We start from the raw sequence: 444,290 nt of genomic DNA on the forward strand, positions 1-444,290 counted from the left end.
GGTATCCAAGCAGATGAGTCACACGCCAGTTCTTGTGTTTTGTTTGGGATCTCGGCCGCTTTTCCCCCTCGGTGGCGGAAACGTTGCAGCACTGCAGCATGAAGGAACGGTCGGTTCCGTGCGGCCAGGAAGGTCCTTTCGGGGCGAAGGAAGGTGTCGCCGAGCACCTCTGGGCAGCCACCGCCCGTCTTCAAGGGCCTCGGGAGTGGAAGGGCAGGGCCGAGGGGGGCGGCGAGGGGGTCTAGACCGCCAGCGGGACGGTCTGCATGGCTCCTGCTGCGCGGAGGCCGCCCGGGAGCTGGCACGGGGTCCCCGGCACGAGCCGAGACGGCGGCGGCGGCTGGGGTCCTCGGCGCGAGGCGCGGGGACAGGCAAAGGCGCGGGCAGCGGCCGAGCCGGGACTCCCGGGCACCTGGCGGGCGTCCCCGCGCCCAGGGCGGGGATCCGGCTGGGCAGGCCGGTGCGGAGCGAGCGAGGCGCACGCCCGGGGAGGCTCGGGGGTCTCGGCCCGCAGGAAGTTGGCGCCTGGACGCCTGGGCTCCGGGCAGTGGCTCAGCACACCGGCCGCCTTGTCTCAGGGTTGCCCCCGCGAGGGTCGCATCTCAGGGACGGCGGCCACGGCTCCCAGCGGACGAGAAGGTGGGGGAGGGAGGCTGGCCCGGAGATTGGGGGAGAGGCCTGGAGGCCCCGGGCTGGGTCCGCCGCAGCCTCCACCACTCGCGGCCGGTGGGGCAGGCTCAGGCTGTGCCCGACAAGGCAGGAAACTTTCCGACCTGGTGGGGAAAACATCAAAACAAACGGCCGTCAGGCGCCGGTGCCCGCCCGCCTCAGCCCGCACCCCCTTCCACCCGCGCCCCCCCCTCCCCCGCCAGTCCCTGCGATGGGCCACGACCTCGGCCGACCTCTCCGCGGACAAGCTGCGGGGATTTAAGGCCCGGACGCCACGACGGGTCCAGCCTCCCCGGCCGCCGCCGCCGCCTCAGCTTACCTTGCCAGCGCCGGCCGCCATAGTGACTCTGACTGAAACCTACCCGGTGCACCGCCACGGGAACGCGCACCCTTCAAGGGCCCTCCTACCCCCTCTCCCGCGCCGTAGTCCGGGGTCGTCACGTGTTCGACGCCACGGAGGCCATGATGGTCAAGGGCAGAAGAGAGGGCAAGCTCCTTTTTAACGCGCCTCCGGACGCCATGTTAGTTAAGGGCTGGGAGCTTCAGACCCTGGGGACAACCCTTACGGCCATTTTTGTTAAGGGCAGGGGAAAAGTGGACCTGTTGAAGGTTTTCCGGACAAAACGTGCCAGCTTCCTACGTTACCAGCTCGGCTAGAAGACCCCAACTTTTGCTAAATTGTATTCACTATACTTCTCAGTGAAAATACCCATGAACGAAGAGAGCAGACCCATCCGAAGGAGATGTTCATTTGCAGTCATCTTAGCTGTGGGCAACACAGTCCCGTACCGCCGCCTTAGGTGTGCCCAAATTCCCACAAGTCTCAGGACTTGTGCATCAAAAATTAGTCTTCTGTGAATCCTCCTCAGAGAGAAACTTAGTCCCCGCATTCCATTTCGAATGGCCCTTCTTCTCTTGGGACCTGTCACGCACCCCCAAGGACTCCAAAGCATATTCTACCCCGGAAAGAGTGTGAGTTCAGAAAGTTTAAAATCGTGTTACTTCCAGAGGTCTAAAGGAAAACTTTTCAAGAAAAGATATGGTGGGAAGGAGTTTTATTCATTTATGAACCAAGGGTGGCTTCATTCTTCAAATTGCTCTGACAACAGGCTCTACCACTGTGTGACCTTGGGCTTTTTCTGAAACTTTGCTAAACCCTTTCAAGCCTCCTTTTCTCATCTGTATAACTTGGAGATCATGGGTAACTCACTTGTTATTGTGGGATCTAGGGTTTGGGCCGTTTCTTACCTGTCCTAAAGTTGTGTGTTGGGCCCTGGGGACACAAGTGAACAAAAAACCTCAATCCCTGAAACCGCACCTCGGGTTTTGTAGGATGGGGATGGGGGGGAGGGGACAAACATAGACACAGATGGTTTCACTCTGATGTAATGAGGGCCAAGATGGAAGCAAGCCCTGAGTACTAGAGGTATCACAGGGATGGCCTTCTGGGGGAGGTAACTGAACTGAAGGAAGGTAGGGAAACCACGGTCAATGCAGTATTTGCTGAAGAGCTTCTTAAATTTCCAGGGAGAGAGACTAGCGAGAAAGGAACAAAGCTATTCGAAACAGTGGACCCATATGCTTGGCACATAATAGTGACAATAAATACTTGATGCATGAATGAAAATTACATACTGTAACTCATCACAGGATAAAGTAGGGATGGCACAAAGTGGGTCTGGAGAAAAGAATATGCATTCGATTATAAAGTATAGAGACCCTGTGTATTTGTGTACTTTGCTAGGACTCCACTAGTTCAGCAAATAGGTATTGAACTACTACTGTGTTCCAGGTTCTTTACTCTGGGAAATAAATAAATAAATAAATAAAGCTATGTTGAAAAGTTTTAATATAAGAAGATGAAAAGTTTTCATTTCTGGTAACTTTTAGGCTTATGTAGAACAAAGTAATAAAGGCCCCTCCACAAATCCCTAATGAGTTCTGTGCATGAATTTATGTTATTTGTGCCTACTTTCATTTGTTCATGCCATAAATATTTAATTGGACGCCGACTGGAAAACAGCTACTTTGAAAAGCCCTACAACAGTGAAAAAAACTGTGACTCCCTCAAGCTGCTCACAATTTAGGTGATGACATAGTAAAATACTTGCTGTCAGAGTATATCAAGAGTAATGGGAGCATGGCAGAGTAGTTTGTTTTTTAAGTTTTAATTCCAGTATAGTTTACATACGGTGTTGTATTAGTTTCAGGTGTACAATGTAGTGATTCAATTATTCTATATGTTACTCAGTGCTTGTGAAGCTAAGTGTAGTCTTAATCCCTTTCACTTATTTCACCCATCCCCCACGCTCCTCCCTTTTGCGTAAATACTACTGGTATTTACCCAGTAGTACAATTACTGGATTGTAGAATAATTCTGTTTTAATTTTTTAAGGAATACCCGTTCTGTTTTCCATAATAGCTGCACCAGTTTGCATTCCTATCAATAGTGTACGAGGGTTCCTTTTTCTCCTCAGCCTCACCAACACTTGTTTCTTGTGTTTTTTGTTTAAGCCATTCTGACAAGTGCGAGGTGTTATTTCATTGGGTTTTGATTTGTATTTCCTTGATGGTGAGTGATGGTGAGCATCTTTCCATGTCTGTCGGCCATCTGTATGTCTTCTTTGTAGAAATGTTCATGTCTTCTGCCCATTTTTAAATTGGATTCTTTGTTTTTGTGCTGTTGAGTTGTGTAAATTCTTTATATATTTTAAATACTAATCTTCATTCAGTAGGTTGTCTTTTAGTTTTGTTGATTATTTCCTTTGCTGCACAGAAGCTTTTTATTTTGATGTGATCCCAATAGTTTATGCTTGCTTTTGTCTACCTTGCCTCGGGGGACATACCTGGAAAAATGTTGCTATGGCTGCTGTCACAGAAATTACCACCTGCTCTTTCTTCTAGGATTTTTATGGGTTCAGGTCTCACATGTAGGTCCTTAATCCATTTCAAGGTTTTGTTTTGTTTTGTTTTTATGGTGTAAGAGAGTGGTCTAATTTCATTCTTTTGCATGTGGCTGTCCAGTTTTCCCAACATCATTTGTTGAAGAGACTTTTTTCCCATTGCATATTCTCACTCCCTTTGTCGAAGATTAATTGACCATATAACATTGTGGAGGAGTTTAAACTGAGACTTGAAAAATGAGTAGGAGTAGGGCAGCTACTCTGGTAGTAGTGGGATAATGAAATTTTAGGCCAAGAATACATCATAAACAAAGACCTAGAAACTTGAGAGAACAGGACTTTATGGGAATTACAAGTGGGCCTCTATTACTGAAGCATAAGGGGAAGGAGTTGGTCAAGGAGAGGCAAACAGAAGTGGGTTTCAATTGCTGAAGGACTTGAAGACAACAACCAACTTCAGAACATTTTCATCTCTCTCCTAGGTCAAAGTAGATTAATGAAAACCAAGGTTTCAGAATCAGACCTTGTATCACCATTTACCAGCACTATAAACCGTAAATTATTTAGCTTCTCTAAGTATGTTTTCTTATTTGAAAAAAGTAGATAATGTCTCACAGAGTTGTGTAGGATTATGTAGGATTAAGTAAGATAATGCAAGCAAAATGCCATCTTTCTTTGATGCCTAGAAAATAGTGGATATTCAAACAATATTATTTTTTTATTCTTACTAACAGTAAGAATTTCTCCAGCCTTTCACATATAGTAAGGAGCAAGTTGTATTATCCCAGTTTGTATATGGAGAAACTTTTTTATAAATGTAGAGATAAAAAGTATCTCCATATGTTAAGTTCTACTACAATATCTCCTAAAAATTAATGCTAAACAGAATAGGTTTTTTTTTTTTCTGTGAGAAAAACTGGGATCGCTGTAACCTGGAATGGTAAAAAATCTTACAAAGCTATGCAGGGTGCTAGAAATGCCAAAATGGCATTGAAGGCATTCTTCACCCACTGGTATTCGGCAGGCACAGAAAAGTCTTAAATTAAGAAATCTCATACATGAGATATTTTGAATTCTAAGCCATGTGGGTGTTCTGCTTTCTGATTCTGTATCCATACAATATTTTAATTAAACAAAAAAATATACCATGTTTTGGGGTGCCTGGCTGGCTCAGTCAGGAGAGCATGCGACTCTTGATCTCAGGGTTGTGAGTTCAAGCCCTATACTGGGCATGGAGCCTACATAAAATAAACGTATATGTCACATCTTGAGAACTTTGGAATGGTAGTATTTTCCAATATTGTAGCTTTCTCTCCTTTTAAAAATTTTTATCTTTTTAGTTATGATCCATGCTAATTTTCAATCTTAGAAAAGCAAAGAGAATTGTAAAATCATTACCCTGGTACCATGAAAGATAGGCCATTATTAGCATTTCAGACCTGTAGGAGACAGCTCTGTAAACTCACTTAATATACAAGCCCCCCCAAGTGATAATGACCTAATTAGACTTTAACCAATGACACATGATATAATGAATTATGGAAAATTTGCATAACTGCTTAAGCAGAGTATCTGGATTACAAATATGGGTAGGCAAACTAATTAAAGAGGAGGCCTAGAGTAGTCAAAAATTAAAATTGAGAGTATGTAATACTTTTTATAGCATATAATGGCTTATTAAAACTAAAGTTTCATCCTCTTTTCAATAAGGAATACTTTCCTCATTAGGGAGATGTTAATGAGTGGAAATACCCTGTCATTTCCCAGGTGCCCAGGGTGGAGTGGCCAGACATTCCAGAGGTACTGCTCATCTGTTTTTAGTTTCCTGGTTCTTCAGGAAATAGAAGAAAAGTAATTACCTAAAGACAAGTAAAGACATTTATTTTTCTTTTAATATCCTTTTCTGTGAATATAAATAGAGGAATTAGAATATTAATTCTCAAAAGGACCATGGACAACTTATCCAGCTCCTTAATTTTGCAGGCAAGGAAACTGCGGCTCAGAAAAGGGACTTTCATTGAATGTGTATTTACCATGTAATAAGGAATTTTTCTCATGACATCTTTATGTGGTATTAATCCCATTTTATAAATAGGGGAAATGAGGCTCAAAAAGATTAAATGATCGTAAATCAGCATGCTAAATGTAAAGTACATGCTGGGGGTTTTTTCTTTTTAAAAATATCTTTACTGGTTTTTTGGCTCGATATAACAATACATATTCATTGCATATATTCAGATAAGCAAAGCAAGGAAAATAAAAGTCCTCTCTAGCTTCATCACAAATCCTCAGTCTAGAGCCAACTACTATTAACAGTTAACTATATCCTTCTAGATATTTTTCTAAGCCACACAATGCATGTCCCCCCCCTTTTTTTAGGGAGAGAGAGAGCGCAAGCGCAAGAGTGGGGGTAGAGAGGCAGAGGTAGAGAGAGGATCCCACACTGGACATGGAGACCCACGTGGGGCTCTGTCTCACTACCCTGAGACCATAACCTGAGCCAAAATTGACTTGGACACTTAACTCACTGAGCCACTCTGGAGCCCCTGGAACGCCCTTTTAAAAGTACCATCAGGCTCTGTGCTGGGGGTGGAGCCTGCTTAAGATTCTTTCCCTCTCATTCTGCCCCTTGCAACATTAAAAGAAAGTACCATATAATTTACTAGAAATGGGAAAATCAGGGGTACTTGGGTGGCGCAGTAAGTTAAGCATCTGACTCGATTTTGGTTCAAGTCATGATCCTGAGGTCCTGGAATTGACTTCCATCTCGGGCTCTGTACTCAGCGGGGAATCTGCTTGGGATTCTCTCTCTCCCTCTCCTTCTGCCCTCACCGCCCCCCCCCCCAACTCTTTATTTCTCTCTAGAATAAAATATTTTTTTTAAAAAGAGAGAGAAATGGGAAATTCAACACTAGGAGCCTTATACCTAAAAGTGATACTTTAAATAAATAGCAAAATGCCTATAGGTAGTAGAAGGAAGGGAAGAAATTATGTTTATTTTTTCAATCTTGTGTAAGTCCACTTTTGATTACTTGAAGTGTTCTCTTGCTTTTTATTATCAATTTAAGAATGTTACTTGGGGAGGGGGGTGCCTTGATGGCTCAGTTAGTTAAAGTGTCTGACTCTTGGTTTTGGCTCAGGTCATGATCTCTGAGTGGTGAGATCAAGCCCCACAATGGGCTCCACATTCTGTGTGGAATCTGCTTAAGACTCTCTCTCTCTCTCCCTCTGCCTCTGCCCCCACATGCATACGCTCGCTCTCTCTCTCTCTCTTTCTCTCTAACATAAATAAATATATCTTTAAAAAAAAAAAAAGAATGTTACTTGGAATGCAGTAAATGCATAAGAATAAAAGGCATGAGTCAGAATGCCACATAAGGCATTTTTTATGACTCTTTATTGGTATATTTGGGTTTGTTTTTAAATAGTTACCAATTAAAATATCGGAGATTGTTTATATGTGGTGTTTTTGTTCGTCTAGTGATTTTTTAAAAAATATTTTAAGTATATTCTTTATTCTAGGAAAACTATGACTTTTGAATCATTGTCTTTTAATATAATTATTTGCGTGTCTTTTTAATAGTTCCATCAGAGCTTTTGTTTCAGACAAGTGCATTGTCCCTACTGCTATACAACACTGTCACAGATAATGGTCAACAGTATCTTACCAAATGGCTATAATTCAGGAAATTGATAGATTTCTCAGAGATCTTTGGTTTTAAGCAGCCCTAAGAACACTGTTGGAAATGGAGTGAAGATACCCAGAAGGAAGATGAGTCTAGAGTCCCTGCTTCTCCTCCACCCTCATTCCTACCAAGTATGCTCAAGGCTTGGTGGAAAGACCATTTGTGGAGTCTGCTGAGCTTTGCAAATGGCCAATTTCATGGGTGTGTGACCTAACACAGGGACTGTACTAAGAAGGACTCTGCTGTCTTGAAATTCATAATACTTTTTTTTTAAAAAAAGGGGGACCCCATTTTCATTTTGCTCTAAACCCTTCAAGTTATGGAGCTGGTCCTGCTTCCAGTCTCCTCTGTACGAGTCTAGCATGTTGACTAACACAACACATGAAATGCTGTAAGAGAAATTAGTGAAAAGGCATCCCTATAGAAATGAGACTTTTTTAGGTGAAACCAGACAGGTCCATCTCCCCATTTCCAAAGATCTAATTATATAGCTCGGTATCAATGGGAAAGATGGTTGCAGAAGAAAACTTGCCTTGATTTTGTAGCTTATCTTCTCACTCTAGATTAGATTCTGGAGTTATTCTTGGAAATGATAATGAGAATAATATAGAATCAATATAGAATCTCTGCTCATTAAAATTTTACATTTTATTGTAACATTTTATTATAAAAAATTCAAATGTACAGGAAAATTGAAATAAAATTACAATGAACACACAAATATACCCACCCCTCCTTGATTCAAAGTCATTACCATTTAGCCACATTTGCTTTATCTATTTATGTTTTCTGAACTTTTTGACAAGTTGCAGACACCAACATACTTTGCTCCGAAACGATCAACATGCATTTCCTAATAACATTCTCCTAAATAATCACAACATTTGAAGTTGGAGTTTTTTTAAGTATCTTATTTTTAATGCAGAAAGCTTGGAAAACAGATAAACACAAAGAAAAACCAGCCATGTTTCCAGTGCCCAGAGATAATCACCATAAGCAGTTTGGTGCTACCCAGAAAAATGGCATCATCTCTTACCCATTGCTTTGTCCACACAGAATGAAGCACCTTTACATTTTTCACCCTTAACAAGAACATTTTTTATGCTTTCTGTGGTAGGCAGTCTAATGTCCTTTCAAAAAGATCCATGTCCTCAAAAAAAAAAAAAAATATCCATGTCCTAATCCCCAGAATTTATGGCATAGGAGACTTTGCAAAAGGTATGATTAAGGGTACAGAACTTGAGCTGGGGAGATTATTCAGGGTTATCTGGATAGATCTACTTTAAATCATATGAGTCCTTAAAAGTGGAAGAGGTAGGCAGAGAGTAGGTCAGAGAGATGTGACATGAGGACTCACCCTCTTGCTAGCTTTGAAAAGGGAGGAAGGGGGCCATGAACTAAAGAATAAAGGAAGCCTCAAGACACTGGAAAAAGTCAAGGAAACTGATACTCTCCTAGAGCTTCCAGAAGGGAACTCAGTTCTCCCAACACTGCATGTTAGCCTAGTGAGACCCAGTTGGACTTCTGATCCACAGAATTTTAAGGTAGTAAATTTGTGTTGTCTTAAGCCACTGAATGTGTGGTAATTCATTATACCAACGGTAAAAATGAATACATCTCCCCATCTGTATTTGCCTTTAAAATGGTAATCTTTTATTCTTTGGGATATTTTTGAGTGATTTTTCCTCTTCATTTGGCTTTGAAAATGATAATGATTAACGCAATGGAAAAATAAAGGCAGAATGCCTTGGTTTTGCTGTGAGAGGACAACTAGATCTCCTATGGTGTTTCTCACCCGGGTTGGGCTCATACATTTATAAATTAATGTGGTAGGGGAGGGATTGCTCTACAGTCCTTTTATGAAATTCATTTGGAGGGGCACTTGGCTGGCTCAGTTGGTAGAGCATGTGACTCTTGATCCCACACTTGTGAGTTTGAACCCCGTGTTGGGTATAGAGTTTACTTAAAAAAAATTCACTTGGAATTATGGAAACTATTAGTTGAGGAAAATAGTTTCCTCTTAATTTCTTTCATGGATCTTTGTACTTGCTTTTCACAGCACTTGTAACAATTTATAATGAGGTTCAAGTAGAACATCTTCATTACTGTTTGCTTTCTCTCTGGACTGTAAGCATTTTAAGAGTAAGGAGTCTGTCTGGTTTTATTTTCTCTTGTTTTTCCAGCACCTAACACAGTACCTGGCACATATAGTAAGCACAAACACATTTGTTAAATGATTGGATCTTTGGCTATGAAAGTTCTGGTTCTTGAGTGGCTAATATAAAGCTAAAAAAAAAAATAAAAAAAATAAAGCTAAACTGTTCTACATACTAGTATTTAAAATAATGTTAAATTATATATAATATTAACTCTTTTTGTAGAAAAAAAGCTGTTTTCAACATGAGCTTGGGAACCTCTTTGCCAATGATTATGCTTTATTTTTAAAGATTTTATTTATTTATTCATGAGAGACACAGAGAAAGAGAGAGAGGCAGAGACATAGGCAGAGGGTGAAGCAGGCTCCCTATAGGGAGCCTGATATGGGACTTGATCCCAGGACCCCAGAATCATGACCTGAGCCCAGCTGCGCAATGATTATGCTTTTATGGAGATTTCTTTCCTGGATACAGATTCAGACTGCACTGTCTGAATGTCATTCTGGAGACATTAATGTGTTCTTGTGTATGTACGAACTTCTTCTGAAAGCCCTCTCAGGAGGTCAGGAACAGATTGTCAGGAAAGACAGAGTGGTGTCTTCACTTCTGGCTGGCAGCTGGCCTTACAGTCCATCAGGCAGGGAGCCCACCCTGGGCTCAAGTCAGATTGTGTTTCACCACACTAAACACCCAGATGGAGCAGTCGGGGCAGTGGAGTTAAAACTGCTGATGAACCTTGCTAGAGACTTTTCTAAAAGCCACAACTAACAGAAAGTTTGCTCTGTTTTCCCAGGAACAGTCACTTCTGGGGGTGTGAAAGTGGAGCATCATTAGTGAAACTGAACAGCAGTGTGATAAGCCTGAAAAGTACTTCCATGCTAAGCCTTAAGGAGGGAAGGGTGTACCCAGGCCCAACTTTTTTTATGCAACCTAAGTCACGGCTCTGTTTGGACAAGTGTTTCTGAAGGCAATAGTTTTTTTTCTCTAGTCAGCTATTACTGGCTAGGCAAGCAACACCCCTGGTCAACCTAAGCCTGTGGAAACTATTGGAAAGACAGAGGAGGATCTCAGAGAATGTAACTAAAGGCTGAAGAAGCAAATCTCAGGAAGGATGGGAAGCAAAGTTAATGAGCAACAAGAGCCAATAAGCAGCCTGTCTTTAGGAGGCCTCTTTAGCACCAACTTCAAGAGAAATCAATCAACTCACCCTTTTTCAGTCCTTGAGTCCATATCTTTGAGATTCAAATGAACCAGAGACCACTGAGACAGGTTGGGTTACATGTTCATTTCACTGCAGAAGGGTGGGGTAGTTTGAAGGACCATCCCACTAACTGTATCCAATAAAAGAGTGATGATTTTTCCAAAGCTGTTGTCATGAGAAGGGGAAGGATTTAGGGGCATGCAAAAGTCCTAGATGTTCACTTATCAGCTTACTCACTAAGTGTGCATTCAGGAAAATTAGTCTTCATTGTGCCCTTTGGCAAAGAGGTTTTGCTGACTATGGAATTGAGGCCAGTAACCTCCTATGTGACCTTAGACAAATCATAAATCCTCTCTGAGCTATAGTTTCCTCATTTATAAAATTTATTGAACAGTTTGGACCAAATGGTTCCTAATGGCTTGTGGAATGGAAAGAGCCAGAATAGAGGATGTCATCCCAGATGCTGACGATATGACCTTGGCTGACTCATTTGCCAATTCTGGGTTTCCTAAAGTAGACACCTTTAAGTTCCTTCCAGCTCTTAGATGGGAGTAGCCAGGTCAGTCTTTCCTCCCACAAAATCAGTGGGATATCCTTGTGTATAGGAAACACACACTGAAGTATTAAGGGGTAAAGGAGTAATATGCATGCAACCTACTTTAAATCAGAAAAAAAATATATATATATAAAAAGAGGAGAATGTGGCCAAACTTTTTAAAAATAATGAATTTGAATAAAGTGGGCGTTCTTTGTGCTATTCTTGAAATTTTAACTGTGATTATTTCAAAATGAAGTTCAAAAAAAATCAATGGGAAGGGCAAAAGGGAATCTGCTCCTCCACTTGCCTGTCCAAAGGCCTTTTGATGAATTATATTTGTGACAAGTGAATATTTGTATGTCCATATTGCTAGATCCAAACTCTCTAGGGCAAGTTGGTAGTGCCAAGACATTGATTCTACAATGAGTTCTCACAGTTAGTGTTGACAAAGCTCCACTGTGGACCTGGAAGACACTGGGTAAGGCCTATCTATTCACTCCTCCTAGGGAGTCTGACTAAGTGGGTGGAGATTTCCTGTTGGCTTTTATGCTTTTCTTTTGTTTCAGCAGTTGTTTGGGGGAACATATTTCAGACACAGCATATCTTTAATGCTTTGTTCTTTTAATACTCATCTAAAACCCAACAAATGTTTCTACCAAGTACTTATTAATTTGATTTGAAGCCAAATATTATTATCTTCACGCAGTCATTTCTTTTTTCAGTTTTTTAATTTTAAGCAATCTCCATGCCCAATGTGGGACTTGAACTCATGATCAAGAGTCCCATGCTCTACCGACTGAGCCAGTCAGGCGCCCCCAATACAGTAATTTCTGATTCCAAAATGATTTCATTATCTAGAGGGGTATTCCTTGCAGGATTATGTTAGCAAAATGTTGGGAGCAACCTAGTAGTCCATTAAATAGAGTACCGGTTAAATACATTCATGCAATGAAAAATTGGGTTGACGGTAAAAAAGAATGAAGCAGCTCCCTAAAATGGCTATGGAACAATCTTCAAGTTAAAAATAAATGAAGCAATTCTATATGAATGAATATGGAACAATCCCCAAGGTATAATTTTAAAAGCAACATGTAAAATCATGTGTGATTATAATACTATTGTATTAAAAACCTGCTTGAATGAGTAAGCGATGAGTAGACAATTTTTTGCCTGCTCAGCATATTCCTGTATACACATATCCAGAGCATTTTCTGGGAAGATATACAGGAAATTAGTAACAGTGGTAATCTCTGAAGAGAAGTGCAATCAGTAAAGGTATGTAACTGGGGAATAAGGATGGGAGAGAGATTTGCTTTTCACCTAATATCTTTTGAGTTTTGTACCAAATTTAATGTAGGAGTCATTGCTCCTTTAAGAATAAATCCTTAGAGCCCATTCTTATCATATAGGCTTACGTGAAGATAAATCACTGTACCCAAGGAATTTGTGCTATTAGGGTGTGAGTATTCTGAATACTGAGTTCATGGCTTCTCATCTTTTTGCTCCTACGAAAGCTAGCCTTATCTTTGCATGTAGAAGTCACTTAATCTTTTTATTTTTTATTTTTTTAATTCTAATATTTATTTATGATAGACATAGAGAGAGAGAGAGAGAGAGAGAGGCAGAGACACAGGCAGAGGGAGAAGCAGGCTCTATGCCGGGAGCCTGATGTGGGACTTGATCCCGGGACTCCAGGATCGCGCCCTGGGCCAAAGACAGGCCCCAAACCGCTGAGCCACCCAGGGATCCCCTCTTTTTATTTTTTAAATTTATTTATTTATTTTTTAGTAATCTCTACACCCAACGTGGGGCTTGAATTCATGACCCCAAGATCAAGAGGTACATGCTCCTCTGACTGAGCCAACAAGGTATCCCAATAATCTTTTTATTGAATAGAGTTCAACTCCACTGATTTGCAGTGCACATATAGGGGAACTTCTGTATACATTCTTACTTGCTGGTTTAAATCTTAGCCCTTCATGTATTTTCCTCTCTTCTATCCTAAAGGAAAAATAATAAAGTATTCATTTTGTGTTCTTAAGAATTTTAAGATTTGCCAGTCAGGGGATGTAAATTTTTGCCTCCTTTCTGGAAGGCATTTTGGTATCATAAACCAACATGTAAAACATGTTCAGGTTGCAACTTATCCTAAAGAAATAATTACACAGTTCAGAAAAGGATGTATGCACAAGGATGTTCGCTGCAATATTGCTGATAGTATTGAAAATTTGGAAACAGTCTTAAATATTCATGGGTAGATAAGTGGTTGATTAAAGAATGGTATATCCATCTAGCATGCCCATTAAAAATGATGATTCCACTGTATATCTCTTGATGAGGAAAAGATATCTATAGCATATTGTCAAGTGATAGAAACAGACTGTACATATCTATGATCCCATTTTATCAAATTTCAACACAGACCACTTCACTATGTTTATATATAATTGGATACCTGGAAGAAATTCTATCAAAATACTAAAAATGCGGGATCCCTGGGTGGCACAGCGGTTTGGCGCCTGCCTTTGGCCCAGGGCGCGATCCCGGAGACCCGGGATCGAATCCCACGTCGGGCTTCCGGTGCATGGAGCCTGCTTCTCCCTCTGCCTGTGTCTCTGCCCCCCCCCCTCTCTCTCTCTCTCTGTGACTATCATAAATAAATAAAAAAAAAAAAATTAAAAAAAAAAATACTAAAAATGCTTATCCCTCTATGATGAGTGATTTTTAATATTTTCTATTTTTTCATATTATTTTCTCTCTGTATTTTTCATATTATTTACATTGTATCACTTTTACCAAAAACTGAAACTATTACAAACAAAAAGCACTCAAGTGATTTCCCTAGTTTTACTCTTTGATTCAATAAATATTTTTTTGAATACATCAGAGTATCCTAGACTTATCTTTCCTATTTTACAGTCTGCAGAATTTTCTATGTACCCATGCGAGAAGATATTGAAGTTAAGTTGTTCCTAAACTTAGCTTAAAGTTTTAAAAACTTAAGCATCAGGGAAAAAAATCAGAATAATAGTTGTCTCTGAGAGAGGTTGGGATGGAGATATTGATCAGGAAGGGATATGAAGGAACATGTTAGGGTGATGGTATGTTCTGGAGGTTTGGGTTACAGAAGTGTATGCATTTGTCAAAACTCAGCAAATTCACTCTTAGATTTGTGCATTCCTACTAAAATTGAGGGGAAAAAAGATTTGTGCATTCCTCTATATCAATTTTATAACAAAAGAAAAAATAGTAGATTATATTTCAGTTAGTGATACTGATGCCTGGGATTTACTTTGAAATGCATCAAAAATAAGACAGATTAGATGGTTTAAAGAATGGATAGATGGATAGATACTTGATAAAGCAACTATAATAAAACTTAAGTGTGGAATCTAGGTGGGATGTATACATGTGTTTATAATAAAAATTCGTATAATTTTGCTGTTTGAAAGTTTTTCATAATTAAATGTTGAGAAAAATGTAAGCACCAATTATCTATTAATATACTGAATAGGTGTATATTTTATCCTTGTAAAGTAAATTCAGCAAATTGAATTCTGGAAGTTGCTCCCAAGAAAAACTCAACCTTTTTGGATAGATAATCTATATAAATACATATATGTACATAAGACATAATTAGTGACAGGGCTATCTTCATGAGTGCGTTGACTATACAGTCACCCAGGGCCCCACACTGAGTTCAATGCTGTGCTATTGCTATGTTGAAATTCTTAACAATTTTTTAATATGGGACCCTGCATTTTTTCCTTTTTTTTTTTTTTTTAAGATTTTAAAATTTATTTTAGAGAGGGAGAGCAAGCATGGAGGGGAAGGAGCAGAGGGAGAGGAGAGAGGAACTCAGTCACACTCCACACTGACCACAGAGCCCAATGCAGGGCTTGATCTCACGACCCTGAGATTATGACCTGAGCCAAAATCAAAAGTCAGAGATCTGGGCAGCTCTGGTGGCCCAGTGGTTTAGCACGGCCTTTAGCACGGTTTAGCCGTTTAGCACGGTTTAGCACGGTTAGTGGTTTAGCACGGCCTTTAGCACGGTTCAGCCCAGGGTGTGATCCTGGAGACCCAGCATTGAGTCCCACGTCAGGCTCCCTGCATGGAGCCTGCTTCTCCCTCTGCCTGTGTCTCTGCCTCTCTCTCCCTCTCTGTGTCTGTCATTAATAAATAAATAAAATATTTTTTAAAAAAAGGTCAGAGATCTAACTGACTACACCATCCAGGTGCCCCAGGCTCAACATTTTCATTTGCAATGATCCCTGCAAATTATGTAGCCAGTCTTGACTAATGAATAATAATATCACTAACACATATTATCTTCTCCCTATGTCATGCATTATGTTAATCACATTACATTCATTATCTCATTGAATCCTCAAAAAAAGGACTAAAGAAGTAGGTACTATTAATGTCCCCATTTTACAGATAAACATACTGAGGCTCAAAGAAATTAAGTTATTTTCTCAAGCTCACAGATTTATTGTACCCTCAGTATACATAGTCATGCAGTACATATGGTAGATATTCAATAAATATTTATTGGGTAAATAATAACAATAATGGTTTCCATTTATCGAGCCTAGAATGTTCTTACTGAAACCTGAGATGATCTTCCCTAATCCACACTCCCTACCTTTGGCCTTAGTACCTCATGGCCCCATTCCCTGACACCTTAATTTAGGTCAGGTCTCCTTTTATGATACCCTAGGCTTCTTCTTTATAGCATTCATCACATATGTAATTAGGTAGTTCTTTGTTTAATGTCTGTCTTTCCTTCTGGACTGGAATCTAAGTGAAGACAGTGGCACACTGTTATCTGTTCACCACTCTATTCTCAACACACAGCGCTATACCTGGAGCACAGCCTGTCTTCCTGCCAAATTTTGATTATATACTTTCTTTTTTTTTATTGATTATATATATTCTCATTTAATCTTCAATCTTGTGAGGTATAGATTTTTATCATCATTTTACAGATGAAGAAAGCAAGGCTCAGAGAAGTCTGAGTTACCCCACCATAGGGGAAGCATCACTATGATATGGTCCTACATTTGCCTTACTCCAAAATCTCTCATCATTTCACTGAAGCCCACTGTTTCCACATCACAATCTGCTTGACATTATTTTCTGTTTCTAGGCACCACTTATTCCTTTAGTATCTCTTTCAGCTCCTATTTTTGTTGTCTGACCTCCGGGTTCTCTAATGAAGAGGAGGCATGCTTTCCAAGAAGTAATTACAGCAGGTGACATAACCAGGCTAGCTGTAGCCAGGGTTTTATTTTTTAACCTTGATGAGTGAAACAGCTGGAAATGCTACCCTTTAAAAGTAAACGATCCAGTTTCCTTTGGTACTAACTCTTTCTTCATTCTGGGAAACGCCTTGATGTGATTTCTTGGGCTATGTAAATGTAAAGCAATCACCCATGTCTAGTTCTTGGGGGAAGGCCCAAAATAATTAAGATAAAGCAAATGTAGATGCTTTGAGCTGTTAATAAGACATCTCTTAGTAGTTCTCTGCCACTACAAATTATAATTTCTGTAAGTGTGAATTTAGACTCTCCTATGCTCATTCATGACTGAGTGTATTTGCAGAGTTGAGAGAACCGTTCTTTGGGCAATTGTTTGTGAGAGTCACGGAAGTGAGATGAAAAGGAACACTGGGAGAAGACAGGCTTATTTCCTTTAGCCAATGCTAGAGGAGAGGCTGTGAACAAAAAATAAAGAGTGCTTGGCCCAGGATGCCATGGTGTGGATTGTTGAGTTCCACCTGTGGTGTTATTTAAAGACTGAAAATTCAGGACCTTAGGAATTGGACTGATGACAGATTATGTTATCCTTTGTCTTTTGTAGGACACAGGGCAAAACAACATCATCTGGCAGTGATAGAGTTTCCAGAGGACCTAGGTTTGTGCTATTTGAGGATAAGTTTAGACAGTGGATCTCTCAGAGTTACCCCTTGCTCTATTACATTTCTTTTCAAGTATTTACTAAGCCTTTGGAAAAGACTTAACATCACAGCCTGCTGTTAGTTGTACCCTTGAGCTTGTTCCACTTTCTCTGAGGAATATCAAGCATTCCACAAAGTCACTGCTAGAAACAATGGTGAAAGTCATCTGTGCAAGACAGTGGTGCCCAGTGGCGCTGTATCCTCATAGGAGTGAGAGATGGCAGGGCTATAGCAGGTCCAGAAAGTCGGGGCATCAGAACAGAAGGGATTAACCCTAAGAACACAAGAACTATCTCAGAAATGCAGAAGAACAAGTTTCTGAAGGCTTATGCCATCATAATTTGAACACTAAAATTATGTATGATATTTTGTCATCACTGGCTAGTGAAATAGGATGTATATTCACAACTCTGTACACCTTAGCCAGTCTCCAGGATGGCTCCCAATGATTCTCATTTTGTTGTATTCATGTCCTTCTATAGTCTTCTCTCACAGTGAATCAGAGCTAGTCTATGTGAACAATAGACTATAGCAGAGGTTATAGTGGGTGACTTCAAAAAGTAGGTTGTAAAGGACTTATAACTTCTGCTCTGGTCTCTTGGATTGGCTGCTTTGGGAGAGGCCAGCAGTCATCATATGAAGATTCTTACGCAGCTCTGTGGAGAGGCCCCCAAGAGGAGAAACTGAGGCCTCCACCAACATTGCCAGCACCAACTTGCCAGCCATGTGAGTAAGAAATTGGAAGTGGGTCGTCAAGCCCCATTCAAGTCCTTAGGTGACTGCAGCCCCAGTTGACATCTGACTGAACCTCATGAGAAACCCCTAGCCAGAGCTTCCCAGCCAAGTGGCTCCCACATTCCTGACCCATAAAAACTATAAGATAATAAACGTTTATTATTATTTTAAGCTACTAAGTTTTGGAATAATTTGTTAGGCAGCAATAAATAAAACACTATAGATTCTATAGAATAAATGTCTACATGAAACTCTGCTTAAATAGGTCAGCAAAGTCTTCAGAAAAAGGAACATGAGTTGAGCACAAGTAGGAGCTTGCAGGTGGATGTAAGATAAAGGGGAGTCATTTAAGGCTGAAGGAACAGCTTGACCACAGGGCCAGAAGTAAGAGGGCATAACTTGTTTGAAAAACAACAATCAGTTCAGCATGACTGGGGTGCAGTATGTTTAAAGAATGAGATAGAAAAAGATGAGAAGATTAGACAGGAACCAGTTCAGAAAGAACCTTATATACTATGCCCAGGTGTCTGTCTTTTTTTTTTTTTTAAGATTTTATTTATTTAGGACAACTGAGTGGCTCAGTGGTTGAGTGTCTGCCTTTGGCTCAGGCTGTGATCCTGGGGTTCCGGGATCTAGTTCCACATCAGGCTCCCAACTCAAGGAGCCTGCTTCTCCCTCTGCCTGTGTCTCTGCCCCTCATTCTGTGTCTCTCATGAATTAAAAAAAAAAAATCTTTTAAAAAATTTTTATATATTCATTTGAGACAGAGAGAGAGAGAGAGCATGAGCAGGGCAAGAGGCACAGGCAGAGGTAAATACAGACTCCCTACTGAACAGAGAGCCCAAGGTGGGGCTGGATCCCAGGACTTGGTGATCATGACCTGAGCTGAAGGCAGATGCCCCCAACTAATTCAGTCACTCAGGTGCCCCAGTGTCTGTCCTTTTATCCTGACGGGAATGAAAAGTCATTGAAGAATTTTTTTAGCAGGCAACTGACATGATCACTTTTAAATTTACAATTTTATTTTTTTTTAAGATTTTATTTATTTATTCATGAGAGAGAGAGAGAGAGAGAAAGAGGCAGAGACACAGGCAGAGGGAGAAGCAGACTCCATGCAGGAAGCCTGATGTGGGACTCGATCCCGGGACTCAAGGATCACCCCCTGAGCAAAAGGCAGACACTCAACCACTGAGCCACCCAGGCGTCCCTAAATTTACAATTATAAATTGTACATTCTAGAGTCATGGCCAAATAGAAGGTGAATTAGAAACAGACGAGGCCATTTAAAAAAACGACTGCAAGTCCAGGTGCTAAGTTATTAGTGCTTGAAGTAAGCCCTTAGCATTGTGAACAAAGAAGGGGAGAATTGATGAGGGAGCTTTTAGGAGGTATAATTTTTAGAATGTGAATTATGAGGAAAGATGTGGAAGCTAGGAGGAGCAAGTTTTGAGCCAGTGAGTTTCAGTGGTCTGTGGTCCAGGTAAGTATGTACAGTGGGCCACTGGAAACACTGGTCTGGCATGGAACCCAAAAAGAAATGCAAGGTCAGGCTGAAGACAAACACTTAAATTTTGAAGGCCTTTTCATGCAAACATCTCTTAATTAAAAAGTAAGCCCATGGGTGAATAAAATCTCAATAAAACTTAGAGTTTTGAGTTTATCTTTCACCAATAGCAAAGCCATTTAGAAATGAGATTTACAGTAAGAACCTGGGATGAGATTGAAGGAAGAGAGTTAGAACCAGGTAGTAAGAATTAACTCAAAGAACGTTATTTTTTTTTTAAGTAAACTCTTCACCCAATGTGGGACTCAGACTCACAACCCTGAGATCGAGAGTTGCATGCTCTACTAGCTAAGCCAGCCAGCCACCCCTTGAAGACCATTTTTTGATATCTTCCAGTTTTGCTGGGAATTCAACCATCAGCAGAACCTGGTGACTAATTTGATATAGAGATTGAAGGATAGGGCAGAGACTAAATAACTATTATTCCTCCTTCCAAATAAGTTTCCTTTTTATTTAGATTTACTTGTTTCATTACCTCTAATATCTTATAGTCTATGCCCCATCTATATCACTGTTCTAAATTTTTTTCAAATTTAATTCTATTTCTGTTTACTTTGCCTATTTTCCAGTAAATCTGTATCAGTTTCATGATTTTCTACTTTCTGTTTTTCCTTTTTCCTCTTTCTGCTTTTTGTGAACAAAAGAAAATAAAATATCTCCCTTTGTTGAATATATAACAAGTGTGGCTTGATATTCTTTATTCAGTATTTTCCAGGTCTCAATTTCATTGTCAATAGTCTTCTAGTTCTTTGAAATTGTTTTTCAACTAATATAGTGATTTTCATCTTTAATTATGGTCTTGAACCTAATACTCTAAGAGTTGGAATTCAACCAATTCACCTAGTTTGACCTGATCTACTTATCCAAGAACCGTGTATTTAGAAATATGCAGATAAATGCAGTGTCCATATCCTTAGCATTTTAAAGATTATAGAAAAAGTAACCTTCAGATCAAATAGTCTTGTAATCAGGTTAAAAACAATTATTGTAAAAAAATATGATAAAATCCCAGACTTTGAACAGTATTTTTTTCTTTGGTTGTTTCATAAATATTTCTGCCTCTGTAAAAAATTTAATATCAGTGGAATTCATGTCATCTTATTGGTGGAAATAACTGTGGTTTTTTAAAAACTAACCACTTAATTTTTGTTAGCAAGGAAGCCCAGGGAAAGTAATGTTAAAAATGAGTAAATGGAGCTGAGTGTTTTTACCAAAGTGCTTAGTGGTTAGCATGAAGAGATACCACTTAACGTACCTCACTTTTCAACATTTAATTGATAAAAATGGAGGCTTAATAAAGATTTTTCAAGTAACAAAATGTCTAATTAATATTTTAAACTTAGCTTTAGATAAAATTTTTACAGCATAATTAAAGGTACAATTACAGAATTCTAATAGATTTTTTCTAAGATGAAAACATTTTTTCTGATTACATAATTGAGACATGCTCATTTAAAAAAGTTCAGTTAATCTAGGAAAACAGGAAATAAGTTAAATTACATAAACCTCACTAGCCACAGATAAGCATTATTAACATTTTGTGAATTTGCTTCCAACTGTCTCTTCATATATTTATTTGTGTATGCGTACGTGTGCCCATGGTTTGACTTGCATAGGATCATACTCTACATTCTGTTCTGTAAACTGATCCTTTCATTCTGTAGCACATTGTGGACACCTTTCCACATCTATAAATATAGATCTGTTCCAGGTTTCTAAATAGATACATAGAATTATACTCTATATAAATACCTTAATTTAATCAGCTCTTCCCATGCTGTTGAACATTGTTTGTTCCCAAGGTTTTCCCTTAATTAGCAATGCCATAATGAACATCCCCATCATATTTATTTCCCTTCTCCTTCAAATAAAATATGGCTAGAATCCCCACTCATCAAGGTGGGAAAGATTTATTTCTGGGATTCTTTTCCCCATTGCAGTGAACAAGACCTCTGGGGTTTGAGTGGTCCTGGGACACTGAATTGGGGTTATACTATTAATCCTCCCTTTGTCTGGAGAGAGACAACTCTCCCCAGAGGTCTTTTACACTTCGGGCAGAAAGCAGCCCAGTACTTAGGGTATTAGTGCTTTGTAACCTGTTTCCAAGACATCTTGCAGCCATCCCAACCTGAGTACTGTCCTTTTCTGGATGCTCTGGGAGAGGTAGACACTTGGAAATCCTAAAAATCCCATAACCCCTTCCTAGATTCAGTGCTGTCTTTACATAGGAAGGCTATTTCCTAGAGGGAAAAGGGGGAACTACCACTCAGTATTTCCAGATAAACCTGTAACAACAACTAGACAGTTGACTTTGAAGGAATTACTGAATCTCCTTAAGCCTCAAATGCTTTATCTATAAGATAGCAACAAATAGCAACTCCATCCCACCAATTGTAGAGGCCAAAACACTTAGCTATCTTTAGCTCCTCTCATTCTTTCACTGCCACCTATATTCTGCCTCTTGAACCTTCTAAGTGGATTCAGGATCTGACCACTACTCCCTACCTCTATCATGTCTCACCTGGATTTTTGCAGTAGGCTCCTCACAGATCTCCCTGATTCTGCCCTTGTTCCCCTGTGATCAATTTTGAAGGCAGTAGCCCCTAACTCTTTGAAAAAGGACTATGGCTTTCCATCTAACTTAAGGGAAAAGGCAAAACTCTTAAATTAATCTATAAAGCCCTCCTATAGGATTTAGCCCCACCTCCCCACAACTCTAACCATCGTCGTCTTTAGTCATGCTCTCCTTGCCAAAACACATCAAGCAGTCCTTTTGCATTTGCTTTTTTCTCTGCCTCCAGTTATCCTCAAGGGTAGCAGTTGTCTTTATTCAAGCATTTGCACAAACTCTTCCCTTTACCGGTATCCCCATACTCTGCTTCATTTTTTTGTTTTCCCACAGCACTTACCACTGACATATTGCATGATAGTATTGGTCTCTTAAATCGCAATGTAAACCTGTTGAAGGAAGGGAGTTGTCTGTTTAGTTTTTGGTGCCTAGAGTAGTGCCTGGCATACCTTAGGGGCACAATAAATATTGCTGAATGAATGAATGAATGAATGGGCAATCATCATGATCATTACCTTTCAGAGTCAGAGTAGGAATTCATTCTGATACTTAGTGCCTACCAAACAGTAAAGACTGAGTAAATATAGATTGTTGATACGTCATCATCCTCATTATGTTTAAACTAGGCTTTGAAGAATAGATTAGAAAAAAAAGGCATTCCAGCAAAGAACTGACTAGATAAGAAGTACTCCAGAGGTAAGTGCGACCTGCAATAAATATTCATGAGAATACTGGATATTGGTGAGAGATAGGGCTGGAAACACAGGGTTGGGGCAGATTGTGGAAGAAATTGAACTCAAAGCTCAGAAACCTAGGTTTGTCCCTAACTGTGGGGAGCCATCCAGGATTTTCAACAAAGAAAGATGTAAGATAATTGGTTTATGAAACTTCTGTGGTGATGATTAGTTATCCTGTGTTGCAAAATGGCATTTTCTAGTTTGTGGGAGGAGGTTTTGTTAATCAGAGAGAACAATGAGTTTCTTTAAAGAAACTCAGCTGAATTTTTGCGAGGTATAGGCTGATAAGACCTGGCCTGCAACCCTATCTAAGACCACCCTCTTTTCATGTATACATAAAACATGCTTCATGTGTGTGTGTGGGGGGGAAGCCTTGGTGATTCACTCTGAGCCAGTCTAAGTTGCCAGCTACCTCCCTTTTCATGATTCTAATTTGTTTATCCTTTGGATTAAGTTTTCTTCAGATCTTGGCTGTGTTTCATGTCTTACTTTTCCACTTTACATGCAATTTCTTACCATGTCTCTCTCCATTACACAACCTTACTTTCAGTTAATATCTTGCCAAAGGGCAGTCCTGGGACCATCAGTATTGGCATTACCTGGGAGCTTGTTAGAAATACAGAATCCTCAGGACCCAGCCCCACTGAATTAGAATCTACACTTTAACAAGATCCTTGATGATTTGTGTGCATATTAAAGTTTAAGAATCACTACCCTTTTTAAAAAAGATTTTATTTATTTATTCATGAGACACACACACACAGAGAGAGAGAGAGAGAGAGAGAGAGAGAGGCAAAGACACAGGCAGAGGGAGAAGCAGGCTCCATGCAGGGAACCTGATGTGGGACTCAATCCCAGGTCTCCAGGATCACACCGTGGCCTGAAGGCAGCATTAAACCGCTGAGCCACTGGGCTGCCCAAGAAGCATTACCCTTAAGCATTCCTTGACACCAGTGTCTCTCAGGAGCTCCTCATCACCTTAAATAAACATACAGGGTGTTTGTTTTCTAAACAAACTTTCTGGATGAGTCTCCCTAGCATCCTCTCAAACTAGAGAGTTTTCCACACTTTACTTCTGTATAGAAAATCTGAAGCATCAACTGCTCTGAATGTGCAGTGTTTTTCAAGGTAAAATCCTCAGACAACCTACATTTGAATAACCTAGAGGGTTTGTTAAAAATGCAGATTCCTGCCCCCCATCTTATATCTGTTAAATCTGACTCTTTAGCCGGAGAGCAAATCACTTTTTTTTTTTTTTTTCAAATCACTTTTTCTACTAACATCTGATACATAATAATCAGAGAATTCCCTGTGGCAGGAACAAATGCAGTTTCTGTCTATACTAACTCCCTCTTCTGCATGCTGAATTCTCTTTCCAGCTCTGACCCCACTTTCTCATCCAGTCCTGCAGTGGGTTATTGGAAATGCAGTAATGACCCCATTGTTATTGCTGTTTTGTAAGAGATTTCACATAAATCTGATCCCTGTCTTTCAAAAGTATGCAATAGCATTCCAGAATTTCATTTTTATTGGTTACCAGTTACTAATAGATGTTCCTATCAAAGAACTTAATGTCTATTTCTCTGCTCTTTGGTATTTTCTATTCTTTATGGTCTTTTTTTATGTAATAAAAAAGAATGCTTTTCTTATGTCTGATGCTTTAAGTCACTGTGTTCCTCTTCACCAGTATCTTATAACAGGACAGCTGGTTTCATAGTCAATCCTGTTGGAAAAGTGCCTGGGAAAAGCAAAGGGGGAATGGCAGATATATTACTCACCACTTAGTGATATTGTATACCTCAACACTATACCATTCTCCAGACCCTGGGAGCTAAGAGGCAGACAAGTGCTGAAGCAGACACCTGGTGCTTGCAGTTTGCTGGTCTACCTCCTTACCCCTACAGACCATATAAAGGCTCCTACCAGTACATGAAGGTCAAATAAAGTGGGTGAAAGAATGGTAGCACTAGTTGCATAACTATTATGAAATTAATTAATTTAATTAATTTCATAATTAAATTACAGTTTTTTTATTTTTATTTTTTTAATTACACAGTTTGAATCTACTTTAATAGATATTAAATGTTAAATTAATTAAAATGACATCTCTTATAAATTAAATTTAAATGAAGACTGAATCTTAATGAAGAGGGACCTGGGTAGAGGGAGAGAAAGAGAGAATAATTTGTATCCCATACTTCTGTATCCATGCCCAACAGTGTTGTTTTGGATTTAAAAAATCCTTCTTTCAAAAAATCAGAAAATCTAAAAGTCTCTTTTCTCTCTCAAAAGGATTCAAGACTTTAAGGGCATTCCTTAATGAGTCCATCTTTATGTAATCTTTTCTGAACCCTCAGCAAACCTCATTCTCGTAGAGCCCCTATAGTGCTTTCTCTTCTTGTTTTCTAGTTCTCTTATTATTTTTTTAAGATTTATTTATTTATTCAAGAGCATGAGAGAGTGCCTGCATGTGTTGGGGAAGAGGCAGAGAGAGAATCTTCAAGCAGACTCCCTGCTAAGTGTGGGGCCTGACACCAGGTTCGATCTCACAACCCATGAGATCATAACCTGAGCAGAAACCAAGAGTCATTTGCCCAACAAACTGAGCCACCCAGACACCTCTCCCTTATTCTTTCTCGATTCATGGTCATATCTGGGTGTCTTCTTCTGGGTTGTATTTCCTTGGCCAGTTATAAATTCCCTTAGGCAGAAACTGAATTTTCCTCTTTGTACATACCAACAAGTATTTATTGTTCTCTATGCTCAGCAAAGTAAGGCACACAAAAACATAAATTATAAACAGAGTTTAGCCTGAAAGAAAAATATTGCCTACACATATCTGTAGCAATTACTCTAAGAGAGTATATAAGCATACAACTACTACAGATGTGAGTTTTGATCCCATACGGTTATGTCCAGGGAGGTGCAAAACCACTGAAAAGGAGTATGGATGCCTTAAAACTATGCAATTTAGCCTTGGGATTGACAGTAAAAATCCCAATGGTCTAGAAAGAGCAGATGACCTCAGTAGAGCTGCTTATATTCAAATGGAAAATGAGGGCAGTGAGTATCTCCAAGCTATCTCCAAGCTATCATGATGAACCAAGGCCAAAGCTATTGGTTCAATTTTCCTGAATTGGGATCCCTGGGTGGCGCCGCGGTTTGGCGCCTGCCTTTGGCCCAGGGCGCGATCCTGGAGACCCGGGATCGAATCACACGTCGGGCTCTCGGTGCATGGAGCCTGCTTCTCCCTCTGCCTATGTCCCTGCCTCTCTCTCTCTCTGTGACTGTCATAAATAAATAAAAATGTTAAAAAAAAATTTTCCTGAATTTCATAATTTCCAGGATTTATGTATGTTCAGGTGGGGAGAAGCACCTGATGATTGGTCATTAATATTAGGCAGGTGAAGCCAGTGCCAAATTTAATTTGATTCAAAAAAGTAAAAAGGAGTGAAATTTCTGCATGTCATGAAGCAGCTCATATGGTTACATGAATTATGGTGGTCATAATTGTTTTTGCCTCTCAGTGTCCCTTTATGCGATAATCTTATCTTAATTTTCCTTTAGAAACTCCCCTTATTTCATTCTGAATCCACTTGATTCAGATAGGGCTCTACTCCCAGTCCTGGGAGTGGAGCATGTGACCCAGGTCTGACCAACAGTCACCCAGAATTCTATTTACCACAGTGTTGGTCCTGAGATGGGTATGAACAACTCAAAATAGAAAAGGTGAATTTTAAGAGTTGCTTGAAATTTTCCAGAAGAAATGCTATTTTCCCATTGAGCTCGAGCCTGGGACGATGTGAAGTTGTAGGTTTGAGATGTGTTGGGGGAGGAGGAGGAAAATCACATAAAGCTCAAGAATAAAGCCAACTTAATGGGAAGTAGAACCCCAAAATGGAGAGCAACCAAATCCTCATGATATTGTTGGAACCTTTCGATAGAGCTCCAGTAAAGGAATTTTACTGAAATGTAAGCTACATGAATTACTAAATTTTCTTTATTATTTAAGTCCATTTGTACTGGGTTTTCTGTAACTTCCAAACAAAAAAATCCTAACTGATACATACATACATTCGAAGGTATGTGGTACTTACTCTAAATGTTTTGGCTGAGAGGAACTAAGGAGCACAATCAGGGCAGGGCCAATCAGGGAAGACTCTCTGAATAAAAGGGAACTTGAATAAATTGGGAAGAGAAAAGGAGAGAGAAAATAGAGAGAGTACATGACTAAAGCTAAGACTGGGAATGAGCACATTGGGTCAGGCATCTGCCTGAGAAGAGGACAAGTGTCAGAGAGTATCTGGATGGGCAGTTAAGTTAGATGGGGTGCGGATAGGTTATGAGAGAGTTGTGAAATTGAGATAAAGGAATTTCATGCAATGAGAGTAGGATGGGGTTGGTGATTAAGGAAGATTAGATTATATGAGTGAACCTGATGTTAGGAAGACTGACTTCCTAAATCCATGCATTAATACGAACTCAAGATACAATGGTAGGATCAGCTCTCGGAAAGCAAAGACAGAAGGGATAGAAATGAAAACCATTTAAAGGGCAAAACTGTCTGTATTTCTGCAATGAAGATAATATTTTGAAAATTTTTACTTATATCCCTCCATCTTAATTGCCACCATCCCAGGCCAGGTCATCATTAGATCTCACCTGGATGGATGACTGAAATTGCTTCTTAAATGATTTTCCAACCCTTCATTGTTGTATCCTCCTCCTCTGAGTTAGGGATCCCCAAGACTACCTGCCCCATGTTCAACAATTTGCTAGGAAGACTCATAGGGCTCAGAATAGAGTTGTACTCATGGCTATCTATGATTACAGCGAAAGAATTCAAAGCAAAAACTGCAAAGAGAAAAGGCACATGAGGCAAAGTCCAGGGGAAACAAGGCTCACCCTTCTAAGAAGCTTCTCCCACTAGTGTCACACAGGATATGCTTAATTTCCCAGGGCAATGGGTTATGACAACACATGTGAAATGTTGTCAATCAGGGAAGCTTGTTTAAAACTCAGTGACTGCGGATTTTATTAGGGCTCGTCACACAGGCATCCTCTGCCTAGCAGGTACAAATGCTTGAGAGTATCAAAGCAGGTGTCCAGCATAAAGCACATTGTTTGTACACACAGTTTAAGCAAAATGAGGCATTCTTACCATTTGGATGGTGGGGATCCTTCGAAAATCTGAGTTTGCAAACATGAGCCAAGGACCAATCTTATAAGACAGACTTTCAAAAGATAGCAGGCTGGCTATGCTAACTCTTTTCTGCACATCTTCCAATCCATTCTCCAGTCAATAACCAGAAAGAACCATCTGAAAATATAAATCAAATTATGTCTATTGTACTCAGACTGCAGTTGAAACTCTAACATGATCTACAAGTCCCCAGCATGATGTTAACACCTCCTTCTCCCACAAACTCATCCCCAGCCACCTTCCTCTTCATCACCCTCTGACCTCTAAGTTTCTAAAACATCATGCCCAACAGAGCATTCTACAATAACAGAAATATTCTTCTGCAATGTCCAGTTGCCATTGGTGTCCACCAACTACATGTAGCTATTGAGCCCTTAAAATATGAATAATGCAACTGAGGAAATTAATTTTAATTTTTACTTAATTTTAGGGGGATGCCTGGGTGGCTCAGTTAGTTAGCATCTGCTTTTGGCTCAGGTCATGATCTTAGGGTCCTGGGATGGAGCTGCATCAGGCTCCCTGCTCAGCAGGGAGTCTGCTTCTCCCTCTCGCTCTACCCCTCCCCCCTGCTTGTGAGGGCTCTCTCTCTCTCTCCTCTCTCTCTCTCTCTCTCAAATAAATAAATAAAAATCTTAAAATTTTTTAAAATTTAATTTTAGTTATTTTAAATTTAAATAGCCACATGTGGCTAGTGGCCACTATATTGGGCAGTGCAGTTCTAGAACATATTGAGCTTTTCCCATTTTAAGGCCTTTTGCTGTATGGGAAATTATCTTGATGGCAATGGTAAACATCAATTATACTATCAGGCAGGATATCCCAAAACTTATAGATTAGAAGCACTCTGTTAAAATGCTTGAGTCACATAGTTTATTTACTTAAAATACATAGTGTAAAGTAAGAGAAAAGAGATGGGGGGGATAAGTTAACACACTATTAGGAAACAGTATGAGAGAAGTGAAAGATCATGCTATTTCAATCCTGGGTTATGTAATGTTTGTATGTCCTACATCTCTCTGCTGCATCAGCCTTCTCTGCTGATGGACCAGAGTTGAAGTTCAAGCAAGGAAGACTACAAACAGAAGGTATCGTAGGCCAAAGACATACCAGAAAGACATGGAGCCAAGTACACCTTGCCGATAGCTGTGGCTTCCCAATTAACCTGCTGAACAGCTATGGGTTTTATTTGAGCCGGGGGTTTATGTGTTTGGGGCAGAGGACCAAAATAGTTACTACTAATGAGTGACTGGATTATGGTGCTCTAAATATTAAGTGCTCATCTATATTTAGTGTATCCTGGGCATTAAATATCTCATATATTTAATTTGTCATGAATATTTAGTGCTTAGGTGTCTCATGTAAATTTAGTGCCTCTCAAATATTACTCATGGTCCTTTAATTTCTTTCTATCTGCATTTAACACATATGTGCTCTACCCACTAACTACGTCTCTATATTTAATATATGAGTTTCTTCTATTCCATGTTTTTTCTTTTCCTCTACATAATAACTCAATATTCTCAAACAGTATAGCAAATGCAGATTATACCTCTGCATATGTTTCTTTTTGTATAGTCACCTTCCTCTGGCTCATCCCATAACAAGCTCCTATATCCTTTAGGTCTCAGTAGAAATGTCAACTCCTCTGAAAGGCCTTCTCTGATCACCCATCTGTTGGTGTGTACCCCAGTCCCCTGGCCCAATTCATAGCTGAAGCCCTTAACCTAATGTGACTGTATTTGGTGATAGGGTCTTTAGAGAAGTAATTACAGTTAAATGAGGTCATAAGTGCATGAGTGCAATCCTAATACAATAGGACTGGTCAGTATCCTTATAGGAAGAGGAAAAGATGCCAGATACTTCTTTCTCCTTGCATACACACAGGAAAGGCCACATGAAACACAGCAGAAAGGTAGCTGTCTACAAGCCAGGAAGAGAGCTCTCACCAAATACCAACCCTGATGGCATCTTAATCTTGGATTTCTGGCCTGGGAAGTTCTGGGTTGCCACCTGTACTTCTGACTGGCTTAAAATCAGAGGTTCCTACAACCTTTTCCTCAGGTTTGATAATTCACTGTAACAGCACACAGAACTCAAGAAAACTTTACTTACTCTTCCTCGTTTATTATAAAAGATACAACACAGAAACAGTCACATGGAAGAGAGGCATAGGGGAAAAATACAGGAAAAGGTTACAGAGATTCCATGCCCTCTCTGCATGTCCCACCCTCTCCATATGTGCATATGTCCACTAACCCAGCAACTCTCCAAATCCCACCATTTAGGGTTTTTATGGAGGGTTCATTATGGAGGCATGGTTGATTAAATCACTGGCCATTGGTGACTAACTCAACACCCAGCCCCTGTTCTCTCTGGGAGGTCAAGGAGCAGGGTTGAAAGTTCCAGCCTTCCAATCATGCCTTGGTCTTCCCAGCAACCAACCCCCAAGGCTTTCTAGTCTATTCTATTAGTCTATACAATCTGTCCTTAAGCTACTACCACACTCTTGATGGCTCTAGCTGTATCACAAGGTTTGTAATCAGGGAATCCGTCCTCTGACTTTGTTCTTTTTTTAAACAAAATTTTTAATCCACTTTCTCAAATTATCCATGGGGGGGGGGGGTTCCCACCTCAGTGACACTGCAAAAATACATACTTCATAACAATTCTTTCTAATGAGAACTAGTCTTCTTTGTAAATTCTTGGGTGCCTAGGAATAGCAGTCCTTGTATGGAATCACTGCATGTCCTTTATTTTCCATAGACCCAACTCTTACAATAGAATTAGAGTTCGCAGTGTTCTAGTATTTTATGCAAGCTGGTTTACCTGGTTGAGAAGTCTGGATTAAGTTTAATTTAGGTAACTCCTTTAGTTTGGCTTATCAGACTCTGTTAGTTTGCCCAGAATTCAGAACAGAACAAACATGTTCAAAACAAGCTGTTTGGGATTTTTTTTTTCCAGGCAGGAATGCTACACATTCAAGGTTAGTTTAATAAAAAAACAAAAATCAATGGGAAGAAAAACTATGACAGAAATTGAAGGCAAACCTTGATACTAAGGCAGAGACTTACTATTTTGTCTCTGTAAATGATAAAAAGAGAATCAAACTTATTTCAGTGTGGTCTTTGAGATTCTCCTTTTTAGGTTACATAGAAGAAAAATTATAGTTGGAGAAACGTCTTGGTGTTTTGCTGTTCTCCTAACTGAGGTAGGGTGGGGTAGTAAGAAAGAATGTTGGACTGTGTCTAAGGAGGTCTGGCTTCTAGTGGGATTTTGCCATGGGAACTAAGTCACTGGCTCTTGGAGTTTCAGTTTCCTCAACCATGTGTTGAAAGAACTGTTGGATCTCTAAGAACTCTAGCATCTATAATAATATTATAGAATGTAATATTTCTTATTATTCTCTAATTTTCAGAAAATGTTATATAACTATTATTAGTATTAACGTTTTGTCTGATAAATTGTAAGGTCCTAGAAACATCACATTCAGTTTGCTATCCCTCATAATTCAGGAGTATGACTTTCATAAATTAAATAAATATTTGTAAGAAGGGAGAATGAGTTATCTTTTTTGTCTGAAGATCATTTTTCAGTGATAATTGTTTCTTTTTTTGTTGAGGTAAATACTCTTTGGTTAGGTTATAATGATTATATTATAGAAATGATGTTACCCCTCCTATTTTGTCCAATTAAAAATAATTTGTGGAAAGGGGCACCTGGGTGGCTCAGTCAGTTAAGTGTCTGCCTTTGCTTCAGGTCATGATCCTGGGGTCCTGGGATCCAGCCCACCCCTACCCCCTGCTCAGCAAGGAGTCTGCTTCTTCTCTCTCTCCCTCTGCCCCTCTCCTTGCTTGTGTGCTCTCTCTCTCAGATGAATAAATAAAATCTTAAAAAAATAACTTGTAAGTTATTTTATAATATAAAAACCTAGAAGCAATTCATTATGCTAATATTTTGTAATACTGCTTTTTATGGTAAATTAACTCTCAGGGAAAATTTCATATGAACACTTGATGTAATTGGTAAAAGGCTAATAATATGATGAATCAGGATTATTTACCATGTGTGACTATATTAATCAGGCCCCCACAGTTTCAAATGTCAGAAGATGCAGCTCATACTGGTTCAACCAAAAAAGAAAACATATTTGACTCATGAATCTGAAAAGATCAGACTTGGCTGAATCCACGGCTGAATGATGTCATCAGGACTTAGTCTTACTCTTTGCATTTTTTGTTTTTTTCTCTATTGGCTCCATTCTGGGTCCAGCTCTTCATTTACAGTGATAAGTCTGCTAACAGCCCCAAGCTTACATTCTTTCCTCTCTGCAATCCTGATGTTAGGACAATGCCTCTTTCAGAACAGGTCAAAGGATTTCCAGAGTTAAGTTGCACTGTTTGGGCATGAATGAGGAGAGACCTGTACTTGTCATTGTTCTAGGTATATTGAATACACTGATTGGCTAGGCCTGGGTCAGGTACCCACAATGGAGTTTAGGGATAACATTTAGCTTCTCCTGAATCCCATGGACTGAGAATGATAGTGGGGTGTTGAAAACCTGGGGACTCTCAGGCAGAAGGTGCAATGGATGATGGACAGGTAAGAGCAGTGGGGAACCACAACAAAACTATCAAAAAATTCTAATTCTCCAAAACGAAACTATTTTTAAGTCTGCTTTTGTATAAAAGTAATTAACTGAGAGGTCAACTCTAAACAAATTTGTTTCTAACTTTTCTAATTTTCAGAAATTTGAACTTTCTGAAGTTGTACATCAGAGGTTTGTATATTGTAGTTTTAATGTGAAAGTTGACTCATGTCAGTTATGAATTACAAAGCTGCACGTGACAGTTCTAACTACAGTTGCTTAAATAGATAAGAGTTATTATTTTTATTTAAGAGGGAGGCAACACCTGGGTGGCTCAGTCAGTTAAATGTTTACCTTCAGCTCGCGTCACGATCCTGGAGCCCTGGGATCAAGCCCCATATCCAGCTCCCTGCTCAGGAAGGAGTCTGCTTCTCTTCCTCTCCCTCTGCTCTGCCTCCCCCCCCCCACCATGTGTGTGCACTCTCTCTCTCTCTCTCTCTCTCAAATCAATCAATCTTTTAAAAAAAGAGAAAGAATGTAAGCAGAGGTAGGGGAGAGGCAGATGGAGAGAGAGAATCCCAAGCAGACTCTGTGCTGAGCACAGAATCCAATGTGAGGCTCAATCCCATAATCCTGAGATCATGACCTGAGATGAAATCAAGAGTTGTACACTTAACTGACTGAGCAGCCCAGGTGCTCCCATAAGGGTTAATTTTTAAGAAGTCTAGAGACAGGTTGTTGCTGGCATTAGTTTGGTGCCTTATGGATGTGAGTCTCTTGAAATTTTCTTTGTGGCCCAGAATGGCTGCTAGAATTTTGACTTTGACCTTCATGTCTAGGTTGGCAGTAGGGGAAAACAGGAGAGTACAAAAGGGCAAGAACTTGCTTGGTGTGTTTATTTACTTTTTTCTGCGTGATTTTCAAGAGTACAATCAGATGTCCCAATCAACACTTTTGCATACATTTTATTCATCACGTGGTCACATATTATCTTCTATGGAGGCTAAGAAAAATAGCATTTTATTTGTGTTCAGTGCCACCCCAAATTAAACCAGGCTGCATTACTAAGTAGAAGGGGGATAATGGATATTGAGTGGCTGTGTAAGTCAGCTTGGGCTGCTATAACAAAATATCATAGACTGGGTGGCTTAAACAGTCGATATTTACTTCTCAGTTCTGGAGGCTGGGAAGTCCAAGATCAAGGTGCTGAATTATTTAGTTCCCTGGTGAGGGCTGTCTTCATGGCTTGCAGATGGCCCCCTTCTTGTGTTCTCACATAGCAGAGGGAGAGCTCTGGTCTCTTCTTGTAAAGACACTATCACATCATGAGGCCCCATCCTCATGACCTCATCTAAACCTAATTTTCTTCTAGCTCCAAATACCATTAATTTGGTAGATAGAGCTTCAACATATGAATTTTCGGGAGACACAGACATTCATATTCTACACTTGCCCCCCCCCCTCAAAATTTGTGTTCTTCTTGCATTCAAAATCCATTCATTCAATCCTAATAGTCCCCAGAGTCTTAACGCATTCTAGCATCAATTCTCAAGCCTAATATTCAAAGATACATCTAAATATCATCTAAATCAGATGTGGGTGAGGTATGATTCATCCTGAGGTAAAATTCCTCTCTAGTTATGAACCTACAAAACCAGATAAGTTATATGCTTCCAAACTACAATGGTTTGCCTATGGCACAGGCATAGGATAGAACATTCTCCTTCCAAAAGAAAGAAATTAGAAGGAAGAAAAAGGCGTCAGAGCCCAAGTAATTCTAAAATCCTCAGTAAGGCAAATAGCATTAGATCCTGATGGTTGAGAATAATCCTTTTTTGTTGGATGCTCTGCTTTCAGACCCAGTAAGGTGGTAGTCCTGTTTCTCCAGCTTTGCCAGGTAAGAATCATACTCCCTAAGCTCTGGGGGGCCCTGCCCCCAGGCTTCAAGTGGTTGCTGTCTGGTGTACTGAACTGAAGCAATAATCACTACCCTCCCCTCCTCTACATACACACACACTGAAACTGAAGAGGCAACCCTCATGATCTGTGAATCACCTTTGTGGTTATTCCTTCTTTGTCTTGAAGAATAGCACATGTTTGCACCTGCAGAGCTCTATGGTCCAGCCCTGTAGGAGCTAAGAAGTCTAATGGCCTTCCTTCACTTTATTTTGGGGTGGCTGATTAAGTCTGTGGTTCACATCCATACTAATCAAACTATTGTTTGGTCACATGCTTGTGTTCTCTTCAGAACAATTGTGCATGCTCTCTCTCTCTCTCTCTCTCTTTCAGTATTAATAGGCTGAAAATTGTCTAAATCTTTAAGTTCTGATTAATTTTCGCTTAACTTCTTGGATTCATTCTCTTTTGTATTTTACTCTAAGCAGTCAGGAGGAAACGAACTGCCCCTAAAACACCTTGCTTAGAAATCTCCTCAGTAGCTTGCAAGTTGTGCCTTCTGCAAAACACTAAAATATAGTTCAGCCAAGTTCTTTTGCCATTTTCTTTTAAGATTTTATTTATTTATTCATGAGAGACACAGAGAGAGAGAGACAGAGACATAGGCAGGGGAAGCCTGATGTAGAACTCAATCCCAGGATCCCGGGATCATGACCTGAGCCAAAGGCAGACACTCAAACACTGAGCCACCCAGGTGTCCCTCTTTTGACACTTTATAAGGAGGATCACCTTCCCTCTGTTGTCTGATAATATGTCCCTCATTTCTTCTGAGATGTCACCAAAATGGCCTTTCCCATCCATATCTTAACATTCTTTTGATGATTATTTATGTATTCTCTAAAAAGATAGAAGCTTCTTCTCCAGCTCTCCCCTTTTCTTCGTCGGTCTTCACCAGAATCATTTCCCTTAACAGCCATATTTCTATGTACATCCAAACTCCTCTAGCCTCAACCCATTATCCAGTTCTAAAGCCATTCCATGTTTTTAGCTGTTTGTTACAGTAGCACAGTACCAAAGTCTGTATTAGTCTCCAGAAAAACAGAGCCAATAGGATGGAGATATACTGGATGGGTGGGTGGGAAGGGAGGTATATTTATTATATGGAATTGGCCTGTAGGCTGAGAAGTCCCACCACCTGTAGTGGCAAACTGGAGACCCAGGAGAGTCAATGGTATAGTTTCTGTCCTCGTCCACAGACGTGAGAACCAGGAGAGTTGATGGTGTAAGTTCCAGTTTCAGTCTGAGTCAGAAGGCCCGAGAAGACTAATATTCCAGTTCAAAGGCAGATATCAAATTCTTTCTTTCTCAGACTTTTTTGTTCTATTTAGGCCTCCAATGGATTGGATGAGGTCCACCCATGCTGGGGAGGGCTCTCTGCGTTACCAATTCAAATGTTAATCTCATCTGGAAACACCCTCATAGACACACCCAGAATAATATTTAACCAACTATCTGGACATAGTGCCCAGTCAAGTTGACACATACAATTAATCATCATAGTGGCATAGCAGTTTCTGCCACAAAGATATTAATGAAAACACTGTAATTTAATTTCTTTCCCTTCTGTTTTATCTGATTTCTCATTATATATATATAAAACATTATAGAGATATTAGATATTATACAGATGAAGAAAAAGAAATGTTTAATTCCAAGCAAAAAATTTCTCCTATCTCAGTGTATTTTGTATCAACTCTAGTGTCTTTTATGTTTTTTGCCTATAGTCCATTAAAACAGGATCATTCACCATATTTCATTTTGTGAAATTTTTCTACTGAAAATATTTATGCTGAACATTTTTTCTGCTATAAAATATTCTCCTGTGACATTTTAAATGACTGTATAATAGTCTATTGAATGGATATATCATATTTTTCAGTCAATCCCCTATTGTTGAACAACTAGGTGATTTCCAATTTTTCACTTTTATAAGCAACTCCATTACACTCTTGTTATTTCGTAATGTTTAGTTACAAAAGCAATATTGCTCTCTCTGTAAAGTGATAGAATTAAAAAAAATAGAAACCAAAGTTCCCTATTTCTATTCACCAGCATTTGTATTTCCCACCATTCCTATTCCCCATGATATAACCACTGTTAATAGTTTACTGTGGGGGATGCGTGGGTGGCTCATCAGTTGAGCGTCTGCCTTTTGGCTCAGGGCGTGATCCTGGAGTCCCGGGATCAAGTGCCGCATCAGGCTTCTTGCATGGAGCCTGCTTCTCCCTCTGCCTATGTCTCTGCCTCTGTGTCTCTCATGTATAAATAAATAAAATCTTAAAAAAAAATAGTTTACTGTGTATCCTTCTGAACTCTTCTGTTTTCTGATTCCTTTTTTCCTTTTCCTTCCATTCTGCTCTTTTCATGCTCAGCCTCAAGCCTCCTCATTTTCCTTAATTGCTGCTTTTACTCTGGGAAGCTAGGCAAACATACATATTAGAATTTTGCTTGAATTTAGACAAAAATAATTCATAAGTAAAGGTCTCATACTTTTGATTAAAGAGCATGGGGGTGCCTGGGTGGCTCAGTGGTTGAGTGTCTGCCTTTGGCTCAGGTTGTGATCCTAGGGTCCTGGGATTGAGTCCATCATCAGGCTCCCCACAGGGAGTCTACTTCTCCCTCTGCCTATGTCTCTGCCTCTCTCTCTGTGTCTCTCGTGAAGACATAAATAAATCTTAAAAAAAAGAAAAAGCATGAACTTGACAGGTTACCTTTTTTGTCTTGCATGTTGGCTGCTACTGGGCCTACTAAACCTGTCTCTCAGTATGAACTGGGTCAGGCAGTTGGAAAAATAAATCTTCAAATAAGTAAAAAAAATAAAAATAAAAAATCTTAAAATAAGTAAGGTGAGGGATGCCTGGGTGGCTCAGCGGTTTAGCGCCTGCCTTTGGCCCAGGGTGTGATCCTGGAGTCCCGGGATTGAGTCCCACATCGGGCTCCTTGCATGGAGCCTGCTTCTCCCTCTGCCTCTCTCTGGGTCTCTCACGAATAAATAAATAAAATCTTTTTTTTTTTAAAGAAACATTTTAATATTACCTTCTCATGTGTTCACACAATTGATCATGAAGGGAAAACTCTGTAAAATAGGAGATCAGCAATTAAAGATTTTTAAAGTATATTCATCCATTCAGTAAAAATTTTCTGAGTGCCTGTCATGTACTGGGCACTATAGAGATACTGGGAAGATAAAGACAAAACTCAAAGCTCTTCACCCTCTTTTTTAAGGCTTTCACAAACACTACTACAGTGTATTTTATTGTCTTCTTTGCCTGGATTCTCTCTTCATTTGGTCTCTCAGAGATGTGTGGCAGTGAACCCCATTCTCTGTGGTTAATACACTGGCACCTGAGCCTCTGTGTATTTCTCTGTGCATTTTCTTGTCACCATAAGTATAGTTATGCTCTAGCAGCTGCAGCAGCATTTAGCTCAAAAGAGGGAAGTCCTCTGGCTGCCTATGTAGGTGGATATCTAGGGCACTTGGACTCCCTCCCTTTCAGTAAAATTAAGTCCAGATATCTGGCATTGCAATTCACACCATTATCTAAAGAAGCTCACCCTTTCCTTCCCTTCCCCTCCCTCCTTCCTCCCTTCCTCCCTTCCTCCCTTCCTCCCTTCCTCCCTCCCTCCCTTCCTTTTCTTTCTTCTTTTTCTTTCTTTCTTCTTTCTTTCTTTCTTTCTTTCTTTCTTTCTTTCTTTCTTTCTTTCTTTTTTCTTCTTTCTTTTTTTCTTCTTTCTTTTCTTTCTTCTTTCTTTTCTTTCTTCCTTCTTTCTTTCTTTCTTTCTTTCTTTCTTTCTTTCTTTCTTTCTTTCTTTCTTTCTTTTTTCTTTCCTCTTCCACTTCCTCCTCCTTCTTCTTCAAGGGAGGGGGAGAGGGAGAGGGAAAGGGAGAGAGAGAGAATCTTAAGCAGGCTCCCCCACCAAAGCAGAGCCCGGTGCAGGGCTTGATCTCACAACCCTGAGATTAGGACCTGAGCCAAAATCAAGAGTTGCACACTTAACCAACTGAGCCACCCAGGCACCCCCTTCTTTTTTAACATAAAAATTTCTGAAATGCTAAGAGTTTGGTTTGGGTGAAAGAGAAGTTTGGAATGTTTTTAATCCTGTGCTCAGTGTTATTGGTAATATTAGAAGAGCAGCAGAGCCATGAATCCAGTCATACTCTTGGCTAAAGCAGCCTATCCTGACTTAAGTACTCCTCACATGAAAAAAGACCCAGGGCTTTAGTTGACAGTGAATGAAACCTGAGCCACTGAGGTGACCTGACTGCCAAAAGAAGCAAATGTGATCTGAACCAGCATTAATAGGAGGCTGAAGGCTGGGACAAGTAAGGCAATAGTCCCAGAATACACTCTGGAGTGGTCAGATCATACCTGGAGGATGGTGTTTCCTCCTGGGCTCCACATTTTAAGAGTAACGTCGACAAGCTGGAATATGCCCCAGTTGGGCAACAGGATGATGAATGGCCTACAAACTACATACTTTGAGGAATAGTAGGAGGAACTGGGGTAGTTTACCCTGGAAACTAGAAGGCATGTAGATGTGGGATAACCATTATCAAATATCTGGAGGGCTATCATGTAGAAGTGCTAAACCCTCAATGTAATCTCAGCAAGTACAACTTAGACCAAGGGGTATATATTACAAAGTGGCTGATCTGGTCTCCATAAAAGGGAGAATTTTCTCGCCTTATGAATATCCAGAAAATAGCAGCTTTGCAAGGTAGTGACTTTACCTTAAAAGGGGGTGTTGGAATGGCAGCTGGCTGACCAAATATCAGAGGACTCATGAACAGGATGGGAAGTTTGGAGAGATGATCTGATCTATGAGCCATTCAGAATCAAAGGTTCTAATGACAGAAGCTTAACAAGGAAGGAAGTATTAGTACTTTTCCCCTTCAACTCCATATAAGTATTAACTATAGAAACTAGGTTAAACTTGATTCTAAGACCAGATATCAAAGTTTTGAGGATGAAAAGAAACAAAAAGCCATAGGAAATTAATGTTCTCCTAGCGGTTGAGGATTTTGTGTATAAAAGGTTGAATGGTGTTTGTTAGTTTTTTCCAAAGCAAACCAAATGATTGTTTTTTCTACCTTTAAGATGCTTTAGAGCCCTGGTATGCTCTCTTTCTCATCAAACTTACAGTCCTCTTAATACGTTGTTTTCATTTTAATATATTATTACACTCTGCAAGATCACTCTTAACTTATGCAATAGTATTTCCGGGAATGGCAGTCTGTATCCACATGTCAAAGAACCAGCCCTGTGGAACAAGTAGTGTTTCAAGCTTATTAATTATTAATAATGAGGTAGCATCCAGTAAAATGTGTGCATTGAGATAGCTTGGCTCTTCCCCATAATTAGTGAGGTGAGTAGGCTGGGAATGATCATTCCTATGTTATCATTGTAGAAACTGAGTCAAAGAGCAGCTGGCCTACCATGATCATGGGTGGAGCTGGCACTAGAATCCAGAACTTCTGACATCTAGTCCAGTGCTCTTTTCAATTGTTTTTAATAGTAAAGGCTACTGTTCTTTCCTAATAAGGGGTTGAGAGACTAACTTAAATGAAGAACACTGCTTTTTCTCTTTTAACTACAGTGATTCTTTAGAGGAAGGCAGATTGCTTTGGCCACAGACTTGGCTTTTAACTTTAATGCTGTCCCTAGTTCATTTTACATATAAAAATAGTCTCTAGCAAACATCACTATTGATGTCTGATGATACTTGACCCTTTTCTTGAAATATTGATTATAACACTCCAAATAAAAATCTTATGGATGTATACAGGACGTTTGTCAAATGGGGTAGATTTGACTGGGTGGTGCAGGAAAATGCTAAGGAGCTTAGGCTGAGTCAGAGAGATCTAGGTTTAAATCTGTTAGGCTACCTATTGGCTCATCTCATGGAGCCTCAGAATCCTTACTGGTAAAAATGGGAATAATAATGAGACCTGCCTTTTTTTTTAAGATTTTATTTATTTATTCATGAGAGACACACACAGAGAGAGTCAGAGACATAAGCAGAGGGAGAAGCAGGCTCCATGCAGGGAGCCCAATGCGGGACTCCATCCCGGGATTTCAGGATCATGCCCTGAGACAAAGGCAGATGCCCAACTGCTGAGCCACCCAGGTGTCCCTAGACCTGCCTTTCTGGGTTGCTAGGAGGATTAGATGAGATAATATGTGTAAAAACATGAAAACTGTGATTTAAAAAAAAAGTTTATTGTGAGTTATTATCCACTCATTATTGTGAGTTATTATTACTCATTTTTCTATTAAGGTATTGTTGTGTGTTTCCTATTTACTTTCGTTGTGCTATTTATACTCAGCATAGTAGGTGCTAAATAAAACCCTAATCAGTGGTATCATGCTGGACCAATAATCAATAATAAGTCAATAGACCAAGTGCCTCCTTGGTGCTCAGCAAAGTGCTGATCTCTGAGAATACAAAGCTTCTTGGGGTGCCTGGCTGGCTCAGTTGGTAGAGTGCAACTCCTGATTTTGGCGTTGTCAGTTCCAGCCCCATACTGGTGACAGAGATGAAGAGATGACATAAAAGTCAAATCTAAACAACGACAACCACCACCACAAAGCTGCCTGAGACTAGGCCCTTGCTAAGAGAGACTGATCCAGAGGTTGCTGTGGAGGCCAACGTGGTGTTTCAGAAAGCACTGTAGATGTTGTGTGAGTGTTGAATGAGTCACGGACAACCAGGCCAAGAAAGGTGGGTGGGACCCTGGTGGAGAGGGTAACAGCGACGTGAAGACACAGATCTCTGAATCAGCAGATGAGAGAGCGAACTGACAGCCGGCACCGAAGTTGTAATACTTGTTGGGCTAGTCATGTCACCTCTCAGAATCTCAATTTCCTTATCTGTAAAAAAGAAAACAATGAAGTCCAACTACTGGTCACGATGTGTAGAATGAATGGAGTAAATATTTGCAAAGTGCTTGTCGGCACATCAACCGCCCACAGTAAGAGCTCGGGAAATGTTAGCCACCATTACCATTACGTGTAATAATTTAACGATACCTTACAATTATGAACGTGTCATTCCAAGGATAACTCCTGCCCCGGTCGTTGGGCTGCGAAGAAGGGTATCCGGATTCACAAGGCACTCCCGAGGAGCTTTAAGGCCAGGATGCCAGGGCGTGTTTCTCAACCGCAAGGGAACGCCTGCAAGACGACCCCGCGCCTGCGCAGTGGCAAGGGAGCCTCAACGCCGAGCCCGGCTCCCAGGATCACGTGGGCCCCGCCCCCGGCCCCGCCCCGGCCGAGCCAGTCTCCGGCGGCTGCGGCAGCGGCAGCTGCGGCTGCGCCTGCGCGGAGCCGGGCGCGCTCTGCAGCGGAGGCGGCGCGAACAGCAAGGGGGCGGCCGATGGCTCTGCGGGGCCTGGCGGCCTCGGGGCCTGGCTCCCGCGGGCCGTTGGACGAGGCGGTGGCGGCGGCCGAGGAGCGCGGGGCGCCGGCCGTGGTGGTGGCGGCGGGAGGCGCGCCGGAGGACGACGACGAAGACGAGGGCCGCGGCCGGGGCCTGCTGCGCTGGGACGGCTTCTCGGCCTGGCTGCACTGCGTGTGTGTGGTGGGCTTCGACCTGGAGCTGGGCCAAGCCGTGGAGGTGAGGCCCGGCCGCACCTTCCCCCGCGCCTCGTCCGCGGCCCGCGCTGCAGAGCGTGTGGCCCGGGGGCCTTCGGGCCGCGCATCCGGGCGTGGCCGGCCGCCGCTCCGCGGGTCGGGCCGGGCTGCGGTCCATTGGCAGCTCCCGTGGGAGGATCATGGGCTGCGGCTAGGGGTGAAAAGTTCTCTCGAGGCCCCTCCTAAATACTTGTTGAGGTTCGTTTTGTTTGTTTTTCTTTTTAAACCCGGTGTCACATGAGTAACTGAAATGGTTAGCGGCGCCTGGAGAAGGCTGCAGGCAGATGTTGGGGACTTTTTTATGGAGACGCGAACAATGCCCCTGACATACGGTGAACTGGAATAGCCAACCAAGCCTTACACAACCAACTTTTTAGACTCCTAAACCGTTTTTGGCCATTTCCACCAACTCTGACAGCATACTGCTCAGTCTGAGCGGAAATGCTTATCTCAGCATAATTTCCCCCTTTTGTTCCTCATTTCTATTATTATTATTATTTTACCATTTCTAGTATTTATTGATGTTGCTTCTGAAGCAGTTGGCCTGAAAGCTATCAAGGTGAACATAGTTCATAGTTCATCTTGTGTGTGGATCAAGTTTCTATCTTTATGATGCCTCATTGAAAGGCCTTTGAATGTTATTCTTGAGGTTGTCTAGGGTCCCTTGTGTGGCATAAAACAGTGCTTGTCTTTGTGTCCAAGGAAAGCCTGATCAGAAGGAGGTATGTTTGGAAAATTTTTGCCAGTTTGTTTTGGTGATGGTGACAGATTTTAATGAACCATCTCATTCAGACTTTGGTGGAGTTTGTCTATGAAAATTGGCCAGGAAGGTTTTTCTTAAAGCTAGTGCTTTTGTATTCAGCACGTCTACTCTGCTTTATCATTACGCAGTTCGGTACACGTTAAGTTTCTACTAAGATCTAGGCATTATGCTGGATGCTGGGCATACAAATATGAACAAAATGCTGTAACCTGTGTTTATAGATTTAGACTACAGTTAAGAGGGGAAGCAAAAATTAATCACAGCAGCAGATAGGTCCAAATGCCATGCCTGGTACATAGTGGTGTTCCATACATACTTCCTGATAGAATGAGTGAATACATGAACAGTTCTTTATCTTGAGATAGAAACAGCAATTTCCAAGGCTTTGAATTAGTGATTTGTAAGTTATTTATCATTTACATTGACATGTTAACCTGAAGTTATATAAGTAGTACAATACGATTTAATCAGAAAGTGTAGGATTGGGTTGTTGTAGTTGATTGTATTTTAAAATAGTCTAAGGAGATCCTTGTGGGCTCTCAGCATTCAGGACATTGTTTATAAGTATGTTTTTCTGACCAGATAATATTTAGTATAATTGACGTGTTACAAAAATGTAAATCATTAAAGGACTTACTTTGAATTTTACTTCCCATGGGATATGCTACTGAACAGTTTTCTTTAGATTAGTAGTTCTTAACTTTTTTTGCGTCTTGAATCTTTTAAAAAATATGAACTCCATTACAAAAATGCTTGCTAATACAAATTATGTATATATATACTTCTGTGGACTATATGGGGGTCATCTGCGATCTTTTTTTTTTTTAATTTTTATTTATTTATGATAGTCACAGAGAGAGAGAGAGAGAGAGAGAGAGGCAGAGACATAGGCAGAGGGAGAAACAGGCTCCATGCACCGGGAGCCCGACGTGGGATTCGATCCCGCGTCTCCAGGATCGCGCCCTGGGCCAAAGGCAGGCGCCAAACCGCTGCGCCACCCAGGGATCCCCATCTGCGATCTTTATTCCACTGTTCCCAGACTAAGAATCACTGATTTTAGAAAACATAGGATAAGGAGGGGGAAGATTCCCTTAATAAATAAGGATCTAGGGGACCCCTGGGTGGCTCAGTGGTTTAGCGCCTGCCTTCAGGGCAGGGCGTGATCCTGGAGTCCCGGGATCGAATCCCACGTCAGGCTCCCTGCATGGAGCCTGCTTCTCTCTCTGCCTGTGTCTCTGCCTCTCTGTCATGAATAAATAAATAAAATCTTAAAAAAAATTAATAAATAAGGATATGAAAAGGATAAACACATTAAATTGGTTGCAGCACAACTTAATTTTGTTTTGTTTTTCTGAGAAATGTAGAATATTGTACCTTGCCACTTTTAAAAGAAGAAAAAGAAACATAAATTAGTAATGAATTTAATGAAACAATTGAAAAATATATTTCACTTTTGTATTATGGTCATATTCATACCAAAAGTAGACAGGTGGGGTGGCTGTAATGGGACAAGAACATTAATGTAGAATTGGGTTGGAGAAGTGACATAGAGTAGCTCCAGCCCCAATTCCTGTAGTGCACAACCATGGAGACTCAAAAGGGAAATTAATTAAAGAATAAGTAAAAGCCAAGTTAGGACTATAATATTCTAGAAGCCACATGTGACCTCACTGTCTTTGAATATTAGGGTTGAAAGAGACATAAAAATCTGTTGTGCCATGACAGAAAGGAACATTTGCAAATTTTAAACAAATGCATAAACAGTGCCACTTGGTAAAGCTTAAATCCTCAACAAAGAGACAGTGTAGCATATCATAGTCTCAGTTGAGAACTGAGACTCCACAGCTGGACTGCCTAGATTTGAGTCTGTGACTTTGGACATGTTAACTTTGCTTGCCTCACACTCCTCTGTAACAGTACCTGCATCATGACATTGCTGTGAGAAGTGAGAATTCGATAAATTAATGTTGGTGAAACATCTGGAACAGTACCTGTGCCTCAGTAAGACTTAGGTGAGTTTGTATTTGGGAAGTCTGGAAATTTCCTTTTTCAGTGGAGAGAGTCCTTAACTTGCTTTGTAAAGGCAAGGCTTCGAATCTTAATTTTCTCATTAGTAAAATGAATTTGAGCTAGTAGAATCTTACTTTTTTTTTTAAGCAGGGAACTTTTTCCCCTGTGTAAATAAAAACTTAATATGAGACCTCAGTGGCTAACCTGGTTGAGATGGGGCCTGTGTGTGTATATTTGGTTGTGGACAACAGGAATTAAGCTATAGCTCAAGCAGAAAAGGAAACGTTGTAAGGCAACAGATTTCTCAAGATATTCAAGGTACAAACCTAGTAGGGCTTCATAAAATGACTACAGCCCTAACTTGGAAGCTTCTTGCTTATGCTCTTGTTTTATGGGATTTTGTTTATGCTTCATGCTCCCTACAACTTATTTCCTTAGCTTCTATAATCTTTATGGTGGAGAAGTTGCCCTTTTCAGCCACTTCAGTGAAGAGAGATGCCCAAGGAAGGTACTCAGGCCTGGTTTGGGGCAAATAATTAGCTGAAGACCTGTAGGTTAGGGGAGTGGTCCATGTTGCAGAAAATGTCTGTTAGACCCTATAAAGGGGACAATGAAAGGTATCTTTTAAGTTGGAAAGAGGTTATAAAAGGTGTTGACAATAGGAGGTGTGCTTAACTTCTTTTCCCACAAAGTGGCCCTGAAGCATCACTGCAGAATCCACGTGCCCTCTGGAACAAAGTTTCAGATCCTGTGGATTTTATAAACTAAATCAGTACCAGCTCTGAAATTACCTGATTATATAGTAAAGCCTTAATCATCTAAATCCAGAATTGCCTCATTTATTCAAGTATTTTTTTCCTTGATTGAGTAATAATATGCTTATTGTTGAAAACTTGGCAGGAAAGAAAATTGTAAATACTGTAGAAAACACAGAAAAAAGTGCTATTAATATTTGACATTTTTGTTAATGCTTTTTCTTTTTTACATAATTTCATATCTGTCAAGAATTAATTTGTTTCTTAAGAAAAGAAACTCTATCAAAATTTTTAAAAAAGATTGATAGTAAAGAGTCTCTTGGAACCCAGTTGCAGGAAGCTGGAATGAACCTCGGGATTTGGAAAGCCCCAGGCTTTTTTGCCTTTTTTTTCTAGAGCTGTGTAGTCTTTTGTCTCTGCTTCTCTTTGCAAGTCTGTTTCATTCTCTGTGCTGAGGCTGGTTTCTTCTGCAAGTTTCATTTTCTGCTCCCCCATTTCTCTTGACTTTGGATTACTGTGGTGCTGATTTTAGCCAAACCTACTCTAGTGTTCTGGAACCAGGCTGAAGCTTAATTCAAATACTGAAGTATCTGATTGGCTCAGCATGGGTCAGGTGCTCCCTCTTGTTCAGTCATCTGTGTTGGGAGACAGAGCTTCAGTGACAGTAGAAGCCACTTGTAAAAGGAGGAGGGGACACTTGCAAAGCATGGGTTGGGCAGCAGTCCCCCAAAACAGGTCTAACTATCAGACTCTGCTTTTATTGATAAATATGTTCATGAATAACTAGCCAGATCATTAAAGACTCTTCATAGAGTTTTTTACACCATAATTTATTTAACCATTTTTCTTAGTTTAGATATTTAGTAATTTACTTTTTCTTTTTTCTTCATAGTGTAGAGAGTTATTTGCTACCAGTATATACATCTTAGAGATGTTTTGAATTTCTGAGACCCTTTAAAGATTTACTTATTTATTTATTTTGGGCAGGGGATATTGGGGAGAGGGGAGGAGCAGAGGGAGAGAGAGAAGCAGACACTGCATTGAGTGTGAAGCCTGACTTGGGGGCTCCATCCTACCATCCTGAGATAATGACCTGAGCTGAAATCAAGCATCCAAATCAGTTGGATGCTTAACCAACTGGGCTACCCTGATACCCTCCCCTTTAAAAAAAAAAAACGACTATTTATTTGGTGGGGGGGGATTTGAAAGCCTTTAAAGTATATGAACTACAAGGTGGAGAGTTTTTATCAAGAAAGAATGCTATATTTTGTTAAATGCTTTTTTTACACCTATTAAGAGGATCATCTGGTTCTTGTCTTTTATTAACAAGGTTTATCACATTGATTGATTTGCAGATATTGAACCGCCCTTGCAGCCCATGAATAAATCCCACTTGGTAGTGGTGAATAATCCTTTTAATGTACTGGTGATGGGCATTAAGGAGGGCAGTGATCATTGAAGTGATGAGAGGTGGGTGTTACATGTAACTGATGAATCACTAAATTCTACACTGCTCTAAAAAAAGTCACATGAATTTATAGAATGTAATAGGAAGTTTACATTTCTGTAATTTGAGGTCAGCTTCTGAACCTTTTAGACCTTGATTTTATAAGAATTGAGGCATCATTGGTAGCTTTCCTTCCTTGAAGGCTTTACCTATCAACTCTTTGGATAATTTCAGTCTAATTAAAAGAGCACAAGGTGTGGGGTTTTGAACATCTGCTAGTTACCTGATTTTTGGCTAGTTTCTTCAGCTTTTTGAGCCTCATTTCTCTCAACTAATAAAGTGGTATAATAATATCCTGAGAGTGTTGTTGGAGGTACTAAGAGAGAGAATGCATGTAGAAATTAATACCTATCGCTTAATGCATGCTCAAATGTTGGTCCCTTATTATAGTTAGTGTCCTTGCACATTCAGTAATCAGTGTAGGACTATTCTTGGCTATTCTCTCACTCCTATTATTTTGCTTTAAATTCATTAAAAAAAAAATCAGTTTTGGATGTGAACCCAAGTATTTAAAGCACTTCCTGGGGGAACACCTAGCTGGCTCAATCACAAGAACATGCAACTCTCGATCTTGGGGTTGAGTTTAAGCCCCATATTGGTTGTAGAGATTACATACATACATACATACATTAAAAAAAGGGGGGGACACCTGGGTGGCTCAGCAGTTGAGCGTCTGCCTTTGGCTCAGGGCATGATCCCAGGATCTGGGATCAAGTCCCATATCGGGCTCCTTGCAGGGAGCCTGCTTCTCCCTCTGCCTGTGTCTCTGCTTCTCTCTTACTCTGTGTCTCTCATGAATAAGTAAATAAAATCTTATAAATAAATAAATAAATAAATAAATACTTAAAAATAAAGCAGTTCCTGGAAATCAAGTTTTTTAGGTTTCATTTTGCTGATAATCTATGAAATAGCACATTTGTATGTATATATAATTTGTATTCCACCTCTTGCTGAAAATAATTTCAGGCCAATTAAATAATCTACAAAAAGGACAGTTTATCATTAATATATTGGGTGAATTGTGATGTTATTTGGATTACTGATCTTCACCCCGCCGCCTCTAAAAAAAAACAAAACAAAACAAATTGAAGATAAAGCTCTGCTGTGGGGTTGAAGGCATACTTATGTGTCATTAAAAAAAAAAAAAAAAAAAACAGGAGAATTGACTCCCCTTTCTTTTTCACTTCTGCTTTTTTCGTCACTGCCTGTTCCCCCTTATCCCTCTAGCAGAGTGGAGCACCTGAGGTAGTCACCACAGTTTGCTTTATTTTAGCAACATTTGTTTATTTTTTTGAGAAAGGTGAAGGCAGTTGTGTGAAGGGTTGTTTGTTTCCTTCTTAAACTGGATGCTCCATAACCTCAGTATTTGATCCTCAGCAAGTTTACTGTTTTAATCAAAATGGCTGTTATGTGTAATTGTATGTTGCTGGACTGTCTGAACTGTCCATTCAGCAGATATTTATTGGACAACTACCATATCTGTACACTGTTGTGTTCTGGAGATAAAGCCTTAATGAACCCTCCCTTCAGTGAGCTTCCAGTTTAGCATAGATGGTAGGCCATTAAACATTGAGGGTTATAACAGGAGGGTTTGCAGGTACTAATAAGGGCCTTTACATTTCCTTGTGAACTTGCAGCATTTCATAGTAGCTTGATGTAGTTATGTGGTTTGAGAGTTAAAGCCTTAGTGATCTCCTGAGTTTAGGCTCCCAGATTTTACAAGGGCTTCTTCAGTGCTGCTAATCTCTGGTTCTATTATGAAATTATATAATCCCAATATGGAGATAATCTGGGATCTTCCCCTCTCCAGTTAATGTGTTTACAAGTGCTTTATGTTTTATATTTACTATGAAGAATTATGTGAAAAATGGACAATTGTATCTAAACTTTACTCTTATTAGCAAGAAATGTTTCACTGTCCGTTCCATGTTCAAACTGATCACATTTTCCAGGAGCATAATTTAGTTTTGATCTTGAATAAGCTGGAATCTTAGACTGAGGCCCAGCCTGTTCTGATACTGTGGTGTCGGGCCATTTTTTCCCACTTGTTAAATTAAACATTTTTACTGCAGCATAACATACATGTAGGAAAGTGTACAAATCTTAAGTTGGGTGAATTTTCACAAAGTAATAATACCATCCACTACCATAGGGATCAAGAAACAGAATTATCACTGCCACGGAAATTTCATTTATGTCCTCTTTCTGTCATGACCCCTTGCCCTTTCTCCCCAGACCCTAGCAACCACTAATCTACCTTCTGTCTCTGTGGATTCTCTTATTCTATACATTTCATACGAATGGAATCATACAACCTGTGGCATTTTTTTTGTCTGACTTCTTTCACTTAGTATATTTTTAGGGTTCTCCATGGTGTGGTACATATCAGTGCTTCATTTCTTTTTATGGATGAATTTTATATCATTAAATGGAAATACAACATTTTGTTTATCCATTCATTATTTGATGGAAATTTGGCTATTATAAATAATGCTACTATGAACATATGTTTATAAATTTTTGTGTGAACTTGGTTTTCTCTTGTCTTGGAGTGAAATTGATGTTTAGTAAGGTAACTATGTTTACTCTTTTGAGAAACTGCTAAACTGTTTTCTAAGGTGGCTGTATTTTCACATTTCTGTTAATAATATATGAGGGTTCTAATTTCTCCATATCTTGTCAGCACTTGTCTTTGTGTGTGTCTTTGATTACAGCCATCCTAGTGGATATGAAGTGGTATCTTATTATAATTTTATTTGCATTTTCCCTAATGACTAATGGTGTTGAGTGGCTTTTCATATACTTACTGGCCATTTGAATATCTTTTTTGGAGAAACATCTAATCAAATTCTTTACTCATTTAAAAATTGGATTATTTGACTTTTTTATTGAATTGTAAGAATTCTTTATATTCTGTACATTAGACCCTTATCAGATACATGATTTGCAAATAGTTCTTTCCATTCTGTGGGTTGTCTTCACTTTTTTGGTAGTGTTCTTTGAAATACAAGGGTTTTGAATTTTGGTAAAGGCCAACTTATGTTTTCCTTGGTTGCTCATCCTGTTATTGTCTAAGAAACCATTTGCTAATCCACAGCTATAAAGATTTATTCCTACATTTTCTTTAAGACATTTGTAGTTTTAAGTATTACACTTAGGTTTTTAATCCACTTTGGGTTACTTTTTTTATATATTGTGAAGTAGAAGTATTATTTTCCTTGAACCTTATTTTGATACAATTTTTGATTTACATAGAGTTATAAAAGTAATTCATTTAGCTTTCTCATAAGTTAACATTTTACATAAACATAGTACAGTAATAAAAACTAAGAATATAATACTGGCATGATACAATTTGCTAAACAGAGTTTATTGGGATTCACCAATTTTTCTACTATTGTGCTTTATCTGTTTCAAGATCCAGTCCAGTTTCCTACATTTCATGTAGGTATCATATCTCTATAGTTCTCTTCTATCCATGGAGCTCTTCAACCTTTTCTTGTCTTTCATGATCTTGATATTTTGGAAGAATACTGTTCATATATTTTGTAGTACGTCTTTCAGTTTTGGTTTTTCTGGTATTTTGTCATGATTAGTCTGAGGTTATGAATTACTGGGAAGAATACCCCAGGTATGATGTGCCCTTTTCAGGCCATCATATCAGGGAGTATAGGATGTTAAAATGTCACATTATTGGTGATTTTAACCTTGATCACTTGATTGAGATGATGTCTGCCATGTTTATCCACTATAAAGTTACTATTTTTCTTGTAATTAATAAGTGTTTATTTTGTTAGATATTGAAACTGTGCAGGATCTTGTTTTCTAAACTTTGCCTGCTAATTCAACATCCGTAAGTGGATCTTACCTACAGTAATTATTATTCTGGTGTTCTCGTAGTGATTTTTTTTCTTTATTCCTTCTATATTTATTAGTTGGAATTCTTTTATGAGGAAGAGTTGTCTCTCTTTCTCATCCATCTGTCCATCTACCTATATCATTATGGATTCAAGGATACTATCTTAACCAGCTTTGAGCATAGATACCTTTTTAGGTTGGCTTCTGTGTTCTTTAATCATGCCCCCTTCCTTTTTTTTTTTTTTAAGCTTTATTTATTTATTTATTCATTCATTCATTCATTCATTCATTCATGAGAGACACAGAGACAGAGAGAGGCAGAGACACAGGCAGAGGGAGGAGCAGGCTCCATGCAGGGAGCTCGATGTGGGATTTGATCCCAGATCTCCAGGATCAGGCCCTGGGCTGAAGGCGGCGCTAAACCGCTGAGCCACCTGGGCTGCCCTCCCCCTTCCTTTTTTTGAACACTTTCTTTCTGGCACTACAAGATGCTCCAGGCTCATCTTGTATTTTTCCTGTCCCACCCTGTAGTCACTACCTCCCTAAGAAGCCCTGTTTCTTTTTATTGCAGAATGGTACTTATCAGTCAGCATCTCAGTATTAGCTGTACTCACTGCTACTGGGGTGTCATTGCTTTATTTATCATATTAAAAAGCCTTTTAAAAGGGGTATTATAGGTGTGCCTGGGTGGCTCAGTCGGTTAAGCATCTGCCTTTGACTTGGGTCATGATCCCACTATTCTGGGATGGAGCCCCATATCTGACTCTCTGCTCAGGAGGAGGTCTGCTTCTCCTTCTCCCTCTGCTATTCATGTTCTCTCTCGCTACTCTCTTAGAAAATGAGATATTGGGACGCCTGGGTGGCTCAGTGGTTGAGCATCTGCTTTCGGTTCAGGGCGTGATCCCCGGGTTCTGGCAATCAAGTCCTGCATCGGGCTCCCTACTGGAACAGGAGCCTGGTTCTCCCTCTGCCTGTGTCTCTGCCCCTCTCTCTGAGTCTCTCATGAATAAATAAAAAATTTAAAAACAAAAAATATTATATTGTTTATAATCTATCTTAAAATATTTTCCAGCCAGTTTGTTAAAATTATGTGGCACATAACCAGTTGAAAAATGTAGACTTTTTTTTTTTTTTTTTTTTTGCTTGTAAACAGTTTCCATTTTCAGTTTGGAATGAATGTTATTGTCTAATCATTAAAGACATAATTTTCTTTTTATATTTTATTTTGGGGGCACCTGAGTGGCTCATTTGGTTAAACATCCAACTCTTGATCTCAGGTTTGTGAGTTTAAGTCCCACATTGGGTTCCATGCTTGGTGTGGAGCCCACTTAAAAAAAAATTAAAAATAACTAAATAAGCTTCTGTTTTTAAGTAATTTCTGCACCCAGTGGTGGGGCTCAGACTTAAAACCACAAAATCAAGAGTTAGATACTCTACAAACTGAGAGCCAGCTAGGGTTAATAGGTTTGGAATTTATCCTCTTTTTAAGGTTTTGATTATGTTTATATGTGAGTTAATGTTTATATACGAGATTAAAGCAGGCCTAGGATGTAGATTCTGCTAGGCCTGAGATGCTGGGTAGAGTGTAATGGAAACAGACACTGAGTGACATGGCAGCTGGTAGGCATCCATTCACAGATAACTGGGATGCATGGCAGGCATGAATTTTTCCCATGTCCAAGTGGTATTAGCAGTAAGTTAACTGGTGTTCCTCATTTTTTTTAATCTGGGACCATAATTACTCCACATAGAGTTGGGAATGTTAGGGTATGCAGGGGTAAGTGGCAGACATACCTTTGAAGAGAATAACCTGATTTAAAACATTTTCAAAATACTACTTTTCAGTATCTATATTAATATTTTTTCCTGTGGTACTTTTTTCCTATTACATCATGATGTGAAATATTTATTCTATGTCATTATTTTTAGGCCTTAATAATGCTATCAAATAAACCTTACTTTTTTCTTGGCTGATTACCTGGCCACCTCTCCCTTGTTTCATATAACATGGAAGATCTTAACATAGGTAACAGAACCAGGGTGACATTAGCTGATGCTCTCTGTCCCCCTTTGATGCCTCCCAGGAATGCCAGTGGCCTGGGGGACAGAGATGCCTGGACTTGAGCTGTGGAGAGAGGAAACTTCAAGCGAGAGGCGTCTCCAGGTACTGGGGCCAATCCACAGTTGATTAATGCCTGTATAGTTATCAGGAGCTAACCAACTAAACTAACACTGATTGCCCAGACTTATATTTATACTTTTTTTTTTTTAACAAGATAAAGTATGTACATAGATAATCTAGTAACTGGCAGTTGGTGCAGTTTGAGATAGATACTTGGCAGTGGTTACTTTTTGTTTTTACGTAGGGAGTTTAATTGAAGTTTTAAAGCTAAGTATGTTTTTTTTTCTATTTTTTGATCTTAAGTACACTGTGGACATGTGCATTCCTATATCATAAAAATACATTATTTCCTTTTGAATATCATATCTATTTCAAAATAAAACACTGGATAATCTTAACAGAATACATTAAAATGAAATTCTAGAATACTGTTTGACAGTCTAACACAGAGTTTTTAAAAGGCAGACTTGATAGGTTATGTAGTTCTTACATCTTTTTAGCTTAAATATATATAGCATGCATAAGTCCTTTAAATATACATACAGATATATACACACATTATATATAAGATACTCATATATATATGGGTAAAACATAACATTTTTTTCTATATTGTCATGCTGGTATTTTAAACCATAGGAAACCAAAGTCTGAACAAACCACTGTGATGTCTTTATGTAATAAAAAAAGGAAATTTTGTATATTTGCTTTTAAGTTTATATTTTAATTGCAGGAAAGAAAAATCTGAAGGGCACTCACATAAAACTCAGAGTCTAATATAAAGCTGTTACAGGCCACTAAATTTTACCAATATGATAACTCCGGGATAACTTATATGTAATGAGATTTTCTTAAAATAGAGCTAAATAGGTTATAATTTGCCATTTTTAAAGGTAACAAGGTAAAATGGTCTCAAGGTGAAGCAAGGGAAATCTATGTACACATAAAGAAGAATTACGTATTATTAAATACTGAGTTGTTGAACTAATTTGAGGATATATCCATTTATTGAAGAAATATTTTTAGTGTTTACTGTGCAGCAGAGAATGCTCTAGGTGTTAAGATGGAGTGATGAACAAAACAGACCAGATTCTTGCCTTCATGAATTGTGGAGACAGGTTACTTTAGATTGGTCAGAACATGGTACAAAACAGAGTAAGTAGAAGGAATATTGACTTTGGTGTCATTCTCTATTCCAGGTATGGTAGGTGGTTTTCATGTAATGTATCAGCTCTCTAGACCCTTCCTGTAGCCCTATATTGAGAAGAATTATATGCCACATCCTAGCTAGCTAGTGGGGAAAGAGGGCTGTGATTGTACAGTAATGATCGCTGCTAAGGATGGAATGAGAATGGTGGCTTGTGTACTTTGGAATCAGGCCTTGGTTCAAGCCCTGCCTCTGGCACTTACTAAACAAGGAAACTTTAGGAGAGTTATTTAAGTACTATGAACTTGTCCCCTCTTCTGTAAATACAAGGAGAATTGACAGAATTATTGTGAAAGTTAAAAATTCCAGAAGGTACTCATTATTATTTCTCCCCATCTTTTTTTCTTACCGTAGTTTTCTTATATATACAATGAGGATATCACTCCTGGCCTTGTCTATTATTGTGAGGGCTAAATAAGTGAAATAAATGTGTGAAACTACTTTAATACAGTTTATAATGTGATATTACTGTATATTATATCTGGAAATGGAAAATTATTAGGCTCTTGGGCAGCTGAGGGAATGGAAGAACTCATGAATTCTTCCAGAAGTGAGAAGTCATGGATCCCCACATTAGCAACCCAACATTAACATAATTTAGCTACTCTTTGTTATTAGCCACTAGCTAACCTGCTGCTTTTAACCTCATTTCTTCTTTATATTCCCCAGAGAGTCTGGATTGGTCCACGTGAGCGTTGTCAGAATTTTCACACCTAGCCACATTTCAGTAGTTGGTTGACTGGCCTGTTGAGTCTTGCTGCCTTTGGGTCTGGTGTTTGCTAGTGCTTGTTTTGACAGGAGCTGTTCTGGCCTATACTTGCTTCCTTTGCAGGGATTGTGGGGAAGGAGTTTCCCTCAGAAGGTGCTCTTGATCACTATAGGCACTAAACTGACCTGTCCTAAGAAAATGCAATGATTATTTAAAGGGGTTGGAGGAAATTAGGATAGATTTTATGGTGGGAGGTGGCCTTTGAGATTTCTTAAACTATGGATAATTATTTTCTCCTTCCAGTTTTTCTTTCAATAAGTAACTGGTGATTTGAATTACTTCTTAGAATTGATTGAAAAATTCATTATTTCTTGAAGTAGATGCCAGCTGATGGATCAAATTCTTTTTAGATTTTAGTGCTCCAAAGAAAACTCAATAAGCTTTGAGTCCTTAGTAAATCAGCTGGTAAATTATTCTTGATAAACCAAGATTTCACCAATCTTTTAGAGGTAACTTTGTGAATTTTTTTTTCCTAATGTAAATCCTACTTAGTTCTTCCAGCTTCTCCCATGTGTCATTATTGAAGTTTGTCAACAATTTCTTAAAACTATTTGACCATAGCCAACTAGTATTAGAAGTACTGCTAATATTTATAATATATACTCAGTATATTTTGTCTAACGAGATTTAATTCTTTTTCTTCCAGGTAATTTATCCTCAACATTCCAAACTTACTGATAAAGAAGTAAGTAAAAATATTGCTCCATATAGTCTGCTATTCTATTTCTCTTTGTTTTTATTGGTGTGTGTGTGTCAGCATATATAGCTTTTGTTTTCTTTTTCAGAAAACCAATATTTGCTATTTGTCTTTTCCAGATTCAAATTCAGGTAACTATTTTTCATGTGGCATTTTTTTTGAATTTTATACTAAGAATATGATCATACTATTAATATGCAAAAGTGGATTGAAATAGAGTATTAGAATGCAAACTCCGTTTCAGCCTAACAAGTCAGTGATGTGATTCTTAGTTTTATGATGCCAGTCATGTCTTTTTTATTTTAGTTGGCTCAACTTTTAAAATAAGTGTTAGGTTGTAATAAGGTAAAACATCAAGGAGCAATAAACTGTTGAAGTAGTGAAGAGATCGAAAACCGGCAACATTGGTATGTCTAGGGATTTATAGAAAGTAGCTTACTTTTAGTTCAAGATTTGGAAGCTTACCCAAGAACTCTGTGAAAGCGGTAAGTTAAAAAAAAAAAAAAACCCACACACAGGGTGAATCTAGTTATGAAGCACGGCCATCAATTACTTGTAATAGTTTGTGTCTGTTAATATAAGTAAAGCATGTGGAATAGTGTGTGGCGTATTGAAAACACCACATAAGTGGTGCAAACTATTATTATTTTAAGCTTGGTTTTGCTGGCCTTTTTCAAACTTGCCCTTTGTGTGGTCCTAATTGTTCAAATCTTTCAGGTTACCTCTTATGTTTCGCTTTCAAAACAGCTTTTCAGGCTTCTAGTGACCAGAACATTTCACATCTTAGACCACACACAGTTAGAACCCTATGAAGCAAAGGCACTCCTTTTCCCTTTTTTTGTCGTTATTTCTAATATCCTGTTAACTTAGTTTAGTTAATCTAAAAGGGGAGATTTGACATTTTAATTTTTGAAAGTATTTTCTCCTTTCCTTATAAATGCTTCCAGGGTTCTTTGCTGTACATTTGCAACTCAGCTTTCAGGAATTATGTAAAAAAGAAATGGTATCTTGTTTTTTTTTTTAAAAAAAAAAAAAAAGCCTTTGAGAAATCCCAGCAGGAGTTTTATTCTAACTTGGAATTATTGGAATCTCTTAATATGTTTGCCTATTATTGAAATAATGACAGAGAAGTCCTATAGGATCTTCCGTCATTTCCTTACAAAGTCTACCCATGCAGTTCTGAGTGTAGTGAGTGTTGGATTGGACTTTCAGGACTCAGGGCAATCTGAGTTATAGGCTATAGGCATTACAAAATGAACTGACGTTATGTGATTGGAGTCACAGGTGTATTCCACTGCACACCCTTCTCTTTAAGATCACAGCTGGGTTTCATGGCTCTCTTTTTTACCTCTCTGCATGATCTTCAAGGCTAAGAAGCTAATTCCATGGTGTTTGAATAGCCTTTTTTATTTTTAGTTTTGTAGTCAGTGTCTTCCTATGTCCCTTTCTTATTAGAAGTTAGACTCAAGTGTAAACCCATGTAAATCAGAATTTGTTCAATATTTTAGGCACTTGAGTGGTGTACAGATGTTTTATAATGCCTTTCTTACGAGTTGCACATCAGATGAAGTAGGGTTTGTTTTATTTAAAGTATGGTTGATGTTTAGAAGTAACATGGACAAAAGGTCTTAAAAACAGACACCTTGGGATCCCTGGGTGGCGCAGCGGTTTGGCGCCTGCCTTTGGCCCAGGGTGCGATCCTGGAGACCCGGGATCGAATCCCACATCGGGCTCCCGGTGCTTGGAGCCTGCTTCTCCTTCTGCCTGTGTCTCTGCCTCTCTCTCTCTCTCTCTCCGTGTGACTATCATGAATAAATAAATTAAAAAAAACAAACAAACAAACAGACACCTTGCCATCTTAGAAGATGATTTTTTTTTTTTTTAAGATTTTATTTACTCATGAGAAACAGGAGAGAGAGGGAGGCAGAGACACAGGCAGAGGGAGAAGCAGGCTCCATGCAGGGAGCCTGACACGGGACTCGATCCCGGGTCCCCAGGATCACGCCCTGGGCCGAAGGCGGTGCTAAACCGCTGAGCCACCCAGGCTACCCTTTAGAAGATGAACATTAATCTAGACAGCAATAGGCTGTGAGTTTTATATGTATTTGAGAGTACTAGTCTCAGTTGTGATTATCCAGCCAATTTGTTTCACTTATATGTTTATAAAATGCATGTTGGGATTCCTGGGCCAACTTTGAAGTGGATTTAATTTTTTCCCAAAATAGCTTTTATTGTTATGTAAGGAAATCCAGGCACAGTAGAGCAATCTTTAGGAAAGAATCATAGTCTAAGTTTTGTTTCCATGGTGCACACTTAAAGTAAAAATGGTTTTTCGTAATTATGGCCAGTTTAGGTGAAGTTTACATGTCTTAAGAGGTTTCTAGAAATGATTGATGTTTAAAAACATTAGTCAAAAACTTTTCAAGTTAAAATTAGAAAAATAGTGAATCTATTACTTGGGCACTTCCTGAGTCTCCTGTATTATGTCTTCTTAAAAAACCTTCTCATTGTACAATATAAAACATATACAAGGTCTAGAAATAGAATATTGCCAGTGCCTTACAAGCCCCCTCCTGTCCCCTCCTAAGCACTGTTTTCCATCCTCCTCCAAGTGCAACCACAATCCTGATTCTTAGAGTGATTGTCTTGCCTTTCTTTATACTTTTATCACCCAACTATGCATCTCTAAACAATATAGTTTAGTTTTGCCTACCTTAAAAGGAAAAAAAAAAAAAAAAGAAAACAACACTACATAATCGATTTAAACAGGATATGTTCTTTTGTATTTGGCTTCTTTTTCTTATTATTATGTTTGTGAGTCAACATTACATACAAACAGTTTAAAATTTTTTTAATTACGTGGGAAAAATGGAAAGGAAAAAATAGTAAAGAGACCTAGAGTTAAGATGTGTGTTTTGCTGGTGGCTTTGCCTCTAACCAGCAAAGATGGCTTTGGACAAGTCACTTGAACTTTCAGGATCTCCTGTTTCTATGCTAAAACAGAATAGAATGAGTTTAAATAGTTAACAAGACTTTTTTAGCTCTAACATTTGGTGAATCTGGATGAAGAAATGTTATACTATGCTATTCTTAATTACTTTCATTTTTGTTTTCATTAGGTTGTCTTGGAGATACCCAGTTTTGTTTTAGGTTTCGACAATCTTCTGGGAGAAGGGTGTCACTGCATTGTCTCCTGGATCATTATGACAAAGATTTACCAGTTTACTTAAAGGTTGGAAAAGTAGTAATAGAAAAATGTCCATGTGAGAGAAAACTTTAGAACTCAGCTACCTCTTATGGCATTCAGAAGGATTTTGCTTTTGTGTTATTACTGTATTTTACTGCTAAATTTCGTGAGTCTATTTCATAAGGATTCAGCATGTGTGACAGTAAGAGACTTTATAAAGTTACAGTTCTTAAAACACACAGTACGGTTATGATCTATAGAAATTGATTACAATGTTGAGGTAATTTTCTTCCATTTGTGTTAACTCTTTGTTTAGATCTGGAGTTAGGGTGGTACTATACCAATAAATGTCACTCAGAGTTGAAGATTCCCTACTTTACAATAGAATTGTAGTTGTCTCTTTTTTATTTTTTTAATAAGCTTTTTTTACAGTTATTATTTATTAAAGGCAATTTTAATAATTTAGGTGATTTCAGAGTGTAACTTTCTGTTTGGTATTCCACATTTCCATCCCTTAACTTGTGAGGAACATTTCCATCTGGATGTCCTATCAGCACGTCCAATATGACATTATTTGCCTGAAATCAGCATTAATAGTTCACCTCCCTGGGTTGCACTAATGACAGGAACTCTTTCCCAGTTAGCAAAGACAATATCTTCGACTCATAGCCATCTACTCCTTTCCATGATCTTTTGATATTGCTATTAACATATTCTTTCAACTGTTAATAATAGCTACTAATTATTGAAGCTTGTTATGTTCTAGGCACTGTATTAATAAGTGCGTGTTATTGATCCTCCTTACAGTGTTCTGAGAGAGTTCCTTTTGCAAATGAGGAAATTGATGGCTGTTGAGGATAAGAAATTTGCCCAAAGACATCCCATCTTTTATGTTTTTTTTTTCAATGTAATATATATTACACAGTGCTGCTAACTAAAGTATACATGCGTATTACATAAAAATATAAAGTGACTATTTATTGCTTAATGAGTAAAGAGCTAATGATAGTTAACTATTTCCTTATCTTTACTTTTTGGGCCTTCCAAAATAAGACCTTTACCTTTCCAATTTTTAACTTTATCTCCTTTTATATACATGTGGCATATTTTAGCCAAACTGAATTATGTGCTTTTTTCCTGAGGTAGCTTGTATTTTTCTGTCTGCATATTTTTGCTCAAATCTGAACTGTCTTTGTCTCTGTTTAAATCATATCCATCTTTCAATGCCCAATTTGAAAATAGCTTCCTCTATGAAATCTTTACTGATCCCCAGATAGAGGTAATCTCTTTCCTCTTGGCCTCCTTGTGACACTTTGTACTTTCTACATAGAACCCGCTTTGAGCTTTGTTTTTATCCCTCTTTAGATTATAGAATTAATAACCTCAAGTTAATTAATAACTAATTAATAAGTAAGAGTTACTTTCAAGTTATTTTTGATAAACATTTTAGTGTTTCATTTTTATTAGGTAAAAATAGAACTGGCTTTGTAAGATTCAGATTGGCAATTTAACTCCTTTTCTCTATCTTTTGAAATTTTACATTAGGATACTTCATTTTATTAAGACTGACCCCTAACTCAATTATAGGTACAATTTAAAAATATACATATAGCATTGGGGAAAACATAGAATTTGATTGTTTCCTGACTTCTACTAACTGGTATGAATAAGCTGAGTAACTAGCTCTTTGTGTATAAATCATATTTCAGTTCAGGTTTATAAAGCAGTGTTATGTTAATATTAAAGGATAGCAATATGTATTTTTTTGTCATTTCTTTCATAGAAGGATCCTGCTTATTTTTATGGATATGTGTATTTCCGACAAGTTCGAGATAAAAGTCTAAAAAGAGGCTACTTCCAGAAGGTAAATTTTGTATATACTAAGGAAAAATATTTTTATATTACGGCTAGAAAAATGGAAACTGTGAGGATGAATGGTCTTTAAAGTCTTTGATATTTTATCTTTAAACATATTACAACTTACTTTTTTTTTAAATTATAGACACCTGTCCCTAGATTTTAAAATAGTATTGAATTTTGCTTTTCTGCTATCTCTGTGCTAAATTCCTGATGGTAAATTATGGATACTATATGAAACTGTCAAAAGCCAAAAGAATCTGCTTAATTTTCACATTTTGGGGGGATCCCTGGGTGGCTCAGCAGTTTAGCACCTACCTTTGGCCCAGGGCGTGATCCTGGGGTCCTGGGATTGAGTCCCGTGTCGGGATCCCAGCATGGAGCCTGCTTCTCCCTCCTCCTGTGTCTCTGCCTCTCTCTCTCTCTCTATGTCTATCATAAATAAATAAATCTTTTTTTTTTAATTTTTATTTATTTATTTATGATAGTCACAGAGAGAGAGAGAGAGGGAGAGGCAGGCTCCATGCACCGGGAGCCCGACGTGGGATTCGATCCCGGGTCTCCAGGATCGCGCCCTGGGCCAAAGGCAGGCACCAAACCACTGCGCCACCCAAGGATCCCATAAATAAATCTTAAAAAAATTTTTTTCTCACATTTTGGAATGAGAGAAAGAATAAACAGATGATTGTAGTATTGTTACAGCTAATAACAACCTGCAGTATCTTTTTTAAACTGCTAAGAGTTGGGATGCCTGGGTGGCTCAGTGGTTGAGCATCTGCCTTTGGCTCCGGGCGTGATCCCAGGGTCCCAGGATCAAGTCCCACATCGGGCTTCTTGCATGGAGCCTGCTTCTCCCTCTGCCTGTGTCTCTCATGAATAAATAAATAAAATCTTTTAAAAATAAAAATAAAAAATAAACTGCTGAGAGTCAGTAAATACACCTCAGCAACATCTTAGTCATTACTATTTCCACTCTAAACGTACAATTATTTTATTTTCTTAAAAAAAGTTGGGTGCACCTGGCTGGCTCAGTCAGAAGAGTATGCGACTCCTGATCTTGGGGTTATTAGTTTAAGCCCATGTTTCGTATAGAGATTACTTAAATAAATAAATAAATAAATAAATAAATAAATAAATAAATAAACAAACCTTAAAAAAATTTCCAACCACCAGTTTAAAAAATAAAAAATTGGTTCTGATTTAATCCCAGCTAACTGGGACACACTTTTACCTTTTGTAACTAGAATGTGCATTGACTACTACTTGATATTGGATGGAAAAGTAAAAAGGAGTTTTCAAGAAAAATAGATTTAAAAGAATGGCATAATTCATGTCTGAAATGATCCAACTATAGAGTCACAATTTTTTTTAAGATTTTACTTATTTATTTATTTGAGAGAGAAAGCACACTGTGGCGGAGAAGCAGAGGGAGAAAGACAAGCAGACTCCATGCTGAGCACAGACCCTGATGTGGGCTTGATCCCAGGACCCTGAGATCACAATCTGAGCTGAAATCAGGAGTCAGTGCTTAACCCACTGAGCCACCTGGGCACCCCAAGTCTCAATTTCTAAGTATATGGCTGTAACTGTTGAAAACTAAAATAGAACAATCATAGGTCTTAGTTTGAAAAAAAGCATAACAGTTTGCTCTTTCAGTATTAGGAAGAGTTCATCTAGCTAATTCTTAATACTGCTTTGCTAATGAAAATAGTAGTGAGGCTTTGGAAATTATCCATGACATTTGTCTGTTAGGAAATTCTTTTTCCTGAAGAGCAGGAGAATCTGTGAATGTGTCCTTATGCTCTTAAGGTTTGGTACTAGGTTAAACTTTTTACATTCTGCGACTATAGTTTTATGTAGTTTTTCTTTTAACCATCCACTGCAAAAGCTTTATTTCAAAATCCACACTTTTTGCTGATTTTAGCTTGCTAGTAATTGAGTATGTAAGAAATGACAAGTTTAAATTACAATCATTAGGAAAATTAAAAAAAAAAACAACTATGTTTCTTTTTTCTCTCCAGTCCTTGGTTTTGATCAGCAAACTACCTTATATTCATTTTTTTCATACTGTGCTCAAACAAATAGCACCAGAGTATTTTGAAAAGAGTGAACCTTATTTGGAAGCAGGTAAGTTAAACATTGTATGAGTTAGATACCTTTATGAAGGAGTTTTAAGAATTTTGCTAGAAATGGCTGATAATTATAAAGTTGGCTTTCTAAAAAAATTAGTTAAGAATTTTAAGGGCTATATGGTAGAAGAGAGAGATGTACAAAACTATTCTGCACCTTTACCTAACAACACCCAAGACCATATCTGTTATTGTCTCCTTTTGCAACAGAGATGATGCCTATTTATTAGGATAATAATAAATATGGAGTTGACAGTTTTGCTTCTTAGAATACTGTTTAAACGGAAATCTTTATGTTCCTCAATACAGAGACCTCTATCAGGTGGTATGCTTTTGTAGTTAATTTTGTTAGAGAATAGGAAAACTCTCTTTTTTAAACCTATTGTTTTTTTTTGCTTTTAAAAAATTTATAAACCAATTCATATCCTAGAACACAGGTATATTTCTGGTATATGTAAGATATTTTCACTACTTTTCTTTTACCTTTTTTTTTTTCTTTTACCTTTTATCCTCCACCTTCCAAGGAAGGAAGTGGAAAGTGGAGTTCTATGGAAAGTGGAGTTCTAATTTCTAATGTTCCATTTTTCATATTTTAATATTTGAACTTATAATAAGGAAATGTTTTATTTTTCAGCTTGTAATGATGTTGATCGATGGCCTGCCCCAGTGCCAGGGAAGACATTACATCTGCCTATTATGGGGGTTGTAATGAAGGTAATACCTTTTATTTCATTTGTCTCTTTTTCTGAGGAACTCTAGGAAGTTTATAGATGAGTTTTGCTTTTTAACTTCCTAATGATGTTCAGTACTATTACTGCTTTCATTTGTATGTGAGGAGTAAAGTGATACCATAGTCCATTCTGTTGCAGAGTCATTAGTCACATAACTCCAGGGGCCATCTGTCCCATTTCATCCTGTAGAGTTTACATGGAGGTATCATTCTTATATAATACATGTGAATGTAAATGCCACCATGCCACCTTCTAGGGGTACCTGGGTGGCTCAGTGGTTGAACACCTGTCTTTGGCTCAGGTTGTCCTGGGATTGAGTCCCGCATCAGGCTCCCTGCGGGGAGCCTGCTTCTCCCTCTGCCTATGTGTCTGCCTCTCCCTCTGGTCTCTCATGAATAAATAAATACAATCTTTAAAAAAAAAAAAAAAAAAGTCACCTTCTAGACTTCTGCAACTCCATGGCCCTCCAGAGATGGGTGGCATTGCAGAATACTTGTCGAATTGAGTATAAATTAGTAAAAATGAAAATAAATTAGGAAAGCCGTGGTTCTTAGTTTTAAATGATCTTCTTGATGTATAGTGTTAGACCAGACATGTCTATCCCAGGGTATTGTGCTCTATTCACTTTTGCTTTCTTTTTCTTTTTTTCTTTTTTTCCCAATGAATTTACATTTTGCTCTAGGCTTTGTATGAATGTTCTCTAAGTGCTCTTGCAATTCATTTTCAAGTTGGACTTATTTTTGGCAATGCTCTGTTTTTAGATGTACTCACTTCTGTAGGATGTGTTCTGTTTTTTCCCTGGGAGATCATCAAAAGTAGTACTCATAGCTCTAGGTTGAGAGTTCTCATGATTTCCTGTTAGATTTATCCCATAGTTGGGCAAGCTTGAGAGGGTGTGTTTGGGTGTGTGTATATTAATGAAGCAAAGATTGGAACAATAAACAAGAAGCAGTATGAAGCTGATGCCCTTTTTCTGTTTTTCAGCACATTTGCTTCTCAGCGAGTTAGTGATTTCCATGTGTCTGGGAATATGGAGATCTCAGTTCACTTAACTTTCTGCTGTGACTAAAGATAAATAGGACTGTAGTTTTTAAGTCTGATATAAATACTTTGTTTTTATGGCTTTTTAGGCATTGCTGAGTGTACTTTTTTAGTGGTTAAGAGAGTTTATGATCCCTCATTGTAATGGGACTCACAAATTATATAAAGGACATTCTTCTCTTTTATATCCAAAGTTAATTTCTTCTCTTTCTCTTTAAGGTACGGATTCCCACATGTCATGACAAGCCTGGGACAACTCAAATAGCGCAGTTAACTCAGCAGGTAGTGTGGTACTGTAGCAGAGTAATCTAGCATATATAGTCTCCTTAACCGAATTCTTAAACTAGCAAATGCAGAGTTTCTTGAGTTTATGATATATTTCTGAATATTACTGAAATACTCCATTAAATAATTTTGTAATGAATTGATAATAAACTTTCTAATGTTTCTCAGATTGTTTTTCTTGTTATCTGGTAGATACTAGAGAACTCAGAATATATACTGTTACAGTGAGGTCTAGGGGAAAATACAAAAACCCTCTTAGAAGAGTAGTCAACAGACTTGTTTGTAGGAAACTCAGTCAAAGGATTCTGTAGTTATGATTGTCTTTCATTTCCCCCAAAGCTACATCTGTTCATGGGTGGGGCTGAAGTTTTTATTTGAAATGTTTCAGCTGGTGTATTAGCACTCCCATTGTTTGAAGCGAATTAAAATGGAAAACAGTGGGAAAACTAATTTTGCCTGTTATATGTATCAACTAGTGTTACGATAGTATTTCATGCAGTTGTGAATTAATCTGACATCTGATTATTGGATTAGTACTTTATCCAAGGAATCTTTCATCTTTGATCTTCTACTGTGTTAGGGGAGATTGCTAAGACCCCTTTTCTTTGTAGCTGTTCCTGGAGGAAGGGAATCAAAAGATAGGGCAACATGGCTTATTGATCACAAGATAGATCTTTTCAGAATCAATTACTGTCAATTTTAGTGACATCTTTTTTACTCTTTCTTTTTTATCTCAGGCAGACACACATATATCTGTTATTTTACCTACTGTTCATGAGGTGGATCTTTTCAGGTAAATTTTATTAACTCCCTTTTCTCTTTTACTTTGTGATATTGTTTTGAATTTCTTTAGAAAATGAATATTTTCTTACATATGGAAAAAACTGGAAGGAAGATAGGTAAAAAAAACAAAACAAAACACTGGAAGAAAATACGCATTATATTTCACATATTATAAATCAGTGGTTCATCCCTGACTGTATATTATGAGCTTTGATAGGGAAATCTGGATATAGATTGGGTATTACATGGTAGAAACAAATTATTTTTTGTTTGGTTTGGTGTGAGAATGGTATTGTAATGATGTAAGAAAATGGACTTACTTTTTAGAGATGCATTTTTAAGTATTTTGAGATGAAATGCCATGCAGTTTGTATTTTATTTTAAAATACTTCGATGAGAAGTGCCTTGCTAGCTCAGTCAGTAGAGCCTGAGACTCTAAAAACACTTCAGTAAGAAAAAAAAACTAATAAAGTAAAAATGGTAAGATATTGTTAACTCTAGACATATAAATGAGGGTTCTTACACTACTGTCTTTATTTTTCTGTATGTTTGAGACTTTTCATGATGCAAAATTTAAAAAAGGGAAAGAGAATCTAACACTTATAAAAGGAAAAAGTACTGGTGCCTGTGCTTTGCCCAGACCAGCTGAAGAGAAATCATTGATGCTCAAGTTCCAGCTCCTAGGCAGTTCTGCTGTGTACTCCAGCTTGAGAAACCATTGCTGTTGCTGAGCAGTTCTTTTTTTTTTTTTTTTAATATTTTTATTTATTTATGATAGTCACACAGAGAGAGAGAGAGAGAGAGGCAGAGACACAGGCAGAGGGAGAAGCAGGCTCCATGCACCGGGAGCCCGACGTGGGACTCAATCCCAGGTCTCCAGGATCGCGCCCTGGGCCAAAGGCAGGCGCTAAACCGCTGCGCCACCCAGGGATCCCCTGCTGAGCAGTTCTTAAATAGTAATACATGTAATTGAGAGTCATGTAAAAGATTTAGAATGGGTTCTCGGGTTTGGTTTTTTTGTGTGTATAGACTTTTGTGGATGTGTGACCTTTAAACTGCATGGACTGCTTCAGAGAGTGGTTAGTTTTATATGCTTGATTGGTTTTATACACTTGGTCCTAGCACAGCTCTGTAATCCCCCTTCTAGGAATTTACCCCAATAAATATGAAAGCACATATCCACACAAAGACCTGTATGCAAATATTTATAGCAGCTCTATTGATACCAGCCTAAAACTGGAAACAATGCAAATGTCCATAACTTGGTAAATGGATAAACAAATTGTGATTATGCATGTACGTGGAATACTACTTAGCAATTAAAAAAAAAGAGTGCACCTTGATACAGTCTGCAGTGTAGGGGACTCTCAGAAGCATCATGCTTACTGAAAGGAGCCAGATATTAAAGAGCTACTTACTGAATGATTCCATTTACATGATATTCTAGAAAAGGGAAAGGCATCAAATCAGTGGTTGCCTAGGAGTGGGGGAGGGAAATCAACTACAAAGGGGACAAGGGAAGCTTTGGAGTGATGGAAGTGTTCTATATCTTTATTAAATGTGAATTTTACTGTATGTAAATTATAAATCTTATTTTAAAAATTGGTTTTCTTTTAAAAATTAAATATTGTAAAAAAATTTTTAAAAATAAAAATTAAAAATTAAATATTGTAGCATTCTTAGAATGAAAAGAGGGAGTGTCCCCCAAATAAAGGAATAATATCACAGGAAAAATATACTAAGAAGGATGCATACTATTTTACTTTTTTTTTTCTTTTTTACTATTTTACTTTTTTAAAAAAGGTTTTATTTATTTGAGAGAGAGAGAGAGCACGAGCTGGGGGAGGGGCAGAGGGAGAAGCAGACTCCTTGCTGAGCAGGGAGCCAGATGTGGGGCTCTATCCAAAGGCAAATGCTTAACAGACTGAGCCACCCAGGTGCCCCCCCCCTCTTGTTTTAGAGAGAGAGAGAGAGAGCACCTGCACACAAGCAGGTGGGAGGGGGCAAAGGGAGAGGAAGAGAGAATCCTAAGCAAGCTTCATGCATGTCACAGAGCCCCACGTGGGGCTCAGTCTCGTGACCCTGAGATCATGACCTGAGCTGAAACCAAGAGTCAGTCCCTTTAACTATCTGAGCTATTCAGGCACCCCTACCATTTATACTTTTGATACTTAGGAATAAATTAAAGAATTGGCATAAGTTAACAAAGTTTGGTTACTAGACATGTTTTCTTTTGAACTGCTGGGTACAAATCTAAATGCTTTTCAGTTTATTATCAGTTGTCTTTGCTTTTCTGGTAATTATTCCTACCACTGACACTTTTTATTAGCTTGTATCTTTTCTTCTGATTATGAATGACATGTTCTTGTTTTTAAAGTAGGACAAGTGAAGGGCACCTGGATGGCTCAGTCGGGCAAGCCTCCTGCTCAGGTCATGACCTCAAGGTTGTGAGGTGGAGCCAGATATCTGGCACCATGCTCAGTAAGGAGTCTGCTTGAGATTCTCTTTCTCTCTCCTGCCCCTCCCCCTACTCTAGGTAGGACACTCTCTCTCTCTCTCTTAAATAAATAAAATCTCAAAAAAAAGTTGAGTGAGTTTGTTGTTTTTTCATTGTTGCTCAGAAGGTGAGAAAACTAGAAGTCAAACATGATAGGCTTACACAGAGATAGTGCTGTGCTGAGCATTTAATATCTGACACTCAGATGTGTCCTTCATTCAGGACAACAGTCTTTGTTTTGTATGTAGAGAACTTACATTGTAGGTTTATTCATGTGAATAAGTGTTTATCACTCATATTGAAGGTGATATTTTTATACCAAGAGTAATAAGCTTGAGAGCAAAGGACTGAGACCTGGAAAGGTGTTTGAAGCGGAGTGGCAGAAATGCAGTTGAATGTAGGGATCTATCTCCTTTGTGCTGGGTCAAGTCTTGCTAATGCAGCCATCAAAATTGGGAAATTAACATTGATAAATTAATACCATTAATTCAGATGTCACCAGTTGTCACAACACTATCTAGTTCAGAATTACCTATTGTACTTACTTGTCATGCCTCTGCAGTTTCTCTCTCTCTCATTCTGGAATAGATCCTCAATCTTTCTTTCATACACTTGAGCATCTTGTGTATTACAGGACAGTTATTTTACAGGAAATCCCTCAATTTAGATTTGTTTGTGATTTACTCAAATTAGATTCAAGCTCTGTGTCTTTGGCAAGGAGATAACTTGCTTCATTACTGATGATGTTTACTTTGTGATATTCTCCAAGCTTCTTAATTGATAAACTATTTGTTTTCCTTCTTGTGATTATTTTGTATAGGGCACTTTGTGTTATCTGTGGGTAACTGTGTTACCCTTATACTTGAGGCTTAAAAGAACAAATATTACTTAATATAGCTTCTGAGGGTTAGGAATCTGGGGACAGCTTCACTAGATGGTTCTAGCTCTAGATCTCTTATGTAGTTACAGTCAAGATATCAGCCAGGATTCTAGTCAGTTGGACAAATGGGGCATGAGGGTCTCGGCTGGAGGATCTATTTCCCTTAAAGGCTTACTTACTTGGCTTCTGGCTGGAGGTCACAGTTCCTTGTGGCTGCTAGCAGGAGGCCTCATTTCTAGCCATGTGGACCTGGCCATAGGGCAGCTTGAATGTTCTCACAGTATTCAGAATGATCTGAGACCAGGCTAAAGCCAATATGTCTTTTATGACCCAACCTTCAAAGTTGTGTACGGTCTTCATTCAGTTCATTACAGGTAAGCCATTAATTGAGCCCACAGCTAAGAAAGGGAGAATTAGGCTTCATTTTTAAAGGAGGTATCAAAGAATTTTTAGAAATATTTTAAAACATCATACTGTGTATATCCATATGGACTGTTGGTTTCCTGGTTTTTCAATAGGTTATTAAAGTCCATTATTCTCATTTGATTTTTCAGTTGTCCTCAACTTGGCTAGTAAGACCTGTCTCACTTCAAATGGCCTCTATTTTTTTTTTTTTATTCTTGTCATTCTTTAAACACTTCCTTGCTTTCTTGTGTAAGATGTTCCAGGCTAATCTGTTCTTTTTTAATTAAAAAAATTGATATATAATTCACAGACCATAATATTCACTCTTTCAAAAATATAGAGTTCAGTGGTTTTTACTATATTCCCAAAGTTGTGCATCACTACTATCTAGTTCTAGAACATTTGATCACTTCAAAAAGTAATCCTGTTCCTAGTGGCAATTATTTCCCATTTCTTCTTTCCCCCCAGCCCCTGGAAATCACTAATCTACTTTTGATTTCTATAGATTTGCCTATTCTGGCCAAACCATATAAATAGAATAATAAAATCTGTGGCTTTTTGCATCTTTCTTTTACTTAGCATATCATTTTTGTGGTTTATCCATGCAGTAGCAATGAATTGTTTGTTCATTTTATGATGTTCCATTGTGTGGATATACCATATTTTGTTTATTCATTAATTCACTGAGGGACATTCAGATGGTTTTTACTTTTTAGCAATTATGTGTAATGCTACTATGAACATTTGTGTATAAGCCTTTGTATGGACATATGTTTTCAGTCCTTTTGGGTTCCAAGATTATCTTGTATTTTTTTCCTCCCTAGCTCTGGATTCAGCCATTTCTCTACTTTTTTTTTTAGTGGAGAATAGGATTCAGAAGCCAAGATCTGGGTACTAGTTTTACTCATTGCTATTGGGATATCACTGATTTTAGGCCCTCCCAGTGGACAGAGCTAGGGGATACATATTATATATATAGGGGATATATATATATTTGTAAAGGGGTGCATACATACATGCTGATATATAATATATATATATATACATTTTTGAATATATATATATATAAAAGATTTTATTTATTCAGGAGAGACACAGTGAGAGAGAGAGAGAGAGGCAGAGACACAGGCAGAGGGAGAAGCAGGCTCCACACAGGAAGCCTGATGTGGGACTCGATCCCGGGACTCCAAGGATCACACCCTGGGCCAAAGGCAGGCGCCAAACCGCTGAGCCACCCAAGGATCACCTATATTTATTTTTATATCTATCTATATTGAAAACCATAAAGTCACACCACTACCCCCAATTCCAATCCTACAAGACAGGATTCATTCTAGTGTTCTCCCTTTCTGTATTTGTATTTCTTTTCCCTTTCTGAGGAACTACCTCTTATTATCCTTAATTTATTTATTTGATTGGTCCTTGTTAGTAACCAATCTGTCATCTCTGCTTAAACCCTCTCCTCTGTGCTAATGATTTTCTTACCCTTTTTAGGCTCTGACACTCCATACCCAGCTGCCCTTCTTCGTGGATTACCTTCTTTAACCTTCCCAGTCTCTACGCATGCCAGATTGACCCCCATGTGGTTATTCTCCTACCCCATTTAGGCTTCTATGTTGTACATAGGCCCTCTCTTCATATGGATGCCATCCTCACCTTTCTTGTGCTCTGGCTGCCCAATAGGAATGCCCTCCCTATCTTACTGTGCTTCTACACCTCTTTCCAGGCCTCTCCATGTGAACACCCTATTTCCCCTGCTCTTATGTCCCACCATGGGCAACATCAGCACACTTCTGATACCCTATACCAGTATGCTCCTCCAGGCCTCTCACACTTCTTGGTCTCTGTCACCCCAAATCAGATTACCTCCACACATGTACACCTTCTTCACCACATTTGGGTTCCAAAAGCCCCACAGGAAGCCACCTCCTCCATGTGAATATCTCCCTCATCTCACATAGGCCCTCTCACCCTCCTCTGAACCAACATGTCTTCCTTTCCTTCCTGGCAGAGGTACCTACCATGCACATGTTCTGCTTTAGGATCAAATTGTTTAGGAAAGAAAGAGGAAGAAGAGCTCCCTTGCTTTATCCTTGAACTGTTTATTATTTTGTTTTTGTTCGTTTCTTTTTTTCCTACTTCCTTCACATTTTTTCTTGCCTTTGAATAGTTAAAATTAACTTTCCCTAATTTCCATTTCACAAATATGTTTTATATTTTTGCACTTAAGCATTCTTCCTTCCTTCCTTCTCTTTGTGTATGTGTTTTCAACTAGGTAGATTGGTTATGATTTTTATAAGTAGATATTTTCTAATCTACTAGGAAACATCATTACCCTAATAGGAGGAAATTACTAAGTAAGTATGTTACCAAATGTCTGAGGCTAAGTAGTGTACCAGAGTTGTGTCCTGATAGGCTTCCATCTAATTCCAGGGCTCCTATAAAAATAAGGAACATTTTTGTAAGGGAAGGATATGCCCAGGAAATCATTCTATTGTTTAGCATTAGAACTTCCCCTTGTGATTTGTTTTCATCATTTTTTAATATGAAACTAGTAGCTTTTATTTTTAAAAATTTTAAAAGATTTTTATTTATTTATTTGAAAAAGAGGGGGGTGGAAAGCACAAGCATGGGGAGGAGCAGAGGGAAAAGGACAAGCAGACTCCCCGCTGAGCTGAGAGCCCAATGTGGGACTAGATCCCAGGACCTGGAGATCATGACCTGAGCCTAAGTCAGATGCTTAACCCATTGAGCCACCCAGATGCCCTGAAAGCATTAGCTTTTTTTTTTTTTTTTAAGATTTTATTTATTTATTCATGAGAGACACAGAGAGATGCAGAGACACAGATAGGCAGAGGGAGAAGCAGGCTCCATACCTGGAGCCCGACGCGGGACTCAGTCCCAGGTCTCCAAGATCACACCCTGGGCCGAAGGTAGCACCAAACTGCTGAGCCACCCAGGCTGCCCAGCATTAGCTTTTATTTATTTATTTTTATTTTTTAAAGATTTTATTTATCCATTCATTCATGAAAGACACAGAGAGAGAGAGAAGCAGAGACACAGACAGACAGAGAAGCAGGCCCCATGCTGGGAGCCTGATGTGGGACTCGGTCCTGGGTCTCCAGGATCATGCCCTGGGCCAAAAGCAGGCACCAAACCGCTGAGCCACCCAGGGATCTCCAGCATTAGCTTTTAAAATAAGTACATTCCTTTGGAAAATTAATTTTTCTTGTTTTCTTCAAAATATTCAGAATAGAAATGCAAATGAAAGAGAGCAATATTATGAAATAGGTCTACATATGGTACAATTTAATTATTTTATATGCTTTTATTATTTGTTAGCCATTTGTGTGTCAATATATTGCATTTGATTTTCTAAAAATTGGAATGAGTCAAATTGGTATGTTTTTATGTGGATAAAAGGGACTTATGCATTACTGTATTCTAAATGAATTTGTATATCACAACAAGGTATAAATAGCTGGAAGGATTTATATCAATATGAAATTTTTAGAACTATTACCTAAGAATTAAAAGAAAAAACAATTGGATAAATAACACTTTTACTGTATAAATATCTTTCAGATGTTTCTGCCCAGTTTTCCTTCATAGTCAGATGCTTTGGGAGCTGGTTCTGTTGGGGGAGCCCCTTGTGGTCATGGCACCATCACCATCAGAGTCATCAGAGACTGTATTGGCACTTGTTAAGTGAGTATATTTGGTTCTTGATGGTGATAGTTGCATTTTCCCACCTGTGATATGTTTGCACACTGATTGCGTTGATCCACACAACTGCCTGCCTTGTTAGAAGGCTATGCTCATGATTGTACTGTTTCATGGATGAGAAAATTAATTCAGGCTCCATGAGGGCTGGAACCAGGTTCCAGTAAACATTCATTCACTTAGACAGTAACATTCATTCACTTAGACAACATTCATTCACTTAGTAAACATTCATTCACTTAGTAAACATTCATTCACTTAGACAAAGCTGGCACCTGACAAATATTAGTTGCGTGAATAGTCAGTGTCTAGTAAAAGATGTATTAACTGGGGAATGAGAATGCCAGAGTTTTACCCCATCTTCAGCCCCAAGTCTAGTGTTTTTTTCAACACACTATTCCACATTATTACACATTTCCACTGTCTTTCTGGTTTTCTAAAATGAATTTGCTGTTTACTGAAATAAATTATTACATTGTTAAGTATACTGAGTGTATTGATGTTTTATAGTTATTGAGTAGGGCCTTTAATTTTTGTGCCCTTTGTTTTAAATATTCTTCTTGCTCCACAGCTGTATTTCTCCATTAAAGTACTTCAGTGACTTCCGACCTTATTTCACTATTCATGACAGTGAATTCAAAGAATATACTACTCGTACTCAAGCCCCGTGAGTAAACAAAATAACTTTTATTGACCAAGTATTACCTGTATAATATAACCAAATTATGTTAAAATTAAATCTTGAGCTTATTGGCACCTTGATTTTATAAAGGAAGGTTTTAGGAGCTGCTTATAATACTTCTACATTTCAGCTGTCAATCTTATTTCTTTGAATAGTTTTATTAGTGGAAGCTGTATTATCATTAATAGCCATCTGACTATACTTTGAGTTCTGTTTTCTTGCCTTACTTCAGGGCCTCTTACAGCATCAGTTATCTCTTCTTGCTCTATAACTTCCCTTTCCTTCTTCCTCTTCTTCCTCTTCATTGAATTAGCATGGAAACATGAAAATTCTTCCCAGTATGTCAAAGGGGAAAAATTATCTTATCATTTCTCTCTTAGCTTCTGCTCTATTGCTCACCTTTTTTTTCGTAACTAAATTTCTAGAATAACAACAAAAATCTCCATTTACTGTCTCTACCTCTTGGTTTTCTGGTTGCTTCTCAGTGTGCTGGTTGATTTCTCTAGTTAAGTCATTCTTGCATAGTCATCAAGACCCTCTTCCTGCCCAACCCCATGAGCACATTCTGCCCTATTTTTCCTGCCTTCCCTTTCTTACGACATTTAAGCTGTTGAGCTTGAAAGCATTTTTTAATCCTTGACACCAGTCTCACCTGGCTCTCTGGTGAGGCATCTCAGTCTCCTGTGCAGATCTCTCTGTCTCTGCCAGCACCTTAAATGTTGGTGTTCTCAGTGCTGTGTTCTGGGATCTGATTTCAGACTGATAATTCTTTCTGAGGAATCTTATCTATATCCACTGCCTCTGTTAACACCCATATACTGATGACTGAAATTTATCTGCCTAGCCCACATCTTTGCAAGGTGCAGACCTATGTCCAGAGCTTTGTTGTTGTTTTTTACCACTTTACCACCTGGACATCTTAATGGCACTTGAACTAAATGTATAAAACTGAATTCCTTCTGTCTCCTTGTTTTCTTCCCTAAACCCATGCTGCTTTTCATGAATGGTACTACTTTTCACTTAGTTATCAAAAACTTTAAGTTTTCATAAATTTCTCCTTCTTAATATGCCCCACATCAAGTTTTACCAAATTCCATCAATTCAACAGCATTAAATCTCTCTCATAGTAATATTTGTTATCTGCTTCCCAAAAGTCTCTTCCTGCTCTTACTATTTCCAGTCTTTGTCATATCTGCTGTTGCATTCTCCCAAACCCCATCTCCTCTTTGTTTTTTTTTTTTAATAAATTTATTTTTTATTGGTGTTCAATTTACCAACATACAGAATAACACCCAGTGCTCATCCCGTCAAGTGCCCCCCCTCAGTGCCCGTCACCCATTCACCCCCACCTCCCACCCTCCTCCCCTTCCACCACCCCTAGTTCGTTTCCCAGAGTTAGGAGTCTTTATGTTCTGTCTCCCTTTCTGATATTTCCCACACATTTCTTCTCCCTTCCCTTCTATTCCCTTTCACTATTATTTATATTCCCCAAATGAATGAGAACATATAATGTTTGTCCTTCTCCGATTGACTTACTTCACTCAGCATAATACCCTCCAGTTCCATCCACGTTGAAGCAAATGGTGGGTATTTGTTGTTTCTAATGGCTGAGTAATATTCCATTGTATACATAAACCACATCTTCTTTATCCATTCATCTTTCGATGGACACCAAGGCTCCTTCCACAGTTTGGTTATTGTGGGCACCCCAATGTTTATAGCAGCAATGTCCACAATACCCTTCTCCTCTTTGTAGAGCATCTTCCAGATTTCCCCTAGAGTGATCTTCCTACATTTTCATTCATGTGGCATCCTTCCATTTGATTCTCTAGTACCTTCCATTTGGCTATAAGATATTTTTTTTATTTTATTTTTTTAAAGATTTTATTTATTTATTCATGAGAGACACAGAGAGAAAGAGAGAGGCAGAGACACAGGCAGAGGGAGAAGCAGGCTCCATGCAGGGAACCTGACGTGGGACTCCATCCTGGGTCTCCAGGGTCACACCCTGGGCTGAAGGTGGCGCTAAACCGCTAAGCCACCCGGGCTGCCCATGCCTATAAGATTTTTAAACTTCTTAGCGTATTAACTTGGTACTTAATAATCTGGCCAGCATCTGCCCATCTACTTTCATTTCTGACTGTTTATCATTCTCGGTTTATGCTGTAGGAATGCTGAGCTATTTGTAGTTCTTCAAGCACACCATGATCTCATTTCATTGATTTGCTCATACTATTTGTTCTCCTGCATCACCTTTAACTCCCATACCCACTTGGAAAGAATTTCTATTCATCTTTCATATCTTTGCACAAATGTCCTCTCTTTGGTGAAGCTGTCTTTGTTTTTCGATTTTTTTATGTTAGGGAGAGAACATGTGCACACATGGTGGGGGCAGGTGGCGGGAGGGACAGAGGGAGAGGGAGAGTGAATCTTCAAGCAGACTCTACTGAGTGTGGAACCCTATGTGGGGCTCAGTCTTAGGACCCCAAGATCATGACCCTGAGATCATGACCTGAGCTGAACTGAAGAGTTGGATGCTTAACAGACTGAGCGACCCTGGCACCCCTGGTAAAGCTGTCTTTGAATACCCTGATAGACATCGTTTCTCCTTTGTAATTATCGTATGTTATATACCACCTTCTCTATTTTCTGCTTTGTGGCATTGTAATCGGGTATGTATGCTTTTCGTTCTATATGCTCGTAGAAAGACCATGTCTTTTCATCTTCACTTGCCTGGTCCTAAACATGATGCCTGGCAGACAGTTGATACGTAATGCATTGAGTGAGGGAAGAGATGATCTATTGTTCAGTCTAAAGAAATTATAAATTATTCTTCACTGGAACATATGTCTTCTTCTCACTTTGTTTCTGTTTTGTTTTATGCAGGCCTTCAGTCATATTAGGAGTAACCAACCCTTTTTTTGCAAAAACACTCCAGCACTGGCCACACATTATTCGAATAGGAGACCTTAAACCTGCAGGTAAAATATAAACTCAGTGTTCTGTTTTTAGTATGTGAATTGGCTGAGCAGATTTATTTCTTCCCCTTTGTTTTCATCTCTTAATTACTTTTTAATTATGTTAATGGAAAGCTTTTTTGGAGGCGATCTGAATAAGGGCCTTTGGAGAAGAGCATAACTTCCCACTAAAATATACAGATTCTTTTATGTGTAACCCATCATGTCCTCCTAGTAAAAAATGTACATCTAATATTCTAGTGTTATAAACATGAAATGAATTACAACAACGAAGCCTCAAAATTTGAGCAACTTTTAGTATATGTATAAGCCCAATTAAATGGGAATTTCCAACACTGCTTGAATAAAACCTTGTAGAAGCTTGAATTATTGAACTTGGCACAAAATTCTCTGCTAGGTCTCAAATAAGTATTATACATTTCTCTGGCAATTGTATTAAGAAATGGTCAAAGGTTGTGCTTTCCTTGAAGAAGAGATAAATAGTATTTGGCCTATCGTAACTGTTGTATTATGAATGTATGTATGTATGAATGTATTTAAATGAGTAAAATAATTCAGAGATTAGAAGCTTTGTTAACTTGATGATAATTTAATGGTCTCTCTGACATTCCTCACTGGACAGTCATGGGTTGTTTATTGAAATAGTGAGACTTGAGATATTGAAAATATTTTTAAACAACTTTATGGTATGTTACTTTTAAAGACTTTTTTTGGAGGACGCCTTGGTGGCTCAGCAGTTAGGCATCTGCCTTTGGCTCAGGGCATGATCCTGGTCCCAGGATTGAATCCTGCATCGGACTCCCCGTTGGGAGCTTGCTTCTCCCTCTGTGTCTCTGCTTCTCTCTGTGTGTCTCTCAGGAATAAATAAATAAATAAAATCTTTAAAAAAATAGTTCTTTTGGGGCACCTGAGTGGCTCAGTTGGTTAATTGTCTGCCTTCACGTCAGGTAATGATCCCAGGCTCCTGGGATGAAGCCCCACATCAGGCTCTGTGCTCAGCAGGGAGCCTACTTCTCCCTCTCCTTCTTCCCTTCCTGCCGGCTTGTGTATGCTCTTTCTCTCTAAATAAATAAAATCTTAAAAAAAAAAAAGACTTCTTTTGGTGTACATAGATATATTTAAAATATTATTTAATATTTATGAGATATTCTTTCCAGTATATACATAAATCTACATAGATATGTTAGACTGAAGCAATAACTGTTTAAATTCTATTATTTACAAACACTAGACTCAATCTTATACTGAAATCCTTAAAAGTCTTAAAAAATAGAGGAAGGAGCAGATAACTTCACTTTGGCTGTCAGATCTGTGTGTTCTTAAAACAGCCTCTTTAGCCTCAAATTCTTTGCTAGATGAGTTCCTGACTCATGGCATTCTGTAAATGTCATAGTCACCTGCCATTTCACTGGTATCCTCTCTCTATGATTTAGTGATAATTTAGAATACAGCAGTCACCAGAGTCTTAGCTATAAGAAGATATGGAACATTTTTTAGAATCTTAATTTAATATTGACATTTATTTTCATAGTTTTGTCCTCTTAATCTAGACTAAAAGCATCTGAGACGGATCCAGGCTCAGTGAGGAGTCTGTCAGATTCACTCCCTTTGTCCTTCCCCCTGCTCACATATACATACACTTTTTCTTTCCTTCTCTAAAATAGATAAATAAAAATCTAAAAAAAAAAATTCTAGAAACTTGGGTATTTCTGGACTTTGCTCTTCTCCCAGTCTGTCCCCAAAGCTTCATGGCTTTCTCTCCTCCACAGAGTTCCAGGGGCTCCCTGTCTTCCCTGTTCGTTCCTTGCCGCACACGTCTTGCTTCATTCAGGTTCTGTATCTACCCAGGAGCAGTACTCCACAATGCTTCTATTTTATCCTCTGGGCTTTTCTCTTTCACTTCAAGCTCCTTTGTGCAACACAGCAGACCTGCTCATGAGTCCTGTCTATCTGTAGTTCAGGCCTGTAGCTGTGGCTTACGTTATCACCACCTCGTGTCAGAGAATGTGTTAAATGCAGATTTGATCCTGTCAGCTCAGTCTCCCCATCCACTGCCTGCCATGCTCATGCTTCTGATCTCTCAGTCACCTTGGATGTTAGACATCTTTATAGTTCCTCTTGATTTGACCTTTGAGTACTTCTGTAGCTTTATCTCTTGCCTGTCTTAACATACTCTTCATTCCTGCCTCTGTAGTATAGTGGATAAGAGTGATGGCTCAGGAGTTAGACTGCCTCATTCCATATCGTGGTTCAACCATGTTATCTGTGTGTCCTTGGACAAGTTTTTCCTCTAGAGCCAACAACCTATCTGAATGGGATATTGGCCAATCAGAGTGGATGATGATGCAGGAAAGAGCCAGTGCTGGTGCATACCAGGTCAGTTTTATCCATGCCTTAGTTTCTTCATCTGTGAGATGGACTTGATAAAACCTGCTTCTTAGAGAAGATTAAATGCAATCATTCATGCAGTAGTCTTAGATCAGGACTGGCACAAATAAGGATGGAGTATGTGGTGGTAGTACTATCCTTACCATTATGTATAACTCTTTAGGCAACATGCTGTTAATGCTTCTGGACTCAACTCTACCTCAAACATCTTTTTCTCCCTGGATAACTTTTTATTTCTCTTATAAGACTGCTTACATATCACTTCCTTTAGGAAACCTCAATAATTTTTTCACTCCTCTTTGGCCAAGACACTCTTTTGTGTTTCTATAGGATCTTGTTTATCCCAGCAGATATCCTTCCAAATTGTCATATATCTCAATTTGTCTTACTTTGCCTTTAGATTGTGAGCTATTTGATACCAGGAACTAGTTTTTATCTCCAGTATCTTGCATTTATTAACATTTACTGAATCAATGGGAAAAAAATCAGTCTATTTGTACCTGATATCGACTTATTTAATAGTGTCTGTTTAAAGTTATTATTGAGACGATTAATAAAATTAGGATATCATTTTTATTATTCTGCAGCTTTTCTGTAAGATTGAAAGTACTTCAAAGTAGAGTTTTACCATAGTACATACTTCTAAAATTTTTTAACAAGATTATAAGTGAAAATTCTGTGTTCCTGCAGAACCACCCCCAGAGAAAACTGTAGTTAGCATTTAAATTTAAACAAAAATATGTTGTCAATTTAGAGCCTTGAATTAGATAAGCTCTAGATTGTTTTTCACTTCTTAGGTCCACTTTGTCCTCCCTCTCCCTGCCTAAGAGTAAGGAAAAAAAGTAGTGTGTTAATGATCCTTTTAAGTGCTTGTCTTGGGGCATTTTTCTCCTAATTAGAGAGTTGTTTAGATTGTAGCTTCTCTTGACCCGAAGACCAGAACACAGCATATGCTGCTTGGGAGGCCTATCCCTTTATGGCTCAGGTCTGTGGTTGTGACATACACTGTCACCACCTGGTGGCAGTGTAAGTTTCTACAATGCGGGAACAGACAGGGAGGTATCAGAAAACTTTTGAATACTATAGGAGTTGCTTGCAATTCCATTTACTCTTCAAGGGTATTTTATTAATATTAGGCACATAGATTTTTCAATTTCATGTATTTGGCACAAATATTTTAAATTATAAATTGAGTGACAAAAGGAAAAGTTTTAAGTAATGGATATTAATGAAAGATCAAATACCCATTTTATATAATTTATATACATTTTTTCCGTAATGCTATAATAATCCAGCATTCCCTTTATCCAGTTTTAAAGTATCAGGAATAAACTCTTGAATATTATTTGATATTAAGAAGAATACTTTAGGGGCGCCTGGGTGGCTCAGTCAGTTAAGCATTTGACTCTTAATTTCAGCTAAGGTCGTGATCTCAGGGTCGTGAGATCGAGCCCTGCATTGGGCTCTGGCGCTGAGTGTGGAGCCTGCTTGAGATTCTCTCTCTCCCCTTCTGCACCTTCCCCTGCTTTCACTTGCTTTCTCTCTCTCTCTCTCTTTCTCTAGTAAATAAATAAAATTAACAAAAAAGAATACTTTAGCTACAAGATCCCTGACTAAGTAATAAACAGTCAGTGGATTATTAATCTTGCAAAATTCCGGTTTTGTAATATATAAAACTTGAATAATTATAAGAATCTTTATGATATTTCCTTCAGGTGAAATTCCTAAGCAGGTTAAAGTAAAAAAATTGAAGAACTTAAAGACACTGGATTCTAAACCTGGTATTGACTTTTTATTATTATATTTTATTATTTTTATCAATTCTTAAATATATACTTATGTGGGTACTTGGGTCTTACTATTTACCTTATTTTCTTTTCTTTTTAGGAGTTTATACTTCTTATAAGCCATATCTAAACAGAGATGAAGAGATCATAAAACAATTACAGAAGGTAATTACTTGCTTATATTATTAATTTAAATTTCCTTGTGCAGGTATGCAATATCTAGGCAGTATGTGCATTATGTATGATATGTAAAATGAGGTCTTTCTTTTGAACCAAAACTTCATAAAAATCAGGAGATTAAAGCAGCAATGATTATGGGCTTGAAATGTGGAGCTGCCGCTACCAACTAGTACTGGTCTTTCTAGAAACTTAGGAGTTACAGTGAAAAAGTTATAGACTCTTCCATGAGGTAGTTTAGCATCTATAACAGAGGATAGTTAGCATTTTTTGGAAAATGTAAATAATACTCATACAGCAAGTATGAAATAAAAACACTTCATTGTAAACTGATACTTTTAAGTGTGAGATGAACAGTGATGTTTTACTCTAAGGGTTTTTCCACAAGATATTGCACAGTGAACTTCAAGTTAAATTACTTCAAGATGAGGTTCTAGGGTTCTTTTTAAATCAAGTAAAAATATGTATTTACATATCAATTGATTACTATAATTATGCATTGTTTTATTTTCTCTTACACTAGAATGTAGGTTCTCATTGCTTTTTCTTTTAAGGGTGTACAACAGAAGCGTCCTTCAGAGGCTCAAAGTGTTATTCTCCGACGCTATTTTTTGGAACTGACACAAAGCTTCATCATTCCATTAGTAAGTTAACACACATATTTGCTTAATTTAGTGATTAGTTGAGGGATATGTGAATGCTTTCCCCATCCACAAAACCTTCAGTTGTGTGCTTTGCCTGCTCATGTGTTTGATGATTAAAAATAGAGCCCTTTGCAAGAGACCTGGACTCTCTTCTAATATTAACTATGTAACTTTGGCAAGTCACTTCCTTCCTCTGCCCTCATTTCTTTATCTGTAAAATATGGCTAATTCCACTTTTCCTAATTATCTTACAGGGTTGCTTTGAATCTTAAATGAAATAATTATGAAATACTACATAATTATTGCACTTTATACCTTAAAAGAGGGTTAACCTGGAGCCTCTTTCTCTGATATTATTTCTTTCTTTTTTTTTTCAAAGCCACTTTAAGATTTTATTTAGAGAGAGAGAGAAAGCTCATGAGCAGGAGGAGGGGCAGAGAATCTCAAGCAGACTCTGTGCTGAGTGAGGAGCCCAGTGTGGGGCCTGATCTCATGACCCTGAGGTCACGAATGTGGGCCAAAACCAAGAGTTGGACACTTAACCCAACTGAGCCACCCCTCTGATACTATTTTCTTGAGCATGATTTGATATGATATCCATGAGACTGCTAACTCCATAATGATAGGGACCTTATCTGTCTTGTTCATTATCTTTTCCTCAGTCTGGTATCTGATAGCACTCAATACTTATGGAATAAATGACTACATGATATGGTTCCTTCTATAAAACTCTGTAGAATAGCATATTAAAATACTAAAACTAAAAAAATAAATAAATAAATAAATAAATAAATAAATAAATAAATAAATAAATAAAATAAAATAAAAAAAAATAAAATACTAAAACTTGCCTCACAGTATCAGACAGTACCATAATGTGGTCTTAGTATGGAGCCTGAATTGGAGAGAGATGCCAGGTAGTTAGTTATTAATGTAATCTGTCTAGGAATATCATGTGGGAGCAACCTGGAGATCTTCACTATTACATTTTGTTTTTTGTTTTTTGTTTTTTTTTAATAAATTTATTTTTTATTGGTGTTCAATTTTCCAACATATAGAATAACACCCAGTGCTCATCCCATCAAGTGCCCCTCTCAGTGCCCATCACCCAGTCACCCCACCCCCTGCCCACCTCCCCTTCCACCACCCCTAGTTCGTTTCCCAGAGTTAGGAGACTCTCATGTTCTGTCTCCCTCCCTGATATTTCCCACTCATTTTTTTCTCCTTTCCCTTTTATTCCCTTTCACTATTTTTTATATTCCCCAAATGAATGAGACCATATAATGTTTGTCCTTCTCTGATTCACTTATTTCACTCAGCATAATACCCTCCAGTTCCATCCACATCGAAGCAAATGGTGGGTATTTGTCATTTCTAATGGCTGAGTAATATTCCATTGTATACAGAGACCACAGCTTCTCTATCCCGTTCACATTCAGAGTTACTATTGAGAGATATGAGTTTAGTGTCATCATGATATCTATTCAGTCTTTGTTTTTGTGGACTGTTCCACTGAGTTTCTTCTTAAAGGGGAATTTTAAGAGTCCCCCTTAAAATTTCTTGCAGAGCTGGTTTGGAGGTCACATATTCTGTCAGTTCCTGCCTGTCTTGGAAGCTCTTTATCTCTCCTTCCATTTTGAATGAGAGCCTTGCTGGATAAAGTATTCTTGGTTGCATGTTCTTCTCATTTAGGACCCTGAATATATCCTGCCAGCCCTTTCTGGCCTGCCAGGTCTCTGTGGAGAGGTCTGCTGTTACCCTAATACTCCTCCCCATAAAAGTCAGGGATTTCTTGTCTCTTGCTGCTTTAAGGATCTTCTCCTTATCTTTGGAATTTGCAAGCTTCACAATTAAATGTCGAGGTGTTGAACGGTTTTTATTGATTTTAGGGGGGGATCTCTCTATTTCCTGGATCTGAATGCCTGTTTCCCTTCCCAGATTAGGAAAGTTTTCAGCTAGAATTTGTTCAAATACATATTCTGGCCCTCTGGCCCTTTCGGCGCCCTCGGGAACCCCAATTAAACGTAGGTTTTTCTTCCTCAGGCTGTCGTTTATTTCCCTTAATCTATCTTCATGGTCTTTTAATTGTTTGTCTCTTTTTTCCTCAGTTTCCCTCTTTGCTATCAACTTGTCTTCTAGGTCACTCACTCGTTCTTCCACCTCGTTAACCCTCGTCGTTAGGACTTCTAGTTTGGATTGCATCTCATTCAGTTGATTTTTAATTTCTGCCTGATTAGCTCTAAATTCTGCAGTCATGAAGTCTCTTGAGTCCTTTATACTTTTTTCTAGAGCCACCAGTAGCTGTATAATAGTGCTTCTGAATTGGCTTTCTGACATTGAATTGTAATCCAGATTTTGTAACTCTGTGGGAGAGAGGACTGTTTCTGATTCTTTCTTTTGAGGTGAGGTTTTCCTTCTAGTCATTTTGCTCAGTGCAGAGTGGCCAAAAGCAAGTTGTATTGGGAAAAAGAGAAAAAGAGAGGAGAGAAAGAAGGAAAGAAAAGAGAAAGAGAAAAAAAAGGGAAGAGAAAAAAAAACGAAAGAAAAAAAAAAGAGAAAAAGAAAGGAGAAAAAAGAGGGGGGGTGGGGGAAGGAAACAAATCAAAAAGCAAAACAAAACAAAAAACAAAACAAAACAAAAAAAATAAAACCAAAAAAAAAAAAAAAAAAGAACCACAGGGTAGTATCTTCTGATTCTGTGTACTTTAAGTCCCTTGGCTTCTCCTGGAAGTTGTCTGTCTAGCTGGTGTTCTGGGGGAGGGGCCTGTTGTGCTGATTTTCAGGTGTTAGCAGTTGGGGGAGCTGCTGTGCCCCTGCCTGGTGCAGGGCTCAGTGGGGGTTGTTTACCCCGTGAGGCCGCAGGAGGAACAGCCCCAGTGGCGGGGCAGCTCTGGAAACCTGGAGTCAGCTCCGGCAGGAACTCCGTCTGCAGGGCCTGGAGGCTCCGGGGCGGGGCCGCTGATCTGCTCAGCTGGGGCAGGAGCGTCCTTGCTGTCCTGGGCCCTCCCGGTCTCTGCCTGTCCCGGGGGGAGGCCGGATCCTGGGCTGTGTCCCGGCGCCCTGTGCTCCGGAGCCTGCGCTGGTGGATTCGCGCTCCAGGGCCGCGCAACCCCCTCCGCGGAGCCGCCGCCCGAGCCCTCCGAGCTGCTCCCGCCCCGCAGCCCCCTCCGCGGAGCCGCCGCCCGAGCCCCTCCTGGCTGCTCCGGGTCCCGCCGGGTCCCGCCGTGCGCGCTGCAGCCCTTAGGGAGCTCGGCGCACTCTCCTGGGCGCGCAGTTGCTGTTACTGTCCCGGGAGCCCGAGGGCATCCCCTCCCTCCTGGGTCCTGCTCCAACTCCCCGCGAGCCCCTTTCCCCCGGGAAGGTCGGTGCAGCTCCTGCGTCTCCGGGACGGGGCTCTCCTGTCCTGGGGACACTCGACCCGGCCTCAGCCCGGCTCCTCGCGGGGCCCCTCCCCCTTGGAGGCCTTTTCTTTCTTTATCTTTTTCCCCGTCTTCCTACCTTGATAGAAGCGCGAACTCTTCTCACTGTTGCATTCCAGCTGGTCTCTCTTTAAATCTCAGGCCGAATTCATAGATTTTCAGGATAATTTGAAGGTTTTCTAGGTAGTTTGGTGGAGACAGGTGATTTGGAGACCCTACTCTTCCGCCATCTTGCTCCTCCCCTCCCCCACTATTACATTTTGAAGCAAAATATTCTTTCTTGGTCTGTAGATGTTAATTAATTTTGTTCCATTTAAATCTGTTTGATTTGAAATGAACTTTACTGTAGTGCTTAAGGCATGGGTTGAATTCAGGTTCAGGCTGCATGACCTGGGCAGCTTACTTAGCTTTTCAAAGTCTCTTTCCCAGTAAGAATTGCCACATGGGATGGTTGCAAGGATTAAAAGAGATCATGCATGTAAAATATTGAGTACATTTTCTGGTACATACCCAATAAGGTTAATGATTTTCATTAAAAATATGCAGTCCCTTGGATTACATAAGATTTAGTTAAATTCTTATTCAAAGTCTGACTTCTCAATTCAGTCTAAAATTTCCTATGTCTGTTATGGGGAGTGATGTATTGCTGCTATTAAAAGAGCATATGATGAAAAACTTGTTGTAAACCTATTTTTTTTAAGCCCATCTGTTTAAATGTTTTTGAAAAGTCTCTAGGTAAGAATGCCTAACTTTGGGGCATATCAGTGGCTCAGTTGAGCATCCAACTTTTGGTTTCTGCTCAGGTCCTGGTCTCAGGGTCATGGCATTGAACCCCACACAAAGCTCTGTGCTCAGCACAGAGTGTGCTTGGGATTCTTTCTCTGCCCTTGCCTACACTTGCTCGCACTGTCTCTTTCAAGTAAATAAATAAAATCTTAAAAAAAAAAAAAAGAATGCCTAATGTAGGTTAATTTTTTCTTGGTTTTAGGAAAGATACGTGGCAAGCTTGATGCCTTTGCAGAAAAGTATCTCTCCATGGAAGGTATAACTATATTCAATTAAATTCTTATTTGAGTTCTCTGTCATTAACTTCTGGGAGTATATCCATTTCTAATTTTTAAATCAGTATGTCATAATTTCTAGAGTCCACCCCAATTAAGACAGTTCCTTCCAGAAGAATTTATGAAAACACTTGAGAAAACAGGACCTCAACTGACCTCTAGAATAAAAGGCGATTGGATTGGACTTTACCGGTTGGTCTTTTTTTCCCCTTTTTTCACCCATCTGTAGAACTTTGTTTAAAAACAAAACAAAAGGGCAGCCCCGGTGGCACAGCGGTTTAGCGCCGCCTGCAGCTCAGGGCATGATCCTGGAGACCCAGGATCGAGTCCCATGTCAGGCTCTCTGTATGATGCCTGCTTCTCCCTCTGCCTGTGTCTCTGCCTCTCTCTCTGTGTCTCTGTGAATAAATAAGTTAAAAATCTTAAAAAAAAAAAAAAAAACTGGACTTTAACTTATATTAAAAAAAAAAAAAAGTTTCACATGGTTCTCCAAGCTATAGGTAGGAAAGGTATCAAGGAGAGGAAGTAAGTCATAATCAAACTTTGCTTTTTTAAAATTTATTTTTATAGGCATTTTCTAAAATCTCCAAATTTTGATGGTTGGTTCAAGACCCGACGGAAGGAAATGACCCAGAAATTGGAGGCACTCCATTTAGAAGCTCTTTGTGAGGAGGTTAGAAAACTGTGTTTATGTGATGATTAACAGCTATTGAAAATAAAGATAAGATTATCCTTAGCGGCTGGGAGATTATATCCATATCCACTACTTTGTAAATAGTAATACCTAACTTTTCTAGATCATGTGCTGTGTGCCAGGGGCTATGTAGGTGTTTAATATGGACAATGTCTTTTAATCCTCACAATGATGCATTGAAGTAGGTGTGTTATAATTTGCATTATGAAACCCTCAAGGATTATAAATTAAGTGACTTGCTTCAGATTGTATCATTGCTAAGTAATGGAGCCAGCAGTGAGCTAGAGCCCTACTTCTACTGATCCACAGCAACTAACTGTGTACATCTCTTCCCAACTCTGTGTTCAGTGATCTCAGGTTGGTAGCTTGAAATTGGTTACAGTTGGTGTATTATACCACATTCGCAAATGCTACATACAAACCAGAGACTTTTCCTAGAGAATTGGTGGTTAAATATTTATTAGCATAGCACTGGCTAGAATCAAGATTCAAATCTGAACACCTTTTCCAGTAACTATTCCCAATTTTTTAATGTATTTTGACTGTTTATAATCTATAATTTGTCACCAGACTATGTTAAATTGAGCTACTTGTGAAAATATAAAGGATAGTCTCATTTTTATTTAACGTGAGGTGCGCTAGCCTTGAAGTGAACTTTCTGATCATAAACTCCCAGTGACTGTGATTTTAAGAGAATGAATATAATGAAGGCAACCACAAATAAGCCAAGAAGAGCTTGTTTGTAGATGTGAAAGTTTACATGTTCAGTTATCTGAATTTGTTAGTGTTCCTTATAAATTACTTACTACTTAATAGGGATGGGAGTTAGTGTTATACTCTGAGTTGCAGTTTTTTCATTGATATAAAAGGGCTACCTCAGAAAGGAGTTTCTTACATTTTATTTACAACTGTTAGTTCTGATGTCAAAAATTATCTCATTAATATTGTTAAAATATCATATGGAGAATTATGCTTGTACTTTAATGCTATATCTGAGTTACATCTTTATTCTCCTTTTCCTTCCTATCCTTCCTGCTCAGTAGCCTCGCCTGTTAAAATAGAGCAGTTTGAAAAGTATTTTGAGTATTAACTGATTGGGGTTTTGTTTATTCTTCTAGGACTTACTTCTCTGGACCCAGAAACACACAGAAGTAGAAACAGTAGACCTTGTATTGAAGCTAAAAAATAAGCTGGTATGTAGCCAAAACAGCAAAGATCCATAAAGATATTTTCCTCACAGTTGAGGTGACAATTCATGATGTGAAACAGAAGTAGCTTTTTTAAATGAGAGCGCTTAAGATTGGCCAATTGATGGTAAATCTGAAAATACTTGGTCACTCAAGCAGATCAGAGTGATGCCATATTATTTGAAAAGTATTTACAGGGAGTCTAATGAGCTTTACAAAAAAATTGTCACATATCTAATACCACCTAGTACCTATAGATATTATCTATTAATTTATAGAAGTCTTTTATTGATCTCAACAATATATTGTTTAAATGACATGTTCTTGCTTTTTTACAATTTCTGTAAATTCTAGTATAAGTTTGAATTTTCCAAATCATCAAAACCACTAAACTTGTTCATTTACAGAATATAATATATTAATACAGACTGAGAGGATAATTTAAGTGCTTCCAAATGTTCTTTATGTAGTTGCAGGCTGATCGAGAGCGCTTGCCTGTGAAACCTGACACCATGGAAAAGTTACGGACACACATAGATGCAATTATCTTAGCATTACCAGAGGACCTACAAGGCATACTGCTCAAAACAGGCATGACATGACACTTGCCAGGATTTTCCAGCCGAAAAAGATTGTGCACCATGAAGCATACTGACATTTCAACCCAACGCACAAGGGAGATGTCTCAGTGTGGAAAATAGCCGTGAATGCTAGCTACAGGGTGGAAAGACTATACTGACTAAACAGACCTTTTTAGTGCATTATTTTTAAAAATGGATATCTGTGGTGGTTCCACTTTAATACTGAAATACCGAAAGGCATTTCTATATTTTTAATCATGTTCAAAGTGCTCTTATGAGAGACCTGTGGGGCCATCAGTTTAAGTGATTCCAAACTGCAGTGCTGGCATTGCAGATATTTTTTTAAATTGGTGCTGTTTTGCCCAATCATGTTAAAACTCAGGGGGATATAAAAATAACATTCACACTGGCTATCTTCTTAAGAAGAAGGAAAAGACTGATCTGTCCGACTGTAGTTAGAAGTAATTAATGCTTTTGTAGTGCCTTCTGTTGTCCTACATGTTTCACAAAGCCCAGCTGCTAGTCTTGAAGCTTTTTCTTAACTTGATTATGATATGTAATTTTATAAGGCATTCTTCTGAGTAATCACCGCTTAAAGACGTTTCTTGCCTCCCATCATCATGTGTATTAGTAGTGCCCTGGTGTGATCTTTTTTTCAGTTGTCATGTAGGTTTCATTTCATTAAATTCTATTATCATTTCAAGTTTAGCCTTACCAGTTTCTCCAAAGGCAAGAAAGCATCTAGTATTAATTATGGAAGAGTTTAATCTCTTCTTAACCATTTACTAGTTGAACCTGTTTAGGTTAATTAGCTTGGATGTTTTCCAGAGACATTCTAATTGTAAACCTCATAATCAGCTATTTTTAACTGAATTCTCATGTCAAAGGCATTCATAAACCTTTTGTGTTATAGGCATGTGAGTGATTGATTATAAGATTAGTTTTCAGCATTATTTGTTTGGTAGGGGTTTCCCCCCATTATATTTCTCAGAATACTGTCCCTACTGTTGTTAGACATGGGGATTTTGCCTAAATCACTGTTAAGCAAGCTAGTTTTTTTTATTGCACCACTAGGCTTATTTTGTTTCTGTTTTGTTTTGTTTATACTACCTTGCCAAAAATAGAAGATTGTGATTTGGTAAAGTAAGGTTGTTTGGTTTGTGTTTGAGTAGGAGTGTCCTCCAGAAGCCACTATTTAAAATAGCCACACATGACATAGCACATACGTAAATAGCTGTGTCTTGAATTACCCTCTCAGTAACCAAATTTAGTTGTATGTGTTTGTAAAAGAAATGGCTTCAGAAGCTGTCTCTTGTTTTCTGTTAATGTAACTCTTAAGGGCACTCCTGACCCAGAAAGCCTCTTTGTGTTTGTAACTGTGGTCTTATACCTAAATGTGCCCTTTTCTCCTGGATACAGTCTCTTGAAGCATACCTCAAAGTCATAGAGAGAATATGGCATTTGAAAGAAATCATTTGCCTTGGATCATATGAGTTATTTTGTGAAACAACATTGTCCTTATGGAAAAGGGGCAACTACTTTTATATGCTAAAGTATTTCATATCTTTCTGGGAAACCTTATTTAGGTATAAATGGTCATCTTATTATTTTTCAAAAAGGAGTATTTTAATAATCTTACAATTTATATGCAGTTTGTGACCAGAATTTGAAAGTTGTTAGTGTCATATCAAGGATCTTTTAAATTATGCCACTACAGGATGTATCATTTCAAGTTTATTTTGCACAGCTAAAGAGTAGCAAAGGATGCCAAGTAGCAGAATAACAGTATCTTCATATTTACTGTATTTAACTAAAACCTGACACATGTTGAAAACCATATCATACTTACCTGGTTTATCTATTAATTTCAAATTATGTACTTGTAAAAGTAACTGAAAATTGCATTGGGAATCTGAGAAAGACTGCTAATTTTTTGTGATTTTCAGTGTTGTCTTTTTTTTTTTTTTTAAGGAGATATTGTTAAGATCTAAAAACTGTCATTTAATGTTATCTCCACCAGCATCAGAGGGAATCACTGTTTTCAGGGTGTTATGTAATGCCTTGTGCCTTCCGTTTTCGTGAAAAAGAGGTTTTGTGAAGGCATTTATGGTCATTACTGAAAAATGAATTAAAGGCCTTGGATTTTAAAGCACTTGGATGTCTTGTGTTATTTCTGAGTAAGGTTGGAATGCTTGAAAAATTGCATAATAAATAAAACTTGTACATTATAAGTTTCTTACTTCCCAACTTATTTTTACCTTTTAAAAAAAATTTTACTTTATCTTTTTACTTCCCAACTTATTTTTAAAAATTCAAATGAGAGGGATACCTGGGTGCTCAGTGGTTGAGCATCTACCTTTGGCCCGGGACATGATCCCAGGGTCCTGGGATTGAGTCCTGTATTAGGCTCCCCTTCAGGGAGCCTGCTTTTCCCTCTGCCTATGTCTCTGCCTCTCGCCCTGTGTCTGTCATGAATAAATAAATAAAATCTTTAAAAAAAATTTCAAATGAAAACTTCTGCTTACTATGAACAAGTGGACAGCAGTCCAGTATAACAACAGATCAATGACGTGATTTCAAATCCTTGTTGGCAGTGTATTGACTTTATCAATGACTTTATGAACTGATCTGATGAAAAATTTTTCGCTTAATAAAGTAAGTAGCTATTATTGGATTCTCTCTTACTACAATTTTTTTTACCTTTTTTAAAATTTCAAATTACCTTTATTTCTTCATCTCCCTTTTTTAAAGTATATGATACTACCCCTTGGATTTTAATTATTTGTTAGAAATAAAATATATTGGATGTTACTCCTTTTTGAAGTTACTAGATGATACCCTTGAAAGTGTACTATAAAATATTTCACTACATTTAAAAGAGATTTTATTAAAATCTGTCCTTTTGTTTTCATTTGCTTATAACTTAATTCATTTGTTTTTATACACTTGCACTGACTTCCTTCTTTCAGCATAACTTGGGGAAAATTTTAATTACTAACTTCCTAATATTAGTCTTCTAAAAACATAGTTGAAGAAGACAAAAACTTCTCTAATTATGGATAAATATTTAAATAACAAAATATATTAACTCATATTAATGACTAAATTATCATTAACACTTTCATATCCTTCCATATATTCAAGATATATTATTTAGATGCCATCTGCAATTTGGTTGAATTGTATTTGTAATTAGACCAATAGAAATTAGCACTTGTTAATAAAATAGAGCTCCTAGAGTTTTTTTTTCCAATTACACTTCCCAGTTTGAAATAGCATGGCAAGAGAATTCTGCTATATCCTATTCTCCAGGGTTACTTCTGCACTTTTGAATACCAGCCTTTCTCTGTTACACACTACTTGAATGCTGTGCTGTGCATTTCTTCAAATTAAGATTCTTATTGTCAGGAGTACCTGGGTGGCTCAGTCAGCTAGGTGTCCAACTCTTGATCTCAGCACAGGCCTTGGTCTTAAGGTTGGAGTTAAAGCCTCATGTTGGGTACTGGGTATACAGCCTACTTAAAAAAAGAAAAAAGATTATTGTCTAATAATCATAGGCCTCCTTCCGTTTTACTGGCATCAACACTAGGCTTAGGTTCTTCTGTTTCTTTTTGCCTCCCCATTCTTTTTGTCGTCATATCATCATTTCTGTTTAGCCAATTAGAAAGTTAAACTTCATGGAAGCCAAGAGTTGGACATTTAACCAACTGAGCCATCCAGGTGTCCCCTCTATATATTCTTTTTTTTTTTCCTCTATATATTCTTGATACAAGTTCTTTCTCAGATATATAGTTTGCAAACATTTTTCCCTCAGTTTGTGACTAGTCTTTTGATTTTCATAACAGCATCTTTTAAAGAAGCAGAAGTTAATGAATTTCTATGCAAGTTCTTCCTCTGATTTTGATTGGGATTATATTAAATCTATATTTAAGTTGGGGAAGAAGTGACATCTTAATTATATTGCCCCCTGATCCATGAACAAAATATATCTCTGTTATTTTTGTCTTCTTTAATTTCTCTCAGCAATATTTTGTGGTTTTCAGGGTATAAATGTTTCACATCTTCTGTCAGATTTATCCCTATGCCTGTCTTTTTTTCATGTTATAAATTATATCAGTTTTTAAATTCTCAATTTTTCATTCCAAAGTTTAGTTCAAAATGCTAATATATACTTGATTTTTGTATACTGATACTGTATCTCACAACCTTAAAAAACTCATTTACTAGTTCTAGTAGCTTTTTTTTGTAGATTCCATCATATTTTTTACCTAGAAGATTATACCATCTCTGAATGAAAACTGCTTTACTTCTTTCAGTAGATGACTTCTTTCTCTTGCCTGATTGCACTGTCTAGAATCTCCAATACAGTGTTGAATAGTGCTGATGAGAGTGGACATCTCTGTCTTGTTCTTAAAGGAAAGCATTCAGCCTTTTATAATTAAGTATAGTATTAGCTGTAGGGTTTTTGTTTGTTTTGTTTTGTTTTGTTTTTTTGGTAGGTGTCCTTTATCAAGTTAGTGAAGTCCTCTTTTATAGAAGTCCTATTGCTGAGAAGGTTTTTTTTTTCGTTTTTTTTTTTTTTTTTAAATCAGGAATGGGCTTTGGATTTTGTTTAAATGCTCTTTCTGAATCTATTGAGATGATCATATAGTTTTTCTTCTGAGTTTGTGAATATGATTGATATGTTAACATTAATTGACTTTTGAATGTTAGACCAAGTACATTCCTAGGATTAATTCCTCTTGGTCTTGATGTGTTACCCTTTTAATATGTTTTTGGATTTGACTTGATAAAATTTTGTTTAGAATTTTTACTCCTGGGATGCTTGGGTGACTCAGTGGTTGAGGATCTGCCTTCAGCTCAGGGTGTGCATGATCCTGGGATCCGGGATAAAGTCCCACATCGGGCTTCCTGCATGGAGTCTGCTTCTCCCTCTGCCTGTGTTTCTGCCTCTCTCTGTATGTCTCTCATGAATAAATAAATAAAATCTCTTTTTAAAACAAGAATTTTTACTTCTGAGGGCAGCTGACACTCCACTGGATGCCTGGCCTCGCCACCTGGCCTGGCTGCTCCTCAAGAGCACCCTGACCCCCCTCCTGGGAATGGTGCCTCTGAGGACAAGTCTGTCCCCCACTGTTGCTGACCCCTGCCCCCTGTCCTCATGGCCACCTCAGTGCCACCCCCACCAGACAAGCTGGAGAGAGGTGGCTGCCCCCACTGACCCCTGCGCCACCTGGCACCAAGAGGAAGCAGGGCAAGGTGGGTCTGAAGATGAAGAGCCCAGGAAAGAAGTGAAGGAAATCAAATACTCAGGGCCCTGCATACTCACACCTGACAGAGTTTGCACCATGTTTGCCTCCCATAGTAGATCACCTGGTTGCATCCAACCCTTCTGAGGATGTCTTGAGAGCCCCTAAGGTGGGGGGCGCAGCCCCTCCTTTCCTTGGCAGTCGTGTTTCCTTTGGAGGCTTCTGTGAACAGTGGGGCATGGCAGGCCAGGTACGCCCAGGCTAGGGCATTAGAGGTGGTCCCCAGCCTCTTCATCAACAGCACCCCCCCTTCCCTCCCAACCCTATGGGCCTTGTTTTCAACATGAACAACCCCCACCCCCAACACACAGCCCTGCAGGGCCCTGGCTGCTAACCCCGAGGCAACATGAGCTTTCCTAGCCAAACCTTCCACTAGCCTCTGGGTCAAAACTTCAGCCTCCTGGTGGACAGATGATGCCAGGCCTGGGAGGATCAGCCCATGATCTCACCCACCATAGGACAACCTCTCAGAGGGGAGCTGGGCATCCCTTCTCTCCCCCAACACTTTGTGCAACCAGGAGCAGCTTTTGGGCCTTCTCCTCCAGAGACCTTGTCAGGGGTCCCCCAGCCTGCCCTCCAATACAAGTCCCTTCCCTGGTCCAAACCCTGGCTTTCCTGGTCTTGGTTAGGATGGGGGAAAGGCCCTGAATCCACCTGCCCCTAGTGCTTTTTCCCAGGAGCCTTACTCAGGCTCCCTAGCTGCTGCTGTTAATGGGATCAGCCCAGTCTCTCCCCTCCCGCCCTCCGCTCCCGCACTGCAAACAGCAGTGGGCGGGGTGGGGGAACTCTGGAAACAAATAGCCTGGCACCCCCAGCAAGGCAAGTGGGGACTCAGGGCCTCAGCCTCTCCCCCCAGGTGTGGTGTACACGTGTGGTACCTGTTGCAAGGAGGTGAGCAATGACTAGTGTGCCGTCCTGTGTGAGGCCAACACAAGTACACACGCATGACAGAGCACATACGGGCTGCTGACCACTGAGGCCTCAGCCTCCTGGGCTTGTGATCTCTGCCTCAAGACCAAGGAGATCCAGTCTATACATCCATGACGGTGTGGGGCAGCGGGTGGCTGCTAATGATGGGTGACACTGGCGAGGGTGATAGTTTCCAAGTCTGGTTCTTGGTTCTGGTTTCCACTGGCTTCCCGTCCCCATGGGGCAGAAACACAGTGGCTCCTGGGGGCAGAGAAAGAACGGAGGTGGGCAGGCAAAAGAGCCTGGATTGCTCATTTTTCCAGAAACTTACTCATACATACTGAGATCTACAGAGATCCAGGAAACCAAAGCCCTGCCCAGCACTGTGGTGGCCCCAGTCTCAGGAGACCTAGGGGTACGACTGCAAGAGAAAAGAAGCCAAAAGGAGGATCTGGAGGGCAAGGGTCTTCTCTGTGCAGACGATGGATGTGCCAGCACCTGTGCCTAACACTCCTATCTAGCCCCACACTGCAGCCTTAGTTTTTGGAGTGAAGTGTTCAAGGTTTCTGGCCAGAGGAGTTGGGGTCCCGTCCCGGCAGTCTCCCTTTCATGGGCTTTAGGACACAGATTCAGGCAATAAATGGGAACTTTTTCCCTTTCTGACTTTCCCCTCACCTCCTCCAAGACCTACCCAAGTCCTACCCCCTTAGAGAACCAAATAGCTGAAAGAAGCAGGAGAGCTCTTGGCTAGGGCAGTTTCTCGGTGATTTGGGGCTTCAGGACGATGGGTAAGAGTCGCTGTCCAGACATGCGTCCCTCATACCAAAGCCACTGGCCCTTTCTCAATCTCTCTAGGGCTTTTGGCACTCTGCCTCCCTGGCTGGGTTGAAGGAAAGCTTGAAAAGGCACAGAGCCCTTACACCTCATGTCCTGTTAGAAGGATCCTTGTCCCCACCTGTGGGTGAGGGAGGCGGTGGGACTGGCATTGCCATGGTCCTGAAACGCATTCCAGAGTCTGGATGTGCTTTGCTTCTCTTTCCCTATCTTCCTGTATATCTTCTTGGGCCTGGTGATCTAGCAGTTCTCATTCTTCTCAGCCAGGCCTGCGCTGGGCTTTATGTGTTAATATTTTATTTTTGAGGCAGCGCTTGCTGCCCATCCCAGAGATGGGCCCGGGACTGGGTAGGAGCCGGGCACTTTTGCTCTTTTTCTCTTGTGGCTCATGCACACACTCCTCAGTGGGGTGGGGAAGGCAGGCACAGGTGTGGCCCTGGGAGGAGCTGGTGGTCCCTGCCCCCTTCTCGTGGGATCCTAGCATGTCAAGAGAAGACAAACAAATATACTGCAGAACTCACTGGGCTGTCCAGGTGGAGCCGGCAGCTTTTGAGACTGTAAGAAAGAAGGGAGAGGCCTCTGGCCTTCTCTCTACCACCGTCCAGGCTTCCTAGTGCTCCCCAGCCCTGCCCTCACCCTGCCCAGCTTTATGTTGTGTTTGTGGTTCTGTTGCCTCTCTTTTATCTGTCGCTGTTTTTGTCACATGTTCCCCCTGCCTCAGCCCCATCTCTGCCTTTTGTAAGTGGCTTCTAGGGGAGGGGGTGCTCAATCCTTCTCTCCCTCTCACCCCACTACTTTTTTGGAAGAAAGCAGGAGTGGCAGAGATGGTATGTGTGTGGGGGGGTGTCTTTTGTATGACTGAATTAATAAAATGACTTGAAACCCTCCCCACAAAAAAATTTTTGCTTCTGTGTTGGGTATATGTAGGTATTGGTTCATGGTTTCTTTGTAATGTCTTTGGTTGAGGTATCAGGCCTCAGAGTGAGTTTGAATAGTGTCGTATTACGTATTTCTTAAATGTTTGGTAATAGTCACCAGTGAAGCCATTAGGGCCTGGAATTTCCTTTGTGGAAAGGTATTTATGCTCAATTTTAAAAAAAATAGACACAGGCCATTAAGTTTATCTGTTCCTTCTTTTTTTTTTTTTTTTTAAGATTTTATTTATTTATCCATGAGAGATACAGAGACAGAGGCAGAGGGAGAAGCAGGCTCCATGCAGGGAGCCTGATGTGGGACTCCATCCTGGGACCCCAGGATCACGCCCTGGGCCCAAGGCGGCGCTGAACTGCTGAGCCACCCAGGCTGCCCACCTGTTCCTTCTTGAATAAGCTTTGCTAGTTAGTGTCTTTCGAGAAATTTGCCAGTTTCATCTAAGCTGTTAAAATTATGGGCATAGGGGCAGCCTGGGTGGCTCAGCGGTTTAGCGCCACCTTCAGCCCAGGGAGTGATCCTGGGGACCTGGGATCGAGTCCCATGTCGGGCTCCCTGTGAGGAGCCTGCTTCTCCCTCTGTCTGTGTCTCTGGCTCTCTTTCTCTCTCTGTGTGTCTCTCATGAATAAATAAATAAAATCTTTTTAAAAAAATAAATAAAATTATGGGCATAAAACTGATCATCATATTCTCCACTGGATCTTAGCCAAAAGGCTGAGAAGCAATGATCATAAGATTTTCTTGTTCTTGTTTTAAGTATCTGTAGAAACTGTAGGGATGGGAATCTTTCTCATTCCTGATGCTGGAGACTTAACGAATTTTTTTAATCTTCTCAAAGAATTGGATTTTGGTTATATTTTCTCTTTTTTCCTGTTTTCCATTTCATTGATTCCTGCTGTTGTCTTTCTTTTCTTCTCACTTTGGTTTTAGTTTGCTCTTCTTTTTTTTTTAGTTTCTCAAGATAGAAGGTGAGGTCATTGATCTGAGACCCTTCTCTAATGTAGGTATTTGTGCTTATGCATCCCCATAGCACATTAAATTAGTAACATCCCATAAACTCTGATATATTTTCATTCAGTTCAAAATATCTTTTTACTTCCCTTTTTATTTCTTAGATGGATCCATGGGTTAATTAGAAGTCTTACTTTCCAAATATTTGTAGATTTCCCAGAAATCTTTTTTTTTTAAGATTTTATTTATTTATTCATGAGAGACACAGAGAGAGAGGCAGAGACACAGGCAGAGGGAGAAGCAGGCTCCATGCAGGGAGCCCGATGTGGGACTCGATCCAGGGACCCCAGGATCACGCCCCAAGCCGAAGGCAGGCGCTCAACCACTGAGCCACCCAGGCGTCCCTTTCCAGAGATCTTTTTATTTCTAATTTCATTTCAGTTTAGTCCAAGAACATACTTGGTGGATGTTAAATCCTTTTAAATGTATTAAGATTTGCTTTGTGGCCCAGAATACAGTTTATCTTGGAAAATGTTCCAGGTACACTTGAGAACAATGTGTATCTTAGTGTTGTTGGGTAGAGTGTTTTATAAATGTCAAGTTTGTTGATAGTATTGTTGGTGTCCTTGCTGATTTTCTCCTACTCATTCTATCAATCATTAAGAGAAGTCTACTGAAATCTCTTGGTTTTATATATCCTTTGCTCTGAAATCCACTTTGATATTCATACAACTTCAGCTTTCTTTTGACTAGTGTTAGTGTGGTGTATCTTTTCCATACTCTTAACTATATAGCATATAGTTTGTTGCTACTTTTTTTTTTTTTTTTGCTACTTTTTTTTTTTTTTTTTTATCCAATCAGACAAATTTTTCCTTTTCATTGATTGGTGTGCTTCTACCATTTACAATTCATGTGATTATTGATATGGTTATATTTGAGCCTATTATCTTGCTATTTGTTTTCTCTATTTTTAATCTCCTCTTTATTTCCCTTTTCCTTTTTATTTGACTTCGAATTAATGGAATATTTTTTATGATCTCATTTTATCTTCTTTGTGGGATTATTGGCTATAACTCTTTATTATTTTAGTGTTATAGTATACATTTTTAACTTATCGGTCTACCATAAGGTGATTTTTATGCCACGGCAGATATAGAATAAAAATGTTACAGCAATGTACTTCTCTTTCTCTCCTTCCAGCCTTATTGTTTATGAATTTTAATTCTGCATAAGTTATAAATCTCACGATACATTGTTATTTTTGTTTAAATAGTCAAATTTGTTTGTTTATGAGCCCAACATGGGGCTTAGCTAGCCAGGTGCCCATAAGTAGTCAATTACCTTTTAAAAATATTTAAATGGTAATAAAAATTTCTTACTTATATACTCTTATACTTAACTTTTTTGCCCATGCTCTTTAATTCTTTACATAGATGTATTTGGTAGCTCTTTTCTTTTTTTCCTGAAGAACTTCAAAACATTTCTTATAGTGCAGGCTTTATTTGAATTATTTTTAAAGATGTTTTTACTCTGAGGGTACCTAGCTGGCTCAGTGGCTAGAGTATGGTACTCTGAATCTTGGGGTTGTGAGTTTGAGCCTCACATTGAGTGTAGAGATTACTTAAAATCTTTTTTCTTTTCAAGATTTTATTTATCTAATTTAGAGAAAGAGAGAGAGAGAGCATGAGCAGCAGGAGGAGCAAAGGTGGAGGGAGAGGGAGAGAAAATCTTAAGCAGGCTCTGCACTGAGCGTGGAGCCCCACCCGGGACTCCATCCCACCACCCTCAAACTATTACCTGAGCTGAAACCAAGAGTCCAATGCTCAACTGACTGAGCCACCCAAGTGCCCCTAGATTACTTAAAATCTTTAATAATATATATATATTATTAAAGATTTTGTTTATTCATGAGAGACACAGAATGAGAGAGAGGCAGAGACACAGGCAGAGGGAGAAGGAGGCTCCATGCAGAGAGCCTGACGTGGGACTCGATCCTGGGTCTCCAGGATCACACCCTGGGCCGAAAGCGGTGCTAAACCGCTGAGCCACCTGGGCTGCCCACTTAAAATCTTTTTTTTAAAAGTGTCTTTATTATGTATAGATTTGTAAGTTGTCCCTTTTTTCTTTCAGTATTTTAAAATGTTACTCCACTCTTATTTGCATTATTTCCAGTAAGAAATATAATTATATTTTTCTCTTTGTTCTTATGTAGTTAATAAGCCTCTTTCTCTGGCTGTTTTTGAGATTTTATTACTGGGTTTTGTGTTATTTGACAATTATACTCTTTGATATAGTTTTATTCAAATTTCTTGGGCAGCCCGGGTGGCTCAGCGGTTTAGCGCCTACCTTCGGCCCAGGGTCTAATTCTGGAGCCACGGGATCGAGTCCCACGTTGGGCTCCCTGCATGGAGCCTGCTTCTCCCTCTGCCTCTCTCTCTCTCTGTCTCTCATGAATAAATAAATAAAATCTTAAAAAAAACAAAAACAAATTTCTTGTGCTTGGGGTTAGTTGACCTTGTATATGTGGTTTTGGTTGTCATCAAATTTGGAAAATTTGAGGGCATAATTCTTTTTTTTTTTTTTTAAGATTTTACTTATTTATTCATGAGAGAGAGAGAGAGAGAGAGGCAGAGAGACAGGCCTAGGGAGAAGCAGGCTCCATGCAGGGAGCCTGATGTAGGACTCAATCCTGGCACTCCAGGATCACACCCTGGGCCAAAGGCAGGTGCTAAACTGCTGAGCCACCCAGGGACTGCGGGCATAATTCTTGAAGCATTTTTCCTGTCCCCCTTCCCTTCTTTCAGAGGCTTCAATTACTCATGTATTCGACCTCATGAGGCTGTCCTATAGGTCATGGATACTCTTTATGTTTTTGTCTTGTTTTATAACTCTTCTATCTCTCTGTATTTCATTTTGAATAGTTTCTGCTGCTATGCCTTTAAGTTCATTAGTCTTCTGTATTGTCTAATCTGCTGTTTAATTCCATCTAGTCTATTTTTCATCTCAGACATTGTGATTTTTATTTCTAGAAGCTTATTGTTGTCTTTATTATGTCTTCCATGTTTCTACTTACATTTAAGTAACATTGTGTCAGTTCTGAGGTGGTTCCAACTGGTTATCTCATTATTATGGGTCATGTGTTCCTGACTCTTTGCATACTTGATAATCTTAGATTAGATGCCAGAATTTTACCTTGTTGGGTATTTTTGTATTCTTATAAATCTTCTTGAGCTTTGTTCTAGAATCAGTTAGGTTACTTGGAAATTACATCATACTTTCAGGTTTTTTATGATTTTTAAGTAGGTCCAAAGCAGTGCTCAATTTATTTAGTTTTTGTTTTAATTCCACTAGTGTACATTTGTTTCAGGTGTACAATTTCATGATTCAACACTTCCATAGACCACTTGGTGCTCATCAGGACAAATGTACTCCTTAATCCCCATCAATCCTATTTACCTCATCTGTCCACCCACCTCCCTCCCTCCTTGGTAACCATCAGTTTGTTCTCTGTAATTAAGAATCTGTTTCCTGGGTTGCCTGTCTTTTTTTCCCTCATGAACGTTAGTTTTGTTTTTTAAGTTCCGCATATGAGCATCATATGGTATTTCTCTTTCTCTGATGGACATACTTCACTTAGCATAATACTCTCCAACTCCATCCATGTCATTGCAAATGATAAGATTTCATTCTTTTTTATGGCGAGGTAATATTCCATTGTATATAAATACCATGTCCTCTTTATCCATTCATCAATGGACATTTGGGCTCTTTCCATAGTCTGGCTATTGTTGATAGTACTGCTGATAGTGCTGCTATAAACATCAGGGTGCACGTATCCCTTCAAATTAGTATTTTTGTATTCTTTTTTTTTTAAAGATTTATTTATTTATTTATTATGATAGACACAGAGAAAGAGAGAGAGGCAGAGACACAGGAGGAGGGAGAAGCAGGCTCCATGCCAGGAGCATGACGCAGGACTCAATCCTCGGACTCCAGGATCGCGCCCTGGGCCAAAGGCAGGCGCCAAACCGCTGCGTCACCCAGGGATCCCCGTATTTTTGTATTTTTTGGGTAAATCCCTAGTAGTGCAATTGTTAGATCATAGGGTAGTTCTATTTTTAACTATTTTTTTAAGATTTTATTTATTTATTCATGATAGACACAGAGAGAGAGAGAGAGGCAGAGACACAGGCAGAGGGGAGAAGTAGGCTCCATGAAGGGAGCCTGACGTGGGACTCGATCCCGGGTCTCCAGGATCGTGCCCTGGGCCAAAGGCAGGCGCTAAACTGCTGTGCCACCCAGGGATCCCTATTTTTAACTTTTTGAGGAACCTCCATACTGTTTTCCGGAGCGGCTGCATCATTTTGCATTCCCACCAACCAATGCTCAGTTTAGAATTATTCTTCACTACTGCGACAAGACCTTCTTGAATACTCTAGACACTATCTTATGAATTATGAGTTTTTCCAATCTGGCTGGTAAGAACAGGCATTGTTCCCAACCAACCCTGGGCACTATTTCCTTTAATCCTTTCTGTCGGCTCTTTCCTTGGCTTTGGTTAGTTCCTCATATGCATGTGCTAATCAGTGCTCTGCTGAATACTCTAGAACCCTCTGCAGATCTCTAGGTGGGTTTTTGTATAAGGGTTTTTTCTTTCTGTGCTATTCCTTCTTCTCTGGAATTCTGCCCTAAACTTTGATTTCCCCTGACTTCAGCTCAAAGAGTTCACCAGGCTACCCTCTGTTCCCCTAAGATGTGACCTAAAAATGCCCTCAAGGCTATAAACTGGAGCACACTCAGGTTCAGGGCTCACTTGCATTTGTGTTCTGTATCTCGTACTCGCTTTGGCAACACATGTACTAAAATTGTTTTCTGTCTCTCAAGAATCATTGTCCTTCATTGCCTGGTATCTAGTGTCTTGAAAATCATTGTTTTGTAAATTTTGCCTGCTTTTTGTTATTCATTATTTTAGGTGAGAGTGCAAATCTGGTCCTTGTTACTTGATCTTGAGCAATTTGGTTTTAACAGCCTTCCAACGAATTCTGGTGCATGTTAAACTTTGAGGACTAGATAGATCCATGAACTGAATGTTAGGCAATTATTTCATTAACATGCTCAACTGCCACACACCATGAAGACAGGATTATATGCAGTAAATCTAATATCTGGAGGAAAAAGATTTTGTAAATCATTTCTATGCTTTGTAGCATGAAAGATATGTCAGTGATTGTGAGATATTTGAAATATTTGTACAATCAAGATAGATGGAGATTTGGGCAAGGAGAGGAAGATTTTGTGAAATAACCTTCATTAATGTTGCTATGGTACATAGTAGTCAGACATGTAGCTTTAAGCTACCTAATAATTTAACTGAAATTTTTTATAAATGTTAAGTGATAAATACAAATTTGAGTAGAATTAGTTGCCTTAGGCTATGTACCTACCATAAAATCACTCTGCTTTAAAGTATACAGAAAACAAGGGCGCTGGGGTGGCTCAGTTGGTTAAGCATTTGCCTTCAGCTCTGGTCATGATTCCAGGGTCCTGAGAGCCCTGCATGGGGCTCCCTGCTCAGTGGGGAGCCTGCTTATTCCTCCGCCCCTCTCCTCTTCATTCTCTCTCTCTTTCTCTCCCAAATAAATAAAATCTTTAAAAAACAAAACAAAGGGACGTCTGGGTGGCTTAGCAGTTGAGCATCCCAGGTGTGATCCCGGAGTCCTGAGATCAAGTCCCACATCAGGCTTCTTATGTGGAGACTGTTTCTCCCCCTGCCTGTGTCTCTGCCTCTCTGTATATCTCATGAATAAATAAATAAAATCTAAAAAAAAAACAACAAAAAAACAGAGTACCACAGTACCACTTCTTCTGGGAGTCAGGAATGTGACTGCTATAAATACTTTGAAGGAAACTAATCAAGTTACTGCAATTCCTTAAAGTTTTCTGCAAGAAACTTTAAAATAGTTTAAGATATGTATAAAATTTATGCCATCTTTATTAAGCAAATAAAGCAGAAATATTTTAAGCTGGGGAAGTAAGTGTTGACTTTAATAAGCTTTACCCAAATTATTAAAAAACAAAACCCTGACTCCTAGGAAAGATGTGGGCACAGATCAGATATACAAGCCTTCCCACAAAATCAAATGGAATAAATAAAACTTTTTTTAAAAAAAGAAGACACTGAAGCTAAGGAAAGTTCTTACCTACATGACAGAGGCTTTGAGTTGCTGAGAGGAACAACATGGGTCAAACTATCCACCAGACTCTGGGAATTCACACACCACTCCCATTCCCGGTGGAAGGGAAAGGAGTTGGACAAGATTCTTTGTAGAAGCACAGATACTGTTCCACTATTGCAGATAAATAACAATGTCCAGAAAACATGAACTTTATTTTTTTTGTAAGATTTTATTTTTATTTATTCATGAGAGACACAGACAGAGGCAGAGACACAGGCAGAGGGAGAAGCAGGGTACCTGTGGAGGAGCCCAATGTGGCACTCAAACCCCAAACCCCAGAATCCCGACATGAGCCAAAGGTACTCAGCCACTGAGCCACCCAGGCGTCCCAAGAACATGAACTTTAAACAAGATTAGTGATGAATTACAGCCAGAGAAAAATATCAAAATGGAGTTTTGAGAGGTTGGGAGGTAAAAAAAAAAAAATTATACTATTATACAACTAACAAGTAGACTAGAAAAAAAGCTGAGTCACTTTTGCAGAGAGCAAAGTGAATGACATGGATTAAATTGTTGAGAAGAATAAAGTGATAATGTATATGAAGCATGATGTTTGACATATACTAAGTGCTCGATAACATCTGTTGTTACTAAATATTAGCACTATTTATAGAATACATACTCTCAAGTGCTTTGAAAATTTTAAAAGAAGTCACATGGTTTCCTTAAGAATCTTGGATTCTAGTGTAGCATACACAATCAACAAAAGTAATTATATTATAAATCCATAGAACAGGAACATATAAAAAAAAATAACTGGCTCAGTTAGTAGAGCGTGTGACTCTCACTCTCAGGGTTATGAGTTCAAGCCCTTTGTTGGGCATGGACTCTACTTAAAAAAAACCCAAAACCAAAAAACCCAAAGCCAGAGAGGGCACCTGGCTGGCTCAGCTGGTTGAGCCTGTAACTCTTGATCTTGGGGTTATGAGTTCAAGCCTCATGTTGAGTATAACAGTTACTTTAAAAAATAAAATCTTTAAAGAAAAATCAGAGATGAGGAAAACATACCTTATGTAGTGTGCTGTTTATAAGTTGGGGCAAGTTCATAACACCTTTCTTATAGTTGTTAGATTAAATGAAGACTTGCTACATGATAAATGATCAATAAATAGTGGCAATTTCTTTCCTTTGGGACTCAATTTTCTTTTTTATTTATTTATATTATTTTTAAAAGACTTTTATTTATTTTTTTCATGAGAGACACAGAGAAAGGCAGAGACATAGGCAGAAGGAGAAGCAGGCTCCCTGTGAGGAGTCCTGATGTGGGACTCGATCCCAGGACCTGGGATCATGACCTAAGCCAAAGGCAGATGCTCAACCACTGAGCCACCCAGGTGCCCCAATTTTCTAATTTTAAAAAAGAAGGCAGTGAATATAATGATTAAGAGTGTTGACATCAGAAGAAATGGGTTCTTATCCCAATTCTACTGCTTATTACCTGTGAAGGTCTCTGGCAGGTTACTTAACTTCTCTACCCTGATTATTCTTGTTTTACAAAAGAGACATTTCAGTGGGCCATTGACATTGTTTTGTAACCTCTATTTGCTACTTGATGTATAGCTAATATCTTAAAAGGAAATCTGAAAAATCTACTCTGACATCTTCATTTGTTGTTTTATTTGTGGTTCGTTTTTGGTTTAGGTTTTGGATGCTAGAGATGGACATCAGAATTCTTTCCATCTATTTTGCTTAATTAAACAGATATGGAAGAAGTTATGAGGAAGAAGATGCATTTTCATTAGTCTAGAGAAATTTATTAGAGTCATTTCGGGAAGACCGTCAGAATCATTGTTTTAAGGAATTCTATATAAAATTCAAAACAGACATTGTCTACTTAAAGGATACAAGGATTTTTTTTTAATCTAACAAGCTTCCAAAATGCAATTTTAAGTTGATCAACTGCTAAGCAACTCATTATATGTATTTCCAGTGCAAAGGAAGGTTCTTTTCAAGGAAGATATAGTCTTTAATTCCATTTAAGCTAAATTCTAGGAAAATGTGTGGATCTCCCAGGTAATTGTATAGACTTTATTAGAAAATTAAATAGTATTTTGCTTCACAGAAGACATTAACAAACATTTCTATTAAATTGCTTGAAGAGTTTAAGTGCAAAAAACAATTGATTTCTCTTTCCTCTTTAAATGTTGTATATTTAATTACATTTAATTTTACCTTGCTTGCTATTGCTGGAATATTTGGAAACTTTTAACACCACTTTTTAAAAATATTTTTTAAACTTTATTTGAGAGAGAGAAAGAGAGAGCGAACAAGCAGAGAGAGGGGTAGAGGGAGAAGGAGAAGTAGGCTTCCCACTGAGCAGAAAGCCAGGCTTGGGACTTGATCCCAGGACACTGGGATCATGCCTGAGCTGAAGGCAGATGCTTAACTGACTGAGCCACCCACGCACCCCTAAAAACTTTTAAAAGGGGCAGAATAAACCCATTGCAGTGTACAAAATTGCTTTACCTTATTATCCACCAGACTAAAGTTTTTGCTTTTGAGTGCTCAAGGTCATTCTGAGAAATGACAGTTTTCTGAAGTGTAGTTCTACCAAATGAAGCTTTACTCAGCAGGCCTTCAACAACACAAAATATCTTACTCATTTTCAGATTTGTCTTATTCAATTCCATCCTGCAGAATGCACCAGTTGCAATAAGCACCTATAGAACCTCCTAGGATAGTACTGTTGAAAAGAAATTAAATATTTATTCTGGGGATACCTGGGTGGCTCAGCAGTTAAGCATCTGCCTTCAGGTCAGGGCGTGATCCTGGGGTCCCTGGATCAACTCCCACATGGGGCTCCCTGCATGGAGCCTGCTTCTCCCTCTGCCTGTGTCTCTGCCTCTCTCTCTGTGTCTCTGATGAATAAATAAAATCTTTAAAAAAATATTTATTCTGGCAATGGATCTAATTACTGTCTTTACTTATTATTGTGAATTTATAAAATTGTAGCAAAAACAAAACTGAATTATCTGGATTAGTGATCAGCAAAGGAAAGAAACAAAGGGCAATTTAAATATTTATTATTTTTAAAAATTGATATTTCCAGTTTCTCATCAAAATGATGTAATGAACATTGAATGTAACAAACTTAAAAAAAAGATTTTATTTATCTATTTAGAGAGCAGGCATGTGAGTGGGGGGAGGGGCAGTGGGAGAGGGAGAGAATCTCAAGCAGGCTTCCCACCGAGTGCTCTGAGCCTGTCTTGGGGCTCTATCTTACCACCCTGAGATCAGGACCCCAGCTGAAATCAAGAGTCAGATACTTAACTGACTGAGTCAGTTAAGGTGCCCCTGAACATAACAAACTTGAGGGAAATTTTCATTACCATAAATTCCTGGAAGTGGAATTTTTAGATCAAAGAATATGGATGTTTTTCAATTGTATAGATCAGTTAAATAAGTTATTTTACATAGCTACAATGGAATGTAGCTCTTACAAAGAATAAGTTAAATATATAAATACTGATATTTTTAAATGTCCACAGTATATTATTAAATTGAAAAGGAGTTGCTTAGCAGTACAAAATCCCATTACCATCTATATAGAGATGTTAGTATTTCAGGGAGGAAAAGTGGAAGAATATATGTCTAACAGTGGTTGACTCATTTATCAAATTCAGATTACTTTTTAAATTATGTTGAGTAATGCATGGATAAATACTTCTTATAAAAAATTAATAAAGATATACAAACACTTGTACTCAAATGTTCAAACAGTCTTATGCATAAAAGCTCAATACTTCAAACAACCCAAAGCCTATCAGTTAGTGAATGGATAAAGAAATTGTGGTATATCCATACACTGAGATACTACTCAGCAGAAAAAGAACAAACTATTGATACACACTATAACATAGACGAATCTCAAAATCATTATTCTAGGAGAAAACAGCCATACACAAAAGATTACATATTGTATGATATCATTTATATGAAATTTGGGAAAGGGAAAAGCTATCATGACAGATTAGTGTTTGGCCAAGGGCTACAGGAGAGTACAAAGGAGTATGAGGGACCTTTTGGGGGTAATAGAAATGATTGATATCACAACTGTGTTGGCTATGCTACTGTATATATTTGTTTATATTCATTTAATTGTACAGCTAAAACTGGTGAATTTTATTTCATATACAAATTATACTTCAATAAAGCAAATTTTTAAAAATACAGATTAAGCTGTCTTTTGACTACTACACCAAAACCAAGTTCCCTCACTTGCTGGGCAGGCCTCCTCTTCCTCCAATAGGTAACCACCATCACTACTGCAGACTCTACTTCAAAATTCTTGCTCTGCGTTAACACACATGCACACATACACACAAACGCACGGGAAATCTACATTTCTATATTGTTTTACAGTACTTAGTCATTATTTGGCATTTCCCACTAACTCTATGTCTTGGGGATATTTTCATTAGAATTTACAATTCTGTTCTAACTTCTGATAGTATTACATTGTATGGATATAACAAAGGTTTTTCAGCCATCTCTCTATCACTCAAACACAGTTAAGTGTCATGGTGTGCCAACTCCAAGGAATACAGTGGCATGTAAAGGGGATTAGAGAGTCTTGCCTTCTCAATGCTTTCAGACAGTGGGGTAAGAGAGGAAGGTTGTCAATAATATTAAATGTGAAATCATAACTAGAAGGGTGGATGATTCTTTTTTTTTTTTTGGTGGTTATGATTCTTGAGCCTGAGTAATTCATCTAGTGATATCAGCAAAGTATTTTCCAAGGGAGTTAAACTTTTAATCAGATCTGAAGGGTAGGTGATCATGCCTTAACTAAGGTAGGAGAGTAGGTAAGGGGGAGCTACTAATTCTGAACTGTACCAATGGTACAGAGGAAATATGGGGATATGGTGAGAATTATGGGGAATGTGCTTTAAATATATATTTTTACAGATTTTATTTATTCATGACACAGAGAGAGAGAGAGAGAGAAAGGCAGAGACAGAGGCAGAGGGAGAAGCAGGCCTCATGTAGGGAGCCCGATGTGGGGCTCAATCCCGAGGTCTCCAGGGCCGAAGGCGGCACTAAATCGCTGAGCCACCCGGGGGACCTGCTATATATACACACACACATATAGCAAGACCTAAATATATATATGTGGTTTTTTTTACAAGATGTATACCTTGTTTTGTAACCAGAAAAATATTAAGATAATAAATATGGAGGCTTATGTTGGGCTCCCAGCTCAGTTGGGAGTTGGCTTCACCCTCTGCCTCTCCTCCTGCTTGTGCTCTCTCTCAAATGGATACATAAAACATTAAAAAAGAAGAAAGAAAAGAAAAAGAAAATGAGGCTTTTCACTTTCTTAGCATAAGGGATTAAGTTTCCCATACTCCAGGGACAGAAATGATACAAGAAAAGCAATCCTTCCTCGGCTTGTCTTAAAAAGCTGCACTCAAAAATAAATAAATAAATAAATAAATAAATAAATAAATAAATAAATAAATAAATAAATAAAATAAAAAATAAAAAGCTGCACTCGTCGATGAACATGTCTCGGAACTCCCTCGTCTTGACACAGGATCAGGGATGCTCAGCACGACCTGGCGTGGAGGGGTCAAGGCGTCAAGGCCTCTAGCCTGCACAACTTTTAACTACTTATCACCTGGGAAAGCAAGGGCCCTCCTCTTCACCTCTCCACTGGGGCAAGTGTCTGGCTCCACGCGTGAAACGTGTCCGGTCGTGTTCGGGGGAATCCCCACCGCGCGCAGAGTTTAAGAACAGGACGCTCAGAGGGCAGGAAGACCCCAGGTTCGCTTCCTAACCCACAATGCACAGAGCGCCTTTCAGGAAGTAAGGACGACGGACTCCTGGACGTATTTACCCGGGCGGCAGCGCCTCGCCTAGAATCTGATTGGAAGTGAACCACCGAAGCATTGTGGGACTTTGTCCGTCTCCCAGTACGCATGCGCTAACTGGCTTCGTCCCGCAGGTCCACGTCCGGGAGGGGACGGCGGCCAGAGAATTACGTCGGCGTAACTGGCCGATCCCCTCCGTGCGCAGGCGCAGTGGCTGGGCCAGCACCGGAAGCGCAGGGGGTTGGGGCGGCGGTGACGCGATTCTGTCCGCGTTGGAGGGGCCGGGCCGCTGCTGGAGTCGCCGCGGCTACCGCGTGACGTGGCATAGCAGAAGCCTAAAACGCCAGACCCGGAGCTGCCGCGCCAGTCGTCGAGCAGGTCCTCGCCCCGTTAGTTCTTGTCCCGGAGCTTCGCCCGACACACCGGCTAGCGAGGCGTCTCTGCCGCCCTCTTCCTCCCTCAGCTCCTCTTCCTTCGCTCAGTTTGTTGGGAGCGTGAAAGGAGGAGGCCCGGGGACGCCCCCAAAACCCCTTCTGCTCCTGCCCATCGCAAGTGCCGCTCCTGCCATGGGCCTCACCATCTCCTCCCTCTTCTCCCGCCTCTTCGGCAAGAAGCAGATGCGCATTTTGATGGGTGAGTGAGGGGCCGCGCGCGGAGGGCAGGCCCCAGTGCGGCTCCGGGAGGGAGGGCCGGGTCTCGGCGCGGGGCCTGTGTGTCCCTCCGCCCGCTGTGGTGGGGGAGGGGCGGCGGGCTCGGGGTCTGGAGGAAGTCTTCAGGGGGAAACAATGGGGGCGAAAGGTGGGCGGTCGCCCCGGATCTGTCTCAGAGGCCGGGACAGGGCCGCCCGGGCAAGGTTTCTTCCTTCTGGCTTTCTCTACTCGATCTTACTGAAAAGCCAGAGAAGATTGGGCGGAGATCTGTTGGGGGGGGGGGCGGGTTGGGGTGGCGAGGAAGCGAACTCTCTCATCTCGCTGAGCCCGGAAGACACTGGCGAGGCCGATTCTGAGAGTGCGGCCAGGCTCGTCTCTCCCCCGGTGTGGGCAGCGGTCAGGACCGAGGCAGAACTACTCCAGCCTTCCTCCTCCCCCTTTCTGCCCCCGTGTACACACTCTGCACACTCCCAGTGGAATGTGAGCGAGCGGTCGCCGGGAGCCCGGAGCCGCCCGGGGCAGGAAGTGAGCAGGCCCGGAGCGCAGTGGCAAAGGGAGCAAAGCACCCTCGGCTTCAGAAGAGTCCGGAGTCCTCAGTCCTCAGCGCTCCCTCTGCCAAACTTAACTTCGCGCTGGATTCCCCTGCATATTCTTTTCCTGAAAACTGTGAAGTTTATCCCGAATCACCTTTTGGCCACTCCCAAAACCTAAATATGTTTGGTTTACTCTCTGGTGAATTTCAAACGGATTTTTGTCCAGCTGGTTAAGGTTTAATGAAAAAAAAAAAAAACTTTTAAAGCTATTTTTTGTAAGCCGATAGCAAATTTCCAGTAACAACATTATGACATTTAGTTTTAGGGTAGCCTTGTTACATAATAATTACAGTGTTTTTTTTTTTTTAAGTTATTTTGGAAAATAGGCTTTTAAAAAAACTGCTTTTCAGCGCCAGTTTTTTTTTTTTTTCCCCTTTTTTTTCCTGCTGAGGGAGAAGGGGCTTGACACTTAGGTGATGTAAGCAACCCCTCCCCCCTATTACTGTGAGTAGTCTCTACATCACAGCTGAGCCCTGCGGACCTGCATAATGCAAAAAGGAGCTCCTCTAACTTTAAACGTTGAAACTTGTTTGTTCCTTAGGAGCTGGGAGAAAAAGTCGTTATTTTCTAGTTCTACTACCATTGAAAGTTTTCCAAAGGAGGATTGAGTAATTCCAGGTGTATGAAGATTAAGGGTATACACACTGAGTTCTTTTTTCTCTTAATTGTTATTTCTGGCTTTTTCACAATTCATGGAACAATTGTTATAATTCATTCATAAAGATAAATCAGAATGTTTTCTCTTTAAACGTTTTTAAGATTTCATTTATAGAGACAATTTTTAAAGGAGAGCAAGCATATTAAGTTTTTAAGGTGGCTGAAAATTGACAGTCTGTAAAGGATCTGAAGTCATTGGGAGGACTTTGGACTGTGATAAATGAATTTCCAGGTTGTTCCTTAAAGAAATTAACTAGTACACAGTTGTGTCCCTGGAAATGTACTATGTTGGTCCTTTTACTTAAGATCTATTGTAAATGAATTGCTGTGTTCCATACCCTAAGTCTTTTGTGATAGCTTAAAGTTTCAGAGGGAGAAGAAAGGTAGCGTTATGCTATAAGCACTTTCCTAAATTTACTGTATTAGGGGAGCATTTCTCCCCCGTTCTCCCCAAAAAATAACAGTTGAAAGAAAATGGGAGAATATTTCATTTTGTGCATTTGTGCAAGGGATAGAAGTCATGCTTTGGAATTACTCATTTTATGTTAAATGTTTTATGCCTCCAGTTTCCTATTCTTGTTTTGCTCTTTAATTTTGGAATATTCTGGTTTCCTTCATTAAAAACACTAAAGTCACAAGGTCAAGCTTTATAGTAACTCATCAAATGGAGCATAACCGTAAAAGGTAGGGAAAGAGGTGATTTGGAAGTTTGATAAATGATTTTTTTGTCTAGCTTTATGAGTGACTGCATAATCACTCTTAAGGTCTCTTACCCCTGGGATCCCTGGGTGGCGCAGCGGTTTGGCACCTGCCTTTGGCCCAGGGCGTGATCCTGGAGACCCGGGATCGAATCCCACGTCAGGCTCCCTGCATGGAGCCTGCTTCTCCCTCTACCTGTGTCTCTGCCTCTCTGTCTCTCTCTGTGTGACTATCATGAATAAATAAATAAAATCTTTAAAAAAAAAAAAAAGGTCTCTTATCCCTATTCGAGTTTACAATTAAGAGTCAATGATTGTTTTTTTCATATTAATATTCTCTGGCAGGTATGTGCGCTTCCTTTTCCTTTATAAGGCTTAGGTAAAATTCAGACCTTCTTGAGTCCATGACTTTTTCAGTGTTATTGAAAGATAGCAGCTCATGGGTCTGGTTTGCCAAATTACTGTGAAGTTTAAAATTTTATTCCTACACTTGTTCTCCCAGAAGTTCAAGTAATTTTAAAAAGTGTTTGAAATTATAGCTTGTAGTTAACTAAATAAAAACCAATGCAATGTTTTAAATGTAATGTCACTTAAAGTATAGATTGACAGAATTGCCAAGTTTGTTTTTTGGCGAAATCACTCACGTCAATATTGTTGAGCTTTAAATTCAAAGATGACTAGTTGCCATCTTAGATTTCTCATGTAGCCCTGCATTACCTTATTTTTAGATTGATCTCCAGTGCCTTGTTCTATGATAAGATGTAATTTTCATAAATGATTCCCCAAGTTTTGTTTACATTGGAAAACAGTGTTTCTGTAGAGGGATTATTAATTCTAAGCTCTTTGAACTTGTAAACTTTTGGCTGTTGAAAGGCTGAAAAAAATGTTGCTTTCTAAAAGATTGCCAATAACAGTATAGTTCTGTATTGCCTTATATGTGACTGTGGTTTTTTGGGACCAGGGAGGTTCCTCTATTTGCCAATTTGAAAAATATTACTAATATTTTAAGTGAGACTGAGCTGAAGAGTGGTGTTTCATGCTTTTTCCTTAGCATATTTTGTAAATCCATTCATTGTGATTTTTAATTTTCTGTCCTCATTTCAAAAAATAACACGTCCTTTCTGTTAAATTTTAAAAATGTGGAAAAGAATAAAGTAATAATTATAATTCCACCATTTCACTATTGTTAACATTTACTGTCAGGCTTTTAAGAGGAAATTAGTGTTCTCTCCTTTTGACTTCGCTTATTAGGAGCATTTTCTCAGGTCATTAGTTGAAAACATACTTGCCAGTCTTAAAAAAAAAAAGCCCTTCTATTATGTGATATAAGGAAACAATAGAAAGGCAAAAATCTTTAGTTTATGCCACCACTATAAGTTGATACAGCCATTTTTAGAAGTACCCTTTGGCATTATTGCAGATGGCTTTCAGACTTTGATAATTTGCTGCTAATTAACACATTGATCAAAGTGTAGATATTTCTGATCTGTTGTGTAGAAGTAAGACCTAAGCTTATAATAATTTTTCTGTACATCTGATAGCCTCACTTTCAGTTTTGATGATCAGACTTCTGAGGAATTAGATAAAATACTAAGATAGAGTGTGTCCACCAGAAAAGCTAAAGGCACGATGGCAATGTATAAATACCATTTGAGAGCTCTGGCATTGACTTAGGGCTTTTTTGTTTTTAATTTTAAAAAATTGAGATGTAATTCACATAACAAAATTTATCCCTCTAAAGTATACAGTACAGTGATTTTTATTCACAAACTTGTGTAGGAATGCCTGGGTGCCTCAGTTGATTAAGTGTCTGCCTTCAGTCAGGTCATGATCCCAGGGCCCTGGGATCCAGCCCCACTTTGGGCTCTGTTCACTCTTTCCCTCTGCCTGCCACTCCCTTTGCTTATGAGCTGTCAAATGAATAAATAAAAATTTTTTAAAGATTTTATTTATTTATTCATGAGAGAGACAGAGAGAGAGAGAGAGAGAGGCAGAGACACAGGCAGAAGGAGAAGCAGGCTCCATGCACGGAGCCCAATGTGGGACCTGATCCTGGGACTCCGGATCATGCTCTTAGCCGAAGGCAGGCGTTTAACCGCTGAGCCACCCAAGTGTCCCTAAAATCTTTAAAAAACAATGACAACTTGTGTCACCATTGCCACTGTCTTTTTTTTTTTTTTTTAAGAGAGTGTGAGAGTGTGCTCCTGCTGTGTGGGGAGGAGCAGAGAGAGAGGGGAGAGAGAATCTTAAGCAGGCTCCATGTCCAGCACAGAGCCCACTTGGGGGGGAGGGGCGTGTATCTCACCACTCTGAGATCATTACCTAATAAGCTGAAGTCAAGAGTTGGACCCTAAACTGAGTGAGCCACCCAGGTGCCCCACCATCATCACTGTCTTAATTCTATAACATTTTCATCAGCCCGGAAAGAAACTCTATTCCCATTAGTGGTTACTGTTGCCCTTCTTGCCCAGTTCTTTTACAACCACACACCTACTTTTAGTTTCTATGCGTTTGTCTACTCAGGATAGTTCACGTATCATACAGTGTGTTCTTTAGTGCCTAGCTTCTTTCACTTCGCATAATGTTTTAAACGTTCATATTATATCATATGTCAGTACTTCATTCCTTTTTATGCCTAAAGAGTAATTCCATTTTATGGATATACCATACTTTGTTTATCCATTCATCATTTGATAGAAATCTGATTGTTTCCCTCTTTGGCTGTTATGAGTAATGCTATTGTGAAGATTTGAAAAAAAAAGTTTTTGTATGGGCATATTTTAATTGTCTTGGGTAAATAAATACCTAGGAGTAGAATTGTTGTGTTCTGTGTTAACTATATCTAACATTTAAAGAACTGACAAAACTGTTTTCTAAAGCAGGGACACCCATTTCGCATTCCCATCAGCGATACTTGAGGGATCTAATTTTTCCATAAAACCTGGAGTTTTGCATACCTCTTCTACTCCTCTGATTCTGGGGACATTTTTGAACCTCTGATGTTGTGTTTGAAAAATGGAGGGTAGTTGTGAGATTTATATTACAAAAATGTAAAGAACCACCTAGTGTGGTACTCAGAATTATTTTTAAATAAGCAAATTATTTTTAAATAATTGTGAAGTTGTATTTTAAGCTTCCTTGTAGAAAATCGAAAGATAAAGGAAAACATAAAAAGAAAAATTAACTGTGTGAAATTTCATCCATCTGAAAATACACTTTTTTCATTCCAGTCTCCTTTCTGCATTTTCCTTTTCCAACTTAAGGTCATGGAATCTAGTGTCTTTCAATTTAAATATAAATATTTCTTGCTGCCACAGTTTAGTAGATATACTTTTTAATGATTGGCAAAGAGTTTTGGGTAATTTTGCTGCGTTAATATTTTGGTCAAAGTGCAGGTCTAGTTAAGGAGAACAAGTAATTCTAGTATATCTTTGAATACAGTGACTTGTTTATGGAGTGGAAGGGAGGGAGGGCATTACTGGAATGTACAGATTAGAGTCTTATCTTGGCTGGTTGAGAATTGGTTATAGTTTCATTTTGTGGAGAAATCTCATTGCCAAATATTGCAACATTAAGGAAATACATACTTAAGAAATGACTGAAGTAGGACAAAATTGTTAGGCCAAAATGGTTTTGGGTAAAGAACTATATAAGTTTTAAGTGATGGTATAAATTAATCTGTGCATCTTTAATCTCACAGTAGAAATTCCTTTTTTAAAAAAAACTTGTGGTTTGCATTTATATAGCACTATTATATTTTTGTGCAGCTCAAGGATGTCTTCATGATTTTAGAGTCTTGTATGTGACTGTGAGCCATTTAACTGTTGTCTTACAATTTTTATTTTAAAGATAACTTGTTTAAAAAGCCTTATGGTTGCATTATTTGGTCAACAATTCCCCCATTTAGGGAGGTGGGCGGGGGTGGGGGTGACTGGGTGATGGGCACTGAGGGGGACACTTAATGGGATGAGCACTGGGTGTTATTCTATATGTTGGCAAATTAAACACCAATAAAAAATAAATAAAAAAATAAAAACAATTCTCCCATTTCATTAAAAATAAGTATATAGAATATATTCAAGGCTCTTAAGCAGTTATCTTCCTGATAGATACATCAGGAAATATAACCAGGCCGACAAATTAATTAAGGAAATCTGCTATTTGAGAATTTTTTTAAATGAAAGTAACACGTTTATTGTGTGAAGACAATTCTAACTGTAGAAGAATATTAGTTATGCATATAAGCAGGTGTTAACAATTTCATTAAAAATTGGGTTACCTCTGTGCTTTTGTATAACTTAAAATAGTTATATTAATAATAATTTGTCTTGGGTTTTTTCCATTCTTTGTCAGTATTCTTGTATTGAAATTGTTTTAGTGATGGTATGAGGTTTACTTGGACTTGCAGTGAGGACTAGCATGTGCCATAGTTCTCACAACCTAAATCATGTTTTTTCTAACCAATATCTTAGTTTCATTTCTGACTTGGGCTTAATCATATTTTGATTTAGTTGCTTTTTTTTTTTTTTTTTTTTTGAGAGCTCGAGCAAGCAAAGGAGGAACAAAGAAAGGGAATCTTTTTTTAAACATTTATTGGGGGGATCCCTGGGTGGCTCAGTGGTTTCGTGCCAAACTTTGGCCCAGGGCGCGATCCTGGAGTCCCAGGATCGAGTCCCGCGTCGGGCTCCCTGCATGGAGCCTGCTTCTCCCTCTGCCTGTGTCTCTGCCTCTCTCTCTCTCTCTGTGTGTCTATCATAAATAAATAAAAATAAATCTTTAAAAAAAAATAAACATTTATTGGAGAGAGAGACAGCCCACACACACAAGCAGGGGGAGGAGCTGGGGGGAGAGGGAATCTTTTTTTTTTTTTTTTTTTTAAAGATTTTATTTATTTGACAGAGAACACAGGCAGGGGGAGCAGCAGACAGAGGGAGAGGGATAAAGCAGGCTCTGCTCCAACTAAAGAACCTGATGTGGGGCTGGAGCCCAGGACTCCGGGATCATGACCTGAGCCAAAGGCAAACACCCAACTGACTGAGGTACCCAGGCATCCAGGGAGAGAGAATCTTAAGGAATCCATGCTGTGAGCGCAGAGCTGGGTGCAGGGGTCCGTCTCACAGTCCTGACATCACGACCTGAGCTGAAACCAAGAAGTTGGCTGCTTAACCAACTGCACCACTCAGTCATCCCAGAGAGGGAAAATCTTAAGCAGGTTCCACGTTCAAAGCAGAGACAACTTAGAGCTCAGTCCCACGACCATGAGATCATGACTTGAGCCAATATCAAGAGTTGGTCGCTTGACTGAGCCACCCAGGAGCCTCTTAATTTAGTTACTTAAGGGTGAATATTTCTTTATTTTAAAGTTTGATCAACTTCAACTAAGAAGGACTTATTTTCTCGAGTGACCGCTTTTTCTTTTTTCAAAAAAAAATTTATTTAAATTCAATTAATTACTAAATAGTGTATTATTAGTTTCAGAGGTAGAATTCAGTGATTCATCAGTATTGTAACACCAGTGCTTGGTATATCACATTCAGCTTTTCCAAATGGTGAAACGATCATATTGTTCTCCTTGTTGTAGGTTACTTTTGTTTCTTTGTGTATAGTTTAGAATTCGATTTTTTTTTTATACTGTCCCATCCATACTCCATAAACAAACACCTCCTGATGTAAGTTGGCTTTTCGTGTACCCATTAGTGAGGGCTTAGTTGTTCACTCTATTAGGTGTCATAGTATTTGGAAAGAATAAACCTGAATATCTCAGAATGAAGGAGTAGGGAACACAGTTTGATTAGAGGACACAGGATATGAAGATCCAATGTTAAATTGCTTGAGTGTACAGAGAGTTCTTAAAGCTACCTTTTGTAGGGTACAGAACAGAAAAGGTGGTTATATGGGTAGATGTGTAGATGGCTGAAATTGCCTATAGCTTTTTAATTTTTTTATTTTTTTTAGTTTTTTTATTTCTATTTTTTTTAAGGTTTTATTTATTTATTCATGAGAGACACAGAGAGAGAGAGAGAGAGAGGCAGAGACACAGGCAGAGGGAGAAGCAGGCTCCATGCAGGGAGCCCAATGTGGGACTTGATCATGAGAGTCCAGGATCACACCCTGAGCCAAAGGCAGGTGCTAAACCGCTGAGCTACCCAGGGATCCCTGCCTATAGCTTTTAATTCTGTTTTGGACTGATGAAAGTTAAACTTACTTGCACAGTAACATAAATTAGATAAGTAGGGTGATTTCTGTGTGTGTTTTTTAAACTTAATAGTGTTCGTTTCATGTGCCATGTCATGCTCGATTTAAATATTTGGAAAGCATCCTTGCCTAAATCAATACTCAGTTGAATTCATTTCAGAATCTCTTGATAGCGTAAATCTAGGCCAAATGTGATGTCCTTGGAACAACGATAACAGTCATTGCAGTTATTAGATATTGACCTTCCATTTAGAATGGTTTGGCAGACTAGAATATGCAGGTTTTGAGAGAATTGTACTTGAAATATACATTTAATTTGCTCATCACTATCACTGAAATAAAGAAGTATACCCTCTTGCTTGAGGATGGATTTTTTTTTCCCTTCAGAGATAAACACATTTTTGGGTGCCTGAATGGCTTAGTTAAGTGTCTGCCTTTATCTCAGGTCATGACCCCAGGGTTCTGGGATGGAGCCCCACATCAGGTTCCCTGCTGGGGGTGGGGGGAGTGTGGGGGGTGTCTGCTTGTCCCTTTCCCGCTCCCCTCTGCTCATGTTCCAACAGTGGGAGTCTTTTCTGCCCTCTACCCTTCCCTGATGCACGTGCTCGCTCACAAATAAATTAATAAAATCTTTAAAAACAAAACAACACAACAAAAAACAAGCAAATTCTTCCCTACTTGTATTCTCCCTCAAAGGAATAGTTTTAAGAATTTAGACATTAGTTACATTTGGGATTAATAATGAGATAGGGCCATTTTTTACAATCCAAATTAACCAATCTTTTGTTCTTGTTTTTGTGTATCTGATGTAGGAATGGATTTAGGTAGGGGTAAAATTGGCCTCTTTTTCCTTTACTATCATTTAAGGATACTAGTGCATAGTTACCATATTTTTTAAGATAATTTTTATTCATTTGTTTTTATGTGTTCTCTGATTCAACTTGTAACTTGGGTTTTTAAAAATGATAATAGTTTGTAGAATTAATAAGGACTTGAATTGGAGGGCAGCCCCGGTGGCGCAGCGGTTTAGCGCCGCCTGCAGCCCAGGGCGTGATCCTGGAGACCTTGGATCGAGTCCCACGTTGGGCTCCCTGCATGGAGCCTGCTTCTCTCTCTGCCTGTGTCTCTGCCCCCCCTCCCCCCCCCCCCCGCTCTCTCTCTCTCTTTCTGTTTCTATGAATAAATAAAATAAAATAAAAATTTTTTAAAAAAGGACTTGAATTGGAAAGGATCTTAGGTTAAATGATTCCATCTTGTTTTACAGCTGATTTCTCTGGTCTCAGTTTTCTAGAGTGATTTGTTTAAAGACCCTTAACTAATTTGTGGCAAAGCAAATCTAGAGACTAGAGCCTGAGTCAGTCAGATACTCTTCTTTTCACTGCTACATGTCTCTTTAGGTCTAGAAAGAAAAATAGAAAAGCTTTCTGCAGCAGGTGTTGCCCTTAGGATAGAAAGGAAGTAATTTCATTTCTAACTCATTTGTGCCTTGACCAGTTAACTTTTGCTTTCAAACTATAAAGTTGTGAAATTAATTCTTAGTGTGCATTTTTGGCCTAGATTTAAAATCTATAATGTCTTTTTCTAGTTGGATTGGATGCTGCTGGCAAGACGACCATTCTGTATAAACTGAAGTTAGGGGAGATAGTCACCACCATTCCTACCATTGGTAAGAAAGTTTACAGATGACTAATTTATGTCATAATGATATATTGTAAAATGAAATAGAGTATGGTTTAATTTTGAAAAATTTTAAAGGTTTTACTATTTTAGAGCAGCTTTATGTTCACAAAAAAATGAAAGGAAGGCACAGAGATTTCCCATAAACTCCCTGCCCCCAAGTATATATATAGCTTCCCCCTTTATCAGTGTCACTCACTTGAGTGGTACGTTTGTATTGCTGATGAACCTCATTGACATAATCATCCAAAGTCCATAGTTTACCTTGGAGTTCATTGGTGTTGTACATTCTAGGTACAGGGTTTGGACAGGTATGCTATGACATATATCTATCATTATAACTGGCTTAGGTTTATTCAATTTGTTGATTACGGAGTATATTTTCTTAATGACGTTTTGCACAATTGTCTTTTTTTTCTTTGTAGGTTTTAATGTGGAAACAGTAGAATATAAGAACATTTGTTTCACAGTATGGGATGTTGGTGGTCAAGATAAAATTAGGCCTCTCTGGAGGCATTACTTCCAAAATACCCAGGTAAGGAATGCTGTATAGTTTGTATAACTTTTCTTTATGTGTTTTATGCTTTAAAGTTTCTTTTGATATCTACGTTTAACTGGGTGTTGGTGTTTACTGTATGAGTTGGCATTCTTCTTATCACTACTTCTGTATTCCTCAATGAACTCTCAGTCATGCATTTGAAGGCTAAATTACCCAGGGTGGAAAAGTTACATAGCCATCATAACAATATTTTGGAAGATTAGGAGGGGGTGATTCTCAAGGTTGAATTAGGTGTCTCTTCCGTAGTACTGTTGGTTTCATTCTTAGTCTGGAAAGTAAGTTCTGTGTTACTGTCATTGTAATTTCTAATGAATAAACAGCAATTAATAATCCTTCATTTAGCATCAAGTGTTTACCTTACTAAAATACATTAAGGAAAAAAGATATTGGGGTGCTTGGGTGGTGTAGTCGGTTATGCATCTGACTCTTGGTTTTGGCTTGGGTCACGATTTTGAGGTCATGAGATAGAGCCCTGAGTTGGGCTTTACACTTAGCTCGGAGTCTGCTTGAGATCCTTTATCCTTCTCCCTCCGCCCCTCACACGCACACACGCGCTCTCTCTCTCTCTCTTTTTAAAGATTTTATTTATTCATGAGAGGCAGAGACACAGGCAGGCAGAGAAGCAGGCTCCATGCAGGGAGCTGGATGGTGGGACTCGATTCCGGAATTCCAGGATCATGCCCCCAGCCAAAGGCAGACACCCAACCACTGAGCCACACAGGTGTCCCTCTCTCTTTCTAAAATATAAAATAAGGGATCCCCGGGTGGCGCAGCGGTTTGGCGCCTGCCTTTGGCCCAGGGCACGATCCTGGAGACCCGGGATCGAATCCCACGTCGGGCTCCCGGTGCATGGAGCCTGCTTCTCCCTCTGCCTGTGTCTCTGCCTCATTCTCTCTCTCTCTCTGTGACTATCACAAAAAAAAAAAAAATTAAAATATAAAATAAATCTTGGGATGCCCGGTGGCTTAGCGGTTGAATGTTTGGGCTTTGGGCTCCCTGCGAGGAGCCTGCCTCTCCTGTGTCTCTGCCTCTCTCTCTCTCATGAATAAATAAATAAAATCTTTAAAAAAAAAAAAAGGTTTTTTCAACAGGAGCACTGTTGACATTTCGGGCTGAGTAACTCTTTATTGTTGGACAAGGGGAGATTCTCTGCATTGTAGGATGTTTAGCAGCATCTCTGGCCTCTACCCACTAGTAGCAAACCCCACCCAACACCCAGTTGCGGTAACCAAAAATATCTCCACATATTGCAAAATATTCTCTGGGGACAAAATTCTGCCTTCTTGAGAACCACTGCTCTAGTCTAATTCTTAAATAGGAGCAAGCTGAAGCTTGGAATGACTTACTAGGACTGGAGAGGCAGTTCTTATTCTATATTTTATATTTCTCTTTAACCTTGTTCCAACTCAGTTGTGTTTTCTGCCATAGGAGAGGTTTCTCATCAGTTTTTGTTTACTATTGGAGTTAATAAATACATTTTTTTAGGCAGTATGTGATATTACAAGTACTTCCTATGTTTGAGGTTTGCAGATGTAATTCATGTTCTTCAACTCTTAAAACAGAGCATGCAAGTGAGGTATGTTGCCACCAGGTGGCAGTGAATATACCCTAGGTGAGTTGGTAGAACTACCAGGTTTAAGTAGTGTGTGTGTCCTGTTAAATAAGTGGTATGCTTTTTTTAATTTAAAAGTTAGAATATTTCTGTTCATTAACTGTGATTAGAAAAGCTATTTTGATATAAATCACATAGTTTAGAAAACCTTATTATGGAAATTGTCAAATGAGCACAAAAGTAGAGAGAATAACAAAGTTCTACATACCTGTTACCCAACTTCAATTATTTGGATATGGCCAATATTGTTTGTTTGATGTTCCTCTCTTACCTTTTGAATTATTTTAAAGTAAGTCATAGTCATTTCTTTTAGGGAACACGTTTTTAAAGTAAAATAAGGGATGAAGTGAAATTTTGCTCATCCTTAATTTGTGATTTTTGACTAAGAGTAACTAACCCTAGTCTTTTTTTTTTTTTTTTTTTTTTGAGAGTGAGAGAAAAGAAAGTATGCACATGTGTGTGGCAGGGAAGGGCAGAGGGAGAGGGAGACAGAAAATCTTAATCCCCAGCATGGGGCTCGGTCTCACAACCCTGAGATCATGATCTGAGCCAAAATAAAAATAAGGGTTTGACATTTAACTGACTGAGCCACGCAAGTGCCCCGTTTACTTTTGAGTTCTTAATTGAGATTAGATCCATTCCTGGCCTCTTTAGATCACTGGATCACCTTATAATTAAAAGTCCAAGTACTTCTTCCTAGAGAACTCATGTCTACAGGAGAAAGTTTTATGCTATCTGATATAATCTCAGTTTAGGTCTTAACACCAGCTTTTCTAGCATTCCTGATCAGTTCTTTTAGCTATAAAATTTAAAAGAAATGAATAATGTTTAACCATGCTTCTAATTTCTATTTACAAGCCAGGACACAGTGATTATTGTAGTAAATTCTTCATCCTCATTAGATAATCCCAATTACTTTGCTGTCCTAAATAATTAAGCAAATACTTGGACTTTTAAGTAGACTTTTCTTATTGTAGCCAAACTTAATCTTTAGAATCTTATGTTTTCTACACTCTTATTTCTAGGTGATCCCAGGAAGTGAACAACTTTGAATTTATTACTGAAATACTTCTTTCTCAATAGTATTATTTTGGAACAAGGAGCATTATCTACATTTTAAAACAGAATAAAAATGGACTATTAGTCCAGATAAAATTAGATCCCTTTTGGAGGCATTGCCTCTTGTAGAGGGATAGATTTTAAAAAAGAATAGCTTTTGCAATAGGAAAGGAGAGACAACATTTACTAAATGCCTGTGATAATTCAAGTGCAATGCTAGATTCTTTCATACGTGTATGGTTACATTTAACAGGCTTGTACAGTTGGCTGGCATGGTTTTATTTTTATAGAAGAGGAGGCATATTCCAAGATGAGGTTATTTCTGTAATAAGTCTTTAGATTTGAATTTGGATATCTTTCCCGTATGCCATACTGGCTTTTATAGCACCAAAAGTATTTTCAAAGGTTAGGAGGTTTATTTTTTTTAAGGTTAGGAGGTTTAAAATGATGGTTTCCAGCAAAGTCAAAGGAAATGGGTTTGAAATTTACTAGACTAAAGGAAATTGTTATTTAATGACCATAGCCTAAAATAAATATTAGGTCCCCTGGCAAGCTCAGTACTATAATGGTGCTATTAAGGGGTAAATACAAAATGATGTAGCTCTTTGACCGAAGATGATTTTATGCTCTTGGTAGATTTAATCTAGTTATTTATATAAATAAGTGAGCACAAGACAGTTTGAGTTTGTGATAAGTGATGAATGATCAAAAATACTTCAGTGGTCATGGTTGTGGGGACAGTAATACTTAAATTAATCACTTTAGTATTAATATATTAATAGAAATAGATTTGAACAAACCTATCAAGGTAATCTGCCCTCCCTATTTCTAGTTGAAAATATTATACTTTCCATTTGGAGGTTTTTAGAAGTCTTAACTGCTTTCGTTAGTTCGTTTGTTTTCTACTGTAGAATTCTAATGTTTGTGAATAACTATAAGAATTTCTTTTTGTGAAGAATTTCATATTTGGGGGCACCTTTTTGGCTCAGTCTGTAGAGCATGTGACTCTTGATCTCAGGGTTGTGAATGAAAGCCCCACGTTGGGTCTAGAGCTTACTTAAAAAATAAAAATAAAAGAATTTATTCAATCAACTCAACAACTTTGTGGAACAGGACTGACTTCCACATGAAGCCTACAAAAACTGTGTACCCCTCTCCCAGAACTTTGTGTATGCCTTTTACTGAATATGCCAATTTAATCAGTGAATTCGTGCATCTTTGGTTGATTCTTTTTCCTTTTGTTCCCACTTACTGACCATTTTGCTACTTACACTTACCTGCACTTAGCATGTAAGTGAAGAGGAATAAAATTTAATTCATAGAGTAAGTTGAGAAAAATGATCAGTTGTTTAGGAGTATGATTTTTCTTTTAAGATTTTATTTATTTAGAGAGAGCACATGCATGTGAATGGAAGGAGGGACAGTGGGAGAGGAAGAGAAAGAATCTCTAGCAGACTGTTGTCTGTGGAGCCCCATGTGGGGCTTGACCCCATAACCCTGAAATCTTAACTGAGCCGAAATTCAGGGTTGGATGCTTAACCAACTGAGCCAGCCAGGCATCTCTACTTTTTTTTTTTTTTTTTTTTCTAATGTAAGTTAAAATCACAAATAGTGCTCAAATCTATTTTTAGTACTTAGGACCCTATTTATTTAGTTTTTTTTTTTTCTTTTAATAAGGAGACATTGTCTTCCTAACATTTAACTCAGTATGGTTCTTCTGCCTGTACTTATGTTTTATATTTAGTGTCTCCTTTAAGATTAACTGTTGCAATTTATTTAAACAATTTTTCCCCAGGGTCTTATTTTTGTGGTAGATAGTAATGATCGTGAAAGAATTCAGGAGGGAGCTGAAGAACTGCAGAAAATGGTAAGCATATTTTTGAAATTTATCATTTCTAAGATGTGTTTTTCAGGGTGACATGGTGGTATTAGTGATTGGTACATCTTGCTGTGATTAGATTACACCAAATCAGTTGTTTCACAGCTAGAAAGAACCTTGAGGAACTGTCATCACAGGTTCTTAAGAATGCATGTAAAACACACAGAAGAGTAGCTACCTCCTTATGTTGGAAGGAAGGCTGACCTTGTTTTTAGCATGCTCCAGGGGTGATATGTCTCTGATTGAGGATGTCTCCACTTATTTAATAGATAAGAAATCTATAGTTTTAGAACTTTTGTGATCTAGGAATCTTGATTCAGATTCCTTGTTCCCAAGATCATTGGGTTCAGTTTCCTCCATTTTGTACCTACAAAATACACACTTTGAGATATATCATAATAGTAGCTATGGTAAAAAATTCCACCTGAAGGTAGTACCATTTTGGTTGATGGTATTTTGGCTTTACCATGTATCAGATTATTTCCACATACAGTTGACCCTTGAGCAACATGGGGGTTTAGGAGTGCCGACTCATGGCCCACCTACCATGTGTGTACAGTTGAAAATCCACATAAAACTGTTGAGTCCTCAAAAACTTCTGCTTTTTCTGGCTACAATTGGGTGGTGGGAATATTGCCTCCTGAGGTCAAACCTTCCTGTCCTAGGTGGCAGTTCTTCGTGCCAGTTGTAATTGACTACAACCCAAATAGCAAGCAGTCATCAAGCCCTCCAACTCTGGAGTGGGAGGCAGGGAAGGTGGGCCAGCACAGGTCGCTGGTGCCCAGGTGGTACATCCCGCGGACCTCTTGACCCTGCCACTCAGACTGAGAGCACAGACAAAACAGTAACTCTTGGAATATAAATCAGTGGTTGATTACAAATGAAAAAACTCCAGAACAAATCATGCAAAATAAGTGAATTGAAGCTAAAATTGAAGACCTGGAAAATGAAGTTGGAAGAGTTGAAAATTGCTTTTGAAATGAAGGTTTCATTAGAGAGGATGCAACTTTCAACTGCACTTCAAAAAAACTAGAGTAAATTAACCCCAAGTGTGATCATGGATAACATGAAACATGTTATTAAAGCTAAATTAATAATGAAATCACACCAGGAGTCTTGGGATTTGAAGGAAAAACTGCTTGATGATGGAAAGATGAGATTACAAATAAGACAAACTTTAGAATGTAAGGTTTTAGAAATACAGACTGAAAAGAGCAAACAGATGATTTGGACAATTCAGGCAAGATAAAGACCATACCACAAAACCTAAGTGGAGACTCCGTTTACTACAGTTACTCAGTATGTGTTCCAGAACCTCATTTTAGGGAGTAAAGCTAAATGGGCAGAGGATTTTGCCTTTAAGGAAACTGTTCTATGGCTTGACAAGAATCTCACCATGATCTAATAAGAATTCTATTTTGTCACTTTTTGTTTTGGTCTTTAATATGTCATTTAAATAGCAAATAACAAGTAAAATTCTTTTTAGCGTTTTTTTTTTTATAGTTTTAGTATTGTAATACTACAATGTGGTTTAACACCGTAACGTTATTTAAAATCTGATAAGTAAAGTGACTAGCATACTCTAAGAGAATCTGAAAATCTTAGTTTTGGAAGGGTTTCAAAAAGACACCTAATTGAGCTTTCCACTGAATATGGACATTTTTTCTACAACATTCCTGGCAGTCCCAACTCTCATTTGGAATACTTGTGTGCATTTGTCAGTCAACTAAAATACTAGAAAAATTAGAAGAGGATATCCACATTTTGAATTTTTTTTCAACCATCAGTTGTATTTTATTGAAATAACTTTCATTTTAGATTTATCTCTTGCACAAAAAATGCTTTAATGAATAGGGTTATTCTTGCCCTTCCCAATAACACTTGATTAACACATATTTTGAATGTTATATGAATTATATACTGTATTCTTACAATAAACTGGAGAAAAAATGTTAGTTAAGGAAGAGAAAATGCATTTACAGTAATGTACAGCAAAAAAGTTCATGTATAAGTTGACCCACACACTTCAAACTCAGTGTTATTCAAGGGCCAACTGTATTTAATTGTGAAAATTTGAGGAACCTTGCTAGAGGTACTGTCATGCTTTCAAACTTGGATAGCCATAAAATGTTTACTGAAATGAAATCTTAATTCTCATTCATAGCCTCTAAAACTATATTGCAGTTTGTAAAACCGTTGTGCCAGTATATGTGTAACTAAGTCATTGGTAGTTTGATGAGCTAAATAGCACCCCCTCTACTCTTTTCGTAAACAGCTTTATCGAGGTATAATTCACAGAACCATAAAGTTCACTCATTTAAAATATGTAAGTCATTGGTTTTTAGTATACAGAATTGTGCAGACATTACCACGATCTCATTTTAGAACATTTTCATTGACCCAAAAAGAAATTCTCTAGAACAATTGGTATTTATTCCCCATTCTTTCCCCACTCTGCCCCATACCCCCAGCCCTTACGACTGCTAATTTACTTTATATACATATGCCTATTCTAGGCATTCATGTAAATAGAATCCTACAATAGGTGGTCTTTTTAAACTTTTTGATACGTTTCACTTAGTATAAGTTTTCAGCATTTATCCATGTTGTATCATGTGTCAGTTCTCATTCCTATTAGCTTCTACTCTTGTATTTACTTTTTTTACTTTTTATATTATTGCTTATTATTTACCCTTGTAATATTTATTATTATACTCTTGTATTTTTTCACGATACTGCCCAATCCTTGTATTGTCCTACTCTTGTCTAGTCCAACTGGCTGGAAAGAAAAGTTCAAAAAGAATCCTCTAAATACTTTTACTACTGAGTACCATAAGATTCTGCCATAAATACTTTATTTCCACATGTGTTTCTTGTCTTTTTGCCAATCCTGAGTTTTAATGAATGATCATGAAAGCTGAAATGAGTGGTTTACCTTAATGGAGTATAGGATGATTGATTTGAAAAATAGTTTTGCTTTCCTTGAAAGGCATATAGTTATTTGCTTGGGATTTAAAAATTGAAGGATGTGAGATTTAAGTGTGTCTGAAGTTTAGTGAAATTAGGTTGATGTTTAATAATGCATTGAATGTTGACTAAGTGGTATATACAGGAAGACAATGTTTTACCTAGTTAGTCACATTTATTGAGTTCCAGTTTGTTAGTTAACATCTTAGCTTTTATTTCCAGCTTCAGGAAGATGAGTTGAGAGATGCAGTGTTGCTGCTTTTTGCGAACAAACAGGATTTGCCAAATGCTATGGCCATCAGTGAAATGACAGATAAATTAGGTCTTCAGTCTCTTCGTAACAGAACAGTAAGTATTTGGAGGTTCATATTAACCTTGATTATTAGAATTACTGCAGTTGTTTAAGCAGGTATTCACTTGAAGTACATATTAAGTAATAGTCCCTTTTGAACAGATAAAGAGCACATCATTTTAAAAGAAATACAGTAATATACTCTTATAGACATGAACCCTTTCAGGCTTTTATAAATGTGTGTTCAATTTTCAAACTATGTTAATATCATCTACTTTTTAAAAATTTAAAAACATTTTTTTAAAGAGAGAGAGGTAGAGGGAGATCAAGAATCCCAGGCAGGCTCCATGGCCAGCACAGAGCCTGCCACCAGGCTTGATATCATGACCTGAGCCAAAAATCAAGAGTCAGACGCTTAACTGACTGATCCACCCAGGCACCTCTCCTTTTTTTAACTTTTAATATTTATGTTTTAAGGATCCAAATGTTTAGATACCTTTATTTTTGTTAACTTTATCCTTAAAATATTTCGTATCGGTAGATATACTTTATGAGAATTGTATTATCTAAAGATTATTGATATCGTTAACTTTAATTTTATATCTTTTAAATAGCTGTGCAGCAAGTATTTTGTAATTCAGTTTTCTTATTAAAACTGTAGTATTTTTGCAGCTGTATTTTAGATAATACAGTTTTATATTGTTTACTTTTTAACATTAAAAGCTTTTGAACTATAGTTATGACATTAAACAAGTTTTCAACTTAAAATTAAAGGAAATACTATACTTACTCTCCATTAACTTGTTTTAGATCAGTGATTTAAATACTGGCAAAACACAATATACTGGTTTACATATAAAGATGATATCACAAACTATAGTGTGACTTGTATTTTACAATAGTTTTTCACTAAGTTGTCAACAAAAACAGATACTGTGCTGTGGCAATAACTGTATATAGGCTGTTAGAGATGTCCCAGGCTGATTTAAACAAAATAAAATGTAAATGATACCAGTTTTCAGTGCTGTGAAGATAAGAATTTGTACCTTTTCCCAATGCTCGAGGATACTGAGTTGTTTGGTATTCAAATAATTGGCAGCAGAGTTTACTTGTATTGACTTTGTACAATATTAAAACAAAGTCTTTATTATATGGCGGAATGAAACTGGTCAGTGAAGAAAAGTAATAAAAATAAACTGTCTCAAAAAATAACTGTCTCTTAAAGGTGATTAAATTGCTTTCTAGATCTTTTTCTTTCTTTCTTTTTTTTTTTCTAGATCTTTTTCTTGTTCTTTGTTAACATTTCATGGCATGACATTCATTACCATTTTATCAAGAGTGAAACTTTTTGGAATGCATGAGATCAGAGTGCAGTTATCTGGAAAGCTTGCTCCTAATAGCAGCTCCTACTCATTTCAAAATTTTGCCTCCTGTACTCTGAACTTAGGAAAAGAGGGTTAAAAGGACCTGGTGGTACTTAATTAGTTACTAATCTTCCTATCAATGTTCTTTTCAGATTAAGGAGTAGCTTGTTGATTAAATCTAATGAGTTGGGTAGGAGTAGCTTTAAATGTGACCGGAGTTTTGTGAGAAATGTGTATGAGAACATTTTCAATCAATACAGTTGTTGTTGAGATCATTAAATACAAAAGTAATTATTTGTGAGATGTTAACTTTATTTACTCCTTTATTCCTATAGTTTTAATATTAATTTTTTGTTTCTTTACATTTATGGTAACTGCTGACTAAATATTACTGTCGGGCAGTTGGAAATATTTAATTTTCTGATAAAGAAATTTTAAAGACTGGTTATATATAGTCTTCTGTTAATCAAGTATTTTCTTGTTCTTTCTTTACAGTGGTATGTTCAAGCCACTTGTGCTACACAAGGAACTGGTCTGTATGAGGGACTTGACTGGCTGTCAAATGAGCTTTCAAAACGTTAAATGAAACTGGATATCTAACCAAGGACACATTTGATAGAATTGGTCTAGGCTTGTTACAACAAAATTAGTTTGCATCTTGGTTATTAAACAGTATCTGGGACTGGTTTGGGCAGAATATTACAGCGTTTAAACTTATTTTGTTGCCAATTGTTTACCAAGTATAATATTGCTATTTAGCAATATGCTTGGTTTTAAAGAAATTCTCCTTAACTTGGGAAAAAAGTGTCCTCTTTTAATTTTACTTCCCTTAAGCCTAAATGCCTGGACATAGCTATTGTGACACCTTTAAATCCGTTTTGAATGTTTTTTGAGCCCACAAGAAATGATGTTTTAAAGTTATTCCCTTGCTACTTTACTGATACCTTTATCATTCCTGGGACAGTCTGCTGATTTAAAAAATGTAGCATTCCATTTGTATTTATTTTTCTCCCTTGCCAAAAAGATTTTCTAATACTGCTTGTACCAGCCAGGGAAATGCTCCAAAACACTATTCAGATCTCTTGCACTGAGGAACTTCTATTTTTTCTCCCCTTAATGAATCCTGGCTTTCATCAGCCAAGCTTACCTTAGTGTGGTTTGGATTTGATAGCTCATTAGTTCTGTGCTGGTTGCAAAGAGTTCATATTGAGATGATTTTTAATACCCAGCAGATTGTCTTCCTTTATATTGTATCTTTTTTATGTTGCATGTTGCTTTTTGGTATCAGCCTGACTCTTTGCCCAGTATATGATAGTTCTGCTGATGTTTTATTGTTTATTGGTGAACATATCTTCATTAAGAGTTTTTGGAAAACTCATCAAACTCAATAAGTTTTCTTCATAACCCATTTGGAATTATTCCTAATAAAATGATAAAAATGTATAATTGTATGTGTGCTTTTTGAGTCTTGGAGATGTTTGTTTGATATGGGTTTTCTTATTTAGCAAAGCTATTTTGCATACATTACAGTTTGTGAACAATAATGTACAGGTCTCAGTGAGTTTAATTTTTTTAATTAAAATTTTTTTTTACTAATTGTTTAAATTGGAAAGAAGGTATGAGTTGCTATCATGTGTATAACAGAGTGGGGAGCAATTTCAAAATTTTAGTTTCCTTTTAATAAAATAGAATTTGACACTGTACATTTCTAAACTCAGATCAAGAGTAAAAAGCTGTAATAAAATGAACTGCCCAAAAAGAATGTATGCATGTGTTTGTTTCACAACTAATCAAAAAAATGCAAGTGCTGTTTGCAGGCAGATTGCAGACTGTTAGTGGTGGGGCTCTCCTACGTAGAGAAGTTCACAAGCATAAGCACTTTTCATTTGAGTTCCACGTATATCAGAATTTCTGCAGAGAGCTGCCTGTAACTAATTCTTTGTTTATAAGGCAATACAGGAGATCCCTGGGTGGTTCAGCGGTTTAGTGCCTGCCTTCGGCCCAGGGCGTGATCCTGGAGTCCTAGGATTGAGTCCTACATCAGGCTCCCTGCATGGAGCCTGCTTCTCCCTCTGCCTGTGTCTCTGTCTCTGTCTCTCTCTATCTCTCATGAATAAATAAATAAAATCTTAAAATAAGGCAATGCAGGTATATATACTTCATTAACTATATCTATTAAGGTATTAAGGACTCATCTTGGGACCCTTATAAGTAACTCAGTTTTTGTCTATAATGCTTTATGTATCTCACAAACCTTTTAAAATCTTAGTGGCTTGTATAACTTCACGTAAATTTCTGGATTGAAATTTTATTTTCAAACCAAAAATATGCTAGTAAAATAATATAGAGTTTTGAATCATAAGATATTGGACCAAGTGAAAAGAAATTAGGATTAAGTAGTTGATGATTGTCACGCAGGGGAAAAGTGTGTGGGTCACTTGATGTTAAGTGCAACTTCCCTAGCCCACCAGATGAATAAGCCCACCTTCTGTCTGAATAAGTAAGGTATCATTTCTGGTTGGAGAAAACTAAGAAATGATATGTGTGTAGTTTTATGGAGTTTAACTTGGAGGTATTAAACCTCCAGTGGGTTCACTGTTACCATAATTAAATTACCACTGTATTAATTTTAAAAACTGAAGTAAGTCCAGAATGCTTTCACAGACTCTGAAAAAGGAGTAAAGAGAACCCATGTAATCTTATTCGTGATGTAAAGCAAGTCTTACTATCAATGATGGAAATGACTGCACTAAGAAACTATAAAATTGCCTAATTTTCACCAAGTGGGTTAGATTTGCAAGATTATCTTTGTTTTATTTTAAGGAAAAAATTAACTTGGTAACTTGGCATGTTTTTTACCCCAAGAAATTACTTTTTGGGGGTCCCTGGGTGGCTCAATTAAGCTTCTGCCTTTCAGGTCATGATCCCAGAGTCCTAGGATGGGGAAGGGGTACATGCCAGACTCCCTGCTCAGTCAGGAGTCTTTTTTTCCCCTCTGCCCCACCCCCTCTCATGCTTCCTCTTGCATGCACGCCCTATCAGGGGAGGGGTCAGCTGGTAGGGCTGAGGGCACCTAGTGGTGTCGGGGCACACACCATATGGTGTCAAGTAAGTAAATAAAACCTTAAAAAAATTACATAATAGATTTTAAAGGCAAATTGAGAAATTCTCCCCCCCCTTAAAAAAAATAAGTTCTTTGGGAAAAAGTATAAGAGATAACCCCAATAATGCCTTTCCCTGTGTTTTAACATTCTTTGCAAACAATGTGAACTTAGAAAATCACTATCACTGTTCTAACTTACATGCTCAGAACTCTTAGGAAATACTTGACACCATCAAGATTCAATGCTTACTGTTCACCAAAAAAAAAAAAAAATGCTTACTGTTCACATAAATATTAACCTTAGTGTTGTCAATCAATAAGAGGCCTCTGTGACCTCCCCTATTATACAGAACAGTTGATTATATCCCTAGATGAAAAAGTATTCTGACAAATAATTGTTAAGTATGTCACTAGAGAAACTGAAGAATAATTGTGGTTCTCTTAAAGGCTGATGAGCAGCAGCATTGGAGTTGAGGATAGATGCATTATCTGTTTTCTGTCCCTCGAACCATAGCTTTTTTGAGGGCGGAGCGGGCATAATACACCCATTGTTTTTTGTCATTGAGTTGCTTTCCTGTGATGTAGTATCTTGGTATTTTGCTACAGGTTTGTGTTTACATGATTTTTCCCCCCTCATCTTACGTATTCTTTTTTTTTTTTAACATTTTATTTATTCATGAGAAGACACAGAGAGAGGCAGAGAGACAGGCAGAGGGAGAAGCAGGCTCCATGCAGGGAGCCCGATGTGGGACTTGACTCTGGGTCTCCAGGGTCATGCCCTGGGCTGAAGGCAGGCACTCCATCGCTGAGCCACCCAGGTGTCCCAATCTTACGTATTCTTAATTGAAAATACAAATAAAATGTTTTAATTTTCCAGAGTATTCATGTCTTGTTCATTGAGATGTCCAGTTTTCTTTAGCATATGTACAAAATCTCATATAGTAATAATCACTTTCAGATCATTTATTGGAGTGAGACTTTTTTTTTTCTTTTTTTTTTTTTTAGGAGTGCCTGAGTGGCACAGTCGATAAACCATCCGACTCTTGGTCTTGGTTCTGGTCATGATCTCAGGTTGTGAGATCAAGCCCTGCATCAGGCTCTGCCCTCAGCGTGGAGTCGCCTTGGGTTTCTCTCTTCCTCTGCTCCCCCCAGCTCTCTCTCAAATGAATAAAATCTTTAAGAAATAATATTTTAACTAATCTCTACACCTGACATGGGGCTTGAACTCCTAGCCCTGAGATTAAGAGTCATCTGTTCTATCTACTGAGCCAGTCAGTTGCCACTGGGGTCAGACTTTGATTATTTCAAAGTCCATGAAATCTATAGGGATGTCCCCTCTTTCTGATATTAGTAATTTGTGTCCTTTTTTTTCTTAGTCTGGCTAGAGGCTTATCCATTTTACCTTTTCAGAGAATCAGCTTTTGGTTTGATTGATTTTCTCTCTTGAATTCTTTTTTTTTTTCATTGATACCTGCTGATTTTTATTCTACTTTTGATTTAATTGGCTCTTAGTTTTCTAGTTTCCTAAGGTGGAAGCTTAGATGATTGATTTTAGGTTTTTTCTAATGTATGAATTAAATTTTCTGCTAAGCCCTTCTTTACCTCCCACAAATTTTGATGTTTTTATTTTATTGTAGTTCAAAATATATTTTAAATCCTCTAAGATTTCTTCTTTGACTCATGCATTATTTAAAGTGTGCAAAGTAGGGATTTTCCAGCTGTTTTTTTGGTTTTTATTTCTTGTAGGGATTTTCCAGCTGTTTTTTTGTTTTTCATTTCTTGTATAATTTCATTATGGCCTGAATGCAGACACCAAAATTTCTATTTTAAATTTGTTCAGGTGTATTTTATAGCCACAAAAGTCTTGGTGAATGTTCCATGTGAGCTTGAAAAGAATGTGTATTCTACTGGAATATTGATGAAGTAATAATCTATAGATGTCAATTAAATCCATTAGATTGTTCGTGTTGGTTTCAGCTACTTTCTTACTGATTTTCTGCTTACTGGATCAGTCACAGAGACATCTTGGACTCAGATTTCTCCTTAATTCTGTCAGTTTTTGTCTCACCTTATATAGTTTGACACTGTTAGGTGTATACATGTTAACAATTGTCCTGTAGAACTGACCCCTTTATCATTTATCTTTATCCTGACAATTTTCCTTGTTTTGAAGTCTATCTGAAGTTAATATAGTTATTTCTGCTTTCTTTTGATGAGTGTTAGCCTGGGGTATCTTCATTTACTTTTTTTCTTTTTTGAGACTTTGTTTTAGAGCAATTTTAGATTTACAGGAAAGTTGACAAAAGAATATAGCCTGTACCCCCATGCATGTACACCCCCCCCCTACTAACATTCTCCATCAGAGTGGTACATGTTTCATCTGATGAACCTATATTGACATAGAATCACCCCAAATCCAAGTTTACATCAGGGTTTATTCTTGGTGGTGTACTTTTTTGGGATTTGGATAAATGTAAAATATGTATCCATTGTTACAGTATATAGAGTATTTTTACTTCCTTAGACATTCTCTGTGTTCCATCTCTTCATCCCTCCCTCACTCCCAACTCCTAGCAGCCACTGATCATTCTATAACCTCTGTGGTTTTGCCTTTTTCATATTATATGGTTGGAATACAAGATGTAGCCTTTTCAGATTGGCTTCTTTTACTTAATACGCATTTAAGTTTCTTCCATGTCTTTTCATAGTTTAATAGTTTCTATACCATAGCTTATCTATCTCCTGTAGGACTCAGTAGGCTGAGCCCGAGTTTTGGCAGTTATGAATAAAACTGCTACAAACACTGTGTGCACAGACTTCTATGGGTATTTAACTCCTATGGGTAAGAACCAAGAGGCATGATTGTCAGATTGTACGTACAAGTGTGTTTAGTCTTTTAAGAAACCACCATACCTCTTGGTGTCTCCACCAGTAATGTATGGGAGCTCCTGTTGCTGCAGTTCCATCCTGACCAGCATTTGGTGTCAGTATTCCAGATTGGACCATTCTAATAAATGTGTAGTGGTATCTCATTTTAATTTCGGTTTCCTTGATGACATAAAATGTGGCACATCTTTTCATTCGCTTATTTGCCATCTCTATATCTTTGGTGAGGTTGAGATCTATGGCCCATTTCTTTGGTTGGGTTTGCTCATTGGATTTTAAGAGTTCTTTGTCTATTTTGAATATAGTCCTTTATCAGATGTGTCTTTTGCAAGCATTTTTTTCCACTCTGGTTTGTCTTCTCATACTCTTGATAACTTATAACCTATGTATGTCTTTATTTTACACTTAAAGTGGGCTTCTTGTAGGCAACATATATTTGGTCTTGTTTTTGGATCTACCTGACAATCTGTATGATAATCGGTACATTTAGATAATTGGCCTTGCAGTGATTATTGACCTACCTGGATTAATATCTATCATATTTGTGATTTTTCTAATGGTTGCCCTTGTTCTTTGTTTACAGTTTTGCCTTCCTATTTTTGCCTTCCACTTTTTTTTTTCTGCCTTTTTAGTGGGGTTTTAATTGAGCTTTTTTTTTTAAGATTTTATTTCTTCATGAGGGAGAGAGAAGCAGAGATACAGGCAGAGGGAGAAGCAGTATATGTCTTCTCATCTCAGTTATACTTTTTTTATTAAAAAAAAAAACCACCTTTTTTTAGTGGGTGCCCTAGATTTTGTGATATATATCTACAACTATTCCAAGTCCACCTTCAAATAATAATAATATGTTTTTCATGGGTAGTGTGGAGTACCTTACAACAAAATAATCATCATTCTTCCTTCCAATCCTTCACATTATTGCAGTCACTTATTTCACTTATACATAAGCACATAAATAAACATACATAGTCAAACACAGTGCTGCTGTTGTTCTTTTGAACAGACTTGTCTCTTAGATCAATTAATCAAAGATTTTTTTTAATACGTTCACTTACTCCTTTGATACTGTTTCTCTATATAAATCAAGATTCTGACGTATCATTTTCTTCCTCTTATCTAAAGAGTTTAACATGTCTTGCAAGGACAGTTCTACTGGCAACAAATTCCCTCAATTTTTTTTTTCCAGGAAAAAAAAAAAAAAGCTTTATTTGGGCTGAGAGCTGGAGAATGAGAAGGCCCTGAGCCAGCCTACTGAGCTAAGAAGTGAGATTAGATTCCAAACCGGCAGGTAGAGCTTATGAACCAAATGGACTCCACCTCCCAGCAGGCTTACAGTTAGTACAATCAATAGAGGCTGGTGGGAAATCTATTTGCCACTAAATCACCAAAGTATGCCAGCCACCATTACAAAACGGCAGTTTCTTTTCTTCTATAATTAAATTTCCACAACCCCTCCCAACTACAAGTATTACAAAAGAAAGTTAAAAAAAAAAATCTCATTTTACAGATCTTAAACTCATCTTCAGCATTTAACTCAAAGGTCTCATCAGCCTCAAAAAAATAATTCTGCTAAGCTCATCAGCTAAAAGGTCTTTCCAAGTAGTTAGAAGATGGTCTTTGCTAGCCTATGGCAATTCTTTGGCCCATTTTCCCTAGCCAGTTAGGGCTGAACAGCAGAGTAAGGCTCAGAGTGGGGGGTGAGGGAGAAGGGGCACAAGGGCTAATTTTCCCCCGTACAAGATGCCATTTGAAGCTTGATGGGAGAGCAGAACTGGAGAGGCTTGAGGGAAGGCTCCAGACCCTGTATTCAGTCAGAGTCACTGCTGGAAGAGGAGGAGGAGGAGGAGGAGGAATGCTTGCCATGCTTGTGGTGTTTGTGCGTCTTTTTATGAGCTTTCTTCATTTTCTTCCGCATCTTCTTGTCCATCACCATTCCCGGTCCTCCCATGCCAGGTGCCAGGAACAGGTGGTGGGTAGGGAGGTGGGTAGGGACCCGTGGGTTGGCATCCAGGGTACCCTGGTGGTGGCGCAGGTTAAGGGGGCCTGCGGGGGGTGGGGGGGAGCTGGATTCCCCTGGGGAGCCCCTGGGGGAGTTGGATAGGGGCCCGGGGGGTAGGCGGGATTCGCAGGTGGCGGATGGGCAGGATTGGCACCTCCAGGGTACCCGACGTTAGGGGGATATGGATGCGGCCCTGGCTGTCTGGCATTGGGATTTCACATGTTCGGGGCTTCCCTGCAGCCTTTACACCAGCTTCCGGGCTGGACTCATCCTCGGCTCTCAGTTCTCAATTTTTGTTTTGAAAGTCTGTTTCTCCCTCACTTTTGAAAGAATTTTGCAGAGTGCTGAATTTTAGGTTTGGTGGGTTTTTTTTCTTCAACATTTTAAATATTTCACTCCACTCTTCTTGCTTGCATGGTTTCAAGTCAGATGTAGCTCTTATGAGGTGTTTTCTTTTTCTTCTGTCTTCTCTTAGGATTTTTTCATCTTTTTCAGTAGTTTGAAAACAATAGGTATAGATGTAGGGTTTGGGGCATTTCTCCTGCTTGGTGTTATCTGCATTTCCTGGATATGTGGTTTAGCACCTGCCATTAGGTTGAAATTCTCAGTCTTTATTGTTTCCAATATTTATTTGTCTTCGTTATTCCCATTGTGTGTATGTTATACCTTTTGTTGTTGTCCCACAGTTCTTGGGTATTATTTTTCTGTTTTGGTTTTTGACCCCTTCTCCAGTCTTTTTCCCCCCTTCCTTTGCTTTTTAAGTTTTGGAGGTTTCTGTTGCAATATCCTTACTCTCAAGAGATTCTTTCCTTAGCCATATCTAGTCTATTAACTAACCCGCCAAAGGCATTCTTCATTTGTCACAATTTTTTTTAATCTCTGGCATTTACTTTTGATTTTCTTAGAATTCATCTCTGCTAACATTGCCTATCTGCTCTTTATATTGTCTTCTTTATCCATCAGAGCCCTTACCATATTACAGTTTTAAATTCCCAGTCCAATAATTCTATCATCCCTGCCTCATCTGAGTCTGGTTCCAATGCCTGCTCTCTCATCAAACTGGTTTTTGCTATGTATGTATGTATGTATGTATGTATGTATGTATGTATTTTTAATCTGTTTATCTAAGTATATGTTTATTAAGTTCACTCTAAGCCCAAAATGGGGCTTAACTCATGACCCTGGGATCAAGAGTCACATGCTCTACCGACTGAGCCAGCCAGACACCCCTGTATTTTGCCTTTTAGTGTTTGTCTTTCTTTCTTTCTTTCTTTCTTTCTTTCTTTCTTTCTTTCTTTCTTTCTTTCTTTCTTTCTTTCTTTCTTTCTTTCTTCTTCCTTCCTTCCTTCTCTTCCTTCCTTCCTTCCTTCCTTCCTTCCTTCCTTCCTTCCTTCCTTCCTTCCTTCCTTCCTTCTTTGTCATTGCTGATGAAAAAGTAAAAGGAACATGATGTACAGGTAAAAGGAACTGCTACAAATAGGCCTTCAGTAATGTCATAGGTGTGGGAGTAGGGGAAACTTTTTATAGTCTTAGGATTAGGTCTCAGTATTTTACTGAGACTCATGTCTCAGTACTGAACTATAAACTTCACATGTACTTCTCAATTTTTTTTTCTCCCCCTTAGGTGGGATAGGATGCCTAAAGTGGGCTGGAGTTAAGTATTTCCCTCCCCCATCCGCCGCACCCAGGTCAGTTAGGCTCTGATAAAACCCTCGTATGAGTTAGGTCCTGGTTACTTTTTTGAGAGCAGGCCTTGCTAAAAACAGGGTGCTCTGGCATATTTCTAAGTCATTTCTTTCCCCTTCCTTTACTGGAAGCATGAAATTTTTCTTCAATATTCACAGTGAGAAGCTGGTAGAGGTCCAGGAGGTAAAACTCACAAATGTGTGGGGGCCTTTGGAGTTCTACTCGGTTGGCCATACCGAGTCTCTAGCAATTCCTCAGTTACGGTTCAAGTGTCCCTACCCTGGCACTGATTCCCACAGAGATTTTTGTTCTGCAGGTTGTGATTCTCTGTATTCATCTGTTGGGCTCCAATCTGGGGGGCACCAGTTTGCCCTGTGACATTTCTCTTATGGACCTAAGAAAAGTTGATTTTTCAGTGTGTTTGGTTTTTGACATCTCATTCGGACAGAGTGGCAACTTCCAAGCTTACTTACATGCATACTGGACCAGAAACGAGGAAGTTTCATCTAGCACATCTGGTTTCTGGTCCAGCATTCATGTAAGCTAGATGAAACTTCCTTAAATGTAGAAGTTCTCACTCTTGGTATTGAGGTAAAAGTGACTTTTGACTTATCATTAGAAACAAGTGCTTGTTGGTAGCATGTTGGATGTTTCAATAATGTAAATGTTAACTAATATTTACTAACTTTGGTAGAATTTATATGAAAACTTAGATTGAGTTATAAAGAGCAAATAGTTGGTATATCTGTCAAATACATTATCTGAAGATCTGGTATAGGGAGAAAGTAATGATTCAGAGAAAGAATCTGATTACCTATTCAGATGGTTGAATTCTGAGAAAATGACTAGAAATAATCTACTACCAGCCTTTTCCCAAGATCAGTAGAGTTAGTGTTGAGATAGTATTGGCGCAACAAAATTTTTTCCCAAATGACATTTATTTATGTTGCCAGCTTAGTTATTTTTAGGAAAACCATAGGAATGAAATAATAGTCTTAATGTGTAATATCATTCAGACAATCTAGGTATTTTACATTAAAGGCAACTTAATATAAACATGGAGTTGATCAGGACTTGGTTCTAAAATTTACTCCTGAGAATTAAGCCCAGCATATTCTTAAATTTCTTCTTCTAGCATATATGTCATGACAGTGTATTCAGTGTGCCTAACTTAAAGGAAGTTACCATTACTGGAAGGTTACTTGGCTACTTATGTTTCTGTCTTACAAATATCCCTTTATCCCTATTTCCGCAAGCCAGGTAAAAAAAGTTTAAGTGGTTACATTCTAGCAACAAAAGTTCTGAGAAATCAATAGCAAAAGTAATAATCTGGATTCAGGTAAAGAATACTTAAGGTAGGGATGCCTGGGTGGCTCAGTCAGGTAAGCTTCCGACTCTTGATTTTGGCTCAGGTCATGGTCTGAAGGCTGTGAGATGGATCCCTGACTCAGGCTCCATGCTGGACAGAGAGCCTGCTTAAAATTCTCTCGCCCTCTCACCCTCTCCTTCCCCGAGCCCTCCCTCTCTTAAAAAAAAATTTAATTAAGGCAGCTGTACTAGTTAGTAGACACTTGAGAGGTACTTTGTGTTTTAAAAAGCAGTGGAGGGGCAGCCTAGGTGACTCAGCGGTTTAGCGCCGCCTTCAGCCCAGGGCCTGATCCTGGAGACCCGGATGGAGTCCCACGTCAGGCTCCCTGCATGGAGCCTGCTTCTCCTTCTGCCTGTGTCTCTGCCTCTCTCTCTCTCTCATGAATAAATAAAGTTTTAAAATAAAATAAAAAGCAGTGGAGTCAGGTGTCTTCCTGACCTTGTCAGAGCTTTCCAATTGTTTTCATGGTGTACTTTCAATTCTATTGGGCATTTAAGCATTCAGCTGGTGTTTGGGGACTAGTTGGTGTTTGGGGACTTAGCACTGCCATCTGCAGGCAGGAAGTTGGCTCTCAGGAACTGACCAATTCTTTGGTGGCAGTGGCTCTTTCTTGGGGGCTGGGTTGAGTGCCATTCAAGTAACAGATGTATATATCACAGACTGCACAGTTTATCCCCTGCCTTGTCTTGAAGAGGTGAGGAATGATGATTTTTGAAAGGAAAGGGAGGGAAGGGTTGCCCAACAAAAAGGCAATGCAATTTTTAAAATGGGCTCCAAAGATATACAAATGGCCAATAAGCACATAAAAAATGCTCAACATCATTAGCCATCAGGTAAATGAAAATCAAAACCACAGTAAGATGCCACTTTAAGATAGTTGTAATAAAAAACAACAACAAAAAAAGGTGTTGTTAGGATGTGGAGAAATTGGAACCCCCATACATTGCCAGTGGGAATGCAAAATTGTGCAACTACTTTGGGTAACAGCCTGGCAGTTCCTCAAAAGATTAATTTCCATATGATCCAGCAATTCCATTCCTAGATACATGCCCAAGAGAAATGAAAACATGTACACTCAAAAACATGTACACTCAAAAACTTGTATACAAATGTACAGCATTATCCAGAGAGGCCAAAAAGTGGAAGTAATCCCAATATCCATGTGTTATCAACTGATAAATGGATAAATTAAATGTGGTATGTCCATACAATGGAATATTATCATAAAAAGGAATGAAGTATTGATACTACAACATGGAAGAACCTTAGCAGCATACTAAGTGAAATAGGCTGGTCACAAAAGCTGGTCATAATTGTATGATTCCATATATATGAAATGTCCAAAATAGGCAAATCCATAGAGGCAAAAAGTAGGTAAGTGGTTGGGAAGAGCTGAGAAGAAGGGGGAGTGGGGAGTGGCTGGTAATGAGTATGGGTTTGTTTCTGATGACAATTTTTGATGATTTCACATGCAGTGACAAAAACTCTTAGAGCAAAAAAAATAAAGATCAATTTTAGATTGAAGAACCAAAGAATTGTGAGATTCTTTCCTTTAGGATGAAGAAAAATGACACAAGCCAGACTGCAAAAAGGCAGATTTTTTTTAAAGGGATGTAATAAAAGGACATGAAAGAGGTAATATAATTCAATTACTTAGAATACTTAAAAATTCTACAGCTTCAGCAGAAATACTTTTCTTTGGTTTAAGATATTCAGAACACTACACTTAACCCAGCTTTTCTGAGAAAGGCCAGCTTTATTTCTAAATGCTTTCATCTCTAGATACAGCATTTCTCCAAACTATTCTACAGGGAAAATAGAGATTAAATGTAATACTCTTTTAAAAGTGTATTGTTCATCCAATATAAGAATGCCAAATGAAGCCTTCCAATTGCCTACTGAACCATTTTCAGTTTCAAGAACGGAAATAAGAGGAAACCAAAAATGTAAACTAGGAATACTTCAAATACAGTAAGAAGATGAATAGCAACAATCTAGGATAACAGCATTAAAATGAGTTACTGGGCCAAATGGATTGCATTATATAAACTCTTTGACATAAAATTTACATGAAACAGAAAATGGAAATGAGTGATTGTTTTTAGTGAAGTTTCTCAAGGAAATTGAAGATTATGAGTAACAACCTAAGTCTGACAACATGAACATGGATTTTAACAGCTGAGAGAGCTTGTTATAGAAGCATGAATCCAGCTGGTAGGTTATATTGAAGGTGGCATCAGGAGTTGAACTAAAAGATTTAGCATTTTTTAAAAAAAAGATTTTATTTATTCATGAGAGACAGAGAGAGAGAGAGGCAGAGACAGGCAGAGGGAGAAGCGGGCTCCACCCACGAAGTCCGATGTGGGACTCCATCCCGGGACTCCAGCTGGGATCATGCCCTGAGCCGAAGGCAGACACTCAATCACTGAGCCACCCAGGCTACCCTAGACCCACATTTTTAAAGTGACCTTTTTTTGTTTGTTTCTTTAGGCTATTTAAACTTTCTAATTATTTACACTCCAGGACTTTTGTAAATTTTCCCCCCCAAATCTCTTCCAAAGAAGCAATGAGACTGACCTTTGCAATTTGACAAGCTTGTAAGATTAAGTAGGATTTGCTGAAGATGAGCTCTCTGGAAAAAATAGGAGTTGGGTAATCCATTGTCAATAATCTAGTTCATGACTGCAATAAAGATAAAAATGTATTGGTAGAGGACCACACTCACTTGGATGACTATAATCCAAAACACGTGAAGATATGGAGAAACGTACTCTTACATCACTGGTGGGAATGTAAAATGGTGTAGCCACTGTGGAAAACATTTTGGCAGTTTCTCGAAACATATATAACCAAAATAGTTGAAAACAGGTGCCCAAACTTGTACATGAATGTTCGTAGGAGCATTATTCATAAGTCAAAATGTGGAAACAACCCAAACGTCCATTTGGATAAACAAATGAATAGAATATATTCAGCCATACAAAGGAATGAAGTACTGGTACTTAAAACATGGAAGTTTTTAAAACATTAAGGTAATTAAAGGCAAGCCAGTCTCAAAAGGCTGAAATATCCAAAATAAATCCATTGAGGCAGAAAGCACATTAGTAGTTGCCAGTGTCTGGAGGGGAGGAGGAAATAAGGCATGGCTACTTAATGGGTCAGAATTCTTTTTGGGGTGATGCAAATGTTTTGGAAATAGGGATAATGGTTGCCCAAGGCTGTCAATGTACTAAATGCACTGGAATCGTACGGTTAATTTTATGTGAATTTCACTATAATTTAAAAAATGTTTTGGTGTTATCTCAAAAGTCCTATTGTTCTCAAGTTAGTGCTAAAAAACCACCCAATATGGCTCTAGTACCTTCAATGCTAAAGCATGTGCTTTCTCATGAAGTAGGACCACATAATTTGATTACCCAGATCAGTTAAACATCTTAAAATTGTTTCGTTCCCTAAATGAAATCTAGGTGTTTCCTTCTAGTACTAGAGTAAAATACGAAAACTTTCAAAATATTTAAATGTTTTTGAATTATGATTAGAGAATTAGTATTGGCTATAATTTAAGAGGAAAGATTTTCCCTATTTGTGTTGTCATGTGGATTTTATGATAAACTAGTAATGCAGATCTTTAACTTGCATTAAGAGGGATTTTGGTTTCCCCTCAAACCAGGTTGTAAAGAAACTCTGCCTGTTTCGCAGTTAGAGAATAGGAAATCTAATGGTGTCACCCTCCACCAGGAAGATCTTCCTATGATGTTCTTTGGACCCTCTCCCTTGTACTGTTTCTCAGATACATCTCCAAACTGAAACCACCACACCATTCTGATAATCAGGCCTAGTTCTCTCAGAAAAGTCACCACCCACTGAAATACTTGGAAATTTGAATTTTGATATTCAGAATTTTAAAGAACATCACCTTACAGCCAGAAATGATTTTTTTGCTAATAATTTATGAACTACCAGAGCATGCCTGCAGTGGATACTGTTGAAGAGTTCATTTAACAGGACAGTGTTCTATATAATAGCCTTTTAAAATCAATAACATGACATTTTGCAACGTTAATTCCTAAGGCAAAAACTTGTGACATCATAAAATGGGTTCACCAGAGAAAGAGGTCCTACACTTTCCACACTTTATTAAATGCATTTAAAAATCCAAATGTAAAAGAAAAATTCAATCACAAAGATGGCTTTAAGCACATAAACATTTCCGAATAACATTTCATTCTAACTCAGGAATACAAGGTAATTCTGGTATCCTATTTGTTCAATTTTCTTAGTGTTCCCCACCTTTGGACTCCAATTATACTAATATTTCTGTATACTGGAGATATGATCAGAGTATATGGCAAATCACAATATCCTACATTGTACTATTCTGAAATGCTGGTATATAATCTGATCATACTGTTTAGTCAGTAAATGTAAAATTTAAAGATTCAGGACATGGAATGCTTAATGTGAGTAGTTCTTCTGACCAGAGTTCAATCTAATTAGCCATAGTGCTAATACAGAATCCGAAGGTTTTCCTTATGGGTATAAGTATGTTACACTTTCTTCTTTCAAAATGTTTCTCAATTTTTTACTTTTACAAACCTTGTTTTTTCTCAAGTTATTTTAAGGTCCTGTCAACATGTCTGAAAGCAGACCAAAAACACATTTTAAAAAGAAAGTATGTATTTTGCAAAAGAATCAAGATTCTGGCTTTAATATATTCATGTATTTGCAAACTGCTGTTAAATAAAATGCTCTCAAAAACGTTATTTAGGAAGGCACAATTCGGTAGCATCAATTTTTCATTTATAGCTTTTTCTAAATAAGATCCCAAGAAACTGCCACTTTAATTTTTCCCTTCCAATATTTTAAGTACTTCAAGGTTCAAACTGAACTGTAAGTAAGACTCATTTTCTTTTTCTTTCTTTATTTATGATAGTCACACAGAGAGAGAGGGAGAGGCAGAGACACAGGTAGAGGGAGAAGCAGGCCCCGTGCACCGGGAGCCCGCTGTGGGATTCGATCCCGGGTCTCCAGGATCGCGCCCTGGGCCAAAGGCAGGCGCCAAACCGCTGCGCCACCCAGGGATCCCTAAAACTCATTTTCAAACTTGCTAAGAGTTAACAATACATTGGATAGGGAACGGAATATGAAATACAGCCTACTTTATCAAAAAGACAAAAGTTGTTATGGTATTGGGTTTAGAGATTAGTAAAGAATTTGGGACAAATTCTCATGACTGGAAAATCAGAACTCTTCTTCATGTAGATGGGCTTTTAATATCTAAGCTATAGAAACTAAATGCAGAAATATGAGATGAAACTAAATGCAGAAATATGAGATATTATAGTTATCCTGAACATCAAAAAGTAACAGCTAAATTATGGTAATAATTGAGTTAGAAGAGCCGTTACCACCCTAGGCTAGAAACTAATCAGTAAAACTGTAATTTCTAATGTTAAAGTTTGGCTTCATATTTAAATTCTTTTTACAGTATATAAATTATATATACAATATTTTCCTATAACCCAAATTATAATGCTCAAGTCTATGAAAAAGTTTATTTCAGAAATGCTCAAAAGCCCCACAACTTTCTCCTTTTTATAAAAACCAACAATTTCAAAAATACTTCCAACATAGAAATGCTCAGTGGTTCACCCAAAATGTCAAGCCCCATCAGTAGGCAGTTTCACATAAAGTAATCTATTATGCTGTCCTCTGGAATATCATATAGTCAAATACCCTATTGATTTATGAACATTTTTCATGGGCAAGATTAAAGAAAATGGGATCAAGTTGATTATGTTGCTATTTACTTTGAATACTAAATTGTGCTTCCATCCTAAAAGTTCAAATGAGCTACAGTTAAAGAATACAAATGTCCATTTGTACCATACACTAAAGAGTAAAATCCTAAAAATAACAATGAAAATGGCTTATGAAAAAGTAAAGATGAGAAGCAGTAACAATTGGTGATGGCATATTTTAATTGTTAAAGCTCTAAAGTTGCATTAAATTGCTAACCAAGTTGAGGTAGAGGTAGACTCTAATGTTACTCCTTTCAATGTGTTAGACACTGGCTTCTCACTTTAACCTGTATGCATTTCCCCCTAATTATATAAACATGATTTGATTCGAAATGTTATGATAGAAAAATTAAAGGATCATTCAAATTTTTACAAAATTCTGAATTCCTAGCTAAAAAAAAAAGGTACTTATAAAAATGTACATAATTCAATGTTCTTCCTGGGAATTATAAATATATTTGTTTTTCCTTCAAACACAGGAAAAAAAGGAAAAGTGGAAAAACTGCAAATATTATCAACAGTCGTGTGATGAAGACACTGGAACTAGAATAACATTTTGCCTTGGTGTCGGTCTAGTTTTCCTCTTTGAAGGGTACACATAGTTTTGATTCATATTAAATTCCTATTAAAGCAGACTTAAATTACATTACATTAAACAAATCTATTTCCATTTTAAATCACATACAAGTGCTATGTGATCAGAGGGGTGGGAAACACTAGGTAAGGCCTGATGGGTGGTAACTTCTTCATGACTAGGTAACGGAATCACCTGTTCCACTTCTAGAGCATTTAAGTCAATGAAAATGTAATCCAGGCATCCATGAAAACCACCAACATAATTTGTGTAAGCAGGTTCCCCACAAGCACTTTTCAGTTTGAAGAAATGGGAAAGGGACATATTGCACCGTTCCTCCTCCCCATTGGAAGCCCAGTCTTCGTGATCCTCTGGAATGCTGCCATTGACAACAAAATGATACATTCCTGTCGATGGGGTGCTATTAAAGTCTCCACAAAATATAACTGGTATGCCAGGATACAGGTCACATGAGACATGTCGAATGTGAGCCAAGGCTACTGCCATTTGAATGAGACGAATGTACCCACCTGTGAATACAGAAAACACTAATGTTAAGAACTTTTAAATGACCAGTTACCATGATATATAGCATATCTATAAGTCGCTAAAAGAGTAGATATTAAGTTATAACAAGGGATGGCTGGGTGGCTCAGTGGTTCAGCGGCTGCCTTCGCCTCAGGGCTTGATCCTGGAGTGCCAGGATCGAGTCCCATACTGGGCTTCCTGCATGGAGCCTGCTTCTCCCTCTGCCTGTGTCTCTGCCTCTCTGTCTCACATGAATAAATAAAATCTTTTAAGAAAAAAAAGTTATCACAAGGAAAAAGTTATTTTTTTTGGCTCTATGAGGTGATGGATATTTAACTAAACTTATGGCAATCATTTTGCAATATATGTAAATCATTATGCTGTACCTATATTTAAACCTATAGGATGCAGTTATGACAATTGTCACCCAATGAGGTACAATTAATTATACCTCAAAAAAAAAAAAAACTGAAAAAAGATGTGAGTAAACAACCTTATTGACCTTAAGTTACCCATGTTTTTTACGTCACTTGTGAAAACCACTAAAACCTACCTTTTGGATGCCAGTAGAGATGGGTATTAGCAACACATAGCCTTTTAGAAGAGTCCTTTGTAGACTGAAGAACAGAAACCTAAAATAAGCAAAGTGCCAAGAATTCAGTTGTTAACTGTCAATCTCCTGAATATTTTTAAAAAATCTAAGCCTATATGATGAACCAACATTTCATAACCTACCCTGACTGGAAAGTATGATCACAATTATGAAATTTAACTTTTGCAAGAAGTTTTAGGATGCACATGAATATAGGATTCAGCATACCATGTTTAAATAACTGTCCAATATATACAGCTTTGGAGCTAGACCCACCTAGATGGAATACCTATTTACAGCAGTGTCACATGGAGAGAGACTTTCTTCCTTAAGTCAGCTTGGTCACTGGTTAAAGGCACTATCATCCACCTCAAGGGGGACTGTTGTATTGATTCAACTGAAATGAGCTTACACAGGTGAATGAAACACACTGGGTGCTCAAAAAAAAAAAAGAAAAAAAAGAAAGTAGCTACTCAAATCTTACTATGAACAAAACCAGTTATCTGAAAACTCTGGACAAATATAAAAATAACATGTTTTTAAAACCTAAGGCAGCTTATGTATTGCCTGGGTGGTTCAGTTAAGTGTCTGCCCTTGGCTCAGGTCATGCTCCTGGGGTCCTGAGATCCAGCCCACCACCCTCTGACTCCACTCAGCAAGGAGCCTGCTTCTCCCTTTCCCTCTGCTGCTCCCCTTGCTTGTTTGTGCTCTGTCAAACAAGGAAAATCTTTAATAAAAACCAAGGAGGCCGGGTGGGTCAGTGGTTTAGCACCGCCTTCAGCCCAGGGCGTGATCCTGGAGGCCCGGGATGGGCACCCACATCCAGCTCCCTGCATGGAGCCTGCTTCTCCTTCTGCCTGTGTCTCTGCCCCTCTGTGTCTCTCATGGATAAATAAATAAAAATCTAAAAAAACACAAAACAAATGGAAAGATCTCATTAAAACAAAACAAAAATAAACAAACAAAAACCCAAGGCAGCTTAACACCCTGGTCAGTGATGATAAAATATATAATTAACTGGGTAAAAATCCTTGCCCTCCACTTGTGTGGATAAGTAAACTTAGCCATCTGCTTTAAAATATGTCAGCACAGTGCTTGGCAAGTAGTAAGAAATTACTAGTTATTACTATATTCTTGTATTCAGCATGTGTCTCTCCCAATAGACTAAACACCATGAAGGTCTCTTGTTAAAAGCAATCTGCAGAGTGCCTGGAACACTAAAAGTGCTCAGTATTTGCTCAAAGAATGAATGAAAGCTAACTTTTGTGCTGAAGACACAAGAGCAAACACCCTTCAGTAAAATCTGAAGGGTCTTTCAGGGCCCTAAAAACCCACCGGTCTGTAAAGACCATGGCAGAGGTACTTCACCTGGAGGACAGACGATCTCTGGAGCACTCTCTCCTGCGCAGATGGGTACACCACTAGCTTCTCCAGCAGTTCTTTGTGAAGTGGGTCGGACTCCAGGGCTTCATGGAAAGAAATGTCATGCTGGCTGAGAAGACTGAATTTGGTTTTTCGGTAGAAAGTAGCCAGGCCTTCGTGCTGCTTGATTCTAAACACGCCTTCCAGTCCGAAGGCCTCGAGGGCCGGCACCAAGCTGTCCGTAAACACGTTGCGATCAACCTCTTGCAAACAGATGAGGTCAGCGTTGTAGCCGGTGAGCTCCTTCTGGATAAGGTTCTGACGGTAGTCGAGCTCCAGAGCATAAGGGGCACAGTACGGGTACAGGACGCTCCTCGAAAACTCAGTCTGGGCGTACGTGTCGGCCAGGAGGTTGTACGAGACCGTGCGGATTAGAGAGTTGTCCGTCACCTTCTTGGTGTAGAGATGCCGGTGGTCAAAGGTGCAGGTGCCAGGCCCAGCCTCCACGGGACACACGCTTTCCAACTCCCTGCTTGGCCCCAAGCGCTGCCCATTGCCTGGGGTGCAATGAAGCTTGAGTCGTAGACCGATGTCCGCATTGGACGGCGTGTAGACGCGCTCGTTGACACCCGTCTCCGTCCAACTAGGAGAGGGTGAAGAGGGAGACAATGACGAGGGGCCCCCGCCCTCAGGCTCTGCCGCTCCGGGTTTGGCTTCCTTGTACCAGCGGAAGAGGGAGCTGGCGGGGTCCCCAAATTCGAGGCTGAGCTTGGGGCATACCGGGAAGCCGGCCATGATGTAGCGTGGCAACTGCAGCTCGGTGAAGGCCGGCGGGTTGCGCTCCACCTTGTACTTGACATCGCCGATCTGCAGCACCGCACCGTCCTGCCAGGCGTCCACGTTGAGCACATCCTCCGCCACTGCCTCCTCCCGGTAGTACAGCTTCACCACCGGCTCGCAGGCCGCGGCCGGCTCGGGCCCGGGCCCCGGCCCCGGCCCCGCACAGGCCACGCCGCCACTTGCATTTGGCCGGTTCTTCCGGCTCTTCTTGGCGGCAGCCGCCTTGGCGTGGCCTTTGAGGGCGTTGGTTGCGATGCGGCTGAGGGCCCGACCCAGAGGCTCGCTCTGGTCGCGCTGCATGTTCTTGTGGCTGCCGTCGGCCAGCGCGAACGACAGGCTTAGCTTAGGCTCCGAGGGCACGCAACGCACTACAGCGCGCTCCATGGCGCCCGCCGCCGTCTCCGTCGCCGCCGCCGCCGCCTCGGCCCGAGTGTGCCGCTCCACCGCCGTGCGGACCCCACGAAGCGCGGCGCGGGAGCCTGGGAGCCTCCACATGAACCTGGTAGCCTGGCGGCCGCCAAGCGTCACATAAAGACTGAGAAGGTGCAGCCTCCGGCTCGGAGATCCATTCAGTCCTGCAACTTCCGGTTGGGGCGGGGAGAGTGCCGGATGCTCCTGCTCTGCACTTTCGCCAGGCCGGTTTATCTACTCCTTTTTCCTCCCCCCTCCGTAAGCCACGCCTGTCTTTAATCCCTCCCAGTTTAATCTTTATCTTAGAATCCAGCCATAAAGCGTGGAAAATCAAGAAACTATAGCGGTGCCAGAGGGAAATATTAGATTTACTGTTTTGTTTTTTTTTTAATCGAAAGTGCAGTTATAGGACTGAAGGAGAGGCGCGCCAAGCCGGAAGTCGCTGGGGCGTTGTCAAGGGTTCCGCTTCCCGCGGGAAGGAGGCTCCTTCTGTGGAGTCCAGCCGCCTGCCTCGTCCTCGAGCCCCCGGACGCTAAGCTGCGCGAGGGCGTGGAGAGCTCCTCCGGGATTGCTCGCCTGGCCGCGGCCGTGGGAAGCGTTGCCCAGCTCCTCTCCACAGCGGTCTCACTGCTGCTCGTCTCTTCCGAGGTGTGGGTGCGTTCGCCTCAGGCTGACCCAAGCGCAGACCCAGGGAGGCCCTCTTTGTGGTACTTCGTAACCACGAGCGTTATCCAAGAACGACCCTGTAGGGAGCGGAGACGTCTTGTGTGGTTACAAGGTGATTAAGTTCCCTGCTCAAGGTCACCCAGACGAGGCCGGAGACTGAGAACGGCCAGTAAGAGGAAATGAGAAGTGTAGCTTCACTGGGCAGCAAATGAAGAAAGTATTTCAAGAGTGATTTTTGTGTTGCATAGAATGAATAATCGGTGATTAACTGAAAAAACAAAACAAAACAACAACAAAAAAACAATACAACCTTGAAGATTCAAAGACAAATTGAGAAATCACTTCTGCCCGTAAATGATCTATTTGTATCCACTGTTACCTTATCCTACAACTAGAATGCTTTTCTGGCATTCTAGCATGAATGATTTTATATTTATTCATGAGGGACGCAGAGAGAGAGAGAGGCAGAGACACAGGCAGATGGAGAAGCAGGCTCCACGCAGGGAGCCCAACGTGGGACTCGATCCTGGGACTCCAGGGTCACGCCCTGGGCTGAAGGGAGACGCTAAACCGCTGAGCCACCCAGGGATCCCTGAAAACAGGCATTTTGAACTGTGTTCTAAAAGAATGAATTTTGCAATTACTTGAAATTTGTATTTCTGTCCTCCACTCCTCCCACCTACCAAATATTTAATACAGCGACTGGGTACTGATAGTGTATATGCAGTTCGAGGCTACAATATTAGATATAAAAGTCATTGCTTTGTATCAACTGACTAACCTAGGAAGAAAGAAAATAAGTCTTGGTAGTCCAGTTGATAGTACTTCATTTAGCAAATAGGAGTTTTGAAATGGCATTTTTTCTTATCCACAGCATTTTCCTTCATGCAGCCTTGCAGAACTCAAAATTTTTTTTTTTTTTAGAACTCAATCTTAACTCAGCCTATATAAAGATAGAAGTCCTACCAGAAAAATGTGAGTTTCCTTCAATCAAACCGATCTCATTTAACAATTAGTCTTTTTTTTTTTTTAAGATTTTATTTATTTATTCATAGACATAGAGAAAGAGAGGCAGAGACACAGGGAGAGGGAGAAGCAGGCTCCATGCACCAGGAGCCCGACGTGGGATTCGATCCCGGGTCTCCAGGATCACGCCCTGGGCCCAAGGCAGGCGCCAAACTGCTGCGCCACCCAGGGATCCCAGCAGTCTTCATCATAGTTTTGAGACAGTGCCTATACGTGTCATACTTCTCTTAGTTTATCATATTATATATATATAAAATATTATTTTATGAAAGAGTAAAACATACCCATGTTTTACTTCTGTAGCTTACTTCTGCTTCTATGCAAACACAAACACTTATTTTTTTTTTAAGATTTTATTTATTTATTCATGAGAGACACAGCGAGAGAGAGGCAGAGACACAGGCAGAGAGAGAAGCAGGCTCCATGCAGGGAGCCCAATGTGGGACTTGATCCTACCTTTTCAGGATCACATCCTGGGCCGAAGGCAGGCACTCAACTGATGAGCCACCCAGGTGTCCCACTTATGAACATATACCTTCCTCCTATTTGTTTACACAAACAGGAATATAGTATTCCCATGGTTCAGTACTTTCCTCTTTTTGAAAGAGGATTTCAACTACCTCTGTTTTGATCTCAAACTTCCTAATTTCTTCCTTCCAGTTTATCTCTTTACACAGGCCAAAGACCCTGCAGGCGTATCTTGTGGTAGGAGCCAAAACTACTCCCTCAAGCAGTAAGAATTGCTCTGAGCCAGCAAGTCCCCACCTCTAGACCATGATCCTTCTGGCCTTTACTGCCCACCTGCATGTATCCCTGACCTTTGTTCCACATTTACCTGGTGTAAACCTAGAGGTATTGTCAGTACTTCAGAGACCATCTTTGAAGCCACTGGTATTGGCCTTAGTGAAATAAATTCCTTTCTTGTTTGACCACCACTCATCTGTCTGCCTTTGGAGTTTGTCTGGGATGGGTGGTCAAACCTGGTCTGTTTGGAACCCTCAGAGCCGTGTGCTCTTGCACTCTTGTGCCGCAGCTAAATTTTCACTATCTTGTTAATTCTTTCAAGAGAAAGTGAATGAAAGTCACAATTTCCCACAGAAAATGTGATTAGAACTTTAACAGATTTGAAAATAATACATGTCAAAAAAAATACATAATAAGTCATGTGTTTGAAGTTCTATTTTTATGAGGCTAAATTATAATTGTATACATTATACAATTAAAATTTGAGGTCAGAAGACTGAACCAATACTATGCTTCCCCTGATACCAAAGCTAATAAAAATCATTTTATTCTGCCATTCTCAGTCCATATCAAGAAACACAAGCTAACTTTAATCAAAAGCTTAAGGTTGGTGGAGTTTTCTTTTTACTTATACGTATATCTGCAAACAGCATGTGAAGACTAGTTTCTTATGATTACCTTCACCTTGATTAATAACATTGGTAGATAACAGTATAGATTATTAATGTACCTTTATCTTTTTTACTTAAGGTCAACATGGTACTATAGTTTTGAGTGATAGTGCTCAGAAATTTTGAGTAGTACCGGGTGATACTACTTCGTGGTAATCTGCTACTTCCTTATAAATTCAAAATTTGATCATTTTCATTTGCTTTCTATTTAGAGAACCAGTATCTTTGTTTCCTTAACATTTTTTAATTTTTCCAGTTCTTAAAATTTATTTATTTGATATAGAGAGAGAGCAAGAGAAAGCACAAGCAAGGGGAAACAGCAAGCAGAGGCAGAGGGAGAAGCAGGCTTCCCACTGAGCAAGGACCCTGTTGCGGGGCTTGATTCCAGGACCCTGGGATGATAACCTGAGCCAAAGGCAGACGCTTAACCGATTGAGCTACCCGGGTGCCCCAATTTTTCCAGGTTTATTGAGATATTATTCACTTACAACTGTAATAGTCCACAGTGTATGATGTAATGATTTAATAGTATATACATATGATTAGCACAAAAATTTAGTTAACATCCATCACTCCATAGTTATATATTTTTAAGATCTACTCTTAGCAACTTTCAAATATATAATACAGTATTGTTAACCATATTCACCATGATGTACATTATATACCCAGAACTTTATCTTATAATTGGAAGTTTTTACCTTTTTGACCACCTTTACCCATTCTTTTCATTCTCCTGCCTTCTACCCTTTTCTCCCTCCTCTGGCAACCACCAATATGTTCAGTTTCTTTTTTCAGATTCTACATACAAGTGAGGTAATGCAGTAATTATCTTTGTATGACTTATTTCACTTAGCATAATGACCTCAATGTCTATCCATGTTATCACAGATAGCAGGGTTTCCTTTCTTGTGGCTGAGTAATATTCCAATATCTATGTCTATATCTATTTATACCACATATTGCTTATTCGTTTATCTTTCTTAGGTTGCTTCCATGTCTTGGCTGTTATAATGCTACAGTGAACATGGGGGTGCAGATAGTGATTGTTTCCTTTAGATACATACTCAATGTAAAACCTAGAGCTAGAGGAAAACAGGAGATCTTGACCTCATCTGTCTTTCATATATAATAATCTCAAAAGCATGGCCCATAAAGAAAAATTTTTTTTAAGTTTGATTTTATAAATATTGAAGACTTTTTTTTTTTTTTTTTTTAATATTGAAGACTTTTGGAGGCACCTGAGTGGCTCAGTCAGTTAAGCAACCGACTGACTTTCAGCTCAGGTCATGATTCCAGGGTCCTGGACTGGAGCCCCACATTGGGCTCCTTGCTCAGGGCAGAATCGGCTGGATTCTCCATCTCTCTCTGACCCCCTCTTCTCTCTCTCTCTAATAAAATAAATCTTCAAAAAAATTGAAGACTTTTGCTCTTCAAAAGGCACCATTAAGAAAATGAAAAGCTAAAAAAAAAAAAAAAAAAAGAAAATGAAAAGCTGTACATCAAGAGAATGTGTTTGCAAATTATAAAAACTCATAACTATAAAAAGTTAAATAATCCAATTTAAAAATGGAAAAAAGATTTGAATAAACATTTTATCAAAAAAAGATACATTAGGGGCAGCCCGGGTGACTCAGTGGTTTAGTGCCACCGTCAGCCCAGGGCCTGATCCTGGAGACCCAGGATCAAGTCCCACGTCGGGCTCCCTGCATGGAGCCTGCTTCTCCCTCTGCCTGTGTGTCTGCCTCTCTCTCTCTCTCTGTGTCTCTCATGAATAAATAAATAAAATCTTTAAAAATTATTTTTAAAAAAGATACATTAGTGGATAATAAGCACATGAAAATGATGAAAGATAGTTGGAAGGCAGGCAGGTACAAGCCCCTCAACCTCCACTCCCCGTCCCCTGCCCTAAGAGGAAACCATCCTTAAAAGGATTTTACACCACCCTGGATGGAGCCCTCCACCCTTTTCCATGTGATAGATAGGTGACAAAAACCTGATAGGATGACAGGCACGGGAAGGGTTAATCAGATTAAAATAGCCTGCTTGGGGATCCCTGGGTGGGCTCAGCAGTTTAGTGCCTGCCTTTGGCCTGGGGTGTGATCCTGGAGTTCTGGGATCAAGTCCCACACCCAGCTCCCGCGTGGAGCCTGCTTCTCCCTCTGCCTGTGTCTCTGCCTCCTCTCTCTCTCTCTGTGTCTCTCATGGATGAATAAATAAAATCTTTAAAAAAATAAAATAAAACAGCCTACTAACAAGCCCATAAAAACCCCTAGACTGCAGCCCCGGTGGCACAGCGGTTTAGAGCCGCCTGCAGCCCAGGGTGTGATCCTGGAGACCCGGAATCCAGTTCCACGTCGGGCTCCCTGCATGGGGCCTGCGTCTCCCTCTGCCTGTGTCTCTGCCTTTCTCTCTCTGTGTCTCTCATGAATAAATAAATGAAATCTTAAAACAAAAAAAACAAAACCCTAGACTTAGAAACTCTGGTGGCAACCCTCTGGGGTCCCCTCTCTTTCAGTTTTTGTACTATCATTCAATAAACCTTGCTTTGCTGCCTACCACTCTGTCTGGTTTACCTCTTCATTCTTAGGTGTGACCAAGAACCATGGGTGCCAACGGAGAAAAAAAATCCTAAAACAAAAGGTGTTCAGCATCATTAGTATTTAGGGAAATGCAAATTAAAAACACAATGAGATACTACTATATGTCCACTAGAATGGCTGTAATAAAAAAGATACACAATACCAAGTGTTGGCAAACACACAGGGAAGTTGGAACCCTTATATGTTGCTGGTAGGAATATAAAATCTTTCAGCCACTTTGGAAAACAGTTTTAACAGTTTGACAGTTCTTAAAAGGTTAAACATAGACTTACCATTCAACCCAGTAGTTCCATTCTAGGTTTCTATGGATGAGAAATAGAAATGTATGTTCATCCTAACACCCGTACATGAATGTTCATGTCAGGGTTATTCATAATAGCCCCAAACTGGAAGCAATCCAAACATCTGTCAACTGGTGAATGGATAAACCAAATACGATATATCCATATAATGGAAGACTATTCAATAAAAATGAACTTCTGTTACATACCTCACATGGGTGAACCTCAAACGTGTTATTAAGTGGAAGAAGCCAAATACAATGTGGAGGCCGAGAAATATTAAGGCCATCCCACCTAAAGTTTAGCATTAGCACAAGTACAGCCATCTTAGGCCCCTGTGAATAAGAGCTGAACTTTACTACGGGAAAAACTGCAGAATGTCCTTGGCAGGGAATCCCATATCAGAAGGACAACGGAGCCCACGCCCATGGTAGAAAGTCCCATATTAGAATGAGAAAAGAGCTCAATGCCCTTGAAAGCCCCATATCAGAATGTAAATAGAACTTGAGAAATTTCTCCACCCCTTCTGAAAATCCCCTAGACCAGCCTATAAAAAACCCAGCTGTAACCCACTTCGGGGTCCAAGTCCCTGCTCTGCTGTGTCGGGTATACTTGGACCCAAGCTCGAGCTTGCTAATAAACCCTCATGCGCTTGCATCGGTGTTGGCTCCTTGGTGGTTTCTTGGATTCGCAATCTTGGGCACAACATACAAAAGACTACATACTTTTTTATTCCATTTATATGAAATTTTCAGAACTTAACAAACCTATAGAGGCCAAAAGCAAACCAGTGGTTGCTTGGGGCTGGGAGTGAGAGTGGGGATTCACTGCATATAGCCCTAGGGAACTTCTTGAAGTGATTGAAATGTTTTAGATCTGGATCTTGGTAATGGTTGTATAATTTTCTATATTTACTAAAGAAATCATTGAATTATAGAATTTAAAATGGTAAAAACTTTTAGTACCTAAATTATACCTATATAAAGCTATATAAAAAGATATACAAAAAATAAAAATAAAAGATATACATTGTTATTAGGGTTTAATGAGGCAAGCAGAACCAGTAGATTATACATATCCCCTATATTTATCCAGATGTATGTACTGATATATATATATAAGCTAATATAAATGTATATATATTTAAAATTATTACAAGGAATTAGCTTATGTAGTTGTGGGAACTGGCTAAGCAAGTCCAAGATCTTAGGGCAGGCTGTCAGAAAGGGAAGATCCAGAGATGAGAGCAATTATAAACCAGCTGTTTAGAGTCTGACTCAGTGCGTGCCTAAACCTTTTCTTTAAAAGGATTTCCACTGATTGAGTCAGTCCCACCCAGATACTCTCCCTACTTTAACATCAATTTACTAGGATTTGAATTGCATTTACAAAATCTCTTTATTGCAGCACCAGATTAGTGTTTAACTGAATAACTGAACTGTGAGAGGTTGTGGGTATGATACAAAAGACTTCTGTCTTCCCTTAAATCCAGTTTATAGGGATCCCTGGGTGGCACAGCGGTTTGGCGCCTGCCTTTGGCCCAGGGCGTGATCCTGGAGACCCAGGATTGAATCCCACGTGGGGCTCCTGGTGCATGGAGCCTGCTTCTCCCTCTGCCTGTGTCTCTGCCTCTCTCTCTCTCTCTGTCTGTGTGACTATCATAAATAAATTTAAAAAATTAAAAAAAATTCTTTCCATGATGACTGGCACTCTATGTCAAATTGCTCAAATATTTGTTGAATGAATATACCATCAATACACCACCAGGACTTACTCATCCCCAATTTTATTTATGCACATGATATTTGTGTAGGCTATCATAGTTTAGATGGAGTACCCATTGTACAGCCTCTCAAAGCAGTTTCACATTTCTGTCTCTGAGCATACCTGTAAATTGACACACCTTAACCTTTTTTGCCAAGGATTTCCTGAAGGAAAAGTACTATATAAACAAATACCAAATATAGAAAGAAGAGGGAATCCCTGGGTGGCTCAGCGGTTTAGCGCCAGCCTTTGGCCCAGGGGGCAATTCTGGAGTCCCGGGATCGAGTCCCACGTCGGGCTCCCGGCATGGAGCCTGCTTCTCCTTTCTCCTGTGTCTCTGCCTCTCTCGCTCTCTATCATGAATAAATAAATTTAAAAAAAAGAAAGAAGGAAAAATTATGTTGCTGATTATTTACAGGGAAGTCACCATGGGAACATTTGAAGACTTTATCCTCCTCTGAGAGCGTTTACATAAATCTATTTTCCAACTCATCCAAGTTTCCAATATTGCAGTTTTCCATAACTTGAAGATCCGGATTCCCTGGACTTCTTCTAAGGGAAAGCAGTTAGGTTAAAAACAAAACAAAACAAAAACCTCATTCCTCCACCCTCCGTTCCTAATGGATTAGTACTGAATTGAGTAATGAGTTACTGTGACAGGTAATCCTAATCGGCCGCTCGCAGCTCAGCAACTGCCTCTCCAGGCAACCTCTACCGGGTCTCTCCAGCCGCTACCGGGACGGTTTCCATGGCGACAACTTTGTTTATACACGGCAGGCGGACTGCCCAGCTCGTCGGGAGCGGTGGGATTCCCGAGGTTTCACCCCTCGTGTCCCTTCTTCCTTTCGCCAGAGGAGAAGCTAACTGAACCTTTCCCTCTCTGCGCAGCCGGAGTAGTGAAAAGCAATCAGATAGGTACTTCCTTGACTTCAGTTTTTTTCTCACTCCTCTCCCAGAGTCGGAGATCTCTAACTGGGTGCCGGCAGAAATACTCTTTTTCAAGGCAAGACTCTCCCAATTTCTGCGGGCTTCCGCGACGAACGCAGTTGGTATCACAGTTACCATTTACATGACATTTTAGACTTTCTATGCAAAAAAGTATGCCTATTTTTTGCTTGATCATTGTATCACTTCCTAGGAAGGTAGCAAGACTAAGGTACAATATTGGTGTTTAAAAGTGTTAATGGTGTCAAACATCAGCTTTTTTGGGAGCAGGGTTATACCTCAACAACTGGATTTTATTGTTGTGGTGGTAGTGGTGGTTTGGATTTTAAGGAAAAAATGTGAACCCAGAATTTTAGGACTTGTAGGGGTATTTAGAGGGCATCTAATCCAGTTCCTTAACTTCATCCATGGGAAAACTGAAACCCTAACTGGGAAGTGACTGGTTTCATTTCTTCAAAGCAAGTGGGATGTAGACTTGTAACAAGAATCCCTGCCCAAACCTCAACTGTCATTCTTTAGACTAATATCATACTTGGGAAGAAGATCTAAAAAATCTGGAATTTTTGGTACTGATAGCTAAGATATAAGTATATTGAGGCTAACATTTACAATAACGGTTTTATGAGCTTTTTCTCCTCATAGTATAAAATATTTTAATCTTCAGGAGATCAACATGTCAGATCCAAACAAAGCTGCCATCGCAGCAGAAAAGGAGGCTCTGAACTTGAAGTTACCTCCCATTGTGTGCCCCCCTGAAGACATAGGTGTTGACACATCAGCACAAAGTAAATTGCTGAATTACAGAAGATCTAAGGAGCAGCAGAAGACAATTAATCAGTTAGTGTAAGTAGCATATTGGAAATAAATCTTTTATGGAGTTGAAGTGAAATGATTAGTGTTCATAGTCTCATGAAAAAGCTTTAACTATGTAGGTTGTTCATGGGCGAAATACCATTTTCAAGTTCAATTAGGGAAACAAAAAAGTAATCACCTTAATAAATGTTACATATCACTATATATATGTTATATGTCACTATATATATAGATATATATGTCTATATATGTCACTATATCTATAGTTAATATAGTGCTTATGCTAATCACTGCTTACTCTAAGCATTGTTTTTATCACTTCACCTGTACTTCTCACAACTACCCTCTATGATGGGTACTATTCTTATCTCTATTTTTAAAAAAGATTTTATTTATTTATTCATCAGTGACACAGAGAGAGAGAGAGAGAGGCAGAGACGTAGGCAGAGGGAGAAGCAGGCTCCCTGTGGGAACCCTGATGCAGGACTCAATCCTAGGACCCTGGGATTGTGCCTTGAGCCAAAAGCAGATGCTCAACCACTGAGCCACCCAGGTGCTCCTCTTACCTCTATTTTATAAATGTAGGTTTACTCAATGTTTTAGTATACTTAGAGATTAAAGAAATGCCTTAGGAATTACATATTGTTTTTACTCCACAACCTTTCATAATCTCACATTGTTATGTTGAACTACTTGCAGTTCCATGAATATATTCTATTTTTCACAGTTTGGTGAAAGATAAATTTCATAATTACTCCCTGTAGTTTCCTTCACTTGAAAGTATTTGTCTGCCTGAATATTTATACTAGTTCTTCAAGGCTTAGTTTTTGGATCACCTTCTCTAGAAAGTCTTCTCCTAATCCCCTTCGCACAGCTTTAGCTTTTTCCTTATATTTCTCTTACATCAGTTTATTTAGCAATATTACCTACCAACTGTTAAACAGACACTGTACTTGTTACTAGGGAGACCAAAGAGATTACAACAGAAGGGATTGTGTCTTTATATTCTGGTAGGAAAGACAGATAGTGGACATTTAAAAACAAATAATCAAAAAGAGTATGTTAGCCTTTTAGTAGTGATGGATACTATGATGATATAAGATTGTGGGGTAGAGAGTGATGGGGAAGTTGTCTCAAGCAACATCACAGGAAAATCCTATGGAGATGATATTTAAGTAGAAATCTAAAGAGTAAGAAGCTGAAGTGTAGGGGTGGTTTAGTCAGTTAAACATCTGCTTTTGGCTCAGGTCTTGATCCTGGAGTCCTGGGATTGAGCCCTGGGTTGGGCTCCCTGTTCAGTGGGGAGCCTGCTTCTCTCTCTCCTTCTGCCATTCCCCCTGCTTGAATGCATTCCCTCTTTCTCTAGGTCAAATAAATAAATAAATAAATAAAATCTTAAAAAAAAAAAAGAGTAAGAAGCTTTTAATTTAAATAAACATGGGAATAGCTCTCTAGCAAAGGGGATAACAAGTGTTGAAAGCCCTGAATATGAATGCTTTTGTGTGTTCTAGGAGCTGACAAAGGCCAGTGGAGCCTGGGGAAGAGTGGTGTATCAGGTGAAGGTGGACAGAAAGTGAGAGTGAAAGGGTTTTTAAGCCATGCTAATGAAGGGCAGAGTGTGAATGGCTTTTTAAGACATGATAATGAATCCAGGTTCCACTTTAAGTACAATGAAGGCCAACAAAATGTTTTAAACTAGGACATGACATGAAATTCAACTTACATTTAAAAATATCACTCTGGCTATTAAGAATAGACTGAAGTGGAAGGAAGAGGGCAAGAGTAGAGGGAAACAAGGAGACCAGGTAGGATGATTTTGTAGTAACATAGGTGAGAGCTTTCAGTGGCTTGAATAAGTCTGGAGACAGTGGAGGAGGAGAGAATTAGATTTATAGGGGATAGGTTTGTCTTTTTTTTTTTTTTAAGATTTATTTATTTATTCAGAGAGAGAGAGAGAGAGAAAGGCAGAGACACAGGCAGAGGGAGAAGCAGGCTCCATGCAGGAAGCCCAATGTGGGACTTGATTCCGGGTCTCCAGGATCACACCCCAGGCTGCAGGAGGTGCCAAACCGCTGCGCCATCGGGGCTGCCCAAGGGATAGGTTTGGATCCAGAATCAGTAGGACTTGCTATTGGATTGGCTTTGGTAACAAGGTGAATGGTAGGGTCTATAGACAATCAGAAGTCCAGGAGATGGGGGAGGTAAGTTTTGAAGGTTAGGTACTTATCTGACATCTAAGGGGAAATATGTTAAGTAGGCAGCTGAATATATAAGAGAAGAGGTTTAGGCTAAAGATACAAATTTGGGAGTCAGCAGAATGTGGACAATTGTTAAAGCTATGAGGAATAGTTCAAATCACCTAGAGATGGTAAAAATTGAGAGGAGAAGATAGCTCAGGACTAAGCCTTTAGGAATTATAATTATTTATTTTTTAAAGATTTTATTTATGAATGAGAGAGAGAGAGAGAGAGAAGGAGGAGCAGAGAGAGAGGGACAAAGAGACTTCAAGCTGAATTTGGTGCCCGATGCAGGGCTTGATCCCACAACCCTGAGATCGTGACCTGGGCTGAAATCAAGAGTCAAATGCCCAACTGACTAAGCCACACAGGCGCCCCAGAAATGATAATATTTAGATGTTGGGTACAGAAGGGTCAATCAGCAAATAGATCGAGGAAGTGTGACTTTCTCAACAACATGGTATATTATTGTGTCTTTGTTGCTATTCTCTTCCACTAACTTTGGCATAGGTAAGGGCAGATCTCAACACAAAGCACAGTATCTGGCATGTTACTGTTGGTGAATTGAATGAGTGAATAAAGGAACTTTTTAAAGAGGAACCTAACTCTTGTGCTTTCTACAGATGTTTAAGTAGTACCTCTCTCATTTGGGTGCTTAATAAAAAATAGTCTCAGAATTACCTGAAGCATTAATCTCTAATACTGAGATTAGAATTGCCATGTGTTTATTTAGGATAAATGCATTTGCGATGAAAGATTTTTATACCAGAAACACATTTTTCTGGATGACTGTGGATTTTCTGATTCTCTGGTCTTACTGATCTACCTATTAGGCAATAGGAATGTAGATTTCCCTGTTTCAAAGTCTGTTAATAGAGAGAGCTCCAGGACTGAGGTAGGATGTAAGGTGTCCTGGGCAGAACTGGGCCCCTTCTGTGACCAGTGCCTGGGAACAGTTGGTTGAGGAAAAAAAAATTATTTTGTAGCTTCTGGAGTCCCAGGAATGAGTCACTTCTTCCTTGACCACTATCTCCTTCTTGATTCAGACCAACCTTTCTCTCCTTCACTTCATGTGGTCTCTCACACAGTTGCTTTGAAATTATACAATTTTTGTTTATTTGTTTTTGACTGTCAACACACAAAGCAAAAACAGAGAACAAAAAGGTTCACTTTTATATTCTTCCCAGCTCTTTTTATTTATAACCGGTAGGAGAAAACACACTCCAGGAAATTGTTGCTATCTTAAAGGGTAGCTTTATATATAAAGAGCTCAAGGAGGTCAAGCATATTTTTGTTGGGATAATTACAGTGCAAGTCGGCTGTAGCTAGCATACTATACTACCATACTAGCATACCAAAGTATGAGGCAAATTCCTTGAAAGTGTGGATCAGTGAGAGCTAGGCTATTCAGGGAAATAATGACAGATGAAAGGAAGTCTGGCTGGGGCCTTGATGATTCATAAAGAAAAAAGGAAGGAGGGGATCCCTGGGTGGTGCAGCGGTTTGGCGCCTGCCTTTGGCCCAGGGCGCGATCCTGGACACCCGGGATCGAGGCCCATGTCAGGCTCCCGGTGCATGGAGCCTGCTTCTCCCTCTGCCTGTGTCTCTACCTCTCTCTCTCTCTCTCTCTCTGTGTGACTATCATAAATAAATAAAAAAAATTAAAAAAAAAAAAAAAAGAAAAAAAAAAAAAAGAAAAAAGGAAGGAGGATATTCCAGTCACATTTTCTACTTTATGTGAAAAAGCATTTGGAATTTTAGTCAGTCTCAATAAGAGTCAACATGGAAATTAGACTACTCAAAGCTAATTCAGGTGTGCCTGGCTGGCTCAATAGAGCTTGGGACGTTTGATCTTGTGGTCAAGAGTTCAAGCTCCACATTGGGCTTAGAGCCTACTTAAAAAAAAATCGAGTTTCATGTTAGACTGCTTTGATAAATGTAAAGTGTCTAGAATGCATGATAGAAAATTTTCGCTCTGCACTGATTAAACAACATCTGGTGTTCTAGGGTCACACTTTAAGAGGTATGTTGATAAACCATAATAGGCATGGAAGAGAGAGGAATTTTGAAAAACTATCTCATTTGAAGGAGGCTGATCTGCTTAATGGGTAAGAGTATAGACTGGCATCAGACTGCCCTGAGTTCATATCCTGTCTCTGCAGCTTATCAGCCATGCATGAATTTGGCAAGTTAAGTAACTTTGCTTATCTTCATCTTTCTGTCTGTAAGATGGAGATAAGAATAGTGCTATTGTCAGGATTTTTGTGGGAGTTAAATGAGATCTATGCACTTAAGGTCTTAAGTCAATGCCTAAAACATAATAAGCTCACCACAAGTGGTAACTTTTATTGACAAATAGTTGAAAGAACTGGATAGGTATCATTAAGTTTCAGAAGGGTAACAGAAAAAGAATATGACTTTTTGTATATAGCTCTAGAGAACAAAAGTTATAAGGATATAACTCAATATAAAAATTCTGTTTCTAAGGATATAGGCCAGGGCACCTGGGTGGCTTAGTTGGTTAAGCATCTGCCCTTGAATCACGTCATGATCCTGGGGTCATGGGATTGAGTCCCGCATTGGGCTCCCTGCTCAGCAGGGAACTTGCTTCTCCCTCTCCCCATCTGTTTGTGCTCTCTCTCGCTATATCTCTCTCTCTCCCTCAAATAAATAAATAAAATCTTAAAAAAAAAACCAAGAATATAGTTAGCTGACAGTAAATTGGTCTACCTCAGAAAGTGATGAATGTCATCCCCCTTACTCATCTCTGGGTACAACTTGATATTTTTGAGAGTATTCATGCATCAAATAAGGTACTGAATTAGATACACAAGATTTTTTTCCAAATCCATAGGTATTTATGGACCTTGATGGACACTAAGTATTGTAGTTAGAGCAGTGAGCAAAACAGACATGGCCTTTGTCTCTCTGGAACTTAACCATCTATGCTTTTATGGTTTTGGTGGCCATCTTTTCTTTTACATTTCTTTTGGTTCTCCTGCCTCTCTGACCACATCTCTTTTTCCTCCTTCAATTGTGTTTTTTTCTTATTCTTGTCAAGGTTGGCATCCTCCAATCTTCCTTTTCAGGTCTCTTCTTTTCCTTGTATACTCTCTGCTTTGGCCATCTCCCCCAGTGTACCTTTGCAAACTGATGGATTTATCTTCCTACAAATGTTTCCATGCTCAAAAACTCTCAGCAATTCTCCATTGTTATTGAATTAAAAAAAAAAAAACAGCCCTGCTCTTTGAGGCCCTTAGTTGGATATTCCAGTCTATTTCTCCAAATTAATTTCCATTTGGTCCCATAACCAATGAGCATATTGGACAATTCCCTACTACTCCTTATTTTTTCCTTTGATCATTTCCTTGACTTCCTGTTCCTTAGGAGAGTCTTGTTTGTTCAGATCTATCTACCCAGGAAAACTACATCTTCACCTGAAATCCCCTCCTCTAATTTAACTCATCGTAAATGCTAACTTTTTCATGTAGCCTTTATAGACACCTCCAGGTCGAAGTGAACTTGTTCCTTCCTCTGAACCATCAGGGTCCCATAAAAGGCATATGGTACCTGTTTTTATCTCCTCACCCTTTCAGCTTATCAATTCCTTGAGGTTTGTTGCTGTTATATTTTTAATAAAACCTAGAGGGGATGCTTGCATGGTTCAGTGGTTGAATGTCTTCGGCTTAGGGTATGATCCTGGGGTCCTGGGATCGAGTCCCACATTGGGTTCCCCATGGGGAGCCTGCTTCTCCCTCTGCCTATGTCTTTGCCTCTCTCTCTCTGCGACTCTCATGAATGAATAAATAAAATCTTTAAAAAAATACCAAACCTAGTAGAATGCTTGCGTAATATGAGCATTCAATAAATTTTCAATAAATATGTGACAGATGGATTAGATGACATAACTTTATTTTATGGATGATAAATTCCTATGTTCAAATTGTTAAAAAAATGTTTTAAAAGATTTTATTTATTTATTTGAGAGAGAGAAAGAGAGAGAGAGAGAGAACATAAGCAGGGGGAGGAACAGAAAGAGAAGCGGACTCCCCACTGAATAGAGAACCTGCTGACATGGGGCTCTATCCCAAGACCCTGGGATCATGACCTGAGCCAAAGGCAAATGCTTAACCCACTGAGCCACCCAGGCCACCCTCTGTTCAAACTATTTATCAAGTACCTACTATGTGACCAAGTACTGTTCTGAGCATTAGGGGCAAGGCAATGAATAAAATAGTCTACAACATGTAATATGTCAAATGATGGTAAATTCTATGAAGCAGGGTAAGTAAGGACAAAAAGGTTGGAGAGTGAAGGAAGTGCTACTTAATATAAGGGGTAAGCAAAGGGGAATGCCTGGGTGGCTCAGTGGTTGAGCATCTGTCTGCCTTTGGCTCAGGGCGTGATCCTGGAGTCCTGGAATCAAGACCCACATCGGGCTTCCTGTATGGAGCCTGCTTCTCCCTCTGCCTGTGTCTCTGCCTCTCTCTCTCTCTCTGTCTCTCATGAATAAACAAATAAAGTCTTAAAAAAGGGGGGGGGCCTGGACGCCCCGAGTAAGCATCGTTAAAGTCTCCCCTCCCACCCCCGTCATGTCTAAGTCAGGGTCTCCCAAAGAGCCCGAGCAGTTGCAGAAGCTCTTCATCGGAGGTTTGAGCTTCGAAACAACCGATGAGAGTCTGAGGAACCATTTTGAGCAATGGAGAATGCTTACGGACCGTGTGGTAATGAGAGATCCGAACACCAAGTGCTCCAGAGGCTTTGGGTTTGTCACGAATGTCACCGTGGAGGAGGTGGATGCAACCATGAATGCAAGGCCACCCAAGGTGGATGGAAGAGTTGTGGAAGCAAAGAGGGCTAGCTCAAGAGAAGATTCTCAAAGACCTGCTGCCCACTTAACTGAGAAAAAGATTTTTGTCGGTGGCATTAAAGAAGACACTGAAGAACATCATCTAAGAGATTATTTTGAACAGTATGAGAAAATTGAAGTGATTGAGATCATGACTGACCGAGGCAGTGGCAAAAAGAGAGGTTTTGCTTTTGTGACCTTTGACGACCACGACTCTGTAGACAAGATTGTCATTCAAAAATACCATCCTGTGAATGGCCACAACTGTGAAGTAAGGAAAGCCCTATGGAAGCAAGAGATGGCTAGTGCTTCGTCCAGCCAAAGAGGCCGAAGTGGTTCTGGAAACTTTGGTGGTGGTCGTGGAGGTGGTTTTGGTGGGAATGACAACTTTGTCGTGGAGGGAACTTCAGTGGTCGAGGTGGCTTCAGTGGCAGTCGAGGTGGTGGTGGATATGGTGGCAGTGGGGATGGCCATAACACATTTGGTAATGATGGAAGCAACTTTGGAGGTGGTGGAAGCTATAACGATTTTGGCAATTGAAACAATCAATCCTCAAATTTTGGACCCATGAAAGGAGGAAATTTTGGAGGCAGAAGCTCTGGCCCCTATGGTGGTGGAGGCCAATACTTTGCCAAACCATGAAACCAAGGTGGCTATGGCGGTTCCAGCAGCAGCAGCAGCTATGGCAGTGGTAGAAGGTTTCAATTACTGCCAGGAAACAAAGCTTCGCAGGAGGGAAGAGCCAGAGAAGTGACAGGGAAGCTACAGGTTACAACAGATTTGTGAACTCAGCCAAGCACAGTGGTGGCAGGGCCTAGCTGCTACAAAGAAGACATGTTTTAGACAATACTCATGTGTATGGGCAAAAAACTCGAGGACTGTATTTGTGACTAATTGTATAACAGGTTATTTTAGTTTCTGTTATGTGGAAAGTGTAAAGCATTCCAACAAAGGGTTTTAATGTAGTTTTTTTTTTTTTTTGCACCCATGCTGTTGATTGCTAAATGTAATAGTCTGATCATGATGCTGAATAAATGTGTCTTTAAAAAAAAGGGGGGAGGGTAAGCTAAGCCTTCTCTGACAAGGTGGCTTTTGAATGGGGACAATACATATGAGGGCCTACTAGGCATCAGGATTAAATTAAAATTTGTAAGTTTGAATTGAAAAAAATTTGATTTTTATTTTTAGTCTCATTCATTTACAGTACACATGAATAATTTGAAAATTAAACTCTTGGGACACCTGGGTGTCTCAGCAATTGAGCGTCTGCCTTTGACTCAGGGCATGATCCCAGGTCTGGGGATCCTGTCCTGCATTGGGCTCTCTGCAAGGAGGCTGCTTCTCCCTCCATGTCTCTGCTTTTCTATCTGTGTCTCTCATGAATAAATATATAAAATCTTAAAAAAAAAAAAGAGAAAATTTAAGTCTCATTGATAATGACTATTGGGATTTGTTTCTTATAGAAAATTCAGTAAGATAAAGAAGTCTTGAGTATCTCTTCCATAAGTATAATTGAAAAGATGTTCAAATTGTAATATTTTATTATTGTTATTATTTAAGTAAACTCTACCCCCAATGTGGGACTTGAACTTATAACCCCAAGGTCAAGACTCAGCCAGGCACCCCCAAATTGTAATATTTTATTTTATTTTATTTTTAATTTTTATTTATTTATGATAGTCACAGAGAGAGAGAGGCAGAAACATAGGCAGAGGGAGAAGCAGGCTCCATGGACCGGGAGCCCGACGTGGGACTCGATCCCGGGTCTCCAGGATCGTGCCCTGGGCCAAAGGCAGGCGCTAAACCGCTGCGCCACCCAGGGATCCCATATTTTAATAATATATCCTAATGTCTTCAAGAGAGGTAGACATTTTTTATAACTATAAATAGTTTGTAACTATAAACTATTTTTAAAACCATAATCCAGAATTGATGGAGCCAAAAGAAGTTTAGACAGAGCACTGGATAAAAGAACACCTCCAACACCAGAGCCAGATTATCCTCCAACTGTAAGTTTATGTTGTCTCTTTGAAAAGAGAAACAGAGTCTTTTTTTATCCTTCTACACTTTTAATTTCTAATTATCTTAAGTTGATCTCCATATAACTAGTATTTTTAAGAGAATAATACACATAATACATACATTTACATCGCTTATTTTAAAAATTTTTCCTCCTTGATTTAATTATGTCTTATTTGTTTGCTTTTGACAGATGACCAGTGAAATTAAAAAGAAAGGAGTGAGTTCAATTTTTTTATATTTCTTGTTTTGAAAATGTTCAAAGAAATTATTACAAAGTAGTTCCTTCTAAGACAACCTGCTAATAAGACCCATTCTAGAAGAAGAAATTTAGAACTAAGATTTTCATTTTTATTAGCCAAAGGAATAAGCATTCCATGGATGACAATATGGGTTTTAAGAGTTCTATTTTTGTTGCCATTTATTATCTGAAGATTAGTTGTAAAGGTTTTAGTTCTTATTCCAGAAACTGGAAAAAATGTTTTAAAGTTGCAATTATAAAGGAAATGCATTTCCCTTTTCACTGTTCTAGTATTGGTGTAATAATGATTACTTACTGAGAATCTATAGGGTGCTAGCCACATGCTAGATGCTTGATTTTTTAAAAATGGCGCTGACTGCATGGATGACAACGTGAGCATGTGGTGTGATTGGTCGGAAGATGAGAGCACAACATTTATTGCACAGCAAAGCATAAGGAAACCTATGGAGCTGGCCCCACAAAACAGAAATTCATACAGCATGTTCCCAGACAAGAGTACTTTCCAAGTCTCTTCAACTTCCCTTTGGAGATAGAGGGCTCAGGACACATCCCTGTATTGAGGATCTGTGGGAGAATCTAATTTTAGCTACTCCAAGTTTCCTTCTCTTCTCTCTTCTCTTTTCTCCCTTCCCTTCCCTTCCTTCCTTTCCCTTCTCCTTCCCTCCTTCCTTCTTTCCTTCCTTCCTTCTTTCCTTCTTTCCTCCTTTCCTTCTTTCCTCTTCTTTGCCTTCTACCCTCCCAACTTTTCTGAAGACTTTGGCTGTGTATATTTGCTCTTTACTAGATATAAGAACTAATACAAAACATTCATAAGTGTTTCTCATGAGACCAGGTGAATTGCAAGGCATTTTTGTGTGTATGTGCTTAGCATCCTCACTCACTCTTCATCCACAATTCTTGCCTACTAGTGTCTTACAATCTAAAATACATAACCAGGCATGAAACAGTCATTCACTCCTGAGCCCACTGCTTTTGGTAATCTGGCATGTAGGAACTCCACTTCTTCATCATTAATTCACCAGTGACCACTAATGCAAAATCCAAGGCATTTTTAAAAAAGATTTTATTTATTTATTTATAGAGACACACAGAGAGAGGCAGAGACATAGGCAAAGGGAGAAGCAGACTTCCTGCAGGGAGCCTGATGCTGGACTTGATCCTGGACCCTGAACCCTGGGATCACAACTTGAGCCAGAGGCTCAACACTGAGCCACCCAGGTGCTCTTGGCCTGCTAGGTCAATGTGCAGTTTTGGTAGCTCTTACAAAATTTCTCTCCAAAAAGATAATGCCAATACGCATTCCTACTTGTAATATGTGGGAGTACTTCTTCCCCATAGTCTCACCATAGAATGTGGGGGTCATGTTTTTTACTTCTTCAGGTGACATATGGTATCTCAGAATGGTTTAAATATGCTTTTCTTAATTATGAGTAGGATTAAATATTTATCAGAGTTAAGGACCATTTTTATAATATTTTTATTGCAAAATGTTGGTTCATATTTTCTGCCCATTTTTCTATTGGGTTTTGGTCTTATTTTCTCTTAAATTGGAATCTAGTAAAATACACACAACATAAAATTTACCATCTTAACCATTTTTAAGTGTACGGTGAAGTGGTGTTTCTTCATATAATTGTGTAATTAATCTCTGGAACTTTTCATCTTGCAAAACTGAAATTTTGCTCACTAAACAACTCTCCATTTCTCTCTTCCCTCAGCTCCTAGCAGCTACCATTCTATTATCTATTTCTATGAATTTGACTACGCTTACTCAGAAGTGAAATCATATAATATTTGTTTTTTGTCATAGGCTTATTTCATTTCACATAAAGTCACCAAATTTCATCTATCCTTTACATTTTCAAGCATTCTTTATACTTTGAGATACATATTGCAATTTTTTCCTCCCAGATTGTCAGTTGTCTTTTGATTGTTTTTATTGAGTTGTTTTGCCATGCAAACATTTTAATTTTTTTAAAGATTGTATTTCCTTATTCATGAGAGACACACAGAGAGAGGCAGAGACATAGGCAGAGGGAGAACCAGGCTCCATGCAGGGAGCCTGATGCGGAACTCAATCCCAGGACTCTAGGATCACTCCCCAGGGTTAAGGCAGGTGCTAAACTGCTGAGCCACCCAGCGTTCTCCCACATTTTAATTTTTATGTAGTCAGTATTTGTCAGTCATTTTTTCTTTTTTATAACTGGATCTTGAATCATAATTAGAAAGTTTTCCCCTACACTCAATTACAGCAGAATTTATCAATTTTTTGGTCTTTCATTATTTAATTTAAATTCTTCAACTACTTGGGGTTACTTTTTTTGTATGGTGGAAGGTATGGATTCATTTTTACCTTTTTCCAAATGGCTAGCCAGTTGTCCCAGAACTATTTTTTAAAATCTTCATCTTTGCTTCACTGATTTGAGGTGCTATGCTTATCATATGCTAAAATTTCCTACATACTGGGTCTATTTCTGGACTTTCTTTTTTACCCTGCTAGCCTGTCTACCCAGGCTCCTGTACCACACTGTTTTTTGTTTTTTTGATTTTTAAAGGTTTATTTGTTTATTTATTCAGAGAGAGAGAGAGAGGCAGAGAGACACAGGCAGAGGGAGAAGCAGGCTCCAAGCAGTGAGCCCGACGCGGGACTCGATTCTGGGTCTCCAGGATCACACCCTGGGCCACAGGCGGTGCTAAACTGCTGCGCCACTAGGGCTGCCCTACCACACTGTTTTAATTAGAGAGACCTTATAATATGTTTTAATGTTTCCTAGGGCTGGTCCTCCCTGGTAGACATTTTTTCTCAGGGATTTCTTGGCTATTCTCACATGTTTATTTTTTACAGGATATTTAAGTTAAACATGTTAAAGTTAAAGAATTTTTAAGCTATTCTCACATGTTTATTTTTATAGGATGTTTAAGTTAAACATGTTTAAGTTAAACAAAGAATCTTTGTTTTGCCTTGAGAAAATGAAAAGTGTACAAAGAACATTACTTTTGCCAATAACTCATCATAAATAAAGAAAAATGTAAATTGGTTTCTTTGAAAAGACAGAGCAAAATGTTTTTCCTGCCCAGACACTTGACCTCCAGTGAATTTATAGTAAATACATCAGGGCTCTAGAGAGCATGATTTACTCTTCTAGGTATTAAAAGCTGAAGGATTGCATTTTGCATCTAGTTCATTCATTATTCTTCTACAAAGCCCCTTTTATGAAGTATATGATATATCATCTGCTAGAAAGTCTTGTGTTCATTTTGGCTGCCACCACCTAGGGGTCCAGTGGGAAGAACCTCTAGACTTGTTACCCTGCCTTCACTTCCCTGGCAGGGCTCCCTTCTCCAGCTCTGACTGCTTTCATCCAGGATACAGAGCCCTTGTGATCACAGGTTATCAAGTGTAACAGTAAAATGAAACGCAGGGAGCTGTATATTGTTGCTGTCCATCGAAAGTGGAGGTCTAGACTGCTTAGAGCCCTTTGCCCAACTAAAAGGTCCTAAAGAATCCCTTTCTCCTCTTCCAATTCCTGTTACTCTCTAGATTTCCCTATTTGAATCCTTGGATGCTATGAACTTCTGTTTGGTTCCCCATCCCAGGCCCTCCATTCCCTTTAGTCCCCTTTCTTACTCTCTGGGAAACCAGGGTCCTTTTCTGCTTGCCTCCAGTGTGCCTACATCAATTTGTTTTTGTGATCATCTCACACTATCCTGGAGGTGACCAATTGGTTCTTACTCAACTCAGTTGCCTCCCTCTAGATTAAATTTTAGTCAGTTCTGTTCCTGCCCCATCACTTTGGTATGCTGTATTAGAGCCCCTCTCTGTTTCTGCTGGTTTCATTTAGCTGTTACCTTTCTGCTCTTTTCCATACCCTATAGTGTTTTCTCCTTTTCTTTTTTTTTTTTAACCATTTATCTGTTCTTCTTTCAAACCACACACATTTTACCCACAAGAAAGTCTTATTTTTTCCCTAGATGAGACATTATTTATGTTTTGTTTTACAATAATCTATTCCTATTCAGAGAGTCCCAACAAGCTGGTATGGTAAATTCATAGTACACTCTTAAATATTAAAACCTAATTCAGGTTGCTTGGATGGCTCAGCAGTTGAGCGTCTGCCTTCCACTCAGGTCATGATCCTGGGGTCCTGGGATTGAGTCCTGCATTGGGTTCCCCATGGGGAACCTGCTTCTTCCTCTGCCTATGTCTCTGCCTCTCTCTCTCTGTGTCTCTCATGAATAAATAAATAAAACCTTAAAAAAAGATAAAGACAACCTACTTAATTCATTTCTATTGCATATTTAAGATATTGATGAATCTGCATTTAGACATGTTTTAATACAGAAAACGTTAGACTCCAGCCCTGGTTTGAGTGAAGAGCTTGTGACAAGATTAGTTTTCTCTAGTATAAAATGCAGATTTGGCCTAGAAAGAACCACCCTGGTAATATTTTAAATTAGCTTGATTAAATATTCTAAAATACTTAATAATATTCACTCATAATTTATTATTATTATTTCCTGTTATTCTTTGTTATTTCATCAATTGTGTACCTTTGTGCTTGGTAATTTCTGACTGTTTAACAGATTAATGCTAAATATTTCAATGTTTTTTTTTAAGATTTTATTTTTATTTATTCATAGAGATGGGGGGGGAGGGCAGAGAGAGAAGCAGGCTCCATGCAGAGAGCCTGATGTGGGACTCAATCCAGGGTCTCCAGGATCACGCCCTGGGCTGCAGGCAGCACTAAACCGCTGTGCCACTGGGGCTGCCCATATTTCAATGTTTGAATGGATAACACATGGGCACACCCAGCTTCTCTAGCCCACACTTCAGTCCCAATTACCAATTTTCATTCATTCAATAAATATATATTAAGCACATTAAAAAAAGTGGTTTCTTTTTAGGTCATACTTTTGGGTAAAATGTTTTTATTCTGAAGACGTTATTTTTCAGAATTCTTCTATTCTGAAAAAAAAAGTTGTCTTGACTGGACAGAGCTCAGGAGTTACACTGAAATACTACACCATTTAGAAGACTTAATTTTTTCTTATTATATTCCCAGTTCAACTATATTTATTTAAAGCAATGTGTAGAAAGCAGTCCTATAGTACCTATTCAGCAGGAATGGCTGGATCACATGTTAATGCTGATACCTGAGTCTTTAAAGGAAGGGAAAGAAAGAGAAAGACTTGTGGAAAGTCTCATAAATGAGGTGTCAAGTGACTTTGAAAAAAGCATGAAGAGGTATCTGGGTAAGTGGCATTTAACTCATGCCAAGCTTCTTTTACTTTTGTTTCCCATCCCTCCAATCAAAAGTAGAAATATGAATAATGAACATTTATGTATTTAGCTATATGTATTTCTTAGATATTTTTTAAAATTTTTACTTTGAGGGGCACCTGGTTGCCTCAGTCACTAGAACATGCAACTCTTGATCCTGGGGTATAGGTTCAAACCTCACTTTGGGTGTAGAGATTACTTCAAAAAATGTAATCTACTTTTATTTTTATTTTTTTTAAAGATTTTATTTATTCATGAGAGATACACAGAGAGAGATAGAGACACAGGCAGAGGGAGAAGCAGGCTCCAGGCAGGGAGCCCGATGTGGTACTGGAACTCCAGTACCAGAGTTGAACTCCAGAATCACGTCCTGAGTTGAAGGCAGACGCTCAACCACTGAGCCACCCAGGCGTCCCAAATGAAATCTACTTTTAAAAAGTTTTTATTTTGCGCTTATTATCTAGTCAAAATCTTTGTCATTCAAGGGAACTTTGTGTAATTTTTACGTGCCTTGTTAGCTAATAGCCTTTTGATTTTTTGTCTTTGTCTTTATGGCTATAGTTATACTGCTTACAAAAATATTACTGTATTTAGGGAGATTTATTAAGGACTTAACATTTGCAATTTTTATTGGAATAAGTTTTCTTAAGTGGTGTTTGAGTAGAGAGAATACAAAAAAACTGAAAACTCAAAGCTTTTCTGTATCTGATTTCACACCCAAAGTAACATCAAAATAGTACCAAGAACTTGATTTTTTTTTCAAATAAAGGAACTTTTTCTTCTACTCACTTTAATGCTCAATAAACCATGTTACCCAATATCAAAAGTTAGAAACTTTTGTTTTGATTAGGATTTGCAAGAGTTTTCTTTTTCTTTTTTTTTTTTTTGCAAGAGTTTTCAAGAAATATTAATACATATATGTATTTTAGTGAGGAGTGTTCTCGTGAAACCTCCAGTTAAATGGCTTGAAGATGAAGGAGGCCCTTTACCTGAATCCCCTACGTGAGTAAATTATTATGATGATTTAAAGATTTGTATTTATTTATGAATTTATTTAGAGCGTGAGTGACAAGCAGGGGGAGGGGCAAAAGGAGGAAGAGAGAGAGAATCCCAAGCAGACTCTTCGTTGAGTGTGTGGGGCCCAATGTGGGGGTCATTCCCACAACCCTGTGATCATGACCAGAGCCTAATCAAGAGTTGGAGGCTCAACCAACTGAGATACCCAGGTGCCCTAGTAAATTTAGAAACAGAATGGCATCTAGTTTTTGATAACAGATCGAAAATAAGCTGATCTTACATTTCAGTCTAGAATTGTGAAGCTCAAAGGTATTTTGAATACATCTAAAAAATAGCACTACTATTTTTTTTCCCCTCGAAGGTATCCTTGCTCTGGACTTGTCTATTTGCTGTTTATACAATTAAGGGAACCTTTATGGATGTATAGGTCAACTTGACCTTAAGGAAGCTTTGGTATGTGGCAGACAGATTTCTTCATCTCTTTTCCCCAGGCCTAAGGTCTGGGTTTGTGGATCTCTACCCACAGTAACTGAGCCAGAGCACAGTGGAAGTCAGCAGGGCACCCCCACCTAGCCTATCATTCTGCCTTCCCCACAAGTGGTCTTTGGCCTTTCCGAAGAGAATGCAGTTTCAAGATCTTGATGCATTTTTATTACATGGATGTCTTCTAAAGCTCCTGTTGCAGACCATATTTTTCTCTTCTAAATCCCTATTCTTGCTTTAATACTAATTCTATGTCATAACTATTATTTCCTAAAATTTAGAGTGTATTGTTTGAACCCTGTTTGATATGGTGTTTTGCTTTTCCAGAGGACTGGATTATTCTAATCCTTGGCATTCTAGCTATCTGCAGACAAGAAATCAAATATCAGCTAATTTGCACATTGTTCATCCAATTATGAAAATGTTACTGGACCTTGGCTATACGACGTTTGCCAATACAGTTTTGCTAGATTTAACAGGGATTAGGTAAAGTCTCATATTTATTAACTAACATTTAAGATTTGAATGTCTCCTGCTTGAGTCCTTATATTTTGACTGTGTGCGTTTTAAAACTAAGTCTTGGGAAAAAAACAACAACTAAGTCTTGGGAACTTTTCTTTAGATTAAAACTTTTTAAAATTAATTTTAATTGTATTTATTTATTCATGAGAGACACACACAGAGAGAAAGAGAGGCAGAGACACAAGCAGAGGGAGGAGCAGGCTCCATGCAGGGAGCCCGAGGTAGGACTCGATCCCAGGTCTCCAGGATCAGGCCCTGGGCTGAAGGCAGCGCTAAACCGCTGAGCCACCCGGGCTGCCCTTAATTTATCTTATTTTTAAACAACTGTGTATTAAAACCAATATTTATCATTTGCTTTAAATCATTTTAAATTTTCTCATAAATAGAGCTAAAGGGCCAATCGATTGTGAATCACTGAAAAATGATCTATCAATACAAGCTAGAAAGGCAGAAGAGAAGATAATGAATACATGGTATCCAAAGGTTATAAATCTTTTTACCAAGAAGGAAGCTCTAGAAACCATCAAACCTGAAAAATTGGATGCATTTTATAACTGTGTTTCCACACTTATGTCAAATCAGGTAAATATATTTTGTATATCTTAAATAATGTTAATAAAATTAGTTTATGATTTTATTTTATTATTTTTAAGTTTTTATTTGAATTCCAGTTAGTTAATGTGCAATGCAGTATTAGTTTCAGGTGAACAATATAGTGACTCAACATTTCCATACAACAGATGGTACTCATCACAAGTGTATTCCTTGAATCCCATTACATATTTAATCCATTCCTCCACCCTCACCCCCCTATAACCATCAGTTTGTTCTCTATAGTTTACGGTCTGTTTCTTGGTTTGCCTCTCTCTCTTTTTTTTCTCCTTTGCTTGTTTGTTTTGTTTCTCAAATTCCACATATGAGTGAAATAGTATGGTATCTCTGTTTCTCTGACTGACTTATTTCACTTGGCATTATACTCCCTAGCTCCATCCGTGTCATTGCAAATGGCAAGATTTCATTCTTTTTTATGGCTAATATTCCATTTATGTAAATATACCACATATTCTTTATTCTTTTAACTATCTATGGACACGGGCTGCTTCCATAATTTGACTATTGTAGACAATGCTGCTATAAGCATTGGGGTGCATGTATCCCTTTGAATTAGTACTTTTTATTCTTTTGAGTAAATGCCTAGATGTGCAATCACTGGATTGCAGGGTAGTTCCATTTTTAACTTTTTGAGGAGCCCCCATACTGTTTTTCCATAGTGGCTGTACCAGTTTGCATTCCCCAAAACAGTGCAAAATTGTTCCCCTTTCTCCACACCCTCCCCAACAGCTATTGTTTCTTGTGTTGTTGATTTTAGCCATTCTGACAGGTGTGAGGGGATATCTCATTGTTGATTTGATTTGTATTTCCCTGATGATGAGTGATGTTGAGCATCTTTTCATGTGTCTGTTAGTCATCTGTATGTCTTCTTTGGAAAAATGTCTATATCTTCTGCCCATTTCTTAATTTGATTATTCATTTTGGAGTGCTGAGTTTAAAACTGGTGTTTTAGTTTATTATTTTAAATAAAATTCTATTTAGATATAGTGGTAGGTAATTATTTTGAAATAAGTTTAAAATATCTTTAGCATAATTGTGTTTAAATTAGTTTAGCATAAAATACTTCATTTCTGAAGCAATATAAAATAAAAAGAAAGTCTAGAAGTATGTGTCAATATTATAACTGATTACTGGGCTCATGCATAAGGGCTATCAACTATCTATAGGTTTATTGGAGAATATTCACAAAGGACTATTTTAGTAAACATTTTTTAAAGATTTTTATTTATTTTATTCATGAGAGACAGAGAGAGGGAGAGACATAGGCAGAGGGAGAAGCAGGCTCCATACAAGGAGCCCAATGTGGGACTTGATCCTGGGACTCCAGGATCATGCCCTAAGTCGAAGGCAGATGCTCAACTGCTGAGCCATCCAGGAGTCCCCCTAGTAAACATATTTGAACATATGAAATTCCAAGTCAGTTGATTCTCATTTTTTTCTCAATAAAATTTTGGTCTGAAATGGAATTGATCATCTTTAAAGAATATTAATTTATATTAATTATATATTTATAGGCTCCTCAAATTTTTACTATTGTAGAAATACAATTCTATAAAAATAGTTTTGAATAAAACCTTTCCCTTCTGGAAAATATCTCCAAAGATTCTATGAATTTTTCAATGTATCCTTAAAAGGACACATTTAATATCTAGTATATAATCCTGTAATTAATATATACATTATTTTATTTTTACCTTTATCCTCTTAAGAGGACTATGATTATTTGATAAGAAGTAGAGATGAGGAATATTTTGAAGATGGTTTTAGATATATTTTTTTGTTTGGCTAAATTTCCAATAGTTGGTTCTACATAGGAATGCATTATTCAGGGGCACCTGAGTGGCTCAGTTGGTTGAGCATCCTACGCTTGGTTTCAGCTCAAGTCATGATCTCAGGGTTATGAGATAGAGCCCCCAGTTGGGCTCTGTGCTCCGTGCAGAGTCTGCTTGAGATTCTCTCTCCCTTTGCCCCTCCCCACTCTCTCTAAAATAAATAAATAAATAAATAAATAAATAAATAAATAAATAAATAAAATCTTTAAAAAATAATGCATTATTCATACTTTGGCAACTTAGTGTGCACATTTCTAAGTCCAGTGGCTTCACACTCACCTAGTGATATGCTGGAAATCCAGCTTTGGGGATGAGGGAGAAAAGCCCTAATTTGTACTGTTTGCCAATTTTCTGGTGTAAATATTCTCACTGTGGCAATTTTCAGGCATACAAAGGATTAATAATTGGCTCATAGAAGTCTTCAATATTTAGCAGTTGGCACTAGGAGATAGCTCTAGCATACCACCGTCCTTCACCTTATATGCCTGTCACCCCTTATCACCCTCACCCTCAAGTGGCTGGCCTTTCCTCCCATTAGTATTTACCAGGTTGTTTAATTTTCTGAAATGTTTTCTGTAACAGGGAAAGAATTACTAAAGAATGTGGAAGATTCTGAGTTGCCATATTAACCCTGTTGATATTTGGGACGCCTGAATGGCTCAGTGATTGAGAATCTGGCTTTGGCTCTGGTCATGATACCCGGGTCCTGTGATCAACTCCTCACAGGAGCCTGCTTCTCCCTCTGCCTATGTCTCTGCTTCTTTCTCTGTGTCTCTCATGAATAAACAAATAAATAGTCTTTAAAAAGATTATTGATATTCTATAAAAAATTAAAGTTTGCATATATTGTTCCATTTATTGTTTTAGACTACATTTAGTAGGAACATATTGTGCTGAAGATAATTTTGAAGGCTAAATGGAATGATAGAATGGCTTAGTTATAGGTAATAGCTCACTCATTTTGAACTAAAGGTTAAAAGGTTAAAGGTTGAATTTGTAAATTCTAAAGTAATAATTTATTACATCATGCAGCTAAAGGACTTCTTAAAGAGAACTGTAGAAGGATTTGTAAAACTCTTTGACCGAGAAGATCAGCAAGGGCTGCCAATATTTAAGATGGAACTGACATTTGATGATGATAAAATGGAATTTTATCCTACCTTTCAAGATTTGGAAGATATTGTTTTGGGTTTGGTAGAGCGAATAACTGAAGCTCTGCAGGTATTCCACCAACCTTATCCACTGGGCTTCTTTATATGGATCTCTTTCAACATTTTAAACAGTTGAAACTATAAAGTGGACATAAAATGTCCATAACATAAAATGTTATAACTCTGTTTTATTTCCATCCTCCAAGTTATTTTAAGTTACAAAGTGCTTTCTCTTTGATAAAGTCCCTGGATAGAAATGATGTTTTCCTTTTTAGAACTTTTATTACAGTTAGGAATTGGTATTTATGGGCTCATTTCATCTTCCCTACTTAGTTGTGAGCTTCTTAAGGATGAGATCCACATCATGTTTGTTTTTTCTACTTTCTAGTATAATCACTTAGACATTATAGTTATTCAATAAATACTTGTTGAATGATAGAAAACTAACTCAAGTTTTTATACTAGACTACAAACTATCCAATTTTATTTTATTTTATTTTTTGAGATTTAATTTTAAGTAATCCAATGTGGGGCTGGAACTCCCAACCCCTGAGATCAAGAGTCACATGCTCTACCAACTGAGCCAGCCACGCACCCCAAACTATACAATTTTAAATCATTATTTTGAATCAAGTTGTCTTTTTTTGGTGGGGGCGGGGCACTGAAATCTGAAATGAATGTTTAAAATTATAAGATCTATGTATAGACCAATATTTAGATCTACGTATAGACCAGATATTTATTTCATAAATTATCATTTTATTTTTTGTTAGAATGTCCAAACAGTTCCCTCTTGGCTATCAGGAGCTTCACCATCCGTAAATCTTGACACACAACTTCCTGAACGTGTGTTACAATGGGCTCTTACGACACTGAAGTTGGCAGTACATTATAACTTAGAAGGTGCAAGAAAACATTATGAGACATACGGTATATATCACAAATATAATATTACACCCTTTTATCATAAAAGAATGCCATTTTTATTTTTACTGGAAATTGGTCAAATATTTGATTGTCTGGGGCTGTCATGAAAAAGCAGAAAGAGCCAGAAGTGAGCATTGGCATGGCTTTTGGCAGAATCAAAGCATGAACCCAGGAAGCTTGAATTCTGTTGTCTAGTCCAAAGTGTAAATGTTAACAGGAGCAGAGTAATAAAGCCAAAAGGTAGAGAGAAGAGATGTTGGAATAAGGAGAAAGCTAAAACAAGTTTTAAATTAATATAGTTTTAAAGAATAGTTTTGAAGAGACTGCAGCTCAGTTTTACAGTCTCTAAGTGTGTATGGGGTCAGGAGATAGTTATTTGACATTCTCTTAATCAAAACCTTCTATTAACTGGTTTGTCTGCACCTCCAAATTATTGTAAGGTCATTATATATACACTCTTGTCTTTATTTTAAAATGCCAATGTTCAACCTGGTTTGCTTGCTTAGGTCTATTTTATTCTTTTCCTAGTAGTGTATGTTAGTTCTCTATTAATATATTTAATTGAATAGTCTACTCCTTTCCATGACCATATCAAAAAGTGCTTTATCTTTTTGAATGGGTCTTATTACTGAGATTTACATTAGATTATTAATTTTCAGTTGAAAAATACAATTGGCTTCTTGATGGGACCGCAGTTGAGCTGATAGAGACTTTTCAGGCAGAAGATCATACTTTTGATGAATACACAGATGTAAGTGGTAATTCTGTTCTACTTTAATGCCTTTGACTTTCTTTTTTTAATTAGGGCTTTTTTTCCTGGAAGGTAAATGCTTCAATTAAAGTTAATAGAATTTCTTATTCAAAATATCATTATAGTAAACTTATAGATTCACCAAATAATTTCTTTAGTCATTCATGTATTCATTCATTGCTTCAACAATTACATTCAGACACCTAACAAGATTTTGGTGGTGGAAAGATGAATAATACATACACATTGCCCTCAGGAGCTGATGTTTGGCCTGGAAGCCAGACATATGAGTAACAATAATGACATATGGAGATAAGTACTGGAATGGAGGTGTAAACAAAGTATTGTGGAAGCACAGAAGTGGGAATGATTGCTTCTGCTTTGGAAGATTGGTGAAGAGTTCTTGAAGAAGTGAGAAGTGAGCGAGGCTTTGAAGTAGAAGTCTATAGTGGAGAAGACAGGGACTGTAACATGAACAAAGACCAAAAGGACTTAGGGGTGTTCAGAGACTATCAAATGAACCCAAACAGCTGAAGTCTAGGTAACAGGGATGCAGTACATAGCAGATTTAGAATATGAAGGTAGACATGTGGGATAATTTTAGAGTATCTTTGCTCAAGAGTTTGTACTCTGTTTTGAAGGTTTTTAGCTATGCAAGTGATATACTTGGATCTGAATTGTAAATGCTTTTTTAAAAAATTTTAAGCTTATAGGAAGATTTTTCAATCTTGCCTCGGAAATAATGCTTTTGCCTCAGTGGGTTCATTACCCTATGGTGCGTTTGGATTGTGAAGATTTGAAGACAGGCCTAACAAACAAAGCAAAAAACTTTGCAAATATATTATTAAACAACATAGCTTCAAAACATAGAAAGGAAAATGAATGGTAAGTAGAAGTAATTGCTAAACTCAGAAATATAGAGTAAAAAGAAATATTTTGCTAATAATAATTCTTGGTTGAAGTAAGAGGGATGTGTGGCTGGCTCATTTGGAAGAGCCTTGACTCTTCATGTCGGGGTCATGAATTTGAGCTCCACGTTGGATGTAGAGATTAATTACTTAAATAAAATACATAAGCTTGAAATTTTTTTTAAAAGATTAAAATATAAGTGTTTACAACTTTCTCTTCATAGTTGCCTCTTAAGGAATATCCTTTGTAGTCCCAATGGTCTGGTTTTTATGTGTTTGTTTGGTACAGTTTGAGAGTTGTTTTGAGGCAACCCAGGATTTTTTTAAAAAAAGAAATTGAAATAAAACAGTGTTTGGATACAGGTTGCATGAAAATGGAGAGACTAGACTTTCAATGATATTGGAAACATCTGGTATTGTTCCTGACCCCAGTATTTACTTGTGTCACCTAGCTTATTTTCGTTATCTGTAGAATAGAGACAGCAGTACCTACTTTGCAGAGTGGCTGTAAAATTAGATTCACAAACCAGTGGCCTGTTGTCTGAATATGTCATGCAGATATTTTTATTTGTCTCATGCTGTATTTTATTTTGTTTAAGTACATTTTGTTTGTTTTTTTTTTGTTTAAGTACATTTTGAATTGACTATCAACATTTCAAAATTAGGAGATTTTACACATAACATACACACACACACACACTCTCTCTCTCTCCAGATCTCCTACCTTTCTTGAAAAAGTGGGAAGACTGTACCACGTTGGGCCTTCAGTGGTAAATGGAGCTGAGAAGCAGTTTTTGTTTTACACAGGGAATATGTCCTTTCACCCACTGCTCAAGCAATTCATCATCCAACTCATTTAACTTATTTGTTACCTGTCTGGGCCCCAAGGAATCTTAGCTTGTAATTTTGTAAAGATTAAAACTGATATATATAAAGCACCAGCACAGTGCTGGGAATATGATACTCAATCAATGTTAGCTAGTGTGTTTATTTTCCCAGAAGCAATGTGAGAAAATCATGTGCTTTGGAATCAGAAAGACTTGGATTTGAATACTGACTCTTCAATGAACTAGTTCTATGACTCTAGGCAAATCACTTAATTTCTTTGAGCCTCACCTGCTGTGCCAGGTGTGAAAACTAATACCTTCCTTGTAGGACTAGTGTTAGATTACAGATAACATTTGTAAAGTATCTGGCACCATACTTGGCATAGAATAGGTGCCCAAATTAAGGGAGCTATCATATCAATAAATATTTTTAAATGAACAGAAAATACATGACTGTCAAAAAGTCAAGTATTATCAGGCATACTTTGTACAAAAATATACTACTACACAAAAAGATATCAAAGATGGCATGGCATTCATTTCTAACAATCTCATTGAATAAGAGCAATGACGATGCCATAATAAAAAATGATTTATGTTTAACATGACAGTTCTTTGGTATTTATTTTTTGCAGTATACATGACTATTCTGGAAAATTCTATTACTTCCAACAAAATAACTCTTACTATAAACCCATGACATAAGAGCAGCTGAAAAGTTATCTAGTTCATTCTTTGTTTTCTATTTAAATTCCACACTTGACCTAGATAACACCAAAAGGAGGAAATGTGTGCCACTAAGTAAAGTAAAAGTTATTAAATAAATTAATAATAATCATTAAAGAGCAATTTTATTGCTCACAATTTGGTTTAACATCTGCTTGGGCCACTTTGCTCTCAATCATTTTATTTGCCTCCTTGTCTTTTGCTGTAATGTCTTTCCCAAGGGACTTAGATTCTGCTCTAGCAAGAAGTGTCTCCACAGGATCACCTGTCTTTTTGTCATTATCGACTTTAATGAATTCCTCCTAAATTTTTGATAATCAAGAATAAACAATCAAACTCTATGTGATCTCAGTTTTGCTTATCTCTCCAGCCTCATTTTATGTCCCCTTCTTTGTATTCATATTGGCCTGCTTGCCATTCTAAGTATGCTCTATATCACACTGCTTAACTGGGTAGTTCAAGAGAGTTAAAGAGATCTGTAGAAAAAATTTTTTTAGTACGTCTTAATTTCCACATGAAAATGTTACCTCAATTTTGTAGATTTTGTAGATATAAGATGTATGCTGAGTTATAACAGATAAATTGTCCTTAAATGTTTTAAGACATCTTAGTGTCTTAATATTTTAAGGATATCACAGTTCATATTTTACAATAATCATAATATAACACAAACATATTGAGTATGATATAGCATTAATTACCATAGCCATAGTAAAGCAGAGTATTATGTCAGTATTTGCAGTGATTTTGAAGCAATTAAGGAGCATGCATTAAAAGTCCCTGGAACAACAGAAGAGATGATGGATCTGATAGCTTATGTAGAGAAATCCCGGACTATAGGGATTCAAGAGTTGGCTTTACGGATCAAGGTAAGAATCTTTTAATTTGTATGTTTTAAATTAGTTTCTTTTTATTGTGAAATATGATAAACATATTTAAAATATGTAAAACATAGTTAAACTGAGTTATAAAGTACCCACCTGGGCAGCCTGTATGGCTCAGTGGTTTAGCGCTGTCATCTGCCCAGGGTGTGATCCTGGAGACCCCAGAGTCCCGCATCAGGCTCCCTGCATGGAGCCTGCTTCTTCTTCTTCCTGTGTCTCTGCCTCTGTGTGTGTGTGTGTGTCCTCAAGAATAAATAAAAATCTTTTTTAAATTATTTTTTTATTTTTTATTTTTTTAAATTTATTTTTTATTGGTGTTCAATTTACTAACATACAGAATAACCCCCAGTGCCCGTCACCCATTCACTCCCACCCCCCGCCCTCCTCCCCTTCTACCACCCCTAGTTCGTTTCCTAGAGTTAGCAGTCTTTACGTTCTGTCTCCCTTTCTGATATTTCCAATAAAAATCTTTTTTTTTTTTTAAAAAGTACCCACCTATAATGCCATGACTAAGTTAAGAAATAGGATATTGCCTGGACCTCTGAAGCCCTCTGTGTGTGACTTTCTGATCATAACTGCTTCTCTCCCTCTCTGCCCTAGAAGTTTCCCTTGGTTTCTACAGTAATCACACATTTTTATTCTTTTGTGCCACGAACTATGTGTGCATCCTCAAACAACATGAGCTTAAAAATTTTTCTTTCTTTTATAATTTACATTTAATAGTATACTTATGCCTTCCCAAGCACAAGATTGTATACCCATTCACCTATATTGTACTCTAATTCATTGTTTGAAAATGTGAAATATAACACACATACCCCAAATTACATAAAACATAAATTGTGCAGTTTAAAATCTTATAAAGTAAACACACCATAATTATCACCCAGGGAAGAAATGGAACCTTGCCAACACATTAGAAGCTCATCATAGTTGCCTCTTTTTCCTGGATGTGTACACTATCCTGACTTTTGTGATAATTGCTTCCTTGCAACTTCTTTATAGTTTTACTGTCAAAATATGCATTTCTAATCAATATAATTAATTTTTGTCTCATTTAGATCTTTATATAGAATCATACTGTTTCTGTTCTTTTGCATCTTGCCAACATTATGTTAGTAATGCCATGCCATTGTTTCTTAGCTTCATTTTCATTGCTGTCTTATACTTACTATTATATAATCATATAATAACTTGTTATTTTAGTTTTATTGTTCTGGATATTTGGTTTGTTTCTACTTTTGCTATTAATAGCAATACTGCTGGGAACATTTCTGTACATGTATCCTGGTTTATATATTCATGCATTTCTCCTAGATATTATAACATATTTATTTTCACCTTTACTAGCTAAGGCAAAACTCTTTTCTAAAGTAGTTTTGGGTTGCCTGGGTGGCTCAGCATTGAGCATCTGCTTTGGCTCAGGGCGTGATCCTGGAGACCCTGGATCGAGTCCCACATTGGGCTCTCTGCATGGAGCCTGCTTCTCCCTCTGCCTGTGTCTCTGCCTCTCTCTCTGTGTCTCTATGAATAAATAAATAAAATCTTAAAAAAAATAGTTTCAATTTTATACTCCTACCAGCAGTGTATGAGTCCTACTATTTTACACCCTTACTTATGCTTGCTCTTGTGAGATATTTTAAATTTGCCAGGCTGTTCTCTTAACTATAGAGAACAAACTGATGGTTACTAAGGAGGGAGGTGGGTTGGGGGTGGTGAGGGAAATAGGTGATGGAGATTAAGGAGTACACTTGTTGTGATGAGCACTGGGTGATGTATGGAAGTGTTGAAACACTATATTGTTCACCTAAACTAATATTACACTGTCTGCTAGCTAAATGGAATTTAAATAAAAACTTTAAAGAAAAAAGAATAATTGCTGTTCTGTTAGGTGGAAATCATTGTATTTTTAATTTGCATTTTCCTGAAGAAAACTGAATTTGAATACTTTTCATGTGCTTTTTAAAAAATAATTTTTTTATTACAAAAGTAACATAATGACAGTAGAGAAGTAAGAGGTACAGAAAAACATTAGCTGACCAAAAACATGAAACATATTCCTACTTAATAGAAAATTGAGGGATTCCTGGGTGGCTCAGCCTTTTAGTGCCTGCCTTTGGCTCAGAGCGTGATTCTGGAGTCCCAGGATTGAGTTGCGCATCAGGCTCCCTACATGGAGTCTGCTTCTCCCTCTGCCTGTGTCTCTGCCCCTCTCTCTCTCTCTGTGTCTCTCATGAATAAATAAAATCTTTTTAAAAAAAAGAAAATTGAGTATCATATTTTTGACTTAAGATTACATCAACATGAAAAAAAGGATTTTATTGTAAACATGTTTGACTTAAGATTGAAACAAATATGAAACATAAAAATGTATTTTTGAATATTTAAATTTACAGGTTTAGATGTGTCAAGAATAAGTGAATTATTTAACCATTCACTGTTGGATATTGAAGATGCCTCCAGTTTTCATTTCTTAATTTATTTTTTTAATTTACTTTTAAGATGCCTCCAATTTTTTTAAAAATTTAAATTCAATTGGGGGATCCCTGGGTGGCGCAGTGGTTTAGCGCCTGCCTTTGGCCCAGGGCGCGATCCTGGAGACCTGGGATCGAATCCCACGTCAGGCTCCCGGTGCATGGAGCCTGCTTCTCCCTCTGCCTGTGTCTCTGCCTCTCTCTCTCTCTCTGTGACTATCATAAATAAATAAAAATTTAAAAAAATTAAAAAAAAAGAAAAAAAATTTAAATTCAATTAATTAAGATAATTATTAGTTTTAGAGGTGGAGTTCAGTGATTCATCCGTCTTTTTTTTTTCTTCATTGCTTTTATTTATTTATTTATTTTAAAGATTTATTTTTATTTATTTATGATAGACATAGAGAGAGAGAGAGGCAGAGACACAGGCAGAGAGAGAAGCAGGCTCCATGCCGGGAGCCCGACGCGGGACCCGATCCCGGGACTCCAGGATCGCATCCTGGGCCAAAGGCAGGTGCGAAACCGCTGAGCCACCCAGGGATCCCCTGCTTTTTATTTCTATAAATAATATTTAGAGAAGTATATTGACAGCCACGCCTCAAAGTTTGTCATTAACAATATGTCCGATGTCTTCACAAATGCTGTCCCCCACACAGAAGGACTAATCAATCATAAGATCCAGGCTGTGATTGACCTCAAAACAGACTTCTTCTGAGCTGAAAGATTTCTTGTTTCATTTGGAATCTCATATGTTCCGTTTTGCATTTGAACACTGTATGTCATATTTCCCCATTAAACTACAAGTATTATGATTATATTATGAAAAAATAGTATATGACTATGGGGGTATTTCAAAATAACAGATACCTCAGATATTCCCATGTTAACAAGTGGGGAAATGAATAACACCTATTTGAAGTCTTCAGAAATGCTAGTGATTCATCAGTTTTATATAATATCCAGTGCTCATTACATCACGTGCCCTCCTCAATGTCCATCACCCAGTTGCTCCATCCTCCCACCCACCTCCCTTCCAGCAACGCTTAGTTTCCTTCCTATGATTAAGAGTCTTTTACGGTTTTTCTCTATGATTTCATCTTGTTTTTTTATTTTTCTCCTTTCTGCCCCTATGATCCTCTGTTTTGTTTCTTAAATTCCACATATGAGTGAGACCTTATGATAATTGTCTTTCTCTGATTGGCTTATTTCACTTACCATAATACCACCTAGTTCCATCTATGTTATTGCAAATGGCAAGGTTTCATTTTTTTATGGTTGAGTAGTATTTCATCAATATATATATATGTACTTATATATATAATAGTACTTCTAGTACTATTGAAATACTTTTATATATATATACATACCACACTGATATAGATATATATGTTATTTTAGATATATAATAAATATTATATATATGTATGTGTGTATGTGTATGTATATATATATACATATATATGCATATATATGTATATATATATATATATAAAGATCCATTTATCTGTCTTTTTTTTTTTTAATTTATTTTTTATTGGTGTTCAATTTACTAACATACAGAATAACACCCAGTGCCCGTCACCCATTCACTCCCACCCCCCTCCCTCCTCCCCTTCTACCACCCCTAGTTCGTTTCCCAGAGTTAGCAGTCTTTACGTTCTGTCTCCCTTTCTGATATTTCCCACACATTTCTTCTCCCTTCCCTTATATTCCCTTTCACTATTATTTATATTCCCCAAATGAATGAGAACATATAATGTTTGTCCTTCTCCGACTGACTTACTTCACTCAGCATAATACCCTCCAGTTCCATCCACGTTGAAGCAAATGGTGGGTATTTGTCATTTCTAATAGCTGAGTAATATTCCATTGTATACATAAACCACATCTTCTTTATCCATTAATCTTTCGTTGGACACCGAGGCTCCTTCCACAGTTTGGCTATCAATGGACATCTGGGCTCTTGCCATCTTGCCATTGTGGACATTGCTGCTGTGAACATTGTGGTGCAGGTGCCCCTTTAGATCACTACATCTGTATCTTTGGGGTAAAAAACCTAGTAGTGCAATTGCTGGGTTGTATGGTAGCTTTATTTTAAACTTTTTGAGGACCATTTTCCAGAGTGGCTACACCAATTTGCATTCTCACCAACAGTATAGGAAGGTTCTCTTTTCTCTGAGTCCTCGCCAACATCTGTCATTTCCTGACTTGTTCATTTTAGCCATTTGATTGGTATGAGGTGGTATCTCATTGTGGTTTTGATTTACATTTCCCTGATGCTGAGTGATGTGGAATATTTGTTCATGTGTCTATTGGCCATTTGTATGTCTTCTTTGGAGAAATATCTGTTCATGTCTTCTGCCCATTTCTTGATTGGATAATTTGTTCTTTGGGTGGTGAGTTTGATTAGTTCTTTATAGATTTTGGATACTAGCCCTTTATCTGATAAGACTTTTCCAAATATCTTCTCCCATTCTGTTGGTTTTCTTTTGGTTTTGTCGACTGTTTCCTTTGCTGTGCAAAAGCTTTTTATGTTGATGAACTCCCAGTATTTCATTTTTACCTTTGTTTCCCTTGCCTTTGGAGACCCATCTAGCAAGAAGTTGCTGTGGCCAAGGTCACAGAGGTTGCTGCCTCTGTTATCCTCTAGGATTTTGATGGATTCCTCTCTCACATATAGGTCTTTTATCCATTTTGAGTCTATTTTTGTATATGGTATGAGGAAATGGTTCAGTGTCATTCTTCTGCATGTGGCTGTCCAATATTCCCAACACCATTTGTGGAAGAGATGGTCTTTTTTCCATTGGATGGTCTTTCCTGCTTTGTCAAAGATTAGTTGGCCATAATGTTGAGAGTCCATTTCTGTATTCTCTATTCTGTTCCAATGATCTGTTTGTCTGTTTTTGTGCCAGTACCGCACTGTCTTGATGATTATAGCTTTGTAATACAGCTTGAAGTCTGAAAATGTGATGCCACCAGTATTGTTTTTCTCCTTCAATATTCCTTTGGCTATTCAGGGTCTTTTCTGGTTCCATACAAATTTTAGGATTGTTTGTTCCAGTTCTGTGAAAAAAGTCAATGATATTTTGATAGGGATTACATTGAATGTATAGATTGCTCTAGGTAGCATAGATATTTTAACAATATTAGTTCTTCCAATACATGAACATGGAACCTTTTCCATTTCTTTGTGTCTTCCTCAATTTCTTTCATGAGTGTGCTACAGTTTTCTGAGTACAAATCCTTTACTTCATTGGTTAGGTTTATTCTTAGGTTTCTTAAGGTTTTTGGTGCAATTGTGTGTAAATGGGATTGACTCCTGAAGTTCTCTTTCTTCTGTCTCAGTGTATAGAAATGCAACTGATATCTGTGCCTTGATTTTATATCCTGCTACTTTGCTGAATTGCTGTATGAGTCCTAGCAATTTTGGGATGGAGTCTTGGGTTTTCTACATAGAGTATCATGTTATCTGCAAAGAGTAAGAGTTTGACTTTTTCTTTGCCAGTTTGGATGCCTTTTATTTCCTTTTGTTGTCTGATTGCTGAGCCTAGGACTTCTAGTACTATTGAACAACAGGGGAGAGAGTGGATATCCCTGCTGTGTTCCTAACCTTTGGGGAAAAGCTCTCAGTTTTTCCCCATTGAGAATGATATTCACTGGGGGCTTTTTGTATATGGCTTTTATGATATTAAGGTATGTTCCCTCTATCCTTAAATTGTGAAGACTGTCAAATTCTTTTTCTGTATCAGCTGAGAGGATCATATAGTTCTTGTCCTTTCTTCTTTTTTTTGAAATATATTTTATTTATTTATTCTGGAGAGAGACAGAGAGAGGCAGAGACATAGGCAGAGGGAGAAGCAGGCTCCATGCAGGGAGCCAGATGTGGGACTCGATCCCGGGACTCCGGGATCAGGCCCTGAGCCAAAGACAGATACTCAACCACTGAACCACCCAGGCTTCCCAGTTCTTATCCTTTCCTTTGTTAATGTGATATATCACCTGATTTGCAGATGTTGAAAGACTTGCAGTCCAGGAATAAATCCCACTTAGTCTTGGTGAATAATCCTTTTAATGTACTGTTGGATCCTATTAGCTAGTACCTTGGTGAGAATTTTGGCATCCATGTTCATCAGGGATATTGGTTTGTAATTCTCCTTGTTGGTAGAGTCTTTTTCTGATTTTGGGGTCAAGGTAATGCTGGCCTCATGGAATGAGTTTGAATACTTTTCATATGCTTATTGACCATTCGGAATTCCTCTTTGGTGAAATGCTTTTACATGGTTTTGCCTATTTTTCTTTGGGGTTTTGTGTCTTTTTTATTTTTTAAAAAGATTTTATTTATTTATTTGAGAGAGAGAGAGAGATTGAGAGAGCATGAACAGGGGGAGAAGTAGAGAGAGAGGAGCAGACTCCTCACTGAGCAGAGAGCCTGATGCAGGGCTGGATCCCAGAACCCTGGGATCATGTCCTGAGCCAAAGGCAGACACTTAACTAACTGAACCACCCAGTTACCCTCTTTTTCTTATTGGTCTATAATAGTTTTTTTTTTTTTCAATTGTGCTAAAATATACATAACAAAAAATTTTAAGTGTGCTATTTCATTTGTAGTTTTGAAGATACTATTGGTAAGTATCCTTTTTCTTTTACTCTAATTTATTCTAACTTTTTAATGGTATTTTTTGATGAAGAGAAGTTCTTATTGTAATGCAGTCAAATGGGCAATGTTCCCCCCTCTTTTTTTTAAAGAGGGAGGGAGGGAGGGAGGAAGAGAGAGAGAGAGAGAGAGAGAGAGAGAGAGAGGTGAAGGAGAGAGGCAGAAGTAGAGGGAGAGAATCTTAAACAGGCTCCATGTTGCTTAAGGCAGGGCTCGATCTCACAACCCTGAGATCATGACCTGAGCTGAAATCAAGAGTCTGACGCTTAACTGACTGAACCACTCAGGTGCCCCCAATGTTTCCTTTTATAGCTAGTGCTTTCTGTGTCTTGTTTAAGAAATCCTTTCCTACCTAGGGACATGATGATTTTTTTCTTATATCCTTTTTTAGACTTGTGTAGTTTTCCCTTTCAGGTTTAGGTTTTCAGTCTTCCTAGAATCTTATTTTTGTGAATGATGTGAGGTTCAACCTAATTATTATTTTTTGGACAAAACTGGAAAACTTTATTGAGAGAATTTTAACAAATTTTGAACACAAGAACAGTCTACATGGTTTCAGCTTGTCTTTGTTCAATCCTGGGGTTTCCCTTCGCCTGCTTCCAGCATCTTAAGGGGCTCTAGATTTGCAAGTCTATTCCTTTTGACAAGTCTCTTCCCTTTGACATCAGGACTGTCTCCATGCTCTTTCCCAGTCTCGGGAAGAGTCAGTTCCTCCTGATTAGGTTCCAGGGCAGACCCTTGAGCTACAGGTACTCCTTCATCTCTTCTCTCTTAATCAGATATAATATCCTGACGCTCAATTGGTGGCTCCTTTCCTTGTTGCTCAGCACTGGGAACCACAGGCCAAATCAGCTGCAAAGATTTTTCATCATCTCATCTTGCTCTAGGCCTGAATGTTGGCCTTACTTGCCAATTCATATTTCACACAAGACAGACAACGGCCATTTTGCTGACACACCCAGAGAAAAGCAACCTGTTTATTTTTCCACATAGATGAGCATCCACATCCACATAGATGAGCAATTATGTATTTATCATAGACTGTATTTGAGTATAATTGACACCAAATTTATTTTAGTTTTAGATGTACAGCATAGTGATCCAACATCTCTATACATTATGCTACGCTCACCACAGTGTAGCTACCACCTGTCATCATATAACATTCTTACAATTATCATTAACTGTATTCCCTGTGCTGTACCTGTTACTCCCGTGATTTATTCATTCCATAATTGGAAGTCTGTATCTCCCAATCCTCTTCACCTATTTGACCTAACTTTTCATTTCCTTCCCTCTGGCAACCATCAGTTTGTTCTCTGTATTTATAGGTCTGATTCTAGCAATAATAAGTCTTGATACTTGGTAGAACATGTCCTCCCATTCTTCTTCACCAAGTTTCTTGCTTGTTCTTGGTCCTTAGAATTTTCATACCAATTCTAGAATTAGCATATCACATTTCATAAAATACCTTTTGGGATTTTGGCTAAGATCACATTAGTAATAGTTTTGGGGATTCCTCGGTGGCTCAGCGGTTTAGCGCCTGCCTTTGGCCCAGGGCATGATCCTGGAGTCCCAGGATGGGGTCCCGCATTGGGCTCCTTGCATGGAGCCTCCTTCTCCCTCTGCCTGTGTGTGTCTCTGCCTCTCTCTCTCTCTGGGTCTCTCATAAATAAATAAATAAATAAATAAATAAATAAATAAATAAAGTCTTAAAAAATATTTTTTTTGAGAATTTGCATCTTTCTGGTATAAATTTTAGAATGAGTTTTTCACATTCCACAAAAATCTGTTGGGATTTTTATTAGGAATGCATTAAATAGAGAGAATTGGCACATTTACACAGTAGTCTTCCAATTCATGATATATCTTTTTAAAAAAAATTTATCTCTTCTTTAAATCTCTCAGTATTTTATAATTTCCTCTGTAAAAGTTGTACTCATCTTTTTTAGATATATTTTCAGGTACTTAATATCTTTTAATGTTATATTAAATGATATCTTTAAATTTTAAATCATTTTATTACTTGAATACAGAAATATAATTTATAAAATAATTAAGACTATTTTTTAGAACAGTTTTAAATTTATAGAAGTACAGAGTTTCTTATTACATAGTCCTTACTGCCCCCTACACTCAATTTACTCATTGCATCTTACATTTGTATGGTATATTTATTAGAATTAATAAACTAGTATTGATACATTATTAACTAAAATCCACAGATTATTCAGTTTTTCTTAGTTTTTACTTAATGTCCTTTTTCTGTTTCAGGAACCTATCTTAGACACCACATTATATCTAGTTGTATCTTCTTAGGCTCCTGTTGGCTCTGAGAATTTCTCAGATTTGGTGGTTTTTTTTGTTGTTGTTGTTGTTGTTGTTTGTTTGTTTTTATTTTAAGTAGCCTCACCTAACATGAGGCTTGCAGTCAGTGTTGCATGCTCTACCAACTGAGCCAGCCAGGCTCTCCCTCTTTTGTTTTGTTTTTAATGACATTGATAGTGTTGAGAAGTATGGGTCAGGTATATCAGAGGGTAGCCCTGTGTTGGAATTCATCTGATGTTTTTCTCATGATTAGACTAAGGGAGGTAGTGGGCTTTCTGAAGGAGGATCACAAAAGTAAATGCCATTTTCATCACATCAAATCAAGGGTACATATTATCAACATGACTTACCGTTATTGATGTGACCTTGATCACCAGTCTGAAATAGTGTTTATCAGGTTTCTCTATTCTTTCCTCCCCCTTTCCATATGTTGTCTCTGGAAGGAAGTCACTCTATGCAGCCCACACTTCAGAATTGGAAAATTATACTCTGTTAGAGTGGAGTAGCTACATAATTTATTTGGAATTCTTCTGCATGAGAGATTTGTCTCCTCCTCCTCTTATAATTTACTCAATTACTTATTTATATCACTATGGACTTATGGGTATTTATTTTATACCTTGGGCTATAATAGAATTTTATAACATAAAATTTATTGTTATGTATAAATAAATAGCTATCACTGAATTTTTTATTAATTTTTGAAATTTCTTTTTTCTGGGCAGCCCTGATGGCCCAATGGTTTGGCATTGCCTTCAGCCCAGGGTATGATCCTGGAAACCTGGGATCGAGTCCCACGTCAGGCTCCCTGCATGGAGCCTGCTTCTCCCTCTGCCTGTGTCTCTGCCTCTCTCTCTCTCTGTGTGTCTCTCATGAATAAATAAATAAAATCTTTTTAAAAAGTTAAAAAAAAGAAACTTCTTTTTTCTTTAAAACCTTAATTTTAAAAATGTTGTATTTTGGGGTGTATGGGTGGCTCAGTCAGTTAAACTGCTATCTCTTGATTTTTAAAAATATTTTTATTTATTATTCTTTTAATATATTTTTATTGGAGTTCGATTTGTCAACATACAGTATAACACCCAGTGCTCATCCCATCAAGTTCCCCCCTCAGTGCCCGTCACCCAGTCACCCCAACCCCCCCCCACCTCCCCTTCCACTACCTCTTGTTCGTTTCCCAGAGTTAGGAGTCTCTCATCTTCTGTCACCCTCACTGATATTTCCCACTCCCTTTCCCCTTTATTCCCTTTCACTATTTTTTATATTCCCCAAATAAATGAGACCATATGTTTGTCCTTCTCCAATTGACTTACTTCACTCAGCATAATAGAACTTAGAACCCTCCAGTTCTATCCATGTTGAAGCAAATGGTGAGTATTCGTCGTTTCTGATGGCTGAGTAATATTCCATTGTATATATAGACCACAGCTTCTTTATCCATTCATCTTTCAGTGGACACTGAGGCTCCTTCCACAGTTTGGCTATTGTGGACGTTGCTGCTATAAACATTGGGGTGCAGGTGTCCTGCCGTTTCACTGCATCTGTATCTTTGGGGTAAATCTCCAGCAGTGCAATTGCTGGGTTATAGGGAAGTTCTATTTTTAACTCTTTGAGGAATCTCCACACTGTTTTCCAGAGTGGCTGTACCAGTTCACATTCCCACCCACAGTGCAAGAGGGTTCCCCTTTCTCCACATCCTCTCCAACATTTGTTGTTTCCAGCCTTGTTAATTTTCACCATTCTCACTGGTGTGAGGTGGTATCTCATTGTGGGTTTTGATTTGTATTTCCCTGATGGAAATGATGCGGTGTCTCTTGATTTTGACTCAGGTCATGATCTAGGATCCTGAGATCAAGCCCTGCATGATCAGGCTCTGTGCTCAGCAGGGAGTCTGCTAGAGGGTTTCCTTCCCTCTCCCTTTACCCCCCTCTCCCCACTCATGTGTGTGCTTTTTCTCTCTCTAAAACAAATACATAAATCTTTAAGAAAGTAAAAATATTGTGTCTTTTTATTTTTCTTCATTTTAATAGTTTATCTGAAGAGTTTTTTGCATGTCTACATATACCATCATATAAATTACAAATAGTGAATGTTTTGGTTCTGTCCTCATAAACATGACATGTTTCCAAAACATTATTTAGAGTTTTAGAAGTTATTGGCTCTTCTGTATTCCATAATGCCTTGGTTTTTCTAGATGATGTATTATATCTGGAGCTTTTTTTGTAGGAATCCAAACGCCGAATGAGTTACTTTTTAGATGTTTTCCTATTTTCTCAAGAAGACTTAGCTTTAAATTCAGCTGTCCTTATGTGGCCTTGGAAAATTAATCCCATCTTTGATGAAAATGATGAGGTAAATATCTTTTTCAGTTTATATTTTTTTATTCTGATATTTTAAGCACATTTATTTGATCTACCTTTAAAAGCTAACTTTATGTGTCAATATGAGTTTGGAGCTAGCAACATTTATAGCTCTGCAAGCTTAGGACAGGCTGTTAGGCTTAATACAGGATCTGGTAAGAAGTGGGACTGACATTAAAGAGGTCAGAACTATTATAGATTGATAATAACAGTAAGCACTGCCTTAAGTATTTTGCATTTAGTAATTTTTTTAATACTTGCAAAAATCCCAAGTGCTCCTATTTCCCCCATTTCATAGATAAGAAAAGTGAATCTCTGAGAAGTTAAATAACTGGCCCAGTATCAAAGAGAAAAGAAGTAGCAGATTCAGAATTTTATATCAGACTGAATATACTTTAGATTTTGGAAAAGTTCTAGTATAAACCAACCTCTTTTAAAGTGGGAAGTGAGATGGTATAGTAATGAAAAGCATGGACTTAATTTAGATAAACCTAAGTTCCTTTTTTTAAAAAAAGGATTTATTTATTTATTTATTTATTTATTTATTTATTTATTCATTCATTCATTCATCCATTCATGAGAGACACAGAGTGAGCGAGAGAGGCAGAGACACAGGCAGAGGGAGAAGCAGGCTCCATGCACCGGGAGCCTGACATGGGATTCGATCCTGGGTCTCCAGGATCGCGCCCTGGGCCAAAGGCAGGCGCTAAACTGCTGCGCCACCCAGGGATCCCCAGCATTCAGATTTCTGATTTGATAAGTTTCCTTTGTAACAAAATAATTAACTTGATCAAATTGTCTTTTAAAAAGCTCATGGAGAATGCTAAACATAAAAAGGAAAATGAGCTAATCGCCAAGAGAGAGAAACTGATTTTGGAAATAGAAAAGGAATCACGGCGCATGGAAGAGTTTACAGAATTTGCAGAATTGGACCACATGCAACAGGTGTGATAAAAGCAGCTATAACAAGCCTGTAGATTAGTACAGGACATGTTTGCAAACGTTTAAATATATGGAAAAACAAATGTTTCCTATGGCAAAGAGGGGTCTGACTTTTAGTCCTGGAACTGATACTATTTATGTGATCTTCCTTCTGATTTAGTGTTCTCTCTGTAAAATAGAACCATACCTTTTGCTCTATATCATAGTAGTACTGAGAAGTTGATACTTAAAATTGCAATGTAAATGCAAGGACACAGCTTATGCAGTCTCATATTATCATATTTTTATAACATTACTTGGATATTTCTTGAGATAAAACGTTATTTGCTTTCAGTACGTGGCAGATGTAAGGCAACTACAAAAACGTATTCAGGAATCCGAAGAAGCAGTTCAGTTTATTAATAAAGAAGAGGAACTTTTCAAATGGGAATTGACAAAATATCCTGAACTGGATAAATTAAAAGTGAACATTGAACCCTATCAGAAGTTTTTTAATCTTGTTCTGAAGTGGCAACGAACAGAAAAACGGTAATTTTTGGTAATATAATACAAATTGAACAAATGTAAAAAGACATGTAAAATGTATAGTGATTTTTGATGTTGTTGTTGGCTAAGTGTTTAAAAGTAGGACTTCTTCATCCACTTGAAACAGAATCAAGTGTCATGCAGAAGAAATGTCAACTGTTGCTAAGATAGCACCTAACCTTACTGAAGTCTGATACTAAAGTGATATGCAATTAATGAATTTGACTAATGTTTTTGGAGTTAAATCTGCATTTCATTTGGCTGCTCAGTCATTCATTTACAGTTTGATACATTTTTTAGCATATGCAGCATGACTGTGATGATTAATCTTACTTATCTCTCTACCATCAGCTCTACCTGTTGTGATTAAGAAAAACTGTTAAAGTGCTCTTACCTGCAGTTGCTTCTCTTATAAAATAAATCTAGCCTAAAGAATCTCTAAGTTCCCCTCTGCACTCCAGAAGTTTCTGAGTTTAATATTTTGTCTTTCAATTCAGGTGGATGGATGGAGGGTTTTTGGACCTCAATGGGGAAAGTATGGAAGCCGATGTGGATGAATTTTCCCGAGAAATTTTTAAGACACTGAAATTTTTCCAAATGAAGCAAAAGAAGGAATTACAAGAAAAAAGAAAGGCAGCAAAAAGGCGATCTCTGGGAGAAGAAAGAATTGAAGAAGAACCAAAAGAGAATCCCACTATTACTATGTGCTCTACAGTAATGGAGCAGATAAAAGTTTTTAAGGTATGAACACATTTAATGACATTTTATGAAGCCCTGGTAGGAGCTATTACACATCATCCAGTGCTAATGAAGAGAAAAAGAATGATTTGGAAGCAAAACTAAAGCTGAGTCTGGAAAACTAGATCTATTACTAAATCCATGCTTCATTTTTTTCTGATGAAATCATTTAAATCAATCCCTTTGTCAAACAATGGATGGCAAATAGCAAAGATTAGAATGACCATATACAATTATATAAAGAGGATGAAAAATTACTAGTGCAGACCAGTCAGCCTATCCAAGGGCAGCAACACAGGGTATCAGTTGCAAAAGCTTTAAAATCACACACTTAGGTTTGTATCACAATTCTGTGCTTGGTAGTGGCATATCTTGGGCAAGATATTTAGCCTCCCAGGCTTCAGTCATTTTTATGAGAGGATAAAAACTGGTGTTATGACAGTTAATAAGGCCTCCAGCTTCCCTAGGCAGCAGTGGCAGTGATTCCAGGTGTAGTGACAAGTTTCCACTGTCTGCATGCGCATAGCGCAAACTCGGATGGGATCTTGAGCATTGTTTCTTACCTGTATAACTCAGGTTATCAATGTTATGACTTTCATGTATATACTCCCAGAGTTTTGTTGCATGTATAACACTGTGAATATGAATTCTTATTCTTCCATCTTTCTACATAAAATATAGTGTACTACATGTATTATTTTCTTCCTTTGTTTTGATTACTTTATCTTGGAGACTTTTCTCCTCATGTTATCAACTTTTTCTCTTTTTTTTGCATCTATATAATGTTATATATTGGTGTAGGTGTGCGTGTAAAAGTGCAACTTCAAGGTAAATTCCAGAAGAGTATGCTAGATTAAAATCTATAGTCAAATTACCTTGCATAGGAGCTAAATCTATTTAAAGTTTCACCACCTTCAACAAGAGAATATCCTCAAACTTGGGTTTTTACTAATCTGCTAAGAGAATTTTCGTTTCTCTTATTACATAAAGTGTTAAGCATATTTTTATATATTTAAAAATGTTTTATATTTCTTTGTGAACTGTTTGGTCTTAACATTGTCTATTTGTCTATTGAATTATTGGTCTTTTTCTTACTGATTTCTAGGATATAATATATAAATATTATTTATATGTCTATTAATATTAATTATATTAATATCTCTAGGACATTAATTTCCTAGGGCATTATATTATAGATATATATAACATGTATAAGAGATATTAGGCTTTGCCTATGAGGTGTTTTGCAAATATTTGTTATTTGTTTTTTGACTTTATCATGGCTCTTGCCTTGCAGAAGTCTTTTTTTAAAAAGATTTTATTTATTTATGTATTTATATATTTATTTATTTGAGAGAGAGAAAGTGTGAGCAAGGAGAGGGGCAGAGGGGAGGGACAAAGTGGGGAGAAGGAGAGAGAAAGAATCTCAAGTAGGCTCCCTGGTAAGTGCAGAGCCCTACTAAGGCCTGAATCTCACAATCTTGAGAGCATGACCCTAAAATCATGACCTGAGCTGAAACCAAGAATTGGGTGCTTAACCAACTAAGCCATCCAGGCGTCTCCTTGCAGAAGCCTATTTATGTTTTTATTTGAATTTAGATTTATTATTCCAAAGTAAATGGAAAAGGAAGTTTTTAAATTTTATGTAGTTATCATTCTTTTCCTTTTTTAAAAAATAAATTAAGTACTCTTTATGCCCAACATGGGGTTTGAACTCATCACCCTGGGATTTTTTTTTAATTTATTTTTTATTGGTGTTCAATTTACTAACATACAGAATAACCCCCAGTGCCCGTCACCCATTCACTATCACCCTGGGATTGAGAGTCATATGCCCCATCAACTGAGCCAGCCAGGCACCCCCATTCTTTTCCTTTGTCTACTGAATTTTAAATTGTAGCTAGAAATGCTTTCCTCATTCCAAGCTAATGTTTTCTTCTAGTACTTTCATAGTTTATTATTTGACAACACTTTATTGAGGATTCTTGAGGAAGGAGGGATATTGATCTTAATTAATTTTCTTGTAATATCTTTGTCAGATTTTGGTATCAGGATTATACTGATCTTATAAAACAAAATGGGGAAGTTTTATCTTCCCTATTCCTTTTAAAAAGAAAAGATTTTATTTATTTAAAGCATGCAGTTCAGTGACTTAGAATATTCGCAGAGTTTTGCAACTATCACCACTATCTAATTTTAGAACATCATCACTCCAGAAAGTAAGCCCTTAACTATTAATATTAATGGTCACTCCTCATTTCCTCCTCCTCCTAGATCATGGCACTGCTAATCTACTTTCTGTCTCTATGGATTTATCCATTCTAAACATTTCATATAAGTGGAATCATATTGTATGTGGCCCTTGCAAATGGCTTCTTTCACTTAGCTTATGTTTTCAATGTTCTTCAATGTTGTAATATATATAATACTTCATTCTTTTTTATTGATGGATGATACTCAATTGTATGGATATGTCACATTTTGTTTATCCATTCATCTCTTGATGGATATTGCATTGTTTTTACTTGTTAGCTCTTATGAGTAATGCTGCTATGAATATTTAGGCACAAGTTTTTGTGTGGACATATGTTTCCTTCTCTGGGGTATGTACTTAGGAGTGGAATTGCAGGGATACATGGTGATTCTACGTTTAACTTTTTGAGAAACTGCCAGACTTTTTTCCAAAGTAGCTGCACTATTTTTACATTCCTACCAGCAATGCACAGGGGTTCCAATTTGTTCACATTCTTGTCAACACTTGTTGACAATAGCACTTGTTATTGTCTGTCTTTTTTAGTATAGCCATCCCAATGAGTATGAAGTGGTATCTCAGTGTGGTTTTGATTTATATTTACCTAATGACTAATAATAGTATTGAGCATCTTTTCGTGTGCTTATTGGCCATTTATATATTTTCTTTGGAGAAATATCTGTTTAAATCCTTTGCTCAGGGGCAGCCCGGGTGGCTCAGCAGTTTAGCATTGCCTTCAGTCGAGGGCCTGATCCTGGAGACCCCAGATCGAGTCCTACATCCGGCTCCCTGCATGGAGCCTGCTTCTCCCTCTGCCTTTGTCTCTGCCTCTCTCTTTTCTGTGTCTCTTTCATGAATAAATAAATAAAATCTTAAAAAAAAATAAATCCTTTGCTCATTTTTAAATTGGATTGTCTCTTAATATTAAATTATAATTTTTTATATTGTAGACACAAGTCCTTTATTAAATATGTGATTTAAAAGTTTTTCTCCAGGGCACTTGGGTGGCTCAGTTGGTTAAGCACCAGACTCTTGATTTTGGCTCAGGTTATGAGCTCAGGGTCCTGAGATTGAGCCCTCTGTCAGGCTCCATGCTGGGTGTGAAGATTCTCTCTCTCTCCCTCTACCTGTCCCCCACCACTTGTGAGTGTGTGTGCTCTCTCTCAAAAAAATATGTATCTATATATTAAGATTTTTTCTCCCATTTCTTCTATGGATTGTCTTTTAATTTTTTTGATGGTATGTTTTGAAGCACAAAAGTTTTAAATTCTGATGATGTCTCATTTATCTATTTTTTCTTTTGTTGCTTGTGCTTTTGATGTCATATCTAAAAAAAAGATTGTCTAATCCATGAATAATTACTAAGGAAGGCATAATGAAATCTCTTAGAGATTTCCATTTAGTCTCCTCCACCTTTCCTTGGATAAGGACAACCCAGGAATGGCTCCTTCATGGCTATGATATTGCTGTTCACAGCTTTTCTTGATAGACCTAATACAAACTTGGGAACAGTGTTGCTGTATGCTAAATGTAGGCCAGTAGCCCTTAGCTGTGCCTAATCTTAGATAGTTATGCTGTGCATTTTTTACTTGTACCATATTTTATTTGTCCCTAATACTCTTTAGAACTTTTCTGAGAAATGAAGCAATAATGCAGCATCAACTTATTAAAATACATCTTGAACCTCGAAAAAAAGGAAGCTGGGATTGCATTGAATCTTTAAATTGATTTGGGAAATATTGTCATCTTAATATTAATTCTTCCAGTGTATGAGCATGAGATATTTTTACATTTATTTGGTCTTCTTTAATTTCTTTTGGCAATTATTTGTAATTTTTAGTCTACAAGTTTTGCAATTATTTTATTAAACTTACTCCTAGGTATTTTATATTTCTTTATGCTATCATACATGAGATTTTTCCCCTTAATTTTGGTTTTGAGGTGTTTATTGTTAGTTTGTAGAAATACAATTAATTTTTGTATAGTGATCTTATATCCTGCAACCTTACTGAACTCATTTATTAGTTTTAACAGTTTTTAAATGAATTCCTTAGTGGAGCACCTGGCTGACCCAGTCAGTGGAGTATGCAACTCTTGATGTCAGGGTTATAAGTTCAAGCCCCACATTGGATATAGAGATTACTTTAAAAAAATAAATGAGTTCCTTAGAATTTTCTATACATAAGATTACATAATCAGTAAATAGAGAGTTTTATGTTTTTATTTCCAATCTAAATGTCTTAAAAAAGATTTTTTTCCCACATAACTAGTGGCTTAGATATTGACATTGGAGTCTTCTAACTAAATTACAGCATTTTTGTTGTCCAGATCACACAAATTGCCTTTTGCCCCTCAGAGAGAACACAATATAGCAAGAGAAATGGTTGTAAACAACTGGTTGTAAATGAAGCAGAATGAAAAAATTCATAGGTAGAGGATAGCAGTGTCCTCTGAAAGAAAAGGGCATGGAGCAATTGATTTTGTCATTTGGAAAACAGATAAATCTTTACTAAGGAGGTGACCAGAGTGTAATAAGTATGATTTTGTTGGGCTTTGAATTGGATTGGGAAAATATAAATGTTCTTTATCTCTCTTTGCTAATACATTTTTGTTATCTAATACTTGAAGAATATATGTAACATATATGTAAGCTATAAATAAATACCCATCAACCCTTCCCTATTCTTTAAAATTAAAAGATTTTTTAAAAATAATCAATACTCTTGCTTCACTCCATGTAATCCTTCCCTCTTTTAAGCCCCTTAATCCTTCTTCTTCTTTTTTTTTTAATGATTTTATTTATTTATTCATGAGAGATACAGAGAGAGAGAGTGAGAGGCAGAGGAAGAAGCAGGCTCCATGCAGGGAGCCCAATGTGGGACTCGATCCCAGGTCTCCAGGATCAGGCCCTGGGCTGACAGCGGCGCTAAACCACTGAGCCACCCGGGCTGGCCCCCTTAATCCTTCTTGAAGATAACTGTGTCATAATTTTTTCTTCACATTTGTATGTAACAATTTATAAAAAATATATCATCTATATGTAGTCTTATGTGACTTGATTTTTTTTTCACTCAACATTATGTTTCTAAAACTCATCCATGTCTTGGAAATGACTGTAGTCTGCCATTTTCACTGCTATATATCACTGCTTACTTACCTAATTTACTGATTTTTGTACTTATAGTCTCATGAACAAAAATCCCTGAATAGTGATCTTATATCCTGTAGTACTTAAATTTTACTTAAATTTTATATTTCTTCTGTGAAATGTCTATTATGCCCTTTGACCCTTTGTCATTTTTTTTGTTTCAGTGGTTGTTTCTGTTGTTTTTATTGGTAATTTATGGAATTTTTATAATACATTCTGGGTAATAAGCCTTTGTCACTTATATGATAATGAGTCTATCAGTGCATGGTATTTAGATTTTCTTTAACATCTTTTAATAAAGTTATATAGTTTCTCCAAAATAACTCTGCACAGCTTTCACTTAATGTATCCCTAAGTAGGGACACCTGGATGGCTCAGTGGGAAGAGCATGCAATTCTTGATCTCAGGGTCATGGGTTTGAGCCCTATGTTGGTTGTTGAGATTGCTAAAAAAAAAAAAAAAAAAAAAAAAAAAAAAAAACTTAGAAAAATAAAATTATTTCTAAGTACTTTATTTTTTTGTTGCTATTGTAAATTGATTCTTTTGTTAATTGTGCTTTCTATTTGTGGCTTATATACAATAATTCTTTTAACTTTCTTTATATTAATTTAATATCCAGTCATTGTACACAGACAATAATCTGTGAACAATGTCATTTTTTCCCAATTGTACCCTTTAGGTCCATCCATGTTGCAAATGGTATGATCTCATTCTTTTTTTTAGAGAGAGAGAGAGTTCACAGGCATGCATGTAGGTTGGGGGGAGCAGAGGGAAGGGGGGAGAGAGAAAGAATCCTAAGCAGACTCCATTTCCTCACAAAACCTGCTGCAGGGCTCTGTCTCAAAATCCTGAGATCATGACCTGAGCCAAAATCAGGAGTTGGAGACTTAATTAACTGAACCACTTAGGCACCCAATTCTCACTCCTTTTTATGCTTGAGTAATATTCCATTGTATCCACATCCTCTTTATCCATTTATCTATTGATGGACACTTGGACTGCTTCTATGTCTTGGCTATTGTAAATAATGCTGCAGTAAACATAGGGGTGCATAAATCTTTTGGAATTCATGTTTTTTTTTCCTTTGGGTAGTTTTGTTTTTTAAATTTATATTCCTCCTATCTTTTATTTATTTATGTTACTTTACTGGCTAATACACTCAATACAGTGTTGATTAGAAGTAGTAATAATAGGTATGCTTATCTTGTTCCTGATTTTAAAGAAAATGTTCTAATGTCAGTATCAAGAATCGTGAATTAAGTATTTTCACTTGATATTTAATTCTCACTTCACTTCCAAACAAAAGTTACATTTTGGCATTTTGGTATAGGCTTTTCCCCTTTTTATGTTATGTGTTTATTGTGTATATTTATAACTATATATTATGTTATATTTTTCTACAAATAATATATATAACAACTTAGTGTTTGTATAATAATACCACAGATACCACAGTTTGAATTAGCATAGTCTTACCAAATAGTTCAATATTGTATAGAACATTTACTCCTCTTCCTTTTTGCTTTTATAATTTTCTGGGCTATTTCTAAATGTTCATTTGCGCAGATGAACTTTATTTTTTATTTTTGCAGATGAACTTTAGAATCATTTTTTTAAAAGTTTTTATTTATTTATTTATTTGACAGAGAGAGAGAGCACAAGCAGGGGGAGTGGAAGGCAGAGGGAAAGGGAGGCTCCCCGAGAAGCCTGATGTGGGGCTTGATCCTAAGCCAAAAGGAGATGCTTAACCAACTGAGCCACCCAGGCATCCTGGAACTTTAGAATCATTTTGTTAGTTTCTCTTCTCCAAATCTAATTGGGATTTTGACTGGACTTATCAAATATATTAAATAATTTCAAGAAATGTAATCCTTATACTATTGAGGCTTCATTTATAAAAATCTATGTGGGTACACCAGTCAAAAGAGTGACTCATTATTATTTGTATTTTCATCATTAGGATTATATTCCTACTGTCTCCATCCTGTGCAATCCAGGAATGAGAACTCGTCATTGGAAGCAGATATCAGAAATTGTAGGCTATGACTTGACTCCAGACTCTGGAACTACACTGAGAAAAATTTTAAAATTAAACCTGACACCATACTTGGAAAAATTTGAAGTGATAAGTGCAGGTGCAAGTAAGGTAAATATGAAGATCAACTGGAATACTTTGACGAGTTTGTTAATCAAATAATCATAGTTATTGTTGGGGTTGAGTATACAGTACCGGGTAGCAGTGGGAGGAGATGAGGGAATGTGATAGGAGACCACTCATTTTTCCCCCCACAAGTGTGTACTTTTATACTACTGCTTTGTCCTGAATCCAGATTAGAAATGGCTCCTTTGACTTCTCCATGTGTGTGTAGCATATGATGTGTGTGTATTCTAGTAGAATAAGTATGGCTCTCTAGAGTTCTTGAAATATACAGAAAGTATCTTCAAGCTGTAGCCTAGAAAGGCTACTTCAGAGAAAGTTCGGTGGGTATTTTATTCTACTGTCTATTTTAATACTGATAGCAGTAATTTTCCTAGCAAGTGAAATTTTTAAAAATACATTATCTTTCTTAGGAATTTTTAAATTGTTGGAGAAACCTTTTTAACTTAAAGAGAGTTTCAGATTCAGTTTCAGATCACCACAGATTATGCTAAGAAAATGACTGTGTAATGTATCCAATGCTTACTGGATTCACCAGGGTGAGTTGATACAGTAAATAAGACCTTTCTTCACCATCTTATTCTTTCTCCTTTTCTTCCTTTTAGGAATTTTCATTAGAGAAAGCCATGCATACAATGATAGGAACCTGGGATGATATTGCTTTTCATGTAAGTCCATATCGTGATACTGGAGTCTCTATTCTTTCTTCAGTAGATGAGATTCAGGCTCTCCTTGATGATCAAATTATAAAAACTCAGACAATGAGAGGCTCACCTTTCATCAAACCATTTGAAAAAGAGATCAAGGTATGCTAAATATGATAGATTCTGGTCATTTACAAAAATTGTAATTTTATTACATGTATATTCTTGTGGGAAATAAGTCAGTTTGTTGTATAGCTTTGGTGATATATAGGAACAGATATATAAAAATTAATGTGGAGCTGTATAGAACAGATCTGAGACAGTAACTCTAATAATTTTGAAAAGAACAAAATTGGTTTTATTAAAAAAACTTCAGAGTGCCTTCAGAGTTGGTTAAGCATCTACATTTAGCTCAGGTCATGATCCTGGAGTCCTTGGATGGAGCCTTGTGTTAGGCTCCCTGCTGAGCAGAGCATCTGCTTCTCCCTCTGCCCCTCCCCTTCCCTCTCCCCCTACTTGTGCTCTCTCTCTCAAATAATAAAATAAAAAAATTTAAAAATCTTTTAAAAAACCCAAAAACTTCTCCAATGACAGTGATCGACTTGGAAGGAAAACAGTGGTATTATTGATTCTAACTGTAGACAGCCTAGACCCTGTTTCATGCTATATTCTTATAACTTGAAATGAAGTTCTATATATCATACTTTAGCTATATTTGTAAACAACCATCCTGAGGGTATTTTAGAATAATCAATGAATTATGGTCCACTGGAAATCAAAAGAAATGACATTTGAGACTATAAGATTATTTCATATTCTTTTTTTTTTTAAAGATTTTATTTATTTATTCATGAGAGACACACACAGAGAGAGGCAGAGACAGAGGCAGAGGGAGAAGCAGGCTCCATGCAGGGAGCCTGATGTGGGACTCGATCCTAGACCCTGGGATCACACCCTGAACCAAAGGCAGATGCTCAACCGCTGAGCCACCCAGGGGTCCCTTATTTCATATTCTTATAGTTGGTATGGGAAATACAGAAAACAAACAAATTATAGTAATTAATAGCTTTATGGGCAGTATCAAAGTTCTACCCTGGGGGAAAAGACAGACAACAAATGGGATGCTTCCCTTGATATTTACAGATTTCTAGTTATGTGCCAGATACTGCTCTAGGGGCTTTACATTTATTAAACCATCTAAACCCCATAACAGATGTTCAAGGTTGGCAATGTTATCTGTACTCAGAGATAAGGAAACCAAGGCATAGGAAGATAGGTAGTTTACCCACATTTGCCCAGCTAATAACTGATAGAACTGAATTCAAACCAAGGTAGTCTGGTTCTAATTTGAACATAAGGGACGCCTGGGTGGCTCAGTGGTTAAGCATCTGCCTGTGGCTCAGGGTGTGATCCTGGTATCCCGGGATTGAGTTCCACATCAGGCTCCCTGCATGGAGCTTGCTTCTCCCTCTGCCTGTGTCTCTGCCTCTCTCCCCGTGTCTCTCATGAATAAATAAATAAAATCTTTTTTAAAAAATGTTGAATATAAATAGTGCTTCATAGAAGACCTTGACTCTCAATATTTGGAGAAGACAGGTATTCTTCGAAAAGAACATAATGCTACGTATTTTCCCATGAATCAGGCTTGTCTACTTCTCCTGGTACTATGTCTTTTGTAGAAATTTCTTATCTAACAAGGAAGAATTTACAAGACAAATCTAAAAGCTCTAAGAGATTTTAAAACAATAAAAATAAGAGGTCTAATTTCTTGATGCATAGGAATTTAGGCCACATATTTAAGAACCAAAGAGATTGTATAATGATCAGCTAGTGAAATATCTTTCCAATTCTAGGAGAGCTGTGAGAATAAGGAGACTTGTTTGCTTGTCCCCCCTCCACCTTTAAGTTGTGTTGATGTAGAGCAGGATTTCTCAACTCAGTACTAATGACATTTTGGGCTCAATAATTCTTTGTCATGAGGACGGTCTCGTACATGTTAAGAAGTTTAGCAGCATCCTGGCCTCTACTCATGTGATATTAGTAGCACCCTCACCCCTCAGTTGTGACAAATGAAAATGTCTCCAGACATTGTCAAATATCTGTTGGGGTGAAGGGCAAAACAGCCCCTAGGTTGATAACCACTGTTGTATAGCAGGATATTTCTGGATGCTTTTTATTTTATTTTATTTTATTTTATTTTATTTTATTTATTTTATTTTATGGATGCTTTTTAGACTTGGAATAGTTCCCTAGTGATTAGGAAATTGATCTAAATAACTACAGTCATTTCCAATGGTGAGTTCCAATGACTTAGGAAAACGTGGGACTTCCTAGAGTTTTTCTAAGTTCATGTGATACCCATAAGTGACCTTGATCTGTTTTGCGTTGGTTTAAAAATAAGTAAATTTTAAATAAATATTCCTCACTGTAATTTATAGTTTTTCTTTAATAACTGGAATTTAGTACAGTGTGCTTTTCATTAAGGCCTGGGAAGACCGTTTGATTCGAATACAAGAAACGATTGATGAATGGTTAAAAGTACAAGCTCAATGGCTATACTTGGAGCCCATATTTTGTTCTGAGGATATCATGCAACAGATGCCAGAAGAAGGGCGTCAGTTTCAGACAGTAGACAGACATTGGAGAGATATCATGAAGTTCTGTGTGAAAGACCCAAAGGTGAAATGTTTGTTTTCTTTCTTACAAATAAAGGGAACCGTTAGCTTTGGCCGTTAAAGAAAGCATATAGTTCTTTTTTTTTTTTTTTCTGATTACAAAAACAAAACCTGCTCATTGTATACAAACTGGAAAGTTCAGAAAAATATAAGAAAGCAGAAAGCGGGACACCTGGGTGGCTCAGGAGTTGAGCATCTGCCTTTGGCTCCGGGCAGGATTCCCGAGTCCACGGATCGAGTCCCACCTCAGGCTTTCTGCGTGGAGCCTCCTTCTCCCTCTGCCTGTGTCTCTGCCTCACTCTCTCTCTGTGTCTCTCGTGAATAAATAATTAAAATCTTAAACAAAGAAAGCAGAAAGTATTAAAATAATTTTACTTTTCAATTCATATGATATACTGCTTATAACTCATAATGCAGCTGCCTCATATTCACATTTAACTCACTTGACTGTGACATACACTCATTGCTACTCTTCTCTGGTAAAATAAACTGTAAAATAAAATAAGATGGAGGTGGAAGGGGCAGTGGGGAGAGAGAGAAAGAGAGAGAGGAAGTATAGGTGATTCATCTGACATACTACTCAATGACTCCATATACTTGGGATCAATGGGAATAAAGAATCTGCCATTCTCTCAGTTGGCCTCACTATGGGTCTCTCCTAGTATTATAACACCTCGTTGAGTGTGATTCTCATATTAAAAGACAGACTATGTATTTTTTCCCAAGATTTTATTTATTTATTTCTTCATGAGAGACACACACACACAGAGAAGGGCAGAGACACAGGCAGAGGGAGAAGCAGGCTCCATGCAGGGAGCCCGACGTGGGACTCTATCCCGGGTCTCCAGGATAACGTCCTGGGCTGAAGGTGGCGCTAAACCATTGAGCCACCAGGGCTGCCCCAAACTATGTATTTTTCATACACTTAGTACACATAGTTCATGGATATACATCCACTTTTTTTTATCTGGTGTTTAACTTAACAATTTATTTTAATGCTGGATAAAAGTTAGCCATGCTGGGCTTGTTGGGAGTCAATAGTATGCTGAAATATGAGTTCCAAGGATTTTACCTTCCACATAGAACCTTTGTGAAACATGATATCCTATAGATCAGAAGTCAGCATTTTTTTTTTTTTTTTTTTGCAAAGGAACAGGTGGTAAATATTTTAGATTTTGTGAGACATAGCATCTTTTTGCAACTACTCAACTCTGCTATTGCAGTAGGCAGAAAGCAGACAGGGACAGTATTTAACTGAACAGATGTGTCTATGCTACAATAAAACTTGCTGGGTAGTGACATTTTCATGTGCCATGAAATATGATTTTTCTTTTAATTTTTTCAACCTTTTGAAAGTATAAAGATAGTTCTTAATTTCCAGGTTATACAAAAACTGGCGGCATAGTGTATTTGTATATCAAAGCCTCAAGTTGTATACCTTAAATATATACAATTTTTGTCAATTATACCTTATAAAGCTGGAAAATAAGAAAGACACTAGCAGCAGATTGGATTTAGCCCATGGGATATAGTTCACCAGTTCATACTATAGAGTGTTTATAGTTGACAGTTGTAAATGTAAAAATTAAACCACATGCCAACCTAACAGACATTTCTCACGTCATTCAAAAAATATAGGAAAAATGAATATGTACATGACAGTTATAACTTCTCATTTGTAACTTGCATTCTTGGATAAGAATATTTCTGGTTTATTGAATTTAATAGTTTTACATTACAAAAAGATTTACAACAATTTTCCTAAGCCTTTTGATATTTCAACATTTTGACATTTACTATAGACTAATGTTTAGGACTTAAAATTATATCTGGTGTATAAGTGCTGACCTGAGTGAATGTGTATCTTTTAGGTTCTTGCTGCTACTTCTTTAACAGGTTTATTGGAAAAATTGCAGAACTGCAATGAACTTTTGGACAAAATTATGAAAGGACTTAATGCATATCTTGAAAAAAAACGACTTTTCTTCCCTCGGTATGATGGATAATTAATTGTACTATAATTAAAAGCATTTTCTGATACATAATGAATTACAACTAAGGCACTTGTATTTTCATGTTTTTCTCTAGCTTTTTCTTCTTATCTAATGATGAAATGTTAGAAATTTTGTCAGAGACCAAAGATCCACTTAGAGTTCAGCCTCATTTAAAAAAATGCTTCGAGGGCATTGCTAAATTGGAATTCCTTCCTAATTTGGACATTAAGGCCATGTATAGCTCTGAAGGGGAGCGAGTGGAGCTGATTGCACTTATTTCTACATCTGCAGCGCGAGGTGCTGTGGAAAAGTGGCTCATTCAATTGGAAGACTTAATGCTTCGGAGTATTCATGATGTGATTGCAGCAGCCAGGCTGGTGTGTTTTCCTAAGATTTAATGTATACTCTATATTCTGTAAATCTTTCTTTTTGGGAGGTTTTGAATGTGTGCTGGTAAATTAACATTTACAGTTCTTACTATTTTAAACCATTTTTAACTCTTTGTTTCTAATATTATTAAGATAATAATACTAGTAAGAATTGATAATAATATATGTGACTAAGTGCTACAAAAGACAAAAGGTGTTATGAGAAAGAATAATATACATAATTTAGAAAGTATCTTGTGTACAGCCCTTGAGATCAGAAAGAATCTTAGGGGTGTTAAACGCGTTATCTACTGCTGTTGATACCTAAACAATTACTTAGAAACTCAGAATGAGATGAACATACATTAAAAGGGTATATGCTATTTGGAAGAAATGTAACAATGAAGTACTACATGCACCTTACTTATGCAAATCCAGCTAACCTAATCTTGAATAATAAATTCAGTATATTTCTATCTTTAGGACCACAAATTAACAGTTATGTAGTTTTTTAAAAATACATTTTAAAAGGCATTGCAGCCTTCTATTTTTTTATTTTTTATTTTTTTCATTGCAGCCTTTTAAAATCCAGCAACTGACTTCACATGAGTGAGGTATCATTTTTCTTTCATGAAACTTTCTTTCTGTGAAGCTTGTCTTCTTGCAGTGGCCATTTTATTCAACTTCAATGTTTCCTGCAGATAAATCTTGACTTTTTCTCTTCTTTTTCTATTTATGATCCCAAGCAAACTAAAACACCTAGGAAAAAAATTAACATTATCCATGAAAGTATTTCCTTAATTTGTATAGAAATTTACCTTCTATGTGCCTAGCAATGGGTCATACATTCTTTGAAACTTATCCTTCTTTGAAACTTGTCATTTGTTTTTATTTCTAAATGTTGCTAATAAAATGCATTTAAAGAATAATATATTTATATCTTTATGTACATTATTGTATCTAAATGTTACTGTATTAAAATATAGTTCTTATTAGCATCATCTTCAAATTTTGTTCTGCAGTTTTTTCAGTTTATAATTTGAATCTACTATTATCACTTGAAGCAGATTATTTTATTTAAATTTAATTAATTAACATATAATGTATTATTGGTTTCAGAGGTAGAGGTCAGTGAGTCATCAGTCTTATATAACACCCAGTGCTCAGTATATCATGTGCCCTCCTTTATGTCCATCATCCAGTCATCCTATCTCACCAACCCACCTCCCCTCCAGTGACCCTTAGTTTGTTTTTTATGATTAAGAATCTCTTATGGTTTGTCTCCCTCTCTGATTTTGAGTTGTTTTATTTTTTCCTCTCTTCTGTATGATCTTCTGTTTTGTTTCTTAAATTCCACATGTGAGATCATATGATAATTGTCTTTCTGATTGACTTATTTCCCATACCATTATACTGCCTAGTTCCATCTATATCATTGCAAATGGCAAGATATTTTTTTAATGGCTCAGTAGTATTCCATTGTGTATATATACCACATCTTTATCCATTCATCAGTTGATGGACATCTGTGCTCTTTCCATTGTCTGGCTATTGTGGACATTGCTACTATAAACATTGGGGTTCAGGTGTTCCTTTGGATCACTACCTTTGTATCTTTGGGTAAATATCTAGTAGTACAGTTACTGGGTCATCCCATAGCTACATTTACAACCTTTTGAGGAATCTGTATACTGTTTTTCAGAGTGGCTGTACCAGCTTGCATTCCAATTAACAATGTATGATGGTTCCCCCTTCTCCACATCATCTCCAACATCTGTCATTTCCTGACCTGTTAATTTTAGCCATTCTGACTGGTGTTAGGTGGTATCTCATTGTGATTTTGATTTGTGTTTCCCTGATGCCAAGTGATGTGGAACATTTTTTTCATGTGTCTGGCTATTTGTATGTCCTCTTTGGGGAAATGTCTGTGAATGTCTCCTGCCCATTTCTTGACTGGATTGTTTGTTTTTTTGGGTGGTGAGTTTGATAAGTTCTTTATAGATTTTGGATACTAGCTCTTTATCTGATAAAACATTTGCAGATATCTTCTCCCATTCTGTTGGATGTCTTTTGGTTTTGTCGACTGTTTCCTTTGCTGTGCAGAAGATTTTTATCTTGAAGTCCCAGTACTTCATTTTGCCTTTGTTTCCCTTGCCTTTGGAGACACATCTAGCAAGAAGTTGCTGTGGCTGAGGTCACAGAGGTTGTTGCCTCTGTTCTCCTCTAGGATTTTGATGGATTCCTGTCTCACATTTAGGTCTTTCATCCATTTTGAGTCTATTTTTGTGTATAGTATGAGGAAATGGTTCAGTACCATTCTTCTGCATGTGGCTGTCCAATATTCCCAACACCATTTGTGGAAGAGACTTTTTTCCATTGGATAGTCTTTCCTTCTTTGTTGAAGATTAGTTGGCCATAATGTTGAGGGTCCATTTCTGGATTTTCTATTCTGTTCCATTGATCTGTGTGTCTGTTTTTGAGCTGGTACTGTACTGTCCTGATGATTATAGCTTTGTAATAGAAGTTAAAGTCTGGCATTGTGATGCCACCACAATGGTTTGGGGATCAAGGTAATGATGGTCTCAGAATGAATTTGGAAGTTTTCCTTCCATTTCTATTTTTTGAAACAGCTTCAGAAGAATAGGTATTAATTCTTCTTTAAATGTTTGGTAGAATTCCCCTGGGAAGCCATATGGCCCTGAACTCTTGCTATAGGGAGATTTTTGGTGACTGCTTCAATTTTCTTGCTGGTTATGGGTCTGTTCAGGTTTTATACTTCTTCCTGTTTCAGTATTGGTATTTATATATCTCTAGGAGTGCATCCATTTCTTCTAGATTGCCTAATTTGTTGGCATATAGTTTCTCATAATATGTTCTTATAATTGTTTTGGTTTCTTCAGTGTTGGTCATTATCTCTCTTCATTCATGATTTTATTTATTTGGGTCCTTTCTCTTCTTTTTGATAAGTTTGGCCAGGGGTTTGTTGATCTTATTAATTCTTTCAAAGAACCAGCCTCTAATTTCCTTGATATGTTCTACTGTTCTTCTGGTTTCTGTTTCATTGATTTATGCTCTGATCTTTATTATTTCTTTACCCATGCTGGGTTTAGGCTTTGTTTGCTGTTCTTTCTCCAGCTTTTTTAGTTTTTTAAAAAAGATTTTTATTTACTTATTCATGAGAGATAGACAGAGAGAGAGGGAGAGACATAGGCAGAGGGACAAGCAGGCTTCATTCAGGGAGCCTGATGCAGGACTTGATCCTGGGACCCCAGGATCATGACCTGAGCTCAGGGCAGATGTTCAATTATTGAGCCACCCAGGCGTCCCCAGCTTTTTTAGTTATAAGTTTAGCGTGTATATTTGAGATTTTTCTAATTTTTTGAGAGAGGCTTGTATTACAATGTACTTCCCTCTTAGGACCACTTTTGGTGCATCCCAAACATTTTGAACAGTTGTTTTCATTTGTTTCCATGATTTAAAAAAGTTTTCATTTGTTTCCATGATTTAAAAAAGTTCTTTAATTTCCTGAATGACTCATTCTTTCTTTAGTAGGATGCTTTTTAACCTCCAAGTGTTTGAGTTCCTTCCAAATTTCCTCTTGTGATTGAGTTCATATTTCAAAGCTATGTGGTATGAAAATATACAGGGAATAATACCAATCTTTTGGTACCAGCTGAAACCTGATTTGTGGTGCAGTATGTGATTTATTCTAGAGAATGTTCCATATGCATGAAGAATGTGTATTCTGTTGTTTTAGGATGGAATGCTATGTATATATCTGTGAAGTCCATCTGATCCAGTATGTCATTCAAAGCCCTTATTTCCTTGTTGATCCTCTGCTCAGATGATCTGTTCATTGCAGTGAGTGGGGTGTTGAAGTCCTCTACTATTATTGTATTATTATCAATATGTTTCTTTAATTTGGTTATTAATTGGTTTGGTATAATTGGCTGCTCCCATGTTAGGAGCATATATTTATAATTGTTAGATCTTCTTGTTGGATAGATGCTTTAAGTATGATATAGTGTCCCTCTTCATCTCTTACTATAGTCTTTGGTTTAGATTGAATTTGTCTGATATGAGGATTACTACCCCAGCTTTCTTTTGATGTCCATTAGTGTGATAAATGGTTCTCCACCCCCTCATTTTCAGTCTGGAGGTGTCTTTAAGTCTAAAGTGAGTCTCTTGTAGACAGCAGATAGATGGGTCTTGCTTTTTTATCCAATCTGATACCCTGTGTCTTTTGGTTGGGGCATGAGCCCATTTACCTTCAAAGTAACTATTGAAATATATGAATTTAGTGCCATGGTATTACCTATAAGATCCCTGTTTCTGTAGATTGTCTCTGTTCCTTTCTGGTTTATGTTATTCTTCTGTTTTCTCTTTGCTTACAGAATCTTCCTTAATATTTCTTGCAGGGCTTATTTAGTGGTCACATATTCCTTCAGTTTCTGTCTGTCCTGGAAGCTCTTTACCTCTCCTTCCATTCTGAATGACAGCTTTCCTGGATAAGATATTCTTGGATGCATGTTTTTCTCAATTAGTACCCTGAATATAACATGTCTGTCCTTTCTGGCCTGCCAGGTCTCTGTGGATAGGTCTGCTGCCAGTCTAATGTTCCTACCCCTGTAGATTAAGAACTTCTTGTCTCGACCTGCTTTGGATCTTCTCTTTATCTCTGAAATTTGCAAGCTTTACTTATTTGTCAGGGTGTTGATCTATTTTGATTGATTTTGGGTCCTCTCTACTATTGGACTTGAGTTCCTGTTTCCTTCCCCAGATTAGGGGAGTTCTTGGCTATGATTTGTTTAAATATACTTTCTGGCCCTCTCTTTCTTCCTTCTCCCTCAGAGGCCCCAATAATTCTAATACCTTTTAAATTTTATAATGTCACTGATTTCTCAAAGCCTCCCTTCATGGTCCATTAGTTGTTTTTCTCTCTTCCTCAGCTTCCTTAACTTTTCATCAACTTGTCTTCTATGTCACTTACTCTCCCTTCTGCCTCATTTACCAAGCTGTTAGAGCATCCAATTTAGACTGTGTCTCAGTTAGAGCATTTTAAATTTCTGCCTGATTAGGTCTCATTTCTGCACCAAGAAATTCTCTAGTTTTTAATGCTTTTTTCAATTCCAGCTATTAACTTTATAATTACTATCCTGAATTACAGCTCTGACATCTCATTTATATCCATATCAATTAAGTCTGTTGCAGAGAATATACCTCTGGTTCTTTCCTTTGTTGTGAACTCCTCCTTTTAGTCATTGTGCTTAGAGAAGAATAGATGAACGAGTGAAAAATATCAACCACAACCCAAGCAAAATACAAATCCAAAGAGGTCAGAAGCCAAAAAAGAAAAGAAAGAGAAAAATAAAAAGGAAAGAAAAGAAGGGAAACTTAAAAAGGGGGTGGTGGTGGAATATAACTCAGGGTGGACAAAACAGAGTGATCCACTTGGTCCTGAGTGTATTTTGGTCTGTGTGTTAGAAGACACTAAAGCCCAAAATTGAAAAGAAAGCAAAACTTATATATATACAAAAATAAATGTGAATAGAGTGAAAGGATGCCCAAAATAAAGAATATATCTATAAAATGTACATGTAAAAAATGGAAGTTAAAAAAAGACTTAAAATCAGAGTTGATAAAACAAGAAACTAGTTGAAAAAGGGAAAAAGAAAACAGAAATGGAAAATTTTAAACTAAAAGATAAACAAATCATGAGAAAAGAACCCTCGAATTCTATGCACTATTTTCCCTTAGAGCTGGTGCTTTGCAGTCCTGTGAGATCTGTAAACTTAGTATTCCCCTGTTCTTCCAGCTGGTCTACTGGGGGAGGGGTCTACTGCAATGATTCACAGGTGTCTGCCTGGGTGGGATTGCACTGCCCCATGCCAGGGGACAGGGCTCAGCTAAGCTCTTTCTAGTTGTTCCCTGATGCCTTTCTGTACCTCTTTATAGGGTGAAAAATAAAATGGCCACATCCAATATCCAGCCCCAGAGCCAAAAGATGTCAGTCCTCTCTCTTCAGTAAACCTTCAGGGATAAGTGGTCTTCACTTTTGTGTGTGCCAAACTCTGCAGATCCCACAGTGTGTGCCCATACCAATCCTCTTGGGGGAAAGTGGAGGGTCTTCCCATTACTGTCCTTTACAGGGTCTCTGCATTGAGAACTGTCACATGCACCCACTCCTTCCAGGGGAAGGGAGGAGGGTCCTCAAGTTCCTACCTTCATGGAGAGTGGTCAACCAACCAACCCTGGCTCTTGGTTTATTGCAAATAGAATTGATGGTAACCAGTTTTCCTGCTCCAATGCTTGAGAACTCTACTGGCCCAGGCACCCTTGTACTTTCTGTGACTCTGGGGATCCTGAGACTACAGTGCCCCAACTAAGACTCTACCTGGGTTCACCACCTGAGCACCTTTCATGCAGGGATGTCTCTCACTGGAGCAGATTTCTAAGGGTTCTGATCTTGTACTCCAGGGCTATAAAACTTGCCTGCAGCTGGCTTATGGAGGCTCCCTTCCCTTGTCACTTAATTTCTTATATATCGCTTCAGATTCACTTTTTTTCACCTCCTGCCTTACAGAAAGTGGTTGCTTTTCTACTTGTAGAGTTCCAGTAATTATTATCTTAATCTCAGGTTGAATTCACGGGTGTTCAAAATGATTTGATAGTTATCTAGCTAAATTCAAGGGACCAGATGAAACAAGGTCCCTTACTCCTCTGCCATCTTGAGCTTTCCCTGTTAACATGTTAGCAGTTCATCATTCCACTCTTTTATGAATAAACAAAAACATTTTAAAATATAATTTATAACAAGTTTTCTTTCAAATAGTCATCTGAAAGTTTTCATGACTATGTGATATTCTAGCCTATGAATCTAGCAAATATTGCACTTCCCTATTTTTAGACATTTAGCTTTTTATTCCTTCCATAATATTGTAAAGGTAAAAATGCTTTTTAATTATTCAGGCTTATCCGGAATCCATAAGAAAAGATTGGGTTCGAGAATGGCCTGGCCAAGTTGTACTTTGTGTTTCTCAAATGTTCTGGACTTCTGAGACACAGGAAGTTATAAGTGGTGGGACAGAGGTAAAGCATTATTTATTTATTTATTTATTTATTTATTTATTTATTTATTTATTTATTTATTTATTTATTATGTAGCGAGAATGCACACAGGGGAGGGGCAGAGAGAGAGGGAGAATCTTAAGCAGGCTTCATACCCAGCACAAACTCCACGCAGGGCTTGATTTCATGACCATAAGATGATGACCTGAGCTGAAATCAAGAGTCCAACATTTAACCGATTAGCCACCGAGGTGCCCTAAAGCATTTTTTTTTTACACAAAATCATTTCTACTGTGATGTTTCTTAGTTAGCTTATCTATTCTTCATAAAGGCAGTCTTCCCACCAGTTTGTACATCTAGCGTTAAAATTATACAATTTGCTGAAAACTTGTTCTTGGCATTTTATGAAGGTTAGACAAACTCATTCTGTTTTATAATTCATCTCTATATTGAGATATATTATGAAGTCAGAATTGTTTTGTAAAAGAGTATATAAAATATATGTTTTAGATACTATATATCATTAGTTTAATTGCTTTTTTATTTTGTAGGCATTAAAGAAGTACTATAACGAACTTCAGAATCAGCTAAATGATATTGTAGAGCTGGTAAGGGGAAAATTGTCGAAGCAGACCAGGATCACTCTGGGGGCTTTGGTTACAATTGATGTCCATGCTAGAGATGTGGTCATGGACATGATTGATATAGGTATGTGACTCTTTAATGTTAAAGATAAAATATCAATAGCTTCTAGAAACAGAGATTTATACAGACATCTTTTTCTCTCTCTACAGAATTTATTTTACATGATTTTTCTCTAAATTGGAAAACAAATTATTTTAATATTTGCTGTTATAAAAGTTGATAGAATACCTATTTTTCAAAGATTTTTCCATTTCATTCAAGATTATATGTCTTGTTTTATTTTATTCTTTCTAGGTGTCTCACATGACACAGATTTCCAGTGGCTTGCTCAGCTTCGATATTATTGGGAATATGACAATGCTCGAGTTCATATCATTAATTGCAATGTGAAATATGCTTATGAATATCTTGGTAACTCACCTCGACTTGTCATTACTCCTCTAACGGACAGGTGTTACAGAACATTGGTATGCATTTAAATTATTTTAATTCATACATTAGAAACTACTTTTTGGTTTATTGTCATATTTTCTTATCCAAATTTAACATGGCTATCCTCATTTTATTCTCTTACCTGTAATGGTTGATTTGAGCTATTCCTTCCTAGTCCCTAGATCCCTTTATATGAAATTATAGTAATAAATATTTACTTCTGGGTGCTTCTGTAGAATACAAGAGTGTTTGGATTCTAATTCTTGAAAATCATGAGTCATTTCTATTGTGGATAATTAAAAAAGAAGGTATTTGAGATTTAAACAGAAGACTGGAGCTGCAGGAAATGGTATCAGTTTTTGCAGTGGAGTTCTGGGAGACATGACAGGAAGACAAATGAAGTCCATCTGGGCCTTAGAACACCAAGTTATTTCTGTTGAAACGGAGGAAAAGAGCTGAAATGCAGGGAGTGGTGCTAAGGTCTGTGTGTTGAGAAGCTATGGAAGATAAAGCTATGACTATAAACAACAACAGCAAAAACTACCTGGGAATAATGTTGCCTGATAAAATACAGGACTCTCAGGTAAATTAGTTATACCAATAAATTATTCATTGTCTATCTGAAATTCAAACTTAACTGGGCATTCTGTATTTTAATTTGCTAAACCTGGTAACCTTACCTGAGAATTGAGGAGAACCATCAAGAAATACCAATCTACCTGTGCTAAGTAAGTAAAATTAAGGTTCATTGAGTTCTCTAGAAGCAGAGATGAAATGGGGGTTCTAGGGCAAATGATTTACTAGGGAATGCTCTCAATAAAAACCTGTAGAGTGAGGAGAATAGGGGGGAAAGCTAACTAACAATGCAGTTTCAACAGAAGTATAGCCTTAGCCTAATCTCATGGCTCTGATGAATGGCATCATGGGGGTATCCTACTTTAAGGCAAAGGAGCCTGGCTTTTTTTTTTTTTTTTAAGATTTTTATTTATTTATTCATGACACACACACACACACACACACACACACACACACACACAGAGGCAGAGACACAGGCAGAAGGAGAAGCAGGCTCCATGCAGGGAGCCTGATGTGGGACTCAATCTTGGGATTTCAGGATCATGCCCTGGGCTGAAGGCAGGTGCTAAACCGCTGAGCCACCCAGGGATCCCAGAGCCTGGCTTTCATATCCCTTTATGGTCATTGGTTATCAGTCACCCCTGGGGCTAGGGCACGAAAATTAAGAAAGGGAAACTTCACTAAAATGGAGCTGGGAGGCTAGAAGGAGAAGCTCTCAAGCCCTACTACCACCCATCATGCAAAGCCAACAGGAAGAGAAGTACTATCATTCCTGACAGGAAGAAACATGTACAGGACTTCCTAGCCTGGAATAAGGACTTTCTTCTTCTCCGGAAAGAGCCCAGCCAATGAGAGACTGTCTCAACTCAGCCAATAAGAAGCTACTGCACTTGGAACTCCCAGTTTCCTGGAAAAAAAAAAAAAAAAAAAAAAGGAACTCCCAGTTTCTTCTAATGGATTACTTGTTTATAATGACCCTTCCCATTGCTCCCTTTCCTCTATAAAAGAGCCTTCCTATCCTTCATTCTCTAGGCTTACCCATGGTTCTGTAGAAGCTTGTATGTTCTTTTTTTTTTTTTTTTTTTTTTTTTTTTTTTTTTTAGCTTGTATGTTCTGAATTGAAATTGTCTGCTATTCTTGAACAAATCCATTCTTGCTGGTAAACTAACTGATAGTTTTAAAGGTAACAGGCGTGAGTAAGCTCTCAGGTGTTCGTGGATAAGGTAGCACCTATTATTCTGGGGCAATTCTCAGGAGAAGACAGTTGTACGCTATTTGTAGCTGATACAGCAATTGGGGTTGGATACAATGGCCAATGAAGGGTGTCAGTATATCTAGGATAAAATATTTCTTTCTTTTTTTTAACATTTTTAAAAAAGATTTTATTTATTTATTCATGAGAGACACACAGAGAGACAGAGGCAGGCTCTATGCAGGGAGCCCCACGGGGGACTCAATCCCAGGTCTCCAGGATCACACCCTGGGCTACAGGCGGCGCTAAACCACTGTGCCACTGGGGCTGCCCTTAACATTTGTTTTTATTTAAGTTTGATTTGCAAACATATAGTATAACACACAGTGCTCATCCCATCAATTGCCCTCCTCAGTGCCTGTCATCCAGTTATCCCAACCCCCCAACCCCTCCCCTTCTGCAGCCCTTTGTTTCCCAGAGTTAGGAGTCTCTCATGGTTTGTCTCCCTCTCTAACTTTTTCTACTCAGTTCCCCTCCTTTCCCTTGTAATCCCTTTCACTATTTCTTATATTCCATATATGAGTGAAACCATATGATGATTGTCCTTCTCTGACTGACTTATTTCACTCAGCATAATACCCTCCAGTTCCATGCAGGTCCAAGAAAATGGTGGGTATTTGTCCTTTCTGATGGCTGAGTAATATTCCATTGTATATATAGACCACATCTTCTTTATCCATTCATCTTTCAATGGACACCGAGGCTCCTTCCACAGTTTTTTTTTCCTTCCACAGTTTGACTATTGTGGACATTGCTGCTATAAACATTGGGGTACAGGTGTCCTGGTGTTTCACTACATCTGTATCTTTGGGGTAAATCCCCAGTAGTGTAATTGCTGGGTCATAGGGTAGCTCTATTTTTTTGAGGAACCTCCACACTGTTTTTCAGAGTGGCTGCACCAGTTTACATTCCTACCCACAGTGCATAAGGGTACCCCTTTCTCCACATCCTCTCCAACACTTGTTGATTCCTGTCTTGTTAATTTTCACCATTCTCACTGGTGTGAGGTGGTATTTCATTGTGGTTTTGATTTGTAGTTCCCTGATGGCAAGTGATGCAGAGCATTTTCTCATGTGCTTGTTGGCCATGTCTATGTCTTCTTTGGTGAAATTTCTGTTCATGTCTTCTGCCCATTTCATGATTGGATTTTTTGTTTCTTGGGTGTTGGGTTTAATAAGTTCTTTATAGATCTTGGATACTAGCTCTTTATCTGATATGTCATTTGCAAATATCTTCTCCCATCTGTAGGTTGTCTTTTAGTTTTATTGAGTATTACTTTTGCTGTGCAAAAGATTTTTATCTTGATCAAGTCCAAATAGTTCATTTTTGCTTTTGTTTCCCTTGCCTTTATAGATGTATCTTGCAAGAAGTTACTATGACTAAGTTCAAAAAGGGTGTTGCCTGTGTTCTCCTCTAGGATTTTGATGGATTCTTGTCTCACATTTAGATCTTTCCTCCATTTTGAGTTTATCTTTGTGTGTGATGTAAGACACTGGTCTAGTTTCTTTCTTCTGCATGTGGCTGTCCAATTTTCCCAGCACCATTTATTGAAGAGACTGTCTTTCTTCCAGTGGATAGTCTTTCTTCCTTTGTCGAATATTAGTTGACCATAGAGTTGAGTGCCCATTTCTGGGTTCTCTATTCTGTTCCATTGATCTATGTGTCTGTTTTTGTGCCAGTACCATACTGTCTTGATGATCACAGGTTTGTAACACAGGCTTGAAATCTGGCATTGTGATACCCCTGGCATTGGTTTTCTTTCTCAATATTCCTCTGGCTATTCGGGGTCTTTTCTGATTCCATACAAATCTTAAGATTATTTGTTCCAACTCTGTGAAGGAAGTTCATGGTACTTTGATAGGGATTGCATTGAATGTGTAAATTGCCCTGGATAGCATAGACATTTTCATAATATTTATTCTTCCAATCCATGAGCATGGAATGTTTTTCCATCTCTCTGTGTCTTCTTCAATTTCTTTCAGAAGTGTTCTATAGTTTTTAGGGTATAGATCCTTTACCTCTTTGGTTAGGTTTATTCCTCAGTATCTTATGCTTTTGGATGCAATTGTAAATGGGATTGATTTCTTAATTTATCTTTCTTCAGTCTCATTGTTAGCGTATAGAAATGCCACTGATTTCTGTGCATTGATTTTGTATCCTGCCACATTGCTGAATTGCTGTATGAGTTCTAGCAATCTTGGGATGGAGTCTTTTGGGTTTTCTACATACAGTATCATGTCATCTGTGAAGTGGGAGAGTTTGACTTCTTTGCCAATTTGAATGCCTTTTATTTCTTTTTGTTGTCTGATTGCTGAGGCTAGGACTTCTAGTACTATGTTGAATAACAGTGGTGATAGTGGACATCCCTGTCATGTTTCTGATCTTAGGGGAAAGTCTCTCAGTTTTTCCCCATTGAAAATGATGTTCACTGTGGGCTTTTCATAAATAGCTTTTAAGATGCTGAGGAATGCTCCCTCTATCCCTACACTCTGAAGAGTTTTGATCATGAATGGATGCTGTATTTTGTAAATGGTTTCTCTGCATCTATTGAGAGGATCATATGGTTCTTGCCTTTTCTCTTATTGATGTGATCTATCATGTTGATTGTTTTATGAGTGTTGAACCAGCTTGCATCCCAGGGATAAATCCCACTTGGTCATGGTGAATAATCCTCTTAATCTACTGTTGGATCCTGTTGGTTATCTTGGGAAGAATTTTTGCATCCATGTTCATCCGGGATATTGGTCTATAATTCTCCTTTTTGGTGGGGTCTTTGGTTTTGGAATCAAGGTAATGCCGGCCTCATAAAATGAGTTTGGAAGTATTCCCTCCCTTTCTATCCTTTGAAACAGCTTTAGTAGAATAGGTATTATTTCTTCTTTAAATATTTGATAGAATTCCCCTGGAAGCGATCTGGCCCTGGACTTTTGTGTCTTGGGAGGTTTCTGGTGACTGCTTCAATTTCCTCCCTGGTTATTGGCCTATTAAGGTTTTCTATTTATTCCAGTTCCAGTTTTGGTAATTTGTGGTTTTCCAGAAATGCATCCATTTCTTCTAGATTGCCTAATTTGTTGGCATATAGCTGCTCATAATACGTTTTTAAAATTGTTTGTATTTCCTTGGTATTGGTTGTGATCCTTCCTTTTTTATTCATGATTTTATTAATTTGAGTCTTTTTTCTTTTTAATAAGGCTGGCTAGGGGTTTATCTATCTTATTAATTCTTTCAAAGAACCAACTCCTGGTTCTACAGCTCTTCTGGTCTCTATTTCATTGAATTCTGCTTGAATCTTTATCATATCCCTTCTTCTGCCTATTGTAGGTTTTACTTGCTGTTTTTTCTCCAGTTCCTTTACATGTGACGTTAGCTTGTGTATTTGAGTTGTTTTTTTTTTCAATTTTTCAAGGGAGGCTTATATTGTATTTCCCTATTAGGACTGCTTTTGCTGTATCCCAAGGATTTTGAATGGTTGTATCTGTAAGAGCCTCATGGACTCTTAATTGTTTTTCTCTTTTTTCCTCAGCTTCCTTCCTTACCATCAACTTGTCTTCTATGTCACTCACTGTCTCTTCCACCTCATTAACCCTAGCAGTTAGAACATCCAGTTTGGATTGTATCTCATTTAACCTATTTTTAATTTCAGCCTGATTATATCTGAATTCTGCAGGAAACGAAGTCTCTAGGATCCTTTATGCTTTTTTCCAGAGCCACCAGTAGTTTTATATTGGACTTATGAATTGAATTTCTGACATCATACTGAAATCCAAATTCTATAACTCTGTGGCAGAGAATATTGTTTCCGGTTCTTTCTTTTGTGGTGAATTCTTCCTTCTAGTCATTTGTCCAGTGCAGAGCGGCTGTATGAGAGGGCTAAACCAAAACTATCAATCACGACCTAAGTAAAATACACCCTAGATGATTCTGAAGGGTCAGAGACCAGAAAATAAAGGAAAAAGAACAGAACAAAATAAAAGGATCACTAAAGTGAAAAACAAATTTTAAAACAAAGTAGTAAAAATAAAAAGTCAAAAATCAAAAACAAAGAAGACAAAATAAAAAGAAAAAAAGTAAAGAAAAGAGAAAAAAGAAGGGAGGTATGGTGGTGGTGAGGAAGTGGTAGTGGAGAGAGAATGTGATCTACCTGATGGGTCTAGAGGGTGATCCTCTTGGTTCAGAGTGTATTTTGTTCTGTATGTTAGAAGATGCTCAATTCCAAATTTATATAAACCAGCAATACTTATACAAAGGTCCAACATTGACCACAAAAACATAAACAAGATAAAAGAGGGGGGCAGAATGGGAAAGAAGAGAGCATATAATCTCACAGAATGAACCAACATGGTGTTCCACTTGGTTCTGGGTGTATGTTGGTCGTGTTTTAGAAGGTACTAACTTCCACCACTGTAAAATAAAATGAGGCAGAAAAAACAAAAACAAAAAACAAATACCCATATCTCGTATATCTACCAAAATTAAATTGAATATGTTGAAGGGAATCCAGAAGTGAAAAATATATTTAAGACATGTAATTGTAGAAATATGAAAGTCAAAAAGGAAAAAACTTAAAAATCAAGAGTTGTAAAATACTGTAGTTAAGGTGGGAAAATAGAAAAAATATTGGAAATTTTTAGTCTGATATAAAAACGAGTTGTAATGGAAAAGAAAGAAAGAAAAAGAAAGGAAGAAAGAAGAAAGAAAGAAAGAAAGAAAGAAAGAAAAAAAGGACCCTCTAGTTCTATGTACTATTTTCCCTCAGTCCTGGAGGTTTCCAGTGCTGCTTGTTCAGTAAACTTGCTTTTCCCTTGTACTTCCAGCAGTTCTTCTGGGGAGGGGTCTGCTGTGCTGATTCTCAGGTGTCTGTGCCTGAGTGGAGATGCCCGCCCCTTATCAGGTGCTAGGCTTAGTATGAGCTGTTTATCCTATGAGGCCTTTGTTCCTTAGAAGCCCTGCCTTTCCCAGGCAGAGGTGAAACAGAGGGGAAAAAAATGGTGGTGGCCAGATTTCTAGCGCTGGAGTTGAGCTCCCTGCAAGTAACTAAGCAGTCTCTCAGTCCGCACTGGCCTCGATGCTCCTGGGGGCAAGCACCGGTGCACTGATCTGCACAGCTTGTGGGCACCCAGCAGTAAGAGAGTTCTTGCTTTCCTGTGCCCTCCCTGCTTCCGCCTGTCTCAGGGGGAGTGAAGCCTTGCCAGCTTTGTCCACTTGGGCATCTTGGGATCTGGGGCCCTGTGCCGCTGGCCCGTGCTCCTGGGGACCGCCTCTCCTGAAGAGAATGGAGTAAAGCCACCTCCGTCCCTTGCCAGCCTCTAGAGTAAACGCAGCTCCAGAGCCAGCCCGCCAAACTCCTGGCTTCTCCAAAATGCCCCGAGGGCTGCGGCACTCCAACCCTTTACTGATGTCGGACCGTGGTTTGTGGTGAGCTTTCCCCTGGGCACCCCTCCTCTTATAGTGACTCCAGGAAACTTTTTTGTTTGTTTTGTTTTAAGATTTTTATTTATTTATTCATGAGCGACACACACACACACACACACACACACACACACAGAGGCAGAGACATAGGCAGAGGGAGAAGCAGGCTCCATGCAGGGAGCCTGACGTGGGACTCGACCCGGGGACTCCAGGATTATGCCCTGGGCCGAAGGCAGGCGCGGTAAACCGCTGAGCCATCCAGGGATCCCCGACTCCAGGAATCTTAAGGCTTCACAGTCCCTCCTGAGATTCTGCCTAATTTCCCTGCTAAGCACTTTTTCATCAGGGAAAACTCGGGCTTGGATTTTTAATGTTCCCACTTCTCCAGGGCTGGGCTTTCCTGCCCCGGAGGCTTTTACTGCTCCATTTTAACCCTGCTAGTCACGGTTCCCCTTACCCACTTTATTCTTTTTTTATTTTATTTTTTCACCTTCCTACCTTGTTAGAAGTGAAAACCCTTCTCTCTGTAGCGTTCCAGCTGTTCTCTAAATCTCAGGTCGAATTCGTAGGTGTTCAGGATGTTTTGAAAGTTGTCTGGTTAAGTTTGTGGGGCCAGATGAGTTGAGGACCTCTACTCTTCTGCCATCTTGCTGATAGGATAAAATGTTTCATCAAACCTTTCTACTTTTTCAGGAAGCTACCAGAGGGCCGGGACCATGTCTGTCTTGTTCTCTAGTCTAGGGGTGAACAAGTACACAGTCCCTAAATATTTATTGTGTAAATGAATCTCAAGCTTCTGTCTCCTCCCTGGGACCTCAGAGAAGTCAGAAGCTGTCAGTACTTGTGGAAGCTCACAGCTTTGAGTTGTAAGATAAGAATCTCATTAACACTTGTATAAAACACTAGATATTGAAAAAATTTCTATTATCCATAATAAAGGGAATCCATTTGCAAGCATTTTCTTGAAATTGTAAAGAAGGGAGAGAACCTGAGGTTTCCAGCAATCAAGTTAATGGGTATTAATAGTATAAAGCATTTAGTATAACCTTAAAATGGTTAAAATATTGATACTGCCTTTATTTAATAAGCCGTTTTAGTAAATGTGAAAATATGATTTATTAATCAAAATTTTTATTTTAATTTTATTAAATTATTTTATAAAAATAGACTTTTTTTAAAGAGCAGTTTTATAGGTTCACAGCAAAATTAAGCAGAGAGTACGGAGAGTTCCCAGGTATGCCTTACTGTACCATATGTACAACTTTGGTCTTAACTCTATTTTTTTCTAAAAGGAGTTAAGTTTCATACTTAACCCTTATACTAGTTTTCTTGAAATAAACTCCACAGTTGGAGTTGACTGTAATTTGTGTGCTTCCAGCCACTGTTCTAGTCCTTTTGGGGACTCAGGAAGAATTCAGAAACTGCTGACTTTGCTCTTAAGCAGCTTTAAAGACTAATTGTGAGGAAAAAAACCCAAATGTACAAAATTAACTTTAATGCAATGTAGAAAGTGATCATATTGATAAGAGAAGTACAGAACAGTGTTGTAGGATGGAGAAAATGGAGAACATACTATGGGTGGAGTGCAATAGCCAGGGTGAATTGTGGACAAAGTTGCATAAGAGGTCCTCTGTTTCTTTTCCAACTGATGGGCCCCCACTTAAAATACTCATTTGCACGGGTTGGCTTTTGGCAGCAAGCCATGGAGATTGCCATTAATGATCTCTACAACTGTCTCCACAACCATCTCTAATCAAACCTTTCTGACCCAGTGTTAATGTCTCAAGGCTAGATTCCTTTTGTTTTTAAAGGCGAATGGAGGGATCCCTGGGTGGCGCAGCGGTTTGGCGCCTGCCTTTGGCCCAGGGCGTGATCCTGGAGACCCGGAATCGAATCCCACGTCGGGCTCCCGGTGCATGGAGCCTGCTTCTCCCTCTGCCTGTGTCTCTGCCTCTCTCTCTCTCTCTCTCTCTCTGTGACTATCATAAAAAAAAAAAAAAAAAAAAAGACTAAATCCATTTTGTCAGCAATTGTCTATTATAGGTCCCCCCCCCAAGCTAAGCATGAATTTCTTTTCATACGTATTTTTCTTTTCAGATAGGTGCCTTCTATTTAAACCTTGGAGGAGCTCCAGAAGGGCCAGCAGGCACAGGCAAAACTGAAACCACCAAGGACTTGGCTAAAGCTCTTGCTGTCCAATGTGTGGTATTCAACTGTTCAGATGGGCTAGATTACCTAGCAATGGGAAAGGTAAACTTGCATATTAAATGTTGCAAACTTATAGCTAGGTCAACTGGATAAACTGAAGGAAACTCACATTTAAGCATTATTTGAATGTTTATGCATTATTTGAACCTCAGTTTTAGGGGTAAAGATATCATTTTTATATTTGGGGGTTTATTGGGCTTCATTTTTAGGTTTGACTTAAAGGATTAAATATTTGTTTCACAAATGATGCCTCTTTATAAGAAAACTCGACTCCTTTTTTCCCTTGTTTTTAGTTTTTTAAAGGATTGGCTTCTTCCGGTGCTTGGGCTTGCTTTGATGAATTCAACAGGATTGAGTTGGAAGTGTTGTCGGTGGTAGCTCAGCAGATCCTTTGCATCCAGAGAGCCATTCAGCAGAAACTAGAAGCGTTTGTTTTCGAAGGAACAGAACTGAAGCTCAATCCAAACTGTTTTGTAGCTATTACCATGAATCCTGGCTATGCAGGACGCTCTGAACTGCCAGACAATCTGAAGGTAATATTTTGTAAGAGTCAATTTAACCAAACATAGCAGCAGCGCAATCCACTCATAATTTTCTCACATGCGTTTGTAAATCTCCCTTTTACCTTTGCCATTACCTATAAGGTAAAACTCTAAAAACTTTTTTAGGTGTCTAACACATATTAAAATACACAAAACCAATACAGTACTGCTGGCAAAAAAATCACAGAATTAATGAAAAGATGCTGCGTTGGGGGAATAAACTTGAATCTCACCACATTCTGTTGGGATGCTTGTGCTCAGCTCTTGAAGAATGGTTTCCTTGATATAAATAATATATTTCATTCATTATATATTTCAGGTTCTTTTTAGAACAGTAGCTATGATGGTTCCAAACTATGCGCTCATAGCAGAAATCTCCCTCTATTCCTATGGATTTTTGAATGCAAAACCTCTGTCCGTGAAGATAGTGATGACCTACAGGCTTTGCTCAGAGCAGCTCTCGTCACAGTTTCATTATGACTATGGCATGCGAGCAGTAAAAGCAGTTTTAGTGGCTGCTGGAAACCTAAAACTGAAATTTCCCCATGAAAATGAAGATATGCTGGTAAGCATTAAATATATATGTTGTGAAAGCTTCAGTATGAGATTTATTTACTTATTTATTTTAGGAAAGTTGATGAGGAGCTATAAATAGGCAAATAAGAGAATTGTTGGCTTTGAAACTTTTTATGTGTGGTTGAAGTAATAGTTTGCAGGGTTATGTTATTCATTATAATTTATATGCATCCAAGGACCTTTTAGCATTATTTAATATGGGGATTCTACAGAACAATGTGAAAGGAACTTTGACTTCTGGTGGTGGGGAGGGTGAGGAATATGGGCAACTAACTTATGTTGCACTCTTTGGATGATTTTAGCTTCTTCGATCAATTAAAGATGTAAATGAACCAAAGTTTCTATCACATGATATACCCTTATTTAATGGAATAACTAGTGACCTGTTTCCTGGTATTAAACTTCCTGAAGCTGACTATCATGTAAGTAAGCCTGTGAAAATGACTTATTCTGCAAATAAATTTATCTGATGACTCAGTCATTTTAAATGAGTGAAATTATTCTATTGGGAGGATAAACCCCTTTCATTAATGAGAATGAGCAAAGTTTAGTATCTTCTGTTATATGATACAAGATTCAGATTAAAGATAATGCTTTTTCTAAGAGAATGAGTACTTTTGTGATTTATAATACTACAATGTGTACTATGATTCTGTTGTATACTTTTAGCAGGTAAAAAAAGAAAAGTGGCAAAACATTCTATAGTTAACATAAAAATTTCTCATATTTAAGTAATATGCTGACCATTTTTAAAGGAAACAAACCATGTGCATTTTCAATTTCATCTAAATTATAGATGTTAAAATGTACATATATACATATGTATACACATAGTAAGTGTCTTCTGTTTATAGCTGTTATTTAATGTAAAATCAAGATAAAAAATTTAATTAAGTTTTTAATTTAATTTCAGGATAGTTAACATACACTATTATATTAGTTTCAGATATACAATACAGTGATTCATCAATTCTATATACTACTCCATGCTCATCACGATAAGTGTACTCTTTAATCCCCATCACCTATTTCACCTATCTGTCCACCACTCTGGTAACTAACCATCTGTTTGTTCTTTATAGTTAAGAGTCTGTTTCTTGTTTTTTTTTTTTTTTTTTTTCCTCTCTCCTTTTCCCTTTGCTCATTTGTTTTGTTTCTTAAATTCCATGTATGAGTGAAATCATATGGTATCTGTGTTTCTCTGACTGACTTATTTCATTTAGCATTATACTCTCTAGCTCCATCCAGGTCATTGCAAAAGGCAGAATTTCCTTCCTTTTTATGGCTGAATAACATTCCATTGTATATATATATATACACCACTTCTTCTTTATTCATCTATCAATGGATTCTTGGGTTGCTTCCATAATTTGGCTATTATAGATAGTGGTGTTATAAACATAGGGGTGCATGTATCCCTTTGAATTAGTGGTTTTGTATTATTTGGGTAAATGCCCAATAGTGAAATTGCTGGATTGTATAGGGTGGTTCTATTTTTTAACTTTTTGAGGAACTGTTTTTCAGAGTAGCTACACCAGTTTGCATTCCCACCAACAGTGCAAGAAGCTTCCTTTTTCTCCACATCTTGCCAAAACTTGTTTCTTGTGTTTTGATTTTAGCCATTTTAACAGATGTGAGGTGGTATCTATTGAGGATTTGACACCAAGGGGATGTTCAACAATTCAATTCTGACACTGACTCCAGGTAGTTAGTGTCAGACTTCACAAGACTTGCCCTCACTTCAGACAGTCTCAAGTCCTGGGCCACCTATGTTTCTTTCTTTATTTTTTTAAATTTTTATTTATTTATGATAGTCACACACACACACACAGAGGCAGAGACATAGGCAGAGGGAGAAGCAGGCTCCATGCACCGGGAGCCCGACGTGGGATTCGATCCCGGGTCTCCAGGATCTCGCCCTGAGCCAAAGGCAGGCGCTAAACCGCTGTGCCACCCAGGGATCCCTGGGCCACCTATGTTTCTGACTGGGTTTTCCACAATTTTCCTGCCCAGCTTTGATAATTCATTAGACTAGCCACAGAACTCAGGAACACGGTTTATGTTTACTGGCTTATTTTTTAAAGATTTTATTTATTTATTCATGAGAGAGAGAGAGAGAGAGAGGCAGAGAGAGAGAGGCAGAGACATAGGCAGAGGGAGAAGCAGGCTCCACGCAGGGAGCCCATGGCGGGACTTGATCCCTGGACTCCAGAATCATGCCCTGGGCTGAAGGGAGGGGCTAAACTGCTGAGCCACCCAGGGATCCCCAGTTTACTGGTTTATTATAAAGGATGAAATTTGGTGGTAGGGGGAGTGGCACCTGGCTGGCTCAGTAATGGATTATATGGACTCTTGATCTCAGGGTTGTGAGTTTAAGACCCAAGTTGGGTGTGGATCCTACTTAAAAAAAAAAAAGACACAAAGGATACACTTTGGGAAGAACCAAATGGAATAGATGTGTAGGGTCAGGTAGGTATGGGTGGGTGGCAGTATGCTTCAGGGTGTATGTCATCCTCCCTGCATTTTGAGGAGCTCTCTGAACCTTGTTGTTCAGGTGTTTTTACAGAGTGCAGTCTTCTGTTCTTTTCCTCCCTTCTCATTCCCTCCCACCCCATGCATTCACCAAAGGCTAGTAAGTAGGGCTGAAAATTCCAACCTCCTAATCCCTGGGTCTTTCCTGTGACTGGCCCCATCCCAAGGCTATCTAAGGTACCCACCTAAGTCAACTCATCAACATAAACTTGGGTTTGATTGACAAGGGTTCATTAAGAACAACAAAGACATACTTCTATCACTCAGGAAATTTTAAGGGTTACAGGGGGCTCTATGCTAGAGACTGGGAATAAACCATATGTATTTTTATATTATACCACAGGTAATTATCAAGATGATTCAGAGTATGCTAATATGATTTTTAAAAATCAGAATGAAAACACAAAAATTTTAACATTGTCATAGAGAATTCTTTTACTCCCATGAATAGAGCAATAAATCCATGGATCCAAAGCTTCCGGTTTGAAAAAAACTACTAGGAGTTAGTGCTGTGAGGTGCGTGGCCAAGTGGCTCAGTGTACATACAGATAAACGAAGGGGAGTCAGCGCCATAGAAAAAAACTGCTATGTCATATTGCTTTTTAATATGTTCAATATTCCTTTTTTTTTTTTTTTCTTTACTGACTCCTTTTGGGTTTCAGATAGCGTTTGTTACTCCATTAATCTTCTCTTTTGGAATTTTAGCACCTCAGTGTCACTCCACAGGTTAAAATATACACCCTTGACTTATTACAATTTACCTTAAGTTTGAATTTTATCATTTTGGAAACAACATAAATCTAAATCCTGGAGACCCGGGATCGAGTCCCACATCGGGCTCCCTGCATGGAGCCTGCTTCTCCCTCTGCCTGTGTCTCTGCCTCTCTCTCTCTGTGTCTTTCATGAATAAATGGATAAAATCTTTAAAAATAAATAAATAAATACATAAATAAATAAAGTAATTGAATTCTTTTTGTTTTTCCTTTAGTTAAAAAAATTAAGCTTTTAAGAAAAACTTTATCAAGTATTTTATCAGTATATGAAGATGCAATTTTTATTTTCAAAATGTAAAGTCTATGATATGTATGAAGTGATTTATAATACCATTTTATAAAAATGCATTCCATTTTTCTTTTATTTTAGGAATTTTTAGAATGTGCTCATGAAGCCTGCAAAGTACATAATGTTCAGCCAGTTAAATTTTTTCTTGAAAAAATGATTCAAACATATGAAATGATGATTGTGAGACATGGGTAAGATTATAGATTATCATTGTCTGCCTTTGCTAGATGCTTTTTTCAAGTCAAACTATTAAAACAAAATTTGTGAACCAAAGGATCAATAAATTTTGTATGCTAGGTAGGCTAGAGAACGACAAGCTCCATCCCCTAATTTCCATTCTAGTAACTTAAAACAAAGGTTTATTTCTCTCTCATGCTACCCATCCAACAAGGACTGGTAAGGCGTGCTCATTCAGTGATGTAGCACTAGCGACGAGCACAGTTTGCCCTTTTGGTCATCAGATTCGTTATTTGTTCTCCTTCATGCACAAACCCTTCTTTCCCAGGAAGACAACTTAAAAGTTCTAGTCAATCAACAAACTATACTTAAGGTTCAGGATCTCTAGGTGATATATGTTAGTTTCTGCATCAGATTTGGCAGTTGTTCCTCTTAATCGAAAGACCTACAGACTAGAAAAACAAGTTATCTGCCCTCCACACACCTAGTTTTAATTATAATAGTGGGCTTACTAGAACAGGCTATTGGAGCAAGCATTACTATCCAGAAATTGAAGAACTGGAGACACAGCCAACACTGATTGGTAGCAATTCTGAAACCCACTTGGGGAACCCCAGTTCCAGCAATAAATTGACTGTTAAACTGATAGTTTAAACCTCAGGACCTCTCACTTGTAGGGACCTTTCCAAGGAGTCATCATCATTTGATATACATAATTTATTAGATAAGGGTATCATTAAAGAGGCTATGGACATTCTGTATCCATAGTAATATATATAATTTTTTCCTACTCCACTGACTGTAGAAACTTTAAACCCCATAAAACTTGGATCCACTTCTGCATGATTTTGCAGGGGCTTTCTAGTTAACTATTTTCCATGGATACTGGTTCAACTTTCTTGAGAGGTCTATCCATCTTCATTTCCTTCCCTGTCACATGTGAGGTGGATAATAGAGAATTTGTTCCTGGGAGCTGAGAACTGTCTTCAGCCTGCTTCCTGCCTATAGAAAGTTGGGGTCTCAAAGGTCATGATTTTTTTTTAAAGGCAGGATTTTAAACAACACAAAACTTACTATGATATGAATTTTCAAACATATACAAAAATAGAGAAACTAGTAAAATCAACCCTCATGCATCCAATATGCAAGGATCATTTTTGTAAAATTTTTCTTATTTATTTAAGAGAAAAAGCACGAGTGAGGGAAAGGAGCAGAGGGAGAGGGAAAAGCAGAATCCCCGCTGAGCAGGGAGCCCAATGTGGGGCTCGATCCCAGGACCCTGGGATCAGAACCTTAGACGAAGGCAGATGCTTAACCAATTGAGCCACCCAGGTTCCCCTGCAAGGATCATTTTTAAGTCTCGAACATACACATGTGTTTTAGCCTAGGCTCATAGTTTGTCAGTAAACTCCCTCAAAAACTTGGTAAGCTTCTTATTTGTTTGATTCCAAGCAGCTCTATATGCCGGTAGACGAGCATACTCCTTATAAAGTCATACCTTTATAAATTTCCTTGCAGTATCCTTGAGCCTGTCAAACTTAATTGAGAAGGCCACAAGCTTAATCTATTTTACCTCCTGAAATGATTTTATCCTCCTGAAATGATTACTGGGAACCATATTAACCTTTCATAGATTTTAATAGTGATACAATGGCCCTACCCCTTAATATTATCCTTGGTGCCAGGCTGAGTAGATATTTGTTTTTTGAAGGTTTTCTCAGTTTATCTTTTACTAACTGGGGATGAGAATAAGTTGGTTGTAGATTCCTGAATTTCTGGACTTCCTCTATTCTCTTTTATTCCAACTTGCAAACTGGCCTTTTCTCTCCCCGCCACCCCCCACCCCCCCCCGGGCTTGTTTCTTTCCAATAGTTCTTTGTTAAATGTAGCCATCAGCTGGAATTATATAATAATGATATTCTATTTATTATCCTTTTTCCTAAAATGAAAATTTCATTAGATATATTATCTGTTTCCCAAGTTATCTTACGAACAAATTTACCAAGTGTTTTATCATTGTATAACATTAATTGCTGATCTTTTATCTCTAATAACAGTTAATTTGCCATCCACAACCTGGTCTCTAAGCCAATGCCACATATTTCTTTTTATTTTTTAAGTTTTTAAAAAGATTTTATTTATTTATTTGAGGAAGAGAGAGTGAGAGAGAAGGAATAGAGGGAGGGGCAAAAGGAGAAGCAAACCCACCACTGACCGGGAAGCCCAACATGGGCCTCAATCCTGGGATGCCAGGATCATGACCTGAGCCAAAGGCAGATGCTTAACCAACTGAGCCATCCAGGCTCCCCTTAAGTCTTTTTTATTATGGGTATAATACTTTGCCCTTCTAGGAACCAGTTTCTGTCAGTAAGGATGGGCTTAGGTTATTCTTTAGAAATGATCAGTCACTAAGACCCAAATCTTAGTGACTTAAAAAAACAAATGCTTATTTCTCATTCATACTGTGTCCATTTTAGGTTAACAGGAAAGATCTACTCATCATAATTACTCAGGGTTCCAGGCTGTTGGAGCAGCCAAAATCTTAACATTATGGGTCACTGCTGTGCTGGAGGGAGAAGCTCTGTAAGAAGAGAGCTCTGAAAGCTCCATCACTGGCAGTGATCTGTCCCCTGTTAGGAAGTAACACCCTCTTATTGCTCATTAGTCACAATTTCCAAAAGAGGGCAAGGAATTTTACTGTGTGATGGGAGAGGGGAGATTCAGAAGTATTGGCAAAGAGCACTAACAATTACTATAGCAAATAAATTGAGGAAGGGGAACCTTTTTTACTCCTCTCCTTAGGAGGCTGCGAGACATTTTTTTTCAATCTTAAGAGTGTACAGTTACATTTTCATTTTTATTTGGAGATTTTTTTATTATATTCTCTTTTGTAGATAGTGGTATTAATTAGTGAATTTTAGAGATTAACCAGTTCAGAAGTTAAATGTATTCTCAAGTCTGAGAAAAATTCATAGAACTTCAAAAATTATAAATACTAGTATTTTATACACCAGTATACAGGCAAATAATTTACCATTATTTTTTAGAATCTTCTTATATTATTCTTTTCCTTAATAGTTTCATGTTAGTAGGAGAGCCTTTCTCTGGTAAGACAAAAGTTCTACATGTGCTGGCTGATACCCTAACTCTTATGAATGAACGTGGCTATGGAGAGGAAGAAAAGGTCATTTATAGGACTGTAAACCCCAAATCCATTACTATGGGCCAACTTTTTGGACAATTTGATCCAGTGTCTCATGAGGTAATTTATAGTATAAATATTCTCTTATTGACAATGCACATTAAACCAAGAAATTTGAGATATTCTTAATATGATCACTTTATAGTTTTATAAAGGAAGCTTTCCAACTCTTTTTTTCCCTAGTGGACTGATGGTATTGTGGCCAATGCTTTTAGGGAATTTGCCTTATCAGAAACACCGGACCGGAAATGGGTTGTATTTGATGGTCCCATTGACACTTTGTGGATAGAGAGCATGAACACAGTATTGGATGATAATAAAAAGGTAACTCATAATGATTAAAAGCAAAACTGAAGCATGATATGAATATACCAAACACTACTGAACTATATAAACTTAGAAAAAAGTTAATATGGTAGATTTAATGTAAAATGGGGTTTTTTGGGGGGCCACGGTTTTAAAAAAAAGCAAAATAGATGCAGACATGCTTAAGCAATATTATGTATTCAACAGTTGATTGACTAGGATTATATATTTACAGTAAAGGATGCAGCAAGCTTAATAAGTTTATAAATTATCTTTTCAATGAAAACTATACTGTAGTAAATCCTTTGCTTAATTTATTTTTGTAGAATAAAAGTGTATTAAAACCATTGTGTTAGCAGGAGGGCATAATAATGTAATAGACGTTAAGTTGTGAAGTGTTTCTAGTTTTAGGGTTTCTTACAGAACTTCGATATTTTAGGAGGAAATAAAAAGGGTTCATTCCTTTTTGAAACCATTGAATACATACAAGCACTGTGAGATACACAGAAGAACTAGAAAATGGAAATCCTCTCAGTATTGTTTGTAATTGAGAGATAACATATAAACTGTACTGTGTGACTAAGTTTAGGTTCTGCCCTTTTTAAAACCTATATGTGCCTTCACATAACCATCATTTAAATAAAAATGAATAAAATTTCTTGCACTTACATGGCTCACTCATGTTCTTTCTGAATCAGTACACTTTCCCGCAGGGGCAATCACTACTCTGACTTCTACTGTGATAAATTAATTTGCTGGTTATTGAATTTCATGAATATGGAATCATACTCCTTAGTGTTTTCCTTCTTGTGGTCAGCATGGTTTCTGTGATATTCATGTTGTTGTAGTTCCATTTTATTTATTCTTTTTATGTCTGTATTAGTAACTTATATGAATATATCATAATTTATTTTCATACTTACATGAAATAACTACACTACTAAATAAGCAAATTAATTAGCATTCAAACAAATATGCCAGCATGTTGTCATGGGTAGTTGATCATTTATTCATATTCCTTTTTTCTGTTATATTCACTGAGCTAAGAAGTAGTATTGATTCATAAGAGAAAGGCTAATAAGGGTCTGGTTCAGAGCCAGGTAGGAGGATTGTCTCATATTGGATGAAAGGGAAGCAGGAATGGATAGGTCTAGATACAAGTAAACATGGATTTGATGTGGAAATTTGAAGGCAAATCCTTTTGATTGATTGATTGATTGATTATTTATTTATTTAGTGAACTGGTAGACCCTGGTTCTTTGCATTGGAGGACAAAAGGAGATTTAAGTTACCTATTATGGAAAATGAGGAAGAGAGCTGCCTATGAAAGCAGAGAAGCATATCTGAGGATTAGTCATAGTGCCAAGGTCCACCTTTGTGAGATTTTCCCTACCAGTCTAAGCAGCTTGGATGTGAGTATAGACGATGTTGCCAGGCTGGAAGTACAGAAGGACTTTAAAGATATTGATATGAGAGTACTGAAAGTGCTAGATGGTAGAATGGAAGCTGCTTAATAATGAGGGAAATGAAAACAGCAGAGATATGAAAATGAAGAACAAGTGTAGTAGGAGTCAGTGGGTAAGAGCACTGGATGAATAGGAGGCTTCAGGCAGAGACTGGCATGCTTGAATTTAGTATTTCAGAATTGTGTAGTGTTCCAGGAGAGATGGTCCCAAGGTATATAAAGTGGATGACTAGAATGCCTTAGAAAAGTAAATGAAGACAAGATAATCAAAGAACTAAGGGGCTGCCATGTTGTGATGCTCTTCCTCATGGACACTGGGTCAGGCCGGAGTTATAGTAGAGAGGAAGAAACTGAATCAAGTATCAACGATGGCGTTGCTTGGGTGCTGGTAAGTGAGAAGAGCAAGCATGTTTGTCAAAGAAGCAAGGGGTAGAGAGGGTGGAGTAGAGTATTTGGGAAACATGATGGGGGAGTAAGGAGAAAACTGATTCCACATCTCAAATTTGAAGCAAATAGGACGATGTTTGCTGAAATAATCTGGTAGAAAATGAAAAGTATTCTAGACCAGCACTGTCCAATAGAACTTTCTGCAATGATAGAAATATTTGCATTGTCTAAGAAGGTAGCTACTAGTCATGTGTAGCTGGCTACTGAGCATTTGAAATATGGCTTAGTACAGGGTTCCTTGGCTGGCTCAGTCAGTAGAGCATGTGACTCTTGATCTCTTGAGCATGTGAGGTCAGGCCTCATGCTGGGTGTAGAGATTACTTAAAATCTTTTGAAAAACAGGGCTTGGTGCAATTGAAGAACTGACTTTTAATTTTAACTACTTAAGATTAAATTGTTTAAATAGTTAAATTAATTAGATTTAGTTAGTTAAAATTAAATATAAATAGCCACATATGACTGCTGGCTAGCACACTGGACAATCAAGCTCTAGACCATTCATTTTTTTTACAGATAAGAAACAAGTCCAGGAATGCTAAATACTGCCTTGTTGCCATATAACTAGATAGGGGCAAAGCTGGGGCTACAGTGATGGTTGTAGAGAAGAAACTGAAAAATAAATGAAGAGGAAGACTTACTAATGAAATTAACTTGGAATATCAATAGTATTAATTATTAAAATTATTGAAAGCAAATGATAATTCCAAAGATAGAAGCCAAGGAGATTAAGAAGCCAAAATGACTTTAATAATAAAGGATAAGAAAGAAATTTGGCACAAGGGAAGCAGTTGATAAATTTAGGTGTTTTCATATTTGATTGAAGAGGAATATTTTAGATTGAAAGCAATCAAGAGGGCATAGCAAATATAATGCATAGGCCTTGATTGACTTGTTTTGAAGAATCAGTTGAAAAGACATTTCTAATACAACTGAGGAAATTTGAGTACTGGCTGAGAATTACATGATACTAAGGAGTTTTTGGTTGTGTTAAGCTGTGATAATGTCATTGAGGTTATATAGAATACTCCTTACTTTTAAGGGATGAATATTGACCTATTTGGACGTGAAATGCCATGGTATGCATAATGCATAATACCATATGCATGGTATCCTGCCATGGTATGCATAATGTTCTTTAAAATACTGTTTTAAAAAATGAAGCAAATGTGGCAAAATGTTGACATTGGTTAAATCCAAGAGATGGGTACCTGAATGTCCATGCTATTATCTATTTTCAACTTCTCTCTTTCATATTAATAAAGAGGTCTTCTGATAACTTTATAAAGTCAGAAGTATTTCATGTGATTTTATTAATAGAACTGAAATTTGTCTAGGATTTTTGCAGTATGTCATGTATTTCTCCTCCTGCTTAACTTGATGGGGGAGAAATTATCCCTATTTATAGATGAAGAGACTGGGTCTCAGAGATATTATGTATTTGCTTACCTAGTAAGTAATTGACAGAGCTAGACCTTGAATTACAATTTTCTGGCTTCTGTTTTAATATTTCCTACATTATATCACAGCAGGATATATATTATCTTATACATAGAATACATTTTTACCTGAGAAGTTTGCTTTTTAAAAAAATAAACATATGAAAAATAATTGCCTTTAGCTTTGCCTTATGAGTGGAGAAATCATTCAGATGTCCCCTCAAATGAGTCTCATCTTTGAAGCAATGGACCTTTCCCAGGCCTCAGTAAGTTGATATTTTAATATAACAATAGTTTTTGTATTCATTTGGTCAGTAGGTATTTTTTATTATGTGTCAGAAGACAAGTCAGGCAGCAGGATAAGATGAATAAGACCCAGTGTATTTAGGGAGGATAAGAAGCTTATAAATAGTCCCACTGTACTGCTATGTGTGAGTACTTTAAGAATATGGAGGGAGTGAGTGCCCAAGAGGGGAATGGGTAGAGGAGGACTATGGAAAATGTTTGAGTGTTTTATCTGGTTTTGAGGGTTAATACTTCTCTAGGGAGATTAGCTGGGCCTGGGCATTCCAAATCATGACAAGATGATATGCAAAGACCTGGAGCCATGACATGTCTGGGGATCTATGATAGCAAACATTTCATCTAATGTATTTGAAGCTGTAGAGGAAGACAGGAGCTTCATCATGAAAGGCCTTATATGTCATTCAAAGAAGTAGTTAATAACTGCCAGGTGCCACTGGCATAAGGACAACTTTGAAAAATAAAATGTCTTTTTTCTCTAGCCAGCCACTGTAAGCCGCTGTGGCATGATTTATTTGGAACCCTCGCAGTTAGGATGGGAACCACTTGTATCCTCGTGGTTGAATTCCCTGAGAGAACCTCTTCAGGAACCAGATCATCAGGCTCTTCTGAGAGGACTTGTTGACTGGTTAATAGAGCCCACTTTACAGCTTCGTAGGAAAAACTGCAAGGTAACACTGTAATTCTCTTATCTGTTCAAGTTTTTTTTAGTTTCCATTCAACTTGACCTAAGTCTAAAGTCACAGTAGTAGGATAAACAACTAAAATCAGTTTCTTCTTAGACATTTGGTATTCACTTTTTAAAATGGGATGTTCATTGTGACAATCAGTAGTTCACATGCACTTGTAAGAAATAATCAGTGCCATGCACACTTCACCCAGTTTCCCCCAGTGGTAACATTTTGCAAGGCTACATTGTATCACAACAAGGATATTGACATTAATACTATCTACTGATCTTATTCAGATTTCAATGGTTATATTTGTACTCAGGTGTGTGTGTCTCTCTCAGGGTTTCATTTAAAAATTTTTAATAATTTATAGAGCAGCCCAGGTGGCTCAGTGGTTTGGTGCCGCCTTTGGCCCAGGGAGTGATCCTTGGAGACCCGGGATGAAGTCCCACGTCGGGATCCCTGCATGGAGCCTGCTTCTCCCTCTGCCTGTGTCTCTGCCTCTCTCTCTCTGTGTCTCTCATGAATAAATAAATAAAAATCTTTCAAAATTTTTAAAAATAATTTATAATTTTAAATCTAAGCGCAACTTTGCACCCTTTGCCCAATGTATCCCCATTACCCCACTTCCCAAGGCCCAGTGACCACCATTTTACTCTGGTTCTATACATTCAACTTTCAGATTCTGCATATAAGTGACATGCAATTTTTTCCTTTCTGTGTCTGACTTTCCACTTATCATAATATCTTAAAGTTCATCCATGTTGTTGCAAGTAGCAGGATTTCTCTTTTAAGTCTGAATAATATTCCATTATAGGTATATATATATTATATTTCTTTTTTTAAAAAAGATTTTATTTATTCAGTAGAGTAAGAGAGAGAGAGAGAGAGAGAGAGATAATGAGAGAGAGAGAGAGAGAGAGAGAGAGAGGCAGAGACACAGGCAGAGGGACAAGCAGGCTCCATGCAGGGAGCCTGACGTGGGACTTGATCCCGGGACTCCAGGATCACACCCTGGGTTGAAGGTGACGCTAAACCGCTGAGCCACCACGGTTGCCCTATATGATATTTCTTTATCCATTTTTCCATCAATAAACAATTTGTGTCCATATCTTGGTTATTGGGAATAATTCTGTAATGAACATGGGAGTTCCATTGCACATGGGAGTGCAATGAACATATATCTTTGAGGTATTGATTTCATGTCTTAAAAAGGGATTGCTGGATCACATAGTAGTTCTATTATTACTTTTTTGAAGATACTCCATACTGTTTTCCACAGTGGCTGTACCAATTTATATTCACACCAACAGTGCACAAGGGTTCTCTCTTTTCCACATCCTCACCAAGACTTATCACCTCATCTTTATAGTCCATCCTAACAGGTGTGAGGTGATATCTGGTTTTGATTTGCATTTCTCTGGTGATTAGTGATGTTGAGTGCCTTCCTATATACCTATTAGCCATTTGTATATCTTCTTTAGAAAAAGTGTCTGTTCAGGTCCTTTGCCCATTTTTAAATTGGAATGTTTGGTTTTTTTGCTATTACACTGTGTTAGTTTCTTATAAATTTGAATGCTAACACCTTATCGGATACATGGTTTGCACGTATTTTCCCTAAATTTATAGGTTGCCTCATGACCCATAAGATCATGACTTGAGCAGAAACCAAGAGTTGGATGCTCAATGGATTGAACCACCCAGGCATGCCCCTTCCCGCATTGTGTATTCTTGTTGCCCTAAAGGAAGATCAGCTGACTTTATGTTTGGGTTTATTTTGGATTTTCTATTCAGTTCCATTGGTTTATATGTCTGTTTTTATGCCAGCATCACACTGTTTTGATTACTTGATTACTGGAGCTTTGTAATATAATTTGAAATCAGGATGTGTGATATTTTCAGCTCTGTTCTTTCTTAAGATTATTTTGGTTATTTGGAATCTTTTGTAGTTCCACACAAATTTTTAGAATTTTAAATTTTTGCCAAAAATGCTATTGTAATTTTGGTAGGGATTGCTTTGAATCTGTAGATCACTTTAGGTATTATGGACATTTTAACAATGCTAATTTTTCCAATCCATGAGCACAGAATGTTTTCCCATTTATTTGGGTCTTCTTCAATTTCTTTCATTAATATTTTACAGTTTTCAATGTACAGATCTTTCACGTTCCTGGTTAAATTTATTCCTAAGTATTTTATTCTTTTTGATGCTATAATAAATGGGATTGTTTTCTTGATTTACTTTTCAGATAGATCATTGTTGGTGTAAACAAATGCAATTGACTTTTGTATGTTGGTTTTGTATCTTGTAACTTTACTGAATTTGTTCTAAAAGGTTTTTTGTTTTTTGTTTTTTGTTTTTTTTGTTTTTGCATGGAGTCTTTAGGGTTTTCTACATATAGGATCATGTTATCTAGAGATAGAAATCATTTTGCTTCTTTTCTGATTTGGATGCCTTTTATTTCTTGTCTGATTGCTTTAGTTAGTACTTCTTGTTGAAAAGGATTGGTGAGAGTGTGCATTCTTGCCTCATACCAAATCTTAGAGGAAGAGCTTTCAGTTTTACCCCAGGGATTATGATTTTAGTTGTGGGCTTTTCATAAATGTCCTCTATCTTATTGCAGAGATTTCCCTTTATTTTGTGGAGAGTTTTTAATCACAAATGGAGGTTGAACTTTGTCAAATACTTTTTTTTTTCTTTTCTTTTCTTTTCTTTTTTTAGCAGTTTTTTTAAAATTTATTTTTTATTGGTGTTCAATTTGCCAACATATACAATAACACCCAGTGTTCATTCCCTCAAGTGCCCCCCTCAGTGCCTGTCACCCAGTCACCCCCACCCCCGCCCCCTCCCCTCCTACCACTCTGTTCGTTTTCCAGAGTTAGGAGTCTCTCATGTTTTGTCTCCCTTTCTGATATTTCCCACTCATTTTTCTCCTATCCCCTTTATTCCCTTTCACTATTTTTTATATTCCCAAATGAATGACTTCTCCAATTGACTTATTTCACTCAGCATAATACCCTCCAGTTCCATCCATGTCGAAGCAAATGGTGGGTATTTGTCGTTTCTAATGGCTGAGTAATATTCCATTGTATACAGAGACCACATCTTCTTTATCCATTCATCTTTCGATGGACACCGAGGCTCCTTCCACAGTTTGACTATTGTGGACATTGCTGCTAGAAACATCGGGGTGCAGGTGTCCCAGGTGTTTCATTGCATCTGTATCTTTGGGGTAAATCCCCAGCAGTGCAATTGCTGGGTCGTAGGGCCGATCTATTTTTAACTCTTTGAGGAACCTCCACACAGTTTTCCAGAGTGGCTGCACCAGTTCACATTCCCACCAACAGTGCAGGAGGGTTCCCCTGTCTCCACATCCTCTCCAACATCAAATACTTTTTCTTAATTTATTGAGATGATCATGTGATTTTTGTCTTTCATTTTGTTAATGTGATATATCACATTGCTTAATTTGTATATCCCTTGCCTCTCAGGCATAAATACCTTTTGGTTATGACATGTAATCTTTATAGTGTGTTGAATTCAGTTTGCTAGTATTTTTTTTTAAAGATTTTATTTATTTATTCATGAGAGACAGAGAGAGAGGCAGAGACACAGAGGGAAAAGCAGGCTCCATGCAGGGAGTCCAAGGTGGGACTCGATCCCCGGTCTCCAGGATCATGCCTTGGGCTAAAGGTGGCGCTAAACCACTGAGCCACCAGGGTTGCCCCAGTTTGCTAGTATTTTATTGAAGATTTCTGCATCTATATTACTCAGAGATTTTGGCTTATAATTTTCTTGTGATTCCTTTGTCTGACTTTGTTATCAAGGTGATTCTAGCTTCAAAAAGTAAGCTTAGAAGTATTTCCTCCACTTCTATTTTTTGGAAGAGTTTAAAAAAGAGTGGTATTAATTCTTCTTTGAATGTTTGGTAAAATTTGGTTGTGAAGTCATCTGGACTCTAGGAAGTTTTTGATTACTATTTCATCTCTTTATTATTGATCTGTTCCAGCTTTCTATTTCTAATTACTTCAGTCTTGGTAGATTGTACATTTTCCTAGATAAATTCCTTCCAAGTTATCTATTCCTAGATAAATTCCTTCCAAGTTATCCCGTTTGTTTGCATGTGATAGTTCATAATTATCCCCATAACTCTAATCTCTTCAAGTTCACCTGGCTTCTACTCTGTCTCTTCACCATATGACCCTTAAAAGGATTTAGGGTCAGATATTTCAGAATGATCTCCTCATCTTGAGATCCTTAACTGCATCTTCCAATACCTTTTTTCCATTTAGGATCACATTCGTGAGTTCTGGGATATGACATGGGCCTCTCCTTTTGGGGACCACCATTCAACGTGCTACACATGTACAAACACACACATGCACACACACACACACACACACTCATACACATTAGTAACTTACATATAAATAAAAATATTGATATTGGGAAGGCAAAACGTATTCAGTATATTTTCTTCATCCTAAAATATTACTTTAGAGATAGGAAAAATGTTCTGCACATAAGAAAAAAGTGAATTCTACTTTATGAAAATTCTATACAATGTCTTCATAGAAAAAATAAAAGTCATTTTTCAGTTTTTCAATTTTAAAATTCTAATACTATATGTTGCAAATAATAAAAAATAGGCTTCATCTTTCTGATGAGTGATGGATTTTCTTTTCATAATTTATTCCCATATTTTCCACATCTACTTAGTCCCCAGGATTTATTGATCTTTCTTGCTAACTTTTATCTGTCCTCTCCTCTCCTCTCCTCTCCTCTCCTCTCCTCTCCTCTCTCCTCTCTCCTCTCTCCTCCTCCTCTCCTCTCCTCTCCTCTCCTCTCCTCTCCTCTCCTCTCCTCTCCTCTCCTTTCCATTCAGGTTCTTCTGACCACTCCCTCTTATGGTAGCCACAGTTCTGACCTTTATAATTTCATACCTGAATCAACTTAGTAGAGCTGTTCTAGTGCATTCTACATCCTTCTACCAGAATGAGGATTCCAAAATACAAATTCATTCAATTAACTTATTTTCTAACTTATTCCACTTAGTGTAATACCCTGTCGGTCTATCCATGTTGTTGTTGAGCAAGATCTCATTGTTTTTAAATTTATATTTATAGCTGAGTAACATTCTGTTGTATATATACCACACTTCTTCATTCATCTATTGATGGACACTTGGGTTGCTTGCATATCTTGTCTATTGTGAATAATGCTGCAATATATATATATATATATATATATATATATATATATATATATATATATAGTGTGCTTATATATTTTTGAATTCATTTTCTTGGGGTAAATGCCCAGAAGTGGAATTAGTGGATTGCCTGGTACATCTATTTTTAATATTTTCAGGAGCCTCTGTACTGTTTTCCAGAGTGGTTGCACCAGTTTGTGTTCTCACCAACAGTGCACGAGGGTTTCCTTTTCCTCACCAACACTTGTCATTTTTTATTTTTTTGATACTAGCCATTCTGACTAGTGTGAGAGTTTTTAGATGAAATTTTTTTTTTATTCTCCAAATAAGATGAAAGTAAAGTATCTTACTCTTTCCACTTTGCAGGAACTGATTCCAACAAGTGATAGCAATGTGGTTGTATCTCTCACACGCCTCTTTGAAGTACTACTCTGTAATGTGCTAGAAAATGATCCTACAAGCAAGCATATTCGTATTTGGATTATGGTAGGCTTTACACTTAATGAGATTTTAATTTACAGCATAAAATGTGCCTCTGGAAATGATAATTATGTTAAGGAAGACTATATGATCCAGAGCTGTTTTTTGGTGAGCACCAAAAGAATAGCTGAAGGCATCAAAGTCACCCTGACCTAGTATTCTGACTTAAAAGAAAAAAAAAACATTTTAAAGAAAGTAAGATATGGGACGCCTGGGTGGCTCAGTGGTTGAGCCCATCTGCCTTCAGCTTAGGGCGTGATCCTGGAATACCAGGATGGAGTTCCCCATGGGGCTCCCTGTGAGGAGCCTGCTTCTCCCTCTGCCTATGTCTCTGCCTCTGTCTCTGCCTCTTTCTCTTTATGTCTCTCATGAATAAATAAATAAATAAATCTTTTTTTTAAAGGGGGTAAACTCCTAAAAGAGGAATTCCTAGATCATTTGATACGGGCATGTTATTTTTATTTTTTTAGTAGACTCCACACCCAGCATGGAGCCCAACACATGGCTTGAACTCACAACCCTGAGATCAAAACCTGAGCTGAGATTGAGTCAGATGCTCAGCCAACTGAGCCACCCAGGCACCCTGGTATATGGGCATTTTAAATTTAGATAGATAGTGCCTGAGAAATATTGTTCCCTGCGATTTTGATATGCTCCACTCCAGTATCTCTGTAGATTTGGCCTTTTCCAAATATGTGAGCCAGGCCTCCTTCATATGTTAAATTTTAGTGAATTTGTTAAAAATTTCTTTTAAATCATTCGTTTAAATTAAACTGTTTTTTTTTTTTTTTTTAACCAACAGGCTACCTTTATATTTTCTTTGATTTGGTCCATTGGAGGAAGTTGTGATACAGACGGTCGGATAGTTTTTGATGCTTTCCTACGGGCAGTCATCCTGGGAAGAGATGAAAACAACCCAGTGCCTGAGTCTGTTGGTAAATGGGAATGCCAATTTGATGAAAAAGGTCTGGTCTATGACTACGTGTATGAGGTATGGTATGAAATGCTAGTTATGATAAACTATAAAACACAAAGTGTTGGAGCAGCTGGCAGCTCTAAGTTCCCATCCTAGCGTTGTCTTGAGCCCTATGGTTCGCAGTTTTGTTCCTTCTCTTTTGTTTCTCTTCCTTTAGCTTGTGGATGGTGCAGATAAACTTTCTTTAAGGCTATTTTACAGTTTCAGATTTAAATTAAATCTATTTTCTCCACTTTAAAAAAAATGTACAAAACGATTCTTTTAAACAGCAAGCATCTGAATAATCATTCAGATTCGTGCAAACTTTACTTCACAGAGACCTAAGATCTGCAGAGAGTCTTAAGTATAGCTTTCCCTAGATCTCAGGACTTGCAGATAAAGAGGCAAGCCTAGAAGGGCAAGTTGCTAGCAAAATCAGGACCTGAATCCAGCTCTCCTGACTACCAGTGTAGAAATTATTCCCAGCACCATGCTAAATACAGAATTTTCAGAATATGACCTGAGACAGAGTTTCATCTTCATTAGTCATAGTGGGAAGTCAACAAAATAATCTCTAAAACTAAAAAAAAAAATCAAGAAATGATAACACAAGCATATTCTCTGAGTTGGCGGTGAATTCCAAATGTCCAGCTTAAGGGGTAAAGGTATAGTGGTTGCTGGAGAAGAGGAAACAAAAGTGGGAAACTACTGTTTTTCTCAACCTTTGTAAAAGTTTTGACTTAAAATATTTGCATATATAACTTTGATAGAAATGAAAGCCACAACTTAAAAAAATTAGGAATACGAATTACTAAAGTAACATTCACCCAGACTTACAAAATTACCACCATGTGTTTGTACAATTTGCCAGAAAATAAGAAAATTCTTTGATGCCAGCTATAGCACTGAACTAGGAGGATAGTTAATCCAAAGAAAAATGTGTTTTTTTAAATTGGGTGGTGGATTCATGGGTGCTTTTTAATCTACTTCATGACTATAAAATGTTATATACATTATTTTAGATTAATTATTCCCACAAAAGGTTTTATTATGATGATAAGCTAAGTTTTTAAAAGCAAACATGACATCAGTGTGTTAAAGAGCCTTTCAGGTATCAAGTGCATGGTTATATTTTAAAACTTATGTTCTCTTTTAGTTGAAAAACAGAGGTCGCTGGCTCCATTGGAATGAATTAATTAAAAGTACTAATTTAGGAGAAAAACATGTCAAGATTCAAGATATCATAGTCCCTACAATGGACACAATTAGATATACATTTCTAATGGATTTGACTATTACCTATGCAAAGTAAGAAACTCTATTATGGACATGCAATTTAAATATAATAGTGCCATTCTAATAGAATCACAGGATTGTTTTTTTTTTTTTTTTAAGGAAGGAGAGAGAGAGAGTGGGAAAAGAGGGCAGAGGGAGAGGTAGAGAATCCCAAGCAGGCTCCATGCCCAATGTGGAGCCTGATGCAGGGTTTGATCTCACACACCTGAGATCATGACCTGAGCTGAAATCAAGAGTCAGATACTTAATCCTCCGAGACACCCAGACACCCTGGATCATAGGACTTTTTTTTTTTTTTTTGATCATAGGACTTTTGAAGTAAACTTGGAGGTCATTCATTTTCAGTTAACTAAGACCCTGAGGAACTAATTGACATCCCAACAGTGACCTCTGTTACTAGTGGCAAACCTAGAATCCAGGTTTTCTATTGCCTACACCAAAAATTAGTCATCATACTTTGTCGCCTCATAAACCACCTTATATTTATTGTATGAGTAACAGTGAACTAAAAATCACTTGTAGTGTTAGTGGTAAACAGATATGTATTTTATACCTCAAAGATTTAATATGCTCCTGAGTATTGACTATGATCCACATTCTCCCATTTAGCATTTTTCAAGTATGTCCTATGCCAGTTCTTCATAACTTAAGATGAACGTGAAAATCAAAGACTAGGGGTGCCTGGGTGGCTCAGTTGGTTAAGCATCTGCTTTCAGCTCAGGTCATGATCAAGTGGGTCCTGGAATCAGGTCCCACTTCGGATTTCCTGCTTGGCAGGGAAGCTGTTTCTCCCTCTACCCGTCCCTCCTTCTTGTGCTCTCTCTCTCTCAAATAAATAAAATCTTTTAAAAATATTGTAAAAAATCATAGACTTAAATCAGAAAAGCACATCAAGAAGAGTGCATATTTCCTGACACATTTCCTGACACTAATCAAAAGCCTAGCATGTACTATAGGGCATATTCATATCAACTTAATGACATTCTTATTCTTATTTTTCTTTTAAAACATTAGGCATAATTTATCATTAATGCTATTTAAACTAGACAAGCTTAAATAATATGCATGAATGTCATTGTTTTTTTTTGTTTTTGTTTTTTTTTTCTTGTTTGGTTGGTTTTTGATAAAGAACCTATTTCTTAGTGAATATTCTAGACAATTTTATCTAGTTTAATTAAAAAAAAAACTACATACACAGGAAAAATAGCCCATAAGGGAACATTATTTTATCCCTATTGTTACACTTAAAAGTATTTTTAAATCCAGTATAGTTAACATACAGTGTTGTATTAGTTTCAGATGTATGGGTATAGTGACTCAACACTTCTGTGCATTACTCAGTGCTTTATTTGTTAAATTTTTGCATTTCGAGGCTAATATTGAAAAGAAGAAGGCAAGGAAGTCACTAGCCTATTCTGGGAAGTTCCTAGTGTAAGAGCTCTTTTGTGCTGTGAACCATCTATCAGAATAATAATTTTTTTAACTTTAAAAAGTTTTTAATTTTTTTTTAAGATTTTGTTTATTTCACAGAGAGCATGAACAGAGGGTGGGGTAGAGGCAGAGGGTGAAACAGGTTCCCCACTGAGTACGGAGCCTGACTCAGGGTTCTATCCCAGGACCCTGGGATCATGACCTGAACTGAAGGCAGACGCTTAACTGACTGAGCCATCCAGGCACCCCTAGAATAATGCTTTTAAATGAATACATACAAATACAGAATTACAAAGGAAAGGAGATATTGAAACACATTAAGATATTAGACAAATCATGGGGATCCCTGGGTGGTTCAGTGGTTCAGCACCTGCCTTTGGCCCAGGGCGTGATCCGGGAGTCCCGGGATCGAGTCCCCGCATCAGGCTCCTGCCATGGAGCCTGCTTCTCCCTCTGCCTGTCTCTCTGTCTCTCTGTCCTCTCTCTCTCTATCATGAATAAATAAATAAAATCTTTGAAAAAAAGATATTATACAAATCTGGGTATGGTAGTAATACATGTGCTGCTTTCTTGACACATTAAATAATATCATCTAGCAGTGGGTCTGATGCCTATCATAATTTCAAATAATAGGCATAAGTGGTATTTTTGAGATATCTGTAACCATTGTAATATTTAGAATAATATCTGTGATTTCTATTAGTGATAAAGACACAGGTACTATTGATATAAGTGCTCCATTTTAGTTAAAGATAGTGAAAATAAATATATAACCTTTTTGTCATCCAAGTTCATAGATTCCCTGAACACTAACTAAAAATTTCTTCCATTGGTCCATGGGCTCCAAGTTAAGCACAGTATTTTATTAAAAAATTTTTACAGATTTTATTTATTTATTTGACAGAGAGAGCATGCTTAGGTGGTGGGTAGGGACAGAGGGAGAGGGAGAAGCAGGCTCCCCACTGAGCAGGGAGCCTGATGCGGGGCTTGATCCCAAGACCTGGATCATGACCTGAGCCAAAGGCAGCACTTAACCACCAGAGCCACCCAGGCACCCCTAAAATTTTTAAAATAATTTTCCATAAGGCAAGTGTTACTCAGACTGAAACATATAGATGAACTTTCAGGGGCCAATGTAGTTCTAAAAGAATTTTAATTTTATGTTTATGCTTTAATGGTAATATTTAAAATTAATATTGACATAATTTGGGCCCTTTAGATGACCTCTTAGAACACTGTTGCTTAGTCCTTGTGTTTGTCTTTTTGTATTGTGTGGGGCCAAGTCATCCATTAAAGAGTCAGTGTTTAATTTTTAATTCTAAACAGTCTTTCCACACTGGGATTCCCCAGAGTTCTGTGAACATAAACTCATAGGTTTTTTTTTTTCTCTTTTAAATTAGTTATGATCGGGCAGCCTGAGTGGCTCAGCAGTTTGGTGCCGCCTTCGGCCCAGGGAATAATCCTGGAGTCCCGGGATCAAGTCCCACATCAGGCTCCCTGCATGGAACCTGCTTCTCCCTCTGCCTGTGTCTCTGCCTCTCTCTCTCTCTCTGTCTCTCATGAATGAATAAATTTTTTAAAAATCTTTAAAAAATAAATAAAAAATAAATTAGTTACGATCACTCAAGAATGAGAAACCCTGCCTTGAGGCCCTACTGAATGAAGAATTCTTAGAGTTTGCTTTTGGACAAATGTTTTCAAAAAGTTAGTAAATGCTTCTAAAGGAAACTCTAAAATGCTATTAACAGGTATAATATAACTATTAGCTTTATACTTCACAGTCACCTAGTTTTTTAATAACTGCAAAACAGCCTAAACCTATTTTAATGGCATCATCTTGAATCTGTCTCTTCTACCTTGTACTCTCTTGCCTGGACCCCCAACTGAAAAAGTACAAATACATCACTTTTCTGAGGAGACAAACTTTAGCTTTCTTTTCTGAAAAGCAAAGCATGTTATTATTTTGTTTATGAGTATTTTGGGGGCATAGCAATGTTACACTTGTCCAAATAATAGTTTGTTACTATGGAAGTCTCAGTAACAGTAAGCAGATGTGTGTGCCAAGTCTCACTTTTTACCAGTCTTACATGAAATAACAGCAATGGATTAAAATGTGAATTTTTAGATAAAGGTGATTTCATTACCTTTGTATGTATACAATGTATGACATTATATTTTTTAGTTAGGATCAATAATTCTTAGGTTTTCAATTAATTCCAGCCTTCTGTAATAGAAATGTTGTTTTTTTTTTTTTATAATAGAAATGTTATTCTGACTTTTTCTCTTGTTTGATGATATGTTCATTGTTTCCATAAAGGCCATTGCTTTTAGTGGGTCCAACAGGTACAGGAAAATCAGTGTATGTGAAGGATAAACTAATGAATCACTTGGAAAAGGACCAGTATTTCCCTTTTTATGTTAATTTCTCTGCACGGACCAGCGCCAACCAGGTTCAGGTTCGTTTAAAGCCAGAAACATGGGTCCATAATTAACTTTTTTGCCTTATTTGATTAGTGTTTAAAACTGCATATTAAATGAGCAGCTGTGTAAGTCTTCTATAATTTAAAGGGAACTTCAAGACTCTTGTTTTTGGCATTATAAGTACATTTTAAAAAAAATTTAAGGACAAAAGTTCAAGAGAACATTTAAAAAAAATTTATGTTCCCATTTTTATTAATTAAATCCCTAGGTTATAAATTGTTATTTTAAACAAAAGATAAAAGACATCCTAATTAACTAATGATTTCCAAGAGAATTGTAATGTTGGAACCACATTCAAGGGAACATTTTTGTATTAATACTGGGTTCTTGAGCTTTGTTATCCTTTGAATTAAGTCCAAGAAGAAGCCACAATTGATTTCTTAAATGGAGAAAAGCCAGGGGTTTGAGGGAGCTGGAAGAAAATGAGAACTTTCTTTCTTTTCTTTTTATTTTTTTGCTGCCAAGTCTCTTTATTTTATATATATATTTTTTATTGAGAGTGAGAACTTTCAATTGTTCTTTTTAGACTCTCCCAGATGGTCCTTAAGAGCATTTACTGTTTACTGAAGCTCTGTCCGTGAAAGACATACCTCTCAAGCTATGGACTATTGTATGATCTTATGTGACAGGAACCATGCAGCTGTACATCCTTTTCTTTGTGTCAAGTTGAAAGTTGTGCATGAGACCTTTTCTAGTCTCTATTATAACCATCCATGCCTAAATTTATGTCCATTCTCACCTGACATATTTGGCTTATTTCTGTTGTTTTCAGCCTATAGAATTCCAAAATCTTACAAATTTAGATTAGTGTTTTTAGGAATTTAGGAATTTAGGAATAAGTTAAAATTAATAGATATGTTGGGCTCTCCAATGAGGAAAATATTTTGTGTTTGTGTGCAATATAAATATATAAATATGTATGTAATAATTCTGAGCACATGGGATAATTTCAATAAATGCTCTTTGATATTGAATATAAGGTTTGATATCACCCTAAAAATGAATAAATATAAACACACACGACACATAGTGCTTATAATTAGACTGTAAATTCTATTTTTTCCCTGGGGTTAAGTATGACTTTAAATACTACTACTCTTCTTTCTATTTTAGAATATTATTATGGCTAGATTGGATAAAAGACGCAAAGGAGTTTTTGGACCACCTATGGGAAAGAAGTGTGTGATTTTTATAGATGACATGAATATGCCTGCATTGGAGAAATATGGAGCTCAACCTCCTATTGAATTACTACGACAATTTTTTGATTGTGGGCACTGGTAACTATTTAACTAGAGTCTTAATTATCCATTCTGAAGTCATTTTTGTTCTCTTTTTCTATCTCAGTTTTTCACATCAAAGTAGGGCCTCTTTGCAAGTTACGTATGGAGGAAAATGGTTGCTCAGATTTTCTTATACAGAAATTTTTGGAAGATTTTTCTGTACTTTTTTTTATGACATTCTTTCCTCTGGGTGTGTGAGTTAGATTACTGAGATAATAATCCAGTATTGGGAATGTGTTTATTCAATAATGGAATAAATTCTTTCCTTTTCAATCATCGAAAATAACCTACAGATTACATTTTTCAAAGTACCATTCTCCCAAGGGTTAGAATTTGTGAGTAAGCTTCAACCTAAGTAACCATAATCAGCATCCTATGTTTCTGCCATTTTAAATTCTCTGTATTTTCTGTGACTGTTTGGGACTATATATCCTTGAGATAGCTTGATTTTGACACCAATTTCATAGATAACTCTTCTGCTCCCTCCATCTCATTTTTTAAAAAATATTTATTTATTTTAGAGAGCATGCACACATGTGCATGCATATGTGTGCACACACACATGAGTGAGGGGAAGTGCAGAGGGAGAGAATCTTTAAATAGACTCCCCTTTGAGCACAGAACACACTGCAGGGCTTCATCTTATGAAGGACTGAGCTACCCAGGCACCCCACCCACCATCCCATTTTTATGCTATAGTTAGTTTCCAACATGTGAGACATTGTATTTTTTAGTTAGGATCAATAATTCTTCATTTCTTCTTCTTAAATGTACTTTCCTAACCCCTAGTATGCATGATTTTTTAAATATAAGGCAAGGGTAGATTAATTTTGAAGCTAAGTCATATTTTGGAAATATATTTTTGTTATTACTACAGGCCCTTGGAATCTTGTGTCCTGAAGATAACTGCTATTAATAGTGTATTTCTTTTTTTTAATTTATTTTTTATTGGTGTTCAATTTCCCAACATAGAGAGTAACACCCAGTGCTCATCCCGTCAAGTGCCCCCCTCAGTGCCCATCACCCAGTCACCCCCACCCCCTGCCCACCTGCCTTTCTACCACCCCTTGTTCGTTTCCCAGAGTTAGGAGTTTCTCGTATTCTGTCTTATTCCTTCAAGGTTTTTTTCTATACAAACATATTTTTATTTTAAAAAATGGACTCCTATTACACAATCTTTTATAACTTCCTTGCACTTAAAATTTTCTTTTGAAAACTATCCATAATGTTTGTCTATCTGATTTTGTTGGCTTTTTATTTTTTCATTTTGTTGGCTTCTAATTGTAATTTAGTTGTGTGGATCCTGCCATAATTTACTTAACATAAAGCAATAACATAATTTACTTAACAAGCTCCCTCCTGACAGTTTTTAGGGTTGTTGGCAAAAACCAAGTCATATTTTCATACTTTCTGTTGGGGTACTGGTAAAGTAAGGACTGGCTGTATAGATTTCTCCCACATCCTCTGACCCTTTTTTGCAAGAACTTCAGTGTTAAAGGACTTAATGGCCTATCAGTAATAAACACATTTTCACTTTGAGTGGTTTCATCTAAATTGAGCCATTCATATATTTCTTTCTGATCAAAATTTCTTTAGAGATTTGTTGTTCCCCAATGGGTCTCTATATAACAGAAGTGTTACAGATACTATTTAGACATTTTTATGTGCTCTCAATATTTGAGATGCAAAAACAAAATCAGGACTTTGCTATAAATAGTATGACTATATAATTGTTCAAACTGGGGCATTTCTGAGTGTAAAAGGGGAGTGTTATTAATAATTACTCCAAGACAAGCCTGCCCAGAATTGTCCTAGGCAAAATGGGACATACGGTCACCCTACCTATAACCAGCTACAAACAAGAATAGTCTTTCATCCATACTTCTGGATTTGGAGTGAGGAGAGAAAAAACGGAGAGTAAAAGTGGAAAGAAGAGTAGGAAAGAAAGGGAAGGGCAGAAGGGAGGGTCATTCTAGATTCCAGAATTTGGGCAACAGAATCAGTGTCACTGGAAGGAGAAATGGAGTGCTGCTTTAAAAGACAGCACCCTGTCAAGGAGGCACCAGGGTGGCTCAGTTGGTGAAGCATCTGACTCTTGATTTCAGCTCATGTCATGATCTCAAGGTTGTGAGATCGAGCCTCCTGTCAGGCTCTACACTGGGGGTGGAGCCTGCTTAAGTTTCTCTTTCTCTCTCCCTCTCCCCTTCCCTCAAAACCGCCCCCGCCCCGGAACAAAAAATGTTCTGTCCATAGACTGGTGATTGCCTGAGGCAGGTGCTGAGGGGTGGGTGAAATAGGTGGAGGGGGTCAAAAGGTACAATTTCCAATTGTAAAATGGATAAATCCTAGGCATGTAATAGGCAGCATGATGATTATAGTTAATACTGTATTACACATTCCAAAGTAGTTAGGAGAGTGAATTTTGAAAGTTCTCATCACTAGGAAAATAAATTTGTCATTATGTGTGGTAACAGGTGTTAACTGGACTTACTGTGGTGATCATTTCACAGTATTGACAAATGTCAAGTCATTGACAATTGTCAAATGTTGTATACCCAAAATTGTTATGTCAATTATACCTCAATTTTTAAAAAATAGAATTTATTTTTAATTTTTCTACTCTAAGCATTTTCTAGGACTCTTTCTTTTAGAGAAGCTAAAATCAGATTAAGTTTCTAGGCAGTTCTACATTTCATTCCATCTTATTGGCTTGTAATTGATTGCTTTGGAATTTTTATGTGCTTTCAAGGTATGACCTTAAGGATACAAGTAAAATCACACTGGTTGACATAGAGCTGATTGCTGCCATGGGCCCTCCAGGTGGTGGAAGAAATCCAGTCACTCCCCGGTTTATTCGACATTTCAACATCTGCTCTATCAATACTTTCAGTGATGAAACTATGGTCCGAATCTTCTCATCAATTGTAGCATTCTATCTGAGGACTCGTGAATTTCCTCCAGAGTACTTTTCAATTGGGAACCAAATTGTCAATGGGACAATGGAGGTGAGCATATACTTGGATATAGAATCTTTTAGTATTATATATTTTCCTCGTTCGGACTTTTTTTTTTGAAACTTTTTTTCCCCTTAGCCATCTACTGTGGTCTTCATTGTCAGAGAAGCTGTTAAGAAGGTTTGAGAACAGGAGAATCATAGGCTTTGAAATCAGGGATGCTAACTGGGTTTTGAGCCTTGACTGCTATTTCTTAGTTATGTGACTTAGAACAAGTAATTTGACTTTACATAAAAGTTTTTTAATTACTAAAATGAAATAGCACCTATTTCACAAGGTAGTTCTAAGGAAATTATTTAGGATCAGTATCTGCCACACTACACAAGGGTTTCCTCGACTGTTAGGTTTCTACCCTGGTGTTTCTTAATTTTCTCTCTCTTGCCTACTATTCTCCATGTTTGTCTTTAAAAAGACAGAGAAAGGGTCACCTGGGTGGCTCAGTCAGTTAAGCATTTGCCTTCAGCTTAGATCATGATCTCAGTGCCTCTTTCTCTGCTTATGCTCTCTCAAGAGCTCTCTCCCTCCCTCCTTCCCTCTCTCTCTTTCTGCCAAATAAATAAATAAAATATTTTAAAAAAATAAAATAAAAAGAGAAAGGAGTGTCTGACTGGCTCAGGTGGTAGAGAGTGTGCGACTTGATCTTGGGGGTCATGAGTTGGAGCCCACATTGGGTGTGGACCCTACTTTAAAAAGATAAATAAATTGGGATGCCTGTGTGGGTCAGAGGTTGAGTGCCTGCCTTTGGCCTAGGGCATGATCCTGAGACTGGGAATAGCAGTCAAGGCTCAAGAGAGGAGCCTGCTTCTCTCTCTGACTATGTCTCTGCCTTGCTCTGTGTGTCTCTCATGAATAAATTAATAATATCTTTTAAAAAAAATCTCAGTGTCGGGATCCCTGGGTGGCGCAGTGGTTTAGCGCCTGCCTTTGGCCCAGGGCGCGATCCTGGAGACCTGGGATCGAATCCCACGTCAGGCTCCCGGTGCATGGAGCCTGCTTCTCCCTCTGCCTGTGTCTCTGCCTCTCTCTCTCTCTCTCTCTATGACTATCATAAATAAATAAAAATTAAAAAAAAAATCTCAGTGTCATGCTAGACTTGGTACTCTACAATTTTCTAAACCAATATAATTTGATAAGATAAATATTCTATAGAATATACTATTTGTTACATGACTTTCTTATTATAGCCATTTTACTTTGGCTTTGTTGCTTTCTTCGTATTCAGATATATAAACGATCCATGGAAAATCTTTTGCCCACTCCCACGAAATCTCATTACACTTTCAACTTGCGGGATTTTTCACGTGTCATCCAAGGCTGCTTACTCATTGAAAAAGATGCTGTGGAGAGCAAGCACACCATGATCCGCCTGTTCATACATGAAGTTCTCCGGGTGTTTTATGACCGCCTCATTAATGATGATGATAGATACTGGCTTTTCAAATTAATCAAAACTGTTATAAAGGACCATTTTAAAGAATCATTTGATGGTATATTTTCACATTTGAGGAAGGACAATGCACCAGTGAGTATATTTAGTGATTATAAACATACTAAATTAAAATGGTACAATAGCATGAATTGTTAATAATCATCTTTAAAAAATACTGTTGCTTCTGAGCAATCATATTCTTTTTACTTTCCTTATTGATAGGTATTTATTTTGAGAAGATTTATCTTCAGAGGAATTATGTAGGTAACATGGAAGTTATTTAAAGAATAAAACTTTGGGGCATCTGGGTGGCTCAATCAGTTGAGCATCCACTCTTAATTTTGGCTCAGGTAATGATCTCCAGTAGTGAGATTAAGCCCTACATCAAGCTCCATGCTCAGCACAGAATCTACTTGTCCTCCTTTCTCCCTCCACCCTCGTGCTCTTGGTCTTGCTTGCTTTCTCTCTTCTTGCTCGCTCTCAGAAAGAAAGAAAGAAAGAAAGAAAGAAAGAAAGAAAGAAAGAAAAAGAAAAAAGGAAAGAAAGAAAGAAAGAAAGAAAGAAAGAAAGAAGAAAGAAAGGAAGAAAAGAAGAAAGGAAAGAAAAGGAAGAAAGAAAAGAAAAGGAAGGAAGAAAGAAAAGAAAAGATAGGGAAAGAAAGAAACTTTATATGATAGGAATGAAATGATATAATGAATGAAAAGTGCTTAACATGGTGACCATCCCTTAATAACTACTCTCAGAATGACTTTTCTAGGCTCTGGCAGGGAAAATTTATATGACAAAAATTTCTATTCTTATTATTTTTTGAGTATATAATTTCAAGTATTAATTTACAAGTATATTATTTACTGTCCTAATATTTAAAAGAACTATTTATAATTGATAATCATCTCATAACGTAGACAAAACAAAATTTTACATAACATTTTCTTAAATTTATTTTTACCAACTGTAAATTTTGTAACTTGATTTCCACTCTATAGGTAACTGAAGAGAACTTGAGAAATCTCATGTTTGGCGATTATATGAATCCTGACCTTGAAGGAGATGACAGAGTTTATGTTGAAATTCCAAATATTCACCAGTTTAGTGACATTGTGGACCAATGCTTAGATGAATATAATCAAACTCACAAAACAAGAATGAATCTTGTCATTTTTAGGTATCTACATTTGGTATTGATGGTGGAAATTGCTGTTTGTAAAATTTTTCTGTGAAATATTTAAAATGTACCAGAAGTATAAAGAAAAATATGGTGAATAACCCTATACTGATCACCCAGCTTAATACATAAAATATTAGCTATTTATTTTAAGTCCCTTGTGTAGCCAACCCTCTCTGACTGCATCCCTATCATACCCTGGGAGTAAAAAGAAACTCAGGTGCTTCTTTGGATTTTACACACATATATGTTCCAAAACATATATGCACAGTCTTATTTTGCATATTTAAAACTCATAAGTGGTATTATACTGTCCATATCCTTCAAGTTTATACCCTATTGTTTGTGAGAGTCACAAGAAATGAGTTTTTGCTACTAACACAATGTAGTCATTTTTCTGAGGTAGACCTTTAGGTGACTTCTGGTTTTTGCAATTATAAAAAAACATTTGAATATTCATGTCTTTTTGGGTACATGTGTTAGAATTTCTTGAGTCTATATTCCTAAAAGTGGAATTATTGTGTCCATCTTCCACTTTACTAAGTTTTGCTGAAATGTCTTCAGAAATGATTATTTAAGAGCTCCCATGTCCATTACCCTTGTCAACACTTAGGATTGCCAGGCTTGATAAGTTTTGCCAGTCTAAAGGAGAGTGGAACAATATCTCATTGTGGCTCCAATTTTAATTTCCCTGATTACAAGTGAGGCTGGATGTCTTTAGTGAATTTGTTAATTTTGTAGAGAACTGATTTTCTGTTTCTCACATAGAAATCCTAGTATTAAAAGATTGAAGAAATGTTTTTAAGAAAAGCAGTAGTATGCTTCCAGTAATAGGTAGTTAAATTTTTATTTTATTTCTATAATTTGAATATTACATTTCATGAATTTGTACTTTAAATTGTTTTCCTTTGTATCAAATTATTTGATTGTAATTTCTTTTGAAAAACCACACTTCTTGATGATTACCTCTTTAAAATTGGGATAACATATAGGATAGCAAAGTCCATCCTTCCAAGAATATAAAATAATAGTTACATGTAAATATACACTTACATTCATATTTCCAAGTATAATAATACTGATATTTCATAGGTATGTATTGGAACATTTATCACGAATATGTCGAATTCTAAAGCAGTCTGGTGGAAATGCTTTGCTTGTTGGACTTGGAGGGAGTGGTCGTCAATCTTTAACTCGTCTGGCTACATCCATGGCAAAAATGCAGATCTTCCAACCAGAAATTTCTAAAAGCTATGGTATGAATGAGTGGAGAGAGGATCTGAAGGTAAAATTATGAAGAAACCTAGTGTCTAAAATAATATCAGTGCTATGAAGAGAGAGCCAACCTGTAATAGCTGTGTGCTGAATACATGGTTGATGATGACAGGGTTATCCATAGAACAGTTACTGTGTGTGCTGAGCACTAAGTGCTTTACATACACGATCTCATTCTGTAGATGCAACGATTCGGGGCGACAGGGATGGTTGTCTCTGTTTTACTGATGAGGAAACTGAAGTCGAGGGAAGGTATGCACTAGCAGAGCAGGATTTATAACTTGTCTTATTCACTGTTGCTGCTGATTCTCTTATCTTTATTCCAATTCAGAGGTCTTATTTCATAAAAACGTATGTTTTCCAGCAGACTGTTTCAAATGAATCTTGGCAATGACAATGTTAATCATGTTGTCCAATCTTAATACCTTCCTTGGAGCTATGTTGCTTTCCCAGTAACCAATAGAATAGTGGAATGCATACCTGAGATTCTTCCCCACATGCCTAGAGTTCTGCATGACCCAGAAGGGAGATAATCCGAAATGAATAATAGAGAGATATTGCTGGATTTGTTTTTCGCTTGTACTCACCTCACACACTAAATTTCTACATCCTAAAAGTTAGCATAGACAACTGACTGCTTGCAGGTGAAAATGGTAGAATCTAAGCTGGTATCAAAGAGGTTTACATAGACATAGAAGGAAAAATTAGAGTGTTTCTTTTTCTGCTCTCACTTTAGAGGAAAGTTTTTGATACATTTACTACCAAATGAACTAATAGATTTAGAAAGCAGCTTTCCTTAGTAGAAAAACATGGACTTTAAAGTTAGGCAAACTCAGGTTTAATTCCTACTTCATATGATTCAGTAGTTATCTTGGGCGTGTTACTAGATCTTTTGGTACTTTAGTTTCTTCATTTTTTAAAAAAGATTTTATTTATTTATTAATGAGAGACACAGAGAGGCAGAGGGAGAAGCAGGCTCCATATAAGGAGCCTGACGTGGGACTCGATCCCGGGTCTCCTGGATCATGCTCTGGGCTGAAGGCGGCGCTAAACTGCTGAGCCATCCAGGGATCTCCATTTGTTTTTAAAAATTTATTCTAAGTTATACAATTTGTTGGCATATTATTGTGAATAGCATTCTCTTGAAATCCTTTTTAATTTTTGTGCATGGGTTGTAATGTCCCCTCCTTCATTTCTAATTTTAGTTATTTGAATTTTCCTTTTAAAAAATTTGTCAAAAAAAAATTTGTCAGTTTTTTTTTAATTTGTTGATTTTGTGTATTTGTTTAAAAAAAAACCAACTCTAAGTTCCACTGATTTTTTTCTATTGATTTTTTAATTCTCTATTTTTGTTTACCTATGCTCTAATATTATTTCCTTCCTCCTGCTAGCTTTGAGTTTACATTTGTTCCTTTTTTGAAGTTCCACAAGGTATAAATTAGGATGTTGATTTGGGATCTTCTTCTTTTTTTAACCTTCCTTTTTTATTGTAGGTGTTTACAGCTCTAAAGTTCCTCTTCACACTGCTTTTGCTGCATTTTTAAATAAGTTTTGATATATTGAGTCTTCATTTTTATTCACTTCCAGAAATTATCTGATTTCCCTCGTGATTTCTTCTTTGATCTGTTGTTTTGGGTGTGTTGTTTAATCGCCATGAATTTTTAGAGTTTCCAATTTTACTTCTGCTGTTGATTTATATTATTATTCCATAGTGATTTTTTAAAATGCTTGATTTGATATAAGTCTTCTTAAATTTATTAAGACTTGTGTTGTGGCCTTATACATGATCTGTCCTGGAGGATATTCTATAAGCAATGGAGAAGAATGTGTATTCTGCTGTTGTTGGTTGGAGTGTTCTATATACATCCATGAGGGCCAATTGACCTACAATGTTGTTCAGATACTCTATTTCCTTATTGATCTTTTGTCTACTTGTTCTATCCCTTATTGAAAGTAGAGTATTGAAGTCTCCTACTGTTGTGTTGCTATTTCTCCCTTCAAATCTGTCAATGTTTGCTTCATATTTTAGGAGCTCAGCTGTTTGGTGCATAAATATTTATAATTGTTACAATTTCCCAATGAATCAATCCTTTTACCATCGTATGTTTCTTGTCACTTATGACAGTTTCTTACTGACTGTTTTGTCTGATATTAGTATAGTCACCCTGCTTTCATTTGGTTGCTGTTTGCATGGAACATCTTTTCCATCCTTTCACTTTCAGCTCATGTGTCCATAGGTCTAAAGTGAGTCTCATCTAAGCTGCGTATGGAATCCTATTTTTAAAATCCATTCAGCTAAACGATGTATTTGATTGGACAGTTTAATCCATTTGTGTTTAAAGTCATTGCTGATAGGGAAGAATTTACTATTGGCATTTTGTTACCTGTTTTCTGTATGTTTGTAGGTTTTTTTGTCCCTCATTTCTTCTCTTACTGCCTGCCTTTGTGTTTTGTTGATTATTTGTAGTGACATGCTTTGATTCTCTTCTTATTTCCTTTTGTATATATAGATTTTTTGGGGGGGGAGGGAGTTACTATTGTGAGTAGGTAAGACATCTTAAAGAAATAAACCTATTTTACACTGATAACAACCATAATCACATACAAAAACGACTTCTTTATATCTGCTCCCCTTTATGCTATTGATGTCACAAATTATGTCTTTATAGATTGTGTACCCATTAACATAAAGGTTTGTAAAGCTTTCTGTGCTTTTAGATTCTAGGTTCTATGTAAAAATTTAAAAGTTGAATTTATACAGTAAAATCACAATAATATCGAATTCTATATTTGTCCATCTATTTATTGGAAAACTCTACTTTCATATGGCTTCGTGTTGCTGTCTAGCATCCTTTCATTTTTAACTTGAAGGACTCTCTTTAGCATTTCTTGAAGGGCACATCTAGTGGTAATGGATTCCCTCAGTTACTAGGGAAGTTCTTAATTTCTTTATTTTTGAAGGACAGTTTTTCCAGATACAGTATTCCTGGTGGACAGATTTTTTTTTCTTTTTAGCACTTTAAATATGTCATCCCATTCCCTTCTTGCTTACAAGATTTCTGCTTACAATCTTACAAGATTTCTGCTAAGACATGCTGGTAATCTTGTGAAAGCTCCCTTGTATGTGAGGCACTGTTTTTCTCTTGCTGCTTTCAAAGTTCTCTCTTTATTTTGACTTTCAACAGTTTGATTATAATACGTCTGTCTTGTTGTGTGAGTCTATTTGGATTTATTCTAGTTGGAGTTTGTTGAGATTCTTGAATTTCTATTTCCATCTTCATTTGTTCATTTCTATCCTCAGATCTGAGAAGTTTTGGGACATTATTTCTTTAAGTAGGTTATCTGCCTTTTATACCCCTCTTGTCTCCTTTCGATACTCCCACAATGTGAATATTAGTATACTTACTGATATCCCATGAGTCTTATTTTTTAATAGTTCATATTTCTGTTGATATTCCCATTTTGTCCATGCATTATTTTCCTGATTTCCTTTAGTTGTCTATATGTATTCTCTTTTAGCTTATTGAGCATCTTTAAAAGTTATTTTGAATTTCTTGCTTTGTAGTTCTTAGATCTGTTTTTGTTTGTTTGTTTGTTTTTTAGGGTTTATTTTAGTTCTTTGATTCAGCCATGTTTCCCTGTTTCTTTGTATGTCTTGTGATCTTTTCATTTTTGAGCACTTGATAAACCATCCCCTCTCAATGGACTGGCTTCATGCATGGGGGAATCTTCACCAATCACCAGACTTCTCAGAACTTTTTGGGGGTTGCAACTTCTTTTGGATTTTGCATGAGCTTTTATATATTCTAATATATACAAGTGATTTGGGCTATCTTAATTTTCTGTTTCTTATCATCTGTTGGCTTTGATCTTTGTTGTTGTATTCTTCTGCCCCTAACATCTTGCTACCCTTGGCACCTTCCTGTGGAACTTCAGATGATGCTGCATTGTGCCAGGTCACTTGCCTCTGTTCTCAGTGGCCCCCACCTCATATCAAAACTAAGCAGTGTTCCTGTCAATACCCTGAGTCAAGTGAGACAGAAATCTGTCCCCCAGGCACCCCTAGACAAGCTAGAATGCTGAAAGCAGTTCTGCTCTATTCCTTCTATGTGAGGGGAAAAGCCAGGAATTGATGGTATTCTCCTGATTGTGTTGCTCTATGCTAGGAGAGAAGGGGCTAGGGTAAGAAATGAAATTTTCTTACCTTTTTTGCATTGTTCCTTCTCTTTTTTATGCATTTATGGAGGTTCTGTACCCCTTAACTTGTTTCTAGAGTTCTACAAAAGTATTTGGGTCTGTACGTTGTTAATTTGGTGACTTCATGGGACAATGAGGACCTGGAGCTTCCCAGTCTGTCATTTCACTGATGTCACTCCCTAGTTTCTTGTAAAATTTAGATAGTACCTCCTATTTCATAGGTTGTTATGATTAAATTATACAATATATATGAGATTCCTGGAATATGACTAGTATTTTGGAAATGTTTCCTCTCTTTTCCTATTTAGAAATAGTTTTATACATTGTGTTTGAATATGACTTTTACGTGTAACAGTGCTTATGTCAAAAAGTTAAGTCTGTTTTTATTGTATCTATTTATTTGTATATGATAATTATAAAAAGACGCTATAGAAATAAAGCTGACATGATTAGATATAATACTTATTTGAAAACTAGTTTTAATGATAGAAAAATATTTCTAGGAACACAACAACCTGCATTTTGGAGGATGGCTTTAATGGGAAAAAGCAGTTTTGTATAATATTAAAATTCAGCATTTATTTAAATGATAAGATTTATTTAAAATATATCACTTAGAAATAGAGACAGTTTATTTTAAAAATCATTTGCAGAGTAGTAATGTGTTTTCTTTTGAAATACGTCCAGTGGAATACTGGCATATGTTTAATAACCAAATGTCCAGGGGGTTCAGGAGAACCTCTGATTAGTAGCATTTGCCAATTTCTGTGGTATAAAAACTCTTACCGTGGATTATTCAAACTTCTGCCATGGATGATGTCACTGAAAACAGAGTTGGGAAGAGTTATATGTTTGAGCACCATTAAGTAGTAGTTACTGTATACAATAGATTTAAATAACTTCTGTAAAATAGATAATAGTAAGTATAATAGGAAGTGATGAGATTTATGTTTTGTTACTTTTGTTGTTAATATAATGTATTTAATTGTAAGTTCATATAATTTAATTTTTAATGCTGTTTAAAAATCTACTTAAAAATTCTGAAATTTTAACAATTAGTTCTAACATCTTGAACATGTCTACTCCATCATGCCACTGAGTCCATATCTTTATATTAATTGAGAATCTTTGGTTGTAATTGACAACATGACACAAAAGAAAATGCAGCTCAAACTAACTTAAGGAAAATACGGAGTTATTGGCCTACATGACAGAATGGTCCAGAAATAGGGCTTTGGCATGGCTGAATTTAGGAGCTCAAATTAAGCCCTCAGTAATTACTCTATCTCCTGGCTCTGCTCTCCTACATTTGGTTCCTTCTCCAGTAGACTCCTTCCATGAGGCAACACAATTGGCACCTAGTAATTCTAGATTATAGGCCTTTATATCCATCTCAGAATGACAGAGATTCTTTCTGTTTTCAAGTCCATCTCAGTCTCTGAAGCAAGACTGATTGGGCCTTCTTAAAATCATGCCCTCTTCTGAATCAAAGAAAATTATATATATATATAGGCTTGGGACACTCTGACCAGTTGGGGTCTCCTGCTCAGGGGATGGGAAATACAGAGTCCTTGAATGATAGCCCCCCTCAGAAGTAGAGAGAGCCACCACTCTAAAATTGAGATGTCATTACTAAAAGAAGGGAAAAGGAAGGGAAAGCAAAAACAACACATGTTCACCACATTCTGCTTACAAATGCATTTTTATTTTAAGGTTCTATTAAGGAATGTGGGCATGAGGGGCCAGAAGACAGTCTTTCTTATCACGGACACTCAGATTAAAGAAGAAGCTTTTCTAGAGGATATTGACAGTGTGCTCAATACCGGAGAAGTACCTAACATTTTTGCTGCTGATGAAAAACAGGAAGTGATGGAGGTAAATGCTTTTTAATGAGTGCTGTTCTCAACACAGGAATGTTCTTATCTCGCAACTTTTTCTCTATTCTTTAGGACAATTATAGCTTGTGTACAGGATTTTGGTAATTAAAAATTTTAAAGTATATTATTTTAATACATCTTTTTTGGTAAGCTTCAAATCATTTCTACCATAGTTATGAGACAATGTTTATAATTCCTTTCTTTGTAATGATGCCAATTTCGTCTGTTTGATCTTATGTAGCATGTTTTATGAGTGATTAGACATTTTATTTATTTATTTATTTTTCTGGCAACCCAGGGCCGGGGCAGCCCCAAGCACTGATTAGACATTTTAAATAACATCTTAGGATCATGTGATATGAGAAAACATAACTTTGAAATGTTGCTTGATTAGCTGTTACGGTTTACAACTGGTTAGAAAACTTTTTTAAAGACTTAGGAAAACTCCTGTCTTAACAATTCTGATATATCTGATAATCATGCTTTACAACTTAATTGATAAAAAAAATACAATTGTGAAGTGCCAACTCCTTTAGATGTCTTGTCTTTCTATCTCTATTTCTAATATCTTCCTACACAAGATCTCTGCCAGTAATTTTTCTTTCTCATTGCCATAACTACTATTACCCACAGAATGTATCACTTATACTGGATGCTTCATTCCAGTTTTCAGTTATAGCATCTGTAGTAAAATAAATAGATTTGCCGTAGTAGTTCAAGTACCTGCTTTTCTCTTGTATAGAATGGAACTAATGTGTATACATCATTGTTCCTCCTACATAGGGTTGTTGTGAGGTCTGAAGATCAAGTGAAATGAAGCCCTTATGAAGTGTCATGCACTTAGAACACCAGTAGTAAATGGTTCATTACCAATTTGTGTCCTGGAGTGGTGAAGGAGAAAAGGAATAAAGAAAAGATTCTAAGTTCTCTCTTCTATCTAGGGGATATCAAAGATGTGGCCAATGCTGCTGAAAAATGGTGATTCTCCTAATTCATAGGATAGATTCATCCCCTATACTCCTATCCAATAAATAGTCACCCTTGGGGAGTAAGATTTCCTCAATTTTGCCAAGCTTTCCTGCTCACTTTAGCTATTTATTTTTTCATCTTGTCACTTTGCTACCAGATTTTTCCATTGCTTCAGTATTTTTTTGTAGTATGATCCAATAGTGACCTTAAGAACTCTTTCTTTCACATTCTACCCAAGTCTTGGAAGACCATATTAATTTATCCACAAGGAAATAGCCATTGTCAGAACTCAGGAGTACTGAAATGTAACCCTATTTACCTTTGTTTTATGCTGATTTTTTTAAATAGGAAAGGTAATACGAAAGAAGCTCTATTATTTTCTTTCTACATTCTGCACTATCCTGGACATTCCACTTTGAAGGTCATGTCTTGCGCTTTGCTTATTTCATCCCTCTGACAAAGATTTTAGCTTAAACCTCCTCACTCCTGGTAACTGGCCCCTATAGCTTGGACTTGGCACTGCTTAGAGGGCACCTCTTAGAGACTCAGCACATGTCTCTGATTTCAGCAATGGAATTCAAGCCTCAAAATTCCACTTCCAGGGGCAGCCCCGGTAGCTCAGTGGTTTAGCGCCACCTTCAGCCCAGAGCCTGATCCTGGAGACCCAGGATTGAGTTCCACATCAGGCTCCCTGCATGGAGCCTGCTTCTCCCTCTGCCTGTGTCTCTACCTCTCTCTCTCTCTGTCTCTCATGAATAAATAAATAAAATCTAGGGATCCCTGGGTGGCGCAGCGGTTTAGCGCCTGCCTTTGGCCCAGGGCGTGATCCTGGAGACCCAGGATCGAATCCCATGTCCTCCCAAAAAAAAAAAAAAAAAAAAGAATTCCGCTTCCAGACTACTTTTTCCCCTACTCTATTTGCTTTCCTTGAAGAATTAAATTATTTCAGTGTCTTTCTCAATAAAACAGTGACTTCTTAATCACACATTTAGTGATGTTTTCTCAGTTCCTTTAAAAAATGCTCATTCATATTGACATAATTCATTATTCTTCAGCTTACATTAGGGTTCACTCTGTGGTGTACATTCTATGGGTTTTGGAGAAATGAGTACTGATGTGTATCACCATTAAGTATCACACAGAATAGTTTCCCTAACATAAAAATGCCATGGGTTCCAATGTTTGTGCTTCTCTTCCTCCCTTGAACTCCTGGCAATCTTTGCTGTTTTTATTTATTTTTTTTAAACTATTTTTAAATTTTATTTATTTATTCATGACAGAGAGAGAAAGAGAGAAGCAGAGGGAGAAGCAGGCTCCATGCAGGGAGCCCAACGTGGGACTCGATCCCAGGTCTCCAGGATCATACCCCAGGCTAAAGGCGGCGCCAAACCGCTGAACCACCGGGGCTGCCCTCTTTGCTGTTTTTATTGTCTCCATAGTTTTAGCTTTTCCAGAATGTTCTATAGTTGCCATCATACAGTATGTAGCTTTTTTTGATTGGCTTCTTTTAGTCAACAATATGCATTTAAGGTTCTTCTGTATCTTTTTTAATGGCTTGATAGCTCATTTATTTTTACCACTGAATGATATTCCATTGACTCAAAGTATCACAGTTTATTTATCTATTCACCGATTGGAGGACATCTTGGTAGCTTCCAGGTTTGAGCAATTATAAATAAAGCTGCTATAAATTTTCATGCGCATTCATTTTCCTACTCTCTCAATCAATCCCTGTCCCAAAGTATATCTGTGTGCAGGTGGATATTACTCTCCCACAGACAGCTCATCTACTTAGAAGCATTAACCATTATTTCTATGTGAATAACCTCATACTTATATTACTAACCTGGCTATTTCTTGAACTTTTGTTCTACAGTTACAACCATATTTTTCTCTATCTGCATGTCCCAAAGTTAACTCAGACTTAATGCAGGTAGACCACCTGAACATAACTTCATAGACTGACACTGATCATAATAGTGATAATTTGGGAATTACTATCATAATGCATATACAGAGTCCATTTATAATTTTCCATGAATATATCTAGCACATAAAGCAGAACATATCTATCATAGAGAATTCTTTTAGAAATCAATTCATTGTAGTAGCAATAGCAATGTGTGTGTACATATATCTATATTTATATCTGCTATAAAAAAAAACTTTCTTGGGGCTCCTGGTTGGCTCAGTGGTTGAGCGTCTGTTGGCTTGGGTCATGATCCTGGGGTCCTGGAATCAAGTTCCACATCAGGTTCTCTGCAGGGAGCCTGCTTCTCCCTCTGCCTGTGTCTCTGCCTCTCTCTGTGTCTTTCTTGAATAAATAAATAAGATCTTTTTAAAAACCTTCTTAAATCTATTTATAAGATAATTTATTGACTACGAAATCTTTTGTGCTCTGAATAAGGAGAAAGGTAGCATATAAGAGCTAATAGTTACTTAACTATGCAACAAGAACTATTCTGTGTTCACATGTAATAACTCATTTGAACCTTCAACAACCCTCTGATGTAGGTACTCTTTCCCCCATTTTACAGATGAGGACATTAAGTTACAGAGAGGTTAAATAAAATTTTCCCAATGTCACATAGGTAATAAGCTGCAAGCTGAGATTTGAATTCAAGAAGTTTGGTTCCAGAGCCATGATGACCAGCCTTATGTAAGATGCCTCTCTCATATAGAGATAAACAAAGTTAAAAGTGCCCCCATAATCTCATTACCAGACAACCGTACTAACATTTTAAAAATATGTGAATGTAATAAGAATAAAGTGAGAGAATTCAAACAGCATAAAAATGCCCCAAATGAAAAAAATGAAATTAACCAAGAAAAATGTCCAAAGTTAAAAGTGACAGCCTCCCTCTCACCCTCTCCCTTAAGTCCATCTCACCAAAGTCACCATTATGAATAGTTTCTGTGATTGCTTCCATAAAAAGGTGTGTATGTACTTACACATGTGCCTAAGTATTTTTTAATTTAACAAAGAGAATCATATTATATACACCTTTGCACATTTGTTCTCATTTTATCCTAATGATCTTGCCATAGCACATACATTGATGCACCTCCTTTAACGGTTGTATAAAATCACAACATATGGATGTTTTGTTATGTTTTTTACTGGATGCTTCGGCGGTTTGTTTTTCCTCTTATAAGCAATGTTAAATTATAATTTTATATGTTATACACACACACATATAGTGGTGAACTTTCTGTGAATATCTTTATAAGTTAAATTCTTAGCAGATACTTGTTTTCAAATTATAGAATTATGGAGTTGGAAGAAGCCTTCTAAATACAAACTGTATCAAAGAAATTCTACTGATATGAATAAAATTTTGGAATATTTACAAGAAGAAGAATAAAAATTCTTAATATTCCAGGGTCTACTAATCCTATCATCAGCTTGTCTATTTTTGTTCACAAGGTTTTTATGTTCTGTTATTCCCTAGGGTGTTCGTCCTGTAGCTCAGGCTGGCAACAAGCACGGTGAACTCAGTCCCTTGGCCCTGTTTGCTTTCTTTGTGAATCGCTGCAAAGATAATCTTCATGTTGTAGTGGCCTTTAGCCCCATTGGTGATGCCTTTAGAAATCGCTTGCGGCAGTTCCCATCCCTCATCAATTGCTGTACCATTGACTGGTTCCAGGTGTGTAATTTTGGGCAGCAGTGGGGGGTGACAACTAAGTCTCTTAGAATTTTTCTGAAATCTTACTCCAGCTCTGTTAATATCCATTCAGCACGTGTTTCTTGACCACCTACTCTAATGACAGGTGTGTCTCGGTGCCAGGGACTGATAAGCCTGCATGATCCCCAGGAGGAACTCATACTCTAGACTTGAAGATAGAAAAAGCAGTTGGCAAATGAACATTCACAATTATATGAAAGAGCTATAATCTTGGTGTGCAAAAGTTCTACTTATTAGGACAGTGAATCCCTGAAGTATGAAAAATTAATTCTATAAAGGAGGAGTGTATTAAGAACCAAGAGAATGGGGATGCCTGGGTGGCTCAGCAGTTGGGTGTCTGCCCTTGCCCTTGGATCGAGTCCTGCATCGGGCTCCCTATGAAGAGCCTGCTTCTCCCTCTGCCTATGTCTCTGGCTCTCTCTCCGTGTCTATCATGAATAAATAAATAAATAATCTTAAAAAATGATCAAGAGAATGTGTTATATATATAGAATATATATATATAGAATGTGTTATATATGTATATACAAACTCACATGTATATGTGTGTAAAAATACATATACGTAGATCTGTATCTGTCCATATTGATAGCTATATCTATACATATTATTATTGTAAATAATTGGCTCACATGATTATGAAGGTTAACAAGTTTGAAGATCTGTAGCCAGCAAGCTGGAGACCCAGGAAAACTAATGGTGTAAATTCTAGTCTGAAAGCCAGAAGGCTTTGAACCAGGAAGAACTAATGTTTGCATCTGAGTCCAAAGGTGGAAGAAACTGCTTATATATGATGATACATCCCCTTTGTGTGAAGACTGGTTTCTGTTGCTTTGGCCATAAATATTCAGTTGCTAGAGATAGTTATTAAACCTTTATGATTAGGGGCACCTGAGTGGTTCAATTGGTTGAGTAACTGACTCTTGATCTCAGCTCATGCCTTGACTTCAGGCTCCTAAGTTCAAGCCCCGCATTAAAAACAAAACAAAAAACCCTTCACAATTAGCAGGATAATTAAAAAACGAATCACCCAGAACAATCTGAAGGCAGTCATGCAGTAGGAGTTCCCCTTACCTGGGGGTGTGAGAGTATTCAGCAATTTTGTTCTATTCAGGCCTTCTATGAGCCCATACACATTAGGGAAGGCAACCTGCTTTACTTAGTCTATTGATTTAAACATTAAACATCCAAAAGGACACCTCATAGAAACACCCAACATAATGTTTGACCAAACATTAGTTTGGTATAGGTAGTTTGGTGTAGCAGATGGGCAATGAGGATAGCAGGAGTTAAGCCGGAGCTTTGGGTAGGTGCTAAGTTGTAAGTAAATTTGTAAATGTGCCTATGAATTTGGTTTTATACCAAAGACACTGTGGGGGCATTAACATATATTTAGCTAATACATTTCAAAGGAAAAATCCAAACCATTGGCAGTTATATGATGGATGGTTTGGAATAGGGCAAAACGAGATAGAAAGACCAGCAAAGTGACCGTTTCAATCATGCCAGCAGCAAGTGATGAAGGTTGCCACTTCACTTAACAAATTGCCACTGCTTGTGTAAGACTATGAAGCAGTTATGCTCTTGAGAATAGTATTTCATGGTACCTTCTATTTGTTTTATGCTCAATACAATATGGACTGTAGATTATAGAGTAATTTCTTTTATACCTCTTTTTTAAAAAAGACTTTATTCATTTATTTTATTTTATTTTTATTTCTGGGGCAGCCCCGGTGGCTTAGCAGTTTAGCGCTACCGTCATCCCAGGGTGTGACCGGGGATCTAGTCCCACGTCAGGCTCCCTGCATAGAGACTGCTTCTCTCTCTGCTGTGTCTCTGCCTCTCTCTCTCTTTCTGTATGTCTCTCATAAATAAAATCTTTTAAAAAAATAAATAAAAATAAATTTCTGGTACTAATATGTTTTATTCTTTTTTACCTATTTATCAATTGTATTTTTGAAAAACTAATTTTCTCTTTTGAGGGCTGCACATATATTTCAGCTAGTGGGTGTTTTAGTGTTTACATAAGAATAAAAGTTGTGTGAAACAACTTTGATTTATGTAAGCCATATCCTAATATTATATCCATTAAGTGTCCAAAATCCAAAACCAAACAAACCTGTCCAACCATAAATTTTTCTTTTGTGAAATCTTATAAATACAATTTACTATTTCTGAATATCTTTGTCATAACCATGAGACTTTCTATTCTAAATAATTCATAGAGAAAATTTTTTTAAAAAGGAAACAGGGAATTGCAAATAAATAAGGGAGTTTAAGTTGATAACAGAGAGGAATAAAGGTTTTACACTGAAGCAGTGGGGATATAGAATCTATGTTAGAATGATGCTAATGGCATTGTCTGGGACTTGGGTTTGTGAAACTCAGGAAGTGAACGTAAACCACTATGTATCACATAGGTCAAGACGGCACTGACTTTTTGGCTAGATCTATAGTCTCAAAGTAGGGTGCGTACTTACTGGGGGTACCAAAGCAATTCAGATGATCAGGGAAGGAATTACTGGAATATTCTTTTCTTTTTTTTAAGTAGGGGTGTGGAGCCCAACTGGACTTGAACTCATAATCCTGAGACCAAGACCTGAGCTGAGATCAAGAGTTGAATGCTTAACTGACTGAGCCACCCAAGTGCCCCAGAATATTCATTTTTGTATGAAATATTATATATGTATTAACATTGACATCTTTACCTATTTTATATGTCAGAGAGCCATGTGTCCGAAACAGGATGTAAGGTACCCTGAGGGATCCCTGTGATAAACTGAACATTGAAAATATAATACAGTTATAAGTGGGTGTAAGAGAATGGCATAAACCAGCATAACCTAGCTTGAGCTTATGTCAGCCATGCTATGAGGCAAAAGCAATGATTCCTTAATGAGATATGACAAGATATCTGTTAAAACAAATTTAAGAAGGCTATTTAAAATAAGGATTGATACTGACTTTAAACAATAAACCTTATCCCCAGAGTATATCATACCTTGCAATATTAGCTTATCATGGCATTGGAGAGACCATTGGTTTCCTATCAACAGCCATTCTCTACCCACTTTATCCTTGCCTACAGAACTCTGATTTGGTCTGAGAAATCACCTTCCATGTAGCCATGTGTTACAGGGATTGATTCCTGCTTGGTCTAATTCAATATTGGTGCTCTTGTACCTTTTACTATTGATTGGCTTATGCATGAATCTATTCATGACCTGCTTTTTACCAATGGGTCCTGAGTTCAAGTCTACTGGGAGCTTTGGGGAAAAGCTTTTTCATTATAAGAAGAGTTATATGGTAGAAAAAGTGCCTTTTCTGTCTCTCAAACTTGTTGCTTGAGGATAAAAGGTCCATAGCTGCAGCAGTCCTCTTGCCACCATGATGGGACCAGCCCCAGGATAAAGTATACTGAGAATGGGAAAGCAAAAGGATGGAAAAGACTGGATTACTGATGACATGGCTGAGCTTCTAAATTAGGCAACTCTGGGCAGCCCCGGTGGCTTAGCAGTTTAGCGCCACCTTCAGCCTAGGGTATGATCCTGGAAACCCAGGAACGAGTCCCACATCAGGCTCCCTACATGGATCGTGCTTCTCCCTCTGCCTGTGTCTCTGCCCCTCTCTCTGCCCCTCTCTCTCTGTATCTCTCATGAATAAATAAATAAAATCTTTTAAAAAATAAATTAGGCAACTCTGAAAGACTTATATATGATGATACATCCCCTTTGTGTGAAGACTGGTTTCTGTTGCTTTGGCCATAAATATTCAGTTGCTAGAGATAGTTATTAAACCTTTATGATTAGGGGCACCTGAGTGGTTCAACTGGTTGAGTATCTGACTCTTGATCTCAGCTCATGCCTTGACTTCAGGCTCCTAAGTTCAAGCCTCGCATTAAAAACAAAACAAAAAACCCTTCACAATTAGCAGGATAATTAAAAAACGAATCACCCAGAACAGAAAGATAAACCTTGTAGTGTTTTCAATGATGTATAGTTAATATGACACTTATTCTGGCATTTTACAAAAATTTGATGATCTTGGTAATATTTATTTTTTTATTTTTTAAAGATTTTATTTATTCATGAGAGACAGAGAGAGAGAGAGAGAGAGGCAGAGACATAGGCAGAGGGAGAAGCAGGCTCTCTGCAGGAGCCTGATGTGGGACTTGATCCCAGGACCCTGAGATCACTCCCTGAGTCAAAGGCAGATGCTCTACTGCTGAGCCACCGTTAGAACCCTCTTTTGAGGTTTGAAAAATATGTTAGTACAACATGAATATAGTATATTTGTAGATAGGTATACCCTGGCAGTGTGTGCTTTAAACTTTACTATTGGAGTGCTTGGTCCAAAAAGTTTGAATTTTTCTAGGATGAAGGGCTAGAGACTGAAAAAAAATGATATTAAAATGAATATTGTCTGATACAAAGGAAAATAATTACAAGCATCTTGCTGAATCTAAATGAAATTTGGAAAATAATGAGCAAGTAAAGATTATTTGTTCACTTAACATAAATTATTTCCTTGAATAAATATTCTAGATAATTATGGACAGGTGCTGTCTTAGGCACTGAAGAGAATGGCATGAGAAAGGTCCTTGATTTCATAGATTTTACATATTAGTGGTCAGGGAGACAGGTGATGAACAAATGAATTTAAAAAATTTATGTTGTGTTTTGGTAAGTGCTAAGAAGAAAACTTAGGACAAGGAAAAGAGAAATGAGGGAGGGAATGGTGTGTTACAATGAGTGCTCTGGGGAGACCTTCCTAGTAAGCTCACCTTTGTGCAGAGATGTGACGGAGAACCACATGGAGATCCAAGTGAGGAGGGTTCTAGTCAGAGGGAATAGACACTTATTCTGGCATCCCAAGGCCCAGATGCAGGAGCATAGTTGGCATATTCTAGGAAAAGCAGAGGAACCATTTCACTGGCACAGGGAAGACTGGAAAAGAAGCAAATTTGGGCAGAAGAATCTTAAAAGTTCAACTCTGGATGTTTTAACAGTTAGGAATTATGATGGACTACTAATAACAGAGACCCAAACTAGGGGCACCTGGGTGCTGTGGTTGGTTGAGGGTCCAACTCTTGGTTTTGGCTCATGTCGTAATCTCAGGGTCCCGAGGTTGAGCCTCATGTTGGGCCCTGCACTCAGCATGGAGTGTGCTTAAGAGTCTCTCACCCTCTCCCTCTGCCCCTACCCTCTGCATGTTTTTTTTTTCTCTGTCTCAAATAAATAAATCTTTAAAAAAAAAAAACCCTAAACATATAAAGTTTTTTTCTCTCATAGAAAAAAATCTGAAGATAGACTGGGCTTTGTGGCTTAACAAAGTCATCAGACTCTAAGGTTTTTTCATTACTAGCTTTAGCAAGTGGCTTGCACCCTCAGATTCATCTTATGGTCTAAAATGGCTGCTGGAGCTCCAACTTTCACATCTGTGTCCCAGGCCAGAGGTAGAATAATAGAAAGTTAGGACAAAAAAGACACACACCAGCTCTATGTGACCGTTTAAAGAGCCTTTATCTCCTGTGAATTGCAAGGGAATCTAGGAAATGTGGTCTTATTTATCTGGGCATATTGTTATCTAGAATAAAATTGGAGTTCTAAGGGAAAAGAGATGGTAGGTATTAGGTGGGCAGCTAGCAGCCTTGTCATTGTCATGCTAAATTTGGGGTATCTATTTGATGTCCAAGTGGAAGAGTCTAGGAAAGCCGTGTAGTATATCCTTGATATGTAAATATCATTGACCCTTCCTTTATATTGTGTTATCTTTAGTTTTAGTTTATCTTTAGTTTTAGCTAATATTTATTAGCTCTTTTGCAGATGTACTCGTGACCTCAGCCCACCCAATTCTGTTTTCCCCATTAAGGTTTTAATTTCTTCAACCCCAAATTCTTCTCTCACAGGTGGACTCTTATCATAGACTTCTTAAGTTTTTCTTTTTCTTTATTTTTAGCCATGGCCTGAAGATGCCCTTGAACTTGTAGCTGTGAAATTCCTAGAAACGCTGGAGCTTACTGAGTTTGAAAGACGAGAGATAGTTCCAATCTGCAAACACTTTCACACTAGCATTATGGATCTATCAGAAAGGTTAGTATTAATAAATTTTAAAATGACAATAATGCCTTATGTTTTAACATGTCTCTTTTTTGTGAAAGCTCAAGATTTCAAAAAGGATTTCTATGTCTTCAAAATATTTCTGATCATTTAATTAGGACCAAGGCTTGCAAGTATTGGAAAACTATTTGACCTAGGTTTAAGAAAAAGGGAGAATTTATTATAAAGATACAGGGGTGTCTCACAAAGCTTAAGGGAAAGATTATAGCTGGATCATAGATGTGACTGGAAACAGGAGCTAGAAAGTCATCCTAAATCCAGAAACATTTTTTCTGTTTCTCATCTCTGTTTCTTTCTGGGAATCTGCTTCTTTCTCTTTCTTTGAAGACTGTATTTTCTTTCTTTTTCTTTTTTTGTATTTCTTTGACGTTTTCCAGTTTGAGAGATAATTGATATATATAACATTGCATAAATTTAAGATGTACAGCATAACTTTATATATCATATATATATATTGTGAAGTGATTACTATATTAAGCTTAGTTAACATCACCTCAATTTTTTTCTTGTGATGAGAACTTTTAAGATCTACTCTCTTAGCAAGTTTCAAATACACACTACAGTATCATTAACTATAGTCACCATGCTACATTACATTCCCAGAACTTATTAACCTCATCATTGGAAATGTGTACCTTTTGACCACATTTACCCAATTTTCCCCACCCTGCCCCCTGCCTCTGGAACCTCCAATTTGTTCTTCATTTCTATGAATTATTATTATTACTTTAGGTTTCACATACAAATGAGATCATATGGTATTTGGCAGACTGAGTTTTCTACTTCCCAATGGATATGGAGGAAACTGTCTGCCTCTGAGTTCTCAGGTTTACTTATTGCAATTTTAGGTCTAGGCAGACTGATTGGCTCTTTCCACCTCCCTTTGCCGAATTTATTCCAAAATGTGATTAGCCTCATCTGTGTCCAGTGCCCAACCCTGGTCTAATGTTAAGATGGCAAGTCTCATAGAACAAACATTGCTACTGGGGCACTGTATGGAAGTTGCTATATCCTATCTGTGATACCCCTTCCTGCTACACTTCCCTAGCTTCACAGTACCTTGGGTCCCTTTATAGCATTAGATCCTCCTGGTTTATGAAACATGTAAAAAGACCTATATCTTGCTGTTGTTTACCTATGATACCCATCTTTGGTGATTTGTGCTTTTTAAACACACTTCTGCTATCTGATATTTTGTAGACAAGAAATTAGGATGTTGTTATGTGCAGAATTCTTAGAATGTTATAAAGGTCAAATATGCAGCAGCTTCTAAATAAAATTAACCTTTATTCTTATAGGTTTTTTGCTGATGCTGTGCTGAATACACCTCTTACTTTGTGCAACAACTTACTTAGAGTAAGATATGTTATCTTTCTGTCTTAGGTTCTTGCAGGAGCTAGGACGACATAATTATGTTACTGCTACTTCTTATCTTGAACTTATTGCCTCATTTCGACAGCTTTTGACTAAGAGGCGACAAGCTGTCATGGAAGCAAAACAGCGATATGTGAATGGGCTTGACAAACTAGCTTTTGCTGAGTCTCAGGTAAATTTGATGAGCTGCTCAAAATGGTAATATATTATGGGAAATATAAGAAATCGTAAATAACAAGAGTTATAATTTATCAAGATTATATTATGTGCCAGGGACTGTGTATTATGTGCTTCATACTCATTCCTTCAATTATTCCTCATAACCACTCCAGGAGGTAGACATTTTAATGATCCTCATTTTACAGATGAGTAAAGTGAGTTTTAGAGAAATTCACTAAGGTTCCACACAGACTCAAATATATCCTGTTTCATTCTTTTTTAAAAAAGATTTTATTTATTTACTCATGAGAGACACACAGAGAGAGGCAGAGACATAGGCAGAGGGAGAAGCAGGCTTCCTATGGGGAGCCCAATGTGGGACTCGATCTCAGGACCCTGGGATCACACCCTGAGCCGAGGGCAGACACTCAACCACTGAGCCACTCAGGTGTCCTTATCCTGTTTTATTCTTGTTTGTTGTTGTCGTTGTGGGAAGCCCAATATGGGGCTTGAACTCACAATATTGAAATTAAGACCTGAGCTGAGATCAAGAGTTGAATGCTCAACCGAATGAGCTACCCAGGAGCCCCTATATTCTTAAGTTTTCAAAATTTGGAGAAAATACAATAAGCCTGGGTTGCCTTTTAGTTTTGTTTGTTTTTTATCATAATAGCTGGTTAAATATAAGATTGCATGTGCGTATTTTTAATGAGTCAAGTGCTAGTGATACATATTAGCATTAGTTCAGTATAAGCAACCCAGGTTTGAGTGATCCATATGCATTGTATACCATGCACATAGTATAATAGGGGCACCTCAAGTTGCCACCTTCTTTCTATCTGCAGTTCTTCCATGATAACTGCGTTCTCTCACTGTTCTATCATATACTTGGCCATGCCCTCATGGTTTTGTTTATCACATAAAGAACTGGAAGGAAAAGTTAAGGTTTTTCTGGCCGTGATGCCTTATGATACCTTTAACTTTAAATTTTCTGCATTTAGCTTCTGCAGCTCTTGTAGCTATGAAAACTTATTGACGAACTGTCTATTTAGGTTGGAGAAATGAAAATGGAGCTTGTCCAATTACAGCCCAAATTGGAGGAAGCTAAAATTGAAAATGCACATATGATGCAGGTAGAGTATCCTGAGTTTTTTTTTAATTAATGTCAGAAAGCAATTGAAATATGTAAAATTAGCCTTGAAAATATGCCTTAATTTTTTTGCCACTACTAGATCTTAGGGACCTTACCCTTTTCTACTAACTGGTTATCTCACTGAGTCCCATGTGAGTTGTGTTTATTTGTCTTAAAAGATTTTATTTATTTATTTAGAGCGGGGGAGGGAGGGAGAGAGAGAGAGAGAGAGAGAGAATAAAGAGAGAATAGAGAGAGAATCCCAAGTAGACTCTGTGCTGAGTGTGGAGCCTGACACAGGAATCAATCCCATGACCCCAAGACCATGACCTGAGCCAAAATCAATAGTTGGATGCCCAACTGACTGAGCCACCCAGGAGCCCCATTTGTTTTGATTTTGAAGGGAAATGAGAAGCCCATTATCCAGTTAGGTCGCATATACTTGCATTTCTCATTTTGTCCTGGGACCTCCTGCTCTTTGACATGATTTGTTGGATTCCCTAATTTCTAAACATTGTCTTGTTTCTAGGATGAAGAAAGCAGTAGGATGTTGGAAGAATTGTTTTATTTATTTTTCTTTCTTTAGGTTATTGAGATAGAATCTGCACAAGTGGAAGCAAAAAGAAAGTTTGTGAAATTAGATGAAGAAATAGCCAGTGGCAAGGCTGAAGAAGCCCAAGTTCTGAAAAACGAGTGTGAGAGTGACCTAGCCGAGGCGATTCCAGCCTTGGAAGCAGCTCTGTCTGCCCTGGATACACTCAAGGCAAGTGTTTGTATGCTACCATGTGTTTCATCAACAAACTAGTAATAGATCCTTGGTTCATAAGGTATGATTCTTTTCCACTGGAGGGTGTTGTATCATTTTTGTCCAGTCAACTGAAACTTGCCTCTTCATCATTCCTCTCTAATATGTCATTATCTTATATTTTTGCTGTTCATATGTTATTTATAATTTTCAATCAGGATATTCCAATGAGAATGGAACAAACAGTCTCCAAGAGGCCAAAGTGATCCTCTACATGGACCAGGAGGCATGAGTGTGCAGCTAGCTACCTTCCTGAAGCCTTCTGGATGTGCCTGTACAGAAAAACTTAAAGATAATTTCCAATACAGATGTGGGTGGCAGCTATCTGCATTACACTGCATTGTATATGACTTTTTACAGAGTCATAACAATCTAACCAAGCAGAGCAGAAGAGACAGCTTCTGCTGACTAGGAAGGCCCAGTGTAGAAGGCAGTTCAGGATATTCAGACCCCATTCTTTACCCTTTTCCTCATCCTACTAATATCTATGTAAGATTCCTGACAAGACAGTGAGCTCAAAATTTGACAACCTATGGGAGCAAACTCTATCTGATTTTCAGATACATCAGCCTTCTAATCATAAGATATATTCTTTTAGGGCAGTTATAGAAACTTCCTAGTGCCTTCACTGTGCTGTGAGCCGGGAATTTAAAACACTGAGCTTATTGTTTTCTTCCTGTTTGTTCTCTGGCACATTTAAAAGCCACATCCTACCCAGTGGTCTTTCTTCATTCTCTCCTTAGACATTTATCATAGCAGCCACTCATTCTGGCAAAGCCTTGTTTTAAATAGGCACTCCATTCTAAATGACCATGAGCATTAGTTTAAGTAACCATTTATCACTATGTACCATGGACTTTCAGCATTCCATCTGAAACTCAGAGGATTCTTGATGCTTTCAAATCTTACCAGTTCAGATCATTGATATTAGGTTCCCCTCTCATTGAGAGTTTGTTGCTTGTACCCTTCCTGGTATCAAATACTATATTATATGAGGTAGGTAAGCTTCAGTTGCAGAGAAGAGAATTGACTCTATTTTGTATAAGCAGACAAGGATTCTTTAAGGAATTTTGTAAATGGATTGCACAATTATTGGAAGAGCTGAAGAAATAGATTCTAGGCTGAGCTGCCAGGAATGACTCACAGAGCCAAATTGGAAATAGTCTACCAGAGGAATGATCCTCTGAGTCAGAAGCCTGCAGAGCTATCCTACAGAGTCACACTACACTCACTGTAATCTATATCAGCAAATGAGATATATTACATCCTGCCCATATCCCAATTTATTCATTCAGAATTCTGGTGTTATTCAAGTGATCCGATGGTGGAACCCAATGACCACACACAACTCTAACTTATGGGGCACTAAGATATATAGTTGTTAGCTTTCCAGCAATTGCAAAGGATGTCAGAAAGATATTGGAGTAGATAATAAGTAAGTGAATCTATGAGGTCTGTCACAACAATATATACCTTTATAGAAAATAAGTTTAAATTAAGATCTACTTCTACTTTCATTTTTTAAAAATAAAACTACTATATTAGCAAATATAGAATTAGTCTATCTAAATTAGGATTCTTAATCTGAGTTCAGTATAGGGGCTTGGTATGTGATTATATGCAAATTTTTTATATATGTGCAAAAATGTATTTTCTGGAGGATTCAGTTGTTATTATATTCTCATAAGGATCTTTGAACTCCCAAATGTTTGAAAATCATTGGTCTTAATCTGTGCTAAGCTTAAATTCTCTTTTATTAATCATTTCATAATTATGCAAAGCCCAAAACAATTATAATTTCAAATGAAAACTGATGCTCCATTGTTCTCCAACGCTATTTTTAAAATTCTCATTATTTAAAAATAAACTAATCTGAAGATAATCTGTTTTCTTTCAATTTAGCCAGCTGACATTACAATTGTGAAATCAATGAAAAATCCTCCATCTGGTGTTAAATTAGTTATGGCTGCTATTTGTGTTATGAAAGATATAAAACCAGAAAAAATTTCAGATCCTTCAGGAACTGGAGGCAAGGTAATAACTAGACAAGATTTAAATCATATTCATGAATGTACAGACTGAGTCTATTAAATGTCAATAGTATCCAGTCCAAGGAAGAAACATTGTTTTCTAGATCGAATGGATTCAGAATAAACTATGGAAAACATTATATGCATGTTTTCCACAGTAAAGCTAAGGCAGTATAGCATCAGAAAAATGTGGTTCCAGTTGCTTCTATTTCTTTTTCTGTCTGCTCAGATTACCTGCTATCACAGGGTGGGATGGAATGGACACTGAAATATGTGAGCTTCTTCCAGCTAAGATTCTCAAGAATGTGATATATAACCATATAAGTGTTATTTCTGAGCATTCAAAAAATTCTAAGTTAAGCAGTATAGCAGAGTTGTTAAAAGTATGTGTCCCACTAGCAGTGTGACCTTGAGCAAGATGTTTAACTTCTGTGGGACTTGAGGATTATTATAGTACCTGCTTCATAAAGTCAATGTGAGGATTAGATTATACATATAGGTAGATACATATAGATTTTATGCATATAGATTATACATGTAGAAAGATAATACATATAAAGCTCTTATATATAAAGCTTTATAAAGAGTTAAGTTCACAATAAATGTTAGCTGTTGTTATTACGATTATTATTTAAGGCTATATTCCTTAAAAAGGAAGGTATAGCACCCATCCTAAACTAAATTTATGGACTTATTTTTTTTTTCAGGCTTTTATAGTACCTAGGTTTGAATTCCTGAATTGGAGAATTGGAATTTGTGTGTGTATGTGTGTGTGTGTGCATTCTATCCTTTACTGAGATAATAAATAAATAGGCTCTCATCTTAGAAGTCATTCTCATTTACACACACACACACACACACACACACACATCTACCTATCAGGCTTCTGGAATTAGAAAAAAAATGTTGGGCTAGTTATCTAATGTTTTTGCTAGCACAAGTACCATGTGCTTTATCCTGTAACTGGCAGAGCAATGTGTAAACCTGGTCTTCTTTTTCTTCTTTCTCTCACCTGGGATGCCTAGTTGGGTGAGGGAGTCATCTATAAGAAAAATGTTTGCTGCCTGTCTTATACTCCCTTTGGGCTGCTATTATAAATTACTATTTCTCACAGTTCTGGAGGCTGGGAATTCCAAGGTCAAGGCTCTAGTAGATTCAGTGTCAGGTGGAAGGCCCACTACCTGGTTTCTAGATGGCCTTCTTTTTGCAGTGTCCTCACAAGGCAGAAGTGGGAGGGAAGTCTCTTTTATAAGGACACTAATCCCATTCATGACCAATCACCTCCCTTTGACCCATTCTCCAAATACCATTACACTGGGGATTTGGTTTCAACATATGAATTTTGATGGGGGGTTGGGGGACACTCAGTCTATAGAACTACTTTTCTGGCTTGAAAGCATCAAGAGTAAAGGAAAATAAAACTGGAAATAATAAAAATACATTTTTCTTATATGAAATTCTGATGGTGTTTATGCTAGTTACTTTTCTTGTATTTCCTAAAGAGAAATAACTGCATCATTTGCATTTCAATATATAATTTTTATAATGAATTTAACATATAAGTTTATGTTCATATCTTAAATGTTTGATAATGTTTAATATGTTCTTGGGAAGAAGAGTCTTTTTATTTCCAAAGAGATGTAAATTGTTATTTTTAAAGTATATTATTTCTCTGGATAATATACCTTAAGCTTCTGGAAGAAAATTTTATACTGAGCATCTCTAATTATACATCTAATAAGTTTCCATAAATTTTATTTATAGATATTAGATTACTGGGGACCTAGCAAAAAGCTTCTGGGAGATATGAATTTCTTAAGAGATTTGAGAGAATATGACAAAGACAACATTCCAGTGAGTTTCATTGGATTTTTTATATACATATAACTTTGCCAAGGTGTATAAGATCTTTAACATGATACAATATTATATAAAACATTAGATAATAATTTTTGGGATTAAAATAATGCAGGAATGTTATGTTATTGACTATATTATGAATTCTCACAATGCATAAAACCACCCCTTCATACTATTGAAAATCATTTAATGAATTACTGTTTTAGTGTATTATTAACATGAAACATTTCTCTAGCTTATAACAGTTCCATAAATCTGAAACACAGATGTATGTGAGATAAAAAATGATCATGCACTTTTCCATCCAAATTTGTATTTATTTATTAATGTTTAATTGTTCTTTCCACTTGTTTCTACATATTTTTCCAATCTCCAAAGGTCTTTTAATTTTTTTTGGAAAAAATTTATTCTCTCAATGTCTGTAATCCTGCATTTTTTGCTCACAAATATGACTTGTGTTTCTATTACAATTAGGCTTATCTTAAAATTATTTCAAAGTACTGACTTTGGTTTTTAAAGACAACATAATTTTTTAATGTAACATTTTACTATGCATGATTTTTTTCATCTTATGATTGTATGATATATGTTGAGATCAAAATGTTTGTTGTATAGGTGACTGTTATGCAGAAGATACGTGGTGAATACCTAACAAACCCTGAGTTTGATGCTTCTAAGATTGCTAAAGCTTCTTCTGCAGCTGAGGGTCTGTGTAAGTGGATCATGGCTATGGAAGTGTATGACAGAGTTGCAAAGGTATTTTGAGGATCAACTCATTCATTTTCTATTGAAATATTCCTAGAAATGATAATCTATGTATATATTGCCTAGTTAAGAAGTTTCTAAAAGTGAGACTAGAAAGAATTTATTTTGCTGCAGCACAGACATCAGATGTTGAGTACCAAGTAGATGAAGAGAATACTTGTGTATGATATAACCTGGTCTTGGCTAGTGGTAGTGAGTGGTAATGCTGTGGGAACAAGGATGAATTGGCCAGAATGACCTGTACCTATAGAGCCTTGGGGCAAAAGAAAACTAAAGTTTCAGAAGCAAAGAAAAATTCAAAACTTCAAGGGTGAAGGGGCAGATTAAAAATTTGATTCAAAGCATCAGAAGTTAGAAGATCCAGTAGATTTAAGAGGCAGAGCATAGACAATTGCCCTGAAGTAACAGCATGCATAGGTAGGGAATCTTTTATGGAGAATCGTTAAAAGCATTTTGTAAATTTGGCTAGCAAAGGACCAGGAAACAGTGGCTTTGCCCTCTGTAGCTTGCAGAATTCTACTGAGGGAAGCAGGAAATATAAATAAAAAGGCAGACAAAAATACATGGTAGCATGTATTTAGAATAATCTCAGAGTACAGAATAATTGATGAGGCTGTCACAATTGAAAATATTTTCCTAATAAGATACCTGTACCTGTAGAGAGGTAGGGATTTTGATTGGTTTCAGGGAAGTAGACTTATCAAAGAAATAAAATTAATTTTATCTGGGATATTCTTCCTTTGAACATCTTGTCCCCTCCCCAAAGCAGATTTGGGAGCTCTCAACCTAGCTCACTTCCACATGTCTCACAAGGCATGAAGCATAGAAGCCAAGGCATTCAGATTCTTTCCTGACTTCCCACGCTACACCTCCACACTACCATTTTAATTCTGATGCAGCTGCCCCATGTTATGGAAGGGTTGAAAGGAGATAGTCAGCAAGGTCTCCTCTGAAGTCAAAAGTAGAAAGTGGAGCTTCCTGCTATTTATTTAACACGTTCCCCCTTCAGGATTTTAGCCCAGAGGAGAGAAAACAGGACATTTGGTGTCTGATCCCTGCCTCCTCCTTCCCTCTTTTCCATCAACTTAATTCATGGCAATGAACCAGAAGATTTAGATCTTCCTTCTTTCAAACTGGCATATATTCTCTTTGGTCATCTTCTAAATTCTTTCTACCAATGACTTAAAATACACTCCTTGATCAAGTTTGGTCACAAACCCCATTCTTGATATATTAATGAACATAATGATATAAGAACTTTAGAAAATCTCCTTTCTCTCAACAAAGTGTGTCTTTTCAAAATTTCTTGAGGAAAATTCAGTTTTCATAGTGAAACTGAACATCAGGCTTTTTTTCTCCTTGTACTTTGTTATCATAGTCTTATTGCCCCCAAGGTAAATGTATTGCCTCAGCCCACTGGGAAGAAAACCACAGATTTGAAAAAGCCATACACACACAAACAGAAGCATATTTGTATATTTGAAACATTTATAATTTCTGCTACATAGTATTCCTTGTTTTTTTTTTTTTTTTTTTTTTTTTTTGGTAACAGTTGAATGGCAACTTCTCATTATTTTCAGACATTTTGCTATATACGTGTTATTTCCACTATATATTCTAACATTTTGTTAGTCCGGAATAATTCATCTATTTTATAGACGACCATTTGCTGTCCAGAATGTTTTACATATTCTATGTGACATATAAATATATTTTTCTTTAGGGAAAAATATGTGTGAGATTTAAGGCAAAGTGTTTATTTTGTATAATTTATTCTTATAAGTAACAAATGTATTTATAATAGTAATTAATCACTTTTCACCCATCATATATATAAAGGATTATTGTAGGTGTCCGTTTTACATAGCACCTGCATATATTGTTCCCAAATAGGTAGTGGCACCCAAGAAAGCCCGCTTAACAGAAGCTCAGAAGTCCCTAGCTGAGATAATGGAGCTTTTGAATCAGAAGAGAGCAGAACTGGCAGATGTAGAATATCATTTGGAAAATTTACAAAGAACGTTTAATGAGAAGACTGAGGAAAAGGCACGTTTAGAAGACCAGGTGGAACTCTGTGCTAAGAAACTTGAAAGAGCCTCAAAACTAATTGGAGGACTGGGTGGAGAAAAATCGAGGTCAGATTTCTACTTATTTTAACAACATTTAAGAAAGTCAGGCTTGAATATGTTACTTTCTTTGGGTGTTTATTCTGATTAGTGATTTTTAAATGTCTGGTTTAGAATGTGAGGCATTCAACAAGTTACCTGGCCAGGCTTTTCCAAACAGAATATCAATATTAAGGATGATACTTGCCACTTGTTTCCATTTTTAAAAAAATTAGCAAATAAGGCAAATGATAATTCTTAATCTAAGTGGTGAGTATGTGGGTGATCGTTTTATAATTCTTTCCAATTTTGTGTGTGTTCAAAATTTTTCATAATAAAATGTGGAGGGAGGAGCAGTGGATATATGGCTCACTTTCTTAAAATTTGTTTCAAAGAAGATATAACTGGACTGATCTAACTAAAACAGTTAGCTTTATTCTAATCTGTTTATTTGTACTGACCAGCCAGCTATCTCATTTAGTTATATGTGTTGAGTGAACAGTATGATAAGGTAATAGACCTTTGACAGTACTTTGTAGTGCAAATTAGGTAGTTTTGAAATGCACTTTTTTATTGTAAAGACTTCATGAAATGGAAAAAATACCAACCTTATTAGCATTAGTATGCCAGCTTTTGTACAACTTAAATATAATTTTTGATAATGAATTGCAAATGTTTATGTTTTACAGACTAACAATAAATACTGAAACAAATAGCAGCACCACAAGGCCAAATCATCCTGGAGAAAGTTTATTAGACGAAATGCTGGCATATTTTTGTTTTTGTTCTTCCTTATTTTAAAGGGTCAGGTCCTGTAAGAAATGCCTAATAATCTAATAATGAAATGTGGATTGTCATTCATATAGCATAGATACATATTATAGCATGTCAGCCCTAAAAGGCACCCAACCTCCTCATTTTATAGATAATAATCCAACATTTCATGGCATTTTGTTATAGAATTTGGACTAGTAAAAAAAAAAAAGAATTTGGACTAGTAGTCCCTTACTAGTAAGTAGTCTATTACTGTCTTCCATCATTCTCTATGGTGAGACAATTTTGCCTTTGGTTGATCTCACAGGTGGTCTCAGGCTGCAGATGACCTTCAGATAATATATGAAAATTTGACTGGTGATGTTTTAGTATCAGCGGGAGTAATAGCCTATCTTGGTGCTTTCACTTCTGGCTTTCGACAAACATGTACAGAAGATTGGAGCATGTTGTGTAAGGTAATGGTTTTATGTTTCATAAGTTTCCTTTTGTATATTCAGAGTATGTGTTGGGGTATTGTGCAGGCAAAGATGGTAATAAGGAGAAAGAGAAGAAATAGCTGAAAGTGTGGGGTCTTGTTTGATCATTAAAATACTGTTATAGTCCAACTTTCAATTCAGTGTGTTTTTTTGGTTATTAAATAATATCTAATGACAAATCAATAATTTTAAAAATATTTCATCCAACAAGATGAAATAAAACATTAGATATTTTTATTTCTTACAGGAGAAAAGAATTCCATGTTCAGAGGAATTCTCATTGAGTAAGACGCTGGGTGATCCAGTAAAAATTAGAGCTTGGAATATTGCTGGATTGCCAACAGATACTTTCTCCATAGATAATGGAGTGATTGTTAATAACTCCAGGCGTTGGTAAGGAACATAAAGTATTTTTCACTTATTTTATCTGAAAGTATTTAAATGTAGAGAAAAGTTGACAGGGCTTTAGAGTAAGAACCCACATACCTACTACCTCCTAGATTCTACCATTAACATTTTATTATTCTTGCTGCTTTATCACATACTTATCCATCCCTCTATCCATCTGTCAACTCATCCTTTGTATAAACTTCAACGTAAGTTGCAAATATGGTTATACTTTTCCCCAAATGCTTCAGCATGCATATTATTAACTTAAGTTGTTTTTGTTTGATTGGTTTTTTTCTTTTGAGATAAAATTTATGTATAATGAAATATACAAGAGTTAAGTATGCCATTCATGAGTTCCAAAAAAAGTGTACACTTGATACAGATACAGAATATGCCTAACATCCAGGGAGTTTTCTTTTTTTTTTTTTAAACAAAAACCAAAAACAACTTTATTTGACGAAAGACAAAAACAAAAGTTATTTACAGTAGTTTTTTGCTCAAATAATTCAATGGGATAACTGTGCTTCTCCTCCAGGTTTATTGTACAACCAAACCAAGTGGAGGCTGCCCCACCCCCAGCCTCCCCATCTTACACAAGGGGGGAATGCCAACCAGAATTCAGCAGCATGGCTCCTCACCCCTCACCACCTCTACTGCTCAGTGCACTGCGGGAAAGGAAGTCCCACCCCAGCCCAGTATACTTCCAGGGTCCCTTGCTACAAGCATCTTCCAACAGTCACACCAGACCTGGGCTCACACACATGGGTGGGGGTGGAACAGGCTGGGCAAACAGCTTCAAGTAATCTTGAAGCTGCTATGTTCTTTCTTCCCCAGCTGGGCCTCAGGAGGGTGAGGATCCCTGATCCCCCTGGGACATGCAAGGATGGGGTGGGGTGGCAAAAGAGAGAGCCTAAGAAACTTGCCCACTCACAAAGAGCGAAGCTCCCTCTCCTTAAATAGCTCATACCCATTCCCACAGCAGTGGGTAGGTCAAGCCACTGAGAAGTCAGGTAGCTTCCCTGAAGCCTTCAGGGATCATCCCAGAAAGGACAGAACACACGTTGCTGCCTTTCTCCTGGCTAGGCCCACCCAAAAGTCAGTCAACTTCCAGGAATCTCCCCCTTGTGCCTGACTTGACAACTTCAGGAAACTATAGGCTGGGGGCTCCTGACCGGTCTTTTGGCCCAGTAACAATGTTATTTAGAACAAAAATATTTTGGCTAATAGTAACCTAGGATTAGTGTTTCTTAGGATATATAAAGATGGGTGTATTGCTGTCAGCAGTGAGACAGCAAATTAAAAAATGGGGAGGAGGGAGAAGAGTAAGACCAACGGTTATCAGTTTCACTGTGAAGTTCAGGGCAGAGGCCTCCGCAACTCCAATTTAAAGAAAGGTGCAACACAAAGACACAGTGGACAGGCTTCATAACCGATTTCCAGCCCCAGCCTCCATAGAGGATGGCTCTTGTGCAGCTGGAGGCACGTTCCCTGCTTCTTGCCACTGTTCTGGGAAAAACTGCCCATCTGGGTCAGCTACAAGGGCTTCCTGACCAGTAGGTGGCTCACTTCTCTCCAAGTAGGAGCTACTGGCAGCTTTTGATATTCTGGCCCCACTAATCCAAGTTCTTAAAGGAATTCAAAACTCAGGCTGCAGGGCCAAGCTTTCAAGGATAAAGAGGGGAAAACATTAAAGAGAAAACAAAAAACAAAAAACACCCAAACCCATTGCCTTGGTCTAGCTTACTTCCCCCATACCCCCAAACAGAGTAAAAACAAGAATTAAAAAAAACAAAACAAACAAACCAAGCCAAAAACCACCTCTGGTTTTATCATCCTTCTCTGCTTTTCGCTTAGAAGGTTTGGTCAGATTCTGTGTTGGACCCTCTTCTTTATTCTTTAGAAGGCTTTATTCCCTTCTGTGCCTGATGCAGAAAAGCCAAAGCCCCCAAAGTTTTTTTTTTTCTTTTTTTTCTTTTTGTAAATCAAACCAACAATAAAACAGCCATTTGGAATTTTGCAGATATTCAGCTGGTCCCCAAGATAAAAATGCTCCTTCCTTGTAAAACACTCACCAGTTGCAGTGGTGCATAATTCCCAGTTCATCAGACTCCCATTACACAACACTCTCACTCCCCACACCTGGGCTAACTACTCCCATTAATGCAAACCCCAGCAAAAAAGGGAAAAATAAACACAAAGTTTAGTGAAAACCTAAACATTGAACTGGAGTCAGTTCTGTTACATCTGCTGGGTTCCTCTTCTCTTTTGTTCACACTTATGAACTTGGAATGTCCATACTTGGCTTAACAAAAAGAGGCCCAGCTCTGGGGCATAGGTCTGAATGTGGCAGGTTTCCTGTGCCCAGCCTCAGAAAGCAGGCTGGAACAAAGGTGTCCTGGGGATCCTCTGGAGAAGCAGCAGCAGCACCATGCCTGTCTCCAATCTCAATCTCATCACTGAGGCCTGGAGAAATGGCAGTTAGCAGAGAGGTCCCCATCACAGTGCAGTGACACTGACTGGCATCTTCCTGCTGAGGACCTCTGGACAGAGGCGATGACCCCGATGTTTGGCAGTGACCCAAAGAAAACCCTCTGTATGAAAGGGAACCAAAACGGAAACCCAGGACAGCTGGCTCGAGCCTCGAGCACCCCTTTTGGCAGATGCCTACTTGGCGTTTTCAGAGACTAAGGGGATAGGAGTGCGCGCAGTAAGGGAGGCGATCGGTCCTGCTGCTTCTGAAGCTCCATCTCAGCAGCCCTCTGTAGTGCCACCTCCACCAGAAGCTGGAAGCTACTGAAGTCCTCCTTGTCCTGCTCCGGGGGTGTGGGCGGAGGTGTATTAAAGAGTCCACCTGTGGGGCTTCCGGCTTCAGCCCTGGTCAGTAGGGTGAGTGTGTTGCCAGGGGTCACCAGGGACTTAGGGGGCTCCAGCTCCCCTTGTGGAAAAGGGGCTGCTGGCTTTTCCCCCTGGCCTGAGTGGAGTGGCATGGAGCACACGGATAAGGAGAGCACATTGGTGGGGGCTGGTACAGACACAGCCAGCACCGAGGGGCTGCCACCACGAGGGAGGGCCACATCTGAGGCCTTACCCCCTCGGCGGGAGATGGTGAACTGATTGGGGTCTTTGCCATCCATCCTTCCGAAGCATGTCTGGGAGAAGCCGCCGCCGGGCATTGATGAACCAGTTGCATATCTGCAGCACTGACAGGTTGGTCTGTCCAGAAAGGCTCAGCTTCTCCTGTTCTGAGGGGTAGGCGTTGTAGCGGTGCAAGTACAGCCAGTCCCGGAGGATCTTCACTGATTCTTTGGGCAGGTTTCCTCTGCGTTTCCTCTTGCCTGCCAGGGAGAGGAGGCCTTCATCCTCACCCAGATCACTGTCTGACATGGTGTCTAGGGGCTAGGCTGGACCTTGGGCAAGCCTGCCGGGCCTGACACTCGGCCTGACAGCTGGTGGCTGGAAAGCACCTCGCGGCCTGACGTCAGATCCCCTCTCCTCCCCCCGGCGCCTTCCTCGCCCTCCCCCACCCGTCCGGAGGGAGAAAACAAACTTTGTGCGGAGCGCGGCGCAGGGAATTTTCTTATGTCTCTTCCCAGTAAATCCTCATTCTTACTCCAACGTGGGAAATTATTACTTTATTTTCCACCACAGGTTTGTTTTGCCTATTCTAGAATTTCACATAAACAGAATAATATTGTATATACTCTTTTGTGTAAGGCTTCTTCCACAAAGCACAGCATTCCTATTTTTTTGTTACTAAGTAATATTCCATTGTATAACTATATCACCATCCATTCTCCTATTGATGGACACCTGGGCTGTTTCCAGTTTTGGCTATACACTGTACACATTTTAACTAGGTATTTCTACCTGTTTTTAAGAAACTATAACTTGATATTTTATGCAATTTCATGGATATCTTTTTTAATTGCTATCATTGATAGCATAACTGAATTTTTCAGATGGTTTATTATCTTTTTATTTATATCGCTTTGAAAAACTTGACAATTATTCTTTTCTGAGAAATCATTTCCTATAAATGATTACTTATCCATGTTGTCATTTAATTTTAAGTCTTTCCATGGGACTATATCTCAAACAACATACTATGATAAATAATGTTGAGCTTATACATTCCTGAGATACTGTTGTAAGTGCCCTATATTCTCAAAAATTCCTATGAGTTAGACATTATTATTATTCCATTTTACAGATGAGGAAATTGAGGCCAAGTGATTTAATGATCTGAAATTTAGTAGATAACTGATCTAATAAATGGTAGAGTCACAATTTTAACCCAGGTAATTTTACTTCCAAATCTTTGTTCTTAATTACTATGTGAAGTATGTGGAATAGGATATCACATTCACTGCCTTTAAAACTATAATGGATATTTTAGTCATCCTGTGGAATATGAGATACATATAAAGAAATCTTACATTCTGAAAGTCTGAGTTATTGTTCGCTTATATTCTTTGGAAGCATCACTAGATACTTTAAGACATCTAAGTTTCCTTTATGTTGAAAGTATTGTTTTAATAAAATAAGGATGTATATGTCATATTTTGAATGTTTAACTGCTCAAATTTTGCTTGAATGTGAACATCCTTAGTTTGAAACTTCTAGATAATTAGTAAGTTTGTCAAAATCTAAGAAAGTATGTTTAGCTATTCAAAAAAATATGTTCTCTGATAGAGCAGGGAAAGTTGTACTTAACAGAATACTATATCCCAAGTTTTTCTAATTCTGTTTAAAACTCTTTTCAATGCATTGGTGCCCACTCAGATTTTTTAAATTGCAGTTCAGAAAACACTGTTGGTATATCTATATCTTAATTAAAAATGGAGGAAACCAGAGGTTTTAGGGTTGTATCTAAATTGAGGAAAACAATCTGTCATCTTCTGGCAGAAAGCTGACTCTTCTAATAAAGTAATATTCCAATGGAGTTACCCTTTCTACCTGTTATTTGTGGACCAGCTGGTCAATAGGCCATGGACTAGGTGACTTTAAAGGATTAATCTCCATCCTTGTAGCTCAGACTTCACTTCTTGCCACTTGAGCCCAATCTAGTCATCTATGACTGTCATCTTTGTTGACACCAATATAAGTTGTCGTAAGAGGCTTAGTCTTCTTTCTGTAACTCCTGACAGTAAAACCCAGTAATGTAGCTAGTGTTCACTCTTCTGGTTACTCTATCTTAAGTGTATCTCAGAGAAAGTTTAGGCCACCAGGCCACTGGAAGGTGAAAATTGGTCTGTCTGCCTCTCAGGGTGTAGGAACAATCTTCTGTGTTATTCTCTTCACAGCTGCTTCATTAGTCTATCTCTAATGATGTGATCTCTCTCTGTTCCTCTATGCATATGGCTGTTCACTATGGAAGGCTCAGTTTCTAAGTTCACAAAATACATCAGTTGAAAAATATAGATTAATGAAAACCATCAAGTCAAAATTGGCTTAGCTCGGGAGAAATATCCACCTTAGGTTTAGTCACCTATGGCTTGGGACCAAGCCATTATAGTAACAAACATGGGTGTTGGAGGTCAGTAGTGTAGTTCTCAGAAAGAGTCATAAGCTGGGAAAACATTGCACTTTTTACAATTAGGACTCTGGTGCTTGCTTTGTGTGAGTGAGTGTGTGTGTGTGTGTGTGTGTGTGTGTGTATCTTTGGACATGATAAAAAGTAAGGATCTAATTTTATTTAATTTTTTTATAATGCTAGCCATGTACTCCAGCACTGTGTCACTATTTATTGAGGTATTCATCCTTTCCTCATGAATTTATAATATTACTTTAGTCCCTTTTGTCTTTTTTAAAGATTATTTATTTATTTTAATTTAAATTCAAATCAATTTGCCAACCCTTTAGTGTTTCTTTTAGTGAAGAGTTGTGAATTGGTCTGAAGATGTCTTTGTTTTTCTCATTTAAAGAAATTTTTAAGTCAGGTTTATTGAGATATGATTTATATACAGTAAAAATCTATAAATTTAAAAAAAAAATCTATAAATTTTAGGTGTACTATTTTATGAATTTTGACTAAGGCTATGATCCTATGATCTCTGCCACATTCAAGATACAGAACATTTCCAACCATTTGAGGATTTTAAATGGAGAGAGGGAATGACATAACGGTTTTTGTTTTTTGTTTTTCAGTTAACATATAAATGACATAATTGTCTTCACTTGTAATCAGAGTGTTTAGATCATTTATACTTAGTTATTGATACATTTAGATTTTTTAAAATTTTTGTTTATTAGATTTTATTTATTTATTCATGAGAGACACAGAAAGAGAGAGGCAGAGACACAGGCAGAGGGAGAAGTAGGCTCCACTCAGGGAGCCGATGTGGGACTCGATCCCAGGTCTACAGGATCATGCCCTGGACCGAAGGTGGCGCTAAACCGCTGAGCCACCCAGGCTGCCCGATACATTTAGATTTAAATCTGCTTGCTGTATTGCTAGTTGTTTTTTTGTCTCATTTGTTCTCTTTTTTTTAAAAATAATAAATTTATTTTTTATTGGTGTTCAATTGGCCAACATACAGAATAACACCCATGCTCATCCCGTCAAGTGCCCCCCTCAGTGCCCATCACCCATTCACCCCCACCCCTGCTCTCCTCCCCTTCCACCACCCCTAGTTCATTTCCCAGAGTTAGGAGTCTTCATGTTCTGTCTCCCTTACTGATATTTCCTACCCATTTCTTCTCCCTTCCCTTCTTTTCCCTTTCACTATTATTAATATTCCCCAAATGAATGAGACCATATAATGTTTGTCCTTCTCCGATTGACTTACTTCACTCAGCATAATACCCTCCAGTTCCATCCACGTCGAAGCAAATGGTGGGTATTTGTCATTTCTAATAGCTGAGTAATATTCCATTGTATACATAAACCACATCTTCTTTATCCATTCATCTTTCGATAGACACCGAGGCTCCTTCCACAGTTTGGCTATTGTGGACATTGCTGCTAGAAACATCGGGGTGCAGGTGTCCCGGCGTTTCATTGCATCTGCATCTTTGGGGTAAATCCCCAGCAGTGCAATTGCTGGGCATTTGTTCTTTATTCCTTTTATCTTTTGTTCCCCACCTGGCTTTGGAGTAATTGAAATTTTTATTATTATTTCATTGGCTTATTTGTTATATACTCCTTATTTTTAGTCTTTGCTCTAGAGCTTACAATATACCTCTTCAATTTATCACTGAATACTTTCAAATAATATACTACCCATATAGCATAAGAATCTTTCAAGTATAATTCCAGTATCTTTTCTATTGTGGTGTTGTTGCATATTTTACTTTATCATATGTCATAAATCTCACAATACATTGTTACTCTTTTTGCTTTAGACAATAATTTATCTGTTAGAGTGATTAAATATAAGGAAAAAAGTCTTTTATATTTCCTTCGTTTTTTTCCTATTTTTGGACCTCTTCATTTCTTTGTGTTTCTGTATGATTTTATATTTCTTCTGCCTGAATATTTTTTTATTTCTTATTTTTTCTAAAGAATATTTTTGGCAGTTCCTTATGTAGGTCTGTTGACAATTCACTCAGCATTTTTTCTCTGTTTCATCTTCATTTTGAAAGCTATTTTTTGCTGGGTTTAGAATTCTGAAGTGACAGGTTTTCAGGTATTTTTTTTTTCCTTTAAGGATGTCATTCCATTGCTTCTGGCTTACATGATGAAAGTCTGCTCTAAGTCTTATTTTAGTTCCTCTTTATGTAATGTATCTTTTTTTCTGCTGACAATTTTCAAATTTTTATCTTTTGTTTTCAGCAGTTTATAACCAATTCTTACTGTGCTTATTCATGATATCTAGAGTTTGTCTGTTTATAATATTGTATGGTAATCAAAGCAGTGTAGACTCTAGCGTCAGGATAGTTGAATTCAAATTTTCCCCTATCACTTTCTGTCTTGAGATTTTGGTAACTTACTTGACCTCTCAATGCTTCAGGTGCCCCACCTGTAAATGGGGATGATAATTACTCCTACCTCATAGAAATGTGAGAAAGTGCCCAATATACAATAAGTCCTCAATAAATGTTAGTCTTTAAAAATAATTATCTTCAGATTCCTCATTTTAATGTGTCTATATCTCAAAATCGGACTTTGTTTACGTTTTAACCAAAAAGAAATTACTTTGCTGCTTTATTAACATGTCATCTGGCTACTTAACAGCAAAATTTCCCCCAGATAACTTTCTCTGTCAGAAGCATAGATGGATAATGCTTTTTAATTCAGATTTCCCAAGGATCTCAAATGTAGGCTAGCATACCACTGTCATACTAGTAAGGTTGCTTGAAGTACAGATGCTATGGTGGACCTCATCTCTCTGGATACAACTCAATTTTCCAATTATATATTTAATATTCACATAAGAGTATATTAAGTAGGAATTTTGGATATCTTTTAGAATAAACAACAATCTCTAAACATTGTATTACCAAGAACATTTATGCATTACTAAGAAAATTGATTAGCATTAAATGTTAATTTACAAAAATTGTTACTTTTTTGTAAGGGAATAAGCAATACTATATTTTTCCAATAATAAGGATATATAAGGATGAAACTAGTCCCTTTAAACAAGGCCTTGAAAGGTATTAAAAGCATCTAGTCAATTTTTAAGCAGTCATATGCTGAAAACCTTTCTCATTTCCAGAATACTTTTTCACTGTTTGCTATGATAGCAAAAGTAAATATTAACTAGTATCTGGACCTTTTTGTATTTTAATAGGATTTTGGCACAGTTTGAGCTGGGAAAGAAAACAGCTAGTTAGCTACTAATTAGATTGTTTTGTCTTTTTTTTTTTTCCTTTTAAATTTTTTTTAAAATTCTAGTTAGGTAACATACAATGTAATACTAGTTTCAGGTGTAGAATTTAGTGATTCATCACCTGCATACATTCTCCAGTGCTCATCACAGCAATTTCCCTCCTTAATTCCCATCACATATTTAACGCATTCTCCTACCCACCTTCTCTCTAGTAACCTTCATTTGTTCTCTATAGTTCTCTATAGTTAACAGTCTGTTTCCTGGTTTGCCTCTCCCCACTCCCAGCCCCATGTTCATCTATTTTGTTTCTTAAATTCCACATGGGAGTGAAATCATATGGTATTTGTCTTTCTCTGACTTATTTCACTTAGCATAATACTCTCTGGCTCCATCCACATTATTACAAATGGCAAGGTTTCATTCTTTTTTATGGCTGAATAATATTTCAGTATGTGTGTGTGTACATACATGATATCTTTATCCATTCATTAGATGATGGGCATTTGGGCTCTTTCCATAATTTGGCAATTATGCTATAAACATTGGGGTGCATGTATCCCTTCAAATCAGTATTTTTGTATCCTTTGGGTAAATACCTGGTAGTGCAATTGCTGGATCATATGGTAGTTCTATTTTTAACTTTTTGAGGAATTTCCATTCTGTTTTCCACAATGGCTGTACAACTTGGCGTTTCCACCAACAGTTAAGAGGGTTCCCCTTTCTCCATATCCTTGCCAATAACGATTGTTTCCTGTGTTGTTAATTTTAGTCATTCTGACTGACGTGAGGTGGTATCTTATCATTTTGATTTGTATTTCCCTAATGATGAGTGATGTTGAGCATCTTTTCATGTGTCTGTTAGCCATTTGTGTGTCTTCTGCCCATTTTTAAACTAGATTATTTGGTTTGGGGGCATTGGATTTTATAAGTTCTTTTTTTTTTGAGTTTTATAAGTTCTTTTTTTTATAATAAATTTATTTTTTATTGGTGTTCAATTTACCAACATACAGAATAACACCCAGTGCTCATCCCGTCAAGTGCCCCCCTCAGTGCCCATCACCCATTCACCCCCACCCCTGCCCTTCTCCCCTTCCACCACCCCTAGTTCATTTCCCAGAGTTAGGAGTCTTCATGTTCTGTCTCCCTTACTGATATTTCCTACCCATTTCTTCTCCCTTCCCTTCTATTCCCTTTCACTATTATTTATATTCCCCAAATGAATGAGACCATATAATGTTTGTCCTTCTCCGATTGACTTACTTCACTCAGCATAATACCCTCCAGTTCCATCCACGTCGAAGCAAATGGTGGGTATTTGTCATTTCTAATGGCTGAGTAATATTAATATATTTTGGATACTAGCCCTTTATCTGATATGTCATTTGCAAATATCTTCTATTCTGAAGGTTGCCTTTTAGTTTTGTTGATTATTTCCTTCATTGTGCAGAAGCTTTTTATCTTGATAAAGTCCCAAGAGTTTATTTTTGTTTTTGTTTCCCTTGCCTCAGGAGACATATTTAGTAAGAAGTTGTGACGGCCAGTGTCAAAGAGGTTACTGTCTATGTTCTTCTCTAGGATTTTGATAGTTACCTGTATCACATTTAGCTCTTCCCTCCATTTTTAATTTATTTTTGTTTATTATATAAGAAAGTGGTCAAGTTTCATTCTTTTGCATGTTGCTGTCCAGTTTTCCTAACACCGTTTATTGAAGAGATTGTCTTTTTTCCATTCTTTCCTGCTTTGTCAAAAATTAGTTGGCCATATAGCTGTGGATTCATTTGTGGATTTTCTATTCTGTCCCATTGATACATGTGTCTCTTTTTGTGCCAGTGCCATACTGTCTTCATCACTACAGCTATAGTATAACTTGAAGTCCAGAACTGTGATGCCTCCTCCAGCTTTTCTTTTCTTTTTTAAGATTGCTTTGGCTATTTGGGGTCTTTTGTGGTTTCATACAAATTTTAGGATTGTTTTTTCTGGCTCTGTGAAAAATACTGATTATTTGTCTTTTAGAAAGGAAAGAAAAAATTTTAAAAAGCATTATCTGATAATAATTGATTAAAAAGATTTTTTTTTGTAGGCAAAGGAAAAGAGGATTTTATCCCTAGAAGTTGAAACAGAAAGACAATGTCTGAGAAAGTCAAACAACTTGGGACAAAAACTCTCCTTTCTGGAGTAACTCTTTTTAAAGATGATTTAATGCACTGTACTGAATATAAAAGGAACCTAAGACAGTCAGTACTATAACTGAGGAAGAGGAAAGCATGTCAGATTTTAAATATCTGAAACCATGAATTATTTGTTCTTGAACCCAAAGCCCTTACCATAATTACATAGAAAAATTTACCCTATAGATCTCAAATATATACCAGATAAAATTTGGAAACTTAGTTTTTCATAACCTGAGGAAATCCACTATAGGCTAGTGGATCTCTTATTTTAAATTTTTATCAAATAAATAGGTTTATTTTTATATTATGTTAATAGATGTCATTTATTAAGACTACCACAAAGACCATGCATTATATTGGAAAGAACACAGCTTACAGATTCACAAGATTCTCCTTGCGACATTGAACTAGTTTTGGAAATTTGAACAAAGTACTCCCAGAGACTGAATTTCCTCATTTCAAAAACAAATGACAATAAAACTCATTTAAAAGTAAATCTCTTCTTTCTTATAAAGATTAATCCTGATTTCTATGTGAAACACTTTGCATTTGTACAGATTGATGGTGATGTTTGTTATTTAAAATACATAATTTTAAAGAAATATCAACATCTATTTGTTTCCCTCACAATGTTTCTTATTATATTCTAGGCCTTTAATGATTGACCCTCAGGGTCAAGCTAATAAGTGGATCAAAAACTCTGAAAAAGAAAATCAGCTTAGTGTTATTAAGCTATCTGATTCAGACTATATGAGAACATTGGAAAATTGTATTCAATTTGGAACTCCACTTCTATTAGAAAATGTTGGCGAAGAACTGGACCCATCTTTGGAGCCTTTACTACTTAGACAAACTTTCAAGCAAGGTAGAAGTTAATTTATATTAGTTGGTAGAACTGAAAGATGTTTCAATGATCTTTGAGACAAGAAAACCACTACATAAATTCAAGGATAATGTTAATAACTCAGAACTTCTGTGTCATCGTTATGTGTGAAAGGAATTTAGAACGAAATGAATTTTGGTTGGATAATCTAAAATAAATATCTTGCCCTCTGTTCATTATGTTAACCTCTGTTATCTAGACTGCTCTTCAGTAGAGAACATAAAGAAGTTAAAGCCAGTTTGAAATCCCTTTGTCTTGTGACCATGGAGCTCACACAGCCCATTATTATGAATAGTAATGGTTAATGTGGACTAAACTTGACTTTAAGTTAAACAGTACCCACCTTACATCTTTCTACTTCAAAAATTTTATCTCTGCCAAACTCTAATACTTTATTTTTCTTTTCTTGGCTCTTAGTTTTTATTTAAATTCTAGTTAGTTAACATATAGTATAATATTGGTTTCAGGAGTAGAATTTAGTGATTCATCACTCATATATAACACCCAATGCTCATCACAGGGCCCTCCTTAATACCCATTACTCATTTTGCCCATCCTCAGTGCACATTTCTTCCAGCAATCCTCAGTTTGTTCTCTATAGTTAAGAGTCTCTTATGGTTTGCCTCTTTCTCTTTTTTCCCCCCTTTCCCTATGTTCATCCGTTCTGTTTCTTAAATTCCACATATGAGTGAAAGTATATGGTATTTATCTTTCTCTGACGTATTTTGCTTAGCGTAATATACTATAGCTCCAACCATATCATTGCAAGTGGTAAGATTTCATTCTTTTTGATGGCTGAGTAATACTCCATTATATATATATATACCACGTCTTAATCCATTCATCAGTTGATAGACATTCGGACTCTTTCATAAACTGTAGTACTTTGAAGAGCTTAATTCATATACAAATAATCTTGGAATTATGATTGAAAATTGATGGAGGAGGTAAGATCAAAAGGAATCTTGATTTATAAGGCCCCTGACAACCAGAGAAAATGTCTTATGCCACTCCAGAATGAATGAGCCCTGCTGTGTAATTGCTTTCTTGCCTCTATGTCTGTGATTTTGTCATATCTCTATTCTATTTTAAATTACTTTAGGACCCTTTATTTGTAGCCTAGACACAGCCTTAATATAGAAGGAGGGGCTATACAACTCTGGCCTACTTATCATGCATTTGCTTTCTGAAATATAGGTGGCATTGATTGCATCAGACTTGGTGAGGTCACTATTGAGTATTCCTTTGATTTCAAGTTTTATATCACCACAAAACTGAGAAATCCACACTTTATGCCAGAACTGGCTACAAAGGTATCTTTGCTAAATTTCATGATAACTCCAGAAGGACTTGAAGATCAGTTACTAGGTATTGTTGTTGCAAAGGAGAGGTATGTATTTTCTTATATGCTTCCAGATGGTTTAGAGAGGAATATTTGTAGGCCATTAATACTTTTGTTGTGTGATTATTTCAAAAACTTATTAAATTTTACATTTTGTTATTATAAATTAAGTATATAGTCCTTTAAAATAACCATTCTTGGAGTGGCTAGATGGCTCAGTTGGTTAAGAATCCATCTCTTGATTTTGGCTCAGGTCATGATCTCAGGGTCTTGAGATCAAGGCCCATTTCAATCTCCATGTTGAGCATGGAGCCTGCTGAAGATTCTCTCACTCTCCGTCTACCGCTCCCCCCTACTCACATGCATGCTTGCTTCCTCTCTCTTAAGAAAAAAAAGTAAAATTGCCACTCTAAGAACAAGTGAGTTATAAGCCAACCATATTATATTTGACTCTTAGTATTAGTAGTAGGATCCAGGAGACATACCATGACTTCTGAGTTGTATCTGATTAAGGCAAAAAAGTTACACAGAAGAATATATACTGTAGACAAAATCAGAAATATGTTCAAAGACTTAAATGCAGGATATCAATGAAATATTTGAATAATACAGTGAAATAATAAAAGAATGATTTTTTTATAATAAATTTATTTTTTATTGGTGTTCAATTTACCAACATACAGAATAACACCCAGTGCTCATCCCATCAATTGCCCCCCTCAGTGCCCGTCACCCATTCATCCCCACCCCCCCTGCCTCCTCCCCTTCCACCACCCCTAGTTCGTTTCCCAGAGTTAGGAGTCTTTATGTTCTGTCTCCCTTTCTGATATTTCCCACACATTTCTCCCTTCCCTTCTATTCCCTTTCACTATTATTTAAATTCCCCAAATGAATGAGAACATATAATGTTTGTCTTTCTATAAAAGAATGATTGATGAAATACTTAGATAAGAATGAAAAAGCAGGATACAAAATTATGCATGGTATGGATAATATTTTGTAAAAAAATATAGTTAATGTATGAATGAATATATATATATTTTTCTATATATATATATATATATATATATATATATATATATATATATAGAAAAAATTAGGGAGGGAATATGCCAGAATGTTAGCAGTGATCATCTCTGAGGATGATAAGATCATGGGTAACTTATTTTTTCATTCTTTATATATTTTTCTATTACTAGCATGTGTTATTTTTTTAAAAGAGAAAATATATTAAGATATTTGATAGGGCTAGTAGTAAAGAATTGTTTCCTGATGGAAATCTTTGATTCCACTTGGAGCTTCACACAACATTATCAGTCTATTTCATGAAATCAAATTATAAGTGAAATTATGTAATCTATGAAGTGCCTTAGTTACTTCTAATATTTGAATCCTACTTGCACAGTATCCAAGATAGAACCAAGTCCTAACATTCTAAAACATCGTGAATTATGTTATTTTGAAGTCTTATACTGTCTTTGTGAAGATTGTAAGTGCCAGTTTTGTCTTCTTCTTGAAAGGGCAATTGTATGACAAGTCTTCTTTTCTGTTCCTGTGGAAGACATACATAATGAAAATAACACTGAATATGACAAAACCAAGGAGTAGATAAAAAGTTGACTATTGTGTTTCTTCTCCAGTTCCTATCCTCACATAACCACCTCAGCCATATGGATAAATTTAACACATTCTTAGATTTACTGTGGTACATTTTACTGCCACATTTTACATACATGCAATTGATGATCATTTTTTTTGCTCAAATAATCATTCGTATGGAAATAACTTTTTTTCCTTAGGATAAACTTTGTGCTACATATCTTTGTGTTACATGTCTACAAAATTATTTCTCTACAAAATTGTGATATCTAATATTCAGATATGATTTTAGATAAACTACTCCAGATTTAGACTAAATGTTTCTCTATCTTTTTAGACCAGAGTTAGAAGAGGAACGAAATGCCCTTATTCTTCAGTCTGCAGCTAATAAGAAACAGCTAAAAGATATAGAGAAGAAAATTTTAGAAACACTATCATCTTCAGAAGGGAACATTTTAGAAGATGAAAGTGCAATTAAAGTCTTAGACTCTGCTAAAATGATGTCCAATGAGATAACAAAGAAACAGCAGGTGAAAAGAGAATCCTAGCAATCTTTTGATCCTTTTTCAGTTTGCTCCTAGTATAATTTGGGAGAAAGTTTGTTTGCAAGGAGCAGAAGCCTATTCAAATTAGCCCACATAAGAAAGATACAAGGGCAGCATAAGGAATATAGTCAATGATAATATAATAGTGTCTTATACTGACAGATGGTCTACACTTGTGGTGAACACAGCATAATGTATAAACTTGTCCAATCACTATGTCGCACACCTGAAACTAATGTAACATTGTGTGTCAACTATATTCAAAAAAGAAAAGAAAAGAAAAGAAAAGATACAAGGGGGCATTTTCCCAATTACAGAGGTATATACAGGCCTCAAGAATAATAGAAAGTTTCTATGCTCTTTGTGTAATATTGTGTAGTCTTCATCTGTGCCTCTCTGCTCCATAAGAAGGCTAGTTTCTCCTGTAAAACATTTGTATCTGGTCCTTGCATGGAGAAACCAAATTTGGTTCCATTACCTTTTATTAGCACTAGTGCCCAGTACCACTTGACTTCCGTTTTTGGGGCTCTTATAAGTTCTAATTCTCTAGTGGGAAAAATTGATTTAGCTAATCTTGCGTCCATTTCTATCTTTACCTCCTGATTGAGTCAGCTACAAATGAGATTATTCAGTATAAACATGATACACAACAGTCTGTGGATAGTGTGTCCAAAGGAGAAGTGGTTTGGATAAGTGCTTTATACCTTTTTCCTATAGAATAGCAATCTATCAGAAGGAGTTACCAGTTGAAGAACTTGTTATCTTGGAGAATTTTTTTCTTTGGGGGGTCAAATACTAAGACCCCTATTATGTCCAGAAAAGTTAAACATATGAGAAGCTACTTTTAATGTCTAACACCATCAGCTAGGAAATATTTCTGAATATCTACTTTGCCAGACTTTGTGCTGGGTTCTGGTGCACATGTTGATACCTTAAACATACACATGTGCACATTCTCTATCTGACCTATTAAAATAAAAGAAGATGAGTGACTATAGTAGACACATGTCAGATTCAGGCAAAGTATAAGCAAAGATTGACAACTCTGGTATTCCCCAAACAAGAAACATAACCTTAAACTATTTTTCATTCTTTGTTGTCCTCCCTCTCATCTTCCTCTTCCCTCCCTTCCTAGTTCTTTCCTTCCTTTTCCTTTCTTTCTTTACAACTTTTAGCATAATAATAAGTCTTTTCTTATAAACTCTTCCTCTATAATTATGTCATTGAGTTGGGGGCTATTTTTTAAATATAAACTTTATTATATAAAAAATAAATAATCCAGGATCCCTGGGTGGTGCAGCGGTTTGGCGCTTGCCTTTGGCCCAGGGTGCAATCCTGGAGACCTGGGATCGAATCCCACATCGGGCTCCTGGTGCATGGAGCCTGCTTCTCCCTCTGCCTGTGTCTTTGCCTCTCTCTCTCTCTCTCTCTCTCTCTCTGTGTGACTATCATAAATAAATAAAAAAGAAAGTAAAAAAATATGTAAAAAGCCTCAAAATTAAAAAAATAAATAAAATAAATAATCCAAAAACACATTTCCTATGTCTTAATCCTGATTTTTCTCTTCTTCTAGATTGCAGAAAAGACAGAACTCAAAATAGCAGAGTCTCGAGAAGGCTACAGACCCATTGCTAAACATTCATCAGTATTATTCTTCAGCATTGCAGACCTGGCTAACATTGATCCCATGTACCAGTACTCTCTCACCTGGTTTGTCAACCTTTATATCAACTCTATTCATGACAGGTAAACATTTTCTTGCTTCATTTATCCTCCCTCAGTTGGATTTTCACCATCCTTTCCATAAAAATATACATAACTTTTTTCTTTTAAAAAAAAAAAGATTTTATTTTTTTGCAAGAAAGAGAGAGAGAAAGAGCACGAGCAGGGGCAGAGGGAGAGAGGGAAAGCAGGCCCCCTGCTAGCAGGGAGACTGATGCAGGGCTCAATCCCAGGACCCTGGGATCCTGACCTAAGCTGAAAGCAGATGCTTAACGGACTAAGCCACCCAGGGACCCCATTAACTTGTTTCTTATTACGTAATATGTATTCATTACGGAACATTTAAAAATATGGAAAAGTTGAAGGGCACCTCTGTGGTACAGTCCATTAGGCGTTTGACTCTTGGTTTCGACTCAGGTTGTGATTTCAGGGTTGTGAGGTTGAGCCCAGCATGGGGCTCTGCACTCAGCTGGGAGTCTGCTTGAGATTCCCTCTCTGCCTCTTCCTCTGCCCCTCCCGCCCATGCTCTCTCTTTCTCTAAAAAAAAATTAAATAAATCTTTTAAAAAATATATGGAAAAGTTGAAAGAAAAAGAGAAAGTCTCTTTTTTTTTCTAAGTTTTGTTTCACCCCTACTCAAGATGTAGGCATAGAAGGATTAGTTTTAGTCCTTCCCCCACCTCTTTTAAATATTTTAATATGGCACTTATCTTTGCTGGCAACTCCAGTACCTTTCTCCACCCTTGAGAACTCTAAAAAGTTTCAGTTCCAGGGTGCCTTGCTGGCTCAGTCAGTACAGCATGCAACTCTTGATCTCAGTTTGTGAGTTTGAGCTCCGCATTGGGTGTAGAGATTACTTTTAAAAATCTTAAGGAGTGCCTGAGTGTCTCAATCAGTTAAGCCTCTGCCTTCAGCTCAGGTCATGATCCCAGGATCCTGGGATTGACCCCATGTCCTGTTCCGTTTGGTGAGGAGTCTGCCTCTCCCTTTCCCTTTGCCTCTCCCCTTGCTTATGCTCTCTCACATGCTCTGTCTCTCTCTCTCTCTCAACTAAATAAATAAAACCTTTTAAAAAAGAAAATCGTAAATAAATAATATTTTTAAAAAGCTTCAGTCCTACACTTCTAATTATTTGCTAGATATTTTCACTTTAATCAATTAATAAATATACACAGATTTTGGAGTCAGACTGGAGTAAAGGATTAAGTCTCACTCCCACCATATACTAGCTATGTTGATACAGGCAACTCAGTTAACCTTTCTGTATGTAATTGCCTCAATTTTCCTTATCTATAAAATAGAGATAATAATAGTACCTACCTTTTAGAATTGTTATGAAAATTTAATATCTGTAAAGTGTTTATCACAATGTCTGGTATTTAGTAACTGCTATGTTTGTTAAGTAGAATAAAAGGATGATTTGAGCCTAGCATGTACAGTCTACATAGGCTCTTGGTAGAACAGTCTCTCCTGAGTGATTGAAATCCCTAAGCTTTCCAGTTGGGATTTGGAATTTGAATTTATACAGTCCACACAATGGAGGAAATTCAAGGTGAGGAATTGACATAAATATCAATATCAAGTGTCAGCAAGGATGTAGAGTCATCAGAACCCTCATACACTACTGGCAGGATTGTAAAATCCTGGATTTTACAGGATTGCCACTTTGGAAATATTTTTAAATTCTCTGGAAAATTAAACATAGATTTGCTATATGAGGTAGTAATCAAAAAATCCAGTGATTCTTGGGGATACTTAAGAGAATTAAATGCATATGCATACACAGAAAATTATAGTATTTTTGGTACATGAAAAATATATATCTAAAAGTTACTTGATTAATTTTTTCTCCCTTCAGTACAATGATATTTATTCATGTGTAATATAGTTAGGTTCATATGTTGTTGGTTTAAGGGTTCTTTTGTATTTCATTTTAGAGTTTTCCCTTCATCCTTGTTGATTTTAATTTTACTATATTTTTGAGCACATACACATTAATATGATTCCAGAAGTTAATCCTATACAAAATGGTCTGCTCAGAGAAGTGTCACCATCCCCTATTCTTCCATCCCCTTTCCATGTGCCAAGATTGCTTTTTAAAATTAAATTAATTTTGAGATAAATGTAGAATCACATGCAGTTATAAGAAATAATATAGTGGGGGTCCCAGCTGGCTCATTCAATGGAGCATGCAACTCTTGATTCGGGAATGTGGGTTTGAGTTCCACTTTGGATGTAGAAATTACTTTAAAAAAATTAAAATCTTAAGAAAAGAAAAGAAATAATACAGTGATCTCCCATAATCTTTACCCAGTTTTCCCACTGGTGACATCTTCAAAACCTCTATAATAGTACAAGATCATAACCAGGATATTAATGTTGATACAATCAAGATAGGGAACACTTCCATCATAAGGATTCCCATGCTGCTCTTTTACAGCCATACCCACTTCTTTCCTATCCCTACTCTCTCCTCAACCTTTGACAACCACCAATCCATTCTTCATTTCTATAATCTCATCACTTCAAGAATGTAATATAAATGCAATCATATATAGCACATAACTTTTTAAAAAACGATTTAGTTTAGAGAAAGAGTGAGTGAGCATGAGCAGGGAGGGGGTGATAAAGGGAAAGAATCTTAAGCAGACTCCTCCTTCATTGGAGAGTCCTGTGTGGCGGCTTGATCCTGAGATCGTGACCTGAGCTACAATCAAGAGTTGGACCCTTAACTGACTGAGCCCCCAGGTGCCCCATATATGGCACATAACTTTTAAGGATTGGCTTTTTAAAAAATATTTTATTTATTTATTCATGAGAAACAGAGAGAGAGAGGCAGAGGGAGAAGCAGGCTCCATGCAGGGAGCCTGACATGGGGCTTGATCCTGGCTCTTCAGAATCACATCCTGGGCTGAAGGTGGTGCTAAACTGCTGAGCCACCCAGGTTGCCCAGGATTGTCTTTTTTAATCTCAATTCTTAATTCTCTGGGGATTCATTCAGATCGTTGTGTGTGTCAGTATATTGTTCCTTTTAATTGCTAAGAAATATTTCATGATATTGATATACTACAGCAAATCTGGTTACTTCCAGTTTTTAGCTATTATAAATAAAATTGCTATAAACATGCATGTACAGGTATTTGTGTGAACATAAGTTTTCATTTTGGGGATAAATGCCCAGAAGTGCAATTACTAGGTCATGTGGTACTTGCTTGTTTGTTTTTTTAAAAGTTGCTGCCAAACTTTCCCAGAATGGGTGTATCATCTTACATTCCTTTAAGTATTACTGAAAATTTTTTGAACTAAAAAAAAGAAAGTAATACATGATTATTGCAAAATTTTAAACATATAAGAGTATGTTTAAAAGAAGGAAAATATCAGCCAAAATCATACCCAGAATTAACCTTTTGTCCATATATTTTCTGACTTTTCACATATTTTTAAAAAATATATACATATTGATCTAGATTTGATGTTTCTTTGGAACAAAAACATTTCTTTATCTCTTACAGTTCCCTGCCCAACATAAATCTCACACTAATAAGGATTCAATATAGGTATCTTTTAATTAACTGATTGTTTTCAGTCATTTTGGAATGCAATAAGAAGTGTAGGGATCCCTGGGTGGTGCAGCGGTTTGGCGCCTGCCTTTGGCCCAGGGCACGATCCTGGAGACCCGGGATCGAATCCCACGTTGGGCTCCTGGTGCATGGAGCCTGCTTCTCCCTCTGCCTGTGTCTCTGCCTCTCTCTCTCTCTCTCTCTGTGAGACTATCATAAATAAATAAAAATTTAAAAAAAGAAGTGTAGAATTTTGAAAATAGAGACATGGTGTAAACCCTATTTCATTTTCTTATAGAATTATACTGTGTTTCTTTACATAAATTTACCAGGAGTTGCATACACATAAAACTATACAGGGAAGTTCCATGTATTCTTCACTTGGTTTCTCCAGTGGTAACATTTTGCGTTACCATAGTACCATATCAAAGCCGGGAAATTCACAGAGCTTATTCAGATTTCACCAGAGTTTTTTTTTTTTTTTCTTTTTTAAAGATTTTATTTATTTCTTTGAGAAGGTGGAGAGGGGGAAAGAAACTCAAGCAGACTCCATGGCTGAGCACAGAGCCACTGTGGGGCTCCATCCTACCACCTGAGATCAGGACCTTAGCCAAAACCAAGAGTTGGATGCTTAACCAACTTCATTGCCCAGGCGCCCCCAGATTTCACCAGTTTTATATGCACTCGTGTGTGTGTGTGTGTGTATTTTCATAATTAACAATGGATACTTACATGTTAATTCATATGGTACTTATTTTTTGTTAGCTTTGTTTGACTCAACATATTTGCTTGTTTTTCAACCTTTCAGTAACAAATCCAAAATTTTGGAAAAGCGCCTACGGTACTTAAATGACCACTTCACATACAACTTATATTGTAATATATGCCGATCACTATTTGAGAAGGACAAGCTGCTGTTTTCTTTTTTGTTATGTGCCAATCTTCTTCTGTAAGTTACTTGCTTTTTTTCTTTTATTTGTTTTAAAAAACTTGGCTGGGAAAACTAGGATGAGGATTTGATAAGGATGGCTTCTCACAAAAGGATGTTTTTGCTCTGCTTAAATCATGATCTTACCTATACATTTCTCTACAGTAGTATTGGTGTTTTGATGTTTATTAGATTTTTAAAATTTGGGTTACACATAAAAGTCCACCAAATATACACATACACTTTAATGGACTCTTAAAAAGCAAAAATCTATGTAACTACCAACTATGTGACTCTTGATCTCGGGGTCATGAGTTCAAGCCCCATGTTAGATGTAGAGGTTACTTAAAAAAAACAAACAAGAAATAGAGCCTTTTCAAATTGGTTTTTTCACTTAATAATATGCACTTAAAGTCTTTCCATGTTCTTTTCATGGCTTGATAGCTCACTTCTTTTTAGTACTAAATATTCCATTCTCTGGATGTACCACAGTTTATTCACCTACTGAAAGACATTCTGGTTGCTTCCAAGTTTTGAACTTTATGAATAAAACTGTTGTAAACATTTGCATATAGGTTTTTGTATGTACATAAGTTTTCAACTCTTTGCTTAAATACTAGAGAGTGTGATTGCTGATCATATGGCAAGAGTATGTTTAGTTTTGTAAAAATCCTGTCTTCTGAAGTAGCTATAACAATTTTGCATTCCACTAGCAAAGAGTAAGAGTTCCTCTTGCTCCACATCCTTGCCAACATTTGGTCTTGTCAGTGTTCTGGGTTTTGACCATTCTAATAGATGTGTAGTGTTACCTGATTTTAATTTGCAATTTGCTAATGACACATGATGTTTAGAATTTTTCCTTTGCTAATTTGCCATCTTTATATTTTCTTCAGTGATGCATCTGTTGGGTCTTTTGGCTACTTTTGAATCAGTTTAATTGTTCATTTTTTTATTGTTGTTTTGGGTGACAGTCTTTCAACAGGCCTTTTACAAATATTTTCTCCCAGTTTGTGGTGTGCCTTCTCATTCTTTTGACAGTGTCTTTGGCAGAGCAGAAATTTTAAATTTTAATGAAGTCCAACTTATCAATTCTTTCATGGCTCATGGTGTTGTATCTAAAAAATCACTGACAAAAAAATAAAAAATAAAAATCCATTGACATACCTAAGATCACCTAGATTTTCTCCTGTGTAATCTAGGAATTTTATGATTTTGCCTTTTATGTTTAGGTTCCTGATCCATTTTGAGTTAATTTTTGTGAAGAGTATCTAGATTCTTTTTTTTTTTTTTTGCATGGGGATATCCAGTTGTTCTAGCACCATTTGTTAAAAAGACTGTTCACTATATGGCCCTTGCTTCTTTGTCAAAGATCGGGTAGCTATATTTATATGGGTGTATTTCTGGACTCTTTATTCTGTATCACTGATCTGTATTTGTTCTTTTGTAGTATTGACTTAGATTTACAGTAAATCTTGTTAGAAGGGTAGTTCAGTCCTTGACTTTGTTCTTAAATATTATGTTGGCTATTCTGGGTCTTTTGAATCTTCATATAAATTGAACTTTATAGAAAATCAGTTTGTTGATATCCACAAAATTCTATTCTATTGACGTATTTGCCTATTTTTTTTTTTTTACCAATACATTGTCTTGAAGTCCAGTAATCTCAGTTTTCCAGTTGTATTCTCCTTCAATATGTGTTGAATATGTGTTGTGTTCTCCAAAACAATTGTTGCCTATTCTTGGTCTCTTGACCTTCCATATAAACATTAGAATCAGTCTGTCAATTATACACAAAATAACTTGCTGCAATCTTGAGTGAGATTGCAGTAAATCTATAGATCAGATTGGGAAGAACTGACACCCTGACAATATCGATTGTTCCTCTTCATGAATGTCTCTTCATTTATTTAATTCTTTGAGTTATTTCATCACATTTTTGTAGTTTTTCTCATATAGATCTTGTACATGATTTGTGAGATTTATACCTAAGTATTTCACTTTTTTGGGTGCCAGTGCAAATTGTATCCTGTTTTTAACTTCAAATTCCACTTGTCATTGCTATACAGGAAAGCAACTGACTTTTTGGATGTTGATGTTGCATCCTGCAACCTTGCTATAATTGGTTTCTTAGTTCTAGGATTTTTTTGTCAATTCTTTTATATTTTTAGATTTTCTACATAGACAAATATGTCATTTGCAAACAAAGGCAATTTAATTTTTTTCTTTCTAATCTATATGTTTTTTATTTCTTATTACACTAGCCAGGATTTTTAGTTGACAAGTGGTGAAAAGGGACATTCTTGTTTTGTTCTTGGTCTTAGTGGGAAAGTTTCTACTTTCTCATATTGAAGTATGATGTTGACCATAGGCTTTTTGGGAATGTTCTTTATCAAGTTGAGGATGTTTCCCTCTATACTTGTTTTGCTTAGAATTTTGATCATGAAAGGGTATTGGATTTTGTCAAATGCCTTTTCTGCATCTACTGATAGATGTGCTTTTTCTTCTTTAGTTGCTTGATGTGATAGATAACATTAATTGATTTTTGAATGTTGAAACAGCCTTACACACCTGAGTTAAATATCACTGTTTTAGTGTGTTTATCTTTTTATACATTGTTTGATTCAATTTGCTAATATTTTGTTAAGAATTTTTGTATCCATGTTCTTGAGAGATATTGGTCTGTAGTTTTCTTATACTATCTACTGTCTAGTTTTGGTATTAGGGTAACACTGGATTTGTAGAATAATTAGAGAAGTATTTCTTCTGCTATTTTCTGGAAGAGACTGTAAGGAATTGGTAGAATTTCTTCTTATAAGTTTGGTAGAATTCTCCAAAAACCCATCTTAGTGTGGTGCTTTCTGTTTTGGAAGGCTAATAATTATTGACTCAATTTTTTAATAGATATAGTTATGGACTGCATAGTTGTATCTGCCCCAAATTCATATGTTGATATGCTAACTTCCAGTGTGACTGTATTTAGAGATGAGGCCTCTAAGGAAGTAACCAGGTTAAATAAGGTCATAAAAGTATGTTCTTCATCTGATAGAATTAATGACCTTAAAAAAAGAGAGAGCTAGCAGAGTACTCTCTCTCTCCATATGCACATAGAAGAAAGGTCATGTGACAATACAGTGAGAAGTTGGCCGTCTACAAGCCAGGAAAAGAGGGCTCATCAAAAACCCAAATCAGCCAGAACTTTGATCCAAACTTCTATCTTCCAGAACTCTGAGAAAATAAATTAGCATTATTTATTCAACTGAGCCTATTGTTGTTTTTTTAAAGATTTTATTTGTTTGTTTGTTTGTTTGTTTATTCATGAGAGACACAGAGAGAGAGAGAGAGAGGCAGAGACATAGAGGGAAAAGCTGGCTCCCCATGGGGAGCCCAATGCGGGACTCGATCTTAGGATCCCGGGATCATGACCTGAGCTGAAGGCAGATGCTCAACCACTGAGCCACCCAGGCATCCCTTCCTGTTATATTTTGTTAAGGCAGCATAAGTACAATAACACAAAGTCTATTCAGATTACCTGTTTCCCCTTGTGTAAATTTGGGCAGATTATATCTTCCAATGAATTGATCCATTTCAGCTAGGTTATCAGATCTGAGGACATAGCATTCATAATATTGTTTTTTATCTTTTTAATGTCAAAGGAATTAATAGTGATGGCCCTTCTTTCATTTCTGATATTTGTAATTTGTATATTTATTTCCTTAGTTATCCTGGCTAGAGGTTAATCATTTTATTGATCTTTTCAAAGAACCAGATTTCAGTTTCTTTTTTTTTTGTATATTTTTTATTGGAGTTTGATTTGCCAACATATAGTATAACATACAGTGCTCATTCCGTCAAGTGCCCCTTTCAGTGCCCATCATCCAGTCACCCCATCCCACCACCCACCTCCCCTTCCATTACCCCTTGTTCATTTCCCAGAGTTAGGAGTCTCTCATGTTCTGTCACCCTCTATATTTCCCACTCATTTTCTCTCCTTTCCCCTTTAATCCATTTCACTATTTTTTATATTCCCCAAAAGAATGAAACCATATAATGCTTGTCCTTCTCTGACTGACTTACTTCACTTAGTATAATACCCTCCAGTTCTATCCACATCGAAGCAAATGGTGGGTATTCATCGTTTCTGATGGCTGAGTGACATTCCATTGTATATATAGACCACAGCTTCTTTATCCATTCATCTTCCAATGGACATCAAGGCTCCTTCCACAGTTTGGCTATTGTGGACATTGCTGCTATAAACATTGGGGTGCAGGTGTCCTGCCATTTCTCTGCATCTGTATCTTTGGGTAAATCCCCAGCAGTGCAATTGCTGGGTTGTAGAGTAGCTCTATTTTTAACTCTTTGAGGCACCTGCACACGGTTTTCCAAGAGTGGCTGTACCAGTTCACATTCCCACCCACAGTGCAAGAGTGTTCCCCTTTCTCCACATCCTCTCCAACATTTGTGGTTTCCTGCCTTGTTAATTTTCACCATTCTCACTGGTGTGAGGTGGTATCTCATTGTGGGTTTGATTTGTATTTCCCTGATGGCAAGTGATGCAGAGCATTTTCTCATGGGCTTTTTGGCCATGTGTATGTCTTCTTTGGTGAAATTTCTGTTCATGTCTTTTGCCCATTTCATGATTGGACTGTTTATTTCTTTGCTGTTGAGTTTAATAAGTTCTTTATAGATCTTGGAAACTAGCCCTTTATCTGATATGTCATTTGCAAATATCTTCTCCCATTCTGTAGGCTGTCTTTGAGTTTTGTTGACTGTTTCTTTTGCTGTGCAGAAGCTTTTTATGTTGATCAAGTCCCAATAGTTCATTTTTGCTTTTGTTTCTCTTGCCTTCATAGATGTATCTTGCAAGAAGTTACTATGGCCAAGTTCAAAAAGGGTGTTGCCTGTGTTCTTCTCTAGGATTTTCATGGATTCTTGTCTCACATTTAGACCTTTCATCCGTTTTGAGTTTATCTTTGTGCGTGGTGTAAGAGAATGGTCTAGTTTCTTTCTTCTGCATGTGGATGTCCAATTTTCCCAGCACCATTTATTGAAGAGACTGTCCTTTTTCCTGCCTTGTCGAATATTAGTTGACCATAGAGTTGAGGGCCCATTTCTGGGTTCTCTATTCTGTTCCATTGATCTATGTGTCTGTTTTTGTGCCAGTACCACACTGTATTGATGCTCATAGCTTTGTAGTACAACTTGAAATCTGGTATTGTGATGCCCCCAGATATGGTTTTCTTTTTCAATATTCCCCTGGCTATTCGGGGTCTTTTCTGATTCCATACAAATCTTAATATTATTTGTTCCAACTCTCTGAAGAAAGTCCATGGCATTTTGATAGGGATTGCATTAAATGTGTAAATTGCCCTGGGTAGCATTGACATTTTCACAATATTAATTCTTCTAATCCATGAGCATAGAATATTTTTCCATCTCTTTGTGTCTTCCTCAGTTTCTTTCAGAAGTGTTCTGTAGTTTTTAGGGTTTAGATCCTTTACCTCTTTGGTTAGGTTTATTCCTAGGTATCTTATGCTTTTGGGTGCAATTGTAAATGGGATTGATTTCTTAATTTTTCTTTCTTCAGTCTCATTGTTAGTGTGTAGAAATGCCACTGATTTCTGTGCATTGATTTTATATCCTGATACATTGCTGGATTGCTGTATGAGTTCTAGCAATCTTGGGATGGAGTCTTTTGGGTTTTCTACGTACAGTATCACGTCATCTGCAAAGAGGGAGAGTTTGACTTCTTTACCAATTTGAATGCCTTTTATTTCTTTTTGTTGTCTGATTGCTGAGGCTAGGACTTCTAGTACTATTTTGAATAGCAGTGGTGATAGTAGACATCCCTGTCATGTTTCTGATCTTAGAGGAAAAGCTTTCAGTGTTTCTCCATTGAGAATGATATTTGCTGTGGGCTTTTCATAGATGGCTTTTAAGATGCTGAGGAATATTCCCTCTATCCCTATACTCTGAAGAGTTTTGATCAGGAATGGATGCTGTATTTTGTCAAATGATTTCTCTGCATCTATTGAGAAGATCATATGGTTCTTGTTTTTTCTCTTGTTGATATGATCTATCACAATGATTGTTTTATGAGTGTTGAACCAACCTTGCATACTGGGGATAAATCCCACTTGGTCATTGTGAATAATCTCAATGTACTGTTGGATCCTATTAGATAGTATCTTGTTGAGAATTTTTGCATCTGTGTTCATCAGAGATATTGGTCTATAATTCTCCTTTTTGGTGGAGTCTTTGTCTGGTTTTGGAATTAAGGTAATGCTGGCCTCATAAAATGAGTTTGGAAGTATTCCATCGCTTTCTATCTTTTAAAACAGCTTTAATAGAATAGGTATTATTTCTTCTTTAGATGTTTGATAGAATTCCCCTGGGAAGCCATCTGGCCCTGGACTTTTTTTTTTTTTTTAGATTTTATTTATTTATTTACTCATAGAGACACAGAGAGAGAGTCAGAGACACACGCAGAGGGAGAAACAGGCTCCATGCAGGGAGCCTGACATGAGACTCGATCCTGGGTCTCTGGGATCATGACCCAGACCGAAGGCAGTGCTAAACCACTGAGCCACCTGGGCTGCCCTGGCCCTGGACTTTTGTGTCGTGGGAGTTTTTTGAGGACTGCTTCAATTTCCTCCCTGGTTATTGGCCTGTTCAAGTTTTCTATTTCTTCCTGTTCCCATTTTGGTATTTTGTGGTTTTCCAGAAATGCGCCCATTTCTTCTAGATTGCCTAATTTATTGGCATATAGCTGCTCATAATATGTTTTTAAAATCGTTTGTATTTCCTTGGTGTTGGTTGTGATCGTTCCTTTTTCACTCATGATTTTATTAATTTGGGTCTTTTACCTTTCTTTTTAATAAAGCTGGCTAATGTTTTGTCTATCTTATTAATTATTTCAAAGAACCAACTCCTCGTTTTGTTGATCTGTTCTACAGTTCTTCTGGTCTCTATTTCATTGAATTCTGCTCGAATCTTTATTAACTCTCTTCTTCTGCTTGGTGTAGGTTTATGTGCTGTTTTTTCTCCAGTTCCTTTAGGTGCGAGGTTAGCTTCTGTATTTGAGTTTTTTCCAATTTTTTGAGGGATCTTGTATTGTGATGTATTTCCCTCTTAGGACTGCTTTTGCTGTATGCCAAAGATTTTGAAAGGTTGTATCTTCATGTTCTTTAGTTTCCATGAATCATTTTAATTCTTCTCTAATTTCCTGATTGACCCTTTCATCTTTTAGTAGGATGCTCTTTAACCTCCACATGTTTGAGTTTCTTCCAAATTTCTTCTTGTGATTGGGTTCAAGTTTCAAAGCATTATGGTCTGAAAATATGCAGGGGACGATCCCAATCTTTTGGTATCAGTTGTGATTTGTGACTCGGGATGTGGTCTATTCTGGAGAAATTTCCATGTGCACTTGAGAAAAATGTGTATTCGGTTGCACTCGGATGCAAAGTTCTGTATAAATCTGTGAAATCCATCTGGTCCAGTGTATCATTTAAAGCTCTTGTTTCTTTGGTGATGTGTGCTTAGAAGATATGTCATTTGCAGAAAGTGCCGTGTTGAAGTCTCCTATTATTAGTGTATTATTATCTAAGTATGTCTTTACTTTTGTTATTAATTGATATACTTGGCAGCTCCCACACTAGGGTTATAAATATTCATAATTGTTAGGTCTTCTTGTTGGAGAGTCCCTTTAAATATGATATAGCATCCCTCTTCATCTCTTACTACAGTCTGGGATAAACTTTAACTTATCTAATATGAGGATTGCTACCCCAGCTTTCTTTTTAGGACCATTTGAATGGTAAATGGTTCTCCAACTTTTCATTTTCAGGTTGTAGGTGTCCTTAGGTCTAAAATGAGTCTCTTGTAGACAGCAAATAGATGGGTTTTGCTTTTTTATCCAGTCTGAAACCCTGGGTCTTTTGATGGGCTCATTAAGCCCATTCATGTTCAGAGTTACTGTTGAAAGATATGAATTTAGTGTCATCGTAATACCTATTTAGTCCCTGTTTTTGTGGATTATTTCTTTGGGCTTCCTCTTTCTTTTATAGGTTCCCCCTTAATATTTCTTGCAGAGCTGGTTTGGTGGTCACATATTCTTTCTGTTTCTGCCTATCTTGGAAGCTCTTTATCTCTCCTATTCTGAATGAGAGCCTTGCTGGATATAGTATTCTTGGCTGCATGTTCTTCTCATTTAGTACCCTGAATATATCCTGCCAGCCCTGTCTGGCCTGCCAGGTCTCTGTGGAAAGATCTGCTGTTAATCTATTCTTTTTCTCCATTAAAGTTAGGGAAATCTTGTCTCTTGTTGCTTTAAGGATTTTCCCTATCTTTGGAATTTGCAAGTTTCACTATTAAATGTCAAGGTATTGAACGGTTTTTATTGATTTTGGGAGGGACCTCTCTATCTCCTGGATCTGAATGCCTGTTTCCCTCACCAAATTAGGGAAGTTCTCAGCTATGATTTGTTCAAATATGCTTTCTGGCCCTCTGGCCCTCTCTGGAACCCCAATAATAGGTAGATTTTTTTTTCTTCTGAGGCTTTTATTTCCCTTAACCTTTCCCCATGGTCTTTTAATTGTTTTTCTCTTTTTTCCTCAGCTTCCTTCCTTGCCATCAACTTGTCTTCCATGTCACTCACTCTTTCTTCTACCTCTTTAACCCTCATCATTAGGGCCTCCAGTTTGGATTACATCTCATTTAATTGATTTTTAATTTTGGCCTGATTAGATCTAAATTCTGCAGTCATGAAGTCTCTTGATTCCTTTATGCTTTTTTTCCAGAGCTACCAGTAGCTTTCTAATTGTGCTTCTGAATTGGCTTTCTATCATTGAATTGTAATCCAAATTCTGTAACTCTGTGGCAGAGAGTAGATTCTTTCTTTTGCAGTGAGTTCTTCTTTCGAGTCATTTTGCTCAGTGCAGATTGGCTGTATGAGTGGGCTGAGTCAAGAATATCAACCGTGACCTAAGCAAATTACACCCTAGATGATTCTGATGAGGTCAGAGGCCAGAAATTGAAAACAAAGATCAGAACAAAATAAAACAAAAGGACCACTAAAATGAAAAACAAAGTTTAAAAAAAGTAGTAAAAAAATAAAAGGCCAAGAATCCCAAAGAAGAAGAGAAAAAGAAAAGCGGGGGGGGGGGGGGGGGGGGCTGGGAGATGGTGGTGGTGATGAAATTGTAGTGGATGGTGATGAAGTTGTAGTAGAAGGAGAATGTAGTCTGAGGGGTTCTAGAGGGTGATCCTCTTGGTTTTGAGTATATTAAGTTTTGTATGTTAGAAGATGCTCAGTCCCAGATTTATATAAACCAGAAATACTTGTAGAAAGCCCTAACATTGACCACAAAAACATAGAGGGGTGCAGAATGGGAATGAGGAATCTCACAGAACGAACCAGCACGGTGTATCACTTGATTCTGGGTGCATACTGGTCATTTTTAGAAGGTATTAACTTCCACCATTGTAGAACAAAATGAGGCAAACAAAAAACACAAAACATACAAACAAAAAACATATCTTGTATATCTCCCAAAATTGAGTATGTTGTAGGGTATCTAGAAGTGGAAAATATATCTAGACCTGTAATTGTAGAAGTATGAAAGTCAAAAATAAAGAATCTTAAAAATGAAGAGGTGGTAAAATATTGTAGTTAAGGTGGGAAAAGAGAAAAAAATGGAAATTTACAGTCTGGTATAAAAATGGGTTGTACTGGAAAAAGGAAGAAAAAACAATAGGAGGGGTACCCTCTAGTTCTATGTACTGTAAATCCCTCGACTTCCCCTGGAGCTTCCCAGCACTGCTCCGTCAAGAACTTGCTCTTCCCCTGTCCTTCCAGCTGGTCTTCTGGGGGAGGGAGGGCCTGCTGTGATGATTCTCAGGTGTGTGAGCCTGGGGGAGCTGCGCAGCCCCCTGCCAGGTGCACGGCTCAGTGGGAGCTGTTTATCCTGTGAGGCCCCTGTTCCCTGGCGGCCCGCCTCTCCCAGGCACAGGGTGACACCAGGAGGAACAACCACACTGGCGGCAGGCAGGCCTCCAGTCCTGGAGTCAGCTCCCCCAGTAACTACCTCAGTCTCCCAATCCGCACTGGCCTGGATGCTCCGGGGGCGGGGGGCGATGACCTGCACAGCCCGCAGGGCGCCCAGCGGCAGGAGCATCCTCGCTGTCCTGTGCGCTCCCGGCCTCTGCCTGTCCCGGGGGGAGCGCAGGATCCTGGGCTGTGTCCCCCGGTGCCCTGGGCTCCGGGGCCTCTGCTGCTGGAATCACACTCCCGGGCCAGCGGCTCCCTAAGGCAGCAGGGCGCAGCCCCCTCCGCGCGGAGCCCCCACCTGAGCTGCTCCCCAGGCCCCGCCCGGCGCTCCAGCCCTTTACCGCGCTGGGCCCGCGGGGTGGGCGCGCTCCCCGGGGCGCACCTCCTCTACTGGGGACCCCGGGAGACTGGAGGCCCCGCTGCCCCTCCTGCGCTTCGGCCCGGCTTCCCTGCTGAGCGCCTTTCCGTGGGGAAGAATCCGGTGCGGATTTTTAAAGTTCCTGCTTCTCCGGGGTGGGGCTTTCCTGTCCCCAGGCTCTCCACCCGGCTTTAGCCTGGCTCCCCTCCACCCCCCGCCACTTGATTCTTTTTTATACCTGCATGGAGCCTGCTTCTCCTTCTGCCTGTGTCTCTGCTTCTCTCTCTCCCTCTCTGTCTCTCATGAATAAATAAATAAAATCTTTTTTAAAAATTCCACATGAGTGAGATCATATAATTGTTTTTCTCTGATTGACTTATTTTGCTTAGCATAATACCCTCTAGTTCCATCCACGTTCATTGCAAATGGCAAATTTTCGTTTTTTTCATGGCTGAGTAGTATTCTAAAATTTTTTTTTTTTTTTTTGTAGACAACATATAGTTAGATCTTATTTTTGCATCCACTCTGACAGGCTATGTCTTTTCATTGATGTAATGAAACCATTTACATTTAAATTGATTATTGATGTAGATGGATTAATATCTACCATATGTGTTATCGTTTTCTATTCATTGCCATTGTTGTTTTGTGTTTCTCATTTTTGTGTGTGTGTTTCTCATTCTTTACAAGTTAAAATCGGTATGTAACATTATATAAGTTTTAGATGTATATTATAATTCAACATCTGCATTCATTGCCAAGTGATTATTTCCAAAAATCTCGTTACCATCCATCACCATACATTTGACCCCCTTCCCCCATACAAAAAACTCCCTTCCCTCTGATAATCACCAATCTATTCTTTGTATCTCTGAGTTTGTTTCGTTTTGCTTATTTGTTTATTTTTATATTCCACATATGAGTGAAATTGTACTGTTTTTTATGTTTCTCCTTCTGACTTATTTTACTTAATATAATACCCTCAAGTTCCATCCATGTTGTCACAAATGACAAGATATCATTCCTTATATGTCTGAGACTGACATTTAGGTTGTTTCCATATCTTGGCTATTGTAAATAATCCCCCCATAAACATTGAGGTGCATGTATCATTTCAAATGAGTGTTTTCATATTTTTCAGATAAATACCAAAAGTGAAATAGCTGGGTTGTATTGTATTCTATTCTTAACTTTTTGAGGAATCTCTATACTATTTTCCATAGTGCCCACCAATTTATATTCCACCAATAGGGTGCAGGAGTTCCCTTTTTTCCACATCCTCTTAAATACTTTTTTGTCTTTTTTATTATGGCCATTCTAACTAGTGTGAGGTGATATCTTATTGTGGTTTTGATTTGCATTTTGCATTCCCCTAATTGAGATTTTAAAAAAGATTTTATCTGTTTATTTTAGAGAGAGAAAGAGAGAGAGCATGAGCAGGGGAGGGGCAGAGGGAGAGAAAGAAAAAATCTCAAGCAGACCCCACACTGAGTGCAGAACCTGATGCAGGACTTGATCCCAGGACCCTGAGATCATAACCTGTGCCAAAATCAAGAGTTAGATGTCTAACCAACTGAGACACACAGGCACCCCTAATAAGTGATGCTGGACATTGTTTCACGTGCCTGTTGGCCATCTGTACTTCTTTGGAAAAATGTCCACTCAAATCCTAGGCCCATTTTTAAATCAAGTTGTTTGCTTCTTGTTAAATTGTGTGAATTCTTTGTATATTTTGGGTGTTAACTCCTTGTCAGATATTTGATTTATTATAAATATCATCTTCCATTCACTGAGTTGTCTTTTCATTTTGATGATGGTTTCTTTCACTTTACAGAAACTTTCTAGTTTTATATAGTCCCATTTGTTTATTTTTGTTTTTGTTTCCCTTGCCTTTGGAGTCATAGCCACAAAAATAGGGCTAAGATTGATGTCGAAGCTTACAACCTATGTTTTCTTCTAGGAATTTTATGGTATCAGGTATTACATTAAAGTCTTTAATCCATTTTTAATTAATTTCTGTGAAATAGTAGTATAAGATAGTGGTCTAGTTTCATTCTTTTGCATGTGGCTGTCCAGTTTTCCCAGCACCATTTATTGAAGAAACTGTCCTTTCTCCATTGTGTGTTCTTCCCCCTTTGTCATACATTAATTGTCTGTATATACTGTGTGGGGGTATATTTATTTCTGAGCTCTGTATATACATTTCTGGGCTCTCAGTTCTATTCTATTGATTTATGGGTCTGTCCTTAATGCCACTACTACACTATTTTGATTACTATAGTTCTGTAATATAGTTTGAGGTCAGGAAGCAGGATAACTTCAGCTTTGTTGTCCTTTCTCACGATAACTTTGGCTATTCAGGATCTTTTGTGATTCTATACAAATTTTTAAATTAGTTTTTATAGTTCTGTGAAAAATATTGTTGGAATTTTTATTGGAATTATATCTGTTGCTTGCTTTGGGTGGTATGAACATGTTAATGATATGGTTTTTCCAATCCATGAGCACAGAGTATTTTTCTATTTATTTGTGTCTTCAGTTTCTTGCATCAGTATCTTACAGTTTTTAGTGGACAGGTCTTTCACCTCCTTGATTAAATCTATTCCTAGGTATTTTATTCTTTTGATGTAATTGTAAATGAGATTGTTTTCTTAAATTCCCTGATAGTTCTTTATTAGTGTGTAGACATGCCACTGATTTCTTTAGAATGATATCATTCATATTCTACAATTCTGTATTTATTAGGTCTAACAGTTTTTTTTTTTTTTTAGTTCCAACAAAACCTTTAGAATTTTCTATAGAAAGTATTTGCAAATAGTGACAGTTTTACTTCTCTCTTTCCATTTTGAATGCCTTTTGTTTCTCTTTCTTGTCTAATTTCTGTTGCTGGAACTTCCAGTGTTATGTTGAATAAAAGTGTGGAGAGTGGGCATCCTGTCTTATTTCTGATCTTAAAGGAAAAGCTTTTGAGTTTTTACCATTGAGTATATTAGCCGTGGGTTTATCATATATAGACATTATTATATTAAGGTATGTTCCCTCTCTATGCACTTAATTGAGAGTTTTTTTCATAAATGGATGTTGAATTTTGTTAGATGATTTTTTTCTGCATCTATTGAGATGATCATGATTTTTATCCTTAATTTTGTTAATGTGGTGTATCACCTTGATTGATTTGTGGATGTTGAATCATCCTTGGATCTCTAGAATAAATCCCACTTGATCATAGTGTATGATTCTTTTAATGTATTGTTGGATTTGGTTTGCTATGTTTGTTATTTTTGCCTCTATGTTCATTAAAGATATTGGCCTGTAATTTTCTTTTTTGTGTGGTATTCTTGTCTGATTTTGGTATTAAAGTAATGCCACTCTCATAAAATACGTTTGAAAGTGTTTTCTCCTCTTCAGTTTTTTTGAAGGAAGAGTGTGAGAAGGACAGATACTGTCTTTGAATGTTTGGTAGAGTTCACCAGCGAAGCTGTCTGGGCCTGGGCTTTTGTTTGTTAAGAGTTTTTTTATTACTGATTCTATCTCTTTGCTAGCAATTGGTCTATTCAAATTTTCTATTTCTTCGTGATTTGTCTTGGAAGATTGTATATTTTTGAGAATTTATCCATTTCTTCTAGGTTGTCCAATTCATTGGCATATAATTATTTATAGTGTAATTGTAACGTTAGTTGTAACTTCTTTTGCATTTCTGATTTTATTTATTTGAGCCCTCTTCTTTTCTTGGCTAATCTAGCTAAAGGTTTGTCAATTTTGTTTATATTTTCAAAGAACTACCTCTTAGTTTCACTGATCTTTTTTGTTTACATTTTTTGGTCTCAGGTTGACTTATTTTCACTCTGATCTTTGTTATTTTTTTTCCTTCTACTAACTTTGGGCTTCATTTATTCTTCTTCTAGTTCTTTTAGGTTTAAACTTAGATTGTTTTTTGAGGTAGGCTCATATTGCTGTGATATTCCCTCTTAGAACCACTTTTACTGCACCCCATAGATTTTCATATGTCATATTCCTGTTTTCATTTGTCTCTATCTATATTAATTTCTTCGATTTCCTTAATGATCCATTGGTTGCTTAGTAGCCTGTTGCTTAATCTCCACATTTTTGTGGTTTTTCCAGTCTTTTTTTTGTTGTTGTTGTTATTGATTTCTTGTTTTATTACCATTGTAGGCAGAGAAGATGCTTAATGTAATCTCAGTCTTGGGGCACCTGGGTGGCTCAGTTGGTTGAGTGTCCGACTCTTGGTTTCAGTTTAGGTTATGATCTTAGGGTTGTGAGATTGAGCCCCACATCAAGCTCCATGCTCAGTGGGGAGTCTGCTTGAGATTCTCCCTCTCCCTACCCCTACTCTTTCATGCTCTTTCTCTCTCTCTCTAAAATAAATAAATAAATATTTTTAAAAAGTAGGGACACCTGGGTGGCTCAGTGGTTGAGCGTCTGCCTTTGGCACCGAGTCCCACATCGGGCTCCCTGCATGGAGTCTGCTTTTCCCTCTGCCTATGTCTCTGTCTCTCTCTGTCTTTCATGAATGAATAAATAAAATCTTTTTTTAAATCTTTAAAAAATATATAAATATATAAAAATATATAATACAATCATATATTATATATAGCTATATACTAAATATATATAATAAATATATAAAATATATATATTTATATAATCTCAATATTCTTGAATTTATTGAGACTTGTTTTGTGGCCTAACATGTAATCTATCCTAGAGAATGTTCCATGTGCATTTGAAAAGAATGCGTATTCTGCCTTTGGCTGGGATTTTAAATATATGGCTACTAAGTCTATTTGGTCTAATGTGTCATTTAAGGTCAGTGTTTCCTTATGCTTTTCTGCCTGACTGCTTTATCCATTGATGTAAGTGGGGGTGTTAAAGTACCCTATTATTATTATATCGCTATCAGTTTCTACCTTTAGGAGAATAATATTTGCTTTCTATATTTGGTGCTCCTATACACTGGGTATAGATAGATAGATAGATAGATAGATAGATAGATAGATAGATAGATGTTGAATCTTCTTGCTGGATTGATTCCTTTATCATTCTGTAATTCCCTTCTTGGTCTTTTATTACAGTCTTCATTTTAAAGTCTGTTTTGTCTGATATGAGTATAGCTACATCAGCTTTCTTTTCATTTGTTTGCATGGACTGTCTTTTCCTGTCCCTTCACTTTCAATCTGTGTTTATCTTTACTTTTTTTTTTATTCAATTTGCCAACATATAGTATAACACCCAGTGCTCATCACATCTTGTGCGCTCCCCAATGTCCATCACCCAGTTACCCAATCCCCCCACCCACCTCTCCTTCAGTAACCCTCAGTTTGTTTCCCAGAGTTACGAGTCTCTCATGATTTGTCTCCCTCTCTGATTTTTCCCCATTCAGTTTTCCCTCCTTCCCTTATGGTCCCTTGAGCTATTTCTTATATTCCACATATAGGTAAAACCATATGATAATTGTCTTTCTCCAATTGACTTATTTCACCCAGCATAATACCCTCTGGTTTCATCCACATCCATGTAAATGGTAGGTATTCATCCTTTCTAATGGCCGAGTAATATTCCATTGTGTGTGTGTGTGTGTATGTGTGTGTACATACAAACAACATCTTTATCTGTTCATCTGTTGAAGGACATCTCAGCTGCTCCCACAGTTTGGCTTTTGTGGACATTGCTGCTATGAATATTGGGGTGTAGGTGTCCTGTTGTTTCACTACCTCTACCTCTGTATCTTTGGGGTAAATACCCAGTAGTGCAATTGCTGGGTTGTAGGGTAACTCTATTTTTAACTTCTCAAGGAATCTCCTTATCTGTATCTTTACTCCTAAACTGAGTCTCTTGTAGACAGCATAAAGATGAGTCTTTTTTTTTTAATCCACTTAGCCATTATGTCTTTTGATTGGAAAGTTTATTTACATTTAAAGTAATTAATGATAAGCATGTACTTATTGCCACTTTGTAATTGTTTTCTGCCTGTTGTCTTTGTTCCTTTCTGCCCTTTTCTCACTTCTCTTGTGGTATAATGGCTTTCTTTGGTTTTATGTTTAAGTTCCTTTCTCATTTTCTTTGTGGTATTTTTTTTTTCTTTGTGGTTACTGTGAGGTTCATATATAGCATCCTGTGTTTATAATAATTTAAGATGAGGGATCCCTGGGTGGCGCAGCGGTTTGGCGCCTGCCTTTGGCTCAGGGCGCAATCCTGGAGACCCGGGATCGAATCCCACGTCGGGCTCCCAGTGCATGGAGCCTGCTTCTCTCTCTGCCTGTGTCTCTGCCTCTCTCTCTCTCTGTGTGTGACTATCATAAGTAAAAAAAAAAAAAAATAAAAATAAATAAATAATTTAAGATGAGAGCAGCCTAAATTTGAACACATTCCACAACTGTATTTTTACTACCCCCTTGTTTTATATTTTTGATGTCACATTTTACAAATTTTTATTTTATGCATCTTTTAATTATTGTAGTTTTAATTTTATTACTTTTGTCTTTTAACCAACATACTTGCTCTATAAGTGATCAAATCTACTCCCTTTACTCTTTACCTTTTCCAGTGAGATTTTTACTTTTGTATGTTTTTTGCTATTAATTAATGCCATCTATTTTCAGCTCATAAAAGTCTCTTTAAAATTTCTTGTAAAGCCGGTTTACTGGTGATAAACTTTAGTTTTTGTTTATCTGGAAAACTGCCCTTTTTTCAGCTTTATTAGGTAATTGGCGTATTATGTAATTTGCCGATGGTAAGAATACAGTTAGGTGATTTTTATACAATTGTGCAACTATCACCAAAATCCAATTTTAGAGCATTTCCATAATCTCAAAGTTTCCTTGTGCTTCCTTGGTCAACTCCTATTCCTACTCCCAGCCCCAGCAACCACTGTTCTACTTTCCGCCTCCATACTTATCCTTTCTAGAAATTTTATGAATGAGACACTTTAAGGCTTATAATGCGGTCTATCTCTGCAAATGTTCTATATGCCATTGAAAAGAATGTGTATTTTGCTGTTCTTGAATGGAATATTCCATAAATGCCCAGTAGGTCAAGCTTGTCCATACCCTATATCCTTATTGATTTTCTGTGTACTTGTTCAATTGATTTTTGAGAGAGATTTGAAATCTCTCAGCTATGGAGATTGCTCCTGACAGTTCTATCAATATGTGTTTGTGTTTTGATGCTCTGTTATTAGATGTGTAAATGTTTAGGACTGTTATGACCTCTTAATTAATTGACTTGACCTTTTTTATTTTAAACCCTGCTCTATCCTTTGCTCTGAAATCTATTTTTTATGATGCTATTATGGACCCTGGCTTTCTTTTGAATAGTGTTAACATGGTATATATTTTTCCATACTTTTATTTGTGTCTTTAAGCTGTATTTCTGAAGACAACATGTAGTTAGGTCTTGTTTGTTTTATCCAATCTGATAATCGCTACCTTTAATGAAATTGTTTAGACCATTTACAGTCAATGAGAATATAGAGTTATGTTTAAATCTACCATCTTACAACTTGCTTTCTGCTTTGCACGTCTGTTTATTGTTCCATTTCCTCATTTTCTTTGAATTGAGTGTGTATTATTCCATTCTATCTCCTTTGTTGACTTACTAGCTATAATTTTTTGTTTTATTCTTTTAGTGATTTACTTGGATTGTAGTATATCTTTTATCATATCACAGTCTATCTTCAGGTAAAATTATATTCTTTTATATATATATAGTGTAAGAACTTATAACCATATACTACCATTTCTCTCCTTCTAGCTTCTGTTTTGTCATACATTTCACTTGTACATGTTATAAATCACACAGCACATTGTTTTTTTTCTCTAAATAGTAATCTTTTAAAAAGACTTAAATAATAAGAAAAAAGTCTTATATGTTTACCTATATAGTTACCATTTCTGGTACTCTTTATTCTTTTGTGCTGATTCTGGCGCTCTATGCTTTTGTGTTGATTCAAATTTCCATCTACCTGAAATTTCCTTCAATATCTCTTATACTGTATATCTACTGGTAATGAATAATTTCAGTTTCTCTACATCTGGAAAGAAATCAGTGAATCAGGAATTTTAACATTCCTATCCTCTTGTTGTATTATCTCTATCATTTGTACATATTTATTGACTGAATTTTTTTTTCTTCTGGTTATGGATGTTGTGAATTTTACATGGATAAATGCTGGGGTTATTTTTATTCCTTTAAAGAACATTAGATGGAGTGCCTGGGTGGCTCAGTGGGTTAAGTGTGTATCTTCAGTTCAGGTGATTCTGGGATTGAGCCCCACATCAGGCTCCCTGCTGGTGGGGAGCCTGCTTCTCCCTCTGCCTCTGACCCTCTCTCTGCTCATGCTCTCTCTCGCATTCTCAAAGAAATAAATAAACTCTTTAAAAAATATAAAGAGCGTTAGACTTTACTTCTGCAGGTACTTAAATTACTGGAATAGTTTGATGTTTTCAAGGCTTGTTTTTAAGCTTTCTTTTGGTAGCTTTAGAATATACTTTTTTCTGAAGCTAGGTTAGCTTTGCTACTAAGGCATGATCCCTCTGATATTGCTCCTGAATTCCTCCAATGTTCAACAAAAATTCAACTGTAGTTGGCAAGAACTAGTCGTGTGAGCTCTGATAGCTGCTCAATTTACAGCTCCCTCGATATTCTTTGCCTTGTCTCCTATAGTTTTACCCTTTTCCTATATGCCTTAGCATTAAGTATTAGATATTAAGTATCCATATAGAGGACCGATACACAGATTTCTGGTCCTCTTTTCTATGCATCTCCCTCCTCCCTCCTACTCTGCCCACAAATTCTGCCTCCTCAGACTTCCTTCATTCTGACCTCTGTTTATTCAACTCAGCAATACTATCAAGTTCTGATTTTGATCATCCCTCTGTTTTGTAGTCTGGAAAGTGCCTCCAGGTGGATAGCTGAGGCAATCATAGGGATCACCTTACTTGTCTCCCTTCTTACACTGGCTATTGTATAATTTCCAAAAACAGTCGTTTCATTCACTTTATCTAGTTTTCCAGTTGTTTATGGCAGTAGGATAATAATTCAGTTCTGATTATTTTATCAAGGCTATAGAAGCAGAAATTTACTTCATTCAGTTTTAAAATCAGCAATTTACAGCAATCTTTATTTTGGTTTTACAGGGCAAAGAAAGAGATTGAATACCAGGAACTGATGTTTCTTTTAACTGGAGGAGTAAGTCTTAAGAGTGCTGAAAAAAATCCTGATCCAACTTGGCTACAGGATAAAAGCTGGGAGGAAATTTGTCGTGCAAGTGAATTTCCTGCCTTCAAAGAACTCAGGTAATTGTTTAAACTTGATGACAACATTGTATAAGGATAGGTAAATTTTAAGCTCCTTGTTCAACAATTTCTTTTTAAATTATATTCCAATGAAATAATAACTAGTAAGCTTTTTTTTCCATTAGAGAGCATTTTTGTGAACATATAACCGAATGGCGGGAAATTTATGACAGTAAAGAGCCACACAATGCTAAATTTCCAGTACCAATGGATGAAAAACTAAATGAACTACAGAAAATAATAATTCTTCGGTGCTTAAGACCTGATAAGGTAAAAGACAAATGTATCCTATTTTGAAATGCAGCTAATTGGCCATTTAAGAATAAGTCCCGGGAATTAAAGGCACAACATAAGAAATACAGTCAGTGATATTGTAAAGGTGACGTAATGGGACAGATGGTAGCTACACTTGTGGTGAACACTGCGTAATATATAAACTTACTAAATATAAGTTGTACCCCTGAAGCTAATGTAACATTGTGTGTCAACTCTACCCAAATTTTTAAAAAACTTATTGTTTCAGGTTTAGGTTATTGCTATTTGGTTCTTTGACCCTCATTGTAGGTGCTCAAAGCAGGGGGTTCATTTTGCTCCTTGGATTTGTAGGTTTATAGTTTTCCTGAGCTTGGGAAAAATTTTGGCCATTAGTTCTTCAAATACTTTTTTAAAAAGATTTTATTTATTTATTTATTTGAGAGGAGGGGGGAGGGGCAGTGGGAGAGGGAGAGAATCTCAAGGCAACTCCATGCTGAGCATGGAATCTGAGGCAGGGCTCTATCTCACGACCCTGACATCATGACCTGAGCCAGAACCAACAGTCAGAGGCTTAATCAACAGAGCCACACAGGTGCCCCTTCTTCAAATATTTTTTGCCACTCCACCCTATAATTCCAATTAAATATACATTAGACTGCTTGGTATTATACATTAGATAAGTGCTCTGTTATTTATTTTTAAATCTTTTTGTATCACTGTGCTTCAGTTTATATAGTTTCTATTGCTATCTTTAAGTCTACTGATTTCTTCTTTTGTAGTCTCTAATCTGCTATTATTCCTATCCAATTAATCTATTTGTTTCAGGGGCTCCTGGATAGCTCAGTCAGTTAGGAGTCTGACTCTTGGTTTTGGCACAGGGCATGGTCTCAGGGTCGTGGGATCAAGCCCCACATTGGACTCCTCACTCAGTGGGGAGTATGCTTGAGATTCTTCCTCTCCCTCTGTCCTTCCCTCTGCTTACACCTACAGGCTCTTTATCTCTCTCTGTCTCTCAAATAAATAAAACTTAAAATTTTTTTTTGTTTCAGCTATTATATATTTCATTATTAGTTCATTTAGTTCTTTTTTACATATTATATTTATCTTTCATTCTGTTCATTTTTTAAATACTTGAACATGGTTATAACAACTGTTTTATTTTTTAAAATTTAATTTTATTTATTTATTCACAAGAGACACACACACACACAGAGGGAGAGAAAGAGAGAGAGAGAGAGAGAGAGAGGCAGAGACACAGGCAGAAGGAGAAGCAGGCTCCATGCAGGAAGCCTGACATGGGACTTGATCCTGGGTCTCTAGGATCAGGCCCTGGGCTGAAGGCGGCGCTTAACCGCTGAACCACCCGGGCTGCTCATAACAACTGTTTTAAACCTTGACTGCTGATTTCATCGTTTCTGGATTTTTTCTATTGAATGATTTTATTCTTGGTTATACATTATATTTTCTTCTTGGCCTGCCCAATAATGTTTGTTTGGATACCAGACATTGTTGATAATTTGGATTTTGTTATCCTCTTTTAAAGATTGTTGAATTTTATCCTGCAAGGTCAAGGGTCAACAAACAATACTTACAGGACAAATCCAGCCCATGACTTGCTTTTGTCCAGCCATGAGCATATTCATGATGTTTACATTTTAAAGAATTGTTTTAAAAAAGAATAAAAAGAATATGCAGCAGAAATTGTATATGGCCCACAATGCCTAAAGTTTTTACTATCTAGCTCTCTGTAGAAAAAAGGTTACCAATCCCTTTGGCTACATAGTTAAATTACTTAAATTCAGATTGTTCCTTTCAAAGATTATTTTAAGATTTGTTAGCACACATGCAGAATAGCCTTTACTCAATGGATAGTTTAGCTCCACTTCTAAAGTGTGACTTTTCTGGGGACTTTACCAACTGCCACATGTGATCACCAAGGGCTCTCCACTGTGGCTATTGGGAACTTGAATAATTCGCAGCCTTGCATGAACTCTGGTAGCTCTGTAGATCCTCAAGTTCAAAGCTCCCCAGTCATTCTTTTTTTAGCCTATGCATGCACACCATAGTATTTAGCAAAGATTCAAGAGTACTGTTATGTCAGTTTCTGCATTCTTTTTTTCTTTTTTCTGGGTAGTTTCTTTCTAATTTGCAACTTCTAGTGATCTCTCTCCTTGGACTCTGATTCCTATCTTACCAACTCAGCAAAATTGTGTTGCTCTGCTTTCAATCACTTTTCCTGTTCCACAGGCTGGAATGTACCTCCCAGGAGAAAGCTAAAGGGATAATAGATCTCACCTTGTGTGTTTCCTCTTTCACAGAGATCAAAGGCCTGTACCACTTATTGTCTGAATTGCCCAGTATCTGAAAATGGTTGTTTTTAAAATTTTGTACATTTTTAGTTGTTTATTTGAAAGTGTAAATCTGGGCCCTATTAGCAGAAGGGGCCATATCGGCTGGAAGTAAAAGATGGTAGAGAATCTTGTACATGTCACAATGTTATTAGTTTAAACATGCAAAAAATATCTTTCTTTTTTTTTCTTCCAAGCTTTTATTTAAATTACAATTAGTTAATATACAGTGCAATATTATTTCCAGGTATAGAATTTAGTGATTCATCACTTACATACTATACCCAGTGCTCATCACAAGTGCCCTCCTTAATACCCATCACCTATTTAACGCACCCACCTCCCCTCCAGTAAGCCTCAATTTGTTCTCTATAGTTAGGAGTGGGTTTCCTGGTTTGCTGCTCTTCTTCCCACCCCCATGTTCATCTATTTTGTTTCTTAAATTCCACATATGAATGAGATCATATGGTATTTGTCTTTCTCTGTCTGATTTATTACCCTTAGCATGATACTTTCCAAGACCATCCATGTCATTGCAAATGACAGGATCTCTTTCTTTTAATGGCTGAGTAATATTCCATTGTATATAAATAACACATCTTTATACATTCATTGGATGATGAACATTTGGGCTTTTTCCATAATTTGGAATTTTTTTTCCCATTATTTTCCATAATTTGGCTATTGTTGATAATGTTGCCATAAACATTGGGGTGCATATATCTCTTCAAGTCAGTATTTTTATGTTCTTTGGATAAATAGGTTATAGTGCAATTGTAGGGTAGATATATTTTTAACTTCTCAAGGAAACTCCATACTGTTTTCCAGAATGAACTTATAAAACTCAAAACCCCAAAACACAAATAATAATTTTTTAAAATGAAGATATGAATAGACATTTTTCCAAAGAATACATACAGATGACCAACAGACACAAAAATCTTCCTATAGGTGAAATAAACAGGCTAATACTGGTTTTTCACACATTCAAGAAAGGTGATTATGGTGTTACAAAATAAAAGGTTTTAAACAGAAAACCAAAAACTATATTCAAATGTGTAGTTTAAACTTTGAGAAAGTCACCTCACCCCTCTGAGCTCCATGTATAAAATGAAGGTGGTAAAAGTAATTGCAGTGGTCCCTTCTCCTTGCTTTCCTTTTTTTCTTTTTCTTTTTCTTTTTTTTTACATTTTATGTTTTTCATAAAGCTTCACAAGGAGCATTATCTAATGCTTCACTTAGCCTCTGAGTAGATTCTAAAAGAGGCTTACTTAATTATTAGACTCCTGAGTATTTCTTATTTTAACTCTCAAGGACTGTTGTGCATTGTTAAAACTTACCTCATTCGTTCCTACCTGATAGTTGGGTATATATATGTGTGTGTGTCTCTTTCACTAGACAGTAAATCCCTTTAAAGGGTAAACAATGCTGTATTCATTATTTTTATCACCAATAGCCTCCCTTGTTCATTGTAAACTTAGGAATGGTTAGCTCTGCATCTGGGAAACACTTGCCTAATTTGCACTCCACAGAATGGCTCTCTGATGGCCAATGGAGATGTTGTTTCAATGCCAAGTATGGGGTTATTGCCTAGTCTGCCATGCTTGGGGGCCTGTGCTTAAGCATTACAGTGCTCACCACACTAGAATATGAGATAATTGTCTGCTTGTTTGTTAGCATCTCCCACTACACTCTGAGCTTCTGGAGGTCAGAACCCATGTCTTACTTTGCTCAGTATTTCCAGGACTTAAAACAGTGTCTGAAAGGTAGTAGGACATCTCAGTAAATGTCTGTGAATTGAGTTGGATTGAATCAAATTGAATCAAACTAAGTTCAGCTAAAGCCTGTTTGTCAGGATTTTCCAGAGAAACAGAACCGATAGGATAGGTAAGACAGAGAGATTTATAGGAATTGGCTCATGTGATTACGGAGGCTGGCGAATCCAAAATCTGAGGCTGAGGACCCAGGGAAGAGTCCATATTGCAGCTCAAGTCCAAAGGCAGTGTACTGGCTGAATTCCCCCTTCCTCAGTAAAAGTCCATCTTTTTTCCTCTTAAGGCCTTCAACTGATGGAATGAGGCCCACTCACATTATGGGGAGTAATGCACTTAACTCAAAGTCTACTGATTTAAATGTTAATCTCATTTTTAAAACATCTTCATAGAAACATCCAGATTAGTATTTGACCAAATATCAGGGTACTATGTTCTAGCAAAGCTGACACCTAAAATTAACCATCACAAAACTCATCTCCAGATTGGTTCAAGTCACCATAATTCCTTCTCTAGAGTATCTTACATGAAGGATCAAAATTTTACAGATCAGGAATGGATGCTGTATTTTGTCAAATGCTTTCTCTGCATCTATTGAGAGGATCATATGGTTCTTGTTTTTTCTCTTGCTGATATGATGAATCACATTGATTGTTTTACGAGTGTTGAACCAGCCTTGCATCCCGGGGATAAATCCTACTTGGTCATGGTGAATAATCTTCTTAATGTATTGTTGTATCCTATTGGCTAGTATCTTGTTGAGAATTTTTGCATCAATGTTCATCATGGATATTGGTATATAATTCTCCTTTTTGGTGGGGTCTTTGTCTAGTTTTGGAATTAAGGTGATGCTGGCCTCATAGAACGAGTTTGGAAGTATTCCATCTCTTCTATCTTTCCGAACAGCTTAGGAGAATAAGTATGGTTTCTTCTTTAAACGTTTGATAGAATTCCCCAGGGAAGCCATCTGGCCCTGGACTTTTTTGTCTTGGGAGGTTTTTGATGACTGCTTCAATTTCCTCCCTGGTTATTGGCCTGTTCAGGTTTTCTATTTCTTCCAGTTCCAGTTTTGGTAGTTTGTGGCTTTCCAGAAATGCGTCCATTTCTTCTAGATTGCCTAATTTATTGGCACATAGCTACTCATAATATGTTTTTAAAATCGTTTGTATTTCCTTGGTGTTGGTAGTGATCTCTCCTTTCTCATTCATGATTTTATTAATTTGAGTCTTCTCTCTCTTCTTTTTAATAAGGCTGGCTAATGGTTTATCTATCTTATTAATTCTTTCAAAGAACCAACTCCTGGTTTTGTTGATCTGTCCCACAGTTCTTCTGGTCTCTATTTCATTGAGTTCTGCTCGAATCTTTATTAACTCTCTTCTTTCGCTGGGTGTAGGATCTATTTGCTGTTTTTTCTCTAGCTCCTTTATGTGTAAGGTTAGCTTTTGTATTTGAGTTCTTTCCAGTTTTTGGATGGCTGCTTGTATTGCGATGCAATCAATGTGATTCATCATATCAGCAAGAGAAAAAACAAGAACCATATGATCCTCTCAATAGATATGCAGAGAAAGCATTTGACAAAATACAGCATCCATTCCTGATCAAAACTCTTCAGAGTGTAGGGATAGAGGGAACATTCCTCAACATCTTAAAAGCCATCTATGAAAAGCCACAGCAAATATCATTCTCAATGGGGAAGCACTGGGAGCCTTTCCCCTAAGATCAGGAACAAGACAGGGATGTCCACTCTCACCACTGCTATTCAACATAGTACTAGAAGTCCTAGCCTCAGCAATCAGACAACAAAAAGAAATAAAAGGCATTCAAATTGGCAAAGAAGAACTCAAACTCTCCCTCTTCGCCAATGACATGATACTCTACATAGAAAACCCAAAAGACTCCTCCCCAAGATTGCTAGAACTCATACAGCAATTTGGCCGTGTGGCAGGATACAAAATCAATGCCCAGAAGTCAGTGGCATTTCTATACACTAACAATGAGACTGAAGAAAGAGAAATTAAAGAGTCAATCCCATTTACAATTGTACCCAAAAGCATAAGATACCTAGGAATAAACCTAACCAAAGAGATAAAGGATCTATACCCTAAAAACTACAGAACACTTCTGAAAGAAATTGAGGAAGACACAAAGAGATGGAAAAACATTCCATGCTCATGGATTGGAAGAATTAATATTGTGGAAATGTCAATGTTACCCAGGGCAATTTACGCATTTAATGCAATCCCTATCAAAATACCATGCATGGACTTTCTTCAGAGAGTTGGAACAAATTATTTTAAGATTTGTGTGTAATCAGAAAAGACCCCAAATAGCCAGGGAAATTTTAAAAAAGAAAACCATATCTGGGGGCATCACAATGCCAGATTTCAGGTTGTACTACAAAGCTGTGGTCATCAAGACAGTGTGGTACTGGCACAAAAACAGACACATAGATCAATGGAACAGAATAGAGAATCCAGAAGTGGACCCTCAACTTTATGGTCAACTAATATTCGACAAAGGAAGAAAGACTATCCACTGGAAGAAAGACAGTCTCTTCAATAAATGGTGCTGGGAAAATTGGACATCCACATGCAGAAGAATGAAACTAGACCACTCTCTTTCACCATACACAAAGATAAACTCAAAATGGATGAAAGATCTAAATGCAAGACAAGATTCCATCAAAATCCTAGAGGAGAACACAGGCAACACCCTTTTTGAACTCAGCCACAGTAACTTCTTGCAAGATACATCCACGAAGGCAAAAGAAACAAAAGCAAAAATGAACTATTGGGACTTCATCAAGATAAGAAGCTTTTGCACAGCAAAGGATACAGTCAACAAAACTCAAAGACAACCTACAGAATGGGAGAAGATATTTGCAAATGACATATCAGATAAAGGGCTAGTTTCCAAGATCTATAAAGAACTTATTAAACTCAACACCAAAGAAACAAACAATCCAATCATGAAATGGGCAAAAGACATGAAGAGAAATCTCACAGAGGAAGACATAGACATGGCCAACAAGCACATGAGAAAATGCTCTGCATCACTTGCCATCAGGGAAATACAAATCAAAACCACAATGAGATACCACCTCACACCAGTGAGAAAGGGGAAAATTAACAAGGCAGGAAACCACAAATGTTGGAGAGGATGCAGAGAAAAGGGAACCCTCTTACACTGTTGGTGGGAATGTGAACTGGTGCAGCCACTCTGGAAAACTGTGTGGAGGTTCCTCAAAGAGTTAAAAATAGACCTGCCCTACGACCCAGCAATTGCACTGCTGGGGATTTACCCCAAAGATACAGATGCAGTGAGACACCGGGACACCTGCACCCCAATGTTTATAGCAGCAATGTCCACAATAGCCAAACTGTGGAAGGAGCCTCGGTGTCCATCGAAAGATGAATGGATAAAGAAGATGTGGTCTATGTATACAATGGAATATTCCTCAGCCATTAGAAATGACAAGTACCCACCATTTGCTTCGAGGTGGATGGAACTGGAGGGTATTATGCTGAGTGAAATAAGTCAATCAGAGAAGGACAAACATTATATGGTCTCATTCATCTGGGGAATAAAAAAAAATAGTGAAAGGGAATAAAGGAGAAAGGAGGAAAAATGAGTGGGAAATGTCAGAGAGGGAGACAGAACATGAGAGACTCCTAAGTCTGGGAAACGAACTAGGGTTGGTGGAAGGGGAGGTGGGTGGGGGTGGGGGTGACTGGGTGACGGGCACTGAGGGTGGCACTTGACGGGGTGAGCACTGGGTGTTATTCTGTATGTTGGCAAATTGAACACCAATATAAAATAAATTTATTTAAAAAAAATCTTACAGAAAAGTCATAACTTTTTCTTATATTAAATTACAAGAACAAGGTACTTTTTTAAAATAGAAAATTGTCGTACTTGATTGCAGTTACGTCACCTCAGGGAATGTTGCCCTGGTCTGTGCAGAGAGTAATGTGGAAAAGGTCTCTGTGTCCTCAGTATTTTCCCTTCCTTAAAATTTATGTCGAAGATCTCATTTAGATAGAAACTATACATGGTGTTAATGCTAAAAAAAAGATTTCATCATTGCTCATGTGAAGTTATTAAAGAAGCAAAGTCTGTTATATCATGGTGAGCTGCTTTTTTGAAAACCCTTCCGTGGCCTTCAGTACCTAAAGAATAATGACAGAAGTACAGCTTGGCAGTCTTGTTACCTTGGCTCATTACTCCTCTTTTCTGCAGTTCTATTCTTCTCTTCTTGAAACTTCTTGAAATTTTCACTGTTTAAACCTACAGAACTGCTCACAACTGCATAAAATTTCTCCTACAGAAGTCTCCATCCTTCCTTCCCATCTATTCCACCAGTACAGACCCATCTATGCCAAGACCACAGAAGCCTATGGTGATCTCTCCTCCCTCCACCAAATTCCTACAGTTTCACTTTTGAAAGTTGTTTAGCATTTAGAAGGTGATATCAAATACCTCTTCATTCTTATTTTCTGCTGCCAATGTTGCTGAGTATCATTCTTTTGGTTTAAATTAATTTTAATGTAATTTATAAATAAGAAACACATTTCTGTGGTTCAGAACTCTTTTGAATACATGTATATGGTGAAAAGTGGACCTCCAATCTGCATCTCCCAGGCACTCAGCATCCTTTTCCTCAGGCAACTAATGTTACCTGCTTCTTGTTACCCTTTTATGCACATATAGGTATGCATACACATAAATTATTTTCTATTTATTTTGGGTTTTTTAAAGATTTTTTATTTATTCATGAGAGAGAGAGAGAGAAAGAGAGAGAGAGGCAGAGACATAGACTCTGAGGAAGGAGAAGCAGGCTCCATGCAGGGAGCCCAATGCGGGACTCGATCCCAGATCCTGGGATCATACCCTGAGCCGAAGGCAGACGCTCAACTGCTGAGCCACTCAGGCGTCCCTTTTCCATTTATTTTGAACACAAATGGTTGCATCCACTGTTTTGCATATTGCTTTTTCCCATATAAGTTTAAAAACCTTTCTCATTTTTTTTTTACAATTGCATGGTATTTCATTATAAGAGTATGCAATCATTTTTTTTAACTGTTTCCTACTGATGGACCTTTACAAAATGTACACATTATCTACCATAAAAATATTGCAATAAAAACCCTTTATTGAAAAGTCATTTCTCACATGTGCAACTATCTCTCAGATTAAGTCCTGGGAATAAAATTGCGGAGTCAATGGATTTGCCTATTTGTAATTATATAGATACTACCAAATTACCCTTCATGAATCCAGATTACTCTTCCACAGCAGTGTATAAGGATATCTTTTTAAACCATAATTTTTTCCACACAGAATGTTGCCAAACTTTTGGATCTTTGCTCATCTGTACAGAGGGATTGAAGAATTTGGGGACATTATGAACATGAGGTGGTAATAGCACACAATGGCATCTAAGTATAGTTACCTTTTTTTTTTAAGTTATTTAGTATTTTTAGTTATGTGTATTAGGGTAAGACTAAGCTGCTGTAACAAAGAGACCTAAAATACAGTAGCCTAAATAAAATAGAAATTAATCTCTCTCTCCTAAGAGCCCAGAGCAAATGCTTGAGAATTAGCAGGGCAGCTCTGGTTTTGAGATCAGCCAGACATTCAAGTTCTTTTTTTCATGCTAGGAAAGTCCCCTTGAGTGTGGTCCTCATCAGTGAGATTGAAGCTGGCTCACGAATACCACATCTATTGAAGAACAAAAGAGAGTATTGAAAGTAAACAGCTTCCTTATAAAAATATATCCTGAAAGCTCCATGTATAACTTCTACTTTTATCCCTCTGGGCAAAACTTAATTACGCAGCCACATCGAAGTACAAGAAAAATTGGGAAAACTTGGGGTTGTATTACCCAAAGGAGACAAATAGGGGGAGAGTTTGCAGTCTCTGCTGTATTGAATGAGATTGAGCATCTTTTTGTATGTTTAAGATTCATTTTTTATAAACGGATTCTATAAATCATTTTCTATAATCTGTTCATCTCTGTCCACTTTTCTTTTGGAATTAGTCTTGTCCTATCAATATATAAACACTTCTTATGTATTAGAGAAATTAGCACTTTGTCTGTGATACGCTGCATGCTTTTCTTTTTCTTTTTCTCTATTTTAAAGATCTTATTTATTTATTCATGAGAGACACAGAGAGAAAAGGCAGAGATATAGACAGAGGAAGAAGCAGGCTCCATGCAGGAGAGCCCAATGCAGGACTAGATCCCAGGACCCTTAGATCACCACCTGAGGATGCTCAACCACTAAGCCACCCAGGTGCCTTGCTGCCAGCTTTTCTTGACCAGTAGACTCAAATTGTATTCTTTGTCGGTTTTTAGTAATCATACAAATTGTCATGTAAAATGAAAATTACTCTAAAAGTCATATCATTCATTTCTCTCTTTAACAGATAACTCCAGCTATAACAAATTATGTAACTGACAAACTAGGGAAAAAGTTTGTAGAGCCTCCACCATTTGATTTGACAAAGAGTTACTTGGACTCAAACTGTACCATTCCTTTAATTTTTGTGCTGTCTCCAGGAGCAGATCCTATGGCCAGTAAGTCCACCTATTGCAAACTTTTAAGAACTTGTAAATAAACCATCTTACTCAATGTCCATTTCTTATATGATTGTAGATCAGTTAGTAAATCTGAGATTTGTAAGGAAAAGTAACTGGAATCTCCCAGTTATGTACCTGCACACTGAAACATAAGGCAAATTTTATGATTTTAGAGTAAGCAGTGAAACTGTTTCGTATTCTCTCAGGCCTACTGAAATTTGCGAATGATAAAGGTATGTCTGGAAATAAATTTCAAGCAATTTCACTGGGACAGGGACAAGGACCAATTGCAAAAAAAATGATTAAAGCAGCAATAGAAGAAGGAACTTGGGTGTGCCTACAGAATTGTCACCTCGCCGTCTCCTGGATGCCCATGTTGGAAAAAATATGTGAAGATTTTACCCCCGAAGTCTGTAACTCATCATTTAGGCTTTGGCTGACAAGTTATCCATCTCCGAAAGTATGTTTATTTTGTACAAAGTTCAGTATTCAGTACCTTTAGTTTTCTCTTACATTATGTATCTTACACTTTGAATGCTTAATCTTAAGAGGTCTTAAAAAGTACTTCTAGAGTCCTCTTTTATACCTATGTTTAACCCATTAGTATATGCATTTTTAGGACTCATGCTGGTTATCTTGAGTAATGCTCTGTTTATTCTTAGTTTCCAGTAACCATCCTACAGAATGGAGTAAAAATGACTAATGAGCCTCCCACAGGTCTTCGGCTAAATCTCCTTCAATCTTACCTCACTGATCCAATTTCTGATTCTCAGTTTTTTGGTGGATGCCAAGGAAAGGAACTGGTAATGATCAGCCTCTGGAACTTTTTAAAATTTGTTCTTACAGTGAGAAAATCTGGGTATAAATATTTAACAATGTTAAACTTTAGACATTTTCTAAGAAGACAGATATTGAACCTATATTGTTCATCATTTTCTTCCCAGCAGTTTGTGCTCCACTTCCCACAGAGTAGACATGCAAATAAATATCTGTTGACTGCAAAATGTATCTTAGTTTGTAAACTAAAATCCAATAATAAGTTTGATGAAGACCCAAGAGTAGCAATCTGCTTTCATATCATATATTGATTCTTTCAACAAAATATGTGTTAGGTACTCTCCTAGGTACTAAACGTAAAGCAGTGAGAAGAGAACCACCCCCCCGCCCCCCCACCCCCCGCCAAATCTGCCTTCATGGAACTTGAATTCTAGTGATACATATTAATCATACTTTTCAGTGTGCTTATGTGTTTTGCACATGGTGACTTAGGAGTCCAAATAAATAATTAGCACTCCTTTTTCCTACTGGCATTCTTAAAAAGAAACAAGAAAAAGTCTAAACATAAGGAAACCAGATTATAACCTTAATTACTGATATCAACTAGATTGGAAGATAGTGTTGGTATCTGTGAACAAATGGGGTTCATATCACTGAGTAGAATTAAACAGATTTATCCACCCTCAGGAACAGAGGAAAACTTTCTTCCCCAAGGAAAACTCACTTCTAAGACAGAAAAGTGAAAAGCTGAGCAAAGTGTATCGGTCAACTTTTCCCAAATTTATCAACCAGATAGGTTACTCCCTCTCCCTCAGTGAATACAAGGATGGAAAATCCAGAAGTATTACATTGAGGTCTCCCCTCACATGGAAGGAACCAAGGGAAATTCATTCCCTGCCCTTACCCCAACACATGCCATGCCCATTTGAGGTAGAAAAAAGAACAGTATTGAAAATAAAGAATTGAATTCTTTGGAAGCCAGCTAGTTTCTCTCTGCTTAATAAATACCTTCTGTCTCCCTAGTTCTAAGCGATAATTTTATTTGAAACTATTTGGTGGTGTGGCTGGAAAGAGAGTGGAGAAGGTGGTATGATGTCTGATCCTCATCAAGGGTTTGAGCTCCTGCAAGGAATCCCAAGATTTCTCTGATACCACAGGAGCAATTTTGGCCCACAAGCACAGATCAAAAATGTGGAGGGATTATGACCTCCTTAAGAAAACCCCATTGTGTGAAAACATGTGGAAAATACATGCAAATTAGATTATTGCTGTCATTGCCAAAAGGGTTTCCCTATTAAATGTTTCAGCACAGTATATTTAAAATATGATTTAATTTTTGTACAACATTTCAAGAATATAGTTATAAAGGAAGGCATGGTGTCCTTGCATTTTAGTATTATAGAAATAATTTCTACTCCATCACATGAAGATAGTTGGATGGATTTTTACTGCATTTGGAGCTATGTTTGAAATGATCTAACTTAAACCATCAAGATAGCGTACTTGAAACTTACTGGTTTGGAGGTGGTCCTCAAAGTGATGAGTGGCCTTCCTGCAGAGCACTGTCACAGGCTTAGTGAGAGGCCCATCCCATTTGACATACATGGCACACATATGAAAATGCCAGGATGGAGTAAATAAGGGTTTCAAAAATGATCTCCAAATGGAAAGTCATAAAATCAGGAGCTATATATTGGGATTTATTCCTATCTTAATGATTAATTATACTCTCAACACTTGTAGTTTTAGGCATATGCCAGTGAGTCTATAGGATAACATTTGAATTATTGAAGTTGTTAATACATATGGAACAACAATGAAGTATGAGTAGCCAATGCTTTGGCAAATGGTAGTATTGCATTATAACAAAGTTAAATATTGTAGTTTGTCTGGCTTTGGAGATTTAAGTCATAAGATTAATACTTTTTATAGTATGCATTGTTTTAGATAGCATGTCTTTTTTAAATAGAAGTTTACAGAAATATATGATCATATAATCTTATATTTGAAAGAATTGTTGATTCCCTTCATTTTACTGATGGAAATATGATCAAAATTTTTTCTTGTGTAATTTTTATACTCAAGACATGGGAGAAGTTGCTGTTTGGAGTTTGTTTTTTTCATGCTCTTGTACAAGAGAGAAAGAAATTTGGTCCTCTTGGTTGGAATATTCCATACGGATTTAATGAATCCGACTTACGCATCAGTATCCGACAACTACAGGTAAAATTATAAAGAAATTAACATTGATGGAGGATCACTGTGTGTCAGGCCCTAGGCCACTCCCTTTGCTTAGAATAAACTTAATCCTTCCAACATCACTAGTAGGTGGGTAGATAGTAACTGTGGTTTATGAAGCACTATCTCTGTGGATTTTTTTCTGCTGCAAGTAATGGAAAACCTGATTCAAAGTATGCTTAAACCATAATGAAACTTATTATCTCATATAAAAAAGAGGATATAGAGGAAAGACAGGTTCTGGAGTAGTTGATTGAGCAAGTGTTGTCATCAAGGACCCTGGTTCTTTCTTTCTGAAGTGCCTTCCTCAAGTGTTGGCTTTATATAGGTCCTTACTGTACTCTCTTCCTCTGCTCAATCAAAGCTACAGTTTAGCTCTATCAGTCAAAAGAAATAGGCTGCCTACTTTAAGTAGAAAAGGAATTTATTGTAAGAATATTTGGGTAGATCATGGAATCACCAAGATGGCTGGAGAGCCAAGGCATCCAGTTGTATCCAGAACTCTCCACGTCTTGGTAAGAGCAGGTCCTCAACCCCGGGCTGAATATTAGACACCACAGCTCACATAGCTGCCACACAGACTCTGGTCTACTGCAGGCCCTCTGATGTCATCAAAAAAGACTCTTTGCTTTTACTGCTTTTTAGCACACTATACCCCCAGTTCAAAGTCTAGCTCACAGATCCCAGCTTTAATTAAAAAGGAGCCTAGGAAAGTGAGTGGCTAAGTTTTCCATTTTCTGTAGACTCACACTGTGAGACATTCAGATAGTCAGCAGCCCCCACAATCAATCAATAAATCTGCTCTAAATTCCTACTAACTCAGACTTTGAAGTAGGCATGTTACTTACATTAATTCTAGTTCTCACAACAACCCTGTGGGGCTAGTATTATCCCTATTTTTGAGGAAATCAAAGCTAAGAAGTGAGCTTGCCCATTGAGGTAGGATTTGAACTCCAGTCTGTCCAACTCCAATACTTTTCCCATTGTTTCTGTCATATTTAACCAAACAGTAATCCAGCTGGACAACCACAGAGTATTAGTATATTTCTGTTTCTTTGCTGTGACAAAAATCTTTGTGACAGGGGGCCTCATAAAGGGAAATGGGAAGTGTTAGTAAAGTCCAATTCGGTGCTATTAGGTTTCACTCAGGTGGGGTTTTAAAAGGCTATGAATATTTAATTATGTTTATACCATAATGATAATTTTTATAGAAACTTTTGATATTTTATCAACTCTTTTTCTTTCCTTTAAACGTGGCAGAAACCTTAACTAGAACAAACCTGTTAATTTGAACATCCTTGGACAACTGATGAAATTGGTGCTTATAGAATTATAATTACATGACAAAATGACATTGATTTTAAACATTTTTCAAAGAACAATTTTGTTGGTATAGCCTAAGCTTGGAGAACATTTTGCTAAAATCATCCTACTGCAGATAACCAGTCAACTGAGAATTCTCCACCTTCTGGCTAGGCCCCAGCCTGCAGCCTCTGGTGTCATCAACCCTCCTAGCCCCAACATTAGAGCTGGCAGGCATAGATTAAATCCTCTTTTATATCATCAAGAACTGAGTACTTGATGGAGGGGTCAGTCTTTAAACCATCTTCACCTGGTTATACCAGCAGGCTACCTCTTGCCTCCAGAGAGACAAATCAACAAACTCATGGCTAAGTAGATAGACTAAACCAAGGAATGAGTTGTTGGGCTCTATGTCTTGCAAATGCCACAAATTTAGCATGAATTTCTCTTGGGATCTCTTCCTTCAGTTTTGGGAAGGGGTGAACCGAGTTGAACATTCTTTCCCCCAAAGGTAAGAAAGGGAGAAACTCTCACAAATAACTTATCCCCCTACAAAAGACAACCTTCCCTCTGTTTCCTGCTCCTATCTCTTGATACTTCTCATCTTCCTGAAAACATGGGAATCTCAAACAAAGAATTATATCTTCTTTTAACTTGCCTCTGGATAATTTGGAAGTTTTTTTTTCTTAACTGTGCATTTCTGCTATAATTCTTGCACTATTAGTTAATTTTCAGAAGCAGAAAAAGCTCTCATCCAGTAATTTATACCATCCCAATACACACACTACCCAAAATTCCTGTCTTGGGAAAAGTAAAGGATCTGGAACTGGGAGAAATAAATTGAAGCCTTCATATCATTTCACATTTCACAGACTCAGCTTCCTACTTCACAGGATTATTGAGAGATGAGGAAGACAATGTGAAAACTATGCAAATAGTAGTTTCTATCACTATTGTAAATGATGTTATATTGTGTGAACCAGGCTTTGGCTGTAAAGTTTGGGATTGCTTTGTTTTTATTACATTGCAAACAGTGCCCTAAACCAGGCACCTTGTTCTCAGCCTTGGTGCTATTGGCATCTGGGGTCAGATAGCTCTTTGTGGGCAGCTGGCCTGTGTACTAGTTAGCAGCATCCAAACTTCTACCCACTCAATGGTGGCAGCATCCCCAACTACTGATATAAAATGTCCCCAGATATTGCCAAAGGTCCTCTAGGGGACAGAATTGCCCCCAATTAATAACCAGTGCCCTAAGACAAGGTTTATCCAAAGTCATATGAAAAGCCTTGAAAATTTTCATGTAATTTTCACTTGGGCTGCCTTGAAGCAATACATGTTTATCCCCCCTGCTCTAAATTTGGAAGATGCAGACAAGCAAAGTAATTTAAAATAAACGCTAACAGGGAAACTGGGTGGTTCATTCAGTAGGTTAAGCATCTGACTCTTGATTTCAGCTCAGGTCGTGATCTCAGGGTTGTGAAATCGAGCCCCATGTTGGGCTCTGCACTGGGCACGGAGCCTGCTTAAGATCCTCTCTCTGCGGGGGATCCCTGGGTGGCTCAGCAGTTTAGTGCCGTCTTCCACCCAGGGCGTGATCCTGGAGTCCCAGGATCGAGTCCCACATTGGGCTCCCTGCATGGAGCCTGCTTCTCTCTCTGCCTGTGTCTGCCTCTCTCTCTCTCTCCCCCCACCCGTGTCTCTCATGAATAAATAAATAAATTATAAATAATAATTATAAACAAATATAATAAATAATAATTATAAATAAATATAATAAATAATTATAAATAAAAATAAAAAATAAAAATTATTAAAAAACAAAAAGATTCTCTGCCCCTCCTCTTCATTCTCTCTCTCCAAAAAAAAAAAAAGAAAAAAAAAAAGGTAAAATAAACACTAACAATGCTAGCCTTTCAAAGATAATTTGTGATAATAGTTCTTTCAACCCCACTTCTGTGCATATAGATGATTGACATATGGGTATTTCATGTCATTTTAAAATAGAAATGAAGTAAAAGACTTAAAGTTTTTATCATTTTATTTTTCCTTTGTTTCAGTTATTTATAAATGAATATAATACAGTTCCATTTGAAGCTATCTCGTACCTGACTGGGGAATGCAACTATGGTGGAAGGGTGACAGACGACTGGGATAGACGTCTCCTCTTGACCATGCTGGCTGACTTTTATAACCCACTAATAATTGAAAACCCTCATTACAAGTTTTCTCCCAGTGGACACTATTTTGCACCTCCCAAAGGCACCTATGATGAGTACATTGAGTTCATTAAGGTAACTGATATCACTGGAAAATAGGGTTAGATCTAAGTGTGATTTATCTAAAACAAACAATGAAATGTTCCCCTGTAATGTAGAGGGCTAGACAAGTAGTACGGCTTCAATCAACTTTCAGTTTCTAGCAGTGACTGAAAATTGGAAGAGTTCGATTCCTCAGTGCTTTATGTTTAGTTGACTTGTAACCCTTTTTGGTCAGCATGTGTTTTATACTTTGTGAATTCACATAGCCGGTGAAAATATGATCCTTGCTTCATCTGCTTTCTGGTAGAATCTTCCATTTACTCAACACCCTGAGATATTTGGATTACATGAAAATGTTGATATTTCCAAAGACCTGCAACAAACAAAAATCCTCTTTGAGTCCTTGCTCCTCACGCAGGGAGGCTCCAAAAAGACAGGATCCTCAGGAAGCACTGACCAGATTCTATTAGAAATCACCAAAGATATCCTCAACAAGGTAGTGTCTCATTTTGAATATGTTGCTCATACTATAAATGAAAATGGTACTGAAATGATAATCCAAAGGCTCCATTTAACAGCACTAGGACCTTCAGTGAGATACTTTGACTTTCAGAGCATTAATTCCCAACTGTACAAGGTTCTTGGGAACATTTAAGAGATCATGAATTTAAAGTGCCTTGCATGGCACCTGGCGCAATGTCAGTTCTTAGTAGCTACAGTTGTGGATGAGCTGATGAACGTATGACTTATTACCATTTGCAAACAAAGATGATGGATCTACTTTGTACAAACTGGAGTAAATGGTCTGAACTTGCTGGTTCAAGGAGTGAGTGGTTTTTGATCTCTACCTTAGGGAGCGAGGAGGTACAGGGATTTAGATCAGCTCTAAATGAGCAACTACAGCTTTTTTCCCCCCTCCATAAAAAAGCCCGAAGTACTTAGCCTACTAGGTAAAGTGGAATGATACTCTTTCTTCTCACCTTTTTACTGTGTCTTAAATTCAAAAAGAAACTACAAAGGGAACTTTAAAAATATTATGATCACAAGCATAGGTCCTCACAATTTCCCTTCAGGGTAAATGCTATAACGAGCCCCATACTTCAGTGTCAAGTGTCCTGACAGAGCAGAGCCTGCCCCATCGTCCACTTGCCTTGAAAGCCCACTGTCAGCACCACTCCTCTCCTCTCTGTGTTAGAGGGCTTGTCTTACATCCCCTGAAGTAGGGCCTCCCCGCTGTACACCTGGCTGCAGCCGTTGGAGAAAGAGGGAGCAGTCCTGCCACCACCCCTGGGTGAAAGCAAGCTAGCCTCCTCCCACCCTGTCCCCTGGACTGATCTTCTGTTCTTTGACTTTTCTCACCTCTGATCCCTTACTGTTTCTGCAGTTTATGTCTGGGACTAGGGGGTGGAGGGAAGATTTGTGCCCTTGCAAAATGGTGGCTCCTACTCGGTCCCTAAGAGCAAGTTCCCTAGCAGTGACATTTGGGAATGTATTTGGGGAAAAGGGATTGTGCTAAGCCAAAGGGTCCTCGAGTGACACCACCTAGTGTAACTTTACAACAATTCTTTTGCACCACTCGGAGACCATCATCCAAGGACACCCTGGGCAGCTCAGCTTTCTTAGTTTGGGATCCCTTTGGGAAACTTCTTTGCCTCTTTAAGAGTGTGAATTCCAATGTCTTGAGGCTTGATTATCAGTTCCAAAGTGCCCTTCACTTCTCAAGCATCTCTGAGGTGCCTCATAGAAACCAGACACTTGGTGCCTTCTCCCTCCCTATTCCTTGGAACCCTGCTATGGTCACAACATTAATTATTTGAAAGTGGGGTAAGCTAAGCTATTTGAAGCCAGTTGATAATTGATTGCAAATAAATATAAAACAGTTATGAAATGGCAAATCAGTTTTATCAATGAACAATAAGATTCAGCTTACAAAAGGAAATTGCACAATGTTTCAGAAATGTGTATCTTCCACAAAGTGCTATATAGTGAAGAACGTGGGCTTTGCAGTTAGAGACCTGTGGATTTAAAAGGATCACCTTTTGGCTGTGTGCCTTTGGGCAGTTACTCAACCTCTCTGTACAGCTGCCTCTGAACAACACAGTTTTGAAATGCACAGATCCTGGCAGCCCCCGTGGCTCAGCGGTTTAGCGCCCCCTGCAGCCCAGGGCGTGATCCTGGAGACCCTGGATGGAGTCCCACGTTGGGCTTTCTGGGTGGAGCCTGCTTCTCCCTCTGCCTGTGTCTTGGCCTCTCATTCTCTCTCTGTGTCTCTATGAGTAAATAAATGAAATCTTTAAAAAAAAATTATGAACTGCACAGATCCACTTACATATGAATTTTTTGATAAATATAGCACAGTACTGTAAATGTATCTTCTCTTCCTTAAGATTTTCTTAATAGCATTTTCTTTTATCTAGCTTACTTTATTGTAAGTTTACAGTATATTGTACATGTGACATACAAAGTATGTGTTAGTTGACTGTTGATGTTATTGGCAAGGTTTCTGGTCAATAGTAGGTTATTAGTAGTTAAGGTTTTGGAGGATCGAAGTTATACATGTATTTTTGACTACGCAGAGGGGGGTTGGCACCCAAACCCCTGCATTGCTCAAAGGTCCACTGTACTTGAATAACCTCATCTGTAAAATGGAGATGACAGTAGCTTCCTGAGAGTGCATGGAAAGGATTAAGTGAGATGATGTATGGAAAGGTATTAACACAATGCCTAGTCTGTAGTAATTGCCCAGTGTTAGCTATTAGTGATGTGGTAGCTGAATGAAACGAATTCTTCGTTCTGAGAGTAACATGTGTTCTTCAAAATCTATTCTCTTAGCTACCAAATGATTTTGACATTGAAAAAGCATTACTGAAGTTTCCTGTGAGATATGAAGAGAGCATGAATACCGTGTTAGTACAAGAAATGGAAAGATTTAACAAGTAAGGATCTATCTCCCCAGTGGTTCAGAAAACAACCAACCAAAGTTGATTTAAAAAAAAAGACACACTGGTATTAAATTAAAATTTTAAGAAAAATGATCAAAACCTGCCATTTTCTTAGGATCTACCCCTACTCTTTAAAATGGTATAAATGATGATGATGGAAATGAGATCTGATTTTACTGGTGAAAATATTCATTAATCATAATTCTCACTCATCTGTCACTATTCTCCTCAGGAACTAAAAACCAAATGAGCTGATGACAAGTCTTGACACATACACACTTCCCTTGTCTTCCTGAGTCCAACCTAGATTAATTAAATACCCCATGAGAGCGAAAAATTATTTGCTCTGAATGTTTTTATTGAATTTTCTACAATTCCATATTGGCTTAAGGAATGGAGAAATTACTTTAGTTATGAATTTTCTAAGGTGTTTTCAAGTTTATTTGGGTTTCTAGTCTTGTTAACACATAAAAATAAAACATTTAAAAACACTATGATGCCTTAATTCAGTATTTTTTATACAAAGGCCATATATATCTATATATAATAGCATACTGTCTCTCAGTTGCTTAAGCTTCTAGTCTAAAACCCTCAGCTCAGGTCTATTTGTGGTTTTCTTAGCAGTTTGAGCCTACATGGGAAACAAAGTATGCAAGTGTATCAATGAATATACACTTTATGCTTTAATGCATTATTCCACAAGTCTCAGCCTTTGCATTACACCTTTTTATAACTTTTTTCCATATTTGCATAACACCCATAACATATTTACCTGATATTTTTCCTAAATGATTCCCTGCTTAAATTAGCCTAGTCTGAAGCCCTAATACTCAGAAAGCAACAATTTCAATATTTTTGTTGAATTATTTTCTATATTACATAATGATTAAAATGAAAAATGTGTCACCTAAAAGTACCTTTCATTCAAGTGGGAGGTGGCTCTATTTGGGGAGACACTCTCATAAAGCTGTGAATGAGATTTCTGCTATTTCTTCTCTGAAAACATAGTGTATTGATATATACCCTCATATGTACATTGATGACATAATTCCTTTCCTTGCAGTTTAATTAAAACAATACGCAACACTCTACAGGACCTTGGAAAAGCTATCAAGGGTGTGGTTGTAATGGATTCTGCACTGGAGGCACTCTCTGGAAGTTTGCTTGTTGGAAAGGTTCCAGAAATATGGGCCACACGATCCTACCCAAGCCTTAAGCCCCTAGCAAGTTATATCACAGATTTTCTAGCCCGGTTGAACTTTTTACAGGTAAAAGATTATATATTCTATTTATATATATACATAATTTTATTTTTTTTGGTTGACTGGAGAGAGATTAGAAACGCTCTGATCACTTGAATGTCTCTGAGTTGAGCGATGTGGTTAGCAGTTTTATGGTAATCTAGCCAAAATTTTGAATATTGAAAATAGGGGCACTTGGGTTTCTCAGTTGGTTCAGCATGTGCCTTTGGCTCAGGTCATGATCTCAGGGTCCTGGGATCGAGTCCCACATCAAGCTCCCTGCTTAGCAGGGAGTCTGCTTCTCCTTCTCCCTCTGTGATTCCCCTTGCTTGCATTCTCTTTCTCTCAAATAAATAAAATCTTTAAAAGAAATAAAAGAGTGGGGCTCAGCGGTTTAGTGCCTGCCTTCGGCTCAGGGCGTGATCCTGGAGTCCTAGAGATCGAGTCCCACATCAGGCTCCCTGCATGGAGCCTGCTTCTCCCTCTGCCTATGTCTCTGCCTCTCTCTCTCTGTGTGTGTCTCTCATGAATAAATAAATAAAATCTTTAATAAATAAATAAATAAATAAATAAATAATAAATAAATAAATAAATATTGAAAACAACATACATTTCAAAGTACTGAGTAGAAAGTTAAAATTTTACTTTGCTGAAGTCCAAGTAATATGTGACATTTTTTAAGATTCTAGGTTTGTGGCTCTCTGAGTCTGCATACTTGGTCTTGTGATTTTAATACTGGTGGTAAATCACAAAGAGAACCCAAGATTTGGATTTACCAATAATTGACCATTGTCTTAAAATCAGTTGCTTCTTATACCATATCTCATAAAACCAGGGAAAAATGCTTTGAAATCTCCACCCCATCCCCACCCCATCCCAAAACACACACATGAAGGATCTTCAGGGCACTGTTTTTCCTCCCCAGGGACTCTGCTTGACCCCACTGTATGGTTAATAATTATGTGGGGTAAGAGGTGGGGAGGGTCCCTAAAATACTTCCTGGAAATTCACATCAGGTATATGACCTTTCTGTGTTCAGTTGCCTTCCTAGTACACAAGAGCTTTATTTTCATGTGGAAGCTAGCCATAAAATAGCCAGTACTTATAAAGATAGGGAGAGAGAAGCTTTCTCATTTGCCCCTTTTTAATTTTTACCAATCTGATAGTTCAACCATATCTTATTCTTTCAATCTGTTTTTTTTTTGAGAGAGAGAGAGAGAGAATGTGTGTGTGTGTGTGTGTGTGTGTGTGTGTGTATGCTGAGGGAGAGAATCTCAAGCAGACTCCATACTAAGCACAGAGCCCAACTCAGAGCTTGATCCCACGACCCCGAGATCATGATCTGAGCTAAAATCAAGAGTCAGATGCTTAACTGACTGAGCTACCCAGGTGCTCCATTTTTTTTTTTAAATACCAACCTTATGCTTCTTCTGGTATGTTTGCTTGCTATTTGTATTCCTTCTGTGAATTGCTTCTTTATCTCCTTGGCCCATTTTTCTTCTGGGCTGTTTCTGAAAAATTAATTTATAGGAGATTTTTGTGTAGGTTTTAATTTAACAAACAAAACTATCTAGAATGGGGTTTTCAGTGTTCAGGCTGTAGAAGAGTTGCCACTTAACAGTTTTCTCATCCATAAAATGGCCAATTTCCTCATAGGGCAACAGTCCATGGTATGTGGTAAGAATTCAGAAAAATTACTTAATTGTATTCCTAACAATAGTGAATATGAGAGTGTGTTTCTCAGAATTAATGTTGTGTTCTTTTAATCTTTGCTGATGCAATTCATGAAGCTGAGCATACCTGGGCAAATCCTAGCCACATCTACAATGTCTTCTGAGTTCCTCCTGTGTATACCAGCCTCTTTCCCCACTTTATCAAAAGCATGTGAGCTATGGTTAATCACATCCTCCCCCATGCCATAATCTTCTTCTTCTTCTTCTTCTTTTTTTACACTTCATTTCCCAAGCTTTTCTGAAACTTTTATTGGCGCTCCTTACATTTCCTGTATACTGCTTCATTCCTAAAGGGCCTTGAAGAATTATTACCTTGGTCATTTACAGGGGTCCTGGCATGGTACCTGTCAGGAGAGTCTCCAGGACAAATTCCTTTTGTTGTTAAGTTCACACCGAACTCCCTACTTTCTGAAATTTGAATTTCCCCTTGGAATCATTCTATTCAAATGAATAAGAAAGATTTTACTCATTATGGAGCACTTTTATCATCCTTCTCCACACACCTTCCTCTGAATGGATCTCTCCTGCATTGTCCCCTTACCCTTAAAGAAGCTGTATAGTTTTCCCCTCGCCTTTCTTTCTCCTGGACTTTGGACCTCACCTTCCAATGCTTTTTAGAGTGAACAAATGAAGCAGATGAGTCATCTGGAGTTTTCTTTCTTTTCCTCTTTTCTCTCTCACCATTTATCCTATTTACCTTCCCTTTCTCCTTCCTGTGCTTTTTTTTTTTTTAAGCTTTCTACACACTGGCTCTACTCTCAGATTAAATCCTGGATCTAACACTTAGTGTCTATGTGACTTTGAGCAAGATGTTATTCATCTTTATGCACACCAGTTTCCTCATCTGTAAAATGGGAGGAATAACTCATGAGTTATTTTGTGGACTAAATGAGGTGATGCATGTAAAGTGCTTAGCACAGTGCCTGGCACACACTATATACCCAGTAAATGGTAGCTCATTCAGAAACTCTATACAAGTAGCTGACCCAGACACTCGTGACATTCTTGGCTAAGGAAGCTCTGGAATGAGCCAGGGAATTTCCTATACACTTGCCTTCTGGGTTCTCAGAGTTTTCTTGGGCATGGTGCTGGTTCTGTATGGCTTGAGTCCTTGTCAAGCTCCATCTCTTTCTCCACCTCTTCTTTATCTATTTTTTATTTTTAAGATTTATTTATTTGAGATTGAGATTTTAAGATTTATTTATTTATTTATTGAGAGCATGGGAGGGAGTCTTGTAGAAGGAAAGAATCTCAAGCAGATGCCCCACTGAGCAGGAGGTCTCCCCAATGCCTGGCTGTATCTTACAACCCTGATATCATGATCTGAGCGGAATTCAGGAGTCAGATACTTAACCTGCTGAGCCACCCTGGTGCCCTTCCAACTCTTCTTGATTTGATAATTCGTGCTGTTGCAACATCTCTAGCACCAGTCTGTTCTCTTCCACCCAGGAAGCAAAGCTGGCTTCTTCCCACAGTGCACCACTCAGAGACAAAGTTCATTTTATTGATTCATCTGTTCATTCAAGTAATGTGAATTGAATTTAATTCATTCAACACATGAGGGCTCTGTGATATGATGTGTAAGATGTCTAAAGGTGGTTGCTTTTGAGTGGGATTAAGTAATATAATCTCCAAATAATTTACCTTTGGCTCTTTGCAGAAGATGTGAATCTTTCTAACTTTGTTTTATTCAGGTTAATGTTAAAATTAGTTTGAATTTTCCAAGGAAAGCAACTATAAGGGAAAAGAGGTAGAAGGCCAAGATAGGTTATGTGCTTTGTGTCAGGGAAGGGAATCCTGTGATGGAAAGTGTGGGCAGCACAAAAACCAGAATCAGGAACTGCATATGAGGTGATGCTGTGTGAGTTGGGAAATAAAAATAATGGATTTTTTTTTTTTTTGCCCTTTACAGGACTGGCATAATTCAGGAAAACCTAATGTGTTTTGGCTCTCAGGATTCTTTTTCACCCAAGCCTTCCTAACTGGAGCTATGCAGAATTATGCCAGAAAATACACTATCCCTATTGATATACTAGGATATGAATTTGAGGTACAGTAACCCCCAAACTCCATACTATGTCATTTTATCAAAATCATGTATTTAAGCAAGGAAAATATGCAGAGTTCCTGTCTTTATGGTCCATTATAAACTATTTGACTTCTCTCCATTCTTTGTGTTTCGTGAAAGTATATAGTATTTCTCTTTCTGTGTCTGATAGGACTTTTATATGTTTCAATTTTCCACTCAGTCTAATGCCACTCTTCTGTTGTCACATAAATTAATACGAGGTACAGTAAAACTTGATAAAATGCTTCAAAAAGAACTGTATTATACATTTTTACATTTACACTTTTATTGACAAATTTATGGTTCTGCAAGTTATGATATAATGGAGTTTCCCTGAACACATTCTGAAAATGGAGCAAATGTTTTCCTTACATGATGAAGTTGTCTGGGGAATAGACTGTTACTAGTGTGTGCCTCTCCTTTCAGGTCATCCCTGCTGATACATCCGAGACTGCTCCAGAAGACGGCGTGTACATCCACGGATTATACCTTGATGGAGCGCGTTGGGACAGAACCAGGTCAGGGCTTGAGACTGTGGAGGCTTCTTTCGTTGTAGCCAAATGGGTAAAGCACTCTGTCTGCTGCCGCTCCCCCTGCCCCTCCCGCCCAGTCCACCCCAACAGAAGGCCTCTCCTAGGGAATATGGCAAACAGTAAAAAATATCAGAATTCTTGCCATAAATCATTACTCAGGCTAGGGCAATTGATAAGTGAGTTTTTTAAGGTCCTAAAGAATTTTTAGCTAATATTTTTCAGTGGTCTGACTAATAGAAAAGTTAGTTGACATTATTTAAGAGTTTTAGGACTCTTACCTTCTGTTTTGTAACATGCAGGAGTGCCTCACTTTTAAACATTTTACGGTTTTAGTAAACTTCCCATTTCTGTTGGTGAATGGAAAACTTTTTCTTATAGTTCAATGACATAATGAATAAATATTTAAAATAAATACTGAATTTCCAGCTTAGGAAACTGAGCATTGCTGTACTTGTTTAAAATACGGAGGGGTGGAGTACCTGGGTGGCACAGTCAGTTACAGAGGACTCTTGGTTTGGGCTTAGGTCTTGATCTCAGGGTGGTGGGATTGGGCCCTGCTGGGCTCTGTGCTCAGCAGGGAGTCTACTGAAGATTCTCTCTCTCTCCCTCTACCCATCCCACTCCTGCTCTCTCTCTCTAAAATAATAGATCTTTAAAAAAATATTTAAGGTTAAGAGGGAAGGAGAGAGATTATTTTGCTTGGAACCCTGCTCTTTATCATTCCATTAATAAGCACAATCCTCTATTTCCAGGGTCAGGCTTTGCTCTCAAGGGACGATTAAAGGCTGAGGCCCAGAGAATCACTTGAGGGGAGCATGAAGGAGGCTGTACAGAGATCATTCCAAGACAGGGCTAAGAGGAGATTTAGCTGCACCTAGTTCCTGTGGTTATTTTTTTCTCTCTTCTTCAATCTGATGACATTTGTTGGGGCAGCCCGGGTGGCTCAACAGTTTAGCGCTACCTTTGGCCCAGGGCGTGATCCTGGAGACCTGGGATCAAGTCCCACGTCAGGCTCCCTGCATGGAGCCTGCTTCTCCCTCTGCCTGTGACTCTGCCTTTCTCTCTCTCTGTCTCTCATGAATAAATAAATAATAAAAAACAAAATCTTAAAAAAAAATGACATTTGTCTTAACTTACCTGTTCTTATATATCTATTCATTCATCTTTTCCTTCCTTCTTCCTCCCTCCCTCCCTCCCTCCTTTTTTCCAACTAATAAACAAATAACATAGCATAGGGAAAAGAAACCACATTTTCTAGACAGGCAAATATACAGTTGAATCCTGACTCTGGCACTTAAGGGTTGTGTTACTGTGAAAACTACTCAACCTCTCTGAGCCTCCACTCTTCATCCATGGAACAGGAATGGGGACAATGTTACAGTGAGGACCAAGTGTGATAGGATAGCGTCGCCCTCATGGATGGTACTTAAAAAGTGACAGGGGTACCTCGGTGGCTCAGTTGGTTAAGCAGCTGCCTTCAGCTCAGGTCATGATCCCAGGATCCTGGGATCAAGCTCCGCATCAGTGGAGAGTCTCTCAGTGGAGAGTCTGCTTCTCCCTTTACCCCTTCCCTCCCCTTGCTCATGAACATGTTCTCTCTCTCTCTCAAATAAATAAATAAATAGTGACAGGAATTTATATTTGTCTACTGTTTGCACACATTGCCTTGCCATAATTGTCTTCTGTTTCTTTCAATTATTCATTGCCGTTTCCTTGGCTTTGTTATGTTTTGTTTTATATTTCTTTCTCTGCATATTCTGGTCCTCTTGTATTAAAAGCCAGTATCTAAGTAGCAATTTCTAGAAGTATATTTCATTTTATTTCTAATAAACATGTCAATTTCTCCTCACAGTGGATTGCTTGCTGAACAACATCCCAAACTTCTATTTGACCTGATGCCCATCATATGGATAAAACCAAGTAAGTATATCTCTAACAAAATTTCCTATGAGTTTTAGGGAGGGTAATGGTAGAGATTTTTAATGGCTCCCCCAATTAAGTCTCTGTTCAAACCTATTAAGACTTTGTTCAATTAAACAGCGACTTAATGTTTACATTGGAAATATATTGTTCCCTTGTTTCATGTTGCATTCATATTATTATTCTGGGAATATCATTCTGCCTCTTTTTCCTCTTATCCCATGGGATGCAACATCTTCTCTGCCCCTCCCACACACTTATACTTTCCCAGAGTCCAGGGCTTCCTGTCAACATTTTGATTCTGAAATGCCTTTGCACACCTCTCAGAAATACAAATAGGCTTGACACCATCTCCAGTTAGTGGCTAGAGTCTTCTGGCTACAGGAAACTCTTAGACCCAAGAGCCAGCCAGGTGCCCCAAAGCACAGAAATTGCAAATCACAGGGAGTGGAGGCCAACTCTCTCCTCCTGGGAAAGCTACTTACTCCTTCCCTTCTTCTGCTACCATCATTTTTCCACGAGTCTAAACAAATGAGGCTCATTCTTTTGTTTTTTCTTTCTTCTCTAGTGTTTTTGTTTTCCAATAACTACTGATGGAAACATTTCCAAATTACCCACAATCACCACCTAATCCATTAAGTATTTTCATTATTAACACACTTCAATTATAATTATGAGAAATATAGCTTTAGTTTAGATAGACTTCTAATATCTCATATCGGGTCTTTGAAGGATAATATGTAGGTTCTTTCTGTGAGTAGGTGAAAGTTAGTGTGTTTTTCCTAGTAATAAGCTGCTGAAAGCAAATAGTGACTTCTGCTTCTTCTGATTTATGCGTTTCTTGTATTCAGGCCCTAAGCATCAGTGTCTTCTCTTTTTATCTCTGCCTCATTTCTGTGCTGTTTTATTCTTTCTTCTTTACTCTTTCTTCCCTACCTTCTCCTCTCCTTCTCTCCCAGATCCTTTTGAATGTTTTCACACCTTCAGGACTCTCTAACAGTGATAAAGATACTTTATTGATTTCTATGCTCTAGACCAAGAATCGTGCATCATATGAAATCATTTGTTTCACAGCCATAATTATATACCAACTGTAAACTACAATAACAACATTGAAATGTTCAAATATAATCATGATCTTAGATTCAGTACTAAAATAGTTATTCCTTTAGTCACAGTGGCTGTTTGTATTTCTTTCTTTTCTAAGCCAAAAAGTCTGACATTGTGAAGTCAAATGCCTATGTCTGTCCCCTCTACAAGACAAGTGAACGTAAAGGAACTCTTTCCACCACAGGACATTCTACTAACTTTGTCATTGCAATGCTGTTAAAGACGGACCAACCCACTCAACATTGGATCAAGCGTGGGGTTGCCTTACTTTGTCAGTTGGATAACTAAATTGGACAAACAAGAAAAAATCTGAAAGACATTTCAAAAAAATTCTGTGTTGTCTTCACTTACTTCAAAATATATGTATTATAAAACCAAGTATCTTTGTGTCACTTTTTTTTTTTTTAAGAGACTCTATGCCCAATGTGGAGTACAATATAACACTTGAACTCACAACCCTGAGATCAAGCCCTAAGCTAAGATAGAGTTGGATACCTAAGCGACTGAGCCACCCAGGCACCCCATGTGTCTTTCTTTTAAATAGTCCACCATTCCTGATGCACCACTCTTGACTAGAATATAGCCCTTCTAGAAAACATGAAAAGAAATGTTTCTTCAAAGAATATGAAAAACCTTTGGAACTTTCATTTATTTGATAATAGGTGAAAAACAGATTTTGGGAAACTTACCAGATAAAACTTATATCAGAAAATACCTTGTTTTCCCAAGTGTTAAGTCATTTCTTAGTTTCAGTTATAGTTGACTTTGCACTCACCTACCAGAGGTGATTCTAAATAAGGAAAATATCAGAACAACTCCAGAAACAAACCTCTTACATCACACTTTTACAGCATTAGCTCCACTTCTCACAGGACCCCTGTGTCAAGGGAGGGGAAACTCAGATAGTACAGTTTCTGTGCAAAAGCAGTAAGATGGCTGGGGGCAGGAGCACCTGGGTGGCTCAGTGGTTGAGCGTCTGCCTTTGGCTCAGGTTGTGATCCTGGGGTCCTGGGATCGCGTCCCACATTGGGCTCCCTATGAAGAGCCTGCTTCTCCCTCCACCTATGTATGTCTCTGCCTCTCTCTGTGTGTCTCTCATGAATAAATAAATAAAATATTTTTTTTAAAAAAAGATGGCTGGGGGCAGGCCTACATACCCATTGACTTCCTGTTTAATTGGAAATGCCAAGCGTCTCTTATTTTAATAGTTAATAGTCTTATTATTTAGCATATATTCATAATATTAGTATAGATGAACAATTCTAAAACATTTCAATGAAACAAAACTATAGTTGAAATTTTATTATCTTGTGTGAAATTAATTTCTTCCTTGAGATTCTCAGGATACTTGAGGCCGCAGCTCTGTAACCTACAGAAAATGTAGGTGCAGCTACCCAGTGAATTGGGACTGTTGGGACAGTTGTTTTGATAAATCAGTCAGAGAAAAAAAAATGTTTGGCCTCTCAAGTGGAAAATTGATTCTGTTCTGCAGTGGCTATGTGCGTGAGTCTTAAGAGAATGAATTATTTCACACAGAAAATGCCCCCCTGCAAAAGCATTTTATACCAGGAATAAAATGTTTGGTCCTTTAAATTTGATGAATATAGCAGTGAAGAAAAGAGATCATGTTTCCAAAGAGAGCTAAACCACATGCAAAAAAAAAAAAAAAAAAACACGGATAATATGCCAGACTGTCTTATGATCAGGTATTTATAGCAAAGCTATTAATGGAATGGTCACTACAGGGGAGTGGAGATCCTAAATATAAATGAAAATTCTGATGTGCTAATCTTTAACAGTGAAAACTTCCATGCTCTCCTAAAGGATATAACAGAAGGTAAATATCTTTGGTATGTGATCAAACCTATTCTATGCTAAAATGGAAAAGTTTTTTTAAAAACCATTGAGATATTGCCTAATAGATACATTGTTTTTTTACTACCACTACTCCTGTCATATGCTGTATTATGAGAGTGCACATTCCTGTAATATGTTTGTTTTTAGTGTGTACTGTTATTTTCAGCATAAAGCTGTCCTTCGGGGTAAGTGCTACATTCACTGAGAAAAAACTCCTAAGCCAAGTCTAAAATAAATCATTATTTTCATAGTTAGAATGACACCTACCTAAGTTTTATATGAAGGTGGTTTTTCTTGAATAGGCTTTAAGTAAATGGCTGCTCATGGAGACTTATAATTTATGTTAAATTTGTGGCGGTTCAGAAAACTATTTTAAATTTATGGGAAAAATTTAATGAGTATTTTTTTCTAAATTTAGCATCTATCAATCCTATCAATTTGTAGTTTTCTGAATTTCACTTGCAATTTTAAGTATTTGATTATCTTGTTTTCACAGCTGGAAAAATATTTTTAATTCATTCTGACTTTAAATCTGTCAGCATTCCACATGGATAATTATACCAGTGATGAAGACACAGATGAGGACTTTGATACCCAGCTCATCATCCAGTGGAGTTTACAGGACGTTCACCGGCCGGGGACTACACAGCAGGCGCCTGCAGATGAGAGGTATTGTATCCCACTGGCGATGTGATGTGAGCATTCAACAGTTGAGACTTGTCATTAGCATGATGCTAGTGTTATGATAAAAACAGGAGAGGAGGTCAAAATCCAAGGAGCTCTCATTTAAATACCTATGAGACTTGATGTCTCACCAGCCAGACAGGAAAATTTGGAAATAATTCAGGATGTAATTAGGGAGTAAACAGTTGAAGGAGTTTGGTAGCAATTCTGGCTTGGGGACTGGCAGGCTGGAAATGAGAAGAAATACATGAGGATATGAATAGAGGACTCGAATGCATCTTGTCTTTGCAGAGCCAAGGGAATGCATAAATTCAACCAGCACAAAGAGAAAATTATCCTCAACCTCAGTGGGGAGATGAGGTCAGGTCCAGTCTTTATTCAAATCACAAGGAGGAATTATGTAAACTTAAACCCTTTCCAAAGGGTGTGTATGCGGAGTTCTGTAATGACAGCAATAGAAAAGGAACTCATGGGTCCCCCAGTGGTGGAAAAGAATCGCCCTGGAGGTAGAATGTTTACAGCCAGGCACACCTGCTCAAATGGTCTCTGGCTAGCTGATCTACAACCTCATTCCCAACCCCCCCCCCCCGACCCCCACCTCTGGCTAGTTACTATTGTTTTTCAGCGGTGATAAACCCTGTTTGCTTGGGATGGTGATTTCTATTTGCCTGCTGGAGGTAAAACTGAATAAATATATTTTAACTCCAAGAGATTTTATAATTATAGAGATGTTGACCAAAAACTATAGTTTGTTTGTTTTTTTTAAGTAACAAACTCATGGACTGATCACTTTGTGCCATCCTATTTAAGCATTTCATAAATATTGACTCCTTTAAATTCTAATTCTCATGTAGTAAGTACTATTATCCCCGCGTAGAGATGAGGAGACAAGTAAGTGTTACCCAAAGTCACAGGGCTAGTAAGTGAGAGGCAGGCAGTCTGGCTTCAGAGTCTGTGCTCTTTACCACACCACTCTTACACTTTTGTGTTACATTTAGGAATAATCTTTAAAGTTTTATAAAGAAGTTGGGTTTCTTAGATTATGTTATATTAACCTTATGATTAAAATTTTTAAATTCATTCAGTAATTAAGTCATTATTTTAGGTTGAAAGGCATTAAGATTTTTTTTTAATTTTTATTTATTTATGATAGTCACACAGAGAGAGAGAGAGAGAAGCAGAGACATAGGCAGAGGGAGAAGCAGGCTCCATGCACCGGGAGCCCGACGTGGGATTCAATCCCAGGTCTCCAGGATCGTGCCCTGGGCCAAAGGCAGGCGCTAAACCGCTGCGCCACCCAGGGATCCCAGCATTAAGATTTTGATGATTGAAATGTTTCAGAGAAATTAAAATTAACTATTGTTACAAATCTCTGTCATTGGACTTGCAAGAGTTACATGGTACTTAGGAAAGCTTGCTGAGTTGGTCAGGCACTTGAAGGAATTAGGAAACACTTCTTGAGACAGGTGGAATAATGCCGGAAGAGCAGTTTCCCTGGAGTGCATTTAGGGTCACACTGTATTTTGGAAGTATTTCCGTGAAGCCTCAGTAACTGCCTCAGTTCATCCTCAGCTGACTACCATTGCCCTTACCCTTTGTTTTTTTATTAAGTGCCTTTGTTTTTCCCTCAGTTTGGGGCTTACATATATATATTTGTTTTCTATGCAGCTTCCATCACTTTTTGAGAGCTGAGTACAAGAAGATAATTGAAACAATAGAGACAGTTAAGTACTCTTCCTATTCTATCTCTGCTAAATTCAGGAAGCCTAGAAGCAGGTTCTCCCAAATGCTCAACCTTGTGCAATCCAGATCCACCTATGATTCTCTAGAGCCCATAAGAAAATACCGTGGCACAATTTAGCAAAGCCCTGCTGAGTTCCTGGGCGAGGTGGGGGGGAGGGGCTGAGCTGTGAGCTGTTGGTCTGTACATGACAATATGAGGAGGCAGTCGCAGGCCTGGTGAGGGACAGGGGGTGCTAACAGAGGAACGCTAGGCAAAAGGCCTTACTGTTGCTTCGTCCTGCCTATGCCATTTCCATGTGTCTCTCATGAAGCGTGGTGGTAGAACTCTGTTCTCTCCTGACGGTGGAATTCAGAAGCAGCTTGGGCTGCCTCCTGTGTGTGCCAAATGTGAATCTGTTCCCATTTGACTTGTTAATAGGTAAGGAAGATGCATTGTCACACTTGACCAAGTACCATTCTGCTTTTGATGAAGCAGATGGGATGGGCTGGCTTCCTCTGCATAAGGCTGCGGTGCAATTAAACAAGAACATTTTGGAAATAACCCTGAAAGGTAAGCTCCCTTTATAACTCTTCCTGATGCTTCTGAGAAATAAATTTAAAACTTATTTCTGTATCTTAACCTGTGTGGTCTAATGGATTTATTTCAGCTTCAAAACCCAGCGTGTGGGAGCAAACCACCCACAATGGTGAAACACCACTTTTTTTGGCTGTCAGCACTTGCCTCTTAGAAAATGCCAGTTTTCTTCTTCTCAATGGCTGCAATCCGAATGCCAAGAATTCTGAAGGCAATTCTCTTCTTCTTACAGGTAAACTAATACCTTGTCTCTGGAAAACAGTCTGTGATTCCGAGTGTCCACAGGTTTCAAAGGGAACTTTTTAAAATTTTAATTCCAGTTTAAATACAGTGTAATATTAGTTTCATATGTACAATATCACGAGTCAGCACTTCCATACAACACCTGGTGCTCATCATGACAAACACACTCCTTAATCCCCTTCACCTATGTCATCCCCACCCTCCTCTCTGGCAACCATCCGTGTGTTCTGCATAGTTAAGAATCTGTTTCTTGGTTTGCCTTTGTCTCTCTTCCATGCCCCCCACCCCGCCCCTTGCTCATTTGTTTTATTTCTTAAATTCCACATGTAAGTGAAATCATACGGTATTTATCTTTCCCTGATTTCACTCAGCATAGTACTCTCTAGCTCCATCCATGTCGTTGCAAATGGAAAAACAGCTTTTTGTGCATAGTTGCCGTGCTGCCATCCTGGTTCCACCTGACCAGATGTGGGTACCTAAGAGGTTTTGTAGAGACTGGCCTGTGGGATGGCCTGGTGTAGAATCTCTGCCAATTAGGTGATCATTTTGCACGGTTCCTTAACGAGTTAATTTGGGTATAAGGGGTGAACAGAGTAGGAGGCAACTGATGGCAGGTTGAATATAAATGAGCGATTTTGCTCCCTCCTGAGTCTTCACTAAAATTATACTTACATTGTTTAGAAGAGGTAAGATACAGGGGTGCCTAGGTGGCTCAGTTGGTTAAGCATCTGCCTATGGCTTAGGTCATGATCCCAGGATCCTCGGATTGAGCCCTGCATTGGACTCCTTGCTCAGTGGGGAGCCTGCTTCTCCCTCTCCATCTGCCTGTTGCTCTCCCTGCTGTTCTCTCTCTCAAATCAATAAATAAAATCTTTTTTTTTTTTTAAAGTAAGATACAAAACAATGAGAAGAACCGGAGAAGAGACAATAGCAACATAGTTTTTTAAAACCTGGAGAGCAGGTGGATGAGTAGTCAGTGACAAGAAAGCCAAATTTTAACTTGCTAGCGGAGAAAGCAACACAATTACATCAAAAGGCATGGAAGTTCTGGGTAATAGTTACCTTGTGGAGCACTGGTGAAGGACACGGAGCTAACATAGGAAAATTGCTGGAACACTATTAAGGAATAAGTCCTCATAGGCAGATCCCTTCTCCCAATCTGCCCTGCAAAGAGAGACCCCTCTCTCATGCCACCTGAATTCTGGAGGTTCATTTTCTGGGCGGTTTAAACAGAGGCTCTCTAGACTGGGGGGATATTCAGCAATGGTGGGAGTACTGGATGGAAAACACTGGAGAAATTAAGCAAACACTGGTGAGACCTCCCAGCCCTCCTCTTCCACCAGGATTCTAGAAAGCTGGCAGCCAGAACTCTACCTTCCAAGAGGAGGCTTCTCTGGGGAATTTGATATAATGAAAGTGAAGTTGGGGGCTTCCCAACAAATGGCCCAGGCATATCAACACTCAATTAGGAACACAGTCCAGGAGCTACTCCCAATGTTCAGGATCCCCAATTAGCTCTAGTCCCCAACTCTTAATCACGAGCAGACTGACAAGAATGACTATCTGAGAAAAGACTTCAGCAGAGATAAGCAACTTGAAGGAGACAGACTATTTAGGGAAAATATAATGTAGGGGGAAATTATGATAATGTTAGAGAATTTAGTAAGAAGTAATGAAATAACAGGACATTACAAAAATATTGAACCAAAAAATGCTCTTGAAAATTAAAAATGGTAGTGGAATTATAAAACTCAAATCAAATGCTGGGAGATGAAAGCATCCAGAAAAAGATAAGAAATGGGAAATAGGAAAGAAAAAGAAAAAAGCTCAGACTATCTAAAAGAGAGCAACATGTGAATCTCAGAAATAGTAGAAAGAGAATAGACAAGATGGAGATGGTATATCATCAATGAATAAGCCAAGAAAATGATTTCCTAAAACAAAGGATATGAGTTCCCAGAATCAAAGTGCACACTAATGCCAGCTCAATGAGTTAAGACCCGATACCCTTAGCACTCTGTATTTCCAGTTCTAGAGCACTTTCCATGGCACATTAACAAATGGATAGGGAGATGGATAGGAACATATATTTTTTAAAGATTTATTTATTTGAGAGAGAGAGCACAGGCATAAGCGATAGGGGCAGAGAGGGGGAGGGAGAGAGAAGCTCAAGCAGACTCTAAGCTGAGCATGGAGCTAGACATGGGGCTTGATTCCAGGACCCTGACATCATGATCTGAGCCAAAACCAAGAGTTGGTCACTTAACCGACTGTGTCACCCAGGCACCCTGGAAGATGGATCCATCAAGTTGTTTTAGAATCTTGAAGGACTTGCAGATTGTCATCCATATGTGAATGATTACAGCATAAATGCAGAAGAGCCAATTAGAAAATTTTAACAAAATATGAGGTTAAAAATAATTTCCTAGGGCGCCTGGGTGGCTCAGTTGGTAAGTGCGTGACTCTTGATTTCAGCTCAAGTTGTGATCTCAGGGTCCTGAGACTTGAGTCCCAAATTGGGCTCCGTGCTGAGCGTGGAGCCTGCTTGGGATTCTCTATCTCCCTCTGCCCCTCTGCTCACGCACACATGTGCAGTCTCTCTAAAAAAAATAATTTCCTGATTATTGCTGGTTTTGTTTCTCTCTGTTTAATGCACTTAATAAGCATTTCTAGGGCTGTATTGGGTACCTAAGTTCCCATTTTCTTGAGGGAAGGCACATAAAAATGATAAATGAAAATTTCATGTTTATGTTTTTCAGCTACCTTAGCAGCCAATAGATGACAACTGTTCATGGCTTACAAAAAAGCCAGTAGGCTATAGATATAAAACACTATTAATATTATTGGATATAAGCTTCATTTTACAGTCTGTTCCCTAAGCACAAAATGCTGGCACATGGGAGTAGGTAGGAGGAGCTCCTTAAAAAGCCTGAGGGACACTGACTAATAAGATACCTTGGCCATAAATTTCCTGGTGAACATTATGCCTATTTTACTTCTAATTTCCAGCTGTTCTCCGTGACTCCTATGAGATGGCTGCCTTGCTAATTGGCTATGGGGCAGATGTCAATCTGCGGTGTACCAACGAGAGGACAGCTCTCCATGAAGCAGCCAGACTGGGCAGGCAGGACATAGTGAAGCTGATATTGGTTTCTGGGGCATACCCTGACCCACAGAGCTCCTATGGATTCACTCCTCTTGCTCTTGCTGCCCAGAGTGGACACACTGAAATCATGGAGATGTTACTGCAGAAAGGCAAGATTTTCTATACGGTCAGCACACTCCCAAGGGGTAACATGATGCAAGTGTCCTCCTATTCATGGAGAGCTTCAAAATAATAGAAGTTAACATTTTATTTAAGCCTAACACAGATATTTGATGAAAGCATGTGTGAACATTGGGTACTAAAAAGCCTAGAGTAGAGACTGAATATTTCTCCTTCAATGTGAAGTAATTTCCCTAAAATTAGTAGGGTGCAGGTTACTCTTTTACATAATATTCCCTAACCATGCTGAGGATGGTTGGGTTTTTTGTTTGTTGTGTGTTTTCCTTTTCTAGATTCACAGAACAAAAGGCCCCACATCACCCCCTACATGTTGTTTCTGCTAAGTCACAGGGCAGTCCAGTGTGTTACCAGATGCTTCAGTAGTTAGGAATTGTTCCTGGTAGCTTCTCTCTGGGTCCCAGTTCTCTCTCCAGTAATAACCACAACTGAGAAAAGGGGAAGGCAACTTATATTTATTGAGTATTTTCTAAGCACCAGACATTAAGCTAACTGTGCTGCTTCATGTGATCTTCTAAAACCCTGTGAAGTAGGCACTATCTTCATTTTACATCTAAGGATAGAGGGTTAGGGGTGGTAGCAATTGCAGGACTTCCCTTTAACCCCCCACCAATTCAAGATCCTGGTTTAACTGACAGAGACCCTGGCTAAGAGAACTTTGGCATTTATTGTCTTTGAGGCCAAGACCCCCCCACTGATGAAATAATGTAGTATCTAGAGCTTTTTGTCAAAGAAGCAAATCCTTACCAAGATTTAATACAGTCCCAATATTAGATTTACCTTCTTTATTCTCCTTCCTGTTTATGTACAGAAGCCTTATTTCTTTTTTAATAATACATGGTCCTGATCTCCAATATTCTAGAATATAGGGACTCCTATTTTTAAGAACAACTTTCTGCTTTCTAGACTTACCTGAAACTTTCCCATCATATGGGGTCGTGAGGGGGACTTTGTAGTTCCCAAGCAATAGCCATAAGACATTTTAAGTAAGGTGTTTCAAATGAGCAATATCAGCAATGTCTAGAGTCATTAGCTAGAATAACAAAATCACTGGATCTTTAATCTACACAGAGTCACCTTTTATGTAGATCATTGATTAAAATATAGAGAGGCACCAGATTTTCAATTCTTAACTCTTTCAAGAAACCAGCATCAGTTGACCTCCATAAGGTATTTCCCTGAGGTTAACTCCCTTATGAAGTAATTTATACAAAGTGACATAGGTAGTAAATGGCAGAGCCAAGATTTGAACCCATGTCTGTCTCATTCCAAGTCATACTACTTTACCATCCTGCATTACCAGAGTGATAACATGGCATCATAGAAATGGGCTCTGGATCTGGACTACCTGTATGTGAATCCTGACTATCTTGCTTACCAGCTGTGCATCTCTGGGAAAAGTTACTCAAACCTCAACGAGCCTCAGTTTTTTCATCTTTAAAATGAAGATACTAGCATCTAATTGTTAGGGTTGATGTGAAGTTTAGAAATTATGCATACACAGGAACCTGTACATAGTGAGCACTCTTTCCATGGAGGCTGATTAGACTTTTCTTCATGTATTCTAGGAATGGAGTTCTTGGGCAGCCACTATATTCTGATGACTGTGGAGTCTCTACTAATTTAAAGCTACTACATCTGTTTGTTATGAGCTGTGCCCAGAATGTTTTTTCAAAACCCATTTTACTGAGAGGCCTTCTCCAATTGACCCAAAATTCATTTCTCCTTCCTTCACCATCCAGCTCCCCTCCGAATCCAAAACTGAGATCTTTTCTCTTTTCTTTTTTTTAAATGTCTGTAATCTTTTTCTCCTTTTTAAAATTTAAATTCAATTTGCCAACATACAGTGTAACACCCGGTGCTTATCCCATCAAGTGCCCTCCTTAGTGCCCATCACCTAGTCACCCTTCCCCCCACCTGCCTCCACTTCTGCAACCCTTTGTTTCCCAGAGTCAGAACTGAGATCTTTTAGAGGACATTTTGCCTACACCTGTCCTCTTACCATCCACACCATCACATGACACTCAGCCTACTGGGCACTACAATTTATCCTGTTAACTGTTAAGTCCCGAACTTCAGCTGCAAACAACTACATTGTAGCTTACTACAAACAGCCCCCTAAGAACATGTTACACCAGAACAAATGCCATAACACCAGATGGCATGGTCCAACGGGATGGGTGGTACCATCCTACATATAAGTATGGGGTAGGTGGGCTTTCATAGACTGGTCTGGAAACAAAATCACCTTTTGTAACCTCACTTCTCCTGGAATTTTCAAGTCCCAAACAAATAACTTATAGAAGTACTCTGTCAGCCTCCTCATTAAAATTTAGAGACTGCTTGCATCATTTCTTCCTTGCCCAACTGCATTATAAACTAGCTGAGAGCAGGAGGTACATTTTTTATTTCTTTTAGTGCTTTGCTAAAATGGCTCCTTAATAATTGCTTTTTGGTAGTGCTGATATATTAAGGATGCTTAAGACAGTGGAAAAGACTCTTGCAAAACAAGACCTTTTTCTCCTTTAGGAGCTAATGCTCTTGCTCAGGCCTCTGACTCCTCGTCCATCTTACTTGAAGCCGCTAGTGGAGGAAATCCAGACTCTGTGGCCCTTTTGCTAGAGCATGGAGCTGATGCCAACGTCCCTAAGAATTCAGGCCACCTGCCCATTCATGTGGCAGCTGACAGAGGCCACCTGTTGTAAGTTCATTTACATTATTGAGAAATAGTAATAGCTACGGTAGGGGGAGGGTTTCAGAGCAGCTTCTGGGAACTTTATATTCTTCATCTCTGATCCTATAATTCCAGCACCCCTTCTAAGATAAGAAACTCAACCAGTCAGTGAAGCCAGGCATCCTCTGTAGCCAGGAGCGAGATATAAAAGTACTTTATTATCAGGTCTTTAGGCAATACGGGGACCCTCAGGTCTCCCTGCTTAGACAAATTCTGAGTTTTATATCTAAACAGTAGTTTCATTCAACTTTACTAAGTATCTGAGCTTTTGGATGCAGGAATTAAGCACTTTTCGGCTGGAAGTTCTAAATGCCACCCGATACTAATACCATCTGGTACGAGTATAAAACCATCGTAAACAGGTTACTGCTGCATCTTAACCAAGACAGTTTTTTTTTTTTTTTTTTTTTTTTTTTTTTTTAAATACACTTTGAAATTCTTTCTCAGAGCCCTAAAGCTTTTGGTTCCAGTCACGGATCTTGCCGCCATTAAGCAGAGCGGGATCAGTCCTGTGCACTGTGCGGCAGCAGGAGCGCATCCTGAATGCCTGGAGCTCCTCATCCAGGCGGGATTCGATGTGAACTTCATGCTAGACCAGAGAATCCGCAAACACTATGACGACCACAGGAAGTCAGCGTTGTATTTTGCAGTGTCAAACGGTGACCTCTCTTCAGTGAAGCTGCTTCTAAGTGCTGGAGCTCTGCCTAACCAAGACCCTGTTAACTGCCTCCAGATAGCCCTGAGGATGGGCAACTATGAGCTGGTGAGTCTGCTGCTACGGCACGGAGCCAACGTCAATTATTTCTGCAGAGTCAACCCTTTACATTTCCCGTCAGCCCTGCAGTACACGCTGAAAGATGAAGTCATGCTCAGGATGCTACTGAATTATGGGTATGACACAGAGCGATGCTTTGATTGTCCTCACGGAGACAAAGTTCATCCTTGCTATACCTTTGAAGGCTGGACATCTACAGTCATCAAAGATACCATGGTAAGTGCACAGTACTGTCCGTATCCACGTGCACAGTTGCTATTGGTGGCCCTGAACTACAGCAGTAGGTCAGGGTCTATCCATTCTCTCCAGCCGCTCACAGCTAAAAAGACTTTAACAGGATAAATACATGTGAAGTAGACACAGTAGTAGACGTAAAGGTACAGAAACTGTTCAGAGGGAAAAGTGATTTGACTTTACCTAAGGAGTTTCACCAAATGAAGTGGCATCTGAGTAAAGTTTTAAAGAACCAGGGCCATCTTATTAACTAGATATGCTTTTTCTTTGAAGGGGGGAGTTACCCAGCTAAAACATTTCTGGGGTCCTGATACCTGTACCCCCTCGGTTCTTCGCTATCGCTTTTAGCTCTAAAATTTGATTAAATAGGTTTCTTTGGCCATCTTCTTCTTCTTTTTTTAAAAAGATTTATTTGGGAAAGAGAAAGAGAGAAAGAAGAGCACGAGCAGGGGGAAGGGCAGAGAGAGCAGCAGACTCCCTACTAAGTGGAGAGTCGGACAACACAGGACTTGATCACAGGACCTTGAGATCATGACCTCAGCCAAAGGAAGACACCCAACCAAGCCACCCAGGTGCCCCTCTTTGGTCACCTTTTTGTTGAAAAGGGAATCACCATAAATAGTTGACCACCTCCTTCTTGAGACGTTTTCCTGTTGGCTTTCATCATACCAGCCTCCCATTCCTCCCCCTACCTGGTCACGTCTACTTCCCCAAACCAGAGCGTACCCCTGATTTCTCAAAAAGCTGGCATCCTTCAGGTTTCAAGTGTTACCCCCTCAGAGAGGCCCCTCCTTTCCTGTCTAAGGTGGGTGTCCTCCCTAATCTGCTGCTGCTGCACTTACCACTTGCCAAAATGATCTGTAGAACACTTTCTGATGAAAAAAAAAAAAAAAAAAAGAACATTTTCTGATGATGTGTCTCCTCCACAAAGACATCAGTGTAAACTCCTATGCACCACTCCCCTCAGCTTAGAGATCTGTGCTTAGCAGAGTAGATATATTAGAATACCTGAGTCCATAGTGAAATCAGAACAAAAAAAAAAGAAATGAAATGGAGAAAGCATTTCGAATCAATTATGAAAAGTGAAAGACATCTTGTTTTAATATTGCATACTATTTTTAGGTTATGATTAATGTGGGAGATGGCATTTAGGTATAGATCATCTTGTACTATTTCCTGACTTTTTATTTTATACTATTTAACTTTTTTCATGGGCACCTTGCTAGAGGTGTATAAATTATCTACAGACAGAAACTATTCTTTCCTTCAGCCATGAGGCATAGGTGATGAATGACAGAAAACCCAAAATGAGAGTGGTTTTAATAAGATGGCTCAGGGTGCCTGGGTGGCTCAGTTGGTTAAGTGTCTGCCTTCAGCTCAGGTCATGGTCCTGGGGTCCTGGGATCAAGCCCCGCTCGGGCTCCCTGCTCAGCAGGGAATCTGCTTCTCCCTCTCCTCCTGCTGCTCCCCCTGCTTGTGCTCTCTCACTCATGCTCTCAAATAAATAAAATCTTTTAAAAAAAATTATAAGATGGCTCATTCCTCTCTCATATAAATAAAGGCCAGAGGTAAACAGCCTTTTAACTGGAGAGCTCCATGACCACAGGAGAAACTTGTGTCCACAACCCAGCCAGCAAGGAGACAGGCAGGAAGCAGCAGCACACACCTTGCTCTAAGTGCATTCTGGGCATTGCTCACACTTACACTCACATTTCACTAGCTAGAACTTAGGTGGCTGCGTCTAGGGGCAAAGAAGCTGGAAAGGTAATCTTTATTCCAAGAAGCCCTGTGGCCAACCAAAGGAGACAACAGGTATTAGGTAACTATTTCTTTCACACCTTGTTTACATCTTACATAGTTCTGAAGGTACAATAGTAAATAGATTTTCAAATGTGAGAGCTAAGGACTAATGTCCTTGGGGCGCCTGGGTAACTCAGTCAGTTAAGCAGCCAACTCTTGATTTCAGCTTAGGTCATGATCTCAGGGTCCTAGGATCAAGCCCCACGGCAGGCTCCATGCTCAGTGGGGAGTCCGCTTGATGATTCTCTCTCCCTCTGCCCCTCCCCACCCTAGAATAAATTAATCTTAAAAAAAATTTTCCAAAAACAACAACAAAAAAATTTCCTTGTTCAATGCCTTAATTTATAAATGAGGGACTTGAGACCTTGGTTCTTGACTGTGAGTTTAGTGTTCTAAACCACATAGATACTTAAGTTTTTCATTTACTTTCATAGTTCCAATTTTCTCCCCCAGTTCTGTGAAGTAATAACATTGTCGTGGCTGCAACATCTCTCTGGGAAGGTTGTTCGAGTGATGCTTGATTACGTTGATCAAGTTCAAATCTGTTCAAAGTTGAAAGCTGTGCTCCAAAAACAGGGGCTGTGGTCAGAAATCCATTTTATCTTGAGTGAGTATCTTTCTTTCTTTTAGAAGATTCTTACCAAAAAAAATTCTAGTGGGTTTTTACATTCTTATTTGCTTTGCTTTTTTGTTTTTTTAAAAGATTTTATTTATTTATTCATGAGAGACACAGGCAGAGACACAGGCAGAGGAAGAAGCAGGCTCCTCGCAGGGAACCCAATGCAGGACTCAATCCTGGGACCCCAGCATCACGCCCTGAGCCGAAGGGAGACGCTCAACCGCTGAGCCACTCAGGCGTCTCTCTTATTTGCTTTGTAAAAAACATTCTTTTCTGGCTAAAAGCCTTAGCTACGGAATGCCTGGGTGCTCAGCAGTTGTGTGTCTGCCTTTGGTTCAGGTCATGATCCCGAGGTCCAGGGATCGAGTCCCACATCAGGCTCCCTGTATGGAGCCTGCTTCTCCCTCTGCCTGTGTCTCTGCCTCTCTCTCTCTGTGCCTCTCATGAGTAAATAAATAAAATATTTTTTTTAGAAAAAAAGCTTTACCTAAAGAAAGCAAGCAAAATACTATATATTCCTATCTAAAAACAGTAACTATTTATAACTTAATTTGTGCTTACCCCCATTCCCCATAGATGAACTCTGTCAGGTAATCACATTATATGGTAGGTGATAGCTTTCTCCTAGTCATATGGAACACTGTAGATTTAGTGATTAGCAGCTATGAAATGGTAATGAAAACACGGATGAGAAATGAAGATTGAAACCTGCAGATAATACTGAATGACGCTTCAAACCACATTCTTTCACAGTGGCACAGAAGTCAAGAATTTCTTTCTAGTTTCCCCACAAGGTGGTGGTCTTTAGTTCCCAGGCGACCCTGAGGGGGTGGTGAATACATGTAGATTTAAGGACTTCAGACCCAACACTGATGCCGACCTTTGGGTTCTTAAATTGGCCAGGTTCTGTAATCACGTCAATAGAAGGGCTGCAAGGAGAAGGGAAAGGCTGTGGTTCCCTGTGAACTTTTTCCATTTAGACACTGCAAATGAAAATTTTGGTTTAACACACATTTGCTGACCAAATCCTAAGATCACTAAAAAAATGAAGCAACTCTTTTTCCTTCGGGTAACGTGTTTCTCTCATTTCAGCAAACCCTCGACCCCTCAGACATCTGTGTCGCCTGAAGATCCGGCGGTGTATGGGGCGCTTACGTCTGCGCTGCCCGGTCTTCATGTCCTTCCTTCCATTACCAAACCGTCTCAAAGCATATGTCCTTTACAAAGAATACGACCTTTATGGACAAGGAATTTTCACAGGAACCTGGTAGTCAAACCATTCTGGATGAAGAGGTATAATTCTGTAAGCTGTATTTCTTAAAGTTTGACTTGTTACATGATTCATTATTTCTCACTTTACCTAGCAACCAAAATCTCAAAGCAGTCTACATTCTTTTGAAATATGATATTAATACTTTCTTAATATGCTTAATTTTGCTTCTCAGGGGACCTGGGTGGCTCAGTTAAGTGTCTGACACTTGATCTCAGCTCAGGTCTTGATCTCAGGATCATGAATTCAAGCCCAGTGTTGGGTTCCATGCTGGACATGGAGCCTACTTAAAAAAAAATTCCATACACCAAAAAAAAAAAAAAAAAAAAATCCTCATATTGCTTTTCAAGAACAATCTGACAGGCAGTTTAAAGAAATACTCCTCCCCTCAAAGTAAATTAAAAAACTAAACCCAAACTGTAAAATTTCAACTTAGAGACATACATCAGTTCTCACTCTGTATTGATTTTACATTAAATGTATGAATCTATATTTCTACATGTCAAAACAATAGATGCTACCTCAAATAATTCAGTAATTATTATTAACAGTAATTAACAGTAATTATTAACAGTATTATTAACAGTAATTCTTTTTATAGAGAAGTACATACATGTCTTAGGAATTACATTGAATAAAATACGGACCCCAGTACTTGACCTACAAATGAGCTGTTCTTGTGCAAAAGTCCAAAGGCCAGTTTAAGTGCCTGTTTACAGTCCTGCACGGAAATGGGGGGTTTTGGTTAACTGAAATAGAACTTTCATTTGCAATGTCATCATTAATGGGAAACATGCAGTCCTTCTTTCCACAGAACTCTGGCTGAAGGTTACCACTTATTGGTTAATGTTACCACTGAGACAGAAGTCAAGTGTTTTCAAATGGCTTAGTGATTCTGTACTGAACCCAGTACAGTACTAAACCCACAAGAGGGGCTCACTGACAGAAGCAGTTATATTTATGTTAATGCCATATAGTTAACATACAGTGTTATATTAGTTTCAGGTGTACAATATAATGATCCAACTATTCTATACATTATTCAGTGCTCATCATAAGTGCATTCCTTAATCCCCATCACCTATTTAACCCACCCACCCCTCCCACCTCCCTTCCGGTAACCATCAGTTTGTTTTCTCTAGTCAAAAGTCTATTTCTTGGCTTTTTTCCCTTTGCTCATTTGTTAAGTTCCACATATGGGTAAAATCACATGGTATTTGTCTTTCTCCAACTTATTTCGCTCAGTGTTATATTCTCTTGATCCATCCATGTTGTTGCAAATGGCAAGATTTCATTCTTTTTTGATAGCTGAATAATATTCCATTGTGTATGTTTACCACCTCTTGTTTATCTATTGATGGACATTTGGGCTGCTTCCATAATTTGGCTATTGTAAATAATGCTGCAATAAGTTGGGGTGCATGTATCACTTTGAATTAGAGTTTTTATATTTTGGAGGTAAATACCTAGTAGTGTGATTACTGGATCATATAGTTCTATTTTTAAGTTTTTGAGGAACCCCCATACTGTTTTCCACAGTGACTGCACCAGTTTTCATTTGCACCAACAGTTCATGAGCGTTTTTCTCCACATCCTCGCCAACACTTTTTTATTTTAGCCATTCTGACAACTGTGAGGCATCTCATTATAGTTTTGATTGCATTTCCCTGATAAGTGATGTTGTGCATCTTTTCATGCATCTGTTGGTCATCTGTATGTCTTCTTTGGAGAAATGTCTGTTCATATCTTCTGCCCATTGTTTAATTGGATTATTTGTTTCTTGGGTGTTGAGTTGTATCAGTTCTTTATATATTTTGATACTAACCCTTTATTGGATGTGTCATTTGCAAATATCTTCTCCCATTCAGTAGGTTGCCATTTAGTTTGATGATTGTTCCTTTTGTGGTTTATCTTTTTATTTTGATGTAGTACCAATGGTTTGTTTATTAATTTTGCTTGTTTCCCTTGCCTCAGGAGACATATCTAGCAAAATGTTGCTATGGCTGATGTCAGCAATATTACTACCTGTGCCCTCTTGTAGGATTTGTAGTTTCAGATCTTACATTTAGGTTCTTAATCCATTTTATTTTTGTATATGGTGTCAGATAGTCCAGTTTTCCCAACACCATTTGTTGAAGAGACTGTCTTTTCCCCATTGTATATTCTTGCCTCTTTTGTCAAAGATTAATTGACCTTAAAATTATGGGTTTATTTCTGGGTTTTTACTCTGTTTCATTGAGCTCTGTGTTTTTATGCCAGTACCATACCATTTTGATTACTACAGCTTTGTAATATAAATTGAAACCTGAAATTGTGATACTCCAAGTTTTTTTTTTCAAGATTGCTTTGACTATTTGGGGTCTTTAGTGATTCCACACAAATTTTAGGTTCGTTCTAAAAAAAAAAATTTAGGTTTGTTCTAGTTCCATAAAAAATGCTGTATTTTGATAGGGATTGCATTAAATCTGTAGATTACTTTTGGTAGTATATATTTTAACAGTATTTGTTCTTCCAATCTATGAGCATGCAATGTCTTTCCATTTCTTTGTGTCATCTTCAATTTCTTTCATCAATGTTTTATAGAGTACAGGTCTTTCCTCTCTTTGGTTAAGTTTATTCCTAGTTATTTTGTTATTTTTGGTGTAATTGTAAATAAGAGGGGTTTTTAAAAACTTATGTTCCACTTAGTTAACATACAGTGTAATATTAGTTTCAACACTTCCATTCATACATCACTCAAGCCCTCATCGCAAGTGTACTCCTTAATCCCCATCAACTATTTACCCCATTCCCTTACCCACCTCCCTTCTGATATCCATCAGTTTATTCTCGATTGTTAAGAGTCTCTTTCTTGGTTTGCTTCTCTTTCTTTTAATGTCAATTTCTGCTGCTTTCTGTACATTGATTTTGTATCCTGAACTCATTTACCAATTCTAGCATTTTGGTGGTCTTTAGGGTTTTCTATATACAGTATCATGTCATCTGCAAATTGTTGGTTTTACTTCTTCTTTACCAATTTGGATCCTTGTTGTTATTGTCATCTAATCACTGGGGCTAGGACTTCCAATACTATGAAGAGTGGACATCTTTACCTTGTTCCTGGCCTTAGGGGAAAGCTTTCAGTTTTTCCCCATTGAGTATGATGTTCACTGTGGGTTCTTTATATATGGTCTTTATTATGTTGAGGTATGTTCCCTCTAGACTTTGCTGAGAATTTTTTTTAAGATTTTATTTATTTATTCATGAGAGAGAGGGAGGGAGAGAGGCAGAGACACAGGCAGAGGGAGAAGCAGACTCCATGCAGGGAGCCTGATGTGGGACTCAATCCCGGGTCTCCAGGATCATGCCCTGGGCTGAAGGCAGCGGCGCTAAACCGCTGGGCCACCCAGGCTGCCCGCTGAGAATTTTTTTATCATGAATAGATACAAATGCTTTTTTGCTTTCTCTTATTGATGTGATGTGTCATGTTGATTGAGTATCAAACCACACTTGTATCCCAGGAATAAATCCTACTCAACTGTGGTGGATGATTTTTAATGTAGTGTTGGATTCTGTTTGCTAGCATTTTGTTGAGAATTTCTGCATCTATGTTCATCAGATACTGGCCTATAGTTCACTTTTTTGGTGGTCTTTATCTGATTTTGGTATCAGGGGGATACTGACCTCATAGAATGAATTTGGAAGTTTTCCTTTCTCTTCTATTTTCTGGAATAGCTTGATAAAAGTGCATTAATTATTTTGTATCATTACCTCTGAAGCCATCTAGTCCTGACTTTTGTTTGTGGGGAGGTCTATTTATTTATTATTTATTTTTTACTACTGATTCAACCTCTTTGCTGGTAATTGGTCTGTTTAAATTTTCTATTTCTTCCCACTTCAGTTTTGGTAGGTTGTTTCTAGGACTTTATTCTAGGTTGTCCAATTTGTCAGCATATAATTTTTCATAATATTCTCTTATAATTGTATTTCTGTGGTATTATTTGGATTTTTTTTTTAATGAGTCTGGTTAGAGGTTTATCCATTTTGTTGCTCTTTTCAAAGTACCAGCTCCTAGTTTCATTGATCAGTTCTATTCTTTGCTTGTTCTTTATCTAGTTCCTTTAGATGTTAGGCTTTTTGAAATTTTTCTTGCTTCCTGAGGGAGGCCTGTATTGCTATGAACTCCCCTCTTAAAACTGTGATAGCAGTTATAGAATGTAGTTTAAATTTTTATTTCTGTATGCTCCATGTTGCAGGGAAGTACAGGTTTCTATATGGGAAATGAGGAAAGTAACTGAGGAAACATATCCAGTCACACCTCTGTAGAATATAGATGGCACATCAACAAGGAGAATAGAACAGTAGGTAGGATGATGTGGGTCCATTTTCACCAAAGACCTAGTCATCACAGCCTTGTTTATGTTTAGCATTAGTATACTTTCTTAGCAAAATATAGTCCATCTTAGGGAGACTGAAGTTAGAGGTTTTCTTTCTGATGTGAAGATTCATGGCTATACAGACTAACTCAGTAAGCATAGACTTTAATGATACAATGTTCACATTAAAAACTTGCAAAATTTGCTGGCATGAATAATTTTTATTTTTTTTAATCAAATTGTGGGGTCTGTTTATAAGTGAGTAGTGGCTTATAGGTATGTCAATATACAAATATATTTAGGATATACATGCACTTAGATAAAATTACATAATTCTAAAGTTAGTTTTGTCCACTCCCTGGACCTTTTAAAAGTGTATTATTTCATAAAATTCAAAACAACTAAGAACAGATACTCCAGTAGAAGAAAAGAACTTAAGTGCTATAGGAAAGTATAAAGAGCACATGGGAAGAATATGTATTAGTATTAAAATAACAGGCCAAGCCCACTTAAGCTGGTGTACACAACCTGCCTCTTTAAAATATATGTATTTCTTTGAATAGGGCCAACCATAGCAAGTACATATTGTCTGTAACATTTCTAGGATAATGATTGAGAAACCTATTTTTCTAAGAGAAAAAATCACTAGTGATGAATTAGTATTATTTCCCAGTTAAGTGACCTTTTTAGCTGTTATGGAATAGCAGTGCGGCTAGATGTGTAATTATAGTGTCATAACAGATTAAGAAAAAGTCTATTTGTTTCACAAGCATCATTTGGAATGACTTGGAGAAACAGAATTCTGAGTATATATCAAATACTTCATACAAAAAAGACTATACAAAAATCATGGACTTTATTATACATTAAAAATCTCCTAACAGCATATTTCCTGAAGCCTTATCAGAGAATACCTACTTTGACAAAATGAAAAAAATAAGCTCTCCACCCCACATGTATACCGTTACATAAAGTTGAGTTCTTCAATTCTAAAGGGAAATGTAGCATGATTTTTAATTGTATATATGCATGATTAATATCAGTGAGATAAGAACTAATTCACTTAACATTACAAAATCACCAAATATACAAAGCAGTTTTGCACGTTATAACTTAATCCCCAATTCTCATACTAGCTGAAGTAAATTACATGAGTACAGCCACAAGAGACTAGTTAAAAAGTATAGTATAGTTCCAGTTTCAAATATTTGTTATTAATGAAGAACAAAATTCATGAAAGAAGAGTAAGCCAAACTTGCTTAAAATAAAAGGAAAGGCTTGCTTCCTACAATGTGTTTGAATATTTAAAGTACAGTTGAATGCTAGGAGGTTGGAGTCAAAACCAATGTTAGTATTTTCATTTTATTCAGGTAGCAGGTTTTCAATACACAGGATCTTAGGATCTGTCAGCATTTATAATAAGATTCAAATCTTAAATATCTGTAGTTCCTACATATAACTCAAAATTAACTCAGATGCCTTTATCACACAAGACTGTACATTACATAGAATGTTATGCATACCCTACTATCCTTTTCTCAAGCGCAAGAGTAATAATTTTACCACTCCTAGAGCCTGAAAATGCTTTTGAAATTAAACACAAACTAATCATTGTAGAAATGGCAAAAACTAAACTGGCTTTGGGGACTCTGTTCAGTCCCTTGATAACAAGTTTTAAAATTTTTAAAGGGAAAAGCTGTAATTAAGTTTCCTATATACTGACTTCATTACCATCGTTAGAAAAGTACTGTTCCTATATGTAGCAGAGTGCATAGCTGAATTAGGTAGACTTAATTTCTTTTGAAGAATGTTTTGTTAATTTCTAAAAACCATCAAGTTTGAATCCAAGAAAGCTACCTCACAAAGCATTCAGAACCAGATGTGATTTCAAAAAGTAACAGACCAAGATCAGCTTTAACATTATGCAGAAACTTCAAACAAAAAGGCAAGTTTTTTAAAGTCGATGCTTAAATATCTGCAGTATGGAATAGTTCTTATAGTTCTATAGCAATGGACCAAAAGTTCAAATACCTAAAATCGTTAATCTCACACATGACTTCTATTTGGTGTTGTAATGCTCTTTGGTCTGATCTGTGGACATGGGTGTGTTATTGCAGAAATTCCTATCAAAATCATGACCTAAAACGAATTACAGGTCTATCCAGCATCCCTAAGTTGGCCAGTGCCTTTAACTCCAGCATTCACTTTGACCCAGAGTACTAACAACTGTGCCCTGTACTTGTTACCAGGCACAGTACCAGCCTCCTAATGCTGATCACCTTCCTTGTAGGGTGATAAGTTTCATCTGAATTAAGTGAACTGACAACTTAATAACATAAGCAAAAGACTTAAACAGAGAGCTTACTAATTCTCAAAAAGGTCTTAATAGCAGGACCTGCCATGACTAGTGAGGTGCGGACCACAGAAATTTCAACTTCTACCAAAGGAATCATATAACAATTATTGTGAAAGCATTCCCTTGTAGTAAGCACAAAATCAACTTTCTCCAAAAAGTACTCCATAAATTTCTATTTTGTTACTATATGTTTTGGTAACATAAGGCTTCAAAATAATGATTATCAAGTAATCATTATTCCCATTTGGCACGTGGATAAAAAGAATATCATGATCCTATATATAATTATTCCCTTCCACAGAAAACAGTGTGCATTCAGTGTGAAACAGCCACATTGTACTGAGAGACTAAAACAGATGCCATCTCTAATTCAGAACTAAGAAAAGACTATCAAAGAACAATGGGCTTTTCCATCTTGAAGTGGCTAATTTCTTGAAAATTTTAGATGTGTGACTATGTATTTTGTTCAATATATTTAACTTGTCTCTTTATAGTTTTACATGTGAAACAAAAAAAATTTTACATAATTTCTATCAGCAATATTAAAAATCTGAGTAAAGAAAAAAAAAGTTTTGACATGGCAATAGGGAAATGTCATTTTAACCTAGGCACCAGGCTAAAATCTTTCCTTGGTCAACTCTCTTATACCAAACATTCAATTCCTTTCAATCTTTCATGGAATTAGACCTTTTACTCATTTGAAGAGTACAAGTATTTACAATAATTAGTGCAAATTATTCTCATATATTATTTGCCTTTGTGGATATAAAGTGGTGATCAGTATTTTATCAAAACATGGAATTATGAAAATACTGTGCATATCAGTCTGAAATTTAAAAGATTACATTTCCTAAACTAAACTTTGGGCTTTTTTACTTTAAGCAGGAAACAACGGTTATAGAACTTCTTTTGAAATGTCACTTGATTTTGAATAAAAATTATTTCACACAATGCAGAAAATACGATGTGCTATCCTGTAACAATATCTTACATGTTAAGTCCTAATCTAAAATGTACTTGAACAAAAAAAAAATCCCTTTTAATAAATTCCAGAATCTTATTTTAACCATTACTGCTCTGCAGCAATAATTCAAGTCCCAACCTGAGAACTAAGAATGTGATAATTAAATGCCACGGGCTGTATCAATCTTGAACTGAAGACACTTACGCTTCTTTCCCACTGGCATCAGGTGTAGTACATCAGAGAAATGTGAGCAATCCAAGAAAGTGCCCTGAAATCACAGTACCACCTGCCACAATTTGAAACCTTAAGTCTAAAATTTCTCTAATTTTATATAAAAGTTCTATTGCACATTTAATAATTAAAATATTTGCAAACTTGTAGAATTCTTTGTATAAAGGGTTTTGAACCAATTCAGTCAAAAGCTTCCTCACTGCCAGCAAAAATGTTTCTAATGAGAAGAGGGAGCATATCCATGAATACCTGAAGCTGAAGAATAAAAGTTTTCTTATGGTCAGAGCCAATTACAATGCAAGATAAGAAGTTCACAATTTGAAGGAAAAAAGGCTTGAGCAAGTATAATTCCTCAGCAATCTACTTCAAGGAGATGAACAGGTTTCTCTTAGACATGTGGAATTTGATGTTACTGCATAGTATATTATTTTTAAGGGAAAAAAATCAGTGCAAACCTAAGTGATCAAGGTCAATCTTATTTTTAAAAATGAAGTTAAAACAAACAAGCAAATATAAACTTTAGTCTCCTTGATATTTCAACATAGTTGTTACCTTGTGCCATTTCACCACAGAAACTGTCAATAAATTCCAAGGGGGGAAATACCAACCCAAAAAGCAAGGATAAGTTCATGCTTCTGACTCTCTTTTCTTTCCTTCTTCTCCCAAATCACTCTCTTCTGACTGGCTACTGCTAAGGACAACAAACTGCCCCTCACTACTGGCTTGGTTCGGTCTACTGGAAGCAGCTATCAAGCGACTCTGTTCTTCTAAGTCCTAGTAGAAAAGACAGAAAAGAAACTAAGTTTATTGTTTGCAATCAAATGCAAAACTATGCATTTAAAATACAACTTGAGAGCTACTTCAATACTGTCAAACATTTATGCATAATTCTGGCAACTTACTGAAAACAAAGGCTACACACAACCAGTGCAACACCAAAGTGAATTCTGGCACCATTTTAGAAATCCTGTAAAAGCCAATGTTGCCCTCTTTGTTTTAATGGCAACAATAATATTCAGACCATTGTTAACTCTCACTATATGCCAATACAATGTTCATAACAGATCACTCCACATCCCTGCCTAACTACCCCCCGCTGCCCCGCATCCAACTTATCTGGTTAGATCAGTTGTTGCCCTCCCTCAGCCTACCCTAGCAAGAAAGCCTCAACTTCATGGTCATCTTCATATCTCTCTCCTTTGTCAGAAAGTCCAATTTATTCCCAATTCCTGCTGATCTATACTCAGTAAGTATCCCACAAATGTCTCTTTTTTTTTCCCACTGTCATTGCCAATGCCACAACCCATAACTGGGTCTTACAATCTCATGTGTTCTTTAGATTTTGCTCTAAAATTTGCCTGAATATTATCCTGTTAGATGGACAATGATTTGACACTCCTGGTAGCATTGAATGTTTACATATACATTCCTGGAAACCAGTAAAGCTGTCAGCAATGGCAGTTAAAGCCCATACACACGTGTACACATAGGGCCATTGGAATATGGAAATATAAAAGTTCTGATATGTTTGCTAAACTAAGTCAACTACATGTCGGTTACCATAGTGTGAACATCCTATCAGAAGACAGACGTCTTCCTTTTCTGCTGTGCTATGAATTATCTGGTTATAAAGTGGCTGAGGAACGAGAAACAGACTTTCATTTGGAAATTCAAATCTGAAAGTCACAGTCCTGAATTAAGGAAATTTCATAAACATTACACCAGAGAAGATCTAGATATTGGGACTACATACCTTTTCAATTTGTTTTTGTTTACTGAGTTCTTTCTGTTGCTTCTCTTTTACCCTCTCCATTTCTTTTTGTTTTTCTGATGCCCTACGATCCTGAAAAGCAGACAAATACAACTAATGAATTAAATATGAAATAATTTTAAATTTTAGATTTTTAAAAAAGATTTTATTTATTTATTCATGAGAGACACAGAGAGAGGCAGAGACACAGGCAAAGGGAGAAGCAGACTCCCTGGAGGGAGTCTGATGTGGGACTCAATCCTGGATCCCGAGATCATGCCCTGAGCCAGAGGCAAACACTCAACTGCTGAGCCACTCAGGTGTCCCAAATTTTAAATTTTTTCAATTAATACTGCCTTTGCAACCTTTTTGTATTTTTTTATATTTATATGAAAGCACACTAAATATTTATATTCTATCTTAGTCACTTATCCAAATTCTAATGCTATACCAGCAATAGTATCCATTAATAACCTTGCACAGCAAAATTATTTTATTTACTTGCTAATATGAAAGATTTTAGATAACATTCTTGAAGGGGCTGTTGGGTGGCTCAGTTGGCTCAGCATCCGACTGTTAATTTCAACTCAGGTCATGATCTTAGGGTCATGAGATCAAGCCCTGCATAGGGCTGCAAGCTCAGTAGTAGGGTGTTGGAGATTCTCATTCTCTCCCTGTTTCTATGCCCCTCTCCCCACCTGTGCTCTAAATAAATAAAATCTTAACTTAGAAAATGGATAACATTCTTGGATAGTTATCTTGGATTCTTACCAGTTCTGCATGCAAGGCTATCTGTTTTGCCAGTCCAACAGAATCACAAATCTAAAAGGGGAAAGTGTAGAAAAACCTCAGGCAGTTTTCACATCAAAGTAACAATTTTAAGATTCTAAATGGCTGATACAACTAGATTTATAACTCATTGTAACAGGCAGCTTCAAACAAAAGGTGATTTAAGAATGTTCCAACCCTGGGGCACCTGGGGGACTCATTTGAAGACTGACTCTTGATTTCAACTCAGGTCATGAAATCAAGCCCCATGTTGTACTCTGTACTCAGTACAGAATCTGCTTAAGATTCTCTCTCCCCTTGCCCAACCCCCCCCATCTTGTTCATGCTAAATAAATATCTTTAAAAAGCAAAAACAAAAAAAGAATGCTCCAGCCCCCAAATGAAGCATCTGTGTATATTCTTCAGAGTCTATGAGTTTCTATTGCACATACCCCATCTTCCTATTACCTCAGATTCCTTACTGAAATGGTAAAGTCTGCAAAGAATGAAGCAAGCAGATGCTGATGCTGCTCTAAGCTGAAAACACTTGAAAAGGGCCGATTATGGGAATATACTGCATTCCCAGAGTAAGTTAATGAAGCCAGAAGACTACACCAGCTATCAACAGCCAAGGAAGACACAGGCCTGTAGTCAGAAGGGCCAACCCACCAGCTCAGCTATCTTCAGAGCAACAGGATTTGCTCAAACAACTTAGATGGATTAGGCCAAATCTGGTTTTTCCCAGAGATCTTACTAAGGACTTCAACTACGATAGACATTTCACAACAGAAACACATTTTGAAAAGCCATGTACCTTTTCCCCTTCATTATTTGATTCAAATATATAGCAGACTGATGACAGATTACTTTCACTTCTCCCTCCTGATGTCCGAAGAACAAATCCAAAAAGCCTCTTATTTTCCTGGTGTGTAGCGTACAAAACTACACAGGGTAATGGAAACTGCCACAGAAAACATCAGAAGCAAACAGATTTTTCAAACAAACGTACACACTTCTACATGAAAAACTCAAGTACTAAGTCAAAAACATTATAAACAGAACATTAGAGCCATTTTTTTTTTCTTAACAGAATAGCAACCTAAGAACAAAAATATCATGTTTGGTTCGGATTACCAGGCAGAGTAAGAGGCTGTTGACTATCCAACTTATTTGTCATTTATACATTTTACAAAATCAAAATCAGTAACAATACAGTCCATCTTATTAAATGATTAAATAAGAGCACATACTTGCAGCTATTTCAACACCTATAATTATAAAATAAACTCACTCGTGTTCACCATTTAATTCCTATCATTGTGTTTATCCCTTAACTAGGCAGCATGTACCATATACTAAAAAACTAAGTAGGACAACCAGATTGCACTGATTCTTTAAGTACATGGAATGTTCAATTAAAACTTCTTGGGGGGAGATGGCTATAGGCTTAATTATAACTTAGCCAATCATAATTAATACTGTATTTTAATATAATCAGAATGTTTATAACAATACAGACATGTATATGCATAAAAGAGCCTTCCAATAAAGCTTTAAATGTGCAGAACTCACTGTGAGCCTTGTAACTTGTGTCTGTGGATCAATTAACCTATAATTAAAAATTTGGAAAACAAATTTTAACTAGGCTGAACTTAAACATTTTTTCCTACAGTTTTTTAACGGGAAGATCATTACTTACTTTAAACAATCACAAGTGACTAATAAATGTGATTCTGTCATACGAAAGATGTTATGGATGGCCCGGGCAGCTAAGATTTGCCGCATTGTTTCATAAACAACATCTGGACTGTCGTCTGATTTCACCTCCATAGAACCAAGGAATCGCACGATAAATAACTGATGAAGAATAGAATCTACAAAAGAACAAGGTACATTACATATCTTTAAATCCCACATTTCTCTTAAGAGTAAAATATATTGTCACCTTTTAGATTTTCTAATGAAAAATTCAATCTAGTAGCAGTATTTAGAAATTACTCCTAACTATGGTGGTCAAGTTATAGGAAAATTAAAGGTCTCTAATTCAAATAGCAAAAGGTTAGGCTTCAATAATTGGTGGTTCTGGGGAAGACTGGGTGGCTCAGCAGTTCAGCACCTGCCTTTGGCCCAGGGCGTGATCCTGGAGTTCCAGGATCGAGTCCCACAACGGGCTCCCTGCATGGAGCCTGCTTCTCTCTCTGCCTATGTCTCTGACTCTCTCTCTCTGTTTCTCATGAATAAATAAATTTTAAAAAACAAACAATTGATGGTTCCAAGCTAAAAAAAAATTCCTTGTACTATTCTTACAGCTTTTAAGTTTGAAATTTATCAAAATAAAGAGTTACTAAAAAAAAAAAAAAAGAGAGAGAGAAAAAAGTTAATGCTCTAGTTCCAGAAGAAAACATCAGCTGCTAAGAAAAGCTTAAAGGATATCTTCTGCATTGAGAATCTGACTGTGAGGTCAAAAGTATAATACTCTATAATTTTAATGAAATCCTTAAGCCTGATTAAGTTCTGTTGGTTTGAGTATTATGAGCAAAAAGAAAACCGTGAAGTTACCATTAAAACCGCATAATCAGAATAAATATAAACAACAAATTCTTCACAGTTTACCACTGAGAATTTTAAGATAGAAGAATACCACACATCTGTTTTACCTTCAGTTTCAGATTTTGTACCTCCTCCAGATTCTCCAAATGGATTTGTGCGCCTGAAAAGTTTTTTAAAAAATTATGAACCAATGGTCAGTTACCATAAGCCTATGGAAGAAATCCCAATCATTAAAACTAGAGCTAAAAACTAGGAGTCACAAAAACTTGAACATATCTTCTTTTTTAAAAAAAGCTCTGATCGAGACACCTGGGTGGCTCAGCGGTTCAGCACCTGTCTTCGGCCCAGGGCGTGATCCTGGAGTCCCAGGATCGAGTCCCACAACGGGCTCCCTGCATGGAGCCTGCTTCTCCCTCTGGCTGTATCTCTGTCTCTGCCTCTCTCTCTCTCTCTCTCTGTCTCATGAACAAATAAATAAAATCTTCCAAAAAAATTTTTTTTAAATAAAAAAGTTCAAAGTTCTGAAATGCCCCATCCTGTTAAAGAACACTACTGATGCCCACTTTACTCTAACGAAATCCCCTGCCTTCACACTTAGCAGGCTGAACTCAAAGCTGCTGCATTCTAGAAGAGATGGATGAACTGATGTGTATACATACGTACATATATACACATACACACCCCAACATCCTACAAACCATGTTGTGAAAATCCTTAAATTTAAATAAAGGGGGACAGAGAAGAGCTGATTTAACTTCAATCTTGAGAAAAACGCCAGGGATTTCCTGAAATTGTAAAAATCTTTTTAAGTCCTCTAAATACATACTGTAAGTTAATTATGCTAATTTGAACATTTTCTACTTTTAAACCCGTTTCTCAAGGCATACGTAACAGAATGCAAGAAGAAAAGCTAATTAGTGATGGGAGCTACCTCCTTCCTCATTATGAGTGGCTCTTGACACACCCACAATGAAGGAATAAAAGTATAACTCAAAATAGGTTTTGTAAGGAAACAAAGAGCTAAATGGTTTTAAAATAATGTTGGCATTAAGATGAAACATGAAACTGATCTCTGTAATTCATAGGTGCCCTATTATATCAAGTGCTGAGTATATTTCTGTGATCAAGTACAAATTATTTTTCTTCTTCATAGCCATGTATTATCCAAATTAGTCTCAATTTATTAGGTGTCCAACCTACTTAAATAAATTATTTGCCTTGAGTGACATTTCCTTCATCCCAGAGCCAAAGAAAAATTTTAAACAGCTTTCACACTTCTCATTATATAACCAAAAGATGATTTTATTAATAATTTGTAGCATGATAATGTTTTAGTAACTTCCTGGAGATTTCTTATTCTGACGCAAGATGATATTTTTCTTTTTTTAAAGATTTTATTTAATTATTCATTTAGAGACAGAGAGGCAGAGACACACAGGCAGAGGGAGAAGCAGGCCCCACACAGGAAGCCCAATGTGGGACTCGATCCTAGGACTCCAGGATCACGCTCTGAGCCAAAGGGAGATGCTCAACCGCTAAGCCACCCAGACATCCCCCAAGATGATATTTTTCTTGCAAACCTATAGCACATGTATTACTCTCAAGAATTTCTAAATATTGTCATGATCTATAGATAGGACTGTCAACTTTCTTCTACAATTTTAAGAGCAAATACCAGAAGTAGATCTGATAAGCAATTCAAAATTAACTATTTTTAAAATTAACTTATCTTCACTTATTTAGACAGAAAACAAAGAGAAAAACCTGCATGATTCCTTCCCAACTATCAAAATCAAGTAATTAAAAGAAGTACAACATAATTGATATACATATATGAGAGATGACTCTCAACTGCAAAAATGGAATCACAAGCCTTACAGACCACAGAACAGTATCCCTGTGATGCCATCACCCACCTGCCGCCCTGGCCAAAGGCTTTTGCCTGGCCAGGCTGATCTTCACACACGGGAGAAATGATGTCAAATTGTATTGGAGTGTCTGGAGCAACGAGAGAATCTAGAGAAAGGGCAGCCAAGTTTGTGGACTCAGATCCTAAGGATCCTGAGCTGCTGGTTCGAGCTGTTGGTGGCCGAGATTGTCTAAGCAAAGAAGAAAACGAGAAGGCATTGCCTTTAGTTTTCTCTGTTTGAAACTGAATACAAACAATGAGAAAAGAAAATACAATTTTATAAGTCAATGAGAGGAGCAGGAATTTCAATAACAAAACTTTTCTTTCCAATGACTAAATTCAAAATCATAAATGATCTTAATCTAGAGATAAAGCACTAGGGCAATTTGGAATCATTTATTTAGCACTCTTGCTAGTAGATTTACCAACTTAAAAATACACTTTCTATGTTTTGGGGGAATTATTTCATACTAATATAAGTAGCACTGCTAAAATCAAAGTGTCTGCTAACACTTTCAATAGCCCATATAGTTTTAAATAACCCAAAGTCCGGTAACTCACGCTGCTGGCCGCAAACTCTCGTGCCTCTGCTGGAAAGATGGAGAGGGAGTGACCGCTTCCAAAGCTGACTGATTTACTCGTGCAGCAATTTCCTGTTTTTTAAAAAGGACAAGAATTAGTAAAGCAAGGAAACCAAAAATTTGAATATAACTCTATTGTCAGAATGTTCGAGTTACACTTAAAATGAAAACTGGAGTTACTAAAGTAGTTCCACATTCTATCTTAATATTAAGATACATAATTAACTTCGTAACATTATAATTTAAGTTTCCTCTTACTTCTTACAGACCTAGATCTTTAAATATTTAAGTACCAGACTTTTTGGATTAAGGTTTGTATTGTTAGCATTGAATACAGCGCCTAGTATATTAATACTCAATACATTTGCTAAATAAAGAAATTCAGAAGTAGGAAATAGCCACAAAATATCAAAATAGTAAAACATTTTATAACTATACTGCTGAAGTTTTCATGATCTTCCAGAATATATTTATGGTCAGAAACACCTACGTAGGGACACATAGGTGGCTCAGTGTTTGAGCATCTCCCTTCAGCTCAGGGTGTGATCCTGGAATCCCAGGATCAAGTCCTGCATCAGGCTCCCTGCAGGAAGCCTGCTTCTCCCTCTGCCTATGTCTCTGCCTCTCTCTCTGTGTCTCTCATGAATAAATAAATCTAAAAAAAAAAAAAAAAAGAAACCTATGTATTTATTGATGAAGTTATCATGACCAAAATCTGAAAGAAAAGCTTCCTATAAGAAATATTTTTAAACTTAATTGTTTTATATCAAACACTGGCTACATAAAATCGCATTTACATTAGAAAAAAATCACATAACATTTTTGTATTTCTGTGTTTTAGTTAGCAAAAATATATTAAGACAATGCCACAAATTGATCAGAATTTCTTCTCTCATGAAGTACAGATAAAGTAATTCTGGATAATCTGGAAAATACTACTTAAAATTTAGAGTTCTGATAATTTGTGGGTAAATACCATAATCCTGAATTATTCAAATACAGTGTATTCACCATGTTATTCCCTAGGTATTAACAGGTCATCCAATTTGCATTTTATTTTTATTCTTTTTGCATTTTATTTTTTAGTTCTCCCAAGTAACATAACAGAAAGGAAAACCCAACCTAGCAAGAAATCAAATTACTGCAAGCAAAATTCTTCTCTACAATTAGCACTAATTTTCTTAGATTACATTCAAATCATTATTATAAAACTAAGAGAAGTTAATAATATTTTGGAGGTCATGAGATATTGTCTCTTTGGTTCAAAACTTGTTCCTAGGCATCTAAATCCTATGTGCCTTGGCTGGCACCTCAAAGCCATAATGATAAAAATAGAATTCTTTCAAATTGTTCTTCCATTCACTTGAGATTACAACCTGAAAGTCATCTTTAATTTGTCTCTTTCATCGTTTATATTGGTCAGTTATTAACTAGCCCAGTCAATTTCTTTTTTCCTATTTCTACAATGCATTATTTCTTTTCTCTTGGTTACTGCCCTGTTCAGACCTTCCGTTCATGCCTGAAGTAGGATAATGGGCTCCTACATGCTCCCAGACACTCCTTTATACCAACAACAGTTTTAAGACTTATAGAGGGTGAGGGCTTCCTAGAGAAATCAGCCCTGCTCTGCCTCAACTGAAATCATCAGCCCCGCACAGCCCTGGGAGGCGGCTGGGTTTACTGCACAGATGGGCCCACCAATACTGGTAGAGGATACTCGGTTCCTGCCCCAATAAACCAAGTCTTGATTCCCAAACACACTGCAGTGTGGACCCACTAGATTCCTTCCAGAGATTTCTGTACCCCTGGGTTCTGGGTGTATATTTGGATTCACCTACACAGCTAAATTCATCTGGTTTGATACCCTTGCTACTCAAAGCATAACTGGCAAAACTGAGAGTTCAGGCCACCTTACCCTACACAGAATCTGCATTTCAACAAGATCCCCAGGTGACCTGTCTGAACACTTCAGCTTTCTGGTATTCTCTAACAAGAACCTTCAACTCCAGTTATACTACTGGTTTCATAAATACACCATTTCTGCCTTTATGCTTTTGTTTTTATTCTCATATCTGTAATTCCTTCTCTTTTCCTCAAACATGGACAAATCTTAGCCAGCTCAGGATTCTATCACCTCCACAATTTTCTCTAAAATTAAAGTCCACACTGATCTTAACATCCTCAAATTTTAAACTTTTAGTCATTACCACATACTTTCAATTATTTAGTTTTATACAAAATGTTAAAGTTTTAGTTTTGTATTCCCAAACACTCAGGGTCCTGGAAGGCAAACCATAGTTTCCTTTTCTTCAGTATCCTCCATGGTGCTCAATCCAAAGCTAAATCCACAGCATTGATGCCCAGTAAAAATTCGTTAGCTGACCAATTTCAGTTACTTTTGAAATAATTTATCTTTCTAGGAAGACCAGATGCTCATACATGGATACATTAAAGCTACTCATTCAAGGCAAATTAAAAGATTACAGGACTTGGGCAGCCAAAGTGGCTCAGCGGTTTAGCGCCTGCCTTCAGCCCAGGGTGTGATCCTGGAGACCAGGGATTGAGTCCCCTGTCAGGCATCCTGCATGGAGTCTGCTCCTCCCTCTGCCTGTGTCTCTGCCTCTCTCTCTCTGTGTCTCTCAATGATAAATAAATAAAATCTTAAAAAAAAAAAAAAAAAAAGATTACAGGACTTGAGGAATTACGACATTAAGAATACATTAATAATCATTCAATTTTGCCAGGTCTGGATACCATAAAATAAAAGTGTTACCTCTGGGTTTTCACTTAAATATATTTGTTTGGATATGTTGTTTATTGTACAGATCCACTGCAAGAGAAAAAAATAGAAAAATATGATTAATACTTTTCCTATAGTGCTTCTGTTCTAAAAGAGAATGTTCAATATTTCACTGAATAGAAGTTTCATTAGTAGTACTACATAATTGGGGAACCCAGGTGGCTCATTCAGTTAAGCATCTGACTCCTGATACCACTTTAGGTCATGATCTCAGGGTTGTGAGATCGAACCCTACATCAAATGTGGAACCTGTCATCAAAAAAAAAAAAAAAAAAAAGTGGAACCTGCTTGGGATTCTTTTTCTCCCTCTGCCTCTCTCACTCTGCCCTAACCTCCTGACTCGTGCTAGTGCTCTAAAACAAAAAACCCCATAACTCTAAAAAAAGAAGTAACACAATCATTCTTATAAGAAAAATACTTTCCTATATACACATAAGCATATATATGCTTAATATTTAAAAGTGTAACAGAAAAGTGAATAGCTTTACTATTTTTAAAGCCCAAGGGGCACCTGGGTGGCTCAGTTCGTTAAGCATCTGCCTTCAGCTCAGGTCATGATCCCAGTGTCCTGGGATCAAGCCCTGTATCGGGCTCCCTGTTCAGTGGGGAGTCTGTGTTCCCCTCTTCCTCTGCCCCTCCCTCCACGTGTGCTCTTTCAAATAAAATCTTAAAAAAAAAAAAAGCTCAAATTAACTTCATACAAGCAAATAAAAATATAGCAATAATGTTAAATTATAATATTAACAGTCTATATTTATCTTTTATATAATTTCCCCTCTTAATCCCCACCAAATTAGTAGTGATAGTCAGGACTCAGATTCATGATTAACACCAACGCAAAAAAGTTAAGAGCTAAATATATTCCTAATGAATGCATTTTACATACTTCCCTTCTTTCAGGTTTATAACTAATTAACATAAAAAATGCTCTCTGTTCCACATCTACTTCACTCTTGAGGACTCCAGTTCATGATGAGCCTCATTAAACTAATAATCTGTTTTGGTAAACCCAGCAGAGAGTAAATATTTGTCTGTGTTCTTCACAAACCAAAAGCAAGTTGTAGTATCCACTCTCTTCCAGGAGTAATTAAAAATAGATCTCTCTGTAATTTCTAACATCATCTTTTACCAACATAGTTATAATACCAGATGAAGTGATTCAAAATCAATTATAATATATTTTCATTCAAAAATGCTTTTCATGACAGTTTTTGAAGCATCAGTTCGGTGGTAACTTACCTTCCATATTTGGTGTACTAGAAGTAAAAATGGAGCCAAAAATAAAAGACTTGTGAGGAAGAATAGACACTCCCAAATTTTTGTTTTTCTGTCTTTCATTTCTCCAAGGTTTTAAGCTTTACTTGCTTCCTGCCATGCTACATCTGCTGCCACTATGTTCTTACGGTGCAAATACGGTCTCAGAGTTGGTGAGAGAAGGGAATAAATTAAACTGTCACCTCATGATACTAGCAGCTTGCCAGAAAGCAGTAGTCACAAGGTCATTTCTGAAGTTGAGCCTTTAAAAAGACAGACAGCAATGATCTCTAAAGCCTCCTCTTATAGGTCTAGCTATAAAAGTCTGTGTGAAACTTAAAAAGGCTGCTTGAGGACAATAGAGTTTCATGAAAAAAAAATGTTTTTAATTAACTAGGATTTTCCAAATTTCTATCTTAATATTTAGTTATTTAGTTGCTGAAATATCTTAAGATGTTGCTGAGGAAATTAACTAGATAAAATTTTACCTCCTCATGGTCTTTTTTACTTTCTGCTTGTAAAATTGAAGACCTGAAAAAAATAAGAAAGAAGTCTGACCCTCAACTTAAATAAAAAAATAAGAAAATTTTTTATCTTTAAAGGTACATATAAAACCAATCGGTATCAAAACTAAAAAAACTCAAAACACACAACCAATCAATATCTTAAGTTAGGAAAAGGAGACCACCTGGGGCATCTGGACTCAGATTTTAACAACTCTTGACTCTGGCTATCCATGCCAAGATGTACCAAAAAAGAAACAGGTGCTGGTTTTCAGAAGACAGCCTATAACAAAGGTATACTGCAAATAAGACCATGCATTTCAACTTTCTGACACTTATCATATGTCTCAAATGTAAATCAGCAATGCTCACAGAAAACACTAATTGTACTTATTATTTCTCCATAATACAGTAAAACATTTTCAATATATTAATTACTAATACTGAGATACTTAGCTTTTCTATAGCTGTTACTATCTTAAGAGTTAAAGAAAAAAATTACTAATTCTGAATCACACTAAGAATGTGAAATGGGAAATCATGTTAAGCATTATTAGCAATAAACTGAAAAAAAAAAAAAAAAGTTCCTGGAGTAACATATTAACAATTTGGTAATTTTGATGAACACAGGGACTCCCAACATCCAGCATTATAAATGACAGAGTCACTGACATTCATTACAATATTTAAAGGAGGAATATGAAATTAAACAACTATTTGATAAAAGACAGTGAACCATACATCTTAACATACATAAATACAAAGGAAAAATTACTAAGAACTCAGAAGCTGCTTCTGAACAGTAAGCAAAATCAAAAATAGTATTTTAAGTAAGAAAAAAAAACTATAGATAACTTCAACATCTATCATCAGGAAAAATTTTAGATTATGGTGTATATCCTTAGATGGATTAATATAGCCATTGTGAAATGTTTTTAATAAGTAGCTGTAGATCCAAAGTACGTATACAGTATCTCCTCATCTTTAAAAAACTGTCAGGAACATGGAAGACTCCTAACTCTGGGAAACGAACTAAGGGTGGTGGAAGGGGAGGAGGGCGGGGCATGGGGGTGACTGGGTGGCGGGCACTGAGGGGGGCACTTGACGGGGTGAGCACTGGGTGTTATTCTGTATGTTTGCAAATTGAACACCAATAAAAAATAACTTTATTATTAAAAACAATAATAAAATAAAAATTGTCAGAATTTTAATATTTATAGCATATTTTAAAGAATATTTAAATATATTTAAATTTTAAAGAATAGTTAAAAACTGTAAGGCAACAAACCAAAAAGTTAACTGTTGTTTCTAGCTAGTGAGATTATAGCTTTCTTTCAATATTCAATGCTTTTTTATATTTTTCTGTCGTCCAAAAATTTGTTCTAAAGGCTACTCTGGATTCTCATAAGATGCAAAGGTAACAGAAGTTTTAAAAATGGCATATAAACATTAATGGACTAATCATTAATTTCACATTAATGGACTAATCATTAATTTCATCAGAAATATTTAACATTTAAAAATAACATTCACTAATGTTTGCACTTACTACACGTTAGGCACATTACATCTGTTAGATTTCTATTCTGTATAATAATTCACAAAGTAGGGGTTATGACTTTCCCATCCCCATTTCACATGTGAAAAAACAGAGGTTATGTAATTTGTCTAAGACACACAGTAAGTAGTAGATCCTGAATTTAAATTTTCTGACCCCAAGGTTAGGGCTGTTTCCACTACTTTGTGCTGCCGTCCCCCATACAATGCAGAATTTTCAGTGAACAGTACCCTAACACGGAATCACAGGTTCTTACCATATGACCTTATTTTGACAACCTCAAAATAGTAAGGCATCATTTAACCAAATCAGAAAGGAAAACTCATTCCTATGCAATCAAAAAGAAAATTATCTAAATACATAATAAGCCTAAAATAGCTATAAAATGTCTGAATGACGAGGAATTATTATGCATTTCAGTAGTTTAAAATATGACAAAATACTAACTTTTTTCCATCAAAGGAAGTGATCTGAAAACAGTACCGCCTGTCTTCACAGTCCACAGCCATTACTGAACAGTTGTCAATGTCCATGGCCAGGCCGCCTGCTACATCCCCACGTGCCTGACTCATTAAGTTTCCACCCTGCGTGAAGTAAAATTGTCTGTCCCAGGTAGATGACACCAAACCTGTTTTACTAAATGAAGAAAGTACATTTGCTCTTAGTAACAATATACCTGAAATCTCATCATAAGCCAGACACAAGATAAAACAAAGAACCAGCTGCAAAAAGGCACCAAGGTGCCTAGAAAATAAAAATATCAGTTTTTCAGTATCTAAAATAAATTCATGTATGCCAACCCATTTTTGTGTGTCCATGTGTTTCCAAAAAAGGCTGGAAGTTATCAAGTTGTAATTGTTACAATGACGTTCCATAAATTATAGTTCAACTTTCAAGAGAATAAGTTCAAAAGAATAGAATTCATTTTACTCCTAGGGTTAACTTGCTTTATCCTACGTTTATGTAAAAACTAAAAGTTGACCTGATAGTATAATTACATGTATTTATGTAATACATATATATTACATAGATTTTAGAGTATGATAAAAATATTTAATTCATGTAATGCTCAATTTACTTAAACTCAGATTGGTTCCACTTTTAATATAATTCTAAATTATTCAATAAGTAAACAGAATTCTACTTCCAAAAATTATTCACATACCCCATCTGTCAAAAAGCTGACAAACATGCTAATACTTCTAATTAAAAAGATTCAGCCTTTCATAAAATCAAAATAATTTAGATAATATCAATTATATATTATATTCACTTGATAATACCTTAGAAGATATTACAATATATGAAAACAACTATAGTTTTCTTACTTCCTAGCATTAAGGTATCCAGCCTTCCGGGTTAAGTTTCGATTAACAGGAAATTTTGTGGGATCTGGGTCAGGCACATATAAGGGGTCACTGGCTACTTCCAAATCTTCTATTGTCTGCTGCATGGTCTCTACATCACTGTCCATTTCCCTGCGAACACTAACACAGAAAATATATTTACTACCCAACCACAACTGATGAAGAACTCCTTACCAATTATGTTCATCTGTAACATTTGCTTTGTATATATTTTCTTAAAGAGAGTAGAGGGGGTGTGGGTGGTTAAAGTAACATGAACACATGAAAGTAACATGAACACATTATGAAACAGTTTTACATTTTATTACTATTAAACAACACTAAATTAAAAAATTAATGAAGCCACATCAAATGCCTAACTTTGGAGTAATTTTCAAACTGCTCTATCCTGTGCCTTTAAAACAACAATCATTTTAATATACCTGCATATCTCAGATTGACCACATCACTGCTCCCAACTTTGAACCTGATTAGAACTGCTTGCTCTCACTAAGCTTTCTTTCATGGCTTGGAAAGCAAGATTTATTTAGTAATTCCCATTCATCCCCCATGCTTCAGCTAATTGTGAAGATAAATTAACTTATAAATAATTACTATTTTGTGTCATATATTCAAACACAAAACCTAGTTTAGAATCAATAAAATACCATCAGACATGACAGAGTTATGAAATTCAGAGTTCAGATTCTGTGGAAGAGATGGTAAAAAAACCAAGTAGTATCCATGAGCCATGTGAGACACACTCTCATGGCAGGGCAAATAGCCCCTCAGGAAATTAAATGCTAAATATTTTTAGATTGTGGCATTTAGGCATTAACTTATTCTCATAACTTCATTTTCAATTTTAAGGAAGAAAAAATACTCACTTCTGTACACTTGTTCCAATATTGGTCAAGAATTCTTCCAGCTGTTCATTAAGATTTTCAGAACCCATCTTAAAGAAACTTATCTGGGGCACGAGAGTATATGAGTAAGAGGATGAACAACAAAAACACACACATACAAAAAACAGTGAATCACATAAATAATCTCCAAGATACATGGCAAGGTAAAAAACAAAGGAGTATTCCCATTTGTGTACTAGTTTTCAATGACTTCTACTGGGCTTTAGAGCCACTGTAGAAACTAGACTTCAGTTTCACTATACATCTTTTTATGTAGTAATACATGCATATGATGAGCAATTTGTAAAATTGGAAAATTTTAAAACATTTTAAATAAGTTATACAGATAAACATTTGTTTACTACGAAGATAAATAAGTTTTATATTGAGGAAAAATAAGCACTCATATTTGAAGGAATATTCAAATTTCTTTAAAAAATAAAATTTTTAGGGGCATGCCATCTCATATTACCGAAATTTACTTTTCTAGCCTCCTTCCTGATGCAAACCTCCTGGGATACTTTGGAGTTCATCTATTACTTTTAACTCAGGAACATGAGACAAACTTGCCCATTCTTTTTCAAACTTATTTTGAAGCAATAGTGAATGGACGTTCCAACAATAGGAGTAACTCCAGAATTCATTTAGCTTTCTTTTCCCTATCCCCTACCTGTGATGGACAAGGCCTAAATACAAGGTAGGTGGTTTCATTTACCCTAAAAAATGTGAGATCTTCATTTGTGAGGAAAACCATTCTAACTTCTAATGACATTTTAAATTACTTTAAAAAACACAGATCCAAATAGAATATTTTGACCTTAATTTGTAATACTTAACATAAATATCAAACTTAATATGAAGTTTTTAGGGAAGTTATAATCCAAAATGCAGTACAGTCAGTATTTACCTGAGCTTGCATGTACCCAAGTAGAGGTTCTAACAATGCTATTTTCTTTTTGTATTGAAGAGTGTTTAATGCACAAAAATAATGCATCATGGTCTGGTGTTGTTTTTTTCTGGAAGTGTAGACATCTTCTGTTACTTCATACTTTACCTTTGAGTAAAAACATTAAAATATGTATTTAACTGTGTAATTATCTTTAATTACCTTTAGTAGTGGCTATAGGGAAGAGCCTACCCAAGGAAAAAGGTATAATCACCAGCAACTGTTCATCTTTATTTTGTGAGATAGTAGAAATCCTGTATTATGGCTAATTTTACTGTCTTACTACCAACCACTCAAATGCACATTTAAAGCAGAACTCTGTACATGGCTAAGAATGATACAATAACTAAACTAGTGTGGTGGAGTCTACCACACAGAGGAAAGGCAGACAGTGGTTTGCTATTAGCTCAGTCATTAGTCTTTGATCTTGGTCAGTTCACAGCATAGTCTCTTCCAGTTCTCTCCTTGCTACACCTCCTCTGTTGTACTTGTTTTCCTTTACTCACAATTAAAATATGCGTGCTCTTTAAGTTCTTGTATTCAGACAAATATTAACTGAGCACTTATTATGTAATATACATCAGGCCATTCCCTCTTTTTGCTCTCCTTAGAATACCAAATCAAGTACTAAGAATATTCCAATACACCAAGGAGTCCCAAATTTTCATCTCTTGCCCTTCACTCTAAGTGTCAGAAGAAGCACATTTCCACCTGGGGTCTTTATGTGTGTGTGTGTGTGCATGTGAACACGTGTGTGTAAATGTGCTGGACATAGACAAAACTGAATATAGTATCTTCCCCACAAAGCCTATTCCTCTGTTTCTTAGCTCTCTTAGTATTCCAAAACCTACCCCATCATTCAAGAATCATAAGACTTCTTTTGGATTCCTCCTACCTATAAATCTTGTCAATTCTACTTAAAAAATATCTTCCAAAAGTTTTCCTTCCTCCCCCCTTTTAACAACTACCTTGGCTGAGGTTCTCCTAATGTCTTTACAAACTATTCTGGTACCTTTAGTCCTGCCCCTTCACATTCCATTAGTATTTTTATCCTGTAACACAACTGTATGGTGTTACCTACTTATAATCCTTTAAATAGAATTCCTTTAAGCAGGCTGTCCACTCTAACTCAAGTTTTAAAGTCATAATATAGTAATCTGGCCCCTAATACATCCTATGCTCCAGACACACACCATTATCATAATAATTATTGCTAGAATTTAAGGATAACGTGCTACAAGCCAGGTACCCTGCATGTATTACCCCCATTTCATCATTACAACTACTGAGGTTTTTTTTGATAGAGAAATAAAGGCTTGAAATTAAATAATTGGAGGTGACCTCAGGCAAATACGTGGCAAATCTTTGTCCTCAAGCAGTCTGACTCCAGAACCAGTGCTCTTAAGCTCTGCATTCTCTGGACTCTGCCATGTGCTTCTGCAAAGGCTATTTTTCTTCTAGGAATGCCTTCGCCCCAATCCCATGCCAGTGACCCTCACTCATTTTTTAATGCAAACAGCATCTCCTAAAAAGTACAGCCTTTCCCAATTCCCCAGTGTTAACGGCTGTTCTTTCCTAGCATTTTGTTAAGACTTTTATTATTGTACTTAGTATTTATACATGTGTTCTCTTCATCATTTACTCTGGCATCTAGTCCAGCTGCATACCTTCACACAGGAAGCCTTCGATAAGTATGTATGGTTCAATCACTGAAGGTGGGAGTGGAGCCTATTCACACTATTGCCCCTGGTACATGACATATAGCAGATGCTCAAAATTTTTTCAAATAAAACAAAGTTGGTAAAAGAATGTTTTTTAGGGGCACCTGAGTGACTCAATGGGTGAGCGTCTGCCTTTGGCTCAAGGTGTGATCCTGGGGTCCTGGGATTGAGTCCCACATCAGGCTTCCTACAAGGAGCCTGCTTCTCCTTCTGTCTATGTCTCTGCATCTCTGTGTTTCTCATGAATAAATAAATAAATTAAATCTTTAAAAAAATGTTTTTTTAAACTACCTGAAATAACAAAAACAACAAATTTATTCCTAGACCCTTTAACAACTTCTATAAGGCAAGTAACAAAGTAATGTAGATCTCAAAATGTACATATTTTATCAATATTCGCACCACTAAGTATCAGTGAAATTAGAAATGGAAAGCTCTCTGTACTGAACTCTGTGAGAAACTTTCCCTTTACTATGTCACAGTAGGTGTTGCATAGTAAATTGTACCCAGTTGTGGATTCCCACAAGTGATCACTGTGTCCCTACCAGCAGCTGCAGCCAAGGCTGCAGACACCAGCAGAGACTATCTCACTCGCAAACACCTAATGGAGGTCTTGTTATCAAGCCTTGGATTAGGCACTGAGAAAGAAATGACCTTTAAGGAGCATCTAGATGAACTTGTTAATATTTTGTTCTTTGTTCTTTGCTCAAATGCATTTCTCCTGAAATACAGTGAAATACATCGGGATTTCACTCCCTGAAGAAGTATCAAATGAGGAGGTCCTCATAACAGAATTTCATTCAATTATGTATGCAACAATTCAACTTTCTAACCACTTTATCTCAAAAGACACTTCTGAATACATACAGTCAAAAACAGAACACATGCAATGTTATCAAAACACAAAGCAAAAGGAAGCAATGTTATACAATGGGCATCAGTTATATTTTTGGAATAGTTCTGTCTACTTATCAAATTTTGTCAGCAGAAAAATATTTTATTCAAAGAGAATTATTAATTGATAATTATCAGAAAGGCTTTGAAACAACTAGAAGGAAAGAATAAACTAAAGGCAATGTAACAAAACATACAAAGTAACTGCAGGCTGCTATTTTTAAACAGGAAAAAACTAGTGAAAAAAATCTAATGAAACAATTAATTTTGATACTGAAGGAGTAAGTATGTATCACACCTTGTCATTTTCTCTTTTTTTTGATAACCGGCTATATCTGTTAATTGCAGCATCATGGTCTGGAAAAAAAAATAACTATTAACAACAATACAACAGTACTTTGCACAACTTATAAATGCTTTAAATAGTCTTCACAGGTACATATTCCAACAAATAAATGCTAAAGCAAGAATTCTCAAAATAAAATAAGAATTCTTTACCATACATTTTACTCCAAATGTTCCCAGAGTCAAATTTCCCACGAAGGATCTTTCTACTTATTAAATTGGTAAAAAAAATAATAATAATTCTAAGGAGACTCTACTCTGCTAAAAGTTTTTTAAAGTATTTTTTAGTACAAAAGTAGCAAATGCTCATTAAAGAAAATTTTTGAATATATAGGAAAACAAGGAAGGGAAAATATTGTATCAACTTCTAATGTATTATTAAGACAGCAAACCACGAGATTTTAGTTTCCTTTTAAATTTTTCTTGTAGCCCAAAGAGTGCACCTTAAATAACAGCACTGATTTACATAACGTTCACTCATTTTTAATTAGGTTCCTTTTTTTTTCAATTATTACATAGAATATGGCCACAGATTTGTACTGATAAAGAAATGCACCACTGTGAGAAATAACTGTAAAGTATTCAGAACTTACCATTACTAGCAATCTGAAACACTTCCTTTAATGTCAGTATTTCTGGAAAAGTTTAGGAATAGTTTCAATTTAGCATATTTATGAAATATCTAAAATTTTGTTTAGAAAACAATAACTGCCATTTATAAGCTATAATTCAAATTCCAAATATTTCATACTTGAACATCCAAAGTGAGAAGGTTATTCTGTATTTCAGGTAGTCTGTGGAACATTCACTAACCTTAGCAACAGTTACATCACCAAATCTACTTGCCATAAATTAGTTATATGACAAAAAAATTTTAAAATCATTGCAAATTCTAAGACATGCAAATATTCTTAGTACCAGCATCCAGCTTATTAATTCATTTTTGATATTGACTTTAATGAGTTCAAATGATGACTCTGAGAAACAAAGAATAATTAACAAGATATGACATTCAGACTGAGAAGAGAACTTGTTTCTTAAACTTAGAAATGACCATTATTAAGTATTACCATAAATATTAACTCTGTCTCTAAACTACATTTGTCTTTATTCCATGCATGATTTAAATACTTTACCATCCACTGACACATTAATTCAATGTTTTTATTCTATCTACATACTCTACAAGTCTTTATGACTAAGATTGTAAATTATGAGAAAGCAGAGCCAATTCTATAAAACTCTAATTTTATCACCTAATAATCCTAAATGGGGAAAAAAATCCACCACAAACTACTAAGTCATGGGCTGCCAGATGTGCCAGTATCCCTACCTCCTGCCACTGCAGCCCATAAGCACACCCCCTATGCCACTGTCAAAGGTCAGGCTTTGGTCATAACTCATTGGGCTCTCACAACTGCCTAATCTGTTTTCCTGGATATCAAATCCACTCTATTCCATCTTCCAAAAACAAAGGAATTAGGTCTACTTTTTAAGGGCCTCCACTGGCTTCTCTTTGCTTATAAATTCAAGTCCAACATCTTCAGCATGATTTTTTTCTAGATTTGTCTCCTGTCACACCCCAACACATCAAGCCACACTGTTTTTCGTCAACCACAAAATAAGACATATATTTCTATAACCCATACCTTTGTGCTTTCTAGTCCCTCTAATAGAACAATGACTTTCTTCTCCTGGCAAATGCCTCTTCTTTGTTCAATGCTCATGTCACATCCTTGGTGATACCTTTCTGACACCCTCCTCTGAGGCCCCACATTACCTAGTTCATTCCCTAATTATAAGAGATAGAATATCCTAATTATCTATTTTACCTATCTCCTTCTCTAGGCTTTCTCGAGAGAAGTGACACTGTATTCATATCAGTATTCTATATCTAGTTTAACATCTAGCAGAAGCTCCTATAAATATCCAGTGACACATTAAAGTGGTACAAGCTGTATTCAGAAATGGTTAGGGTATACAGTAACATGCACTTTACATTATTGATCTGACAGCTAATGAAAGTAAACATAAACTTGACTTCACTACCTTTCAGATCTCTTTCTTTAAATTGGGTAATGGGGAACATCATGGCATCAGCAAGCTGCGTTGAAAGTACTGCATGACAAGAGCTAAGCTAGTAAAAGGAAGACCAAAAAGGGTGAATAAATAACTATACAGAAACATTTAGCCAGTGTTATGAAAATTAAACAAAATGTAATAAACAGATGTTGATACATTTTACATAAGCAAACACTCAAAATTATGTGATATACTACAAAATATTACATAGTAAAAAGAAATCTATTTAAAATTCTTAGGAAAGAGGTGCCTGTATAGCTCTGTGGTTGAGCATCTGCCTTTGGCTCAGGTCGTGATCCCAGGGTCCTAGGACTGAGATCCTGGGATCAAGTCTCGAGTCAGGCACCCTGCAGGGAGCCTGCTTCTCCCTCTGCCTATGTCTCTGCCTCTCTCTGCATGTCTATGATGAATAAATAAATAAAATCTTTAAACAAAATAAAAATAATAAATAAATAAAATTCTTAGGAAAAAACATAGGATAACCTAGGATTTGGCAATGGTTTCTTACATATGACACCAAAAGCACAAACAACAAAAGAAAATACAAATTGGATTTCATCAAAATTAAAAACTTTGTGCAAAGAATGAATCAAGAAAGTAAAAACACAACCTGCAGAAAGGGAGAAAATATTTGCTAACCACATATCTGATAAAGAACTTGGATTGAGAATAAAGAAGTCCTGGGTGCTTGGGTAGCTCAGTTGGTTAAATGTCTGTCTTAGGCTCCGGTCATGATCCCAAGGTCCTAGGACTGATCCCCACACTGGGCTTCCTGCTCAGTGAGGAGTCTGCTTCTCCCTCTCCCTCTGCCCCTCCCCACCCTGCTTGTGCACTCTGTCTCTCAAATAAATAAATAAATAAATAGTCTTTAAAATAAATAAGTCTTAAACTCAGTAATGAAACATAAACCACCCAATTTAAAAAAATGGGCAAAGGTCTGAATCAAGTACTCCCCCTCACCCCTTAGCACAGTGCTGCCTTCTGGAGTTTCAGTTACCCAAGGTCAGACACAGTCTTGAGGCAGATGATCCTCCTTCTGACAGACTGTCAGAAGTCCAACAGGAGCCTGACACTACATCACAGTGCCTCCATCATTCCCCTCACTTCATCTCATCATGAAGGCCTTTTATCATCTCACATCATCACAAGAAGGGTAAGTACAGCACAATATGACATTTTGAGAGAGAGAGAGACATCACATTCACAGAACTTTTATTATGGTATAATGTTACAATTCTATTTTTTTTCTCATTCTATTAGTTTTACTGTGCCTAATTTATAAATTAATCTTTATCACATGTATGTATATATAGGAAAACACAGAATATATATATAGGGTTCCATACTCTCCATGGTTTCAGGCAACCACTTGGTGGGGAGGTCAATGCATGGGAGCACAGGGGAGACTATCACAGACATTTCTTCAAAGATATATAAATGGCCAATAAGGATAGAAAAAGGCACTCAACATCATTAGTCATCAGGAAAATGCACAAAAACTGCAATGAGCTACCACTTCATACCTCCTTAGATGGTTATAATAAAAATATAAATGAAAAAACAGTTAAGTGTTGGGGAGACTGTGGAGAAACTGGAACCCTACATTACTGCTGGGAATGTAAAAGTATATAGAAGCTGTGGAAAACAGTCTGGCAGTTCCTCAAAAAACTAAACATAAAATTACCATGTGACCCAGCAATCCCACTGATTATATACCCAAAAGAACTGAAAATTGGTGTTCAAAAAAAAAAAAAACCTTGTACACAAATGCTCACTGTAGCACTACGAGCCAAAAGGTAGAAAACAACTCAAATATCCCTCAACTATGAATGGATAAATGAAAGGTGGTATATTCATACAATGGAATTTTATTCACCCAAATAAGGAATGAAACTGATTCATGCTACAACACAGATAAACCTTGAAAACATTATGCTCAGTGAAAAAAGACGGATACAAAAATCCACAAATTACATAAGTCCATTTATATGAAATATCCAAAACATGCAAATCCATACAAATAGAAAGTAGATTTGTGGTTGCCAGGAGCTGAAGGGAGGTGAAGTTGGGAGTGATTGCTTAATGGGCACAAGGTTCCCTTTGGGATGATGATGAAAATGTTCTGGAACATCAGTGGTGATGATCACACAATACTGTGAGTGTTTAAATGTAACCAAGGGTACATTTTATGTTATGTGTATTGTACCGCAATAAAAATATTCCATCTCTTAGAAATACTTCTTTATATTGGTCTACTGTGAGAATATTTCGCAACAATAAAGTTATTAGAATATTTCAAAAAATTATTTTCAGTTAGGAGACAAGACAGAACTATCTAATGGTTCCTGTAAAAAGAGCTTTCATCGCACCAGCTAAGAATAGTTATAGACTCCCCAAACAGCTCTTACCACCCTTCTTCCTCCTAGCAACATTTTATCATTCAGTTTATTAATCCTTCCATCCTAGACAGCCAATATCAGCCCTTAGTTTCTCTAACTAGTCATCATAGCAAAGCATTAAGAAAAGACCTGGAACTTAGCTATATCTCATAGTTTAATTCTTCTCTCCCTGCCTACATCAAATAAAACAGTGAAAGGTTGAGTATGTCATAAACTGGGAGGAGAAAGAATACATGTCTATGCTTATCCCTCCCAAAAATTTGTTTTAATTGACAAAATACTATTTTTATGAGACAGTCACTAAGATATGAGACAGACACTAATATGGAAGATCCTCCTTTAAACAGTAATCTTATATTATAGAGATTTGCTCATGTAATTATAATACAAGTTCCCAATAAAAGCTAAACAACTTGAATAATTAATTATAAGACCATTTACTCAAGCAAAATAAGCACTTACCTCATCTATAACTTTTGAAAACTGCTGTAAAGTAGAGCTCATAACTTCATCATCACCCCCCAATGGAAACCGCTGAAAAATGAGAAAGAGAGGACGTAAAGGTGCTGTATGTCTTTTGTAACTGATGTTATAATTTACATTTTTAAAAATAGCTGATCCTAAAAAAAATAAATAAATAAAAATAAAAAAAAATAAAAATAGCTGATCCTCAAACCACACAGGAGTTAGAAAAATTGCATGAATATTCAAAAAATATTCATAAGTGGACCCATGTAGTACAAATCTGTGTTGTTCAAGGGTCAAGTGAAACTTCAAATAACTTCCAAAATTTTGAATAAGCTCTAAAAATGTCATTTAATAAGAGTATAGTTTGCATAATTAATAAACATTATAATGTTTGCTAAGCAACTAATTAATATCGTATATAGGGATGCACACCATAGTAGAAGTTTAAAGATTTGATGTTAAAAAAATAAATAAAAAATAAAAATAAATAAATAAATAAATAAAATAATAAAGATTTGATGTTTAACTTTTTTTTTTAAAGATTTTATTTATTTATTCAGGAGAAACAGAGACGGGGGGCGGGGGGGAGCACAGACACAGGCAGAAGGAGAAGCAGGCTCCATTCCATGCAGGGAGCCTGACATGGGACTCAAACCCGGGTCTCCAGGACCACACCCTGGGCTGAAGGCTGTGCTAAACCGCTGAGCCACCCGGGCTGCCCTGATGTTTAACTTTAATTCCTCCAATTACCATCTGTATAATTTTGAGTAAGCCTCAGTTTCTTCATTTGTAAAAAAGAAGCCAATGAAAAAACTTCTACTGAAGATTAAGTAATAAAATTAGCAAAAAAATAAAAAATAAAAATAAATAAAATTAGCTACAATGGAATTTCAATAGCATATCAAAATTACTTTCTACAAATTCAAAAAAGCTTAGGATGCTTGATGAGAAATTCTATCTATACAGATACTGTATCACTGCATATTTTAAATTATGCTTTTAAAATTTTCATAAGTGATACCTGTTTTTCATATTCTTTTAAAAGTTTTGAAGTCAGATGTGTTGCTGCACTTAATTCATTCTGTAGGGAAAAAAAATCAGCATTCAAATTGACACAGTATTACTGAGTAAGAAACAGTTTTAGTTGAAGATAACGTAAATACTATACAACATGTTCTCTAAACCCCTCATTAAATCACTGGATAGGGAACTACGATTAAAGCACTTTAAAGGGAAACTCAAACCATGAAATAGATACCATCAAGGAATTCAGCAGTGTTCTAGGTGTACACTTTTTTCTTAGTTAATAAAAATTCAGCATCAAATATCATTAAAGCTTTAAAGCTAAAAGTAAACTGTACATAATCTTAGCAAAATCTTAAGAGATTCTACATTAATGACAAATTATTCCTCCCTCTAGATGCTAACTCTAGACCAATGCATTGAATAGCATACAACCAAGGCAGCCCGGGTGGCTCAGTGGTTTAGCGCCTGCCTTCGGCCCAGGGTGTGATCCTGGAGACCCAGGATCAAGTCCTGTGTTGGGCTCCCTGCATGGAGCCTGCTTCTCCCTCTACCCGTGTCTCTGTCTCTGTCTCTCTCTCTGTGTCTCTCATGAATAAATAAATAAAATCTTAAAAAAAAAGGAATAACATACAACCAAAATATGGTTAGCCCAATCATAAAATACAGCAACATAGCCATATGAAGAAAATACTTTTTGAATTTTTCAGTGATGAAAAAAATATATATTGGTATATTATATTATTATATTATTATATTAGTGACAAATATAACATTTCTTTTACATAGTAATCTCTGTGGTCAGAAATCAAATCTTGAGAGACCAATCACAAGGAAAAAAAAATTAAAATCACAGCCACTTTAAAAAATTCATTTTAAAAAGATTGTATTTATTTAGAGAGAGAATACACATTGAACACACATGGATGGGGGAGCAGCAGAGAGAATGAATCCCAAGCAGACTCCAAGCTGAGTGCAGAGCCAGATGCAGGGGCTTGATCTCATCATGACCCTGAGATGATAACCTGAGCCAAAAAATCAAGAGTTGGACACTTAAACTGACTTTGCCACCCAGGTACCCCTCAACTTTTAGTACATAATGAAAATGAGTCCAGAAAGGAGATAAAATGAGGAGGGGAAAAAAAACAAACAAACCTGTATACTTAATTAATCCCAAAGAAAGCTTATCACAGAACCCAAGTTGCTGTTAAGGCTTATAATTAAGTCATATAAACATAGCCTCAAATCTTAAGCCTACTCAACAAAAAAGTCTAGTCATCTCCTTCTTAAATCCATCTCCTAGTACCCAGAGTTACATCTAATTTTTATTATCTTCTCACTAAACATAAACGACTTTCAAATTCTTTATTCAAAAAAGGGGCAGTGTTCCGTAAGATTAAAAGCACAAGTAGGGAAAACACTGGTGACAATATGGGGTTTTCCATCAAATCTTAGGCAAAAATCACAATCAGTGAGCTTGAGTAAGAAAGCTTTTCCTGTGTTTGGGTGGAAAGGGGAAGATGCTTCAATCTTCATTTTTTTTGTAGAGCTACAAACTACACTCTAGCAATTGGAATGTGAGCTATTACAAACTACTTAAAAGTTCATTCATCCACTCAACAAATATTTATTACTATGAGCCCAGGATAGGGTAGGCACCAGTAAACAAGGCAGACGCTAGCTATATTGTCCTCATGGGCTTAAGGAGTCATTTTTAAAAAGCAGTCAGCCTTTAGGTTTTTACCTGTGCATCATAAATCCGACGCATAGCTTGATACAACTGGTTCATATAGTTGGAAATAGCTGTAGCATCTTCTTCAAATACACCCAGTAAAGACCTTGTCTGTATAAAATAAAAGCAATAGGTTTACATTAACCATTATATAAATCAAATAGAAAATTACTTTCTAAAGAAAGGAAAAATCCTAGGATACTGGAGCTCTAATAATTCTGAGTTTTAATCTATTTTCTCTCTTTTGATAGTAATGCCAAGATGTTGGGGTTCTTTGTTCTCAATTTCACTTCACTAAAATGGAGGGATTTTCCAACTACATCTCACGAAGTTTATTTTTATTTTAATTTGGCGGTGGGGTGGGGAGGGGGAGAGGGAGAGAGAATCTTAAGTATGCTCCATCCCATGACACTGAGATCATGGCCTGAGACAAAATCAAGAGTTGGATGCCTGACTGACTGAGCCACCCAGGTGCCCCCATCACATAAACTTTAGAAGGAACAACAAAGGTATATTTTTATGAATTAAAAAGCCTATAATTAAACTAAGATCAACAAAAACATCCACAGTTAAATTAACAGTATTCCTTATACAAATATTTTAAATGTCTTATTTCAGGATAACTCAATATTATTTTTTTCCATGGTCTCTTACAGCAGTGCCAAACCCCTTTTTACTCTAATCCAAATAATAACATAGTACCCATCCCCAACATGGCCTAGTAAATGCTAAGTAGGATTTTATGAGTACAGAATTTGAGATTCTTTTTTTCTTTCTTCTTTATACTTACCTAAATTGTTATGCTTTTTTTTTTTTTTTTAACACAATAAGGATTTCCTCTTAAGGGGGAAAATTTGTAAATAAATGTTAATACTATCAATAAAAAAGATCAGACATGAGAAAACTCAGCATATCAAGGCAAGATATACTCACCTTTTCACATCCCAAAGATAAAGAATTAAAATTTCAATAACTATTGAGATAACCGCATTTTAAAACCTAAAAGATGACCTTGTATTTTTATTCTAAAAATATTTCATTCTTAGAAGGTAGTTTAAAAAAAAAAAAGTCAACTTACTCCTTAGCTTCCTATTTTCAGAAAAGGAAGCTAAGTTAACACAGTTTAAAAAGGGTGGGGGAGGGGAGGCACAAAATCATTATGCCTGTGTATGAAGTCCATAGTGTCAGTCCTCTATTTCCAAGATTTAGATCTGACAAAATCTTTTCATTCTTTAGCTCTGTGCCCCACTCCTATTCCCCACAGAGCTATTTTATGTAGAAAAAGAAAGCATCAAAAAATCTTGTTTGACTAGTGCCACTCTTAAGAAAAATCTGCCATTTCATTGTTTCCCCAAATTAATATTCTAATTCAAGGAATTACACATTTATAGAAAAACCTATCGTGGATTTAATTTAAAAAGACCTCCTTAGCCCCATAGGGTTAAAACCGGTTCTCTATTTAAAACTAGTATCTAAGGCAGCCCTGGTGGCTCAGCGGTTTAGGGCCACCTTCAGCCAAGGGCGTGATCCTGAGGACCTGGGATCGAGTCCCATGTCAGGCTCCCTGCATGGAGCCTGCTTCTCCCTCTGCCTGTGTCTCTGCCTCTCTCTCTCCTCTCTGTGCTTCTCATGAATAAATAAAATCTACATAAATAAATAAATAAATAAATAAATAAATAAATAAATAAATAAATTTAGTATCTAGTTAGCACTCTCTGAAAGTACATCAATATGGTCCCATTTCATTGAATCTCTGATGGCATCCACTGTGAGCTGCACCATTTTTTTAAAGATTTATTTGAGGGCAGCCCCAGTGGCGTAGCTAAGGTTTAGCGCCGCCTGTAGCCCAGGGTGTGATCCTGGAGACCCCGGATCGAGTCCCCCATCAGGGTCCCTGCATGGAGCCTGCTCCTCTCTCTGCCTGTGTGTCTGCCTCTCTCTATGAATAAATAAATAAAATCTTTAAAAAATATATGTATATTTATGAGTGGGAGGAGGGGCAGAGGGAGAGAATCTTTAAGCAGTCTCTCCACTTGAGTGTGGAGCCTGACTCAGAGTTTGATCCTACAACCCAGGAGATCACAACCTGAGCTGAAACTGAGTCATATGCTTAACCAACTGAGCCACCCAGGCACTCCCTGCACCATTTTTAAATACTTCTAAAACAAAACAATGCCAGCAATTAAGATATGATTTAGGTCTTGCAATTTTTACTTTATATTTGTGGAAATGGGCCTTTAGACAGAATTTTATATACAACTCATATGAACACAAACAGCATAAATTTAATATACTCCTAACATTTCTTCAGAGTTCAATTCCTGTGAGTCACTTTTTGACAGAAGAATCATCAATATCCTTGTTTTCTCATCCAGTATTGTTCTGTGCCATGGGGGGTGACAAATGTTTCTTATAAGTGCTCCACTTTAGTCCCCAATATTTTCTTCCAAACCACCGATACCCACTCAACAAATGGTGATGGTGGTACTTGCTTCATTCCAGCAGGCGTCAAAGGAGTATTTTCAGACAACAAACAGGACTCAAGGTCATTCAAGTGGTTGTTAAACTGAGTTGGTCGAATGCTGAAAGGCTGCACTTGACCAGTCATACCACTAGGACAAACAACCATGAGCACACATTTGCAACCCAATCAAATCAAATATTATCAACTGTAAGGGGCACATATCTCACTATCAGACATGCTAAAATGTGGAAAAAAAGAAAACGTATGTTTCATAATCTGAGAACATTCCATATTACATCAAAGAAGGAAGTCCTCAGTTGGAACTAGTTTCATCTTCATAGTTCTAGCATCGTTCAATTACTGATATTTATCTACACATAAAATCAATTATTTTTAAAAGATCGTATCTGTTCTTAACTAGAAAGTTTCATTTTGCTCCAGATCTCCAAAACAATACTTAAGTATGAACAAGACATCTAGCGTAGCCTTAAAGATTTTCTGTTTCAATAAATAACATAAGCTTTTACAGAATGGGAGATAATTCTAAAGATGTTTATGTCCAATCAACTGGATTTGAACTTGCAAACTGCCATCTATTTTAATACCTAGTTACTATAAATCAAAACTAAAAATGGATAACCGCAACTTAGGATAGTCTTTCATGACCCCAGGCTCTACCTTTTTTTTCTCAGCACTGGCAGACCACTTCTGGTTAGGATCTAATGATCTAAATAAAAACTTCTCTATACCAGGAACTTTAAAAGTTTTCATACGCTTTGCTACTCAACTTCCTGGACTCTATCCTAAATAAATATTCCAAATGAGGACAAAAATTTATGCCCCAAAGCATTAACCTCAGTCCTATATGTAAAAACAAAACTTATGAAAAACTTTAAGTCCAACAGTAGGACAGCTGTTAAGTCACATGAAAAAACATGCAGCCTTTAAATTTTTTTATTCAGAATTTAATACGTGAACATGCTTAACACTACATTGTTAAGTTAAAGCAGATTAAAAATTGTTATGCACAATATAACTTCAATTACATTAAAATATATAAAAGCAAATGAGGAAACACAGTTAACAGGGTTTGCTGCTGGGTGCAGGACAGGTAACTGTTTCCTGTACCTTCCAATTTTTCTTTCTTTCATGACTATGTCTTTTATAATCAGGTACAAAAATAAAAACATTCACTATAACAGCTAAGATTTTGAGAAGTTGAGTGACTTGCCCTAAAGTGAAGTCACAGTGAAGACTAAAACCCTTATATCCTGAATCCCAGAATCTAGGGCTTTCCATCGTACCATAAGTTTTCCCTAAGTATTACTTCCAGGCATCTTCCCTTTTTTTTTTTTTAATTTAAAATATTTTATTTATTTATTCATGAGAGACACACAGAGAGAGACAGAGGGATAAGTAGGCTCCATGCAATAAGCCAGATGCAGGACTCAAATCCCAGCACTCCGGGATCTGCCCTGAGCCAAAGGCAGACACTCAACCACTGAACCACCCACCTGTCCCACGTCTTCCCTTTCTAAATCCCATTTATCCTAATTTTCCAAAGTACCTAGTTCAAGTTATCACTTAAAGAAACTGAAAGAGTATCAAGGCAGCTATTTCATTAAAAAATTACTATAAAACTGATACTAATATGGCACATACTTAATTTAAAAAAAAAAAAGAATGCTCAATTTGTAAACTGTGTGAAAAGTTCGAGAAATTAGATGAGTCACATTTTATCCTCCTCACAAGTCGTGGCAAGGGCACCCATTGTGGCCTGCGTGTAAGATTTATGGGCTATAAAAACCAGGCCAGGTAAGAAAAGGTACAGCAACCTGTTGAGCCTTACATAATAAAAGATGACAAAGTGCACCTGACCAACACGTACCACAAAACCTTTACAAAACATCTGAAACAAATACATCTCCTAACTTTATACTTCAGATATCAATAAGAATTTGAACTAGCAAAAAAAAAAAAAAAAAAGAATTTGAACTAGCTATTCTGGCAGTCAAGATAAACCAAGATGCGGGTTTCTCTCTGTGTCAGTTTAGGCTGATAAGAGTACATTACCAGCAAACAACTGGCCTGTGAAGATAACTTTCGGCATGGGGAGAAAAAAAAAAAAAATCAATTCCACAATCAGAGCCCGACTTCCACTTGGCAATTAAAATTGGCACAAAGTCACAGCAGACGTGTCACACAGGCCAGGGGGACCTAGCCCCTACTTCCTCATCTTTTGGGGCCATATTAAACCGTCAAGACACGCGTGAAATGTATGCAATGGTAGTTCTGAATGCACACCATTTCAGAGGTGGCCAACCAGCAACACGGTCCTAAATCGCTTAAATCACTTGTGTAGGAGACAGGCTTTGAGGATGAGGTCTCCCGATGCAAGTTACAGCGCCCTACCAACATGTAATTTTAAATGTAATTCATCTCGTTCTTCAATATCGAACACGTTAACAAATTGCTAGGTTTCCCTGGACCGTCTCGGGGCTCCAGCAACCGCATTAGCATTACCCCTCCCACCCGCTCCCGAGCACAAAACACGGGGCTTTTATTTTGATGAGTTTATTAAGGGCCAAGTCTGCACCGTTCCGCGCAGCAGTTGGTCGTGCCGCCGCGAAGGCGCCGTCCGTCCGTCACCGGCCGTGCACAGCTCGAGTGACAGCGGCCACAGCCGCGGCCACGACGCGGGACACAGTCCGCGGGGAGGCTCCGAGGCACAGGACGGGCTTCGCCGAGGACTCTCCAGGCGGGTAAATCAGCAGCGTTCCTGCAACTCCGGAGGGAACACTATCCATTTCCTTCCCCAAGGGCTTGCTCAGGGGTCGTGGGATAAGTCTACGGGGGGTGAGGGGGTGAGGGGGTGCTGTTTTATTTTTTTATTTTTTTATTTTTTTCCTCCTTCTGCATTTCCTCCGAAGAGATCCCAGGATTGGAATTTACGACCTTAGATGACGGCGATGAAAACGCACCTTTCGTCAAATACGAGGGAGCCCCCGCGAACGTACGTGACCGCCGGGCCCACGAGCGCGGGCGGCGGAGCTTCGGCCGCCGCCCGCCGACGTCCCAGACCTCGCGGGTGGCTCTCTCGGCCCAGCGGCGCAGGCCCACGCGGGCCTCGGGCTGGCGGCCGGGCCGCGGCGACCCGGGGCGCGGCCCGCGACGGGCGGGGGCACTGGACGGCGGCGCCCACCTGGGCCGGGGCGGGCACCTGCGGCCGCCGCGGCGCCAGGCCTGGGGTCGGCCCGCCCTGCTCTTTCCCTCGCCTCCCGCCGCCGCCCGCGCCTCACCTGCGGGCTGTCCTCCAGCGTCTCCTCGATGGGCAGCTTGTCGATTCCCGGCATCGTGGCGGAGGGAGGGCGGCGGCAGGAGGAGACACGGCAGCCGCCCACAGCTCGCCGCGCCCGCCCGCCTGCAGCAGCTGACCCCGACCCGCCCTCTCTCGCAGGCGCGGCCGCCGTCGCCGCCCGCGCCGCTCTCGCCAGGCGCCGAGCGGCCGCGCGGGAAATCCCGCCCCCTCGGCCGCCCTGCCCCGCCTCCCGGCGCGCCCATTGGCTCGCAGCGACGCCCGTCAGCGCGGCGGGGCTAGCCCGGAGGTTCCTTCGCGGCTCTGGGTGCTGTGGTGAGCGGCGGCCTCGCGGGTGGCGCTGCCTGCTCGCTGCGACCGTCCGCCCTGCGCGCGCCTGTTGATGCAAATTGTGGGGGACCGTCTCTCGCCTTTCAGCGAACCAGAGCCTCGTCTGAGGACCACCACCCCGGGGAGTTTGGGGTGTCTTTACTCCTCCTGCAACATTTCATCAGAGACCACGGAAGAGGCCCTACTGCCGGGGGCCTTTCTTGCTCCAGTTACAACCTTCGCAACCCTGCCCGCAGCGTCCAGTCTGCTCCCCACCCCCACCCTCCCGGCGACAGGGTGCTGGCCCGCTCAGCCGGCTGTGGGATCCCAAGCTGGGTCACTAGCAGGCTTCCCAGTAAATGTATGGACGGTAGACCCGCAGTTATTTTTCTGGGCACTTGGATATCAGTATATTCAGTTAAAAACATGGGACTTTATTATCGATTCATCGATTCTTACCTGGCCTGGAAGGGCTACGGTGCCTCAATTCAGACTTCAGTAGTTGTTATAAATCACAAACAAAAACATCTTTTTTTAAATTATTTTTTAAATCGATTTTTTTAAATTTTATTCATCCATTCATGAAAGACACACACAGAGAGAGAGAGAGAGACAGATTGGCAGAGACACAGGCAGAGGGAGAAGCAGGCCCCATCCTGGGTCTCCAGGATCACGCCCTGGGCCGAAGGCAGGCGCTAAAGCGCTGAGCCACCCGGGCTGCCCAGAAAACATCTTTTAAAGTTTAGCACACACTGGTTAATTATGTGGGTAGCTGACAGGCATATCTGTTAGATCAAAAAGTTGTGGAAGAAGTTTTCAATAGCTTCTTCAGCCTCTAATTTTACAGTAAAGAAGAGTGAAGCTCTGATTCCAACACCTGGTCTGGGTTAGAATTCCTGGTTCTTTGTCCTTCTTCCCCAACCTCACAACTGCCTCATGCATTTCTCTGTAGAGTCACAAGAAGTTTTCATCAGTATGCAAAGAAAATGGCAAAATCATAAGTGTCTTGTAAAATTCTAGCCGTTAGGAACACCTGGCTGGCTCTGTTCCTAAAGCATGCAATTCCCAATATCAGGGCTGTGGGTTTGAGTCCCACATTGGGTGTAGAGATTTAAAAAAAAAAAAAAAAGTCCAAAATCTTCAAAATAAATAAAACTCTAGCCATTAATCCAATCAATCCATTCCATAAGAAATGCTGAGTAAAAGGACGCCTGGGTGGCTCAGCGGTTGAGCGTCTGCCTTCAGCTGAGGACGTGATCCCAGAGTTCCCGATCAAGTCCCACATCAGGCTCCTGCGTGGAGGCTGCTTCTCCTCCCTCTGCCTGGGTCTCTGTGTCTCTCATGAATAAATAAAGTCTTTAAAAAGAAAAGAAAGAAAGAAATGCTGAGTAAAGATTATTAGTTGTCTGGTTCCACAGACACACTGGAATAGATCCAGATATAGCAGAACAAACCCAAATATGGGAACAGGAACGGAAGTTACGGATTTTAAACTGAAATGCTAGATTTTTCCCATGATCTCTTAAAAGATAAAATCTAGTTTTAAAAGTTTTACCAAGTAGATTGCAGCATTGTTTCACAGAATTATCCTTCGTGTCATAAGCTTTAAATAAGGGTTTTCCCCTTATATTGTTTATCAACTACTCACCCTCAGGAAGAGATTTTTAGTTTTTGAAAGGTGGTTTGGAATCAGTTCTTAGTGTTACTGGTTCTCAACTGCTTTAAAGTTCTCAGCATTGTACAGATTCCAACTCTTTCCTTTGATATTTGTTTTCTATCCTGTCAGCACAGTGGCATGCAACCTGGCTCTAAAGAAGAAAGGTTTTTCAAGGCAAGTGACCTTCTTGGTTGAACTGTGATTGAGCTTATAAATGAAGAAGGTTGTAGCAATTGATAAGAATCAAGAGTAAGTAACAAGTAAAAACAAGTGTAAGAAAGAAGAATAATTATATGTTGTAACTGAGGGGTTTAGCCAGTTAACTTGGCCAAACCAAACAATTCAATGAAAAATTCTGTTAGGTATCTGAATTATCTGGGTAGTGTATTATCATCAGGTTAAGTGGTTTCCCTTATTTGTATTGATGCGCATCTTGACTGTATTTTTGTAAAGGATTCTCAAGCAGCCATCAGGGAGTGGCAAGGAATTCTTGCCAGGTTTAGGCAATTAAAAATGAAACAGACTTGGAGGAACCTTAAAAAAATGAAACAAATAAAAACAAGTTGATATTCAATTAGACGGAGAGGCAGCTTAGTCAAATAATAAAACTAGAAAGAATCTTACCATGCCTTCTTTTTGAATCCTCTACCTAAGCTACTATATACTCTCTTCATCCAAAAAGATGATTGTATTTACTATATTTTAAAACATTTCTTTTTTTTAATATTTTACTTATTTATTCAGAGAGAGAGAGAGGGAGGCAGAGACACAGGCAGAGGGAGAAGCAGGCTCCATGCAGGGATCCCGATGTGGGACTTGATCCACCTGATGTGGGACTTGATCCCAGGTCTCCAGGATCACACCCCAGGCTGCAGGCGGCGCTAAACCGCTGTGCCACCAGAGCTGCCCTTTTTAAAACATTTCTAAAGCTAAAGAATTCAGTCTCCTTTGGTAACCACTTCAATCAGACTACATTTTGTACAGTTGACCAAGCTCAGTTCCTTTTATACAGGAAATGAGGCTATCTCAGAAAATGCCTGGGGGGCTACTGTGGATAGGATAGAAAAAATTTGGACAGCTGGTTAATTTTATGAAAGGAAAGGCAGGATTAAACAACACCCACTAAAGAATCCTTTGAGATGTTTCACACATATAATTCATTGAGATGTTTCCATATAATTTACAACAAAAGGACATATAATCTTGTAAATAGATTTGTTAATTATTAGCCTCCTAAAATTATATTTGATCTTCTTATAATTAGGTTTTTACATGACACTCCTTGAAGTTCTGGTCTGTGGTCTATAATAGGAAAGAACCCAACAACTTGAATGATGCTGGAGCTTTACTTTTCAAAATTATCTCCATAGGTCAGTGGTTATCAAACTCACCCACATGCAAAAGTTATCTCCGGGAAGTTGTTAGGGTACAGATTACTGAGCTCAGCTGGAAGATTCTAATGCAGCTGGTCAGAGGTGGCGCTGGGAATCTGCCCAGATAAGCCCAAAGATAATCTTCAAACCACATGTTAAAAGTCTCTATCCAAAATGGAAAATAAGCAGGGACACCTGGCTGGCTCCATCAGTAGAGCATGTAACTCTTAATCTCAGGATTTTGAGTTCAAGCCCCATATTGGGTGTAGCGATTACTTAAAAATAAAATCCTGGGGTGCCTGGGTGGCTCACTCAGCTAAGTGTCCAACTCTATTTTTTTTTTTTAAGTGTCCAACTCTTGATTTCCGCTCAGGTCATGATCTCAGGGCCGTGAGGTGAAGCCCCCTATGGGGCTTGGTGCTAGGCATTGAGCCTGCTTATGATTCTCTCTTCCTCTCCCTCTGGCCCCTCCTTCCTCTAAAAAAACAATAAAGTAAATAAATAAAATTGTCTTAAAAAGGTGAATAACCATTTTTTTCCTAAATAAGCTTGTATTTTAGAAAATTTACAGAATCATGTAAACATTTAGGAAAAGGGCTTTTGGTTCCAGCTGAGGATGGTGAGAGGGACACCATTTCTAGAATCACCTGAAAGAGCTTAGGAATCCTCCTGCTCACAAATATACCCTTAAGAATTCCCTTAATCTGAAATAGAGGAATTCATATTCATAATGTATAGTGCAAATAATTCTGGATTTACCTGATCACTCCTTAATGCGACTCATTTAATAGATAATTCAGTTTTTCTTTTAAGATTTATTTATTTATTAGAGAGACAGAGAGAGAGGCAGAGACACAGGAGGAAGGAGAAACAGGCTCCATGCCAGGACCCCGACGCGGGACTCGATCCCGGGACTCCAGGACCGCGCCCTGGGCCAAAGGCAGGCGCCAAACCATTGAGCTACCCAGGGATCCCCAGTTGTTTTCTAACATCCAGCTGAAATGAATCCAATTCAAGAAATGAGTATATTAATTGGTATCTTGGGAACTTGAGTCTCTTCTATCTACTTTGAAACATTAGAACCAGTGGTAGAGGGATCCCTGGGTGGCGCAGCGGTTTAGCGCCTGCCTTTGGCCCAGGGCACGATCCTGGAGACCTGGGATCGAATCCCACGTCAGGCTCCCGGTGCATGGAGCCTGCTTCTCCCTCTGCCTATGTCTCTGTCTCTCTCTCTCTCTCTGTGTGACTATCATAAATAAATAAAATTAAAAAAAAAAAAAAAAAGAACCAGTGGTAGAGTTGGGGAAAACTTTGGGCAATTGGAAGGTAAAATCAAAAGTTCTGAGCTGGATAAGCAGCAAGGACCAACTGCTTTTATTTTTTTCTACTTTTCATTAATTACCATTAAAAGTTTGTTTACTTATATAAGTAATCTCTACATCCAACATGGGGCTTGAACTCACACCCCGGAGTCACCTGTTCTTCTCACAGAGCCAGCAGGTGCCCTAAATATTAAATGTTTTGATGCCTTATATTTTTTTTTAAGATTCATTCATTTATTTGAGAGAGAGAGCTTGTGAGCAGGGAGGAGCGAGCTTTGAGGGAGAGAGAGACAGAGAGACAGAGAGAGAGAAGCAGACTCCCAGCTGAGCATGGAGCTCTACTCAGGGCTCCATCTCACAACCCTGAGATCATGACCTGAGCCAAAATCGGGAGTCAGGTGCTTAACAAACTGAGCCACCCAAAAGCCCTGCCCCTTTAATGCTTTTATTTATTTTTTTAAGATTTTATTTATTTGAGAGAGAGAGAGAGAGAGAGAGAGAGCATGAATGGGGGGAGGGGCAGAAGCAGACTCCCCTGCTGAGCAGGTAGCCTGACATGGAGCCTGTTTCTAGAACCCTGGGATCATGACCTTAACCAACTGAGCCACCCAGGTGCTTTTATTTATTCTCTAATGCTTTTATTATTTTTTAACTTTTTTAAAAAAAATTTTATTTATTTATTCATAGAGACAGAGAGAGAGAGAGAGGCAGAGACACAGACAGACGGAGAAGCAGGCTCCATGCAGGGAGCCGGATGTGGGACTCCATCCCCGGTCTCCAGGATCACACCCTGGGCTGCAGGCGGTGCTAAACTGCTGCGTGACTGGGGCTGCCCTATTCTCTGATGCTTTTAAAACAGCTTTCCTTTTCTTCATTTTCCCTCTTTATCATATCTAAAGAAACCAATATTTTCTAAATCAGAAGACTGTGCTCATTATCCTACAGAAAATCCTGATACTATTTTAAACAGTATTATCACCCTTGCTAGTGTTTGAAATCACTTTGATTTAGGGGCTTTTGAGGCCAAAACAAATACTTTTAAATCAACAAATATATATTGTGATTGTTCTGGAGAAATGGTATAGGTACCAAAAAGAACAAAGGTTATTATTACCTTGTTTTTGTGTTTTGGTTTTTTTCTGGTTTTGTTTTGTTTTGTTTTTTGGAAGTGGGCAAGGAGAGATGGCCTAAGACTAAAAGACATCAGGCGGCTTAGAACACTTTTAACCCTGAGGAATTCGAGGAGCAACAGGTAAGTCAGTGGAGAAGAGATTACTCTTAGAGAAGTTAATATATCCCATGACTGTTTAATCATTATAAACATTTTAATTTTCACAGAACCACAGAGGGCAGTAAAAAATAGAATAAGTGCAAATTGATTAAACTAGTACTGTTTTTCCCATGGCTAATAATGCAAGAGTCTCAGGGTTAAATAGCAAGCTCCTCCTTCCAAGAACACTAGATGGTGCTCTGAATTTAGTTTTGGGATTCATACTGCTTCAGGAAATGGCTGTCTTCATTCAACAAATATTTATTAGGTAATGAACAAAATATTAAAAAATCCCAGCCCTTGTGGAACTAAAGTTTATTGGTAATGTTGGGAAGAAAGGCAGACCAAAAACAACAAACATAATAAATAGAAGCATAGTATATTAAAAAGCGATAAGTCTGTGAAAAATAGAACAGGGAAAATAGGCTTGGAGGCAGTTCCAATTTTAAACAGGCTCATCAGGGACGACTAGGTGGCTCAGCAGTTGAGCATCTGCCTTTGGCTCAGGGCATGTTCCTGCTATCTGGGGATCAAGTCCACATCGGGCTCTCTGTGGGGAGCCTATGTCTCTCTCTGCCTATGTCTCTGCCTCTCTCTCTGTGTGTCTCTCATGAATAAATAAATAAAATCTTTAAAAATAAAAATAAACAGGCTCATCGGAGTAGACTTTATTGAGGTGAGATCTAAACAGAAACTTGAAGGTGTCACTGGAGTAAGTGATGGGGACATCTGGGGAAAAAGTGTTCCAGAAAGAGGAACCACCAAGGCAGAGGCCCTCAGCCCTAAGCCAGGAGTGTCCCAGACTCTTTTAAGAATTGCATAAAGCATCTTTTCATGTATCTGTTGGCCATCTGTGTATCTTCTTTGGAAAAATGTCTATTTAGGTCCTCTGCCCATTTTTTAATTGGACTATTTGGGTTTTGGGGGTGTTAGGTTGTATAAATTCTTTATATTTTTTGGTATAGAATTTGTATAAATTCTTTATATATTTTATAAATTCTTTATATTAACCCCATCACAGAGAAATCATTTGCAGATATCTTCTCCCATGCAGTAGGTTGCCTTTTTGTTTTGATGCTGGTTTCCTTTGCTGTGCAAAACTTTTTACTTTGGTGTAGAAGACATTACTGGCCAACAGACAAGCGAAAAGATGCTCAATATCTCTAATCGTTGGTGAAATACAAATCAAAACCACAATGATATATCACCTCACACCTGTCAGAATGACTAGTATCAAAAAGATAAGAATGAAAAAGAAAAGAATGGGGTGCCTGGGTGACTCAGTGGGTTAAGTGTCTGCCTTTGGCTCAGGTTGAGATCTCCAGGTCCTGGGATTGAGTCCTGTGTTGGGCTCCCTCCTCAGCGGGGAGTCTGCTTCTCCCTAAGCCTCTCCCCCAGCTCATGCTCTCTCTCTCCCTCTCTCTCTCTCTCTCTTTCAAATAAATAAAATCTTTAAAAGAAAGAAAGAAAGAAAGAAAGAAAGAAAGAGAAAGAAGAAAGAAAGAAAGAAAGAAAGAAAGAAAGAAAGAAGAAGAAAGAAAGAAAGAAAGAAAGAAAGAAAGAAAGAAAGAAAGAAAGAAAGAGAAAGAAAGAAATACCAAGTGTTGGTGAGGATGTAGAGAAAAGAGAACCTTCATGTACTGTTGGTCGAGATGTAAATTGGTGCAACCACTACAGAGAACAGTATGGGGGTTCCTCAAAAAATTAAAATTAGAAATACTGTATGTGGGCAGCCTGGGTGGCTCAGCTGTTTAAGTGCCTTCCTTCGGCCCGGGGCGTGGACCCAGAGTCCCGGGATCAAGTCCCGCGTTGGGCTCCCTGCATGGAGCCTGCTTCTCCCTCTGCCTGTGTCTCTGCCTCTCTCTCTCTCTCTCTCTCTCTGTCTGTCATGAATAAATAAATAAAATCTTAAAAAAATTAAAAAAAAGAAATACTATATGATCCAGTAATCACACTACTGGATATGTAAGAAAGATACCTAAGATAGATATCTAAGGTATCTAAGAAACATATCAAAGAAAATAACACTAATTCAAAAAGATATATGCACCGCTATGTTCACTGCAGTATTATCTACAATAGTCATGATATAGAAGCAACCTAAGTGTCCATTGATAGATGAATTGATAAAGAAGATACATTATATACATATACAATGTATAAAAAAGAATAAGCCATAAAAAAGAGTGAGATCTTGCCATTTGTGACAATACAGGTTGACTGAAAAGGTATTATGCTAAGTGAAAAAATAAAGAACAAAACCATATGATTTCACTTATATGTAGAATCTAAAACAAACAAAAAAAACAAACCCCGGAAATAGACTCATAAACACAGAGAATGAACTGAAAGTTGTCAGAAGGGAGAAGGGTTGGGAGATGGGAGAAATAGGTGAAGGAGATTAAAAGATGCAAACTTCTGGTTATAAAATAAGTCACAGAGATGAAAAGTACAGCATAAAGAATATAGTCAATAATATCACAATTACTTTGGTGACAGATGGTAACTACACCTAGTGTGATGAGCATTGCATAATGTATAGAATTGTGAAATCATGTGTTTTACACCTGAAAAGAATATAACATTGCATGTCAACTATACTTAATACAAATGAAAAAAAGAATTTCATAGAGACCAGGGTGGCAGAAAGGAACAGCCAGGGGAGACAGTCCGAGGGGGAAGAGGGAGGAAGAGAAGACTAGTTCACATAAAGCCTTGTGGCCTATAATAATAAACTCCATATTTTTTTGAAATACTGTGATTAAAAGGAAAAATTACATCAGTAATTTAGCTAAATCATATCCTGTATACAGGGTCAAAAGCAATGTCTTAATAATGGAAGACAATGAGTTCACGTTAAAACAGTTGTATGATTTTTTTCCTCTTCCCTTCCTGAATAATTCAGTCCTCATGTCATTTGGTGGGGCCAAATGAAGTAGGAATCTGGGCAAGATTGGTGAGCCCCAAGGGCCCAGAACATGGGATGGGAGTCCAATCAAGGTAAGGAGGGACCCCCACAAAGGGCTACCCTCATGTGGGGTGTCAGAGCCAGTGTAAGATAAAGAGGATGTCTTCATAGGTGGGTGTTAGAGCACAAGAGGGATACAGAGGCTACTTTGGTGGAGAGGCAACTAGGGAAAGGATGCAGGAAGAAACGTCAGGTGAGGAGAGCATCTGTGTGAGAGGGCAGTTCTGGAGTCCAGGTACGACAAGGAAGACTTTTATGTAGGTTGGGAGCCTGGTGCAGGATTTCAGAAAGCAAGGAGTAAGGTGAATATCTATGAAGAAGGGCAGCTTAGTGTAGAGTCTCAGAGCCTGAGTGGGCTGAAGAAAGCACCCATATAGAGAGTAGATCAATGTGGAGGGTCAGAACCCAAGCAGGGAGAGAAGGGGTTTTGTGTTTGAGGAAGTACGTAGAACAGACTACAGGTGCTTTAGTGGGGTAAGGAAGGCTTCTATGTAGGAAGGCAGCCTGGCATGCATGAGATGTCAGAGCTCACATGAGGGAATAGGGCATCTCTCTCTCTTTTTTTAAAGATTTTATTTATTTATTCATGAGAGAGGCAAGCTTCCTACTGGGAGCCCGATGTGGGACTCTATCTTAGGACCCCAGGATCCTGACCTGAACCAAAGGCAGATGCTCAAACCACTGAGCCACCCAGGTGTCCCAGGACATCTCTTCAGAGAGAGGGTGGTAACCATGGAAGTTTGGTTACATAGGGGGAATATATCAAATAAGTGAATATATATTGAGGATCACAGAAACCAGGTTTCTCACTGTCAGAGAAAGGAATTACAAATACGGAAAAGGAAATAGAATGAACTCTATGGTGCTAGTTTGGAATTACGTGCATACCTTGTGTTTTTTGTGCTTTGTTTTATTGTGCTTCTCAGAGACGGCATTTTTTTTTTTTTTACACAAATTGAAGGTTTGTGGCAATCTTGCATCAAACAAGTCTATTGGTGCCATCTTTTCAACAACATTGACTCACTTCATGTCTCCGTGTTCTACTTTGGTAATTGTCACAATATTTCAAACCTTTTTCATTATTATCATATTTATTATCATATTCGCTATGGTGATCTGTGATCAGTGATCTGTGATGTTACTATTGTAATTGTTCTGAGGTGCCAGGAACCTATATAAGATGGCAAACTTAATCCACAAAGTTTGTGTGTGTTCTGATTATTCTACAAACCCCTGTTCCCCAATATCCCTCTACTATTCCTTGACACACAACAATACTGAAATTGGGTCAGTTAATAACCCCTACAATGGCCTCTACATGTTCAGGTGAAAGGAATAGTCAGTTGCTAGGGAAACCTCATTGTCTTTTTTTTTTTTTTTAAGATTTTGTTTATTTATTTGACAGAGAAAGAGAGACCGAGAGCACAAGTAGGCAAAGTGACAGGCAGACAGGGAAGGAGAACCTAAGCAGGGAGCCCAACGTAGGGCTCCATCCCAGGACCCTGGAATCAGGTCCTGAGCCAAAGGCAGATGGCTTAACTGACTGAGCCACCCAGATGCCCCCTTCATTGTCTTATTTAAGAAATTGCCACAGCCCCTCCAAACTTCAGTAATTGCCATCCTAATCAGTCAGCAGCCATCAACAGGGAAAATCAGGGTAACTTTCCCCATCATGATGAATAATGAAATTATAACTCATTAGGGACACTCATTAGGACATCTAGTACTCATAACTCATTAGGCTCACTTGGTTGAGCATCTGCCTTTGGCTCAGGTCATGATCCTGGGGTCCTGAAATAGAGCCTGCTTCCCTCTCAGGCTCTCCACTCAGCATGGAGTCAGCTTCTCCCTCTGTTCCATCCCCTGCTCATGCTTGTGCTCTCTCTCTCTCTCTCTCTCTGAAATAAATAAAATCTTTTAAAAAATTGTAACTCATTAAATAAAATGAATCCATCCTGATAGAAATAAATGAATAAATAAAAAGTTCGTAAAAAATAGAATATTTACATAGGTATAAAGTACCCCCCCACACACAAAATATTGGATTATAAAGGGGGAAAGAATAACTTCATAGTGGGGAAGCATCTTAATCAAATGCTCAGAGTTAAACATCACTAGTAATGGGACAAATAAAAGTCATGTGCTATCTGATAGCAAATAATGAAAAGAACGTAGCATCATTTCTGTGACTTCCTGCCAAAGATGCTTAACTTGAATCTAATCATGAGGAAACATCAAACAAACCTTAAGTGAAGGATGTTCCACAAAGTAGCTGACGGTAATCTTCAAAAGTGTCCAAGTCATGAAAAATCAAGGAAATACTGAACATCTGTTGCTAATTGGCTGAGACTAAAGAGTCACAACTGAAGGCAATATATGATTCTGAGCTGTATCCTTTTACTGTAAAGGATGCTATTTGGGACAATGATGAAACCTGAAAGGAGTTTGATGGTTAGATGATAGTGATAAATCAATATTAATTTCCTGACTTAGATGCTCTTCCTGTGAGTGTATAGGAGAATGTCCTTGCTTGCAGGAAAAACACACTGAAGTATGCAGGGGTGATAATGAAGTATCAGAACAGCAACTGCTTCAAGTGATTGGAGAGAAAAAAGTTTGTACTGTACTTGCAACTTTTCTGTACATTTGAGATTGTTCCAAAATTAAATAGAAAATGTTAAAAATGAAAATGAAAACTGGTAATAGTTATAATCATGAATGGATCAGTGACATGATACATTAATAAATTATTTTTTCCTTAAAAACTTTTTAAATTCTAAAGAGAGATTTTTAAGTAAATAGATGTCATGGCTATAGAAGAGATTGAGGGTAAGGGATAAGACTTTGAGGCTTTGAAAGTAAAGGATTCCAGGGATCATTTTTGCTCTTTACTGCCCCTGTCCCACAAAGTGTATCTCCTTTAATGGGGACCCAAACACCTCCAAGAATTCTCAGGTACTCCATGACAGCTACCTTATTTGATTATAACCTTTGAGAAATATATATTTATTTTAAGGCAATTCCACTCTGAAATAATATTATTTCCAGGTATCTTCTAGTACTAAAATGATCTCACTTATTTAGGTTACATGAGTGAGGTATATAACAATAACTATTTTAGATAAAGTTAGCCCCTCAAGTATTTTTATTTTATTTTTTTTAAAAGATTTATTTATATATTTGAGAGAGAGAGTACATGCGAGCACAGGTTGGGGGGGGCAGAGGCAGAGGGACAGAGAATCTCAAGCAAAATCTGCACTGAGCCCACTACCCCAAGATCAATCCCATGACCCCAAGATCAGGACCTAAGCCAAAATCAGGAGTAGGATGCTTAACCGACTGCATCACCAAGTGTTTTAGAATGTTTATTATTTTTAGAATGTTTATCACTTTACATTTCTGCTGCCAATTGTCATTAGTATTTTACCTTCTCATTCTGAAAACTATATTTCAATTCTGAGATAATTCAGTTTGCTATATACTTGCTCATTTGTTTATAAGATTAGAAATACAATTTCCAGGTTAGAAACTCTCCTTCATCTGTCTTCCCTTCTTAGTTAATGATGTCATTATCCAACTCTTCACTTAAGCTAGAAATATGGGCATCACATTCACTTCTCCCTCCACCTCCCCTAACACACACACACACAAACACACACACACACACACCTACACCTGATTGGCCTTAAGTTACGTTGCTTTTCTTGAAACATCTCTGCCTCAAAACATTTCTGAAAAGCCTTCATAATAACATTGACAATGGTAATAAATTCTAGCGAACAGTTTAATGTTTACTGTGTATCAGGCACTATTCCAAGGGCTTCACAAATTATCTCATTTAATTATCAATTAGGTACTATAATTATCCACATTTTATTATAGAGGAAAGTGAGCACAAAGAGGCTAAGTTACATGCCTAAGGTCACACAGCTAAAAAGAGAAGGTCCTGGAATTTGAACCCAGGTAGTTTGATGCGAGAGTTGGGCTCTTACCCATTCTCAGGCCTGGTCAATCTCACCCAAACAGATTTGGGCCCTTTTCCGCTTTCATAAACTCTTGTACATATATCTTTATTATATTCTTATATTTTGTATTTATATATTGGTGTTCCTCAAAGACTAAGAATTTTATTATTTATGTTTTCAAAAGGAGAGAGAGAGGAACCTGGCTGGCTCAGTCAGTAGAGCATGCAACTCTTGATCTCAGAGTTGAGTTCAAGCCCCACATTGGGTGGAGAGACTACTTAAAAAAAAATAAAACTTGAAAAAAAAACAGTAGAGAGAATAATGAATCCACATTATTTTATCTTTATTCATTAGATATAATAAATTTGCATATACCCATCACTCCAATCCAAAACTTAACATTTTGCAACACTTGCCCTAATTTTCTGTTTTCTTATTTTCCTGAAGTATTGTAAGCAAAACACAGACATCTTGAAATTTTACCTATAAATACTAAAGTAGAATCTTTTCTACAAGGTTTTTTTTTTTTTTTTTTTTTTTTTTACAGAACCATAAGCACAGTGTCTCACTTAACAAAGTTAATTACTATCTTCTTAGCCATCAGTTTCTTGAAGACAGAAACCATTTCAGCTCCTGGCTACCTAGCGTACCCTTGATGTATGCTGGAGTTTAACAAATGTTGTGATTCAAAAGGTTGTTTGTTGTTTGTTTTAGTTAATAAGAACCATAACATTCATGCTCCAGAAACAGTGTTATAAGTAACAATCAGGTCTTCAGGTTAACCAACAACTCTCATTTAATTTGCAATGATTAGATTAAGTGGCACTAAAGTGTAGGCCTAAATCCAAAACTGTTTCATCTTTGAATATTATGTGTGGGGATAGCCTGAGTCTAATTTAGGCTAGCTCAGAGCTTTCTTGTTTCCACTGTCAATCTGGGGAGAACAGAAGGACAAGGACTAGACTGAGTGGGAGTATTCATTGGTAAAGATTTCCTAGAAGGAAATATGACAGCTTCCCCCCAAAATAATATACTCTTCAAAGAAATTTTTCACGGAAATACTCCTGCATATACGCTAAAATGTATGTACGGGGTATTCGCTGCCAAAATATTTATTGTAGTTTAAAAAGTTGGAGACGGAGACTGCTGAGCCCCTGTCCGTCCGCCACCACCCACTCCAGACACAGAACTTCCAGTCACGGATAAAAATGAGCTGATGCAGAAGGCCAGACTGGCCAAGCAGGCTGAGCGATATGATGACATGGCAGCCTGCAGGAAGTCCGTAACTGAGCAAGGAGCTGAATTATCCAATGAGGAGAGGAATCTTCTCTCAGTTGCTTATAAAAATATTGTAGGAGCTCGTAGGTCATCTTGGAGGGTCGTCTCAAGTATTGAGCAAAAGACGGAAGGTGCTGAGAAAAAACAGCAGATGGCTCGAGAATACAGAGAGAAAATTGAGACTGAGCTAAGAGATCTCTGCAATGATGTACTGTCTCTCTTGAAAAGGTCTTTGATCCCCAGTGCTTCACAAGCAGAGAGCAAAGTCTTCTATTTGAAAATGAGAGGAGACTACCACTGTTACTTGGCCAAAGTTGCTGCTGGTGATGACAAGAAAGGGATTGTGGATCAGTCACAACAAGCATACCAAGAAGCTTTTGAAATCAGCAAAAAGGAAATGCAACCAACACATCCTATGAGATTGGGTCTGGCCCTTAACTTCTCTGTTTTCTATTACGAAATTCTGAACTCACCGGAGAAAGCCTGCTCTCTTGCAAAGACAGCTTTTGATGAAGCCATTGCTGAACTTGATACATTAAGTGAAAAGTCAAAGACAGCACACTAATAATGCAATTACTGAGAGACAACTTGACATTGTGGATATCGGACACCCAAAGAGACGAAGCTGAAGCAGGAGAAGGAGGGGAAAATTAACCGGCCTTCCAACTTTTGTCTGCCTCATTCTAAAATTTACACAGTAGACCATTTGTCATTCATGCTGTCCCACAAATCATTTTTTGTTTACGATTTATGACAGGTTATGTTACTTCTATTTGAATTTCTATATTTCCCATATGGTTTTTATGTTCAATATTAGGCGAGTAGAGCCAGTTAACATTTAGGGAGTTGTCTGTTTTCATCTTGAGGTGGCCAATATGGGGATGTGGAATTTTTATACTAGTTATAAATGTTTGGCATAGTCCTTTTTGTACATTGTGGCTTCACAAGGGCCAGTGTTAAAACTGCTTCCATGTCTAAGCAAAGAAAACTGCCTACATATTGTTTTTTCCTGGTGGGGAATAAAAGGGATAATTGGTTCCAGATACAGGTGTAGTTATTGTGGGTACTTTAAAGTTTGGAACACTTACAAGGCTGTAGTAGAAATGGGTATCCTGTAGATATTACATGTGAACCATGAGTATCTGTGGAATACTCTTTCTCAATGTGCACACCTTTGACTACAGTTGCAGAAGTGTTCCTTTAGTTGTGACCCAGTTTACTCTGGATAAGGGCAGAAATGGTTCACATTCCATTATTTGTAAAGTTACCTGCTGTTTGCTGTCATTATTTTTGCTACACTCCTTTTATTTGTATTTAAATGTTTTAGGCAACCTAAGAACAAATGTACAAGTAAAGATGCAGTAAAAAGGAATTGCTTGATATCCATTACTTTATGGATAAAGTATCCATCCCTTCTCACTTTATCCGTTACTTTATCAAGCATAGCAGCAAAACAAAAATTCCATGTATTTAACTTTTTTTGTTGTTGTTTTGGTTTGGTTTTTTGCTTTTGTGATTTTTTTTTGATACTTGCCTAACATGCATGTGCTGTAAAAATAGTGAACAAGGAAATAACTTGAGATGATGGCTAGCTTTGTTTAATGTCTTATGAAATTTTCATGAACAATCCAAGCATAATTGTTAAGAACACGTGTATTAAGTTCATGTAAGTGGAATAAAAGTTTTATGAATGGAAAAAAAAGTTGGAGACAACCCTAAGTGCCCATTATCAGAGATATAATTCAATAAATTATGGTTCATCCACCTGATGCAGTGTCAAGCAGCTATTGAAGGGTGAGGTAGAGCTATAGGTACTGATACAGTGTCATGTTCATGTAGAGAAGACCCACTGTAGAGCAACATATATGTCTGACTCCATGTGGATAAAAATGTGTGTGCACATCTGCCTATGATATCAAGCACTTCAAAAAAGGTAGGAAGGAGAAGCATAAACTGTTGGTAATGGTAGCAAATACTAGGTTGGGAAGTATATGGGGAAGAATTGAAGGAGATAATCATATCTTGCTCTATGTACTGTTATATTGAATGAATCTTTTATTTTTATTTTTTTAAAGATTTTATTTGAGAGTGAGTGAGAGAGAGAGCATGAGCTGGGGGTGTGGAGGGGCAGAGGGAAAAGCAGACTCTCTGCTGAGCAGGGAGCCCAATGAGGGGCTTGATCCCAGGACTCTGGGATCATAACTTGAGCTGAAGGCAGATGCTTAATTGACTGAGCCACCCAGGCACCCCTTGAATGAATCCTTTAAAAATAAAAATACGGGACACCTGGGTGGCTCAGCGGTTGAGCGTCTACCTTTGGCTTAGGGTGTGATCCCGGAGTCCTAGGATCGAGTCCTACATCAGGCTTCCTGCATTGAGCCTGCTTCTCCCTCTGCCTATGTCTTTGCCTCTTTCTCTGGGTCTCCCATGAAAAAAAATAAATAAAATCTTTAAAAAATTTTTAAAAATAAAAATACATTTTTTTCAGGTGATTTCATATGAAAAATTTAAAATCAAGGGCATGAGCTCAGCAGGGAGTCTGCTTGAGATTATTTCTCCCTCTGCCCCCCCTTCTCTCTTTCTCAAATAAATAGAATAAGTAAATCTTTAAAAAATAGAGTGTGATATGTGCAAGGCACTATACTGAAAATAATTTTAACTGAATTCAAAATGTAAAAATAAGAAACTATACTCGAGATTTGAGAAAAACAAAGGCTGAGATGTTTTTTAAATGTTATAAATTAAGTGAGCTTATTCAGCTAGCATTTATTTAATATCTCTTGTGTGATGGGCACTGTAATGGGAGAGAGAGAAATGTGTATGAAACCTCTCAAGTCTCCTGATTCTGGAAAAGATACTATGTGTCTCAAATAACAGTGGCAGATGGGGCCTTAGGAATGACAAAGTGCCAGAGCTGTGAACTGTTCAAGATAACTCAGGAGTTCTAAACTCAGATTTTTCATTTTAATTTAATTTTTAATTTTTCTTATTTAAGCAGAGTTGATATAATGTTATATTAGTTTCCATGCACATTAAGCTCTGATTTTTTACTTATTTATTTATTCAATAAGCTCAGTTTTTTTTAAGGTTTTATTTATTTATTCATGAGATAGAGAGAAAGAGAGAGAGAGAGGCAGAGACATAGGCAGAGGGAGAAGCAGGCTCCATGCAGGGAGCCTGATGAGGGACTTGATCCCTGGACTCCAGGATCACACCCTGAGCAGAAGGCAGACTCCTAACCACTGAGCCACCCAGGCGTCTCAAGCTCCAATTTTTAAAACAAATTCCCTTCTCATTAAATTTTAGTTACAGAATGTCAAAATGTCTTCTAATATGTGGATTACATTGGGTGATACATAGTTTATAAAAAAAACTTAGCACATTAAACAACCGTAAACCTACAGCATTTGCATTGCCTGTCCAGTTTACAAATGTCACCTCTTTCTAGTACCACGCATCCATCCACCTATCCATTTGTTCACTTGTTCAACAAATATTTTATTGAGTGTCCACTTTGTCACAGTTCTAGGAGATGCTGAAGGTGTAAGAGCAAAAAATTATTTTATTTCCAAAAACACGTTTTAATGTTTAAAAAAATACAGTCTCAAATAGAACATATAATTCCTATGCAAAAGTAAAGGACAAATGTCATTAAAGCTTTGCTTATTGCATTTCACAGACCATGAGCATAATAATTGTATGGTTGATTTGTAAAACTCTGCTAAAACACCTAAGACATTGAGCATTTTACCTGATGTTAATGATTTGGGACTTAATTGAAATACACAATTAGAAAATAAACTGTTAGCAAAACCTCAGTGGATTTACTAATTAGTAAAACAAAATATAAACCTCTCAATTTTTTACTTCATCTTGTACATATAGATGTTTAAAATGTAGACTATCGAATTTTATGATTCATAGACTCTTCAATGTCAATGTGTCAGGCTTTTTATTTCTGATATCAAAATAAGTATTAAAAGATACTGAGAATAGGGGCACCTGGGTGGTTAAGTTAGGTGTCTGACTCTTGATTTCAGCTCAGGTTGTGATTTCAGGGTTGTGAGATCAAGCCTGGCTTTGGGGTCTGTGCTGGGCATGGAACCTAAGATTCTCTCTCTCCGGCTTCCTCTGCCCCTCCTCCCACCCCCTTTGCACTCCCTCTCTCTCCCCCCCAACAAAAAGATTGAGGATATATCCATGTTTTTACAACATTTTTCTTCATTTATCAGTACCCTTTGATGTTTATACAATGAAATCATTGATGAACATGTTATGGTGGCCATCAATTGATAAAGTCAGTAGAACAGGGAATTTAGAGACAGAAAATTTGAGTCAAGCCTGTGCCACTGGCTAGTCGGTGGGAATTTACAACTGAACTCTCAGTTTCTGTTTTCTTAGCCACAAGAGTAGGGGATTTGTGAAAGAATTAATATAAATATTTTAAATACTTTTGAAGCAGGATCCCTGGGTGGCTCAGTGGTTTGGCACCTGCCTTCAGCCCAGCGCATGATCATAATATTTAATATTTAATAATCACATATCCATCCATCAATTTATTTTATTTTTTAAATAAATGCATTTTATTTTTTTCAAAGATTTTATTTATTTGAGAGACAGAGAGAGCATGAATAGGGGGAGGGGCAAAGGGAGAGGGAGAAGCAGATTCCCCACTGAGCAGGGAGCCCAACCAGGGGCTTGTCCCGGGATCATGACATGAACTGAAGGCAGATGTTTAACCGATTGAGCCACAGGTCCCAAATAAATGCATTTTAAAACAAATTGCAGATAAATATATTTCTCTCCTAACATGCATATCATTAACTACAGTTCAATACTTATTTATGTTTTAATTGATAAAATTTTATGCAGAGTGAAACAAATCTTAAAGAATACCAATCAATGAGTATTGACAAATGCCTAACTCTGTGTAATACAAACTTCAACAAAGTCTAGAACTTTGCCATCGTTACCTAAGTTTCCTGATTCTGCTTCCCATTCAGTCCCCATCTCCACCTCCACCCTTACTTTCTGATTTTTTCAATACTACTATTTTTCTCTGTTCTTAAACACCACATAAATGAAATCATACTGCAGGTATTCTTTTGTATAAGGTTTCTTTGACTTAGGATGTTTTTATATTCATCAAAGTTGTTACATATATTGGTATTATATACCTTTATATTGCTGAATTGAAGTCAATTGTATAACTATACCATAGTTTGTTTATCCACTTTCCTGTTAGTAGATACCTAGTTGCCAGTTTTGGATGTTATGAATAAAGCTTCTATGAATATTCTCATGCAAGTCTTTTTGTGGATATATGTTTACATTTTTCTAAGAAAGGAATTGTTGGGTCATAACAGGTGTATGTTGGGCAGCTCTGGTGGCCCAGCGGTTTAGCACCACCCTCAGCCCGGGGTGTGGTCCTGGAGACCCGGGAGCGAGTCCCATGTCAGGATCCCTGCATGGAGCCTGCTTCTCCCTCTGCCTGTGTCTCTGCCTCTCTCTCTCTTTCTCTCTCTCGCTCTCTCTCTCTGTGTCTGTCATGAGTAAATAAATAAAATCTTAAAAAAAGAATAACAGGTGTATGTTTAGTTGTTTGCTGCTAGCTTATAGAATTAAGTTGATTTTTGTGTATTTACGTTTTTTTAAAAAAAAGATTTTTATTTATTTATTCATTCGAGACACAGAGAGGGAGAGAGAGGCAGAGACACAGGCAGAGGGAGAAGCAGGCTCCATGCAGGAGCCCAATGTGGGACTCGATCCCTGGTCTCCAGGATCAGGCCCTGGGCTGAAGATGGCGCTAAACTGCTGAGCCACCCGGGCTGCCCATATGTATTTACCTTTATTCTATGACTTCGCTAAATTTACTTATTAGTTTAAGTAGCTATTTTGTAGATTCTTAAGATTTTTCAATGTAAACAATGATGTCATCTGTGAATAGAGAAGTTTACTTCTTTCTTTCTGATCTATATGACTTTTATTTCTTTTTCTTGCCTTATTGCACTGGCTTAGATCAACATATTGTTGGTTGGAAATACTGAAAGTGAACCTCCTTGGCTTGTTAATAATTGTAGAGAAAGCAATCAATATTTCACCATTAAATATGATGTTAGAAGGGTTACCTAGATGGCTCAGTCAGAGGAGCAAGTGGCTTTTGATCTTGGGATTGTGAGTCTAACCCCCACAGTTGGTGTAGAGATTACATAAATAAATAAACTTTAAAAATGAAAAAATAAGATGTTAGTTAACAATTTCTATAGATGCCCTCTATCAGTTTGGGGAAGTTACTTCTAAACCTAATTTGCTACTTTTTTATTACAAAAGAGTATTTTTCTGTAGCTTTAAAGTGATCACATGATTTTCTTCTTTTTTTTCTATTAATGATGAATTACATTGATTTCTGAATGTTAAACCATTGTTTTCTTTCTGAGAAAAGCCTCATTTAGTCATAATTTATTATCCTTTTTATATGTTTATATACTTAAAGTTTTTGTGTTTGTATTCCTGAAGGATATTTATCTATAATTTTTCTGGAAAATTTTTGTTATTGGTGCTATTCAGGATTCATACAACAAATATAGAAAGGCCCCCTTCCATTTTATGAAGGAGTTTGTGTAATATTGGTATTTGCATAAGATTGGTATTCTGTAAGATTGGTATTTGTTAAATATTTGATAAATTTCACCAGTGAAGTTGTCTGGGTCTAGAGTTTTCTTTGTGTGAAAGAATTTCTTTCTTTCTTTCTTTTTTTAAATAATTTATTAAATAGATACATGACTAATCATATATTCTTCATCTTGTCTCAATATTGGTAATCATGTTTTTTCAAGATTTTTTTTTCAAGATTTTATTTATTTATTCATGGAGACACACACGGGGTGGGGGGGAGAGAGAGAGAGAGAGGCAGAGACACAGGCAGAAGGAGAAGCAGGCTCCATTGCAGGAAGCCCGACGTGGGACTCGATCCTGGGTCTCCAGGATCATGCCCTGGGCTGAAGGCAGCACTAAACAGCTAAGCCACTGGGGCTGCCCTACTTTTTCAAGACTTTTGTGTATTTCATGTAAGTTGTTGAATTTATTGGATAAAGTCATTAATAATATTCTTTTACCTTTTTAATAATTTGTAGTCTCTGTAATATCACTTCTTTATTCTTAATGTTGATAATTTGTTTTCTCTTTTATTCTTTTTTTAAAGATTTTATTTATTTTTTTATTTTAAAGGTTTTTTTTAAAAAAGGTTTTGGGGGACACCTGGGTGGCTTAGCGGTTGTGCATCTGCTTTTGGCTCAGGATGTGATCTCAGAGTCCTGGGATGGAGTCTCACATTGGGCTTCCTGTGAGGAGCCTGCTTCTCCCTCTGCCTCTCTGTGACTCTCATGAATAAATAAATAAATAATAAAAATTAAAAAAAAAAAGGTTTTGGGATGCCTGGGTGGGTTCAGCAGTTAAGCATCTGCCTTTGGCTGAGGTCTCCATCCCGGGGTCCTGGCTCCCTATGGGGAGCTTGCTTCTCCCTCTGCCTATGTCTCTGCCTATCTCTTATGAATAAATAAATAAAATCTTTTTAAAAATGTTTTTATTTGAGAGAGAGTAGGGGGAGGGCAAAGGGAGAGAATCTCTGAGCAGACGCCCTACTGAGCATGGAGCCCAATGTGGGGCTCCATCTCATGACCCTAAGATCACAACCTAGGCAGAAACCCAGAGTCAGTTGCTTAACTGACTGAGCCACTCAGGCACCCCAAGATTTTATTTTTAAGTAATTTCTACACCCAATGTGGGGCTCTACCTTACAACCCTGAGATCAAGAGTTGCAGTGACTGAACCAGCCAGGCACCCCTCTTTTGTTCTTGATCAGTCTACCTATAGTTTTATCAATTTTGTTGATTTCAAAAGACCAACTTTATTCATTTTTTCCATTGTTTGTTTTATATTTTGTTCATTTCCGTTCTTTTTTTTTTTTTTTCTCTTGTTCAAACTATGATATTATTTTATCCTTCCACCCCAACCCAGTTTCTTATGATAGAGACTATGGATAAATTATCTAGTGATACCTAACAAATCAACTAAAGGTAGTTTAAAACAGCAGGATTTATTTAATACCTTTCACAGTTACTCTGTGTCAAAAATTCAGGAGTTGGGCCACCTGGGTAACCCAGTGGTTGAACATCTGCCACCTCAGGTTGTAATCCCCCAGGTCTGGCTCCCCACAGGGACCCTGCTTCTCCCTTTGCCTATGTCTCTACCTCTCCATGTGTCTCACATGAATAAATAAATAAACTCTTTAAAAAAAAAAAAAGAAATAAATTTAGGAGTTATTTGGATACCCAGTTCTGTCTTAGAATATCCACTAAGATTGTGGTGAGATGTCAGTTGGGGCTTCAGTCAACTGAAGGCTTTATTGGGGCTAGAGGATTCACTTTCCAAGTGGTTCACTCATGTAGCTGGCAAGGTGGTATTGACTATTGGCAAGAAACTTTAGTTCCTCTCCATGTGGGCTTCTCCACAGGTCTGCTCATATGTCCTCATGGCATGGTTGCTGGCTTTCTCTGGACAGAACTATCCAAGAGATCAAAGCATAACCTTCAATGTTTTATAAAACCCAACAGTGGTGATCACACATGGTCACTTTGTTGTAGTACAGGTCTATTGGTGATAAGTCTCTTAGTTTTTGTTTATCTTAAAATGTGTTTATTTTGCCTTCATTTTTAAGAGTTTTTGTTGGATATAGAATTCTGTGTTGAAAGTATTTTTTTTTCCTTTTAGCATTCTAAAGATGTTGTTTCATTGTCTTCTGGCCTCCATTGTTTCTGATGAGAATTCAGTCAAATTATACTGTTAATCGCATGTATTTAATATGCATTTTTCTCTGCATGCCTTCAAGATTTTCTCTTTGTCTTTGATTTTTATTCATTTGATTACAATATACCTAGGTGTAGTTTTGCTTGTGCTTATCGTGATGAGATTCTTTGAGCTTCTTGAATCTGTAAATATTTTTTAAAAATTTTATTTATTTGAGAGAGATAGCAAGCATGAGGGGTGGGAGGGCCAGAGGGAGAGAGATAAGCAGACTCCCCAGTGAGCAGAGGGCCTGATGTGGAGCTCAATCCCAGGACCCTGAGATCATGACCCAAACGGAAGGCAGATGTTTAACTGACTGAGCCACCCAGGCACTCCTTGAATCTGTAAATTTATGTCTTTCACCGAATTTTTGAAAACTTCAGCCATTATTTCTCCAAATATTTTTTCTACCATATCCTCTCTGTTTCTCCTTCTGTAATTCCAATTACACATGTTAGATTTGTTTTAGATTGTCTCTAGGTTACTAAGGCTCTGTTCATTTTAATGTTTTTTTTTCTGTGTGTTTTTCACTGAAAACATGACTCTTCTGTCATCTCCTATAAACTGTTAAGCCTACCTAGTGAATTTTTTATTTCTGATATTTTATTTTTAGTAATAGAAGTTGTGTTTGGTTCTTCTGTAGTTGTATACTGTCTATATATTCATTATGAGCATATTTTCATTTATGTCTTTAAGTATATTTACATTAACTGGTTTCCTTGTCAGCTAATTCCAACATCTGTATCAACCCTGGGTCTGCGTCCATTGACTGCATTTTCTTGTGAATATGGGACACATTTTCCAGTTTTTTTGTATGTCTAATAATTTTGGATTGTATCCTGGACACTAAATGATATTTGTATTCTCTGGATTCTATTTTGTCTGTCTGAAGAATGTTGATTTTTGCTTATTTGTTTATTTTATCAAGATGTGCTCAAACTGTCTAAACTCTGTCTCCTTTGTAGTTATCATCAGTCAAAATTTTTGTTCAATCATTTTACTAGCTGAGATGTTTGGTGTTTTCCAAATGCATGCCAAATTCAGGAGTCAGTCAGGGATTTAGTTATCATCAGTCAAAATTTTTGTTCAGTCATTTTACTAGCTGAGATGTTTGGTGTTTTCCAAATGCATGCCAAATTCAGGAGTCAGTCAGGGATTTGGGAAGAATTTATATGCAGCATTTGGGGCCTTTTGCTGTAACTCTTTGCTTCCTAGGATTCTTTCTCACTTCCTACCTGCTGTAGTTGCTTTGAACTCTCTCCTTTTGTTCCTTTTTTTTTTTTAATTTATTTATGATAGTCACAGAGAGAGAGAGAGAGAGGCAGAGACACAGGCAGAGAGAGAAGCAGGCTCCATGCACCGGGAGCCCAACGTGGGATTCGATCCTGGGTCTCCAGGATCGTGCCCTGGGCCAAAGGCAGGCGCCAAACCGCTGTGCCACCCAGGGATCCCTCTCCTTTTGTTCCTTAAGCCAATAAGACTGTGGATCCTCTCACATGGTGTTGAATGGTGCCTGCTTTTAGAAAAAAAGCCATAAAAATGGAAAACTCACCCAGTGCTACTCAGCTCTTCTAATATCTTCTCTTCTTGAGTTTCTGT

The 444,290-nt window shown here is 37.7% G+C and overlaps 7 protein-coding genes, 2 long non-coding RNA genes and 3 pseudogenes across 31 annotated transcripts; 7 read left to right on the plus strand and 5 right to left on the minus strand.

Moving 5' to 3' along the window:
- Window positions 1–1,179: 1,179 nt before the first annotated feature.
- On the plus strand, window positions 1,180–91,054 carry DENND6A (DENN domain containing 6A). Of its 12 annotated transcripts, none has more exons than XM_049098136.1 (21): window positions 1,180–1,641; window positions 53,076–53,155; window positions 55,736–55,774; window positions 55,875–55,917; window positions 58,906–59,018; window positions 60,757–60,837; window positions 62,852–62,957; window positions 63,594–63,673; window positions 64,951–65,013; window positions 65,754–65,809; window positions 73,167–73,289; window positions 73,876–73,971; window positions 76,873–76,967; window positions 81,068–81,133; window positions 81,240–81,304; window positions 81,871–81,960; window positions 86,368–86,421; window positions 86,523–86,632; window positions 87,011–87,113; window positions 88,253–88,327; window positions 88,792–91,054. In XM_049098136.1, exons 2-21 carry the CDS (start codon window positions 53,078–53,080, stop codon window positions 88,921–88,923), a joined length of 1,668 nt encoding a protein of 555 aa, XP_048954093.1. In that variant the 5' UTR covers window positions 1,180–1,641; window positions 53,076–53,077; the 3' UTR covers window positions 88,924–91,054. The 12 variants fall into 12 exon arrangements, with proteins under 12 accessions (XP_048954093.1, XP_025312102.1, XP_048954091.1 ...); XM_035703455.2 differs by lacking the exon at window positions 1,180–1,641 and adding an exon at window positions 41,948–42,081; XM_035703457.2 differs by lacking the exon at window positions 1,180–1,641 and adding an exon at window positions 42,190–42,296.
- Window positions 40,665–41,753, minus strand: LOC112665962 (uncharacterized). Its single transcript, XR_003140622.3, has 2 exons — window positions 41,496–41,753; window positions 40,665–41,336 (listed from the first exon to the last, which is right to left on the minus strand). It is a non-coding gene; the product is annotated as an uncharacterized LOC112665962 (long non-coding RNA).
- Window positions 91,055–94,063: 3,009 nt separating the features above from the next.
- On the plus strand, window positions 94,064–95,292 carry LOC112666098 (pygopus homolog 2-like; annotated as a pseudogene).
- A 14,804-nt stretch (window positions 95,293–110,096) lies between these two features.
- On the plus strand, window positions 110,097–131,532 carry ARF4 (ADP ribosylation factor 4). 2 transcript variants are annotated; one of them, XM_025456284.3, is made up of 6 exons: window positions 110,097–110,517; window positions 120,263–120,343; window positions 120,780–120,889; window positions 125,380–125,451; window positions 128,653–128,778; window positions 130,582–131,532. In XM_025456284.3, exons 1-6 carry the CDS (start codon window positions 110,451–110,453, stop codon window positions 130,666–130,668), a joined length of 543 nt encoding a protein of 180 aa, XP_025312069.1. In that variant the 5' UTR covers window positions 110,097–110,450; the 3' UTR covers window positions 130,669–131,532. The 2 variants fall into 2 exon arrangements, with proteins under 2 accessions (XP_025312069.1, XP_035559353.1); XM_035703460.1 differs by lacking the exon at window positions 110,097–110,517 and adding an exon at window positions 111,735–111,762.
- A 5,735-nt stretch (window positions 131,533–137,267) lies between these two features.
- Window positions 137,268–138,295, minus strand: LOC112665956 (proline-rich protein 13-like; annotated as a pseudogene).
- Window positions 138,296–145,248: 6,953 nt separating this feature from the next.
- PDE12 (phosphodiesterase 12) lies at window positions 145,249–151,436 on the minus strand. Its single transcript, XM_025456283.3, has 3 exons — window positions 149,993–151,436; window positions 148,586–148,664; window positions 145,249–148,034 (listed from the first exon to the last, which is right to left on the minus strand). The coding sequence occupies exons 1-3, from the start codon at window positions 151,319–151,321 to the stop codon at window positions 147,592–147,594; spliced, it is 1,851 nt and encodes a 616-aa protein (XP_025312068.3). The 5' UTR covers window positions 151,322–151,436; the 3' UTR covers window positions 145,249–147,591.
- An 8,305-nt stretch (window positions 151,437–159,741) lies between these two features.
- On the plus strand, window positions 159,742–363,047 carry DNAH12 (dynein axonemal heavy chain 12). 5 transcript variants are annotated; one of them, XR_007404379.1, is made up of 74 exons: window positions 159,750–159,907; window positions 160,602–160,780; window positions 169,764–169,845; window positions 170,049–170,075; window positions 175,181–175,370; window positions 176,328–176,400; window positions 177,226–177,384; window positions 177,807–178,002; window positions 180,897–181,085; window positions 181,789–181,945; window positions 182,602–182,693; window positions 183,400–183,578; window positions 185,888–186,023; window positions 197,721–197,846; window positions 198,665–198,799; window positions 199,131–199,324; window positions 199,819–200,062; window positions 207,419–207,604; window positions 208,222–208,422; window positions 210,745–210,939; window positions 212,807–212,928; window positions 213,024–213,306; window positions 220,267–220,386; window positions 220,917–221,073; window positions 221,305–221,477; window positions 230,777–230,929; window positions 231,181–231,420; window positions 231,749–231,994; window positions 232,308–232,427; window positions 235,681–235,790; window positions 238,855–239,038; window positions 239,162–239,302; window positions 242,815–242,898; window positions 243,418–243,606; window positions 249,186–249,305; window positions 250,102–250,290; window positions 251,411–251,562; window positions 255,299–255,437; window positions 256,576–256,742; window positions 259,495–259,750; window positions 260,982–261,281; window positions 262,175–262,353; window positions 263,446–263,638; window positions 269,539–269,700; window positions 274,124–274,318; window positions 280,316–280,449; window positions 281,860–282,022; window positions 283,062–283,142; window positions 283,728–283,908; window positions 285,853–285,980; window positions 287,741–287,830; window positions 288,452–288,592; window positions 290,495–290,736; window positions 291,788–291,935; window positions 292,204–292,349; window positions 303,942–304,156; window positions 305,372–305,564; window positions 307,453–307,645; window positions 309,234–309,406; window positions 313,750–313,890; window positions 333,431–333,589; window positions 333,715–333,859; window positions 344,394–344,544; window positions 344,754–345,007; window positions 345,210–345,350; window positions 347,410–347,547; window positions 350,922–351,155; window positions 351,430–351,618; window positions 353,955–354,058; window positions 355,128–355,332; window positions 358,951–359,088; window positions 359,533–359,670; window positions 361,492–361,559; window positions 362,767–362,906. XR_007404379.1 is itself a non-coding variant. In XM_049098391.1 (74 exons), the coding sequence occupies exons 2-74, from the start codon at window positions 160,611–160,613 to the stop codon at window positions 362,955–362,957; spliced, it is 11,883 nt and encodes a 3,960-aa protein (XP_048954348.1). In that variant the 5' UTR covers window positions 159,750–159,907; window positions 160,602–160,610; the 3' UTR covers window positions 362,958–363,047. The 5 variants fall into 5 exon arrangements, 3 of the variants coding, with proteins under 3 accessions (XP_048954351.1, XP_048954348.1, XP_048954350.1); XM_049098391.1 differs by having other exon boundaries at window positions 359,533–359,624; window positions 362,767–363,047; XM_049098393.1 differs by lacking the exon at window positions 313,750–313,890 and having other exon boundaries at window positions 359,533–359,624; window positions 362,767–363,047.
- On the minus strand, window positions 292,780–295,843 carry LOC112665954 (homeobox protein TGIF2-like; annotated as a pseudogene).
- Window positions 363,048–364,389: 1,342 nt separating the features above from the next.
- ASB14 (ankyrin repeat and SOCS box containing 14) lies at window positions 364,390–390,704 on the plus strand. 2 transcript variants are annotated; one of them, XM_035703636.2, is made up of 10 exons: window positions 364,390–364,506; window positions 365,066–365,195; window positions 367,372–367,503; window positions 367,601–367,759; window positions 370,780–371,025; window positions 373,583–373,754; window positions 374,235–374,778; window positions 377,050–377,203; window positions 378,308–378,508; window positions 390,582–390,704. In XM_035703636.2, the coding sequence occupies exons 2-9, from the start codon at window positions 365,093–365,095 to the stop codon at window positions 378,484–378,486; spliced, it is 1,689 nt and encodes a 562-aa protein (XP_035559529.1). In that variant the 5' UTR covers window positions 364,390–364,506; window positions 365,066–365,092; the 3' UTR covers window positions 378,487–378,508; window positions 390,582–390,704. The 2 variants fall into 2 exon arrangements, with proteins under 2 accessions (XP_035559529.1, XP_048953445.1); XM_049097488.1 differs by lacking the exon at window positions 364,390–364,506 and adding an exon at window positions 366,879–366,932 and having other exon boundaries at window positions 365,070–365,195; window positions 367,370–367,503.
- On the minus strand, window positions 377,040–419,825 carry APPL1 (adaptor protein, phosphotyrosine interacting with PH domain and leucine zipper 1). Of its 6 annotated transcripts, XM_025456273.3 has the most exons (23): window positions 419,689–419,825; window positions 413,938–414,036; window positions 412,192–412,251; window positions 411,165–411,236; window positions 408,271–408,358; window positions 406,815–406,856; window positions 406,175–406,233; window positions 403,223–403,369; window positions 402,298–402,380; window positions 401,393–401,551; window positions 400,512–400,700; window positions 398,492–398,534; window positions 396,723–396,779; window positions 393,930–394,021; window positions 393,376–393,558; window positions 391,567–391,619; window positions 390,609–390,783; window positions 390,482–390,518; window positions 389,724–389,870; window positions 388,913–388,963; window positions 388,145–388,234; window positions 387,000–387,165; window positions 377,040–377,175 (listed from the first exon to the last, which is right to left on the minus strand). In XM_025456273.3, exons 1-22 carry the CDS (start codon window positions 419,740–419,742, stop codon window positions 387,019–387,021), a joined length of 2,127 nt encoding a protein of 708 aa, XP_025312058.1. In that variant the 5' UTR covers window positions 419,743–419,825; the 3' UTR covers window positions 377,040–377,175; window positions 387,000–387,018. The 6 variants fall into 6 exon arrangements, with proteins under 6 accessions (XP_025312058.1, XP_025312057.1, XP_025312059.1 ...); XM_025456272.3 differs by lacking the exon at window positions 377,040–377,175 and having other exon boundaries at window positions 383,675–387,165; XM_025456274.3 differs by lacking the exons at window positions 377,040–377,175; window positions 412,192–412,251 and having other exon boundaries at window positions 383,675–387,165.
- On the plus strand, window positions 418,972–429,805 carry LOC112665951 (uncharacterized). Its single transcript, XR_007404048.1, has 3 exons — window positions 418,972–419,151; window positions 419,320–423,041; window positions 425,054–429,805. It is a non-coding gene; the product is annotated as an uncharacterized LOC112665951 (long non-coding RNA).
- A 3,854-nt stretch (window positions 429,806–433,659) lies between these two features.
- Window positions 433,660–434,563, plus strand: LOC112665948 (14-3-3 protein zeta/delta-like). Its single transcript, XM_049098152.1, has one exon. The coding sequence runs from the start codon at window positions 433,786–433,788 to the stop codon at window positions 434,410–434,412; it is 627 nt and encodes a 208-aa protein (XP_048954109.1). The 5' UTR covers window positions 433,660–433,785; the 3' UTR covers window positions 434,413–434,563.
- Window positions 434,564–444,290: the final 9,727 nt, after the last annotated feature.

Source organism: Canis lupus, chromosome 20 (assembly GCF_003254725.2).
Source record: "Canis lupus dingo isolate Sandy chromosome 20, ASM325472v2, whole genome shotgun sequence".
In the NCBI taxonomy this organism is placed as follows: domain Eukaryota; kingdom Metazoa; phylum Chordata; class Mammalia; order Carnivora; family Canidae; genus Canis; species Canis lupus.

Bases quoted from the DNA above. Each gene is read 5' to 3' on its own strand.
- DENND6A (XM_025456314.3), top strand. From the start codon at position 41,842: ATGGCTCTGCGGGGCCTGGCGGCCTCGGGGCCTGGCTCCCGCGGGCCG. The intron at 81,134-81,239 runs GTATTGACTTTT...TTTTCTTTTTAG, and splicing joins GACACTGGATTCTAAACCTG to GAGTTTATACTTCTTATAAG. The intron at 81,305-81,870 runs GTAATTACTTGC...TTTTCTTTTAAG, and splicing joins TCATAAAACAATTACAGAAG to GGTGTACAACAGAAGCGTCC.
- ARF4 (XM_025456284.3), top strand. From the start codon at position 110,451: ATGGGCCTCACCATCTCCTCCCTCTTCTCCCGCCTCTTCGGCAAGAAG. The intron at 120,344-120,779 runs GTAAGAAAGTTT...TTTTCTTTGTAG, and splicing joins CACCACCATTCCTACCATTG to GTTTTAATGTGGAAACAGTA. The intron at 125,452-128,652 runs GTAAGCATATTT...TTTTATTTCCAG, and splicing joins CTGAAGAACTGCAGAAAATG to CTTCAGGAAGATGAGTTGAG.
- PDE12 (XM_025456283.3), bottom strand. From the start codon at position 151,321: ATGTGGAGGCTCCCAGGCTCCCGCGCCGCGCTTCGTGGGGTCCGCACG. The intron at 148,665-149,992 runs GTGAAGTACCTC...TGCTTATTTTAG, and splicing joins AGAGATCGTCTGTCCTCCAG to GTTTCTGTTCTTCAGTCTAC. The intron at 148,035-148,585 runs GTAGGTTTTAGT...CTGTATTCACAG, and splicing joins TCTCTACTGGCATCCAAAAG to GTGGGTACATTCGTCTCATT.
- DNAH12 (XM_049098391.1), top strand. From the start codon at position 160,611: ATGTCAGATCCAAACAAAGCTGCCATCGCAGCAGAAAAGGAGGCTCTG. The intron at 347,548-350,921 runs GTAAAATTATAA...CCTTTGTTTCAG, and splicing joins TCAGTATCCGACAACTACAG to TTATTTATAAATGAATATAA. The intron at 351,156-351,429 runs GTAACTGATATC...GCTTTCTGGTAG, and splicing joins AGTACATTGAGTTCATTAAG to AATCTTCCATTTACTCAACA.
- ASB14 (XM_049097488.1), top strand. From the start codon at position 365,074: ATGGATAATTATACCAGTGATGAAGACACAGATGAGGACTTTGATACC. The intron at 365,196-366,878 runs GTATTGTATCCC...TTTTCTATGCAG, and splicing joins CAGGCGCCTGCAGATGAGAG to CTTCCATCACTTTTTGAGAG. The intron at 377,204-378,307 runs GTGAGTATCTTT...CTCTCATTTCAG, and splicing joins AGAAATCCATTTTATCTTGA to CAAACCCTCGACCCCTCAGA.
- APPL1 (XM_025456273.3), bottom strand. From the start codon at position 419,742: ATGCCGGGAATCGACAAGCTGCCCATCGAGGAGACGCTGGAGGACAGC. The intron at 400,701-401,392 runs GTAAGAAAACTA...TTCTTCATTTAG, and splicing joins GGATACCTTAATGCTAGGAA to TAAAACAGGTTTGGTGTCAT. The intron at 394,022-396,722 runs GTAACACTTTTA...TTTAAAAAACAG, and splicing joins ATTTAAGTGAAAACCCAGAG to GAAATTGCTGCACGAGTAAA.
- LOC112665948 (XM_049098152.1), top strand. From the start codon at position 433,786: ATGCAGAAGGCCAGACTGGCCAAGCAGGCTGAGCGATATGATGACATG.